At 41.7% G+C, this 567,706-nt stretch overlaps 1 protein-coding gene and 1 pseudogene across 2 annotated transcripts; both read left to right on the top strand.

Annotated features, from left to right (window-relative positions):
* The first annotated feature begins 163,270 nt into the window (after nucleotides 1–163,270).
* On the top strand, nucleotides 163,271–463,717 carry UST (uronyl 2-sulfotransferase). 2 transcript variants are annotated; one of them, XM_060029824.2, is made up of 8 exons: nucleotides 163,271–163,870; nucleotides 275,950–275,993; nucleotides 326,245–326,400; nucleotides 337,924–338,003; nucleotides 348,365–348,518; nucleotides 389,231–389,328; nucleotides 391,165–391,322; nucleotides 463,556–463,717. In XM_060029824.2, the coding sequence occupies exons 1-8, from the start codon at nucleotides 163,615–163,617 to the stop codon at nucleotides 463,594–463,596; spliced, it is 987 nt and encodes a 328-aa protein (XP_059885807.1). In that variant the 5' UTR covers nucleotides 163,271–163,614; the 3' UTR covers nucleotides 463,597–463,717. The 2 variants fall into 2 exon arrangements, with proteins under 2 accessions (XP_059885807.1, XP_059885806.1); XM_060029823.2 differs by lacking the exon at nucleotides 463,556–463,717 and adding an exon at nucleotides 449,750–451,708.
* LOC132437402 (serine/threonine-protein kinase 3-like) lies at nucleotides 358,531–364,360 on the top strand (annotated as a pseudogene).
* Nucleotides 463,718–567,706: the final 103,989 nt, after the last annotated feature.

Genomic DNA, 567,706 nt, shown 5'->3' with positions numbered 1-567,706 from the left:
AATAAAGAGTTTCAGTCCACGCAGACTTGCCCAATATCATGTGTAGTTAAATGGAAACAATCCAGGTCTTCCGTTGAGAGAGAAAAACATCTAGATTGGGATATTCTAGAAATCAACTAACTTGACAAAAATCATTTTTCAACGTTAGTGTGCCACAGTTGATATAAAAACACATTTTTAATTAGGAGGGAGTGTGTAATACAACATTTTTAGTAGGCAAAATGTGCACTTGAGACAGACCAAAAAGTGACCCTTTCCTTTTCTCTCAGCCACCTATTTCTCACACTACAGGTAAGTATTATAACCAGTGTTTCCATATCTTTTCAGAAATGCTGTATCTTTATTGACAAAGATAACTGCATATGCATTTTTCCATATAGGAATGACAGCATTTCCCCACACTTCTTCACCTAGCACGTGGAACCGCTGTGTTACAGTTACAAGTATTTAAAATTTTGATAGAATAGTTTAAATCCACTGGTGGATTTCAATATAGGAAGCTCTACCATGGTAGGTTTCATTTACAAATCATTGTTTTATTCCCCACTCCCCCTTTCATGTATTCTTAAAGTCGGAGATTCCTCTGAAGCGCTGCATTATTTTAAAGAACTGACCATAAACCTCAAATCTTATTTATCTCAAGTTGACGCTTAAGGTTCTATAGTTCAATTCACAGAAGATACTTTTTTCTTATGATTCCTAAGAAGCCTTGACTGGATTCTTGGTATTTGTTCTAACTTGGCTTCATGTTTGGATATTTATGTTGAATTCACTTAGAAGCTATAAAGAACGTAAGTTTGATTAGGGAAAGGAGAAAAGGGAAGGGTGGTTGTCGTTTAACCACAACTTATTTGGGGGCCTTAGAATGATGACTTTACTCAGCTCTGAGGACCCACTCAGAGAAAAGTATGTACACAATACTCTTAGGGGTGTGTGTGAGGGAGTGAGAGACAGGAGAGAACGGATGCTCACTCAGGTGTAGGTCTGGACCACTCGTCCGTCAGGGGACCACGGGCAGCGTTATTTGGAAGCATTCCAATTTCTCATACAGTGCTCCTCCTACACTGTCAGAGAAGAACACTGAAAAGGGAGTTTAGCCGTCACCTCTCTAAAACTTCAGCAAAATACATGAAAGTTCTAGTCAAACCAGGTTTGAGCCCAGTATGGAAGGACCCCAGGGTACGTGTGTGGGAGCCAAAGGAGTTATGACTAATCTGATTGCAATTTACTACCATCCCCATTCATCCTCAACACTCCAGTGATAAATATGGTCGGAGCCATAAGAGATGTGTACAAAGAGCTGGGGGAGCCAGAGGGGAAACTGACTCAGTCTGGAGTTGTGTTGAGGGGGGCGGTTGGAGCCCAAATGGAGGAGGTAGTTACGTGGATTCCAACTGTGCATCCGTGTGCTAAGAATGTTAGACTCTGTTAAAAAACAAAAAAACAAAAATCTTGAAAAACATGAGAAAATATCTTCTGTGTCCCCAAACTCCTGATCCACTTGGCTGTCATCGGGAGTAGACCATGGCTTCCCCTACTTAATAGAAAAATTGGAGACCATCCATTGGGCCATCTCTCTGGACCTTCTTTCGGCTCACTTGCAAAACTCCCCTGCATCCTCCCCTAGTCTTTCCTCCTCGTTCCAGCCATGACAAAAGGGGTGTCCCTCCATCTGTCTAGTCCTACCTGTGCTCAGGATCCTGTCCTGGGACCCCCCCCCCCCCCCCCCCCGCCCAGTCATCATATATTCCCTCATTTCTCTGGATCTTCCCTCTTGAACATGTTTGCAATAGACTGTCGCTGTCTTTTCCAGGCTGGCCCAGATTGCCCCTTTTTGGATAAGCACACTCTGCATTTCCTATGCAAGAACTAGCATCCCCTACATTTCAAGGGATCCTAGTGCAACTTTCCCTGCAGTGTCCTCGGCACCCTCCGAGCAGTGAGCACAACTCCATTCAGCCTCCTTTTGCCCAGACTTGGGCTCTGGAGCTGCAAGTCAGATACACGAGAGGGGCTGCAGCTGAACTGTGCTGATGGTGGTGCCCACAGAGCCCAGGGAGCCCAGGAACTGAGGTGCCTGCCTGTGCCTTCCCGGGCTTTCCAAAGCTTGTTCTGCCTTTCCTTGGATTCCTCTGCCAACTACCATCAAGCATCTTTACTCACGTACCCCTAAAATAATATCCCCAAAGTAAGGACTCTCTCGCACATTTTAAAGTTGCCCTCCCAAGGTTCCCAATCATAAGTTTAAATAATTGCGAGACTGTACATTTCTAGCTTTTTGTAAATATTTGCATTTTAGAATACAACTGCAACATTACTTAAAAAAATATATCCAATGGAAAATAAATACCACAGCAGTTTGATACTACCATTGTCCACTGAAAGAGCAAACAAAACATTTTACTCTCCTTCAAAGCCTATAACCATTCTACTTTCTCCACACATTTTTATCCTGATGCAATATATTTTGTATCTGTGTCTTTTTGATCATCTTACCATATTTCCCTGTAATAAAAATGTTTGTGAATTTAAGTTCAATTTTTTTTCATTTCTTTTGATTATTAGGCTCTATTTGTAAAAAAAAAAAAAAAATGAAAACCCTGGGTTTAGTTATACCATGATTATTATTAATCAGTTATCAATATACACATATTTCACAGTTTTTGATAAATAATGATAAAATATAAAACTTAAAGTGTGATTGGAAAGGTCTCTCAGTTGGATGGCAGAGGTGGGCAGGAGCCTTATGGCCCCCGGTTTATAGAAGATGTTGCAACCCCAGTTATTTCAAGTTTGACTAATTGCTGGGAGCCCCAGACATCTCTACAACATTTTGCTTTGTGTGTGTGTGTGAAGTGGGAAAAGGGCATTTATGAAAGAGATGGGAAAGGAATGCCAGCAGGAGGTATCCTCAGGCAGATCAACTTTAGGACTCTATTAACTTGGAAACAGATTCCCTTATTAAAGCTATCCCAGGCAATGGAGCCTTGGGAAAGAATCCCAAATTGAAGACCTTTGCGGTGGGCTACATGGGATTCTTAGAGCAAATCCCTTTTCTTGCCAGAACTATTTGTTGCTTTTACCCGTGAAGAAAATTCCATCAACCAGATCAGTGTTCATCATTCCTCATTTAAAACATTCTCAACTCCACATTTCCCTTACCTAGGTAATCCCCCTGCCCCCCACCCCTCTCTTGATTTTCACAGACAAATATCTTGAATTTTTTTCCTGCTCTTATTGTCTCTTCTTCGCTATCCTTCATAGATTCCCCAGCCCACTGCTCCCTGGATGCACCCGAGGCCACCGTTGGAAGCCACGCCCTGATTTCCAAATCCTCCTGGTCTTCTCTGCAGCGTCCTCTCGCTGCCCTTCCCAAGCTTCCGCTTCCCCACTCCTACCCACCCCGTCTGCCTCTGCAGCAGCTGCCTCTCCGTGTCCCTCTCCCCACCCTTTGAATGAATGTTCAGGAACCTCAGACATCCATCCCAGGGCCTCTTCTCTCCCACGGTGATCTCTCTGTTTCACCTTGAAGAACCTGCTTAGAGTAGAAGATGTAATCCCAAACATCGATCGTTTAAGAAATGTAATGCCTTTTTTTTTTTCTGTTTTTGGCTGTGGGGCTTGTGGGATCTTAGTTCCTGGACTAGGGATTGAACCTGGGCCCTTGGCAGTGAAAGCACAGAATCCTAAACACTGGATCACCGGGGAATTCCCGAAAAGTAATGCTTTTTTTTTTTTTGCAGTACGCAGGCCTCTCACTGCTGTGGCCTCTCACGGCCGTTGCGGAGCACAGGCTCCAGACGTGCAGGCCCAGCGGCCATGGCTCACGGGCCCAGCCGCTTCGCGGCACGTGGGATTCTCCCGGCCCGGGGCACGAACCCGCATCCCCTGCATCAGCAGGCGGACTCCCAACAACTGCGCCACCAGGGAAGCCCCCCGAAATGTAATGCTTTTAACTGATAGGATACCTTTTACAACAAGAGACAAGAGCAAACCACGTGTTAAAATACCTTCCCAGCTATTTGCTTGTGAGGCTAAATACGCCTCTTCTGGCACCACCTCCTCTTGTGTCCTTGTGGTGTATCCAGCATCTGGGCTCCAGAATAAAGCCAAAGGAGAACAGGCAGAGGCTGGATTCAGCTGTGGAGGCAGCATCGTTCTCTAATTTCTATAAGAATATTCCACAGTCTATTCTTAGGGAGTCAGTTCTATGGTTTCTGTAGATCTGGAAGGCTGCCACTCAAGACGTCCTCTGGTCCCTCACGGGTCCATCCGAGCCTGTGACACTGCTTGTCCTCCAATGGGTAGAAAGCACGGAGAGGGTGGTTAAATCACCTAATTACTGGACAGAGCTCTATAATGAGGGCTTAAGGCAGTGTACCTATTGTATTCATTCAATCAACTCCAAGGGGTCATTGATTATCATCCTTGTCTTACCAGAGCACAAACTTCATGAGAGCAGGGACTTTTTGTTTACTCCTATGTTCCCACATCCAGAACAGCGCCTGACACGTGGGGGTGCAGAATAAATAAATATGACCTGAATAACAAAGTTCAAATAACAAAGAAGGTAAGACAGTTTTCCAGGCTGACACAGCCAGTAAGTAACAGGACTGACATTTGAACACCAGCCTGTCTGACCCTAAAACCATGCTTCCTGTAGTATGATAACGACTCCAGCAAAGATACTCCCCTGCAGTCCCTGAACTTTGCACTTTCAATTCTATTTTCAAATAGATAATGTTAAGTTCAGCCCCTCACAGACGGAATGTCTGATCTTCACCTCCATTTCCCATCTCAGTTAACGGCACCTGCTGGTCACTTAGCTCAAAACCCTTCTTTTTTCTCTCGCAGTCCACATTCAATCTGTCAGGAAATCCTCTTGTCTTTACTTTCGACACCTTTCCAGAAGCTGACCCCTTCTCAACACCTGCATTCCTATCATGGCCACCAACTCCTCTCACCTGGATTGTCCCGGAGCCACCTGCTTCCTAGCCTCCATCCTTGCCGTTCAGCCCACGCAGCAGGCTGAGTGACTCTGCTATGAATGTTTGTGTCCCTCGCCGATTCAAACGTTGAAGCCGGCAGCCCAGTGGGATGGCATGAAGAGATGGGGCCTTTGGGAGGTGACTAGGTTTAGATGAGGTCATGAGGGCAGAGCCCCACCCACCACAGGATTCGTGTCCTTTATAAGAAGAGGAAGGGACTCCAGGGCATCCTCCGTGTCCACCTGTGGGAACACAGTGAGAAGGCTGCCACCACACACTAAGAAGAGGGTTCTCACCAGAAGCTCAATCCTGCCAGCACTTGGTCTTGGACTTTCCAGCCTCCAGAACTGTGAGAAAATTAATTTCTGTTGTTTAAGCCACCCGGTCTATTGTATTTTATTACGGCAGCCTGAGCAGACCCTGTAAAAACATAGGGCAGGTTATGTTACTCCTCTGCTCCAACCCTTCCATGCCTTTCCATTTCTTTCAGAGTCAAGGTTAAATTCTCTGCAGTGGCCTGCCAGGTTCTATGCAATCGTCTCCCATTTCCTATGTGGTGTCCCCCGCCCCCCATTACACCCTCCGTGTCGCTAATTCAGCCAGACAGGCTTTCTTATTGGTTCTCACACAGGTCAGTCAGGCTCTCACCTCAAGCCTGTGTACGGGTTTTCCTCAACCTGGAACGCCCTTCCCCGGAAAATCTACAGGACTAATAGCTCCCATCCTTCTCCCACGGATCTGTGTTCAGAAGGTGACCTTTCAGAGCACTGTTGTGAGTCCGTCACCTAAAACTGCACCGTCCCTTAGCTTTTACCTTTGCCACCAGTTCTGACCCTCACACCTGCTTTATTTTCACCTTCTAACACACTATGTAGTTTATTTCTTCGTTAGGTTTATTGCTCATTAGCTGTATCCTCCCTCTACAAGTCCAGGAATGCACAGGTGGCTCTCTGACGATTCTGAACCTCTACATTTGACACATAATATTGATATTTGTTAAATGAATGACTGTCCCTGAATCGCAAGGCTTCGAATCCTGAATGTTAAAGCTGGAGATGATCTACCTTTATTTCAGTTTATAGGTGAGGAAACAGACCCAGAGAGGCACGAGCTGAGGTCATACTCACATGGCCAGGGACAGAGTACATCGCTAAAGAGGTACATCCTCTCTACCTATCAAAGGCTTCGCAGGAGCACGTGAGCTTCCAGCAAACAAGCCCTTGAGGAGTGAGTAGTTGCTGCAGCGTTTGGCCACCGGAGGTCACTGATGTGCCAGATTGAAGGCCGAAGCCGACCCGGCGGAGGGCGGGAGGTGGGAGGAGCAGTTACGCGCTCGCTCAGCACAGCCAGAGGGGCAGGGAAAGGAAATGCGGCGGCGTGAGGGAGAGCCGGGCCTCCGCGACCCTCCAAGATATCAGCCAGACCTTGAGTGCTGTAAACCACCTATTAAAACGCCAGTGAAGGGGCTTCCCTTCCCTGGTGGCACCGTGGTTAAGACTCTGCCCTCCGAAAGCAGAGGGCCCGGTTCGGTGCCTGGTCAGGGAACTAGATCCCACACGCGTGCCGCAACTGAGTTCCCACGCCACAGCTAAGGAGCCAGTCTGCCACAGCTAAGACCCGGTGCAACCAAATTAAAAAGTAAGTATTAAAAAATAAATAAAAATAAAAGTGAGGGCTTCCCTGGTGGCGCAGTGGTTGAGAGTCCGCCTGCCGATGCATGGGGCGCAGGTTCGTGCCCCAGTCTGGGAAGATCCCACGTGCCGCGGAGCGGCTGGGCCCGTGAGCCATGGCCGCTGAGCCTGCGCGTGCGGAGCTTGTGCTCCACAACGGGAGAGACCACAACAGTGAGAGGCCCGCATACCGCAAAAAAAAAAAAAAAAGTGATGTTTAAAAAAAAAATGCCATTGGAGAATTATGATGGAGACTGGTGGAATTCACAATCCATTTTAATAAGCACTGAGAGGCTCTTGGCTCCCGTCTGTTTACTCCTTTAATTAGCAAAGAGGGATGACGGCTTGTGTTCGCTGCTCCCGGTGGGGCTGGGTGTCTGGGTGTTTGCAGGAGCCCTCCTGCCTGCCACAGGAGCAGGATGGAGGAAGGAGGTATTTCGGTGACTCTGAAACAAAGTCCTAAACTTTACACGTCAAGCAATGAGATGTAAACCAGGCTCATTTTTGTTTGAATGGTATTTCATTGCTCATGGCTCAGAATAGCCTGACATTATAAGAGCCGGGGCCAGGATGCAGTCCAGATGTTCACGGAACTTGACATACATGAGAGCATTTGGCCTTCACAATGTGCCCCTGCAGTAGACACTGTGATCCCCATTTTACAGCTGAGGGACCTGAATTCACAGAGGTGTAGGCAGAAGAGATGAGATTTGACCTTGGATTGTTTTATTCCGATGCTCTTTGGCTTAACCACTACGGGATAACTGCCCGGTTCTCAGCCTGAGCAACATATTAAAATCATCTGGTGCATTAGTCTGGGTTCCACCGAAGAAGCAGAACCGATTGGAGATATATATTAAGAAATGCGGGGACTTCCTTGGTGGTACAGTGGTTAAGACTCCACACTTCCGCTGCAAGGGGCGTTGGTTTGATCCCTGGTCGGGGAGCTAAGATCCTGCATGCTGCACACCTCAGCCACAAAAAAGGAAAAAGAAGACAGAAATGTATTTCACGGATTGGCTTCTGCAGTCATGGGGGCCAGCTGGGAAAGTCTGACATCCGCAGGGCATGTTACCAGGAGCTGCAGGCTGGAACCCTTGGGCATGAGCTGCAGCTGTTGTCCACAGGCAGGATTTCTTCTTCATCAGGGAATCCTCAGCTCTGCTCTTAAAACCTTTCAACGGATTGAACCAGGCTCACCCAGATTTAGTCTCCCTTACTGAAAGTTAACTGATGAAGGACTTGAATCACATCTGCAAAACACCTTCACAGCAACACCTAAGGTAATGTTGATTGACTAACTGAGGGCTGTAGCTGTCTCAGTTCAGGCTGCCATAACACAATACCACAGACCTGCTTATCGACCACAGAAATTTTATTTCTCACGGTTCTGGGGGCTGGAAATTCGGGTTCAGAGTGTCAGTGTTGTCAGGTTCCATTGAGAGCCTGCTTCCAGGTTAGACTGTCGAATTCTTACATCTTCACGTGGCAGAAAGAGAGAAGAAACAAGCTCTTTCTTGTCCTGTAAAGGCACAGATTCCATTCATGAGGGCTCCACCTCCCTGACTCATCTAATCCTAATCAGCTCCCAGAGGTGCCATCTCCTAACACCATCACATTGGAGGGTAGGGTTTTAACTTAGGAATTCTGGGGGAGCACAGATTTTCAGTCCTTAACAGTAGCCTGGCCAGGTTGACACATTAAGAACACCACTGTACTGTGAAGGCTTTTAAAAGTAGACTCCTTGAACCCCATCCCAGACCAGAAGTGGAATTATTGGGTCATATGGTAGTCATTTCTTCCTAATAGATCGATTCCTTGTAAATCAATTCAAAACCATGTTTGAAAGTGTCACAGATTGTCTGAAATTCTGTCCAAGGACACTTTGCTGTCTCTCATACATGCTTCTCAGTTTCCTTAAGTATGTCATTTATCTAAAGAGCCAGTAATAGAAGTTAAGAGAATACTTCTAACAGCTTCGAGCTTGTTCCATTTCTGAAAATAACCAGTTTGCTCTCTTTTACCAGTGTGGTTTAGTCCTTTTCTATCAAATTTAATGGCCTCAGTCCCCACTTGCCCAAATTACAGGGCATCCTGTATCTCTCCCTAAGACATGCCCGAGAAAAATTGCCCAAGAATCCCAGGATTTACTCACCTCAGAGGGGCCTGTCTTGCTTCCAAACAATAGGTTAAAATCAGAGCCAGAGAAGTCAGTCATCTATAGACAGCCTGCGGCTCCTGCCAAGTTCTTTCACTACAGGGTCACTGTGTCCCTGTGGTTCACTGTCCTTGCTTTCACCACTCCCAATGAAGGCAAATGCCATAGTGACATTTTGTTTTGAGGGAGGACAAAAGACAGTCTCAGAGCTCTGTCTATCTGAAGCTTATAGCCTCCAAAGGGGGTTTACACTCAGCACCACAAGATGCTCTCTTTGCCTGGGTGGCTTTACTGGGGGTACTTTGGGCCTCGGCCAAACAATCTGCCAAACCAGCCCCCAAATGGACCTTGCAGCGGGGGAACTGGGCCCAGGTTATTGTCCAGTCTCAGGCTCCCCTAGAACTGGGTTCCTTGTTGGGGGCTCTTGGTGTCCTTTCCCTTCTGACTCATCTCAGTCTGTTGGAGACTTTCTATCACGTTGCATTCTCGAAAGGGAAGAAGTTAGGGGACTATACCTCTTTCTTTCCCAGGTAGCAACTTGGTCCCTATTCAACTTTACCCATATTCCTCCAAGTGACCACTTTGCATAGCAAGGGATATAGGGAGACAGTTGTTCAGGTCACAAAGGTCCCAGGGTAATTAGTGACTTAAACCAGAATCACCGTGAGGTACCACTCAAGTGACCGTACAGGGACGACTAGTGTATCCACCTAGACAGAGAACTAACTACCTGATCCTTTTTTTTTTTTTTTTTTTTTCCTGGCAGCTTCTAAAAGTACTGCTTAGTCAGGCTCCTAAGAATTCAGACTCTAAACTCTGAAGGGGCTCAAGCTTCCGCTAGGAACTCTGGTCAGAACGGAGTGGAGTCACATGACAGAAGTCAGGGATTTTAACAGGCGCTGGGCTTTCCCCTGGCATCCCTCCTTCCTGGTGTGATCTGTGTGCAGCCGGGCTGGGAGAGTACACGTGGGAAGGCCCCAGTTTCAAGGACGTGGCCCTCCCTCAGAAGGCCGGGGGGTTGGGGCAGACCCAGGAAAGCAGCTGAAAGCACGCTGTCCTCCATCTCTTCTCTGTCACATTGATAGGTGGTAAGATGGGGCTTAGGATGTCACACGGAGGCCACGATGGTACATCAGAAGATGGGACCGTGCCCCCCACTTGTCCTCTCGCATAGCTCTTCTGAGGTTAATTTCAATCCTTTCCCCTTTGGCGAATGCCAGTCCTCAGCCCCACGAACCCTCCTCTTGGCTTCCATCACAGGTGCCAAGTCCAAATCTCTTTCAAAGGAGTGTTTCTGGAGCAGTGGGTCATGGTGGGGTTGGAGAGAAGGAGGATAAAGGGGGAGAGATTAGACATTACCCTAGACCTGGGACCTGGGCCTTTGACAAGAGGTTTAGTGACTTAAACCAGAATCACCCTGAGGTGCCACTCAAGTCGCCCAAACCCCTTTCTCCGGTTTGGGCTCTTTGCTGCAGAATCGCTCACTGCTTCTGAAACAGCCCAAGTGTTTGTCAAGGACCTCCTCAGATTAAGGCCTCACTGCTGAGAGCTGCAGCTCCCGCAAAGGCCTGCAGTGGTTTGCAGAGCAGATTCAGTGCCATCTCACTGGACACGGTGACGGTGTGTGAATTTCTTCCATCTTCCTAGGAGAGGTTTCCAAAAGTTTTCCAAGGCCCCTTTCAGCTGTGGTCTAAACGCAGGGCCTTGGCACCCCTCCAGGGAGGACCCTCATTTACTTTGGCACCTGGACCACTGGCTGTTTTGTCCCAGGCTCAGAATGTATGGAATAGGGCTTTGCTGGGAGGCATACCGCGGTACTTCTCTGTGCTGTCGGGATGGATGGAGACTGGCGACGCAAGCCATCGGGGAACTCCCATTCTCACCCCCGGAATTCCTCCCCCGTTGGCTTTGAGGTAGAAGGGAGTCGCCCACCAAAGAATGTTCGATGAGGGATTCGCGCTGGTTGGATTGTAGACGATCTTAAATTTTCCTCAAATTTTCCTTGCCGATATTTTTTTCCCTCCAAAATTGGAGAAAATGTGTCGTGTTCATTTTGTAAAATCTATTCAAAAGGTGGCATGAAAGACTGATTTTCACAAACCAAGCAATCAAGTTTTTTCTTCAGGATCATGGTTAACACAGCCTGGTGAGGCCAAATACCTGCCCGATGCGGGAATGCTGGTTCCGCTTCAGAGCGCTCTCTAAACGTACAAATTGGACGATTCATTTACTCGTTTATTTGGGGCAGGAAGAGGGAAGGAGGACTTGCCAGGACCCCGTTCTTTTACCTTAGCCCCTCCCAGGCATATGTTCATTTCGTGAGTGCCATGAAGGTGATCAACTGTGCTTCGGCCCGGGGTATCAGCCCAAGCTTCTCTCGCCCATTTCCTCCCCGGAAAAACAATGGGTCAGTGCTCAGCAGAGATCTCACAGGCGCTCCGGCCATCAACGTTCGCGGAAGCACCGCTGTGTTTCACCCGAAGCCTCATCCGTGCATGTCGTCCTGGCAGATTTCCCGGCTGAACCACCAGAGCCGGTCCTGCTTCTGGGCATTTGCTGAACCACTGAGGCTGCGGCTGTGGCAGGCGGTAGCTCAGAGGTCGGGGTTTCTGGCACCGTTTCCCCTCCTTCGTCCCCCCGTAGTCACTTGCTCATTTCTCTCCGAGGGAGGGCACCCAGAATTAGTTTTCAAATTTATGGAATTTTATAAACCGTTTTATTCTTGTGCTTTACTTCTTGGCCTTTTGGTTGGCATCGGCAGGGAGTGGGGCTGGGGAAAGGTGGACTGGCGGTGGGAGGGCATAGAGACGGAGTGCTTTCTCAAGGGTGATGGCAAGAAGCTCGGTCCCCATTCTCTCCTCCTGATACCTTGATATCCGTTGCTTATATTTACGCATAGGGTAAAACCCTGAGAAGGAAGGTAACCTAGAGTTTAGACGATTTCATTTTAATAATTAAAAGAATTTTTTTTTTTTTTTGTGGTTTTTTTGCGGTACGTGGGCCTCTCACTGCTGTGGCCTCTCCTGTTGCGGAGCACAGGCTCCGGACGTGCAGGCTCAGCGGCCATGGCTCACGGGCCCAGCCGCTCCGCGGCACGTGGGATCTTCCCGGACCGGGGCACGAACCCGTGTCCCCTGCATCGGCAGGCGGACTCTCAACCACTGCGCCACCAGGGAAGCCCTAAAAGAATCTTTTTCTTTTTCTTTCTTTGTGTGTGTAGGTGAGAGCGTTCACTTTGAATATATCTGCCTTACATGCATTCCTTTTTGCTCCAGTTGTATTGAGCTATAATTGACATATAACATTATATTAGCTTTAGGTGTACAACGGGGTGATTTGGTGTATGTATACATTGAGAAATGATCACCACAGGAAGTTTAGTTAACATCCATCACCTCGCATAGTTGCAGAGTTTTTTTTCTTTTGGTGAGAACTTTTAAGTTCTACTCTCTTAGCAACTTTCAAATCCTGTCAGTTTTTTGTTTGTTTGTGTTTGTTTGTTTGTTTCCTTAATGAGGTGCACCTGTCAGCCCCTCCCCGCTCCCCCAGCATCAGGGTGGACTCCTGAGCCTGTATAGTTACCACGAGACACTGCAGTGATATGTCTACTTGTCTGTTTCTCTCGCTAGACTGAGGACAGAGGCTGGGGATTCAGCATGATTTCTCCAGCACCCAGCACAGTGCCTGGCACACACCAGGGCTCAGTAGATATTTGTTGGATGAACAGAACACATCAGGAAAGTATGCCAGCACCTTTTTTTTTTTTCTTTTTCAAAAGGCTACCCCAAGGGAGAGTGAAATTGGGCAAAAAGCAAATGCACAGCCTCTGGATCTTAGGAGGCCACTCTGGCCTGTCTTCTGGTCTGGATTTCAGGACACGAGTCTACAAGCGGTATAACCCAATGAGGGCAGACAGCCTGGTCTTTATGGTCAGTAGCCCAGTGGTCAGTGGGTCAGTCGTCCCATCCAGCACTGCCCATGCAAATGCACAAGCGTTTCCTCCTTGACTCACTCACTTGACCAAGGCGTGGGCAGGACCACAGGAACATCCAGCACAGATTCTGAAGTCTGCCATTGTATTCTCCTGTGAGCGGGCATTGTGCAGACAGGACCTTCCCCTTTCCTGACTTCTAAGGCCGCGTGCATTTGTGCTTTGCACACTGCCCCGCAGGAGGCGGAAGCCATGGTGGGGCGAGGCGGGAGAACAGCCGAGGCCCCTGCGATCCCACAGCAGCAGCACGTGCAGCTTAGGGGCCCACGCTCGTGTCGGGGTGACTGCCTCCCTGGCGTGAGCCTCACAGATACGTGCCTGGTGCGTAGACAGGTCTAGGCCAACCTCAGGCTAATGCTGGAATTACCTCTGGACAGGGGTTCTGAACTCAGAGGGTCCATAAACTTGAATAGAAGAATTATATCCTTTTGCTTCCACTAACCTCTAACTGAAATTTAGCCTTTGCTTCAATCACGAATGTAATGACACCATCTGTGATGTTGTCACCAACACAAACTACAGGTGTGTGCATGTCACTTCACAGTGCCTACAGATCTTCCACAATGTCTTTTCCAGTCATTGGTACTTAGAAATTATGTAACTATTAGACCCACTGGTCGATCTTGTTTTCTAATGCATGACTAAAGAAGCCCTTGTGTTACTATAGGTATTTGTCAGGGTTCTCCAGAGAAACAAAACCAGTAGAGAAGGGATATGTGTGTGTGTGTGTGTGTGTGTGTGTGTGTTGTGTGTGTGTATTTATTATGAAGAATTGGCTCATATAGTTATGGAGGCTGAGTCTGCCATCTGTAAGCTGGACACCCAGGAAAGTCAGGTACTGCCTGGTGGCGTAGCTCTCAGAAGCAGAGGACAGTAAGTCCCAGTTGAGGTCAGGAGAAGACTGATGTCAGCTCACCTGTCAGGCAGAGAGTGAATTCTCCCTTCCTCCGCCTCTTTTCTGTTTTTTTGTTTTTAAAAATAATAACTAAATGTTTAATTTTAAAATGATACATTATAAAGAAATCACTAAAAGAATAAGACAATAATTTGTTTATAAAATATTCATTATAAGGGTCCTTGGAAGAATAAACTCAAATAGATTTGAATATAATTCAAATTATGAAAATATGATTTACTGCAAACTTTTTAGGAATATATATGCAGCATATGATAAAATATACCTTCAGAGGCAAATCTTCTGATGTTTTGTGCTGACCTCAAAGTTAAATAAAATGTAAAGAACTGTAATTCTATGTATTTTAGATATACATTTTAAAGCATTATTTCGAGAAGATATACACAGACTTCACCAGACAGCCAAAAGAATTTATGACACCAAAAAATGTTAAGAACCGCTGTGAGAACAACTCTGCTGTGTGGCCACCAGCCTCTGGCCACTTGACTGGAGGAAACAAATCCCTCTCAAAATTCTGTTGCATATTCTTTTAATACATTGAAAGGAAGGAAGGGTGTGCCAGTTATCAATTTATTGCCCCTCAACTCTGAATTCACCTTCCTTGACTTAGCCACGGAGCCCGGCCCTGTAAACTTTTCTCCTTTGTAGCTGGCGTGATGCTAAACCTTGTCAGTGGAGGGCGATAGAGGGACCACTGCAGGAGGAAGGGGTTTCTCTTCCTAGCAGCCAGCATGCTTGTGTTCTTTTCTTCGTGATCCTGTTCTGCGTGGCTACCAGTGACATGGGGTGGTGGTGGGGATCCTCTGGGGCTCACTGGGGCACTTCAGCAAACTAATTGGGCTGCAACCACACCTTCCCCAATGAGGTCTGAATTCCAGTTTGAGGAGGAGGCTTCCTGTATTCATTTCCTAGGGATGCCATAACAAACAGAAATGTATTGTATCAGATTTCTAGAGGCTGGAAGTCTGAGCTGAAGCTGTCGATGGGCTTGGTTCGTTCTGAGAGCCGGGAGCGAATCTATTCCATGTTTCTGGTACTTTGCTGGCAATCCTTGGCTCACGGAAGCATCACCCGCATCTCTCCCTTCATCTTCACATGGAACATGCTCTGCCTGTGTCTGTGTCAGTGTCCAAACCTACCCCCTTTTTTTTTTTTTTTTTTTGCGGTACGCGGGCCTCTCACCGTTGTGGCCTCTCCCGTTGCGGAGCACAGGCTCCAGACGCACAGGCCCAGTGGCCACGGCTCACGGGCCCAGCCACTCCACGGCATGTGGGATCTTCCCGGACCGGGGCACAAACCGGCATCCCCCGCATCGACAGGCGGACTCTCAAGCACTGTGCCACCAGGGATGCCCCAAACCTCCCCTTTTTATATATGACACAAGTCATTCTGGTTTAGGGTCCCACTCTACCCCAGTATAACCTTATCCTAACAACTAATTACATCTGCGGTGACCATAAGGTCATTCCAAATAAGGTCACATTCCGAGGTTCTGGGGTTTAGGACTTCAACATATGGATTTGGGGGACACAGTTCAACCCATAACACCACACTTTTTTTTATATATAAATATTTATTTTTTATGTTAATAAAAATGTATTAAAATCCTACTAATTGTATAACCTATTTTTGGTGATGTGGATATATTTTTTTCTCTATTTTTTTTAAACATCTTTATTGGAGTATAATTGCTTTACAATGGTGTGTTAGTTTCTGCTGTATAACAAGGTGAATCAGTTATACATATACATATGTCCCCATATCTCTTCCCTCTTGCATCTCCCTCCCTCCCACCCTCCCTATCCCACCCCTCTAGGTGGTCACAAATCCCCAAGCTGATCTCCCTGTTCTATGCAGCTGCTTCCCACTAGCTATCTATTTTATGTTTGGTAGTGTATATATGTCCATGCCACTCTCTCGCTTTGTCACAGCTTACCCTTCCCCCTCCCCGAATCCTCAAGTCCATTCTCTAGTAGGTCTGTGTCTTTATTCCCGTCTTGCCCCTAGGTTCTTCATGAGCATTTTTTTTTTTTAGATTCTATATATATGTGTTAGCATACAGTATTTGTTTTACTCTTTCTGACTTACTTCACTCTGTATGACAGACTCTAGGTCCATCCACCTCACTACAAATAACTCAATTTCGTTTCTTTTTATGGCTGAGTAATATTCCATTGTATATATGTGCCACATCTTTATCCATTCATCTGTTGATGGACACTTAGGTTGCTTCCATGTCCTGGCTATTGTAAATAGAGCAGCAATGAACATTGTGGTACATGACTCTTTTTGAATTATGGTTTTCTCAGGGTATATGCCCAGTAGTGGGATTCCTGGGTCGTATGGTAATTCTATTTTTGGTTTTTCAAGGAACCTCCATACAGTTCCCCATAGTGGCTGTGTCAATTTACATTCCCACCAACAGTGCAAGAGGGTTCCCTTTTCTCCACACACTCTCCAGCATTTATTGTTTCTAGATTTTTTGATGATGGCCATTCTGACAGGTGTGAGATGATATCTCATTGTAGTTTTGATTTGCATTTCTCTAATGATTAATGATGTTGAGCATTCTTTCATGTGTTTGTTGGCAATCTGTATATCTTCTTTGGAGAAATGTCTATATAGGTCTTCTGCCCATTTTTGGATTGGGTTGTTTGTTTTTTTGATATTGAGCTGCATGAGCTGCTTGTAAATTTTGGAAATTAATCCTTTGTCAGTTGCTTCATTTGCAAATATTTTCTCCCATTCTGAGGGTTATTTTTTCGTCTTGTTTTTGGTTTCCTTTGCTGTGCAAAAGCTTTTAAGTTTCATTAGGTCCCATTTGTTTATTTTTGTTTTTATTTCCATTTCTCTAGGACGTAACACCACCACCCTTTTAAATTTGCTCCTCCCCTCAGTATTCCCTCACTCAGCCTTAGGGTATTCTTCAGAGATATTTTTTGCCCCTTTATAGCTAACACTCTTTTTTGTTTGTTTTATCATTTATTTTACTAAAATACAGTTGATTTACAATGTTGTGTTAATTTCTGCTGTACAGCAAGGTGATTCAGTCATGCATATATATATTTCTTTTCTTTTCTTTTCTTTTTTTTTTTTTTTTTGCGGTACGCGGGCCTCTCACTGTTGTGGCCTCTCCCATTGCGGAGCACAGGCTCCGATGCGCAGGCCCAGCGGCCGTGGCTCACAGGCCCAGCCACTCTGCAGCATGTGGGGTCTTCCCGGACCGGGGCATGAACCCATGTCCCCTGCATCAGCAGGCGGACTCTCAACCACTGTGCCACCAGGGAAGCCCTTCCTTTTCTTTTTTTTAAAAAATTATTTATTTATTTATTTTTGGCTGTGTTGGGTCTTCGTTGCTGCACGCGGGCTTTCTCTAGTTGCAGCGAGCGGGGGCTACTCTTCATGGAGGTGCTCAGGCTTCTCACTGTGGTGGCTTCTCTTGTTGTGGAGCACAGGCTCTAGGCACAGTAGTTGTGGCTCGTGGGCTCTAGAGCGCAGGCTCAGTAGTTTTGGCTCAGGGGCCTAGTTGCTCTGCGGCATGTGGGATCCTCCTGGACCAGGGCTCAAACCCATGTCCCTGCACTGGCAAGCAGATTCTTACCCACTGTGCCACCAGGGAAGCCCTATATTCTTTTTCATATTCTTTTCCATTATGGTTTATTACAGGATATTGAATATAGTTCCCTGCGCCATACAGCAGGACCTTGTTTATCCGTTCTATATATAATAGTGTACATCTTAACACCCTTGTTACTAGGTAATTATTCTCTACTAGTATAACTTCTCTAAGTTAAACTTCTCCTTTCTCCTGATTGAATGCTAATGGATATGAAAGTAAAGGAAACTAACAGAAGAGGTGCCAGGAACTTTACTTTTAATCTTTCCTCAACCTTATGAGGTAGGGATTTTTCTCACACTCATTGATAAAGTGATTATGTAGCTTTCCCAAGTGCCACGCTTGGGGAGTGGCAGTGCTGGAGCTTAAACTTTTGTTTTGTTTTTTGTTTTATTCCAAAGGCTGAGCATCCTCTACTGCCCAGCGCAGCTTCCATACTGAAGATGCCTGTGTGGGTCTCCAGCAGGCTGGTCTTGTCCCCACCATGATGGTCACAGTCTCCGTCCAACGAAAATGTTGGCTTCGTTCATTTGCTCATTTATTCATTCAACAAATATTCACATTGTGTATATTTACTACTACATGCTAAGTTCTATATGCTAAGGGACACAGAGAGGGCTGAAGCCCTGACCTCCAAGAGCTGAAATTAAAATGGCAGAGGCTGACAAGTGGGAAACATGTGTTAGATGCTGTGGAAAAGCGTCTCTGAGAAAGTGATGCCTGAACTGAGGTTTGGAAAAGAGCAAACCAGGAAAAGAATGAGGGAAGTGTATTCCAGACAGAAGAAAGAGTAGGGACAAAGGCAGAAAAGAACTGGGCATGGTTTCTTAGGGAGAACATATCAGCAATGGTTGAAGGAATTGAGAACATTAAACCTATAAAAACGAATATATTTCTCAACACACAGGATTCCTATGCCCTTAAAATGCTTGTGGTCCAAAAACCATGCACGGTTGTGATAGACAGTCATGATCCCAGAATGTCAGCTAGGCAGCAAACCTAGAGATTCTCCATGTCCTCATGTGGAAGGAGATAAAATACGGAAAGTTCACATCTGATATTAAGATCATAGCTGTGCCCAAGGGGGAGTATCAAGGGCCACACTGTGGCTCTTTGCTAGGCCAGCCTGGAGATCCCGAGGGCCAAGTCTTACCTCTCCTAAGCAATTCGTGAAAAGTGATACTTCACAGAATCAGTGTTCCCCATATGGTTTTGACCTTACACGCTTGTCAGTTACAAAGTTTTCAATGCACCCCACAAACACAGATTATGTAAGTATATCACTAATGTACTGTACCCATTATGAAACATAAGTGAGATTTAAAAGTATGAGATGAAGACTAAATAAACAATTTAAATCCATTGTTTTTACTTATTAGTGATGCCAAAAGCCCTTGACCTATCTCCCATGAGAAGTACCATTTTTCGTGAGAGCACCCTGATTATACATACTTCACTTCTGAAAAATCTTGATTTACATTTGGTGATACAGGGATTTGAAGGCTTATTTATAAGCCTGGTCTTCATGGCATTAGCAGCTGAAGCAGATCCCTCACAAAGATGCAAATGGAAGAAGTCATCCTTGGCTGAGTTTACGAAGTTATGATAACCGTCAGTAGCTCAGTGAGGCCAAATGGTGCCTGACGGCAATATAATAATGCCCTGTCTTCCTAGACTTGCCCAGAAATGAATAAATACATATAAAGGGGTATTCATGTGTTCAGTGTTCAACAAATGTAAAATTATTAAGTCGGTGCAGAATTGCAATGAAAAACTCTCTTACTGGTGTCTTTGTTGGTCCTCATAGCTGACACTGAGAACAGATGGACCTTTGCACCGCCTTCACCGTCACTGGCAGGGTTTGCTGTTTGGCGTGGCAGCCGACTTCCCACAGAGCAATCGAGTCATCCAGGAGGGCAAGGTAGGAGCTGCAGGAGCCTTTCCTGACCTGGCCTCCCAAGTCACACACCAGTACTTTCATTGTATTCCGTTTGCCACACGGGTCCGCGTAGGAGGCAACGACACAGGGCAGAAACATCAGGAAGCGTGGATCACTGCGGACTGTTTGAGGCTGGCTACCACAGAATAGGGCAGAAAAAGGAGAGAAGGTGCTGAAAAAAATATGTATCTCTATGACAGCCAGAAAACAGAGGATCCAACTTAACAAAGTAACAGAAAAGTCCCAGGATGACACTGTGTCGCAGGCTTGACAAGCACGCGGAGCAGACTGTATGAGGAGTCTGCTGAGGGGGCAGGCGGGAGTCCTCCAGGAAAAATAAATAAACAAATAAAGAAAAAGATAGAAAGACCCTCTGGTGTGCTTAAGTGTTTTTAAAAGGTGGTTGGTATAAAAGATAAACTGAGGTATATTACAAATTTTAAGAGTTTCTTAAAAAAAAATCAGTTGGAATCCGGTAGCACCAAACAGGAAGTGGTTAGGGGCTCTCTCCCACAGGAGCCAGGGGAGACTGCGATAAAGTGCAGCAGCAAAGAAAGGAAATTATTTGATTGGCTATAGCGTGAAGCCTCCTTGGATGTTTGTGATTGGTTGTCCTTAGCGTTTTCGTAACCTGGAAGCATTTACAGGCTTCGATTTTGGGTTGCTTGTGTAGGCTTCCATGGTATTAGAGTCACCTCAGTCTAATGGCCGCCTTGCTTAATTTAACAATATATCAAATAATTATAAAAATTGTAGTGTGTATAATTTTAATAATTATGCAGGAAAATCAAACCTTCAATACATAAAATACTATAAAGGGAAAAAACAAGACAGTTATAAGTCTAGGAGAACAAAACATTTTGCCAGAAAGACAATATAATAATTGTATGCTACTTAGGTTTCACAGTGAATATTGTTTCCATGAACATACTAATGTCCAAAACTTTTATTCACCTAGCTAAATAAAAATGGAATATAACTGTTAGGAAAATGGCAAGAGACGAAGTAGGAGTAGAGAATACAGAAGCACTAACTTTTCATCCAACGTAACAGAAAATCAATAGGTAACGTCCAAGGTTAAAAAAACTCACATAAGCATTACTTAGAAATCTAGAAACAAATATCAAACAAAATGGTTAAAGAATTTAAAGTCACCTCCTCTGGGGATCAGAACCAGGGATGCGGAAGCTGGAGGGGCAAGGCAGGGGCACCTGTTTTTTGTTATAAACCATTTAGTACTATTTAATTTTCTTTGCTCCTATAAAAAAGAAGACTAATTCAAACAATATGTATAAAGTAGATCTCCTATGATCTAGGAACTAGCATTTCTGAATTTCTACATTCAGAACTTACAACACTTATGGCTGCAAATATATCTGGAGAGTAAACTGCCACTGTGATGAATATAAAAATGTCTTCACTGTACCACACATAGTCAATTAATTATCGGAACTAAAAAGGATTAGAAATACACATATAAATGGCTATTTAAATTATCCATAAAAACCAAATATTTTCAACCCTTTTAGAAATCATTGCTTTAGCCCCTTGGTTGCACGTTTCTTCCCTTTTCTGCCCATATTGGCTGTCTTAGCCAGGACCTCCACAACGCCTCCTTCCCCAAGATTTCAACACCTAGGCTCTGCTGCCACTCCTGTTTCCAAGTCAGAAGAAATCTTTCCTTCTGCTCAGCTCAGCCCTGCATCCACACTTCATTTATGACATTTTAAGCTTCTGCCTTGTATTATTTATGTCCATGTCTGGAGGACAAGGTCTGTATTCCCATTAGTGCCTTTATCCTACTCATGTGCTTCTAAAATGAATGGCTTCTGCAACAGGATTGTATTAGCTCAGTGCAAAATTGAAATGAAAGATTATCTGAGCAGTGTCTTTGCTGTTCCCCACAGACTGACACATGGAACTGCGTGTCTCCTTTACACCCGCTTCACTAGTAATTTCAAACTCAGTTCTTTGATTGCTGAGTTATCATGAGCAGCCAACCACCCTTATCGAAGCGTAAGGCAGCCTGTGGTTATTGGGCAATGAAAAGGGTGGCTTTTAAAAGTTATTATCTGGAAGCTTAGAGTTCTTATGAATATTTCTAGGAAGCCAGAGACTCCTGGGGAACATTTCAATGAACGCTCTGGTCAATAGCTAGCTTTCTTCAGTGATAAATTCAGGTCAACATTACGCCTTTATCCTACTAATGTGCTACAAAGATGAAGTACTTGAACAAACACGGGCCTCTGCCTGGACTGTCACTTTCAATCAGATTTACCTGAGTTTGATGCACGTGTGCCTGATTAAAACATGCATAGGTATATATAGAGTTCTTACATAGAAGACAAAATGTGCATAAAATGTTAAGATAGAACGAAACTCAAGGAAGTGTCTTGCTTGCTCCGCATTGGCCAGAGCTTCCCTTTCCTTTAGAGACCTGATGGCCCATACTCCCTCCCTTCTGGCAGGGACATTTTAGGAGAGGCTGAGAAGTGAGTGCATTGAGGTCAGCCATCTATAGACATACCCTGGGACCCCCTGGTGGAGTGTCAAAGACAATTTATTAGAATAAAGGGTAAAAATATTAGAACTTCTATGTGTATTTAATTTTTATATTAAAAAATAATTAACCGGGCTTCCCTGGTGGTGCAGTGGTTGAGACTCCGCCTGCCGATGCAGGGGACACGGGTTCGTGCCTCGGTCCAGGAAGATCCCACTTGCCGCAGAGCGGCTGGGCCCGTGAGCCATGGCCGCTGAGCCTGCGCGTCCGGAGCCTGTGCTCCGCAACGGGCGAGGCCACAACAGTGAGAGGCTCGCGTGCTGCAAAAAAAAAAAAAAAAAAAAAATTAACCATTACTAACATTCTATATGAGCTGTCACTGACATCATCACTAGGTCCATAGGTCAGATGCCCAATGTCACTTGGCACCCTGAGGAAAGAGTTCCACACAACAAGGCGGTGGGGGGAGGGGTGGGTGACAATGACCCTCATTCATTTATTCTCTGAAGAATTTCCAAGGTGTTGCTGTTTCTATGTGACCATGGAAATAGTTTTCAAGATATATCACTGGATTTAACTGAAATGACGCTCACTGAATAGGCAAGTGAGCGCTAATAATGCAAGTGCAATGGGCAGCCAGAAAGTGGCAGAATGGACCTGTGGTCTCAGGATGATTTGTCTATGTCATAATAATAAGATAAAAAATAATGATTATCCAATTCTATCTTATAAAATGTTGGTCAGAAAAATTCAAAAATTTTAAGAAAAGACTCAAAAGAGGGATTCACATCCATTATCTGTAATAGTGAAACTTAACCTAAGTGTATTATTTGTTGTGCCTTGGGATGTTGGCTATTAGCTCTATAAAGTTTCCTGGAAGAGCAAGACATTTTCAAATCGAGCATCTGGAGCATGAAGACAAACCTCTATAATTGGTAAACTGGAAGGGAATGATATTTATTTCTAGAGTTCTAAATAGTGTGCTTACAGAACTATTTTTTAAAACTTGGATATCACTTATTGATTTTCTGTTATGATAGCTGAAGATTTAGTGCTCCTATATTCTCCACCCCTACTTCCTCTCTTGCCATCCCCCCAATAGTTTTATCCCATTTTTAGTGAGGTCAGTAAGGGTATTGACATTAGTATGCTTTGGTAAATAATATTCATAGCAAAACCCAAGTAATCCACTATTATCATCTTATCAGTTTTTATCCTTGCAAAATGTTTCTTTCCCTGGAGTTATATAATTGTTGTACTTTATATACACTGAGACTTGATTTTTTTCCCCATCAGATGATTTATATATCAACCAACTTTTTTATGCTCAAGCATATCAGATGGTGTATCATTTCATCACCGTTGCTTTTACCTGGAGACCCACACCCCTAACACCCTCCATCCTCCACATACAATCTGGACTGTTCACTTTCTAGGCCGCAGCACTGTGTCATCCTGCTTATTAGGGGACTAGATGGAAAAGGGATTGGAGCAAGATTGTCAAGGGGCTGGTTTGTCACAATAGGGGGTTTGGATTGCATTAAGTTATTGGAAGACCCCATGAAGTGAGAAGATGAAATCTGCTTGGTAGAGTCATTGCACCAGCGCAACCCAGGGTTGAGGAGATCATGTCTTTCCTGAAGTTCAGCTCTCAGCTGCAGGTTGAGGCACTTACAATGGGAGGAAAACAATCTATGATAAAAAGTTGAGGATAAAGAATTTTCAACGTCACAGAAATTCATAGTTCAGGCCATTGTAAATCTCTAAATCTCTCTATGCATTTAACACTTTCCAAAATCTGTGTCAGAACAAGCATTTACTTAAAATGCAAACTTCGAAGTTGGAAATAAAGCTGACCTCTCATTACAAAGAGAGATTATTAAGACAACTTGAATTTCAAAGGGCGGCAAGAACAGGAGAAAATTTGTTCTGGTGGCTGCACCGCAGCAGGCAGGACCCGTGGAGCCCCCGCTCCAACTTCCCTATTCTTTGGACCCTCCTCACATGCTTTTGTCCTCTTCTATGCTTTTTCATTTATATTATTGAAACTACATTATCATGGCTATCTTACTGCCTTATAGTACTTTGTAATTTTCCAGTGCTTTCACAAAAATCCCATTAAGCCTTCTGAGAGCATACAAGGTAGATATAGGTAGATAGATAGGGTCAGTGGTGTAATTTCCATTTTTATAGGTAAAAAAAGGCTAAGAGAGGTTTAACGACTTGTTGAGAATCCACTAGCTGGTCAGCAGCTTCAACAGCTTGAACAGTAAACTTTTCTAACTATCAGCAGTGTTTTATCTCTTTCTCCTATGACTCCTTGTCTTTCTTTCCCAGCTCACTCCCAGTTCTTTTATTCCTTCTTCTTCAACATGATATCTATATTATTATAACTGAAATCTATTATCATATTTATAAAGTTTGTTTTCTGTTGTTAATAATTGTAAATAATCAAAATAACTAAGAATTATAAAAATTGATCTATATTGATAGCTTATATGTTAACATAATTTAAATATAAAATATAACTACCATTATTATATTTTAATAAATAATATTTTAAATAATAAATAGTTTTTGAAGAAAATTATGTTTTTCTTAAAAAGCTCGTCCTTTGTACTCGCATGCGGTTCTCAACTCTTTCCTCCCACCCCACCCTGAGGGTCATGGGGTTATTGGGGAGGGAGATTGCCACGCCTGCAACAGAATCCAAATGGGTCACCTTGGATCTCTCACCCACGTGTTTCTGTTTGAGGTTTGTGTGAGCCTCGATTTCAGAAAACCTGATTCTCACGTTCTGAACGTATACAAGAAATTAGGAGGGTTGAGCTGAGGCATGGTTTATCCACTTTCTTTGATCTACAAAAGGTAACCCCACGGGATCTGTGTAAACATCAAGCTAAGTCTATTTTTAATTCAACGCAACTGTCTTCAATTCAACCTGGGAACAATCAACCTGGGAATTTCCCACCTGATTTACCCGCCGCCTGCTGTGGGGCTGACGCAGCCCAGCCAGCGGGGGAGCCGCTGCGCTAGGGGGCGCTCGGAGCGGTCGCTCGGAGGAAAGGGTTGCGGAAGCTGTGGCCTACGAAGAAGCAGGGAGTTCGGCGGCCGTGAGGCCGCATCTCTGAGCTCTGTAGTCTTTTCGGGAAGAATGAGGACCCCTCTGTCCTGATGAAAATTGGTCGCAGCGGTAAGCCATCACCCTGTCATCTGGAACACTTGGGAGAGCAGTCGTCCTTAGTGACTTCTGATTTGACAAAGACAGTTCTCTGTAGCTGACTGTGCCCTGTGGACCTAATCCCGAGGCACAAATTATCTGCCTGGGGTCAGTCTGGCCTAGGCACATGCTTTATTTAACTTGTCGTTTTAAACAAAATGTTTAAAATAGATATCAAGGGCTTCCCTGGTGGTGCAGTGGTTGAGAGTCTACCTGCCGATGCAGGGGACACGGGTTAGTGCCCCGGTCTGGGAGGATCCCACATGCCGCGGAGCGGCTGGGCCTGTGAGCCATGGCTGCTGGGCCTGCGCGTCGGGAGCCTGTGTTCCGCGGCGGGAGAGGCCAAAACGCTGAGGCCCGCGTACCGCAAAAAAAAAAAAAAAAAAAAAAAAAGGTATCAACACTTCAGAATGAAAAGACTCACAGGAAGTCCCGATTTTGTGTTTCTTTTGAAAAAAAGGTATTCCTGGCAACCATGGCCCCAAATTCCTACAGGGCAGCTGTGAGGGTGGACTGGGCCTGGGCCCCTCAGTTCTGCACAAACCCCACTGGCCAGCATAGCATCTTAGGGGCTCACCTGGTCACCATCTGCTTAGTGTGAGCGATTCCTGCGCTGAGGTTTTCCTGCAAGGGCCTCATCCCCTTCTCAGCGCAGGCTGTGTGCTTTGGTCAGCTTTGGGGGAGCAGGGTTGGGGGGTAGTGTCTATGTGTTCTGGGGGGCGGTCAACCACTTCTTCCCGAGGACTTTGCTTATCCTTGATTCATCACTTTCCTTGCCAACTTCCTGAGGTGTGGCAGAACCTTATCCCCAAATATATGTGATATTCATCCCCCAGGCCTCTAATATAGCTCATACTACCTGCTGTGTGGTTCCCTGACGAAGCCAGGGACCTCTCCCCTTAGGCTTGATCAGAACACAGGTCTAAACCCAGACCTAAACCAGCGGGGAAACTGAGGTTCAGAGCTGCAGAGTGGTCCCGAGGCAGCCAGCATTGCAGGGCACTGGGGCTGAGAGCGGCCGGCACTGCTCTGTCATATGCTAAAGAAATTCACTACCTAATGTCACATAGCTCTCCTAGATATGTAGTTTTCTATGTTTTATTTTTTAATTTTTTTTGAATTTTATTTAATTTATTTTTTATACAGCAGGTTCTTATTAGTCATCCATTTTATACATATTAGTGTATACATGTCAATCGCAGTCTCCCAGTTCATCCCACCAACCCCATCTCCCCCCCTGCCGCTTTCCCCCTTGGTGTCCATACGTTTGTTCTCTATATCTGTACCTCAATTTCTGCCCTGCAAAACGGTTTATCTGTACCATTTTTCTAGGTTCCACATATATGCCTTAATATATGATATTTGTTTTTCTCTTTCTGACTTCACTCTGTATGACAGTCTATAGATCCATCCACATCTCTACAAATGACCCAATTTCATTCCTTTTTATGGCTGAGTAATATTCCATTGTATATAGGTACCACATCTTCTTTATCTGTTCGTCTGTCGATGGGCATTTAGGTTGCTTCCATGAACTGGCTATTGTAAATAGTGCTGCAGTGAACATTGGGGTGCATGTGTCTTTTTGAATTACGATTTTCTCTGGATATATGCCCACTAGTGGGATTGCTGGGTCATAGGGTAATTCTATTTTTAGTTTTTTAAGTAACCTCCATACTGTTCTCCATAGTGGCTGTATCCATTTACATTCCCACCAACAGTGCAAGAGGGTTCTCTGTTCTCCACACCCTCGCCAGCATTTGTTGTTTGTAGATTTTCAGATGATGCCCATTCTAACTGATGTGAGGTGATAACTCATTGTAGTTTTGATTTGCATTTCTCTAATAATTAGTGATGTTGAGCAGCTTTTCATGTGCTTCTTGGCCATCTGTATGTCTTCTTTGGAGAAATGTCTATTTAGGTCTTCTGCCCATTTTTGGATTGGGTTCTTTGTTTCTTTAATATTGAGCTGCATGAGCTGTTTATATATTTTGGAGATGAATCCTTTGTCTGTTGATTCATTTGCAAATATTTTCTCCCATTCTGAGGGTTGTCTTTTCATCTTGTTTATGGTTTCCTTTGGTGTGCAAAAACTTTGAAGTTTCATTAGGTCCCATTTGTTTACTTTTGTTTTTATTTCCATTACTCTAGGAGGTGGATCAAAAAAGATCTTGCTGTGATTTATGTCAAAGAGTGTTCTTCCTATGTTTTCCTCTAAGAGTTTTATAGTGTCCGGTCTTCCATTTAGGTCTCTAATCCATCTGGAGTTTATTTTTTGTGTATGGTGTTCAGGAGTGTTCTAATTTCATTCTTTTACATGTAGCTGTCCAGTTTTCCCAGCACCACTTATTGAAGAGGCTGTCTTTTCTCCATTGTATATCCTTGCCTCCTTTGTCATAGATTAGTTGACCATAGGTGCGTGGGTATATCTCTGAGCTTTCTATCCTGTTCCATTGATCTATATTTCTGTTTTTGTGCCAGTACCATATTGTCTTGATGACTGTAGCTTTGTAGTAGAGTTTGAAGTCAGGGAAGCTGATTCCTGCAGCTCCGTTTTTTTCCCTCAAGACTGCTTTGGCTATTCGGGGTCTTTTGTGTCTCCATACAAATTTTAAGATTTTTTGTTCTAGTTCAGTAAAAAATGCCATTGGTAATTTGGTAGGGATTGCATTGAATCTGTAGATTGCTTTGGGTAATATAGTCATTTTCACAATATTGATTCTTCCAATCCAAGAACATGGTATATCTCTCCATCTGTTGGTATCATCTTTAATTTCTTTCATCAGTTTCTTATAGTTTTCTGCATACAGGTCTTTTGTCTCCCTAGGTAGGTTTATTCCTAGGTATTTTATTCTTTTTGTTGCAGTGGTAAATGGGAGTGTTTCCTTAATTTGTTTTTCAGATTCTTCATCATTAGTGTATAGGAATGCAAGAGATTTCTGTGCATTAATTTTGTATCCTGCAACTTTACCAAATTCATTGATTAGCTCTAGTAGTTTTCCAGTGGCATCTTTAAGATTCTCTATGTATAGTATCATGTCATCTGCAGTGACAGTTTTACTTCTTCTTTTGCAATTTGTATTCCTTTTATTTCTTTTTCTTCTCTGATTGCCATTGCTAGGAATGCCAAAACTATGTTGAATAATAGTGGTGAGAGTGGACATCCTTGTCTTTTTCCTGATCTTAGAGGAAATGCTTTCAGCTTTTCACCATTAAGAATGATGTTTGCTGTGGCTTTGTCGTATATGCCCTTTATTATGTAGAGGTAGGTTCCTTCTGTGTCCACTTTCTGGAGAGATTTTATCATAAATGGGTGCTGAATTTTGTCAAAAGCTTTTTCTGCATCTATTGAGATGATCATACGGTTTTTCTCCTTCAGTTTGTTAATATGGTGTATCACATTGATTGATTTGCTCATATTGAAGAATCCTTGCATCCCTGGGATAAATTCCATTTCATCATGGTGTATGATCCTTTTAATGTGTTGTTGGATTCTGTTTGCTAGTATTTTGTTGAAGATTTTTGCATCTATTCATCAGTGATATTGGTCTGTAATTTTCTGTTTTTGTAGTATCTTTGTCTGCTTTTGGTATCAGGGTGATGGTGGCCTCATAGAATGAGTTTGGGAGAGTTCCTTCCTCTGCAAGTTTTTGGAAGAGTTTGAGAAGGATGGGTGTTAGCTCTTCTCTAAATGTTTGATGGACTTCACCTGTGAAGCCATCTGGTCCTGGACTTTTGTTTGTTGGAAGATTTTTAATCACAGTTTCAATTTCATGACTTGTGATTGGTCTGTTGATATTTTCCATTTCTTCCTAGTTCAATCTTGGAAGGTTATATACCTTTCTAAGAATTTGTCCATTTCTTCCAGGTTGTCCATTTTACTGGCATAGAGTTGCTTGTAGTAGTCTCTTAGGATGCTCTGTATTTCTGTGGTGTCTGTTGTAACTTCTCCTTTTTCATTTCTAATTTTATTGATTTGAGTCCTCTCCCTCTTTTTCTTGATGAGTCTGGCTAATGGTTTATCAATTTTGTTTATCTTCTCAAAGAACCAGCTTTTAGTTTGCTTGATCTTTGCTATTGTCCTCTTTGTTTCTATTTATTTCTGCTCTGATTTTTATGATTTCTTTCCTTCTACTAACTTTGGATTTTGTTTGTTCTTCTTTCTCTAGTTCCTCTAGGTGTATGGTTAAATTGTTTATTTGAGATGTTCGTTGTTTCTTGACGTAGGCTTGTATTGCTATAATCTTCCCTCTTAGAACTGCTTTTTGCTGCATCCCATAGGTTTTGTATCATCATTGTCATTTGTCTCTAGGTATTTTTTTGATTTCCTCTTTGATTTCTTCAGTGATCTCCTGGTTATTTAGTAATGTATTGTTTAGCCTCCATGTCTTTGTGTTTTTTATGTTTTTTTCCCTGGAATTGATTTCTAATCACGTAGCGTTGTGGTCAGAAAAGATGCTTAATATGATTTCAATTTTCTTAAATTTACTGAGGCTTGATTTGTGACCCAAGATATGATCTATCCTGGAGAATGTTCCATGCGCAGTTGAGAAGAAAGTGTAATCTGTTTTTGGATGGAATGTCCTATAAATATCAATTAAATCTATCTGGTTTATTGTGTCATTTAAAGCTTCTGTTTCCTTATTAATATTCTGTTTGGATGATCTGTCCATTGTTGTAAGTGAGGTGTTAAAATCCCCCACTGTTATTGTATTACTGTTGATTTCCTCTTTTATAGCTGTTAGCAGTTGCCTTATGTATTGAGGTGCTCCTATGTTGGGTGCATATATATTTATAATTGTTATATCTTCTTCATGGATTGATCCCTTGATCATTATGTAGTGTCCTTCCTTGTCTCTTGTAACATTCTTTATTTTAAAGTCTGTTTTATCTGATATGAGTATTGCTACTCCAGCTTTCTTTTGATTTACACTTGCATGGAATATCTTTTTCCATCCATCCCCTGACTTTCAGTCTGTATGTGTCCCTAGGTCTGAAGTGGGTCTCTTGTAGACAGCATATATATGGGTCTTGTTTTTGTATCCATTCAGCATTTGTCGTAGAGCTGGTTTGGTGGTGCTGAAATCTCTTAGCTTTTGCTTGTCTGTAAAACTTTTGATTTCTCTGTCGAATCTGAATGAGATCCTTGCTGGGTAGAGTAATCTTGGATGTAGGGTCTTCCCTTTCATCTCTTTAAATATGTTATGCCACTCCCTTCTGGCTAGTAGAGTTTCTGCTGAGAAATCAGCTGTTAACCTTATGGGAGTTCCCTTGTATGCTATTTGTCATTTTTCCCTTGGTGCTTTTTGTTGTTGTTGTTGTTGTACGCGGGCCTCTCACTGATGTAGCCTTTCCCGTTGCGGAGCACAGGCTCCGGACGCACAGGCTCAGCGGCCATGGCTCACGGGCCCAGCCGCTCCGCGGCATGTGGGATCGTCCCGGACTGGGGCACGAACCTGTGTCCCCTACATTGGCAGGCGGACTCTCAACCCCTGCGCCACCAGGGAAGCCCTCCCTTGTTGCTTTTAATAATTTTTCTTTGTCTTTAAGTTTTTTCCATTTGATTACTATGTGTCTCAGCTCATTTCTCCTTGGGTTTATCCTTCCTGGGACTCTCTGTGCTTCCTGGACTTGGGTGGCTATTTCCTTTCCCATGTTAGGTAAGTTTTCAACTATAATCTCTTCAAATATTTTCTTGGGTCCTTTCTCTCTTTCTTCTCCTTCTGGGACCCCTATAATGCAAATATTTGTGTGTTTAATATTGTCTAGAGGTCTCAGGCTGTCTTCATTTCTTTTCATTCTTTTTTCTTTATTCTGTTCTCTGGCAGTGAATTCCACCATTCTGTCTGCCAGGTCACTTATCCGTTTTTCTGCCTCAGTTATTCTGCTATTGATTCCTTCTAGTGTAGTTTTCATTTCAGTTATTGTATTGTTCATCTGTTTGTTTGTTGTTGAATTCTTCTAGGTCTTTATTAAACATTTCTTGCATCTTCTCGATCTTTGCCTCCATTCTTTTTCCGAGGTCCTGGGTCATCTTCACTATCATTATTCTGAATTCTTTTTCTGGAAGGTTGCCTATCTCCATTTAGTTGTTTTTCTGGGGTTTTATCTTGTTCCTTCATCTGGTACATAGACCTCTGCCTTTTCATCTTGTCTGTGTTTCTGTGAATGTGGTTTTTGTTCCACAGGCTTCAGGATTGTAGTTCTTCTTGCTTCTGCTGTCTGCCGTCTGGTGGATGAGGCTATCTAAGAGGGTTGTGCAAGTTTCCTGATGGGAGGGAGTGGTGGTGGGTAGAGCTGGCTGTTGCTCTGGTGGGCAAAGCTCAGTAAAACTTTAATCCACTTGTCTGCTGATGCATGGGGCTGGGTACCCTCCCTGTTGGTTTTTTGGCCTGAGGCGACCCAGTACTGGAGCCTACCTGAGCTCTTTGGTGGGGCTAATGGTGGACTCCAGGAGCAGGACGCCAAGGAGCACTTCCCAGAACTTCTGCTACCAGTGTCCTTGTCCTCACTGTGAGACACAGCCACCGCCCCGCCTCCACAGATGACTCTCCAACACTAGCAGGTAGGTCTGGTTCACTCTTCTATGGGGTCACTGCTCCTTCCCCTGGGTCCTGATGTGCACACTAATTGGTGTGTGCCCTCCAGGAGTGGAGTCTCTGTTTCCCCCCAGTCCTGTTGAAGTCCTGCAATCAAATCCCGCTAGCCTTCAAAGTCTGATTCTCTAGGAATTCCTCCTGCCGTTGCCAACCCCCAGGTTGGGAAGCCTGACATGGGGCTCAGACCCTTCACTCCAGTGGGTGGACTTCTGTGGTATAATTGTTCTCCAGTTTGTGAATCACCCACCCAGCATTTAAGGGATTTGATTTTATTGTGACTGCGTCCCTCCTACCATCTCATTGCGGCTTCTCCTTTGTCTTCAATGTGGGGTATCTTTTTTGGTCAATTTCAGTGTCTTCTTGTCGATGATTGTTTAGCAGTTAGTTGTGATTCTGGTGTTCTCGCAAGAGGGAATGAGAGCATGTCCTTCTACTCCGCCATCTTGAACCAATCTCTTAGATATGTAGTTTTTAAAAAAATTAACCACAGAAATTGGCTTTTTTCCTCCAAGTAGTTTGAGTATCTTATATATCATTTAAAGTGTCTTCCTCTGTAGTAGAAGGGATTGCCAGATGTTCACCCAGTTTTCTCCTCTTCCCCCCAGGGCACACAACCAGAGCTCATTTCCCAGCCTCCCTTGCCATTAGTTGAGGTCATGTGACTGGCTTCTAGCCAATGTGATATGACAGGAATAAAGACGTCCCATCCACTGCTGGCTCATAAAATCTCTCACATTCTTCTCCCTCAGAAGCACAGATTGAAGAGAATCCACGTTTGAAAGGAGTCTCTCTCCTGAATGAATTCTTCTGTGTGTAGCATTTAATAGGTTACATCTCTCCTCTACCAGTAAGGGGTAAATTAGTTAATTTTTCTGTGCCTCAGTTTTCCTCATCTGCAAATTGGGAATATTGATTGTAACTAACTTGTAAATATTGTTAGAGCTATTGGAAGTATTATATGAGTTAATATTTGTAAATCACCTAGAAGAGTACTCTGTTTATAGTGAGCACTGCAGGAAAAATGTGTTAAAATATTAAAGCTCTATAAATATTATAATATTAGCTTTTATGGCTGTTCTAAACATTTTCACACATTTCCTTGGATGGCAATGAGAATTTCCTTGGGTGACAGGTTTGTTTGTTTGTTTGAGGATAGGATAGAACTTAGGAGTTATGGCCTAGGTGTCAGATGGATTAGCCTGGGTTCAAATCTTGGCTTTGGCACTCAGCTGTGAGGCATTTAAAAATTAGTTAACCTCACTGAATCTCAATTTTCTCATTAATAGGGCCCTTAATACCTACTTAATATGGTTATTGGTGGATTCATGAGATAAAGTTTATAAAAAATTTAGTCAAGTGGCTGGCACATAGTAACTGCTCATTAAATAGCATTGCTGCTAGGCAGTAAGTGATTGAGAGGTCTGGTTTGAGATGCAGTTGTCCAGAACATTTGTAGTTAATATCTGAACCTTTTTCTTCATCCCTACAATGAGGTGGTTAAGCTGAATTTAATTTTCAAATTTTTTTTTTTTAGCTGCAAAACCCTTCCTTCAAGCAAAATCTTAGCTAAATATCCAATCTAACATAGATGGAAGCAGTAGGGTAAAGAGGGAGGAGACTCCTCTCCACCCACTGTTTTTCCCTCACAACCCCTTTCTGGATTGTCCCTGAATCACCTTTGTGGAATCCCAGGGTTCCTCAGCACAGTTTGATCATTTGTAGGACTTGAAATTCTCTAAACTATTTTGTTCCGGCTCTAACATTTTATGACCACCAAGAACTGGCATTTGGCAATGAAATAGAACTGTGGTTGAAATGATACCAACACAACCTGTTCCCTATGCCGAGGCCTCTTCTGACTTGTCCAGTTGCTTCCATCGCTGACTCTCACACTCACCAGTTCAACCCTCTCTCTCAGGGAACAATCCCTCCCTTTCCACCTGCTTCTGCCACATGGAGAGAGGGGGCGGGATACTGACGTAAGGCCACCGTCCAGCTGTCTCAGACCTCATCTAGGGGCCTAGCCTGGAGCATCTAGTGGAGCCATGCTAAGGCCAGACGTTGAGTTTATGACAGGTAAGTCCCTCAGCCAATGGCAGAGCAAGGTTTTAAAACAAAATAAGCTATCTAGAGAAAAAAGAGCTCTCTCAATACTTCTCCTCTAGCCCTACTTATTTGTGTCAATGTAAACCATCCAGTCAAAACTCCAGTCAGCCAGCTCCGACCGCAGAGGAGCAGCTCCACTTCCCTTGTATTCAGAGTAGGTCACGTTGCTGCTCAAACCCTCAGGGGACTTCCACTTCCACTGAGGTGAAATTCAAGGACTTTTCCTTGGCCTCAGACCTGATCTCCCACCACTCTCCTCCTGGCCCTTGCTGCCACAATCATAATGACTCTGTAGTTCCTCCAACATGTGAAGCATCTTCTGCTTCATCTCTTTCTTGCTTGAGGATACCCTGAAATTCCTCAGTTCCCTCTATTCTAGTAAGCCATCATTCTGTGATTTTTTTTTACCTCCTCTATAAAGCCTTCCTAAATCAATAGATAAGATCAGTGTCTCTCTGGATAAACACAGTTATCACAAACTTACATACGTACAAACTGTAAAAAAACAGGAGGAAAAAACCCCCTCTTTCTCTACCCTCTTAGGTTCTGTGACTGGGGCTCTGGAAATTAAATGGACAAAAGTCAGACTAACAAGAGGAAAACAGAGTTTATAAACTTGTGCAGTGCAAATAGACTCAGGACTTGCTCAGTGATGCATAGCTCAGAGGGGTGCTTGCAACTTGGGGCTTATATAGCAGCTTCAGAAAGAATAATAGATTTGTGGAGAAGTGACAGGATAAAGAAAAAGGGGTTCAGACGCCTAGAAGTGGCCAGCTGTGGGAAGGTGAAGTATGTGGGGGGAAGTAATGGAAGATAAGGGCTGTTCTAGTAAGATTTGTTACGTACATTACATCTCTGGGCTAAGAATCTCTGGTGATGAAGAGTCATCTTGCCCTTCCTGGTACAGGGAGGGCACCTTTCTCACAAGAAATTCTAGATCCTGCTTTTAGATAGAAAGGTCACAGCCCTTCTTGCGTTGCTGTGTCTGAAGTATCTTCAGCTCAAAGTAATATTTATGCCAAAGTGGCATACTTTGAGGGGGCATATTCTGATTCGCTACAATGTATATAAGGTGGACCAAATTTCTACCATTGCTACCCCTACCTTTAACTCTTACTATTAATAAATTCAACTAATACTTATTAAGCACAATTTATATGCCAGTGAATGTACTAAGCATGTCACATAGCTTATTTCATTTAATTCTTTCAACAACTCTATGTGGCTCAAAGAGGTTAAGTTAACCTGCCCACAATCACACAACTAGTAGATGGCAATAGACCAGGAATCCAACTCAACTCTACACGACAACAGATTTCGACGGGTTCTCCACAGCCCCACTACAGACGACTGAGCTGGACTCAGCCAGCAGTTGGGGTGTAGTTATCTTTACTGCCTTTGAATTTTGCTGTGCCAAGCACCCCCTAAGGCTAAGAGGCTTTTGTTATACATCTTAACCTGTTAGCCCTGAAAGGCAAGGAAGGTCATTACACACAATGGGCACTTAAATCCACTTGAATGATGACTCTGCTGCCTTTATAACCAAGCCAGCAGTTTGGACTGGAGTCCAAAACTCTGGGCTGCTCGATAAATCCCTGTCAGAGTGATTGCTGATGGCTTGTTTTCTTTCCTTTGCTGGAGTATTTATAGAAGAACTTTGAGCAAGCTCCAAAATGTAATACTCTCCAGAGATACTTTTTGGACCTTGAAACTATGTCCTGTAAAGAGAAAAAATTGCTAGGATTTCAGATAAGGCTCAAGTATTGATTTGTGAGTACCTCTAAGAGAACTCAGCTATGCTTAGTTGAATCCTGTATTATTCGTATCCAATCCTACCACTGAAACAAACTACTAACATATTTAAGTACATGCTGACCAAGGTAAAAATTTTTAAATATTTTAGTAGCTTTATTGCCAAAAACAAGTTGTTGCATTACTTCAAACTTGTCGCAGAATCTGAGAGTCAAACAGGAAATTTATAAACCATGTAGTGCAATACTGTTATTTTTCAGAATAAGAGATGTAGAGAAGAGAATGAATTTGCCTGAGATCACAAAGCTAGTCTTTGTCTCAGTTATAAGTAAACAAATCAAACTTGATATCTATAATTCATTCTTTTGGATGTGTTGCCCACTTCCTGAATTTATTACTTTTTTTGTGGTATCTTCAATGCCTGGCACAATACAAACACAATATACAAGTGCTCAAGGAATGTTTACTGAGTTGGACAATGTTTCAAAAATCTGATATGTTTCCAGATACAATATTTGCTTTTATCAGTGACTGATCCAAATAATTTTGAAAAATAAAAATGCATCCATACTGTAAAAGAAAAAGTGTACTGGAGTCAAACAGTCCAGGAAGACTTTGTTCAAGACTATTGCAACTGGGGAGAGAGATTGAACTCAACTCTGCTGAAACAAAAGGTGGGGAGAATTTTTGAACACTAAGGTGAGCTAGTGAACAAATATTGGAGGATGTTAGTGGGGAGGTTGATCATCTGTATCTGCTATTAGGCTCCTACCCTCCCACAAAGAGTGGGATATGGGGACACTGTCCTTCTTAAAGATTACATATCAGAGGAGTGGCTCCCAGGTCCTAGAGAAGATGTTCCTGGGTGTGGCAAGAGGCTAGGAGAAGATTTATGTCTCAGTGGGAGAGAAAGAATTTGTGATGCCAAATTTTCTAAAGTAAATGCTCTAAGCAGAGGGAGGTCAGGGGGCAAGGGTCAGGAAGAAGACTGTGTAAAGTTTAGTCGAGCTGAGGGGAATGCTAAGGTTGTCTTGGTCAGTACCTTCTGGTAAAGAAGGAAGGTTAAACACATATGTTTACTTTTACTCTCTCCCAAAACCCCAATAAAATGCTAGCAAAAATATTTTTGTTAAGGCTTAAAACCACAAGGACTGGAGGTAAGAGTAAAGAACTTTGGGAAACTGGAAAGCAAATAAAAGAACAGAAACTGACTCTTGGTAGACTGAGAAGGTTAATTCCTTAACTGGCTTTGTGGAAAGCCAAGAAGCAACCTGGTTTATGTTGCACACCCCGCCCCGCCCCCCAAATGTTTCTGAATTGTCAGTATCAGGAATATCTGGATGTGAAGATAGGGTTAAACACAGGGTGATTGTTTGAATAGCACAAATGAAAAACTCAATTAAATGGTTGGAAGATTAGTTTGAGGAAATCTAATGGAAAATGGAACAAAAAAGGCAAAGAGATGAAAAAAAGAGGAGAGACAACTCTAAGAAAATTAAAGAACTAGTCCCTGAAATCAAATAGCCCCCAAAGGAAAGGGTTCTAGAAATAGGACAAAGAATATAAAGGGGAGGAACTAAACAACCAAGTATTCAAGATAATTTGCCAGCACCAGATCAAAAGGCTTCCACGTTAAGATGCATCAGTGTGAAATTTTAGAATGTTAGGGGCAGCAAGAGATCCCGTGAATTTCCAGAGAGGAACAAACGAGGTTGCATGTAAAGAATGGGGAATCAGAATTACAGAAACATTTGAAATTGAAAAGGCAATGGAGCCTTAAAATTCTGAAGGAAATCTTTTGAAAAACTGTATTTTTTAAAAAAATTTATTTTATTTATTTTTGCTGTGTTGGGTCTTCGTTTCTGTGCGAGGGCTTTCTCTAGTTGTGGCAAGCGGGGGCCACTCTTCATCGCGGTGCGCGGGCCTCTCTTGTTGCACAGCACAGGCTCCAGACGCGCAGGCTCAGTAGTTGTGGCTCACGGGCCTAGTTGCTCCGCGGCATGTGGGATCCTCCCAGACCAGGGCTCGAACCCGTGTCTCCCGCACTAGCAGGCAGACTCTCAACCACTGCGCCACCAGGGAAGCCCGAAAAAATGTATTTTTGAATAGAGAATTTCAACCTTTCCAAGCTATCACTTTATATGGGAGGTCAGCCTAAAAAGAGTTTTGGATGTTCTAAGTCTCCCATATTTACCTCCCATGCGATTTTTCTCAAGAAGTTAATGTGTATCACGGAAATAGAGGAATGAACTGAGAGAGGAGAGCATGGAATGTAGGAAGAAAGAGATCCAATACAGGAAAGAGGAAAAAGGCATCTCTAGGGGGACAGGGAATGTTAATTCCAAGATCACAAGTGTGCCCAGCTTAGATGGCAAGTTTAGACTACAAATACTGTGTGCTCTCACTTATATATGGAATATTAAAAAACCAAACTTATAAAAACAGACAGTAGAATGGTGACTACCAGGGCCTGGGAGGTGGGGGAAATGGAGAGATGTATGACGGTACAAACTCGCAGCTAGTAGATGAAAAAGTCCTGGAGGTATAATCCACAGCGTCGTGATTTTAGTCAACAATACTGTATTATAAACTTCAAAGTTGCTAAGAGACCAAATTTTAATTGTTCTCACCACAAAAAAGAAAGGAATAATTATGTGATGATAGAGGTGTTAGCTAATTCTAAGGTGGTAACCATATTGCAATATATAAACGTATCAAATCAACATGTGTACACCTTAAGCTTCTACGATGTTATATGACAGTTCTATCTCAATTTAAATAACTACATACATACATACATGGATACATAATTTAAAAAGAGAGGTTAAAAGATTCCTAGTAGTTTTCATTATGAAGATTAAAGTGATAGAATACCTGAGAAGAGATTTAGCTACTTGATGATGATTTGGGGCTTAAATTAAGGATCAGGTTATAGAAACCTGAGAAATTTAACATACAAATGGACAATGGCCAGACCATATATAAAAATGGAACTGTGACCCACAGTCTATAGCAATCAGACCAGAAAACCTGTCCATTAGCTACAGTAACTGGCCCAGGAAGCCAGGCTGTGCTATCTGTAAGTCAGACTTGTAGGAAGTCAGACTACCATCTCTAGAAAATGGTCCAGGAAGTCAAATAATAATCCCTGTAACAATCAGCCTCAAACAGCCAGGATCTGATGAATGACTGACAGCTTTCCTAACTTTTATTCCTGCTTCCAACTTAGGACTAACCAGAGAAAGCCGAATATGTACCGCTAACCAATCACATGGATGCCCTGCTTCTAGTTAGTCCACTTACAGCTGTCCCAGACCTAGAGTCTCTATTCAGGGCACACCTGAAGCCTTCCCTTTGTTCCACTATGAAGCTTTCCTACTCCACTGCCTGCCTTTGAGTGTCTGCTGAAAAGCAAGTGATGGTGTCTGACTCTTGCTATAGTGATCTCTGAGTAAATAGCCTTTACTTGTTCTCATATTTCCACAAACCCAAGCCCCCCCTCCAAAAAAAAGCCATTTTTAAATGCATTGATTTTAAAAGCAATGATAATGTATCATGAGACTTAGCTGTGAGTAAAAATTTCATAATCATAAATTTTAATTTATGTTTATAACATAATTATGTTTAATTTACATTAATGTATACATTTTAATGTAAGCATTAAATATTAACCCATATTTTTATTTGCTTTCGTGGATAGAGTTAAAAAGTATATCTAGTCCATGGTACTGCAGGAGATAGAAACCACTAAAAATCTTTTTTAAAGAACACTACGCTATTGTGATATAATTTGTATATAATTAAAGACATCCATCTAAGTGTGAGGTTTAATGAGTTTTGACAAATGTATTCACCCATGTGACCACCACTACAATCAAGAACATTTCAGCATCCCCCAAAGTTCCCTTATGCCCCGTTGGATGCCCCACTATACACCCAGCGCCAGGCAACCAGTGATCTGCTTTCTGTCACTACTGATTAGATTCCCTATGAAGGAATTGCAGAACCAATAAACAGAACCAAGCAGTACCATTGTTTTACCGTTTTACATCCTCACCAGAGACGTACTACATGAGCATCAGTCATTTCACGTTAGCGCCAGTGAGTCTTGTCCGTGTTTTACATTTTACCTCATCTTTTGAGTTCCTGGAGGTCTCCCTTTGTGGTGTGGTTTTGTTTGGTTTTAGGTACACAGAACATGCTTTTGTTTTCAAGGATTTCGCTCTGACATAGACTTTCAGTTATTTCATTTCCTGGAATGAGTGAGAAAGGCCAGGTATCAGCAGATAGTATGTTTCAGGATATTATTTCCAAGAGTGGGATTTAAGTTATTGTGGTTGGGTTTAAATGGGGGATCTAGTTTAATAGGAGCTCTGGACTTGTTCAAATATAAGATGAGAGGTAATCAAAGCATAGTTTCCATGATACAGATCCTGGGAATCTTTATGTGCCTGTAGGACTCCCTATTCTGTACCTATCATTCCATGTACCAACCATTCTCCTTTTATCTTCTTCCTTCCATAAAAGTCAGGTTATTTTGATATAATTTACAAATGGTAACATTCACCCTTTTAGGTGTACTACAGTTCAATAAGTTTTGACAAATGTATGTAGTCCTATAACCACCACCACAATCAAATAATGATATTTATGTCATTCCCAAAATTTCCCTTGTGCCTCTGTAGTCAATCCCCTGCCTCCGTCTCCAGCTCCTGGAACCATGGATCTGATTTGCCTTTCCCAGGTGTCACATAGTTGGAAGTATGCAATATGTAGCCTTTTCCGATGGATTTCTTTCACCTAGTAATATGCATTTGAGATTCATCCATGTTGAGTATATCAGTAGTTTGTTTCTTTTTATTGCTGAGCAGTATTCCAGTGTATGAATGAACCACAATTGTTTAGCCATTTGTCTGTTGATGGACATTTGAAAAACTTCTGTTTTTGGAAACTATGAGTAAAACAGCTGTAAATAGTTGCATACATGTCTTTCTGGAATATATACTTTCTCATTTCTCTTGGATAAATACCTAGAATGGGATTGCGAGGTCAAATGGTATATATAACTTTCTAAAAAACTGCCAAACTCTTTTCTAAGTTGACTGTACGTTTGTTTTCTTACTAGGAATGTACAGAAGTTTCATTTGTTCTACAGCCTCATCAGCACTTGGTATTATCAGTTTAAAAAATTTTACCTATTCCAATAGATGTGTAGTAATGTCTCAGTGTGGTCTTAGTTTGTTTGCATGTCCCCAAGGACTAATGATGTTGAGCATCTTTTTTTTTTTTTTTTTTGGCTGTGTTGGGTCTTTTGTTTCTGTGCGAGGGCTTTCTCTAGTTGCGGTGAGCAGGGGCCACTCTTCATCACGGTGCGCGGGCCTTTCACTGTCGCAGCCTCTCTTGTTACGGGGCACAGGCTCCAGACGCGGAGGCTCAGTAGTTGTGGCTCACGGGCCAAGTTGCTCAGCGGCATGTGGGATCCTCCCAGACCAGAGCTCGAACCTGTGTCCCCTGCATTGGCAGGCAGATTCTCAACCACTGCGCCACAAGGGAAGCCCTGAGCATCTTTTTAAGTGCTCATTTTCTAACCATATCTCTTTGGTGAACTAAAGTTTTTTGCTGTTCTTTTAAATTATTCAGTTGTAAGGGTTTTTTGTATATTCTGAATACAAGTCATTTTTCAGAGATGCGTTTTACAAATATTTTCTCTTAGTTTGTTGCTTGTCTCTTTTATCTTCTTTAAGGTATCTTTCAAAGAACAGAAGTTTATACTTTTTAAAAATAAATTTATTTAGTTTATTTATTTATTTTTGGCTGTGTTGGGTCTTCGTTACTGCATGTGGGCTTTCTCTAGTTGCAGCGAGTGAGGGATACTCTTCGTTGCGGTGCGTGGGCTTCTCGTTGTGGTGGCTTCTCTTGTTGCGGAGCACAGGCTCTAGGCGTATGGGCTTCAGTAGTTGCAGCACGCGGGCTCAGTAGTTGTGGCACATGGGCTTAGATGCTCCGTGGCATGTGGGATTTTCCCGGACCAGGGCTGGAACCCGTGTCCCCTACATTGGCAGGCAGATTCGCAACCACTGCACCACTAGGGAAACCCAGAAGTTTATAATTTTGACATTGTACAGTTTATATCAGTTTGCCCATCTCCATTTCACAAGGCTTTTCTCCTGTGTTTACCTCTAGAAGTGATATGTTTACATTTATTTTTTAGGCCTATGATCCAATTTGAGTTACTTTTTTGTATTTTTGTATGTGGTGTGAAGCAGGAGTTGAGGGTTTTTTCCTTTTGCGCTTAGATAACCAGATTTTCCAGCACCATTTGTTTAACAGTCTTTCTCCATCGAATTGCCTTGGCACCTTGTCAAAATGAATTGATCGTATATGTATGGGGCTTTTATTCCCACTTGAATTGTCCTTGTCAGAGTAATGCTGGCCTCAGAGGATGAACTGGGAAGTGATCACTCCTTAATTTCTTAGAAGAGTTTGGGTAGAATTGGTATTCTTTCTTTCTTAAATATTTGCGAGAATTTCCCAGTGAAGCCATATGGGCCTGGAGTTTTATTCATGGGAAAGTTTATTCATACAATTTAATTTAAAAAACAGATATAGAGCTATTCAGGTTATCTATTTCTTTTTGTGTAGACTTTGATAAATTTTGTATTTCAAGGAATTTGTCCAATTAATCTCAGTTGTCATATTTTTTGGCATGGTGTTTATTAGGAAAAAGTAATTCTTGATAATCCCTTATTATCTTTTAAAATACTTTCTAGTACTGCTTTAGTTGCATCCCACAAGTATGGGAATGTTGTGTTTTCATTTTCATTCAGTTCAAAATACTTTCTAATTTATTTTTTGATTTCTTCTCTGACCCATGGATTACTTTTTAAAGTAAATTAGTTTCCAAATATTTGACTATTTTTCCAGACAACCTTCTGTTATGGATTTTTAGTTTAATTTTGGTCAGAGAACATATTTTGTATTACTTGAGCCCTGTTATATTTTTTGAGACTTTCAAATGGAAATATATTGATTTATAATATTATGTTAGTTTTAGGTGTAAAACATAGTGATTCAATCTTTTAATAGAGTATATTCTATTTAAAGTTATTACAAAATATTGGCTATATTCCCTGTGCTGTACAATATATCCTTGTAGCTTATTTATTTTATACATAGTAGTTTGTATCTCTTAATCCCCTACCTGTATCTTGCCCTTCCCCAACCCCTCTCCCCATTGGTAACCACTAGTTTCTTCTCTATATCTATGAGTCTATTTCTGTTTTGTTATATTCATTTGTTTGTTTTTTTTTAGATTCCACATATAAGTAATAACATATAGTATTTGTCTTTCTCTGTCTGATTTATTTCACTAAGCATAATACCTTCCAGGTCCAGTTGAGACTTCTTTTATGCATCCAGGATATGGTCTAACTTGGTAAATGTTGTGTGCACTTGAGAAGAATGAGTATTCATTCTGCTCTTGTTCAGTGGCGTGTTCTAGAAATGTCAATTAGGTCTATCTGGTTAATAGAGTTGTTTAAATTTTCTATATCCTTACTGATTTTATGTCAACTTATTTGATTAGTTATTGAGAAAGGGGTGGTCAACTCTCCAATTACAATTGTAGATTATTTGTTCTTGCAGTTCTGTCAGTTTTGTTCCATGTATTTTGAAGATCTATTATTAGTTGCATTCACATTTAGGATTATGTTCTCTTGAGTAATTAACCTTTATCATTATGAAATAACCTTTTTATCTCTGGTAATACTCTTTGCCATGAAATCTGTTTTGCCTGATATTAGTATAGGAACTCCAAGTTAAATTTTTTTCTTATCTATTTATTTGTAGTATTAGCATGATATATCTTGTTTCATCTCTTTATTTCTATTTTCATATGTGAAATGGACTTCTTGTAGGCAGCATACAGTTGGGTCTTTCTAACCAACCAGACAATCTCTATCTTTAACCAGAGTGTTTAGACAATTTACATTTAATGGGATTGTTGATCCTTATGGATTCTTTCTCCATGCACTCTCCACCAACCTCCCACAATACTCTGCCTAGAAGTTCAGCCAACTCAGTATTCTCAAACTCAATTTTTGTCTCCTCAAATAAAATACTCTACTTGTGATCTCTTTCTCCATGATTCATGATGCAGAGAAGACTCCAAACAGATAGCTGGGGTGATTACTTGGCTCACCTTGTGTGTTTCCATTCTCTGAGAGAGCACAGTCCTGTGTTGCCTGTTGTCTAATATGCCCAAACTGCTTCCTCATACATTTTGTCCAATTTTCTTGTTTCTGGTGAGAGGGTAAATCTAGTCCCCATTATTCAATCATGGCTGGAGTGGAAGTCTCCCTCAAAATCTTTAAAATTAATTAATTAGCTAAGGAAATCTTGACATATATGCTGTGAAATGCATGTTATAAAATGATGTAAATTGACATAAGTATTAATTTCATATAAAATGATAGAAGTGGGGGAATATAATATCTACTTAACTCTCATTCCCTCATATCCTAGCATTGGACTCTCTCTCAAGGTAATGAGAGTTGGCCTCCTCTTATCTTTTGTACTTTTCTGCATTGCAAGTCATGGTGTCCATGTGTCCACCCCAGGATATCCCACCTTCAGGTTAAGCTTTTTCAATGGCAATATAAATGATTTTAATTATAAAAGTAAGGGTGGGCTGTTGTAAACCACTACCCAGGATTTATAGTGCCCCAGCTTTGAAGACAGCTTTGCTTAAGGTGCCTTGGTGTGATGTTGCTATCCCCGCATGCTCACATTATTTTGAAATTAGAGTCCTTTACAGCAAGGTCCCTGAGAAATCTGTATTTTCTTTCAGTCTGAAAAGAGTCAGGAGAGATTTCTTTCACAGAGTACAAATGGTTGCTGCTTTATGTGTTTTATCTGATATGTTTACTCTCCACTCCCTGCATCCTCCTCCTCTGCCTCTTCATTATCTTTATCATTTTTCAAATTTAATTTAATTTATTTTTTTATACAGCAAGTTCTTATTAGTCATCAGTTTTATACACATGAGTGTATACATGTCAATCCAAATCTCTCAATTCATCCCACCACCACCACCACCCCCTGCTGCTTTACCCCCTTGGTGTCCATACGTTTGTTCTCTACATCTGTGTCTCAATTTCTGCCCTGCAAACCGGTTCATCTGTACTATTTTTCTAGGTTCCACATATATGCGTTAATATACGATATTTGTTTTTCTCTTTGTGACTTGCTTCACTCTGTATGACAGTCTCTAGATCCATCCACGTCTCAACAAATGACCCAATTTCGTTCCTTTTATGGCTGAGTAATATTCCATTGCATATATGTACCACATCTTCTTTATCCATTTGTCTGTTGATGGGCATTTACGTTGCTTCCATGACTGGCTATTGTAAATAGTGCTGCAAAGAACATTGGGCTGCATGTGTCTTTTTGAATTATGGTTTTCTCTGGGTATATGCCCAGTAGTGGGACTGCTGGATCATATGGTAATTCTGTTTTTAGTTTTTTAAGGAACTTCCATACTGTTCTCCATAGTGGCTGTATCAATTTACATTTCCACCAATAGTGGAAGAGGGTTCCATTTTTTTCTCCACACCCTCTCCAGTATTTGTTGTTTGTAGATTTTCTGATGATGCCCATTCTAACTGGTGTGAGGTGATACCTCATTGTAGTTTTGATTTGCATTTCTCTAATAATTAGTGATGTTGAGCAGCTTTTCATGTGCTTCTTGGCCATCTGTGTGTCTTCTTTGGAGAAATGTCTATTTAGGTCTTCTGCCCATTTTTGGATGGTTGTTTGTTTCTTTAATATTGAGCTGCATGAGCTGTTTATGTATTTTGGAGATTAATCCTTTGTCTTATGATTCGTTTGCAAACATTTTCTCCCATTCTGAGGGTTGTCTTTTCATCTTGTTTATGGTTTCCTTTGGTGTGCAAAAGCTTTGAAGTTTCATTAGGTCCCATTTGTTTATTTGTGTTTTTATTTCCATTACTCTAGGAGGTGGATCAAAAAAGATCTTGCTGTGATTTATGTCAAAGAGTGTTCTTCCTATGTTTTCCTCTAAGAGTTTTATAGTGTCCAGTCTTACATTTAGGTCTCTAATCCATTTGGAGTTTATTTTTGTGTATTGTGTTAGGGAGTGTTCTAATTTCATTCTTTTACATGTAGCTGTCCAATTTCCCCAGCACCACTTACTGAAGAGACTGTCTTTTCTCCATTGTATATCCTTGCCTCCTTTGTCATAGATTAGTTGACCATAGGTGTGTGGGTTTATCTCTGGGCTTTGTATCTTTTTCCATTGATCTATGTTTCTGTTTTTGTGCCAGTACCATATTGTCTTGATTACTGTAGCTTTGTAGTATAGTGTGAAGTCAGGGAGCCTGATGCCTCCAGCTCTGTTTTTTGTTCTCAAGATTGCTTTATCTATTCGGGGGTCTTTTGTGTTTCCATACAAATTGTGAAGTTTTTTGTTCTAGTTCTGTGAAAAATGCCAGTGGTAATTTGATAGGGGATTGCATTGAATCTGTAGATTGCTTTGGGTAGTAGAGTCATTTTCACAATGTTGATTCTTCCAATCCAAGAACATGGTATATCTCTCCATCTATGTGTATCATCTTTAATTTCTTTCATCAGTGTCTTATAATTTTCTGCATACAGGTCTTTTGTCTCCCTAGGTAGGGTTTATTCCTAGATATTTTATTCCTTTTGTTGCAATGGTAAATAGGAGTGTTTTCGTGATTTCACTTTCAGATTTTTCATCATTAGTGTATACGAATGCCAGAGATTTCTGTGCATTAATTTTGTATCCTGCTACTTTACCAAATTCATTGATTAGCTCTAGTAGTTTTCTGGTAGCATCTTTAGGATTCTCTATGTATAGTATCATGTCATCCGCAAACTGTGACAGCTTTAATTCTTCTTTTCCAATTTGGATTCCTTTTATTTCTTTTTCTTCTCTGATTGCTGTGGCTAAAACTTCCAAAACTATGTTGAATAAGAGTGGTGAGAGTGGGCAACCTTGTCTTGTTCCTGATGTTAGTGGAAATGCTTTCAGTTTTTTACCATTGAGGACGATGTTGGTTGCGGGTTTGTCATATATGGCCTTTATTATGTTGAGGAATGTTCTCTCTATGCCTATTTTCTGCACATAAATGCGTGTTGAATTTTGTCTAAAGCTTTCTCTGCATCTATTGAGATGATCATATGGTTTTTCTCCTTCAATTTGTTAATATGGTGTATCACGTTGATTGATTTGCCTATATTGAAGAATCCTTGCATTCCTGGGATAAACCCAACTTGATCATGGTGTATGATCCTTTTAATGTGCTGTTGGATTCTGTTTGCTAGTATTTTGTTGAGGATTTTTGCATCTATGTTCATCAGTGATATTGGCCTGTAGTTTTCTTTCCTTGTGACATCCTTGTCTGGTTTTGGTATCAGGGTGATGTGACCTCGTACAATGAGTTTGGGAGTGTTCCTTCATCTGCTATATTTTGGAAGAGTTTGAGAAGGATAGGTGTTAGCTCTTCTCTAAATATTTGATAGAGTTCCCCTGTGAAGCCATCTGGTCCTGGGCTTTTGTTTGTTGGAAGATTTTTAATCACAGTTTCAATTTCATGACTTGTGATTGGTCTGTTGATATTTTCTATTTCTTCCTGATTCAGTGTTGGCAGGTTGTGCATGTCTTAGAATTTGTCCATTTCTTCCAGGTTGTCCATTTTATTGGCATAGAGTTGCTTGTAGTAATCTCTCATGATCTTTTGTATTTCTGCAGTGTCAGTTGTTACTTCTCCTTTTTCATTTCTAATTCTATTGATTTGAGTTCTCCCTCTTTTTCTTGATGAGTCTGGCTAATGGTTGATCAATTTTGTTTATCTTCTCAAAGAACCAGCTCTTAGTTTTCTTGATCTTTGCTATTGTTTTCTTTGTTTCTTTTCATTTATTTCTGCTTTGATCTTTATGATTTCTTTCCTTCTGCTAACTTTGGGGTTTTTTTGTTCTTCTTTCTCTAATTGCTTTAGGTGCAAGGTTAGGTTGTTTATTCGAGATGTTTCCTGTTTCTTAGGGTAGGATTGTATTACTATAAACTTCCCTCTTAGAACCGCTTTTGCTGCATCCCATAGGTTTTGGGTCGTTGTGTCTCCATTGTCATTTGTTTCTAGGTATTTTTTTATTTCCTCTTTCATTTCTTCAGTAATCATTTCGTTATTAAGTGTATTGTTTAGCCTCCATGTGTTCGTATTTTTTACAGTTCTTTTACTGTAATTGATATCTAGTCTCATAGCGTTATGGTCGGAAAAGATACTTGATACAATTTCAATTTTCTTAAATTTACCAAGGCTTGATTTGTGACCCAAGATATGATCTATCCTGGAAAATATTCCATGAGCACTTGAGAAAAATGTGTATTCTGTTGTTTTTAGATGGAATGTTCTACAAATATCAATTAAGTCCATCTTGTTTAATGTATCATTTAAAGCTTGTGTTTCCTTATTTTTTTCATTTTGGATGATCTCTCCGTGGGTGAAAGTGGGGTGTTAAAGTCCCCTACTATGATTGTGCTACTGTCGATTTCCCCTTTTATGGCTGTTAGCATTTGCCTTATATATTGAGGTGCTCCTATGTTGGGTGCATAAATATTTACAATTGTTATATCTTCTTCTTGGATCGATCCCTTGATCATCATGTAGTGTCCTTCTTTGTCTCTTCTAATAGTCTTTATTTTAAAGTCTATTTTGTCTGATATGAGAATTGCTACTCCAGCTTTCTTTTGGTTTCCATTTGCATGGAATATCTTTTTCCATCCCCTTACTTTCAGTCTGTATGTGTCTCTAGGTCTGAAGTGGGTCTCTTGTAGACAGCATATATATGGGTCTTTTTTTTTGTATCCATTCAGCCAATCTGTGTCTTTTGGTGGGAGCATTTAGTCCATTTACATTTAAGGTAATTATTGATATGTATGTTCCTATTCCCATTTTCTTAATTGTTTTGGGTTACTTATTGTAGGTCTTTTCCTTCTCTTGTGTTTCTTGCCTAGAGAAGTTCCTTTAGCATTTGTTGTAAAGCTGGTTTGGTGGTGCTGAACTCTCTCAGCTTTTGCTTGTCTGTGAAGGTTTTAATTTCTCTGTCAAATCTGAATGAGATCCTTACTGGGTAGAGTAATCTTGGTTGCAGGTTTTTCTCCTTCATCACTTTAAATATGTCCTGCCACTCCCTTCTGGCTTGCAGAGTTTCTGCTGAAAGATGAGCTGTTAACATTATGGGGATTCCCTTGTGTGTTATTTGTTGTTTTTCCCTTGCTGCTTTTAATATGTTTTCTTTATATTTAATTTTTGACAGTTTGATTAATATGTGTCTTGGCGTATTTCTCCTTGGATTTATCCTGTATGGGACTCTTTGTGCTTCTTGGACTTGATTAACTATTTCCTTTCCCATATTAGGGAAGTTTTCAACTATAATCTCTTCAAATATTTTCTCAGTCCCTTTCTTTTTCTCTTCTTCTTCTGGAAACCCTATAATTCGAATGTTGGTGCATTTAATGTTGTCCCAGAGGTCTCTGAGACTGTCCTCAGTTCTTTTCATTCTTTTTCTTTATTCTGCTCTGCAGTAGTTACTTCCACTATTTTATCTTCCAGGTCACTTATCCGTTCTTCTGCCTCAGTTATTCTATTGATCCCATCTAGAGTATTTTTAATTTCATTTAGTGTGTTGTTCATCATTGCTTGTTTCATCTTTAGTTTTTCTAGGTCTTTGTTAAATGTTTCTTGCATTTTGTCTATTCTATTTCCAAGATTTTGGATCATCTTTACTATCATTATTCTGAATTCATTTTCAGGTAGACTGCCTATTTCCTCTTCATTTGTTAGGTCTTGTGGGTTTTTATCTTGCTCCTTCGTCTGCTGTGTGTTTCTCTGTCTTCTCATTTTGCTTATCTTACTGTGTTTGGGGTCTCCTTTTTTCAGTCTGCAGGTTCATAGTTCCCATTGTTTCTGATGTCTGTCCCCAGTGGCTAAATTTGTTCAGTGGGTTGTGTTGGCTTCCTGGTGGAGGGGACTAGTGTCTGTGTTCTGGTGGGTGTGGCTGGATCTTGTCTTTCTGGTGGGCAGGTCCATGTCTGGTGGTGTGTTTTGGGGTGTCTGTGGACTTATTATGATTTTAGGCAGCCTCTCTGCTAATGGGTGGGGTTGTTTTCCTGTCTTGCTAGTTGTTTGGCATAGGGTGTCCAGCACTGTAGCTTGCTGGTCATTGAGTGAAGCTGGGTGCTGGTGTTGAGATGGAGATCTCTGGGAGATTTTCGCCGTTTGATATTATTCGGAGCTGGGAGGTCTCTTGTGGACCAGTTTCCTGAAGTTGGCTCTCCCACCTCAGAGGCACAGCACTGACTCCTGGCTGGAGCACCAAGAGCCTTTCATCCACACGGCTCAGAATAAAAGGGAGAAAAAGTAGAAAGAAAGAGAGAGAGAAAGAAAGAAAGAGAGAGGGAAAGAAAGAAAGGAAGGAAGGAAGAAAGGAGGGAGGGAGGAAGGACGGAGGGAAGGAAGGAAAGAAAGAAAGAAGATAAAGTAAAACAAAATAAAGTAAGATAAAATAAAATAAGGTTATTAAAATAAAAAATAATTATTAAGAAAAGAGGAGGAAAAAAACCCAAAACGGATGGATAGAACCCTAGGACAAATAGTGGAAGCAAAGCTATACAGACAAAATCTCACACAGAAGCATACACATACACACTCACAAAAAGAGGAAAAGGAGAAAAAATAATGAATCTTGCTCTCAAAGCCCACCTCTTCTATTTGGGATGATTCGTTGTCTATTCATGTATTCCACAGATGCAGGTACATCAAGTTGATTGTGGAGCTTTAATCCGCTGCTTCTGAGGCTGCTGGGAGAGATTTCCCTTTCTCTTCTTTGTTCGCACAGCTCCTGGGGCTCAGCTTTGGATTTGGCCCCGCCTCTGCGTGTAGGTCGCCGGAGGGCGTCTGTTCTTCGCTCAGACAGGACGGGGTTAAAGGAGCCGCTGACTCGGGGGCTCTGGCTCACTCAGGCCGGGGGGGAGGGAGGGGCGTGGAGTGCGGGGCGGGCCTGCGGCGGCAGAGGCCTGCGTGCCGTTGTACCAGCCTGAGGCGCGCCGTGCCTTCTTCCGGGTGAGTTGTCCCTGGATCCTGGGACCCTGGCAGTGGCGGGCTGCACAGGCCCCCCGGAAGGGGGGTGTGGATAGTGACCTGTGCTCGCACACAGGCTTCTTGGTGGCGGCAGCAGCAGCCTTAGCGTCTCATGCCCGCCTCTGGGGTCCGCGCTTTTATAAACATGTTGGAAGAATCCCTTTCTAAACAAGGTTCACGATATAAATGTTTGTTTTTGATGCTTTTGTTATAATGAACACATGAAGTTCCAAAAAGCTTTTTCTAAGTCCATTTGTTCATGAGTCCAAAGCATTACTTTTAAATTGGTTAATGTATCCATATCATGTAAAGTTAGTTTTCTTCAAAGAACTGTACACATTGATGGGATTAGTTCAGAATTTTGGACTTTCTTGGCCCCTTTCTTACCACTTTCATCATTCTCCAAAAGCTTTGTACTTTTTGGACATAATGGAGTTAATAATGTTAACAAACTAACTCAGAAAACACAAACACGATCTGGCGTGCAGATCTGGGTGTGTTTAGTCTGCACGGAGCTTTTCCAAAATGTGAATTAGCTGCAATATTTAAAACCAGGAGACTTCACATAAAAATCAGAATTTTTTCTGTCTTGAAAAATCAGAATATCTTGCACCAGTGAGCCCTCAACCCCTCATGATAACAGTTGTCCAGAGCTGAGGTTTGGCTGCCCTCTTCCAATTGGGCATGCACTACTTGGTCTGCTACAAGTTTTATTTTCCTGTTGTCTTTTACTGGTCTCACTTCATTCATTTACTTTATCTGCCTGAGCTTATGATTTCAGCCGCAGACTAACAAACTTTAGTCGAGACTAAAATATCTGGGCGCAACCATGGTGCCCTCTGTTGGTGAAGAGCAGGCTGGTGGGGTGTAGCTCTGAAAAGTTGCTTTGTTCATCTGTACAGATGGCTGTGAATTGAAAGTTTGTAAGTAGAGAAGCACTTACATTTATTAAGTATGTCTATGTAGCAGCATAAGTATTCTCCAAGTTTCCCACACCTGTGTACCTGCAGTGGATTATAGTTCAATTCCTAACCTTGACAGACCTTTCGGGAGGCTTGGGTATGTGTGTTTGTATGTGCATGTGCACTGTGGGATACAGGAAGTGGAGAGAAGTTAGCAGTATGCTTCCCTTGAAAATTCTTCCCAGAGACCAAGCATTACAGGAATTTGTTCATCTGGCTTTCTGGAAGAGGTCCCGCCTTTCCTGCATTGCTGTTGAACATGACTTATCCCATAGCAGAAAGAGCAACAACGTTTGGAATCAGAAAACCCTGATAACGGTCTTATTCTTGCCCATTACTATTTGGTCTGGATCAAGCTACCAAGTTTCTGCGGTCTTTTGGTTTTCTCATGGAAGAATCAGGATAATAACAGCCATGCAATTTAGCAAGGTTGTTGTGTGATAATCTGTGTCGGGTTAGAAACAGAGATGGTGAAAAACATAAATTATGCCACACTTCATGTTTCTGGCTTGTTTACATAGGGATTCAGGCTGGAAGGTTGAAACATATCCCATTAATTTTGAAAACTTGTTTTTTTAATTTAGCAGAAGTCAATACGTTTTAAAAACAGCTCTCTCCTAGAGTTTTAATAATAAAATGCCATTTGATCAAGTATGGTAGGATTATGTACACAGCTCTGTCATTCTAACATCTCTCAGTCCTGGGCAAACTTTCTGTGTGGTATGTAACTGGTCCTCAGATGTAAGGGATAATAGCAGTAAAGCTTTGCCTTGGGCCTCTGCTCTTCTCTCGCTGTGGGCTCTCTTCCTATGAGTGGTCAGCTATTACCATGGTTTCAGTATTGCATTCTTGCAGGTGATTTTTTTATTACCTCTAACCTGATACCCGTGTACCTCTTTGATTACATAAGTGATATTTTCATTTGAATTTCCCTTCATCAACTCACAGTCCAGAATTCAAACTCAATTCATCTCCTTTCCCAAATAGGGGCCCTTCTAAAATCTTCTATCAGTGGCATCAGTATTCTCTCAATTCAATGTATCTGTATTTTTTCCGTGATTATCATGGCCACCGTCGCTGCCTTTGAATAACCTGTGACCCAGTCTTCCCCTTTATTCCTTGTATCTAGTCTAGATAGATTTTTTTCAGTATCATTCACATCGGTCCTTCCTTTTCTATTTCACTTATACCACGTCGGTCTAAGGCCTCCTCACTACCACTTGAATCATAATGGAAATCCAGCCTAAGGATCCTGAAATTAAGCTTTTCATGAAAACCCTTCACTGGTTTCCTATAGACTACACCATTAAGCCTGAATGTTTCTGCCTGTCCTAAGCCTTTCCATATTCTAACCTTACATCTTTACATATTTTCGTTTTGCATCTCATTTCTCACTAGTCAAACCCTCCACTCCTTCACCCTAGCCTCTTTGCTTGCATGTTTTCCTTGCATGGACACTCTTCTTCTGTGTCTATCCAAGTCAGACAAGATCTAAGAGGTCTAGTCATATGCCACCCCATTTCTAAGGCTTGTCTGACTATTCCTTCCTATCCTTGTTTCCCTCTTCCTGGACTTCTATAACAGTAACAATCTGTCATGCAGTCATCACGCTGACTTATCCATACTTCTTGTTCACCGTCATTCATGAGTGCCATTTTTGCCTCTTCATCTAAATTATAAGCTCCTTGAGGAGACATTTCACATCATGCTGAATCTCCCTCAAATTCCTTGACTGTGGTAAATATTGACTGAAGGAAAAATGGAATGCCTTGTTGATTTATTTGGATAAGTGAATTGAACAACAGATTCAATTAGATTTTGACAAGGCTTAACTTACTTTGATTTTTTTTGAACTTTTTTTTTTATACAGCAGGTTCTTATTAGCTATCTATTTTATACACATTAGTGTATATATGTCAATCCCAATCTCCTAGTTCATCCCACCACCATCGCCCTCCCCCCCCCACCTTGGCGTCCATACGTTTGTTCTCTACATCTGTGTCTCTATTTCTGCCCTGCCAACTGGTTCATCTGTACCATTTTTCTAGATTCCACATATATGCGTTAATACACGATTTTTTTTTCACTTTCTGACTTACTTCACTCTGTATGACAGTCTCTAGATCCATCCATGTCTCTACAAATGACCCAATTTAATTTGTTTATGGCTGAGTAATACTCCATTGTATATATGTACCACGTCTTCTTTATCCATTCGTCTGTTGATGGGCATTTAGGTTGCTTCTATGACCTGGCTATTGTAAATAGTGCTGCAGTGAACATTGGGGTGCATTTGTCTTTTAGAATTATGGTTTTCTCTGGGTATATGCCCAGTAGTGAGATTGCTCAGTCATATGGTAATTCTATTTTTAGTTTTTGTTTGTTCTTTTTTGTTTTGCAGTATACGGGCCTCTCACTGTTGTGGCCTCTCCCGTTGCGGAGCACAGGCTCCAGACGCGCAGGCTCAGCGGCCGTGGCTTACGAGCCTAGCCGCTCCACGGCATGTGGGATCTTCCCGGACCGGGGCACGAACCCGCGTCTCCTGCATTGGCAGGCAGATTCCCAACCACTGCGCCACCAGGGAAGCCCTATTTTTAGTTTTTTTAAGGAACCTCCATACTGTTTTCCATAGTGGCTGTATCAATTTACATTCCCACCAACAGTGCATTCCCACCAACAGTTTCTCCACACCCTGTCCAGCGTTTGTTGTTTGTAGATTTTCTGATGATACCCATTCTAACTGGTGTGAGGTGATACCTCATTGTAGTTTTGATTTGCATTTCTTTAGTAATTAGTGATGTTGAACAGCTTTTCATGTGCCTCTTGGCCATTTGTATGTCTTCTTTGGAGAAATGTCTATTTAGGTCTTCTGCCCATTTTTGGATTGGGTTGTTTGCTTTTTTAATATTGAGCTGCATGAGCTGTTTGTATATGTTGGAGATTAATCCTTTGTCCATTGATTCGTTTGCAAATATTTTCTCCCATTCTGTGGGTTGTCTTTTTGTCTTGTTTATAGTTTCCTTTGGTGTGCAAAAGCTTTGAAGTTTCATTAGGTCCCATTTGGTTATTTTTGTTTTTATTTCCATTACTCTAGGAGGTGGATCAAAAAAGATCTTGCTGTGATTTATGTCAAAGAGTATTCATCCTATGTTTTCCTCTAAAAGTTTTATAGTGTCCGGTCTTACATTTAGGTCTTTAATCCATTTTGAATTTATTTTTGTGTATGGTGTTCAGGAGTGTTCTAATTTCATTCTTTTATATCTAGCTGTCCAGTTTTCCCAGCTCCACTTACTGAAGAGACTGTCTTTTCTCCATTGTATATCCTTGCCTCCTGTGTCATAGATTAGTTGACAACAGGTATGTGGGTGTATCTCTGGGCTTTCTATCTTGTTCTATTGATCTATATTTCTATTTCTGTGCCGGTACCATATTGTGTGATTACTGTAGCTTTGTAGTATAGTCTGAAGTCAGGGAGCCTGATTCCTCCAGCTCTGTTTTTTTCCATCAGGATTGCTTTGGCTATTTGGGGTCTTTTGTGTCTCCATACAAATTTTAAGATTTTTTATTCCAGTTCTGTGAAAAATGCCATTGGTAGTTTGATAGGGATTGCATTGAATCTGTAGATTGCTTTGAGTAGTGTAGTCATTTTCACAATGTTGATTCTTTCAATCCAAGAACATGGTATATCTCTCCAGCTATTTGTGTCATCTTTGATTTTGTTCATCAGTGTCTTATGGTTTTCTGAGTACAGGTCTTTTACCTCCTGAGGTAGGTTTATTCCTAGGTATTTTATTCTTTTTGTTGCAGTTGTGAATGGGACTGTTTCCTTAATTTCTCTTCCGATTTTTCGTTGTTAGTGTATAGGATTTCAAGAGAATTCTGCGCATTAATTTTGTATCCTGTAACTTTACCAAATTCATTGATTAGCTCTAGTAGTTTTCTGGTGGCATCTTTAGGATTCTCTATATATAGTATCATGTCATCTGCAAACAGTGACAGTTTTACTTCTTATTTTCCAATTTGTATTCCTTTTATTTCTTTTACTTCTCTGATTACCGTGGCTAGGACTTCCAAAACCATGTTGAATAATAGTGGTGAGAGTGGACGTCCTTGTCTTGTTCCTGATTTTAGAGGAAATGCTTTCAGTTTTTCACCTTTGAGAATGATGTTTGCTGTGGGTTTGTCATATATGGCCTTTATTATTTAGGTAGGTTCCCTCTATGTCCACTTTCTGGAGAGTTTTTATCATAAATTAGTGTTGAATTTTGTCAAAAGCTCTTTCTGCATTTATTGAGATGATCATATGGTTTTTATTGTTCTGTTTGTTAATATGGTATATTACATTGATTGACTTGCATATACTTGCTTCCCTGATAAATCCCACTTGATCATGTTGTATAATCCTTTTAATGTGTTGTTAGATTCTGTTTGCTAGTATTTTGTTGAAGATTTTTGCATCTGTATTCATCAGTGATACTGGTGTGTAATTTTCTGTTTTTGTAGTATCTTTGTCTGCTTTTGGTATCAGGGTGATGGTGGCTTATAGAATGAGTTTGGGAGTGTTTCTTCTTCTGCAATTTTTTGAAGAGTTTGAGAAGGATGGGTGTTAGCTCTTCTCGAAATGTTTGATGGACTTCACCTGTGAAGCCATCTGGTCCTGGACTTTTGTTTGTTGGAAGATTTTTAATCACAGTTTCAATTTCATGACTTGTGATTGGTCTGTTCATATTTTCTATTTCTTCCTGGTTCAGTCTTGAAAGGTTATACCTTTCCAAGAATTTGTCCATTTCTTCCAGGTTGTCCATTTTATTGGCATAGAGTTGCTTGTAGTAGTCTCTTAGGATGCTTTGTATTTCTGCAGTGTCTGTTATAACTTCTCCTTTTTCATTTCTAATTTTATTGGTTTGAGTCCTCTCCCTCTTTTTCTTGATGAGTCTGGCTAATGGTTTATCAATTTTGTTTATCTTCTCAAAGAACCAGCTCTTAGTTTTCTTGATCTTTGCTATTGTCCTCTTTGTTTCTATTTCATTTATTTCTGCTCTGATCTTTATGATTTGTTTCCTTCTTTTAACTTTGGGTTTTGTTTGTTCTTCTTTCTCTAGTTCCTTTAGGTGTAAGGTTAGATTGTTTATTTGAGATGTTTCTTGTTTCTTGAGGTAGGCTTGTATTGCTATAAACTTCCCTCTTAGAACTGCTTTTGCTGCATCCCATAGGTTTTGCATTATCATGTTTTTGTTGTCATTTGTCTCTAGGTATTTTTTGATTTCCGCTTTGATTTCTTCAGTGATCTCTTGGTTATTTAGTAATGTATTGTTTAGTCTCCATGTGTTTGTGTTTTTTTACATTTTTTCCCCTGTAATTGATTTCTATGCTCATAGTGATTTTACATTTTTTTCCCCTGTAATTGATTTCAAGCATAGAAAGATGCTTGATATGATTTCAGTTTTCTTAAAGTTACTGAGGCTTGATTTGTGACCCAAAATGTGATCTATCCTGGAGAATGTTCCATGTGCACTTGAGAAGAAAGTGTAATCTGCCATTTTTGGATGGAATATACTACAAATTTGAATTAAATCTATTTGGTCTGTTGTGTCATTTAAAGCTTGTGTTTCCATATTAATTTTCTGTCTGGATGATCTGTCCATTGGTGTAAGTGAGGTGTTAAAGTCCCCACTATTATTGTGTAACTGTTGATTTTCTCTTTTATAGCTGTTAGGATTTGCCTTATGTATTGAGGTGTTCCTATGTTGGATGTATATATATTTATAATTGTTATATCTTCTTCTTGGATTGATCCCTTGATCATTATGTAGTGTCCTTTGTTGTCTGTTGTAACATACTTTATTTTAAGTCTATTTTATCTGATATGAGTGTTGCTACTCCAGCTTTCTTTTAATTTCCATTTGCATGGAATATACTTTTCCATCCCCTCACTTTCAGTCTGTATGTGTCCCTAGGCCTGAAGTGGGTCTCTTAAAGACAGCATATATACGGGTCATTCGGCAAGCCTGTGTCTTTTGGTTGGAGTATATAATCCATTCACATTTAAGGTAATTATTGATTTATTTATTTATTATTGCTGTGTTGGGTCTTCGTTTCTGTGTGAGGGCTTTCTCTAGCTGTGGCAAGCGGGGGCCACTCTTCATCACAGTGTGCGGGCCCCTCACTATCGCGGCCTCTCTTGTTGCGGAGCACAGGCTCCAGACATGCAAGTTCAGTAGTTGTGGCTCATAGGCCTAGTTGCTCCGCAGCATGTGGGATCCTCCCAGACCAGGGCTTGAACCCGTGTCCCTTGCATAAGCAGGCAGATTCTCAACCACTGCGCCACCAGGGAAGCCCTAAGGTAATTATTGATATTATGTTCCTATTACCATTTATTTAATTGTTTTGAGTTTCTTTTTGTAGGTCCTTTTCTTCTCTTATGTTTCCCACTTAGTGACATTCCTTTAGCATTTGTTGTAGAGCTGGTCTGGTGGTGCTGAATTCTCTTAGCTTTTGCTTGTCTGTAAAGCTTTTGATTTCTCTGTCGAATCTGAATGAGATCCTTGCCTGGTAGAGTAATCTTGGATGTAGGCTCTTCCCTTTCATCACTTTAAAGATATCATGCCACTCCCTTCTGGCTTGTAGACTTTCTGCTGAGAAATCAGCTGTTTACCTTATGGGAGTTCTCTTGTAATGTAAGACCAGACACTGTAAACCTCTTAGAGGAAAACACAGGAAGAACACTCTTTGACATAAATCACAGCAAGATCTTTTTTGATCCACCTCCTAGAGTAATGGAAATAAAAACAAAAATAAACAAATGGGAACTAATGAAACTTAAAAGCTTTTTCATACCAAAGGAAACTATAAACAAGACAAAAAGACAACCCACAGAATGGGAGAAAATATTTGCAAACGAATCAATGGACAAAGGGTTAATCTCCAACATATATAAACAGCTCATGCAGCTCAATATTAAAAAAACAAACAACCCAATCCAAAAATGGGCAGAAAACCTAAATAGACACTTCTCCAAAGAAGACATACAAATGGCCAAGAGGCACATGAAAAGCTGTTCAACATCACTAATTATTAGAGAAATGCAAATCTAAACTACAATGAGGTATCGCCTCACACCAGTTAGAATGGGCATCATCAGAAAATCTACAAACAACAAATGCTGGAGAGGGTGTGGAGAAACTGTTGGTGGGAATGCACTGTTGGTGGGAATGTAAATTGATACAGCCACTATGGAAAACAGTATGGAGGTTCCTTAAAAAACTAAAAATAGGGCTTCCCTGGTGGCGCAGTGGTTGGGAATCTGCCTGCCAATGCAGGGGACGCGGGTTCGTGCCCCGGTCCAGGAAGATCCCACATGCCGTGGAGCGGCTAGGCTCGTAAGCCATGGCCGCTGAGCCTGCGCGTCTGGAGCCTGTGCTCCGCAACGGGAGAGGCCACAACAGTGAGAGGCCCGTGTACTGCAAAACAAAAAAGAACAAACAAAAACTAAAAATAGAATTACCATATGACTGAGCAATCTCACTACTGGGCATATACCCAGAGAAAACCATAATTCTAAAAGACAAATGCACCCCAATGTTCACTGCAGCACTATTTACAATAGCCAGGTCATAGAAGCAACCTAAATGCCCATCAACAGACGAATGGATAAAGAAGACGTGGTACATATATACAATGGAGTATTACTCAGCCATAAACAAATTAAATTGGGTCATTTGTAGAGACATGGATGGATCTAGAGACTGTCATACAGAGTGAAGTAAGTCAGAAAGTGAAAAAAAAATCGTGTATTAACGCATATATGTGGAATCTAGAAAAATGGTACAGATGAACCAGTTGGCAGGGCAGAAATAGAGACACAGATGTAGAGAACAAACGTATGGACGCCAAGGTTGGGGGGGGGAGGGTGATGGTGGTGGGATGAACTAGGAGATTGGGATTGACTATATACACTAATGTGTATAAAATAGATAACTAATAAGAACCTGCTGTATAAAAAAAAAGTTCAAAAAAATCAAAGTAAGTTAAGCCTTGTCAAAATCTAATTGAATCTGTTGTTCAATTCACTTATCCAAATAAATCAACAAGGCATTCCATTTTTCCTTCAGTCAATATTTACCACAGTCAAGGAATTTGAGAGAGATTCAGCATGATGTGAAATGTCTCCTCAAGGAGCTTATAATTTAGATGAAGAGGCAAAAATGGCACTCATGAATGACGGTGAACAAGAAGTATGGATAAGTCAGCGTGATGACTGCATGACAGATTGTTACTGTTATAGAAGTCCAGGAAGAGGGAAACAAGGATAGGAAGGAATAGTCAGACAAGCCTTAGAAATGGGGTGGCATATGACTAGACCTCTTAGATCTTGTCTGACTTGGATAGACACAGAAGAAGAGTGTCCATGCAAGGAAAACATGCAAGCAAAGAGGCTAGGGTGAAGGAGTGGAGGGTTTGACTAGTGAGAAATGAGATGCAAAACGAAAATATGTAAAGATGTAAGGTTAGAATATGGAAAGGCTTAGGACAGGCAGAAACATTCAGGCTTAATGGTGTAGTCTATAGGAAACCAGTGAAGGGTTTTCATGAAAAGCTTAATTTCAGGATCCTTAGGCTGGATTTCCATTATGATTCAGTGCTGGTGAGGAGGCCTTAGACCGTCTATTCATCTCCTTTCCCAAATAGAGACCCTTCTAAAATCTTCTATCAGTGGCATCAGTATTCTCTCAATTCAATGTATCTGTATTTTTTCCGTGATTATCATGGCCACCGTCGCTGCCTTTGAATAACCTGTGACCCAGTCTTCCCCTTTATTCCTTGTATCTAGTCTAGATCTTTTTCAGGGCAGGTAGCCCTCTGCCTTTTCATCTCTTCTATCTTTCTGTGATGTGGTTTTTGTTCCACAGGCTTCAGGATTGTAGTTCTTGCTTCTGCTGTGTGCCCTCTGGTGGGTGAGGCTCTCTAAGAGATTGTGTCATTTTCCTGATGGGAGGGACTGGTGGTGGGTAGAGCTGGCTGTTGCTCTGGTGGGCAAAGCTCAGTAAAACTTTAATCCACTTGTCTGCTGATGTGTGGGGCTGGGTACCCTCCCTGTTGATTTTTTGGCCTGAGGCAACCCAGCACTGGATCCTACCTGAGCTCTTTGGTGGGGCTAATGGCAGACTCCAGGAGGCCTCACGCCAAGGAGCACTTCCCAGAACTTCCGCTACCAGTGTCCTTGTCCTCACTGTGAGACACAGCCACCGCCCCGCCTCCACAGGTGACTCTCCAACACTAGCAGGTAGGTCTGGTTCACTCTTCTATGGGGTCACTGCTCCTTCCCCTGGGTCCTGATGTGCACACTAATTGGTGTGTGCCCTCCAGGAGTGGAGTCTCTGTTTCCCCCCAGTCCTGTTGAAGTCCTGCAATCAAATCCCGCTAGCCTTCAAAGTCTGACTCTCTAGGAATTCCTCCTGCCGTTGCCGACCCCCAGGTTGGGAAGCCTGACATGGGGCTCAGACCCCTCACTCCAGTGGGTGGACTTCTGTGGTATAATTATTCTCCAGTTTGTGAATCACCCACCCAGCATTTAAGGGATTTGATTTTATTGTGACTGCGCCCCTCCTACCATCTCATTGCGGCTTCTCCTTTGTCTTCGATGTGGGGTATCTTTTCTGGTCAGTTCCAGTGTCTTCTTGTCGATGATTGTTTAGCAGTTAGTTGTGATTCTAGTGCTCTCACAAGAGGGAGTGAGCGCACGTCGTTCTACTCCGCCATCTTGAACCAATCGATTAACTTACTTTTCAACACATACATCCCTCTTGGGCAAGTAAGTTGTGTTTTTAAATAAAAGGAATAGAGGAAATTGTTGTAATTTACTTTTAAAATAAAAATTGGGACCCAGTTTAATGAATACACAATGTATTTTGAAAGGCAGTGGGACAATATTTGAAATCAGGCCCGTTCTAGAAAAATCTAAGATATTTGTAACAAAATCATTAGATCTCCTAAATTCATCATATTTCTAGTACTTAAACACTCCTAGCCCACTGGAGAGGAAGTCAGAACAATATTGGCTATAGAACCTGACCAATGGGATTGACTGCCCAACGAAAGTGACAGGAACCTTCCGCCCACAAAAGTACCATGTCTTTTTTCCACGAACTCACCCTGCAGTGATTAAGTTTGTGTACTTGAGAATGCTTCCAAAGGTTTGAGCAATCCATCTGGCAAAAGCATTTGACATTATGGGGTTTGTTATTGTGGTGCTGTACCAGCACCAAGACTTATTTAATTGCATTAGTCATCAAGCAGCAGCGCCACTAATCTTGGATCTTACTGAGTGCCGTCTGGATTATATGTGTGAGAAACGAAACAAACAAAACTAAACAACTACAAACATCACCCATATTTAAGTCTGAGGTCTGGATGTTCTGACCCCAGCTCCCAACCAGTCCTGTGGTAAAACTGTAAGGTTCACCCCCATGCAAAAGAGGCATAACTGAGGTCAAAATGGTGAGAGCGTCCAAAAGGCCTTGTCTATCCAAAACACAATTCCCCAGTCACATGCTAAAGGTCTCCAAATTCTTACTATTGGGTCTTCCCATACTATTCTGTATATTTGAGTGGTACTTCTGAGAAGTCCCAGTTTAAACACAAATATACTACCTGGAATTAGTTACCTGTTAACCCCTTAGTTCTCTGCTGTGATCTGTAAGAGCTAGCTAGCTTCCTCCAGCTGGATCCTGAGGGAATTGAGGTCAAGTAGGTTGGTTGTTTCGATGGGTTCAAAAATGCAAAGGCTATAACCATGAGATACTGCTGGTTAGAAATAACAGGGTTATAAGGATGTATCCTGAGAAGCTAGCCTTAGTAATGAGGGGGGAAGAGGGAGAACAGGGAAGAGGAAGGAACTTCCTACTTTATGACTTTGCCTATCTCTGATCTGACATTCGTGACTTCCCATACCAGATGTCACGAGACTGAAGCCTAACCATTATTTTGTGAAGCCCTTTAGCTTTGCCAATTGACACATTAGAAACTTACTCAAAACTTCCTCCCAACTCTCTGAAAGTTCAGCCAAGAGAAAAGAAGCTAAAGGGCAAAAGGCAAAGAGGAAGATGAAAAGCAGACGTTCCATTTCCAGAAAAATCAACTTCCTTTTTTGTCTAGAAAATCTTCCTTTCTGCAAAATGTTGCCCTATTGTGAAAGGTTTTGTACTTCTACCTTAACAGCCACTTGGAGTCCTGTCTGTACTTCTCTGTGTATTCTAGGATAAAATAACCAAACTCCTTATTGCCTGCGGCAGGAGAACTAAAAAAGTATTTAGAAGTGATTGGGCAAAGCTCCTGACAGGGACTAATATGGGTGGGTAGCCTCCCAATGGATGGATAATTGGCTAGAAGCGGTATGCAGAGCTGTGGTGGGAATTTGTGAGGTAGAGGAGAGGGACACACACAATGAACCACATCAAATGATTCACTAGAAACATCCTTCCCGCCCACTGTTGGTTTGAGACCTCTGTCCTAAGAAACATAACTTCAGTATCACCTGAATATAAAATTTTGGTTTACTTTAATGGGCACATAGATGTTAGTTAAAATATCAGATTTTGTGATATTAATCTTCATGATATAAAATCTTCATGATATAAAATAAACAGTACTACCCTCTCATCCCTGCCACTCTTCGACCTTACAATAAAATTGGCTTTCCCAACAAGGGTCTGAGAGGGAAAATATCACTGAATAAGGTTACAAATATAATTCACATGACTATGATTTTTATTTTAAAAATGGAAATCAAAGCAAACTTCATTCATTAGCAAAACAAACCGAGGACTTGTTTCTCCACCAAAATAAACTTTCAGATGCTCTGAGTACATCAAGAGCCAAAACAATTTTTTCTTTAGCTGGTCTTCTCTAAGAGCGCTCTTTTGGCTGCTATGATACAATCATCTGTCACATCTGGCCTGGCCCACCTTAGTCCTCTCTGCCTAGTATGGAAGAGACTGGATTGATTGCAGCTGTACGGCAGAGTCGCTGGCTCCTCCGATCAAAAGTTATGAAGAACTTTAGCCTGGCTCTCTAAGATTTATTCCTCAAAATGATCCCAGTGATAGCTCTGACTATACCAAGAAGGTCCTGAAAAGGGCAGGGTTTGGAACACCACGGGATCATATACATGCTTCCTTCACAACTCATCCTTCACCTTGGCAGGCATACGTCTTCAAGTTCAGTTCAGGACGTACAATGATCAAGAGACTGAGACAAAGTAGATTTGGCTCCCTGGCTTGGAGTGGATTCCTGGCCGAAAACCCAGGGCAATGACTTGAGTGGTCAGATTTCCAAAATATAAAAGGAAATAGCAAGGGAAAAGGAGAAAAGAGAATGGTCTGTGTGTGTGTGTGTGTGTGTGTGTGGTTTCAGAGGTGTGTGAGTGAGAAAGATGGGTAAAACAAAACAGATTAGAAACCACGCCTCGCCTCTGCTATGCTCTGTGCTGGATGCCACTTGTTCACCTCTCCAGGTTCACTTTCCACCTTTTCTAATGTGATCTTGCTCTAGAAAGCCAACCTTTTATAGACCTCATCAGTAGGTTCCCACGCCCTCTGACTGCCCATGGTTTCAACCACTGGAAGGCCCTGGCAGGAGTTCTGAAAGCTAAAGAGAGTAAAGCTGTAGTTGGCAAGGGTGTGTCCGCCTATGAAGACCGCACCTCCTGCCAGGTGGCTTCTCCATGACACCCTCTCTGGCATTTCATGACTTTGCTCCCGTTCTGCCTTTCACACCTAAGGGTGGTAATGGTGATAACAGACCTTTGCTGTTGCCAGTTCTGGGATCCGACACTATCCTCTGTTGGTTCCCTTAAACCTTGCCCACACCTCAGTAAATTATCCCTTTATTAAACTCTCCCCAAATCAAATTATTTGAGCGTGCTACTGGTTTCCCATCAAGACTTGGATTGACACATGTTCTAAATACAAGAGTTTTTGCAAAGGAAGTGATGGAGATTGAGCTTAGGAAAGGCAGGTTAGAACCATAGTAATGTTATTTCTGGCTCTAGCGTTGTCGATGCCAATGGAACAGGCCTATCCTTTTGTCTCCACAGACAGCACAACATAAACAAAAAGAAAAAGCAGTAAACGAGGAGTCGGAAGACTTAGAATCCAGTCTGGAATTTACCCCACACTGGGTATGTGGCCTTGGTCAATTAATTTAATTTTTGTGTGACTCAGTTTTCTCATTTAGGTAATGGAAATAACCTGCTCCGTATACTTCACAGCACTGTTAGGAGATTCAAATAACATAATGCTTTGAAAAAAGCCTTCTCCATATTTATCTACTATAAAAATTCTGTAGGCTCTTCCAGGCTTAGCAGCAATATCAGCTACCTTGGAGATTTCCTTGAGTCTCCCCATAAGAATTAATTCTCTTTCCTTCGTTTTCACGTAGCAACTGATCAAACCTCTATTAAAGCATCTATCCCATTCCATTATAGATGAGTGTTTATAAATGTATTACGTTAGTTGCATGATCTGCTCTTTACAGGTTGTATTCCAAACACCAGGCATGAAGATCTCAGCATGAGTTCATGAAGGAATGCATAGCACAGGCTCTTCTCTTTTATTCTCATGTCTCCGTCATGTTTATATACTACTAGTTATCTCACCATCACCTTGTTTTGCTCTACAATAGCCTTGCTCCACAACGCCTGTCCCACTCATAACTTCTAGAAGTAGCCCGAAGGACTGCACAACACCACGCTAACTGAGCCAGGGATAAACTCCAAAGGCATCTGAGCAGACAGCTAGCCATATATTTTCTGGTTTCGACCAATGAGCTATCCCTATCAGAATTGTTTTCTAAAAATTTGAGCTATTCTGTAGTCAGTCAAGAGAGTTTTGAAGCAGGAAGGTACTAGAACCTGGGACATGGGCATTTGTGAGCTCATGTAAAGCTGATGAGCCTGCAGCGGGGACAGAACAGAGGAGGCACACGGAGTTGAGTGAGGTGAGAGGCCGCGCCGTGCCAGCAAATGGGAATTCTACCCCGGGGCTTTATAGACCCTAGGGGGCTGGGTTAGGTTGTGTTCACCAACCTTAGATTCTGCGACACTTCTCCGTGTACCTCTGCGTCTCCTGTGTGTGTGTGAGTGAGCTTCAGGGGGTTTCTAGTTCTTGGCAGTCCAGTGAGCTCCAACTGGAAGATCCATCTTACTTTTCTTTCATAGTCCCGACAGGGTTGTTGAGATAGTGAGTGAGTTGAGCCTGGCATGATACTAACTCTGCTCCTGGGGGGATCTGCTATGGCCACTGAATTTGTCAGATACTGCTTAAGGCTCGTTTTTTTTTTTTTTTTTTCCGGTATGCGGGCCTCTCACTGCTGTGGCCTCTCCCGTTGTGGAGCACAGGCTCTGGACGCGCAGGCTCAGCGGCCATGGCTCACGGGCCCAGCCGCTCCGCGGCACGCGGGATCCTCCCGGACCGGGGCACGAACCCGTATCCCCTGCATCGGCAGGCAGACTCCCAACCACTGCGCCACCAGGGAAGCCCTCGTCCTATTTCTTATACGCATGAGCTTTCTTCTTGTTTACAAGGTTTTCACAGCTTGGACGAAATCTTTTTTCTCTCATACCTGCTGAGCAGATGTCTCCTTTCCTTTGCCATCAAGTGTCACAATTGTTTTATTCTTAACCACTTTATTCCCTTAGCTCATTGTCCCTTTTCTCTACCCCATAGGTGCTCACATGTCACACAACTTCTGATAACCCACGTCTCCAGGGAGCAAAACAGAGTAAGAACAAGCAAAAAAATGAAGTTTTAAAGCAAACAATTATAATACTATAGGCAAGCCGTAGGCCTGGGGGACCTGCAGTCTTTTTTTTTTTTTAAATTTTATTTATTTTTTATACAGCAAGTTCTTATTAGCTATCTATTTTATACATATTAGTGTATACATGTCAATCCCAATCTCCTAGTTCATCCCACCACCCCCCGCCACTTTCCCCGCTTGGTGTCCATACGTTTGTTCTCTACATCTGTGTCTCTATTTCTGCCCTGCAAACTGGGAACCTCCAGTCTTAACCCTGTCTCCCACATCTGGGACAGGGGCTATACTTCTGGGGCTCTTGGTTGACAGGCATTCCAGTGGGCCCAGACTGCACTGAATCAAGATGATACAATTGATCTGGGACCCCCCGTATTGAGTTGCTTCTGGGGTCTGATGAAGAGAAACCTTAAACTGTGTCCCAAAGCAGCTGAGTGCCATCTGAATTCCTAAGAATTGGAGCCAGCTGACTCTTTCCCGGTATTCAGGATGGGAAAGTTTCTAGGGGCAGTTCTATTACCCGGAGATACTCAGAATCAGAACTTGTCGTATGGCTCTAAATTTGATATCAGTTTCTGTAGCAGTGGTTTGCGAAGTGCTGAAACAGAGAGGGGAAGTAGGAACCTAAAAGAGGAAGAGGAGAAAAATGGCCTTGGAAAAATGGTGGCAGATTTGCTGCTCTCTTACTGTGAAAGTGTTATTTTTCAGCAACTACCTTGTGTATAAAGTAGTTTCTGTGGTGAAATCCCACCCTTTGAGCTACAGTTTAAGTGTGTGCATTCTGCTTTTAGGAACTTATGCTAATGGTTTCATTAAATAGTTATCCATAATAATAAATTCATGAAATACTTGCTTAATTATTAAAGAAATGATGTAACATCCAGCTATAGAGTCCACTCATTGCCTTTATAAGTATTGTAAGTTGCAGACTTTCTTAGAGAATTGGTCTTTTTATTTTTCTTTCATCTTTTTGCTTCATAATGGCTTTCCTGATAACAATGATAGTACAGAAGAAATATTAACAGCATGACCAACAACTGGGCTTTACTTCCAAGGATCATAAGTGATCATCAGAGGTTATGCAATGGCACTTGAAGGAGGGAAAAACGGAAGGAGGAAATCTAAGCTCTTCAGTCAGATGTTCCGTTTGTTTTGACCAGGGCCCTTTCACCAACTCTCCGAAGTCTGTGATCAGGGATTCATTGCAGGCAGCTGTGTTACCTTTCAATCTGTGAGCAAGCCAATACCCTTCAAACCTCAGAGTGATGAATATCACCCCCAGTTACAAAGAGGTTTGTTCCTTGCTTTAAAGTGAGAATCCAAACCTTGAAGTTTGGATGAAAAACCTTATTGAAAAAACAGTGAGTGGTGAAATACAGTTCAGTGTCACAGTTTTTTAAAAGAAGAATATGGGCGTCTTTAAAAGGAGGTAATGATAAACACATTTAGCCTGTTAGTCCCTAGTGAGCTGTAAATCAAGTTCTGAGATCTCAAAGCCTGAGATAATCATGTGAGCCCAGGCAGGGATGGCCTGAAATCATATTCTGGTGACATTATAACTTTGGCATTGACCTAAGGTTGTTATTTAATATCTCCAAGCCTCAGTTTATCTGCAGAAAAGGAGAGTGGTAGGATTATTTCTCAGGATTAATATGGAAATTAAAATAGATATTTTGTAAAAAGCTCAGTAGTTGCTGGTAGAGGTGTTCCCACATATATGACTGTATATCCCAGTTCATCCGAACTGCACTCAACTCCCAAAGTTATGAAATCCGAATAGTGGTGTCTTACTCTGTTCAGGCTGCTATACCACAGTACCATAGGGTGGCTTGTAAATAAGAGAAACATATTTCTCACAGTCCTGGAGGCTGAGAAGTTCAAGATCAAGGTGCCAAGGATTCAGTGTCTGGTGAGCCCATCTTCCTGGTTCATAGACGGCTGTCTTTTCATTGTGTCCTCGCATGGTAGAGGGGTAAGGGGTCTCTCTGGGGCCTCTTTTATAAGGGTACTAAATCCCATTTATGAGGCCTCCACCCTCTTGACCTAAGCACCTTCCAAAAGCCTTACCTCCAAATACCATCATATTGGGGCTGAGATTTCAATATAAGAATTTGGGGGGACACAAACATTCAAGGAACTCATAGTCTTGTTGGAAAGACAGTAACAATTCAGAATGACAGAGTCTCTAGTAGAAGTTACCACTGGAAAGTAGTGAGGGGATAGTGGATGCCAGGTGCAGTGGTAATTTTCTGTTTTAAGAAAAATATTTTTCAGTGTCTCCTGTGAGATAGGTTAAGGTTAAGATGGTGAAATATGAGCTGGATTAGAGAAATGTTAGACAGCTTGCATCTGGCTGGCTCACTAGACCCAAAGGATATTAATGAATAGTCAGTTAACCTGTATAGATTTCTAGTGGTGGACTGCAAGGCTCTGAGCCCTTGTCTTATTCTACTTTTGTATTAGTGGTTTAATAAAGTCATAGAAGGCATACTCATAAATGTATGCAGCAGATGCACACCTGCCCCAAACAACTAATTTAAATGATAATGGAATCAAGATTTATAGTGATCTCAATCTGTTGGGATATAGCATCAAAATAAATCAGATCCAACTTCAAAAAGGAAGAAGCCTTCATTTATGATTGTACTGTTGTATCCTCATAAACATTCTTACTGTTAGTGCTGGTTATGTCAATTTCTTTCCTTGCACCTAAGAGATCCCCAACTGAGACAGCTGACAGCATCAAGTTCTCGGGGGCCTAACCCGGGAGAACTGTGGAGCTGCTAGGGGGTAGATAAGGGGAGTAGATTGGACTCTATGGCTTCCTACATAGGTAAGGGAAGTGTGTTAATCAATTTTGTTTGAAGTTGAAAATAACATAAACAAAACTAAAAAAACAAACAAAACGCATTGCATGTCATACTTAACAAATTCCAGAGATAAACCTATGTGCAGCATAGTTGGAGCCAAGTGCTCCCTGTAGGGAGAAATCTGCCTCTCTCAATCTCTTGACTTTTGTTTCCTGTGTGCTGTATTTATTCTTAGATTGGTTCTCATTATATGGGGATAAAGATGACCCTCAACATCTATGACATATTCTATTAACTTAGCAGAATGAAAACCCCTTTCCTATTAGTTCCCCCAGAGCCCTAAGGTGGTCTCTCATTGACCTGACTTAGGTCACATCCCAACACCAGTCACTGTGGACAGGGTAGGGTGGCCATATGTAGGTCGTGTTCCCATTCTAGGTTTGGAAGGGTTAGTAGCAGCAGATAGGATCATTTCTATCCAAACCGCATGAGGTAGGTTCCCACACAAAGAGGCATCCTATGAACAGAAGCAGAGGGAAGTGGATACTAGATAGGCAAACACAACAGATGATCAGCCTGAAGGTAATATTCCCACTGTACCATTCACAATAATACTGGATAAGATGGGATGGAAAATGGTTAGAAGAACTGCGATGAAAAACCTAAGGGGAGGCATGAGAGCTGTTTTAAAGCTTGTGAAGAGTGAAGAGTCTTCCTGGAGAAGAGGGCGCTGGCTTGATTTCTTATATTCAGAGGACAGAAATAAGATTACTGGGTAGAAGATTCTAGGAAGCTAATTTTAGTTCAATATGTGAAAAAAATTCTATAATGACTTATGTTGTCCAACCATGGTCAGTCACAGAGCAAGCTCTTCCCAAAGGGAGGGACTGATCACGAATTCCTGTTGATGAAGAAGCTTCCATTGGGTGGGAAGCTGAATTAAATGACCACCAAGATATCTGTTTTATCTTTAAGTTCCTATAACTCTTTGATTTTAAACGATATGGCAAGCATCCAGTGCATTACCTAGACAGTTTTGTTGGAATCCAGCTATTTCAAACTGCCAAAGCCAGAAATTTGAACCCTCTGACCAAGTTAATTAGGAGTGCCTGTATCCATGGGTATGTGTCAGCATTTGTATAAATGTAATCTTTATGAAAGTACCTCTTGTTGCTGGAAAGGCCCATGTAGCTTTGCATTTCATGGCTTAAGTTTAAGCACTAAGAAGTCCCAGAAATGCACCCAATAGCCTGACTTGAGATTTCCATTTATAAATACTTTGACTGTATTATGGTTAAAGGAAGTTGATTAAAAAAAAAGAAGATAAGTTTTAAGTTTTGTAATGAGTGGATCTGGTGAGTTTGGAAAATTCCATATTAAATGTTTCTCTCATTCACTTATAGTCTCTGAATGACGATAATGATTATAGCTTTTGTTTGTTGAGTGCTCACTCCTAATATTAATAGCTAACATTTATTGCTATTACTAAAAATAGCAATAGCAAAGCTGATATCATTTACTGGGAATAAGTCCAAATACTTTCTATGTATTATCTCATTTAATACTCATAAGACCCCTGTGAGGCAGGTATGAGGATTATCGTCATGTTATCAATGAGCAGATGGAGGTGCAGAGTTTAACCGCTTGTCAAGTTCACACACTTGTAAGAAGCAGTACTGCGATGCGCCAAAAATGCTTTCATATGAGTTATCTTCTTTAAATCACAGAACAGCCCTGTGAAGAAGGTGTAAATAGTTCCATTTTTAAAATGACGATAAATATCAAGAAGTCACTTGTTTAAGGTTATGTCACCTAGCTATCCGGTAGTGATTGGAAGTGGAGTCAAGCTGCCTCTGAAACTTGTGCTTTACTTTCTCTTATATTCTGGAATCCAGAATGGTGGATGCAGCCCTGACTGGATTGGTCTTGGACTCCGTCAGCTGTGAACTAGTCTTTTCTTTGGGGCAGCTTCTATCACACTGCCCTCTGCTGGTCTGGGGTATAACTGATAGCATCAAGTTTCTGTTCAGCCCCTTCGGATTCCAGAGAGGGGCAAGAAAATCCTCAGAGTTCCTCACCTGCCTTGTCTTCAAATTGTTAGTTCCTTGGGTGATCCCACAGTTCTTTTGTTTCTTAGCCTATGGATTTTCAGGGATTTCCCTAAGAGCAATGTTTCTTCACTTTCTGCTGCCAGGGACCATTAGGGAAAGGAGCTGGGGAATCATTTTCCTGGAGCATAATTTTATGTAGCAGTTGACAGGGATTAGGAGAATGGAGTGAAAGGTCAGTGACCATGACTTATGGTCTTAGAGTGTCCTGTGCCTTATAACAAATCTGTTGTATTTTTAATCCTGTTCAGAAGAAAATGAAGCATCTGGCTAACCAGGGTCCTCTGTATCTTTGTAATTAATCTGAGGTACTAAGTTATATTGTGTAGATCAAGAATTCAAGAAACAAAATAATCTCCCTAAATTCTCATGGATTATGTATATAACATCAGTATATATGTATATATGTATATATATATATTTACATGTATAGGATCTCTACTAAAGTATGTGTTCAGAATCTCCATTTGTCTGTCTGATCTCTTTATATCTTACTCCATGTTTTAATCTACACCTCATAAATTTTATCATGCTGAATACAATGACTTTTTCCAGTGAACATTCTGGAAACTGTCCTACAATGGTAGTAGTGAGTTGGATTCTGGGTGGGAGGGTCATTCCTAAAATGGTTCCAGGGGAAGAAGGTCCTGAGCTGAATCAGCACAAGAAAGAGCAGAGTCAGTGTGGAGAAGTGGACGAAGGTCATGGATGGGAAGGCAACAAGCCCGGGAAGCAAGAACAGAACAGAAATAATTAGAGACTGGGCTGTGATATCAGCTCCCAGATAATGATAAGGTCCCTAATAGATTTGTCAAAAAAGCATAACATCAGCTACATTTCGTATTTGCATTTGTTTTCTTTGTTTTTATTTTCATAAAGATAGAAAATAAAAACAAAGAAAACTTGTGAGCTCTTTGTAACGGTTTTTCCTTTGTGCCATCTCTATTCCAGATGGTATCCTTTCTGCCCAGGCTCACTTCTTCTCATGGCAAGTTTCTCAAAATGAAACTCCGTTTAGAACTTACAAATGAAGGAATAAACAAATGCACAAGAATTTAGTGACTCGATGCACATATAATCTCAGCCACACAGAGTTTAACTTCATCTGTTGCTGTTATCAGCTGAATCTTAGCTGCTGCTTTCACAGCGAGGCTGTCCAGGTCTCAGAGGCATTCCCCATTATATGACTCCAGAGGACTCCAGCCAAGGACTTCGGAGAGCACAAATGTTATTTTGTCCATGATATCTTTTTTTTTTTAATTAATTAATGTATTTATTGTTGCTGTGTTGGGTCTTCGTTTTCTGTGCGAGGGCTTTCTCTAGTTGTAGCAAGTGGGGGCCACTTTTCATCGTGGTGTGCGGGCCTCTCACTATCGCGGCCTCTCTTGTTGCGGACCACAGGCTCCAGATGCGCAGGCTCAGTAGTTGTGGCTCACGGGCCTAGTTGCTTCGCAGCATGTGGGATCCTCCCAGACCAGGGCTCGAACCCGTGTCCCCTGCATTAGCAGGCAGATTCTCAACCACTGTGCCACCAGGGAAGCCCGGTCCATGATATCTTTAAAAAGTGTTTCCCAGAATCATGAAGGAAGAGAGCTCAAACACCTGACTGGAGGTTATTTATCTAGAATTAGTAACCAAGCTGAAAGCGCCGCATACACCCAGCAATGTTACAGAGAAGTTTGCGGAATCAGCTGAGAGATAAATGATACTTTATTAATTTATTTAAAAAAATTTTTATTGGAGTATGTTTAATTTACAATGTTGTGTTAGTTTCAGGTGTACAGCAAAGTGAATCAGTTATAATACTTTATTAATTTAATCTCACCTTAAGTCACTTGGCTCTTTGGTTAGAATACTTTCACACTTTCTCTTTTCCATGTTTATCTCAGAGGTCTTAAAGCATTCTTTTTTTGTTTACAGAAATGTGGTGATAGTATCATTGGCAAAATAACATAGTGGGAATAAACCTGCTAATTTATGTTACTCAAAACATGTTATTAATTTATGAGTAACTTGTGAGTCACATTAACCTGAAATTTCTTATAAAGCTCCTTGCTTGCCCCTGACCACTTATGTCGAAGTCTAGCACTACTATCATGAGTAAATGCTACTTCCTGCGTGCCATCCGCCTCCAGTATTTTTTTTTTTTTTTTTTTTGCGGTACGTGGGCCTCTCACTGTTGTGGCTTCTCCCGTTGCGGAGCACAGGCTCCGGACGCGCAGGCTCAGCGGCCATGGCTCACGGGCCCAGCCGCTCCGCGGCATGCGGGATCTTCCCGGACCGGGGCATGAACCCGCGTCCCCTGCATCGGCAGGCGGACTCGCAACCACTGCGCCACCAGGAAAGCCCCGCCTCCAGTATTAATTTACTTCCCTTATCTACAGTGAAGTTCAGATGCAGAACGGGAAGAGGGTTGAGGAGCAAATAGAAACAAGCAGCTTGAGACTGACTTTACAAGCGGGACCCCGCTCCTCTTCCACGTGGTGCGCTCATGCATGAACTGGACCAAGTAGTTCCAAGGGTCCGTGGTGGATTAGGAGTAACAACGGATGTACTTTGGATGAAAAGGAGAAACGAAGGGGAGAAGTGTCAAACTGTAGTGACATATGCTGGTTCTTCAGTAAATCCAAAGGTATTCAAGTGCCGACTGTACACTTAACAACCATACTCAGACGTCACTGCGGTAACATTTCCCTAGGGAGTTAAAATGGCTTGCAGACTGCTGAGTCCTCCAGATAAACCTGCATTTTATATAGTACCCTGTATGACTATGATGTAGACAGTCAATGAGACATCCTTCAAAATGCTGTTTTGGGTACCATTTGGAGCTTGGTGTGGAAAAAATAATTTTATCATCCTTTATTGGGCGTATGTGACTTAGTAATGAAATTTACTATTTAATAAGTGATTATCCAATAGTACCATTTTTTGGCAATCATAATAAAAGATATTACAAGGGGAATCAGTTGTAAAAGCCATAGAAAATAAGTACATATTGTACATATTGATACATGAACTGATTTGAAAATGCAGGTGAGAAAGGTTGTGTTGTCTCGGAGAAGCCAGAATGGGGGTGGGGTGGAGGATAGTTAGTAATAGACGGGCTCACTGAGCGTCTGGCTGTGCCAGGGGCCCCAGAGGCAGGCAGGGGGGTCAGTATCTGCTTAGGCATGAATAGGCTCTGATTTATTCTGAGGCAAAGCAGAAATCCCAACTCAAGGGCAAAGACAAAGAATGAGTTTCAACCCATTGTTTGCCATTGTTTGCTACAGTTGACTTTTATGGGCTTGGTCACAGTTGTAGGTGCTCTCACCCCAGGGAAAGGAAATAATTTTTGATTGTCTATTTATGAAGAGTTTTCAGATAGGTTATGAAATTGAAGCCTCCAACAGTTCTGTAAAATAGGTATCATTTCCCAATTAGGTTAAGGAATATCAATTGTAACTAAAAGTTTCCTTTCAAACTCACGTGTCCTGACTCCAGATTTAGTGCCTGGAATTTAGTTATGCTATGCCCTTGGGAAGTAGCTGTATATTAATTATTTAGGTCAATTTTAAATTTCTCCAGAGCTGAACAAAATTGGGATGACCCATATTAAGGGTTATTCTTAAGAGATCGGTGCAATAGCCTTCTACTGAAATGAAGATTTGCTTTGCAACAGAAATTGCTAAAAATTTTGTAAATCAAGTTAACAGAACCATTTCGATAATGTTAAAAAGTATTTACCTAAACATGTTTTACAACTTCATTTCCTGGAATCCAATTGTTTAAATAACTGCACCATTGTAAACACACAAGTGTAATTTTGCTAAGGAGTTGATTTTGACCAGAAGCAATCAGATTGGTTAATTACTGAAAGGATGATGTAGTCCTTGGGGGAGAAGGTACTTAAATGTGACATTTGAAAAACTTTTCTAAACATTAATGTTAAATCTTTAAACTATTTAGAGAGAAAAACTACAGATTTGTAACGCTAGGGAACTTGCCTATATTTCTTTGTTTGAGTTCAAAATAATTATCATGTAATTCCTATAGATCATACGGTTCTGAAATAAAATAAATAGTATTAAATAAATGCAGGGAATTTGATAAATTATGATCCCCTTTAGGAGCAAAAGGTTTTATTCATTTATTTTTTATAAATTTATTTATTCATTTATTTATTTTTGGCTGTGTTGGGTCTTCGTTGCTGCGCACGGGCTTTCTCTCGTTGCAGTGCCCGGGCTTCTCATTGCGGTGGCTTCTCTTGTTGCGGAGCACGGGCTCTAGGTGCACGGGCTTCAGTAGTTGTGGCACTCAGACTCCATAGTTGTGGCTCATGGGCTCTAGAGTGCAGGCTTAGTAGTTGTGGTGCACGGGCTTAGTTGCTCCGCGGCATGTGGGATCCTCCTGGACCGGGGCTCGAACCCGTGTCCCCTGCATTGGCAGGCGGATTATTAACCACTGCGCCACCAGGGAAGTCCAAAAGGATTTATTTTGACAGCATTTTTATTTGGACCAGTTGTTCTAATAAAGATAATTTTCATATTTAAAAAATTATGGGGGCTTCCCTGGTGGCGCAGTGGTTGAGAGTCCGCCTGCCGATGCAGGGGACACGGGTTCATGCCCCGGTCCGGGAGGATCCCACATGCCGCGGAGCGGCCGGGCCCGTGAGCCATAGCCGCTGAGCCTGCGCGTCCGGAGCCTGTGCTCCACAACGGGAGAGGCCGCAGCGGTGAGAGGCCCGTGTACCGAAAAAAAAAAAAAATTATGAGGTTCTGATTTTTCTCCTTTATGGAACACACCTATCGAATAAGACAATTAAAAACACTTACAGAGCTCTCCTAAACGGTGGCATTAAAAAAAATATGCCTTCACTTTTTCTGCCGCCCATTGGTGGTTGAAAACGTGTAGTGTTGCAGCAAGAGCCTGAGGCTATCGTAATAACTGAGTGAAAATATGACAATGCACTTGAAAGCTCCTAGCATGTGGTAGAATCTCAATAATGAAGCATTAAATTCTTCATGGAGCTGGATATTTATCGGGAAAAAAAGAATTCATTTGGAATTTTACTTTCAAAAATCTTAAAAATTTACTTGGCTCCGAACTTTCAGCGAACATATATTGTGTCCTTATGCATTTGCGACCTTGGAGCCACGAGCTATTTTCCCACAGCAGTGTAGTTCATGTGCCAGTGATTAACTGCAAGCATTGTTTATTTTGTCTTCATTAGCAAGAGCTGACAAAGAGACCCAGCTTTCTTAGCCTCAGCTAAGAAAGGAGGAGTCAGCTTTGATAAACTTGCAATACTTCAGTTTCAGTGAAACAGTGATCTGGAGGCAAAGCCAACACATGAATCCACTGTTTCTCAGTTCATATGGAGGCCACATCTAGATTGCACAGGTACTCCATTTTCACATGCAAAAATGTCAGATAATTCTATTGTTTCTTAGCCCAACTACCTTGTCCCATCTTTCCCCTTTCATATAGAGAAAGGAAATTTATATTTAAATGAAGAAATAACTGACAACTAGTTTATTGATTGTTTTAATGTCTTTATCAAAGACCATATTAGTTTTTATTTGAGAAGTCTTTTTAAAGTACAAATAAGAATACTCAAATGTGTATTGAGAAGTAATCTGTAATAAAGAGTAAATGTTCATTGAACAGTAATGAACAATAGCATCTAATAACAATAATTGAGCAATTGAATAATAATGTCCAATGACTTGTGACACTGATCAAAATGTGGCTCCTGCATCTTTCCAGCTGTATCAAATGAATAATCATGATTAACCTGTAAATAGCTTTAGGGTTTTTACAGATTTCTTCATTTAGAAAATATTAACAAGGTGTTGGGGAAGTCAAAATGTTTATCCCTCTAGTTTCAATCCTGTAACAATTATATGTCAACTTAAATGTCTCTTGTAGCAAATCTAGCCAGCCAGCCAGCCACTCTCCCATGATTGTACTAGACACAATGAGGAAGTTGAGGGAAAAAAATTCTCAAGAAATTTGGAGATACCAGACATGAAAAATGTGAGATCATAGTGTAAGGGAGGAAAACCTTTTCCTCTACCCTCTTACTTTACTCTTATTCTGAGGACTGTGAATTAAACTGACAAAAGACAGAGTAACGGGAGAACAGGTTTATTTCATATGCACATGGGGAGCCTCACAGAAAAAAAGTAAAAACCCCCAAAGTGGTTAGGTCTGGGAGCTTATATACTGTTTTAACAAAGGATGATAAAGTGTGGAGAAGCGATAAGACAAAGGAAAAGGGGTTTGGGCTTCTAGGGCAGTAAATTATGGGGAAGTAAACACATGGAAGAAACTAATGGAAGATAAGAGTAATTTGGTAAGATTTGTTGTGCAGACCCAAATCAGTGCTTTCTCCAGTGATGAGAATCATCTCCTCATCCTGGTATGGGAAAAGGGAGAGGGGACACTTTCAAAAAGGGAAATTTATGCCCTGCTTTTAGGTAGAAAGGGAGAGGGCAGAGAACTCCTCCTGCGTCTGCTGTTTCTCAGTTGCCTTCAGCTCAGGATAATCCTTATGCCAAAGTGACATATTTTGGTGGTGGCATATTTGGACACCCTTCAATAGCATGGTGCAAAAAAAAAGCAAACTAAATATAAATCCCAGCCTGGGTCTCCCTCTTACTACTAATGTGTCATTACAGATGTGGTTTAACTTGTCTGATATTAAGCTATCCTATCTAAGATGGACATGATAATATTGATCCCACCTATAAGGTTGGAATAAGGACCAACTGAGAACTGCATGTGAGCCCTTTATAAACTGTTAAGAACTTTATGCATGTTGAGTATTACATGTTAAGTGCACCATGTGGGGTAGCCTCCAAATTAGTTTTTACCAATTAAAAAAAAAAATCGCACCTAGAAATTCTGATATAAAGAGGAGTGGGTGCAAGAGAGGTCTACTCTCCTAAGAAGTTTATTCCTTTTTCACGTCTATAAATGAATGCAAATAGTTTTATCTTTTATCTTAAAATACATTATGATATCCTTTAAAAATTATGCCTAAGATTCTTATGTGCTTCTCTCCCCCTCATCCCTACCCCCAGTTGACAAGCTTTGCTCAAAATGGAATAAATAGTTCTCCAGAAAAGTATTAGTGATGGCTCAAGTTTTAGTGACAGGCCTCCTAGAGGAAATGGCACTTAAACTGGTGCTGAAGGAAGAAAAGGCTTGGCCAGGATGAGGACAGAGAGAATAGTATTTGAGAATAAAGCAAAAGCATAAGCAAAAACAAAGAGATGGCAAGAACAGAACGTGACGGGAAATTTAACCGTGAAAATATCTTAAAACATTTCAAAATATAACCCAAAAAGTAATTTAATATTTAAAAATGATTCCTTCTGAGAAGTCACTTCAATGAAGCTCTTTGTTCTATGAATCCTGGCTATTTTGTTTTATTCTTTATCTTTCTGAAGAGCATGATCTAATTAAATCTGTTATTTTGAAGACCAAGATAAGTGTCAAAATGGCCACATGTAAAGTCCTTTAAAAGAATGCTCTTCTTTTTTTTTTTTTGCGGTACGCAGGCCTCTCACTGTTGTGGCCTCTCCCGTTGCGGAGCACAGGCTCCGGACGTGCAGGCTCAGCGGCCGAGGCTCACGGGCCCAGCTGCTCCGCGGCATGTGGGATCCTCCCAGACCAGGGTATGAACCCGTGTCCCCTGCATCGGCAGGCGGACTCTCAACCACTGCGCCACCAGGGAAGCCCTAAAAGAATGCTCTTCTTTTATAACAGAAGGCAGCCTTAATTTGGCTGAATGCAATAGTAATTTTTCTTTTTGATAAGAGCTTTGGGTAAAAAAATAGTTATCGAACTCTTCTTTTGAAAAATGCCAACTCTTCTGAAAAATGCAGCAGATTTTTTGGAATCAAATGAAAATGACCTTTTTAGACACAGGAAGCCAAGTAATTCATGAAGATGCCCGGCTTTGTTTTAGCAGCGAACCAAGAAGATGCACTTTGACAGAGTTTGTTTTCAAGTTGGGGAAAAGGAAAGGACAGTGAGATGCTTTCCTGTATTACCAGTGAGATGCTTTCCTGTACTACCCATAGAGCATATTTGTCACTTCACCAGACTTGATAATGAGATGGACTAAGCCTTTCTAGAGACATCTGGAAAGAGACATCTAGAAACATCTTTCTAGAGACATCTATTATCACACACGTGAATAGTATCCTTCAAACCTCTTATGTTCAACATAAACATTAAATGTGTTCTTCCTTCTCTTTGGAAGATTCTAGGGGCGTTCGGCAAGAAGAGGCTGCTGACTGGAGTCCAGAACCGAACTAATCACCTCTCTGAAGTCAAAACAGTGTCTGAATGATGAGTCCTCAGGCAGATTTCAGGAATGTAGAGCATTTGGTGAGTTTGCATATTGTACCAGGAGCCTCTTGTTTTCTCTGCAGGTTAAACCAAAACCAAGAATGTTCTGGGGAACCAGAAACTCTTGGGCTCTAATACTGTTCTTTGAAAAGCCCTCTTCCATTCCTTCACTGACAAATGCAATCAGATTCCTGCAGTGTGAAGTGCATTGTGCTGAGGGCTAGAGAAGACAAAGGAATATAAACACATAAATCTCTGTCTTAGGGGGGTGTTCAATTTTTAGGGGAGACAGGCATACATACAAAGAGATATAATGAGATGAATAAAAAATTAGTGCCATGACATGCATTCATTCTCTTTCAACAAATTTTGCTGATCATCTGTTGTCAGCTAGACACTCTGCTTGCCTTGTTAGGAAGTTTAGACTTTATCCTATGGGCACTGGAAGCCATTAAAATGTTTAAGCAGGCACTAGCTTGACAAGATTGTGTTTTAGAAGGGCCTATCTATTGTAAAGTGGCAAGATTAGAGTCAAAGCCACCAATGGAAGTTGTTTCAATGATCAAGGCCAGAGATGATAGTGGCCTGAACTAAGGCAGAGGAGTAGAAACAGAGGGAAGTGAACATGTCTGAGGAAGTACTGTTGGAGAACTTGGGCAATGATGAGATGCAAGGAAGGGGTAGGGAAGGGGAAAACCCCAGACTGGGACTCCGCAGAAGATGGGTGTGAGCCCATGTTTGGGAGGAAATCCGGACGTGACACTGGGAAATAATGCTGATGTTCTGGTTTCACTTAAGGCAAGAAGTGGAGAGAACTTTCAGGGAGAATTTAAGGATCTAGGGGAGTTTGCTTACTATACAATAAGACAGTGTTTTCCACAATGGATCATGACCCATCAGTGGGTCAAGAAATCAATTTAGTGGATTTTGACTACCATTACTTTTACTTTCTCAAGATAATTAATTAATTTTTGGTTGCATTGGGTCTTCGTTGCTGCACGCCGGCTTTCTCTAGTTGTGGCGAGCGGGGGGGCTGCTCCTCGTTGCTGTGAGTGGGCTTCTCATTGTGGTGGCTTCTCTTGTGGCAGAGCATAGGCTCTAGGCACGCGGGCTTCAGTAGTTGTGGCATGCAGGCTCAGTAGTTGTGGCGCACGGGCTTGGTTGCTCTGCGGCACGTGGGATCTTCCCGGACCAGGGACCCGTGTCCCCTGCATTGGCAGGCGGATTCTTAACCGCTGTGCCACCAGGGAAGTCCTGTTTTTACTTTTAAAAGCAGCTTTTTTGAAGTATAATTTACACACCATAGCATTCACCTATTGCAGGTGTACAATTCAGTGATTTTCAATTTATACAGTTGACCGTTGAACAACAGAGGTTTGAACTGCACAGGTCCACTTATACACAGATTTCTTTCAATAAACATATTGGAAAATTTTTTGGAGACTTGCAACAATTCAAAAAAACTTGCAGATGAACCACATAGCCTAGAAATATCAAAAAAAGTAAGGAAAAATGTATGCCATGGATGTATAAAATTTATGTAGATGCTAGCCTATCCTTACATGCACGTAAGGTGAGTGAGTGATATTTAATCTAAAATCAATAATGTGTTAGGGTTTTCTTTTTACTATTTTTAACTTTGCTTTCAAAGAATTATATTACTGTACAGTATGCCTCTCTCTCCTGTAATTGGAGCCTATTATCACAGGTAAGTGGATTTTTAAAAACTGTAACAATGTTTCCAATACTGTATTATGAATATGACTGTAATATTGTATGACATAAAGTTTTTTATAACGATTCATTCATTAGTGTATATGGTAGGCTACTGTGAAGCAGTTGTATTGATTACAACTAGGCGACCATAAAGCAATCATATTGCTGCTTCTTTGTTATCAATGCATGAATTGTTATACCTGTAAATAAATATGAATTTCTTTTTCACATTATCTTTTCATTTTTGATGTCTAGTGTTAGTAATACACATAACATCTACAGTGTTTTGTATCATATAAGACAATACTGATGTAGGTACTGACAGATGATTCATCTTGTAAACAGATGATGTAAATTTATGGTATGGATAAGTATAGTACAGTACTGTAAGTGTGCTTCCTCTTCCTTATGATTTTCTTAATAACATCTTTTCTCTAGCTTGCTTTTTGTAACAATACAGTGTATAATACATATAACATACGAAATGTGTGTTAATTGACTGTTTATATTATCGGTAAGGCTTCTGGTCAACAGTAGGCTATTAGTAATTAAGTCTGGGGGGAGTCAAAAGGTATACATGGATTTTAAATTGCCCAGCGGGTCAGCATCCCTGACCCTTGCACCGTTCAAGGGTCAACTGTGGTTGTAAAGCCATGACCACAATCCAATATTAGAACATTTTTAACACCTAGCAGGTTTCCTTGTGTTGTTTGAAGTTCATGCCTAGTTCCTCAGCCCTAGGCAACCGTTGATCTTTCTGTCTCCTTATAGTTGCCTTTTCTGGACATTTCATATAAATGGAATCATAGAATATGCAGTCTTTTGTGTCTAGCTTATTTCCCTTAGCATGGCATTTTTGAGGTTCATCCGTGTTGAATAGGTATCAACAGTTTGTTCCTTTTATTGCCGAATGGTCCGTTGTATGGATACATTGTGTTACCCATTCACCAGTTGATGGACATTTGGACAGTTTCCAGTTTGGGGCTACTATGAATAATGCTGCTATGAACATTTGTGTATAAGCCTTTGGGTGGACATGTCTTCATTTCTCTTGGATATATCCCTAGGAGTGGAATTTCTGTGGCATCTGAAAAGTTTATGTTTAACTTTTTAGAAACTGCGAAATTATTTTTCAAAGTGGCTGTACCATTTTACATCCCAGCAGCGATGCGTGAGTGTTTCAGTGGCGGCACACTCTCCAACTGGTAGTGTTAGTCTTTCTGACTATAACTCTTCTAGTGGGTGTATTGATATCTCATTGTGGTTCTAATTTCCCTAATGACTAATGTGGTTGAGCACACAATGAGCTTATTAACCATTCATATATCTTCATATCTTTTGTGCATTTTGTAACTGGGTTATCCTCTTATTATTGAATTATGAGAGTCCTGGATATATTTCTTTACTAGATACAAGATTAACAAACATTTTCTTCTACCCTGTAGCTTGTCTTTTCATTTTCTTAATGGTATCACATTAGAAGCACAGAAGTTTGTAATGAAATCCAATTTCTTAATGTTTCTTTTATAGATTTTGCTTTTGGTCTTTTATCTAAGAACTCCTTCCAACCCAAGGTCACAAAGATTTATATTCTCTTCAAGAAGTATTACAGTTTTAGCTGTTATATTTAGGTCTCTGATTCATTTTGAGTTAAATGTTGTGTATGGTATGAGGTAAGGATATAACTTCATTTTTTTTTTTTTTTGCCTGTGGGTGTGCAGTTGCCTCACAGCAGTGTTATTTGTTTAAAAAAGACAATAGAATGCATTGCACATTTTAAAATAAAATGTGTATATATTCCATGTGGTTTCTGAGTTATATAAAAGAAAAAGATTTAGTATTTTGTTGGTTTGTGATCAAGATATCTTCAAAGCTACTGCAGTATGGCTTCTAGAGTGTACAGTGCAAAAATTTGGGAAGGAGGAAAAGGAGAAGGTAGGAAGCAATTGAGGTTGGACGCCCAGAGTCAGGACTTAACATCTAGGGCGATGACCAAGTTCAGAGTGAGTGATATGAGCTGGTGAGGGCCCTATAATATTGGGGAACTTGGGCTCTAGACAAAAGCCAATCCTGAGTTAAAGAAATCTATGAAAGTATAATGAAGGGAGTATGTAATTCTAACGGAGGATTAGAGTAAATTCCCCACTGGGAGAGAACATTTGAGTTGGACTTGAAGGATGAATAGGCTTTATCAGGCATCCCAGGGAGAGAGGCACTTTACTCAAGGGAAGAGCAGAGGTAAGAAAAGGAATAGATCAACTGGAAAGAAAAGAGCCGCTAGCGCATCGTGGTGAGAGATGATAGAAAAGTAAGTCAACTGTGATGAAAATTCCACTAATGTAGGAAGCTGGGTTTGAAGTTTTTAAAACCAAAACCTTACTTGGTCTCACCACCTAACTAAATAAAGACTAGTGTTTGTGTTTTTCAGTCATCTTCTATTTAAAAGTTTGATTAAAGTAATTAAATTAATGTTTGTTGTATATACATGTAGGAAAGTCTTTTATCCATTCACTGTTCAGTCTTTCAAAATTTGTCTTTTTTCATTCTTCAAGACTCACTTTTTTCCAAGTGATAAACTTTTTAAATTGGCATTGCCTGTAATGACAACCTGTCCACCCTTTTCATTTTTACTTAAAAAAAAAAACTACAGCCTCATGAGAAATTAGAATATCAGGCCTGCCCCTCTGTGTTGTCCTTCTTCCCCAGCCTTAATAATCCATGTCAATATTTAAACCCCTTTAGCAGTAGACCATTCTTCACAAAGTTAGGTTAATGGTACATTCATGTGGGATCTTTAACGCTTCCAGTGTAATTTGAGTTCTTTTCTGCAAGTTAATCTTAACATACAGGCCAAGAAGAGGTGTGGGCAGGTGCACACCCTTTTACAGCTCACAAATATGTTTTCAAAATGCCTATTGGATGGATATCTATCACAAATATCGATCTCTGTCATTACCTTGCTTTTGGGCCTTGAACAAATATAATTTACCAGGCCTTGATTGCCTTATCTGTAAATTCAGAAGCTTGGACTATTCTAAGGTTCTCTTCCTACAATAGAAGCATGACTATTTTAGCCATTCCCATGGACATCTTCAGCATAAATTATATTCACTTATGCAAGCCAAGATCCAAAAGCAACATATAAACCCACCAACTGGACAGAAAAGTGTGAGGAATAAGAATAACGGACATTCATACACATTTATAAGAAATGACATTTCCTTTCATACTAAACTTTTACATCTTAAACACATTAAATATATTGTATTTTCTTTTGCAACTGGTTTGTAACGGATGTGATTTTTCATCATAGGCAGCGTGCACTTGGTCATTTATTTATTCAGAAAATATTTCTGAGCCACATATTGCATGTAGATTCTGTCCTGGGTCCTGTAATGGGCACAGACATCCAAAAATGATCATCTAAAGATCGAATAAGACAGCTAGGGCAGGGACGTAAATCAGAATGGTGCCAGTCAGTCTGTGTGATCACTCGGGTCAGGGAGTCACAGATAACAGCTACCATAAAGAACAAGGGAGTGAGTGCTTATTTCCAAATGTGATGAGGAAGACCACAGACGGCAGCATCTGAGAAAACTCCTTTGCATCCTAATGAGCACCTGTTCCCAAGAATGTTGTAGACTATCTGAAGGTTAAGTCAACTTGGCAGAAAAGTGCTTACATCATGTGTCAGTGTGAGCCCGTGGACCAAAACAGATCGCACTTTAGGGCCGTAATACTTGACAGTGTCTCCTCAGAACATTTTAGGGTGTTTTTCTGTAGATGACCTGGGTTTTGGCACCGCATTTATTGCCTAGTATTTTCTTTTTTGGCTGTCAGTTCAACCTCAGAGCTACATCATAGAAGTATAGGAAGTACACATAGAGGTTTAAAAATATTTACCGTAAATTGGAATAAAACTTAGGAAATAGATGATATTTTAGTATGCTATTTTACATATCACATTTCCTCCTTTTTAAAAGCTGGCAGAAGTAATAACTTAGTTATCTGAATGTCTTTAAAGACTAAGACATAGCTTTTTCCTGACTTATTTTTAGTTTTAAGAAACAACGTTTTTTTAAAATCCAATTTTGGAGGCGGGTAGAGACACTTTATAACAACCACATGTACGAAGTTACATACATATTCAGGGTATAGTAGAAAATGGTGTTGTAGGGAGAGGCCAGGACTCAGAGATAATGTCTAGTTTTGTCATTAACTAATTGTGAAGCCCTGGATGGATCTCTTAAGTGTACTAACCTTGGGTTTTCTCCACCATAAAAGTCAGGGGACTGAAATAAATGATCTCTAAATCCCTTTCTAGTTCTGATCATTTTTGTCTATATTTATAACTTATTCTGTGTAGAGGCAAATAGCCAAGTCTTATAGAGTAATATTTACCCATTAGTACAAATACTGAGAATGTCTCCTTGAGTTGAAGCAGATCAGCCTGGGAGGACTGCCTGCATAAAGAGATATGAAATGATATGTCTGTGTTTGTGTTTGTGTGCAGAGCTGAAGGCTGAAGTCCGATGACTCTCTTTTTGCTTTGTGTCAGCATCAGTACTAATCAAATGGTTGAATTAGCTCTGAACCCCTCGCAAATCAACCTAACTCATTTGCAAGTGGGGAAATTCTGATGAAGCAATTGCTTAGCACTTAGTCTGAGAGCTGTAAATAGAATCTGATTTAATTGCTCAATAATACAAAAATAATTTATCTCTCAATTATAGAGTGGAAAATTTAGGCAATCAACAAGAAAAACAACCCCACAAAACACAAAAGCAGTATCCAGTGGGAGACAAAGTACTTTAACCAAGGACATTTTCCTGGGGTTCCTGAAATCACCCCAGAGGCAGCTGTCTCCTCTGCCTACATTCAAGCCCCATCCTATTTGTAGGTTTCAAAAGTAGCAAGGCAAGTGTTTCATCAACGTGTTTGGCGTGTGATAGGCCTGTACTAAAGGATTATTTTGCCATGAGTCCTAGTTGCAAGGAATGTGCTAACCTCAGAAGAGGTATTTCTAGGACACCATGCCTGGGGATAACAGGCATTCCTATAGCAACTGCCTCAGACCATGGTACCAGATCCCTGAGCACTGGTTTTCTTTAAGTGATGCCTAGAGCATCCCAAGTTGGGACGAGACATCAAAGGAAACTGACTGAACGAATGCCCTGCTCGAGTTACTAAGTGTGTGCTGACATAGAGCTTGTGAGGAAGGGCTGAGACTTCGGGTTAGTCGAGGACAAGAGCCCGTTACCCGTTCTGATAACAAGCTATCTTTATTTCTCCAAGCGTGTTGATTGATAATTTGGGTTGGGGAGGGCGCAGTGGTACCAAGAGTACAAGTCACTTAGTAGAGGGGGCCAAAAGGGGCAAGACACAGAGGAGGAGAGAGTGTCAGACTAAAGCAAAGACAAGCAATGTGAAGTGGTGGACAGAACATGGACTGTGAAGCCAGACAGAGTCAGGTGTTCATCTTGGCTCTCCCGCTTCCTGACTGCCTGGTTTATATTTCAGTCTCCTCATCCGTAAATCAGTAATAATACCCCCTACCTCATGAGATCTTGTGAGGATGAAATAACGTGTGTAAAGCGCCTCAAATACAGTGAGCATGAAAAGAAGTGATCTTTCTCTCCCTGCCCTCCAGCAATGTTATTGTGTCCCCCCAGATCCATGTGCTGCAGTCCTAACCCCCAGTGCCTCAGAACGAGACTGCATTTGGAGACAGGGTCTTTCTTTGTTTTTTCTTTTTTAAATTGAAGTACAGTTGATGCATAACACTCAATAAGTTACAGGTGTACAATATAGTGATTCACAGTCTCCAAGAGTTATACTCCATCTGTAGCCACTGCAGAGCACTGGCTATATTCCCTGTGCTGCACATTTTATATATAATATCAATAGTTTTTACTTCCTAATCCTCCATCCCAAATAGTCCCTCCCCCCTTTTCTCTCCCCACTGGTAACCACTACTTTGTTGTCTATATCTGTGAGTCTGCGTCTTTTTTGTTATATTCACTAGTTGGTTGTATTTTTTAGATTCCACACATAAGTGATACCATACAGTATCTTTCTTTCTCGGACTTATTTCTAAACATAATACCCTCCAAGTCCATCCATGTTACTGCAAATGGCAAAATTTCATTCTTTTTTATGGCTGAGTAGTATTCCATTGTGTGTGTGTGTGTGTGTGTGTGTGTGTGTGTGTGCGCGCGCGCACGTGTGCACGTGCATACACCACAGGAGAAAAGGTCTTTACGGAGACAATTAAGTTAAAATGAGGTCATTAAGGTAGGCCCTAATCCACTATGACTGGTGTGCTTAGAAGAAGAGATTAGGACACAGATGTACACAGAGGGAAAACCATGTAGAGAAGCAGGGAGAAGATAGCCACCTAGGACTTCCAGCCTCCAGAATTGTGAGAAACTAAATTTCTGTTTTTTAAGCCACCCAGTCTGTGGTATTTTGCTGTGGTAGCCCTAGCAAACTAATGTAAGCACCAACCCCTACCCCACCTCCAGCAGAAGGGCACATGGCAAAATATGGCCACTGTGGGGAGAGAAATCTAACATCCAGAAGTAGCCGTAGCTTGTAGGTAATAGTATACCAGGGACACCTAGACTCATGCCAAACCATTTGGTGTGCACTATGTGAAGGAAAAACAAATACCATGAATGTGAAGTAAGTCAACATTATCCAAGCAAGATATAGCTCTCTGATAAAACAAACTTTATCTTATGAGTAAGAGAAAATAAAAATTTTAATAATGGGTGTGTTAAACCATTTATACATGAAACCAGACATTATTGGAATTACGTGCTGAACAGACTAAAAAGTACAGTTGACCGTTGAACAATGTGAGGGTTAGGGTCACCTATTCCCCCAACCCAGGGTACAGTTGAAAATCGTGTACTGCTATCTCCGTGTCAAAAAACAAAGGAATCGGGCTTCCCTGGTGGTGCAGTGGTTGAGAGTCCGCCTGCCAATGCAGGGGATGTGGGTTTGAGCCCTTGTCCGGGAAGATCCCACATGCTGCGGAGCAGCTGGGTCCATGCGCCACAGCTACTGAGTCTGAGCTCTAGAGCCCGTGCATCCGGAGTCTGTGCTCCACAACGGGAGAGGCCACTGCAATGACAAGCCGGAGCACCACGGCGAGGAGTGGCCCCCGCTCGCCTCAACTAGAGAAAAGCCCGGTGTAGCAACAAAGACCCAGTGCAGACAAAAATAAAATAAATAAAATTAATTAATTAAAAAAAAAACACCATTCACTTATTCACTTAAAAAAAACAAACCCAAAAACCCCAAAGGAATTGATAAATGACTCATCTAAGGGCAGGAAGCTGAAACAGTTTGGCTAGAATAGGATTCAAACCCTCGTTCTTTTGATTCCACATGTTGTGATCTCTAATAGAACACAAGCTTTCCCCCACTCTCAGTTCAGTCAAAAATCTGTAAAATGAAGATACAAGTACTACATTCATTGAAAAACAAATCCACATATAAGTGGACTCGTGCAGCTCAAGCCAGTGTTGTTCAAGGGTCAACTGTAGTTATTGTTGCCATTATTGTAATGATGGCTAAAAGCGATAATAGAAATCTTAATTAACTTAAAAATCCCAGTGTGTTGCTTTAATAAGGTGCTTCAATTTAAACCCCATGTGGACATGAGTCATCTTTTCCTACCAGTCTAACTCATTGAAAACTCTCATCATCCTTACTGCTGCCTGGAGGGAAGGCAGGTGAATAGGATGCACAGGGAAGGGCTTTCAAAACAATATCTTCTCATCCAGAACACACTTCAGTGTAGCTGTTGAAATGTTTTGTTTTGTTTTGCGGTACACGGACCTGTCACCGTTGTGGCCTCTCCCATTGCGGAGCACAGGCTCCAGACACGCAGGCTCAGTGGCCATGGCTCACGGGCCCAGCCGCCCCGCAGCATGTGGGATCTTCCCGGACTGGGGCACGAACCCGTGTCCCCTGCATTGGCAGTGGACTCGCAACCACTGCGCCACCAGGGAAGCCCTGTTGAAATGTTTTAAAATGCCTTTTCAATGTGCCAAAGGATGAGTAATGAACTTTGGAGGGCTGTGTGCTTTCTTGCTGATTTGACTGTGAATCTTTTTATAGAAACTGAAGCCCATTTTATTTTAATGACTGCAAAGTGAGGCAGGAATGTAAATTCACTCTAATGAACAGGATTGTCTCCTTAAGGAAGGCGAGCACCATCACCTCTAACCCGAATTTAAAGGACTACAAATCACTGAGATTAGACAGACATTAACATTTTGCTATATTTACATTGGAAGGAAGGAAGGGAGGGAGGGAGGGAGGGAGGGAGAGAGGGAAGAAGCAAGGGGAGAGAGACAGACAGAGAGAGAGAGGAGAGACTTTTGGTTTCATTTCCAATATGTAAAGAGCTCGGAAATCATAGCTCCCATTCTCACAACAAGAAAAAAGGTGAACAAAGTGAAAATCAATGACTTTTCTTAGATCCATCAGAGAACTGAGGTCACAGGGCATACTGCCTCCAGCAAACTGGAGAGACAGGCAAATAAAGAAAATCACAGCCAAAATCAGCTTGTTGGGAGCAGAAGCTGTTAGAGCCAGTAACTGGTAGGAACACTTAAAATGGTAATTTTGACAAGTTGCTGGAGGCTGAAGTGTAGACTAGCTTGAGAGTTAAAAACTCCTGGGGGTTCAGTCTTGAGGAGGTGTCACACTTTTGTGGGTTTACCTCCAGGAGTCCCACCAGGATCTCCCAGTGAAGACCAGAGAAAACTCCTTCCCTGTTTCAGGAAGGAAGAGGGGGAAAGTAACCTTCTGAATTATGCCTAGAGAAAAAGTAATCATTTTGCAGTACATATCGAGTGTTCTCCATGACAAAGACCTGTCCTCTAGGGCAAACTACTTTACCAAGCTTTATCTGACCTGGGGAAAGGGCAGTCAGACAACTCTAGGCCCCTCTAACTTTCTTCTGTCTCCTAAGGGGAGAAAAACTGCCTAAGAAACACTTCTGAAGGTCAAAGCCCAGGGACTGTAGGTACTGAGAGATTGATATCTAATCATAGGATTATGGAATACTTCCCTTCCCCAACATCTTAACCACATCAACAGGGCTCCAGTATAATAATGGTGGATTACAATGAAGGAGCTGTAAGGCACAGACTCTATTTAAGAAGGATGTCATAGGGAAATTCAAAGACAACAGGAAAGAGAAACAAACTAGGGAGCTAGAGGAAACTGAAGTCCCTGGCAGCTACAGAAAACATTAAACATAGCCTGGCTCCTAGCCAGATTAACATAAAACCTCACACTAAAAGCCTAATTGCCTCAGTTCCTATTACCCAATACATCATGTCTGACTTCCAACAAAAAATTACAAGGCATGTTCAAAGGCAAGAAAACACATAGTCTGAAAAGAGAAAGCAAGCATCAAAACCAGACTCAGCTATGTCACAGATTTTAAAATTATCAGATATCTAATTTTAAATAAATATGGCTAATATGTTAAGGGCTCTAATGGAAAAAGTAGACAACATGCAAGAACTGATGAGTACTGTAAGCAGAGAGATGGACACTCTTTTGATGAGGCCAGCATTACCCTAGTGCCAAAGCCATGTAAAACATTACAAGAAAGGAAAACAACAGACCAATATCTCTCATGGACATGGATGAAAATATCCTCAACACAATGATAGAAAGTCCAATCCAACATAGACCTAAATGTAAAATGTGAAAACTTCTAGAAGATAATATAGGAGAAAAATCTAGATGACCTTGGATTTGGTGATGAGTTTTTACGTACAACACCAAAAGCATGATGCATGAAAGAAAAAATTGATTAGTTGTACTTTATTAAAATTAAAAATTTCTACTCTGTGAAAGACACTGTAAAGAGAATGAAGATAAAAGCCACACACTGGGAGAAAATAGTTACAAGATATGTATCTGATAAAGGACTTGTATCTAAAATATACAACTCTGGAAAATCAATAATAAGGAAAGAAACAACCCAATTTAAAAATGGGCAAAAAATCTGAACAGACTCTGCACCATAGAAGGTATACAGATGGTAAAAACGCGTATGAAAAGATACTTACCATCATTTTTCATCAAAGGATTGCACGTTCAAACAACCTGATACCACTTAGAATGGCAAAAATCCAAAACACTGGCAATACCAAATGCTGACAAGGATGCAGAGCAACAGGAACTCTCATTCACTGCTGGTGGGAATGCCAAGTGGTCCAGCCACTCTGGAAGACAGTTTGACAGTTTCTTACAAAGACAAACATAGTCTTACTATACAAGGCAGCAGTCATGCTCTTAGCTATTTATACAATTGAGTTGAAAACTTATGTCTTCACAAAAATCTGTGTATGCATGCTTATAGCAACTTTATCATAATCACCAAAAACTAGACACAACCAAGATATCCTTCAAGAGGCAAGTGGATATACAAACTGTGGTACATCCAGACAATGAAATAGTATTTGATAATAAAAATTAATGAGCTATCATCCCCCACCCCCACCCCCAAAATGAGGGAACCTTACATGCATATTGCTCAGTAAAAGAAGCCAGTCTGAAAGAAGACTCCATACTATATGATTCCAACTGTACGACATTCTGGAAAAGGCCACCTATAGAGAGAGTAAAAGGATCAGGGTTTGTCACAGCTTTGGGGGATAGGTGGAAGGGATGAATAGGTGAAGCACAGGGGTTTTTAGGGCAAACTAGGAAACTGTTCTGTATAATACTCTAATAATGGATACATGACACTATTTGTCAAAGTCATAGAACTGTACAGTGCAAAAAGTGAACCTTAATGTAAATTATGGACTTTAGTTGATAATAATGTATCAGTGTTGTTTCATTAATTCTAACAAATGTACAACAGAAATGCAAGATGTTAATAATAGCGGAAACTGTGAAGGGGACAGGGTTCTATAGCAACTCCCTGTGCTACCTGCTCAATTTTTATGTAAGTCTAACACTGTTCTAAAATATAAAGTCTACTAAAGAAAGAAAGAAAAAGGAAGGAAGGAAAGAAGAGGGAAGGAGGGAGGAAGAAAGCTTTACAAGTACATATGAAGTTCCCCAAACCCATCCCTTCTTCCTCTCTCTCCCTCAAGATGTAACCATGGTCCTAAAATTGGTGTCTTTTCCCATTTTTCGTTTTACATTTGTAACATATATACACACACATACTTTAATAAACAATATATAGTATTATTTTGGTAGTTTACAATTTTATATAAATGACATACTGTATACATTCATTTTGATCAACTATATTAAGGTATAATATACATACAAAATAAAACCCATCAGTTTTAGGTGTGAAATCTGACACATTTTGATGAATGTACACAGTTGTGTCAGGACCACAGCAATCATGATATAGAAATCTCCTTTGCAGTTACTTCTCCCACCGATCACCTGACCTTGCAATCACTGACATGCTTTCTATGACCATAGTTTTGCCTTTTAAATTTTAAAACATTATAAAGTTTAAAGAATTTTATCTAAATAGAATTATACAGTATATATGCTTGTTTCTGGTTTCTTTCACTTAGCATAATACTTATGATACTTGCTCATCTGTGTTTATCAATAGGCCATTTCTTTTTATTTCTGAATGGTACTTTTTTGTATTGCTACTTCACAATTTGTTCGTTTATTTACCTGTTGATGGACATCTGAGTTCTGTCCAGTTATGGGCTATTACATGTAAAGCAGCTATGCATGTTGTGTACAAGTCTTAATATTAACTTATGCTTTCATTTCTCTTGGGTAAATACCTAGGGCTGGAATGGCAGGATGGTAGAGTAGGTTTATGTTTTTAGGAAACTGACAGTCTGCTAATGATGTTGCATTTTACATTTCCACGTGCAGTGTATGATAATTCCAGTTGTGCCTCCACATTGACACTCGGTAATGATCAGTCTCTTAAATTTTAGCCATTTTAATAGGTGTATAGTGGTACCTCATTGTGGTTTTGATTTCCATCTCCGTAATGACCAAGGATGTACAGCATTTTTTCACGTGTTTATTTGCCGTCTGTGTATCTTATTTAGTAAAATATTTGTTCAAGTCTTTTGCCCATTTCCTTTTGGGCTTTATGTCTTATTATTGTACTGTGTGAGTTCTTTACATGTTTTGAATACAAATTCTTTATTAGAAAATATTTGAAAATATTTTTGCCCAGTCTGTGGCTTGCCTTTTCACTTCCTTAAGTGTCTTTTGAAGACTGTTTTTAACTTTTATGAAATCCAATTTTTCTGTTTTTTTCTTTTATACTTGTGCTCTTAGTGTCCTGATTAAGAAAACATTTCCTAACCCAAGGTTACTGTGATTGTCTTCTATGTTTTCTTCTAAAAACTTTATAGTTGTAGCTCTTCCTTTTAGGTTTATAATCATTTTGAATTAATTTTTGTATATGATTTGAGGTAAGGAACAAGGGTAATTTTTTTGCATATGGACAGCCAGTTGTTCCAGTGTTATTTATTGAAAAGATGATCCCCCCATATCAAATTCCTTTGATACCTTTGTCAAAAATCAGATCAATTGACTGGGTGGGGAATAGGGTGACGTGCAGCAGATTTTCAGAAGGCAGAAGTGAGAAGTGGAACGGTCCCTTTTCTCAGTATGACAGTCATTTTACTGAAGAAAATTATATTTAAAAACAATCATTTAAGTTTTCTGGGAATTGTTCCAAGTGTATACAGCAAATGAAGAAACATTCATTCAAGAAAATCTACTAAATCTTGATAAGAGGAAGAGTCTTTGGCATCTGAGCCATGACCGGCCCTTCCCCCCTTCCCTCGCCAAGCTGCATCTTATGGAAACACTGCTCTGGGTCCTCTACTTCAGGCAGCTGTGGCAGAGAACTATATAGGGGTTCCCTCTCCCTCCTGTGTCCCAGAACAGGGCTATAGCTTCACCCGGGGAGGGGTAGGCTGCCGGTATTTCTCATCTCCTCTCAGCCCTGTGCTGCAGAAGCTCCGTTCCTATCTTATGTGGCCTAGAGGACTGAGGCTCCCTTCCTAGACTCTACTCATCGGGTGGAAACACTGTTTCAGGACCAGCAGTCTGAGAACAGTGGAGTCCCCTTCGCTTCCTCTCCAGCTCGCTCGTGAGGCAGAGATTCCACAAGGAAAAGGCCAGCCAAAAAGACCAGAGGTTACTACCTCCCCCCTCCAGCATCCATTAGTAGAGCAATGGATCCTCCAGGATAAGGAGGCCATTAACTGCACCCCAGCTCCTGTGCAGTGGTGCAGAGTTTCTGCCCAAGGGGAGAGGCAGGCCTTAAGAACAACTGTGTGGCAACAAATTAAATAACTCAGATGAAATGGATAAACTAGAAACACAAACTACTGAAACTGACTCCAGAAAAAACCCTGAAAATCAGAATACACTTCTAAGCAGTAAAGAGGTTGATTTAATAATTTAAAACCTACCCATAAAGAAAAGCCCAGTCTCAGATAGCTTCACTGTGAATTCTTCCAAACATTTAAAGAATGAATACCAATTCTTCATAAACCCTTCCAAAAAATAGAAGAAGCAGAAATATTTTCTAAATTATTCTATGAGGTCACTATTACCCTGATACCAAAACCAGATAGAGACATGAAAAGAAGAGAAATTATTACAGATCATTATTCCTTATTAATACAGATGCAACAATTCTCAGCAAAATGTCATCCAACTGAATCCAGCACATAGGAAAAGGACTGTGCACAATTACCAAGTGGGATTTCTCCCAGGAATTCAAGATTGATCTAATATATGAAAATCAAATATAATATGCTGTAGTCCTATAATAAAAGGCAAAAACCTCAATAGGCACAGAAATAACAGGTATTTTTCAAATGGCCAATATGCACAAGAAAAAAATGCTCAATGCCATTAGTCATGAGGAAGTGCAAATCAAAAACACAATTAGATGCCACTTTGCACCCGTTAGGATGGCCATAATTTAAAATATATATGGTAAGACGTGTTGGTGACGATGTGGAGAAATTGGGACCCTCAGTCATTATGGGTATGAGTGTAAAATTGTGCAGCAACTTTGGAAAACACCTGGAATTTCCTCAGACGTTTTAGCATAGAGTTAGCATATGATCTATCAATTCCATTCCGAAGTATAAAGCAACGAGAAAGTAAAACAAAAATTTGTACATGAATGTTCATAACATTTTTAACAATAGCCCAAAGTGCAAATAACCTACATGTCCATCAACTGATGAATGAATAAACAAACTGTGGCATATCGTACAATGGAATATTATTTAGCAGTAAAGGGGAATAAAGTACGGATACATGCTACAACGTGGATGCGCCTTGAAAACGTTATGTTAAGTCAAAGAAGTCAGACACGAATGGCCACATATTGTTTGATTCTACTTATATGAAATGTCAAGAACAATCAAATCTATAGAGAAAAAAGTAATTTATTAGTTGCCAGGGGCTAGGGGAAGAGAGGAAATGGGAGTGACTGCTAATGTGTGTGGGTTTCCTTCTGGGGTAAAAAGATGTTCTAAACTTAGAATCACTGTACAACTCTATGAGTATACTAAAATCCAATCAGCCATAGATTTTTGGACCTACTTATGGAATTTCTACTTTATTCCACTGATACATATGATTGATCTCTATGTCTATATTTACAGCAATCCTACACTGTGTTAATTACCTTCCTTTTTTAATGACTGTTTAAATCAGGCAGTGTTAACAGTCCAAGTTTGGTCTTCTTTTGCAAAAGATTTTGGCAATTCTAGATCCTGTGTCTTTCCATGCACATTTTAGAGCCAGCTTACTAATGTCTACAAAAGTCTGCTGGAATTTTGATTAAGAGGCATTGAAACTATGGATCAGTTTATGGAGAACTGACATCTTAACTGTATTGAGTCTTCCAGTGTGCACGTGCATGACGTATCTCCCCATTTTTTATGTCTTCATTTATTTTTCTCAGTGATGTTTTATAGCTTTCCGTGTACAGGTCTTGCACATCTTTTGTCAAATTTATCCCCAAGTATTTTATAACTGATGTTTTTTAAAATTTCAATTTCCAGTTATTGCTACTATATGGACATATGATTGATTTTTCTATAGTGACTTTGTATCCTGAAACCTTGCTAATCTCATAATTTCTAGTAGCTTTTTTGTAGTTTCTATAGGATTTTCTGCCTAAGTGACCATATCTGAGGATAAGCTAAAAATAACAGTTACCCACAACAAGCCCCCAGAAGTATTTATCAACTGTAGTCAGGCCCTTCTCTGGATCTCTCTTCCTAATTTAGCATATTGAAGAAAAGTGAGGACATCAAACACAGGAGTAAATGATCAATACACAACTTTTCTGTTTAGGGACGTTCTTATCAGCGCTTACAGAGAGTTTTCCAGAAGGCGGTTTGACAGTATATGTCAAAAGCCACTTAGGCGTACATAGCTTTTGACCTAACTGCCTAAAAATGGAGAAAGAGAGCATAACTTTTATGCATTTTCATGGTTTGACTTAGGGTTGGCCACGTTTATTTTTAATACTTTGAGGATAAAACAATTTGAGTTGAGAATAGATATTTTTGTTATGCCTTGCAGTAGGAACATCACCTTGAGCACTGAGCTGTGGTAATAAGCCAGCTATGCTTTGTGTTAATTCATGATTTTTACTTTTAAACAGAATTTGCTCTAGCAGGTACTTTCCTTTTAGCAGATCTGTTCATCAAGGTCACTCTGTGTGATCCATAATTGCCCTGCTAGTCACCTTACAAATGTCACGTTCTATGGTTATTTGTCCTGGGCTGGTAAGAGTGTGGATGCACTGGGCAGAGCATTCTAGGAGTTACCCAAGGGGAAAAATAATTACTGACAAATAGTGGGTGACAAGCATGCTTAGGGTATTCTACGTGGTTTTCTCTTTCAATCCACCATTTTCAGCATTTACTGTGTGTCCTTATTAGATCTGTCCAGGGAAGATGGGGATAAAAAAGATGAAATAGACACAGTCTCTGTACTAAGGGCTTTGTAATATAGTGAAGAGGGTCTGTTCTTTTTGGTGGGACCTCAGCTGCTGGACTGCTCTTTCCTCCATCTTTTGGCTTTGACTATAGATGTAATACCAAGGGCTTCAGTAGCCATGTTGTGATAATGAAACAGCAGTTGTGAGGACAAGAAGCCAATATACTAAGAATGGTAGCATGGAAATACAGAAAGCGTCCGGTTCCCTAATGACAGTATTGGGCTACTGTACCGACATCGAGACCACTGCCCTCTTAAGCAAACAATAAATGTCATCATGGTTAAGGACAGGTCTTCAGTTACCTACAGCTGAAAGGGTTTCTCACTTTTACACATGAAATACCAGGGAACCAGAAGTTTTGAGCCTGAAGCTACAGTTTAAAATTTTACGTTAGGTTTAAGTTTCTCCAACAGTAACTTGCAAAGTTTTAAAACATTCCTGCCCAACTCCACTGGCACCAGTTTTGCTATAGAAGGCCTCTTTTGCATTTGGGCACATTGTTTCCGGAAAGCTACTGAGCCTGGCGCTTTTCCTATGATGAGTAAACTAGACGTCTCAGCAAGGAGAAAACAAATCTAGGCAGAAGGCAGAGCTGGAGGCTTTTCCTTCTGCCGTGAGGTACGTAGACATATTTTCAGCACCATCCTTAGAACTAATTAATTAAAAGAATACGCGAAGTGTTTCCAAGGCTTGTTCTGAAATGACTCCTTCAATCAGAGGTTCTTTACTTTTGGCTTCTTTAAATCTTGCTGGTCCATTTTTTTACACTTACATCAAGGAGCTCTTACATTTTTCTAGACCTTCGGGCTATTCTGCTTCTATAGCTGCCACCTGAAGGGCAGAAGAGAGGCAGCTCAAGACTGAAATTTTCAATTTCTCTTTTCCTTTTTAGTTCTCAAATTAATGAGCTGTATGCAAATAGATGGGTGGCAAAGTGAGCTCAGGTTAGTGTCCTCCTTCCTTCATCTCATGCTCACCCGTGTCATCTGGCAGGCTGGGGCCTGCATAATGTTCCATTAATGATCCAGTTTGACCCATGGGAACTTCACCTCCTGTCCACATCTATATCAGCTTCTGCTTGGGAAGGCTTTGCATTTTCTTCATGACTGGAGATCATGGTGCTATGACTGAAACATCTGTAGGAAAATGAAGTAATGGGCCAGCTAATATGCTTAATGGCCTTAATAGCGTTAAATACGAATGCATTTAATGCTCATTTCATTCATAGCTGCCCTTGGCGTTATGGATGGCAAGCCCATGCGTGATGCTGAGACAAAAATGGCCCAAATGTCACTGCAAGTGTGAAGAAGAGTGAAAGAAAAATATTATAGCAGCATTATAAAATTTCATCTCAAATCTATCTTCATCGGAAAGAATTACATTATATGAGAAAAGAGGCAGCCAACCAGGAGACGGTTGCTGGCTTAAAGGAATTTAGCTCATGTGTAGAAAAGAAGAAATCCTGGAAGGCTGTGCTGAGGGATCCAGTGAGCAAAGACCAATAACATGGGAGGAAGAGACTCTTCCGGGAAATAGGGGATTTTTAACTGGGGAGGTCACCCTTTCCTTTCATGGTTACAGAGTTTTCTCCTCATAGGATAGGCTGTGTTCCACACCTTCCCAGACCTCCTCCCCTTCTTGGCTCTGTGTCATATTCCTCAGGGCACGATTTACCAGAAGTAGTTGGGTGAATAAATTCTGATCACTTCCTCACAGTTAGCCCTACACGAGAGGCTGTCTCTGATGAGATTCTCTGCAGAAAGTCTCAAGGGTCATGGGCGGTCGGGACACTTGGCACCACTGCAGGTTCTAGCAGGGCCCTCCGATATTGTAGGCAAGCTTTTGCCACCTCCAGAGGGGCACAGGGATGGCCCTGGGGAGACAATTAGCGATAATGTTCTAAACTCTGAAGATAAACTTCATAGCAACTCTGGGGCCTCTTTTGTGGATTCTGTTCCCTCAGCTCTCAGAGAATCCTAGGGGGAGAAGGATAGTCTTTCCATCTCCCTCAGGGATCCAAAGACTGCTAGAGGCCCAGACAAGATAGAGGCTAAAGAAGAGTAACAAGAAGTCCTCAGAAAATGAAATCACTTTGTCAAAGAGACATCTGCACCTCCACGTTCACTGCAGCATCATGCAAAACAGGTAAGACGTAGAAACAACCTAAGTGTCCATCAGTGCATGAATGGATAAAGAAAATGTCACACACACACACACGTACGCACGCACACACGGGCAATGGAATACTGTTCAGCTCTAAAAAAGGAAATTCTGCCGTTTGCAACAACATGAATGGATCTTGAAGGCATTGTGCTAAGTGAGATAAGTCAGACAGAGACAACTACTGTATGTTATCACTTATATATGGAACCTAAAAAAGCCAAACTCATAGAGGCAGAGTAGAATAGTGGTTGCCAGGGATGGAAGGTGGGGGAAGTGGGGGGATGTTGGTCAAAGGGTACAAACTCCCAGCTATAAGGTGAATAAGTTCTGGGAGTCTAATATATCCCATGGTGACTGTAATTAACAATACTGTACTACATACTTGAAAGTTGTTAAGAGACCAGATCTTAAGTGTGAATCATCACAAAAAAAATGGTAATTATATGAGGTGCTGGAGGGGTTAACTAACCTTATTGTGGTACTCACTTTGCGATATATACATGTATCAAACTACCACCTTGTACACCTTAAACTTACAAATGATATATGCCAATACTATCTCAAAGCTGGAAAAAATAGTTTGATTTGATATATTATGGTAGGAAGGATTTTCTAAAGGTGAATAATTTTCATATTATATTCGAAAGTTCTTTTCTAAACTATAATTATCAATTTTAAAAAGTCCTCAGAATTATAGAAGCAAACTGTGGACATGAAGAAACTTTTTACTTACTGATAACAGGCGTCTGTGTAGAGACACTGCCAGAGGTTGGATCCAGAGATAAACATGGCCGGTCAAGCAGTAGCGTCCGACATGGCTGCTACACTGCTCCTGACCCAGCTTTGCAGGGCTCCTGCCTCTTAGTAAGATTGCTGAATGACTTTTACCATCAACTCAGGCAGGAGGTTGTGATGTTTCCCGGAAAAGAGAACTTAAAAAAATTTCTCTCTGTAGAATAAATACTAGCGATGTAAGCGTTGGGATTTGTGAAAAGTTTGGGTTTCAGCCAAGGCATGTATATATCAAGGTCATGAAGGTTCATTTCTCTAAATTTTCATCACAATTTTAATTTGGCCACAGCATCTTTGACTGTGCTAAGCACTTGTGTTTACTTACAGCTGCTCACCCCCAGGTCTTAAAAAAAGCATTCTGTATTAGTTAGTTTTTGAGGACGCCTGGGACTTTCCTTGGTGACAGGCAATTCAGAAATTTAAAAAATTAAGGAATAAAGAAAATGATGAGAAACAGTGTGTCTTCTGAATGATTCTGGATAACCTGAAGAGAGTCCAGCTGCCACAGCTCCTTAAAGCTCGGATATTTCACTTACTGCCTCACCACACCTAAATAATTGCTTTCACAACTGATATTTGATTTTATCATATTTGAGCTTTTTCCTTGGAACGAGTTTATAAAGTGAACTCTCTCAGATGAAAATAAAATTTAACTTCCCGACGTTATTTTCTAAATGGCTTATTGATACTCTTTATTCATCACTCAGTTTTGAGGACACATTTAAAAGGGGGAGATAAATATAAATTAGAGTACCTGTAACATTCCTTTTTACTCTCAACTACTAAGAGGAACTTCATTTTGTTAACATGTAGGAAAAAGTCATCCTCAAACTATAATTAAGCAATGCTGGGGTTTTTCTTGAAATAAAGGAGCAGCTGAAACTTGGCTTAAGAGTCCCTATTTTCTGACACCTTAGTTACTAACCTAGATGTTTGGAGTTGTATTTGCATAGATCAGAATTTTAGAGAGTGTTTTTTCGTAATCTAGTGAAAGGCAGCTAAGCCATGTTAAGAACAGCAATTCTTTCTTTAGATATCGAATACAAGTACAGTGTTTTAAAATGCCGTAATTAAGCATAAGAAGTTAAAGTGGAAAGATGAATTTACCAGCAATACTAAATTTCTTCTATAATCTTTAAAAAAAATATATGGAAGTACTATGTGTCTAATATTTTAGTGCCTTATCATACTTAGTTCTCTCAGTTGCCGTATGAAATAGGCATTATGAATTCCTTCTTACAGACAAGAAAACCAAGGCTCAGACTGTCTGAGGGAACTTCTCAAGGACACAGAGTCAGGAATGGTAGGGCTGAGACCGCAGCTTAAGCTCATTATCTTTCCACTACACTATGTTCCCATACTTTGGAACAGCCATGGAAAAATCAACCAAGACCACTATCTCTTTGTCATGAAAATGATATTAAATAGAAGGCAGAAAAGTATCAGTAGCTTCTACCCAGAAGGAAATCTTTTTTGCCTGATCTGTTCTTCATCTTTAAACTTCTATGCCCTCTCCTTTTACCTGCCCATCACCACATAAGGCATGTGGACTCGTGCTGGTGCAGGAAGAAAACGTCCTCAACTGAAGAAATTATATCAAAATATTAACAGTGGTTGTGTTTAGACTAGGGAAAATTTATTCCTTCTTTCTACATTTCTATATTTTATAATAAAAAATACACCTTAAAAATAAGATTTAAAATGCATATTTCTATTTTTTTTAAATTAAAAATATGTCTGTAACGGGAAAACAAAGGATTAGATAAGTTATTGAGATGTAAGAATTTGGGTGGAAAGTCTGCTGGCTATAAAAGCCCAACTTGTAAACATACCAAGATGTCGGAACTAATTTAGCTGTTATCTCTTACTTGATTTAATTTCTTTCACAGCCTTTGGATGTACTTCCACGTGTCTTGTGAGGACATGTGACAATGCTCCGCCGTCATTCTCTGGGTTTCAAGGGCTCTTCTTGCTTAATCTTGTTGGCATTAACCTTCTTGCCCTTCCCAGCCCTACATTTGCCTCCAAGGTTTTTCCAGGACAGTGATGGGTTTATTTTATTTTTTCCTCTTTCCAGTATTAGGTCAGATTATGCTCCGATGCTCCAGAGTACACTCTTTGTTTAAACACACACGTTTTTTTCTCCTATTACAAAAGTAATGTTTTGGAAACCTTAGAAAAAACTAGTTGAACCAAACAATGGAAAAAAGTGCCATATATAATTTAATTTCCCAGAGACGCTTTTGTGTCTTTCCTGCCATTACTTTGTCTATTCGTGTGTGTGTGTGTGTGTGTGTGTGTGTGTGTGTGTGTGTGTGTGGTTCATAACAAATCGGACAGAATTTTTTTAAAAATCCCAATTTAAAATAGAATGGTTCGGTCTAGATGTAAAATGAAAACCTAAGCTATGGTTTTATTGTGCCATGATTGCTTTAAAGACACCTGTCTACAGCCTTTGCCAACTCTCCAGTAGTTTATATAAAATATCAAAACTAAATTTGCCTCTTAGCTTGATCTATCTTGAAGGAAGGCACTTTTCTCCCCTTGAAGCCTTGAACTCACGTTCATGTATAAAATAAGAGCTTCCTTCCTCTCCACCTGTATGTCCACCATCTCCAGGAGGTACTGAATAAGGAAGCTTCAGAATTCTTTCCACCTCTTCACCAGCTCCCCCACTTTGGAAGAAGGAGTGACTTTCTGCCTGGAAAGATGGGAGAGCCCATCAGGCTGTGAAGGAAGCCAATGCAGAAGTGGAACTCGGCATCAGAAAACAGGCCGGTGTCTATCTCCTCCCCATTCCGTTTTCCCCTGTGGTGAGCACAACAGGAAGGGCACCTCCTGCCTGAGGTTCTCCAGCTGCACTGCCTACTGGTTGCAAGAGCAAGCCGGATTCAGCCCACCCTCCTAACTCTGCTGCACGCGGGGTCCTCCCAACTGTTGCCTGTGTGTATGTATCAAATTGTTTAAAACACAGCAGGGGGCTTCCCTGGTGGCGCAGTGGTTGAGAGTCCGCCTGCCGATGCAGGGGACACGGGTTCATGCCCCGGTCTGGGTAGATCCCACATGCCGCGCAGCGGCTGGGCCCGTGAGCCATGGCCGCTGAGCCTGCGCGTCCGGAGCCTGTGCTCCGCAACGGGAGAGGCCACAAAAGTGAGAGGCCTGTGTACCGCAAAAAAAAAAAAAACAACAAAAACAAAACAGCAGGAAGGAGGAGCCTGATGATCAGCACCCAATCTCAATAATGGGCTCTGTAGAGCACACTCTGTATGTTATAATGTACACCTGTGCAGCATGTGTGTGGTGTAAGTGTATATTATTTCTGAGAATTTGAATTGCAAGTAGATTTTTGTCAGTTGCAGGAAGACGTTTTGATTTCCTTTAGGGCTCCATAATTAAGCTTCCTAGAATAGCTCAGAAAACAATTTTGCAATTATGTCAAAGCTAACCTATAACTTTAGTATAAAATTTAGCAAAAAATAAGTTGAATAAAGTGCCATTCACATATACACTGAAACCACCAACCCTTGCTCACTTAGTTGAGAACAACAGAGCAAATTTAATAGACTTAGAGCCAGCTGAGCTGTTTTCTAGCTGAGGGGCTGTGGCTAAAGTGCCCTTATTCCCTCTCCTTCCTCATGTCTCAGTGTCTCTAGACACCATGAGGTGCTTCCTGTGGGGAACTGATGGGGAGCGTGTCATCCCATTCCGTGATGGTAATTTTCTGTGTCAGCTTGGATCATGGCATGCCCAGATATTTGGCTAAACATTATTTCTGGATGTGACTGTGTGTTTCCAGATGAAATTAGCATTTGTATCAGTGGACTCAGTAAGGCATTTGCCTTCCGCAGTGTGGGTGGGCATCACCCAATCCATGAGGGCCCGAGTAGAACAAAAAGGTGGAGGAAGGAGGCATTTGGCCCTTCCTGCCTGGCTGCTTGAGGTGGGACATCCATCTTCTCTTGCCCTTGATGCTTCTACTTCTCAGGCCTTCAGACCCAGCTGGAATCTATACCACCAGCTCCCCTGGTTCTCAGGCCTTTGGATTCAGATTGAACCACACCACTGGCTTTCCTGGGTCTCCAGCTTGCAGATGGCAGATTGCGGGCACTTTTCAACCGCTATAGTTCCGTGAGCCAATTCCTTATAATAAGTCTCTTCATATTTGTATCTATATATTTCCTATTAGTTCCGTTTCTCCAGAGTGCCTTGACTAATACACATTCTAAGTCCCAAATGGAATCTGTTCTTTTCAAAGAAAGAAGGGTCTCTGAAACAGAGCTGTGGCCAAACTCCCAGAGATCCAGACAGGTTAGAGGGATAAGAAGAGAAAGAGGAAATACTCAGAATTAAAGAAACAGGGATGCCAGGCCTTCTCCCTATGACCCAGACATCAGTGTGGATAGATGGGAGATGATCTGAAAGCTGACCAAACATGATTCTAAGCATGTGTGAAACTCATATGGGGAATCTGCAAAGTGAGGCTTTGTAGTAGCTGGGGACCCACGTTAGCATGTAAACACTTGTTTCAGTAAAACAAGAATTACACCAGAAGCTATACAACCTGAAAACAGGAACATCAGTACTAGTAGAAAAGGTAGAGATGACAGAGAGGAGAGAGAGAGAGAGAGAGAAATTGTCAAGGGTTTTAGTGATGTTTGCAACCTCAAAACACATTCTGTTGCAGAGCCTGGCAGGATATATTTGCCCATTTATGTAATTTAGAGTGTTCTGTTCAACCATGATTTTCTAGGTTGAGCGGAGGTAGGTTAGGACATTGATGTTCATTGTTGCACATTGTTGTCCAAGATCACACAGCTAGTAAAAGGCAGATCTGGGACCCAGACCCAGACAGTGACTCTAGCATCCCTGCACTTAACCACTGCACTCAGTGTGTCTATAGATACAAACAATGAGTCCTCCTAAAATGAACTCCCAAGAGGTTACCAAACCAGAAGCCACCTTTTCTCTTTATAGATACACGTCAAAGAGAAATGTTGACATCTGTCAATCCTTAACAATTTTACATTTATACATTTTTAACTAGGGACTATTTCTTTCAGTGTTCTTAAAATTTTCAAGGTAATGCTACTTCAAGTAAAATAGCCACAACTGGGAATGTCAGCAGAGTATGCTATACAAAATAAAACCGGCCATGTCTTTCAAAGAACAGTCAAATGTGTTTTGTCATTGCACAGATGGTCTCCTTCCATGGCAACATAGAAGAGAGCTTCCTTTCCATCCTGTTGATGAACTCCTTTGTTAAGAGTATGAAAAATAGAAAGAAAGAAAAAATAAAGGTTTTTCAATTTCTTTTTAACAGAGGGGTTGAACGTAGTGTTTCATTGATTTGTTTATTTTTTGAAACTTAACAATTGGCTCGCTCTGGGTCCTTTCCCATCCAGCCACACTCCTCTCAGCTTCTAGGTTGAAAAGGTGTGTTCTCATTATCTAAACACTCATTACTGAATCCCTAATGTTATGAGGTTCAAAAGATGACACAACCTGGAAATCTTTAACAATAAACTGACCACATTTATAAGAGAATTCCTACTCAAACAGTTTCAAAACATGTTTCACAACCTTTGGTTATCTGAATGTTGATGATAGTTTGTTTTTATTAGCATGCTACAAGGCAAATTCACTCAAAAGAAAAATGGCAAATCTTGCCATATATACAGTTTCATAAAGTCATTGAAATGAATGGCAAAGAATGGCTTCACTCACTCACAAAGCCACTGGCAAATAAATTTCCGGCAGAGTTAGAAGACTTGACAACTGAAGAAGAGACACTTGACAAGGATGATGATGCTTTGAAAAGGAATGACTTGAATATCAAAGGATTAAGAAAAGATCTTGTAAAACATGAGGAAATCCTTGAATATATTTGTGAAAAAAAAAATGACTGCCTTTCTAGTTTGCATTGAAAGTCCAGTGTGAAGAATGTCAAACTGTGCTATAAGATAACTTTCCTGGGACAAAATTATACCCCTTAACCTTGCTGGGACAAAATACTTAATTCTTCCTTTAGCCTAAGAATTATCACATACACGCAATGATAGGCTAACATTTTTAAGGTAATGTAAAACTAATTTTCATAATTTTGGCTTCATTTTCAAAATAACAGCCTAATCAAGCTTTCTTTTTGATTTTCTATTAAATGTTGGTTCCCATTTTGTGCAGATTTACTTTTAAGTGGTTCTTTTCTGGTACCAATTATTCTTGGATAATGAGGACTTTCTGTACTTTATTCTGACAGGGCAGGGGCTAAATGGGGTTCATGAGGCTAGGTGGCTCGCTCATCATCAACTTCACTTCAATAAAGAACTCTTCTGAGGACCCACAGAGTCTGGAATGCCATGAGTTGAATTACTTTTCACCTTGCTTCACATCCAATGTTTATCTCCTCATGGCTAGGTTTGATGAAGGCTTTGCAGACCCACAGAAACAGGTCCGTGATGACAGTCCTAGATTTAATAGAGACTCAGTAAAGAGCAGCTCTCCAGAGTAACCCTGGCTGCCCAAAGTCAGGGGTCCTCAGTTAGAAAGTTCTTTTTCCTCAGAAAATGCTTCTGACTAAATAGTTCACATTGCCATTCACAGAGAAGTACTAATTAGCTAATGCTTGGAAAAGCTTCTTTTTCTTTGCCCCAGCAATTCACCTTTTAAGTTCTTACACACTGTGGACATTACTGAAAGGGTAGCTGAAATGATCTTCTGGCATAAATCAGTTTATTTACTTATGGATGCATCATGGTGTTATTTTCTCGCAAAAAACTTAATAACAACCTATTATTTAAAAAAACAACTCTCTCAAAAATGATTTATTATAAACACATTCAGCTGCTAAGAACTCTTGTCTCTCTCTCTAGACCTAAACCTTCCTCTAAATTTTGCAACCAATTTTCTCCTGTACAATAATCTCAAATTGATGAGTAAGTGTAAGGAAAGTGACTAATGCTAAAGATTAATCTTCCACTGGATAATTTTTTACTTGGGGAGATTCCATTGAAACTGAGCAAATATCTCTAAAAAAGAGTAAAAATTATATTTAGATATTTAGCATACTAACGTGAAAGCGGCAGTCTTTTGAATGGGCATGGCGCCTTGCTTCTTAGTCTGCTATTGGCTGCTAAAGTGAAATGTGACTAACACGTCCATAGCACTTTTCCTAAAAGGTTATAACAAAACTATGATCTTTGTTTCCGCTGAACATGAGCTGTTTGAGTTTATTGATGACAAGCCATGCTGCTACCTTTACCTCTATTCAAAAGAGCCAAAGTTGCGTTCTTCACAGAGTCAGAGACTGTTTATTCCATGTTAAAGAAACGTTATATTAGAGGACCTAGTGCCAATAGTACTTAAAAATACCATCAATTTTAAAAGATCTTTAATTCAGAAAACATTTTTTTTAAAAAGCCATTCGGAGGTTGACCTATGGCTAAATTGTCACTAGTCCCTATTGGAATACAAGTAACGCTAGCATGAATACATTTTTTTTTTAAAGATTTTTCGGTTTTTTGGATGTGGACCATTTTTTAAAGTCTTTATTGAATTTGTTACAATATTGCTTCTGATTTATGTTTTGTTCTTTTGGCCGTGAGGCATGTGGGATCTTAGCTTCCCGACCAGGGATTGAACCCACATACCCTGCATTGGAAGACGATGCTGTAAGATGCTTAACCACTGGATCACCAGGGAAGTCCCAATACATCTTTTGTTTGTTTGTTTGTTTGACATGTGGACTTTTATTTTTTCCCAAAATTAATGATGTTTTTATCACTATTATTTTTAAGTTCATATCTTTTATTATTTTTTCTTTTTAAAATTTATTTGACAGTCTTTTTTTTTTCTTTTTTTTTTTTTACCAAAGCAAAGGCATTGATAAAGCAAATACAATCTGCAATAATAAACACATCTCAATAGAGGCTAAATATCATTAACTTACTACATAATTTAGACAGTAAATATGGTCAATTTTTGCTTCTTTCCAATAGAATACATTTGATCACATTTTTTTTATACAGCAGGTACTTATTAGTCATCAATTTCAAACACATCAGTGTATACATGTCAATCCCAATCGCCCAATTCATCACACCACCCCGCGGCTTTCCCCGCTTGGTGTCCATACGTTTGTTCTCTACATCTGTGTCTCAATTTCTGCCCTGCAAACCGGTTCATCTGTACCATTTTTCTAGATTCCACATATATGCATTACTATATGATATTTGTTTTTCTCATTCTGACTTACTTCACTCTGTATGACAGTCTCTAGATCCATCCACGTCTCAACAAATGACCCAATTTTGTTCCTTTCTAGGCCGAGTAATATTCCATTGTATATATGTGCCACATCTTCTTTATCCATTCAACTGTCGATGGGCATTTAGGTTGCTTCCATGACCTGGCTATTGTAAATAGTGCTGCAGTGAACATTGAGGTGCATGTGTCTTTTTTTTTGGGATGACCACAACAAAAGCAACAATGATTGCAATTACCAAACATGAAACACACTCATACTATGTCATAATATTGACATTCAGTCCAGTAATCCTCCACTGTAACAGCTCCTTTACTTTGCAGCGAAAATTGATTTGTATATTTTTTGCCTCTGAGTCCTTGTGGGATTTTTTTTTTTTTTTTTTTTTTTTTGCGGTACGCGGGCCTCTCACTGTTGTGGCCTCTCCCGTTGCGGAGCACAGGCTCCGGACGCACAGGCTCAGCGGCCATGGCTCACGGGCCTAGCCACTCCGCGGCATGTGGGATCTTCCCGGACCGGGGCACGACCCATGTCCCCTGCATCAGCAGGTGGACTCTCAACCACTGCGCCACCAGGGAAGCCCCGGATTTTTTTTTTTTATTTAGACAGAAAGTCACAAAAATTATAACCATCCTCATCAGTTCACTCAGTCCCATGTAATTAATTTTTTTTTCATCTTGATCTTTTGTTAGCACTTTTATGAATTCATCAGTTTTCCATTAGAGTTCTGAAAATGCTTATTCATTCAGTTCAGCAGTATAGTCAGTTACCAGAAACCTGTACTTGTCAGAGTCTTTTCCATGAATTCCTTGAAGATGAAACGCTTTTATAGGAACATTTTTGCAAAAGCATCAGAGTACACCCAGAACTGTCTGGAAATGACAAAAGACTTAAAAATGACCGCAGTTAAAGATTTGATTAAAGTTCATAATACTGCAGTTGACAAGGAAATCTAGTTATTTCTGAGATATACATTTTAAAGTAATAGCTAGAATTATGACTTATAACATTATACCAGAACATAAAAGACTTTTAGAAATTTCATGTAATGTCTGAAACATCTATATTAAGATATTTCCATACAAATAACCCAAAGAAAGTTTAGTATTAGTTTTTTGTTTGTTTGTTTGTTTGTTTATACTGCAGGTTCTTATTAGTCATCAATTTTATACACATCAGTGTATACATGTCAATCCCAATTGCCCAGTTCAGCACACCACCATCCCCACCCCACTGCGGTTTTCCCCCCTTGGTGTCCATACGTTTGTTCTCTACATCTGTGTCTCAATTTCTGCCCTGCAAACCGGTTCATCTGTACCATTTTTCTAGGTTCCACATACATGCGTTAATATACGATACTTGTTTTTCTCTTTCCTGACTGACTTCACTCTGTATGACAGTCTCTAGATCCATCCACATCTTAACAAATGACTCCATTTCGTTCCTTTTTATGGCTGAGTAATATTCCATTGTATATGTGTGCCACATCTTCTTTATCCATTCATCTGTCAATGGGCATTTAGGTTGCTTCCATGACCTGGCTATTGTAAATAGGGCTGCAATGAACAATGGGGTGCATGTGTCTTTTTGAATTATGGTTTTCTCTGGGTATATGCCCAGTAGTGGGATTGCTGGATCATATGGTAATTCTTTTTTTTAGTTTTTTAAGGAAACTCCATACTGTTCTCCATAGTGGCTGTATCAATTTACATTCCCACCAACCCTGCAAGAGGGTCCCCTTTTCTCCACACCCTCTCCCACATTTGTTGTTTGTAGATTTTCTGATGATGCCCATTCTAACTGCTGTGAGGTGATACCTCACTGTAATTTTGATTTGCATTTCTCTAATAATTAGTGATGTAGAACAGCTTTTCATGTGCTTCTTGGCCATCTGTATGTCTACTTTGGAGAAATGTCTATTTAGGTCTTCTGTCCATTTTTGGATTGGGTTGTTTGTTTCTTTAATATTGAGCTGCATGAGCTGTTTATATATTTTGGAGATTAATCCTTTGTTGATTCATTTGCAAATATTTTCTCCCACTCTGAGGTTGTTTTTTTCGTCTTGTTTATGGTTTCCTTTGCTGTGCAAAAGCTGTTGAGTTTCATTAGGTCCCATTTGTTTATTTTTATTTCCATTACTCTAGGAGGTGGATCAAAAAAGATCTTGCTGTGATTTATGTCAAAGAGTATTCTTCCTATGTTTTCCTCTAAGAGATTTATAGTGTCTGGTCTTCCGTTTAGGTCTCTAATCCATTTTGAGTTTATTTTTGTGTATGGTGTTAGTGAGTGTTCTAATTTCATTCTTTTACATGTAGCTGTGCAGTTTTCCCAGCACCATTTATTGAAGAGACTGTCTTTTCTCCATTGTATATCTTTGTCTCCTTTGTCATAGATTAGTTGACCGTAGGTGCGTGGGTTTATCTCTGGGCTTTCTATCTTGTTCCATTGATCTATATTTCTGTTTTTGTGCCAGTACCATATTGTCTTGGTTGCTGTAGCTTTGTAGTATAGTGTGAAGTCAGGGAGCCTGATGCCTCCAGCTCCGTTTTTTGTTCTCAAGATTGCTTTATCTATTCGGGGTTCTTTTGTGTTTCCATACAAATTTTGAGATGATTTGTTCTAGTTCTGTAATAAATGCCATTGGTAATTTGATAGGGATTGCATTGAATCTGTAGATTGCTTTGGGTAGTATAGTCATTTTCACAATATTGATTCTTCCAGTCCAAGAACATGATATATCTCTCCATCTGTTGGTATCATCTTTAATTTCTTTCATCAGTGTCTTATAGTTTTCTGCATTCAGGTCTTTTGTTTCGCTAAGTAGGTTTATTCCTAGGTATTTTATTCTTTTTGTTGCAATGGTGAATGGGAGTGTTTTCATAATTTATCTTTCAGCTTTTTCATCATTAGTGTATAGGAATGCAAGAGATTTCTGTGCATTAATTTTGTATCCTGCAGGTTTACCAAATTCATTGATCAGCTCTAGTAGTTTTCTGGTGGCATTTTTAGGATTCTCTATGTATAGTATCATGTCATCTGCAAACAGTGACAGTTTTACTTCTTCCTTTCCAAATTGTATTCCTTTTATTTCGTTTTATTCTCTATTGCTGTGGCTAGGACTTCCAAAACTATGTTGAATAATAGTGGTGAGAGTGGACATCCTTGTCTCATTCTCTATCTTAGAGGAAATGCTTTCAGTTTGTCACCATTGAAAATTATGTTTGCTGTGGGTTTGTCATATATGGACTTTATTATATTCAGGCAGCTTCCCTCTGTGCCCACTTTCTGGAGAGTTTTTATCATAAGTGGGTGTTGAATTTTGTCAGAAGCTTTCTCTGCATCTACTGAGATGATCTTATGGTTTTTATTCTTCAATTTATTAATATGGTGTATCACATTGATTGATTTGCGTATACTGAAGCATCCTTGCATCCCTGAGATAAATCCCATTTGATCATGGTGTATGATCCTTTTAATGTGTTGTTGGATTCTGTTTGCTAGTATTTTGTTGAAGATTTTTGCATCTGTATTCATCAGTGATATTGGTCTGTAATTCTCTGTTTTTGTAGTATCTTTGTCTGGCTTTGGTATCAGGGTGATGGTGGCCTCATAGAATGAGTTTGGGAGTGTTCCTTCCTCTGCAATTTTTTGGATGAGTTTGAGAAGGATGGGTGTTAGCTCTTCTCAAAATGTTTGATAGAATTCACCTGTGAAGCCATCTGGTCCTGGACTTTTGTTTGTTGGAAGATTTTTAATCACAGTTTCAATTTCATGACTTGTGATTGGTCTGTTGATATTTTCTATTTCTTCCTGGTTCAGTCTTGGAAGGTTATACCTTCTAAGAATTTGTCCATTTCTTCCAGCTTTAACATTTTATTGGCATAGAGTTGCTTGTAGTAGTCTCTTAAGATGCTTTGTATTTCTGTGGTGTCTGTTGGAACTTCTTCCCTTTCTAATTTCTGATTTTATTGATTTGAGTCCTCTCCCTCTTTATCTTGATGAGTCTGGCTAATGGTTTATCGATTTTGTTTATCTTCTCAAGAACCAGGTTTTAGTTTTCTTGATCTTTGCTATTGTTTTCTTTGTTTCTATTTCATTTATTTCTTCTCTGATCTTTATTATTTCTTTCCTTCTACTAACACTGGGTTTTGTTTGTTCTTCTTTCTCTAGTTCCTTTAGGTGTAAGTTTAGATTGTTTACTTGAGATGTTTCTTGTTTCTTGAGGTAGGCTTGTATAGCTATAAATTTCCCTCTTAGAACTGCTTTTTGCTGCATCTCATAGGTTTTGGATCATCATGTTTTCATTGTCATTTGTCTCTAGGCATTTTTTGATTTCCTTTTTGATTTCTTCAGTGATGTCTTGGTTATTTAGTAACGTATTGTTTATCCTCCATGTGTTTGTGTTTTTTACGTTTTTTTCCATGGAATTCATTTCTAATCTCAAAGCATTGTGGTCAGATAAGATGCTTGATATGAGTTCAATTTTCTTAAATTTACTGAGGCTTGATTTGTGACCCAAGATGTGATCTATCCTGGAGAATGATCAGTGTGCACTTGAGAAGAAAGTGTAATCTGCTGTTTTTGGATGGAATGTCCTATAATTATCAATTAAATCTATCTAGTCAATTGTGTCATTTAAAGCTTCTGTTTCCTTATTTATTTTCATTTTGGATGATCTTTCCATTGGTGTAAGTGAGGTGTTAAAGTCCCCCACTATTATTGTGTTACTGTCGATTTCCTCTTTTATAGCTGTTAGCAGTTACCTTATGTATTGAGGTGCTCCTATGTTGGGTGCATATATATTTATAATTGTTATATCTTCTTCTTGGTTTGATCCCTTGATCATTATGTAGTGTCCTTGGTTGTCTCTTGTAACATTCTTTATTTTAAAGTCTATTTTATCTGATATGAGTATAGCTACTCCAGCTTTCTTTTGATTTCCATTTGCATGGAATATCTTTTTCAATCCCCTCACTTTCAGTCTGTATGTGTCCCTAGGTCTGAATTGGGTCTCTTGTTGATAGCATATGTTTGGATCTTGTTTTTGTATCCATTCAGCAAGCCTGTGTCTTTTGGTTGGAGCATTTAATCCGTTCATGTTTAAAGTAATTATTGATATGTATGTTCCTATGACCATTTTCTTAATTGTTTTGGATTTGTTTTTGTAGATCCTTTTCTTCCCTTGTGTTTCCCACTAAGAGAAGTTCCTTTAGCATTTTTTGTAGAGCTGTTTTGGTGCTGCCGAATTCTCTTAGCCTTTGCTTGTCTGTAAAGCTTCTGAATCTGAATGTGATCCTTGCTGGGTAGAGTAATCTTGGTTGTAGTTTCTTCTCTTTCATCACTTTAAGTATATCATGCCACTCCCTTCTGGCTTGTAGAGTTTCTGCCGAGAAATCAGCTGTTAACCTTATGGGGGTTCCCTTGTATGTTATTTGTCGTTTTTCCCTTGCTGCTTTCAGTAATTTTTCTTTATCTTTAAATTTTGTCAATTTGATTACTATATGTCTCTGCATGTTTCTCCTTGGGCTCATCCTGTATGGGACTTGCTGCGCTTCCTGGACTTGGGTGGCTATTTCCTTTCCCATGTTAGGGAAGTTTTTGACTATAATCTCTTCAAATATTTTCTTGGGTCCTTTCTCTCTCTCTTCTCCTTCTGGGATCCCTATAATGCGAATGTTGTTGCGTTTAATGTTGTCCCAGAGGTCTGTTAGGCTGTCTTCATTTATTTTCATTCTTTTTTCTTTATTCTGTTCCACAGCAGTGAATTCCACCATTCTGTCTTCCAGGTCACCTTTCTGTTCTTCCGCCTCAGTTATTCTGCTATTGATTCTTTCTAGTGTAGTTTTCATTTCAGTTATTGTATTGTTCATCTCTCTTTGTTTGTTCTTTAATTCTTCTAGGTCTTTGTTAAACATTTCTTGCATCTTCTCGATCTTTGCCTCCATTGTTTTTCTGAGGTCCTGGATCATCTTCACTATCATTATTCTGAATTCTTTTTCTGGAAGGTTGCCTATCTCCACTGCATTTAGTTGTTTTTCTGGGGTTTTATCTTGTTCCTTCATCTGGTACATAGCCCTCTGCCTTTTCATCTTGTCTATCTTTCTGTGAATGTGTTGTTTGTTCCACAGGCTGCAGGATTGTAGTTCTTCCTGCTTCTGCTGTCTGCCCTCTGGTCGATGAGTCTTGTGTAAGTTTCCTGATGGGAGGGACTGGTGGTTGGTAGAGCTGACTGTTGCTCTGGTGAGCAGAGCTCAGTATAACTTTAATCTGCTTGACTGTTTTTAGGTGGGGCTGGGTTCCCTCCCTGTTGGTTGTTTTGCCTGAGGCAACCCAATGCTGGAGCCTACCTGAACTCTTTCGTGGGGCTAATGACAGACTCTGGGAGGGCTCACACCAAGGAGTACTTCCCAGAACTTCTGCTGCCAGTGTCCTTGTCCCCACAGTGAGCCACAGCCACACCCTGCCTCTGCAGGAGACCCTCCAACACTAGCAGGTAGGTCTGGTTCAGTCTCCCCTGGGGTCACTGCTCCTTCTCCTGGGTCCTGATGCACACACTACTTTGTGTGTGCCTTCCAAGAGTGGAGTCTCTGTTTCCCCCAAGTCCGGTCAAAGTCCTGCAATCAATTCCCACTAGGCTTCGAAGTCTGATTTTCTAGGAATTCCTCCTCCCATTGCCAGACCCCCAGGTTGGGAATCCTGATGTGGGGCTCAGAACGTTCACTCCAGTGGGTGGAGTTCTGTGGTATAAGTGTTCTCTAGTCTGTGAGTCACCCACCCAGAGGTTATGGGATTTGATTTCACTGTGATTGCGCCCCTCCTACCATCTCATTTTGGCTTCTGCTTTGTCTTTGAATATGGGGTATCTTTTTTGGTGGGTTCCAGTGTCTTCCTGTCAGTGATTGTCCAGCAGCTAGTTGTGATTCTGGTGTTCTTGCAGGAGGGAGTGAGAGCACGTCCTTCTACTCCGCCATCTTGGTTCCTCTCCTCCCCAATACATCTTAATATTAGCCTCCTCTTAATAATTTAGACATCGGTTTTCCAGTCTACCAATTGTCTTGTTCTATTGCTAGTCTGTTTCACCCTTGACTTCCCTTCTTTCTAAACACATGGCTCTAGAAGGAGAATAGAATGATAAGAACTAAAACTTGAATTCATTAATTTCGAGAGTTGTTTGGAACTCTGATTCAAAGAGCTGAATTTAAAAAGTTAATAGATTTGGGACTGTTTTATTTATTTATTTATTTATTTATTTATTTATTGTTGGCTGTGTTGGGTCTTCATTGCTGTGCGCCGAATTTCTCTAGTTGCGGCAAGCAGGGGCTACTCTTCGTTGCGGTGTGCGGGCTTCTCATTTTGGTGACTTTTCTTGTTGCGGAGCAGGAGCTCTAGGTGCATGGGCTTCAGTAGTTGTGGCACGTGGGCCCAGTAGTTGTGGCTCACAGGCTCTAGAGCGCAGGCTCAGCAGTTGTGGCGCACGGGCTTAGTTGCCCCGCAGCATGTGGGATCCTCCTGGACCAGGGCTCGAACCCATGTCCCCTGCATTGGCAGGCGGATTCTTAACCACTGCACCACCAGGGAAGTCCCTGGGACTTTTTTATGAACTTCAATTATCTGTACCATTCCTGGTGAATTTTCCTTTTGCATGATATGTGTCTACCTTCCCATACCAAGTGTTAAGACATGAAATATATCATTCACTTTATTTTTTCAAAAATCAAATTAAATCTAACTCAGAGGAAAGTTAATAGTAATCATTATTGGGACTCGATTCTCTGTGTTCCATCTTCTGTTCCTGCTAGCCAGAACCTTTTGAGGGCTTCTGAGATCTTACAGCAAAGCAGAACATTTGGGAAACTCCACTGCTCTGTGGCCTGTAAGTGCTTGATATTACAGTTGTCTATGACTTTATAGGCCTTGGAAATTGCTCCAGTTTTAGTGCCACCCTTGGGAAGGGTACTCAGTGCCTAGGGACTGCTCACTCATGGTACTGTGAGGTTCTGTTCCCTTCCTCAGTTACTAAGAGTTAACATTTAACTACTGTTCCCTTCTTGTATTAACCATCCTCTCTTGTCCCTTATCTTCTCCCTCACTCCCAAAGTGGATACCTGTCTCACTTTCCTCTGTGAAAATCTCTTAATTTTGTTTTTTAATTTTGTTTTTTAATTTTCAAAAACAAAAGCCAGAAAGGGAGGTTATCTTCAGGCAACTTTCACTTGACTTTGAAACGTAAACTTCTCTGAGAAGGAAAATCCCAAAGTTCATCTCACTTCTTGGAAAAGGATTAAAAAAAAATAATAAACAGGAAGAGCCAAATATATCTCAATAGTTATCACTTAAGATATGGTTTATAATTAGATAAAATGTGAGAAACGTAACAATGCAATATAAATGTAATGAGTAAGATAATGAATGAAGGATATAAAGTGGAAGTGGAAAAAAGTTGTTGGCAATCATTAAAAACTAAGTTGTTTTGGTTTAACCTGACCTTGCTGACAAAGATTGCCTATGTTAACACGACTTCTGGATTCCCCCCCCCCCCATTCAAAGGAGACTCTCCAGCCTTGATATTTAACTTTTGATTTCAAAACTCAATTCCAGCAACATTCAGTGTTCCTCCAAGGGTGGGCATGAGACCAAATGTCCTGTCAGAATCACCAAGTGCAGATTCCTGGGCCCTCTCTAAGACTGCTGCTCCTGCAATATTGATGACTTTTCAATATTGATGACTTTTCGGTATTGTGGTTGCAGCAGTCCACACGCTCTGGAGCAACACGTGAACCAGGCAAAGCCAAATACTCTATCAGTCACTGGCCAGTTAAAAATTTCCATCCCAGGACTTCCATCCTCTTCTCACGCCTAACACAGGCTCCTCTTTCTGGTTCTCCTAGTTTCGAGGGACTTGCTTGTGTCCCTCCCTGGGCAGAAGCAGCGAGGGCCAGGTGAGTGACCTACCTGATTGGCTCCTGACTGGCCCCAGGTTGGCTTTCAGCGGCTCTGGTTTTGGCCACGAGCATCACTCTGTCACATTCACCTCATGAGTATGTCTTTGCATCCTGGAGCACAGTCAAAACAAATTGCTCGTAGAATTCTTATCTTTAAATATTTAGTGTAGCTTTTTGGACTCACCTTGGACTCTGTGCTAGGTGACGCTCTTCTCTAGCACCTCACCAGGAGTTACCACAACATTTTGTTTTCAACATTTCTCTTGCTTCTGAGAATTCACCTCTCATTTGCACCCCATTTCTCAATGGCTCAGCTCCACTTTGCTATTTAGGGTTATCTGTTATTTAGTAAACCTATATAACAATTCTCGAGTGGGTTATGACTAGGGTGCCCTTGCAAATCCAAATTGGAACCCCGCTGAGAGTGAAAAGGATGCTATTGGTAACGCTGGGACCGGAGTCAAGTCAAACAAAACGATGACCATCGCAGTGATGACAGGCACTATGAGAACTGCTGCGGTGCCAGTTTTTCTTTGCTTTTTTTTTTTTTAGTGACTGTTCTCAGCTTTTCCCTAAGCCTCTATTTCTGCTGACAGTTGAAAACACTTGATTTGGGCATTTAAAAAGAACCTAATTCCAGTTTAAAACTTACCCCAGTCTCTCTAGAGGCAAATGTTCAGGCTCTCAGAGACTTGCCCATCTCTCCTTCTTTCTTTCTCCTGGTAACATCTGGGTGTTGGGGAAGTTTCCTGAAGATGGTGCATTTAAACAAGGATCCTCTGGTCCAAGGGCCATTCAGCAGTCTTTGCTGAGCCTGTTGGCCTTTGGTTGATGGGCAGCTCAACCCTCTAGTTCATGAGGTGCAGAACTGTGTCCTTGTCGCATCTGCTACCCAAATGGCTGCAGTGGAGCGCCTCCCAGGGTTGTCAGCATTCTCTAGGCCCAGGAGTCCCTTGCCCTGCTATCTTGCCCCCACCCTGGCTCCCATACTGCTACAGTCCCTCTGAGTCCCACCTCTATTTAGAAGCAGGCCAGCTTGAGACGGCCCACCTCCCAGCCTTGCTTTCAGGTTCTTTTGACTTCGTCTGGAGCACTTCCTGGCAGATCTGTCACCCAGTTAAGTCTGCATACTCTGCCAGGGCATGGAGGTGTCGTCTGGACCCCTGAGGTACCACCCACGGACTCTGGCTGGAAGGGGTGGGTAGAGGGGGAGTTGCTTCTTCAATTGTTAAGTCCATGATACACTCTCATCAGCTACCTAGTTCACTGTTTTAAGGGATTTACCTATTTTAACTCTTTCAATCTTCCCAGCAAACATCTAGTGTAGATAACGTTAATACCTTCAGGTTACAGATGAAGAAACAGGAACAGAGAATAAGTAATTTGCCTGAGGTCACCCAGCAAACAAGGGACAGAGCCAGGACTTGGGTCCAGGCAGCCTGGTATCAGGATCTGTACTCTGAACCACTGTGTAGGGAGAAGTTTTGGGATTAGGCTGATAAAATGTGATTATTCAACAAGAAGTTTCCTCCTAGATAAATTATTTAGGTGTTCAAAATTCTTCTGACATGAACAGATACTCTGACACTCAGTATTTTGGAGACTCTAGGTCAACACTTTTACTCTGTTAACCTAACTTTTCATTAAAAAGCAGCATCTCCTACCATTGTAACTCATAATTAAAATAATAACTTTACTGACTTGGTGTTTGTAAACCCCACTGATACAATAATTTAGTAAATAAATGTGATTTCTTCAGAATTAGGCGTGCTGATCCCATGTCTTCTCCTCTTAGGATTTTAATTAATTGGATGCCAGTAAATATTGGAATAGTTTTCAGTGCTTTAAGTGTATACTTTTTTTAATGAAACGTCTTTTTGAATACTTGTGGTTTTCTTCTTTTCTTTCTTTTTTCTTTTCTTTTCTTAACAAAGCAAATAGTTATTTCCGATACAGAGAAATTCTTTACTCTGTCTTAGATGTTCCCTTATCGTTACATCTCTAATTTAATCTTGTACTAATTCCAAAGAACAATTGTGCAATTTCTGGATCTTCTAAAGTATGTCCCATTCATTTCCTGAAGCCTTGGAAACTCTTTATGCATAATGCTCTCCTCCCCAAGCCTTTATTCATTTTTTAATTCTTTTTGACCAAAAGTTTGCACTTTTCCCAAACCTCTGGGTTTTTTTTTTGCGGTACACGGGCCTCTCACTGTTGTGGCATCTCCTGTTGCGGGGCACAGGCTCCGGACGCGCAGGCTCAGCGGCCATGGCTCATGGGCCCAGCCACTCCGCGGCATATGGGATCTTCCTGGACCGGGACACGAACCTGTGTCCCCTGCATCCGCAGGCTGACTCTCAACCACTGCGCCACCAGGGAAGCCCCAAACCTCTGTGTTTTTAAAAAATCTTCTTTATCTTATTTTTTCAGTTATTAGGTGAATTTCTACTATCTTTCTGTCTCTGTTTTTTCCCCCGGGTTGTTTTGGTGATTCAGTTTCTGGCCTTCAAATGTATAGTTGCCACATTTTTACTGCCACTGACTATAAAATTCTGCCCAGTTACTAGGCTGTGAGAAAGTAGATGCAAAATTGTTCCTATTGCCTGCTGCCCAGCTGTGTGGCACTGGCACCAGCATCCAAGAAAGCATCCTTTTTCTCCCTGTATTTCTTAGATTCAGGAGCCTGTTCAATATGCATTGTCTATGGGACCAGCCAAGTAATTGCCTATTGATAACCACCTAGAACCTCTTACTTGTTTAAATAAAGTTAGTTTCACTTTCATTTTGCTTCAGCTTCCACATAGAGAATGCTATTTGTCTTTTTCTAATGGTATTTAGATAATTATTATCCTAACCCTGCAGGTTCAGTGAAGCGATATTGCCATTGGCGTGTTAGCTACAAAGGAGTTGCTCTCCCTTTGGAAATAAGCAGCCTTGGCTTGCTGAAACTTGGCTGGAATTCGAAGACCCAGAAACTGGGCTGGGGACAGAAGCAGCATTTGATGAAAAACAGAGAGTTAAGGCGCAGCACCCTGCAGAGGAAAACAAAACAAAAGTCATCCATCTTGTCCAATAGTATTAACAATCCTAGTGAGCCAAGCAGAGAATCCATTTGGTGGGCATTGGAGTAAAAACCAGAAAACAGTAACACGTAATATAGTAATTCATTTTTCTCATTTGATTCTCAAAGGCTCATGGCCAGAAAGGGACAGAGCTGGAATCTGCTCTGCGTGGTGGGAGCAGAGAGCCCGTACACGTCCTATCTATGCGTGAGTGCATTCTGGTTTCCGGTCTTTGAGAGGTCGTCACCTGCCCTGGGTCATCCACTGATACATGGGGATCCAGGCTTGCCACGTTCTCTGGCTGCTGCAGAGGCTTCTACACTCTCAAATACTCTACTGAGATCGGGACAGGGACCCAGAGAATGTCCGCTGACCTGGAAAGGGGCTGCTGCAGTTGACTTTTTTTTTTTTTTTTTTTTTGGTACGCGGTCCTCTCACTGCTGTGGCCTCTCCCGTTGCGGAGCACAGGCTCCGGACGCGCAGGCTCAGCGGCCGTGGCTCACGGGCCCAGCCGCTCCGCGGCATGTGGGATCTTCCCGGACTGGGGCACGAACCCTTGTTCCCTGCATCGGCAGGCGGACTCTCAACCATTGCGCCACCAGGGAAGCCCTGCAGTTGACTTTTATAGGACATCTGTAGAGTGGGCTTTTGGCCCAACCTGTACACAAAACCTCAGTGAGGTTGATTTTGGGGTGTTACTTGTGCTTTTGCTTGTATCACAACCCTTTAGAATGCTCATTTTATTACCTTGTGGTTATGTTTTTTTCTATTTTGAGTAGATACATTATTTTCTTTCTGGCTGCTTATTTTCCTACCTTTTTTGTTTTCGGTCCAATTTACCGCAAAGTATAGATGTTCCCAGTCATTTTTTCATGTGTCTCTTTGTGGCTTGAGAGTTTATCATTGCCAAATAACTCTCCATTGTGTGGGTGCACCACAGTTTATCTATTCACCTATTGAAGGCTATCTTGGTTACTTGCAAGTTTTGGCAATTAAGAATAAAGCTGCTGGGGTTTCCCTGGTGGCGCAGTGGTTGAGAGTCCGCCTGCCGATGCAGGGGACACGGGTTCGTGCCCCGGTCCGGGAGGATCCCACATACCGCGGAGCGGCTGGCCCGTGAGCCATGGCCGCTGGGCTTGCGCGTCAAAAAATGCATAAAGCTGCTGTAAACATTCACGTACAGGTTTTTGTGCGGACATAAGTTTTCAGTTCATTCAGGTGAATATCAAGGAGCACAATTTCTAGATCATATGGCAAGAGTATGTTTAGTCTTGTAAGAAACTACAGACTGTCTTCCAAAGTGGCTGTACCAGTTTACATCTCACCAGCCATGAGTGAGAGTTCATTCCTGCTGCCGCACATTCTCACCAGCATTTGGTGGAGTCCGTTTTGTGGATGTTAGCCATTTTAATAGGTATGTAGAAATAGCTCGCTGTTGCTTTCATTGGCAGTTCCTAATGACATATGATGTCGTGCATCTATTTTTGTTTTTTTGTGTTTGTTTGTTTTTGGCTGTGTTCCCTGACCAGAGGTCAAACCTGTACCCCCTGCAGTGGATGTATGGAGTTCTGACCACCAGACTGAAAGGGAATTCCCAGATGTTGTGCATCTTTTCACATGCTTATTTGCTATTTGTCTGTCTTCTTTGGTGTGTGTCTGTTCATATCTTTTGCCCATTTTTTAAATTGAGATTTTTGGTTTTTTACTATTAAGTTTTACAAGTTCTTTGTTTGGGATACCAGTCTCCTGTCAGATGTGTGTTTTATAATTATTTTCTCTCAGCCTGCGGCTTGTCTTTTCATTCTCTTAACAATGTTTTTCACAGAGCAGAAGTTTTAAATTTTAATGAAATCCAACTTAACAGTTTTTTTCTTTCATGGATCATGCTTTTGGTATTGTATCTAAAAAGACCTTGTCAAACACAAGGTCATCTATATATTTTCTCCTTTGTTATCTTCTGGAAGTCTTATAGTTTTGCATTTTACATTTAATTCTGTGATCTGTTTTGAGTTGATTTTTGTGAAAGGATTAGGTCTGTGTCTAGATTAATTTTTTTGCATGTGGATGTCCAGTTGTTCCAGCACCAAATGTTGAAAACACCATCTTGTTTCCATTGAATTGCCTTTGCTCCTTTGTTAAAAGTTCAGCTTACTTTATTTGTGGGGGCCTATTTCTGGGCACTCTGTTCTGTTTCATTTTTCTATTTGTTTATTCTTTTGCCAATACCAACTGTCTTAATTGCTATAGCCTTAGAGTAGATCTTGAAGTTGGGTAGTGTAAGTCCCCTGTGCCTTCCTTCAATATTGTGTTGGTTATTCTGGGTCTTTTGCCTTTCTTTATAAACTTCAGAGCCAGTTTGTCCACTTAGAGGGGTGGGATAGGGAGAGTGGAAGGGAGACGCAAGAGGGAGGAGATATGGGGATATATGTATATGTATAGCGGATTCACTTTGTTATACAACAGAAACTAACACACCATTGTTAAGCAATTATACTCCAATAAGGATGTTAAAAAAATATTAAAAAAATAATAATAACTTGCTGGGATTTTGACTAGGATTGCATTGAATATATAGATCAAGTTGGAACAGTTGATATCTTGACGATATTGAAGTCTTCCTATATTCAAGTATGTGGAATATCTCGCCATTTATTTATATCTTCTTTGATTTCTTTTATCAGAGGACTTTAATTTCCTCATGTAGATATTATACCTATTTTGTTAGATTTATACCTAAGGATTTCATTTTGGGTGCTAATGTAAATGGTATTGTGTTTTAAATTTCATATTCCAATTGTTCATTGCTGGTATATGAGAAAGCAATTAACTTTTGTATATTAATCTTGTATGCTGCAATCTTGCTATGATTGCCTATTAGTTCCAGGAGGTTTTTGCTGTCGTGATTGATTCTTTGGGATTTTCTACACAGACAATCATGCTTTCTGTGAACAAAGACAGTTTTATTTCTTCCTTCTCAATCTATATGCCTTTTATTTCCTTTTCTTGTCTTACTGTGTTAGTTTAGGACTTTCAGTATGATGCTGAAAAAGAGTGGTGAGCGTGGTTATCCTTGCCTTGTTCCTCATATTAGAAGAAAAGCATCTACTTTCTCACCATTAAGTATGATGTTAGCTGTAGGGTTTTTGTACATGTTCTTTATCAATTTGAGGAAATTCCCCTCTATTCCTAATTTGATGAGGTTTTTTTGTTTTGTTTTGTTTTGTTTGCGTTACGTGGGCCTCTCACTGTTGTGGCCTCTCTCGTTGCGGAGCACAGGCTCTGGACGCGCAGGCTCAGCGGCCATGGCTCACGGGCCCAGCCGCTCTGTGGCATGTGGGATCTTCCCGGACTGGGGCACGAACCCGTGTCCCCTGAATCGGCAGGCGGACTCTCAACCACTGCGCCACCAGGGAAGCCCAAGGTTTTTTTTTTTTTTATCATAAAAGGATATTGGGATTTTGTCAAATGCTTGTTCAGCTTGTATTGATATAAGCATATAATTTCTCATCTTTAACTTGTTGTTATGATGGATTACATTAATTGATTTTCAAATGTTGAACCAGCCTTCCATACTTGGAATAAATTCCAGTTGGTCATGGTTTATACATCATTTTATGCATTGTTGGATTCAATTTGCTAATATTTTGTAGAGGATTTCTGCACCTCTACAAAATATTCGTGTTCATGAGAGATATTGGTCTGCAGTTTTCTTTCTTATAATGTCTTTGTCTAGTTTTGGTATTAGGATTATGTTGGCCTCATAGAATTAGTTAGGAAGTATTTCCTGTTTCTATTTTCTCCTTACTCTGTTTACTTCTAGACTTATTCATAAGTCTCAAAAGAGTCAATAATCCTAAACTCAAATGTCTCACTTGGTATGTTGCATCATATTTTATGTAAGAGAGCAGGGACAGCTATTAGCTTTTAATTATTTTGTGGCCTTAGGTTTTAACATTTAGTTAAACTCCTGTTCAAGCCAGAAATACCTTATTATCAACATTAGCATAAAGAAAAATTTTCTGAAAGTCATTCTTGCCTTGGCAATAGTACCGAGATTAATTGTCAATAAATGCCTGTCTATTTGTTTGCATCATTGTAAATTGAGCAAAGTAGCGTTCAGAAAATTTCCCTTTATAGGGATAATGCTGGACTGAAGAGATGTATGCTCAGAAAATAAGCAGCCTTTTGTAAGGAAAATTCCTCTGAATAAAACTGCCTTCAAAATACTTTGCGACAACAACAAATAAAGAGCTTCTGCAGGAAAAACCAGAAACAAAACTCTGACTCTAATTCCAAGGCCAACGATACCACACTGTATATAATACACTTCCTTTTGTGCAAAAATAAGAACATGAGTATAAAGGGAACATTTATGAGAGCCAGCATGATCAATTTGAAGAAAATAGCGGCCAGAAACTGCAATCCAATTTTTTTCTGTCTAGAAAATCAACGAACCACAGACATCTAATAAATCAGTCAATTATACTCAGATGCAAGGCTCTACAAAAGATGTAATATTAGGTTTTGCAAATCATTACTGTCTTACAGAGATTTTATGACAGTAAGTTCCACTGATTAAAATGCCAGTATAAAACATTGCCTTTCATTCCAATAGCTAGTACAGACTCATCCTCTGTAATGATGGAAGGTAATAATTATATAGTGGGCAAAACCCACATGTTAGCAAACAACCACCAACAACACAAAATCAGACTGCTCAAAGAAAATGGAAGAGCTGATGAGGCACAGCTGAGGTGGTTTCAGACTTAGATCCCCAATGAAGACACCCAGAGCAACAACCAGATCCCTCAGATGGCAGGTGCTGTGCATGTTTCCATGACAACTCCAAGGGCTTGGATGGGGACTTATCACTGGGGTTGCAGAATTAGGATTTCTCTGAACGGGGAATTACAAAATTTTTTTAATTAAAAAAAAATGTATTCCTAATTTTAAAAAATGGAGATCATTTTTAAAGCCTTTGAGTTCTTTGTCAGCCCCACTGCCTAGGGTACCATTGCATGGCATGACAAATTCCCCTTTGTATTCTGTAGTCAGACCTTTTCGGATAGACCAGGCCACAGGCTTCCTGACTTTACAGTAGGGCTGGCTTAGTTTCTGTCACCAGCCAAAAGTTCCTAAGGACTCTGGGCCTGAGTGAAAATTCACTTTTGTGGGGAAGGATGCTCGAAACAATGATGGACTAGATAAAAATCATTATATAGGCCTTGCCCTGTCCCCGCTTTGGACCTTACCTCAGCCCTGACTACCCAGGAAAGGAAAAGGAAATCTCTGTCTCCAGTCTCTTTCCTCATTCTAAGGGAAAGCTCTGCTGAAAAATCTATAGTAGGCCTAATATTCAATCACGAGAAATGCTGCGCTAAATGCTTGACCCATATCGTGAGCAATCCTCTGTCTCAGACTGGTCTGGACAATGGCTGCTAGGGACTGAAAGCTTGTGTCCTCCCAAAATTCATGTATTGAAGCCCTAATTCCCAGTGTGGCTGTATTTGGAGATGGGGTCTCTAAGGAAGTAAGTGCAGCCAAATGAGTTTGTAAGGGTGGGGCCCTGATTTGATAGGATTAGTTTCCTTTTAAGAAGAGACACAGGAGAACTCTCTCTTTCCCTTCCTCTACCCACCCCGGCCCTTCATCTTTCCACACACATGAGAACAAAGCAAGGAGGCAGCTGTTTGTGTCAGAAAGAGAGCTCTCTCACCAGAAACCAGATCAACTGGAACCTTGAACTTGAACTTCTCACCTCCAGAAAGTATATTTCTGTGGTTTAAGCCACCCGGTCTATTGGGTTTTGTTATGGCAACCCCAGCAGACTAACATTCCCTCAGAGAGGGAGATAGTCATTACATAAGATTCTGTCAGACACAGATGGTATCAGCCCTGGCAGTCCAGAAGCCTGCAATAAAAAACACCACATCACTGATCTTCATGTTTGGAGTGATGGCATTTTTTCCTATACATATAAGTGTGTCTGGAAATCCTAAGATAAGACAGCATTTTTAGTGTGACTTCTGGGTAACGACTGCCCTTGTGTCTGCTTAGCTTGTTATGAAAGCAGTTCAAGCCTCGTGACACAACTGTTGGACACACTGAGCATTGTCATAACATCTACAGATGGGACACAGATGGTCAGTAACTTTCACCAGAACTAACTAACCTGTGGGTGATCAGGAAAGAAAGCACAAGGGACTGGAAATTGAACTCTGCTTCTCTGCGTGATCCTTGAGTGCCACTTTTGGCAGCAAAGTAGAGAATTTATTTTGACATCTTTACCCCATCAAAGTCTGTGGTTCTTCCCAACACTCCTCGCCACCTCATTTGCTCACCTGCAGCCTGTGCTAAGGTTGTGACTAAACGGCCCCTTTTCATTAGGAGCAGCTTAGAGGGAGTATACGCAGGTTGTATAAGGGGAGCGAGGCTTGCAGGCACTGGGCTGATTGTGATTTGTTCATTTTTTACAGTAATCAGTGAAATGTTGATTGATTCATTCTTAGTTTCATGCTCTGGTTGTTACTGCTTACTGTGAATGTTCTTTTCTTTCAGTTGTGTCTCTTTACTGTTTTCTGTCCTCCAAATGAACATTCTCAAAGAGACCTTTGACCCTGAATCTATTTTTAGTTTATTGTTTCTGAAATACAATACATTGAAATCTAATTACTTGCATTGTTAAAGTATATCAGTGGGGACACTCTTTTAGTTACTCATTTTAAAATAAATTCCCAAGGAGCTTCAGGTTCAGCCTCTATGACTTTTCAGATGTTAAGTGAATAAGCACAGTAGAGATCCTGGTTTGGAATCCAGTACTAGGTTTTATTTAATGGAAACACCGTGTGTGAAGCCCCTCTGCTTCCGCTCTGGCAGTTCTGTCTGTGGTACCTCTACCTAATGGGTAAATGTTGAGCAGTTGGTGCTATGGAGGGGTTTGTCAATATCCATGGTATAAACACTCCCTCACCACCTGTTTCAGGCCCCCAACAGGGTGTCACTCATGTGGTGTTGGTAAGAGGTGCATACAGTTGGCTTTCAGGCTCCTGCTTGGTATGAATACCAGGTCTAATTATATCACAGAAAGGGAGATTTAACCTCTGCACCAGATCTTTGATTAGACCCCTGCTCTAAGGGGTTCCTTGTGCCTTGAAACCAGCCTTTGTCACCTAACCATGCATCTCTGCTGTGTGCGCTAGCTCCCCAAACATGATGGAGGAAATATACCAAGGCTTTAAAAATGCAGCAGAATCTGACAGTCTTCCCACACCCTTGTTCCCCGAGGCCACATCCCTCACCTCTTTAGTTCAAAAGCAATATTTCTCCATAGAGAACCACTTCCACTCTGTATGATCCAGTTTATTCAATAAGCGTGGATGAGTACAATTTTCTGCCTCAGTGGAAGATGGAATGACATTGGTGAAATCGTGATACACAGTTAATTTGGTTTATACAAAAAAAAAAAAAAAGAAAAAAGAGCAAGCGAGACTTTCAGTTACCTGCTCATGTCAAAAAGAAGGAAAAGGTTTATTGCACCTATTCTATGGCACATCCAGTGGCCAGTGGCGGTAGAAAGGGCTGTGGTTTTCTCACCAGGGCAGCTCTGCCCTGTGGTTTCGGGAATTGTACCTGCTCTCTAGCCTCATGCCTACTTCTCCAGCATTCCCCAAAGTTCTGTGGGTTGCCCACTATCCTTCGAATAAACTCCTTTTTCTACTAAGTTGAACAAAGTTGGCTATTGCTTGCAACTAAGAAGAGTTCAGGCTCTGAAGCTAGACAACTTTGGGTCAACTCCCAGATGCCAAACCTACTAGTTTGTGTCCTTAAGCAAATTTCTCTATATGACTCAGGTTCCTCAACTGTAAAAGTGGGATAATATCTCTCATGGCGTTATTATGAGGCTTAAATGAGTTAATACATATAAAGCCCTTAGAACAGTGCCTGGCACATAGTAAGCCCTCAATAACTGTTAGCTATTATCATCATGCTGGGTACATTTTAGCAAAAATTGGTTGATGTCAACCAACTCCAGATACAAAGGAGAAACAAAGAGCCACTAAACCATTGCTTTTTATGACACTTATTTTACATTTTCTCAAACATAAGAAACCGCTTCATAGTATAATAGCTTCAAACTTGATACAGAACAGAGAATATGTATTTAGTTTTTCCGTGGAAATCAGCAGTTTAGAAGTTGATCACTGTTTAAATCCAGCATCTGTTAATGTTTAAAGCAATTCATAGTTTTCCTCAGAGCACATGATTTTAGACAAAGACAACAAACAAAAGTGCCAGAATGGGCTCACTATCTGGTTTGCATAAAATGAAATGATTTGAATAAAATCTCTATATGAACTGTGTGTGTGCTTCTTCAGTTCCATATGAACAAAACCTTTTATTATCCTTCTCAAAAATTCCTCTGATACTTGCCATTTCAAATTCTGGAATGGCTATTCTAATTTTAATGTCCCATTCTTGTTTCCTTCTTGGCAAAATTCATTGTTTTGCTTTAGTGTTCTAATTTTTTTTTTTTAATGTTTCCAACATTTCTAACACATGGGCAGTTTTTAAAACTCTGGCCTTTTACTTTTTTTCCTGTTCATTTTGATTCAAAAAAATAAGAAGGAGGGGAACCCCTTGCATTTTCCAAAGTATATTTTACAATGAACACAGTTGGCTACTGGCTTCGCTAGAGATGATTCACTTATTCATTCAACAAATAGACACAGAACTCCTATCTGGAGCAGGACAGGGATAGATGCCAGGGATGTCGTGTTGAACAAGGCATGACCCCATCCTCAAAAAGTTTACAATTTAGTAGGAAGAGTTACAGGGAAACAGGCAGTTCTAATACCCCTCCACTAGAGGTAAAATTCATTGTGCTGTGGGAGCACAGCAGAGGGACACCCAGCCCAAACTCAGCGGGTCAGGAAAGGATTCCCACAGGAACTGACATTTAGCTGAGACTTGTACAATAAATAAGAATTAGCCTAGTGAAGGACAGTGTTTTTCTTTAATATGCTTGCATAAGTGTATATAATTAAATTATATAATGCTATGAATATCTTTTATGAATCTTTTCGTTTAAAAAAGATGATCACAGGGCTTCCCTGGTGGCGCAGTGGTTGAGAGTCCGCCTGCCGATGCAGGGGACACGGGTTTGTGCCCCGGTCCGGGAAGATCCCACATGCCGTGGAGCGGCTGGGCCCGTGAGCCATGGCCGCTGAGCCGGCACGTCTGGAGCCTGTGCTCCGCAACGGGAGAGGCCACAGCAGCTAGAGGCCCGCGTACTGCAAAAAAAAAGAAAAGAAAAGAAAAGATGATCACAATTTTTAATGTCCTATAAACATTTGATTTCTTTTGACAAGCAAGATGTAAACATAGGATTCCGAAATTGAGAATTTTACATGTATTTGCAGCTTAAATTGTACCCCTGATTTTAAAATACTTTAGAAACTTGTCTTAGTCAACTCAGGTTGCTATAACAAATACCACAGACTGGGTGGCTTAAACAACAAATGTATATTTCTCACAGTTCTGGAGGCTGAAAGTTTGAGATCAGGGTGCCAGCATGGTGGAGTCCTTGGTGAGAGCCCTCTTCCTGTCTTGCAGAGAGCTCCTTCTAGCTGTATCCTCACATGGGAGAGAGAGACAGAGTGAGAAGGAGAGAAAGCTCTGGCCTCTTCATCCCCTGTTAAGGGCATCCATCCTATCTTTGCTTATGACCTTGTCTAAACCTAACTACCTCCCAAAGGCCCTACCTCCAAATAGCATCAGGGACTAGGGCTTCAATATGTAGACTTTGGGAGGACACAGACATTTAGTCTCTTGCAATACTTTACTATGTAGTTATGTTTTATTTTTCCTGTGTGAGAAAGTTTATTTTCATCACGTTTCCCTAGCAATAAATCAAATTCATTAAGAACGAAACAGTGAATTTTTTTTTTTTTTTTTCGTTACGCGGGCCTATCACTGTAGTGGCCTCTCCCGTTGCAGAACACAGGCTCCGGACGCGCAGGCTCAGCGGCCATGGCTCACGGGTCCATGAACCTGTGGGTAGAAGCAGGAGGGGTCTTGCTTACCATCACTCTCAGTGACCACTCAGGGAATCTGTGCTTCCTGCCTCCACAGTTCTGTGTTCTGTGGGTTTGGGGATTCTGATTCACAAAGAGAAATACTTCTACCAAGTGACACATCAGTAGTCCCACCGATCAATAAGCCATGACTGTTGTCTAGACACTTTGATCTTCATGTAACAAGGAACCAGCAGGAATGAAAAGTAGTTATTATCTTATTAGGGACAACTGACCCTAATCCTTGGAAGACGGTAGGGCTGCTGTTATATAATGGGGGAAAGGAAGAAAAATTTTGTCACTTAGTGATCCACTTGGGCATCTCTTGGTAGTTCCCTGTCTGATTTGATGGTTAATAGGCATGTGCAGCAGTGCTGGCTGGGGAACACATGGTAGCCAGCAGCTCACATCCCTCAGTGATTAGGGTCTGGGTCACACTACCAGGTAAGCCACTGAGACCAGCAGAGATGCTAGCTGAAGGCAAGGGGAATATAAAATGGAGAGTGGAGGAAGGATTCATTGAGCTTCAGTTGTAACTTCAGTCAAGACCAGATGCAGTTCTTCTCTTCTGTAAACTATTTTGGGGGCTGTAGTTCACTCCTTTAACCTTTTGCTTACAAGTTTCTCCCAAGAAAAGAGGTCTGATGGAATCCAAAGGGGCTGCTCATGGAACTTATATTAAAAAGTATATTCAAGGGCCATATAGCATGCAGAGCTGTGGATGCTGTTATGTACTGCTCAGAGTTTCTGTTAGGAATGAAGGGCTTATTCCCCCAGTTGCTGGAAGTGCTGCTAGCAGCCCCTGCTGTTGTCAGCCCTCTTTTTCTTTTTAACTTTTTATTTTATATTGGAGTGTAGTTGATTACCAATGTTGTGTTAGTTTCAGGTGTACAACAGAGTGATTCAGTTATACATATACATGTATCTATTCTTTTTCAAATTCTTTTCCCAATTAGATTGTTACAGAATATTGAGCAGAGTTCCCTGTGCTACACAGTAGGCCCTTATTGGTTATCCATTTTAAATATAGCAGTGTGTACATGTCAATCCCAAACTCCTCAATTATCCCTCCCCCCTACCCTTCCCCCCTGGTAACCATAAGTTTGTTCTCTAAGTCTGTGAGTCTGTTTCTGTTTTGTATATAAGTTCATTTGTATCATTTTTTTAAGATTCTGCCTATAAGTGATATCATACGATATTTCTCTTTCTCTGTCTGACTTACTTCACTCGGTGTGACAATCTCTAGGTCCATACATGTTGCCGTGAGTGGCATTATTGCATTCTTTTTAATGGCTGAGTAATATTCCATTATATTCATTTCAATAGATGCAGAAAAAGCTTTTGACAAAATTCAACTCACATTTATAATAAAAACTCTCCAGAAAGTGGGCATAGAGGGAACATACCTCAACGTAATAAAGGCCATATATGACAAACCTACAGCTAACATCATACTCAATGGTGAAAAGCTAAAAGCATTTCATCTAAGATCAGGAAGAAAAGACAAGGATGTCCACTCTTGCCACTTTTATTCAACATAGTTTTGGAAGTCCTAGCCATGGCAATCAGAGAAGAAAAAGAAATAAAGGAATCCAATTTGGAAAAGAAGAAGTTAAACTGTCACTGTTTGCAGATGATGTAGTACTATACACAGAAAATCCTAAAGACACTACCAGAAACTACTAGAGCTCATCAATGAATTTGGTAAATTTGCAGGCTACAAAATTAATGCACAGAAATCTGTTGCATTTCTATACACTAACAATGAAAGATCAGAAAGAGAAATTCATGAAACAACCTCATTTACCATCGCATCAAAAAGAATAAAATACCTAGGAATAAACCTACCTAAGGAGACAAAAGACCTGTACTCTGAAAACTATAAGACGCTGATGAAAGAAATTGAAAATGACACAAAGAGATGGAAAGATGTACCGTGTTCTTGGATTGGAAGAATCAATATTGTCAAAATGACTATACAAGGCAATCTGCAGATTCAATGCAATCCCTATCAGATTATCAATGGCATTTTCCACAGAACTTGAACAAAAAAATCTTAAAATTTAGATGGAGACACAAAAGACCCCGAATAGCCAAAGCGATCTAGAGAAAGTAAAACGGAGCTGGAGGAATCAGGCTCCCTGATTTCAGACTATACTACAAAGCTATAGTCATCAAAGCAGTATGGTACTGGCACAAAAATAGAAATGTAGATCAATGGAACAGGATGGAAAGCCCAGAGATAAACCCATGCATCTAAGCTCAATTAATCGACGACAAAGGAGGCAAGACTATACAATGGAGGAAAGACAGTCTTTTCAATAAATGGTACTGGGAAAACTGGAGAGCTACATGTTAAAAAAAAAAATGAAATTAGGACATTCTCTAACACCATACACAAAAATAATTTCGGCCCTCTTTAGGAAGTGACTCACCTGAAAAGAACTGTCTCACCTGAACTCATACTCCCTTTCCAGGGCAATCCACGTGCAATGACTGACCATTGCGAGTGAACAAAGGCCCAGCCCCATTTACTCAACTTGGAAGAAGTCTGAAGGGCCATCCCAGGCTCAAAGGTAGCCCAACTTTTCCCACTGCCCAATGCATAGGAGTTGGTCCCAAGGGCACTCCCTAATAAACTTCCTGTATGAAAACCAGTTTCAGAGTCTGCTTCCAGGGAACCCAACCTTCATCAGTCAGTTAGAATCACCCTTGACTTCATATGACAGAAACCCTACCGCCATAGCTAGACCAACTGGCCTTTTATATATCTCTAAATAAGTGTTGCATTGTCTCCATGCTGGCATCAAGGAGCTAGTTTCCTTCTAGCTTCCTGCTGTATTACTATTAGACTGTGGCTTTCATTTCCATATAAGAGGATGGTTGCGCCACTTCCAGTTTCATGTTCTAGGTGAGGAGAAGAAGAGTGGAGAGCAAAAGACAAAGGAGCATGCCTTTTAAAATTTTTAAAGAAGTCTTACCTAGTGACTTATAATTATATTTCACTGGCGAGAATGGATCACTTTGCCATCCTTAGCCACATGGAAGACTAGGCAGATAATTTGACTGGGTATATTGTTGCTCTGAACTAAATAAGGGCTATGATGGTTAAAAATAAGGCAGAATGAGGTTACTGAACAAGTAACTAGTAGTGTCTTCCTTTCCTCATGGCATGTAAACTCCTGAAGGGCAGGGACATTACTTCCATATCCACAATGCCTAGAACAATGCCTGACCTCTAACAGAAAACTAGTAGTTGATGAATGAATGATTGAATCATTTTTACTTCAATTGAGTTGTATTTCTATTATCACATCATATTGAAAATATAATGATCTGAAGAATGTGTGGTTTGGCTAAGAAGAGGAGAGGAATCCCATAAACAGAGATTAAATTTAAAATTTCCTTGTGGAAAGGATAATGAAACGACTAAGATTAAGTAATTTAATTGGTCCTTTGTTATTCTTAAATGAAAAGCATTGCAAGATTTCAAATCAAAAACAGACCAGTATACAAAGCCTTTAAACAACTTAAGAGGAGCCAAGATTATTTGACCTTATATCCCTGGCACTGGCGTAAGAGGGATCCCAAGAGGATTTTTTGAGTGAACACTGATACAAGTGAGTGTTGAATGAATGAGACAGAAGTAGTCTGGCAGCTCTCATGTTCTTATGTAAAATAATCTCTCAAATGTTTGAGAGAATGCACATATAGTTTAGTCATGTGAGTTATGATATTAACACATATATAGTCCTAAGAATATAGGCAATGGAGGCACTGGTTCAAACAACTTTGTATTAAGAGAGCATTGTTAAATCATAATATGAGTGTACTTTCATAAAGAAGTGCCAAGTAAGAGTTCTTCAAAATCTTTTTATAGTATTCTCTCTTTTTATCTTTACTCCTGTAAAAACAGGAGTAACCTTAACTTAACTTAAAGGGAAAGATGAGAACAGCTAGTTAGGAAATCAGTCTTTGTCTCTCTGTGTCTCCGTCTCTCTGAGTCTCACTCCTTAATTCCTTGAAAACAGAAAAGAAACGGAAAGTATTGAGAAAATCAGATTTGGTAATAATTCATCAAAATACAACTTATAAATCCTTTACGTGGGTTTGTGCTTAGGAAAAATAGGAAAAGACATGGGGAAATCTGAAAATATTTTGTACCAACTAATGTACTCAGTTCCTTAAACTTTCAAAACATTCTAGCAATTGCTTTTAATTTTCAAACCCTGCTTATTTCAGTGAGAATTAAATTAGTCTACTTTTAAATAATTGAAACATCTTTCATCAAAATGCAGATTTGTAAGATTTAGTTCACAGCCAAAGATAAATTGATTTTGTAAGCAATTTGCATTTAATCACAGGGTGTTTATTTTGCATTTGGGGGAGCCTAAACCTGGAAGGCTTTTTTTTGGATCAAGTTGCAAATTTGAAATCACAAAATTAAATCACAAATTAAATGTGTTAAAAACTTTGGAAACTGTCTTCTATTTCTGTTAATAACTTTCTAAATATTAATTTGAAAGCAGATTCTCCCAATATATTCAAACCAGTCACATAATACTATTTAGAGTCGTGAGTCTTGGACACGTATGCAACTAGAATCCAAACCGTGGGCCTGGAAGGTTTAGGTTCGGAAGTCTTCACTTTCCCAGGCGTGTGTAAAGGGCTGTGTGGGTAGCACTCCTAGAAAGGTATTGGAATGAAGAACCAAGGCACACAGTGTGTGAAGGGAAAAGAAATCGATGCTCAGTGGACCAAGACTTCTGAGATGCCCCCAGCTCCCCCTCAGCTCCTGGGAAACCAGGGACATCCTTTCATCTCCTACACAGTACGCCAGGTGGGGAAGGGCTCACCCTGAAGAAAGAAAGAGTATGGGGAAATGATTTAGGGTTGCCACGGAGGGCCTGTTGTGTATGTTTTGATGTGATACCACTGACAGTTCTATTCCTTTTTAGACCAAGGCCAGAGTCCTACATAGACTGTGGTATGGTGACCCGAACGAAAGGCATCCCCAGCGTCTCAGTGAAATGGAAGACATGGGACATAGTGCTTTCAGCTTAACGCACTCATACCAGCAATAAGGAAAAAGCATCTCTTTGAAGGGAGGCAGGAACATGAGTCAGTGGTTATTGTGAGGACAACCATCAAAGGTAGAAACAGGCACCTGACACATTGGGAGCATCTGGCAGTGCCAGCTGCAGCCACCTTGGATGTCACGAAGCCAGGTGGGAAGCTGGTGGAAGACAGTAATTTATGAGATACTAACGAGAAGGAATTTGAAAGGACTGGGTCCCAGTGAGGCCACTGATGTACTGGGAAACATGAAGTAAAATGGAGTCAGATCAGACTCCTGACCATAAACAATTCTCTATTGATCTTGTCTTGATGTCTAATGTTTCACAGCATGGCCTCTGGACCACCTGCATTAGAATCACCAGGGACACCTGTTTAAGTCGCAAATTCCTAAGCTCTACTCTTTTTAAAAAAATTTTCTTTTTCTTGTGGTAAATATACATAATATAAAAGTTATCATTTTAATCATGTTTAAATGTTCAATTCAGTGGTATTAAGTACATTCACAATGTTGTGAAACCATCACCATTAGTCAATCCAGAACTTTCTCATCATCCCAAACCGGAATTCTACACACGTTAAACAACAACTCCCCATTCCCTTCTCCCTCACACCCTGGTAACTTCTGTTTTACTTTCTGTCTTTGGATTTGCTGAGGCCCACTCTTGAGTGGAGAGTGGCAGAACTGACCAAGGAATCTGCATTTTAAAACATATTTCCCAGGATATTCAGGTATATTGGACACTTAAAAAACCACCAGGTAAGCAGTCACCTGACAAATTCATTACTCTAGATTTTGATGACCCATATGACCCAGCAATCCCACTACTGGGCATATACCCAGAGAAAACCACAATTCAAAAAGACGCATGCACCCCAATGTTCATTGCAGCCCTATTTACAATAGCCAGGTCATGGAAGCAACCTAAATGCCCATCGACAGACGAATGGATAAAGAAGTTGTGGTACATATATACAATAGACTATTACTCAGCCATAAAAAGGACCAAAATTGAGTCATTTGTTGAGACGTGGATGGATCTAGAGACTGTCATACAGAGTGAAGTAAGTCAGAAAGAGAAAAACAAATATCATATATTAACGCATGTATGTGGAACCTAGAAAAATGGTACAGATGAACCGGTTTGCAGGGCAGAAGTTGAGACACAGATGTAGACAACAAACATATGGACACCAAGGGGGAAAAGCTGCGGGGGTGTGGGGAGGGTGGTGTGCTGAATTGGGCAATTGGGATTGACATGTATATACGGATGTGTATAAAACTGATGACTAATAAGAACCTGCTGTATAAAAAAATAAATAAAATAAAATTCAAAAAAAAAGGATACTAAACTTTCTTTGGGTTATTTGTATGGAAATACGTTAATATAAATGTTTCAGACATTACATGAAATTCCTAAAAAAAAAAAAAAAAAAGCCTGATCCTACTTCAGTGCTGGAATCATCTGGTCTTCCAGTAGCCTCGATGCTCACCAGCTGAATAAAGCCTTTAACAAATTTAAAAAAAAAAAAAAAAGATTTTTAAAAAATTTATTTTATTATTTATTTTTGGCTGCGTTGTGTCTTCGCTGCTGCACGTGGGCTTTCTCTAGTTGTGGCAAGCGGGGGCTACTCTTCCTTGCAGTGTGCAGGCTTCTCATTGTGGTGGCTTCTCTTGTTGTGGAACACGGACTCTAGGTGCGCAAGCTTCCGTAGTTGTGGCACACGGGCTCAGTAGTTGTGGCGCACGGGCTTGGTTGCTCCATGGCATGTGGGATCTTCCCAGACCAGGGCTCGAACCCGTGTCCCCTGCATTGGCAGGCGGATTCTTAACCACTGTGCCACCAGCACAGTCCATAGATTTTGATGACTTTCTAAAGTTTGCACTTAAACAAAACATTTTTGAGATGAAAACACCATTATTATCAGACAGTGAAATGAGACCCAAAGAGAAAGCCAAGTGTGGAGGGGGAAGCTTGACTACATGAACACTGACTCTCCACCCAACCAGTGGTTCGTCACACTAGTAGAAAATGCCCACATAGCCAGTCTTTCATGATAAAGAATAATAAAGAGAAGAGCTTAGGGGCAGAGGGAAGCTGAACAACACTGACCAAAAGCAGTGGGATGAATCACTAAAGCAGATTCAAGTTTGCTCCAGTATTTTCTGGGATCAAAGCTCCCCCAGCTGTGGCCTGAGAGACCTTCATTCTGAACAGTTCAGGAAGTCTTCTGATTTCACTCTTTCTCCAGTGCTTTTCCTCTCCAGCTCCAACTTTCCTGGAAAGCTAGACTACTTTTTCCTTACAGAACACATGTATTATATATATGAGGGAAGCAGGTGAAAAGTTTAACTCAGTAATAACTTATGTACTGAAAAAATAAGGTTGCTCTATTTGGTATACCATCCATACAGTCTTCCACAGCTCCCAATCACTGACTAACCATAAGAAATGAATGGAATGCCCAATATGGTTTAAACCTTAGTTCAATCCAGTATTCTATGTTGGCTCCCTATTAAATCAAATAGTTTTGTCTCTCAGACCTCCCCTCCCCTAAGATAGTGTCAGGGTACAAGCGGAGAAGGGGGACTCAGGGTCCTTGGGTAAGCTGTCCTATGGTCCCTTGGGCAATGTCCTATCCATTTGATTGCTGGGCACGCTGTTGGTCTGCGAGGCTGAGGTCTGCAGTTGTTGAACTCATGATCCGTCCTTTGGGCACAGGCTCTTCTCCCAGCACCACTCCCTGTGCTGACGCAGCTTCACCTTGGCTCCTGTTGGCTGCATACCCTGAAGCCTTTGCCAGGGTCTCCAGCCAGCCAGCTAGACTGGCTGTCCACTCCCAGTCTTTATTGTGGGGTCACCTTGCCCATGGCTGGCCCACCAGCTCTCAGGCTCTGCCTCTTCTCGATCACAATATTCCATAATAAATTTAAAAGCAGTTACCCACAAATTTAACACTTACTTAAATGTATACTTTATATCAATCTAGAGTTAGTACTTAGCTATATATCCCTTCCTCACCCTCAAACTCTAAGACTCCTAGCATGCTTTCCCCTTTGTCCCTCTCTTGGTTGACCATCCCTAACAAGATTTCAGGTTCACTAGCTTGTTCTGATTTGTGTTATACCAGATCTATCTAAGCTTGATATAGAAATCAATATCTTAAGGAAGTTTACTTCATTGTTTAATTCACTCTCCTGGTACCTAGGGATAGTTTCTTATTTGCTTGAGAAATTTTAGTAAAAGTAATGAGCGATATTCATTTGGCAAATATTTATTGATCACCCGCCATGTGCTGAGCACTGTGAGAAATGATGGGGAATATAGCTCCTTACAAGATGGATAAGGTCTCTAATTTTACAGAGCTTATTTTGCTGTTTTTTCTTAGTGGACAACTAACGTTGACCTACCACTGCAATCATGACATACATCTCTAGTACTGATCAAAAGTTTTTTGGCAAGACTTCTTTAACTAGTTGAGAATGGGTAGATAATGGTGAGTTGGTTAAACCTCTTTAGATTTGGGTACTGTAAGAGTGAGGATGTTTTGGTTGTAAGGTGTAGACCAGTTAAAAATAGCTTAAACGATATGGAGTTCATTATTCCTATTTCAAGAAGTCTGGTGATAGGGTTTTGCCTGTGTTGGTTAATTTAGTGGTAGAGCAATCTAGGGAGATCAATCTTCCTGGTTTTCTCAGGGCTGAAGGGTTTCCTGGGACACGGGACTTTCAGTGCTAACACTGTGACAGTCTCGGGTCAACTGGGATGGTTAGTAACCCTATCATATCATCAAGGGCCCCGTTTTGGCTTTTGCCCTGTTGGAGCAGCTCTAAGCATCATATCTTCATTGGACAACTATCAAAATTAGGACAGTTCGTGAATACCTGCCTATATCTCTTTGTATGAGAAAGAAAAACCTTTCCAAAAGCCACCTGGCAGAATTCTCCTTTCATCTCATTGGCCAGGGTTGTGTCATAAGCCCGTGCCTATACTAATAGCTCTCAAGAGATATGAATGACCATGATTGGCTAAGATTAATCAGTATTTATGACTTGAGACTGGGAAGGGGCATATGAAACATATATCTTACAATATGTGAACACATGCTGATATAGAAAGTGCTGATATTACTTTTCTAATAGTAAAAAAGAAGTGGAGAGGAGGGCTTCTCCCTAGACAACCAATACAAGTAAGAAAATTCATAGACATTCAAAGAAACAAAACAAATATACAGGTTTAAAAAAAAAAGTTAATGGAAACTGATGCCAGGTGGACCCAGATATTGGATTTTAGTGTAAAAAGACTTCAAAATAAATATTTTCAAAGAATTGAAGTAAAGTATGTTAACTATGAGTCAGAAATAGAAAAATGGAAGCTATGAAGAGAACCACGTGGGAATTCTGGAGCTGAAAAAGTGCAATAGCTGAAATTAGAAATTCACTAGGTGGATGCAACTTTATATTCAGGAAAAAGAATCAATGAATTTAAATATATATATATATATATATATATATATAATTAGATTATTCAGTAAAAACAAACTAACAAAAAGAAAACAGATGAAAACAAATGAACAGTCTCAGACATATATGGGGCAATATCAAGTATTTCAACACGTATATAAATGGGCTCACCCAAAAAGGAGAGAGAAAAATGGATAGAAAAAATTTTTGAAGAAACAAAGTCTCTCAAATTTCCCAGTGTTGTGAAAAAAATTAACTTATGGATCAAGAAGCTCAAAGAATACCAAGTTGGCCAAAAACAAAGAGAACCATGCCAAGAGACATGGTTAAACTGCAGAAAGACAAAGAGAAAATCTTGAAAGCAGCAAGAGAAAAATGACAGATCACATACAGGGAACAACAGTATGAATAGTGACCAACATTATAAATAAAATATAAAATTTTTAAAAATACAGAAAAATCAAGAAAGCCAAATGTCAGTTTTTTGAAAGAAGTCAACATAATTGATAAAACTTTAACTAGATTGATCAAGAGAAAGAGGACAGATAATAATTACCAATATCAGGAATGAAAACAGGATATCACTATGGAAATTGTGAAGAAGGAGAAAGAAATCTGTACTAGTTTTGCTGTTTCACCTCAAACTGCAAAAGTATAGCCACAGTGCATGATATGTGCTTAGTTAAGATGAAAAGACATTAAATTTATACAAGAAGATATTCTGAGAGAGGCCATATTCATAGAACATTTATTACAGTATATTATTATCATTGCTCTATTTTATTATTAGCTGTTGTTAATCTCCTACTGTGCCTAATTTATAAATTACACTTTATTATAAGTATGTATATATAGGAAAAACATAGTATATATAGAGTTTCATACTATCTGTGGTTTCAGGCGTCCACTGGGGGTCTTGGAATGTACCCCCCCCATGGACAACGGAAGACTGCCCTACTCGTAAATTCCTAAGTATGATGACAAAGTCTGTGTAAAATTTCTTCCCTGTCCCTCCGCATTAAACTAGTACAAAAAAAAAGTTGGAAAAAATAAAACAATATAGAGTTGCTTAAGCATATTATCTACAATGTCCAGTTTTCATTGAAGCACTTGACAAATTCTAATGCCTATTTAAGATTAAATTTTTTCCAACAAGTAAAAATAGGCAGCAACTTTCTCCATCTAATAAAGGTATCAGCAAAGAATTACAGCTAATCTCATATGTAATGGTGAAAGATTGAATACTTTCTACCAAGGGTCAGGAATAAAACAAGGATGTTCACTCTTAACACTTTTGTTCAAAATTGTAGTGATGGCTCCAGCCAGTGAAATAAGAAAATCAAAAGAATTATAAGGCTTATAGTTTGAAAAGGAGGAAGTAAAACTTTTTTATTTGTAGAAAACATGATTATGTATTTAGAATATTATAGAGAATTTACAGAACACTATTAGAACTCATAAGTGAATTTAGGAGGTTTATACATGAGAAACCATGTGAAACTTGGATTTAAAATTTTCCATTTATAATCACATTTAAAATGCTTGAACATAAATGTAAGAAAAGATTTCAAAGTCTTGCACTGAAAACAGAAAATATTACTAAGAGGAATTACAAACTGCCATATAGTTCAGTGGAGGAAAGGATTGTTTCTTTCAATAAATGAAAATAGAATAACGGAATATCTATATGGAGGGAATGGATACTCTTTCCTCATGCCATAGACAAAAATTAATTAAAAATGGATAATGGACCTAGATAAAAGGGCTAAAGCTATAAAACTTCTAAAAGAAAAAACTCTTTGTTACTTTAGGTTCAATAAAGATTTTTTTAGAGAGATCATAGGAAGCATTAACCACAAAAGAAAAAGTTGATAAATTGGACAGCATCAAAAATTTAAATGCATGCTTGTTGAAAACCACAGTTAAGAAAATGAAAGTACAAGTACAGATTGGGAGAAAATATTTGTAAAATATATATTTGAAAAGGAATATAAAAAGAATTCTTACAGCTCAATAATATGACAACTCAATAACAAGACAACTCAATATATGTGTGTCAATCATACCTCAATAAAGTGGTTTTAAAAAATAAATGAAATAGACACACACACCCCCAAAATGGGCAAAAATAGATACTTCACAGTAGAAGATACAAGAGCCCAAAACAAACATGAGGAAAGATGTTCAACGTCACTGGAAATTAGGGAAATGCAAACTAAAATTATAATCAGATACCTCTACACGCCCATTAAAACAGTCCCAATAAAGAAAAAAAGAACTCAAAAAGGTAAACATAGAATTACCATATAATCCAGCAATTCCGCTCCTAGGAATATACCCCCAAAGAATTGTAAACAGGGACTCATATTGCTGGGCACCTATGTTCACAGCAGCATTATTCACAATAGCCAAAAGGTAGAAACAGCCCAAATGTCCAGGAGCAACAGGTGAATGGATAAAAATGTATGTACATACAATGGAATAGTATTCAGCCTTAAAAAAGAATGAAATTATAATAAATACATCCTACAACATGAGTGAATCTTGAAAACATTGTGCTAAGTGAAATGAGCCAGACATAAAAGGATAATAACTATATGATTCCACTTATGTGAAAGACCTAGAATAGGCAAATTCATAGAGACAGAAAGTAGAATGGAGGCTCCTAGAAGCTAGAAGGAGGCTATAGGGAATTCGTGTTTAATGGGTACATAGTTTCCATTTGGGAAGATGAAAAATTTCTGGAAGTCGTTAGTGATAATGACTGCACAATATTGTGAATGTACTTAATGCCACTGAACTGTACACTTAAAAATGGTTAAAATGGTAAATTTTATGTTATGTAGAGTTTACCACTAAGAGTTCTTCTCCCAATTCCAACGTAGGGAGTATTTCCCCACACCAAGCAACAATTCTCAGACGCCAGCTGGATGTCTGTCCTACAATTCAACTCAATCCTGACACCATTTACTCAGAAACATAAATAGTATCAGATTTCACAGGTTAAAGGCTCAGTCTCACAAGACTGCCCTCCACTTCAGCTGCCAATCACAAGTCCAGGAGGTTACCTGTGCTTCTGACTAAGCGGCTATAAATCAGAGGTTCCCACAACCCCCTCCTTGGGTTCGATTAATGCTGGAGCAGCTCATAGGACTCAAGAAACCAGTTTACTTACTAGACTGTGGGTTTATTACAAAGGGTATTAAAGGAAATGAATCAACAGCCAGATGAAGAGATGCATACTTCGGGCAAGTCATGTGGAAAGGCAGAACTTCTATGCCCTCTCTGAGACCACCATACTCCAGCATCTCCAAGTGTTCACCAACCCAGAAGCTCTCAGAACCCCGTCCTTTTGGGTTTTTACAGAGGTTTCATTAAACAGGCGGGGTGATTAAATCATTGGCCATTGGCTATCCATTCATCCTCTAGCCCCTCTCCGCTCAGGGGAGAGGAGAGAGGGGCAGAGAAAGGGAGACAGAGAGTTCCAACCCTCCGATCACCTAATTGGGTCCCTTGGCAACCAGCCCCCATCCTTAAGAAATCTAGGTGCTTTTTCCAAAAGTCACCTCATTAACATAACAAAAGACAACTTTTTTTTTAACATCTTTATTGGAGTATAATCGCTTTACAATGGTGTGTTAGTTTCTGCTTTATAACAAAGTGAATCAGTTATACATATACATATATCCCCATATCTCTTCCACTTGCATCTCCCTCCCACCCTCCCTATCCCACCCCTCTAGGTGGTCACAAAGCACTGAACTGATCTCCCTGTGCCATGCGGCTGCTTCCCACTAGCTATCTATTTTAATACAAAAGACAACTTTGCTACTTTCCTCACTTAGGAAATTCCAAAGGTTTTAGGAGCTCTGTGCCAGAAACTGGAAGGAACGAAATATGTATTTCTTATTATAAATTACATCACAACCACAATAAAAATGGTTAAAATGGTAAATTTTATGCAAAATTTACCACAAGGAAAAAAATTAAGTACAAAACCCAAGTGAACAAAATGCTACTACATGACATGGGTGAATCTGACAGAAAGAAGCAAGAGAAGAGAGTACGCTCTACCATTCCACTTGTGTATTTACAAAAGCAAATCAGTGGTTGCCTGGGGCTGGGGGCGGAGCAGCAGCAGTCACATTTGGGGGATGATGGAGTTGGTCTTAGACATGATTGTAATGATGGGTTGTAGGACCGTGTAAGTTTACTAAACCTCGTCAAAATGTGCAATTAAAATAGGTGAATTTTACTCCTGACACTGTACGCCTGACACTAACACAACACTGTAAATCAACTATGCTTCAATAAAACGAAACAAACAGCCTCCTGGAAGAACTTAGGGGGATATTCCAGTGAGGGGAGTTTCAGGTCTATCTGTGAGGCCGACATTTCTGAAGAAGCTGGTTCTCAAGGGCTCTCATAAAGCAAGATGGAATGGGTGTTGGGGCCCTTCCAGTAAGACCGGCCCTGCAGAGGGATTTAGTTATAGCCTCGATAGTAACAGCAGTAACAGCTATATGGGGCTGTTCATCTTTTGAGAAGTCTGATACCCATGAGCTATTTTAATCCATTTATTCGATTGCGTCACGGTTGCAAAGTATTAGTGTGGTTTTCTGTTCCCATGTATTTCTCTTCTCATTGGTGTCCTCACCCGTACCCTGCAGAGGGAACTCCAAGCCCACAGTGAAGCAGAAAACAAGCCTCAAAGAAACTGTTGGCCCAAGTGTGGGACCCAAAGATTTGGATTTATGCGTTCCTAGTCCATCCCGACCCGCCTCCTCCCTCGACTGCTCACCGTGCACCCCCGTGCAGTTCTGGGGCTGGAAGGGACAGATAAGTTAGGCAGAGGTCCCCAGCCTTTTGGGCACCAGGGACCGGTTTCGTGGAAGACAGTTTTCCCACGGACGAGGTGGGCGGGGGTTCCGGCGGTACTGCGGGCAGTGGGGAGCGGTGGCCAGCGGCAGATGAAGCTTCGCTCACACGCCCCGCCGCTCACCTCCTGCTGTGCGGCCCGGTTCCTAACACGCGTCCATGGCCCAGGGGTTGGGGACCCCTGAAGTAAGGGACAACTGGGATAGCAGAGGAAGCTGTGGGGGACTGGATTTCTCAGGAAGAAAAGCAATCTTTTAAAATTTCATCATTACCTCTGATCTCTCGGTCCAAGCCAGAGGCAGATTTACAGGAAGCTAATGAGGCCTGTTTTAAGGCCTTCCCCAGAACTGCCCATTGCAAGGTCTGGAAAGGGCTCTAGCAAAGCATTCACATGGTCAGTTGTTTTTTGTGGTGAGTATGGTCTTGGAGTGACGTTTGGACCATTCTACATGTCTTAAACTATAACAAACAAAAGCTTTAAGATTAATAATGCTTAAAAATCGAATGGGAGAAAGTCACTTTAGGAGAAAAATGGGCAAAGGACAGAAACTGAGACCCTTGGATAGAAGCTGTTAGATATTTAACAATACCAATTAAGAGTGCTGTTCCGGGCTTCCCTGGTGGTGCGGTGGTTGAGAGTCCGCCTGCCGATGCAGGGGATGCAGGTTCGTGCCCCGGTCCGGGAAGATCCCACATGCCGCGGGACGGCTGGGCCCGTGAGCCATGGCCGCTGGTCCTGTGTGTCCGGAGCCTCTGCTCTGCAATGGGAGAGGCCACAACAGTGAGAGGCCTGCGTACCGCAAAAAAAAAAACAGTGCTGTTCCTTTCACCCTGCCTTCCCTTCTATCCCATTTCCCTGAAGTATGATGGTGTCAGTGTGGCAGTGGGCGTTTTAAGACACAGCTAAGGGAAAGTTGTTGGGGACACATTTAGAGTGGTTTACTTGGGATAGAAGATTCACAGTCACCTGTGATTATAGGCATGTAGTCACTAGGTGTTAGTGTAGCAATGGCTTCAGGATTCTTCCAACTGCCTGCTACACCATCTCCCCTCATGTCATGAAACGAAAGTGCAGGGCAAGGGGACAGATCGCTACCTGACCTTGTGCTGCAGGTAGTGGAAAAGAAACAGTATAGGTAGGGTGTATATGTCAATCTCAATCTCCAATTTATCCCTCCCTGCCTTTCCCCCCGGTAATCGTACATCTGTGACTCGATTTCTGTTTTGTAAATAAGTTCATTTGTACCATTTTTTTAGATTCCACATATAAGTGATATCATATGGTATTTGTCTTTCTCTGTCTGACTTACTTTAAGGACTTACTGTAGAGTACAGGGAACTCTATGCAATACTCTGTAATGACCTATATGGGAAAAGAATCTGAAAAAGAGTAGATATATGTGTATGTATAACTGATTCACTTTGCTTTACACCTGAAACTAACACAACATTGTAAATCAACTATACTCCAACAAAGATTAAACAAACGAACAAAAAATGTAGGGAAGCCTGTCCTGTGAAATTGTGTAAGTGATGCCTTTGATTCTCACCAATTCACAGTCAAAACCGAAGCTGTCTCCTGTTATGAATATTCTTGATAATGCAACATATATAAAATGCCCTGTAAACTTTTTTCCCTTATGAGAAACTTTTCTCTCTTTTTTCTCTTATGACAGAAACTATGTAAAATAGAATTTATCAAAATTCCTACGGTAGTAGGGCAGAAACCTGTAGCTATACTACCAAGAGCAAGTATATCTGTGTGTGATGTTACATGGTTACATCCTAGATATCAACATTTTTCAGTCATCCATGCTAGAGAAAGGACTGAATTGTCTTTCTATTTTCTGTATTAAAAAATTATTACAAAATTGTTGTCACATGAAGAGGTGACCAAAGTTTATGCAACTAAAATACGTAAGGAAAATAATATAATAGAGATGTTTCAGTCAGTTAATTAATAAAAGTATCATGTAAATGCTCTGGATTTTGTGATGTTTATGGTATATATCAATGTATTAGTCAGGGTTCTCCAGAGAAACAGCACCAGTAGAATATATATAGGTATATATAGGAAGAGTTTTATTATAGAAATTGACTCTGGCAATTATGGAAGCCGAGAAGTCACAGTGTGTGACTGCAAGCTATAGAACTAGGAAAGCTGGTGGTATACTTCAGTCTGAGTCCAAAGGACTGAGAACTGGGGGACTGATGGTGTAAGTCCGTATCTGCATCCAAACGCACGAGAGTCAGGAGTGCCAGTGTCCAGGGCAGGAGATGGATGGCTCAGCTCAAGCAAGGAGAGCGTGAAGTCACCCTTCCTCCACGTTTTCGTTCTATTCAGACCCTCAGTGAGTTGAATGATGCCCATCCACATTGGGAGGGCTGCCTGCTTTGCTCAGTTCAGTAATTCAAATGCTACTCTCTTCTGGAAACACCCTTGCCAACAAACCCAGAAATAATATTTCACCAGCTATTTGAGTATCCCTTATCCAGTCAAGTTGGCAAATAAAATTAACCATCCCAGTTAGCTTTATAATGTTCATAACTTCTTGTAATTATTTTTGTCATCTTAAATAAATATTAACTCCCATGCTTAATTCTGTATTCATAATTTTGTATTCTTGTCTTTAAGAGGGCCTTCCAAGCTGTATTAATTTGGGGCCCACAAAATCTGCATCGTTGGTCCCCTCATTTGATTATTTTTCTTCTTACTCAGTTTAGATTCCAGCATCCAACATTGTACTCCTCCTTTGCAAATACCCTGAAAACCACTGCCTTCCCTCCCTTTCCCTGGTAAAACTCCAGCCCAGGTTAAACACAACTAAACACCTACACAGCACCTGTACACAAGTAAGCAAACTGGACCACAGGAAAACACAACACTGGTGCCGACTAGATTCACTTTAAATTCGGAACCACCCATTTCAAATGAGCTCAGTACTGTTCAGCAATCTTACTACACTTTCTTCATGTGTGTTTTCCACTCTCTGAAACAATCATGCCACAGCACGTTCTCTTTTTTCAAACCTCCTACGTCTCCTCTTGCCCACATCTTCATTCTCACTTACCTCATATTCCATTGATAAAACAGATGCCATCACCCAAGAATTTCTCTATTTCCATGCCAGTAAATCTCTAACATATGCTGTCTTTTTCAATGGATAAATTGTCTGTTCCTGTTAAAGACCAAACCCTCTACTTAATTCTGGATCCATCCTTTTCCTGCAAATATCACCTGTCTTTCCTAGATCATCAATCCACCCCTTTCTACTGGATCATTCCTATCACCACACTAATAACTCCTGCCTTCAAAAGAGACAGAGAGACAGAGACAGATAGAGACACCAGGGAGACAGAGAGACTTTCTAAACCCCTATGAACTTTTCAGCTGTTGCCCCATTTTCCTGCTCCCTTTCACAGCAAACAGATCATCTCAAAGATGCCTCTATAGACGTTTATAGCCAACCCCAGCACACACACACTCTCCAAATCAGGCCATTTCTCACCACCTCCACCACTGTTATTCAAGTCCAAGCCACCATCATCTCTAGCCTGGATTACTTCAGTCAACCCCTACATCTAGTTCTTCAGAGGGCAGCAAGATCAATATTTTAAAATGCCAAACCTGATTAAAACCTCTATCATGACTCCGACAACTTCTTATCACACCTACAATGAAATTGAAACCCCTTACACCTGAAACTAACACAATATTGTAAATCAATCATACTCCAATAAAAATTTTAAAAAAAATTGAAACCCTTTGTCCTGGTCTACAAGGACTTCCACAATCTGGCATCTTTCTTTTTCTCTAATTTCATCTCTTGCTTTTCTCTACCTCATTTACTATGTTCTATAGCACCTCAGATTGCTTGCTATTCCTGGTACAAGTGACTTCCTGCCTGGGGGGACTCTGCTTTCTGTTCCCTCTACTTGGTGTACTATTCTCTAAGATTTCAATGTAGCTTTTCCCTTAATTCCCATTTACTTAATTCTGCTCAAAATTAACCTCTTCTAAAAGTCTTCCCCAGCCACTCTATCTAAACTAGCACTTCCTACCTACGTTCTCAGCTTTGTTTTCTTCTTAGCACGTTACTACCTGGTATTCATATCTGTTTATTCGTTACCTGTCTTTATGTTTACTCTTTGTCTCCTCCACTAGAATACAAGTTCCATGAAGACAAGGGCATTATCTCTCTTGTTCTCTGCTATATCCCAGGGCTTAGGACAGTGCATGGCACATGGTAAAAACTCAATAAATATTTTAAATGAATGTAAGAGTGAATGAATGGATGAGCTCTTCAATCTATCCTATCAGGTTTTAGTCCCAGTGATACATCTGAAATTGTCAGAGTTACCAATCAGCTCCATGTTACTCTCTGCTATTTTCTTGACATGTGAATAGGTTATGGTACAGCCTCAGCTGCTAAAATAGAGACCCCAAAGTATAGTCATTCCAGAGAGAAATTAATTTCTTTCACATTGGAGTCCAGAGGGAAGCGGGCATTCCATAGCAGATGGGGGCAGTTCTGCTCCACAAAAGCATTCAGGGATCCAGCTTCCCTTCTTCACTTTCTCTGATATTCCTAAGAGTACTGTCTTCATGTGCATGATTGAAACTGGGTCACTTCCATGTCTGCATTCCAAATAGGAACCAGGAAAAGAGAGTCTCTGCTATAACCTCTAAGGAGCATTTGCCGCAGTTGATCATTCTCTCCTTCTTGAAATGCTTTGATTCCCTTGGCTTCAGTGACACAGTGCTCTCCTGGGTTTCCTCCTACTCTCTGCCAACTCTTTCTCATTCTTTTTTGCTGGCTCTAGTTCTTCTGTTTGACCTCAAAATGTTGGACTTCTCCAAGGCTTTGTCCTGTGCCATCTTCTATTCTTTCTATTTACATGCTTCTCTAGTGAATTCTATGCAAGCATATGATTTCATATACCATCCAGATAGAAATAATTTCTGAATCTATACCTTTAGCCGTGACCTCTCACTGGAGCACTAACATCATGTATCTAACTTCCGACCTAACATAGCAGATCATACCTCCTGGTTGCTTGTCCCGCCCCTCCCCCTCCTCCAGGCCTGCCCCTGCTCCAGCTCCAGTCGGCTGCACCTCAGGAAACAGTGGCACCATTGATCCAGTTGCTGTGGCCAATCCCTAAGTGTCATCCTTAGGGGTTTACTCTCCTTCGTCTCCTCACATCCAGTCTATTGGCCAGTCCTATACTCTCAACCTCCAGAAAACATCCCAAATTTGTTAGCTTTTCTCTATCTTTTATTAAAAACCCTAATATCTATATTTATTCATTTTTATTTTTGGCTGCGCCTTGTGGCTTGTGGGATCCCAGTTCCCCGACCAGGGATTGAACCCCCGGCCATAGCAGTGAAAGTACCGAATCCTAACCACTAGGCCTGCAGGGAACTCCCAGCTTTTCTCTATCATCATCATTACCATCCCTGGACTACTCATAGCCTTTTTTTTTTTTTTGCGGTACGCGGGCCTCTCACTGTTGTGGCCTCTCCCGTTGCGGAGCACAGGCTCCGGACACGCAGGCTCAGCAGCCATGGCTCACAGGCCCAGCCGCTCCACGGCATGTGGGATCTTCCCGGACCGGGGCACAAACCCGTGTCCCCTGCATCGGCAGGCGGACTCTCAACCACTGCACCACCAGGGAAGCCCTCATAGCCTTTTTTTTCACTCTTGCTCCCCAGCAACCCATGCCCACACAGCAGCCTGAGCTATCTCTTATAAACATGAATCAGATGCTACTCGCCTGGCCTCTCCAATGTTTCCCATCTCCTGTAGAATAAAAGACAGACTCTTTACCCTGGTCTACAAGGCCGTACAGGGACCGGCCCCACCTCCCTCCCCAGGCTCATCTCCTGCCACTTGCCTTCTGGGTGATCCCATGCCCACCACAGAGACACATACCAAGTCCACTTCCATTTGGGGGTTTTGGATGAGGTGTTCCCTCCCCAGACAGTTACTTTTCATCCTTTCAGTCCCATCTCCAATGCCAACTCCTCAGAGGAGTCTTCCTTTTCCACACAACCTTCAGTAAATCAGCACATCACTCTCTGTCACATCACCCCGTCTTATACCCTATTGGCATAATATATTTGTCTATTGTCCGTCTCCCCTCACAGGGAATATAAATCTCATGGGAGCAGGCTCTGCCTTGGGCTCCACTGTAACACCGGGGCCACACAAATCTTGGGCCCTCAGGAAGGGTTTGCTGAGTGAATGCCTGAATATGGCTCCGATTTTGGACAATTCTCAGCATCTCAGGAGTGCTTTAAGGATCATAACAGTCTGAAGAACGGTTGTTTATTTCCAATGGCACTTAAGGACTTTCTGTACCGCTTTAGTACCATAAAATCTATCCTTCTCTTCTGACATAAGGACGAAAAGTGATGTCCTCATTTGGTAGATGCAGGCAGAAGTACTTAGGAGAGACAACAGTCTGTAGTGTAGGGATTCTTAATCTGGGTCCATGGTCCGCTGAGAGGCCCATGGATGAGCTGAAATTATATGTGAAAATTACATGCATTTTTCTGGGAGGTGAGTTAATATATCTGTCAGATTATCAGAGGGGTTTGTGGCCGAAATAAAGTTCACTTTATTGTAGAAAAAGTATTTGAGATAGAGTCACAAGATCTGTATTTGAGTTCTGGTATTGCCGCTTACAAATAATATAAATCTGTGCAGATTATGTAATCTATTTGCATTCTAGTTTCCTCATCTCTAAAAATAACCTTTTGTATTCTAATTTACATGTACCTGGCACTGTAAAGATGTATTTAATTCCATCACTGAATGCCAGGTGCTTTATTGCATCTCATGGATAATGGCACGGAGGCTCAGAGCACACTTGGGTTACTCGCTCAAGATAATCTTCATCCCCAGGGAGGTTCTTGACCAAGACTCATGCTCCTTCCACCATCTGAATTGGCTGCTCTTTTTTTTTTTTAATTAAATTAATTTATTTATTTATTTTTGGCTGTGTTGGGTCTTTGTTTCTGTGCGAGGGCTTTCTCTAGTTGCGGCGAGCGGGGGCCACTCTTCATCGCGGTGCGAAGGCCTCTCACTGTCGCGGCCTCTCTTGTTGCGGAGCACAGGCTCCAGACGCGCAGGCTCAGTAGTTGTGGCTCACGGACCTGGTTGCTCCGAGGCATGTGGGATCTTCCCAGACCAGGGCTCGAACCCGTGTCCCCTGCACTGGCAGGCAGATTCTCAACCACTGCGCCACCAGGGAAGCCCCAAATTGGCTGCTCTTTAAAAAGAGTTTGCACTATCATACATGCTGCAGGATAATTTCTTGGACACTTCACTGCAAGTACCATAGGAAGGCAGCTCGCTGGTGATGTGCTTCTTCCACAGGTTAAGTGTCATCCTGAACCAGAAAAGACTGTGAGTTCAGGAATGCAGACCTTATGTTCCATTCCTTACAGAAGTGAAAACTGAGGTGCAAAGATGCTAAGTAACTGACCTTAGGTCAGAAAGCTAGTAATTTGCACAGCTGGAAGGCTATACTTCATACTCTAATATTTTCTTAAATTTTCTGTTAAGATGACCTTGGGAATCTTTATTTAACTAAGAGTTTTGACTAGAGAGCTGGCTCCCTATCTTCATAGTTCATTTTCTGGCTGTTCTTCAGAAAATTATTTTAAAGTACTTTGGAAATCTTGAGCAATATTTTTCTCTAAGAGGACAGAGAGGTATGTGACATGCCCATTGAACAAGGACTAATGGCATTGTTAAGCAGGGAGGGAAAAATAATATCACTTCTGCATCGATTTCGGCTCTTACACATTAACATCAGACAATGACCTCTAGAATGAGGAAAACACCAGCTTAACATTGTGAATTGACAAGGATCTCAGAAATGAGGAATTAAGGTTGAGTAGAGAGTCAACTCTGCAGGTACATGGCTAAGTAAGAGGCAGCTGAAAATAACACAAAAGCAACTGATGAGTATTTGACTTAAACTTTTTCCCTATCACTCTATCTATACCCATGTCTATGACACTTTGTAAGAAATAGGTAGCAGACTAAGACAATATTCAACAGAGCCTTTAGGTGGCCAACGATAGCATATTGTCCAGTCCCAAGAAACAGCTGTGCAGTACAACATTTGATTTTAAATACATTTGTCCTTAACTATAAGTTAAAAGCTCAGTTTTTAAAATTTGTGCCATTGCATAGGCGCTTAAATATAAGCAGTAGTTTGTTGGTAGCTTAGTGTTTGGCTTTTATTGTCCTCTCATCCAAATGTACCTCTAGATCAGGTAGACTTTCTAGAGAACATTTGGGAAAAGGGCAGGAGCTATGAGCCCCTGATTGTTTTCAGTGCATTTCTGTCCCATCTATCATGGCAGCTCTATGATTGCTTTCTTTCTCTTTCTTTTCCTTTTGCTTCCCCTTCCTCTCTTTTATTAATGCCTTAGTCTTTTGACCAAATAGCTCAACACTTTATTCAACAGATTTGCCTTGGAATAATTTTGGCCATCTCTAAAAATCAAGTAAGTCTTCAAAGGATGAAAATAAGTTCCCTTCAAGGAACTGCCGACACCAAAGGAAATTAAAAAATAAAAGGCCCAAAGGTGCATAATGAAGATGATATAGTTTGAATTATTTCTCTGAATTATTTTCCTTGTCTTCTAGTTTCTTTCCCTGTAGCTCTTTCATCAATATGGACAAAGAAAGCACTTCGGGTTCATGGGGGCTGAGCAGGAGAACAGAGAACAGAGAAAAGGAGAGAGAAAAAAGCAAGTCATGAGAAACATTGGTCTTAGCTGTCCCACTCCAGGGCCAAATCCTGTTCAGGGAAGTTTGAAAACAACCATATAGTTTGGGGCTACTATGGGCTGAATGTTTGTGTTCCCCACAAATTCATGTGTGGAAGCCCTAATCCCCAATGTGATGATACTGTATTTGGTGGTGGAGTCTTTGGGAGATTATTAGGTCAATCTCATGCATGAGATTAATGCCCTTATAAGAAGAATAAAGCGTTCCCCTCCTCCCGCCATGTGAGGATACAAGTCGGGGTGTGGAATCTGCTGGCACTTTGACCTTGGACTTCCCAGCCTCCAGAACTGGGAGAAATAAATGTTGGTCATGTAAGTCATTGAGTGCATGGTATTTTGTTATAGCAGCTTGCACTGACTAAGACAAGGGCATTCCCAGAATGGTGGGGTTTCTTTGTACTTCCTTGGAACAGATGTGGGATATATGAAGCCTCTTGGAGAATCACTGGGTTAACATAGTGCCAACCAGACAGAGGCTAGAAGTGGCTGAGGAAGGATTTGAAGCCGAGATGGCCTGATGACCCCTCAAGTCTGCCTTGGGCAAGCAGGACGCCCTGAAATCCAGAAAAGTTCCTGGGTCCCTCGAGGTGGCAGAGGGGGCACAGAAGGTTCAGAGCTGGGGGTCACGTCATGTGGGGTGAGACTTTGAAGCAGAGGCTGTTAAGCAGATGGCCCTAAACTAGGAGCCACACCAGTCAGAAGCAGAGGTGCAAACAGAGAGCCGTGGACTGCAATGGCCGTGAGACACAGCGCCCACGCCCCTGCCTGTGACGCACTACACTCCCTGCGTGGGACCATCTTGGCCAGGAAGAGGGGGAGCCTTTGCAGGGAGTTTGCACCTTGAATTTGACTGAATATTAACCCCAAATGACCAAATATAGTAAGTGTGCCCTGAAAGAGATTGTTTCCAACCAAAAAAGGCTGAGCTAGATCAGCTCCTGCCATCCCTAACCCCTACCCTCTGAGGAGATAGGACCTGAGTGAGATGTGATCAGTTACAGGAAATAAAGGGTCATATTTTTATACTTTAAGCAATGCATTGGGACTTAAACAAATATCCACACTTTAAATGTGACAACACTCATTTGGATTAATAATTTTTTAAAAATCCGATTACTTTATTTTCATATCTTTTAAGCAAGGCAGATGAGTCGATCAAATCACTGATCTAATTAAAGGCACAAAAGATATCTTGTGATAAATGAATATTTGGGGATTCATATTGGTACTCAGCTACATGGAAAGCACCAGGCATATTTCATAATAAACCAATAACACTGCATTACACAAAGTTCATCTGAAAAAGAATTATTCAACTAGTTATTGGAAATAATGTTTTTAGAGGTCCCACGTAATTTCCCACTTTCCCAGGCTTTTCTTGCCCCCTGCAGACTCCTCGGTCTCTCTGCCAGGACATCCGACTTCCTCCCACGGAAAATGTGCATCAGATGCAGTCAATGTAAAACCTGCACGAGGAAATCAAATCCAAGAGTTCAGAGTCACAGCACTCTTGGATCAAAAACAATCACCAATTCAATCATCTATTTTTCTTATTTGCTTACAAATAACTCTCAAATCTAAAAATCACTTCTACACTCAAAGGACAAAGGTTTGTAAGACAATTTTAAAAATCAAAGAAAAATTATTCCTTTTGGAAATGAATAGTGAGCTTCTCTAAAGATTGGAATGACTTTGCTATTTCCAATGTGTAACTAACAATTTATCATTTAATTACATGCTGCCTTGCATTATTGTCAAATTGCTTCACTTATGAACAATCCTGTCTTCCCGAAAGGATTGCAAATTCTTCGAAGGCTGAACAGCTGGTCTTACACTTTTCTGTTTTGCTTCATGGCAATTCACAGAGTGGGAGGCACATAATAGTGCTAAATATATATTTATTGGATGATTGCAAAGAACATATTGATTTTATACTATATTAACATAGATTGAGCCTGGTCGAGAATTTTTAAAAGAAAAAGATAAGCAGAAAATTGAATGCAGTTTAGAACCTCTTAGGAGCACTGTGAAAAATAATTCAGCCAGAAAAGCCGCTCTAAATTTAGTGTAATCATTTGTACTGCAGAGATTCAAATATATGGTCCAAACAGCAGTCTGCACTGTAAGGTAACACATTCAATATCTGGACATATTAAGAAGGTTTTTCTTTTTTCATTAATTGTAAACAGAGTTAATTTTTTAGGCTTTTTATCTAGACTGAATGAAGACTCTTAAAGAAAATTCACTGTAGAAAGAAAATAGGCATCGTGGGCCCACCCTTTTCTCAGAGTTGGAAGCTATAACCAAATTGCAGCAATGAGGCTTCTCTGTGCTATGTTAAGACTAGGAGTCAGTGTCTGCACTTAACAGTACCTTTTTGGATATGTGGTTTCTTTCTGCAAAATCTAAGCCATCTCTGTCTTTTATGCATGCCCTATATTAATATTGTTTTCTCTGCAGGATCTGTTTAATTATAATAGAATCAAGAATTTCTGCTCAAGACTTGCCTAAGAGCTAAGAGGCCTGTGAGCACTGGCCCGAAGGGGAGAATCTCTAAAGAACCTTTAGACAAAACTCCAGTTGGTGTCTGGGATTGGGGTCCAGCATTCTTAGTGATGACGCAGTTTCACAGATCTCCGCTGTCCCTCTCCAGGCAGGGTTGCCACTGTCCCCCAGACACATCTCTGTGCTCTTTCTTTCTCAGTTAGTTCTCATTACTTGGCATGCCCTCTGGGCTACTGCCCAGCGATAAATCCTCCTTATCCTACAATCCAGCTCCCCTACCACCTTTCCGGGAAAGCTTTTCAGACTAAGTCTCCCGTATCTGATATTCGTTATTCTTATCGTCTATTTCCTCATCTGTAAAATGGGGAAAATAAGAGTATCTGCAGCATGAGGTTGTTGTGAAGATTAAATGACAATTCAGGTAAAGAGATTAGAACATGCTAGGAATGTAGCAATACTAACATAGTTTTAGCTATCATTTTAAATACAAAATACTTGAGGTAAAAGGCCCTTTGGATTAATGCTTTCTTTGTTTTTCTGCTTATTCGTTTGCTTGCTTTCTTGTTTATCTGTTTATGCCTTGTCTCAGGAGAGTGGTAAGAGTCATAAGGGAGCAGGGGTGGAGAGCACCTCTTGTTCTTTGTGTGTGTGTGTAGCTGTGCGCGGAAGGATGTGCCTGCTACACGCTGGGAGCATACGGGGAACCTAAGACCAAGTTCCCGTCCACTCAGTGGACCAGGGACCCACAAGATTGGAAACCAGCAATGTTTTAATGTTTTTATGAAAACCTTATTCTTTCATTTGACTTCTCAAATCTGAGGCAGAAAAACAGAACAGGCTGGCTTGTAATTTATCGTTATTACAATAGGGACATTCCAACTCAACAACTTGCCTGAAACAGCCCTACGTTTAGCAAAACAGTAAAAGAAGAGGGTCTGAACACAACCCTGGTGGTCTTCCAAGGCCAAAGCTCAGAGAGCTTGGTTCTCCAAAAGAGTGAATGCCCCAGTCCCTGAAATTGGCAACATTCTGAAGACAAGCAATACTTCTGCCAAGGTGGATGGTAACACCTGGCAAAACCCATGGGTTCATATTCCTTTTGTGATTCCATGAGGCATTCTGTTTTTTCTTTTTTAAATTGAAGTACAGTTGATTTACAACATTGTGTTAGTTTCAGGTGTACAGCAAAATGATTCAGTTATGTGTATATATATATATATATATATATATATATATATTCGAATATAGTTCCCTGTGCTATACAGTAAATCCTTGTTTTTCATCCATTTTCTGTATAGTAGTTTATATCTGTTAATCCCATACTCTTAATTTATCCCTCCCCCCTCCCTTTCCCCTTTGATAACCATAAGTTTTTCTATGTCTGCGAGTCTGTTTCTGTTTTGTGTATAGATTCATTTGTATTATTTATGAAATTCTGCATATAGGTGATATCATATGATATTTGTCTTTGGCTGACTTACTTCACTTAGTATAATATTCTCTAGGTCCATCCATGTTGCTACAAATGGCAATATGTCATTTTTTTTACGGCTGAGTAGTTTTCCATTGCATATATAAACCACATCTTCTTTAGCCAATCATCTGTTGATGGACACTTGGGTTGTTTCCACATCGTGAGGCATTCTTAGTCACAGGAAGCAGTTGAATTGTTAATTAGACTGTGGGTCATGGAGGTGGTGAGGGATTACTTCACTCATTCATTCATTCTTTTTTTCCCCTCAGCAATATATTTTTCATCTCAAACAACTCCTTTAATGGTCATTTGAATGTTCCAGGAGGATGCAGACCTATTCTCCATTGTGCCGCCATCTCTCATCCCCAGTTGGCCAGACATGGAATAATGAGAGGCGACCCATTGAACTTAAGATCCTTCATATTAAAACTAACCTTCTCATTCAATAAATATTTACTGAGTGACCACTATCTGTCAGACTATTCTAGGTGCTGGGGAAAGATCAGTGAATGAGTGAGACAAAATCATGGCCCTCATGATGCTTGTTTTCCAGTGAGGAGAGATACACAACAGATAAAAATACCAACATGTCATATTATGGTAAGTTCTACAGAGAAAATGAAAGAAGGTCAAGGGAATAAAGAATGCAGGTCATGTGTACATTTTGTATAGGGTAGTCAGAAAAGATTCCTTGGCTAAGGTAACATTGTGCAGAGACTGAAGGAAGTCAAAGGGCAAACAAACCATGTAGAGGTCTGGGAAAAGAACTTTTGAGGCAGAGGGGACCACAACTGCAAAGGCCCTGATGGAGGGGCAAGTTTTGTTGGTCTAATGAACAATGATGAGATAGGACGAGTAGGGAAAAGTGACAGGAGATGAGGTCAGAGAGACAACGGGGCCAAATAGAAGGGCACTTGTAGGGCACTCGAAGAACTTTGGTTTTGACTCTGAGTGTGTTGGGAGCCACTAGCAATTCTGTGCAGGGGAATTACCTCTGGCTGTTGTGAAGGGGATGAAATAGAGTGAAAGTCTGGGATCAAGAAGGAGGAATGGCAGGGACCGCGGGTTGCCACTTAGCAGTCACTTGTCCTTTCTTACTTTAGTAATAGGACCCTGATTCTTTTGTGGCAGCAGTGTGCCCAGCTGAAACCTCTATTCCCCAGCCCTCCATTGCAGCTGGACGTGGTCCTGTGACTACGTTCTGGCCAAAAATCTGTAAGAGGATGATTCATGGCATTCTTGGAACACTGCTTTAAAAGAACCCACGCCGTTTGGAGGAAGACTTTTTTCTTCTTTTGCTTCCTCCTGTTGTCAGCCTGGAATATAAGCATAAGGGGTGGCGCTCCAGTGGCCATCTTGAATCATAAAGTTACCTTTAAAATGAAACCACGTGCTGAGGATGGTGAACGCTCCGATGGTTCCTTGATGAGAGCGTGGAGATGCCTCACCGACTCTTCTGGACTTGTTTCATATGAGAGGGAGAGACACTTCTATTTTGTTTAAGCCATTGTTATTTTGGGTTTTTCAGTTACACACAGCTAAACCTAAATATAACTTACATAGGAGGCCACTGCAGTAACCCAGATGAGAGAAGATGGTGGCTTGGACCAGAGTGGTAGCAAAGGAAGTTGGATGCTGGATACTGTTTTGAAAGTAGGGCCTATAGGATTTGCAGATGGGTTAGACACAGGAGTGAGAGAAGGAGAAAGACTAAGGAAGACTTCTGGGTTTTGCCCCTGAGTGATTTGATAGTGCCATCATTTATAGAGATGCAGAAGCCTTGGGAGAGAGCATGCTTGGGGGTGGGGTTGGGTGGATCCAGGAGTCTAGGGCAGTGACAGACTAGCCTTGCTAGAAGCAGAGAGGGACACAGTGAAACAGAAGGAAGGATAGAGAGAGGGTTTAGATTGGTGGGGAAATCAGGTCACTCCTGTCCTACTGCTCTTATTTTCTCAAAAAAGCATGAGACCAGGTCGTCAGCTGAGAAAGAAGAGATGAAAGTAGTGGAAGTAGAAGAGAGAAGTATGAAATAGCCATTTTAGAGAGTGGGGTTGCTGGACAGCAATGAGTGAGCGTCCAAGGAAATTTGTGCTAAAGTGAAGCAGTTAGCAGTGCTGGGTGTCTTCTGCAATCTGGTCCAGTGGCACTGCTGTGTTTATCTGGGTTTTGCCAGACAAGTGTGTACCATGTAAGATGACAGGAACATGGGAATGAAAGGGTGTCTGCAAGATAGGGATCAGAACGATGGATCAGGAATCAGAACTAAACAAAGGAGGAAGGAAGCATACGAGATGGGTGATGGATTAAAAAGTTGAGGGTTCTTGAAAAGACTGAAAATGGCTCGAGTGTGGGCGGTTGTAGCATGAGCAGAGGAGAGAAGGTGATGATGGCCAGGGGTTGGGATTGTTGACAATGAGTGGCTCAGGTGAGAGAGATGAAAATCACCAGAGAGAGAAGGGATGAGAAAGCTCAAGCTATTAAATAAAGTATGTTGAATTATAAGACTAATAATAAATGTTGTTCACAAATTCCTCTAGTTAGTTGGTTTGTTAACTAGTTTGAATAAAGATACCATTCATCAGTATAAGTACTTTAAATTCAAAGTTTTGTTTTTTTGATGGGACATTTATAGGATTTCAAAGAACAAAGTTTTACCCAAACATCTAAGTTTTTGTGGGGTGAAAATATAAAGCAATCTTCTCTGTGTTAAATTTCTTCGTATCTTAAGATCCGTCCTTTTCCCTCGGTGAGTTTTTTTAGGCAGTTAGTCCCTTAACACAATCTTTTAAAAACTGCCCGGTTTTTCCCCTCTAAAATTTATTTATTTATTTATTTTTGGCTGCATTGGGTCTTCGTTTTTGTGTGCAGGCTTTCTCTAGTTGCGGCGAGCAGGGGCTACTCTTCTTTGTGGTGCATGGGCTTCTCATTGCGGTGGCATCTCTTGTTGCAGAGCACGGGCTCTAGGTGCACGGGCTTCAGTAGTTGTGGCACGTGGGCTCAGTAGTTGTGTCTCGCGGGCTTAGTTGCTCTGCGGCATGTGGGATCTTCCCGGACCAGGGCTCAAACCCATGTCCCCTGCATTGGCAGGTGGATTCTTAACCACTGCGTCACCAGGGAAGTCCCCCCTCTAAAATTCTTCATGTCATAGCTTATTTTTCGCTAAGCCAAATGTTGCCACCTCGTATTTTCCTCATAACTTTTTCACTGTTTTCTAAACTCTTATTCCCATATTTAGTTATTTTTTAAGACGTTTATTTCCTTTCTTCCTGCTCCAACTGCCTGTTATAACCTCGCTGTTGCTGAGATTCCTTTCCTTAGGAGAAAGAATTGGGAAGTTTCCCAACTCATTCTGTGAGAGAAGTTTCCAGACCCTGGGGGTCTCGTGAGCACACAGGATCTTGTACATTATCCTACATCTAATGAAAAACCTCCAGATGATAGGGCCAGGCCTCAGGTGCGGGTCCGATTTGTCACAGGTGGTCTCTGAAACATTATGCAAATTGCTTTGCTCCTCCCGTCTCCTAGTCCCTCGTCATTAACTCAAAAATTATTAATTGGGAGCCGATTCTCAGGTACTCAGCATGCTGATTAAAGTCATTCACATTAGTGGGCAATGACTGATGGGCGTAATTCTCTCAGGGGCACTCACATTTGTAAAATGTGCATATTAATCCAAATAAATCTGATTCATAGAATAAATGTGAAACAAACCATTAACACTTTATTTTAGGATTTTCTGTGCAAGAACACAGGGACTTCCCTTTTCTTTCCGCCTCAAAGCAGCCTTCCCATTCATGAGAAGGTGGGCCAGGACAACATAAAATTGGGAAGTAGAGTATGTGTGTGTGGATGTGTGTGGCACCACTCAGCTCATCCACAACTGTCTCCAGTTCATGATCTATGTGTCTTCTTCGGGAATCAGAGATACTCAGGTCTGGATGACGGTTAAACCGTATTATTTTTAAATTGTAAACTCTTGATCTCAGGATTCTACTCCCTGATTTTCCATAGAAACTTTCTCAGATACCCAACTTTATAAAGGTTTTCAGGAAAACAGTCTTAGAATCATAGATGTCCCTGGCTCCTGGTTCTTCCTTTAATCCGTTGTCAGTCACTGGAATGTACAGAGTGAATAGGAAACCAGAGGTGTGAGGCAGGCACAAGGAGCCTGAAATTTCCATTTCTGTTTCTCAAAGTGGCCTGAGCTAAATGCGTGTATCCCATCTTCCAGTCACCGTGCAAGTTATTAGGAAAAGCACCCTGGCTGGGAGATAGTACCACGCAGTGGTTATTATAGTGGGCTTGAGCGTCAAACAGGTTTGAGTGTGGCACCCAACTGGACTCCTGGCATCTCCGTGACCTTGGGCAAGTCACTTAAGTCTCAGGTGGCACAGCTGCTATGTCTAGCCATGAATTACTCTTACTGAAGTGAGGCTGATGCGAGCAGCGCTTTCTGTGCATCACCCACCCTCGCCAGAAGGTCTGTGTTTGATGCATCTTCCCTGCCCGGAAGGTGCTCTTTTAGGTCCAGAAACTTCCCTTGGAAGGAAGGGTGGCAGCGATGAAATGGGTATGCAAGGGCTCTTTCCTCTTCATATCTGCTAGAGGAAAGACCTCCTTGAGTCCGCCCTATAACCCCCCCTCCTTGCCTTTCTGGTCGCTTCCTGGATGAGCGGCTGTAGAGCGAAGGCGAGCAAGGAACAAGCGTCCTCCTCTGGTTCTCTTCCAGGAGTTGGGGCGATGAGCCTGGCCCTATGGGGTCATGTTTTAATTACAATTTACACCACTTGCTCTTTCACCATCTCAGCAAAGTCTTGAACCTATCTCCAAGTACCTTTCATCGGCCTTTTGTAAACAGCTCGGCACACAGAAGGAGAATCGAGTTTCTGAAATGAGAAAACAAACAAAAACCAAAAACCATATAGTACTAGAAGAAGTCGTGCTTCTTCCTGCCGGTGACTGTTTACGAGAGGGAAGTCAGCGGGGCCCCCAAGAGGTCGCTGGTGGCGCAGGAACTGAGGCCAGATTGTAGAGAAAGGGGGAAGGAAAAAAAACCCCAGAAACTTTCTTCCTTGTAGCGAATAATCGCCGCCCCCCCCTCACCCCCCCTCTCCCGCTCCAGGCAGAGGCAGTAACGTGACACCCGAGAGAAACCCGTAGACCCGAGCTGAGAGAGGGAGGGAAGAGGGAGGAGAGAGAGCGGCGGAGAGCCGGAGGGAGAAAGGGGAGGAGAGGGAGGAAAACCCCTGTCAAGGAGGTGGAGCGAGGGGATGGTGTCCGCCTCCCGTTCCTCCCTGCCGTTTTTTAGAGGAGCCTGAACCCGGACAAAACACGCCGAGACCGACAGACACAAAGCCGGGGGGGTCCACGCTGGCGCTGGAGGCGAGCCCCGGCGGCCGCGAGCGAGCCCGAGGCGCGGCGGGGCGCGGGGCACGGGGGCGCTAGCGGGCGCGGGCCGGGCGCGGGCAGTGCCGCCGAGCCGGGGCTGGGCACCTCGGCCGCTCGGGCCGCGGCGGCGGGGACCATGCCGAGGAAAGTCTCCTGAGCCCGGCAACTTCGGCCCCTCCCCGCCCCCACCCGGGCTGCCCTCGGCGCGGCCCTGTCCATGTGCAGCCGGCCGGCCGGGCTCTCCTCCTCGCAGGCGGATGGGTGACCTTTTCCTGGCACGGGCAGGCTGTGCAAGGCGGCGGAGCAGGCGATGAAGAAGAAGCAGCAGCAGCAGCAGCATCCCGGCAGCGGCGCGGATCCCTGGCCCCATGGGGCCCCTCTGGGGGGCGCCCCTCCCGGCCTGGGCAGCTGGAAGCGCCGGGTCTCCCTGCTGCCTCTCCTGCGCTTCTCCCTCCGGGACTACGGTTTCTGCATGGCCACCCTGCTGGTCTTCTGCCTGGGCTCCCTCTTCTATCAGCTCGGCGGGGGACCCCCGCGCTTTCTGCTCGACCTGCGGCAGTATTTGGGTAAGGAAGGGAGACGGGAGCGAGGGCGGCGCGCGCTGCTCGAAGTTGTGCAGGGGAGAGTGGGGCGCGCCGGGCACGCTGGAGCTGCCCCCGCCGCCGCCTCCCCGAGGCTCCCCAGGTGGGACGCTGGGGAGCATCGGTGCGGCGGCCCCGAATTGCTGCTGCCTCCAGCGCGTCAGTCTGTCTGCGCCTAGGCGGGGGCGCCGCGGGGTTGATGTGCCGGGCAGGTAGCCCGGGGCTGGGCGCTGCATACCTTCCCCCGCCTCCGCCACCCCCTCTGGGCGGAGTGCAGGCGTGTGAGTGAGTGTGTACGAGTGTGTGTATATTCAAGCCTGGCAGAGTGGGGAGAGACGAGGGGCAGCGACTGCCCCTCCATGGCATTAGCGCCCACAGTCCCGTCCCGTCCCGTCCGGCGCTCGGGGTCGCGCGGGTGGGATTGACTCCTACCCACGGCCTGTTCTGTGAATTGTGCCCCACGAGAGCTCCTGCCCCCTGGCCTGGGTGGCCCAGGGGCAGTTTTCGGGCTCCACGCTGTCCCTGAGCTGCCTTGTGCTTGGGGCACCCCTTGCCCACCCCACTGTCCTCAGCGAGTGAGACGCGGGGAGCCGGGGTCCGGGGCGCGAGTCACCCTGGCCAGCAGTGTCGCCTACTTCGACTGAACGATCCTCAGCGCTGTGTCTCAAATCTGAACTTTTGAGGGGGGGGGCGGGTTGTGCCTGGCTTATTAGGAGCGAGGTCGCCTATTTTAGCAGAGGTAAGGAAGGAGTGTGCGAAGAGAGAAAAGAGCGTCTCCAGAGAGAGGGCGTGACCCACAGCTCGGTGGTCCAGGCACGGGGAGAGCGGTGCCAGGGCCCAGCGAAAGTAACCCCCAGGCCCCCGGTGCGCGCCTTGGCTTAGCTAAGGCTAAGGCACATCTCTCACAAGTCTTGCGGGGGCCGGGGCGGGGGGAGAGGCTGGGAGGGATTCAGCTAATCGCGAACGTCCAAGGGGATAAACCTAAGCCCCCGGCAAACTTCGGCATCTGCGTGACGGGAGCGAAGGCGCAAAGGGAAGCCCCCGGAGCGCTGGCACCATAATGGGCCAAACGACTCCGGCGGCGGGAGGCTGCCACCCTCACCCACAGAAATCCCTTCGTCGCAGAAACCACAGGTCTGGATAGCAGATCGTTTTCGAAGGAAAAAACCACTTCAACAAAGTGACAAATGTGTTAGAGCGTTTTCAAATGTACACGCAGATAAAATAATGTTTTTTTCCACGTAGAGAAGCTCAGATTTTAAAAGTTACACTTCTTTTTCAGTAGAAACTTTAGGGAACTACGGTTTTTCTAAGATGCTTTAGGGAAAATTAAAGGAAAATATTGCCCAAGTAGATTTCCAAACATATCTGGTTTCTTAGAGGATTTGGGGTAATATGCACTTTTGCTAAGGAGTCAACTCTCTTCTTTCGAGTTCTGTGATAGGAAGTCTCACAGCCTCATAGGCTCTCCGATTCCTGCTAGTACCACACAGGTCACAATTGTTACGATTACCGACAATCACTGTTAACTGGCATAGGGAGGGAAGTGATTTGGAAGCTCAGGGGCCTTTCTCCATAAACTCTGATAATGAATTCTTTGGTGAGGTTCTTTTAAAGCAAAATATGCAGGCAAGTGATGTAGGGAAAGTACAGTGGACAGGGAAGGAAGACATCTGTGGTGTCCTGAGGAGCACTTGGCTTTGGGCAGGGCACTGGAACCACATGGGCCTCAACTTTTCCATAGGTAAAATTCTGGGCAGGACCAGATTGTCTCTGACACCTCCACACAGCTCTTAAAATGTTATGGCTCTGATACCCTTCTTGGGGCTGGGGAGCCTGGGAGGAGGAAGGAGCAAAGGCATGTAGTGAGGCTAAAATCAGGAAACCGCAGCATCTAGCATGTTAACCTCTTGAAAATTCAACCAAATACGTGTGGTATCCAGAATTTAGTGTGCTTTCATTCTATATTTCAAAAAATGAGGCCTGATAAATTTGGAGGCTTATTTGCTGGAAGGGTGAATTCACAGCATTCACTCAGGGAACCAGGAAGAACTGAAGGATGGAATATTGCTCCTATTATTAACTCACCATTGAGTTTCTGACTGATGTAACAGGTTAAAAAATGACATCATTGTGAACTGAAAATAGGATACCCTTGGCCAAATTTGTTCCCTGTTGTTTTGTTATGTAAACATAATGATTTTCAGGAAAAGCAGGCTTGTGGTCTTTAAGAGGATCTAAAATATACCCTTAATAAAATAAGGCCAAGGTATCTGCAGAACTACTCTCCCCTTGTTTCCTCCATTCTATTATTTTAGTGTCTGTGAAAACAAAACTGTGGTTAGTAAACACATCCTCTCAATTTTCCTAGGTAGCCAATTTTGGAGGCAAGTATTTTTCTTAAATAAAAGTTCATATAAAGTCAAAATTTTCCAAATCAAAATAATATTTATAGCAATATTTGTCTTGACAGGATATTATTTTTAATATACTTGTATAATATATTACATCTGACATAGTAGCTACTAAATAAATATTTGCCAAAGTGGTGACTGCACCTATTGTATCAAATAGGTAGTGTGATGTTTAACATATTGAATATTCTCACAGGAAAAAAAAAAGGACCATTTATGATAGAAGCTCATATTTATTGGGTATGTGCCAATCAGTGCACATGTAGGATGAAATTGTATTAGCATAGCAATATCATAGGTAGGTGCAGCTGTTATTCCCATTTTTGATATGGGAGAAGGGAGGGCAACGAAGTTCACCGACTTGCTGAGGGGCGCATAGTAAGTAAGGCAAGATTTGAACCCACATCCGGCTGAATCAAGTACCCATTGCATTAGCACTACAAGCAGTTTGAGAGAAAAAGGAAATAGAGCCAAGATGCGAGTGGAAATCTAAAGGGCTGACTGGCAAAAAATGATTATTTTTATTTCCATAATTTCACTTTCCTTTTCTTGATACTTTGAGTATCTTGAGGGACCAACAGAGAAGGGAAATAATTCAAGCAGCTGGCCTGCCCTTAACTCCACCTTCCTGTATTTATCTCCATGTTGCTGCTTCCATGTACTAAGCAAATGAACTCTCCCAGAGCCACACAACTGGAGGTGATGTGAATTGGAATCAAATTAAATCTTAAATGCCTAATTTCTTTCTTTAGCAGTCGTTCACTGTCTAGGCGGGTCGTTCTCAATGTGCGGTCGCTGGACCTGCAGCATCAGCATCACCTGGACACTTGTTACAAGTGCAGATTCTCAGGTCTCATCCCAGACCTATGGAATGAAAGAGTCTGGGTGTGGGACCCAGGAATCCATTTTAGCAAGTCTTCCAGATGATTCTGATGCCTGCTTAAGTTCAAGAACATTGTTCTAGAGTTGCTTTCACAAGCAATTGCTTTCACAAACAATTGCTTTCAATTGCTTTCACAAAGTTTCCTATGTATTTGAGAGAAAGAGGGGGGATGAGAGGGAGAAGAGATTTATAAAATATTTAAAAAGTGATGGACATGGTTTCATTTTTTAAAAAAACTAATTAATTTATTTTTGGCTGTGTTGGGTCTTCGTTTCTGTGCGAGGGCTTTCTCTAGTTGTGGCAAGCGGGGGCCACTCTTCATCGTGGCGCTCGGTCCTCTCTCTATCGCGGCCTCTCTAGTCGCGGAGCACAGGCTCCAGACGCGCAGGCTCAGTAGTTGTGGCTCACTGGCCTAATTGCTCCGCGGCATGTGGGATCTTCCCAGACCAGGTCTCGAACCCGTGTCCCTTGCATTAGCAGGCAGATTCTCAACCACTGCGCCACCAGGGAAGCCCCATGGTTTCATTTTTAAACTTCAACTTTTAAAAATGCATCTGCTTTGCTGCTTACGCCCCATTGTTTCAAGGGAAGGACCGGCCAACAGCTGCAGCCCCAGCTGGCTTTCGAGTTTCTGAGGTTAGAAGATGCACGGAATGAGGTGAAGGGGGGCAACCAGAAAGCATGGTGTGGAGAAAAAAAGGGAAAAGAGTTGGTAATGATGCTTTTTCTTCTCACAGGAACAGGGGTCAGACAGCTTCTTTTTTCTAGTCAGTTTGGGGAAGGGCAAAGTCTGTTCTTTTTAAAGATGCTTTTTGCTGCAACAGATTTATTACAAAAAAAAAAGGAAAGTAAGTAAGTCAGGGAGAGGAAAGTTATGCAGGCATAACTCTTGTCTTGATTCTTTTCCTCCTTGAAATAGGTGGAGAGAGGAGAGCATAAAACACACAATGGGATAAATAGCTGAATAGAGCAAATTGCTATACTTAACTTGGAGACCGCAGTCTTTCCAGTTCAGTGAAATTATTTCATTTATTTTGAAGTGGCATTCAGACTTCGACTTGCTATGGAAAACCAACCAAAATCAAATAAAATCTCCCGCAGAAATTAGATTATGATGCAGCCTCTGCCAGTAGCCTCATTACTTATGAGCTGTGGAAATATCAAAAACTTGGAATAACACTCGTTACATCTATGTAAACCGAATAAGTCGGATGGCTTACTACTGATCCTGTACAACCGGCAAACTCTAATGATTTATTATCAGGACTTGCGTATGTGATTTATCCTTTATGGGGACTAAACCTGTCAGATTGATCTCAAGTTAATAGGCTTTCCTTTCCATTTTTAAATTATACTATTTAAAATGGAGATATATTACTTTAGTTTTCAGAATTGCTAATCTTTTTTTTTTTTTTTTTTTTTTTTTTTTGTGGTACGCGGGCCTCTCACTGCTGTGGCCTCTCCCGTTGCGGAGCACAGGCTCCGGACGTGCAGGCCCAGCGGCCATGGCTCACGGGCCCAGCCGCTCCGCGGCATGTGGGATCTTCCCAGACCGGGGCACGAACCCGTGTCCCCTGCATCGGCAGGCGGACTCTCAACCACTGCGCCACCAGGGAAGCCCAGAATTGCTAATCTTGATATGTATATCATATATGAGCATGGCAATTTTGAGTCAGAAATGAAAGAAAAAGATGTAACTTTATTGAAGTTCTCTGAGTTGAAATGAATTTAAAGGAAAATGTGAAAATTGAGGTCCAGATCTGTTACAAAATAGCTTCTCTAAACCTTAAAAGTCAAATTAATTTTCCTTCTGCACATCACGCATGGTTTAAATATAGTATTCCAGGCCCCAGACAGCAATCTAGGAAATGAATGCATAAAATATGATGTTATCAATAGAAATTGTTGACATAAAAAGAAAATGACATTCTTGTTCATAGCTGCAAATTTATCTTATAGGGTTGGTTGGGGACACAGTAGCACTGTATTAGAAGAAGACAGAAAATGGAATTCAGCTATGGCAGACTGTTCTGTAAACACACAGCATGAATAGTGAAAAACATTCTGTCTTGTAAACTGTTTTTAACGTAGACTCGTCTCAGTATGAATTGTTTTAAAATACAGATAAATATGCATTATCTGGATTCTGTCTTTCTTCAAATTCCCTGTCATCAGTCCAGGTTTAAAACACTAGTTGGTTTTGTATTTGAGAAACTAGAATGAAAGTGCTCAAGCTTTTTGAGTCCCCAAAGAAAGAGTATCTTTTGCTTCCCTACAGGGAAGCTGCAGGAGCAGAAACTGTAGCTTGCCTTGCAGCTGTACTGAAGGGGGTCAGTGATGGGCAGTGAAAAGGCATCTTATTTGACAACTGTAGCTGCTAGAATGATTAGGAATTGTCACTTGCTTTTTTTTTTTTTTGGAAAGAAATGAGACTTGACCACAAATAAATTTTATCTTACCTATATTTATTTTTATTATAGAAACTCAACTTTAAGCAAACAGTGATATACATAAATCCTTTTATTTGTCAGAAGTGGGGACAGAAACAGTAGCATTTCACCAAAAATCCTTAGTTGCAAAAGTCAAAAGAATGTAGCAACTATTGTGCAAGAACGTTACAAACAAAGCACATTTCAGTATATGCTATTAATTTTTTTTGAATAATTTAAAAAAATTAATTAGATTATTTATTTATTTATTTTTCACTGCATTGGGTCTTCGTGCTGCGCGTGGGCTTTCTCTGGTGGCGGCGAGCCGGGGCTACTCTTTGTTGCGGTGCGTGGGCTTTTCATTGCGGTGGCTTCTCTGTTGTGGAGCACAGGCTCTAGGCACGTGGGCTTCAGTAGTTGTGGCATGCAGGCTCAGTAGTTGTGGCTCACGGGCTTAGTTGCTCCGTGGCATGTGGGATCTTCCCGGACCAGGGTTTGAACCTGTGTCCCCTGCATTGGCAGGTGGATTCTTAACCACTGAACCACCAGGGAAGCCCTATGCTACTAATTTTTAAAATAGCTTTATTGAGCTATAATTCGCAAACCATACATTTCACCCACTTAAAGTTTTTAATAGTTTAATAGCTTTTAATTGTTTTTTGTATATACCTAGGTAAGGGAAACTATTACGATAGTCACTTCTAGAACATTTTCATCACCAGAAAGAGAAACCTCGTTCCCCTTAGTTATCCCTTCACTATTCCTCCGTCTCCCCAAGCCCTAGGAACTAATCTATTTTCAGTCTCTATAGATTTGCCTCTTCTGGACATTTCATAGAAATGAAATCATATAATATGTGGCCTTTTGTAACTGGCTTCTTTTACTTAGAACATTGTTTTCAAAGTTCATTCATATTGTAGCAAGTATCAGTACTTCGTTCATTTTTATGGCTGAATAATATTCCATTGTATGAATATACCACATTTTGTTTATCCATTTATCTGTTTCTCATTTCAGTTGTTTCTATCTTTTGGCTGTTGTGCATAGTGCTGCTGTGAACTTTTGTGTGTAAGTTTTTGTAGGTACACGTATTTTCTGTTCTTTTAGGTATATACCCAGGAGTGAATTACTAGGTCATATGGTAATTCCATGTTTAATTTATCGAGGAACTGCTGAGCTGTTTTCCACAGTGGCTGCACCATTGCACATCCCCACCAACAATGTACGAGAGTTCCAGTTTCTGTACAACCTCACCAACACTTGCTCTTTTCCATTATTTTGACTGTAGACATCCTAATGGATGTGAAGTGGCATCATATTGTGGCTTTTTTTTTTGCATTTTCCTAATGATTAGTGATGTTGGATATCTTTTCCTGTGCTTGTTGGCCATTCATATATCTTCTTTGGAGAAATGTCTATTCACACCCTTTGCCCATCTTTGAACTAAGTTGTCTTTTTCGTTTTGAGTTTTAAGTACAGTATCTGGGTATAGAGTAAAACCTAAATAAATTCCTAACGATTGAACCCAAAGACCTCTTTAAAAGAATCTTGGGGGTCTTACAGTTATGGATGACTTTGAATAGTAAACACTTTGCATTTAGCTCTAATGTATGAATATTCATAAATAGGTAGCACTTAACTATTTTACAGATGTCACAAAGATTATTGTGACTTATATGTGGAATATGAGTGTAGTCAATCTTGAGCAGCAGACTATAGTACAGTGGAAATGAGTATTCTGTCTTTGTGTTTGTTCACTAGAGAGGAGCTGATGAGCTCAGCGTAGGGAAACATTTGGGTACGTTATGTTCCTTATATGCTGTACTATGAGGCTACCAAGGAAATCTTGAGAAAATTGGAATTCATGTGCAATTCATTTTTATTCACACTGTGGTATAATATACAGGACAAATATATAGTCCTTCAGTAAATTAGTAAAATAAGTTAGGAATTTTTAGGAAGAAATTGTTTTTTCCAAAAGTGTTAGAAATTTTCAGTAGGTTTTAAAATATATATTATCAAAATAAGAAGCTTTAAAATAAGTACAGTCAATTCCATGCCTTCTGGAAAGAGACTCAATTTGAATAATTTGTGACACTCTCATATTAAAATTATCAGGGAGCCAGATAGCAGTTTAGTGTTGAGGGTATGCTGCACCTCTCCATCTATCTCAGGTTTTATAGCGGTTGTCTGTAATTTCCCAAAGCTAGCCACTGGCTCATTTTTCTTGCCTCACTACCTGCCTTTGCTTCTGCTATTGCCTCTTTGCTGATAGTTAAGGAAGCTCAAATTCCAGTGATGATCTGTGAACTCCTGTAGTATTTATTTCATGATCACTTTTGAAGTTTTGACATTCTACCTTGTATTGTGATAACTTGTGGGCAAGCTCCTTGAAAGGAGGACGCTCGTTCAAATACTTTCCATCTCTACTGTGACACCTCTGCTGGGTACCCCACAGGACCCCTTAGGAAGTGTCTGTTGATTGAATATATTTGCTAAGCAGACTATTCTTTTTTTTTTTTTTTTTTTGCGGTACGCCGGCCTCTTACTGTTGTGGCCTCTCCCGTTGCGGAGCACAGGCTCCAGACGCGCAGGCTCAGCGGCCGTGGCTCACGGGCCCAGCCACTCCGCGGCATGTGGGATCTTCCCGGACCGAGGCACGAACCCATGTCCCCTGCATCGGCAGGCGGACTCTCAACCACTGCGCCACCAGGGAAGCCCTAACCAGACTATTCTTTACTAGGGTTCTGCTTTGTTTTGCCCTTATTTTAAGTAGAGACCGTGGTGCAGTGTGCCAGGAAAGACTCAAGCCAGTTGATTCTACAACCCATCTCTTTCTGGCTGTTTGAAGCATATGCTACAAGCAAAGATGTTAAAACCACTATGACATATACTTCTATAAACATTTCCTTCTGTGCACAGGGATAATTTTCCACCTCTTACCTGTGGGGATTTGGACTTACATTTATAGAGCTTTCCCTGTAATTAAGAATGCCTGCGGTCAGCCTAGAGATCTGGCTGCATACTAGAATTCCAACTTCTTGTTTCTTGTCATTTTCCTGAACCCTGAACCAGTTTTGGGAGTTTGCAGAATAGCAGTTTATCTCTTGCTCTAAGTCAACATCTTCCTTAGGTAGCAATTTGTGCTAAATTAGCTAGTACGTTTCAAGCATGAATTTGACTCTTTAAGGAGATGAGACCATAAGATTATGTGGTTTTTGAAATAGTGACTGAGCAGATTTTAACCTAGAATGGCAAAATGATAGATTATAAGATGAAGGCTCAGTGCACGAACCCATTGACCCTTGTTTAATGACAGATATGGAAATAACCTTAAGTCATGGCCTCGATTGAGTAATTCTTAGTTCATTCATTGATAGATGATTTAAATAACCATTTACATTAAGCTGTAATGCATTTCTGGAAACACCATTGATGTTTTTCTAGCTCAGTGCATATGACTTTCACAGTCTTGATGAAAATAAAAATGAAAGTATTCTGAGACATATAAACTCCTTTGTTCAGTCACTCAGAAAATACTCATCGAAAGCTTTCTGTGGGCCGGAAGCATCCAATACTAGAAAGAGCACAGGTTTTAGAGCAGAGATCTGGGTGTGATCACTGTGCTACCACTTATTAGCTGGGAGAACTTGGGCGATTCTCTTAATTTCTCCGAACCTTAGATGTTTTAGTCTATACGATGGGATTAATAATTGCTATTTTATAAAGTACTTACCTGACTCAAGGCATGGCATTTGATTTCAGCAAATGCCTATTTTCTCACCTTATTCTTTGCTTCTCTCAGATGCCCTTTTCTTTTGGCCCACACACCCGTGCACACACACACTTGCACAAGCACACATACTAGTGGAGTACGCAAATTCATTCATGGTTTGCTTCCATTTGAAAGTACCATTCTACCCAAGAAATATGAAATGACTGCATCAGCATTTTTGTGGCTTATCTTGTCACCCTCACCCTCAAACTGGTGAGGGCTCTTCAACAGCTGATAAGCTCCAGTCATTTGCCCTGTTAACTTTACACACCAACCTTTCTGCTTCTCATCCTCTCTTCTGCCTCCTGGAAACAATCTTTAAGAAACGTATTGTTTGCACAGCCTGCTTTCCTCTGTTTTGAATTTATCCACACATTCCCACCCCCCCCCGTATTCACGAAAGAAAAGTAGTTGTACAGAGGGAGTATGGCGCATACTATGGAGTATAGCCGTTCTAGGACTGGACTGGCGATCCATGTGAATCAGACCCTTTCAGACGATCACAGTGTCAGGCATACACGGGGACTGCTGCTAGAGCTTCTCCCACTTGTGATGGAACTACCGCGTCCAGTAGCCTGGCACTGGTTTTTCTCTGGTTCCCATTTCCCTTCCATTGGAAGTCAGGGCAAGAGCAGAGAACCAAAGTAGCGGATCGTTTCTTTGTCAGAAGGCTGGGGAACTTGCTTCTGTTTTCCATTCTCCGCTTCTTCACGTTGCCTTCACCTGCCTAGCCATGGATGAGTGTAGGGGCCAGAGCCACAGGGCCGTTACTATCTGGTGTGGATGGTTACCCGATTCCTTGAGAACTTGAAAACAAATGGGATCTTACATTATTTGATAGAAAGTTAAATTTTGTCTAGGGAAACCGTGACCTTGCAGCTCCAACACAGAGCTTCCTGTTTTGACACGTGGGCTGCTTGACACAAATACCTTCTCACTGGAGAAGCAGAACTGTCACGCAAAGCTGTGCGAGTGGGTGGCAGGGCCAGTGGACCTGGGTCTGGAGGGAGTCCGCAAATAGCTCAGGGGTCAGTGCTGTTAAGTCACACGAGCCTCCTAAGCTCATGTTTCTTTGCCTCCAAAATGAAGACGTTTGATTAGGTCCGGGATTCTCAATTGTTTTTCTTTCCTGGGACCCTCCCTCATCAGCAGCAGTGTTTCCATGTGGTCTTGATGGTCTATCTGGGAATATGTCCCAGTGACCAGGAAAGGGAGAATGGGTGTGGCTCTGGGGTTCTTTAAAGAAGCTCTCTAGGTGATGATGCCCCTTTTTTCTTTAGAATGACTGAATTAGGTGCTTTCTAAGGTCCCACCTACTTTAAAATCATGTGTTGAAAGAGTTAAGAAGCCATTTAACTGTAACAACTGAAACTGTAGGGTATGTCCTTTGGAGCCAAATGGTTATTTAAAAGGTTTCAGTAGTCAAGTGACCAAGGCAAGTAGAATATGCTGAAACATTTTAGGCCATCATTTTCAAAGTCTTAATCATTGTTTCGTTTTGTTTTGTTTTGATCTTAATTAAAATTAGCAGCACTCCCCATCCCTGCCCCCATCACCAGTTTGCCCCAGCCTATCTGGATGATAAGGAGAGGATCTTGCTTCAGAAATTGTGGGAAGCAGAATGTCCTTAGGAAGGCAAAGAGAGAGAGGAAGCAGAGAGTAAGTCATGGATCTCCAGAATTCAGAGTATAATTGTGATAGGAAGAAAGAAGGAAAACAAGTAGGGATAAGAAAGCTGTGTTTTCAAAGAGGATTCTCACAGTCTTGGCCCAGCTGCCTACTGCTGGTCATCCCATTCCATTGTGGACAGCTCCAGTGGCTGAGGGAGTTCGCACAGTGTGGCAGGCTACTTCTTTGTGGCTTCTCTCTACTTCTGCTAGTTCTTCTGGGAGCTACATAGAATAGTCTGTTGGACTTCACCCTCTTTCAGAAAATTGAAGCTATGAAGGTGACTGTAATGCCCCCGCCATAAATCTTGTCCAGAAAAACAGATCTATCTTCCAGTAGTTCCTCATCTGAAGTTACTTTCAGATGCAGAAAGCACAAACAATAAATGAAAAAAAAAGAACAACATAAAAGCGAAACCTTCTGAACAATAACATCCCATAAACAAAGCAGAAAGCCTCAGATTGGAGACAGATGTTTCTCTAGAAAATGGGATTAGTATGCAGATATGTAAAAGATCAATAAATCAATAAGAGAAGGAGAATTCATGAGATAAACGGGCGAAGAATAGGAGCAGGCAATTCACAGAAGAGCAAACACAACTGACCAATAAGCACATGAAAAGATGAAACGGGGCTTCCCTGGTGGCGCAGTGGTTGAGAGTCCGCCTGCCGATGCAGGGGATGCGGGTTCGTGTCCCGGTCCAGGATGATCCCGCATGCCGCGGGGCGGCTGGGCCTGTGAGCCATGGCCGCTGGGCCTACGCGTCTGGAGCCTGTGCTCTGCGGCAGAAGAGGCCGCGACAGTGAGAGGCCCGGGTACCGCAAAAAAAAAAAAAAAAAGATGAAATGATTTTCATTCCCTTACGCATCTTAATCACTTTCCTCTGTCTATGTGGCCCTTCAGTGGCCTGTAGAACTGAGGAATTCTCCAGTTCCCTTGGCTGGTGAGCCTCCTTTATGGGGAGGAGTATCAGAAGCGACTCTTTTCTAAACTGTCTTCTTTTGAAACGACTGTGCCACATCCACCCCTGTTCTGTAGTCGTGGCAGGTGACTGGAGCGGGGGGTGGGAGGTGAGGGCGTGCAGCTCTCTGGAGCTCTGTCTCAGGTCCTAAATACAAGACTTCCCCAGTCTTTGGTGCCGCAGTTGTGTTGGATGGTCTGCCCCCTGAGATGCCCTTCTCCTCACTCAGAAGCACAGCCCGCGAGCCACTTCCAGTTCACAGCAAATAGCACCGTGCATTCTGCTCTGCTTCCTTCCATCCCTGAGACTTTGCTGAGTCTGTAAGAAGCAGAGGACAGGAGGAACTGACGTGGTGCTTAGAATGCAGCATCTTGCCTGGAAGTATTTTCTCAGTATTCCAGAGAACAGTGGAACTGACTCATCTGGTTGGAGTTTTACAGAAATGTGATTGCAGATTTTTTGCGACTTCATTCTGCTTTAGTGTCAAAATTCAACCAACGATGTGCCAAAAAAAGTGTGTAAAGTCACATACAGATTTAGACGCTTGAAGAGGAAGTTATTTTTACTATAGTGGGGAAGAAAACAGAAAGTGATGATTGGCGGAGAATCCAAGGCAGGGCTGAGTCAGGAGGCGAGGCTGGGGCACACCTGCATCTCCAGTCTCGCCAGACTGGCCTGGGAATTGTGGTGTGGTCGCCTCTTAGCAGGTCGAGTGAGGAGTTCCGGTGTGGTAGACCTGCCTGGGGGAGGAGGATGTTGACATAAACTCTGCGTGTGATGCCAGTGTAAGCCGTGTGGGGTTAATGTTGGTTCCTCCTGAAAATGTGTGTGTGCTCTCCAGGGTCCCTCCTTAGAAGCCGCTCTCTAACTAAGAGCTACATAAGACAAGGAGGTAAGAATGGAGAAACAGATTCTGGAAAGCTCCATAAACATGAAAGCCAAATGGTGCAGTGTCTTTAGTTTGCTTTAGCAGACGACTGGATTGAGGTCGTATTATTTTCTTGCTCGTGCTTTTCCCAGCTCAGAAGGCTGCTCTTTGCTTGCCCGGCGGAGATCTGAGGACTTACGGAGTCTGAAAGGTTTGTGGTCATGTTCTAGTCCTGTTGTGAGATGAAGAGGTTCCCGGAAATAAAGGGAGGGAGAAAGAAATATGTGGTAGCAGCCATAACTCTATCTTTTCACTGCTTTCTTCACCTGGGCAAAGGATACCTACAGCTACCATTTAGTGATAACATTTCCAGTCTCATGAGTTTGTAGCTTGATGGTGAACTTTTCAAATGCATTTAGACAAGGCTTTATTCAGGCCTTCTTGCGTCTTGCTCTCCTGTTCCTTATGGCTGGGGAGAGGTGTGTAGGTTTCATGAGCCTGCCTCTTGAAGTGTGCACAGTTACGGTGGTGCCACTCTGTTTGTGACCTGCACTCTGGCATAGAAAGTGTGGGTGTGGGCACATTCTTAGGTGTGCTCCCTAGCTTGGATAGGGAGAACCTACTAGAACATACTTTGGTTATTGGGCAGGCTTCTACTTTTGTGTTTCGTTTCTTTTATGGCATTTATGCATTGCTGTTTAAAAACACAGCTAGCTCCCTTTCGCCAGATATTTCCCGGCCACCTTGTTGGAATGATAGGTAACTTTTTGTTAATTTCACAGTAAGTCTTCCCCACAGGCTTACACTTCATTGAAGTTTCACATCAATGAGACTTAAAGGATCAGAGAACATGAGTTTTCCTATTGTTTTCATATGCCCACCCTCCTTCCCATTTGGCTTCTCTCTGTCATCTCTTCTATCTAACCAAGTTTATTCCTTCAACAAATGTTCATCAAACTCCAGTTATGCACTGGGTGCTGGAAGTAGTGTGACTAATAACTCTGCCCCTGCCCTTGGGGGGCTGCATTCTACTAGGAGGGGCAGAGAAGGACTTAGGATAAATGTAAAGAGTGATGAACAGGGGTGTCTGGGAAGCCACAGGAGGAGAGTAGAAGCAGGGATTAGATCTGCCTAGCTGTGATTAGGCTAATGATGTCTTTGGTTAAGACCCTGTTTATGCCAGTAGCTAAGGGGTTCTCAAATCTGGCTGCGCGACAGAATTACCTGGAGAGCTTTGGAAAATACTGATTTCCATTCATTTGGTCAGGGGTGGGGCCTGGGCATCTGTATTTGTTTAAAGCTCCTCATGCAATTCTGATAGGCAACCAAACTGGAGAACCTGTATAGTTGATACGTGGCCGGATAGCTTTGTGTGTGCGTTAGGTCTTCTTGTGGTACTATTCAGAGATGCTTAGCCTATAGTCTTTTATTCGGCTGTGACTTATAACACTTTAGCTTTCAGCTTCTGTATACCAGCTCTTCTCAAACTTTAATGTGCGTTCAGATCACCTGGGAATTTGTGAAACTGTAGATTCAGGTGCAGTAGGTGTGGGGTGGGGCCTGAGATTCAGCATCCTCAACAAACTCCCAGTGTCACCGGTGCTGCAGTCGGAGGACCACACTTTGAGTAATAAGCGTCTACACTGTAGCATGTTTGGAATGTGATTAATACTTGTAAACAGAAAAATGAGTGAGGGTTCATCCTAGCCTACTAAAGATCTGTGCAATTAAACATTTTATAAGTTTCTTTTAATTGAATTCTCATTCACCAATTTGATTGTTCGAATTTGAGAACATTAGATTTTTCTTAAGAATCACACACTTGCCTGATTAAAGTTTAAAATGTCTGCTTTTATTAATTTCTGCAATCCATAGTGTTAAAATGCAGGCTGTTTGGAGATTTGTGAACATACAGATTTGACTTAATGTCAAGTTCATTAATAAGCATAGGAAGTTAAACAATTGGTCTTGGATGTAAAGTTTCTTCAAACAGTTATTGCAGATACTTGCACTGTTTTAAATTTTAACGATGTCAGAATTCATTGCTAAGTGTCCTATTATCCAAATACTCCAGGTAAAGTTTTTTTTTTTTTTTTTTATGGTCAGAGCGAATCATTGGATATAAATAAAGCAAATAATTAGAATGACTCGGTGTAATGTTTTGAAAACATGATTTTAATAGATAATTAAAACCCTTACATGCTCATTGTAGAAAACTGGAAAATAGAGAGAAGAGCACAAAGAAGAAAGTGAAAAGCATGTTAATTCCTTTACTCAGAACTGCTTTGGTTTGGTTACATTCTTCCTCTACTCAGCAGTACCACAAATGTTATTCCATGTCTTTACTTTTCAACAACATTGGTTTTCAGAGCAGCAGAGTTTCCTGTGAATGTACAGTCATTCCTCCAGCAAGGCCTTTTGATGTTTAGCCTATTTCCAGTTTTTCACGATTCTGCATAAAGCTGTGATGAGCAGTATTACATTTTTGCACACTTCTCTACCTCCCAGGGAGAAATTCCTAGACTTGGAATTGCTGGGGTGAAGTGTGCACCTATTTAAAAATTGCTTTTGGTACAAACTGTCACTTATCTCGGTGTGTCTCAGCCGCAGTCTGCTTTGCTCTATTTTACAAGCACTGGATATAATCTTACAAAACTCCTCACCCATTCAGTTGGTGAAAAATGATACTTAAGCTCGAATTCACATTTGTTTGAATATTAGTGAAACTGAACAATTTGACTATGTTTTGGGAATTACAGTTTTACCCTTTCCCATGTTTTCCCTATAGATGTGTTCTTTCTCTTACTAATTTTAAGAACTCTTTAGAGATGAAGGGTATTAGCCCTTTACCGTACATGCACATATGTTTTTTTGAATTGCTCTTTAGTTTTTCAAATCAGTTTCTTTTATTTTTCCTTTATGCTAATTAAGTTTTTTCCATTTATTACTTTTCCTTTGCTTTCATGCTTAGAAAGGCCTTATATCCTGTCCCTATATTTTCTTCTAATTCTTTTGTTGTTTCACCTTTGTTTTACATGCTTTCGGCGTTTATTTTGGTATAAATTAACTCAATCGTTTTGCAAGTCTAGCTGGAGACGAAGTCATACTTGAGCGATGTCATTCTTTAACATTAAATTCATTTTTCAAACGTTGAAAGTGATTTCAAGCTTAACTCCTTTTAGAGGGTTTGAAACCCCTGTTTGCCATTTAATTCCTAAACTTCTGGGAACAAGGTCCCCCAGCTTCCAGCCCACTGCCATTGTTTCTGGAGAGAACTTTTGAGAGTCAGTGGATTGTGGAGTCGCTGGCAAGGCCAGGCAGACATGACCACTCTCCTTGCCCACCTGCCTGAGTTGCCTGAGTGAGTGTGGGACGAGGCAAATGGATAGGTCTTAGTCTCTTGATTCCTTTCGGGTCTCTGGAGTAAAAAGTGAGCACACCCCACCTCCAGACACATGCATCATTTTCAGTTTAGCTAGAAACCTTAGGGGGTGGTAATAGGTGAGCTCCTCATCAACAGCCTGGCTCAAGCCGCCGTCAGCCCTTTGCAGCACCTTGTAATAAGGACAGCACTCTTTTAAACACTATTTTTATAAGCAGCTAGAGGATAATAAGTTTAGTTCCTGTGTGTTGTTATTCTTTTTAATGTTTATAGAATTCAAGACACCACAATTTGAAGACACAGACTTTTTTTTTTTTTTTTTTTTTTGCGGTGCGCGGGCCTCTCACTGTTGTGGCCTCTCCCGTTGCGGAGCACAGGCTCCGGACGTGCAGGCTCAGCGGCCATGGCTCATGGGCCCAGCCGCTCTGCGGCATGTGGGATCCTCCCGGACCGGGGCACGAACCTGTGTCCCCTGCATCGGCAGGCGGACTCTCAACCACTGCGCCACCAAGGAAGCCCGAAGACACAGACATTTAAAGGCCAACCCTATGGTCTAATAGAGCTACATTTTCTTCTTTGGAAATCAGATTTCTTCTGTGAATTTACCTTTAACAGGATGTTTACTATTACAAGAGGCAATGTAGTGTAAAAGAGCATTGGGCTTCAAATCAGAAGTCCTCTGTTTGAGTCCTGGCTTTGCCAGCGTGCAGCTGTGTGACCTTGGGTAATTCACTTAATCTCTCTGAGTCTCCATTGAAACTTTAGAGGGACTCTTTCTGTTCCAGAACAACAACCACTAGATTATAAAGAGAATGCTATCTGATACTCTGCTGACTGGAATACTGTGAAAATTTGCATTTTTAATATCTGCTAATACACATCTTCATTTTAATTATCCAGGCAGAAGCCTAGCCAGAGCAGGTGGCACTCCAGAGTGTAGGAGCCAGAGGGATGTTACTTACTGTGGGATGTGTGTGCGTTGTGTCGACAAACAAACAAACACATCCATCAAAATTCTGTCTCTAGGCATTCACAAACTGTGGTTATTTGTTGTGTGTATTCCTGCCCTTTCTGTAATTTATAGTTTGTGTGTAGGAAGAAGACCTCCAAAGATCATGTACATTGCATTTTAGTCTATCGGATATTTTTATTCTTTGAAAGAATATTCTTGCAAAGAATAGTTTGGTGACTAAAACTTCTAAAACATTTACCCTGTGATCATTTGATAAGATTTTAATTTTTCAGTTTTATTTTTCAAAATTGAGTGTGCCAAAGACACAAAGATTATCTCAAGAGCTTCTAGTCGAGTCTCTGATATAGATGTATAAATTCATTACTTTCATGTATGTGTTTGTAGTAGTGGAGATTCATTCACATCCCTTGGGGAGCATAGGGGGGAAAATAGGGAGAAGGGGAGGGCTTCATGGAAGAAGTGACATGAGCTGGGTGTTGAAGCATAAATAGGAGTTTGCCTGACAGAGAGGTGGGCAAAGGCATTCCAGAAAGAAGGAACAGCACTGGCAAAGGCAAGCCAGTGGGCACAGTTGTGGCCCCTCTGAGTCCACTGAGTAGTACGGGTGGCTGTTGAGAGACTGTGACAGAGAGAGGGGAAGTGGGATTGCTACAGGGAGGCTTCTAGGGGAAAGATTGTAAAGGAACTTGTATCTTATACTACCTGGCAAGCAATGGGGAAACCACTGAACACTTTCAGACCACAGTGTGATAGCAGATTTGTTATTCATGAAGATAGCTCTGGAAACAGAAAGCCAGGCGGAGGCTAAGCAGGGTGTCTGAAATGGTCCTCAGGTTTGAATGGTGTTTTAAAGATCAAAAAATACTTGCACACGTGTCACCAAGCTCACTTCTTTACTTTCCCGAATCGTGGGTGTTAAGCTTGCTTTGCAGATGAGAAACCTGAACCCAGAGTCGTTTGGAGAGCCCTGAGTTGCTCTGCTGACGGGGTGGGGAGAATTTTGCATCCAGTTTGGGTCTGCCCAGGCCCCAGAAATCTCTTCCGTTTCACCCCATGCCATATGGAAGCGTATTTCAACAAAAGTACTCAAGTATTTTTCTCACTCTTTTAGCTTGAACTTTCAAAGTACTTTTAATCTTGATAAAGAAAGCTTGACAGGAAAATCAGCTTAACTCTTATCCTGTAGGTGTTTATTTAGTATACTATAGTCATGTCGAGTTGCCTCTTTGCTGACGTTTTCCTGTTATGATAGCGTTCTACAAGTTGATGGTTTATTTTCTCTGAGTAGCTGAAATGGGAAGAAAAATCCGCACTGCGTTTTTATTAGGATAGGTTATAACATCTTGATTTTATGTTTCATTTATTTCAGTAACTTTGATCATGCCATTTTGTCATAGATTAAGTTGGCGTTTAGGCTATGATTTCTTGCTGTTTTAAATATGACTTTTCACTGTGTATGGCAGGTTTATTTTCTCTGCAGCTTTACTGAAGACTCTTTAGAAGTGACTCCATTTATGTCTCACCTGAAGGCCCATATTCTGGGGCTGTTGATCTCACATTCCAAGTGTAGCTTTTTGTGAAGCAGTTCAGCTCTTCCAACCCCTGCTGGAAGACATCCAGCCCTACCTGTGCTGCCACCTGCTCTGTGACGTTTGAAGCAAAATGGTCTAATTGTTTTGTTTTTGGTTTTGTTTTTTAAACCAAAACCAGGTTTCTAAATCTCCAATTTTGTGAAAACACAGTTGGAGGAGAGGTGTTCAGGTCACAAAAGCATTGAACTGTGCTAAGATTGCGGTGGGTGGGTAGATAGTCCTTGAAATGATTTTTTGATCCCTTGAATGTCAGGACACTTTTTTAGAGAAGGGGCAAAGGGAAAAAAGCCCAGAGGGAGGCTCCATGCCCTGAACGAGACTGTGTGAACTTGCCCAGGGTCTGGCGCTTACTGGGTGATAGATGTTTATTAAGGTAATTAGCACATGTGCCTGGAATGAGAGAGTTTTTGTAGCTGAACATTAAATATATATCTGAAGGCAAAAGGGAATAAAGTGTGTCATGTCGTCATTATTTAATGTAAGAAGCATAGGTGTTCATTGGGAACGGGTGGCCTCTCTTTTTTTACCTTCAACTTATAGGAGAAATTGATTTGATCTTAGAGTATTAGAAGAGACAATGTCTTCTACAGTAATTTTTTCCGGAAAGCGACATGTCCTTCTTGAGGCTGTGCCGTACACTGGCCCTTTATAAAAAGTGAAAAGTGTGCTGTAAAGTCCTTCATCAGCAATTGCATTTCCCTGGGGAGCGAGCTGTCACAGTGGAGGTGTCTTGCTTTTCAGCGGGTTTAGGTGTTTAGAAAATGGATATTGAACTTGGCCCTGATTGTTTCTCTCAAGTGTCAGTTTCTTCGGGCTTATATTTGGCAGGAAGGGGAGAGCAGTCTGTTGAATGACGGACGTGCTGGGGTGTAGAACTTCAGTGTGGCTGAGTGAGTCTGCGTGTCGAGATGGTGGATGTTTAGGCAGCAGGAGCAGTTCAGGTTCATTCACCCTCCCCTGGGCTGAGGAGGCTGCTGGGCCTGCTGGGGGCCTGGCCTTAGATGGGACCCTCCCGGACTCTCAGCATCACTCCTGTTCAGCAGGAATCAGGCTCTGGTGGCTGAGATCTGGGCCGGATCTTTGTCCGAGGGAGAAGTTCTGAGTAAACATATTTTGAATGCCTTAATGCCTGATCTCTCAAAGGCCTTTTCAAAAAAAAAAATCTAACATATTTGTCAATGAGAGAATGGAATTCATTTTACTAGTTTTTCTTCTACAATTTTAATAATAATAGCTATTATTATTATTATTATTGAGGACCCCTTTTTCCAACTGAGCAAACTTTTGTTAGTCTTGCCATAGTTTAGACCCTCTTGGGTACATGATCTTACAAAATATCTGAGGAACTTTGAAAAAATCATAGAAAATAAAGGATATTGGGCAATCAACTGTAAAGGAGGTTAGAATTTGGGACTTAAATTTCTTTCCATATCTTTTAATTTCATCCAAATTTATATGAATTAGAAAATGGTCATTTTTTTCATGTTTGGAATAAGATGACATGCATATTAGAAGTCTAATTTATTTTTCAGGTGTCCATGAGGTAAATGCAAACCAGAAGAAGACTGTTTTACACACACACGCACACATGCACGTATTTTTTGTACGCTGGAATGGTAAATATTCAAGTCTTTTCCATTGGGTGACATTTTGTTTAAACATTTTTGCAGGACATTCATATTTTCTATTTTTACCTTTTGAAAGGGACAGTGTAAGGGACAGATGTAAGAGTAAATTTGTGAATTTGCACCAAATGCCAGGTGTAGGGTTCTGTGACATCTCAAAATGCCTTTGGGCATCGTGCACTCGACGACTTTCCAGGAGGGAGTGAGAAGGGATTGTCTGAGAGAATCAAATTCTCAGTCGTCAGCTGCCCAGTTATTCTTTTCTAAAATTGATCTCCCTGAGAACGTCACGCTGGCTGTCCTTTCCCACCAGTTCCCCCTTGATGCCCTTCCCCCACTTTGCATGATCTTGCTATGCTGGGTGCCAAACACCGCCAGGTGCTAAAGGAAGAATTCAAAGGCTGGTGTTAAGGAAATGAATGACTAGTAAAGGTAATAAACCTTTTTCCAAGTCAGGTGGTTTCAGTTCTTTTTTTTTTTCAACCAAAGTGAAGGAGTTCAAGTTATCAAGGAATCAAGTTATCCCTTCAAGTAGATGATCTACAGATCACCATGGGCTTTAGAAAGCATTAAAGAAGTGAGTGGCAGGGCAATAATATAACTCGTCCCTTTCCTATCTACTAATCTGTGTGAGCAAGGCTTCTCAGTGTTCACACTTATTAAAATGAAACATGGAATAAAAGTGAAACAAGTAAAATTCAGTTATAGATACATTAACTAGTTAAATACCACAGCCCTGTTCATCTCATTAATAGATGCATTTTCAAGAAAATTGTACTTTTGCTTTTTAATCATTATTTGTGAAACCTTTATGTTGATCAATTGTGAGCCAGTGGCGATCTTAACAGTAACTCAATGCAGAAGATATTTTTGAAACCCTTAGACATTTTGGTCACAGAAAAAATTTAAAAATAAACTTCAATTTACATATGTATTTTCATTGAACAAAATAGAATAGAGTGATCAAAAAATACTCTCAAACATAAAAATATGTTCTGTTAGAACAAAAATCTGTCAGGGAAGTGGAATGAAAATACATTGTGTTAGTGGAAAAAAATGAATGCAAGAAAAACCAGTTAATTCCTTCCTCCGCCTGTCCTTCCTTCGGAATGGACTCGCCTCTAACAAGGATTTCCCAGTACTGAGGATAACTTACTTATACCTGAGTTATCTTCTCCCACTCTCTCCTGGTCTCCCAGGAGACCGAGGTAACTAGTGTTCTCAATCATCTATTTTCTGTTCTCTGCCAGGTTTTGCGGGGCTTGAATAATCTATGAATTTGAGAGCCTTCTTTAAGAAGAAGAATTAAAAATCATGAGTTAAAAATGCCCAGCCAGCACCATGTCACCCAATTCGAGATGTTGTATGAGGAACGGGAAATTGGAGAGGAAGGTGACAGTGGTCTTAACCCATTGCAGTTACACAGCTTACCATTGCAGAGTTTACAAAATCATGTGACCATGTGCTTACTGCTAGTAAGTTTATTTATGCAAGTAAGGGCTCCTGAGGCTTAAGCTTCAGTAATTTCACTGTGAATCTACCTGTGTGTGTGTGTGTGTGTGTGTGTGTGTGTGTGTGTGTGTGTGTGCATTCTGTTGGATATATGTATAAAATGATGTAATTGTTGTATTTTAAAATGGCAGTCACATCCCTTGCAGCTTTTTAAGCATATGAAAAATTCTGGATGTTAACCTAAAATGTGCTAGGGCATATAGAGTTTTTCAAAATCCTTATGGGGTTATGTGAGCACAAAAGTTTGAAGACCAGCACGGTACAGGGTAGTCCATGCTGTTCTAACACTTAGAAGAAGAACGCATACCTCACCACCATGGGTGGAAATGAATCCCCCAGTGTATTTGAAGGTTTCTGAATGGAGGAAATGGTCCTGGTCACCAAAGACTGTTACCAAGTCTTGCTACTTGAGAGCATGGCTGCACATTGAGCTATGTCCTGGCTTCACATCTGCTTGCCAGGGAAGCATAGAAAACCAGTTTCCTCCGTCCGTCTGCCTCTCCTTCCCCTTACTGCTTCTCTACTCCCCTCTACCTGACCAGCCTGTCATTGATCTGAGTTACACCCTGGATTAAGAACAAAAATTAAATGTTTCTATCTGCAAGGCTCTTAGATCTCATTTGGAGCATTTAACTCTGAGTCTTCCAAACTTGACATTCCCACACCCATCCCTTAGCGAATAGAGAGCCCTTAAGTTGCCTGCCAGTTTCTAAGAGGCATCAGGGATTATAAATAGTGTGTAATTTTTTTTTTCATTGCCCCAGTAAAAATCATGTTCCATTTTGGTGGTGGTCGTGATGGTAGGTAGAACTTAACTTGATCCTGATAACATTTATTGGATGTTATTTAACTGTGCCATGCACCTTAATATGTTTGTAAATTCTTTGATGACAGGGCAGGGACTATGCCTTACACATCTTTTTTTGATTCCTCACCGAATCTGGTGCCATGTTAGTACTTATCAGGGAAAATGCAATATAGATAGAATTAAATTGGAAATTTATTGAATTTAGAGTGCATTGATGTATTCATTTAGTGAGAAATATTTATTGAACACCTACTATGTGCCAGAGGGCTTCAAGGAACTTGTAGTCTAGTGGAAAAAAAAATTCTAATGTTAATTGTCTACTGTGGGCTCAGTGGCAATGTCATTTTAAAAAATTTGATCATCACAAAATCCTATTCATTTTACTGATGGATAAGCTGAGGCTTAGAGATGTTAAGTACCTTTCTGGGTAAGCAGAGATGCGGGACTTGAATCCACACAGTCTTACTCCAGACCACGAACTGCTCCATTGTCAGTCTGTGGCAGTGAAAGACAGACAGCTGGCCATAGTTTTAACCTTATTGGAAAAGAATCCAAAATATGGGGACTATTTTTATGATGTCACAATTATCTACACTTGATAAAATATGAATTTTATACTTGGGACTGTAGGAGAACATGACATATATCTTTGTCTTTTTTTTTAACTGAAAAAACAAGCTGAAAACTTTGTTATTTATATTTTCTTTTCTGTATGTTTTAAAGGATATGTGAATTTCAGAGAATTGTTCTTATTTCTCTTGGCTGAAGTAATGGGGCGAATTTAGCTCATCTCAAAGAAACAAGCAAAAATGACAAATCTTTATTTTTTTCTTTCATTTGTCTATTCATTTATTTTATTGAGGTACAGTTGATTTACGATATTATATTAGTTTCAAGGGTACAACATAGTGATTTAATATTTTGATAGATTATACTCTATTTAAAGTTATTATAAAATATTAGCTAAATTCCCTGTGCTGTGCCATATATCCTTATAGTTTATTTTATACATGGTAGTTTGTACCTCTTAATCCTCTACCCCTATCTTGCCCCTGTCCCCTTCCCTGCCCCCACTGGTAACCCCTAGTTTGTTGTCTGTATCTGTGAGTCTGTTTCTGTTTTGTTATGTTCATTCCTTTAGTTATTTAGATTCCACACATAGGTGATAACATACAGTGTTTGTCTTTCTCTGGACCGATCTTATCTTTAAACCCCAGCGTGATGCTGTTCTGGGCCAGGGCAGTTGTGACATTTACTCCAGACCCTCCGGTCCTGCTTTCCAGAGATGTGCTTTCTGGTTCTCGTTCAGGCATTTAGTGAATCTTCTTCCAAATTAAAAAAAAAAAAAAAGAATGACCGTTAGCTTCCATTTTCCAACACGTTCAACCCTTTTCTCAGCAAAAGTGTTTGTGGTGGATTGTTGAGGGTAGGAGTGTGGTCAGTGATGTAACTGAGAATTTCTGGGACTTGGAAACAGAGCTGGTTTATTGTGACGACCAGTTTTAGCAGAAAGTGTAACAAAGTTTAACTAGACTCAGGAGTTGGAGTTGAGCATTTTGAAAAGACATACTTGTAATCAAAAGTATTGTAAAACCTTCATTATCTGGAGTGCCAGTATATAGAAGAACATCAGCTCCGGACAACAATGTTTTCTGGAAGGAGAAGGTTTGCACCTTTAACCATCATGCTGCCCCTTTTCTTTAACCACGTTGATGGAAATCTCTCTAAAGCATATAACACATTCTTTTCTTCTCACATGGAACTGTTATTCATTGTTTGATTTTTTTTTTTTTTTTTTTCGGTACGCGGGCCTCTCACTGTTGTGGCCTCTCCCGTTGCGGAGCACAGGCTCCGGACGCGCGGGCTCAGCGGCCATGGCTCACGGGCCCAGCCGCTCCACGGCATGTGGGATCTTCCCGGACTGGGGCACGAACCCGTGTCCCCTACATCGGCAGGCGGACTCTCAACCACTGCGCCACCAGGGAAGCCCTAATTTTGTTGTCATTTTATCTGCACACAGTGCCCGGCTCACTTACCAGCTTAGTAGAGACTGTATTTAATGAATAAATGATGAGCATTCATGAACCTTAATCTCCTAGGCTTTAGACCAGTAGCTCATCAGAAGCCTTTTTTATTTGTTTAACTCCTGTTTTCAGCTGTGTTTTAGGAGCCTGATGGATAACTCTGATTAAATAAATGATTTGATTGGATTCTGCGATTTTGATAGGTTTTTCTCAGATAATACCTAATCAAACATAAAGCCAAACAAATATTAAAGGTTCTTTTTTCTAAAACAGGGCATGACTATTTTAAATTGACTTCCTTATGTTTACATATCAATAAAATCAGGATCTCAAAAATAAAAATAATATAATAATAATTTAAAATTTCAGCTTTAATTTAATTTTCCCTGTAGACAGAGGGCAGGAGATGGCTTTCTGGGGTATAGGGCTGGTCTCTTTTCCTGTAAGGAGTTCAGAGTCCTAGTTCCCAAATGTTTTTCTTTTTCAGGTGACTCATGCAATGTTGTTAACTTCTTTATTTTCTCTCTTAAAAAACAATTTCAGAAGCAAGGTAGGGAGATTTTGGCCTATTTGAGATACTTTCTGTCTTATTTACTTATATCAAGTGATTTGACTAAATGGTTTAAAGTCCTGAGTATCCCAGGCCCTGGCTGGATATCCTGTGCCTTGGTGAGAAACAGAAGGAAGTATCCCTTTGGGGATAACTGGTTATACAAGGGTGCCCATCCTCGGGGAGGATGCAGGCACCGTGGCTTGGTAAATAGAGCATGGCCTCCCTTTCAGCCCTGCCTGCGCCCCCCGCAGACCACCTCGTGCAGAGCACACTGGTGTGGACAGTGGTCATGCAAGGACCCCGATGTCATGGTGGGGACTTGGCAGGAGGATCATCATAGGGTCACAGGTCTGAGTCCTCCACTTTCAGGGTCCATCCAGGATACCTGTGGTCTGCAGGCCCGTAAGACATCATCACTGACATTGTGTTGACTTAGGGACCGAAACCCAGGGCCTTGGGGCAACTTATGAGGATTATAAAGCCAATACACGGTGGGGTGTGGCCTGGAGCCAGAGCTCTGGCCTTTTCTGGCATTGCCGAAGTCTTGTCCACTCCATCCTGTCCAGAATGCACTGGCCGTAGCTTATCCTCCACTCTCTTGTCTCTGTCTTCCATCCCATGGTGGGCACAGAAACCCAGCCCCTCTGCCCTGTTCTGTAAGGCCCTACCCCAGCCCCCCTGGGCCTACGATGTGCTGTCCTTACCAGCTGTGGCGCCCATATTGGGACTTCTCTCTTTTTCTGCAGAGTGACTAAGCTTTTACTTTACCAAGCCGTTTCTTTGTGGAACCTTTTTTTTTTTTTCAGCCAGAAAGTACTACCTAAAACCTCCTGGAAAATTCCTCATTATTTCGGAAACATCACTGGGCTTCTGCTAACTCAGCATTTTTGTTCTAATTTTCAAGTGTGGATTTCAGACACTCACCATTTCATTGAGGGAATGAAGTAGACATGAGGGAAAGTATTATGTAGTATCAAATTATCATCACAACTCTCTCAGACAGTACTTTTAGACCTTTCGGGTGTTTTCAAGGAAATCTCCTTAACATTAGTTTCTCCTGGAGGTTCCTCACTGGATGTTTTCAAGGAACTCTCCAACTCTATAGAAGAGATGTGATGGAAGGACAGGAGAATTTAGTTAACTGACTCCAGTGAGGATGCTGGCATCTGGAGGAAAGAGCATAAGTTGAGGGGTTCTTGTTCTGGCCTACCTCTGTTTCTTCCATAGTCACAGGGAAATAAATCCCACTCAGCACATTCTGTGAGCTGATGCAGTATATGTGAAAGCACTTGAAAAATGCAGAAGCTTTAGACATGTAGGTATCATCCTTACTGGAAATATAAATATGACTTTGAGATAAAAGAGGATCTTTGGTCTAAATAAGTTTAGGAAATAGTGAATTATTCTATTCTTGGAGATTCACAGCATATTTTAACATATTAAGGGTTCCCCCAAGTCTTACAGGTAAGAGGTCCTATTTAATTCTATTTAACTTTAGTCTCTCTCCAATTTTTTTCCTCCTATAAAGGATGGAAAACTTTTCCTCTGTCCTTTTATATTATGTTACTGGGGCCTGTGAATTAAATTGGCAACAGACAGATTAACAGGAGAAAAGGCATACAAATTAAAAAATTTTTACATGTGCAGGGGCTTCATAGAAGAGAAGTAAAACCCCAAAGAGGTGGTTAGACTTGGGGACTTATATGCCATTTTAACAAAGGGTGATAAATTGAAGAGAAGTGACTAGACAAAGGAAATAGGGATTTGGGCTTCCAGGTGAGTAAATTGTGGGAAGGAGACTAGAAAATGTATGATGATAATAGTTGTTTAGTAAGGTTTGTTATGCAGACCCAGTTGTCTCTGGTAATAAAAGTCATTTCCAGAAACATTCTCCTCTTCCTGGTACAGGAGAGGGGGACATCTTTACAAGTAAAACTTTGCGTCACCTTTACAAAGGAAAATTTGTGCCGTTCTTTTAGGCAGAGAGCTGGAGGACAGAGAGCTCCTCTTATGTCTGCTGTCTCTCAATTGCCTTCAGCTAAAAAAATAATCCTAATGCAAAGTGGCATATTTGGAGGGTGGTGTATTCTGATCCCCTTCACTCCCATGTTGTTAGTTGCCTCTTTCAACTACTGTGAGTGGAATTCTTGGAGGGCACATGAACTTGGTGAAAAGACTTTATGCTATTTACTTTGGCAGCTTCCTTACTGATTCTCAGGTTTATTCCACCTGAGAAGTCTCCAGGCACTAAGTTTGGATCAGTGAGATATTATTATGTTTTATGATATACTGTACATATACAAATACATGTACAGATACAGACACATGTCTCTAACTAGGTAGGAGTGTTTTGCCAGATGCAGTTAAGTCATATTCTCCCTGTTGCCAGAGCTCAAGTTTCAGTCAACCTTGCAGAGAGTATTTTTCTCCTGGAATCTGGTTTACGTATACCTTTTCTCTAAAGAAGTAGAACTATCATTATTTTTTAAGAATTCTTTCTTCTTTGGGGAAATTATGGACGTATTTTCTTCACACAGCTACCAAATGGTTTTGATACTTTATTTTACTTTATTTCATTTCATTTTTTTGGCTGCACCCCACGGTTTGTGGGATCTTAGTTCCCGGACCAGGGATTGAACCTCGGCCCTTGGCAGTGAGTACGCGGAGTCCTAACCACTGGACCTCCAGGGAATTCTAGACATGGTCTTGCTATTTTAGCACGGACATTTATATGTAAAATTAGAGCTTCTTAGAGTTTTAGAGCTGGAAGAGGCCTTAGCGACTGTCTTGTCCAGTGACTCTCAATCCCCAAGCATGTTATTAGCATGACAAAGAACATACACTTGCGAGTGAAAGCCTGGGGAACTTTGAAAAAGCACACATTTCCTTCTAATCTTCCAGTTTCTCCTCCTCCGTCACTGCAACTGGGAGGTCTCTCTGCCCAACAGGAACCTGTCACACGCCTAGGGGTTGGGGACAGAAGCGTGCATTACAGATCCATTTCATCCCCACATTTACAGATGGAGATGGGGAGGCTGCCAGGTTCAGTAACTTGTTCAAAGTCACACAACTTGGCCTGGAGCCTGGCTGCTGCTGATCAACCCACTGCTTTTCTTCCCGAGTTTTTCCCAAATGTCAGCGAATTTTGAACTACTTCTGTAATTGATGCCATATCGTGTACCCCCCCCATCTACCATCAAAGACTAACTTTTATATGTAAATAATTTGTAAGATAAACTTTATATCAGTGTTCTATCTGGACATATAACAACCAGTTCCACTTGCTATGAAAAAAAGCTAACATTAAAAATAATGCAATGAAAAGATATGTTAAATTTTAAATCAGTAAAGTTACCTGTTCAACGTCCTGAGCCTGAACCTTTCGCTCTGCTACAAAGATTATACAGTTATAGAGATGTTAATATATATTTGCCCCAAACTATGCCTTTCTTGTGCAATAAGAAAAATTGAAAGAGAATTTTGAAGGCGATAACCTTCTCCATATTTAAGTCTAAGTAATGTTTGCCCACCCACACATCATCTAAAATCCTCTCAGATTCCCCCAATGAGTGATCTGTGCGCCATATATTGGGTGCTGGCTCCCAAAATGGAGGACCATGTGTGGCAAATCATAGCTTAGTTTGTATCCAGACTAGTTATAAGATCATAGACTTAGTTGCAGTCAGAATATGCCATTGGAAAGAAGAGCAAGTGAGAGGTTGAATAGATATTAGCTGTTCATGTTGTGTGTATATCCACTGAACCACTGGAAAAACTCAAAACACAGTGCTTGCTACATAGTAGAAGCCCAATAAATATATGTTGATGAATGAATGAATGGAAAGCGATAGTGCTATATCAAGTCAGGTAGAATCAACAGACTGTGGTACTAGCAAGTTGCTGTGTTTTATCCAAAATCACCTTAAAATTCTTGGCAGTGGGCATGACGTAAGGAAGACCCAGTATCAGCAGAGCATGGCCATGGACTATTTAACTAATTGTGAAGAGCACATCTGCATACAGGCATTAAGAAGACTTAGCCCTTTATCTTTTAAAGTCTATGTCACACTTTCCTGTATGTTATCTCAGAGAGGCAGTGCATCTTGAGAAGATCAGTGAAGACCCAGATTTGAATCTTGATTTTACTACCCAGTAGCTAGGTGATTTGAGGAGAACTGCATAATCTTTTTATGGGACTCCTTGAATCTAAAAGTGAGGTTATTATAATGCCCGCCTCAAAGGTTTTTGTGAGGATTTAGTAAGGCAATACATATGAAAATACCTTTTTGAAGACTAAAGTACTATACTCATTTGTCTTTATTGAAATTACATACCATTAAAATGACCAGTAAACCTCAGTTTATTGAGAAAGATTGGAAAACATGGAATTATGATTATTGGAATATTCTGGATAAAAGAGGTATTGTAAATGTCTTTCTAGCTAAAAGAATTACAATAAAATATCCTTAATATCAAAGCTATATTGAACACAATTAATCCTTTGGATAAGAATTCCAGATATTGCTGTATATTTCTTGACCAGCACATGAACACTGCAATGGGATGTAGAAAAATATAGGAAGGTTTGGGCATCCAGTTAGTCATTTATCTTCCTATAGTTTACTCTAAAAAAAGTAGTTCATAAAACACATATTTACTTATTCTCGATCCCTGAGTATAAAAAGTATATGAGTTGAGGACCTGACACGGGATGTCGGAAAGTAGAATTATACAATTCTCTTTTTATGGGTATCTTGGGGGAGTAGAATTTAACAAGAATTAGTTTATTTTGCCCTGTTAAGACAAAAAAAATTAAGCCAGTTTTTTTCCATAATATAATACCTCTAGAACCCAATCTTAAGACTTTTTTGCTTAGTATAAATTCTTACATCACAAATCTTGGTAATTCAAGTAGTGACAGTGCTACTAAAAAAATTATAATCAAAGCCACTAACATTACATGGTAAATCTTTTTAAGTAGTTTCTTCCTGTTAGGTCATATTTTAATAGTTTAACCTTCTTGAATTTTAGTTAAGTTTTAATAATAGATTTTTAAACTAAAATATACATATATATATGTATACATGTATTTAGTTTTATTAATTAATCCAGATAAGCCTCAATGGGTATTTAAATAATAGAGATATAAGTCACTGTGAGGAAGAGTTATTATATGAAAAGATCACTAAAATACATTAGGAATTTCTTTTTAAAATGCTGTTATCGTGCTATTATTCATTTTATAAAGTTCTGCTCATGTCCATACAATTGGACCATTCCCAAGGATCCACTCATCATCCTCTTATAATAATTATCTGACACATCTAATCTGGATGGCTTTGATAAAAAATATGATCCAAGATGCTTTAATATGTCTTATGAGCTCTTTAAAAAATGATAAAATTCTTGAATGATGCCAGACATTAGAATAAAACTGTCAAGAGAAACTCAACTACTTTTGGCCCTGACAGCCTTTGCTTAATTTTAGGACCAACTCTTACTCCTTTATTAAAAATGTTCTGTAACTATCTCATCAACACGATGTCTGTTAGCAGATTATTTTCACTTAAGGGCTAAGCTGTGACGTTTGAAGGGAACAGTTGCGAATGCCAGTTCAGTTCAGGAAAATGCTGTGGTTAAGGGCTGGCCCATTTTCACATGGAGTGATATTATTCAGGTCTTGTTTTATGGTACTTATATTGTAAATAATATTTTCAAAGTCCATGTAACTACCTGAGCCCGCCAGCAAATGGTACCAGCCTACTTGTTGTCTTAGATCCAGATGTCTAATGTTTGAATATAGGAGGAAATATCTCTGGTTTGTTGAAAGTTTTAATTAGGGTTCACTTTGCTGCTAACACAGCAGAGTTTAAGCTACTAGATTCTTGGTGCAATACTGCTTCCACATTTCTTTTTCTTTCTAGGATGCTCAGTTATTTCTTCACCTGAACTTTAACAATCATTTGACCTGAATGATCTAGAAACTTGCTCCTCAACCGGAAGTCTTTGACTTCCAGGGTGGGAAGGGTGGGATCACCTATGAACTTATTAGCAATGGAGACTGAGGCCCAAGCCAAACCCATGGAATTAGAATCTGAATTTAATATCAATAGAATGCACTATTTGAGCATACTTTTATTTTTTTGATAGCACGATATTAACTTTATTATAATGCATGGTTTCACGGTTCCCCCTGCTTCTAATGCTAATGATAATGTGTAGAAAAATATTGTTTTGGGCTCGGTTTGAATATGCATGTTTTTCCCCTTTAGAGTTAGCAGCTTGAAAATTTTAACAAATAATATCCAGGGTGACTGTCAATGAAGTGTTGTTGAAACCAACAGCTGTGTCTGTGTGTTTTTCCAAAGATAATGCCTCCTAGGAGTACAAACACTACGATATCACACTATTTTGTTATTCCTTTATCAGCATCACCATCCAAAATAGCTAATCAGTATCTGAATAATAAAGAGATGGTATGTTTTCTTTATTGACGGGAGGCACTTAGCATAAGAGACTGGTAAGTGGAAATTTTCAGTTGCGTTGGAGCTTGGGCTGAGGCCTCACAGCAAAGTGGAGCGATATGTGCACACATGTTAGAAAGAATGTCGACATATCTGTGCAGGACTTCAGAAGCCTGATGCCTTCCCTCTTGGACAGTACTTTTGAGTACCAAGGATCTAGACCTTTTACAGATCACACACACACACACACACACACACACACACACGCACTGTTTTCCAAAAAATTTTATAAACTTTTTGCTCATTGAATTAAAAGAAAATAATGTAACACTGAAAGTATTTTGATAAGGAAAGCTCGTGAAATAAAGATGACACATGTCAGCTAAACACCAAACGTCTTTTTCTTAGTCATCACGATTTCAGGATTTTTTTCAGTTTTCAGCTCCTATTGTTTTTCTCTGGAAAAGCTGATTCTTTGAGCACTTTTCTTTCTCTGGAAACAGTAAATTCACATTGTTGTCATATTTATCCTTAAAGTGATTTCAGACTTTAGCGGCTTATAGTGATTTGTTCACTGTTCCTTTGCTGCAGCCTATCTCGGTGGATTTAGCAGTTATTTTAGCTTTCACTTCATGCCGGTGCTAATCTCACTCCTTGCCCTTCTATACCTTTCCGCTAGAATGACAGCTCCTGGTGAGCAGAGACTCTATTTTGTTCCCTACTGTGTATCTCCATTGCCTAACAGTGCCTAACATCCATCACTATCTTTTTGCTGACCACAGGCAGTGGTAGGGACTGGAGTGGTAGGGACCACAATATAACCAAAATATAACTGGAGTGGTGTAGGGACCACAAGGGTCTGAAAAAGAGACCAGTGATTCCGATGGAGACAGGTCCGTGTGCCCTTGGGTAGCTGGGCTTCCTGCCTCTCTAACCCGATTCTGAGGTCCTTGCTCTTAGTGCCCTCCACATACGTGTTCGTGCCTGGTGAATCTCACTCCCCGTCATTTGGATGCTGTAGTGGAGCTGGGGAGTGCCGTCCAGCACTTCATCCCCTGAGTGTTGTTGGCTGCTGAGCGTGCACAGCTGGGCCCCTCCTTCAGCCTTGCTCTGTGCTGAAGGCACCCTTCCTCGCCCAAGGTTATGCCTCTTTCCTGAGGGCAGCCCACCTCCAATGCCTAGCTGGTGTGAGGGTGAAAAGGCCCGATCCCCTTGCCTCAATTTGGGTCAGCTCTGAAGAGCCATCCCAGTTCCGGAGCTCCGGACTGACTAGCTGCGGTCTCTGTTGCAGTTGCATTGCAGTTGACCTTCTCCTTCTGCCCATTCTTGCTTCCCTCATGTCTTACAGGTCATGCCTGAGAGCATGCACATCTCTGCCTCAGAGTATGAGCATCAGCTAAAACAGGTGCTTTACATGAACCTCAGTGAACCTCAATAACCAGGTTACATAGTCAGCTAACTGCTGAATCTAGACTGGAGCCTGGCTCAATTGAATGCTTTTCCAGTCCCAGTGTTCTGACTCACTCCGAGGCAGTGGTTCTCAACAGGGTGATTTTATTCTCCAGGAGACATTTGTCAACGTCTGGAGACTTGGGGGTTGTTAACTGCATCTCGTGGGTGGAGGCCAGGGGTGCTGCTAAACATCCCACGTGCACAGGACGGCCTCCACGACAAGGATTGTCTGGCCCCAAATACCAATAGTGCCAAGGTTGAGAAGCCCTGCCCAATGGATGCATGAGACGGGGGAAGTAAAAATTAAAAAGTGCACTTCCATGGATTCAGTGTTTTAAAAAAATCTTCCATTTTAAAACTATTACGTGGATAAATGTATTTTTGTTCCATAGGTTTTGCAGAGTTTCCATTTACCAAAGGCCGGCGCATAAGTGTGTAGGGTTGTAGGAATGCCACTCGAGGTCAGTATTTCCGCTCCTTTGCTCCCTGGGGGGAAAACGGGGTCTACTCTGTAATCTTCAGGCTGGCAGCAGTTCTGATCATGAAGCCTGTGGAGAAGCATTTAAATACAACACTCCTGTTGTCCTGGGTCTTATGACTACTTGTCCTAGATTTTCTGTCTCTCTTGGGATGTAAATAGTAAATCCTTCCTCTTGCTTCTGTCTTAAGTAACAATAAAGGGGAAATGTGAACCTAGGAATTCCATATCAAGGTCCTGGAGTCTAGGTTTCCTGTTTTTTCTTGACAGCCTCATGTGTTAAATGGGCACTTGGATCCATTAGCACAAAGCTCAAGGAAAGATTGTTGAGCCAATGAAGAAGTCGGCACTGAAGATTCATATGACAGGATGTATGATGCTGTGTCTAAGCTTATAGGTTGACTTTAGGACATTCAAATGGGAACACCATTGGACTTCCCTGCTGGTGCAGTGGTAAAGACTCCGAGCTTGCAATTCAGGGGTCATGTGTGGGTCCGATCCCTGATCAGGGAACTAAGATCTCACATGCAGTGCTGCCAAAAGCGAAACAACACAAATGAGAACACCATCCTCAAATAGTTAATCTAACGGACTGTAGTGCTGGAAAGCAGCACGCAAGAGGACATAGTTTGCACAGTGCTCCAAGGAAGCGGGTAAATCATGTCTGGAAGGAAGGGCAAGAGGCAGAAGGGTCAGCAGGTGGCTGGAAGGAGAAGATGCAGGCTCTCCCCAGCTCCATTCAAATTTTGTAAAATTTCAAGATATTGGGATTAATTGTGGATGATGACCTGGAGAATAATCTGTTTCCTGTTAGTGGGATTTAAAAAATATTTTCTCTGCAGTAACTGCACCTTGGCACTATGCAGACCAAAATATATTCAAGTTGTATTGAGTTTCATAAACTGGAAAAAACCAAGAGGCTGTCACTTGTCCAGAGATGATCCTGTGCTGGCGGTGAGGGCTTGCAGACTTTCCTGCTAACTCCAGGACCCGGACTTCTGTGTCCAACAAGACCCAGAAGCCCCCTGGGCCTGAAGTGTGGAAACTGCTCCCCAGACAGTTCTGATTGAAGAATCAAGACAGATTTGGAAAATCCTCCAAAAGGGAACGTGTGAGGCCGTCTGGACGTCAAGTGCCTCCCGTCTGTCCCTTTTCTGCTGTCAGCTTGTGACTCGATACTGTCCCAAACTGCCTGAGCTCACGATTCAGATTGAGACCCATTTAAGTCTCGTGTAGCTGGTGTTTTCAATTTTATGGGAAGTTTTATGGTTTAATGTCTTTCTACATTTTCTGAGACCTATTTTTAAAATAGGTGAGGGAAAAAAATCTATTATTTGAAGCGGCATTGCTTTAACTACCTTTTGCTGCACTCTTCAAAAATTAATGTCATCTGAGAAGGAACTCTTAAACACAGCTGTTGGGAATGTAAATTCGCAAAACTCCTTCCTGGGGGTAGTTTCTCATACACCCTTTGATCCAGATATTCCTTAGGGGATTTATCTTAGGGAAATAATTATAGATGTAGTTAACGATCTAGCTAACAGATATGTTTATTACAGTATTGACTGTAATAATGATTAATTATAAACAACCTAAATGTCTAGAGAAGCAAGTGTTTGTTAAATAACTTATTGTACGTGTATGGGATGGGTTGTGATATGGCAGTTGAAAAGATATAGTAGAAGACTATTTAACGACATGAAATGATTTATGACATTAAGTGAAACAAGATTACGGCGGTAGGGAATGATCCCTGTGTAGTTGTCCTGAAAATGTCGCTAGTGGTTATCTTTGGATGATAGGATTATAGGCAGGTTATTTGTTTTTGTCTTGTCTGTGTTTTCTATATATTTTACATTGAATAGGAGTTACTTTTGTAATAAGTAAAAAAAAAAATAAAAATTACTCAAAATGAAAGTTGTATGTGTGAAACATGTATAGAAAAGTACACAGATTATAAATGTTCAGCTTATTTTCTCACAAAATAAATACACCCATATAGCAGTACCCAGCTCAGCTAGAATGTACAGGGCCCCGGAAGCCCCACTGCTCACCTTCCAGTCACTAATACCTGCCCCACTATCCTCTACCAGGGATAATCACTGTCCTGACTTCTAACTGCAGTGGTTCCTTCCTGTTTTCGAACTTTATATAATTGAAATCATGCAATATATGTGCTGTTGGGTTGATGGCTTCTTCTGCTTCATACCGTGCTTGTGAGTCCTTCATATTGTTGTGTGTACCTGCAGTTTGTTTAGGTTCATTGCTCTGTACTATTCCATTGTGTGAATATACCAGTTTGAATCCATCTATTGTGCTGTTGAGGGACATCTGGGTTGTTTCTGGTTTGGCTCTATTATGCGTAGTGCTGCTGTGAACACTCCTTTCGTTAACACATTTCTGTTAGAGAACACCTAGGAATGGAACTGTTAGTTCACATGGTATGTTTCTGCCAAGCAGTTTTGCAAAGTAGCTGTAACAGCTCACGCTTCCACTCCGTATTTTTCCCTCTGTATTTTCTAATACCACAAAATTTCCCCAAGCTGTTTTGAACTCTCCTGGATTGTTTGATGCCATCTTACTGGAGATAATTTCTACTCTGTTGTGATTGCAACTATACTTTCAATATCAAATAAATGTTCTAGAAAACTCTGAGTCATTGTCTACATTTTTTTAGAATCTTCTCTTTGCTCAGAACAGCTTTAAGTTTCTTATACTTCTTGTGCTCGAAGAACAGGTGACAAAGTTTTTCTTTTAATAATTGTATTATTTGAATTGCAAGGGTACCACACTTCCATTCCCATTGGCAGAATTTTACTTACACGGAAGTTGATTTTTTTTTTTTAATTAATTTATTTTAGGCTGCGTTGGGTCTTCATTGCTGCGCGCAGGGGCTTCTCATTGCGGTAGCTTCTCTTGCTGCAGAGCACGGGCTTCAGTAGTTGTAGCTCGAGGGCTTAGTTGCTCCACGGCATGTGGGATCCTCCCGGACCAGGGCTCGAACCCTTGTCCCCTGCATTGGCAGGCGGACTCCTAACCACTGCACCACCAGGGAAGACCCTGAGGTTGATTTTTTTGATTTAAAAAATTCTGGAGTGGTATGGCTAGAGGTACAAAATCCGCTTATAAGTTATTGTCAATCTTGGATTAGGAACCAAAGATTTGATGATCGTATAGATGATATTTTTTTAGCCAGTGTTCCCCCACTTCTAAGCAGAAATACTTGATAAACTGCTGGAAGGCCAGCAAGATCCACTGGCGGAAGATTTAATTCATATAACGCTTGCTCTGGACCGACAGCCAAAACATTATCCTGCTCTGGCTGGACCCGGACAGGACTGGCTGCTGGTGTTGTCCTAGAACATCTGATGAATTCACAAAAACTTTGGGTGGAAGGGCTTTCATTTGAGGCCCATAAAAACCTGGAAAAATTAATAAAGTGTGGAGGTCAAGGGCACTTATTCCATCTGTTTTTACCACGTTCTCTACACTGTCATGGGTGTCCTTCGTCCTTTTAAAACTTCCTTCTGGGCTTGTCCCTAAGTGCTGAGGCCCACAGTTCTCTTTGCAGGCTGCTTGGTCTTTCCTACATCTTAAGGGAAGGCCATCAGTCATCGATCTAAATACTGACTCACACTGCTTTTAAGTATTACAGGGTACTGGCTGTTGAGGCAAAGCATAATGAATCTGGAGTTTTTTGACTTCTGTTTCTGGGCAAGTTGCAATGAATCATTTCTCTAATTTTTTGCAGTGTGATTTGTAATACTTTTTTTATAATGAAAAAATCTCAGAACTTTACAAAGGTGTCATAAGAAATATTTGGGGGTGTCAGGGCTGGGGTAGAGGTTGTAAGCTGAGTGGGGAGCGCTGACGACAAGGGGGTGTCACTGGCTCGTGTGTAAAGGCCTAGTGGGAGGAAGAGGCCGAGTTATCCCGTCTTGGGCCTTCCCCAAGTTCTCGGACGAGGCAGTGAGACTTCCTTTCTGGTTAACTTTAAAGGTCGCCTTGCTCAGAAGAGCGTGCGTGTCATGGACGTGCTTCTGATTGTGCCGCAAAGTGCCTCCTTGTTGGACTTCTTGGTCTTGGTGTGAACATGTTTCCTTAAAGGCTAGGTTTTGGGCAGGGCTCAAAACTCTTTACTAGGGTTTCAGAAGTTTCTTTCTCTACAGTATATGAAACAATTCCTCTCAACACCTGCTATATTTTACCTAGGGATTAAAAAAAATTATACCCTTAAGTGGAATAACTGCTTCAGGTGGGGCTGTGGAATGGGTGGGAGGGATCTCGGCAGGTCTGTAGTCTGGGGTTAGTTTTACTCTAAAATATTCCGTCTTTGCTCAAATTATGTATTCAATATTTTTGCCTTCTAATGGAGCTATAAAACCATGCTGTGGACTTGATTTGTATAACTGTTATGTCAGGTGTGATAACTTTTATGTAATGATACTGATTCATTCACTCTGCACATTCCTTGTGGGCCGGTTAAAGTGATATACAACCATTCATTTTGTTCTGTTTTCAGAGGTAGTTTATTATAAGCAAAACAAAAGGTTGGCTCTTAACTACACCTGCATATCCTATCACCAGGAAAATATTTATAGTTCACCTTATCTTGTTTAGGCCTAAAGTAACTGTGGTTTAATCAGTCAGCAAACAAGGTGGGGCAGCATGGGGGATGATCTCACTAACGATTCCTGCAGGGAAGCGAGGCAGAGTGCCCCCTTTGTAACTTTCACAGCCCAAGAAATGTAAAGGTGATTTTGAATTCTTATCCAGGATGAGGATTGAGATAAGAGTCCACACGGGACTTCGCTCTTTTCTTCAGCACATGCATCCACATACCTAGAAGGGAGGTAGGGTTTCGATTTAAAAATACACATTTCTTTTTTTTTTTTCCTTGCTTCCAAAATTTTATTGCTTTGGTTTCCATGCCACTTTTATTTATCCTTATAGTTTGAACTTTTATTTTTGTTGTTGTTGTTGAAGGACAGTTGATTTACAATATTATATTAGTTTCAGGAGTACAGCATAGTGATTCAATATTTTTATAGATTGTACTCCATTTAAAGTTATTATAAAATATTGGCTATATATCCTTGTAGCTCATTTATTTTATGGTCATTTGTATCTCTTAATCCCCTACCCCTATCTTGCCCTTCCCCCCCTCCCCACTTGTAACCACTGGTTTGTTCTCTATATCTTTGAGTCTGTTTCCGTTTTGTTATATTAATTCTTTTTTTTAGACACAAATATTTCTTGATCATTGTCTATAAGCTGAAGTTTTGTAAATCAAATCAAAATAGTTTAAGAGCGGAAAGGGAGAGAGAGTGAAGCATACTGAGCTTAAAGAGTGTGCTCCTAGGGCTTCCCTGGTGGCGCAGTGGTTGAGAGTCCGCCTGCCGATGCAGGGGACACGGGTTCGTGCCCCAGTCCGGGAAGATCCCACATGCCGTGGAGCGGCTGGGCCCGTAAGCCATGGCCACTGAGCCTGCGCGTCCGGAGCCTGTGCTCCGCAACAGGAGAGGCCACAACAGTGAGAGGCCCGCGTACCGCAAAATAAAGAAAAAAGAATGTGCTCCTAGGCCTCAGAAGTGAAACCCAGGGACACTTGCCTCTAAAGTATAGGCTATTTTAACCACATGGTATCTCCTTAAAAGCCAATATTCTGTGATAATTTAAAACAGTTTAAAAAGCACTATCTTACATATTGTTTTGTTATTATTATTTTTTTTCGGTACGCGGGCCTCTCACTGTTGTGGCCTCTCCCGTTGCGGAGCACAGGCTCAGCGGCCATGGCTCACGGGCCCAGCCGCTCCGAGGCATGTGAGATCATCCCGGACTGGGGCACAAACCTGCGTCCCCTGCATCGGCAGGTGGACTCTCAGCCACTGCGCCACCAGGGAAGCCCTGTTTTGTTAATTTTAGTTCTCACAGATTAATCCAAAAGTTAATACATTGGAAAAGCAAAGAAACATGTTAAGAAACAGTCCTAAAATTTTATTTGTTTATTCAACAAACTTTTATTGAATACCTAGTATATGCTGGGTCTTTTGGCATGCATTGGGAATACAAAATCTAAAAAGAATCAAACCCTGCCCTGAAGGGAAGACAGGGGGATAAATGAGTGTGCAGAGTACCAGGTAATGATGGAAATTGTACTCATAGGATGTTGTGCGAGCACAGAGGGGCAATGGGATTTTGTGGAAGGAGTAAGCAGGGAGGGCTTCCCAGAGAAGTTGATACTTGCATTGAGTTTTGAAGGATGAGGAGGAGTTGCTCATATGAAGGAGGGAAGGAAGCCAATCAGACAGAAGGAACATGCATGTGTAGGCCAATGTGATGATCCTTGAGGATTGCCCATCATTATGTCCAGAGCCTAGTGCATAAGGAGATGTGTGTTAGGGAGGGTAGGAAGGGTGGCAAGTGATGTGGCTGGGTAGGTAAGCAGTGGGCCGTACATAATGGAGCACATCAGTGTACTCCATTGGGAAGTTAGGAGTTTGACCATCATCCTGAAAGATGGCAAATCATATTAAGTAGGTGGGCGTCAAGGTCAGATTTGAGTTTTGGAGTGTTCACCATGAGGCCAAGGTAGGGAATGGTGTGAAAGAGGCTGACCTGGAGACTGCACGCAGATATAGGAGTGATCCAGATGAGAAAAGGAAACAGCCTGAACCCAGGCAGGCACGCTGGTGAAGAACAGAATGGGATATTAGAGAAGTAGAATCTGTGGGCGTGGTAGATTGACTGTGGACTGGGGGTACATCTGCGCTACACAACTTAGCTTTGAGCTTGCCTCAGAGCCAGGTGAGAGAGCAGTGGCTATTTTTATTTTTTATTAATTAATTAATTTATTTTTGCTGTGTTGGGTCTTCGTTTCTGTGCGAGGGCTTTCTCTAGTTGTGGCAAGCGGGGGCCACTCTTCATCGCGGTGCGCGGGCCTCTCACTGTCGCGGCCTCTCCCGTTGCGGAGCACAGGCTCCAGACACGCAGGCTCAGTAGCTGTGGCTCATGGGCCTAGTTGCTCCGCAGCATGTGGGATCCTCCCAGACCAGGGCTTGAACCCGTGTCCCCTGCATTAGCAGGCAGATTCTCAACCACTGCGCCACCAGGGAAGCCCAGCAGTGGCTATTTTTAGAATGAATAGGTTTTGTTTGTTTGTTTTCCAACTTGCTAAGGTAGGGAATACTGGAAGAGGAGCATGGGGAAATGGGAGGGAGGCTAATAGGTTGTATTTGGGGAATATTGAATTTGAGATGTAAATAGTTCATCTCAGAGGAAATGATCCATAGATGGTTGGGTCAGGTTAGGGGCTCAGGAATCTGCTCAGGCTGGGAGATATGGACTGGGGAGACATCAGCATATTACCGCTGAATAAATTGGAGGATGTAGATGAAGTAGCCTTGGAAGTGGGTGTACTAAGAAGATCGAGGACCAAGCATGGATCCTTGGAGACCACCCACATTTAATTGATGAGCAGGGCAAGAGGAGTCTCAGGAGGGCATTAGGTGCAGGCGGCCAACTGGGAGTGATGTGATGGAAGCCGGGAAGGGGTAAGTTTCTAGAAGGGGTGCTCACCAGGGTCAGACACTGCAGGGATGCTCAGCACTGTGCTTGGGGCCGAGTAAATGCTCACAAGCATTTGTTACTATTGACTTAGGAACACAGAAGAGAGGGAAATGACTGAGGCTTGGTGTGGTCAGGAAAAGCAATGAAGGAAGAGGCAGGAGTTAAACAGAGGCCTTAATGGGGCTTCCCTGGTGGCGCAGTGCTTAAGAATCCACCTGCCAATGCAGGGGACACGGGTTCGAGCCCTGGTCCGGGAAGATTCCACATGCTGAGGAGCAGCTGAGCCCGTGTGCCACAACTACTGAGCCTGCGCTCTAGAGCCTGCAAGCCACGACTACTGAGCGCACATGCCACAACTACTGAAACCCGTGCGCCTAGAGCCCGTGCTCTGCAACAAGAGAAGCCATCACAATGAGAAGCCTGTGCAACGCAACGAAGAGTAGCCCCTGCTCACTGCAACTAGAGAAAGCCTGCACGCAGCAAAGAAGACCCAACGCAGCCAAAAATAAATAAATTTATTAAAAATAATAATAATAAATAAATAAATACTTTAAAATTATATATAGAATTTAGATAATGGAGGGAAGGTAGGCAGACATCCCAGGTCAAGTTAGTGACTTAGCAGTCATGGCAGTGACGAAGTGACAGTGGTTTAGGAGGAGACGTCTCCAGTCACAGTGGTTTAGGAGGAGGCGTGTCCACTCGGAGTGGAGGACATGTCTTTGGGACCCATAGGAAATGAGGGCCAGCTCTGCCCTCAGGGCCACTGCAGCCTGATCTCTTATGGACAGCCCTCTTTGATCTCGATGGAGCCTTGTCTCTGCGCAAACTGGGAGCCGTCACTCCTTCCTGATTGATCGTCCATAACACTTAATCCATATGCCACCGGGACGTGTAGCACTTTCTGTCTTGTAGCTAGTTGTTCACAAGTCAGATCTCCCTAGAGTGACCCTAAGCTCCCAATAGCCAGGGCAGTAGTTTGTTCTTCTCTGTATCTGCCAATCACATGACACAGTTTTGTCGCAAAGTGGTCAGTTAATAGATGCCAGTTGAGAGAATTGATGAGGTGGCAGGAGCTGGTGGGACACCACACTGAGAGGTGAAACTCCGCTCTTGCGGTTTCCTTCTGGTTCAGGGAAATCAACTACATCCTCCCTACTTAAGCCATGCAAGAAAAGACTTGTTCCTTTTTGCCTCTTTTATCTGCACTTTGTCTCTTTCATTCCTCTTCTCTCTTTCCCTTTCTCCATTTCTCCTTTTCTCCCTTTCCCTTTGTTTTCTCCCTATCCCCTTACCCCCCCCTTCCCTCCTCCCTCTTTGTTTGTTCCCAGTTTCTTATCTCTTTCCTCTTATCCCAGTTGCTATTTGTATGCTCATTCTTATCTGAATGTACCCAGAAACTCATATGTGTGTACTCAATCTTTATTTTGCCCATATGCAAAATACAGGTGGCATCCTTTTGATTGGTGGGATCCTTTTCATTGGTGGTTAGTGAAATACTTTATGAAATATTTATATAGAAGCCTCAGTTAGGCCTAGTATGTGAAGTAGAATTAGGAGGAGGTAGCAGGGCAACTCTCTCTCATACACACACACACACACACACACACACACACACACACACACACGTTTTAATAAATATAAATGCTCTCAAACCTGTCAGATGTCAATGTAAAAAATATTTCATTAAAACTGAAAACCCAAAGAGGAATACCAGAACTTTCTGAACCCAGAAGAGGAAGATCCTTCATGAACTTTTTTTTTTTTAACACTTTATTGGGGTATAATTGCTTTACAATGGTGTGTTAGTTTCTGCTTTATAACAAAGTGAATCAGTTATACATATACATATGTTCCCATATCTCTTCCCTCTTGCGTCTCCCTCCCTCCCACCCTCCCTATCCCACCCCTCTAGGTGGTCACAAAGCACGGAGCTGATCTCCCTGTGCTATGCGGCTGCTTCCCACTAGCTATCTACCTTACGTTTGGTAGTGTCTATATGTCCATGCCTCTCTCTCGCTTTGTCACACAGCTCACCCTTCCCCCTCCCCATATCCTCAAGTCCATTCTCCAGTAGGTCTGTGTCTTTATTCTTGTCTTACCCCTAGGTTCTTCATGACATTTTTTTTCTTAAATTCCATATATATGTGTTAGCATACGGTATTTGTCTTTCTCTTTCTGACTTACTTCACTCTGTATGACAGACTCTAGGTCTATCCACCTCATCTTCATGAACTTTTGATTTGAACAGGGACTTCGTGAACAGAGGTTAATGAAAATTCTGGGCTTTGGAGTCAGAAAGACCCAAGGCTCTGCCACTTAGTGGCTCTGTGGCCCTGGGCAATTACTGACCCTCATTGGGCCAAGGTGTTTTCACCTGTAAGTCAGTTCAGAAGCCAGCCTCATAAGGATTTTGTGAGGACTCAGTGACATAATATTTGTAACTTACCTAACACAGGGCCTGTGTCATAACCAGCACTAAGGTCCCCTTTATTCCCTAAATCCACATTTTTTACTTCAACTTTCTTCCTCTTCCGTCTTTTGTTTAAGGACAAAACATTGAAAATCAGTCAAATAATCATTTTATGCAGAGAAAGGACTCCTTTTCCTCCATTTATTTAAGTATCTGGCTTTGGGTGTGAGCTGGAAAGTGTCCTTGCCTCATGGTATGAGACTTGGGCTATTCTCTGTGGCCTGCCTTAATGGTTATGAGGAATGATTATATATTTGTTTACAACAGGCAGCTTTGGATTTCTTCAAGGGATGTTTGTATCATCTGTGATTCACAGTGAGCAGTATTGCCAAATACGAAGGAGCTGTGTTTTTCTATTGTAGTTACTGTTTTGGTTGGCAAACAATTCAGCCTCCTTACCCACCCTCTTTTTGATCACAGCCAATGATTGCATAACATGTTTAGATCAGTTTTTTTTTTTTTTTGGTGGGGGGGCAGCTGATTGAGACACATGGCTCTAGAGGAATCCTCACAGAATCCTAAAACTCTAAGGGGATTCAAGGAGACAACTTTCCCACTTGCTTTCCTCCAGCGAGGCCTATGTTTAAATTATCTAAGATATTGGTAAGTCCTTCTGTTTTTAAGAATTAGAAAGCTATGCCCCCTTTTCCCTTAAAACTAAATTCAAAGAGAAACTTTTTTGAATAAATGAACAGATTTTTTTAAATTAATAAAATAGTAGAGGATGGCTTGCATTTCCATGAATAATAGTTCAGGAGTGAAGCTGTCTTAACAGCTCAGTCTTTGGAAAGTTAAATGGCAGGAAGAGCACTTGGAGTTTGAAAGCATGAGGATCTAGTTTTGCTGTTTATTATGTCTATTGACGCAGTCAGGGTAGATTGTTCCCCACTTGGGTACTTTGTAGTTTTGATTTGCGGGCTTATCGTCAGTGGACTTCATCTGTGGGATTCCTTGGGGTCTGGTTAAGTCTGTTTCTGTACGGAGCGGTGTTGTGTTTACTGCTGAGTGGTGCTCTAGGATATCTCCGACCTGAGACCACTATGTTAATCTATTATCCCAAGGGTTCCTAGACTCACCCTGGTGTAGATTTGATTTCAAAACCCAAATGAAAATCAGCTCCTAGTTATTCTCAGGGAGACTTCTTTTTCATTCTTTTTTCTGCAGCTGGAGCTCACACTGAGACAAGCATCCTTACTGTCTCATTGTGCTAGTGGGTAGACTTTGTATCTAGTTCATCCTTTTAGTGTAGCCCTGTGAAGTTCTCAGCTTTACATGGGGTTCTCAGTTTTCATTCTACCCCATTTTGGGGTCTAAGATCAAACTCTCGATCCTCTTTGGCCACTAAAATGCAAGCTCCTGGGTTGCCCCCCATCCCCGTGGGCTGCCTGAGCAGCAGCACATGCTTCCCACTCAGTGGCCTCTTTCTTTTTGGCCTCTGGACACATCCTGTTCTCTCCCTGAGCTCAACCAAGCTTGTAAAATGTTTATTATATTTTATCCAACATTTCTAGGTATTTTATGCTGGGAAAGTTTTCAGGCTGTCAGGTTCAATAAATGGAAGTCGAAGTTTGAAGATTTGGGTTACAGTTCCAGCTCTGCTAATTGATTCTCTAGCTTTGTAGGACTGATTCCACCTCTCTGAATTTGTTTTCTCCTCTGTAAAGGGAGAGGAACATAATAACCTCATGGGCACTCCACATATGGAAAAGTTTTAGAAGAAAGCAAATTCACGCTGGGAAAACAGCCTGTAGTGCATGTTGTGGGTGCCCTGCCCACGTCCTTCTCTGGGCTGGTGTCCCCAGTCCCCCAGCTTCAGGTCTCAGGAGAGCCTTCCCTGAATCCTTGACTGGATCAAGTTACCCTATAAACTGCTTTCCCAGCTCCTCATCATCTCCCCTACTTAATTATATGCTCCATGAGGCCAGAGAAGATGTATGGTTTTGGTCTTCACTTTATATTCAGGGCCTGCAGTGGCCTCACACATAGGATTCAATAAATATTTGTTGAATGAATAAACTAAAGGAAATGAGGGAAATGCAGGAACTGAGCAACAGGGCAACTAGCCCACTCTTGGGCAATCCTCTGGAACTCTAGAGATGACTTCTGTGAATGTCTGAGCCAATCTCACATCAGGAGGGGTCAGATGGAGTGGCTGATACAGAGCTTTGCAAGTGATCATGCTGTGATCTCAGAGATGGAGGGATTGGAAACTCTCCTTCCCGTCACATGGAGGAAACTCAATTTGATGATGCTTATAAGTCCTCCCTGCAAGATGATCCCTTCTAAATGTTCCCTCTAATTTTTAAATGTAGTATTTTTCCAGGGTGGTGTCCCTGTGTGTGTGTGTGTGTGTGTGTGTGTGTGTGTGTGTATTCATTTTGAGGAATTCCACGTGACTAAAATTCTCCATCAGAGGGTTGGTGTAAATATGTGCATAAGATAGACCATTTTATGTAGCTAAGGGCTTCAAATTGTTCTCCCAGATATTTTTTTTGTTCATTTCCTATTTCATTTTTGAAGGACATTCTTCAGTATCCCCAAGTAATTATGCCATTTGGTTTTTTATGTAAACGTCTTCAAGGGATTCTGCAGAAGAATTATTTCAGTTTTTGTTATGTTGTGTAGAAATGTGCAGAAATCATGTAAATTAGAAAAGAATAGGAAATGAATAATCTGCCTGCAGATTTGATTCCAGGATTAGCCATCCAAAGTCAACTGGAAAAAGTCCGAGACACTGGAAAATTAGGGGAGGTTTTTTGTTTTGTTTTTCTTCTAAAAGGTATGTAGAAAAGACATGAGAAAAGTGGGGGGGAATGATTCTCTCTTAAAAACTTAGTGTTCTCAAAGTCATTTTATTGTAAGTGAAGGTAACAATAAAATGGTCAGGATTTCTAGAATAAGTTTCCCAGAAAAAGGGACTACAGCTCTTTTTAGGGCTATTCACATTTGGAGTGGAAATTGAAAGCTGATGTAATTTTCCAACACTATTCCAGAATTCAGGCTTTAAAGGTTCATATTCTTAAACTTTTCATTTCCTTAAAATCAGTTGTCACTTTGGAAATTTTATTTTTTCTCCGTTGTATCCTGAAAAGTAGTGGATATCCAGACGACTCAGATTATGAAGGCAGTTAGAACACATGTTTTCTAACTTCAGAACATTTTTTGCATTCTTATCTCTACAAGAAAACTTTATGGAGCCAGTGAGTGGAGATTTAAACTGCAGGATTCCCCGTTAGGTGCTCTGAGCAATTCTTGTTCTTTTCTTATTATTTTTACAGAGGTCGTAGAGCTTATTCAAGGGGAAAAAAAAGGTGGGGACTCAAGTTTATAGGAGCCAGGAACTGTTTCTTTGCTGGCCTAAATATACATTTTGAGAGATCAAAGGGCTAAGTTTTCCTCTTATCACTGTTTACGGTGCAATTGATGCTTTGTTTGAAAGCAGCGGTTCTTTGCTGCTTATAATCTGAACCAAGTTTATCCAGATTGAATTTTGAGAAGAATCCTGAATTTGGTTAACCTTTTTGCTATTGTAGGCTCATGCTTAATCAGGCCAATTTTTAACAGTTGAGATACAATTAACATATAACATTACATTAGTTGCAGGTGTATAACATAATTATTCAATGTTTGTATATATTACGAAGTGATCGCCACATTAAGTCTAGTTAACACCCATCACCACACATAGTTATAAATATTTTTTTCTTGTGATTTTTTTTTTTCCTCTTTTAGGATCTGCTCTTTTTTTTTTTAAACATGTTTATTGGAGCTTTACAATGGTGTGTTAGTTTCTGCTGTATAACAAAGTGAATCAGCTATACATATACATACATCCCCATATCTCCTCCCAATTGCGTCTCCCTCCCACCCTCCCTATCCCACCCCTCTAGGTGGTCACAAAGCACGGAGCTGATCTCCCTGTGCTATGTGGCTGCTTCCCACTAGCTATCTATTTTACATTCGGTAGTGTATATATGTCCATGCCACTCTCTCACTTCGTCCCAGCTTACCCTTCCCCCTCCCCGTGTCCTCAAGTCCATTCTCTATGTCTGTGTCTTTATTCCTGTCCTTCCCCAAGATTCTTCAGAACCATATATATATATATTTTTTTTAGATTCCATATATATGTGTTAGCATACGGTTTTTGGTTTTCTCTTTCTGACTTACTTCACTCTGTATGACAGTCTCTAGGTCCATCCACCTCACTACAAATAACTCAATTTTGTTTCCTTTTATGGCTGAGTAATATTCCATTGTATATATGTGCCACATCTTCTTTATCCATTCATCTGTTGATGGACACTTAGGTTGCTTTCATGTCCTGGCTATTGTAAATAGATCTGCAGTGAACATTGTGGTACATGACTTTTTGAATTATGGTTTTCTCAGGCTATATGCCCAGTAGTAGGATTGCTGCACTGTATGTTAGTTCTATTTTTAGTTTTTTAAGGAACCTCCATACTGTTCCCCATAGTGGCTGTATCAATTTACATTCCCACCAACAGTGCAAGAGTGTTCCCTTTTCTCCACACCCTCTCCAGCATTTATTGTTTGTAGATTTTTTGATGATGGTCATTCTGACTGGTGTGAGGTGATAGCTCATTGTAGTTTTGATTTGCATTTCTCTAATGATTAGTGATGTTGAGCATCCTTTCATGTGTTTGTTGGCAATCTGTATATCTTCTTTGGAGAAATGTCTATTTAGGTCTTCTGCCCATTTTTAGATTGGGTTGTTTGTTTTTTTGATATTGAACTGCATGAGCTGCTTGTAAATTTTGGAGATTAATCCTTTGTCAGTTGCTTCATTTGCAAATATTTTCTTGCATTCTGAGGGTTGTCTTTTTGTCTTGTTTATGTTTTCCTTTGCTGTGAAAAAGCTTTTAAGTGTCATTAGGTCCCATTTGCTTATTTTTGTTTTTATTTGCATTTCTCTAGGAGGTGGGTCAAAAGGATCTTGCTGTGATTTATGTCATAGAGTGTTCTGCCTATGTTTTCCTGTAAGAGTTTTATAGTCTGGCCTTACATTTAGGTCTTCAATCCATTTTGAGTTTATTTTTGTGTATGGTGTTAGGGAGTGTTCTACTTTCATTCCTTTACATGTAGCTGTCCAGTTTCCCCAGCACCACTTATTGAAGAGGCTGTCTTTTCTCCATGGTATATTCTTGCCTCCTTTATCAAAGATAAGGTGACCATGTGTGCGTGGGTTTATCTCTGGGCTTTCTATCCTGTTCCATTGATCTATATTTCTGTTTTTGTGCCAGTACCATACTGTCTTGATTACTGTAGCTTTGTAGTATAGTCTGAAGTCAGGGAGCCTGATTTCCCCAGCTCTGTTTTTCTTTCTCAAGATTGCTTTGGCTATTCGGGGTCTTTTGTGTTTCCATACAAGTTGTGAAATTTTTTGTTTTAGCTCTGTGAAAAATGCCAGTGGTAGTTTGATAGGGATTGCCCTGAATCTGTAGATTACTTTGAATAGTATAGTCATTTTCACAATGTTGATTCTTACAATACAAGAACATGGTATATCTCTCCATCTGTTGGTATCATCCTTAATTTCTTTCATCAGTGTTTTATAGTTTTCCACATACAGGTCTTTTGTCTCCTTAGGTAGGTTTATTCCTAGGTATTTTATTCTTTTTGTTGCAATGGTAAATGGGAGTGTTTCTTTAATTTCTCTTTCAGATTTTTCATCATTAGTGTATAGGAATGCAAGAGATTTCTGTGCATTAATTTTGTATCCTGCTACTTTACCAGATTCATTGATTAGCTCTAGTAGTTTTCTGGTAGCATCTTTAGGATTCTCTATGTATAGTATCATGTCATCTGCAAACAGTGACAGTTTTACTTCTTCTTTTCTGATTTGGATTCTTTTTATCTCTTTTTCTTCTCTAATTGTTGTGGCTAAAACTTCCAAAAGTATGTTGAATAATAGTGGTGAGAGTGGACATCCTTGTCTTGTTCCTGATCTTAGAGGACATGCTATCAGTTTTTCACCATTGAGAATGATGTTGGCTGTGGGTTTGTCATATATGATCTTATTATGTTGAGGTAAATTCCCTCTGTGCCTACTTTCTGGAGGGTTTTTATCATAAATGGGTGTTGAATTTTGTTGAAAGCTTTTTCTGCATCTATTGAGATGAAGATCTGCTCTTTTAACCAGGCTAATCTTTAGGCCTTTACCCTGTGATTATATGATTTTAAAAGTTATTGCTATCCAAGCTTATTTTTGAAATTAAAAGAGAAAAGAATTTACTTTCCTAACATTTCTAATTCCTTTCCTTTTTTCTTTGGTAATCTCTACATATTGAAAGCTGGGCCATACTAGAGTTTTGAGGGTGGAAAAGAGAGGAGCAATTGAAAGTTTTCCAAAATGTGGAAGAGTTACTTTGGCTAAAGCTGGAAAGTTCGTCTCTTGTGGGTCTGGTCAGTACCTCCGTCACCTGCCCAGAGTGGGAAGCATTAACCTTTTGGCTAATATGTGGATGCAGGTGATTCGGGCAGGTGGCTGGAAGAAATGACTGATGAAGCCTCAGCTGCATGGTCTGATTGGGTTGGAGAGATGCTACATTTTCCTCATTGTCCTTCCATCCTTGGGCCTTCAAATGAGCCGTCAAGGAGTAGAGGGAAAGGTATGGGCTACGGGGTTAGTGGTTTCTATCCTAGGTCTCAATTTCCCAGCCTTGTGATCATTTATAAGTTACTCGAGCCTTTGTTTCTTTGACGTGAAATGGGGATAATAATGAACTTACAAGAATTGAATGTCTACGAAAGCACCTGTTGCTTAGTACCTGTACAGTAAATACTGGCTTCCTTCTCTTTAACAGAGGTAAGCAGGTCAGGAGTGGGAAGACAGGGGGCTGGACCAGCAAGATGAATTGTGCCAAGGGGAACTCAGGGTAAGATATTATATGGGACATTTATAGAGGTAGCTGTAGATTTATTTAGCTTGAGTGTTTGGGTGGGTTGGGCAAAAAGAAGCCAGAGGGGAAGGCCATGTTTTTATATTGAGAAATAGTGATAAGGTGGCCTGTAACCACGATGTGACCTGTGTTGTATGTCTGAAAGAGATTACAGGGTCACGCTGGAGGATTGTTATGTAAGGAGAAGATACTGGCTACGGATATCAATGCTGTGCTTTTAAAGATGTGAGACAGGAATGTGAATAGACCCTGTGAACTCTCTTTCTGGCTGAGAAGAAACCAACCAGCGAGGAGAGATAAGATGCTCCTGGGATTCACAGCACCACGCTACAGGCCCTGGTAGATGAATACTTACTTGTGAGTGGTGAAAGCAGGAGCTGGTGGGAAGCCTGGACGGCAGGCAGGGCTGGGCTGGTACGGGGTCAGAGCCATTAGTACCAGGGGCGAGAAATTCCAAAGATCAGGCACCCTTGTTCTCGAGGGGGCTGGAGTTTCTATGGGTGTTTTAGGGAGATTGGTGTAAGGAGCATTAATGCTTGAATCCTGAGTGTCAACTCATAGAAAGGGTGTTTCAGGCAGGCCTCGAGGGAACCAAGTGTCTGTGAACGAGCAGGGTCTCCTTGGGGACACTAAGTCTTCTTACCCTCTCACTCATGTGCCCTGGCTTTGGGGACAGCAAGAGCAACAGGCGCCCTAGTCTTCCACCCTCACAGGCCAGTGTTGTCCTGCCTTTTCTTTCTTTTCTGTTTTGTACCGGTTCAGGATCCCCAAAGGGAAATGGCTTTTGCCCCGTCCTAGTGAGGGGAGGGGCTTTCCACCCCTCCCCGAAGGCAGCTCTCCTTACCTGGGATGGCAATAGGGTGGGTGGGAGGGTTTCCTGCCCCTTCCCTGGTGGCATGCTGCATTTGCCTCCCCTCAAAACCGGGTCAGGTATGCAACTTGGGCAGTTTCTTGCCTCTGCACAGCCGCAGATGGCTTTTGCTTGCCGTTAGAGACGGGTCGGGACAGAGGCAGGTTTTGTGCTTGTCTGCTATGGTTGGAATGGTTGTGTGTCTCCCCCAACCCCCAGATCCATATGTTGAAGCCCCCAACCCCACTATGATGGTATTGAGGTGGGCCCTTCAGGAAGCAGTTAGGGTTAGATGAGGTCATGAGGGTGGAGCCCCCATGATGGGGTTAGTGTCCTTCTGTCCTTAGAAGAGGAAGAGGCATCAGACCATTTTCTCTCTCCACCCTATGAGATCACAGTGAGATGGAGACCAGGAAGCAGACCCTCACCAAGAACTGCACCAGTAAGCACCTTGATCTTGGACTTTCCAGTCTCCAGAAGTGTGAGAAATAAATGTTGATTGTTTAAGCCACCCTGTCTCTGGTATTCTGTTATAGCAGCGCAGGCTGCCTGAGACACTGGCCCTCATCTGCAGCTGCTCACCACCTTGTATTCGTGTCAGGTCCAAAGCATGCGTGGGCTTCCCCAGCTCCCTCTGCTCCCCACCTCAAACCTCAGCAGCTCTGAGCACTGAGGGAGCCCGTCAAGTCTTGGCTCTGTCCCCAGAGTTGCTCATGGGCATTCAGTGGAGGTCTGTGGAAAAAGAGTTATCCCTTGTAGGGATCCAGGGATCCCTAAACTATCACACTAACCTACACAGAATTTGTTAAAATCTCAGTTTTTTGTTTCTCACCTGCTTTTCTGGCTGCCACCTCTTTCTCTCAGGCTTTATCAAAGGTAAGACAGCTGATGTGTCCTTTCTCCCCACAAAGGCACTGGCCACCCTTTGGGGCGCAGTTCACCTAGCTGCCTTTGACCTCAACATTCTTTTTTTTTTTTTTTTTTTATACAGCAGGTTCTTATTAGTCATCCATTTTATACACATCAGTGTATACATGTCAATCCCAATTGGTTAATTCATCCCACCACCCCCACCACCCCCCCGCCGCTGCCCCACTTAGTGTCCATACGTTTGTTCTCTACATCTCTGTCTCAATTTATGCCCTGCAAACCGGTTCATCTGTACCATTTTTCTAGGTTCCACATATGTGCATTAATATATGATATTTGTTTTTCTCTTTCTGACTTACTTCACTCTGTATGACAGTCTATAGGTCCATCCACGTCTCAACAAATGACCCAATTTCGTTCCTTTTTATGGCTGAGTAATATTCCATTGTATATATGTACCACATCTTCTTTATCCATTCGTCTGTCGATGGGCATTTAGGTTGCTTCCATGACCTGGCTATTGTAAATAGTGCTGCAATGAACATTGTGGTACATGACTCTTTCTGAATTATGGTTTTCTCTGGGTATATGCCCAGTAGTGGGATTGCTGGATCATATGGTAATTCTGTTTTTAGTTTTTTAAGGAACCTCCATACTGTTCCCCATAGTGGCTGTATCCATTTACATTCTCACCAACAGTGCAAGAGGGTTCCCTTTACTTCACACCCTCTCCAGCATTTATTGTTTGTAGATTTTCTGATGATGCCCATTCTAACTGGTGTGAGGTGATACCTCATTGTAGTTTTGACTTGCATTTCTCTAATAATTAGTGATGTAGAGCAGCTTTTCATGTGCTTCTTGGCCATCTGTATGTCTACTTTGGAGAAATGTCTATTTAGGTCTTCTGCCCATTTTTGGATTGGGTTGTTTGTTTTCTTAATATTGAGCTGCATGAGCTGTTTATATATTTTGGAGATGAATCCTTTGTCCATTGATTCGTTTGCAAATATTTTCTCCCCTCCTGTGGGTTGTCTTTTCATCTTGTTTATGGTTTCCTTTGGTGTGCAAAAGCTTTTAAGTTTCATTAGGTCCCATTTGTTTATTTTTATTTTTATTTCCATTACTCTAGGAGGTGGATCAAAAAAGATCTCGCTGTGATTTATGTCAAAGAGTGTTCTTCCTATGTTTTCCTCTAAGAGTTTTATAGCGTCCAGTCTTCCATTTAGGTCTCTAATTCATTTGGCGTTTATTTGTGTGTATGGGGTTAGGGAGTGTTCTAATTTCATTCTTTTACATGTAGCCATCCAGTTTTCCCAGCACTTATTGAAGAGACTGCCTTTTCTCCATTGTATATCCTTGCCTCCTTTGTCATAGATTAGTTGACTATAGGTGTGTGGGTTTATCTCTGGGCTTTCTATCTTGTTCCTTTGATCTATGTTTCTGTTTTTGTGTCGGTACCATATTGTCTTGGTTACTGTAGCTTTGTAGTATTGTATGAAGTCAGGGAGTCTGATTCCTCCAGCTCTGTTTTTTTCCCTCAAGACTGCTTTGGGTATTCGGGGTCTTTTGTGTATACATATAAATTTTAAGATTTTTTGTTCTAGTTCAGGAAAAAATGCCATTGGTAATTTGATAGTGTTTGCACTGAATCTGTAGATTGCTTTGGGTAATATAGTCATTTTCAGAATATTGATTCTTCCAATCATAGAACATGGTATACCTCTCCATCTGTTGGTATCATCTTTAATTTCTTTCATCAGTGTCTTACGGTTTTCTGCATACAGGTCTTTTGTCTCCCTAGGTAGGTTTATTCCTAGGTATTTTATTCTTTTTGTTGCTGTGGTAAATGGGAGTGTTTCCTTAATTTTTCTTTCAGATTTCTCATCATTAGAGTATAAGAAAGCAAGAGACTTCTATGCATTAATTTTGTATCCTTCAACTTTACCAAATTCATTGATTAGCTCTAGTAGTTCTCTGGTGGCATCTTTAGGATTCTCTATGTATAGTATCATGTCATCTGCAAACAGTGACAGTTTTACTTCTTCTTTTCCAATTTGTATTCCTTTATTTCTTTTTCTTCTCTGATTGCCATGGCCAGAACTTCCAAAACTATTGAATAATAGTGGTGAGAGTGGGCATCCTTGTCTTGTTCCTGATCTTAGAGTAAATGCTTTCAGTTTTTCACCATTGAGAATGATGTTTGCTGTGTTTTTCTCATATATGGCCATTATTATGTTGAGGTAGGTTCCCTGTATGCCCACTCTCTGGAGAGTTTTTATCATAAATGGGTGTTGAATTTTGTCAAAAGCTTTTTCTGCATCTATTGAGATGATCATATGGTTTTTATTCTTCAGTTTGTTAAAATGGTGTATCACATTGATTGATTCGCATATGTTGAAGAACCCTTGCATCCCTGGGATAAATCCCACTTGATAATGGAGTATGATCCTTTTTATATGTTGTTGGATCCTGTTTTCTATTATTTTGTTGAGGAGTTTTACATCTATATTCATCAGTGATATTGGTCTGTAATTTTCTGTTTTTGTAATATCTTTGTCTGTTTTTGGTATCAGGGTGATGGTGGCCTCATAGAATGAGTTTGGGAGTGTTCCTTCTCTGCAATACTTTGGAAGAGTTTGAGAAGGATGGGTGTTAGCTCTTCTCTAAATGTTTGATAGAATTCACCTGTGAAGCCATCTGGTCCTGGACTTTTGTTTGTTGGAAGATTTTTAATCACAGTTTCAATTTCATGACCTGTGATTGGTCTGTTGATATTTTCTATTTCTTCCTGGTTTAGTCTTGGAAGGTTATACCTTTCTAAGAATTTGTCCATTTCTTCCAGGTTGTCTATTTTATTGGCATAGAGTTGCTTGTAGTAATCTCTTAGGATGCTTTGTATTTCTGCGGTGTCTGTTGTAACTTTCCTTTTTCATTTCTAATTTTATTGGTTTGAGTCCTCTCCCTCTTTTTCTTGATGAGTATGTCTAATGGGTTATCAATTTTGTTTATCTTCTCAAAGAACCAGGTTTTAGTTTTATTGATCTTTGCTATTGTTTTCTTTGTTCCTATTTCATTTATTTTTGCTCTGATCTTTATGATTTCTTTCCTTCTGCTAACTTCGGGTTTTGTTTGTTCTTCTTTCTCTAGTTCCTTTAGCTGTAAGGTTAGATTTTTTATTTGAGATTTTTCTTGTTTCTTGAGGTAGGCTTGTATAGCTATACACTTCCCTCTTAGAACCGCTTTTTGCTGCATCCCATAGGTTTTGGATTATCGTGTTTTCATTCTCATTTTTCTCTAAGTATTTTTTGATTTCCCCTTTGATTTCTTCAGTGATCTCTTGGTTATTTAGTAACATATTGTTTAGCCTCCATGTGTTTGTGTTTTTTATGTTTTATCCCCTGTATTTCATTTCTAATCTCATAGCGTTCTGGTCAGAAAAGATGCTTGATATGATTTCAGTTTTCTTAAATTTACTGAGGCTTGATTTGTGACCCAAGATGTGATCTATCCTGGAGAATGTTCCATGCGCACTTGAGAAGAAGGTGTAATGTGCTGTTTTTGGATGGAATGCACTATATATATCAATTAACTCTATCTGGTCTATTGTGTCATTTAAAGCTTCTGTTTCCTTATTTATTTTCATTTTGGTTGATCTGTCCATTGGTGTAAGTGAGGTGTTAAAGTCCCCCACTATTATTGTGTTACTGTCAATTTCCTTTTTTATAGCCGTTAGCAGTTGCCTTATGTCTTGAGGTGTTCCTATGTTGGGTGCATATATATTTATAATTGTTATATCTTCTTCTTGGATTGATCCCTTGATCATTATGTAGTGTCCTTCCTTGTCTCTTGTAACATTCTTTATTTTAAAGCCTATTTTATCTTATATGATTATTACTACTCCAGCTTTCTTTTGATTTCCATTTGCATGGAATATCTTTTACCATCCCCTCACTTTCAGTCTGTATGTGTCCCTTGGTCTGAAGTGGTTCTCTTGTAGACAGCATATAGATGGGTCTTGTTTTTGTATCCATTGAGTGAGCCTGTGTCTTTTGGTTGGAGCATTTAAATTATCGATATGTATGTTCTTTTTTTTAAATTGTTTTGGGTTTGTTTTAGTAGGTCCTTTTCTTCTCTTGTGTTTCCCACTTAGAGAAGTTCCTTTAGCATTTGTTGTAGAGCTGGTTTGGTGGTGCTGAATTCTCTTAGCTTTTGCTTGTCTGTAAAGCTTTTGATTTGTCCATCAATCTGAATGAGACGCTTGCTGGATAGAGTAATCTTGGTTGTACGTTCTTCCCTTTCATCACTTTAAGTATATCATATCACTCCCTTCTGGTTTGTAGAGTTTCTGCTGAGAAATCAGCTGTTAACCTTATGGAAGTTCCCTTGTATGTTATTTGTTGTGTTTTCCTTGCTGCTTTCAATAATTTTTCTTTGTCTTTAATTTTTGCCACTTTGATTACTATGTGTCTCGGTTTGTTTCTCCTTGGGATAATCCTGTATGGGACTCTCTGTGTTTCCTGGACTTGGTTGGCTATTTCCTTTCCCATGTTAGGGAAGTTTTCGGCTATAATCTCTTCAAATATTTTCTCGGGTCCTTTCTCTCTCTCTTCTCCTTCTGGGACCCATATAATGCGAATGTTGTTGTTTTGAATGTTGTCCCAGAGGTCTCTTAGGCTGTCTTCATTTCTTTTCATTCTTTTTTCTTTATTCTGTTCCGCAGCAGTGAATTCCACCATTCTGTCTTGCAGGTCACTTATCCGTTCTTCTGCCTCAGTTGTTCTGCTATTGATTCCTTCTAGTGTATATTTTATTTCAGTTATTTTATTGTTCATCTCTGTTTGTTTGTTCTTTAATTCTTCTAGGTCTTTGTTAAACATTTCTTGCATCTTCTCGATCTTTGCCTCCTTTTTTTTTTCGAGGTCCTGGATCATCTTCACTATTATTACTCTGAATTCTTTTTCTGGAAGGTTGCTATCTCCACTTCATTTTGTTGTTTTTCTGGGGTTTTATCTTGTTCCTTCATCTGGTACATAGCCCTCTGCCTTTTCATTTTGTCTATCTTTCTGTGAATGTGGAGTTTGTTCCACAGGCTGCAGGATTGTAGTTCTTCCTGCTTCTGCTGTCTGCCCTCTGGTGGATGAGGCTGTCTAAGAGGCTTGTGCAAGTTTCCTGATCTGACCTCAACATTCTAATGGGCTCCAAAAATGATGACTTCATGGATTGTTTTTTTCTCTTTTTTTATTATTGTTAGGGTGAAAGTGATAGACTCTTGTAGCTCTGTATATCCCAAGCAGAATGGAATTGGGAAATAGTGTTTTGAAATTGAAAGCAAAGAGCTAGGCATGCTGATGTCCGCTGTGGCAGCATTGTTTCTAGAAGGTCTTCCTTTCCTTGAATATCTCAGCCTGAAAGAAGTTTCTCTTGCTTCCAAACTTTTTTCCTATTTGTGTGGATACTCATTAGTGAGTCTCAGAATTTGAAGAGCCCATAAATGTCACTTTGTCCAATCCTGCATTTTATTCTCAAATTCACATTCTTCCCTGTGGCATCTTTCCAACGGTTATCTTGACCTTTTATTTGAATCTTAATATTGTTCAGCCCAGTGTGTATATATGTCCATCCTCAGCCCAGCTTTGCTGGTGTATGTCAATTGGTGTCCACAACAATGTCATGAACAGAAAATTTGATATCAGTTTGAGTGGGAAGGAGTGTTCTGTGCTGGAGGACAGGGAGCAGACAGCAGAATTTGTGTTTTTACCACATTTTCTTAATGTATTGCCGGAGTCAATTTTAGGATGAAGTTGAGTTAAATTAGTAGCTTGACGAGAAAAGTCAGTAGCCAGAAGTAAGCTGAACATTAAAATTTTTGAACTTCGACCATAGTATTGAACATTATGGCTGACCATCTTTAGGTTAAAAGGTTAGAAGGAGGGCGGACTGAAGAGCAATGTATTTTTAGTCTGCTTAGAATTATAGCTGCTTTTGGAAATTTTTGGTAAGCTGCCATGGATCAGGATTAGAATAAAGGCCATAAATATGGTTCAAAAAATGTCCTCGACATTTCATTATATGGTTTGCTATTGGCTTTAGTAGTAGTTCATTATCTGAATTGATGTAAATAGTGTTTAAGTTTGTCTTTTCCTATGAGTAATAAGTATTGTATGTAGAGATTTCCGTTTCTATTACTTAAATAGATCACCATAGTAGTTTGGTACATGGTTGCCATGCACATAATTACCGCATGGCTATTATTAGGAAAATTGTGTGGGTAAAATCAACCCTGCTATTTGGTTATGTCTGAACCTTACTGCCCATCTGCTAAGCAATGTGGGGTCAAAATAAATACCAGGATAGTTCTGACGTTGGCCTTTTTGGAGGTGGGTTCAACTCTTCTCTCTCAATTCTAAAAACTACAATAGGAGGTGTCACCAGAGAGGAAAAACAATTAAAAAAACCCCAAACTCACCAAATTGTTATTCCCAGCAGTGCTTTGCCAGTGATCCTTACTCTTGGGTTAACCTACTTCTTTTAAACCAGTATTCCTTCATATACATCATGACTTACAGGTTACAGTTAAGCTGCAAAATAATTCTTAAAACAAAGTAGGGAGTGTTGTATACTAATTAGTGTGCATTAAGTCATGAAAGAAATTTTGACATATGTAATATAGCATTACTGAACTTTTGCAAGCTGGCATTTTCACATTGTGTAAAGGGTACATAGGTTTATCAAAGACATTGCTTTTCTGCAATTGTTGTATCAGTTATGTATTGCCACGATGCTGTGTAACAAACAAGTACAAAATACTCACTGACATACAAAAAGATACATTTATGAGTGCTGGGCAGTTTTTGTGGTCTGGCATGGAAGGCTCACTCATGTGTTTGTGGTCAGCTGGTGAGTCAGCTGGGAGCTGGTTTGCCTGGGAGCACCTAGGACCACTGGGTTCACCTCTACGAGGACTTTTATCTTCTGGTTCTTTCAGCAGTAGCAGGATGTTGAGAGTGTGAAGGGCAGAAGGCCATTTGAGGCCTAGGCTTGAAACCAGTACACCATTACTTCTGCCATATCCCGTTGGCTAAAGCAAGCCACAAGTCAAGCCCAGGTTCAAAAGTGGGGAAGGAGACTCTACTTCTTTATGTCACATAGCAAACTGTATGCGTAAGGGGATTGGTGAGAATTGGCACCAAATTTACAATCAACTTGTTCTGGTTACTACTGCTTTTCCACATTTCCTAAAACTTAGCGATATAAAACAATATCTGATTTTGCTCACGATTTGGTGGTTCAGGCATTTGGGAGGGGCTTAGCTTGGCAGTTCTCATTTGGGAGTCACTGGCGCTGGGTCTGCAGTCGTCTGAAGATTCAGTGAGGCATCCTGGATGGCTCCCTCACATGGCAAGCAGTTGATGCCTATGTGTGGCTTTTCCAACATGTAAGTAGTCAGACTTCTTACATGACAATGGCTTCCCTCAGAGTGGTATCCCAAGTGAACAAGGCAGAAGGTGAATGACCTTGTCTGATGTAGCCTGGGGAACCACATGTCTAAACTTCCAGCACCTTCTACTGGTAACAACAAGCCATTAATATCAGCCCAATTCAAGTGGAGGTGAAATAGACTCACCTCTTGGTGCAAGAAGTATTGGAGAATTTGCAGACATGTTTAAAACTCTCCACAAATCTATAGCGGTTATTCAATGGAGAGAAATCAGTTCCCTGGTTCTGTGATGTTAAGTCACAGTACTATGATCTTTACATCTTTAGCACTCACCATTCCTATTAAATAGTGCACTTACAATTTTCATACTCAGATTTCTTATTTTGTATAGTTCTGTATATTATAAAGTAACCCAAGAAATGATTAAGGGTAGCTGTTTACTTCATTCCAAATTCTCAATGATCTTTGAGAAAATGCATACGTATGTACTTTCTACATAGTTTAATTAGTGTATATATTTGTGCTTTAGTTTTTTAAGTTATTTTATAGACAAAAAAATGCTTGTAATATTTATTTTAATTATCTAGGAATTCATCAAGCTAATACTAGCATAATTGGCTTAGCAGTTTCCCAGTTTAGGTAGCTCAGTCACTTACAATTACACTAACCTGATGGTGCCATGTTTGGGTATCTATTGCTATGTAACAAATTACCCCCAAACTTAGTGGCTTGAAACAATAACCATTTATTACCTCAGGCAGCCTCTGTGGGTTAGGAACCCAGGAATGGCTTGGTCGTTCATGAGGTCTCTCATGAGGTTGCAGTCCAGCTGTTGCCTGGGGCTGTGGTCTCATCTGATGGTTTCACTGGGGCTGGAGATTCCACTTCCACCTTCACTCACTTGGCAGCTGTAAGGACGCTTCCGTTTCTGGCCACTTGGATGTCTTCACAGGGCTGCCCAAGATATGGCCGCCAACTTCCCCAAGTGAGTGATGAGAGGGAGAGAGAGAGAGAAGGAAAGAGAGAGAAAAGGAAAGAGAGAAAGAGATGCTGACCAAATGGAAGCCGAGGTTTTTTTTTATAACCTAGTCTTGAACATTATATGCCTTTACTTCTATCATACTCTGTTGATCACACAGACCAACCCTGGTACAGTGTGGGAGGGGACTGCAGATGGGTGTGAATGCCAGGAGATGGGGGTCATTGGTGGGGTCTTCTTGGAGCTTGTTTACTACACATTGCTGTAAACATCTTTGCACAGATTGCTTTTTGTTGATGAATGGAAAGGAGAAATTTACTCTCGGCATATCCCCCTAGCGTGGAAGTAGCAAATCGTAGAGACCAGCAATTCAATGGCACCTTTTGAAAAAAATTGTAAAGTAGTCTTATAAATATTTTTTGTGTTGTAGGATATTCTTATATTTAATTGCATTGCAATTATTCTTATATTTTAAATGAGTACACAAAATACTTCAGAACATTTTACAAAGCATTTAGCTGCTGGTGCCCTCAGTAAGCTTTGATTTGAGAAAAAGAGAAATAAGTGGGGGGGGGGAACTGCTGGGTGCATCATCTCCCAATACCTTTTTCTTTTAAATTTAGTTCCTGGTTTCCATAAACTAGGCCACTTTGACCCCAACCTAATATAAGCCACTGCCATTAATAGCTCGTTTAATGGAAGAAAATTTAATTGGCAAGAAACTTGACCATTACAAAATAGAACATGCTCTTCACCGTTTAGGCTGTGATAGTTCTGCTATCTTTACCACTTTTGAGACAGCATAAAGAAATGTGCTCCAGACCAGGGTACTGAAAGGACTGTTCTATGTCAGGTGACTTTTAAAGCTTTTATTACAATCTGTGCACTAATTTAATATGTTATAAATGAATGCTCCTACGTTTTGTGAGTTCACACCCCTCCCTTCGCCATTTATATAAAATATAACTGATTCATTTTCATGTCTGTAAAAGTCTTTCCAGCTTTTCCAGAAATACATTGGATTCATTTACATGATGTACTTTCAATCATTTCAAAATTTCATAAATTTTATAGCACCTTCCATGTTGTGGGCTCTCACTAAATTGCCATGACCAAGTTAAATGATGGGGTAATAAGGATAGAGCTCTGGTCGTTTACACTAATGACAAGGTTTGCATTTATAATGAAGTCCGGGCCACCGAGGGGCCAGGAGGAGTACCGACCTGTAAGAGGCGTCTGTGAGGAAGGGCTGCATTTTAAAGCTTGCAGTGAGGATTATGCTGCACGAATAAACCAAGCTGTGTGTGGGTGGTCCTCTCTCTGCCCCCTTCTGCTTTTAAAGACTTAGAAGAGATGCCAGAGTACCTATAGAAGGTGTTTGATTTAAAAGGTTTAAAAGGAAACACTCCAGTTTGCCTTCTTGTAGGGGCATGCAAGCGAGTAGAGTTTGCAGCTGAGTGGACGGATAAAGAAAAACTGAGCATTTGACAGAATTAAAAAAATCATGCCAGAAGGGCCTTTGACCAAGAAATTCTTACAGGTTTATGACACCCGGTGCCTGAACTCCATCTGTGACACAAGGGTTACAGTTTGCAAGCCCTTAACCCTGTAGCTGATCTGGTCAACTTCTGGCTGCACTGGGGCCTGATGCAGTTTGCTGTAGTTGTTTGTAGACTTCACGAAAAGAAGATGATAATTTGCAGATTTCCAGCATCTCTACTAGATTTCTTCACTTTTTCTTTCTCACAAGGAAACTTTCCAGGACACATAGCACACCAGTATCTGAATGGCATTCTCTTTGACATCTCTGTTTAGGGGTGGTGGAGGCTTCACCCGTATGGAGGGGTCAGGGTCAGCCCACTGTTGCTGCTTATGGGTTGGAGAGTGCCTGCATATGCAAGGACTAATCTATGCCAAGTAACCCCATTAAGGATGGCTTTATGTGTCAGAATGTGTGCGTGAAAAAAAAAAAAAGAATGTGTGTATGTATGTGAATGATAGAATACGTGTCAATAGTTTGTAATAATAAAAGATTGAAAGAGGCACTTGTTAAATTAATTGTGGTAGAGCCACACAGTGGAATACGACACGACTATAAACAGGAGGTGCCAATGTGGGATGAACTCCAAGTCTTGTCAAGTATAAAAAGCAAAGTGCAATACAGAGCATATAAATGACGTATTTATTGTATTTAAAGTAAAGGAAAGACAGAGTATATAATACTTGATTGCTTGAGTAGTATAACATTTTCTGAAAGGCTATATATGAGCTAATAATATTGGTTGCCTCTAGGGAGGAAAGTGACTAGCTGGAAGACAGAATGGGAGGGGTACTATTTATTCATTGTATAGCTTTCTGTGCCTTTTGAATGTTAACAAGTAAATAAGATGAAAAAAAATATATTGAAAGAAAACAATGTTGTAACAAAGATGGCAGGAGTGAACCAATCCCTGAAGGGCAGAGACCCAAGCCCCTTCTACTCCCTTTTTCTTTTGCCTTTATGTTCCCAGTGAGTGCACAGCGCTTGGTGCATGGTAGATCTTAAAAAATATTGTTAACTGAAAAATACATACCACGTGGAAAATCACAGTTCATTTTTATTTTAAAGTGTATATTACATTCTTAAAAATCAATGCTGTTCAATGCGAAAATTGTCTTGGCCAGAAAAAAAAAAAAAACAATATTCAGAATGAAAAGTTGTCTGGGTCAGGAGTTTGGATTTGGAATCATATTTTTATCAATGTTTGTTAACAATTTTCCTATTGTCAGGTGTAAATAGTTGATTATGTGAACTTAAATTATAGAATGAGAGAATTTTATCACTAATTAGGTGCTTATAGATGTTGTAGTTAAAGGCAGGCTGAGTCCTGAGTCTCCTTCTTTCCACTCAGCTTCCCTCCTTCTTCCCTATTTCCCTGGCTGACATTTCACTGCTCGTGAGTGGCGGACCTGATGGGCCTCCCACCAGATGGTAGACTCTTCTTTTTTTTTTTTTTTGCTGTACGCGGGCCTCTCACTGTTGTGGCCTCTCCTGCTGCGGAGCACAGGCTCCGGACTCCGCGGCACGTGGGATCTTCCTGGACCAGGGCACGAACCCTTGTCCCCTGCATCGGCAGGCGGACTCTCAACCACTGCGCCACCAGGGAAGCCCCAGATGGTAGACTCTTTAAGGGGGCTTGACTATGACCTACTAGGCGCCATGATTCTGCCACGCAGGGGACTGTTGGGTACCTTGGGATAGCCTGGATGTAAATGGAGGGATTGAAATTGCATATTGTGTTGTTTTCACCCAGATTCACACACTTGAGTTAAAATTCTCAAGAGAGGCTAAGAAAAGTAAGCTAATGACTTATGCGCCGTAGTCCCCGGTTGGTCCCAAACAGTGCATTCTGGCTCTGCCGTCACTGTGTGGGGAGAATTCAATACATTTCAGGTGAAATATGACTATGACATCCAAGCGGATGTGCAGAGGGGACCCTTGTGCTCACGTGAGAGGACTTTCTCACTCTGGAAGAAGAAGATAATTAAATTCCAAATTGAGCATATATTACTGAAGGAAGAGATAGGATAAAAAGGAAATGTCCTTTGTGACCCCTGGTAGGGACTTCTGTACCAACTCTAACGTGTTAAGGGAATTAATAGAGTTCTATGCAGCTGTCTATACATGTTATATAGCCAATTCCAGTTGAAATAAAATTTTCCTGAGATACCAAAACCAAACTAAAATAAAAGAGCAATGCTATCAAGTATATAAACAGAGATGTATGAAGAATGGATTGTAAAGTATTAAGCAATTAAGGTTTACATCCAGTTATTTACATATAAGAAAACCAAAGCTGATATTAAATGGCTTTTATATAGGAGAAACAGAGAATAGAATATGGAACATTTATTTCCTTTTTGTTGTATTTTAAATTTTTTCTTAAACAAACAGCAAAATGTTACCCATCTGTGGGGTCAAAAACGGTTCTTGAGATGAGAGTGAATCTCTCTTTTGGGTTTAAGGTTTGGATAATAGAGTTTTCTGTGTTATTCTCACACCATCACCCCCCAGTAGATGCAGAATTTTATAGCCTATCTTACTTTGAAGTCGTGGCCCTTACATATGCGGCTCTAAGAGTTAACTGGGAAGCTTGTAAACATGTAGATTCCTGGGCCTCACTCTTGGGGATTCTGATTCAGGAACCTGGGATTGGCACCCAGGAATATGAATGTTCTTCAAACATGCTAGGAGATTTGGGTGCAGATGATGTATGGACTGTCCTTTAGAAACCCTGTTCTTGTGTTTCTGTTGTTTTCTTGTTTTTGTTTTTCTATTAAAAGGCTAAGTTTTACTGTAGAGCAAAGCCAAGAACTATTAAAGCTGAGGTCGGCAACCTGCAGCCCATGGACCAAATCTAGCTTTCTTCCTATTTGTGTAGATATAGTCTCATTGGCACACCACCATGCCCGTTGGTTTACGTATTGTCTGTGACTGCTTTTGCACTACAGGGGCAAAGATGAGTGTTTGGGACAGAGACCAAAATGGCTTGCAAAACCCAAGATATTTGCTATCTGACCCCTTACAGAAAAAGTTTGCTGACCACCATGTTAAAGGACGAGCATGTACCCAATGTATTACATATATTTCCCTAAGAACAAATAAGACCTTCACCAGGAGACTGGGATATTTAGTTAGCAAGTTGGGAGTCTGTTTCCATTAGTCAGGAAAATTAAAAAGTTAAAGTAAAATGGCATAGAACTTGAAGGAGAAGATAGGCCTCAGGCCACTGAAATAAATGATTTATTTCACTTACCAAAGCATGGCTTGGAGTAAGGGATCTACCTGGCCCCCTGCTGGGTGTGGCTCTCCTTGTGTTCTCATCTCACCTTTCACTGGAAGTAGACAGGTGCATTAACTAACCTAGAGAAGGAGGTAACACAGAAGTCTTCATTTTTCCATTGACAGAGAACACTGTCATTAATTCAGTTAGTAGGAAATGGATTTCTTGGCTCTGATAATTAAGCTGGCAAAGCAAATTTGGTTCCAACATTTTAATAAGCGAGTGTGGGTGGCCAGCAAATTGCAGGTTCAGACATAAACGTTTCAAACGTGGGTGGCTGGCTTCTAACCCTGGGGCACAAATTCTGTGATTGCAAGGAAGTTGTAGGCTGGTAGCCGAGTTCAAAGAGTATTTGCCAAATATTAAGAAACATGTGAACTACTCTAAGGAATATTATATTATTTGAGGACAGGATTATGTTGTTCATTGAGTGTGATTGGGATATAAGTTAACATCATTTGAGTCCATTCAAATTATATATTTGTGAATATTCATATGTGTGTATTTGTGCTGGTACTTCATACACAGGGGATTATCTCGAAGGAGAGAGAGAAATGAGAAAGGAAAGAAATGGATTTGTTTCTCTTTTCCTATCTTCTAGTGCCTAACTGTTAAGGTATTCAGACCCATATAGTACTTTCTGTCCAATTTTGGTTTTCTATCTGGGGGGTAATCAAAATCTGGGTTCTTATGTAATGTAAGACCACTGGATGGGGGAAGAATGAGTTTGGACCCAAGAAATGAAGGGTTAATACGTTCACTGAATTTTCACTTCCTTAGGGAGGCTACAGTTGAAGCAGAGTCCCGCTGGGTTCTGTGAGTGAACCTCACATCACAAAGAGAGGGCAGATTTGCAAAAGAAGGTAGTAGATTTCAATTTCGGTTGCTTTTCAGCCTGAAAAATAGTCTGAATTCAATCGCTGATCCTGTTAGCAGAGATAGTAATGAAATGCAAAGCGAGTATGGCTTAAATGTTAAAGGAGACTGTAACATACCACTGTAGCTTCTTGGTTTACTCTCTCGCATTACTCAGTAGAACAAAATATGATTTGACATAATGTTCACTGTGTAGTTACCCTGGGCTCAGAAAACTAGCCTGTTACCTCATACTTCTTACATTTACAAAAGCAATCAAGACTGTGACTTGAATTGGACTGGTAAAGCTATTGACTTAGAGATAGAAAGATATTGGAATCTCTTACCTTACTTTCTCTTATTTCCCTACTGACAGCTTATACAGGCTTTGTACGTTTTCTGATAGAAGGGTATCCAGGTGGATATTAATGCATTTTATGCTCTTAAGGAAGTTAAGAATTGGAGTTGTATTTTTTTGCCTATTGTTTTTAAAAGTCAATATGTTGTGGGTGTTAAAAAGCATTATTTTGTATTTGTATTGTTACCAAGGGTCTTGCCCCAGAGTCATACTCCTGCCCCTCCCTCGAATGGAAACCAGTTACTCTTATCTAAGTTTCAGGAGGAAGTTGCAAAGAGAAAAAAACAAGAACTGGTTAGAACCAATTAGGCCCAAGATGGAGGAAGATTCCAATGGACGATGAGCCTCATTATACGCTCACTGTAATACATGAGCATGCTAAATGACATACCCACCGGTGACTTGACCATGACAGTTGCTATGGCAATAACCGGAAAAGCCCAAACGAGGACTAAAAAGGAGTGTTGCATTCATTCTGGGTCCAAAGCACACCTTGTTCTTGGATAACTCATGAGTATTCCTTCCACTCTTTCCAATTCCCTCACTTTTACCTTGACCGTCCTATACATTTCTGTCTCTGCCCAAGTTGGGTTGAGAAGTTGATTTGCGAGCTAGGTTCCCACTTCTCCATTCTCTGCCCATTGAATCGAGCTTGTGCTGTTCCAGTTTCAGCATCGGTTTCGTTATTGGCTGCACAAATCCGATCGGAAGAAGAACTTCCCTGGCTGAGACAAGGGGTCTCGGCCCAGGCTAGGACCCCAGCGCAGGTCTAGTAGACCGATTCGGTAGCAGAGTTAGTAGTAACTTATGTTCATGAATAGTGAGTGTGATCGTCAAGATTAGTGATAGTCTCTTCTTTCATTGCACCAAATGTAGTGTAGGCTGCCTGGAACCTCTCTGTGAACGAAAAGGGAAAAATAGTATCTTCCACTGAAAGTTCTTCTGATTAAGAGTAGCCTTGTTATCCACACCTCCTTCCATGAAACTCTTATTCCCCAGCTATTTTGGGTTTTATTACCCTTCAGTATTCTTCCATGTGCTGCTTTTTCTTTCTAGAATGCCCTTGCAGTCCATTTGTGCCTGCTGGTGGCTTCCATCTCTTAGTCTCAGGTGTTTCACGTCATATTGCATGTATTTGCTCATTAGCCTCAAGGTCAGGTCTGGTTTCTTTGTATATTCCCAGTGTGTTGCAGAGCTTGGCAAAAAATAGGTGCTCAGTGAGCACCATCTGAAGGTATCAGTATATTAAAATCTCGAATCTTTTTCCTGTAAAAAATACTTCTTTAGAAATGATTTCAAACTTATAGAAGAGTTACAAGAATAAAACAAAAATTCTCATATACCTTTCACTGAGATTCCCTGCAAATTGATAGTTAACCGCACTTGCTTCTCTCTTTCTTGCTCTTTCTCTCTTTCTGTGGCTGTATACATACATATGTATCTCCTCTATATATGTTATTTAATTTTCTGAACTATTTGAGAGCTGGATGAAGACACAATGTCCCATTACCCTTTAAACCTTTAATATATATTTCCTAAAAAATTAAGAGTTCTCTCTTATACAACCACAGAACAACCGTCAAAATCAGAATATTAACACAGATATAATTCTACTAGTAAATGCTTTGACCCCACTGAAATTTTGTCAGTTTTCCCAATAATGTCCTTTATAGGTCCAAGCTCTGGTTTAGAATCATGTATTGCATTTAGTTGTCATGAGTCTTTAGTACCTTTCTGTAGCAATTTTTTCCAATTCTAAATCAATAACTTTGTAGAATGTCCCTTAATTTGAGGTTGTCTGATGTTTCCTCCTGGCTGGAGTCGGGTTATGCTTTCTTGGAGACAGGAATAAATACCAGAGAAGGGACTCTGAGTTCTCAGTGCATCATGTTGGGTACATTATGTTGACTTGTCTTATCACTGGTGATGTTAACTTTTAGCACTTCAATAAAATGGCACCTGCTGGATTTCTACATATAAATTTAAATAACAAGTATCATGTAGTTGTTAGCTAATAAGTAGTTAATAAATATTTTATGAGGAGACATTGAAAATTATATAAATATTCTGTTCTTCATCAGATTCTTATGCTCTTATTTTAATATCCATTGACAAGTCTTGACAAAATCAATTATTACTAAATGTATTGAGTTATTACCAGGTTGTTACCAACGGTGATTTTCTACATTCTCATTTTTTCTACTTTCATTGTTTGACACTCCACTATAAGGTAGAATTTTCTCCTCTTCTTTATTTATTTAACTATAGATTCATGAAGTCTTATTTGATTCAGTGGATTATAACTCATTACTATCATTATTTATTTCCCAGAATTGGCCAGCGATCGCTCCGTCAAGCTGGCTTCTGTGTCCTTTGACATATCCCCATCATTCTTAGTGTACTTCCATTTTTTATGGTCCAATAGGATGTTCCAGACTCACCTTGTACTTTCCCTGCCCTGGAATCAAAATTTTCTCCAATGGTATCTGGTTCTTTTTAGTAGAGAATAGTATTTAAAAACCAAGATCTAGGTGCTAGGTATGCACTTTGCTACTGGAAGGTCATTGCTTCTAGGCCATCAGTGAATGAACAGAGCTAGAAAATATGTGACATTATGCACACGCACACACACACGCACACACACACATTTCTACACCAATTTCTATATCTATCTATATCTATTAATGCACACAGTCTGTAAAAACAAGCCTGGTATACGGTATCAAGGCAGGTTTTTGACATATAGAGCCTAAGTAATCATGGCCCATGAAACACTTCTGTGGGGGAATACGAGTAACTTGGTATTTCTTAAATGATATGAGCAAAACTGATTTTCCTTCCTTTGGGAGGGGGTTTGTAATCTTAAAGGTAAAAAATAAATATATAAGCCTAAGACATTATTTTTGCATCAAAAGTCAGAATCTTACTGGAAGAACTTGAAAAGGCAAACTTCGTATACTGTGGTTAGTAGAAAACAGTTTTTTTGGAAAGAGCAAATAAGATTTTAATTGTTTTTATTAATAAGCTAATTAAATAAGCTCACCATTAAAAGGAGCTGATGCAAAGTAGGCATGGCTCTTACAAGACTCATAGGTGTTGTGTTTGTGCGTGTGGGAGTGGGTGGTGTACCTGCATGTACTTGCACACGCTGAGAGGAGGGTGAGTTTGCCACATCTTCCCGCATCACCAGAGGGGTATAGATAATTTCCTTTAGTTTTAGAAGAGACGGTTGCAAGAAACCGTTCTTTTAGTTGAAAAATGTGAAATATGACACGAAATGCTGATTTGGGGAGACTTTTTCTGACGTAATGGCATGCTTTTCCGGACGGCGTAAAAGTTTATGACAAAAACCGAAAGCATGATTTAGAAAAGTTTTTTTTTTTAAGAAAAAAACCTAAATATAGCAAGCTGAAAAAAAGGAGGTTTATCGCTGACTATATAAAATTTACCCTTGGAGAAAAAAGGTAATCTATAAGTTAATATGCAGTCCTTTGCTCTAAGAAAGCCTTTTGTATCTCCAGCTAATATCAGGTATTCTTGAAATCAATAGTAATCTGATTGCCTACGGAGAACAGTTGCCCTCCTGTGCTTTAAGCCAAAGAGGAACTGTGCACTTTTGTGATAAACATAATTTAGAGGAGGATTATATTTTCTTCCTTAGTTTATTAGCTACTGGTGCTGCCTTATTCTGTTACCCTTATTTCCTTTTCATTATTCAGTTGATAGCACAGAAAAAGAAATATGATATTAAGATTGGTAGCAGTACAACTTAATTTGGAAGGGTGGGAAATAAAGGCTTTCTTAAAACTTGTCTCCTTAATTAGAAAGATTAACTAGTGTATTTAGAGTTTCGGTTAACACTACTCTCTGGTGGATTCTATCTTGTGTACTGTAGACTGGAATGAGAGGGATTTTTACAGATTTTAGATTCAGAATGAAGTGATGTAACCAAGATGGCAGAGTAGGAGACCCCAGCTCTGACCCCACCACAAAGATCAACAATGAGACAGCTATCCACAAACAAAACCAGCTCTGGGAGAGCTCTATAATCCACTTAAGAAACTTGAGCAACACAGTGGAACAAAAAAGTTGAGAATAACCACACAAAAGGGAAGGAAGACTGGGTTCATTTTGCCTGCATCATGCCATCCCTTAAGCCGGCATTCCTCAATTTGAAGAGGGAACTCCCCAGATAGAAAGAGTTTGCTTTGCTGGGAAAGGGTGAGCAGCCAGCTCCCTCAGTCTTTTGAGGTATCACATGAAGGACATGCTTTGGTTTCATCCTAACAGCCTTTGCACTCTCTGTGGATCACTCACAGTGCTCACCAACCACCACACAGTTATAGATGGTGTGGACACTAGTGGCCTCAGAGCGTGAGTCACCATGTCCCCCTGGGCCTGGAGCCACCACGCTCCCCCACGTTTAGTGCCCTGCACCCCTAGACTGAGGGTTACTGCATGCTCTAGCATGCCCCACCCACAGGTGAAGATCTTTCCTTAACAAAGTCAGTCCATAAAGTCTGAAAGAGGTGACTGCTTCTTCAAATGTTCAAACATCTACACAAGGTTACAGGGGTTATGAAGACTCAGGGAAACATGACTCCACCAAAGGAACACAACAAACCTTCAGTAACTGACCTAAACAAATGGAGATACAGAAATCACATGACAAAAAACTCAAAATAATTATTTTAAGGATGCTTGGAGAGCTACAAGAGAACAGATAATAAACAATTCAAAGAAATCAGGAAAACAATACAAGAACAAAATAAGAAGTTCAACCAAAAAATTAAGAAAACATTTAAAAAGAATCAAACAAATTTTGGAACTGAACACTATAGTGACTGAACTGAAGAATTCGATAGAGAGCTTCAACCTCAGACTGGACCAAGCACGAGAAAGAATCAATGAGCTTGAAGACAGATCATTTGAAATTATTCTGTCAGAGGAGCAAAAAGAAAAAAGAATGAAAAGAAGAAAGCCTACAGGATTTATGGGACAGCATTAAGAGAAGCAATCTATGCATCATTGGTGTCATAGAGGAGAAGGGGAGAAAGGGTTAAAAGCTTATTTAAAGAAATAATGGCTGAAAACTTTCCAAACCTGGGGAGAGATTTGGGCATCCAACTTCAGGAGGCTAATATGTCACACCAAAATTTCAGTCCAAAGCTCTCTTCTCCAAGACACATTATAATAAAACATCTAAAATCAAAGACAGAGAATATTAAAAGCAGTAAGAGAAAAACAATATTATTTCATACAAAGGAACTCCCGTGAGGCTACAAGCTGATTTCTCAACAGAAATGGTGCAGGCCAGGTGAGAGTGGAATGATATATTCAAAATGCTGAAAAAAAAGAACCACCAACCAAGACGATAGTTGACCCTTGAACAACACAGGTTTGAACTACATGGGTCTATTTAGCCACAGATTTTTTTTCAATAGTAAATACTACAGTACTACATGATCTGCAGTTGGTTGAATCTGAGGGTGCGGAACCATGAGTATGGAGGGCCAGGGAATACAGAGGGCACACGTATACAGAGGACCAACTATAATTACACACAGATTTTCGATTGAGAGGAGGGTTGGTAACCCTAGCTCCGGCATTGTTCAAAGGTGAACTGTACTTTACCCAGAAATAAAGGTTCTCCCTAAGAAAAGCTGAGGGAGTTCATCATCACTCAACCTGCCTTACAGGAAATGCTGAAAGGAGTTCTGCAACCTGAAATGAAAGAATGCTAACGAGTAGCATGAAAATATGTAACACACTGGTAAACGTAAGTATTCAGTCACATTCAGAATACTCTAATGCTGTCATATGGTAGTGTGTTAACCACTTAACTCTAGTATAAAGGTTAAAGGACAAAAGCTTGAAAAATACCAATACCTACAATAATTTGTTAATGGATGCACAATATAAAAAGATTTAAGTTGTGGCATCAAAAACATAAAACGTGGAGGGGGGAGCAAAAGGGTAGAATTTTTGTATGCAATTGGAGTTTTGTTATTGGCTTAAAATAGACTGTTATATCTATAAGCTATTTCAGGTAAGCCTCAATAACCACAAAACAAAAATGTATAGTAGATATGCACAAGATAAAGAGAAGCGACTCAAAATAGGACCTTTTTGGGTCAAAATCATCAATTTACAAAGGAAGACAGCAAGGAGGAAGAAAGGAACAAAGGAATTGCAGGAGAGCCAGAAGACAATTAACAAAATGGCAATAGTAAGTCCTTCCTACCAATAATTATTTTAAATGCAAATGGATTAAATTATCCAACCCAAAAGCACAGAGTGACTGAATGGATAAAAAAATAAGACCCAACTATATGCTGCCTGCAAGAGACTCATTCAGTTTCCAAGACACACATAGGCTCAAAGTGAAGGGATGGAAGAAGGTATTCCACATAAATGGAAACCAAAAGGTAACAGGGGGAGCTATACCTGTATTAGACAAAATAGATTCAGAATGGATGAAAGAGGAAAAACTTGACAAATACAGCTTCAAGTGATGATTAGCTTATGTTTGATGTTTTTATTTCTCAAGGTAGAGTTCTAGTCTTTCACCACTTGTCTGTAGCAATTATCCTATCACTTATAAATGATCAGAAAAAAAAAGAATTCACATTAAGTTTAAAGAGAAGATTTGGAAGTCTGAGGATGGTTTTGACGGATACAAGGAGATAACAGAAGGAAGCTAAAATGCAGGGAGGAAATGAGAATGAAGGACCAATAACACCAGGGAAATCTGAAGATGTACTTAATGTTCTGAGTATTTTTCCACTACAGCCGGTATCTTTGGCCTGTTAGGAGCATCTGAGCTCATTTAGCTTCATGAACTTTAGATCATATTTCTGGAGATCTAAGTTCAAGTTATGTTGATGAAGTGTGCTCAGATGGCCCAAAGAAGTTAGGTTTTGGGGGATGAATCACAAGAATGTGTTGGATAAACCTGGCTGTTCTCTAGCTCTGAAAAGAAGATGAATTGGGCCAAGGTCTGTGCTATAGCTACTGGGTGATTGTGCAATCACAGATATAGTAAGAGGCAATTCCTTGGCCTCCTGCTTGACAAACTCAGGGCCAACATACTTGACACAAAACACAGATTTTCTTTGAAGGCTTATATTATGCAATATAATACTAATAGAGGGCTTTAGAGATCAACTTCTGGATGTATGGACTGGGTACTATTTGAAAACATCCAATCACTGTCACACTAGAGAACACTGATACACTGAAGAGACCATGGGCTACTGGGAGATGGTTTTTGCTAGAAGGTACTCTCCTCATTTATTTTCACTATCTCTGGATCGAACTTGATGGGGATAGATTGTGGGGTTTTTTTGTTTTTTTTTTTACATCTTTATTAGAGTATAATTGCTTTACAATGGTGTGTTAGTTTCTGCTTTATAACAAAGTGAATCAGTTATACATATACATGTGTTCCCATATCTCTTCTCTCTTGCGTCTCCCTCCCTCCCACCCTCCATATCCCACCCCTCTAGGTGGTCACAAAGCACCGAGCTGATCTCCCTGTGCTATGCGGCTGCTTCCCACTAGCTATCTACCTTACATTTGGTAATGTATATATGTCCATGCCTCTCTCTCGCTTTGTCACAGCTTACCCTTCCACCTCCCCATATCCTCAAGTCCATTCTCTAGTAGATCTGTGTCTTTATTCCTGTCTTACCCCTAGGTTCTTCATGACATTTTTTTTTTCTTAAATTCCATATATATGTGTTAGCATACGGTATTTGTCTTTCTCTTTCTGACTTACTTCACTCTGTATGACAGACTCTAAGTCTATCTAGATTGTGTTTTCTTAGTACCAGAATCTTGTCAGTACAGCTGTCTGGGTTACTTGAATCATTGCAGAATGTTATTGGTGTGTGTGTGCGTGTGTACAGCATCTCCTTTCTAGACTTGAAAGGCAACTGGAAGATTGGGAGACAAAGTGGGAGAGATGTGGGTTGGCAGGTTGGTCTGACTAATATGTCCCCCCCTAATGGTAGGCCAGTATATTCTGCCACCCTAGTTGGAGCCTGAAGTCATTTTATTGGCCAGGCTGTCTTGAAATCACTTGTTTGGCTTCAATCATAGCACAAGACGTACCCCCTTCCTTCAGCTTCAAACCAGCAATGTCAGGTTGTGTCCTTCTCTTACTGTATCCCTCTGACCTTGCTCTGGTGGTCACAACTCCTTCTCTGACTTTCTCTTCTGCTTCTCTCAGTGATTACATCAGGACCAACTATATAATCCAGTATAATCTCTCAACCTCGAGATCTTCAACTTCATTACACCTGCAAAGTCCCTTCTGCCATGTGAGGTAACATATTCACAGGTTCTGGGGATTAGGACATGGATATCTTTAAGGGCCATTATTCTGCCTACGAACAAATACCAAAAAATAAGGGCATTGCTGATAATGGCTAAATGCAGATGATCTTCGTCATTCTACAGTGTGAGCAATTAACAGGACGTACTTCTGGTTTGCTGGCAAATGGACTTTTGGACGTTTCAATTATCATCAAAACAGATTCAACTTTTATTCTGTGTATAGAGTGGAACAAGGTTCTGAATGAAAAGAATTACATGAGATTTGTTCTTTAATTCTGAGAGAGGAGTCCGTGGCCTCTTATTGGAACAAAAAATGTCTAAACTTCAAATGAGATGATCTCAACAAGAATATTCATCATGATCCTGGTCATCTTGCCATGTTCTCAATTTTTAAATTATTCTAGTTTGTAAAAAGAAATGTAATTGTTAATTAAAGAACTTGCTCTTTATTTATTAAAATAGTAATGTTGACATGATATTTAGATGAACATATGTAGTTTTCTAAAACATAGGATAGGAACATTTTACCCTCAAGCATATATTTTTTTAAAGTGTTTTTATACCTTTTTTTAAATGATTGGATTAAGGAGAGTGGGAAAGTCTATAGCAGTCCATTTTCATTTGTTATTTTGAGAGACAAAAAGTTTTTCATAGAGGTTGTCAGTTGTTTCCACGCACTTACAAGTGAGATTGAGCTATTCACTTTCTGGATTTTGGATAATCCTACAGGGTTTTGACTTCTAAATTTCTATTTGTTTAACTTCGGTCTGACAGGTTGATATTCTCAAATACTTTGTTAGTCTATGTGTTATTTTAAACAAAGAAAACCATGATTGTTTAGAAATCTGATTCTTATTTTATCACCAGATTTTTTTTAACATCTTTATTGGGGTATAATTGCTTTACAATGGTGTGTTAGTTCTGCTTTATAACAACGTGAATCAGTTATACATATACATATGTTCCCATATCTCTTCCCTCTTGCGTCTCCCTCCCTCCCACCCTCCTTATGCCACCCCTCTAGGTGGTCACAAAGCACCAAGCAGCTGATCTCCCTGTGCTATGCGGCTGCTTCCCACTAGCTATCTATTTTACGTTTGGTAGTGTATATATGTCCATGCCTCTCTCTCACTTCGTCACAGCTCACCCTTCCCCCTCCCCGTATCCTCAAGTCCATTCTCTAGTAGGTCTGTTATCACCAGATTTGAAGTCAAGAATTATATAAAGAAGGAGCTCGGAAAGAGCAATATCATAAGCTAATAATGCCATCATATTACTGTTGGAAAAATTAAGCTTGCAGAGTGAGTTATTGGAATATAATATTTGGGAATACATCTAAGTGATCATATGCTCCTTAAAATAAAAAATTCTTTTGCTTAAGAGGGGCAGGATAATGTGATATTAAGAGCACAGACAAGAACAAGTCTGTCTGGGTTGAAATCCTTGGCTCTGCCATTTGCTAGATATGTGTTCTTGGGCAGGTCACTTTACCTCCACCTGGCTTCATTTTCCTCATCTGTAAAATGGAGGAGAAAACTAAACAAATTTACATACCTAAAGCACTTGGAGAAATGCCTGATCCATAGTAGGTGAATCAAACTATTTGTTATGCTACTGCTGCCGCTGATGGTGATGATTCTATTTAAGCCTTACAGCAAGATTATGCATTAAATAACCTTTATTAAGCATTTTTCAAGGCTTAAAAAAATCCTGAAATTAATCAGATCGACAGTAGAAAGAATTTAATGTTACAATGACATTTCATAACCAGTAGTATATTGTGGTTAACTTTTTCTTAGTACTCCATTTGAATAGGCCAACTAAAACCAGAATTTCCTCTTTCTTAAAAATTGGAAAGCAGATGCTATTTATTTGCCCGGGAGTAAGCAGAAATTACTCAAAATATACGTCGTCCACCGTAAACACCATGCCACCAATTTCTTGAATTAAGGAGTGGAAAATTCATTTAAGACGTATGTCCCTGATCTATTTAATTGAGGGTTCCCAGGGACAAAGTGGATATTTCAAGTTACACCCTGGGATTTTTTCTTTTAGTTGTTAAATGTAAGACCACACATGTTTAAGAGTGGTAGGGTAAATAGATCCCTACTTAGGGCTTAATATGTATATGCGTCCTCTGCTCTCAAATTCCCTTTAACCCATGAATGCATGTTGCCTGGTTCTGCCCCTTCCACCCAACTGTTGGAGCAGGGCACTTGTGCTCTAATGATCCTCTCCATGCCAAGTTCCCAATCTTGAAAATGCAGAAATTGTCAGCCATGTCCCGACCTCATAGTGAAGCTGGGAGGGCACATGTGCAAGTATTATTAAATATGCTGTGTTCTGTTCAGTCTGCTTCCAAGATTCATCTTGAATCTTTCCTGTTCTCTGCATCTCCACCTGCCTTTTTTTCAGTCCATAACTTCTTTTCTGGGCTCTGTACCAGCCTTTCCCTCACAGTCTCTTTTGTTCTTTTTGTCTTCACTAGTTATTTTTACCCCTTGATTATTTTAAATTTTGGGGGGTTGATTTTTTATGAATTCAAAAATATTTATTTTAAGACGTTTTCTTATTCTTCTCTGTATTCCTCTTCTTTTTAATAGTGACTCGTAGCTTCAGTTCCAAAAATGAAACAATTTTACCACACCCGTCATTATGTATTTCTCTACTTACTTTGGTATGACCTAAGGAATATTATTTTGGAAGCTGTTATTTTTAGTAATTTCACGGTTTGTGACTTAGAGAGCAAGGACATCCTGGAGTTAGTAGCATGGGCAAAGGCTTTCGTACCATCTCCAAAACATTGAAAAACCACTGGGCACTGGTATTTTATGTATGATTAACTGCTGCATAAAGGGCTGTGAGTTCTAAAGCATCTTGTCTGTGAGGCTGGGTAGTGCTTCAAGAAGTGTGAGTACAAAGCAGCAAGACTTAAGGTCTATAATTTTGAAGGTAATTTGTGGAACAAGTGCCTCCCTAAAATAGTTCCCTTAATAAAGCACCTTGCTGAATTATTTGGGGGCAGACACGAGGAGGTGCTTTGTAAAATTAGTTGGAAACTGGACCAAACTATCAATCTCCTTTTGCCAGTTTATGGCAAGTAGGCCAGGTTTTGTTGGCAACATGAGGTATATGTTTAAAAATAGTATTTTATATTGTCACTCATTTTTAACATTTGTAGCATAACTAGTTTAGAGCATGAAAGAGGATGGCAATTAATATAGGAAGTGATACACCCAACATAGGTTCAGTCCGATTCTCCCCCTGCAGGGACCAGTGAGCAGTAGCCCCAGGGTCCTAGTACATTATTTCAGGTTTATTGAGCATCCACTGTAATGTGTGGTCTATCGAAAATGCGACCACTGCCCTTGATCATAGAACTGTGGAATATTTGTGCAAGATGAGAAGTTGAAGTTTTTCTAGTCCAATGGTTCCCAAGCTTTTGGATGAGAAACTGGTAAGAATGTTGCTTGGGGACTGCCAAGTAAGAACATTAGAAAAAAAGCCTGACCTTGAAGATATTATGCTAAGTGAAATAAGCCAAACACAAAAGGACAAGTATTATATGATATCACTTATGTGAGGTACCTAGAGCAGTCAAATTCACAGAGAAAGAAAGTTTGGGAAGATGAAAATGTTGTGGAGATGGATGGTGGATGGTTACACAATACCGTAAATGTACTTAATGCCACTGAACCGCACACGTAAAATTGGTAAATCTTATATTATGGATACTTTATCACAATTAAAGTAATCTACCATCTACTTTCATAACCGTTGCATAAAAGAAAGGATGTTTTCACATCAAAAAGCAAGGAAGAAAGGAAAAGGAAAAAAAAAACAGAAGGAAAGAGAATAAAAGGGAGGGGGAAGGAAAGGAGAGGAATGATCTCAGATTAAAGAATATTCCTTTAAAATAATTAAGTGTAACCTTATGGAAAAAAATCAATTCATTGTCCTTTGTTTTCTCCTTTTGTCACAGACCGGATCAGCACCGACTGGTTCACAACTACATACCAGCATTTAGAAATTAACGTAGTACAGTTCTCTCATTCGCAGATTAAAAATTCAGATGCAGAGAGGAAGTTTCTTATCCAAATATCACAGGGTGTATTTGTGATTGGGACAATCATTTCATGACTCATGGAGAGTGTTCTTTTGACTATACGATGCCCATTATTACAGGAAATTGGCTTTATAGTTTTAATGTTGTTTTATTAACGCTGTACTGCTATTGGTTTCAGATTTAGCTCATTTATTGAATCCCTTCTAATGCCGGGCATTGAAAATATTTTCTATTTTCATTTAGCAGACATTTATATAGTGCTTATTAAGAGCAAGGCATTGTTCTAACTGCCTTACAAATAATAACTCATATAATTCTTATAATAATGCTAAGAGATAGGTATAATTGTTATCCTCATTTTAAAGATAAGGACGCTGAGACCCAGATTGCTTAAGTACTTGCTCTAAGTCATAGAGCTAGTACGTGGTGGATTAAAATTCAGTTTTGACTCATTACAATTAAACTCAATTACCTACCCTGGTTACAACTAGTGGGTCTGATACATACAAATGCATTTGATTAAATTTTAATTAACATTAGACCAGACATCATAAAATGCATTTTTTAAAAAACTCAGGGATGTATCTAAGGATATTGTTAGATCCCTATCGAACTCAGTCATAACTAGATGTCAAGATTTGGTGAGTGTCTTAGTCAGCTTAGACTGCTATAACAAAATACCATAGACTGGGTGGCTTAAACAACAGACACTTATTTCTCATAGTTCTGGAGGCTGGGAAGTCCAAGATCCAGATGCCTGCAGTTTCAGTTCCTGGTGAGGGCCTGCTTCCTGACTTGTGACAGCTGCTTTCTTGCTGTGTGATGACATGGCCTTTTCTTGGTGTATGTGCCTGGAGAGAGTAAGATTTCTCTGCCTTCTTCTTAAAAGGGCTCTAATCCTATCATGAGGGTCCCATCATGACCTAATCTAACCTAAGTATCTCCTAAAGGCCCCACTTCCATATATGGTTACATTGGGGCTTTAGGGCTTCAACGTGAGTTTTGCGGGGACATAGGCATTCAGTCGACAACAATACTGTGCATATTAATTTTCTTTAGTCCTTAAGAAATCTATAAACTGAATATATTGCTTATGGATGTAATTTCCATATCTTAGTGTGAAGCCCTTAGGATCCTAGTACAGTGCAGATTTAATTACAAGGTATAACTGAGAGACACCTAAAAACTAGTCAGCATCTCACAAAGGGCAAGGACAACATATAGCACTTCCCCAGGTCTGCACTGCCCTGTTACAGTAACGTGGTGATAGGGAAATGAAGGTGAGACTCTCGCATGTTGCATTAGTGATAACGATTATGGTGATTTAGTGGTTTTGAGGAGCATTTTCAGGAGAAAAGTCAAAGTAATCTTTGACTTGTACAGGAAAGCGAATCAGAAAACACAAATCCAATTGCATAGCAGAATCCTATACCTTATTAGAGTTGAGATACCTATTGGAGAAATGTAGTCAGTTTATATTAGGACTTTTGGCAGATAAATTTTATTTGATATGTAGGCAAGGATTCAAAACTAATGAACTACTTATATTCCTTGATTTTTTTAAACTTGCGTCTTATAACTAGCAAGTAGTGCCAAGTCAGTATTGTATTTCTGTCTTTTCTTTGTCGTAACTGTCAGAACAAATAGTCAGTAAAACAGGATGCAAGAAAGCTTTCATCTTGAGATGTTAATAAGAAGAAAAGAAGGTATAGGAATTCCCTTCTCCAGCACCATTTGGTGGAATCATTCTTGACCCTTTTGTCCTCCCTGCAAAAAGCACCAGCCTATTGGAGACCTTCTCACACTGTTTCATTTAGTTCTGTGAAGACGTTATTGGTAGGGCATAACACAACAATTATTTGCAGTGATAGGAAAACATCACAAACATGTTTTTTTAAAATTGTGGAGCCTACAGAAAGAAAGGAAAAAAAGACAACCCTGGTTTTATGAAATGAGAAGAAGAAAGTTCTCAGTGGAAAAAGTGTGTGTCCAAGATGAAAAGGACACCTTGTGGTCCAGGAAATTTAGGAGAAAGACAAGTAGGCTTTAGATGTTCTAACCTTGCTGGAAACATTGTCACCTTTCCAGGGAGCCACCCACCTATAAACTTCATGGAGTCTACCGTAGAGATCTACAGCTCGGAGAAGTGGAGTGACTGAAATTCAACAGGCACAAAGCTGAATGTTAATTTTTAAAAACATATCTTTGAAACCAGCCATTTCATCAAAAAAGATTAAGGGAAAATATATTTTTCCAGATTTAAGCACAGTCTTAAGGGCCTGCATACATCTTGATGGTTAAACAGCAAGGTCTTTTTCTTATCAATGTGAGTGTTCTGTGAAATGACTGACTTTGAGAGAAGCACTTGCCATGCTGAGCTTTACCTCCTCTTGTTTTTTGTTCAGAAATTGGTGCTGTTATTGAAACAATATGGGTGAGCATCTGTCTCAAACATGTAATTTTTTCCACCTCTTCTCTCTATGGTTTTACGTTGTTTAACAGCTTTTAAAGGACTTCCAAAGAATAGCACTGATACAAGGGGAAAAAAACCCCACATACAGTTATAAGATTCATTTCATTTTAATCTTCAATACATTTAAGCAAAAGAAAAAAAATACCCAATGTCAAAATAAAATACTTCTTTGACTACCTTAAAAAAACAGTGTATTATCATTTAGTCACTTCTTGCAGGAAAGCCCTTACTAGGAGGTAACCTTTAGATTTTCTAGGTGAAAGTAAACCATTTTGAGAAAGCATTATCTTTGCTGAAACAGCACTATTTCCAATAAATAAGCCACTCATTCATTTAGTTCTTTGTTTATTAGACAGTTACTGAGGGAGTACTGTGAGCTAGAGGCTGTGCTCTGTGTGGGGATAAATAAAATACAGATCCTGCTGTCATGGAATTCACACTATTTAAAGGTAAATTTCAACTGAAGATTGCCAGTAGAAAACAGCCATTTTTTTTTTTAACATCTTTATTGGAATATAATTGCTTTACAATTGTGTGTTAGTTTCTGCTGTATAACAAAGTGAATCAGCTATATGTATACATATATCCCCATATCTCCTCCCTCTTGCATCTCCCTCCCACCCTCCCTATCCCACCCCTCTAGGTGGTCACAAAGCACCGAGCTGATCTCCCTGTGCTATGCGGCTTCCCACTAGCCATCTATTTTACGTTTGGTAGTGTACACATGTCCATGCCACTCTCTCACTTTGTCCTAGCTTACCCTTCCCCTTCCCCGTGTCCTCAAATCCATTCTCTAGTCTGCATCTTTATTCCTGTCCTGCTCCTAGGTTCTTCAGAACTTTTTTTTTTTTTAGATTCCATATATATGTGTTAGCATACGGTATTTGTTTTTCTCTTTCTGACTTATTTCACTCTGTATGACAGTCTCTAGGTCCATCCACCTCACTGCAAATGACTCAGTTTCGTTCCTTTTTATGGCTGAGTAATATTCCATTGTGTATGTGCACCACATCTTCTTTATCCATTCATCTGTCAATGTGCACTTAGGTTGCTTCCATGTCCTGGCTATTGTAAATAGTGCTGCAGTGAACATTGTGGTACATGACTCTTTTTGAATTATGGTTTTCTCAGGGTATATGCCCAGTAGTGGGATTGCTGGGTCATATGGTAGTTCTATGTTTAGTTTTTTAAGGAACCTCCATACTGTTCTCCATAGTGGTTGTATCAATTTACATTCCCACCAACAGTGCAAGAGGGTTCCCTTTTCTCCACACCCTTTCCAGCATTTATTGGAAAACAGCCATTTAATAAGACCGGTCAACATGCAGTGCCTATAGTATATAGGTAAATAGTCAATCTTTAAGGTAGTATGTTGGTACCAACTCTGAATTCCATTCCAGGAAACTCAAAGACTTTTTATTGAATTAAAGAGGAATTACAAAACATTTTATGATCCCTGTGCAATATAAGGGAAGGTGGCCAATGGTCTATTTTTCAGTTGGGAGAAAGGTAATAAGCTTAATCAAGCCCGTCTCTGGTCCCTGGTTAGCTCTCCTCAGGGCTTGTTAAGATTTAATCGATGTATTTGTGAAATGGTCTTTTCATGAAGGGCTCAAGTACCATCATTTTCTGAGTCTCTAGTCTATCATTTGACATGTTCCAAATGGGTACCACCCCCGCCCCGCCCCCCTGCACTGAGCGAGACAGCTCACTGGCACCCAGAGTGTTGGCCAGCCTGCATGCTTAGTTGGGGACCTGTATGGTTTTCCAAGATGACGCCTAGTTGATTCATTCCTGAATCTCAAGCATTGACATCTGTGTAAAAATATGGGAGTGTGTAGGGCAGGAAGTTCAGAGCAATCAGCTTTCCTTGGAAAATATTTTTCCTTTTCAATTTCATGGCTATTTTTAAAAAGGGATGTTAGAAACTTGAGTTAGTTTAAAGATGAGTATGTGTTTTCCTTTCATGGTGGCACATAATTATTTTCAGTAAAGACTAAAAGAAACCATCCTTTTTTGTTGTCTAGCCAATAACTGACTAAAATGAGCAGTGCTGATCTACAGGTCTGGGTTGTGGTGACTGAAAGCAGAGCTTTTGGGAGTTTCATTTTTTTCTTGAATTTGAACTTGCAGAGTTCACGTTCTGTGGAGAGGAAGGGGCGGTCCCCGGCACGCACGGCGGGGGCATCTGCTTGATGGCCTTCTCAGTTAATCCGCACAGCTCCCTGAGCTCAGCTGTGTTCTTGCCAAAAGGCACTGCGAAGCTAATGTGCGTGGAAATTATCTATTCTGAGCCATGAGTTACTTTCCTTAGCTATAGTTGTCATTGGTACTGTAATAACTTGGCAGCATTTCATCATTTTTTCTTATGTCTGGCTCATGTTAGCTTGTGTTAACTCCATGTCACAAAAACCCAAACAAACATAAAGTTCATAGGACCTACTTGGCAGCTGGCAGTGTTTCACACAACTACCTAATTTATTTATTGACACTCATAGTAAAGATGGCTCATCATGAATTGATACAGTGTGTTCAGGCCCTGCCACGCTCCTAGCTGAGTCACCTTGGGTGAATCACTTAACTTCTCTGAGCATTGGAGTCTTGATACAGGGATTGAGTCAGAAAATCTCTAAATTCCCTCTAGTTCTGAAGGATTTGATGAATGTAGTTGTTCCCAGGATGAATTTGCAACTCTCTGAGACTTGTTACCATCTTCGGATGCCATTGGTACCACTCAGAGGCCCTGCAAAAGGATGGACACTGGGTCCACCAAGTATCCAGGATGGGAGGGTGGGCAGTCTGAGGAGTGCACAGGTGATCCCCTGGGGAGGCAAGAACTTCTCCCCAAGGTGGGTGAGAAAGCAAGGTGCTTCCCAGGTGAAATAGCTTGCACTGAGATGTTGGACACTGGATTACTATGCCATGAAGAAGAGATTAACAATTTTCTTCGGAAGTAATGGGAAACCACTTGAGTCAGAATCATTTTCCTCAGTTGATGACTCATGAGGGCTTAAATTGGAGGAGAAAACAGAATTCTAGATAGTTTCATGGATATTTGAGAAAACCATTTAGCTCTCCAAAAATACCCATTTATATTGATAGGTATTATCAGTATACCTGGCATGAGTAGTGATATGTGTTAGAGTTTCAGGTGGCTTAATAAATAACACTGCTTTAGTCCTCTTCTGAATTTTAGACGAATTCGGAACCATTGGAAACAGGCAATTCGAGATCAAAATGGCTTCAGTTTGCATCCCCATGGGCTTGCTAACTCTCCTCTAAATTGAAGATATCCTCCTGAACATGCGCTATGTTCCCTTACTGGGACAAAGCCCATGCCATTAAGAGAAGGGAGTGGCAGAGGGTATCAGAATTGAGGAGATAGGCTGGTTCCAAAAGCTGGAACTATTCAGTTACTTTCTCCAAAACTCATCTATCAAACAAGTCACTAAAAAAAGTTGGGAGAGGTCAGACCAGGAATGTTCTCTGGCTGCAGTTCCTTCACTTGGGTCCCAAGATGTAGAAAAGGACACTGCTAACAGTTAGCATCAAACTCAGTGTAGTGTTGGGAACTGTGGTTGAAAAATGTGAGAGAAGTATATATTCAACAAGTATTTATCAAATGCCTATCAAGTAGCCAGCACTCTTCTGGGCTCTGAGATATAGCAGAGAACAAGACATCCAAGGTCTCTCTTCTTACGGAGCTTACATTCTTGGGGGACGAGGCAATAATAAACATAGAAATAAGATAATTTCAAATATTCGTAAGAAATTAAAACAAGATAATGTGACAGAACAATTAAGAATGGGGTGAGGGAAAGGGGACCCATGATAGGATGGACAGGAAAGGCCGCTCTCAGGAGGTAACAGATGACTTGAGGGCCTGGGGATGAGGGTTAGGGGAGCAGCCTGTTCCAAGACCCTGAGGCAAGAATGGGCTTGGTGGCTTGAGGAGCAGAAGGAAGGCCAGTGTGTGTGAGCACAGTGAGCGTGGGATGCAAGGCTGGAAAGAAAGATGCGCCAGGTCCTCTGGGAGTCAGGTTCCTCCTGGTATAATAGAAAGCCACTGGAGTATTTAAGCAGGTTCCTCTGAATCATCTGGGGAACTTGCTAAAGTGAAGACTTTGGTTCATTAGACCTGGGGTGGAGCCTGAGAGTCTTCATTTCTAACAGCGTACAGGTGATGCCGTTGCTGCTGGTTCAATGGACCCAACGATGAGTATCAAGGTTCTCAATCATGTTTGAAAAGATCACTTGGCCCTGTGGAGGGTGGAGAATGAATTGCAAAGGTTAAGAGTAGAAGCAGGGAGATCAGTGTGAAGCTATTGCAGGACGCACAAGGGCATGGCCATTTAAGATCGTGTGACTGAGGCCTGATATTCCAGAAAAGAGGTTCCAGTAGGTTCAACTCAAGGGTATCGCACAGATATGTGCCCCAATATGCAGCAACCCAATATTCAAATTCAATAAGTATTTATTATTTTTCAATAAGTATTTCAATAAGGCTAATATTCAGCTCCTACCATTGTTTATTGAGTACCTACCATATTCCAGATCAGTGTTCCTCAAGCTGTAATGTACCTAGGAATCATTCAGGGATCTTGTAAAATGTGGATTCTGGTTTAATAGGTCTGAGGTGGGGCCTGGGAGTCTGCTTTTCTAACAGGCAACATTGACAGTGCTAGTCTGCAGAGCATACTCCGAGCTCTACCCCGGTGGTTTTCAAATCATACTATGAGACTGAATCACCTGGGAAATTTTCAAACTACCAGTGCTTAGATCACACAGGATGAATCTTCAAACTCTCTGGGGAAGGAGCCCAGGTGTGTTTTTTTTTTTTTTTTTTTTTTTGCAGTATGCGGGCCTCTCACTGTTGTGGCCTCTCCCGTTGCAGAGCACAGGCTCCGGACGCGCAGGCTCAGCGGCCATGGCTCACGGGCCCAGCCGCTCCGCGGCATGTGGGATCTTCCCGGACCGGGGCACGAACCCGTGTCTCCTGCATCGGCAGGCAGACTTTCAACCACTGCGCCACCAGGGAAGCCCAGACGTGTATTTTTTTCCGACATTCCCCAGGTGATGCTAATGTGTAGTTAGGGCCGAGATCCTCAGAGCTAGCGATGGTCACCCAGTTTCTCTGGGGAGGTGGCTAGTACTATTGTTCCCATTGCACAGAGGAGGTAAATAGATGCTAGTTAACTTGCCCAAGGTCACATGGCCAGTTTAATGATAGAGCAGAGATTTCAACCTAGTTCTTCGAACTCCAAATTTAGTGCTTTTTTCATACTACCATACTAATTCCGTACTTTCCTGTTTTGGGCAAAGCTCACTGTGCTAGATACTGAGGGGAACATTGTATAAGGCAGGGTCCAATGAGGAAACCGAAACTCAGGTAATTTCAAACAGAGGGAATCTAGTACAGGTGATTGGTTACAGTGGCACTGAGAGGGCTAGAGGGAAAAAAGGAAGGGGCAGTTGCAGAAGGAACAGAAGGGAAGAAACAGTTGTTGCAGAAGGCTAAAAAGGAAGAAACTGTTGCAGAAGAGACAAAAGGAAAGGATATTCCCTGAGATCAGGAAACCGTCATGGTCCTGGGCTGGAAACTATGAACTTGCATCTGGTACTGCACTGCCAGAGATGCTGTCTTTTGTGGTCACGCTGCAACCACTGGACCCATGCTTCCCCCAAACCCTAACCCCACTTGAATCTAAGCCCTGTTTAAAAAGGGTTGTTGGTAGGAAAATGGGGTTTGACTTATGCATTCTGTCTGAAGGCTGTATTTACTAGAATGCGCCTCTTCTGTATGCAAAAGGATATGATAGATGATGTTCGGAACACTGAAACTTTTAGCTATTGGTCATGTCCTAGTGGTCACCATCAAAAGGAAGCAGGTATTGTTCTTTGGTATTTGGAGCCTGACCCTCTTCTGCTCTGAGCCCTACCCCCGTGGAGCGTTTGTACTTGCTGAGCCCTGGTGATGGACGCCGCCAGGTCCCCCGTCTTCGCGCTGTGCTCGCTGTGTCTTCCCTTGGTTGTTGATTTTACCCTTTCTCTGCTGTGCAGTGTGTGTGCTTACCATGCTGTCCCTGCTGGTGTTTGTTAGTGAAAACTTGCCCTTGTGCTTGACCATGCCTGTCTTCTGAGCTTGATTGAACTTCTTCAGTGACCAAGAAACTTCTGCAAAGAAAGAAAGAAAAGAACTGTAAAAGTATAATGGCTCTTCCGGATATTTGGATAGATTTTGATAGATTTTATTTTGATAGTTTTTTTTTTTTTTTTTTTTTGCGGTACGCGGGCCTCTCACTGTTGTGGCCTCTCCCGTTGCGGAGCACAGGCTCCGGACGCGCAGGCTCAGCGGCCATGGCTCACGGGCCCAGCTGCTCCGCGGCATGTGGGATCCTCCCGGACCGGGGCACGAACCCGTGTCCCCTGCATCGGCAGGCGGACTCTCAACCACTGCGCCACCAGGGAAGCCCTATTTTGATAGATTTTGATAGATTTTTTGATAGATATTTTGGCAGGTGCAAAATAAAGACGAGTGAGGTTTAAAATAGAATAAAATTGTCTTTCTCATAACTTGTGAAGAAAATGTTTTTAAAAAGCAGAGAAAGATCACCTCTTATTAAGTGGTACATTAAAAAATGAAGTTAGCATGGACTTATATACACTACCAAATGTAAAATAGATAGCTAGTGGGAAGCAGCCGCATAGCACAGGGAGATCAGCTCCGTGCTTTGTGACCACCTAGAGGGGTGGGATAGGGCGGGTGGGAGGGAGACGCAAGAGGGAGGGGATATGGGGATATATGTATACATATAGCTGATTCACTTTGTTATAAAGCAGAAACTAACACACCATTGTAAAGCAATTATACTGCAATAAAGATGTTAAAAAAATGAAGTTAGAAAATTTCTTATGGTATCAGCAGTTAATTTGTATCTGTAAAACGAATTCGCATACCCACATTTATTTACATAATTTCCTCTCTCATGATTAATTTAATACTTACAAAGAGAAGAAATTATTGAAATAGTTTTTTTTTCCTGCCAGAATTTCACCCTGTCCCAATTTCCATCTATGATAAGAATATTTATGTTTTGGAACTAGGAAGAGAGAAGATCCCAGTAAATAATTAATAGATGTTATTTTATATTCTGCCGTGATTGAATTACTATTTGGTAATTACAAATGAGAAGAGCAAGAAAGAGATATTGGTTCTGATCACTAGGGCTTGTGGAGGCTGCTGGCTTACTTTGTTAAGGAGAACGGTGTGCAGCCTTCCAGGAGGGGAGTTAACAGGTATCATTCCCCCAAAGGTGTGAGTAGCCTGAGGAAAGCTGTGGGGATTTTCTTCCCATCTGCACGTCCCTTCTTCTGTGGTTATCCTAACAAAGTGAGAATATTATTTAAACCTTGTACTTTATTTTGCTGGAGTATTTGATATGTTTAAAAAGTGTAAGACCATTTCCTCAGGAGGCATATGCTTGTACTTAGCCTTAATTCATACCCTTGGAGGCAGTGAATACAGCGGGGCCCTATTCTGTGTATTTTAAGAGGTTTCTTATAACAGGGCTGGTCTGTTGGCGATACTGGTGAGTAGCACTTAGAGGGTTTACAAACCACTCAGTGGGGGTGATGACATACTCAGTGTGGTTCTGGAAGCTAAATAAAACACAGGAAAGAGATATTCAATAAAATAAAGAACACACCTATGTAATTATTGCCAGAAATGAACATTTGAAACCCTAAATTTGAATGTGGTCTAGGCACCTGAAGATTCTGTAGATAAACATAATTTCCCAGATTAAAATTTCAGGAAAGAATGTCTATCTCAAGTGTCTTATTTAGATGAAATATTTTGAAAACGTTTTGACTGATTGTAGGAGAAACAGGGAGCACATGTTGAGAGAGACAGGTGCCCACAAAAGCAACATTCCCTCCTTAGTGGCCCATTTACGGTTAGTAAGCCTGAAGAGCACCCCATCCAGGTCGTCGTCATGTATTTTCCACTAGGAGATTTTTGGCCATCTCGTAAGATGTAGACCATTACTGTGGAATTGTTTTGTGACTTAAAATGCAGATCTAAAAATAAGTTTTTCTTTTAGAAGGACTGATTTTTTAATGACAGTGAGCCAATCAATTCTATCACAGTTTGAGGTTAAGAGACACCCCTTCTCCTGTGGATAAATTCTAACCCAAGTCTTTAGATTTTTTTTTGGTAGCCATTTGCATGGGAAGTCAGCTAATGTCTTTCAAGTCTCTGCTATACTAAATACTACACTGTCCTAGATGTTTTCACTCAGGCTATCTCATTTAATCTCCAGGATAACTTTCTTAGGTATTTTCCAGGTAAAAAAAACTGAGACTCTAAAGAGGTGCGATAATTTGCCAAAGGCCACAGGGTAAATAGGTATTCAATTCCAGATTCCAATCCCAGCTTGTCTGCCTAAAACCGTATCATCTCCCCAAAACACTTGGATAGCCATGATTCAATGTGACCTGGGCCTCGCAGGGTCAAATACATTTGTAATGTGGCTGAGTTTTCCATTTTACCTGAAGTTAATCATGCTTCCAGTATCATCCAGGTATTTTTGGTTTATTTTTGTGTTTTGTTATTTCTCGCATTTATAGTTCCGAGCGTGATGTGCTATATGTAGCACATAATTAATGAATACTGGAATCAATCCATTTTCATGGATCTTGAGCCCCATAAAAGCTGCTTAGCTTACAGGGGTCAGAGTAACCTTGGTTAGAAAAGGTACAGAGATGGAATACCTCCACCTTTTTTTCTACCTGGTAAAATCCTATAACAAAGGCCAGTACATGCCATCATCTCATTTATATAGCTTTCTCTGACCCATTTTGTCACTGAGGCAGAATTTCTTCTTCTGTGTATGACTTAGTACTTTATATATACTTTCATGTAGTTTTTTTTTTTTTAAGAATGATCATGCTAGCTTCTATTTATTGTGCACTATGCCAGGCATGAAGCTAAATACAAATGTTATCTCTTTTTAATCCTCAAAACAACCCTGGGGGACAGCAAACCTTAGGCATCATTATCGTATATTACAGGTGAGGAAACTGAAGCTCAGAGGGCTTAAGTAACTTGCCCTCAGTCTCAGGGAGTGCATTTCAGAGATGCAGTGGGAACCCAGATCTAACCGATTCCTAAAGCCCGTGCTTGCAATGTATTCTTTTATTTTTAATTGAGGCAAAATTTACACACAGTGAAGTACACATATCTTAAGTGTACAGTTTGATGAGTTTGGTAAGTGCACACATCTGTGTATCTGTCTACCCATCAAGATACAGAACATTTCACTGCCCAGAAAATTCTTTCATGCCCCTTCTCTGTCAGTTCCAGCCACTCAAGATTAAGGCTGCCTGTTCTTGAACTTCATAGAAATTGAACTGGAGAGTACATATATATATATATATTTTTTTTTTTTTTTGTCTATCACTTTTTTCATTCAACATATTTTTGAATATGTATTACTGATTCACTTTGCTGTATACTGAGACTAACACAACATTGTAAATCAACTATACTCCAATAAAAATTAAATAATAAAAAAATATTTTTGAGATTCATCCATGTCATGGTATCTAATGATATCTACCGTATCAACGGCCCCTTCGTTTTAATTGCTGAGTAGTAGTCCATGTTATGAATAAACCACAGTTTTTTTATCCATTCTCCTATTGTTGGGCATTTGGCTCTTTACCGGTTTTGGCTGTTGTGAATAAGGCTACTATAAACATTCTTGTAAACAAGTGTTTTTTTTTTGTTTTTTTTTTTGCGGTACGCGGGCCTGTCACTGTTGTGGCCTCTCCCGTTGCGGAGCACAGGCTCCGGACGCGCAGGCTCAGCGGCCATGGCTCACGGGCCCAGCCGCTCCGCGGCATGTGGGATCTTCCCGGACTGGGGCACGAACCCGTGTCCCCTTCATTGGCAGGCGGACTCTCAACCACTGCGTCACCAGGGAAGCCCTACAAGTGTTTTTGAGGGCATATGTTTTCATTTCTCTTGGGTAAATACCTAAGTGTGGAATTGCTGTGTCATGGAGTGGAAACGTGTTTAACTATATAAGGAACTACCAGTTTTCCAAAGTGGCCGTACTAATTTACACTCTCATCAGCAATGTCTGAGAGTTCTAGTTTTCCATTTCTTCTCCAACATTTGATACTGTTGGTCTTTTTAAGTTTTATGCTACCTTTTAAAATGCTCTCTTTCCCACTTAACTGTGAACCTTTGAAGGTCAGAAGATAGGTGCCGATTATTTTTGTATCCAGGCTTAACTCAGTGTCTGGCACGAATCTGATGCATGTGAAACTGATTTTGAGGATTGCAGAAATGGTTGTCATGGTCCTTTCTACCAATGAAAATCTGTCATTCTAACCTGATGCCATGTGGTATGCAGATGGTTTTATCTGAAAGGGCTTTGGACAGTTCTCTTCAGAGGGTAGCAGCCTTTCCAAAGGGAGGTGGAGATTGGTGATCCCTGTTGAGAAAGGGAGTGACCAGTCAGGCATCCGTTGTCCTGAGTGAGGTGGCATGGTGTGTCCCACTCTTTGCTGGGGGTCTGTGCCTCAGCACTAGGCACATGTGACGTGGAAAGTCTACTTGAACATCACTGAAAGCACAAGTGTTGACTTCTGACCCGCATTCTTTTAGGACTGTTGCTGCATAACAATATGACGACAAACTTAGCAGCTTACAACAGCACGTATTTATTATTGCAGAGTTTCTGTGGATGAGGAGTTTGGGCGTGGCTTACCTGGGTCTTCTGCTTCACAAGACTGCAATCAAGGTGTTGGCTGGGACTTTGCTTCCAAGCTCACATGGTCACTGGCAGGATTCAGGTTCATGTGGGTTGGTGGACTGAGGGCCTCAGTTCCTTGCTAGTTTTTGACCACGGGCCACCCATAGTTTCTTGCTATGTGGGCTTCCCTGACATGGCTGCTGGCTTCATCAAAGCCAGCAAGGGAGCAACTCCCAGCAAGATGGATGTTGGAATTTTATGCAATATAATTATGGAAATGACATCCTGTTCCCTTGGCAATATTCTGCTGGTAAAAAGCAAGTCATAGATCTTGCCCACATTCAAGGGAAGAAGATTACACAAGGACATGAGTACCTTGGTAGGGATAATGGGAGGCCATCTTAGTGTGTCTGCCACAGATGGTCAATTAAAATTCTTTATAAAAAAAGAAAAATACAGATATTATGAGGAAAATAGTTGTTTTGATCCAAAGAGGGCATTAAATGTTTTTACTGTTCTAATGAATAGATTCAGAGGCTCCAACATTACCCCAACAGAGAGAGGCCCTGTTCTGGATAAATTATCTGCAGTTATTGTCCTGATGGATAGGAAAACATGAAGTGATGTCTGGATAAATACTTCTCAGTGGGTTCATTCAGGGTAGATGAATTGAGTCTTTTCTATGACCTGCTACTGGACAGAGCTTCTGCTCTGAGATTTGCCATGGATTGAAGAAGGAGAGAGATTGGCAGAGTGATGCCTGTCCCCCCAGTGTGGGAAGCCAGACTCTTTGGCAATGAATTTGCTTATCTGGAATAGAATGATTGACTCAGATCAAACACAGAAAAAGACTAAATTGCCATACTTTGGGGGAGATGATTTTTGATTAAAAATGTAAGTCACACGTATAAAGAAGAGCAGTGCAAACAAAATATTTTACTTGTTAAAAGATACCTGGAAGATGTTCAGGCTTTAACCCTTAGCTCTGGAGAGTTTAGACGGTCAAGGAAGACAGGAGAGCCTCGTCCAACCTTGACCGTGTGGTATTTATTCTGCCTATCCTTGATCACTAAGGAGTTTGAGTGCCCTAAATGTTTTTCCAAATTTAAAACAAGCACAAAAGTTCATTTCCCGACTTTTGGGAAACATTATTATAATCCTTTAATTGTTTAGAAAGCTTTGGGAAACGGAAGGTCAGATAGCTAGACTTAAAAAAAAAAAGTTTGTTTCAAAATTCATCTCCTCTGTAAGCTGTATAACCTCCTTCCTCAAGTATAGGAATGAATCATTTCAACAAAATGGCAAACAGTGTATTTATCTCTTCTAGTTAAAAAAAAAAGACAATATTAATAGACATTTGGAAACTAGTTTTGCCACGTTCTAGGCACTTTCCATTGAAAGCAAAAAAAAATCTTCTTTTGATGGGTGCACATTGAAAGAGCAATTTTATTTTAGTTACAAAATACTAATAATGGTGACAGTTATATAGGGTTTATTATGTGCTAGGTACAGTTCTACTCAGCATAGTATATATAGTATATACACACATATACACGTATATATCTCTGTAAAAAATATATATACTGATTTAATCTTCATAACCACCTATTAAAAAAATCCAAAATATATGTATACCAGCCCTACTTATTCTCTTTGACAGCAGTGTTCTCCTCCTGGTCGTTCTCTTATTAATGAGTGAAATAAATATTTCATTCATGCTCACTTTATATTTTCTTGAGAGTGGTGTTTTAACTTTTCCAAAATTATGCTTTGATAAATCCTATGATGTAGGTATTATTATTATTTCCAGTGTACAGATGAGGCAGAAGAGGCACAAGGAAGTTGGGCAGCTTGCCTGGGGCTTCACAGCTGGTCCATGGTGGAACCAGCATTCAAACTCCAGCAGCCAGAACTAGGTAGTCTCTGCTGTTAACTGTCACACTCTCCCCAGGCTTGAGGAATTTGTTTTCACACATAGGCCATGGCCACCCTTACCAACACTAAAGAAGCAGAATCAACAAAAGACTCCAAGACAAACCAGTGCATTCCAGCTTAAGGAAAACAAACAAACCAAAGAAGCACACTCCCTCCAGCCTGGTCCAAGCCTCTGGGTTAGGACAAGCAATCTAAGAAACAACCCATACTTCACTATTTAAAAGCAATAAACACGACGATAATGGTCTAATTATGATTCTGAAGGACAATATAAAATGCTTCCCAAATGGATTAAAAAAACCACCCCCCAAAGTTTCAGGAATAATTGGAGCGCTACAGAAAGTCTCAATGGGTATCTTGAAGTGTGGTCTCCAGGTTGACATAAGGATTATAGAGCAGCCAAGGGGGGGAAAGCCGTGAGGAGAGGTGAGTAGTTCCTGAAGAGCAGTGTGGCCTGGCCGGTGTCATGGACTCTACCCTAACACCCACCCCCACCCCAATTCCTGTTGTCCTGCCCTGAAGAGTCCTTCCATAGAGACACATTCGGAAGCCAGGGATGACTTTCTGCTCGATCCATCCATAGACACCCTGTGGACGACTTGCGTGGCATTGGGGTGTTCCTGGGCTGGAGGGGAAGCAGAGCCTTCTTCCTTTGAAGCCTACCATATCAAAACGGCCTTGAAATGGCATTGTACCATTCTGGAACTTATCCTTGTAAAGCAGACAGCTCAGGGCCTCCTGCCCTTGTACGGAGGACTTGATGGGGGAGACAGCAGTGAGAGCAGAGGAAGGCTCAACCTGCCATGTGGACCCCGCTGGAGCTGGCCTGACTCCTCGCGCACATCTGCAGAAGCAGTTACTGTCGTGGACAGTTAACACCATTTGTCGCTGGAATGTAGCCTGGGGACAGTCTAGCCAGCTGCCCCTTCAGATTACCCTGGCTTACTTTACTTTAAAAAAAAAAACTATAAATATGTGTGATTATATATATAAATACATAAATATCGGCATACATATATACAAATTTATGGTTTTTATAAACCTATCTATGTAAAACTTTATAGTTTTTACATGTACATATTTATTTATGGTTTTTACTGACAATAAAATAAAACCTTCCCATTATAAAAACAATTCAAACATCACAGAAATTTATAAAGTAAATAGGTAAAAATCCCCTAAAATCCAGTCACTCACAGATATTGCTTTATTTACTATAAAATGAACATTAACATTTAAACACCCTTTCAGGCAAATATCTATGCATATATAGCTATGTAATACTCATACACTTGTATGAGAATTTATTCATCCTAAGAAGGCCATTGGTAAACTTTTCCACCCAGTAAGGTTATGTGGAGGTCTTTCATGGTGTATATATCTAGATAGATAGATAGGTAGGTAGATAGGTAGTTTTTTTGGCCGAGCTGAGCAGCTTGTGGGATCTTAGTTCCTTCACTAGGGATCGAACCCAGGCCACAGCAGTGAAAGCACTGATTCCTAACCACTGGACCGCCGGGGAATTCCCATGGTCAATATATGTTGATCCAAACCATCAGTGTAGTCAGTAGAAGTTAGAAGAATATTGTGACTAGGCTTTCTTAAGGTAAGGAGACATCTGGGAATAGAATTATCAGAACAGCTGGTCATGTGCAGATTTTCTTAAATCTTTGAAAACGTCATGTGGACATGGAATGTGGAAGTACGAGGAAGGGCATGAGCGAAGCCAGGAGGAGCCCTCCAGCTCGCTGGCTGGCCCAGCAAGTGAAGACACCGAGGGGTTGATTTTCACAAGCATTGCCCGTGGTGTTGACCCTGACAATGTCTCGAGAGTAAGGCACACGCTGCGTGGGGCTGGGAAAAGTTTTGAAGGATGACTTTTTACTCTTGTTCCTACAAGATGTGAGGAATCCTGGGATGATGGCTGGTGCTGCTTTAGTTAGCAGCAAAAAGAATCAAGCCCACCAGCAACTAGATTCTTTCATCTCTCTCCAGAAAGGACGGTTTTAACTGTACTCATGTTATGAATCTGTGATAAATGCCAGTGTTGTAATTAAGAAAGGACCTAAAGCAAAACAGAGGCAGGACCATTGTGTTTAAAATGTTTAGAAACAGACGTAGACAAAGTCTACTGATCTCTCCTTTGGGAAAAAGTGACAGTCCATGTAAATAAACAAATTATACCGAATCTATTAAAAACACATGTTGTGCTTGGTTAAATGCTAATCTCTTGTTTACCGTTCTGCTGCCAAGGCCTGGGGTGCATGTCCTGGAACTGAATGTATGTTTGAACTGTTAGAGCACAGGAAAAGAGTCTTTTTGTTTATGTTACACTGAGGCTCCTATCCTCAAATTTATTGATTTTCAACCCAGGGATTCTACTGAAATAGATATTACTGTGTGTCCCTATATAAACTAAACCCATTTTTTCTTCATCCATTTGTATGAAGAAATGTTCATATCATAATATTCAGAACTTTGGAAGCATAAGAAATTGTCTCCAGTGCATGTAAGATGGGAGTCGCCCAGAGAACTCTGTTCACTTTGCCAAGAATGTGCTTCTCTCTCACCAACCACTCTTGATATCTTAATTTTTATTTACCTTTCTCGTTGGATTACAGATAGTACTTTCCCAGAAAGCCTTTGCTGAGCCCTCCAAGCCTGACTTGGTTACTTCTCTGCATTTCTCCATCCTTCCACTTGTCACACCTGGTTGCGGTTGCCTGGACCCTGTCTCTATCCCTCTACAGCGGATGGTTGGTGAGGGTCAGAAGCACATCACCTGGGACAGTGCCCGCCCTAGGATTTTAGTAAACATCTGTTCAGTGAATGAGGATGCCCGTCTTCTCAAAGGCATTTGTCCTCCAGTGGGAACCTGCTGGGTGCTTCTAACACTTCCTACTCCCAGGGCCACCCTTGCCATGTCCCCTGCATACCCAGAACCTTGGTGTGACATTGAAACAATTTCTACTCTGCTAGATACATAAGGACCAAAATGTGCAACTTTTTCATCATGTAACAAACTCCTTTCTTTATTCCCTAACAGGTACCATACATGATTAAGTCTGATAAGCCCTGGCAGGTAATTGATCAAAAAACAAACAAACAAAATTTTTAGATAAAAGCAGACCTGTGGTCTTCAGTATAAGATCCTGGTCTTCAGGATAGGACCACTTTGACTGGATTATAGAAATAGGACTTGGAAACACTTCAGTGAGCATTCCAAGTACAGCCCCTCTGCCACCATGTGGCCTGGAGCCCGCCACTGGCCTCTGTACTACTGAGTCTGCTTTGTGGGATCTCAAAATTAGGGGATGGACTTGGGCATTGCAAGGACATGGAGGGCTGATGTGATGTTGAATGTATGGCTGGGGAGGAACTCTCCCAGTCTATTTCAAGACTGTCCTATTTCCTCCAAAAGCTCTCGCCCACGCTTTCTCTTCTCCTCTGGCAGAACTGAGAGTTACAATTTGTCTAAATGTGCTTTTCTTCATAGTTACTTACACTCTCCCCACTGTGCTGTGCTGTCTAACATGTTAGTAATGAGACTGGTTTTGTCCTGGTGTTTCATTTCAGGAAAAGGTTATTCCTGAAATATCTTGGTTTGAATATCACCATGCTTGGGGAGCAGTCAGTATAATAAAGTTTTAGACAGATGTTGCATTAGAATAGAAATATCGGGGGGACAAGGAGCGAGGGTGGGGGTAGAAAGGTTCTGTCTCCTCATTAATGAGGTTAATATGTGGATGGTGTAGATCACAGTGTAAATGGGCAACACTTGGGTGGAGAGGATAGACGTTAAAGGTAGAAAAATATTTCCCCTGCCCCCGCCCCAATAGTGGAAATTCAGATAAGACACAAATGAGTGTAGCTGAGTTTAAAAAAATAGAATTAATGAAAGAAGTTAGGTGGGGCTCGAATGGCTAAAATTTAGATGAATAAAAAGTGGTGATAAAATACTTTAGGTGAAGACCGCCTTTGGCGAGGCCCGTGTCATCTCAGAATGGGCCTTTGGCGAGGCCCATGTCATCTCAGAATTTTATCTGCCTCTCATCCGATCTTCCTATGGCTAACATGATCCATTCCCATATTTTCCCCCATAGATTTATCTAAGTTGAAAATCTGACCATGTAATTCTCATGCTTTCAGTCAGTTAATGAATGACTTTGTGATACAAATGAGATTTAGTGGCAAAAAGAAATCCTGGATTTTCCAAGTATTAAATGTGTGCTCTTGGGCATTAACAAACCAAAACAAACACTTTACATGAGAAAACAACAAAAACTATCCATTGTAAACTTGACTTAAAGGTTTTGTAAACTTAAATGTTTTAGGGAATGTGCGTGGAATTTATTGAAAAATAGAATGAGTCTTTTCAGTTGAGAGAAATCTTCCCAAGACAAATATCTTTTACATATATGTACAGCTTTGGGCGACATCATTTACTGAACTTTAGAATATATGTGTGGTGTAGATGAGTTTTAAAGTTCTTTCCTACTATGTCCCATGACAACATTAGTTATTTTATGTAGTAATTAAAAAATAAAATAACATTTTTAAAAACCTATGATGGGCCCCCAACCTTACTTCTTTCATGGATTTGAAAGACTTTGTAAAATCCCTGATTTTATTAAATTATGAGCGGTACGCAGGCAGAAGAGCCAGTAGTGCGTGGTGGGTCTGAGTGGCAAGAAAAATCTGCCGAGGGTTCTGGAAGTGGACTGGTCCTGCTCCGTCCTGGCCCTGCCCTTGTTTAGTTGCTCCTTCTCAGGAAAGTTTTTTGACCTCTCTGAGGGTTTGTTTCCTTATCTACAAAATGAGAAAACAATATCTACCTGAAGATTGAATGGCAGAGCTATATGTAATGATTTGCCTAATGTACAATCTGTGATTGACACATAATAAATATTCATTACTTTCCTTTCCTACTTTCCTACTTTTCTGTACCTTTTCTGTACCTTTCTATTCCTTTCCTACTTTTCTGTACCTCAGGAAAGGATCAAGACATCCCTACCTAAAAATCCATTTTCCAGCGCTTTATATTTCTATTAGCTAGTATCATCTAATTCTCTATTTCTAATTTTCATCATCACAATTTCATTAGCATATTCAATTTCTCCTATTATTTATAACCCTACATTATTATTTTTATAATCCTTACAAATTATTTTTGTTCCCGTGCCTCTTTGCACTGTCATGAAATATATTTCTCCATTGCCGAGTGATTTCTTCAATTGTTCTCAGTTACGTAGAAAAGCATTCACATACCCTCCTATGATTTATCTTTTCACAGCTCTCAAAGAGCATGATTTTTAAATTTCATCTTTGTAATGGCTTTGCTTGAGTCTGAAGTGTTCAAGGCCTCTAGACAAACCGGAGTCTTGTTCTTATTGTTGCCTGGCCTATGGCTTCTTTCGTAAAACCTTAGCTACAAAATCCTTAACAAGAACTTTTCAGTTCTCCCGTACTCAACTCTAACTTCAGTCCTTTGTCTTGAAATTAGACTGTCTCATCCTCATGCAGCCCCAGTTCCTACCACTTCAGTGGGCATAAATCAGGACATGTCTGCCTGGCATTCGCAACAGAGAAAAATCTGTGACACTTATGTCATTTGCTTGGCATAAAGTTGTTCCTAAAAGAAAAACACAGTTTTCGTTCACCAGCTTTCCCTTCCATTCCTACCTTTCTTTTGCAGGATTGAATTTCAGTATATATATTGAAGTTTCAAATATATATATATAAATTTGAAAAAGCCATTTCGTATGTTAAATTCTGTGCTAGAAAGAGTCGTGCCCATGTTAAAATGTCTTTTTTTAAAAATTTATTATTTTTGGCTGCATTGGGTCTTCGTTGCTGTGCATGGGCTTTCTCTAGTTGCGGCGAGGAGGGGGCGCTACTCTTTGTTGTTTCGGTGGCTTCTCTTGTTGTAGAGCACGGGCACCAGATGCGCGGGATCCAGTAATTGTAGCACACGGGCTCAGTAGTTATGGCTCGTGGGCTCTAGAGCACAGGCTCAGTAGCTGTGGCCCGTGGGTCCAGTTGCTCTGCAGCACGTGGGATCTTCCCGGACCAGGGCTCGGACCCGTGTCCCTGCACTGGCAGGTGGATTCTCAACCACTGTGCCACCAGGGAAGCCCTAAAATGTCTTCTTGATATCATTGATATCTCTGTTCTTGATATTATTCACATTTACATGGATGATTGAAATCTACATGATAAAGAAAGTGATTTTTGAAAGATGAGCAGTTTCATTTGCTCATTGCCATAAAGGGTCTTCAGGGAATCTGAGAATTGGAAGGAAGGTCGAGAGGTCGCCTTGCACCTCCTTCCATCCAGCGAAGGCATCCTGTCCTTGACGCCAGGCAGGGTCTGGTCAGCATGGCTTCAGCAATGCCTCTGGAAGGATGCTGCTCTGAGGCCCCATTCCACTTCAGACGACTCTTCAGACTGAAAGTTCTGTCTTGATGAGCAGAGGCTCCCTTTGCACCATACAATTAAGTTACTTTGGGTGGGCGTGCATTCATTTGATTGGTGCTTTGTGCTCTTGGGGAAAACTTTATTACGAAGTATTTTCCAATAAGCAAATTGATATTAAGTAGGCTTGCGTATATTTGGAATTCATGAGCATGAAAACCAGGAAACTAGCTGTTTGTTTTGCTGGAAAGAAGGACTCCAATTTTCTTCCAGCAGAGCTCATGCTGGTCTTTGCTCCCAAGTTCTATATCTGTCTCCACCCACAGACTCAGTCCTTCAGTGGTTCAGAAAAGTGAGTGACTCACTGTAACTTTGAAAGACCATTAATATTTCCAGATCTATGATGAATTCAAGGCAGCCAGGCTTTTAAGAAAGACTCCTCTTGCTGGATATAAGAAAGCACACCTCCCCAGCTCATTTTGTTGAAAGGCAGGATTAAGACTTTGCTAGAAAAGAAACCAATCTACTATGTGCTAGAGAGTATTTATGACCTCCAGTATACTTTATCTTTCCGAATAATGCAACCATACGAATAGCCAAATTCTGCCAGGTTTTAAAAAATTACATTTCATTCATGCCCAGGTATAACCTCCCATCATAAATCCTGGAAATTGTGGAGGAAGACAGTGACAGGCCATTCTGGTGCATAATGAGAGATGCATATTTCAGTGCTGGGACTGATGTTTATGTATGTGGTTACTTGGAAGAGGTTTTATTTAACGCACCGTGTCTTTAAATTAGCTCTATTTTAAATATAATCATCAGAGCTACACTTTATTGTATGCATGCCAGGCAGTTTATAAATGTAATTCTAATCCCCCCAGTCCTATCAGGTAAGTTTTATTCTTCCTACTTTTCCTGTGGGGAAACTAAAACCCAGGAACTTCAAGACCTAGCCCAAGGTCACATTCAATAAGTGGATTGCCACCTTGGACTGATTTGCTGCAAAGCCCACATCCTTTCTCCTGCATTCTGTACTTCAGCTCTTCTTTGGCAAAGAATATCTGATTTTTAGGCACTTACTGATTTGTTTGTCCTTTTCTATTTGGGGGGAGGGGTGTTTATCTGTGCCTACAGAGTAACATATGGTGGTATAAGAACCCTCTTTTATCTTCCAATATTATAGTTCCATGAACCACAAAATCTCACCTAAATCCTATTAAATCTGATACAAAATAGAACTAGAGAGATGATAGAAAAGGGAGCAATGTTGAATTTATTGAAGCCTACTCTTTTTAAATAGACACCGCCAGGCTCATATGTTCGATTGCTAGTTAATTTCGGGAGGATTACTGTTCTGAATGACATCAATAATTTCTGCTGCTCTATTAAAAATCCTCTTTTACATTTGAAGACCTAATAAACAAGAAACTATGATCTCTTCCTTGTGTTACTTGAACGTTCATATGAAAGTATCATCCCAGATGGGATAGCTCTGTCTGCATTACAACATCTGTGTAAGACTGACTTCGCCATGAAATCCATTTCATCCGAACAGCATTTATGAGCAACTCTTCAAATCTCTTGTTTGTATGCATATCATTTTAGTGCAGTTTATTTGAAACACCCCATAGAATGCTCTTTCATACTAATTTCCCTACAGCATGAAAAGAATTGGCAAGTGACAAGTAATTCTCTGTCAAACACATGACTGTTTCATTTAGAATATAGAGGACACAAATGCTCATTTACCAGTGGCCTCAGGCCATGGCCCAGAAACCCATCAAGCAGCAGACAGAACTAGAAACATACTTTTTTTATCCATTAAAAAATATGTATGCTTTGACACAGTCTTTCAGAAAGTAGTGATCCATAACTCAGCAGAATTATCTCATTCAGAGGACATCACCAAGGCCCGCTAATGACTTTCCCATGGTGTTTTCCTACTTAGACCTCACAGAGTTCTTCCATCTGGATTCTGGGTTCAGCCTTCCTCCAGACTCACAGTGGTGTCGTTTTTGCACACACGGCAGCCGCAGGAAACTCTCCCATCTGCCCACTGTCCCACCTTGCATAGAGCCCCAAGGAAGCGTGGACTGGGGTTCCTATGAGCTTGAACCCAAGTTCAAGTCCGGCTCTGACACCTCCAGATGTGTGACCTTGGGCTCAGATCTTCCCTGTGGAAAGGGACCCTCACTCACTCTGTCCTGCTGACCTCCCAGGGTTGATGGGGGTGTGGGCTGCTGAGAAGATGCATGAGAATATTAGAGCTCCAGACACACGTAAGCTCATTTCCGATGCGCCCCAAAGCCCTTGGAATCTTTGCGCAAACTTCCCTTTGCTTCTTAAATGAGACTTTATCTTTGGGTCTTGATTTCAAGGTCACAGGACATCCTTAATTTAGATTCACCATCCTCTTTGACCTACTCTTTCTCTTCCTTGAGTTAAGGAGCCTCTGTTGTTCCTTCTCATACCACCCGGTACTTTACTTCTTAGAAGACTCATCACAAACACAACTGAATACTTATTCTATAATCATTTGTTTAATGTCTGTCATCCATTTTTATTGCAGACTTCAGAGGGCTAGTGCTATGGACTGTTTATACACTCCTAAAAGCTACATATAGAAGCCCTACCCCTAATTTGATGGCATTTGGAGGTGGGGACTTCATGTGGTATCAGGTTTAGGTGAGGTCACGAAGATGGGGCCCCTATGATGGCATTAGTGTCCTAATTAGAAGAGGAAGAGACCAGAACTGTCTTCCTCCACCATGTGAGGACACAGCAAGACCACAGCCATGTGCAAGTTAGGAGGAAAACTGGACCACGATGGACCCTGATCTTGGACTTCTGGCCTCCAGAACTGTTAGAGATAAGTGTTTATTGTTTAAGCCACCCAGTCTATAATTTGTTATAGCAGCCCGAACTGACTAAGACAGACAGAGATCATATCTTTTGACTCATGCCTATATCCCCATGTACAGTGCCCGGCACGGAGGAAGCACTGGAGAAGTATTTGATGGGTGAACTAGTGAGTATCCTGCCTGGGTGTTGCTCAGAGAGCTCAGACCCCTCTCTGCTTCATCCCTGTGTAGCCCGAGACTGATCAGCCTGAGGAGCCCTGAGAGCTGACAGGCTCAGCATCTCAAAGCACCTGTGGCTCCCAGACTGGAATCTCGGAGCGAGGCAGGGAGTGTGTGGTGAGCAAAAGGGCTTCAGAGTCAGGCAGCTGGACTCAGATCCAGGAGCGCCTGCTGATGAGCTGTATGAGGTGGTACGGGTCACTTCACCTCCCCCAGCCTCAGCGTCCTCTGCTGTAAAATGGGGATAATAGAAGTCCTGTCTCAGAGGTTGTCGTAGGAACGCAATGGGATGAGGTCTGTCGAGTGCTTAGCACAGAGCTTAGATCGGCATTGATGTGAACCATCGAGGATGATAAGGAAGGTATGGAATTTTTTGGCCTTGTTTTGTTTCTCCCAGCGTAGATTCTTAGTCCTCTTCGTCCTGCCCATCTTCCACTACATTTTACACTACATTTAGGGGTGCTTCACGCAGTAAGCATCTGTTGGAAAGTGTCCATCCTCATGGTGGCCAGGTCCTGATAGAAGAAGAAGATTATCGGGTTCGGGTTAGAGCCTTGGGGTTTTCAGCCTTGGGCTGGGGCTGCTCTGTTAATGGGTGTATTAGAGTCGCAAAGGTGGGATCAGTTGACTGTAGTAATTACTTTGAGAGGAAAATCTAATGGAGTGAAACAGAAACCTAAGTGATTCCATCTCGCTTTGATACTTTATTCCTACCTGCATATATCATATAATACAGTTGTGATGAATTCCTGAGCTAATTTGGCAATAATTCATATTTATATTCAGGTTGTTATTACAGCAATATTGCACTGATCATTTGATTTCAAAAGTAATTTCCTTCTACAAGTATACCCTCGACATCCTATAATGCATACTCAGATTTAATGGGAAAAAAAGCGAGGTATTAAAAATCAAGGCAGTGGTTTGAGCCTGAAATACACAGAGAAAAGCATTCATTTGCTTTTAAAATTAATTAGAAATGGGAGACACTTTCTAAACCATAATTGATAACAATTTGGATTTTTTCGTAGTCTGGAATGCTCATTTTTGTCATTTAGGCTCAAGAAAATTTTTTCAGGCTTTTTTCGCCTTTGTTAACTGGTTGGGTGGAACATTCAATATTTTTTTAAAGGTATTTTTGTAAATATATTTAAGTATTGATAGTTAACAAAACCATTTGTTTGAATTTAGTGGAATATAATTTTATTAAGGCTTGAATAAATTTGTGCAAGCAGTTCTCCTGCATTACAGCGTCTTTGGGGCTACGTTAATTGTAAGAAGTGGAGCTATTAGAGATGTTTACGCAGTGCACAAACTCCTCATTGTTAACCGTGGCTGCTGTGCGCTGACAGCTGCCTCTTAGGGAAACGTAACCCGCGGTTAATGGTGGCAAGTGTGGCATTAGCATAATTTTTTGGCAAGGACCGAGCTGGGACTGCAGTGCTGCCTTCTATCCTCCTTCATTAACAGTGTCTCATCAGAGACCCAGACTCTAGGGGGGAGATGCAGCCACATGACTGTGCTGTAGGTAACCAAAATCCTGTGTGAAATGCCCGCTTCTGCATAAAAAAAGAAAGGATTTCAATTGCTTATGATTATGATTTTAAAAGGGCCCCTGGAAGAAAGACTCTGAAGAGAATTGCTGGTGTTTGATCAAAATTGACAGCATAGAGGCGGCTTTTTTTGACATTGACACTAATGCATGTTATGGTTTCTATAAGAGGAATTCGAATTAAAACAGCTTTATTCTTCAGGGACCAATTCAGACAAAAATAGATCTGCTAATGCACGACTTAGAGTCAAGAATAAATTACACCCCCTGAAGGGTCCCTAAGTTCATTTGTGCACCGCTCAAGGTACTTCAGACAATTGGGAAAGAGTTTTTGTATGTTTTGGAGGACATATCAAGCCAGTATTGGAAAGTAATAGAAAATATCAAATAGTTAATTTATAGTAATATTCATTCTTGATACGATAAACTATTCCCCTGGCCTGAGGATTCTCTTTGATTTCCTCAATAATAAATAATATTACAAACTTGAATATGAAGGATACAATTGGGTAATGTAAGATGAGGAAGTAGCTACCACTCACTGAGGGCTTAATATGTAGTAGGCAGGCACTATGCTAAGTGCTTTATACATGTCTTGTTTCATGTTCATAACAACCCTATTACTTAGGTGCTGTTATTAATGTCCTCAGTTGCAAATGGGAGATTAACCCTCAGGGAAATTTAGTGATATTTCCAAGGTCACTCAACCAGTAAGGGGTAGAACTGACATTTGAATCCAGGTCCCTTTGTTCTGGCTCCTACAGTAATCCCTCGGCCACCCCTGGGCTTCTGTCCCTGTTAGCAGCGATGGTCACTTCTATTAGCAGTGTCTTCCTGAACCCATTAAATGATTCCCCCGGGGCTCCTTTCGACTCTTCGTCTTACATTAGAGTGACTATTGCTACCTAAAGTACGGGGCACATTGGTAACTCTCTTCAGTAGTCCTTCAGTATCAGTGCTTTCACGTCAGTGCTTCTGGCAGTTTCTTCTTTATCTGGCTGTGTTGGTCTCTGTTGGATTCACATGGGAGTGGCAGTGGGCTCCTCTGTGTTGGCCAGGTCCCCTCACCTCCGCTTCACTCCAGGCCCCCAGCCTGGAAAGACAGGTAGCCTCAGTGGGCTTGGACCAGCCAGTGTTTGTGCGTCAGATTTTCTAGAGGCTTTTTCCTTTTAGATCTTTGTGGTTCCCTCAAGGGAACAAACATGGGTGTCTCTCAGACCGATGGAACACCCCCTATTTGTTAAGTCAAGTGGGGTCTGGAGAGGCTCTGGGCAGAGGGAGAATTATGCGTTTATCCCCTTTTCTACCATGAAACAGGAGGGTCAGCAGAACAATATATGTGAACAGGAACGTATTTGTGCAGGAACAAATATGTTCTGAACGTGTAAGCTCAGAAAATTATTCTTCAAAAGATCTGTGGAGTCCCAGAAAGGTCTGGGCAACCCATGTGGTTTAAAGTGTAATCTCTGTGCCTAGAGCCGGCCCGGCCCCCTGGAGCAGGTGCTCACTGGAACTACCAGGTCGATCCTCCTTTGACGGGAAACTCATGTTGTATAATCTCTCTCCAGAAATGATGGAGGTGACCTCTGATTAAGATCCGCCTGAATAAGATCTGTTACTTTTTATTTCTGGAAAATGAGATTCAGCCTGAATTAAGAAATTTAAGCTGTGTTTTTTTTTAGCTCAGTGATTCTCAGCCTTGGCCAGACATTAGAATTACCTGAAGGACTCGAGAAAATCCCGATTGTCAAATGACTTGTCCCCAGATAATTGAATCGGAATAGCTGAGGCTGGCGCCTGGCATCCACATTCCTTAAAAATTATTGTAGGCAGTGGAATGTGCAGCGGGGGTGGAAGACTATTGAGTTGGGAGGATGGAGAGGCAGTGAAGGGGTGGCCTTGCACTGCTGCCGCTACTCAGTACATGCTGCAACTTGCGCGGTGCTTAGTACGTACAGGTATTGTTCTAGGCATTTTTCATAGACTGAGATTACCCTCATGTCCTCCTTACAGTGACCTATGAGCTTATTTCACTTCTCCAGATACGTATACGAGAAACTTTGAGGAGGTAAAGCAATGTATTCAGAGTGAAATGACGCTTCTTGGGGATATGCTCTGCTATGAAAATGAGACTTAACCTGTTCATCTAGGTACACTATATCTGGTTTTTCATATCATTGCTCTAGTAAGCGCACAAACAGTAACTCCCATGTGCTAGGACCTAACATCTTTGCACATTCACATATGAGCTTTCATGTTATATTAACAGCCTCGCTGGGAGGTCTCCACCAGGAAGAGCTAGGTGGGCAGGGCGAGATTTAGAATGTGTCATAATTTAGTCTGAGATCACTTGCCTTCTAGGGAGGGCTTTTTTTTTTTTTTTTTTTTTTGCAGTATGCGGGCCTCTCACTGTTGTGGCCTCTCCCGTTGCGGAGCACAGGCTCCGGACGCGCAGGCTCAGCGGCCATGGCTCACGGGCCCAGCCGCTCCGCGGCATGTGGGATCTTCCCGGACCGGGGCACGAACCCATGTCCCCTGCATCGGGAGGCGGACTCCCAACCACTGCGCCACCAGGGAAGCCCAGGGAGGGCATTTTTAAAACCATTAAACCACGAGTCTTTTGTTGGTGGTGGTTTTGGTGTATAACTCGATCAGTTTTAACCCATGGATAGAGCCATGTAAGCACTACCACCATCAGGATATAGACCCAGTGCATAGAGCTCAGAGGGCTGGAGTGTTGCTTCAAATCAGTAACCACCCTGCCTCCTGCACCCACCTAAGCAGATTCCACAGGCTTGACGTTCTGTAGGAGGTTTGGAGACAGGCCCTTCTGAAAGTTTGACTGATGGTAGGAGTGGACCCATGTGGGGTATATGCCTTTCTTTTTTTTTTCTAACTTGACAAGATACTGTAATCCTTGATCCCCAAAGGAAGGACTTGAGACACGAAGAGGAGGCTGAAATCAGAGCTCTAAACGTGTAGGTTAGTTTCTGGAAAGAAATGAAATGAGACACCCCTCCAGGCCTCCAAAAATGACAGGGATCGGAGATGAGGTATCAAAAGTGGACATTCGCAGGGCAGTGGAGAGTGGTGGCAGGTAAGCATTTGTCCTCTGTCCTGGCCCCAGACCCTCGTCAGCCCTCCTCCGCCTTTTCTTTTCGAATTTGCATTGTGAGCTCTAAGCTCAAAGGCTCCAAGGACCTGATCTCCCTTCCCCACCACTTGACACCTTCCGTGGAATCCTCCCTAAGACGGTGCAGCAAGAAGCCTCTTTGATGCCTGGGAGCTCCTTTTGATAAGAGCGCTCGGCTCGCTCATCCTTTGATCTCCACAGCCCACAAGTTACCAACTTCAGGTTTGAAAATCCTGACAATCTTGTTTATTTTGCACTCGGAAAGTGTAAGATCCTAGGATGAAAAGCTCTACCTAAACACCAAAAAATAACACGGTTATACCCTAGGAGAATAAAAACTTGCTGTCTCCAGCTAAAGAAATACTTTTTATTTGTGTAGCTTTTCTTTTCCCTTTTCGTGCCTCTGCTACAAGTGCGAGGCCCTTATAGCCTCTGTGTTCTAATAAACCGCAGGAACACAGCTGGGGATGGGAGCTCAGGGATCTGCTGGTGGCGGTAACGATGGGGTCTATGGCACAAGTGCCAACGCTGGTCAGCCCTGGTCCTTTCTTTGTGCAGAAAGAAGTGATGTTTTAGGATGAGGGAGGGAGGGATGGAGGGAGGAAGGGAGAGAGGGAAGGAAGGAAGAGCTGAGAAAGCAGGGACATTTGACCTGAGCCTGAGTGAAGGGGTTGGGAAAGAGCTTTTTCTGGTAGAGGAAAGAGCCTATTCAAAAGGTCCCTAGGGCTTCCCTGGTGGTGCGGTGGTTGAGAGTCCGCCTACCGATGCAGGGGACACGGGTTCGTGCCTCGGTCCGGGAAGATCCCACATGCCGCGGAGCGGCTGGGCCCGTGAGCCATGGCCGCTGGGCCTGCGCGTCTGGAGCCTGTGCTCCGCAACGGGAGAGGCCACAACAGTGAGAGGCCCGCGTACCGCAAAAAGAAAAAAAAGGTTCCTAGCTGACTACAGGTTGGCTGTTCTGGAGCAGAGGGAGGGCTGTTGTGCTGGTGTCAGGTGTGGCAGGGGGCGGGGCCTGAGTCACGCAGGGTTAGAGACCATGGTAAGGAATTGATTATTTTGTTCTTAGAGAAATAGATTTTAAGCAGAGGGCCAACATGGCCAGATTAATAAGGTTAAAAGATCCCTCTGGCTGCTGTGTGGTAAGGGAGAAAATTGGCGATCAGCGAAGAGAGGGCTCTCGCAGGTGGCCCAGAGGGGTTGGTGAGAAGTGATCTGATTAGAGGAATGTCTTGAAGGCTGAGCCAACAGGACTTGCAAATGAGTTGGTACGGATGGGGTGAGGGAAAGGGATGGATCAAGGATGACTCTGGGCTTTGGAGCCTGTCGGGGAAGGGATGTGTTGTGTAACCTGATGAAGAAGACAGGGGAGACAGCGATTTGGGGGATGGAATGGGAGCAGATAAAGAGTTCTGTCTGGACGGTGAGGTGTGAGATGCCTGCAGACATCCAAGCATCCAGGCTGAGGTGCTAAGGAGTCAGGGGATACCCATGTCTGGAGTTTGAGGTAGCAGTCAGGCATTGAGATCGTTCCTTTTAAGGAGTCCCTGGGAACTTTGGTTTATGGAAACTTACTATTTTAGAAACATTTAGTTGTTTGAGCTCCCTTTGATTCCTGGGATGAATACCTGAACATGCTGGAGTGTGTTGGGATTTCTCACATCCCTCCTGGGGAAGACACGTTCACACGATGAGCAGACAGGACCCTCTGCAGCTATCCTGACTGCATTATGGTGGAATTCGTTCTGAGGATTTCTCTAGACTTAGGCAACCATTTTTCTGAATCTTCACCGCACGTCCTCTTTACCAAGTCAGATATAGATCGACTACCTATTCATGTGTGTTCCCAGTGGAGTGCAGCACAATAATTAAGAACTACAAATTGTTCTTCATGTTCACATTTAATAGGTTACTGAAAATAACCCAGTCACGAGCATTCCAGGTGTTTGTGTGTGAGTGTCTTGTACATGAAAATTGGACCTCATTTTCCCTCTGCCTTACACAGACAGCCAGAGTACAGTCATTGCGCACATCATGTGGGTGATAAATCAGAAGACTATGAAGAAAAAGGGGTTGGATGAGGCCTCAGTATGGAAAAAAAATCTATAAGCCAAAATACACTTACTTATTACGTTTGGATAAGTTTCCCCACTTGAACTGTCCCTGGCTTAAACTCTGCTTCCCTTTTTTATTCCTATTTCTTAAGTTACTTTTCTCTCTCCTGAAAAAGCACCTTTCATTGACCTTATTCCCTAATCTACTGTCTTCTATAAGCCTCCTTTTGCTTTCAATATTTCCCACATTTTGCTCTGTTAGAAAGTCTGGTCATCTTCACTTTCCCCTGAACTCACCACATCATTGGCTCCCCTACACGATCAAACTCAAACGTGTGGCCAGCTGGTAATGTTGCTGGCGCCCAGGCTGCACAAAAGCTGGAGATGGCAACACTCCAGGTGGGCTTTTCAGATGAGCAGATGCCCGAGCACCTTCTGGAAAAACCAGTCTTCCCTCCTCTCTGCAGCTTAACAGCTGTGTGGCTGCCAGCAAACTACTGGATTTCTCCAGGCCTCTATTCTCTTCTTTGTAAATAGGGGTAATTCTAACTGACCTCTGATATGTGAATTAAGTGAATAAGTACCTGTAAAACACTTAGCAGAGAAGGAATTCAATAAGCTTTAGTTCCGGTCAGAATCCCCCTGAGTCTTTATTCATCAGGAAACAATAACCACGCGCTCTGAAAAAACACCCATGCCACTAAGTGGCTGTTAGGGAAGACAAATCGAGCTTCGGAAGCAAGCTAGACTAAAAGATGAAGGGAAATTGACAATCACGACAAAGTGGAGAAACAATGCAGTGGTTCTCAAAGTGCGGTTTCAGGACCCAAAGCATCAGCATCATTTGGGAGCTTGAAATGCAAATTCTCAGAGCTACTGAATCAGAACCTCAGGGCCGGGCAGTCTGTGTTTTAGCAAGCTCTGCAGGTAATTCTGATGCACGCTGAAGTTTGAGAACCACTGGTCTAAAGTAAACTCAACAGATACTGGGTGGAGAATGATGGTGCATGTTTCTGCATGTGTATGTCCGTGTGCATACGTACCCACATGGGTAGACTGTTTGTAACTGCTGAAACTGTTAACCAAGCCTGGTAGTATCAGCAAAGTCCCACCAAACTGGAGATTAATTACCCATTTTCCTTTGGGACTTTTGTCTGAATAGAAATATATCTAGAGTACTTATTTTCCATGACTTTGCACTAAATTCATTTGGGGTTTAAGACTGTTAATTCATCAACGTTTTCTTCTTTTTTCCTAGGAAATTCCACTTACTTAGATGACCATGGACCCCCTCCTAGTAAGGTAAGACCTTTGCTTGTGGTATAAATCCCCTTTTCCTTTTCTCAGTACCTACCGCCTTCAGTAACCCCACCCAGATCCCTCCAGGCCCTGAATTGTTCACAAGAAAATAGAAGGTAGCAGATGTCAAGTTAATCTTTGACTAACAGTGGGTGGAAAAAGGAAGCGCACAAAGATAGCCTAAATGGTGAGGGAGCAAGAGGCGTCATTTCATCAGGAGCTGAAGCTATCCCAGGCACGGGAACCTCAAGCTGACTTCAGAGTTTCGGTTGCGTCTCCTGTTTGCTGCCTCCTTTGCCTTTACTCTCCATGTTGGACTGTGATGTGATGTCCACACCCCAGCCTCCTCATGTCTTCACGCTTTGGGCTAGCCTAACCTCTGCCCCTTTCTCCATGGCCTGCCTTACTGGGGATACTCCACAAAGGCTCAGCCCTCTGGAACCGGCCTTCTCTGCCAGTGCCCTTGCAAGTCTGCCGTGGCCTGGCCTGTACGATCACTTTTGTTCTTAGCAGCAATTTTGGTCTGACTTTTAAGGGTCAGAACAGTCCAGTGAAGTATTAGTGGAGTTCCCCCTGCCGCTCTCTACTTTCTTGAGTGCAATGAAAACCAAATGTCAATCTACTGAAAAATGAGGAAAAATACAGACACTCTTTGACCACTTAAGGTGATGCCTGCAAAGTGCGGTTGTAAGTACATAGTGAAAAGATAATCAACCAGTAACCTTAGAGGTTGGAAATTTACCCTAAAGTTGGCTTCTGCATTTGTGGGATTTGAAGAAGAACTCCACCACATTTAAGACCATGAGCTTTGGAATAAGGTATTTCTGGGTTCATCTCGGGCTCTACCACTATCAGTATATGACATTAGACAAATTACTTAATATTTCAAGCCTCAATTTTTTGATGTACAAGGTGGGGTTAAAAATATGACCCACAGTAAGGACATGTAAAAAGATTGAACGAGCTGATATATGAAAAGCACTCAGCACCCGGCATGTGATAAGCATTAAATAAACGGTGGATAGTGTTAACTAGACTGGAATAGCATTAAGATTATTGATGAATGGTACAGTGGTATTTATCACAGTGGTGAATGGTTTGCCACTTGGCCCACTGCATATGTATTGAGTGCCTGCGATGCTGCAGGCGCTAGGAACACAAATATGAAACAAAACAAGAATAACCATAAGGTAGCCCCTACCCAGGAGAAACAAAGGAATATAGAGGGTTAGACACCATCTGAGGATAAGGACTTCATCTGGCTCATCTCAGTATCCTCACATCCTTGCATTAGCCTCGACACACAGAGAGGCACATCATGACTATTCATTAATTCTCACTGAACTGAACCGTGGAATCCAGAGCTGGAATCTGAATCGGGTCTCCTGGCTCCCATCCCAGGTTCTTTCCACTAGGCCAGTATTCTCAAACTTTAGCTTGTACCAGGGTTTCCTGGAGGCTTGTTAAAACATGGATTGCTGGGCCCAGACCCCTGAGTGTCTGATGCAGTAGGTCCAGGGTGGGACTTGAGAATTTGCATTTTTAACAAGCTCCCAAGAGATGCTGATACCAAGCTCTCTTACAACACAGATAATAGCAATGCTATTTGCATTTTTAACAAGCTCCCAAGCGATGCTGATTATCTAGGGGTGGAGTGGCAAAAACACTCAACTTTCTAAGCAGTAGCCAAAATAATAAGAAGAATATAAAAATAGGTAAAAATAATATTGGTATGTTAACATCTTTCATCCATGCTCATTACTTCTGGCAGGGTGTAAGCAAACCCCAGAAGTGATGAGGTCAGGGTTCCAGGTGAAGGTCCCTTAAGTGTCCCCCGAGGTGAAGCCTCGGTTACGTAAATCTACAGACCACTGGTGTGTTCAGGGACACGGTGGCACCCAGGGGATAAGGACTCACACGTGTGTGGCCTCCGGAGTGAACCCCCAGCCTGGCAGTGAGAAGCAAGACTGAGTCCAGGTCCACAGTTTTCCTATTTGTTTAGCGCTCAGAAATAACTTTTTGATGCCAAGATCGAAAGAGCTGTGATCTAGATGAAATAAGGTTTTAAACCCTGAAAACGTACGGACTGAGGTTTACAGGCAAGTTCTCATTTTATTAGAAGATTCAGTTCCACAAGTTTCACATTCCACAAGTAATAGCCATTTAGAGAATGGGGTGTGTGCCACACAGCACGTCCAGAGCCCAGGTCTTCATTCTCTCCAGTATTTTCATGAAAAAGAACCAAATGCCTCTGACTTTTACTTGTTTTTTCAAATCTACTTAAATCTCACAGCTCATCCCAGTTTTTGATCTAAGTCATTATTTAAAGGCGGATGTTAATATTTTCTTTTGTCGACCACTTTTTACGACCGCTTTGTGTGTACACAAAATTTAGCGGTTTAAGGTTAGAACCCTACTGAGATTGACGTGGAGATCGCTGTTGAATGAATGAGAAAGATATTCTTGGGTACAAAAACAGGCATGAAGCAGCAGTATAGTGTGATCTTATGTCTTAAAGACTTGTGTGCATATGTATGTGTGTGTACAGAGAGAAGCCTGGAAGGATAATGATGTTTACTCCAGATGGTGAGACTTCAGGAGGCTTTTACTCATTTCCTTATTTTCTGTGTAAATTTGAGTTTATTAAAGTAATACTTGCTCAATCTAAAAATCAGGGTGTGTGCGGTGGTGGTGGTGGGGAAATACTGTGTAAGAGAAGATTAAAGTTGGGCTGAAAAGCCTGAGGTGCTCTGGCCTCTGCAGCATCACCTGTGGTTCCGTCCACCCCACGCAGAGCAGCCTGACCTCTGGAGGTGATGTCTTCTCCTTCCTGGCTTCACTTCGCCTAGGATGTGGGTCCCTGATGTGAGCTGCTGGCGTCGGCAATGATAAATCTGGAGGTAGCAGATAGAATACAGTTACTATTTCACATATGTTGGGTTCCCAGATCCGATAGATAAGGACAGCTGGTCTAAGCAACTCAAGGAAAATAAAATCACTATCCATCGCTGATGTCTACCGTGTCCTATGTGGCAAGCACTCTGCTAAGCACTTCGCATGGAAGTTTAGTCTCTATAAAACTCTATAGAAGAGGAAGTAATTATTTAACCATTATTTTACAGATGAGGGAACCGGATCTTAGAGAGGCTGGGTAACTTGCCAGCTACTAAGAATTGGACTTGGGATCCCAGCCCAAGGCTGTGTATGTAGCTCCAAGGTTCACGCTTTTAACCATTCCAAGATTACTAATTTAATGTAAAGACAAAATTTTTTACCTTATTTCTGGAGTTTTACCCTTTTATATAAGTTCTCTAGTACTTTAACTAGTACAGTACACAAAGTCTCAGTATAATACCAGAAAAAAAAATAGTCATCACCGTTTACTGTTGGGTCCAATGGACCTTTTTAACTTTTTAAAAATACCAATCCAGAGATTTTTTTTCATCTTTTTCTTTCTAATCACCTTTCTATACATACCCACCTTCGGCATTTGTTCATTTACATACTGTATACAGAGTAAATTTTGGTGTACAAACATCATCAAAGGTGAAAGAAGACTGTCCCACGTTCATTTAGCAAAATGGCATGGTCCAGGTTCTTGTTGCAAAACAATGTTTGATGAAGTCCTTCCCCTGGATGACTAACGCATGGGAATACCATGTTTTCTTTTTGTCCTTAGAAAACAATATTGTCCCCTCATAGACTCTTGAGTTTGAGAGATTTAATCTAGAATGTCATCATTGGAAGACTCATGGTCTGAGGTTTCACTTTCATGATTAATTTCATTTCATCATCATCATCAGGGTCTTGAGTGTTGCTCTCTGACTCTAAGCATTTGTCTCTGATTCTTCTAACGCCTGGGAAACCTCTCCTTCCGTCGATTTTCTTCTCTTTGTTATTATAGGCAGGAATGAAACGTTCTTAATCTCCACTCTGGTCAATGAAAGTTAAAAGCAGGGAATTCCCTAGCGGCCAGTGGTTAAGACTCCACGCTTCCACTGCAGGGGTCCCGGGTTCAATCCCTGGTCGGGGAACTAAGATCCCCCAACCCGCACGGTATGGCCAAAAAATAAATAAATTAAAAATAAAATTAAAAAAAAAAGAAAGTTAACTACAAAGATGGTATCTCCAGTCTTCTGCTATATCTTTTGTAAAGATGATGTAACACTTTAGGCAGCACAATAAAATATGAAGAGTGATGAAATAGTGACAATTTATTTCCCTAATGAATCGTTCTAAACCTGCACTGTTCAGTACAGTAGCCATCAGGCTCATGTAGCTATTTAAATTCATTAAAATTCAAAAAACAAAAATTCACTTTTTCAGTTGCCCTAGCCACATATCAAATTCTTTGTAGCCATGTGTGACTAGTGCTACTGTATTGAAAAACACAGAATAAAACATTTCAGTCATCACTGAACAGCAGTGTAGTTCTAAGCTATTCCATCATCCTTCCATTTTTCTGTTACTTTAGTCTTTTTTAAGCATAGTTGGGAGTAATTAATGCATAGCTGGTAGGTAATTATTTTAAGATGATGAACTAGCAAAGCATTTCAAGATACAGGAAAAATAAAATCATTAAGATTCCATAATGGATCTTAAATTTTTAAAAGAGGCTAGTAGATCCTATTACATGGTAATTATATTATATTACATACTACATATTATTATTATTATATAATTATAATTATATGGACCTATTATATGGTAATTACAAGGTAGGATGAGTTTTATTCTCTTTATTTTAAAAAAGTACATTCTCTTTGGAAGATCTCCAAGAAAGAATAAAGTCAAGAAATATTAATCCATACAAATGGTTAGAACTGCTCAAAAAAACCCCAGAAAAACCTAAAACACTAAAATTGAGTCCAGGGAATCCTGATGGTATACTGAGGGTTAAGATATATTACTCATGTCTACATTTGTATGCAAATGTATTTTGACATATAATACTTATATGTTATTTTTGTATATAAAGTGATGTGCTAGGTAATTTAGTATTCGAAATTCTGTTTTTAAAGGGGTTCATTAGAAGGGGGTTTACAATTTATTATGCTGGGAAACCTCCAAATGAATAAGTGGTAATATTAATTGAGGTGACATTTATATGCACCTAGCAGTGTCTGGCAATGAACAATTGTTCATTAAAGGTTAGTCCTTCTTCTCCACCCCCAAGAAGCTAATTTCCCTTTAGTATCAATTAATTAATGAGTGACTACTTTGTGCTAGGGATCAGGAGGACATGATAAAACTTGAAAATAATCCCCTGCTGTCTAATACTTTATAATCTAGTTGCGTTTTAAGGTTTCAAAGAGGCAAAGACTGTGGGAGCACATGATTCTGCGGTGGATGTATTCTTTAGTCTAAATGACCGTATATAGACAACCATTCATTCACTGAGGTGTTTACTATGCCCCAAATTTGTGTTGGGCTCTGTACTAGGCGCTGAGGCTATAAGGCTGCAGAAGGCACAGTCCCTGCCCTCAAGGAGTTTAGAGTCTAGTGGGAAGGACCAGCTAGCAAACAGGCCCACTCTAATACATTAAGTAGGTGGCTAGTCGCTATGATAAGGGTGAACCCAGGAGTCTCTGCCTGACCTTCCTTCCAAGTGAGAGTCCAGAAAATGGAGTAAGGTGAATGAACCAAGTCAAAGAGTCTGGTATGGATGGGGTGAGGAGGGACAGGCCTCGTTTCCGGGATTTGAGGGGTGCTGGGTGGAAAATGGAGATATGAACTGCTTTGAGGAGCTTGGCTTTAACAGGAAAGAGTGAACAAAATGACAGCCTAGGAGATGGAGACCATGTTGGCATAATTGTATAGTAGAAAAATTTGACTAGTAGGAAAGGAGTGACAAATGCAGTTCTGAATGGTGTTATGAATTGAATTGGGTCCCTCAAAAGACCTGGTGCAGTCCAAACCACCAGAATCTGTGAATGCAGCCTTCTTTGGAGATAGGCTCTATGCAGAGGTAATGAAGATGAGGTCACATTGGGCCCTAAATCCATGTGACTGATGTCCTTATAAGAAGAGGGAAATTTGGACACAGAGACAGAAACATACAGGGAGAATGCCATGTGACGTTGGAGGCAGATTGGAGTTACGCTGTCACAGCCAAGGAGCACCAATGATTGCTGGCAACCACCAGCATCTAGGAGAGAGGCAGGGAACACATTCTTCCTGTGAGTCCCCAAGAAGGAATTCATCCTACTGACACCTCGATTTCAGACTTACGGCCTCCTGAACAGTGAGAGAATAAATTTCTGTTGCCTTAAGCTACCCAATTTGTGATTCTCTGTTATGGCAGCCCTAGAAAGTAATTCTACATTGAGTTTAATATCTTCAGTTACCAGGATAGCATTGCATTATGCCCTGTTAGGCATTATTTGGTTTGACTTAATAAACATTGAAACGATCCTTACATGTCTCTCACTGGGATAATTTAAGTGCATTTTCATATTTTTTTCAACATTCAGTACTACTCACATCTTCCCCCAACATTCCTTCTTCACTTTGTTAATTTTTTTCTTTGTAATTCCCATGCCTTAACTATTTTATTATCCCCAGTATTCTCCCCAAATTCTTCTATTTGACATTTGTTTCTGCTGTTCAAATTGTGTTTTTTAATATTCAAAAATCATTTTATATTGCATCATACTTTTTTCTGGAAAGGATCTCAGCGGCAATGCATTTAGGAAGTTACCTAAAGGAAACTTCCTATTTTCACAGGACCAGGGAGCTATGAGAGCAAGAAGCTAAAATAGTATAGAAGTCCGTTGCACTTCAAAAAATATGTCCCTATTTCTATCGGGGATGTCTCAGCTGCCCTTTAACACCACTACCACTGAGTCCCTAAGAAAGACTGCATATTTGCTTAGGTTTGTTTTTCCCTTTCAATAACTCCTTTCAACTTGGAGATACATCTGCTGAAAGAAGCTATTTTAATGTTTTCTACTGAAGAAACCATGTTTTTCATTCCCCGTCTGGAGCCTACAAAGGAAACCCCACATATCTGGTAATCATAGTAGGTAAGTGACTTCCGGAGGATACTGGGAGTACAATTACTTTCAGGTGTCCTGGCCAAACATCTGCCAACTTGGAGAGGTTTCTGCATCCAAAATTCCCCCTTTCCCTGAGGCAGGTTACTGAGATTTATGTGCACCTACAGTCTCCCTCGGTCAGAATCACTTTTTACTTGGAAGAGTAGAGCTGAGATTCAAGAGGAACAGTAATTGCTTGTTTTTCTTCCCCCGAAACCTCCAAAGTTATTTTTCAGGGTATAGGCATGGCCATCCACCTTGCTTTCCTCTTGTCTGTGAGGACCTGCAAGAAGCAAGTAAATCTCTGGCACAGAATTGGGCTGTGTGCTGGGCTTGCCTTGTCTGCCTGCTTCCATTCCCACAATTGCTGGAGCCACTGCTGCTGAGAAAAGGGCCCCCCTTTTTGTCCTGCTGTAAATAGCATCGGATGTGGTTAAAGACCCCCGTTATCTGGTTTTCTTCTGGGAAAAAAATCGGCATTCTCCCAGAAGTTTGTATCTTCTTATTTTTATCTAAGGCAGAAACAATGAAGTTTCTTTAGAGTCATTCTTAAATTATGAAATATTCCAAACACAAAAAATTAGGGAGACAAATAATACATATATGCCTGATATATCCAATATGCCTGCCCCTTAGATTTCAAACACGTTACTCTTTTAACTTGCCAGATTCTTCATGTTGACTTTCGTATTTACTCTTGGTGGCCAGGAGGTCGAGGAGCATGGATTTTGCAGTTGGACCTCAGTTCAAATTCTGGCCATGTGCCTAGTTACCCCACAATAAAAACTTCACCTCTTTGAACTTCAGTTTTCTATTTCTAAAAGAGGATAGCTATATCCACCTCTTAGAGCTGTGCGGCTTAAATGTGATAAATGGAAAGCACTTAGCATGATGCCAGACACAGGTGAGCTCCCAGCACTGGGTCCTTAGTACTATATACTGTTAAAGGCCTTTATATGGCCTTTTACAAATTCTGGTAGCTCACTTTGCTGTAATGTAGAGTAAGCCTCACTCCCAACCCCCAACCTTATTTTCTTTGGATTTTTAAAAGCAATTAATTACATGTCATTTGGCATCCCAGATACCATCTCTTAACTTACGGAAACTTTCAGGCCCCGTGGTTATCCCTTCTTTTATTCCCTGGGCTAGTTTAGCATAGCAAGCAAGGCCTTCCACCATCCCCTTGCCACTTAGCTTTTCTTAAAGCGATATTGTTCTCTGTGTCCACACCTGACCTTACCCAAAGTCCCTTTGAAAAACTACAGAAGTGCAGCTGATTTTTCATTTTATGGACAAATCAATTGTACTGGGTAATAGGTTTGTGTTTAATGATTCATGGTAAATATATTAGGTTTAGAGAAAGAACTAGCAGGACCGAATGAGGCAGAGAGTCAGGAATCAGTTTCACTCTGATGAGCATGACCTTGAAGGCATCCCTTCCACCCTCATTTTGTTGATCATTGCAAATGATAGGAAAATTAATGACTTGAGTATTTTATTTTTGAATAACTCTTAAGAGTGTCTGAGCTCAGCGTGTGCTATAAAGAACTTCACGCTTTGGTATTTGGTTTAAGATGGGTAATCAATAGCTTAGAAGGTTAAAGAAAAATCAGCCTTACGTAATCTTATCCCGAAGTCACCTGTATTCTTGCTTCACTCTTCCTTTGCACTCATCACAGTTCTCAACCATTAACGTGGAAGTCTTGGGCCCAGCTAGCGGCCTCTTGAGATTTCAACTTTCCATGGAGATCTGTGTCCAAGTTCAGAGACAGTACTTATAAATTTATCAATCTTATGAGCATGTAATGTGTTCTCTTTTTCCCAAGAACATAATGAATCCATTTCTTCTTCCACATATGTTTAGTGCTATTAAACACATCTTCCACTTCTTTTTTTTTAATTAAAATTTTTTTTTGTAAAACCACAGGTTTAAAAATATGTGGTTTATGTAATTGTTCTGTTAGCATTTGTGCCACCACACTCCCCAAGGGCCAGTTATCATTGATAAGATAGATGTTCTCCAAACCTTATCCAAACCAGCACCGGTTACAATCATGGACTTAGTAGTTGGATTTGGGCTGCCTTTTACAAAAAGGAAGGGCTTTAAATGAAGCATGAAATTTCAAAACTGCATATTGTTGTTGGAAAGCATATTTAATCAAGAATTTGCCTTAGTAAATTAAGAAAACCCATGCTGCCATTCTTTGGCAGGGTAACAGTTGGCCTCGGGATTTTCAAAGTTGTAGTAACTTAATCGTCTTAGCAGTTCCCAATATAGTTACCTAATTCTTTTTATTTGTTTTATTTCTTCCTTGACCATCTGATCAGTTTTTTTTTGTTTTAAAAATTATACATGCTCCTATTTTTTTTTGATTTGGAAAGTACAGAAAATTATAGAGTAGCAGGAAAAAACAATCACCCAGAATGCCACCACTCAGAGGCAAACCATAATGAAGAGTTTTTCAAAATCCTGTCCAGTCTTTAGACAATATTAAGAATATTAAAGTCTTATGTACCATTTGTTGCAAATAGTTTGCCAGTCCTTGTATGTGACCTTCTGCACATACGTAATGCACAGAGTTTAAAGCACCAGAGCTTATTAGCTTATTGTGAAAAAGTGAACCCTGACTACACCCTTCCCCATTCCTTTCTGCTCTTGAGAAACAACTATTGATACTTTAAACTCTTTTAACTGAGTCTTTAGTGCTAGTTTTCGTATCTTTGAATGACTTGCTTGTGTTACTTCCTCTTGGATTTCCCCGGCTTTAGGCGTTGTCCGCTGACATCCTTCTGTGAACGGGAGGATTTAGGTCTTTCACTGGAGCCCACCTGCCACCACACAAGCACTCTCCTCATTCCCCATCCTCTAAACTGGGTGTGTGTTGTTTAGCGAGTCCTAAATCAGTACTCACTGTTTTCATTGTTGACACTAGTAAATAATAAAATGGCAGCTGAGCCATTACGATAAGGTTTCCTTTCCTATCCATCTTTTTGTTTTCTTTGTAACAAATAATTGTCTTGTTTTGTACATGTATTTTCATGCTTTTCTGTGATCCCCAGGTTGTCTCAAACTCTTCTCCAGTTGTGGAAATATCCTCTCAGTGCCTCCAGACACATTAGGTATTCTGTCAATGTTGAGTTGCTGAAGTCTGTCCTGGGCCTTCTTGCCCATTCCCTCTGGGCTGGTTGCGTTCAGCATCCCGCTCAGATATGCCTTGGGAGCTCCCTTCACTCTGTTCTGTTTGCTCCCACTTCCTGCATCCCATGCTGTATTAGTTTCCTGTTGCTGCTATAACAACTTACTACAAACTTAGTGGCTTAAAACAATGCAGATGTATTGCCCTATAGTTCTGGAGGTCAGAAGTCTGAAATGGGTCTCGCTGGGCTAAAGTCAAGGAGTCGGCGTGGCTCTTCCGGAAGCTCCAGGAGAGAATCCATTTCCGTGCCTTTTCCAGCTTCTAGAGACCACCCGCATTCTTTGGCTCATGGCTGCTTTCTCCAACTTCAAAACCAGCCTTATAGCATCTTCAAATCTCCAACTCTGTCTCTCTTCTCTCCCTCTTCCACTCATAAGGACCCTTGTGATTAAACTGGGCCCACTTGATGAATCCAGGATAATCTCCCCATCAAAAGAGCTCTTTTTGTGATGTTAAGATACCATATTCACAAATTCTGCAGGTCAGGACTTGGATATCCTCTGTGGGAGGGCCATTATTCTGCCTTCCATGCATATCTTTCTCTTTCCTCAGCCTACTGAGAAAAGGTGCATGGGATGGAAATTCTCTGAAATATTGCATTTCTGAAAATGTCTTTATTCTATCCTTGATTAATTGTTTGACAGGATAAAATTCCAGATTGGGAATCTGTATTAATCAGTAGAGGCTAGAGTGATGCAAGATCTCGGTGGCTACACACATAAGAGTTTACGTCTTGCTTATATAAGCCCCTCAGTGAATCCAGTGAGTCCACTGGTTCTTAGGGAAGCACATTTTAGGAGTTCACAAAGGGATTTGGGCTGTTTCCATCTCATGGCTTCACCATCTCAACGTGGACCTTCATGTCACTGTGGCAGGGCAGACGGGAGCTGGGTGTGTGCGTGAAGACTTCTCATTCCTTCATCCTGGAAATGACATGTGTCACTTATGTCAGCAGTCTATTGGCCAGAACTGGTCACAAGGCCCTGCTCAAGTGCAAGAGGACTGAGAAATAGAGCACATGGGTGCTGTGAGCATTGTGTCTCTGCCTCCGAATCATTTCCCCTCTGAATGTTAAGGTCCTTCTCCACTTTACTCTAGCTTCTGGTATTTCTATTGAGAAAGCTAACTGTTGGCCCATTATATGAAAATATAATCTGTCTCTATTGCAGCCTCTTATGCCTAGTGTTCTAAAATTTTATAGTTTTGTGCCTAGTATGTGTCAGTTTTCCGGTACTATTGTTGATACTCAGTGGACCTTTTGATCAGGAAACTGATATCCTATTCTGGGATATTTGCTTGACTTTTCTCTCTCTTTTTTTCAAATAAATTTATGTATTTATTTATGTATGTATTTATTTATTTACTTATTTATGGCTGCGTTGGGTCTTCATTGCTGAGTGCGGGCTTTCTCTAGTTGCGGCGAGCGGGGGCTACTCCTCGTTGCATCGTGCGGGCTTCTCATTGTGGTGGCTTCCCTTGTTGTGGAGCATGGGCTCTAGGCACGCAAGCTTCAGTAGTTGTGGCATGCGGGCTCAGTAGTTGTGGCACATGGGCCCAGTAGTTGTGGCTTGCAGGCTGTAGAGCACAGGCTCGGTGGTAGTTGTGGCTCACGGGCTTAGTTGCTCCGCGGCATATGGGATCTTCCTGGACCAGGGCTCGAACCCATGTCCCTTGCCTCGGCAGGCGGATTCTTAACCACTGCGCCGCCAGGGAAGCCCTTGACTTTTTTCACTGATGATTTCTTCCTCTGCATTTTCTCTTTCTGTCTTTCTGGATCTCCTCTTATTTGGATGTTGAACCTCCAGACTAGTTGTTTATATTTCTTATCTTTATCCCTGCTATTTTTTATTTTCTTTGTGTTTTTGCTCTACAATCTGGAAGAGTTTCTCAACTTGGTCTTCCAACTTTTCTGTTGAGTTTCTTCTTCATTGTTCTCATATTTTTAATGGCCGAGAGCTTTGTTGTTATTCTTCTCTGAATGTTCTTTATTATAGCATTCTTTGGTTTCATAAAGGGCCTTTGCATTTCTTACAAAAGGTTATTCCAAGATGTTTTACCTTTTTGTGGTTGTTATTTTGAATGGAACATGTTTTCTACTATGTTTTAAATTGACTGCTGTAATACTGAAAAATTATTGATTTTGTGTGTTATATATACTCACGTTACTGAACTTTTTTTTTTTTTTTTTTTTTTGGTGGTACACGGGCCTCTCACTGCTGTGGCCTCTTCCGTTAAGGAGCACAGGCTCCGGATGCTCAGGCCCAGCGGGCATGGCTCACGGGCCCAGCTGCTCCGCGGCACGTGGGATCTTCCTGGTCCAGGGCACGAACCCGTGTCCCCTGCATCGGCAGGCGGATTCTCAACCACTGCGCCACCAGGGAAGCCCCTGAACTTTTTATTTCAATACTTTTTCAGTTCTTCCTCTTTTTCTTGATAGGCATTCATGTAACAGACAAACAATATTCATTTTATCTCCTTCTACCTAATTCTGTTTCAAGCTTTATAACATTATCCAGAATAATATTAAGTAATATAAAGTCCATGAGGGGGACTGGGTATTCTCACCGTGTCATCCACATTTATAAAATGTCCCTGGCACACAGTAGCACTCAGTAAATATTTGTCAAATCAATGAATGGTGGTTATAAAAGCATCTCTGTTTTGTTTGAAATTTTAATGATAATGCTACAAGTGTTTTATTACTAAGTGTAATTTTGACATTTCGTTGAAGATAGATATTCTTTTTTTTTTTTTTTTGTGGTACGCGGGCCTCTCACCGCTGTGGCCTCTCCCGTTGTGGAGCACAGGCTCCGGACGCGCAGGCTCAGCGGCCATGGCTCACGGGCCCAGCCGCTCCGCGGCATGTGGGATCTTCCCGGACCGGGGCACGAACCCGTGTCCCCTGCATCGGCAGGCGGACTCTCAACCACTGCGCCACCAGGGAAGATAGAATGTTATCATGTTAATGATAACATGTTAATGAAATATTCTTAATTTTCTGGCTATTTAAGAATCATGTTCCCTTTGTGACTTGTGACCTTGCACTTAGAAACATGTGTTGAATTGAATTAATTCACTTTAATTTTAATGGGGGGGGAGATAGATATATTTGATAAGTATAAACAGGCACTTTTTATCAGTGTTTGATTTGTCTTATCTTTACGGATGACCTGGAAGAGGAAATGCTCAGAAAAATCTCTGCTTTACAGGTACTCTAGTCTTTTGGGGGGAGCGGGGGTTGAGGGCTAGCCCTGAACCACAGGACTATCTGCTAAGCCCAGTGCTTTTGTCAGCTGTCACCTAGGGACTTCTACCTAGTACGATGCTGCAGCCCAAAGAGGCCATCAAAATGTTGGACATCCCCCAGCAGAGACAGTAGCTGTGCCCTGTGCAAGCTATGATTTATCTATACCCGAAAGATTATATGCAATTTTCATCAACAAACAGCAAAAGAGGCATAATTGAGCTGGAGTACATCCAGAGAGTAACAACTAGAATGATCTTGGAAGGAAGAAGAAAATACTAAATTGATTACGATTCTTGTCAGGAAAGACATTGGTATGGGAAAATGATCAAAATCTATAAAGCCAGAAGGAGTATATGTTTGAAGTGAATATAAAACTGTTCACCAAGGCCTTGAACACATCTCTGGTCTGAAATAAATAGACACAATGCCCCGCACATCTTAAACAGGGTAGCTCAAAGATAAATTGAAGAATATTGTGCTTCTTATGGAGGATAGTAAACCCCCGGATTTCATTTGCCCAGTTGACAGTGCAGGTCAAAACTATAAATCTGTCCTCATAAAAGTTTATATAATTCATGGATGACAAAGCTATACTGGATTAGGTCGAGAACAAGGTTGCTTGGAGGGACAGCCTAATGTTTCAGAGTTGATGTTCTTGAATCCAGGAAGATCATGCTCATTTTATATATAGAAAATGAACATTCTTCTTTCCCCAATTAGAGTATCATTTAGTAATTTTTGACTCTTATTTACAATTTAGTCATTATTGATGCCTGTCTTTAAATCATTCACTGGATTGCTACTGTTCAGATTACCCATCTTGTAGGGCTCTGCTTAAATCCTACACCTTCAGTGGCTGCCCTAGCTGGAGACCCTGTTGTGTGAATACTTTAGAACAAGGTGTTTGAAGATCCTGGTACCAGCCCAGGCTCCAGGTCTTACTAGTTCTCAGACCTGGCAAAAGCCAACTATTCTTTCCGAGTTTTGTTTTTCTCGTTTATAAAATGGAAATAATGATTTTCCTGTATTCTTCACATTGGCATTTTTGTGAAAGGAAATAATGTTTTTGTAAAAGTGCTTTGGAAGCTGTAAGGTGCTGGCTATGTCACTAATAGGTCAAGATGGGGATGGCCTGTTTCCCGAACCTATAAGCCCTCAGGGAGCTGCCTGTCTCTTCTCAGGTTCCTGAGGGAAACCCCCTCCAACAAATGAACCCCAGTGTGGCCTGCTGCTCTGGTGAGCTGGCTTGACTGTGGAGCTACAGGGTTCTTTTGGCCCCTGAAGCCTAGTGAAGGGCAGAATGAGTGACAGCCTGACAACCCTCTTCCAGGCTCACACTTTCATCTTGACCTTGAGCTTCTACCATCTGAAGGTGACCTTTTATCACGTCACTCATCTGACAGTGAGAAAATGTAGAGAGGGAATGATAGCTATTTTCCCAAGACCCAGAGCACAGCAGAACCAGCAGGACTCTTCCCATATCCTTTCCCTGCGTCCGTGTCCAGACTCCCTCTTGGCCTTTTTTTTTCCCCCAATAAGAGAAATTGGGAACCATTTACTTATTTCACTATCTATACAGAACATAAGAGAAAACGAGCAATGCGAAGGAGGCCAACAACAGGAAGAGGACAGGATAGGGAGCCAAGTGGAAGATGACTTTAAAAACCTTTATATAGTCCCCTGAGAGCATTATTTCTTGCCACCATGGCCTAATTTTGTCCTTGAGAAATACATGGCCTTAGGATTCCTCCTCCTCCATGAAGAAGAAGGTAGTCTTGAGCTCCTGTTAGAGATCATAGTGTGCAAAAGTATAAAGCACCACAGGTGTTAATTATGATCTTATCATGCGCTCCTGTAACAGTAGATAGCTTACGCCATTATACTTTGTACTGTTACCTGCGTGAATATGTTTTTGTCTCCCCACCTAGATTGTAATTCCTTGAGAGCATGGAGCATGTTTTATACATCCCTTTTGCTTTAATGGATATGTACTGGTTATATGTACCTAGAGGAATCCTTTTATCTGGTGGTCAGAGGTATCCCATGAGCTTGCCAATTACATAAGCTGTATCCAGCGTGGTTCCGTGGTGCAGCGCTAGCTTAGCACGGTGCTGTGGAGTATTCATAATCAGAGGTGGCCTGGAATGGCGGATGCTTCTTGCCTGGACTCACTTCTTTCTCCAACTTCTATTCTCATGCCTTTCCCACTTTTTTCCTCCCCTCTTCAAAACTGGATGCCCCTCTTGCCTTGGACCAAAGGAATATCCCGTTAGAAATATATGTCAGGGCATTAAGGGAAATGTGCAGACTCTAGCTGGATGAGGATTTCAGGTCCCTGGAATTCAAATTCTAAGAATTTGATTCTGTGCTACAGTTTAACTGCATCGTGGGTAAAAATATCAGAAGAGGAAAAAATAAGCTGATCTGGGTTTGTCATTCGTCTACTTAACAGACAAGTTATGAGGGTTATCCAGTAGATGTTTCTAAAATTACGCAATTTGTTGAGGTTAACAGGTGGTCACTGAGGTGTGATACTGTTAGTGTGTTTGCCCTTGTGACACAGTGGATGAGAGATCAGCCTCTAGAGCTTAGTGAACCTGCATATGCAGATTAAGACTCTGCCTCTTACTATGTCACCTGGGTCCGATTTCTGAATGTCTGTTATTCAGTTTCCTCCTCTGTATAATAGAGAGAGAAGTCCCTATTTGATGGAGTTGCTAAAAGGGTTGGTTGAAAGAAACCATATAAAATGCTTAGCACAGTCCTAGTACAATCTACATTACCTAAGTTGTGTTCCCTAATGCCACTAATTGATGAACTGGGTTTTACTGGATCCTGGTCTGAATTGCTAAACATTTGTAAATATTATTTTAACAAATGTCCATCTATAATATCCGTTGAGGCCTTTCAGGGTAAAGTTTTAAATAAATTTGTTGTGGCATTTGGTTCAAGCCAGATCAGCCTGCTTAGCCAGGTTTTTTTTCCCTAGCAGAAGTGTTTTTTGTCATTGAGCAGTTTTAATAGGTATACATACTATATTTTTAAGCAGTGATACATTGGGATACGTTTATAGCTATTGTTTTATCCAGTCAGAAATGTAAAGGGCTACTTGGTTATTGGTATGTACTCAGAGCCAATTAGCACTTTAGTGAAGTGTCCCAGAGATGAATAATTTCATTTCAATATCCTGGACTTCTGAGGGTGTATTTTTTTTATCTTGGTGTGTGTGGAAGTCAACCATTGTTATCCAGAATGATAAGAGTTTCTATTTTATTTATTGTATTTGATTGTTTTACTTATGCTTTTCATATTTTGAGTGTGTATTCACAGACTTATAATTTTATATTTTAATTATAAATACCAAATTTCTTTTGACTCGATGTGAACATGAGTAATTTGAATGAGTGAGTTATACGGACAATATATTTTCAGCCGCATATATATAATTCAAAAAATGCAAATGAAAGATGAATTTTCCTTTATTTTAATTACCAAATAATTTTGTAACATTTTGGAATATAGTATTTGAAAAGAAGAACAATTTTTTACAGCATCACAAAAAGGCTGTTGATGAAAATACTAAATCATCCCTTTACGGGATGTCTAAGAACTTAGATTATTCCATCAGTTCACATTGGATTTCATTCGTTAACCTTAGCAAAAATATTTTCAACAGTTTACTCTTAATCTAATTATTTACAGTTGATGTTATGGTTGTATGATCCTTAAATACTTAACAGCTCAAAGCCACGAATCACTCAAAATTAAGGATTATAGAGATGTTTATTCATACATTTTTTGTATATATTCTATATTTCACAATTTTAAAAGTAGAATTATCTTTTTGTAACACTTTCTTTAAGTGTTATATGAGTATAGTGTTTCCAATATTATTTTATTGCAAATTGTATTTATCTTATAATGTTCTCTTTAAGAATAAATATATTTTAGTGGAACGTCTCTATTTTGTCAGAAGCTCAAATTTAACCATAAGTAATTCAGCTTTTTTATATTTAAGAAGCTCTGGTAGTAATGGATGCTAAAGTATGTAAATGAGTAGTGCCCTTGTGCTTTTGGCCTTGAAAAGTGTCAACAAGAGTCCCAGGGCTTCCCTGGTGGCGCAGTGGTTTAGAGTCCGCCTGCCGATGCAGGGGACACGGGTTCGTGCCCTGGTCCGGGAAGATCCCACATGCCGCGGAGCGGCTGGGCCCGTGAGCCATGGCCGCTGAGCCTGCGCATCCGCCAACGGGAGAAAAAAGAGTTCCAAACGATCCACCAACAGCATAGAGAGAAATGCTCTTCCTATTTCTCAGAAGTCACCACATAAAGCATAGAAAAAGAAATGGTTTCCTAATAATTGTGCTAATGGCACTAAAAATAGATGGTCGATTTTTTAAATTTATGATTTAATATTCTTCCATATATGTATATATATAAAAGGATTGAAAATTTCCATCTCACTCTAAAGAGCTTTACTGGTATTTCATTTCAGGTGTCCAGAGGAGGTTTGGGCAAGCAGTTTTTGTCATTTTGTTTTTGTGTTTGCAGTGGAGGCTGTAGGTCCCTAGCTACCGAGAAGCTCTCAGAATCTGCATTATTCGCGCGGTGTTGTTTAGCAGTGCCGCCCTTGGCACCGCACATTAGCAGAGGGGGCGTGTGCTGGTAGACCACCTTCATTCTCACTTAGAAAATTGCCGACCTCCGCTTCTGCCTTCTAAGTGATTACTTTGCTATGGTCGAAGATTTATCTTTCCTGTCAAGAAAAATCTTTTGCTAGATAGAAATTCCTCAAGTACTTTTCCCCCATCAAAAATGGTGGCAGATGTGATGGGTTCAGATGACCAAATAGGCAAGTTCCATTTTCACAGAATCAATAGTGCATCCTATTTTAAAAATTATTGTCTTACTTATGCAAATGTAGAAAGAACTAACAGAGCTTACTGAAGAAGAGCAATAAGCAACTGTTCTGCTTTATTTAGAGGGGAGGGATGTTATCTGCTGTTTATTTAATGATTTAGAAGTTTCCTGTTGATGGAGCCTAGAACTAATTTGATTGAGTTGGGGAAACAGATAAATTTAACAATCAAAATCGATTCTTTAAATCTTCTAAGGTAACCTTGAATGATTTTTGGACCCTCCCTCTTACCTAATGCCCCCTCTCCTTCCTCCAGAGCTCTGTTGCAGGTGTGAATGACAATTTAAGCCATCTCCACCCTCATACCACAGCCCACCTCTTCTTTAAGGCACAACCACAGGCTCACAACCTTAAAGAAAGTTAATGAAATTAACTCAGAACTGTTAGATGGGCCCCTCTCTCCCACTTTCTCCATCAATCAGAGTTAGTTCAACTTTCTAGTAAATATAAGTATATATACATATCCGTATACTATACATACCTGTAAAAGGTATGAGGTTGGGTGTGCAAAAATGTAGCATTTTAGATTTTTTCCTAATATAAGTAAACCTAGCACAGGAATCCCCATTTCACTGATGACAGAAAGGTATCTCAGTTTCTTCCAACTGAAATCAAATTCTCAGGGGTCTCCCCTTCCCTTTCCTTTCATCCCTTCTCCTTGTGGCTGATCAAGTTCCCTGGGGGTTTTGTGTGACCTCAGCGGAGTGACACCTTGTCCAGACGCTGTCTTCTCTCTGGGATCGTCCCAAGTCACCAGGCCTCACCTTGGTTTCAGCCTGTTGCTTCTCCATCTGAGTCAGCTGACCTTGGCCTCACCAGAGCCTCTGATCAACAAGCCCATGTGTGCTGCATCTTCCTTGTCCTGAGCCCAGCTCCCTCTGGCCCTGTTTCATAGCTTCAGAAAAGCCCCAGAAGACTTCTCGTAGTGACCTGTCCCAGGACCGTGTCTCTGAGTAGCTCCCTAGCCCTCACCACCTTAAAGCTCAAGCTCTGGTCTGAAGCCTGGCCTCTCGATGTGGCCTAGAACCTCCGAGGACACATCTGTGAGGCCAGCCCCTTGTCCTCTGGGATTCCCACAAATGATCTGTGGTTTCTGTCAACCTGACTCTCCCCAAACCACTTGGATGGGGCCCAGACCTTTTCCTAGGGAGCCAGACAGCTTCTAAGATCTAATCTTGACCCTCTTCATCCTTATCTCAGTGGCCAACTAAACCTTTATCGCCTTTTGGGAAGGAACTAACTCTTACTGTATTCCTTCACCAATCTTTGACTTTGTTGATAAACTTGATGTCTTCTTCCTTCAGACTTTGCCTTTTAGAATTCCAAATCACTCTTCCCTCGATCACTTAGGGTTGGAAAAATTTGGCTTTCAAAGCAAATAGCTTTCTTAGTAGGTCACAACTGAAATCTTAGAAGCTCAAAAGAGAAACATAAAATAAAAAGAAATTCTCAGGAAAAATAATCAGGTCTGAAACTGAAATTGTCTTCTTTTTCTGTATTGTCTCCTTTCCTTTTTACTTACCTGTTGGTTTTTTGTTCTTGTTTTAGTTGCTTTATTGGTTCTGTGCTTTTTTGGGGGGCAGGGGGTGGTAGAGAAGACAGTGGTCAACTGCCTCAAAAATTTTTAGCAGCAAAGAGATGAGAATTTAAAAATAGATTCAAATGCCCCATCTATGGGTCTTTTTTTGTGGCACCTTGTTTGTTTTTTAAATTTTTGGCCACACCGCACGGCATGTGGGATCTTAGTTCCCAGACCAGGGATCGAACCCGTGCCTCCTGCATTGGAAGGTGGAGTCTTAACCACTGGACCGCCGGGGAAGTCCCTGTGGCACCTTGTGTGCATTTCCTGATTTCATTTAATTCACTGGAAAATATATCAATGAAAATTTCAATTCATGAATTGTTTCTTTTCATCTCAGAGCTGTGTATCAGATGACATACAACAGCATGTAACCATAACAGAAGCAAAGGACAAAGGGAGAGCAAGGTGGTATCACTGCATCAGTCCTGAGCTGTTTCATTAAATTCTGTACTTTGGGGGATTTCAGGCCTTGCTGTTGTTAATCAGTAACTCTAACCCTGTGGTGTATAATTTAAGAGAACACAAGGATCAAGGAGAAGCAACTCTTATCTCCGTTGCCTTTGCTTGTAATGGCTGCCATAATTTATCCATAGGGAGAAACAAGCAATTGGAAAAATTCCTCTCTGGCCGGCCAGAACCTGTTCATAGTTTGTTTGGCAAGAAATGAAGATAAAGAGTTATCAGGTGTGGTAGATTAGCCCTGAGAGTCTGTTTTATTTTTATCTTTCCATGAATCACCCTCTGAGAAGCACAGAGGATGGCACTTAAAAAAGAAAATCTCTTTGGAGAATAAGTACTTAATTCTGTTGCAGAATGCCAACTAGATGGTCATTTCACAATGAACTGTTCACTGCACATTATTTCAGAGCAGATGGGGACACCGACGTAGTTTTCTGAAAGATCGGGTGTCAAATGATAATATGCATATGAATCAAGGGGAATCTTGTTAAAATGCAGTAGATCTGGAGTGGGACCCGAGATTCTGCATTTTCCAACATGTTCCCGGGTTACAGTACTACTGCTGGTGCCTGGTTTCACTTTACACAGCGAAGTCTTAACTTAGGTGTTTCAAATAGCTTTGTGCAGAAATTTCTTATTGAATTAGTGAGGCCAGTAGGGACTTGCAATGCCGGTGTTTTTTACGGCCCCCTCAGCTTGTCATCATTAAAGAAATTGCACCTGGAAACCAAGAGTTTAAGCGAGGATAATCTGTAAATGCTTTGCTATGGCCAGAGCAGCACCTGTGCAAACACCCAACCTGAATTGGTTCTGATGTTCTGACCCACCTGTTGGAAGCGTTGCTTGAAGAATGCCTTTTTTCTAGAGCCACTCCACCTGCAGGACTCCCTTCCAGAACTATATAAAACCTTGTAATTACATGAGCAAGCAATTTCTGCAGCTGTGCAGTCTTATAGGGACCAGAAAACTGCTGTGAGGATTGGGGTGACCCAAGAAACCAACTGGATAAGAGTAGATGTAATTATGCTAATTCATCAAAAGATAATTTCATTTTCAGTGATGAATGTCCCTAAAAGTTTTGGACACATGATAAACAGGATTTTCAGAGGAAAGCCATAAGCAGTGAGTAGTTTATACATTTCCTGGGATTTTGATTCCTTAATGTGAAATCCTGATTCCAATGCTTTGGCTTTCCTATGCCAGTTCAAATAAGCTTCTGATTCTATTAATTATTGTTTCTGTAGAGAAGAATCTGCCGTATTAGAAGAAAATGGCTTCAGTACTCATACCCCAGTTGCACCAGTTACCAACACACGAGGCTGTGGACTGATTGATTGTGTCCCCTCAAAATTCATACATGAAACCCTAATCCCCAGTGCGGTGGTATCTGGAGGTGGGACCTTTAGGAGGTAATTAGGAAATAAGGGTGGAGCCCTCATGAATGAGATTAGTACCCTTACAAGGAAGAGACATGAGAGAAATGATATCCCTCTCTGCCATGTGAGGATATAGCAAGAAGGCAGCCATATGCAAAGCAGGAAGAGAGCTCTCACCAGGAACCCGATCAGCCTATGGTGTGGTCTTGGACTTCCCAGCCTCCATAACTGTGAGAAATAAATTTCTGTTGTTTAAGCCACCCAGTGTATGGTATTTTTGTTATAGCAGCCCAAACTGACTACGACACATGGTCTGTTTTATTTCCTATATATCCTCAAATCCCCCACCTCGTCCTTGGATTGTTTTGTATCAAATGTCAGATATCATGTCCTTTCATCTCTAAATATATCAGTATGTATCACTACAAACATGTATATAAGAACTTTAAAAATATAATTGCAATACCATTATTACAACTTTAAAAATTAGCAGTAATACCTTAATATTATCAGAAATCCATATGGCATTTGCTTTTCCCTGATTGCCTCAAAATGTTTTCTGTTGGTTTGTTCAACTCAGTATCAGAGGAAGTTTCTATGCACTGTATTTGTTGATACGTCTCAAATCTATCTCTTTTTTTTTTGCGGTACGCGGGCCTCTCACTGCTGTGGCCTCTCCCGTTGCGGAGCACAGGCTCTGGACGCGCAGGCTCAGCGGCCATGGCTCACGGGCCCAGCCGCTCTGCGGCAAGTGGGATCTTCCCGGACCGGGGCACAAACTCGTGTCCCCTGCATCGACAGGTGGACTCTCAACCACTGTGCCACCAGGGAAGCCCTCTCAAATCTCTTTTAATGTGTAAATTCTTTTTCCTTCTTCCTCACCCGACCTTGCTATTTATTTTGAAGAAACTGAACCATTTGTCTTGCTAGAGTTTCCTACATTATGGATTTTGATGATTGCATTCCTGTGGTGTTATAGAACATATTACTCTGCTTTCTGTATTTCCTGTAAATCGGTGGTTAGATGCAGAGGCTTACTCAGATTCCAATTCAGTGTTTTGGTAAGAATACATTATAGGTGGTGCTGAATGCTTTCCATTGCATCTCATTAGGAGACATACACAATGTCTGGTTTTATCTCTTTTTTTGCTATATTGTTAAATACAGTGTTATCTTTCATATGAGAGTTCAGAAATCTGAATCAAAGTTTGATGCCATCTTTGATAAGTGAAATATTGTGTATAGGACTAAATATATAACATGTAATTATATATTTAATATACATAATATAAAAATATATAAGATTAAATTGGGCTACATATAATAAAAAAGACAAAATAAAAGTGGTCTATTCAAGAATAGAAGTTTATTTTCCTTGTTTATGAAATAAGTTCAAAGATAGGCAGTTCTAGACTGGCATCACAACTACATAATCATCAAGGAGCCACTATTTTTGTGCATGGCTTCCATGCTGAAGATTGCCTCGTGGTCCAAAATGGCCACAGAAGCTCCAGACATCACATGTGCTTCTCAGGCTGGTAGCAGGCATGGAGGCGAGGAGGTAGAAAAAGAGCCTACCTCCCAGCTAAGTCAGTCTACTTTAAGAAGCTGTCCCAGAATCCCAACCAAGGAATTCTGTATATTTCTAAATAGTCACCCATAACTTCAAGGGAAGCAAGAAAAGTTGTTCACACAGCGGAAAGCTGTCATAATATTGATAAAGTGTTCAAAAGATCTCAGGCAGCCACAAATGATAAATGTCCATTACGTATAGTATGGAATTGTATCCTAGTGCGACCCACTATTATGTGAACATAATTACCAAATTCTAGAAAAAAAATATTGATCCAAATAGGTAAAAAAAAAGGCATGCATAAAAATGCAGAGAAATTCTTAGCTAACATACTGCCAGCATATGATAGGTTTTTGTTGTTGTAGGACGAATTTGACTGATTGTATCCAAGAAAGCCAGGCTGAAGTGGGAACTGAAGTCAAATTTGTCCAAGAAAAGGAAGGATACTTCCAATTTGAAGGGTGGAGTGAAAGATGGTTTCCAGAAATCGGTACAGGAGGGTAGGTGTGGGGGGAATGGGTGCTTAAGCCAGGTGTGGGGATGTAGGTGTTATATAGATGTACCCACTGATGCAATGGAACACAGAACTAATAGCTTCTCTAGGAACTATGTTCAGCAGACTCTCACATCTCTAAAGAGGATGTGCCTTTACAAGGTGTGCCTTTTATAGAAATAAAAGCAAAAATAAACAAATGGGACCTGATCAAACTTATAAGCTTTTGCACAGCAGAGGAAACCATAAACAAAACGAAAAGAAAACCTACTGACTGGGAGAAAGTATTTGCAAATGATGCGGCTGACAAGGGTTTAACTTCCAAAACATACAAAACAAACAACCCAATCAAAAAATGGTCAGAAAACCTAAATAGACATTTCTCTAAAGAAGACATACAGATGGCCAATAGTCATGTGAAAAGATGCTCAACGTCGCTAATTATTAGAGAAATGCAAATCAAAACTACAGTGAGGTATCACCTCACACTGGTCAGAATGGGCATCATCAAAAACATCTACAAACAATAGATGCTGGAAAGGGTGTGGAGAAAAGGGAACCCTCCTACACTCTTGGTGGGAATGTAAATTGGTGCAGCCACTATGGAAAACGGTATGGAAGTTCCTTAAAAAACTAAAAATAGAGTTACCATACTATCTAGCAATCGCACTCCTGAATATATATCTGAAGAAAACTCTAATTCAAAAAGACACATGCCCCTGCAGTGTTCATGGTAGCACCATTTACAATAGCCAAGACATGGAAGCAACCTAAATGTCCATCAACAGATGACAGATGAATGGATAAAAAAGATGTGGTACATATATGCAATGGACTACTACTCAGCTATAAAAAAATGAAATAATGCCGTTTGCAGCAACATGGATGGACCTAGAGATTATCATACTAAGTGAAGTAAGTCAGACAGACAGAGAAATACAAATGTCATATAATATCACTTATATGTAGAATCTAAAATATGATACAGAGGGAATTCCCTGGCGGTCCAGTAGTTAGGACTCGGTTTCACTGCCGGGGCCCAGGTCTGATCCTTGGCCAGGGATCCTCAAGTTGAGCAGTGTAGCCAGAAATCAAAATTCAAAATTCAAAAAGAAAATAAAATATGATACAAATGAATTTATTTACAAAACAGAAACAGACTCAGAGACATAGAAAACAAACTTGTGGTTACCAAAAGGAAAGGTGGGGGAGGGATAAATTAGGAGTTTGGGATTAGCAGATACAAACTACTATATATAAAATAGATAAACAACACAGTCCTACTCTATAGCACAGGGAACTATATTCAATATCTGATAATAAACTATAATGAAAAAAATAATAATAATGGAGGATGTGCCTTTGTTCCACTGAAACTGGAACGTTCATGCACTTATATTTCCCAAGTAAGTGGTCTATTCAGCTGTTTTGTTTTGTTAGGAACTTTGGAAAGGGAAAGAATAATAGGTAAGGTGTATTGGGTGCTTACTGTGTACTCACTGTTTCGGGTAGTTTACGTCTAAACCTCACAGCCCATGAAATTGGTTCTACTATCAGCCCATTTTACAGATGGAATAAGTGAGGCACAAAGAGGTTAAGTAACTTGCCTAAAGTCACAGTGCTGGTAAGAGGTAGGCTGGAATTTGAACCCTGGCACCATGCTGTCTTGTAATAGATCAGTTGTAATACGCATTCGCCTTAAGTATTTTTTGTGAATTGCTAGAGGAAGCAAGAGGAGGTAGATGGGGTGTTGGCACTAATTTTGTTTCATCATAAGTAGTGACACGGACAAGAGATCATCTGGGTTTCACAGTTGAGTACAGACATGGCTCTGCGTCCTGGATGCTCCATCATCCGTGCTGGGAGGAGGGCGCTCACTCTGGCAGCTCTCAACCCAGGAAGTTAATAGGAGATCTTAGACCCCAGAACTTGTGTCATCCTTCTGAACCCGCCTCCCTCCCTTCTACTGCTTCTTCATTTCCTCCACCTCTGCGGGTGGTCTTGACAGGGGACGCCGTGGCCCTTCCCTGAGGCTGACCACATACATACCCCAAACACCTTACATTGGAGCACAGCACTTCTTAGATTTTGCAGGCCTTAGATTTTGAGTTCGATGTTATGATTTGTATTTGGCCTACAATTGGCCATGAAATTCACTGACCAGTAATTCTAATTGAGCTATTTAGCAGGAGACAACCTTGGTGGAAAAAACAGACCGGAGCAGAGGAAATGTTTTCTTGCTTGCCCATCACGTTGTCCAGTTAGGGTCAATCCCTCAAGCCCTCCCTCCCTCCCCACCTCCCTTCCCAGCTCCCACGACGTCCCCGTTCCTGTGCTCCTCTGATCTGAACCAGTAACACGGCCCAGGCTCCTGGGCAGCGTGTGAAGGGCAGAGGGGAGTGGAAGGAGGGAGGAGGAGACGGGTCCTGGCAGGGCCCGCAGGCCCTGTGGGCTCCAGATTGGATCACTGGCTTGGGGAGGAAGGACTGCTTATGATTCGAGGGGAGCAGCCCTCACTGGCTCTTCTGCCCAGGCCTTGGCTCAGTTTTCTGGAAAATCTGCATCTCTCTCCTCTGCCAACATGTGTGCCCTCCTGTGAGAGCTGGGACCATCTTACACACCTGAATACCTGCATTTACTCCCATGCTAGTCCACAGAGGCTTGCACATAGCAGGCCCTCAGCAAATAATGAATAAAATGCATTAGTTATTATCATAGCCCTCGAACTCAGTAAAGCTGAAGTCACATAGTGACTGGATATAAACACACTGACTGATATCAAACCCCCAGCATTGCTCAGGATACCCCACAGCAGTGATGCTCAGACATCCGTGGATGTAGCCATTACCTGTGAGCTTGTAAAAAAAAATATACAGGTTCTCAGGCTCCAGCTGAGAGAGAGCCTGGTGCAGGGGCAGGCAGAGTGGAGCTTGGGGATGTGAATTTGTAACATGTGACTCTAAAGCAGGTAGACTGTGGAACTCACCTTGAAATACAACCTAAGAAGCATTTCTCCATCTTTCTGACAACTGTGGCCTGCTGGTGCATACACCCTTGGCGACTGAGTCCCCACTTCCTTAAGAATGGAAGCTGAGTCCTCGTGCGGTTAAAAGTCCAGAAGAGCTTAGGGTTTGCTCAGAATAATCTGTAAGGAGGAAAAAAACCATTGCTCTATGATTGAATAATAACCTGGAACTAGTCCCAAATCAGTGGAACTTTGGTTTTCCATTCAGAATCTTCATTGAATGCCCTTAAGTGAGTTTTAAGGTACCATTTCCATGTAAGAAGCATATAAAGACTTGTTTTTTTAAGAGTAGGCTTGGAAGAGAAACATTTTTATCCTGTACTACGCATGTTATCTGAACTAATAGGTTTTCTCCAATCTTCCTCTGCTACTTCCAGCTATTGCATAGCCATTTGATTTAATATAGCGTCTAACGAGGCCCCCGTTCGTCAGTGGTTCTTTATCAGCCGGCGCCTGAATTTGTCTGCAGAGTGTTTTTTAAAAATTGGCCTACATGGTGCTTTTGATATAAATTTTATAGGGCCATCTTCTTCAGATTTTTCTTTGTCAAACAGAATACTCTCTTTTTTATTATTCTTACTTGCTTTCATATGATGATTAAAGTTTCACAGGAAATGTGTGATTGAGTTTGTATTTCCTAACAATTGGATTGGCCAAAAAGTTCGTTCGGGTGTTTCTGTAACGTCCCGCCAAAAACCCGAACGAACTTTTTGGCCAACCCCATATATCTTGATTAGGCTCAGACAGGTGGCTCCTGCCGTAGCTAACAGAACACCAGAAATCCGTCGATAGCCTCCTTACGGTGTGCATTTTAGCTCTGACTCCCTGTACCATGTCAGATCCCAAGCCTTGTACCTTTTTTCTTTAATTTATTTTTCTTATTAATTTAAAAATATTTTGTCCTGTTTTTAATTTGTGCTTCTTTGATATGTGGAAGATATCTTTATGAGCTACCTATCTTGTATCCTTTCTGAAATAAACTAGAATATGTGTAAATAAATATCGTTAATACGCATGAATAGAGAAAACTAAGATATTCATCTCTATTCATCCGACTTTTGGTTCATTTTGATTCACAGCATTATTTTTGCATGGACATCGCTATAGGTCTGTGATCCCTCCAGAGCACTCTAAGCTCTCCCAGAAAAATTAACTTGAGCCCCCTTGATATCCAGTCTCCAAATCACAAGTGTCCCCTACATACAGACGCCTCCTTCCACCCAGGCAGGATGTGTCTGTCTTCTCCCAGCACCCCTACCACCAGGGAGCACGCCCATCTCCTCTCCAGTGATGCTGTCTGGGACCCACTACCTCCTCACAGCAAGCCAGGTATCTTCCAACATGGCTGCCACTGCCAGTAATCACGCCAGCTCATCACTGTAGAAGTTCTTGCCGCCCCAGATCTGCTCCAGCCCAGCAAAGGGAAATGTTAGCTCACCATGGAGCAGGGAGAGCCTCTCTCTCTCTCTCCACAGTGTTCTCTGTGTAAGGGTGGTGTGTGTGTGTGTGCGTGTGTGTAAGGACACTTCTGGTGGTAGGGGCTGCAGACAGGTGGCAATGAATGCCTGCTTCTGTTACCGTGGTGAGTTCACAGTCTAATAAGGAAGATTTATATAAGGTTTTTCTGTATAATGAAAGAATCAGGCTAATAATATTATCCCACAAGTATCATGGCAGTTATGGCAAAATACAGGACCCGTAAGATTTCAGAATAGTTTGTCTTCTGAAGACAGTTACTCAGCAGCAATTTTTTCTTGGGGTTTTTCTTCTAAACATTTCCTCATCATTGATAGAAGCAAGTAATCTTCATAATGGCCATTATTTTTTTTACATGTATCTCAGGTTTTATGGCTTTGGTGTCAGTTAAACCTTTTAGACTTTCTAGAGTGGCCCTAGGTGATTTCTGACCACTGTTGTCCATGAAAATAGCTTAGATTGAGTGTGAGGTCTAGAGTCAGGCAGACATAGGTTTGCAGACCAGCCGTGTATCTACTAGCAGTATGAACCTGGTGACTTACTGACCTCTCCAGGGTTTCCTCACCCGTAAATTGAGGGTGACAGTAGCCCCACCTCATAGGTCTGGTGCTAGGGGTAAGTGAGGTCAGGCCCGTGGGCACAGAGCAGTCCGGCCACGTGCCCAGTGAACAGCCACCGAAGCCTCATGCCCACCCTGAGAGGCCCCGTGGATGCTTCCCCGCAGAGCCCCTGACCTCCTCCCTCACACATCGTCTTGGAATCTCCTCAGGAGGCTTTATCTCACACATTAAAGAGAAAGCAATGTCAAGTGCTTCAATAGAAGTGCTTAAATATAGGTAGACTTTGTTTCGTTTTCAGGGGTTTCATGTTCTATATTGATCTTTAGCGGACACATCAGTACTGTGAGTTTCTTGCTCCCAATTACTGTGACATTTTAAATAGGCTTTTGGATCTCACAGACCTCCTCCCCTCCAGCCTGTTCTCCACATTCTCGGCAATGTGGTTCTGGGCCTCCCCCAACCCCTTCCCGCTCTCTCTACCCTGGGCAGGTTTTCTTGTCTGTTTGCTTTTGTTTTTAATAGCCGCTGTGATGTCCTGCCTGCTTTTTTTAAAAAAGTGAGACTACGAATATTTAAGAGATGGTGATTGGAGACTTGTCTGGGTTATTTTTATCAAATCTCCATTTGTACCTTGGCTGTGTTCCTATCAAGTGTGTCAAATGGACAGACAGCAGCCACGTGATCCCTCGCCAGGGAGCCGTGGGGGGCAACATACCAGCTTGGAAGCTTTCCTCATTAGGCACTGCTGGCACCTAAAATAGTCGGCTTGAGAGTTAATTAGATGCAGTTCCTTGCAGAAATCTCAGAGGCATTTTCTTGATCGCACATGAGTCTATTAATTATTTCTAACGAGGAAGGTTTAAATAACATCAGTTAATGGCCAATTGCTGGTGGTAAGCAGCAGGCAGAATGAGGTATCCCGGGGTGAGCGTCACCCTCCTCCCCGAGCAGGAGAAAAGATCTCTGAAGACAGAGCTACTGACTGTGGGAGCCTGCAGCCCACTGGGGAAGATTAAATACCTGTAGATGCAGGACGGAATAACTTAGTGCCTGTCTGTGTCCCTGTGATTGTCAGTACAGTGGGTGAGCAGGAAATCCCCAAGAGCTGGAGAAGATGCGGGTGTTTGGGTCCAGCACAAATCACAAGTTGCTTTTCCTAGTGATTTTATAGCACAGACGGTGTTTCTTGGGTCTCCTGTGAAAAAGTATTCAACCCCTATGGTGTGTCTAGGCTGGGACCCCACTGGCGAAGTTCCTTCTTCTCCAGGGGCCTTCGGTGCCTGGTATTTGGCCATGAACAAGGTATTGTGTTAGAGTGAAGCACTGCTCTCTTTCAGGTCCTCTTTTGGAACACACACACCTCTGGGGGGAGGGATCCCGCTGAGCCTTCAGCACTCCAGGGTGGACTCTTAGAAGCTTCCTGGGCAGGAGGGACTGAAGCAGCCTTGTGGGTGATGGGAGCATGAAAGGGGGGAGAGGACCTCCAGCATCCAGGCCAGTTATGGAGTGCCACCCGCCATGGTCTGGAGCCCGTCCCTCTGCAGCCCCATCTCCCTCTATCTTACTATTCCCACCATCCCCATCCAAGCTCTGCTTTCCTACTCTCCAGCCATGTGGGGTTAATCGTGTTTCTTAGGGCTGCTCCCACTGCTGCCTAGAGCATGGCCCCTGCACTGTCCCCCTCCTCCAGCGCCTGGATAATCAGAATCAGGGCCAGTAACTTGGATACCTGACAGGGCAAACAACCTCAGATTAGCGAAGGCATGAAGGGGAGAGGCAGAGGGTGGGCTGGAAGGCCTTGTGGTGGAGGAAGAGAGAGAAAATAGTATTTTTAAAAATTGAGATATTATTTACCATAAAATTCTCCACTTTATAGTGTACATTTCAGTGGTTTTTAGTATAATCTCAAAGTTATACAACCATCACCACTATCCAATTTCAGAACATTTCCATCACCCCAAAAAGAAGCTCTTTACCCACCATAGTCTCTTACCATTTCTCCCCAACCCCCAGCCTCTGGCAGCCACTAATCTACGTTCTGTTTCGATGACTTGGCCTATTTTGGACATTTCATATAAGTGGAATCATATAACACGTGGCCTCTTGTATCTTGTATCTGGCTTATTTTACTAGGTCCACCCACATCTCTACAAATGACCCACTTTCATTCCTTTTTATGTCTGAGTAATATTCCATTGTATATATGTACCATATCCATTCGTCTGTTGATGGGCATTTAGGTTGCTTCCATGACCTGGCTATTGTAAATAGTGCTGCAGTGAACATTGGGGTGCATGTGTCTTTTTGAATTATGGTTTTCTCAGGGTATATGCCCAGTAGTGGGATTGATGGGTCATATGGTAGTTCTATTTTTAGTTTTTTAAGGAACCTCCATACTGTTCTCCATAGTGGCTGTATCCATTTACATTCCCACCAACAGTGCAAGAGGGTTCCCTTTTCTTCACCCTCTCCAGCATTTGTTGTTTGTAGATTTTCTGATGATGCCCATTCTAACTGGTGTGAGGTGATACCTCATTGTAGTTTTGATTTGCATTTCTCTAATAATTAGTGATGTTGAGCAGCTTTTCATGTGCTTCTTGGCCATCTGTATGTCTTCTTTGGAGAAATGTCTATTTAGGTCTTCTGCCCATTTTTTAATTGGGTTGTTTTATGCTTAACTTTTTGAGGAACTGCCAAACTATTTTCCAAAGTGGCTGTACCATTTTACAATCTACCACCAAGGTAGGAGAGTTCCAATTTCTTCACATCCTTGCCAATATTTGTGATTGTCCATCTTATTAATTATAGCCATACTATTGGGTACGAAGTGGTATCTCAGTGTGGTTACACAATAGTTTAAAATAATTATTTAAAGTATTAGCATGTTCTATAGTGCAGAGATCTAGGCAAAGCCCTAGTCTTCCTCCTTAAATTTTCCTTGTTACGGTTCTAAAAATGATAGTCTTTGAGCCAGTTAGGAATAGGCACCCCCCCAATCCCTCCAGCACAGCCGTACAAATGCCTGGCTTGATGAGTAGGTGACATCTCTGTGTAAAGAAAAGGTCATCTTCCCCTTCCTCATGCTGGACACAGCTCCTCACCCAGACTGGGGGCTTGGCCAGTGGGATGTGGGCTGGATTTCAGCCCTTCACCCCTCTTCTGCGGGTGCCTTTATCCAGAGCATGGCCTACACAAGTGTACTTAGCCTACACTTGGCTACTTTGAAGCCAAATTGACCTGGGCTCCAGTCTCAGCTGAACCCCAGCGCTGTGACTTTGGGCAAGTGATTTAATGTCCCTGGTCCTGTTTCCTCATCAGTGAATCCTAATGATAATAATAGAACCCTCTTACAGTATCGTGATGTTTAAATGAAATGAACTTTATAAAGCAACTCGCCCAGAGCCTGACAAATCAAAGTGCTTTTACAACAGTAGTTAATTTTATGTCTTGTCCTGAGGGATTCAGCACAGTATTATTTCCTCTGGAAGACTAGAAAACACCATAGCCCAAGGGTCAAGTCGGCCTTATATCATACCTCCCACAGGCTAAAAATGGTTTTTACATTTTTAAGGGGCTGTGGAACAAAGAAGAATATGCAGTAAAGAAAGTATGTCCTCTATGTCCTAAAATATTTCCCCCAATAATTGCTATCTGGCTCCTTACAGTAGAAGTTTCCAGCCCCTGCTCTGGAACCTTTTTCCGACAGCCCCCCTCCCCTCAGGCTGCCCACCCCTACTCCAGGGCTAGATGTTCCCACTCATGGCCCCAATCACCTTGGCCCCGACTCCATCATAGCCTCTCACACAGAATCCCCCTCGAGACCACCAGCGCCTTCTTCACCCCTGCATCTCTTGGCACATAGTAGGAAGTTAACAGACATTAGTTCAGGGAAAGAAGGGGGAGGGAAGGGGGGACACTGAAGAACAATTTTGTCAACTTCACAATTTTGCCTAAGTCCTGACGTGAGGAGACTGGCCCTTTAGTTTAGCTGTCCTCCTCTGCGTTGCATTTTAGCTGAGCAGCACCTTTGGCCCCCAGTATGAGGGACACCATCCAGTAGTTTAGTTGGAAAGACATTCTGAATCCCCCCTTGGCTAATGTGCATGGTGTGGACTTCCTAGGAACACATTTCTCTGTGATACATAGCTCCCCTCTGGAAAGGAAGCTTGGCCTGTGGGGAACGGGTCCCTGTCCAATAGCCCTGTGGCTGCTCCCAGAGAGAAGGGACCGTGGCTTTCTTTCAACTAGGCAGCATGAATTCAGGATTTGCACCCTCTTGGACAAGGCTGGACTGAAAGAAGTTGTGAGAATGTGTTTGAGGGTCTAAACGAGAGAAGCAGGCATGACTCTGCCTGCTTGAGTCTATGACTTAGGGGCATTTTAAAAGAATTTCTTAAGCCTCTACTTATTTGTCTAATATTCATGCTTATGTTGAATTCCTTGTGCAGAAACAGATGACTTGCTTTTACCCTAGAGCTTTCACTGCAGTTTTATGGAATCAGCCGTGCAAACTATGTTGACATGATATACCTTCATTGTTTGGTTTCTTATATTTTAAACATGATTTTTAAAATTTATTTTAAGCTCTGTGTGTATGAGAGAGAGAGAGAGAGAGAGAGCGAGAGCGAAAGATTGATTTGTGCCCCGACCACTTGTCGCCTGAAGAAAGGCCAGAGGGTCTGAGATGAAAAGACGTAAGATGCGAGCAAGGCAGCACATGTTCAAGGGAGCAGATGTTCAAGGTGCTTTCAGGTATCTGAGTTGTGCAGTTTATAACTTTTGGTAAAAATGAGTATAGAATTTTTCAACGGACAAGGACGAATTCTTGAAAAGGAAGGTGCCGGGCCCAAATGAAGGATTTGCAACTCATGATCTGTTAACTTTCTACCTAGAAAGAAAAGTAAAGAAAAAGAAAAGAAAAAAGAAAAGAAATCATTACACTTCCTAAGGTTTCCAACATACATGTTGTTTGCAAACATATTGACCAGTAGAAGGAGTAAAAGATTTTCAAGTCACAATTCTAAACAATTTATGTCAAAGCTTACCAAGTACAATATTACTCCTCTGAAACTTCAAAGGAAATGTTTATAAATTCCTGAAAAATAAAATTGCATTTTTATCCTTGGAGGCAAGTGATCCTCTGGATGAGATCACTCCCTGTGACGGACTCGAGAACATAGTTTGGCCTTGAGAACAACTCACAGAAGTAGGTCAAAAGTTGTTTATTGACCACATAAGTTTCCAGGTGCAAAGTATATACTTTATGCACTTACACTGAAGCTGGCGAGAGGGGACATGAGGGCTGAAGGACTCTAGCTGCGTTTCTGAGCAAATTAGCGTGTGTGTGTGTGTGTGTGTGTGTGTGTGTGTGTGTGTGTGTGTGTGTGTGTGTGTGTTGTAAGTAAACCTTATACATCTCCAGGGGAAGTCTTTACCATAACTGAGCAGATTAAAAACACTACAGTGAGTTACATTTGAAGGCTGCTGGTGCAGATGTATGTTTGTAACAAACGGGCTTCCTCATCCAAGCTACCTTTGACTTCCAACTATAAATATTTTATAAACTACCCGGAAAAGAGAGCACCCTGTTATGTGAAGGACTTATAAAGTTGAAGCACTTGAAGAAAGAAAGCAGGGAGAACCTTTTCAGGGACATATTTTGATCATAGATGTAGAATTTTTAAGCTGATCGTTCTGCTACTGCAATGTCAGTGCACTGTGGGCCCAAAAGCAATGGTTAGACCTGATTTTCACCTTTGCACCAGGATTGCTCTTGATTTTCTCAGAGGATAATAATACCTGGGGCCATTTTTAAAAAGTAATAAAATCATCAAAAAATTAAAAAGGGAAAAGTCTGTATCAGTTAGAAATGCATTTGGCCAAAAACCTAACTACGGTGGCCTGAACAGGCAAAGAAGCTTATTTATCTTATGCAGTAAGCAGTCCAGGTCTGGTACAATAGCATGGTGATGTCACTGGGGACCTACCTCTTTTCTTCTTTCACTGTTTTCATTAGTTTGTAGATCGTAGCTTTCGGGTTATCCTCATGCTTGTCTCCTCATTGTCACAAGATGGCTGCTGCCCCTCTAGGCTTTGTGTCTGTATTTCAGGAAGGAAGAAGGAATTGAAGGTCAAGGCAAAGGGTTGAAGAAGGATGCTAGATAAGTCTGTCCATTATTAAAAGAGTTCTCAAAAGGCCACGTCAGTGACATACATTTACATCCCATTCATTTGTTGAATGAATGGCCAGAATTCGATCACTCAGTCAACCTCCAGGTTCAAATGAATCTAAGAAAGTGAATATTTTTAGCTGGCTATATTGTTACCTATGATGAAACCATGATTATATTCAGATGAGAGGAAGAATAGATATTAGGCAGGCAACAAGCAGAATCTGCCAGAGGGCTGGCAGTCGTTTCAAAGTATCCTACGTGGTTGATAGCAGTTAGGTTTGAAAAAGCTATATGGTCTATTTTTATCTCCCAGTTCTTGGGCAGGCTAACTCTTAGGTAGATCCTCTCTTTTGGTAGCTAGATGGATCCCTGCCGGTCCAGGCCTGCACCCAACTTAGAAGCTATAGTAGGAGAAAGATCTTGACTTTCAATAGGCCTACAAAACCCTGAGATGGAGTCTCACTGGACACCCTTGGGTCAGGTGCCTGTTTCTTAACCGGTCACTATATTCAGTGGTTGGATGTGCTGGTTGGCCATGCCTGATTAAAACACCTTCCCGTGAAGCAAGAGTTGAGGGTAGGCCTCCGGAATCCCATGAACAGCAGGGGAGGGAGTGATGCTCCAGAAAAAAATGGAGGTATTGTTGCTACAGGAAAGAAGAACAACTACAACTGTTAATTTTAATAAACTACTGTGAACTGAGTCAGGTTTGCAGGCAGTCTACCATGAGGTTGTGGATATGACTGTAGGCAAAGAAAGGTAAATCATAAGCTGATGCTTTAACAGTCAAGAGAGTAATGGGAATGCATTTTATTTGTTTGTTGATGGATTTATTTAATATTTTGCTCACCTTCAAATAATTTGAGGCTATTTATAGAAAATGTAACACAGAAAATGATAAAATATAAATGAAAACATATCAGGGACATGGAAAATATAAATTAAAATAGAAACTATATAAGAGAGACCATAAATTCCAAAAAATTACTGTAGTTGAACAGCCTTTACTCTGAATTTCCTAGTAGCTAAAGGAAGAACGAGGCTGTAAGTGGTTGCAGAGTTCTCATTTTCCATGAAGCAGAAATATACTAGTTTTTCAGATAGTGAGTGGGATAGAGAGCATGAGTTTGGGGTTGAATACTAGCTTTGCAGTTGACCTTGGACAAATAATCTAATCCCACTAATTCTCGTTTTTTTCATCTTTTATGTGGGAGTACTTGTGCTCATGGTATTGGGTTGTTTCACAAATTGAAGATAACTGCATATAAGATACCAACGAATAAGAGCCCTGAGATAAGAAAGAAATGAGAAAATTAGGAAACAGTGTGGTCAATTACATCCTAATCACAAACACAAAACTGAATTACGTGATGCTGTATCTTTTTTTCTGTTTGTTTTTGTTTTTGTTTTTGCGGTACGCAGGCCTCTCACTGCTGTGGCCTCTTCCGCTGCGGAGCACAGGCTCCAGACGCGCAGGCTCAGCGACCATGGCTCACGGGCCCAGCCGCTCCGTGGCATGTGGGATCTTCCCAGACCGGGGCACGAACCCGTGTCCCCTGCATCGGCAGGCGGACTCTCAACCACTGCACCACCAGGGAAGCCCAGTGATGCTGTATCTTATAGTGTCCCTTGATGACCGCCAGGGACATGATGACAAAATATCACTCAGTCAAAGCACCTCTTAATGGAGCTAAGAAATTATGCTCCAAAAAACAGCCTTGTGATGGCCTAACTTGGTCCAAGACAAAAAATCCGGAGGGTACAGAGAAATGATTGAGTCTGTTCTGCAAACAATCTTCCTTACGTATCATGTCCATCAGCGAGCCTTTTGATAGAGTTGAACAGAGAGCCACTCAATGATATAGTCCCTGATGGGGGCCTGGAGTGGAGGTGTTGGCGGATGTTAAGCCCCTGTGAGTCAGTGATGTAGATTGGACATCAGGCCTCACTGAGACTCTGGTCCAGGATGAGGGTCATCCTGTGGGCAAGGACTAAATTTAACCCCACTGCTCCAGGAAAATTCCAGTCAGAGAATCAGCAATGGACTCTTAAAACTTCTGCCTCTTCCTCTCTATTCATTCTTCAGTTTTCTTAATTTTACCACATTTATCTGTCTTAACATAAACTCTACTAAGAACAGTTTTCTTATTGCTTATTCCAGTCAACTCCTTGACAATTACAGGGAAAATCAGAAATTTTATATCTGATGGGGACTTTCTAGCTGTTAAGACAGTTGTTGCTCTGTAAATTGTCTTCCTTTTTTCTCTTTCTATTAGATGGTAGAGTCTTGAGGGATGGCAAACATTCGTGTCAATTAAAAAATATTTCGGAAGATAATGATTTCTTTCATTTAGCAGTGTTTGATAGCCTGAATGTAATAACAGTTCCCTACAGGAAGTGGGATGCTTCATCTATCTTGTTGGGGATTTCTGAAAAAGCTGTTTACCCAGCACCAAGTAACAAGTGAAAACAAATAAAAACCAGCCTACAGATACTATGGAAATAGACGGTCCACGGTCAGATCCATGCTGATGGATTGGGTCAATACTGCATGCCACACTTGTTCAAAATTAATTCATGAAATTAATTTTATGAAAATTAATTTTCATAAAATTATGAACCAAAAAGTACAGCTTTTATGAAAAAGTTGTAAAAAGCCTCCAATATGTACGCAGTATGAAATTTCTTCATCTGAGAGCAATTTTTATTACCATCTCTAGCTAAAAATACCTTATGAATTCTAGATTCTTGCGTGGAGTTAATCTTCCAGCTCAAGTTCACCTTGTTGCTAATTCTCCATCTCATTTCAGCGCATGGGGGTTGATGTCATTTTATGTAGAAGGGGAATGTAGTTCATCTGTCCGCTTCTCCAGCTGTCAGCAAACCTGTGCCTGGGAGGAAGCTGCAGGGGTGTATATGGGCCACAACCAGCAAGTAGAGCCTTGTTGTTGTTTAGAAACATTCTCCGTGTCTGCCACTCTTACTCGCTTTTCTGCAGCTGAGGAATGGGGTTTCATGAATGGGTGTTTGAAGAATCAAGAGCAATGGGGCCTTTGAGTCCTCTGTACAGCAGGCCCTATTGGTTGCTTACCCCACATTCATTTCCCCTCAGTCTCCTCTTCTTTAGCAGAAATCTGATTTTGCTCAAGTTTTACTCTGTGGGGAAGGTAATCCCATCCCCAGCTCAAAGGTGAATCATGAGTAATTTAAGCCTATAGTGGTTGTCTCATTTCGTTTGCTAATGGTTAGTTGAGATGTGGGCTGGTGGCTTAGATCTGACCAAGGAAACATGAGGGGAAATTTTCTCAGGACCTTCTAAGTGAGATTTTCAGATCTTAAAGGAAGCACTCAAGAAAGATAGTCTCTTCTTCCTCTGGAGTTTGACATTCTTCATGAGATGGCTAGAATTGCAGCAGCCATGATACAACTTGAGGAAGGCTGGTCTGAGGACAATACTGACATACGAGGATAGCAGAGCAAAATGGAACAAAAGTATGGAATGAATCCTGAAATCTCCATACCTAAGGACTTCTGTTTCAAAAGAGAATATATTTTTGTTTTGTTTATTTATTTCTAAGAGAATACAGAGATATTCAGGTTTGGTTCCCGACTACTGCAATAAAGTGAGTATAGCAATAAAGTGAGTCACATTCATCTTTTTGGTTTCCCAGTGAGTATAAAAGTTATGTTTACTATACTGCAGTCTGTTAAGTGTACAGTAGCATTATGTCTAAAAAAACAAATTACATAACTTAATTAGAAATACTTCATTGCTGAAAACTGCTAACCATCTTCTGAGTGTTCAGCAAGTTGTAGTAGTCACATCAAAGATCACTGAGCACCATTAACAAATATAATAATAATGAAAAAGTTTGAAATTTTGCAAGAATTACCAAAGTGTGACACAGAGACACAAAGTGAGCAAATGCTGTTGGAAAAATGGCGCCCATAGACTTGCTGGGTACACGGTTGCCGTAAACCTTCAATTTGTAAAAAAAAAAAAACAAAAACCACAATATCTGTGAAGCGTAATAAAGCAAATCACAGTAAAACGAGGTATGCCTATGTATTTTTCTTATTATTTGAATTGGGTTGGATTTTCTGTTACCTGCCAACAAAAGCATCCTTACTGATATATGGAGATAAGACATAAAGCAATCACGGAAATCCTTAGCCATGTTCAATGAATTGTTCTTAGAGGCTGCAGCTCCTCAGTTTTCCTGCCTTGTCTTTCTAAGCCCAGTGGGCATGAGGGGGCAATGCTAGCAGTTGATGAATTTTGCATGGTGCGTTTTCCTTGCATATCACACATGCAGCGCACACACCCTCCTGAATGTGAAAGATGCCAAGAAGCCAACTCTCTGTAGCCAAATGAAGCTTGGAGGGCAAGAAAGTTCCTTATCGGTTCATACCAACAAGAGTTAGGTGTTTTGGCAAAGGGAGAATGACTGAATTAAAGCAACAAAATTTCTAGAGATACCCAGCTTAAATGTCATGCTCTCTGTGAAACCTCCCCTGAGTCCCCAAGGCCAAGTTCATCACTCCTTCTCCCTGTTCTTGTACCATATCCCTGGCAGGGCACTTGCCACAGGTGATCAGAGGAGGTGGTGCCAGTGGTTGGTTCACTTGCTAGATTGTGAGTTCACACAGGGCAGGGAACTAGTTGTAACCTTTGTCGTATTCACTCACTGAACAATGATGATTCTGTATCTACTATGTGCCAGGCATTGAGCTGTATTGAAGATACAATAGTAAGGAAAAGCAGATGTGTCCCTATAGTCATGGAATTTAGACTCTAATCCAAGACAGATAATCAGATCATCACAATAACCGATTAATTTCTTGCCATTAACCAAATGAATGGCACTCAGTACTTATCTGTTGAATTCAGTCACAGTATTTTCAATATTCCATAGAGTCTCTTATCCTCCCGGAGGCTAGCCTAAGTTCATATTGTGGGGGAAAGGCTCCCAGGGACAAGCAAGATTCAGCCCCAGTATACAAGCTCTTTTCAAGCCTCTGCTTACATTTGCTTGCTGATGTCTCATTGGCCAAAGCAAGTAACAAGGCCAGGCCCAAGGTCCGTGTGGGAGGACGTTATACTCTTCATGGCTATATAGGCAGGTGGAATTGGTTGGGGGCAGTTACTGCCCCAATCTGCCACACTATTTTAAAGTGTGGTTTATGTTTTGAAAAGCTTAAACTCAGACAAGGAATTCAAACGATGGTCATCTGAATCCAAGAATAAGGTTCTTGCTCCAAATTCACACTCAGACTAAAATTTGATTCAGACATTTTAAACGGAAAAAAATGATATGGTTCACAATGAGCGATGAATCTAAGGCTTTGGTTTTAAGCATTTTACATGGTGCCTTGATGAGAAAGAGGAGTATTGGCAACCCAGCGTGGCTGGTCACAGAGCATTTGTACCATTTACAATGAGGGCAGTCTTCCCTTGTGAAGCCTGTCGTGAGAATATTTGACTCTTCTCCCTACCAATAACCAAAGGAGACCATTCTAAACTGACTGGTTGGCCCATCCCAGCAATACCTGCTATAAATTAGGACATGTACAGTCAGTAACCACCACTTCTCCTCTATTGCATTATAACAAATGAATTTTTAGATTAGTTTCAGAGTATAAATTCTTAACTAAAAATAAAAATAGGACAGTTATAAATAAATAAAGCTTAACTTTAAGCAGACTTTCTAATCTTAAAGGTCTATATAAAGTATCTATGCATGTTTTATTTGAAGAAGTGTGTGATTAAGAGAAAATGTGTTATAGATCTGAATGGCAAGTTAAATGAAGTATGTGGGTCTGGTAGAAAGATTATCAACCCAAAGGCATCTACAAAATTACATATTCTAGTTCAGAAGTTAATGTATAAATCACTTGAATTGATTAATAATCGTAATGGAACAACTCCAGATCTAAAACTAATTTGAGGACCTGAGTTCTTCTCTGTTCTTACTGGGAAATCTGCAACTCTGATTCCCAGAGTTTTGTTTAATAAAGACTTTTGGATCACTGACTACATAGCACAGAAGAAAGTGCCAGAGATGGCTAGAATTGGTCCAGATTTACTACAACAACAATATTACTTATAGTGCCTTTGAGTGCAGCATATAAGGCGTATACACATGCATGTACACACGCAGAGGAAGATGAGGGTTAAATGGGTTGCCAAACCCATATTGCGTTACTCCATTTCGTTTTGATTATAAAAACCGTAGAGAAGGTTTAAGGGGCTCTTAGAAGAGTGGTCAGAGGTTTCAAACACAAGTGCAGTAGGGCTACCATATGTATTTGGAAGCACGGCCGAGTCCTGTGTAAACACTTTGAAATATTCCTTCAGGATGTTTTATCCTCTAAAACTTGCGCATCCTCCCCATGGCATGTGGACTTCATTTCTCTTTTCTGTCAAACATGTGAGTATTTCCTGACTTTCAGTCCAGGGGACTTTCTTCACTTCACCATACTTTTTCTTATGTAATATAGCAAATAAGGGTGTTTCAGGGAATTCCCTGGCGGTCCCGTGGTTAGGACTCCATGCTTCCAGTGCTGGGGTCCCGGGTTTGATATCTGGTGGGGGAACTAGGATCCCATAAGCCGCACAGCGCGGCCAAAAAAAAAAAAAAAAGGAAAGTTGCAGAATATGAGTGTGAAGAAAAAAATTGATGAACTTCCCTTACAGTCTTAGGGAACAACCAAAGCAGCATCTTCTAAATAATAAATATGACAGCACTGGTTCTAAAACAACGTTTAATAGTATTTTCATCCCAACAGTTTGTCTATTTAATAGACAGATATTTATTAATTATCGACTATGCACATTCCAGGTAGACCCAGTCTATCAGAGGAATAAAACAGATGGATTTGTAAAGAAGTTATAGCTATATTTGTCTTTCTGTAGATAACATTAGACATGGAACTGTTTCAAGTAGGAGCAGGGGGAAAGGAGAAAGCATAAGGTTCAGACTTGGCAAGGCTTCTGGAAGAAGATGGGTTATGAATAATTAGAAGATACAAGGATGTCATTCGAGAGTTGCAGGTAGGAAGAACTTTCCATTCAGGAGGTGGCAATGAGGGAAAAGATAGTTCTTTAACGGGTCCTATGTGTTTCCTCCTCTAGAATGGAGGAAATGAGCCTAGGGGTCTGGAGAGTCGATGGTGATTAGAAAACAGAGATGCATCTGTTAGAAGACCTAGAATGCCTTGACGGGCAAAAGCCAGTGAGAATCACTGCTGATTTCTGGACAGCACTGCTGGAAGGCTGAGCCCTGTACAGACTTCGGTGTTTGGGGATGGTCTTAAAAAAACCAGAAACCTCGAAGTGACTGAAGCTGTAGATGGGAGGAGGAAGCATAAGAGGAGCACAAAGGAAGGTTTTTTTACATGACAAGCCCAAACAAGGGTGGGACATGTACGGAAATGCCAGAGGTTCCAAGAGAACCGTGAATGCCCATGGAGCTGGAATCCGTGTCTGCAGCACAAATTACTGGAACTGTTTTTTCTGTTTATTTTATGAATACATTTGACAAGGAAAAATGTAAAAATCTTGTGTCAATTTTTAAGGCATTTCCAGGTGATATCTTGATAATATAGATTGAAATGAATCATTTGATACCCTCAGAAGAGAGCATCACTTACCGGGTTTGAACCCAGCCCTCCCCTCTTACCGATGAAGATGCTGAGGTTCTGAGGTGTGATGAGACTAGCTCCCGACACCGCAGTGTCCTCGGAAACTTCAAAGTAGGGATTCGCTGAATGGATTTGAGCTGCTCCAAGTCCTGTGGACCGTGGACACCAGAACTGTCCCTGAGTTCAAGCCTCACAAAGCCCTGGCCGTGACCCTTCCCAGCATTGGCGTGAGGAACCGTGGAACGGAGATGCTGTGAAACCACAAAGTGAATTTTATTCCTCCAAGAAAATCATTCATCTTTAGCATAATATTGGTACTAAGGGTCGAACGCTCTGACAGTGTTTAGTATAAATTTCAGTCAACCTACACATTCAGTTACCCAGCACACCTGTTCTCTAATCATTCTAGGCGAGTAGGCACTTACCATAGTGTAAGCGTATTGGTCAGGTTGATCATGACTTTGAACTATGGGTGGGAGGCCAGTGGCACTCCAGGGAGACCCAAGGAGGACATGAGAGTGCCTTTCACCCAGACTCTTCTCCAGTATCATGCAGGCAACCCTCTCCCCACCTTAATCTCCCATCAGGCTCTATGGAACCACCCAGCAGCTTAACATGGAAGGCTAGGAGTCCTCTACAAGAGTAGTTCTTGGAACGGACCTGGAAGTAGTAGGTTCTCAGGGGAGCTCTTAAAGCCAGACCCCTGACCCTCATCACCCTAGACTTTCTGTTTCAGTTGGTCTAAGAGTGGAGCCCAGAAATCTGGAGTTTTAAAAGTTCCGTAGGTAATATATATAGCCATTTGGGAACCACAGCTTGTCACGTACTGTATTAAATATCATTTTGCAAAGACTTAAAAGCAGGATTGATGTTCATTCTTCCAATAAGACCAGTCCACAGAGAGACCTATAATCATGGACTATGAAAGTCTCGGTGCAGACCAAGTTCGCTTTTTACCTAAAAAGTCTTCTTTCCCCGGCCCATTTCAAACCTGGGAGAAGCTGTTGAATTGCGGACGTCATCTGGTGGTATTTACTGTTGTGCTTAGGATTTTGGACAGACTTCTGTTTATTGGGCTCCACACAAGCCTGTCGGGCCCCGGGGATTTGTGGCATTTGCAGAACTTACAAGGCAGGCAACAGAAAAGTATATAATTCACAGAGTGAGATATTTTGGAGCTCCCTTTGCTTTTACAAATTGGCCATAAAGTAGAAACCACAGACATAACATTCGTATAACCATGGTTGTCAAGAATGAAGAATCCTTTGGGCTGGGGGGGTGAGGGGTTTTGTTGTGTACGTCTTTATAGGACACTCAAAGAAAGAGTAAGTATTCAAAATTTATGTGCAAATGATAATAGGAACATTAAAGTTGAGATGCCTGACAATTGGCAAATATCTGTTGAAGAAAATAGGGATTTGAGGTTGATCTTAAGAGGTCTTTAGGCGTCTTTTCACAGTTGTTAAGTTTACCATTTGCTTGTCTTGATAGACATTTCAAGTGCATTTAGGATTTTATATATATTTTACTATGACTTATTGCTTCCTGTTTTTTCCTTTCCTAGTGAAGTGGGTCACAATATCCAAGGCAGGTGTGACTGCCTATGATAGATTAGGGGAAGGAATAAAGGGAAAACTATATCCTTCTACTCTTCTCCCATTAGCTGCTCTGACACTCTGGGCTTACATTAGCTTATAAAATCTGTCCAGAGGAAGGAGAAGGAGAGGCCAGTCGACTCCTGTCAGTTCCAGCTGAGGATCTGGGGATATCAGTAACGGATGAGTCATGCCCGATGATACACGTTGTGGTAGTTGACTGTTGAACAGTAGCATTTAATGAGGTTGGACACGTTCAAGACATGACAAAAAGAAAGAGCATCTCTGTTGCAGAAGCCAAACTAGAGGTCATTTTCACCCTTTGATGTGGTAGTATATTAAATAGAGTGTCGTTTTGGGGTCAGGAGAGCTACAAGCTGGGCTTTAGTTGTTACGTGCCACTTTTTGGCTTTGTCACCTTGAACATGCCAAATGATCTCTCTGGCCTCGTTTTACTCACCTAAATATAGTGCTACTATCTACCTCACAGAATACTCGAGAGGATGAAAAGACGAGGTCATAAAGACAAGGTAAAGCTCTAGCCAAGTCAAACGCAGATTGGGCTGGGGCTGGGGGTGATAGGGGTGGGCGTGCAGGGCGGGGAGGGAGTTGGAATGGATGGATTAGTCCACATTGCCTCTAGACCTCAAACCCTGTCGTTCTGTGAATCTATGATGATCTATGGGACAGAGGAGGGCACACAGGAGGGTCACTTAGGTGTATGAATGATGCTTAAATCATTTGATAATTTAAACTCCTAGAGAAAGGCACAATAGAGTGAAGACAATTATGCTCTTTGATTCACTGTCTCTGACAAGGATTGAAAGCATTTACATGGCACAGAGCCTGGGACAGGGTCTTTTGTCATCAACAGAAGATGACAGGGATTGGTAAAGCAGACTTCAGGAGCAAATGTATAGATCTGCCAAAAGCAGGGATGAATCAACTTGTTGCCATTGTTCGTTTTAACACCTTATCCCAAACCACCAAATCAACACATTGATTTGGCCTGACGAAATGTGCCAATTTCCAGTGGATTCCATAGGTTTAGAAAAGGACCTAAGAGCCCCACCCTAAATTTGAGAGAGGTTTATGTTTGTGATGGTGTATGCTGTGTCTTTAAAGGTCACAAGACTGATTCCAGAAGCTTTATCTGAAAACACAGTTCCTGGTTCTATCTTTCTACTCTGTAGCTGTACGTTGACATTTAAATAAATGGTAAAATTGGAGTCACGTTGGGGGTTTTTCAAACCTTTTTGTAGAGGTAGCTGTTTTTCTCAAATATCACTGTATTATAGCAGCAGGAATGATGCAGGAATTTGTGTTTTTATATGTGTTCTTTTTAAATATCAGATATTTATAATCATTATTTGGGAGCTTCCCACAAAACGAACGAAAGAATTGGAGTGAACATATTTTTAAAAACTAACTAACCCATAACCCAAAGGCAAATAACGTCCTTAGCTATTAGCAAAAGCGAGTAGGTAGATATTAAGCCTGCCACTGTGTTGATCACCCAAGAAATTCAGGAGAAATTAAGTGTTTCCAGCTAAGGTTTCTAAGTGCCTCTGTTCTTCATCTAAATCTTCTAAGATATACTCTGCACTCTTAAAATAAAGTGCTTAATATGTGGTAACTCACATCTTCTAGGTCATCAATTTAGTCATAACGAATTCTCCCTTGCTGTTCTATGCTGGGCTAGAAGACAGGGGAAAATGCACTCACCCAATTCTTGAACAGTTTAATTCCTGAAAGAAATTAAAATTTGTGTTTATTTTGGCAGCTTTGTCACAACCATAGTCTATCCCCCAGCCCGGTTATTATGGAAAATTCAACTTACAAACACTGTTAATATCATTCTATTAAACATGAAGCCCAGTTCAACCTCGTTGGGTCATAACCTCATAAAGTAAGAACTAAATAATTTATCTGAATATCTGAACTTCTGCAGTCATTGCCCGAGAACAGACTTTTGGGGTACTCACTGATTGAACCATAAGTAAAACGACCTATTATAATGATGGTCTTTTACCCTGATGACTTGTATTAGCATTTGGTCAGAAAGCTCAGAGCTGCGTTGGAAGATTCTCCTGGTCTCACAGTTTACTGGAATCACTGCGTTCGTGTTAAACAGTACATTAAACCTATCAGAGCTGCCAAGAACCAGTCGATGTCTGTTGAGACCCTGTGTATCCAAGGCATTTTCTAGGCACTGTGAGGACACATAATAGAACATGCTGACTGGCCCTAAGGAAACAAAGTACTGCTCATTTAAAAATATATATATATGAAGAATTATATCAGAATGGTACATGACTGGTTGCTAAGTGAGTGATAAAAGTATTATATTTTACTCCAATGACAATTAGCTTTGAAACTCCAAATTTACGAAATGCTGCTCTGCATATAAAACATTTTAGGAAATTAAACCTAGAATTACGAAGGCAAAAATTCAAGTTGCATACCATAGGCAAGTTCGGGCTGTGTTTATGTTTATGTTGTACTATATTCTTTAGCTTTGGGCCTCTTTATGGCCTTCTGTTATGGATATGTGCTGAATGAAGGAATCTTCTGATTATCATTTGTTAATTATTGCTCAATGCTGAGCATTGAAAATGGAAATAATATCTTTATTGGGGATATAAATATTTAATCAGATACTTGTTATAATTACTTCTTAGTCTATCAAAATCGTCCTAACTGGGCAATTAAAAGAGAAAAAGAAATAAAAGGCGTCCATATTGGAAAGGAAGAAGTAAAACTATCTCTGTTTGCGGATAACATGATCACGTATATTGAAAATCCTAAAGAATCCACACCAAAAAACTATTAAAGCTAACGAATGAGTTCAGCAAGATTGGAGGATACAAGATCAATATACAAACATCAACTGTATTTCTATCAGCTAACAGTCAATCCAAAAATTAAATTAAGAAAACAATTCCATTTATAATAGCATCAAAACATAAATAAAAGGATTGTAAGGTTTCTACACTGAAAATTGTGACACATCAATGAAACAAATGAAAGGAAAATCCAGTAAGTGGAAAGACATCCATGTTCATGGATTGAAAGACTTAATATTATTAAAATGGCGGTCGTCCCCATATTGATCTACAGATTCAACACAATCCCTATCAAAACCTCAGCTGCCTTTTTTGCAGAAATTGATAAGCTGATCCTAAAATTCATACCGAAATGCAAGGGACCCAGAATAGCCAAAACAGTCTTGAAGAAGAAGAACACAGTTGCAGGGATTCACCCTTCCCGATTTCAAAACTTATAGCAAAGAAATAGTAATCAAAATTCTGTGGTACTCAGTGTTCATTGCAGCTCTCTTTACAATAGCCAGGACATGGAAGCAACCTAAGTGTCCATTGACAGATGAATGGATAAAGAAGATGTGGCACATATATACAATGGAATATTAGCCATAAAAAGAAACCAAATTGAGTTATTTGTAGTGAGGTGGATGGACCTAGAGTCTGTCATACAGAGTGAAGTAAGTCAGAAAGAGAAAAATAAATACCGTATGCTAACACATATATATGGAATCTAAAAAAAAAAAAAATGGTTATGAAGAAACTAGGAGCAAGACGGGAATAAAGACGCAAATGTAGAGAATGGACTTGAGGACACAGGGAGGGGGAAGGGGAAGCTGGGACGAAGTGAGAGAGTGGCATGGACATATACACACTACCAAATGTAAAATAGATAGCTGGTGGGAAGCAGCCATATAGCAAAGGGAGATCAGCTCGGTGCTTTGTGACCACCTAGAGGGGTGGGATAGGGAGGGTGGGAGGGAGGGAGACGCAAGAGGGAGGGGATATGGGGATATATATATACATAGAGCTGATTCACTTTGTTATAAAGCAGAAACTAACACACTGTTGTAAAGCAATAATACTCCAATAAAGATGTTTAAAAAAAAGATTCTGTGGTACTGGCATAAGGATAAAAACATATGGATCAATGGAATAGAATTGAGAGTCCAGAAATAAACCCATAAATTTATACTTAGCGGATTTTCAGTGAGGTACCAAACAGTTAAATGGAAAATAAAACAGTATTTTCAATAAATGTTGCTGAGGCAAATGGATATTCACATGCAAAACAATGAAGTTAGGTCACTAGCTCACACCATACACAAAATTAACTCAAAATGAGTCAAAGACCTACATGTTAGCACTAAGACTATAAAACTTTTAGGAGAAAACACTGGTGTATATCTTTGTGACTTGGAATTAGGCAGTGGTTCCTTAGATATGATACCAAAAGCGTGGGGAACCAAAGAAAAATTAGATAAATTGGACTCCATTAAGATTAAAAGCTTGTGTTTTGACACTATCAAGAAAGTGAAAATGCAATCCATAGAATGGGAGAATATATTTGCAGATCATATATTTGCAAATCCAGAAAAAATATAAAACTTAAAACTCAACAATAAAAAGACAAATAACCCAATTTTAAAATGGGCAAAGGATTTGAATAGACATTTCTCCAAAGAAATTGTACAAATGGCCAATAAATACATGAAATAAATAAGCTCAACATCATTAGTCATCAGGGAAATGCAAATCCAAACCACAATGAGATACCGCTTCACACCCATTAGGATGGCTATAATAATAAGAAGAAAAACAGGCAACAAGAAGTGTGGGCAAGGATGTGGGAAACTGAAACTCTCATACGTTGCTGGTGGGAATATAAAATGGTGCAGCTGTATTCAAAATAGTTTGGCAGTTCTTCTAAAGATTAAACGTAGTTACCATATGATCCAGCATTTCCACTCCTAGGATTTACTCAAGGTGAATCAAAAACATGTGTCTCCACAAAGTCTTATAGACAAACGTTCAAAGCAGCATTATTCATAGTAGGCAAAAGGTGGAAACAATCCAAATGTCAATCAACTGATGAGTGTATAAACAAAATACAGTATATCCGTACAATGTAATATTATTCAGCCATATAAAGAGATGAAGTACATACTTCATGCTACAACACTGGTAAACCTTAAAAACATTATGCTCAGTGAAAGAAGCCAGACACAAAAGGCCACATAGCCTATGATTCCTTTTATATGAGATGTTCAGAATGCTATAGGCAAAGCCACAGAGCCAGAAAGTAGATAAATGGTTTCAATGGATCAAGGTAGTGAGGTAAATGGAAGTGACTGCTATGGGTATGGAGTTTCTTTTCAAATGCTCTGGAATTAGGTAGTGGTGATGGTTCACAATTTTGTGGATATACTGAAACTCACTGAATGTATACTTTAAAAGGGTGAACTTTATTGTATGGAAATTATGTCTCAATTTTTTTTTTTTTTTTTTTTTTTTTGGCGGTACGCGGGCCTCTCACTGCTGTGGCCTCTCCCGTTGTGGAGCACAGGCTCCGGACGCGCAGGCTCAGCGGCCGTGGCTCACGGGCCCAGCCGCTCTGCGGCATGTGGGATCTTCCTGGACCAGGGCATGAACCCGTGTCCCCTGCATCTACAGGCGGACTCTCAACCACTGCACCACCAGGGAAGCCCTGTCTCAATTTTTTAAATTACTATATTTCTCTTGAGCAGTCTGCAGATTAAGTTCTGATAAAGCATAATATAACTTGCAAAAGAACACTATCATTAAAGCACATATTTACATATTTTGTTCCTGAGAAAAAAACAAAAGTAGTTTCACAATCGGTATTATAGATGGCATGAAATTTTACCAGTTTTAAATATCAGGGCAGATGGATAAGGAGTCCAACGTTTCTCTCAAGTTCTACTGTGAAGATAAATACGCGTTCGTCGCTTCCATTCTCTTGTTAGTTTCGTATGGACACTTCTCATTTAGAGAAATTGAGGGAAGCACCCGAAGTATTTTAACCCACACCCTCTCATTTGCTCTCTCGTTCTGCCCAGGCGCTGCCTTTCCCGAGCCAGGTGGTGTACAACAGAGTTGGCAAGTGTGGGAGCCGGACCGTGGTCTTGCTTCTGAGAATCCTGTCAGAGAAGCACGGATTCAATTTGGTTACGTCAGACATTCACAACAAAACCAGACTTACCAAAAATGAACAAGTAAGTTGTCTTCGCCCGTGGTTAAGTTGTACTTCGCTGCAATTCATTTGTGTAATTAGCGGGTGCCTTCCGGAAGACCCTTTGAGTCCCTAACAGATGAATACCGGAGTTATAATGTCACACTGTGTTTTTGCCAGAGTGCGGAAGGAAATTTAAGTTAAGGGTTCGGACAGAAGTCTTCAAACCAGGAAGTTTACCTGAAGGGATACTTTTATTAAGACCAATGAAGGCTAGAGTACTCCGGTCATTGTCTATTCAGCTAACATTAGCAATGCGTAAATATCAGAGAGTTACACCACTGAGCTATAAATAATGCTGACATTTTGGGAGCAAAAGTAAGAAGACTTTATTTTAATATTTCTTCCTCTGTGTTTTCTCACAAGTGTCCTAAGTCTTTATGGTTATCATAAAGAGAAAACCCTCTTTGGTCCAGGAATTTTGTTGGTTGATGGGGACATGAGCTTCCTATTATGGTAAGTTCAAGGGATCTTGAGTCTCCACAACAGCTTCTGGCATATTCACTGGTAACAAAAGAATTACCCCATTTCCCAGGAATAAATCTGCCCTCATACAGCTGAACCATACAAGGGTCATGCTGGTGGTAGTGTAGGGGTGCTAGGTTCTGCCAGGAAGCTGTACAGACAGATTCTTTTGTAAGCTTACACGAAGTAGCCTTAACCATCTCCATTGAAATACTTCGCTAATGCAGAAAAGTTAGGCCTAGGGCTCCCACAGTCATTTTACAGGGTCAAGTTTGTTAGCCTGCTCTCAGAAAGTTGCTTCGGTCCCCTTAGGTAATTAGGTTGAATGGGTAGCCACCACTGTAAGTCAAGGTTCTCCAGAGAACAGAACTAGTAGGATGGAGATACATTGATAGATAGATAGATAGGAATAAAGAAAAGGAGATGTACTATGAGGAGTTGGCTCATGCAACAGTGGAGGCTGAGAAGTCCCACCATCTGCCATCTGCAAGTTGAAGGCCCAGGAAAGCCATTGGTGTAATTGAGTCTGGGCTTGAGTGTGAAGGCCTGCAAACCAAGGGAGCCGATGATGTAAATCCCAGTCCAAGGGCAGAGGAATGTAAAATGAGATGTCCCAGCTTAATCAGTGAGGCAGGAAAAAAATCGACTTCCTCCTTCTTCCACATTTTATTCTGTTAAGGCCTTCGAGGGATTGGATAAGGCCCACCCATACTGGGGAGGGAAATCTACTTTACTGAGTCCACTGATTCAAATGCTCATCTCATCCAGAAACACCCTCACAGATACACCCAGAAATATTGTTTAATCTGGGCATCCCTTGGCCAGTCAAACTGACACATAAAATTAACCATCACACCACTCAGTGACAAGGTAAGTTTGGGGAATAAACAAGGTATATGGCTGAGTGTCAGGTTGAGGCCATAATTATGGGAATTTCCACCCACGTCTGCTTCTTTCTGAGATAATCTCCACCTTTGAGGCATTCAAAATCTCACACACAAATGGAATATGCAATCAGCCTTCCTGTCTCTCTTATCACGGGGGATGGTAGGACTGTTTTAAGTGCATAACACAGCCAGCAGTACTTGCTATAAAGCCTGTGTGTTTAGTGTTGTCCACAGTATAGAGATTAAAATGCCCATTCCTTTGGAAACTTCCATTAAAGAGTCTCTGAGTAACAAGTCTAAATAGTCATTATCAATCAGCAAAAAATATTTTGAGATTACCCCTTGCAGGTTCTGTAGTAGGTGCTCAATAGAAAAATTATATTTGGTGACATTTAAGGATATCACAGTTTATCAATAATTTTCATAGGGGTAGGTTCTCTTTGATTTCCTTACCTTACTGAAGAACGAATAAGATTAGGGCTGAAAGAGAGTGACTATAGTAAATAGCCTATGCTATTGCAATTTATTATAAGTATAAAATTTGGTTTTCTTTTGAGTCTTTGGGTCTGCTTATCAGGTTAGACTGAAATGTTCCTATGTGTGGAAACTATCCTCAGTTCTTGAAGCCTAACAAAACACAGTAGCTGGATTTTAGTTCCCACTGCTGAAAAGTCTAACGACCCAGAGGGAGCAAAGTAACAAAAGTATTAGACCCTGAGATGTTCAGGAAGGCCCTAGAAGAGCAAGCACAAACTATGAAATTTAAATATACTGTGGGATTTTACACAAATCAACCTACTTTGTTTCCTATGAGGAATTGTCAAGGGAAGAATTTAGATTAAAAACGAAGAATGATTTACTCATGGTGCATGAATTGTTAAATCTTTTAGAAAGGGTTAAAGCCAAAGTCATCCTTCTTCTCTAAAATAGAGGTTAGCTCTCATCTGTTTGGAATGACTGGCCTGTCTAGAAGCCAGGGAATAGACTAGACAATCTTTTAAGGTTCTTTCCAGCCCTGTGATTCTGTGATATATTTATACAACTTCTACCATAATCTGTGTATAATTAGTTGAAACATTTCTGATTCCTGTGGTCAGTGTGACCTAGAATATATTTCATTACTTAGTTATTCCAGATTCCTATTAAATTATAAGGCAAGTTTTAAAAACTTAAGGGAAAGGTAAAGATATGGTAGAAAAAAAACAAACAATTTTGATGTATTTAAAAACAAACATAAGGATAGTGACAGTTGCCTCTCTGCAGCTAGACGAGTATGCTGTGACATACAAGGAGAGCCAGGAAATGCCAGGACAAAAAAAAACAAGTTTGAAGTAGCTCAAGAATGTTTAAAGAAACTCTTTTTCTTTGTTACGTGCATCCTTTTCCTAAAGTTTCAAAGTGCATGAAACAAGCAAAGAAAAAACTATTATTTTAACCTAACATATTAAAGAAATAATTTGTGGTGTGAATAGCTCCTCTTCTTGATAATTTATTAAAGGAAAAGGGGGTAAGTGATTTAGGAGACAAGTTAAAATTTTATAGTCAATGGTTCTCAACGTTAAAGAGTAGAACTCTGAAAATGTGTTTCCATGGAAACACTGTTCTCTAGAGTTAATAACAATTCTGCTTCAGGTGCAGTACGAGTTAAACAGGCTCTTGTGGGCTGGCCCGGGACTCTCTCCACCATGTAGAACATTTCTTTTATGAGAAAATGTGTTCCAAGTTCCAAACTACTGACTTACAAATGAACTTCAGAAAAGTATCCACATATAAGGCTGGAATCATCTGTACCGTTGCATTCGTACACAGTGGCATCTCTCTGGGCCAGAGTCAAATTCACACATACATTTCTCCCTGGAGGGTAGCTGTCATCACACACACACACACACACACACATCCCCACACATCCCCATTCAGTACTAGATTTTAAAAATCTATTTAATGGGATAAGACACTGAGGGATTATTTAAAAGGAAAGAGAACACGAAAGACAGCAAATGTTAGAATGTCTATAAAAATCCCATTACATCTGCCCTTATAGAAATAGAAATGCCTTTGAAGTTAATATTTTAGAAAACTCTGCCTCAACAGAAGAACATGGACAGCTGGTGCTGGCTAAATGTTGGACCTTTGCAGGGCACATAATGCAAACCTAGGATGACATCATTTCATTTACGCTCTAAAACTGGATTTCAATTTCTTGGTGTAGTTTAGATAATTTCTTGGAAAATGGAGATTATGTACAATCTAAAAGATAAAGAACTATTTTCCAGAAGACGTGGGGCGTGATTTCCAAAAGACTCATAACCATCTTTGTTAACGGTCTGACCCTATCTTTCAGAACATTGCTCTAAGGATAACAAAAGTCAAAGTGTCACAGGCATATCACAGACATAAGAGTTCAAAATTATTTCATTCCTGTTGGAGAAAGGCAAAAATTGTTGGCATATGAGCCTAAAAGTTGGAGAAAACAAATACTTTTTCTATTTTTATTTATACTGAAGCTACTGAGGATTCCAAATTGCAAACAGCACCTACTCTGTGATCGTTGTTTTACTTCATTATTTCATTTAACTCTTTTGGGCCTAAAACTGTACCAGTGAGTGAGTATGATTTCCTATTTTATGGATGAGAAAACTAAGACAACCATGTGAAGTCACTTTCCAAATATAATAAAATGACTATCCATGGTACCTGGACTTGAACTTAGGCCCTCCCGAATCCAGGAGCCATTCTCCTTATGCAGTGGCTATCTGCTCTGGTTGCACAGCAGAATACCCAGCTGAGCCTTTTGAAACATATAGTTGCAATGGCCCTTCTCCTGGAGATTCTAGGATAGAGTCCAGAAAACTTCTGGTTTTTTTTTGATCAAGTGCCACAGGAGTTACAGAGTTAAGGATCCCTGTCAAAACCATCATATCAGCATTTCCCTAAGTGTGTTACTGAGTATCCTAGTCCCCTAAGACACTGAAAAAAAAAGAAAATACCATGATTCAATAAATCTGGGAAATGTTGTCCCCTTGTCTCCCTCTAGGAAAGTCATGACAATTATTCACATTTTAAAGACTCTGAGGGGCTTCCCTGGTGGCGCAGTGGTTGAGAGTCCGCCTGCCGATGCAGGGGACATGGGTTCGTGCCCCAGTCCGGGAAGATCCCATGTGCTGTGGAGCGGCTAGGCCCGTGAGCCATGGCCGCTGAGGCTGCGCGGTCGGAGCCTGTGCTCCGCAACGGGAGAGGCCACAACAGTGAGAGGCCCGCATTTTTTTTGCGTACCGCAAAAAAAAAAGACTCTGAGAATTCTTTCAATTAAAAACAAAATGAAAAATCTGTTTAACCAGCTTTCGCCTAGAGTTTCCCAGCCTTAGTTGGCCAGGGGACTCTTTATGAGTGTTTGTGGCTCTCAGTTGCATCCCACAGGACTCTCACAGTTTGGAGCTGGTGGACCAACCTACATGGTTCCATCAGCCATATCAGTAAAGGCTACTCTTTCACTATAAACTCCACATCTGCTCTGACTCTGTTCAACAGCCATTCAAATGACTAAAATCTTGAAAAGTATTCAAAGGGTAGAGGAGACAGGGCCCCTACGTCTGTGTGCTCTAGATTGCTTTAGCCTCTTGGTCGGAAACAGAATTTCTTTATAGTGTTTTAACTTCCCTTCCCCACTGCTCTCACCTACTGCAAAGTCCAAGTCTGACTGTGACTACAAAGCATTGCGACTCGAGAAGAGAAAGTGGTCCTAAAGAAACCGTGTTAGATTTGGAAACGGTCTTGGGGCCACGGGGTTTCCTCCTAGGCTTCCCTAAAGCAGGGTCAACGGCCTCTGTTTAAAGGCAAAGGTTCACTCATTTGTTTTTGCGGCAGGTCTCGCCATTGTTTCTTTATCCATTGTGATGTATATTCATTGGGGACCTACTGTTATTGGTGTATACTGAGCACCAGACAGCACACTAGATGTGTGTGCATCTTACTTTAATCCTTTAAGCAACATTATTAGGAAAGTATTGTCACCCTCTTCATAGGAAAAAGGAAGTGCTCAAGAAGAATGTGGGAGAGTAAGAATTGAAAGTGAACTGGGGTCAAATCCTGGAGAATCTTGAATGTTAGGCTAAGGAGATAGAACATTATTCATGGGAAGTGGGAGGTTAATAAAAAAATTGGTTCTTAACTATCAGGGGCATCAGAGTCTTCTTGGGAGCTGTTTCACAACACATATTTCTAGGTCTTACTACAAAATGCTGAGTTATATACTCTTAATGGTGGAGCCCACATATCTGTATCATGGGGGGAAAAACTCCCCAAGAGATGCTCACGCACAATTCTAGTGAAGAATCATTGCATGAAAGCCTCTGATTATTAGAAAGTTTTCTCTCTATTAAGGGGAATCCTCCACTAAGCAAGAACAATTCCTCTTTTACCTGAGAATCCCTCAAAACTCTGAAGACATCTTATTTCCCCTGAAGTCTTATTGAGGGGTATCTCCTCAGAAGCCTGCACATTTATCTCAGAAGCCTTACCCTTGCTTGAGACGTGTTGGAAAAGTCTTCTTAGAATGACCCTCAGCGTTTCCTGACTTTAGAGTAGGAGGGATGTGTCCACAGGCATGAGAGGTGCTCCAACCAGACTTTGGAAGCAAACCAAAAAGATTAGCTGAGCCCGTCTCCAGGCCACAGGGCTAAGTTCACCCAGTTCTGCAAACGAGGTCTTATCTTGTAGTCCTATAGACAAAAGCTGAGTCTGCTAATGAAAACTCAGTGGAAAGAAAAGCGGGAAAAGAAAGAAGCCACAAGGCCTGAGAAATTAAGACGTTTTCTCCTCTCCTTCCAGTTGTAGCCATGAGATTGATTTTTCTCTATTCAGATGCAGCCTCTTAGCCTTGTTCACATCTTTGCTCCCCCTGGTGGTCTTCTTCTTCATTGCAGGCATGTGTTGCACTGACTGCACAGCCCCAAGCTGAAGGTGGGAAGATCATCCTACCTCCTGCAAGAAGGGCTTCCTCTTTACAGGAGGAAGAGGGGAAGATAACCTGAGCCCACAGCCATCCTCCTGGCCTCTGAGGTCAAAGGACCAAGGAGTTCTCCTCTGAGCTACTCCTTATTTGGCTTTACTGTGTGAAAACATGCTTTTCTTTCATTTAAGATTTGTGCAAAATTATAGGGCATCTAGTTGTTCACGAGTGACACAAGAATTCAGATCAGAGTAGGGTCAATACTCTGCCAGTTACCGCTGCTGAGCATTTCCCAAAGAAGTCTTTTACTAACCGGCTGTGTTTGTAGAACTGCAGTGTAAAGGTTTTCTGCTCTATCATCTCAGGCAGTTAGGTTGAGAGCGAAAGATTAAAAGCTACTGCCTGGCATATCCTCTGCATTATAAATTCTGTTTGATTCATGCCTCTTTTTTTAAACTTCAGTTCTGTCTCATTCTCAGATGTGCTGTGATTTAACTTCTGCGTTTAGATCCATTCCGTTACATAGTTCTTTTTCTTTCTTTTTTCTTTTTAGTATTTTAAATTCATTCCTGGCTTGTTATAATATACTGTTTTCCTACCTAGAACTTTAAAAAATATTCTCTCTGGTAGTTTGATTCTTTTTTTAAAAATTATTTTTAATGCATTTCCACCTGTTAGAACTTTCTTTTAATTTTTCAGCCCATCACATAAAAGGTAGAAAATTCATATCCCCGTAAACCCTCTTTAGTCTCCAGAGTTGTTTTGCTAACCGACCCCTTCCTCCCATTTTAATAGGTTATATATAGATTGAAAAGCAGTGGGACTGATAAGGAGATTGTAGCTTAGTGATAAGTAGCAGGAATTTTGGTGTCAGACAGACTTGGATTTGAATCCTGGCTCCAACTTCTTCTAGTGGTGAGACCATAAGCAATCTATGTAGCCTTTCTGTGCCTCAGTTTCTTAACCTGTAAACTCTGGATAATAATACTGAACTCACGGAGTCGTTTGAAGATGAGATGATGGTATGTGTATAAAGAGCATCTTGATACAGTGCATAGCCTGGGAACCACTCAGAAAATGATAGTTTGTTTGGTGTTGTTACACCCTAAATGTTGCAGTAGTAAAACTGTTAACTCCACGTGACACCACGGTAATGAAGGCACATATCTGGCCCAGAAAGGCTGAATTCATTGCCTTAGTGCTAATTCTGTCTTCAGGGAACTGTATGTTTCTTAACTCCAAAAAAAGTTTTTTAAAGAGGGTACTTCGTTGCATAAACAATTATGGGTAGGCACCTGGGCTTGGCTTTCTGGGGGAGAAATAAAACCTGACCACAACCCTCAAGGAGTTTTCAAGCTGGTTCAAAGCCAGCACTCAAACTCAGCGATAATGTAACATAAACAGATCATGTCCTGGAAAATTGTCAAAGTGCTGTGGGAAGTTAAAGAAGGTAGTGTCATCTCTACCCAAAGATGTTCGAAACCAAACCCATTTTCCCTCACTTGTGGAGCCTGATTGCTTCCTCCTGCAGTGTTCCCCGTCTCCACCAATGGGTGCTACCACATGTTCAGATCCCAGCCAGGACTCTGAGAAGGAAGCTCTGTTGACCACACCCTCTCCTTCCCTTCTGCTGCCACAAGGCTCAGCAGATTCCCCCTCCTTAATGTACCCAAATCTCTCCATTTATTTTCACTTCCATGCACTTCATTCTGTGGTTCTGAAACTGTTAAGCCGTAGACTCTCCTGGTGGGCTTGTCAAAACGCGGATTGATGTGCCCCACCTCCAGAGTTTCTCCTAATTCCGTAGGTGTGGAATGAGGCCTGAGGATCTGCATTCTTGTTGGACACATGTCCAGTTGATGCTGATGCTGCGGGTGTGGGACCCACACTGAGAAGTGATGCGTTCATGACCTCATCATTTCCTGTTGGGATTACTGCCGTCTTCCCAGCTAAGCTTTCTGCCTCTCTAAACCTCACCCTCTTTTTCTTCACGTTCTCCACCTGACCTTAGGTCTGAGAGAAAAAAAATCCTTTCTGGCTGTGGACTGCCCAGAGGATAAATGTCAAAATCCTTCATGTGACCTGCAAGACCCTCAATTACCCAGGTCCTACCTTCCTCTCTAGTTATCTACTGCCTTGCTGATCCCATGCCGGACCTCCTGGCAGTTTTAACGTCCGTGTCATTTTTGTGTTTTGTCCTTCGCATCCACTGTTCACTCTGTCTGCCACGCTGCGAGTCCCTTTCTTCCCTTGTTAACTCCTATGCGTCCTTGCAAACCACTTAGAAACACCTCCGTGGGGAAACATCACCTCTCCATCTGCAAGCAGGGACAGGTGCCTCACCTCCGTGCCTTCTACCCCATGGTGATTATCACATGATGGTCCCTGCCTGCTCGTCTGCTTCTCCCCCAAAACTCTGAGCTTCCTGAAAGCAAGAACCAAATCTTCTATCTTTATAGCCACAACCCGGAGTGGCACATTGCCTGACAGAGTTGGAAATCAACAGATGGTGAATGAAAGGAGACATCCAGCAAGGCTACTGGGAGGAGGCGAGCATTTCAGCCAGATGTAAAAGTGATTAGGATTTGGACATGCAGAGAGAAGAGGAAGAACATTCTATAAGAAGAATCTTGAGCCTGAGCTTGGACATCAGTCTTGGACATGGTGTGAGGAAGGAATATGGAGGAGTCTAGTTTGGCTGGCCACAGGATGTGGGGTCTTGAGAACCAGCTGAGGGAGATAGTAAAGACAGAATTAACATGACTCAGCAAGGGATTGAGTATGGGAGTTCAGGAAAGACCCAGATCAAATGTGAGGATAGGGAGAGTACCATTAACTGGAAAAGGAGTGAAGATGGGCGAAGATCAAGAGTGTGGTTTTGGCCAGGGTGGATTTGGGAACATCATTAGGACACATTCCACTGTCTTGTCTTTATGTGTCTTCCCACTGATCTTATTCAGGTTTTGATGTCCAGGGCTTAGTAAGCACCCAATAAATGCTGAATGAATGAATGCAGTGGATTTAAAATAAAGGCCAGCAGTGGTCCTGCATGAGCTAAGGAAAAGGAGACTTAGTTTCTTTGATAATTTTAGGTAGTGCCATTGCCACCCATGCAGATGAGAGTGGAACGAGAGAAAAGGCAGGCTGCTGGCAGCAATGGGAAGACCAAGAGGGAACTCAGGTGATGACCAACGGGGGCTCAGGAGACCCCCTTGTCACTAGACATGGGGAAAGTTAGCGTTTTTGAAGACCATCATGTGATACCGTGAACCTGATGTCTTATGGTACCTCACGTGGGTTTTCCTATTTGGTGTGTGGGTCAAATGCATGAGAGCTGAGATGTACTCTCTGACTTCCCTGTACTAGTGCAATAAATGCGAGCATTAGTAACCTTTATTCTTTGTTTAAAGATATGTCTCGAATGAGTTATGCACTGTCACTGCTAATCCATTTTTCCTCGTGAAATAGACAGCTTTATGACTATTATGACACTGTTTTCATAATCTAACCACTACTGTTCTTCCATTAAATTTAACACATTGACATGTGTTTAGAGAATGTAATATAATGTTGAATATGTGAAAGAAACGGGTTTTCTTCTGACCTGTTTTTCCAGTCTTGTGCAATGCTAGGATGCTTTCTCATATTATGTGTGCAGAGAAATGTCTGAAGAAAAATCATCTAAAGATTAAAGCATTAAATGGGCTTTATATTAAACATCCACACGGTTATGCTTCTAAGCAGACATCCTCAGAGATCAGTTACCTTTGGTTGCGCTTTCAGATTGTTCCCTTTGGTTGTGGTTGTGCTTCCGAATGGGTGATTCTACTGGTAGATCAACGAAAGTCAAAATTTACAGCATGAAGGAAACCGAAAGTTTTATTACCGAAAACAAGCTCTGGGGCATGCAGGGGGGATGTAGAGGGTAAACAGTAGATAAAAAGGCAGGATTCAATTTCCTTTTACGCTCAAGCCTGGGGACAGGCAGACCATTATTTACCCGTGCCTGCCGCTGACGAACAGAAGCACTAGTTACGAACTGCAAGTCATTTACTTTTAAAATTCAATTTCATTTCTTCAAACAGTCCTTGTGAGCAGGAATATCTAATGAAAGGGTTTAGGTAACGACGTCCTCATGTAACGATCTGTAAGTCATGCACTAGTTGGAATTAATTCATTTAAGAAATATTCATTGGGCATTTCGGTGTATGTCAGCCCTAGCTGGACAGGAGGGAACACGGCAGACCAGGTTTCCTCTCATGCTTGAGACAAACCTGGAGTTCCAGACTCTGATTTTTTTTATTGTTATTATAGTTTACACATGAATGACCGTTTTTGTTTCCGGTTTTCAACTTGAACTATTTTATAAAATGTGAAGTGCTGCCCTTCTGATGTCTATCCAAAGTAGCAATTTTCAATGTGCTTCTTAAAAATTCCAGTGTGTCAGCTTTGATGGGGCAAATTAGAAAAGCTAAGGAAAGTGGAATTCAGGAAGTCAGGGAGTCATAAGAATGCTTGGAATTTCTAACAGATTTTACTAAACATTTTCTGTATCATGACATGTTCCAGAAGACCGTAACTGTTAGTTTATACAAATTAAAACTACTTTTTGCTTTGCTGATAACTGCAAATAAATAATTCAGATGACCACCCACCAAAAAACCGAGACTGTGTGTGTGTGTTTGGGGCGGGCCCGGGGGAGGGAGGATTGTGTGTTTCCTATGAAATACTTGCTTTGTAAATTTTATAATCAAAGAGAAAAATAATGAAATATTGCCTCATTTTATTCCCACTTTTCAATTCTGCAGAACTAGTTTCACATACTTCTGTATTTCCCAGTAAGATCATTATAGAAATGTAAAATAATAACCTGTCTTGGTTTGCCTTTAAAGGAGGGGATTAAAGGCATTTTCTTATTTTCATGTACAGCAACAGGCTGACTTCTCCAGCTAAAATTACTTAACCTGTAACTTTGTGTTCATGGTGGCAATCAGCTAAATTAAATACAGGACTATAACATTGGGATAGCTGTGTTTTATTTAGTAAGAAGCCTTATGTAAAGTTCATAAATGTTGCACAGAACACAGCTGTTTGGCCCTGGTCCAAGAGGTAATGAGGATCAAAAGAGTAGGGGAGATAACCTTTAGCTTAAAATAGCTTGGTAAATTAGATCCTATTTATGCTAATTTTGTACTTTTTTTAATAGATGGAACTGATTAAAAATATAAGTACTGCCGAACAGCCCTATTTATTCACTCGACATGTTCATTTCCTCAACTTCTCAAGGTAAGATATTTTCCAGTTTAATGGTTCTTTCGTTTCTTTTCAGTACTTACTCTCCTTCTAACAAACAATTACTTTAAAATCTACCTTCATTTCCAAGGTAGTGTAATTGCCCTTCAAAAGGCATTTTTAATCCATTTATTTTTGCTGTAGAGGGATCAAAATTTGAAATATTTGGACAGAAGTTCATTTCTTTCTAGAATACTGATCTTAAATCTTGTGGAAACTTGAAATTATTTTTAATGAGAAGCCATTTGACATGATAGTTCTCTCTAAAAAAAAAAAATTAGGTTTTGTATTGAAACAAAATAGGCAAGAGATGGATATTTTAGCAGACATATTTCATTGCACATTTTTATACAGTTTGAACTCTCACGGGACTCTGGCACTAGCTTAGTGGTGGAATTATGTGTATTTTATAGGGTCCAAAACGTTAGGACCAGCCTCTCTACCTTTTTAATACTCCATTTGATTACTCTAAGCCTTGCGTGTTTGATGCTGGTGGGTATTCTAGAAACCTGCTTTTTTCTTCAGCTGCAGGGACCTTTTGATAATAATGCAAATCTTCAAATTTATGTGTTCAGACCCTTGACCTGTCAGGTTGCTAACTGCAAGTTCTGGGCAAGTTCCTCTCTTCCCCCGGAATCTATTAGCACAGGTGGCCTTGTCACTGTGCTAGGAGTTCTCAGATTCCTCCTCAAAGGCTGGCCTGTCTGAGTTCACAGTTGGTTTGGGCTGACAGAGCACTGGGTCCAGGGGCAGATCTGCTGACCAGCCCGGGACCCTGGGCCTCCCTCATCAGTCATCTGACCAGCACTTCCCTCACTGCTTTTCCCACGGGGATAACGGGACCTCATAGGCCCACAGGAGAGTCCTGCTAGCTGTGCTGACTTAATGGCCCCGCGGGCTGGGCCACCAGGGAGGCCTGAGTTTGCATTGGGCAGGCACTTTGGCTGCCCAGCCCCAGGATGCCTAGCAGTCTGCCGGGCTGGGAGAAGGTTTTAGCCTTCAAAGCACTTTCCTGCTGTGCAGCAGGCCCTGTGCAAATGAAGTGCAGAGAGAATGAGATTCAGCGAAGCAAGTTATTAAGCAGCAAAGGGAGTTGCTGCCTTATCTTTGAAAGCAAGTTTCCTCTGAAGTTTCCCCAGCCTGTCTGATACACAGGGTCCCCTCGGGGTGGTGAACAGGTGAGGAGGACACCTGCGGATTGCCCTCAGTGGCCCAGGGGAGCTGCGTGGGTCTCCAACCACATTTCTAAAGTGGCTTGTCACTCGACTGTTTGGGGTACGTGCCTTGCCTCTCACTTCCGGTGGGCCAAGAACATATAATTAGACATAATTAGATAACGAGGACTGGGTTGCTATTTTGGGCCTTGTGGTTTTTTGTTTTTTTTTTTTTGCGGTACGCGGGCCTCTCACAGTTGTGGCCTCTCCCGTAGTGGAGCCCAGGCTCCGGATGCACAGGCTCAGCGGTCATGGCTCACGGGCCCAGCCGCTCCACGGCATGTGGGGTCTTCCCGGACCGGGACACGAACCCGTGTCCCCTGCATCGGCAGGCGGACTCTCAACCACTGCGCCACCAGGGAAGCCCGGGCCTTGTGTTTTATGACTTGTAGACGGCAGAGCACGGACCCTCTGACCCCTTGCTTCGCTCATGCGCTTCCTTCCGTCCTTCCTTTCTGCGTCACCCCTGACGTCCTCAAACCTCATTCATTTCTTCTTCTTTTTTTAAAGCTTTTTATTGGAGTATAGTTGATTTACAATGTTGTGTTAGTTTCAGGTGTACAGCAAAGTGAATCAGTTATACATATACATATATCCACTCTTTTTTAGATTCTTTTCCCATATAGGTCATTACAGAGTATTGAGTTGAGTTCCCCATGCTATATAGTAGGTCCTTATTAGTTATCTGTTTAATATAAAGTAGTGTGTATATGTCAATCTCAGTTTCCCAATTTATCCCTCCCCCTGCCCCTTACTCCCTGGGAACCATAAGTTTGTCAAACCTCATTCATTTACTCCTCTTGCTTCAAGGGCAAATCTTTACAACCCAAACAAACTGCAACACAAGTAATTTTAATCAGGATGGTATAGCACTCCAATGACAAGCCAACACCAATACCTTAATTGGATCAGCAGAGCTGGGCACAGCCTGGTGACCGTATTTTATCATGGCCTACACTACCAAGAGTTTAATCTTGATTGATTTAGTTCTGAAAGGAAAAAAAAATGGTAAAGACCTTTTAGAAGACACCGCATTTCAGGAAGCAGTGTCAGCCTGGCTGTCAGGACCTCTGGGTGTCAGACCTTCCTGCTGACCATAGGCTCGGCGAACAGTTTAACCTTTTGAGGGCAGAGGGCCTCCGTTTTCCCATCTATAAAATAGGGACAGGGACAGTTCCTGCCCACCCCTGGTTTGTAGGGATGCTCTGAACACGTGAAGGAAAGCCTTCCAAGTTCTTGGAGAGAAGGATATTATGTGTATTCCAAGTGGTATTTAAAAGGCATTTCTGTAGAAGCCTCAGCCTGAGCCCCAAGTTTGGCTCCTGTCCCAGTGCAGCCTGGCAGTGTCTCTAATGTAACGCCTTGAGGACAGGGCCCTGCTCTCGCTGGTTTCTCCTCCCTCTGATTCCACTTTGTTCAATTAAATACATACATATTGACGACCCTCTATCTCTGGACCCTGCGCTAGGACTGGGGCTTCTGCAGTGAACAAGAAATGCTGTCCATGCCTTCAGGGAACTGTAAGTTCTTCGTCCATTAAGGAAGAAGCAGCAACGAAACATGATGAGCTTTAGGAGAAAGACTCAGTGGGTGTCCCCTAGGGGAAGTGGGAGGGCAGGACCCTCCCTGCTAGAGCAGGAGCCATTGCTGCTGGGCTGTGAGGGATGGTCCAGCTTTAGACAAACGCAGGGGAAGGGCACTGGCGGCCCAGGAGCCAGCCTGAGCAAAAACTGAACAAAGAGAAGGATGGAAAGGAATCCCGGAAATGGGAGCACAGCAGGAATGGAACAGTAGTGAAGAGTTTCAAGCAGGAAAAAGTAGAGACTGGCCTGATCAGCTCGAAAAAACTCACGCTGACTGTGGGTTCAATCTCATTTTCTCTTCCCATCCCACATGCACAAGGCCCGGGGCCTCAGCTACGAGACCTCCATAAGCATAAACAGAATGACACATTGAATTTTAATACGTTACAAGACTATTACACTCATTGAACATGGGAATTTAAGCCATCAGCTTTTCTTTTTCAAGGGAATAGCTTTATTTAAGGAAAATTTCTTGGGTACAAATGGCAAACTGTGGGCATACAAGGAAAGCCCCCAAATACACAATTAATAGAGAAAAATAACTATGTTGGGACTTGTTTAGAGGGATTTCACATACTTTTAAAACTGAGGTCTGTATTTTGAATTATAAGGCATAGAGATAATTAAGCTGTTCTTAAGACACCTGCCCTGATCTTTGCTGACACGCATTGTTTCAAGATAATGAGGTTATTAAGAGAAGAATTGACGCTGCAACCTAATATTCTGTATTGATGCTTTATGTCTAAGTTTCCTTACATTCTTGACATGCAGCAAAACACTTGCTGGGAAGCAGCATGTAAGAATGAAAGTCTAACCTTCCCAACACCTTCTTTTGTACATTTATGTTCTGAACTCTTGAAGTGTACGGCATTATACCAAAATGAATCACCCCTTATGTTTTTTCTCCATTAAGTATGGCATTCTTGTCTGGAATTTAGATACTCTGAGTGATGTAAAATTCTTTCCTGTGAGTTTTTGGTGATTCAATAAGTTTCATTTATTCATAACCTAGGCATCTTGTCCTGTCCCATTTTTTCTCTTTTTTTTTTTTAGACCTAGAAGGAACAATTTCTCCATATTCATTTTTATTAATTCAACCATAGAAAGCAATACTATCAGACCAAAAGAGTGCTTTTGTAGTTGCCTCGGGGAAGGCTCCCTGCCAGAAGAGATAAACACTACGAGGTCAGCAGAAACCTCAGATCAATTTGGGTTCGTGAGGTTTTCCACTGCTCTTTGGTTTTTGAGCTACCTGAAAGTTCAGGCCAGACAGGTGTTTTTCACCTGGTCTACCTGGAGAAGTGAGTCAAAATTACCTCAGCCTAAAAGATGCTACTCTTTGTTGTGATGTTTAAGTAGGCTGTTTAATATTTTTGTACTCTGGTTTCATGTGTCTGTTCCCAGTTGTTGAAGTCACCTAAAGAATTAGAATTTTTGAAAAAGTTCCTCTTTCCAACATCATCTCTTTAAGTATGTCTTAGATCATCAAGACTGTGACAGACAATTCAATTTGTCTTCCCCCCTCCTGCCCCATTTTGTTTTCTAAGATTATTTTTTGGCAGTGGGGGGGAAGTAATTTTTTTCCAATCTACATTTCCCCTCGACCCCCAACTTGGGTCTTGCAGGGAAAACACTGTGAAGGTTTGTGTCAGAGCGCAATGCTATGAAAATAGCCCAAGCGAATTATGAGATATCAATACACTAACTGATCTCAAACTACAACTACTCTTAACCTTTTTCCGTGTCTCTTCCTTTCTCACCCATGACCCCCTTACCCTTCTTTGTGTCCATTTCTCTTTCCTTATTTGTCTCTGATGGTGGCTCCAATGCCAAAACTAACTTACAAAAGCAAAACATTTAAAAATCAATCAATCGCTGCGGAAGTAAGTAGAGTGTGATGTGCAAGGACACGATGTGAGTTTTGGACACTTTCTTTCTTCCCTTGAAGGGAGGTCTTAGTTACTGATGTGAACAAAGTCTGCCCTCTGATGGCATCATTTAACAAAACAAATCCGATCTCGCTAATTCCATAATTCAAACGGGTTTCCACATCTTATTTCTAAATGTTGACTTTGTTTTCATTCTCATTAGCAAAGTCATCCATTTTAATTGTGTCCTGCAAATCTTTTGTAATAGTGACAGACACCTCAAGCTCTGAAGAGAGCGTCAAAATAAAACTGATATTAGCGCTTAGTGAATGCTATCTTTACCTGCTTAGAGCCCAGAAGTTTGATTTTCAGAATAAGAGTCTTCTCTCAGTTTATCCTGTGAAGACATGGCTGGACTTATCTTCCGGAAATGGCGCTCTCCGCCTCCCTTTTCTCTTTTCCCTCCACAGCAGGTGGACTCTGCTGCCCCGTGAGCCCCCACTCGTGGCTGGCCCGTCAGGGCGTGGTGTGATCTGGACTTGCCCTGAGCCCATCTCCCTGCACACCACGAAGGGCTTCCTCCTTGTTGTCTATTGGCTTCCATCAAGTCATCTTCCTCTCCCAGCAGGAACCTTAACTCCAGTGTCCCAGCTGCCCCACCCTCACTCAGCAGAAGCCCCCACCTCTCTTCCCTCAGGACACTCAGGGAGCAGAGAGTAGCTCAGCCTCTGCTTGCGTTTCGTGATGGGAGGCTCTGTCCTGGGTACCAAGGACCAAAGTGTCCACTGAATGAGGTTGTGAGGATGGAGGTGGCCCTTCCACCCCGCTGCAGCAAATGACCATTAATTAACCATCTTGCCCCTCCTCCGCCCGCAGACAGCCCTCATGCTGCCCCCCAAACAACTATATCCTTTTCCACGGTGGCCTTTCTCTCACTTCAAAGTGTCTCCTTCCTCACTGCCAGGGATCAAAGCATGGGCCACTAGCCTTGGGACACTCTTCCTTTTTTGATGTGGGTGACAGCGCAGGAATAACCTCTACTTTTAGGCCAGAGGTGAAAGATGCAGATATACTTTCAGTAGAATGGAAATTGCCAGGGGTAAGGAGGAAGGAGGGGAACGGGACTTACTGTTTACCGGGCACAGAATTTCAGCTGGGGATGATGAGAAGATTCTGGAGTTGGATGATGGTGATGGTGGCACAGCAGCGTGAATGTACTTGATGCCACTGAACTGGACCCTTAAAACTGGCAGAAAGGGTAAATTTTATGTTACGTGTATTTTAGCACAAGTAAAGATTATATATATGTATACTTTCAAAAGCTGTTTGCACTCAGAAAACTCTACTGTAGTAGGACAAAATAGTCTTAACTCTCTAGAATAATTTTTTTTCACTTTCATGCTTTATTGAAAGTAAAATATGAATCAAAGACAGGTATTGGTAAGCAGGTTATGTCTCTAAAGAATTACTTTTAGTTCAGTGCAGAATGTTGTCCCATCTCCCGTGATACAAATCCTTTGCGGACCAATGCATCTGGTATGAAACTCAAGCAAGGAAATATAACAGAACTTTATTCCCTCCCGTGCCTATAAATCTCATGTGTAAACATGATTTACTGATACTGCTACTAAACTTTTTCAGTCTTTACTTGCCCATTTCCCCCCCACCCCCCTTAAATATAAAATTTGAAACATTTCCTTCAAGTCTGATGGCCTTCAGTGCAATCGGCTATATTTGACATAAGGCATTTGGGGACGGTCACTTTTGAATGGTTTTCTGCCTTGCAGAGGAGTCATGCATATAGTTTTGGCCTTAAGTCTTGTTATTTAATACATGCAGTAACGGCCCAGGAAGAATATCATCTGCAATCTGATGAAAGTGTACCTAAAATTCTCTCCCAAGGGCTTTGTGTAGCTACTGGGAGGTGACTAGTGTTGATTGAAGGGTTGATCCATGGAGGTAGCTGTGTGGGGCGAATGGTGAAGAAAATCCTCAGAATGAGATATTCAGGAATGCATGGGAGAAGTGAGAACCATGCGGTTATTATTTCTAGAGAATTATGTCCTGCTTTGGACCTTCATCTTCTCATCAAAAAGCCAAAAACAGAATACGGTAAATTTGCAGCCGGTCAGAAGGAGACCCACAGGGGTAATTAAAGAGTTGGTAAATATGACCTATGAACAGATATCAGTGAAATTGGAAATACCTGCTATTTTAGGATGCCTGGAAAGAGCTCGAAATATGCTGTGGTTATTGTGGTGACCAAGGGCGAAGAGGGGGTGTTGTTAAGCGAAAGACAAAATATGACCTGACTCTCCTACTCTCCAGTACATGCAAAGCACAGAACCTCTCATCAGCTGTGGTCGGCTCAGGTTTTTAAACAACTTGATAAAGATGAAATTAGAGCTATAGATTATAAAATTAAGGGAAATGAATCTCAAGACAAATGCTAAAGGGATTTCAAAAAGAAACACATGGCCTTCCCTGGTGGCGCAGAGGTTGGGAGTCCGCCTGCCGATGCAGGGGACACGGGTTCGTGCCCTGGTCCGGGAAGATCCCACATGCCGCGCAGCGGCTGGGCCCCTGAGCCATGGCTGCTGAGCCTGCACATCCGGAGCCTGTGCTCTGCAACAGGAGAGGCCACAACAGTGAGAGGCCCGCGTACCGCAAAAAAAAAAAAAAAAAAAAAGAAAAAGAAACACATGCAAGAGAACGCTAAAGGAGCTGAGAAGGCTTAAAGTTGTAAAAGCATCTGAAGAGAAGCTGATCCTTTGTGTCGAGTGGATCAAACCAAAGGAAACGTGCACAGAAGGAAGATTAGGAATTTTGGTTGAGCGTAACAAGGACGCCTCAACTGATGGGCTTCACAGGGAGGCTGTGGAATCTCCTCTCAAGGGTTTTAAAAGAATAAGGCAGAGCGTTGTGCTTCCTGGGAAGGCGGGGGAGGGGCGGGGGGAACAGTCAGTTCAGGTGACCCAGAGACCTTCCAAGGGTGACCTGGACTTCTGACCAGAATTTTAAAATTACTGAGAGAAGACAAACTGTTCCTGAGAGAGGATGGGATGAGAGTGGGACATTTTTCCCTTCTCAAGCCCAGGGACACATGGGTGGTGTTTGGCCCCTTTTGTGTAACTGACATGTCACCCCAGGTTTTGCCAGTTTGGGAAGGAGCTGTGTGTCCTAGAAAAAGGCTGAGGGTTGGTGGTCTGAAACCATCATTACTGTCATTTTCTGGAAGAGGAAAGTTACGTATCAGATACCTCTCTCACAGTTAGAAATTTCTGGAGAGGCTATTGCAGTATCTGATACTATTTGACAATAAATTCCTACATTGTCTAAAACTTCTTCTGGAAATCTTGCATTGGGTCACAATGTGCAAACAGGAGCAGGTCGCCCCGGCTCGACAAGCCTTGTCATTCTTCTCATCTACAGCCTTCAGTGGAAGGTGGCTGTGACCAGGCTGAGAAAACCATCTCGTAGTGGGCAGCCGTGCATGGACTCACCGCACCAGGCGGTTCTGCTAATTGGCGGTAATAGTCATTCTTCACATGACCATGGAAGCACAGTTGAGGTTTTTAATAGCATGTTGCCATTTGAGGGTTGAATTGCATTCTCATCTGGTATGCAGGCTTTGTCTTTCTAATCCCTAACCCTGTTACTTTAGTTGCTATTTATCATAGATATGAAACCCAATTTAATTAAAAGGAGGAGGATACATCCAGGATATGGTGGTTAGCCGTGGTTGGCACAGCTGATTTCTGGAACTAGTTAGTTGTTCTCCCAGCTGCGTGAACGTCACCTTGTGTACATCTGGGATCTGACAAAGAGTCGTGTTGGCATGGCTAACCCTGCTCCTGAGTGGTGTGTTTTCCGATGTGGTGTATTCGAGGAGTCCAGAATCGCACTCACACATCCTGGCGCCTGAAATCACACCACTGGAGAGTCATCCCTCCTTGTGCCTTTGGAGTCTTCTCTCTGAAGATTCTCTTTTAAAATGCAAAGACCTGGAGGGACTTCCCTGGCAGTCCAGTGGTTAAGACTTCGCCTTCCGATGCAGGGGGTGTGGGTTTAATCCCTGGTTGGGGAGCTAAGATCCCACGTGCCTCGTGGCCAGAAACCCAAAACATAAAACAGAAGCAATATTGTAACAAATCCAATAAAGACTTAAAAAATTGTCCACATTCAAAAAACCCAAAAAAACCTGGGGAAAGCATTCTGTGTATCAATACACAAAAAACGATTGGTGGCTCGTTATGTCTACTTTCCTTTACCACAGAGCCCTGTGATAGTGGTGGAAACTTGCAAACTCAGAAACATCCACTCATGGTGTCTTCTAAGACCATGCCTTCATTGGTTGAGCCACCTACTGCGTGCCACACACTGTCTAAAGGACATTGTTCCTGGCTTCTGGAGGCCCATAGTCTAATGGGAGAGGCAGACATGTACACACAGAGTGGAGAGAGCATTTGAGCCAGAGGAGGGAGGGATCGACACGAGGATGGGAGTCAACTGCGGAAGGATGTGACGGTGATTCTGGGCTGGGTCTTCAAAGGTGAACAGTCTGCCAGCTGGAGAGGTGGCAGCAGGATCGTGTCAGTTTGTTTTCTCTGAGCTCTTTCTGACCCCTGACAGAATGTCTAGGCATCCTCATCGGAAGGTCACGGGGTGAGAGAAGCCTGTAGGTACCTCAGGAGGTCCCCAGAGCAAGACCCAGAGCCTGGAGAGTTCTCCCAGGCCCTTCAGGGTCACTGCTCTCAGGCAGTTCAAAGTGAAAGGGGAGGAATCCGTAAGACCAATTCAACCAACCTAATCCTTTTGCCTGGTGAAGGCCTCGCTCTTGGGCCACAATTCAGTGCATTTGTCTACTCCCTTTGCGGAAGGAATTAAAATGGCACACTTAGATATTTGCTTTATTTTTATCTAAAACTCCTTGCCATCATTTGAGGATAATTATATTGATTTTTGTTGTGTTCATGTTATCCGTTACACTGTTATTTTTCTCAGCTTTGGAATCTTCTTTCCATGGTTCAGAGCACAGATTCTGGAGTCAGACTGCCTGGGTTCATATCCGGGCCCAGCCACAAGTTATGAGCTCCCTGCCTCTGTTTACCCCGTATAAATGGGGATAATTATGACTTCTACTCCACTGAGGTGTGGGGAGGGTTCGGTGAGTCGGTTACAAAGTATTTACAGCAAGGTGAACAGGGAGCGTTTCATAAATGTTGGCTGTTATTATCCACTTCCTGCAGAGCCCCTTATCTGAGACTGTTTGAATTAGAATGTAGAATAAGTACCATTTCACCCAACGAGGCTTTCGGAATTTACCAGGCAGTCAAAACATTCCATGAGGGCCGGTGGAAATACAACACCCAGTTCAGCATGGCCCTGCCCTCAGGAACCTGCAGCCTCCTGAGAAAAGGAGACCGTACCTATACCTTCACGTTGACAAATACCGCAGTTTGCACAGCCCTCACCGCCTCTCAGCAGGTACCTGGACAGGCACCTCCCGCAGGATACTAGGTGCCCATCAGGAAACACTGCTTGCTGATTAGTTTGTGCACTGGCACCTGAGCGGACAGGGTCTTCTGATGATGATATATTAACCTAGAGGGGAGCCAGTATCTAAGTGGGCTTGATTTTCCTCCAGAAGTGATGGCTTGTAACCAGCTCCATGTTTGTATGCGTCATAGGTTTGGAGGAGACCAGCCTGTCTACATCAACATCATTAGAGACCCTGTCAACCGGTTTTTATCTAACTATTTTTTCCGTCGATTTGGAGACTGGAGAGGAGAACAGAATCACATGATCCGTACCCCCAGCATGAGGCAGGAAGAGCGCTACCTGGTAAGTCCTGTCACATCGAAGAGCTGGTCCCTCCCCTCCCCGTGGCCGTCCTGTCCACGAGCTCCATGTGATGAGGGCACGTCCTCAGGGAGCAAGATTTTGCCAGTGAAAAATTAATTTTCCAGATGACCCAGATCTTAACGAACATTTTCTCAAATGACTTTCTAATCTTGTTTTCCTCAGTTTGTCTTTAGAGCTAGGTTTTAGGCCCCAGAGAAGAAATAGTCTTTCCCAGGGAATCCTGACCAGTACTATTGTCGTTTTGGTGTGTTTGGGGATTTCTCTTAAAAGGTCACAAAATACTGTCTCATACTTCATGCCATTCAGTTCCCGTGACAGTCCCATGAGGGAGGGGTATTTTCAGATGAGAACCCTGAGATTCCAAAAGGATGTGAGCACAGCCATGACTGACTGTTTCCAGGTCCTCTGACTCCAAGTCCAAGGTCCTTTCCACCAGAGCACAACAGAATCCGGCATCTTGGCAAAATCAGTTTGCTTTTCGGGACCTTGTTTGGGGACCCTCAGCTTCATAGGGATGTTCATTTTGATCCCAGTAATTGTTTCCACAGCTTGGAGTTGGTAACAGATGAAAGTATTGCATCTGGCCGCCAGCACCAGAATAAACGATGCGTTTCCCACTAGTTTGTGACCTAGATTGACAAACACTTGCAGAGTAGCTTAGAGCCTCAGACACTAAAGTGTTAAAGAGGCTGAAATGCTGGTCTCTGTGTCTGAGAGAGCCCGTCAGGTTCACCCAGACTGTCCCGGGCTGTCAGGCACAGCAGAAAGAGAAGGATGTATGGAGGGCTCTGTGCAGATCTGCTTCCACGGCTGGCATGTAACACAGAGCCCATGCCCACTGCTGGTGTGTGTGCGGCAGCATCCTCGAGCTAAAGAAGAGTATCGTTAGTCACAGTTCCAGCACAACGCCAGAACTTCTGTTTCCTCATTTGATTTTAAAAAGCATGATAAACGTATGTGTTTGGAGGATGGAGCATTTTTCGATAATGTCACTTTCATGTCTTAAAATTCACAATTAGAGTTGAGAAAACTGAGATGCACAGAAGTTAAGGATCGTATCCAGTGCTACACAACTAGTTATAGATGGGCCATCACTAGCGACCAAGGCTTTTCACTCACCGTTTAGCATTTGTTCAGCTACCTAATGCTTCAATGAAATATTCTGATGGTATATTTTTAAAGTGACTTTTATTTCTTTTTCTTTTTCACTTTTGATGGCAAAAACTCTGATCTTTTTCTTTAAAATACATGTTATGAATATGGCTCTGTATTTTTTTATTCAATGGCAAGTACATATTCAGAGTATAGAACCACTTACTAGAGGAATAATGTCTTTCTAGTTTGTATTGGACCTGATTAGCATTATATGTTTTTTTGAAAACATATAGCATCTTCCATGTAATCAAAATATACTACAAAGTTCCTGGCTCAATCCGATACTACAGAAGTTAGAACCGAGTGTAGCAGAAGATGCTGAAAAACCAAAGATACGAAAACAAGTTTTATGAATCCCACTCTTCAAATATTAATGTAGGTAATAAGTAAATTCATAGTCTACCAGAAAGTGAAAAGTGATTCGGGAAAGTGGATGGGCAGTCCCAGGGATCCATCATGCAGCGGGAGAGATGAGGGACAGGCTGCCATGCGATGTTGATAAGCAGGTCAGGGAAGGCATTGCATCTGGCATATAAGCAGCAATTAGAATGAGAAGTGGAATTGGTCACTCGGTCGGTTGGGAGAATGCAGCTCCAGGTGGAGGGGGCAGCTGGACCAAAGGCCTGGAGTGGGCACTTGTGTGCTCATTCAGAAATCAGCAGGGAGAACAGAGTGGCTGGTATAGAGTGAGGTGTGGGGAGAGGGAAGTGGCAGGTAAGTCTTGGAGACCACAGATCATATAAGGCCCTGTGAGGCACTGCAGTAACTTTGAGTCGGGAAGTAACATGAATAACCCCAAATCGTTCACACCCTTTTTTATTGAAGTGTAGTGGATTTACAATGTTGTGTTAATTTCTGCTGTACAGCAAAGTGACTCATTTATACATATTTATGCATTCTTTTTTTATATCCTTTTCCATCGTGGTTTATCATAGGATACTGAATATAGTTCTCTGTGTTATATGGTAGGACCTTGTTGTTTATTCATTTCGTATAGAATAGCTTACATCTGCTAACCCCAATCCCCCACTACATCCATCCCCCAAACCCCTCCCCCTTGGCAACCACCAGTCTGTTCTCTATGTCCGTGAGTCTGTTTCGTAGATACATTCATTTGTGTCATATTTTAGATTCCACATACAAGTGATATCATATGGTATTTGTCTTTCTCTGTCTGACTTACTTCACTTAGTACGATAATCTCTAGTTGCATCCATGTTGCTGCAAATGACATTATTACATTCCTTTTTATGGCTGAGTAGTATTCCATTGTATATATGTACCACAACTTCTTTATCCATTCATCTGTTGATGGACATTTGGGTTGTTTCCATGTCTTGGCTATTGTGAATAGTGCTGCTATGAACATAGGGGTGCATGTGTCTTTTTGGATTAGAGTTTTGTCTGGATGTATGCCCAGGAGTGGGATTGCTGGAACATATGGTAATTCTATTTTTAGTTTTCTGAGGAACCTCCATACTGTTTTCCATAGTGGCTGTACCAACTTATATTCCCACCAACAGTGTAGGAGAGTTCCCTTTTCTCCAAATCGTCTCCAGCATTTGTTATTTGTAGACTTTTTAATGATGGCCATTCTAACCGGTGTGAGGTGGTACCTCGTTGTAGTTTTGATTTGCATTTCCCTAATAATTAGCGATGTTGAGCATCTTTTCAGGCACCTATTGGCCATTTGTACTTCTTCTTTAGAGAAATGTCTACTTAGGTCTTCTGCCCATTTTTTGATTGGGCTGTTTGCTTTGTTGTTGTTGAGTTGTATGAGGTGTTTTTATATTTTGGAAATTAAGCCCTTGCCGCAAATTGTACACACCTTAATCAGTGATTCTTTCCCCCGTATCTCCACTAAAAAGCAGAGCCCTCCTCCCAGCAGGGGATGTGTCATCTCATGAGCCTTCAAACATCCTCAGCAATTCTCCCCCTTCTTTCTGGGAGTCAGGACTCCTCCCTGCTGCTCTAGACCTGTATCTGACACCTGGGTGCTTGTTCTGAAGTCTCAGAAGCCTCCTCACACTCAAAGTTTCCAGGGGTTCTATTGAAAATGGGGTCTGTGGGATGGAGACCCCAAAGTTGTGCAGTGCACAACCTACACAGCTGTACATGGATGTCCCAATATTCTTCTTCAGTGCTCCCACCAGGTTCTACGCTGGCTGGCCATGTCATTTCTCTGGGTGATATAATGTCTTCACGTCTCTTCTGTCCTCCCAACAGCCTATAAGCTCTTTGAGGACAAGATAAGATCAGAGTTCCATCTATGTCCTTGGTACTCAGAAGAGGGGCTGAATTAGTAGAAGCCTCAATACACTACTTAATCAATAAAATAAACAACAACAAAAATATGAATACAGTTATAATGTAGTTAATATGGAGTTGGGGGAATCTTGTACGTTTTTCTACCCTGTCATCCTGTAAATCATTCCACATAACATAGTCTTCACACAAACAATAAGCTGTAATCATTAGCGAGAGAAATTGTGTAAACATGCGAGAAAAAAACTCATGGTTTAGTCTTTTTTTTTAAAGCCCATAAAATGTTGAAAGTTGGTAATGGAGGCAACTCTTATATTTTTGAAGAGCCTTTATGCTGTGATATGAGAGATTCCAGGGAAATTTCCCTGCCTGGAATTCTACCCTTAGAGATTTGCAGGGGCCCCCGTTCCAAATGTAAAGCACTGTGTCCTGGGAAGGGCCGGTGTCAGATGAGCTCAGCTCATTCCTTGGCAAGACCCCAGCAGGAGAGCACTGGGCTCCCAAAAGCAGCAGAGGGAGAAATCAGGGGAGCAGGAGTGGAGAGGGGCCCCAGGGACACGTGACTCCTTTATGATCCAGCTCCAGCCTGACCCCGTTAGCAGGGCTGTTTTCTTGTTCAAAGGATGGTTTGTTTATTTGGAAGAAGACAGTCTACAGCCTTTTTTTTTAATAGCTGAAACTTTTCATTCCATCTCCTTGGTCCCATCAGACCCTTGAAATAAAACTGCCCCCTTTCAGAGCCTGTCCTCATTTTGGCAAGCCTGGGTGGTCAGTTGTTTCTCTCAAAAGAGGGTGTTGTTTGTATCTCGCTGGGGTGCAGGGCAGCTGTGAGGAGACCTGGTCCCCTCAGTGAGGCCCCGCCTGGGCGTGAGGGCCCAAAAGGGGATGCACGCAGGGTGACCCTGCACCAGAGGGGGCAAGCAGGGCAGGCCACCCCCTCGGGGGACCTCGCGGCGAGGCCTCTCCCTGCTCGCTACACACACAGAGTCACGGGGTGGGGGGGGGGCGCCCGAAACGGGTCCACTGATGTCCCCACATGATTCCAGATCTCAGCGCTCCAAAGCCACTTGCTTTATCCAGTTGCCAAAAATCAGGCAGCTCTGCTCCTGGCCTTGAGCCTTGCAGAGCTGCTTAGCATACAGCTGAGAGAGGGCCGGGGCCTCTGGGGCTGAAATATTAATCATCTCTGATGCTGGGTGGTTGGGAAGAAAATGGAAAAGGGCGCAGGGATCGTAGGATTTGCAGGGTCCCTGGAGGTCGGTCATGAGGAACCTCTCATTTCACAGATGTAGGAACAGGGCCTGGGTCTAGTGATGGGTTAGGGGTCCTGCCAGGCGTAGAGGCTGTCCTGACTCCACCGCTGTGTTGCTGGATCACTTGGACCTTATGTTTGACTTCCTGAATGGTAAAGGGAGAGGAGGACTGGGCCGAGTTCCATGCTTTTTGAGCAAAATCATTTTGTCTGACACATCTTTACAAAGACATAGCTGTTATAACAATTTTTTTCAAACACCCAAGCATCTTATAGCTGTTTTCCATATTTTCTGGAAACAATTAGATTTTTCTAAAAGTTTCTGTTTCTTCCCAAACCAACTTCACTTGTATTTATCAGGAAATAATTTTACAATAAATTATTGCTAGAACGGATACAAATTCAACTTATAGCAGCCACGCTGTGAAAAGGCAATTCTCTTAGGCTCATTTCTCTTTGTCCAGAGCCAGAGTGCAGATGTAGCTGCGTCCTTTTTCAGTTTTCGACTCAGGAGGTGGGGTAGATCTGAGCCCAGGCACACTTTGACACGTTCCAGCACTTGCGACTCTTCTCCAGCTGGAGTTCAGGCTGCGTTATTTCCAGGGCAGGGAAATACCTGGCACCCAGAATGCAGTTAATGAGAATGAATGTCTGCTTATGAAGAGCAACTGTTGTGATTTACAAGCAAGGGGGGAGAATCTCATTCCTGCCGAAGCCACTCCCTTTTGCAGTCCATGAGTTTCCAGTCACCTGCCATTTCTACTCTGTCAGTTACACGTGTGTGATTTGTGCTTGTTGCTTGTCTAAAACCTGGCCTGAGAAAGTTTCATGGTAAAATATTCTGCAGAGACAGCACTTAGCACTTTCAGACTCCAAAAAATACCAAGTTGGGCTCCTTACCCAAACTTACTGCAACTTCACCAGACCATCCTTCACTAGGTGACCCTCCATTTGCAGAGCAGGAAGAGGGAGGAGGGCATTTTCCCAGGGAGAAAACTGCCTCTGTGATACTGTTTATTCATCTTGGCTATAAAGCGTGGAAAGTAATGCATGTTTGAAAAAAAAAAGATGGTAATTTACAGCTTCTTAATTCATAAAGAATTCAGTAAATCATGTTGGCCCATTTGGATTCTGGAGAAGCCTGAACACTGGCCAGCGTCAGCAAAAATTTTCAGAAAGCTATGCATTTTAATCTGCTTGAAAGCTTTGGAGTCTGAGCATCCTTTAGCTTTGGAAGTGTATGTATGAGATACTCGTTTCTGGAAATTTCCACTCAGTCCTGACTGGCTGAGGCCATCCTGGGAATGAAACCTCAGGCTGTGCCTTCATCCCTAGAGCATCATTTTTCTTAAAGGAAGAAAACGAATAAGGGATTTGGATCATCTGCTTTCTACGTATTTCAGTAAACATCTCTGTTTTCCAAATCTTTGAAGGTAAGAAAGTTCTTTGTCTCCAACTAGTTCACATTTGGCTTATGATTGCAGGCTGAGCTAACGGCCCAGGACGTGGTGTACTTAGGTTGCGCTCTCGGCTGCCCCAGCTGGGTGACTCAGCCAGTGATTTAGCCTTTGCAAACCTTACTCTTCTCATCTGTACAATGGGAACATATTACCTTGCCTGTATCACAGGCTTCTTGAGAAGATCAATTGAACATTCTATACAGAGGTGCTTTGAAAGCTGAAACTTTACAAAACACGTTTCAGCATTGATGCTTTCACACCCCTGTCTCTATCAGTGGCTCCACGAGACCACTTTTTTCTGTAGATCCAGGGAGCTTGTCTCCTCCGGGGAGCCAGCAGGGGCTGCTGTTCTCTTGTGGCTCAGGCCACTCTGGGCCGTGTCCTGAACCGTCAGGTCCATGTGGCTTCTGCTGAGATCTCAGATAGCCCCACTAGACCCCTTCTCCTGGGAATCCGTTTCTAAGGAAACAGCTTCTCTTTGTTCCCAACAGCTGGAGACACGTTTTGATCCTAGCCTGCTGGCACCCATTTCTCCCGTGTTTATTTACTTGGAAACTTAAGCTGGTGTAGGCACGCGGTTGTAAAGTCACCGAAGCAGCACGTTCTGACCCCCGAGGGGTGGGGAGGAGAGGTGCGCGGGCCGGCAGGCTCTGACATGCTGTGAGCCGCGCAGAGGACAAAGGAGCCCCCCCCGGAGAGAGATGTCTTTGACATCCATTTGTCCTGAAGTATGTCGAAAGCAGGGGTCGCAGGTGTGTTTAGAACCAAAGACCAGTTCTGCAGTTTAGCAATATAGGGAGTATCCCTGGGAGCTTGGGACGGAGAAGTTGATGGGCATAGAAGGAGGAGAGGCACGAGGTGAGAAGAAAACAACAAAGGGATTTGGGGGGAAAGGAGGGGTCATGAGAGAGCCGTGAGCTTGGAGCCTTTGCGAGGGGAGAACAGAACGCCACCAGCCACCACCTGAGATGTCACCGAATAACCACACACACAGCCAAGTGTGTGGCTTGATGCAGTCAGCGGGCTGTCCCCATATTAGCGCATTCATCCCCAGGGCATCCCCTTCAACCCCTTTTTACAGTAAGACCCCTACATACGAACGAGTTCCATCCCAAGAGCACATTCATAGCCCAATTTGTTTGTAAGTCCAACAAATTTAGCCTAGGTACCCAACTAACACAGTCGGTATGTATAGCAATAGTACTGTACTGTAATAGGTTTATAATACTTTTCACACAAATAATACGTAAAAAACAAACACAGGATATAAAGAAAACATTTTTAATCTTACAGTACAGTACCTTGAAAAGCACAGTCGCGGCAGCTACATCACCACTGCTTTTACGCTTACTTCCAGACATCCTGGGCTTGAAATAAAGACCCTGTACCACTGTACTCTATACAGTACTGTACAGTGAAGTACAGAAAAGCACAACCACTTGTAGAGGATGCACGCACATGACAATATACACCAGACACATGAACTAACTTGCCTGATTGGACATGTGAACTCACGTTCGCATCTTTGAAAGTTCACAACTTGAAGGTTCGTATGTAGGGGACTTACTGTGTAGGCTAGGAAGGCAACTCCGAGAGGCTAAGTGGATAAGACCAAACCTTGAACATGAGGAAGTGTGTTAGGCTGCATTAGTTACAAGGAGTTCAGGTCCACTCAGGTTGCCTCAGGGGAAGAGAAAAGTAAGAGTTATCATTAGGATGTATCCGGTAATGAGAACAGAAGGGCCACAACTTCCAGCAAAGACCAGGAGATGCCACGCAGAGCCAGGCCACGTGGGAAGAGCAAAGAGCAGAGCGCAGCTCAGCCTCCCTGCGGGAAAACTAGAAGTGGTTCAGAACAGGAGCCGGGTCCAGCGGCCGGGTTATGTGGGCACCCGGTCAGCCCAGGGGTTCCCTTCTCCCTGTTCCCTGGTTATTGACACACTTCAGCCGCTTGCTGTGCTCTCCTCTCTGCTCCCACGACGGATGCTTCCTGGTGTTCCTCTGTAGCTCACATTCAGGCTTCTAAGAGTGACTTGTTCGTCCACTTGGTCACTCTGACCAGCCATAGGTCATGTTTGGCTGCCCCTGGGACAAGTCTCATCCGTGCTGTGTTCAAGGGCGTGGTCAGACAGATGGGACAGGATGGAGTCAACTCCAGGTATAGTGTTTGTGTTAATTTCCCATTACTGCTGTAGCAATTTACCACACACTTAGTGGGTTAAACTACCGACATTTCTAATCTTCCAGTTCTATAGGTCAGCAGTCTGACACCAGTCCCACTGGGCTAGACTCAAGGTGTTGGCAAAGCTGATTTTTTTTTTTAAGATTTTTTTTTTATGTGGACCATTTTTTTAAGTCTTTATTGAATTTGTTACAATACTGCTTCTGTTTTTTTTGTTTTGGGTTTTTGGCCGCGAGGCATAGTGGAATCTTAGCTCCCCAACCAGGGATCAAACCTGCACCCCCTGCATTGGAAGGGGGATTCTTAACCCCTGGACCACCAGGGAAGTCTCCAAAACTGATTCCTTTTTGAAGGCTTGAGGGGAAGACCCATTTCCCTGTTCATTTGGGTGGTTGAGCCTCCATGTCCTGTGGTTGTAGACTGAGATCCCATTTTCTTGCTGGTGGTCAGATGTGTACTGTTCTCATTCCCTAGAGTCATCTACGCTCCTTAAACCGTGGCTCCCTCCCTCCCAGCTTCCAAGTAACTGGTGGTGGGTTGAGTACCTCCCAAGCTTGACATTTCTCCCCCTTCTTCTTCTTTTTTTATTTAAATTTAATTAATTAATTTATTTATTTTTGGCTGTGTTGGGTCTTCGTTGCTGCACGTGGGCTTTCTCTAGTTGCGGTGAGTGGGGGCTACTCTTCATTGCAGCACGTGAACTTCTCAATGCAGTTGAGGAGCACGGGCTCTAGGCACACGGGCTTCAGTAGTTGTGGCTCGCGGGCTCAGTAGCTGTGGCTCACGGGCTGTAGAGCACAGGCTCAGTTGTTGTGGCGCACGGGCTTAGTTGCTCCGCGGCACGTGGGATCTTCCCGGACCAGGGCTCGAACCCGTGTCCCCTGCGTTGGCAGGCGGATTCTTAACCACTGCGCCACCAGGGAAGTCCTCTCCTCCTCGCTTCTTCCATCTCATTTCTCTAACCAGCTGAGAAGGGTTCTCCACTTTTAAAGATTTCTGTGAACTGACTGGGCCCACCCAGATAATCTAGAATCATCTCCCCATCTCAAGGACTGTAACGTTAATCACATCTGCAGAATCCTGTTTGCTGTATAAGGTCCCATATTCACAGGTCCCAGGGATTAAGGGTGTAGACGTCTTTGGGGTCTATTATCCTGCCCACCACAGTGTCACCTAGGACTGCGGGGACTGAGGGGCCTGTGGAGGGGTTGTGAGCATGACAGGCATTTAGAAACTTGGCTTGTCCCAGCCACCGGTGGGGAGCCCACGTCTGGCTTTCCACTGTGGCATGCTGCCATGCAGTGGCACCAAACTATGGCTTTCCTGTCTCTGGTCTGCAAAACCAAGGGGCCAGTCATACATTTTATTTTTACTCCTATGGGTGACTTATTCATCCATCCATCTACTCATTCATCATTCATTTATTCATTCAATAAATATTGATTTAGTATTCTGTGTGACAAGCACAGTAATAACTGGAAATAAAACGCTGAGCAAAATTAGACCCCGTGTCTGTCCTCACAGAGCTCAGAGTCCTGAGAGGGAAACAGGTATTAATCCCCAAACCACACAGATTCATGTGAAATAGTAACTGCGTCACATTTTATAACACAGAGAGATGTGCCACTGTCCAGGCATAGAATGGGGTAGTTGGCAAGTCTAGAAGTCAGAGAAGTGATGGTTGAACTGAGATGTGAAGGGAGAGAAGAGAAGGAAGAATATCCAGACATTGGGAACAGCACATGTAAAGGTCCTGTGGCAGAAGGGAGCAAAGTGAGCACGGGGGAAGAAGCAGGGAGGCCGGAGTGGGGTGAGGGAGGGAGACGGTGAGTGGCCTGGTGAGTGATGGAGGGAGGGAGAGCTGAACCCCACAGTGTGGGCAGGCAGGGGTCGGGCCCCACAGAACCTCCCAGGGCTTGTTCAAGAGGCCTGGGAGACACTAAGGGATTTAAAGCAGGGCTGGGGATGGGGGAGCATGTTTACATGGGATCCTAAAACTTACATTTTGGAAAAGAATTACTTTAGCTTCAATATACAGAGCAGAAAAGGGCTCCAGTTGATCTGAGGCTACTGCAGTGATCAAGGGGGAGATAAACAATCAAAAAGCAGGTATTTATGGAGCGAGGACCATGTGTGATGAGCAGCTCTAGGGGCAGGGGCGGTGATGGGGGCGCATTTACAGTGTGGGGGCCACCTCACTGCCCTTCCACTTGCTAACTGCCTGGCTGGCAACAGAAGACCCAAACTTGAGGAGTTGTCATTGGCTGGGACATGTTTAATTAGCAAAAGAATGATGCAGACACCGGAGAATTCAGGAGAAGAAACATCAGTGAGAGGTGGGATCTTTGCGGGGAGCCTTCCTGGACGAGGTGGGAGCTCAGTCTTTGGGGACGGATGCGGATTCAGGCAGGGGTGAGGGTCAAGAGGACCGCAGGAGCAGAGCGTTTGTGTAAAAGCTCGAGAGCCCGAGGCTTGCCCTATGGTCAGCCACCCAGCTTGGCCGGAGCAGAGGGTTTAGGGAGGCAAGGAGCTTTGGGACTGAGAAGCGATTCTCCAGATGTCCCCGAGGGGGCTGCCAAATCAGCTTTGCCTGACCTGCTTTCTCAATGGAAGGTCCCATCAGGGGCATCAAATCCAAGCTGCCAGAGCACAGCCAGGTGCATCCCGCTGGCCACCTGTCAGCTGAGCTCATCTGCTCCGGACCCCCGCGTCTCCCTGTGAGTCAGCGGCCAGCTGCAGCTGCCTCCTTGCTGGGGGCTCAGCCCTGCACCCCAGCTGGGACACATGGCTCATATTTATGAAGGTGGTGGTTCTCAGCCTGGCCGCTCATTGGAATCACCTGGGAGGCTTTTCAAACTACCAGTGCCCGGGTCCCACACCCAAAGATTCTGGTCTAATCGGTCAGGGGTGCAGGCTGGGCCTTGGGACTTTTTAAAAGCCGGAAGTGAGGCCAACATGTAGCTAAGGCTGAGAACTACTGAGAAATAACAACACATCCATTCTTGTCTGTATTAGCAGGAGCTATTTTTACTGAGAGATACACCTCCCGCATATCTTCTAGAAGCTTACTTTCTATATCCTCTGCACATTTGGAAAAGCTCTATTTGCCTTCGCCTCAGGAATTTTTGTGTTTGGTAGACTTTTAGTTGGCGTGTGCAAATAAATGTCGTTAAAGGAGCTTGATGGTATAGTGTAAGATTTGTTGTGTTTATGAATACTCTGTGTAGGTCTTAAGTCAGGCTTTCTTTTAAACTGAAGTGGGAAACCAAAGAGTATATTATACTCTACATTTAAGATCTCACTTTAGGAAGCGTGCTTTAGGCAATAAAACAGAGTAAGTACTTTGATGAATAAAATATTTTAGCATGAAGACATCTTCTTATTTGGCCGATGAGGCATTTAGAATCCATTGCCATTTTTCCAGAGACGTGCGTCACTCTTTAGATGCAGGCCAGTTCATAAAACACAATAAATGCTAAATTTAAAGACATGGATGAATAGAACTACACTTTAAATGCAGTCAGGAAATGTTCTTTAAACTAATGTTTTTTAAATGCAGCCAGGGAGCTTGCTATTCAAAGAAGTTATGCAGTGAAGTTTTATATAAAGTAAAAAACTAACGGCTCGATTTAATCTGTTTTAAATTTTGAATCTCATATCCTACACTTGTTTTCCAGAACCTGGCACACCTCTGTCGTTTTCCTCAATTTGCTTTGCCAAATTGTAATATTTTTTCACTGCCCAACTGTTTTACATACACAGCATAAATTCCCCAAAGGCAGAACGACCTCCAAACGTGTTCTGAAAAATATTTCGTGAACTCTAAAGACAGGAAAAGTAAGTGTAAAACGTCTAAGAGATTTATTGGAATCTCAGCTTGAATTCTAATTGCAAGTACTTATGAAAATGTCAAAATTAACGTGAAATGGCTGGCAGTTTTTCTAATAACTGTAAATTGAATTAGATAGTGTGTAATTGGAAAAACGCTTGCTTCGCTCAGGCTCTCTCAAAACAAGTCTTAGAATCTGTTAGCTGCAGCAGCCTTGCCCTCTAATGGCTGGAAGTTGAAGGACAAGGCTAAATACTTCCGACTACAGGGAGGATAGAAACTAAGCAGAGGGATATGGTACCATGTCAGGAGACTCTTCCCTGACATGACATGAATCTTCATTCATGATTAAATGAAAGAATTTTAACCAAAGCCTACTCGATTTCAAGTCAAATGAAGCTTTTTAAAAATGGCTCTGCATTTCATATTACAAACTAAAAACACAATGGAATTGTATCAACATGTAGCTAAACGTTTCTATACTCTTTTTTTTTTTTTTGCATTGAAGAGGAAGGTTATACTGGTATGACTTTTTTTTTTAATTAATTAATTAATTTGTTTTTATTTTTGCCTGTGTTGGGTCTTCATTCCTGTGCTCGGGCTTTCTCTAGTTGTGGCGAGCGGGGGCTGCTCTTTGTTGCGGCGCACAGGCTTCTCTTTGTGGTGGCTTCTCTTGTTGCCGAGCACGGGCTCTAGGCGCACGGGCCTCAGTAGTTGTGGCACGTGGGCTCAGTAGTTACGGCACACGGGCTCAGTAGTTATGGCTCGTGGGCTCTAGAGCACAGGCTCAGTAGTTGTGATGCACGGGCTTAGTTGCTCTGCGGCATGTGGGATCTTCCCGGACCAGGACTCGAACCCGTGTCCCCTGCATTGGCTGACGAATTCTTAACCACTGAGCCACCAGGGCGGCCCCTGGTATGACTTTTATAGTGAGCTGGCTGCCCCTTCACCACTCTGCAGAGTTTTAAACACTCACTGCCAGTTTTTGAAATAAACTAAACTCTTGGATGAGACTTGTCAAAAGAATCAGCAGATGCATAAAAGAAAGTTATCAAGTTTAATACGAGACAGAGGAAACTTTGTTGGCGATGAAATCTCACTATAATTATGGCATTCCATATCTGACCACTATTAATAAATAAAAACCCTATGAGATTAAGAAAAGTGATCTAAACCAAGACAATAGGGAGTTCCCTTGTGGCTTAGTGGTTAGGGGCTTTCACTGCTGCGGCCTGGGTTCAATCCCTGGTTGGGGAAATGAGATCCCTCAAGCCATACGGCATGGCCAAAAAAATAAAAAATAAACCAAGACAATAAGATTAACCTCAGCCAACCTTGATTACTGCTCATCTTTATTTCTCCAGGTAATTATTACTTGGTGTGAATTATATTTAGTTTTTGCATGCTAATATAAATAATATATATTTTTTACTTGTTAATATATATTGCTTCTAAAATCCTTCAAATTATTTCACATTTGTATATGTCTTCTAGGTTTAACTAAAATATAATTCTCTCAGATGATAGGACATGATCTCCTCTTTTAATCCCAGCACCCTTCACAGCCACCTGGCCAACACCCAGCCCAACTTTCAGTACATACTTAACAATAGATACAAATGTGGACCAAGCACCAATGTTTGCCTCCTCTCTCCACTTACAACTTCAATATATTTTGAACACCTGCAAAGCGTCAGGCATTGTGATGGGAATAGCTGTGGCAAGATGAGCATCTGTTCCTACTCTCTGCCTCTACCGCACACAAAGAAACCCATCTCCTCCTGTATTCCATTAATAGTGAGTGATACCCCTATCGGTTCAGTCACCCATACAAGAGACTCTGGAGTCATCCCTGCCTGCTTTCTTTCCCCAGCCCCCCAACCCATATGCAACCAGTCACCAGCTTAACCTGGAATCCTCCTGAAAGCAGAGCCGGAGGCAAGGGTTTGGAGGAAGGGTTTTAGAATTTGGACAGTGATCCCAGGGACTAGGAGTGGGGGACTGGAGAGAGAGGGAAGGAGGGAAGGTCAACACAAGGGCGTGTCCTGACATTGGTCACTCCCGTGGAAACCGAGGCTCAAGCCTGCCAGCACTGTGGGAGGACAGGGTAGAATTTGCCCTAGAATGTTTCTGACTGAGGAAAGCAGAAAGCATTTACCCACTGCTTTCATCGTTTGTTGTCAGATTCACCTCACGAAGCCTTAACTCCCCGCACATCTGGGCTGTGCACACAGGGGGGCCACGTGGGTTCCTCTGGGTGTAGCACTGGGAACAGAAAGCGAGGTTGCTCTCAGGTTACTTCTGCATGAATCTCACGGCTGCAGCAATGGCTAGAGAAAAAGTGGCCAAGAGGACGGGAGGCAGGGCACAATAGTGTCCGGTCCAGCTGCCAAGACTGTTGCTTCTTCCTCCTTGACGTCTCTCAGATCATTCCCCATCAGGGTCATCAACAAAGCCCTCCTCATGTGCTACCCAGATACCTGCAAAAGCCTCATAGGCAGTCAGCCTGGCTCCAGTTCATCTTCCAACCCACGGTCATAGCCTCTAGTGTGCAAATCTGTTGTCCTTCTCCTGCTTAAAACTCTTCTGTGTCTTTCTGTTCCCTAGGTGTAATGTCAGCTATCGATATCGTTATAATATTATCATAATATTTAGGGTTGTTTGGCCTGAAGCGACCCAGCACTGGAACATGCAGGCTCTGTGGTGGTGCTAATGGTGGGAGGGCTCACGCCAAGGAGTATTTCCCAGAACTTCTGCTGGCAGTGTCCTTGTCCCGGCAGTGAGCCACAGCCACCCCCCGCCTCTGCAAGATACCCTCCAACACCAACAGGGAGGCCTGGCTCAGTCTCCTACGGAGTCACTGCTCCTTCCCCCTGCGTCCCGATGCGCACACTACCTTGTGTGTGCCCTTCATGAGTGGAGTCTCTGTTTCCCCCAGTCCTGTCGAAGTCCTGCAGTCAAATCCTGCTAGCCTTCAAAGTCTGATTCTCTGGGAATTCCTCCTCCTGTTGCCAGACCCCCAGGCTATTTTTTTGATTCCCACAAACCCACCACCAACATTCAGGAAGCCAGAACTTTGTTCTGATGATTTCACCAATTTTTTAAAAAAGTGCCTAGTGAAGAATCCTGAGCAGAGAGCTACTGCAACACAACTTTTACAGCACCCTTTTATCAGGAATGCAAAACCTCTATCAATTTTAAGAGACTTGATCACAGAAGCTATGGAAATCAAGGCTAAAAGACATGAGGAATAGAGCGAGAAATGGAAGAGGAAGAAGAAAATTCGGATGAAGATGAGCTGTATTCCCACACCATGGTGAAGACTAGCTCAGAAAGCGTGCGCACCATGAGGCCCACAAGCACGATGAGTGAAGGGGCCCAGACCGTGATTGAACATAACAGCACAATGTTAGAGTCTGACTTGGGGCCATGGTTATAAACAGTGAGGATGAGGAAGGAGATGGAGCTATGAAAAGAAATGCAACTTCACCACAAGTACAGAGACCATCTTTTCTTGGATTACTTTGATAAACAGGACTTCAAAATAAGAGTCATGAGAACTGTAATCAGAATATGCATGAACCCTTCCCTGTGTCCAAAAATGTTTTTCCTGATAACTGGAAAGTTCCTCAAGATGGAGACTTTGACTTTGGGCTTCCCGGGTGGCGCAGTGGTTGAGAATCTGCTCCAATGCAGCGGACACGGGTTCGCTCCCTGGTCCAGGAAGATCCCACATGCCGTGGAGCATCTAAGCCCATGCGCCACAACTGCTGAGCCCGTGTGCCTAGAGCCCGTGCTTCGTAACAAGAGAAGCCGCCACAATGAGAAGCCCGCGCACCGCAACAAAGAGTAGCCCCCGCTCGCCGCAACTAGAGAAAGCCCGCGCACGGCAACGAAGACCCAACACAGCCAAAAATAAATAAATTTATTTTAAAAAATATATTATCATAATACTTAACCAAAAAGCATCACAACCACATGTGAATCTACAATTATCTCAGTAAAAAACTTCAATGAAAAGAAGCTTCACAAACCAAGAGAAAAAGGATAAGTTAACCAATGAATAGCATAGGAAAAATGCAAGTGAGAATGAGCCAGTTTTGGAAACAGGATGTGAGAAGTGTGGTTTGATTAACACGTATTTATTTAGGAAAGCAGTAAGTCAAGGCTGGCAGGACAGGACCAGATAACTGAGAGTCTTGAAAGCTGCAGAAAGGACTTGAAAATTCATCACAGAAGGCAGGACTCAAGCGTCTTGAGCAAGGAATTAAATGTCAGGATGTGAAATGCTGCTTCTAAGTTGTGTGTTACACTTAGAAAGACCTTCTTTGCTCTGAAGCTATTAAAAGAATTCTCCATGGTGTCTTCCGGAATTTTTGTTGTAATTCCTGTTGTCTAGTATAAAATCTTTGATCCATCCTGCTGTCAGGTGTAACATATGAATCCAATATCTTTTTTTTCCCAGATGGTTAACAAATTATCTCAACAACCTTTACAGAATAATTTATTTTTTCACACTAAAGTGTTGCCTTTACCATGTAATAAATTCTTATTTTTGGAGGGATCAATTTTTTGACTTTTTATGTTATTCCATTGATCTGTGTCTTTAGGTATAGTAGAACACTATTACATATATGTGTGTGTGTGTGTGTGTGTGCTCTTGTGTGTAAACTAATATATAATCACATAATATACATTTTATTATATAATAGACAATAATATCATCAATACAATTAATGTACTATACAATAACTATTATATACTAAATATTTTATTATCTGGTAGGCTCTAATCTCTTCTCACTAATCTTTCCCCTAACTGTTCTAGCTCTTTCGTCTTTGTTGATTTTTCTATAGAAACTTTAAAATCAGCTTGTTCAGCTCTCCCTCCCCCCACGTACATCCCCAGAAAACATTAAGTTTTAGATGGACTTGAGAAGCACCGTGGGAGACCTTGAGTGACACCGCATCTCCCACTGTGCTCACTCTTAGCCCTGTGTGATCAGCACGTTCGCCGGATAAGTGTTATTTCTCCTTTACTTGTGGGAACTAAGTTGAAGTCAGCAGATAAAACCCCTCACTTGAATTGTTCTGACTTAATATGCATCTGAGACTTTAACTTGGTCACTTCCAGCTGCTCCCCTCATTAAATTCAGATCCCTAATATCATACATTAGTATATGCCTTTTACCTTTGTGTGCAAACCCCAGACGTGAAAGCCTGAGTAATTCATCATTTACTTTGAATGGAGGGTTCTGTTTCTGGCCCTTCACAGGTGGGCTCCTCCTGTCACACAATATTTCTTTCTTTCCATTAATACCTTGGCCCTGCATCTTCATCGGGTTCTCGCGTTCAGTCTTCCGTGGGCATCCTGCGAGAGTTTTGTGCAGCCAGTTTCCTGCATCTTGCCTATTCTCTGTTTGCCCAATCTGATCACTCTGCAATTGAAAACACTTGAATAATATACATACATCATCAATATACCACTACCCTGATTTTTTTTGGAAAGTTCTTCTCCTTCATCCATTCAGTCCAATCGGCACTGAAACCCCTTTTATTTTGTTTAGAATGTCTCTGCAGCGTCGCTCACCCTCTCTCCGTTGCCACTGCCATTAGCACTGTCTTTAATGTTTTTCAGTGCTGGAACAGGCTCCTAACTAATCTCCTCTGATTAGCCACTTTCTCGCCCTTTCACCCTGTATAGTGCTGCCAGATTCGTTTTCCAAAGCAGCACTTCACATCCTGTCATTTAATTCCTTGCTCAAGAAGCTTGGTGTGTCCTGCCTTCTGTGATGAATTCTCAAGTCCTTTCTGCGGCTTTCAAGACTCAATAATCTGGACCTATCCTGCCAACCTTGACTTACTGCTTTCCCAATTAAATGCTAATTGAACCAAGCTTCTCAAATTCTCTCTTGAGAACAGGCTCCTTCCCATATCCTTTCTTTTCCTTATGTTGCTACCCTAAGCTGGAAAGTCTTCTTCTCGTTTCTCTCTCCATCCATATCCTATCCATCCTTCAAAATCTCATCACCATTCTCTCTTGATCCCAACCTTTGGGTCGCTGTTCCTTAGTACCTGAATACTTAACTCGATCCTCATAACACAATCTTATGAGATTATTATTATGTTATCATGATCTCAATTTAATGATGAGCCTGTTGCTCAGGAAGGTTAAGCAACTTGCCCAGAGTTAAGTTACATCCATGAAGTGATGGAACTAGGATTCAGACTCCGGCAGTCTGGCTTCAGAGGCCATGTCCCTAACCACCATGCTGAACTGCCTCTTTTCATCCTGTGTGACTCTCAGCTTGTTTCCTTAGTCCTTTCTCAGCCTGACTGTCAAGTATTCCATCTGCTGTTGGTCACGTATCATCTTCCCTGCTTTGTATACATCCCATTTATTGCTTCCCTGGAGCCCGTCCTGTAGGAAGGACTTAATAGGATTTACTGCATATGCGCAGGGAACTTAGCGGCCTTACTCACCAGCATTTCTTCAGCACCTAAAAAAAAGTTTTTTTAAAAATAAAAGAACAGGATCTGACACATAGTAAGTGCTCAAAGATTATTTGTTGAATAAATGACTAAATGAATATTGGATGGATTCACAGTTTGATAAATATATGACCATGTCAGTGTATCCTTCTCAAGTTTTTCCATTCATATAAATGTGCACATCTGTATTTTATGTACAGGTCTCTCAGTTGCCTCTAGGCCATGACTGATGATTAGCTGGATTTTTTTTTCTGGATAAAATGGATGCTTAGTTGTTATCAGCTAAGTTAGTTGTTGCCTCTACGGATCTAAAGGCACTTCCCGGGGCACGGCAGGTCTTGGAGTTCAGCTCTCTATTATAGCTGATGAAATTAAGTTACACCAATTTAATTAGACTAATATTTTACTATCAAAAGCAAAAAGAAACACTTTTGCTAGGTTTAGCTGCCTTAGCAAATAGTACTTTTAAACTTGAGGTCTATAGCACTTGATTATTTATAAGTAAATAAAATGTTATCGATAATCCAACAAAATTTAATTGTTAGAAGTGTTTCTTCTTCGTGAAAAAGTTCTTCTAACCTGGCGAAGGGCATTATTTGCTTCATACCCTACTCCTGAAGACTACTTTGGTTTCTACTTTTCATCCAGTATCAACTTTAATATTTTGGCTCAAAGATACCTCAAGTAATCCTCTCTAAATGTTATTAGTGGAAGTCAGGCTTCTGCAGAGCAAAACCTGTATTTAATTTATTTGCAAAGCCACATTTAGCATTGCGAATTTTAAAATTCAGTCAAAATAAATGATTTTACATCAAGGGCTGAATTAACACCAAGTTTTCGAAAGGCTTTTTTTCTGAGAAATTCAAAGCTTCTCATTAAGTCTACAGTCTTCCAAAATTGTGCTGTTCTCCAAGATAGCCTTATTAGTCCCATTTTGCAAATAACAAAATTGTGGCAAGAAGCAATTAAATGTCTTTACCAGGGTCTATTGGAATGGTGTCATACTGGGTAGGCCCTTGACTTAGATCACACCATCGTTGGTAAATTAGAAGAGGCTACAAACAAAGAAGGAAGAAAAAAGATTAGCAAGGAGGAAGGCAAATGTAGGAACAGGATTTGTCATCAGGGCCCTTTTAACATGGGGTCCCAGGGAATTGAGAAAAGGGAGGGAAAAAAAAACAGACCTTAATTAATCATAGTACTTTTTAAGGCAGAAAAGAAACATAGAGGGCTTCCCTGATGGCACAGTGGTTGAGAATCCGCCTGCCAATGTAGGGGACATGGGTTCGAGCCCTGGTCCGGGAAGATCCCACATGCCGCGGAGCAACTAAGCCCGTGAGCCACAACTACTGAGCCCGTGTGCTGCAACTACTGAAGCTCATGTGCCTAGAGCCCGTGCTCCGCAACAAGAGAAGCCACCTCAATGAGAAGCCTGCACACCACAATAAAGACCCAACACAGCCATAAATAAATAAATAAATAAATTTATTAAAAAAAAGAAACATAGAGGTTATCTCATCTCATCCACTCATTTAAGGAGTTAGGACTGGAGCGTGAAGGTTGGAAATACCACATGGAGCTGCCCTCATTATGATGGTGTTGACTGTAAAGGCTAAGCTAAATCAGATATTTATCAGAGAAAGTGAATTTAGAACTAGAATATCATGAACAAATTTGTGAAATATAAGAAAGTCTGAAAAGCGTGTATGTTAAGTTCGGGAACAAAATTATAAAGCCCGGAAGTGATGGCCATCTCCTAAACTTTTCCAGTCTATTGCTCACCAGTTTCCTTATTATGACAGCCTAGTTCAGTTTCATGCTTGTGCAGAAAAGGAGGACACAGTCATCTCAAGATGACCAGATCACCATGGTGGACCCCCTGTCACCACCCCGCCACACACACACACACACACACACCCCTACACATGCTCACTCACACCCTCTCAGTGACTGAAACTGACAGCTTTTTTTTTAACGTTAAACTCTTCTTCCTGGGTTCTTTTCTTTAATTATAAATAAAACTGGTAGGTCTGGCATTTTGTTACCAGCATCTTTTAATGAACCTACCCATCCACGAGGTTATGTACGTCTCGTGCATAAATGTTTGGACTATTTATATTCTGATATGGTTAATTCATTCTCTCTTTCTTTCAACAAGTATTCAGCACCTACTCTGTAGCCAGTGCTTTGGCAGATACTGAGAATGCAGTACTGAAAAGCACAGGTGGAGTTCCAGCTTTATGGAGTGTCTAATCTGTCAGGGAAACAGACATTAAACAAGTGACTGGAAGAGGTGATCAGGCTGTGGGAACAGTATGTACATAAATCAAGAGTCCCAGGTACTGCAAAACTTATATGGATGGAGTTTTAGAAGGCAGGGCACAGGGGTATGCTATGCAGATGGAAAGGTGGGCAGGGGCAAATATATCATAAGTATGTGAGGCTTTATTCTGAAAACAATGGAAAGTCTCAGACAGGTCGAATTGTGGTCAGGGAGGCGGGCATGACGTGACAGGATTTGCATTTGAAATCTTGTGCAAGGGGAAGATGCTTGGGGTAGGGCAAGATAAACTATTTTGGTTTGGAATAGAATTGGCACGGCAGAGGAGACTGATAGGAATGAAAAGATTCAGACACATGTCTGAGGTAGAATCAGTCATTGCTCCTTGAGTGATTGAATGTGGAGCTGGAGGATGAGGGGAGTTAAGGAAGATCCTGGGTTTCTGGTTGGAGCAATTCGATGGAGGGTACTACTGTAGGTGGGGAATGCAGGTACAGAGGGGCGGGAGAGATATGCTGAGTTTCAGATGCTCACGTGAATGGAGACATCCAGCAGTCAGAAGAGAGGGCTGGGCTAGATATATAGAATTGGAAATTATCAGTATCCAGAGAAAGGGTAATTATATATACCTATCTGCATATATCTACATCTATATCCATATTCCATGAGGAGTGAGATCATGTCTGGAACAATGGCGGTGCTCACTGATTATTTGCTGAAAGTTGTTGAATTGAAGCCATTTGGTGAAATCAAGGATGAGGATAAAAAGCCTGTGGGTCACCCATTTTTTAGCACTCTTTGAGGAGTGGGAAACAAAGGAAACAAGAGCGTCAGTCCCAAGAAGAGGATAACATAGAGATGTGGCATCACAGAATCAGAGGGAAAAAGTCTTGAGAAGGGAGGATAGTTCATCATTGTTGGAAGTGGCTGGGAGGGGCAAGCAAAAGAAAACTAGAAAAATGGAGATAGTGATGGAAGTGTTGGTCTGCATTGCCCTGGTGAGGTAGGCAGAGGCACCCCTGGGTTGATAGTCATCGTCTCTCCTAAAGAGGATGTTCTCTCTCGGGATCACTTACCAGGGGAAGAAGTAGGTCCTCAAGGGCAAGGGAATCCCACATCACTCTTCTTTTTAAAAAAATAAATATTTATTGAGAACTTGCTATATGCACAGTCTAAAGTGACTAGCATGCTAAGTTCCTCTGAGAAGCAGAAGCCAAGATGAGATTGGACATGCAGAGATCTATTGGGAGAAATGCTCGTGAGGGAAAAGGGAATTGGAAAAAGACATCATACCTGCTATAGGTCTGACCGCGTGAAGAGCAGAGAAGGAAGAATTGGGTAGGCAGAAGCTCAGACTACAGTGCAGCTCTAATAAAGTTTTGGCCAAGCCAGTGGGGAATCTTTAAGCCAAAGTCATCCATCGGAGGAGTCCTGCAGCTTGCAGGAATGGACCTGCTATAACCTCCCTGCCAGTCTTTGGCTTAGAGCAGCCCGTGGCCTCAGCAGGAATGGGGTGATAGACTCAGAGCAAAGCATCTCGGACCATTGGTCAGTTACTCTCCCGACAGCAGGAGAGGTTCATACCTGCCACACGTACACTATCTCATGTAATCTTTACAGCATCCCTCTAAGATAAATATTATTATGCCCGTTTCACAGATGAGACACTTAAGGACTACAGAAGCCGTGTAACTTGCTTAAGTTTACACAACTAGTAAGAAGCAGAGCCTGGGTTTCAACCAGTGGTGCTCTGGAGCTGGCTTGGACTGGCTCTGAGCAACTGTTAAATTTTCAGGAATTGTGCTATTTAGTTGACATCAAGATGGTGGCTTGAATTTGGCCATGGTAGGCATATTCACACCATGGAAATCTGCAAATGCTGTAAATCAGGTGTTCTTTTTTTCAGGAAGGGTGGTTGTTGTACATTTACCACTGATAGCCACTGGTGGCAGATCAGTGGTAGATCATATGCCACCGATCTGAATCCAGGTCATCTGACTCCAGAGTTGCCCCTGCTGAATAAGTATTTACCTTCGAAGGTAGCACGGATATACGTACATTCCTCTACTGATGATTAGGGATTGGTAATCTATGAAATTATGTAAAATGTTGGGTCTGGTACAGTTATATCTGTTACCACTCATATGAATTCTTGCATCTTACATTTATAAAGGCAGACACACTACTGGAAAGTGTGTTTCAACCTCAAGATGACCTTTGAAGAGGACTGTAACATCCATTACAGCCCAGTGATGTAATTGATATTCTTCCTGCCTACTCCCACCCACAGACCAGAGGATATATTAATTACCTGCCTGCCTGGTCACTGGCAGCTTATTGTGAAATTGTTTATCCTCCCAGCTCTGCACTCTCCAGCCTGGGAAATAAAATTTGCATGCTGCCTGTGTCATGTGCTCCAGAGTCTGAGAGCACAGCATCCGTAGAGAACAACCCAAGAAAGGTTAGGATGAAAAGAAGCCCAGGGACTTTGGCCACTGTAGAAAGTAATGTGCCCTAAGTGTCCCTGAGAGTCAGAAGACGCAGGTTTCAGAGTCACTTCAAACTGCAAAATATGAGAGCTACTAAAAATATTTCTAGTGCACATGACCCAGCTGAGGAAGCAGCTTATGCCGGGAAGCCTGCCTCCAGATGAAAAGGCAGGTCTGTCGTGACAGCAACCCTTGCCCTCAAGCAAAGCTCTCTGAAATCTCCTGACATTGCAGAAGAATCTGTAAATCACCACTTCTGCACCACTTCCAAAAACGTTTCTTCCTTATTATTTTAAAATACTTTTTAGGGCTTCCCTGGTGGCGCAGTGGTTGAGAATCCGCCTGTCGATGCAGGGGACATGGGTTTGTGCCCCGGTCCGGGAAGATCCCACATGCCGCGGAGCGGCTGGGCCCATGAGCCATGGCCGCTGAGCCTGTGCGTCCGGAGCCTGTGCTCCGCAACGGGAGAGGCCACAACAGTGAGAGGCCCGCGTACCGCAAAAAAAAACAAAAAAACACTTTTTAAATAAAAAAGTAAGAGAGAGGCCCTTTTCTTGGCACTTGGGACCATCAGGGAATAGGACACAAATTGCTATTACTGTGGAGCTCACGTTCAATTTTTTTTTTTTTTTGCACGCGGGACTCTCACTGTCGTGGCCTCTCCCGTTGCGGAGCGCAGGCTCAGCGGCCATGGCTCACGGGCCCAGCCGCTCCATGGCATGTAGGATCTTCCCGGACCAGGGCACGAACCCATGTCCCCTGCATCGGCAGGCGGACTCTCAACCACTGTGCCACCAGACAAGCCCCATGTTCAAGTTTTATTCCTTGCTTCAACCCTCTTCATCTTCATCACGTGTGTATGTGTTCATTTATCAAACGTGTATCATTCAGCCAAACAGGCACTGGGCGTCTGCTCTGGGCCACGTGCAGTGGTAAGGGCTGGGGAAACAAGATAGACTTTGCTCTTAGAAATACAGTCTAAGGGGAGAGGCAGGCACATAGCCCTTGGGTCCTAACACCAGGGCATTATCTACAAGCATCAGTGGACGGCTGTGGAGGTCATGCCTGGAGGCTTCCTGGAGGAGATGACACGAGTTGAGTCTTGCTGGATAAGTAGAAGGCAGCCAGGCAGAGAGGGGATAACTTGAAACGGCTTGCTGCATAGGAGGAACTAAAGACAGCAAAGGTTGCTGGGGCATAAAGGATGAGGCGGGAACAGGAACCCAAGGTTGGACAGGTAGGCAGAGCCTGCATCATAATGTCATTAATTTCATTTATTTAAAAAACAGGACAGCCTCAACTTCCTGACGTTCATTTCGGCTGCTGTTCTGCATTGAAAGACAGGCAGGAAGCCAGAGGAGGCCACCTCTCTGGTCTCTGACCTGCAGGTGTAGACCTGCGAGGTGATGCACTGTCTCATGCTCCCTGCCCCCTCCCAGTCACGCTCCAGCCCTCTGCACTTCAACACTGCAACTCGCCTCTTTCCATTGCCAAATCCACTCTTCAAAGGAGACCTCTGCCTGTTTCCAAGGATGCAGCTAGTTGGTTCCTCCTCCACATTGCCCTGCTTCCGGCCAATTCATGGTAATTCACTGGTCTGTCAGTCAGCAGCTCAGAGCCTGCACTCTCTCCCACCCACATTCCAACACCCTTTTACCACCAGTGAGTGAGCCAGGAGTGGGCTTTACAGCCGCTTCTGCTCCTCTGGAATGGCCCTTCTAGAAATGTAGGAACCTCATCAGTCCTCCATCAGCCAGTAAAAATGGGATAATAGATGTTCAAAGGCTTTGAAAATACAAGAAACACGTAATTCACAGTGTTCTTGTTATCATTTGAAGCCTCTAGACTTCTAAAGCAGTAATTTATGGCTTTGTGGGAACTTCACGAAGGTGGGGTTCTTTGACCTCAGTAAGTGCCCCCAAATAAAAACCTTGGTTAAAAAGTTTAAAAAGTTCAAAAGGATTTAGGACAGTGAAGGGAGGGAAGAACCGAGGTGGATTATTGAAGTCAGAAATTTCAGGGCCTTCCCTCTGTGAAGGAGTAGCTAAGCCACAGCAGAAATCCAACACCTGGGTCTCCATTACTTTTTACAAACTGCATTAGCATTTTACCAGTACTGTAGACTGATTTGACGGAGGGCCAGGGCATTAAGCGGGAAAAAAAGTAACCCATGAGACCCTTACCGAAATAATGGATAAACAAAAATGATTGGTCTTTATCCTCGTTCAAATAAACTGAAAACAACTTGGATTGCGTTAATAGAAGCATCTGTTCTAACAACATCAAATGCAGATTATGTGTCTTCAACTCTGTCCCGTGTCTTTCCAGGTTAACAGATAACTTACTAAATTAAGGCAGCCATGTTTACTCTTCCAAAACGGGACCTGTAAAACTGAGACATCAAAGCCCAGCCAGGGCCATTGACCATTCTCATTTGAGAGGTGAAGGCTTTGTCTAATCTTCACATCTCTTCCTTAAATACAAGAGTTAATAATAAGTTGCCAGTTCATATGGTAAATAACAAACTTTCCTGAGCTTTTGGGTAATCAGTGAGTTTTTACTTTATTAATTCCACTCCTCTCCATTTGTAATGTAGCTGGAGGAACATTTAAGTCAATGGAAATGCAACTAAAGAAACAGGGCCACTTTGTGAAGAAATTTCACACTTAAATATAAAAAGAAAAATATGTGTGTAGGGTAATAAAGTTCAAAGACCGTTGCTTCCTTTGTTCTTTTTAATATTTTATTTGGAATTTGGCATTAGAGTCAGGACAACCCACAGTAACCAAAATAGACTTTCGTATAAAAAATACTAAAAAGGGTTATACACCAAAATATTTTTCTTTTTATCTATTATATTTTAATTCCTTATATCTTGTATTTTAAAATATTTATATTTGTGTGGCAGATTTATGGTTGCTTTTTATTTTCCTTTTTTCGCTTAACTGTATATTCTATAATAAACATGGGTTGCTTTTTTTTTTTTTTTTTTTTTTTTTTTTGCGGTACGCGGCCCTCTCACTGTTGTGGACTCTCCCGTTGCGGAGCAACAGGCTCCGTACGCGCAGGCTCAGCGGCCATGACTCACGGGCCCAGCCGCTCCGTTGCATGTGGGATCTTCCCGGACGGGCGCATGAACCCGTGTCCCCTGCATTGGCAGGCGGACTCTCAACCACTGCGCCACCAGGGAATCCCATGGGTTGATTTTATAATAAAAATATTGGAGGAGCAAGGCTAAGCTTTGACACCAAGGAGATCTTTCTTGCTTTGGAATTTGAATAGTTAAGCAAATTAGTGCATTAAGATTGAGAAGCCAAAGAAAACATTCAGGGACAAGTTAACTGGATGCTACTTCTCTATTTACCTGTCTGACCTCGTTCACATGACACCAGGGTGTTCTCATGGATAAAATTATAATCCCAGATATACAGACTTTCAGATTCATATTTTCCATCTTAGCGCACAGAAGCTTTACTTTGGGGCTTTTGCAGAAAATTCTTGTGTTTCAGTCATTTGCCTTTTCTCTGTGAAAACCAGTAGGGAACAGTAGTAGGCGCTGATCACCCCCAGACCCCCAGAGAACAGTGCTAGGAGGCTCTGTATCCAGTGATTGAGAAGTTCTTTTAAAGCACCAACTTCTTTCTAAAACAGTTTGGATCAAATAATGAGACTGGCTGTGAACCACAATATTTATAAGAGGTGTAAATTTGAAATCTGCAGTGATGTTCTTTTAGGAGTCTGACCTAGAAGTGGAAAGAGGAGAATGGGCCAAGTTTATTGAGTAGGGCCTGGAACTGATGGTACTTCCTCATTCACTTGAGAAATGCTGGCTGAATATCTGCTCCGGGCCGGGCACCCTTCAAAGCCCTGGGACCGCTCTGAACAACCCAAAGTCCCACCTCTCTTGGAGCTGATACCCTAGTGAGGCGAAACAGATAGTAAACAAATAGATAGACAAATAATAGGCAGTAGTCAGGTGGTGATAATTGTCCATGGATAAAGTCCAGGAGAGTCTATGAACTCCAATAGAGGAAAAAAATACGTCATTATTTTCACTAACTTAGCATTTCCTTCATTTTTGAATATAGGCAACAAACTATAGCAGTATTCACAATACCTATAATGTCACCAATAGAATTCATTTCTGTTTTATATCAATTACTCTTATTGGAGATCTCTTTAAGTAACCATTCACATTACCATAATACCTGGATTGATATGATGGTAGATATTAGACCCACTGAGAAATCTTGTTATTTAATATTTTAACAAGCACATATATTACTTACCCAACATTTTAGTATTTTGATAAATAATTCAATATATTTGGTTTTCTTTCTACTATCATATGTTTTATTTTACACATTCAAGCACGTTGATCTGAGAAGTGGGTCCTTAGACTCCACCAGACTGCTGAGAGGTCAGTAGCAGAAGCGCTTTATGCAATCTTCCCTTATCTCCTCACAGAGTTGAAAGGGCTGGAACTGAGCACAACTGATAGTTTTTACTGCTCCTTCAAAGACATTCTTAAGTTAAAAATTTTTTTGAAGTGTGTGCAGTGGTGAAGAGTACCATGATATCTAGTCAAGTCTGGTCCACTGTCTTTTCTTTTTTTAATTAATTAATTAATTAATTTTTGGCTGCGATGGGTCTTCGTTGATACACGTGGGCTTTAGTTGCGGCGAGCGGGACCTACTCTTTGTTGCGGTGTACAGGCTTCTCATTGCGGTGGCTTCTCCTGTGGAGCACGGGCTTTAGGCGCACGGACTTCAGTAGTTGTGGCACGTGAGCTCAGTAGTTGTGGCACGTGGGCTCAGTAGTTGTGGCTCACCGGCTCTAGAGCGCAGGCTCAGTAGTTGCGGCGCACGGGCTTAGTTGCTCCGTGGCATGTGGGATCTTCCCATACCAGGGCTCAAACCTGTGTCCCCTGCATTGGCAGGCGGATTCTTAACCTCTGCACCACCAGGGAAGCCCCTGGTCCACTGTCTTGATTCACGCTAATGAGCCAACCACTTATCACCACCGTTTTGCACCATCAGTGCCGATGTTGACACCATCAAAAATGCAAATAACACCTTAGTATGATTATGAAAATAGTTTTGATCTTGTGGACCCCTAAAAGGGTCTCAAGTCCCGCCAGCAATCTGTGGACCACACTTCGAGAACCACTGTGCTAGATTAAGTGTCAAGTACAGAAATTCTTTTAAGCACTTGAAACCACCAAGGAGACTCTATTTGCATAAAAATATTTGTTGGTGGTTGTTGTAGTTTGCTCTCCAACTCTTTGAAATGGAATTTTTTAAATCTTGGTAAAAAATAATCTTCTGTTGACAGTTTTGGATGGGCCAGTGCTGTAGTACAAGTTAGGAAATACATCTTACGGCAGAGACATATGCCTGCTGTCCATATCCAGTACGGAGGGTCTTCACCTCCTTCATGTCATGAACTGCTTTAGCAGTCTAGTGAAGCCGACGGACCTCTCAGAATAATGTTTTTAAATGCAAAACAAATCATACTGAAATACAGTTATAGCCCCAGACCCCTTTGCGAGGGTGGGGGAGTGTCTGTACTCTGTACTCCAAGTTAATAACCACCTGCTTCCCTCAGTCTTTACTGGCAAGGAGAAACAGCTAGGGATGACATTTGTTTTTTAATGCATTTGTTTGCATGTCAGTTGACATCTTAAATCCCCAAATTCTGACTATCAATGAGATAGATTTAGACCTAACAAGTCCAGAGCAAGAATGTAGAATAAGGAGAATGATTTTCTCCTCCACCTTCTATAGGACTGAGCGGCACATACCTCCTGCTAAATCCTGACTCTCTCTAAAGGAGAACGGTCGTGGGCTGCAGACAGGAAGGTCTTGGGCACTGTCTCCCTAATAGTCTAGGACTACCGAGGGTTCTCTAATGGGACTTTCTAAAATGTTGGTTACTCTTTTTGAAAAACGGTAATCGTTTCATATCAATAACTCCCTTCCTTTTCTCTGCTTCTTAAATCAAAGCAGCATCCTTAGGCTTATTGTACTTTGAGAAACTCTCTAGCCCTTAGTGCTAAAAGTGAAGAAGCAAAGAATTTACAGTATGGTTACCGAAAGAGTGAAACCAATCATAACCCCCTGGGGAAATTTTCCACTCTTCTGGTGAAAGCTTTGAAATCAACTGTATTTAGTCTTGGAATTAATAACGGTATTCTAGCATTGTGACCTCCTCTGATTGTGTTTTTCTTGGGCTAATATTGAAATGAATTCTTATTCTTTGACTTAAGGGTGGAGAGGGAAGTTGGTGATTTGAAAATATCCCGAGAGTAGGAAGCCAGCCTGCGCTTTTAAATTTGCCACAGATAACCCACCAGGTGGCTGTTCACCACTTCGTCAGTCAAGGGTTTCACTGTGGTCCTAGTAAGTCTTTTCACGAAGGGAATCATGCTCTCTATAAACCACAGCTCTCCTTCCGGACCCCACTACTAAGCTCTTTTAGTTTTCACCCTGCTTTCCTTGCATTTCTCACTGCATAGCTTTCCTTCTAGGCGTGAGCTGAACTGTCAAGCCCTTGTATTTCCACGACTGCTTTATCCAATGTTGCTGAATCCTTGATAGCCCTTAATCAATGCATTCAAAAACAAAACTGCCTATTCACTCCTATAGTTCTCTCACCCAGTCAATTCTTAGTCACTCATGATTACACCGTCTTAAGAAACTGCAATTCCCAGTTCATCTAAAATAATCATTCTGCCTCTTTAGTTTCAATTTCTCTTTATTAAACCTGTTGTGGATTCTGTATGACCTTCTGAGTTGGGACTACAGGGCCACAGAAAGGAGAGAGGCTGTGAGCCTTCAAAGATCTACAGACATGTTGTTTATGCCCTGGATAACCAGAAGTTGAAAGTGTGACTTTTGTGGTTAGATTTGGCCTCTTAGGCCAAAACTATTAGACTATTGGATGTGAAAGAAAGAGAAGGGAATTCTAAACCTCTTCAGCTGGGAAGGCAAAATCATCAAAATTCTATGAGGTTAAGACAGTTTCTGTGGCTTTTAGAAACTTGTGTGGCCCAAAGGAGCCATAAATAATTTTTATGGTGTAAAAACCCTTGAAGAACGTACTTGGTTTCCCAGGAATTCCTGCCATTCTTACACTCACAAAGTCTCAGGTCGGTGGAGAAGCTCTGTTGGAGCCTGATTTGTCTGCCTAGTACCACCTCCAGGAAATACTGAACTGTGTGGGGACTTAGCCTACTCCTGAGGCTTCTCTTAACAGGTGAAATGAACAGATACGAGGTGAGTGATGCATTTCTTTCCAGTTCATAATTCAGCTTTGAAGTGACATCTGCAGTGGTCCTTCTGATCTCTGGCCTAGGTTTTACCGGCATCTTTTCTTTCTGGTGTTGCACGGAAAGCAGGCAAGTTAAAATGTATTTCCATGGTTTTATTAAGATCTAGAGTGGGAAAACTGTAGGCGCATAGGAGCCACTGGCAATCCACTCGAATGATATCATACTACCACCCCACAGCAAGCCCACAGAGTGGTGACCTATTTTTCTATGTGACTAGGTAGGAGAGAGGGCGGTGGATCTCTCCATAAACCTGTCCTCCTGCTTATTTTAAGGGCTTGATCAGCATCTCAACATTAGTCGTGCTAGAAGGACAGAGAGTCCTACTGACTCTATGCTTCCAAATAGAATCAGCATAGCCCCCTTTTGCAAAGATTGCTGCCATCTATGTGCTGGGCCGAATGCACAGGGCAGAATTGCCCACAGTGGGCTGGTTAACCAAGATAGCGCTTTCAGAGCTCACGGCAGAGCTGCTGGTGGCAGAGGTCCAGCCACATGGCTTTTCTGGGCCTTGGAGACTAGAATCACAAAGCCCCAAAGTCATTATTCCTCTAAGTGGAGACCAAATCTGGAATGTACTTTTTCTAGCAGGGAGTGGGTTAGAGGTCATTTAATGACATTTCAGTCCTCCAGATGTCTACTAAAAAAATATATCCATAATGATATATCTTCATCCACAATATCATTTAAGCATTTTCTGATTAAAATGCACCAGTACTTTCATTCTGCATTTCACTCTGCTGCTGAATTTTTTATGATGTTGTTTATTGAAAAACAGCAGTGTCTTCTGAAAGCTTCTACCAGATTCCCATGGTGATTTGCTAGGCATAGCACAATTCAAATTAAAATCTCATCATCTTCAAAGGCTACTTTTATGAGCTATAAAAGAGCACCTGCCTGGCCCTGGGTGGGTACCATCATACAGAGAGGAGACAGGAAGCTTTCCTTCCAGAAGTTTAGAGTCTACATAATACTAATAAAGAAAATGTAGAATGAAGATTATGCCATTTTTGTGTTCGTGATATACTTCACATATTGGAACTTTCGGCGACACACTTGAAGCAATTAAAAGATTCAAAGCAACACCATTATAATAAAGTCTCTGCTACAATATATTAATATCTTGCAGGGTCTGTAAGAAGAATCCTCAGGAATCCTACTGTTCGAGGTCCGGCTTAAACTGTGCTTTGGCCTCTGACATCCTCTTGAAGCAGAAATGATCACATTTCAATAAACACGTGACCTTGCTTTGGCATGGACTTGACATTTTACCAAGCATCTTTCCTCTGACTCAGCAAGGTGCACTCCCCACATCTATCACACACATTTCTGCACTCCATATTCTTTCCAATAGAACTCCCTGAAGGAAAAAAAGCATGAACAGCCCATACAGGACCCCCAAGCGAGATGGTATAGAGATTTCACTCTCCCTTGGCCCCAAACGCGTAGCAGTGATAGATAGAATATTTAAAAAGGAAATCCAAAGAGGGTCCCCATGCCTGGAACAATACCAGAGTGATGAGCAGTGGTGAAATCACAGGCCAGCTGAGCTCCGGTCCAGAATGGGGCAGCGGCAGCCAGGCATTGGGTTCTCTGTCAAGATGGGGGCCAGCATCTGTGCTTTCAGGGCCTCAGGTGGGGAGCCACACTTCCCTCACAGCCAAGCAAAGAAAGCCAGACAAAACGACTGCTGACCCATCACTGGGACTATGGCTTTTAAAGGGCAGACCTAGAGGGGTAGTAGAACAAAGCCACAGCCTATGAACAGAATAAACAAAGTTAAATTTACATTCAAATATTTTAGAGTAAAACTGCAGGATATCAAGGAAAAGGAAGAAAAGCAGATGACCAGTGAAGGAAGCATAATTAGGCTGATAGCAGATTTCCCATCAGCAACAGTAGATACCAGATGACAGCAGAGTAATATCTTCACAGTGCTGAGGGAAAATAACCATCAACCTAGGATTTTATATCCAGCTACACAATCACCCTATAGACTTTTTCAGACATAGAAAGAGTTAACCACTTAACGACTTCACTAAAAGGATCATTAAAAGATGGATTATGAGGAGAAGTAAGGAAGGTGCAGGACACAAGATGCAACAGTGAATATAGCCATTGATTAACACCTGTGGGTAGAATGAGTTAAATACTAAGTGCGAAGAGTGTTTTGTGTTAAAAAAGGATTAGATTTAGACAACATTGATAAGATGGGATGGGCAGTGTTTAATGGATAATTAAAAGTGCTAAGATCTTTCCAGATTCAGGAGAAATATAGAAAGACCAAATTACTTCAGACTTTACTAGAAAAAAATTAATCAAGTTTGAACGTTAAACATTTTTAAATGACTCTTCCATCAACTCACCTTTCTGACCATTTATGAATGATTTCTTAAAATTCTGCACCTCTCCTCAGTACTTCTCAAGTAATGAGAGTATTTTAAACTGCATTGTTATCGTTTGTATTTTTTAAGCTGTCAGAACCACATATCTGGGGGAAAAAAATCTTAGAACGTTAAAAAATGTAAGGGTAATTGTGAAAATAGTAGAAAGAAAATCTTTAGATTCTAAAGCAGAAGAAGAAAGGCAGGTGGTATTATCAAAAACTTTAAAAACGAACGGAAAAGAAAAAAAAAGAGGAAAAGAATAGCAAACAAAACACAAAGAAAGATGCAAAAATAAATCCAAATATATCAATAATCATAATAAGATAAATGATTACATTCATCTATTAAACAGGGGGAGGGAGTCATCTGTTGAAAATAGAGACTGGAAGTAAAGGGATGAGAAAAGGTCACCATTTAAATGCTAAAAAAAAGTTTATAAGACAAATATTAATATAAGGTAAGAGCATTAATAAAAAGGGAACCACATACAAATAAAGGGAACCACTACCAAGAATATATTCTATATAAATGTTAGTAAAGTTACATTTTGTAAACTACAAGTAAAGGGAGACAGGCACAATTATTTGTCAGCTACTTGAGGCCAGGCTGCTTACCATGATGTCTTATGTACAGTAGATGCCTTAATTCATAAGATAATTAAAGAACCTTGGCATTGGTCTGTTGAAGATTTCAGCTTGATTTATTTAAACACAACAAGCAACCGATTTTGAGCTACTCCAAATTAAGAATCTCTGAAATCAGATTGCATTTGACCATATTGTGGCATCATAGATGTAAACTTTATGAGAAAATTCTAGCTGAAAGTTTAAAATTAGAATCCCAGGTGAAGTTTATCATGTGTTTCATTTCTAATAAAGAGCACTAAAGGATTGATAGCCCTCCTCTACCTCTTCTTCCTGAGTCTTCCTTCAGCTAGTCACTGAATTCAGTTCTCATAATTTATGATTCTATAAAATTTATGCCTGAAATTTTTTGTCGAGATGGACTTTCTTAAAGTGTCCCACTTGTATAAAAGTTAGGGTATCCAGTGGTTTCTTAAGTAACTCCCACTGGGGCTAACCTCCGCTTAAAGATATTCTTTGTGCAAATATTCCAGACATTATATGTAGAAGGAAGGGAAATGATCGTTAGCCAAAAAAACTATAATTATGAAAAGGAGTGACTGATAATGTATTCCACTTTTACTTTTGAAAATGTTTGTACAAAACTGGGTTGGGCCCAGTGGTTTTGCACTAGAATCTGTAGACATTTATTTGCCTAATAAAATAACTGCACAATCTGGCAGAATTCTGCATACTTGGCAGCCCTTCCTGCCCAGGAGCCTGGAACAGCATCGGCCCAGCAGGTGTGGCTTTCAAAACGTTCAGAGAGTTGAATTCGGGAAGTCTGCCCAGCACCCCACCTGTGTACAGTATGCCTTCCTGAAGCCCACGTTCGTGCCCAGCTTGTCATAGGTTCAAAGGGCCTCTATTCATTCACAGATGATAATGAAAACTAAAATAATCAAGGGATTGACACTATACACCAAAATTATAATAAATTAAATTTCTCTTCAATAAAAGATGCCATGCATTTTTAAAGATATTTTTGACATTTAGAATATAGAGACTCTATAGTGTTTAACACTATTGTGCACATAAGAAACCTACTCTTCCCCTTGCTAGCATGGGCTTGGTATCCCCTCTTTCCTTAAAGGGTGAGATAGGGGGAAGAATAGAACTCTCAGCAGCCTGGACCCCAGGAAGGAGAGGAAGAGGAAAAATGTTTTCTCATAGTTTTGGTTTTTTCCACAAGGTGCTCTTTAATCATAGGACCCAAACAGTCATGACCCAGCTAGTAAGATCCGACTTCCCGGGCCCTACAATCAGAATCACCTGCTTATATAGGGCAAAGGGAGGGGCGGTGTGATGGGGGTCATGCTAGCTGTTCCAATACCCTGAGCCTCTGCGTGCTGGCCTGAAGCAATGATTTTCAGATTTAGAGCCTTGTTATCAGCTGAAATCTTATGCGGAACCCAATACATAAACCCAGGCAAAGCATAGCTCTTCCGGTTTTGGTAGGGCTGGGGGGTGCTGGAGCCCTGCCCATCCGGCACAGCCCTCAGCTCACCATGGACCGTAGGTGTAGCTCAACTTTTCCTTTTACTGGAACTCCTTAAACCCCTCCTTTCTGGGCCCAGGATCAGCCATGGGATTGGAGGGGGCTTGACGACGAAAGATCGTGGAATGAGTGAGAAATATACTAGAGACTTCGCTTATTTTGTCTTACTAGAAGAACAGAGTCCCAGGACCACTCTCAGCTTGGTAAGAGGTGAGAGGATTTTTTTAAATGGGACTGTAGATGCTTAGGATGCTGCAAAGCACACAGTGTAGGTTGTGTGTGCTTTGTCTACCCAGAAGGCTCACCAGGAGTGACCTTGAACTTGCTGTCAGATCCTGAATTCTTCTCCAGCTTCTGGAGCCTTCCTTTCGCTACAGGTGGACTGGCATATATACGAACACTCGTCCTGCCAGGAATTCCGCCAAAACGTAGGCCCGCTATGGGACCAGGGGAGGAGGCAGAAGGAAATTCCAGGCAAGGGACCCAGATGAGCCAGGCATGGAATTACCTTCTGGCCCAGTGTTGAGGCCCATGAAGGGCAACCAGGTTCTCAAAATCACCAAGGCTCCTCTTTAAAATGCAGGATGGACCTAGAGTCTGTCATACAGAGTGAAGTAAGTCAGAAAGAGAAAAACAAATACCGTATGCTAACACATATATATGGAATCTAAAAGACTAACAAAAAAAAGGTCATGAAGAACCTAGGGGCAAGATGGGAATAAAGACACAGACCTACTAGAGAATGGACTTGAGGATACGGGGAGGGGGAAGGGTAAGCTGGGACAAAGTGAGAGAGTGGCACGGACATATATACACTACCAAACGTAAGGTAGATAGCTAGTGGGAAGCAGCCGCATAGCACAGGGAGATCAGCTCGGTGCTTTGTGACCACCTAGACAGGTGGGAGGGAGGGAGACGCAAGAAGGAAGAGATATGGGAACATATGTATATGTATACCTGATTTTCTTTGTTATAAAGCAGAAACTAACACACCATTGTAAAGCAGTTATACTCAAATAGAGATGTTAAAATAAATAAATAAATAAAATGCAGATTTCTAGCCTTGTCCCCAGAAAAGCCTGTTAAATCAAGCTCTCCGTTAAATCAAGGTGGGGTCCGGGAATTAGCATTTCTTAACAGGTGCCCGACTTGATCCTTATTGCCACTGCACTGTCACTAAGAGTCTTCAAAGCTTTTGAACAGAGGGGTGAAGTGGATGAATTTGCATTTCAGCTAAGTTACTGCAGCAACTTTGTGTAGAATGTGTTCAGGGAGAAGAGATGAAAGGAAGAGATACTAACCAGCTGCGAAGGAGCTGAGCAGGGCCTGAGGTGTGGAATGGATGCCGGAAGGCAGGTTAGAAAACCATTTAGGGGTCAGGTTGCAGGGTCGGGCCACTGAGTGATGTGAACAGTGACGGTGAGAGAGGACTCGGGAGTGACCCCCAGGGATCTGGCTGTAGTGACTGGGGTTTCCTTTGGGCACTGAGGGCCCTTTGGCATTTGACAGGTGCGTGTTATTCATCACAGTCTATCCAGTGAAAATGTTACGGGAGAAAATCAATTGAACGTGATTTTGCTGTCCGATCAAAGTGGAAGAAGGTGAAGCCACTAAGAAAACCTAGAGGGTGTAAGTGTATGCTTTTAAAAATAGCACAGTTTAGAATAAATTTCAACCAAAATTGGCCTCTTTTTTTTTTTTTTGTAGTTTTGGCAATTAAAAGGACTCAGTTATCTGGAATGTTCGCTCCTAGAGAATATCTCATTTCCCGAATAAATTGAGAATGTGGGGAGAGTGGGGTCTTATGTTGAAACCCAGTCTTACAAGAGGGCTAGTCTTGGGCAAGGGGACACTTTGTGGGGTGCCATGGCAGCTGCCAAGATCCAAGGACCAGATAAGCAAATCGTGGATCAAGCACTGGCAAGCAGTCTGGCAAGCGGGCCCGCTTGGCTAAATCATCACCGTCGTGAAGACCTTAGAGCAAGTCTTAAAATAAATATTAAGGTTTTCGTTTAAAACAACCTTATCCTAGAAACACTGCATGGGAAGAAAAAATGAAATTGCATAATCATTTTAAACTATATATGGACAAAGAGAACTTCAGTATAAAAAGGGGATTGTAAGACAACACAAGATGGCGAAGCCTAACGCCAAAAGTAAAACTATTAATTCTGGGGGGAAACCGTATGGCCCTGGGGGGGACTGGAGCAGAGCACTGGAGGAACAGCTGTGTTGACACTTGTCACATTTGGTTGCCCAAAACACTGAAAGGTCATTCACTGAAGTTCTGGGTTCCGGTAAGAGTGGACTGTGTGAGTGGCCAGGAGCAGCTTCCCGAAGCCCCGCGTCCTTGAGCTGCCGGGAAGCAGATGAGTGTTCACTGTGGCCAAGCCGTAGGCAGCTGAGTGCGTGGGTCTTCACAGCTCGTTTCCTGCTTCCGCTTGGTCTTACATCTGAGTCATCTTGTATTTATGTCCTCCTATAGCATTTCCATAAGATGCTTGTGGCCAACACCATCCATCAACCTAATGGGCTCAAATGGAACCCTTTGAAATCTCCTGCGACATGCCTTGCTCTAAGAAAGGAAGAATTGTTACCAGTAATTCTTGAACTAGGAATTTATGTCTTCCCATAAATTGACCTTGAGAGGTTATTTGTGGATTCCAATAGAGAAACGTCTTTCCTAGGTCCCTGCAGTCGTCAGCCCTCCCCTTCCCCACCAACTGATGCCCTCTGCCCCCTCCTGCGAGCCCCAGGCCAGGATCTCTGGGAACAGAATCAGGGGTGTGTGTCTTGGCTTGTTCCTTCTGCCATTTGCTCATTCAGTCGCTGAGTATTTATTGCACCTCTGCTTTTTCCAGGAAGGGTGCTAAGCACTGGAGATGCAGTGAGCAGGCATCTGGGCTCTCCTGGAGTCACCACCTAAACAAACAATTACACAAGTTCTTCTTAAAAGGCCGCTGTAAAGTGAACTCAGAGAAGCGCAGGCGCTGTGAGAGTCTCTGCAGGAGGCTTGGGTGGGCTCAGTTGCCCCGCCCCTCGTGTTAATGCAGGTCTCTGGGGGGCTGACTGTGTGTGGGGCAGATCTCTGGACACCCCCTAAATCACCACCATTTTACTCAGCCATTTGCTGTGAAATCTCGACCTCAGAGGACAGACCCTCCTGACCACGCTGGCCGTGCCCGGAGTCTCCTGTGCTCTGCTTCCCACCCAGCTCCTAGCTCCCTCCCTCTGACCCCAGCCCAGTTCCTGGGTCACTCTGACCTAAGGCTCAGGTCTCTGGGGGAAGCCAACTGCCAGAGGATACCTGGAGGGTGAGGGAGGAAGGGAGGTCAGAGCATCCTCATGGCAAAGCCTGATCACCCTCTATACAAGTTTTAGTTTGTTTTACAATGTGTAGATCTCCTTAAACTTTTCTGATGTTAAAACTAAAATATATATATTATAATTAAAGCTAACGTTTCAAAAACAAATAAAGTTCAGTGTATTCCCATCTTCCATTACATCTACCACCATAAATGACTTATTTTAACAGTTTGGTGTTTATCCTTACAGATTTTTTTTTTTTTTTTTTTTTTTTTTTTTTTTTTGCGGTACGCGGGCCTCTCACTGTTACGGCCTCTCCTGTTGCGGAGCACAGGCTCCGGACGCGCAGGCTCGGCGGCCATGGCTCACGGGCCCAGCCGCTCCGCGGCATGTGGGATCCTCCCGGACCAGGGCACGAACCCGCGTCCCCTGCATCGGCAGGCAGACTCTCAACCACTGCGCCACCAGGGAAGCCCCTTCCAGATATTTCTGTCCTTATGTAAACACATTTTATTTTTATGTTGTCCTACATGTTCATATTGTCCTATAATTGACTTTATTTCATCTGAAAACTCATCACAGACACTTTTCAGGACAGTGCGTGTAGCTCCTCCTTATCCTTGCTGGGTGCCCAGTATTTCATCATAGGAACGTGCCATAACTGCTCTGTGAATCAATCCCCCATTAACGACCTGTACGTTCTGCCGTATTTTGTTGTAATAAATCTTATAGCAATGAATAGTCTTATACATACATCCCTCTGTGTCAATTTCTTCTTAGAAAGGTATTTGGGGTCTAACATCATGCATTTGTAATGGGTTTTCATATGCAGTGAGGTGCTCTTATTGCCTTCACTTCATGCATGGCTGGATGGGCTGACGTACACCATTCCACGTGCTTCTCGTATACTCCTCTCTGCGAACTGTGCACCTGTGCTTCCCACACAAGGCTCAGGTGCGCAGCTGGAGTGTGTCTGTTCCTGAATCTCTTTATTCCGGTTGAATTTGTTACTGTAATTGTGTAATTTATTTAAGTGGTATATAAACCAAAGAAGCATGAGAGGGAAAAGAAAATGTTGAAAAAAATAGATATTTAAGTTATATTTTCCAACTCCCAACTTGAACTAAAAAAAACCTTTTAATAACTAACCATTTACCCTAATTGTATTAGATTCAGTGGCTTCAACTGACTCATAAACTTCATTGACCATAGGACCATGTTTGCTGAGTTATATCCACTCTTAATTTGCCTTGCCAGTATTGTGTCTGAAGAAACATCCCATAGCTGTTTGGTTTGTTTGTAAATTGGGTTATCTTTTCTCCTTAGAAATACCTAAGAACCAGACATGTCTTATCTAGGGTATCCAGTGTAATCTGCCTTGATGAAAGAGGATTTTTAGCCCTTCTTTTCATGTCATTGTAAGCTCTAGTAATGCTGACAAAGACACTGCACTCAACCTCATAGAAGAGAAACTTTCTATGCAGAAATTCCAGATTTTCTATTTGAAAATCACAACTGTTGCTTTTGAAAGTGAGAGAATGTCTATATACAAACATCCGGCCACTTCCTAACCTAATATAACATTAGAAATGGTTTTACAGCCCCTCCAAAATTTACAGACCCTCTATGTGACTATTGTAGGTACTTAATAAGTATTTGTTGGACGTGTGGATACACAGGGAAACACATTTCTACGGGACTGGCTGTACAGGGATCTCTGATTAAGTCTGAATGAATTAAGTCATACTGAATTCATTCAACAAATATTTGTTAAGTGTCCACTGTATACTTCCCAGTTTCTCATAACTGCTGGGGCCACAGCTAGCCACAGTCAGTCGAACTGCTCCAAGATGCTTGTCATCTAGTTAGAGACTTCAGGCCACTGGGAAATGCAGAAATTCATTTAACGCAACAGACCAAGCACTCTGTGAAATGCTCTGACCATGTGTGTACCTGGCCAGTGAAGCAGGCTAGTGCAAGGCAAAAAAGGGATTTCATTTCTTCTCATGAAATCCATGAGTTCTGTACATCTTCTCAAGGCCTTCCCGTATCATTAAAGTATCAATTTTACTTACACTGTGTGACATTAGACAAAGCCCTGCAGAGACCGCCAGACATCCCACTGCTGTGTTTTCTCTTCTAGGACATCAACGAGTGTATCCTTGAAAACTATCCTGAGTGTTCCAACCCCAGGTTGTTTTACATCATTCCGTACTTTTGTGGACAGCATCCCAGATGCAGGTAAGGACCGAAACAGGCTCATGACATGCTCACTTGGACAACAATGACGGGAAACCCACCAACTGGCACTGCGTGGGCGTCTTCTGCGTCCCCAGTCTCTCTAACTTCTGGAATTCAGTTACTATTTACTGTTAATCTTTCAAGATGGCATTTGAGATTCTGAATGTCCTGTAAATAAAGAAATGAACAAATCAAGGTCTGGCAGAGGCCTTGGGAACCACCCGTAAAGCTGTGTAACTGAAATGCCAGCCAAACTCTTCCTCACCTTTGACGTACACCTGTCACTCCCCAGCCCATGAGATAGTGAAGCCCAGGGGGTGCGCCCAACCTGCTCCTCTAGTGTCTGTGCTGCACCCACAGCTGTCCTTGCCAGTGTGGTGTGTCTGATTGGGTCTGAAACACTAGATGCTCGCGCCCAAAATTCCAGAGTGTCTCTCTCCTGAGGCATACTTAGTAGAAAGAGAAGAAATTACTTTCTAGTGATCCCTCCTCAACCTTACTTGGTTGCAAGACCTTCTTTAGAAAGTGACTTATTCAGATAGTAAGGGCCCTCAGTGTGGTCCACCCACCTCCTGCATCTGCATCCCTGGGGTACTTGTTAGGAACCCTCACCTGATCACAGTCTCTGAGGTGAGGCCCAGGCATCTGTGACCACCTCCCAGGTGATTCTGGTCTAGCTACACTTGAAATTTGTTGTACTAGACAAATGTGTGGCCCCCAGGAGAAATGGTGGTAACGATGAATATTATCTTTGCTCGGTGGAAAATGAACCCTGCTGCCAGAAGCGGCACTTTCCCCGAAAGGAGACATTGATTAGAAGGTCGTTGTGTTCCTTAAGAGACTGGGGGTTGGGGGGGACACGGCTGTTTCCAAGTTGCAGCTCACTCGTACTTTTTGCTTACACTGTGACTGCTGCTTCGTTATTATGTGTGTTGTTATTATTGACGTTTTGCCGAGTTAACCAATTGGTTTACGGTCAGAATTCTGGGGCCAGAAGTGTCAGTTTTCTGCTTCATTATAAACTCCTGAGCTCAGGAGGCCTCCCTCACCCACCCTGGCCCCTGTAGTAAATGCCTTCTGCTTCACGGTCAGGGCTTCAGATCCTGGGAAGGTTTGGGGCCAGTTGACTCGCTTTCTGTCAAAATGAGGATATTTATTCCAAGAAACAAGATTCTAACTCCTTAAAGTACTTTTAAAATTATGTATTTCCCAATCTTGGGGTGAGGACTTCTGATGCCTTATCTCGTGATGATTTTCAAAATGCTTTCAAAATGTCACCTTGTTCCACCTTGATGACAACTATTTGAGCTAAGTAAGGATTATTAAAAATTTTCAAAAAAGAATCCTGACTTGCCCAAATTCCCCTAGACAGTCAACGCCAGCCAGGCGTTACATTCATATCAGTGTTGTTGGCTCACAGATCTGCCTTACAAATAAGATGAGGCTGTTTTCCTTCTGTAATTGAAGGAAAAAAAAAAAAGTTTGTTTTTAAATTCCTCAAAAGAATAAGATGATTAGTGGTCATGACCTGACACCTATTTTGATTTCTACAGTAATCAAAATCAGTAAGTTTCATATTTCAAAACTTCTAACTTTATGGGTTCGGTTTGGTCCTCCTATTAAAAGGCCATTCTAATCAGCGTTTATTGAGACCTAGCTGCCTGGGCCCATTTTCTCTTAACAGACGTTTAGGTGGGGCTCGCTGGGCCCTGGAGAAAGTGGGATTTGGACGTATGTGACTGGGGATGGGTGGGAGAAGGGAGAAGCTTCCAGCACGTTGTTGCTGCAATGCGAAGACCAATCTTTGATTTCAAAATCATTTTTATATCCATAAAGGGAGCCTGGTGAGTGGGCCCTTGAAAGAGCAAAGCTGAACGTGAATGAAAACTTCCTGCTTGTGGGGATTCTGGAAGAGTTGGAAGATGTGCTGCTTCTACTGGAAAGATTTTTACCTCATTACTTCAAGGGTGTGCTCAGTATCTACAAAGACCCAGGTAACTCTGTCTGTAAGCAAGTGCTTCTCTGTTTTGAGGCTTACTCACCTTGAAAAGGACTCGGGAAAGAAAGGCGTGAAATCATCTCTTCTGTTAGTGAAGGGGAGCTCCCCTGGCTTCAAAGCAAGGTTAGAACCACGCGATTTAGATACCAAAACCTTGAGCTTCAGGGCCAAACATAAACTCGCCATGTTTTAAAGGCCAGATGCTTCCATGTCTCCCTCTGGAAAGTGAGATGGGCAGCATTCCCGTGGGCCGTGTCCTGGTGCTGGGGTGAACCAGTGAACAGGCAGGTGTTTGTTGGAGCCCTGGGGGAGTGTGATGAGGTAACTCTGGCCCTACTTCCATTTGACAAAAGCAAATCCTGGCGCATAGAGTCCATAAAGCAGCACATTGAGAATGCAATTATGATTTTGCTCTAATAGATGGAGTGGTGTCCAAACAGAAGAAGGAGAATGCAGCAAAGCGATTATAAGGGTTGCCCGTAGTGTCACTGTAAAATCATTACTTTCAGAAGTCCATCATTTGTTTTTCTCAACTTTGTTTCTTTCCTGTTCTTCATCTACTGCTGCCTCAACAATACCTCTTCACTAATCCGTTTATGGTTTTGTTTTGTTGTCGGGAAATGGAAGGTATTATTCTGCTTTGTAGAAATGAGGCACAGAGGAAGGGCTTCCCAAACGAAGCCTCTGCCTCACGTGCCACGCAGCCAGGCAGGGACCTCGTACCACACCTGCATCACTGACAGGTGCTGATGCCCCGGTGAACTGGTTCTGCCTACAGGAGCCCTGACTTTGGTTCCATCGGGTGGCCCTACCACTACCAGGGACTCGCTGGGGGATGGTGACTTTGCCTCGGTCTCCCAACACTCTTATTCAGAGGCAAACTCGCATGTACTTACATGACCATGGACCTCAAGGTGTGTCTCCGCAGCAAGAAGTGTGGTTGGAATAGCTAGAAGCATAACAAACTCTAAATTGTCGTTTTTTGAAATAGGGCCTTCCTTTGCTCTTTCAACTCTGGGCAATTTAAAGAGTTCTCCTGGGACCAGTTTTTAGCTCTGTAGGACAAAGTAAACTCTGGTCTTTGTGCAAGGAGGAGTCTCACCCTAAGTCAGGCTCCTTTGAAGAAAAGGTTTACGTTATTCATTGTTATTTCCCTTCTTCGGCTTTATCTTGTTGTATAGTGTGTGGGGGTGTGGGGGTGTGAGATGTACAGTATGAGATAAAAGGCTGACTGGGTCTTGGAGACACATAGCTGTCAGATAAGAACACACTCTTATCCCAGCACTTGGGAAGAGTATGGGTGAGGCCACACCACGCACTTCATCCATCCTGGGATCTGGGATTGACGCCATTCACAGGATGTCACAGCCCAGCACACCAAGGGTCAACATCAGAAGTGTAGGTCTGATAACTTAGAAGAGGACATTTTAATCTTTGTTCTTCTTAAATACAAATAAACCACAAACAAAAATCTTAGCCCCAAGGGCTCACTTACCTACTGTTGTCAGGATGTATCATCTTCACTTCCCAACTGTTTTCCTCATTTAAATACCTGACTTCTCAGGAATTGTAGGCCTTCGTCCCATGATCTAGAAGCCCATTAATTAAAGTAGAACATATTTTTGAAGATTGAGTGACTGTTAGCTCTTTTGTCTTTAGCTGTGATCTTTCCACCTGTAAAGATTTTTCTCCCCTTTGAGTTCGGCATAGCAATATATGAAATACTTCTGAGGCTGCTGCCCCAGGGAGAACGCAGGCCAGCCAACACATACCAGTTCACACAGTCCAGCTATACTAGTGGTTAAAACAGCGAGACGCGTCTACACTGCCTGGGCTCCCACCCTCCGGGTGCACTTCCACACACACACACGCACACACACACCCTCACCGCCCCCTCCCCCCACCACCGCAAGGGGGTCTTCAGGACTCTGGCCCAGGACTCAACAACTGTTCTAATTTAGTTCCTGAGTGGAACTGGTGTTAAATATTTTGCATATCACTCCAGTGTAATGGTCTCTGCTGCCACACGGCACGTAGACAACAAAGTGAACATTTGAGTGATTCTGCAGTAACTTCCCCTGTGTTCTGTGGTCTCTCGGGCACCTTCTGTGAGATTTCTCTATGGTAACCTTGAAGGCAAGTAGCTCCACAGTTGCTCTGTCCCAAAGAGTTTCCTCATCCCCTGAAGCAGGGGACAGGAGCTGAGCATCCTCGCCTGGCCAGCTTTCTGGTATATTTTAGCCTCTGCAAAGACTAAGCCCCTGTATTGTTTCCTCATGGCCACAGATCAGTGAGCTGGTATCAAATAGGTTAAAGGAAGAGAAGCAGCAGGTCACTTCGTCGTTCACACCAGAGCCTCATCACCTGTGCATTTTCAATCTACACTCACAGATAATGGCCCACTAAAATCCTTGCTCTTGCCCTTTATACAAGAATTTTATAACTGAGTAGACTAGAGGACAGAGGGAAGAAACACTAAAATCTGAGACCTTTAAATATTTGTAGATTAAACTGACCATGGAGCTGGATTAAGAGGCAAACATTCCACTGGCCATTTTTCTTTGGTGCTCATCCTGTTATTTTAAAAATGCAGGTGTGTGCGGATTTCAGTCATCCCCTTCCAGCAAGACGAAAAGTATTTAGACCAGTCTCACTGCTGAAGAAAAAACACTAATAACAATAACCGGGGAGCTGGTAAAAATAACGTCCGCTAGTCAAATGGGTTGTCACTTATTCTAGATTGGAAGGATAGTCATTAATTCTTTCCAATCAGTACTGTGGGTTCCAATAACCCACCATCTAGAGAAGTTAATAACTTCGCTAAATAATAGGTCAACTGTTTGTGCTCCCTCACCCCATTCGTTGCCTGTAAGAAGGTATATGCTGGTGAGTAAGCTTGTCTCCCACCAAAAATATTTGAGAAACTTAGTCTTCATAAATTTTTTGAAATTTAGTCATTTTATATTAATGTTTGCATTCTGTGGAGACCCAGTTAGTGTATCTCAGAAGAAGTTGAAGATAGTAAGTACTCGAGATGAAATAAGAATGAAAGTTGTAGCCTGGTGGATAACCAGGAGAACACACTCTGGTGTTTCCCGCCAGCCCAAGGGCAGTTGCTAATGTTGAGGCCAGTACCTTGGAGTGAGGGCTCAGTAAACTCCGCCCAACCTGGGTATGAGTTTGAATTGGGGGAACCAAGGCCGAAACAGATTTACTGGGTAAGAGTGACCTCACTTCTTTAACTTATGCGGTCTCATTTTTTATTGATTAATCTCGATTACATTTGCTCATTACCTAACTTTCAAAAACGAGAAGCTTGGAGCCGGCCCAAAGAATTGGAGAGACAGCTCCATGGTCATCCACCGAAATGTGAACCAAAGGGCTACAACTTAAGAGTTTCTGAGCCACAAGCGTTAACGTGTTCATGAATGCTTTTCCCCCTTAGCTCTTAAAAAGGGACACGCTTTCTTAGTCATAGTTTCTTTAGGAGCTAAAATCACCGTGGTGTTAAAGACCACAATAAATAAGAAAATTAATTAAAGACAGAGAATAAGTGAATATCTGTGATAGGAAAAGTCCTTATATCAGCGTCTCCCATATCCGCCCCTGACTTGGTGAGTAACCCAGCTGTTCCAGTTCAGCAGTGCCACTTAGCATCCAGATATGGAACAATGGGACCTGATATTTTAACCCTCCTACGTGAGGACTATGTGAGGACTTGAAAGCTAATCCTTTTCCCTTGCATTTTAAATACTTTCCAATCCTTTTCCCTTGTATTCTAAATACTTTCCGTGACTAGCATTACATTAGTATTCATTTTCAACTTGTTTCCGTTACAAATGTAAACACTGGAACCTCAGTAGAGAATTTACAAGACTTTTGTGGGCTGTCTTGAGAATCTGGCCACCAACTATACTACAAAGGAAAAATGTCTAATTCCAAACAAAATGACTTCCGTGCTAACTTTGAGGATTTAAGTTCATTCATAAATTGGGTGCTTTGTTTTTTTTTTTAAAAAAAATGCTTATACTTAAATATTTTTTATTAACAACAATGATAAATAAAGTACAAATTTAAATATCTTTTTCCTAGGCATGAATGATAATTAGACTCCTATTAAGGGTATAGCAGTGTACTCTTGGAGTTCATTTGCATTGCAGTATTCAAATCTGAGGATATTTACATAGAAAATTAAAATTGTCCTAATATTCATAAAGAAAAGTTATTATTATTATTTTTTTATGCGGTTCGCGGGCCTCTCACTGTTGTGGCCTCTCCCGTTGCGGAGCACAGGCTCCGGACGCGCAGGCTCAGTGGCCATGGCTCACGGGCCCAGCCGCTCCACGGCATGTGGGATCTTCCCGGACCGGGGCACGAACCCGTGTCCCCTGCATCAGCAGGCGGACTCTCAACCACCAGGGAAGCCACATGGGAAGCCCAAGAAAATTTGCCACCAGGGAAGCCCAAGAAAAGTTATTTTTTAAGGAAAGAACACTGAGTTGGGAGTTTGAAGAGACTCCTTGTCCTCTTTCTGCCGTGGTTCTGCCCAGAGGACCCGAGCAAATGTAGCTTTGGGTGGTTGATCGCTAAGGTCTATATTATTATGATACTAAAGTATCACATAGAAGGTTTTAAGGCTCTTTCTACCTTCTGTTGGTTAGCACAATTATACGGTGCTTCCCCCCGCCCCCCGCCCCGCAAAAACCACAGGCAGTCCCCATTGCCTTCGTAATTCCCAGGTTTAGTTATGGAGACTATCGCCACCTAGAGGACATGACGAATCCTCGCTGCAGGGTCATTCCTTCAGAATCCGTTCTTCCCTAAGCCGGGGATCCCAACACACTCTCTGGTCACACTGTCCACCCTTCTCTCTCCATACCATATGTATTTCTGTCCAGAAGACAGAATATCATAATTATTAGGGCACAGGCTCTGGAGTAGGCAGCCCGGGCATTAAAGCCCGTTCTCCACTTAACTGGATAACCAGAGGTAAGGTGTAACCCCTGTACCCCATAGCTTCCCCATCTGACAGCACATAAACAGTACTGTCTACTTCACAGTGTTGTTGTGAGAGATGAACCTGATCGAATCCATGTAAAGCCCTTAGCCCAGAGCTTAACATATGATTAAGTGTTCAATAATTAGCTATTAACCTGCCAACCACATTACAGGAGAGAGACAGGGCCATTATCTGGGAGGAACTAGGGCCTCAGCTCTCTCTGTAACTTCTACATGAAAGAAGGAAAGAGAGGAGGAGGGGGGGAAGAAGAAAAAACTGGTCACCCTTCACTTATTTCATCAGTGACAGCTGACCTGACTGTGAAATCGCATGCCTTTAGGAAATAGTATTTCTGACTTAGAAGGAGAGGAACAATTATATTCTGGCCAATACTTTATTCCTGAAACAAGCACAGGGAATAAGTTTAATGGAAATATTACTACAGTGACATGCTCAGGACTGAAAAACACACACCATGCAAGTCACTGACGGTTTTTTAAAAATCATCTATTTGTATGCCTGAACTCTTAGCAGAAATATCAGGGCGCTAAAATTTCAACCTTAAATGAAATCCACTGTTGAGATGTGACCAGGACCAGTTACCATTAACTCGAGTTGAATGTTGAATCTTTCAGCCTGTTATGCATCACGTTATTTAGTAGATATAGGATGGGTGTTCAGTGATTTAATGGCGTTTTTATTTTAACTATGACCCTAAGATTCAGTTCTTGAAAAACCTTTATTTTCCATATGCAGAATTGCATACTTCAGAGCGCTGTTAATGAATTAAACTTTGTCCAGCAGGTGGCAGTGTCTCTCCATTTTCTCAAGGAAGTGCTTGTGGTTTCCTAACAGTTTGCATCTGCTGACAGGCGTTTACAGAATGCTTGAACACAGATGTACAATTATGCCCAATATGGGGCCTGAAAATGGGATCGTATCAAAAGGATTCCAAGTACAATTGATTGCAGTAGTCCAAAGCACATTATCTGAGAGCCAGTGGGGTCGGGAATTGGGGGATAGTTTACAAATAAGTTTGCGTGGGTTAAAAATATATGTACCGTCTGCTCTGGTTTTATAAAAATCATCCATCATTCTACAACGATTGGATTAAACATGCTATTTCTCATTTTTTTATTTCCATCTTCTTATTACTTTTGTGCTACAACAAAACCCAAAAACATTCTGGAACTTCACGGGTATACAACTGATGGTTGGGAGAAATTCAGACTATTTACAGGCACCAATGAAGTTATTTAAAAACTTCAATTACCGGGCTTCCCTGGTGGCGCAGTGGTTGAGAGTCCGCCTGCCGATGCAGGGGACACGGGTTCGTGCCCTGGTCCGGGAGGATCCCACATTGCTGTGGAGCGGCTGGGCCCATGAGCTGTGGCCACTGGGCCTGCGCGTCCAGGGCCTGTGCTCCACGGTGGGAGGGGCCACAGCAGTGAGAGGCCCGCATACCGCAAAAAAAAAAAAAAAAAAAAAAAAAAAATTATCATTTATAAAAACTAGGATACCAATCTGTTATTGGCTCATGTACCATCAATATTCTCCATAATGATTTGTTTATCACCAGTCATGTCCTAGGCTCAGATTCTAGTCAGGTTGGTACTGCATTACGTGTGTGTGTGTGTGTGTGTGTGTGTGTGTGTGTGTGTACACCCATTCATGTTCAAACAACTAAACTCCTTATTACACAGCAATGGCATCTTAGTGAATAGTCTTGTATGCGAACACCAGCAACAGTTCCTAAATAATAATAATTTGCATAGCAATTTACCATTTATAAAGCACTTCCATAAGATGACCTCATTTGATTCTTACAGGAATCCTCTGAAGCTGAGGAGGACAATGAGTCTTTGTCTCATTTTCTAAATAAGAAAACTGAGAGTCAAAGAGTAGAATAGCTTTGCCCACAGTTATCAAGTCCTAAGTGACCACAGACATTCAAGCTTCTGTCCCCAGAACCACCACAAACTCCATGAATCTATGACCCTCCGAACATCCTTCATATTTAATCACTAATACAGAGCATTAAGTGGGTACTAAGCACTCTTATGTATTGCAGTTGAAGGTAAATGCTTGAAAATAAAATCTACAGATTATCTCTATTCAACACATGGTCTGATTTTATAGTAATAGTATAGTAACGTTATAGTTATAGTAACGTTATAGTAATAACGTTCCAAAAATATTTCTCTTCTTTGAAGACTAATATCTAAATAGCAGGTATAATCTGAAAATACTAGAAAAATTCAACAAGCACTTTCAGCAAGTGTTTCCATGTCTGCAATACACTCCAGTCCTGGGCAACAGCCGTATAAAGATAAAGAAAACCATATCTGGCATGAATGCCGTCGCAAACTGGATGGGCATTTCCTACTGGAGATATTTGGGCCAGGCCTTGAAGGGTGCATCGCTCTTCACCAGGTTGACGTAGAAGGAGGCAAGTTAGGCAGAAAAAAATAACATGAGTGCAGACCTGGAGGTGTGAAGACACAGAAGTCCCAAGTCCCATACCTGGGAGGCATGAGGGGCGTCCAGCCCACCTCGGCCCTTGCCTACTGACCTTGCCTTTTTGAGCTGAGCCCCCAATTCTTCGCAGCTCAGTCACCCTACTGCTAAGCCAGTCCACAGCCTGTTCTCTTATAAATGTTCTCTTATAAAAGTATCCGCAGCCTTAGATCTCTATGTGGTACAACCTGGAACTGAGTCACTCATACCAATCCCAGAACCAGTGGCCAAGCCACAGTTGCCAGAGGGCCATGTGTCACTCCCCCAACCCCGCTTTCCCTGCCCTCTGCAAGCCTGACCACCACCCAAGGATCCCTCACTTCGTAACAGTGTGTCAGGATACTGCCAGGTTCCCAGGTCCCTAGAGCTGGGATTCTTCCTCCTTGCTTTCTTTCTGTTTTTCTGCACCCAAGACCCAGCCACTCTCCAGGCCTGGCGTAACCATTGGCTCCAGTCGGTCCTGCACTGTTCCACTGGGGAGCCCACCACACCTCTCCAGATACCACCTACTGCCCTGCCTGACACCCAGATTCCCCTCTCTGCCCACCAGCGTGGACTCCCCTTCTGTTCCCAGGCACTCACTGACTCCGGTGAGCTCGCTGTATCCCCTGATGCTGCCTCTGGTCTTCCTGGCCTCCCTCACTAGGAGCCCTTGGAATCATCTTTCCAGAAGTTTCCCCCAGTCTCCACCTCCCATTCATGCACCCTGGGAAATGGATCTCTTCTAGGTCCCAACCTCATCCTCTGGAGAACCCCAGATGCTCCCCACAGTGTGGCCAAGCATGGGCTATGCAGTTTTCTTTCTTATGATTCATTTCCCCAGACAGAAAGGTGGCTAATAATATCTGGGTGTGTGGTGGAGGTACCAGCATTCTTCTGTGTTTATAGGTGAATTTCTTCTACTTGGGAATTTATTCACTTCTACTTTGAGCAGTTTTTAGTTGAACTTGACAGTAATATGCTTTGCATTGAGTAAGAATGTTACTAAGTGTGGAATTAGTCACCACAAATTTCAATTTTTGGACTTTCCTGGTAACTCAGCAAAGCTGAAATGCTCCTAGAGCCGGGGCAAAGATTAGAGACCCGACTCCAGAGGGTGATAGTTGATCTTTTTATAAAAGACCCAGTGAGCTTCCTGCTCTTTCACGCCCAAACTTCCAAGGTCTGTACCCGCCCCAGGGCCTAATGTGGTGATGTGGAAAGGGCCTCAGACAGAGAATTTCAGAACTGTCTTTGTGCCCTTGACTCACGGTCTTGCCTTGCTGACATTCTTTGCTTATAAAATGTACCCCCAGCTGGGGCGAAGTACAATCCTTACCCATTTCGCATGACTCAACATTTTACAATGGAAACTTCTATTTTTGTTCAACTAAATCTTGTTCAAATAAAAATATCATTTCCTGGGCTGTATTTTTTTAATATCTCATACATTTTTATCAACATATAATGTCCTAGCTTTTCACGTCTTGCAAATGGTGTTGGACTGTGAAAGAACACAGTGAAAAACTGAAAATATACCTGTGTACAGAACATTGCTGTTTTTAGTGGTTTCTTGTGAGCTATATTAAGCATATTCATTTCACTGTCCACAAACCCATAGAGAAATCCAACCTAATTCCCTACTGATGAGAGTAGGGAAGTTTTACTTGTTGAGTGGGAGGTTCAGATACTCTGACTGGAGAGTCTCACCTCTCCAGTTTTTACAGTATGCTTCTAAGTACTTCTGTTGCCTTGTCATAGCCAGACACTACTGGGGCTACTTTTCAAAGCACGTTTTCCTAGAATTTTACCTTCCTGTTTTTTAACTATACTTTATATATTAAAGTAGTGCATGTATATAATTAAAAATCAAATAGTACTAAAAGACATGTAATGAAAAGCAGTCATTTCCTATTTCAACCCTCTCCATTGCAAAGTCTGGTTCTGCAGAGGCAAACACTTTCAGCACAGTTAGCTGGTTCTTCTGATAATCATCACACTAATTATAACTAGTATGCACAGGCCTGTTTTATTTTTATTGTCTTGATGTATTTATTTGAGATGTTATTTAGTTCTCTTATTCCACCACCCTTACCTCTACTTCCTCTCCTCCACCATCTTTATAGTATAGCTCTATCCATGTTTTACGTGCGTAGTCCCTGTTTACGTTACTGTGACTGCATATGTTTGTTCGATGCTGATCCAAGTAGTACACCATCATTTTGTTTCATTTCTTGCATAACTTATTGTTTTTCTAGAATTGATTATTGCCTTGGGTTTTTTATCCGCTTAGATTTATTTATACCTATCAGAATTTTCATATGTGCCATTAGATCTGTTGTATCAATCTTACTTTTGATTTTTTTTCCATATTTTTATCAGATAAGTATACCTGCTCCCCCATCCCAGGACCACTACCCTCCTTCCCATCCAGAGCTCTAACTTCCTGCTTCCATCTGGGCTGATTACTCAGAAGCTCCCTTCGCAGCTGTCCTGCAACTTCCCTTTACCATTTTACTGAATGTATTGTATCCCTGATCTCCTGAATCCCTCAAATTCTATTTCTTGATTTCATAACTCATTTTATCCCAAGATAGGCCCAAATTGCTTCCTGATAAAAGGTGCGTGGGAGGTAGTAAATTCTTTGAGTCCCTGCGTGTCTGAAAAGCTCAGTGTTCTACCATCTCACCTGATTGCCGGTTTGGCTGGGTATGGATTTCTTCATACCTGCACTTCATCTCCCACATCTTTTTCTCTGACTTTTTCATTCTCTCTCTCTCTCTCCTGGAGTGTTCCGTTTATTCCTTTTATGAAAGTTTGCAACGCCTCAGGGTACTGAGTATTCAGTAGATACATTTAAGCTTACAACTCGTGTTTTCCATTTCTGGGAATTTTTCTTGTTTTACTTCTTTCACGATTTTATCAGCACCATTTTCTCTGATTCATTTCTGGAATGCTGTTGGTCAGGTATTTGAATCCCTAGGTGCGTCCTCTCTATGTGCTTTGTATTTTTTTCCTCTCTTACTTTCCATTTGTTCAACTTTTTCTCTCTGGAAGAGTTCCTACATGTGTATTCCAGTCATTCTGTTGAATTTTCTCTTTTCCAAGAGCTCTTTTCTAATCTTTTTTGTCTTTTTGCAGAATATCTTCCTCTTGCTTGTTGGGTACAATGCCCCCTTAAATCTCTGAAAAGTACAGAGATTTTTGAAAAGTGTTTTCATCTATTTCTTACATTATCTCTCCTTGCTCCAGGATCCTTTTCACTGTTTGGTTGATTTGGGCATCTCTTTTTCAGTCTGAAGTCTTTCCTCTGATAATCTTTGTCAGAACTCATATTTGAGGGTGAGACACTAAAGAGCTCATTGAAAGTGCTGTGCAGTAGGGGAGGTTTATCAACTAATGGACCCACTTGGGATGATCAGGCAGCGATAGAAGTTTTGCTGGGAAAACATTTGTTAGTGACTTTAGGTCTTTTTTTCTCTGGAGTTGATCCAGTTTCCCCACTGAAGAGTCCCTCAGATATCCCCTTGGGGGACGGGAGGTGAGGAGGGAATGGGGGAGCAGGACACACGTCTGATTGCTGGTGAGGGACAGGAGCTGAAGGCCCACGTTCAGGCACAATTCACTTCATTGTTCTCATTTTAGCCCATGCTCTCCTCTCTCCGCTGGGTTAGCAAATCAGTCTGGAGCCTCTGCCACATTCTCTGGAGACTAATCCTAAGATTGCCGGATCACAGGCAGTGGAGAATGGGGGAAGAAGCATTGCAAGATAGCTGGCTGCATGCCGGTGTGGAGGGAATTTGGGGCCCAACTGCTTCATAGCCAGACTACCTGCCTCATGCCCGGCTTTCCCCTCTGGGCTAGCTGGTGCCACTCGTCTCTCTCTCAAGGGTTCGTTGGGTGAGCTGACCCTCCTGATGTATGTCTCCCCTCTGCCAACAGTCCAGTGCATATACTCTGCTCTGCCACGTGCAATGCGCTCCTCCAACCACTTTTCATCTTCCAGAAGTTGTTTGAAGTTTGTCTTCTATTGAAATCCTTCTCCAGTTCTTTGTCCTTGCAATCTTTTTATAAAATTATCGTCCTTTACTGTCACTTTAGTGAAGTGTTTCAAAGGAGAGGTGTTGAAGGCCTGTAGTCAGCCTACTGCGTTTATCTGGGAATGTGCTAACTACCTGAACTTTACGATTCTATTACCAGTTTTGTGTGTATAGCTTCTAGCTAGATCTGTTATAAATGTTTCTTTCATGTGATATCTGCGTAGCCATGATGTGAATCGGGCCACTGTAGCACTGCCTTCAGCATCCGTATCTTGGGATTATACTACTGATGAAATTTCAAAAGCAAAACAAACAAAAACAAGATCCCTTAATGGTAGTTTATTAGTTAAACTCCTTTGTGTTTTGGTTTTTTTTTTTTTTTTTACTTTTTATTGGAGTAGAGTTGCTTTATAACGTTGCGTTAGTTTCTGCTGGATAGCAAAGTGAATCAGCTATACGTATACATATAACCCCTCTTTTTTGGATTTCCTTCCTGTTTAGGTCACCACAGAGCACTGAGTAGAGTTCCCTGTGCTATACAGTAGGTCCTCGTTAGTTATCTATTTTATACATAGTAGTGTATACAGGTCAATCCCAGTCTCCTAATTCATCCCCCCGTCTTGGTATCCATAAGTTTGTTCTCTACATCTGTGTCTCTATTTCTGCTTTGCAAATAAATTCATCTGTACTGTTATTCTAGATTCCACATATAAGCGATATTATGTATTTGTTTTTCTCTTTCTGACTTACTTCACTCTGCATGACAGTCTCTAGATCTATCCACGTCTTTTTACTGAATGATGTTTGCTATGATGAGGCCCCAAACTACTGTTTTTTTTAAATTACCTGGAAGACAGATCAGGGCCATATTGGAGATTTATTTGATGGGAGAGAATGTAAATTATAAGAACTGCTAAAAAAGACACTCTCTCATGATCAGAGGCAGTACCTGACCATCCAAAGATACCATGCCCGTGTAACTTGGCAGAAACAGGCACCACCGTTTTGTGTGCTGTCCTGTGTCATTTCCCTAACCTAATGCAGGGATAGTGACACAGGTATCCCAAGCCTGGAGGGTCCGGGGCCTCGGTCCACGAGCGCTGTCAGTCAGCACACGTCCAGGAGAAAACGCAGCCATTGAGAGGGTTTCTCAGCAGCAGCTGCTTTGGTAGCAGTAGCAGCAGCTCATATAACAAATGTTTCATGACGAATGCAAGCAAAAGCCAGCTCCGAAATTCCAGCCACGCCATGTCCAAGCCAGTTCAGAGTCGTATCACCACTCCGTTCAAGGTTTTTCCCCTCTCTAAATGCATTCCATATGAGCCGTGGTGTTGGGACAGCTGGGATCTCCTGCATTCACTCAGAAGGCTGTTTTTAAAGCCCAGACTGAAAGGAAAGTAAGTCAGTGGGAAAACAAACTCAAAGAAAACACTGAGACTCAGGTGGGTGTGGGAGGTGTGTTTGTTTTCCCCAGCCAGGCATGACCCCCGGAATGGGGCTGAAGGCTGGGAACCCTTTAGCCCCCCTCCTCGGAGGCCTGGGAGCAGGACGGTCCATTGGGGCCCCTGTGTCGGCATTGGCCCTGGCTCCAGACGAGCACCACTTCTCAAAGTGTGGTCCAAGGACTGTTGCCAGCCCATAAGCTGCTTGCTACCAGCCCATGGTGAGACGAGGTAGAAATTGAGAGTAAGCCTGTAGAAACTTTGATGGTAATTTGATATGGCTCTGATTATTTTTTTAATAACTCATTTTTACTGTAGTTTACAAAAGTATCAATCTGAGATGGATTACAATGGGAAAAATCCAGAGATCTTTTGCGAAGCAATGTTGTAGATTCTCCCACCGGCTTGGGCTGCCCAGGTCAGCAAGTAGGAGGTCATCCAATTGACAAGACCAGTCCTAAGGCATTTGGGGCTTCTGAGGCGCCATGATTCTTCCATGTGATTTTGCCTTCTTGGCTTCACATCTCAGACTGCTGTTCCGTAGAAGTGGCCGAACATCCAAACTCAAGGAGATGTGATACTTTGAAACTCTGCCTTCCTAAAACTGGTGCCTTGACCTAAAACCTTTAAAAGTCATGATTCACAGTAAGATAGCACTTTTACAGTTAACAGAGCACCTTAGATTTATGTTGACTCACTTCTTCCTCACAACTTGGTTAGGTAGTGTTGTAGGTTGAATTGTGTCCCCCCAAAATACGCTGAAGTCCTAACCCCATGTATCTGTGAGCGTGACCTTATTTGGAAACAGGGTCTTTGCAGATATAATCACGTTAAGATGAGGTCACATTGGATTAGGGTGGACCCTAAATCCAATGACTGGTGTCCTTATACAGAGAGAGAAATTCAGAGACACAGGAAAGAGGGCCGTTTGAAGTCCGAGGCAGAGATTGGAATTATGTTGCCACCAGCCAAGGAATGTCAAAGGTTGTCAGCACGGACAGTCAGAAACTAGAAAGAGCCAGGAAAAATTCTTCCCTCGAGTCTTCAGAGGGAACATGGCCCTGCTGACACCTTGACTTTGGACTTCTAACCTCCGGAACAGTGAACGGATACATTTCTGTTATTTAAGCTACCCAGTTTATGGTAATTTTACGACAGTCCTGGGAAACTAATACAAGTAGAAATCTTCATCCCATTTCCAGATGAATATCTGGAGACTCAGTGATAATAAGCTCTGTCCATGTTCGAAGCAGCCAGCAGGTAGCAAGACCTGGATTTAAGCAAAGGTGAGCGCTACCCAATACACCAGATTGCCTGTCTTTGTGGGACACAGGAACTGGGGGAAAAAGAAATATCTAACATATGGAGAAAGTTAAATAAATGACTTTACAATCATGCAATGAAATATGAAGAAGCCATTGGAACTTCATTTTGAAGAATTGTTCATTCTGAACCACTAATGAAAAATCAGACACATTATTACATTGTACAATATGTTTATAGTGTACACACAATATGCTTAGAAGAACAAGCTAAAAGGGAAAAAAACAAAAGAATAGCAGTTGTTAATTGTGCTTGTGGGCCCTGAGTAGTTTTCATTTGTTCCTTTAGACTTTTCTGTTTTATCTACCTTTTTTATAACACACATGCGTCGCAGATGCCACAGTGCGGTATGTCCCGACACTGTGCTCTGTACCCTCCCTGTATCTTCTTAATCATCACAGTGGTGCAGCAAATTAGATATTATTATTCCAAATTCTACTGAGGAGAAAACACACCCAGACAATCTAAGGACTCTATCTGAGGTCTCATAGCTGGTGAGAGGCAGAGCCTGTCTGGCTCCAAACCCACTATGCTTGGTGGCCTCTTCCACTTTCATGATCAGAAAAAAAGAGGATTGTGGGAAGGGGCACAAGTGAACAGTGGTGAAACAGGAAGAGACTGTCACTATGGCCCCTTCAGGCAGGGCTTGCTCATCCTCGGTCATTTGTATGAAATAGAGGAGTTATCCTTTTGGCATTAACTCTACAGAGACTTCTTGAAGACAGGGACCATGGCTGCTACCTTCCTGATGCCCCGTAGTACCCACTGTAGAATGCTACTCATCAGAGGTGATGCCTGGCTGTCCTCCCATCCTTCCCTTCTCTCTGAAACCCCCTCCTGGCAAAGTTTTGGGAACACTAGGTAAAGCACAGTTACTTACTGAGCATTTCCAGGACAAATACCTGGGAGTGCCTGCCTGGGTGACCAGATGTCCTATTCCTCCAACCCCCCCCCCCCCCCACACACACACACCTGAAGGCTAGTTAGAGCATGAAAAAAAATGTGCTATACTGTTCTCTGTTTGATGTAGCCATGAACCTTTCCAATTTGAATAATTCAAACCTTAACTATAAAAAACGTGTTGATTTTTATTTGTTTTAGTTTTTTGTTTTTTTTTTTTTGGTGGTACGCGGGCCTCTCACTGTTGTGGCCTCTCCCGTTGCGGAGCACAGGCTCCGGACGCGCAGGCCCAGCGGCCGTGGCTCACGGGCCCAGCCGCCCCGCGGCACGCGGGATCCCCCCGGACCGGGGCACGAACCCGTGTCCCCTGCATCGGCAGGCGGACTCTCAACCACTGCGCCACCAGGGAAGCCCCGTGTTGATTTTTAATAGAGTATTGAAACAAGTTTTATTCCATTAGTATATCAAATAGTTTCATCATCGAATTTTAATTCTCATTTGTCTGATTCTTTGTTTCCATTATTTTGATCTGATTTTTATTTATATTTTTAATATTTTTTTCCTGAAAAATATCTCCAGATACCAGCAGATAAGCATTGTAAAAATCAAATCTTATTTGTTATGTAGGTCGGTGAAAGGCCTTCAATTCAGTCTGTCACCTGCACGCATCCTCTCTAGGAGGGTGTGCCACTTCCCTGGGTGTTAACTCCATGGCACAGCTCTTTAAAGGCTCAGTAGCATCCTGGTAAAGACTCCCAAGGCCTCTTCTATTTCCGTGATCTGAATACGTTTCTCACCCATCTTCCTAATATGCGGTAGCAGATTCATTCTTCAGCCCAATGAATGAATTGTGCCCGATGCTCCTCCTTGCTCTGAGACAGTCTGTGCGTTCCCCTAAGAGCTTGGGTGGGTATCAATTGTACAGAAATGTCACCTTCCTTGCTAAAATATAAGCAAAGCCCATTATTCCCAGGAGGGAAATTTCCTGATAGAGAGAAGCAACTGGGTCACTTACTTAACAAACATCAATTTTGCACTTACTATGAGCCAGGCAGCATGTGAGCACTTTATAGATATTAACCCATTTAATAGTCGTGACACTTGTCTCTGTGGCTGAGTTCTCCTTGCACTGCTGGTCCCTGTGCTCCCTCTTCAACCTCCAGCCCAGAGAGGTAGATCTGGAATGTTCCACAGGAGAGCAGAGGGAAAGGCACAGAGACAGGGGCATAAACCTGGGTAGTTTGGCTGCAAGGTCTAACTGGCATCCCGAGGTTCATAGCCAAGGAAAGGACCTGGAGCTGTGGCATTCCTGTCTTGTGTCCCCCAGTCCATGTTCCTTGCTCTTCTGGAGATGTCCCCCTCTTTCCAGGGAGACCCACTGCACCAACCTTCAGTCTAGTCGTGCAGACTTCCTGCGACGATGGAGCGTATTGACGACAGTCTCTGGTCATTGTGAAGCGCACATGCCACGGTCTGGATGCCTCATCAGGGTTCATTCTCTCCCATAACTGGAGATCAGGTCCCTCTCTCACTCATGCGTCACTGTGAGCAGAATGGACCCTCCTCATTGTGAGCAAATGAAGTTTCTCTTCTGCATCCTCCTCCTGCATCATTTTCCTTTGTGCCTGCCTCCAGCCTTCCAGTCCCCCTGTAAGCCAGCAGTCCCCAACCTTTCTGGCACCAGGGACCAGTCTTATGGAAGACAGTGTTTCCACGGACTGGGGGAGGGGGATGGTTTGGGGATGATTCAAGCACATTACATTTATTGTGCACTTTATTTCTGTCATTATTACATTGTGATATATAATGAAATAATTATACAACTCACCATAATGCAGAATTAGCGGGGCACGGGGCTTGTTTTCACTTGCCGCTCACTGATAGGGTTTTGATATGAGTCTGCAAGCAATCGATTTATTATGGTCTCTGTGCAGTCAAACCTCTCGGCTAAGGATAATCTGTGTTCGCAGCTGCTCCCCAGCGCTAGCATCACCTCAGCTCCACCTCAGATCATCAGGCGTTGGATTCTCATAAGGAGCACGCAACCTAGATCCCTCACATACGCAATTCACAGTTCGAGCTCCTGTGAGAATAACGCCGCCGCTGCTCGGACAGGAGGCGGAGCTCAGGCGGTAATGCGAGTGATGGGGAGCGGCTGTAAATACAGATGAAGCTTCACTCGCCGCCACTCACCTCCTGCTGTGCAGTCTGGTTCCTAACAGGCCACAGACGGGTACCAGTCCATGTTCCGGGGCTTGGGGACCCCTGCTGTACACCATTCCCACACCCTAAACTGCCCTCTCCGTGCTCATAGCACTTGGCACCTGAACTATCCTCTCTCGAAATCTAGCTGTCTTATGACTCCCTTAGAGCCCTGATAAATAATTCTAGAAGTTTGAAGGGCTTAACAGCTGACAGTAACACAATTTGTGCTGCCCAGGGGAATTTCTAACAATAATGATAATAATAGCAACCCCTAGAACAGTGCTTTGCACATTGTGAGTAATCAACAAAAAGTTATTGAAATAATATTGAAGGCTTTTTATGTGGACTTTCTAATTTAATCCTCAGAACAACGCAATGACGTAGATACTTTCATTATTCCCATTTTACAGATGAGTAAAGTGAAGTTTAAAGAGATATAGATGACATCACTCTTTTATTAGGAGATCCCTTACAAAAAGAATCATTAAAAAAATTTTTTTTATTGGAGTATAAATTGCTTTACAATGTTGTGTTAGTTTCTGCTGTACAATGAAGTGAATCAGCTCTATGTATACCTACATCCCCTCCCTCCTGGACCTCCCTCTCACCCACCCTCCTTCCCACCCATCTAGGTCATCACGGAGCACCGAGCTGAGCTCCCTGTGCTATACAGCAGGTTCCCACTAGCTATCTGTTTTACACATGGTAGTGTATATATGTCAATCCTAATCTCCCAAGTCATCCCACCCTCCCCTTCTCCCCGTGTCCACGTGGCCATTCTCTATGTCTGTGTCTCTATTCCTGCCCTGGAAATAGGTTCATCTGTACCATTTTTTTAGATTCCACATATATGTGTTAATGTACAATATTTGTTTTTCTCTTTCTGGGTTACTTCACTCTGTATGACAGTCTCTAGGTCCATCCACGTCTCTACAAATGACCCAATTTGGAGTATAGCTGATTAACAATGTTGTGTTAGTTTCAGGTGTACAGCAAAGGGATTCAGTTATATGTATACATGTATCTTTCTTTTTCAAATGAAAAAGAATCATTTTAGATACATTTTATTATATGTGAACTAAAAATGGTTTCTAAAGAGCTTCTTAGGAGGAAATATGTTGCTTTACTCACCTAAATTTAGTGCACTGGAAACATAGGGAGGGGATGTGAACTTCAGTTGGTCATTAAGTCAGTTTGTTATTTTACATCTTTGGCACTTCCTTTCATTCATCACATCAGCAGCTAGGACAGAGGGTGAACTCTTGGTTGGCTGGGGGTGTGGTAATATACTCTTTATGCCAGTAGCCCATCCTAGGTCACAGAGCACCAGGATTTGGATGTAACCACCATGCATCCTGCCTCCTGTGGTTTACTGTGTTCTTCCTGAGGTTGTTAGTCTACTTCAGGGGGAGAAGTTATTAATGGTAGAAATCCAGACATGGGCTCTACTGCTAAGAACAAGAGCTTTTTCTAGAGGCATGGATCTTCATTAGCCCCAGAAAACCTACCGTTTATAGGACTATCTGTTCTGCCCACAGCAAATGTTCTTAACCTGAAGCTCCGTCACATGGTTTTCAGGGAATCCTTACACTGCCCCATCCCCATCCATTTAATATGAAAATATTTTGTGTGCCTTCTTTTCTCTGGGAAGCAAAGTATTTTCAGACTTGCACAGATGTTCCCAACCCCCCGAACAGTAAGAATCCCAGTCTGTATGTAAGGCCAGCCCCACGGGCCTCTCACGCTCGCTGTTTCACGTACTCCCTTTCCAATAGCTGGTCTCTGGAAAGGCCTGCCCACTTGATAACATGCCCACCCAGCTGGACTGTGGTGGAGCCCTACCACAGAAGAGGGAGCCCCATGGCTGTGAGCTTTGACACAGGCCTGATCTGATGGAGAACGACCAGGAGGACTATTGAACTGGCCTGATGGCCTGAGGTGGGCCATCTTCTTTGGAGCCAGAATATCGAGCTGAAGCGCCACATGGTGACGAAGCCTTGTGTTTTTTCAGGGTGATTTTTGGCTCTGCCGTACTTCCAGACTTGCACATTCTAGCACAGGATATTGTTTACCTAAGTATAATAGGGCATATGAGTTGGTTCCTGGCATCGACCATGGAAGATTGGCTTACGTTCACCAACCCAGAGTCAGTCCCCATGGCTATCAAGAAAGACCACACAAATCCCAGAGTGTCTATAAGTAGATACCAAACCACATGTGTTATTATTCTTGATCTTAAACCATATTATTATTAACTTTGCTTTGGTTGAAAGTGGACCCCATCATATTGTTAAACTAGAGTTTCACAGCCTTTAAGTGACCAGGGTATGACACTTCTAAGACGTTTTTCCAAAAGAAAATATTAAATCCCAAATACAATTTTGGCTGAATAGTTGGTTTTAATGGTCCAGAGTCAAAAACTGTAATTTAATTCCTTGTAAAACTTAAATCAATTTCATGAGGGTTCTGCTACACAGTCCCCTCTGTTCAGCCCGAGATTTCTGCTAGTGCCTAACCCTTAAGAAGTATTAGCGTATTCTTTTAAAATGCCAATATTTTTCCATTTAAAAGAAGTTCTGTCGTCAGTATCTGACTTCCATTGACATACAGTAGCTTATTGGAGGCCTCAATTATAGTATTGTGGTTATAGTTTCCCCCTTTTCCCTCACTTCCTTTTGCCTTAGTATCAGTGAGGAAACAGTGTCCAAACGATGATCTGCATCTATAGTTTTCTGCATTTCTGCATTTTGCTTTCTGAAGGTGTTGAGAGTGGATGGGAGTGTTATTCAGAATTCTGCATCTATAGGTCGAACTTAATATCGAGCATGACTGGTGCCTTCTACGTCTCATTCATGGGGTTTAGTGGTAACATGGCATCTGCTACGTGCCTGTGGCTCCAGCTTAATACCACCAGAGACAAGAATGCTGGGCCCCGCTGAAAGGCGGTAAGGCATCCGGAGAGCTTCTAAGAAAGATCCAAGTCGTTTTCAAGTTTGCCTAATAACATGCTCAGTAGTCTGATGTTTTGGACACAAACAGCCAAATCTTCTTCCAATAACACGTGCTTTGGATATCAGATTATGTGCGGCAGGAAACACTTGCAAAAAGGAATCCACCCAACAGAAAAAGGCCAATATGCCAGCATCAAAGGCTTAGTGTTTTGTTTTGCTTTGTTTTGTTTTACAAAATGGAAAAGAATCTTACCCCGTAGTGAGCACACATTGCTGAAATAATCAATCTTACCCCGTAGAGAGCACACATTGCTGAGATAATCAGTGTCTCATCAACAGTGTGCCCAATTCTGTAAATTGGTAAGTATCATTCTTTATGAGGGGGTGTAACTAATCTGGTACTGTTTTCAGATTCAGAGAGATTTAGGAGTTCTGAGGTTCTGAGGACAAAGTCTTTATCAAGCGTGGATGTGTGGACAGGATTTTCTGCTTGTTGAAGGCTATCATTATTTATTTTGGGCTCAGAAATCTATGTATTTGAAGTTCATCTTTTTTATATGAAGCTGGTCTCTTTTGTGGGTTGCTTTTATGTTCCTTATTTTCCCATAAGTTTCTCTTCATTTTTTAGTGTTTTTTGTTTTTTTTTTTTTTTTTTTTTTTTTACTAAAGATGCAGCACTATAGAGGAATAAGGAAAAGGGATTTATTTGGTGAACAAACTCAATTCAGTGTCACAAGCATGTTTTTGAGCACCTGTTATGTGCCTGACCTTGCTGGGCTCAGGAAGAACTCTCAGGAAAGTGGCTTCTTGGTGGGATAAGCGTCCCCAGGGGAACCCCTCCCCGTGATGGACATGCTGACTCTCTTGTCCACCCGGGGACAAGGTGCCAGGAGGTGCCAGCCCGGGAAGCCCCAGATGATTCCAGTGCAGTGTCGCCACCTCCCACACTGAGCATCTCTCTCCTGAGATTGAAAGACTGAGCTTGAAGTCAACCAGAATCTCCAAGAGGAAGTAGCAGGGTCTTTAGGAGCAGAGCAGCCCCTTCGGGTTCTCTGCTTGCTTTAATCACCTTTGTGAAATTTCGTGTTTTATTTATTTAAAGGGAGATAGATTGCCCTACAGCACCACCATTTTGTCAGTCACCCAAGTTTAGAAGCTTGAAGTCATTTCAGTTATAACTAAAGAGAACCATCCCCCAGAAAATCTGTTTGGGAGCACTGTGGAAATTTTCCCAGCTCCCCATAGAGAGCACAGATTCCAGATTGCTGGGTGCCAGACATATGTCTCTCAATTACTATTGTTTCCTGCAGGCTACAGTCAAGAAATATTCAATAGAGAATTGGAAAGAGATTTTCCTCTTAAATCCATACAGAGCTTCAGCACACTTCGAACGTGCATGTGCCTGGAGTGCCTCATTGCAACCCTAGTTATGGAGCTTGGAATTTTACTTGGTGGACAGAATCTATGGGGGAGCAGTAATGGCTGCAGCCCTATCCCGGAAGTTGAACAAAAGGAGGCTCAGGCTTTTTGGTTGGGTTGTGCAGGCCACACTTGGTGAGGGTTGCAGGTTGGACCCTCAGCCAGTCTACTGACCAGGGCTGGGGCCTCCACTTCCCTATAGCAGGCCGAGGGATTAGCTGAGCTTCTAGGAGCCTGGTTCACTTCACCTTGTCCTCAACAGTCTGTTAGGAAGCTAACAGCTGCTCTTTCACAAAAGGCTTCATATACTATATATATATATGCGCCATACCACGTGGCTTTTAGGGTGTTAGTTCTCCAACCAGGGATTGAACCCAGGCCCTTGACAGTGAAAGCACTGAGTCCTAACCACTGGACCGCCAGGGAATTCCCAGGGTTTCTTCTGTTAACAAGGTTTGCTTCTCCTTTCCTGAGATGGGAAAGCAGTATAGACACAGGTCACAGTCATGGGCTTTGGAGCCAGTAGACTTGGGTTTGAAATCAGCTCTAATTCGTAGCAGCTGTTTAACCCTGGGCACGTTTCTTAACCTCTCTGAACTTCAGTTTCCTCATCGGAAAGAAGAGGATGGTAACCGAGCTGTTTAGAAGATTAATGGAGACAATGTACTCCTGCACAAATGCAGTTTCCAGGGCCCTTTTCAAACCACCTCATTTGATTCCTCATTTTCAGTCTCTCATAGGGCAGTGTTTTCAACAAGTGTTCATGCAGTCCCGTCTTTGAGTTTCAAAGGAGAGACCAACACAATGGTTCCAAAGTCCATTTGTCATAGTGCTGAGTTCCAGTATTCGCTGGCATGCTCCGTAGTGGTGTGTGGCCTGAGTTGTCTGTGGGCTGCAGCTTTTCCTGTCGTAGTGGAACTGCCCATTTAGTGCCTACTGATCTGGGCAGCTTAACTTTAAGGAAGCATCTCTGTCGGGAATAAAGGAGGAATTATTTTCCTTCTGCACTATTTTGAAAATCACCTTTGAAGTCAATAGTTAGAGTTGTTTTCTGATGCAGATGTTGAGGGCACATGAAATTGACTGACCACATCCTGCGGCACATTCCCACTTGTTCTTCCCGTTTATCTGTATTATAAACCAAGAGTAAAAATTCAAAACACCCCATCTCAGATGCAAATTGAAGCCTGGCTGTGTTCCCACATATCTGTAAAGTGGAGTAAGTAACCTAGTGGAAAAAAGAATGGTGCTAATACTTCGGCATATTTTACTAGTTGTTGCTAATGCCAAATTAACATAGAGTTTTAAGAAGAATTAAGGAATAGGTACAGGATGGTACTGTGATCATAACCCTTATTTCTGTAATGTGCTAGAACTAGGATTTTAACACCAAAGCTTATTAGTCAGAGTCAGGGAAACATTTTCATAACCATTTACGGAGCATTTCAAAACGTAAAAATCCTCTTGGCTTGGTGAAATTTAATCTTTTGTGCTTCTCCCACCCCTTGGCCACTGGTGTGTAGTATGCTTCACGTGAGCTCAAAATTTTTCATCAATAGTTCTAGCCCTTGAGAGACCCCAGAATTTCTACTTGAAGTGTGAGCACCAAACTTTACTTGGGGAAAAACAACCACCACAAATGCAAAACAGGAAGGTAATCCATGTTTGTGCCTGAAAATGTAAAATACTGTAAATGTGTCATTTTTCTTAAATTAGCATATAATTCGAAGAGAATTTTTTTAAGTGATTCTCAAGCTTATCTGGAAAAATAAACATGTGAGATGGTTAGTGATTTTCTTTTTTAAGGAAATGAGAGGACATTTGCCCTACAAGACTCTAAAATATTAGAAAGTTCCTGGGTTTAGTATGACGATGTAAAGGCACAAGCTCTGACAGACAAGTCAGTGGAAAAGAAATACATGCCAGTGTAAAAAGTGTTGTGGTGTCAAATGTAGAGACCATTACAAAGAAGGAGTAAATAAAGGTGTCAAATAGTTGGCTAAACGTTCAGAGAAAAAAATAGAATCTCACGTTATAACATGAGCCTTAATAAGTTCCAGATTGTTCTAAAGAGTTATTTTGTTTAATGGAAAAAGAAATAGAAGAAAAATCGGTGGCTATTTTTGTGGTGGTGGGGTATTGCTAAGGGTTTACTAAGTATAAAAGCAACAAAACACATATATACATACAAAGAGAATAAAGAATATATATGCTTACTTAAAACTTTAAAGTAAGCATGTCTAAAACACTTAGTTGGCAAAAATATTTTTTCCAGCAATGATAAGGTATAGTATGGTTAATATCTTACCATTAATATATAAAGAATTTTTATAAATCCATAAGAAAGACACCAACAGAAAAAAGTGGAGAACAATACAAGTGGCCAATAAATATATTAAAAATAAGCCCAGCCTCACTAATAATTTAAGAAATGCACATTAAAATGACACCTTATTTTCTATTAATACATCTGTTAATGGACAAACTCTAGCAGAATGAGAGAGTCCCTGATGATGGGGATTTTGTAGAGAAATGGCATTTTAGAAGGACAAATTAGTACAAACGGGGGTAAAAAGTAACTTAATAATAAATATTAAGTGAAATTTAATAATACATATTAAGAACCTTCAGGGTGTCATAGCTGGGAGACTAACAGAAGTATCCTGTGTCTTATTTGTGGCAGTGGCTTCACATGTATATGTAGCTATCAAAACTCATTGAATTGCATACTTTAAACATGCTTTTGAAAACATTTAATGACATAGGTGATTTCTCAAAGTGTGATTGGACATGAAGTGCAAGGGAAAAGGATAGCCAACAGTATTTACAATGTGATACCAATGTTATTAGAAAAACTATATAAACACAGGAATACAATTAAATTGGAATAACTCAAAGTGTTCATGGTCATTATTCATATCTCTGGGTGGTGGGATTTCTAGTGACTTTTTTTTCTTTATTTCCCAACTAATATATAATAAGCACATAGAATTTTAAATTTTGGAAAGGGATTATTAATTTTCAGAAAATAATTGAATAGTCACATAAAATTTATATGTGAAAGCAGAAACAGTACCCACTAGATCACTATGGCATTGCTGGGATTGAACAGAACTTTTATCCTTTCTCTCTTCCATGTTCTTTTGTGCACATGAAGCAACATTGACCGGGAAGGGACAAATAAAGAGCATCATAAATAAAGATTCATGGAGATGGAATAAATAAAGATTCATGTAGATGGAATCCAGGGCCCAACTTTTTGTCACTTCATCAGCCTTACTCCCTAAAGATGTTCAGTCTATTATCAGCATCTCTCCTTCGGAGTTCATTAAATTGTCAGCCGCGCACACACACACACACACACACACACACACACACACACACACACACAACATACATACACATACATACACACACACACACACACACACACAGCTCTTTCTGCGGATATATTGGAGCTCTGAAATTGTGTAAAGGTTTCTAACTCTGAAATACTAAAATTCTGTAATTCTGTACTTAACTCTTCAATAGTCTTGAAATTTTTATCTTGCTTTAAGAACTATGGTATAAACACCAAAAGGGCAGGAATTGGCTTCCTAGGCTTGAATACTTGACTATTTGGGTCAACCATACAAATTTTAAGATGGTTTAATTACACGAAGTTAGCTCATAGATCTTTTCTATTGCAGTGTGACCATCCTTAGTCTGAAAACAAATTGACTTTATTCTGCAGTAGCTGACTCACCTTCCTCCCCACAAGTCATCGTAGTACGAAGGGTAAATGTCGGTATCATGGTTTAGCCAAACCAGATGTGAACTGTGTCATTATTTTCATGTCAGGGACTGAAGTTTAAATACGCATCCTTTATTTGTTTTTAATTGAGTGATTACAGGTGGCACCTAATAAAGTCTTCATGCTGTGATATCTTGAGGTCATTGATTGATGAAGTTTGGTAGGTGTAGACACTCCAAATTCCAGTCACCCTCCCTGGCGTTCCTTAGCACGATTCTAAAGGAACGTTAAGATGACATGTGCCTGTTTACTTTTCCTCTTGACTGACGGTGATCCTTTCTGAGAGGTAAACACTAGTGTTATTCAGGAGTGAAGTTTAGATTTTGTTGATATTTTTCAAAGTCGCTTTTCAAAACTGCTTCAAAATTAAGGGGCAAAAATAAAAGCCATGGACTTTTCTTTGGATATGTATTAGCCATAATCATCACACCTCTGGTTGCTACAAATTGATTCTGAGTTTTTTATAAAAGTAATGATTAATTGTACAAAAATGTTGAGAGTCAGGAACCAGACTGGTCAAGGAACCAGAGTCAGGGCAACACCTGGGCAGGCAGTTCAGCCCAGCTAGGATGGTGGCTGGGACACGAGGCACAAGGAACCCAAGCCCTGGGCATGTCAGGTGGCTGCAGTGTAGAGACAGATCAGCTAGGCAGCGCAGGAAGACAACAGTGTTGTGAGTGGGTAGTAAGGGTGAGGGCCACAGCCCGACAGAGACCAGAAGACTCCGTGGTGGAATATGGATGCCACGAGCTGAGAACTCTCAGTTTCACATTGAGCTATAGGTCTCGCCCAGCCATATTCATTCAGAAACACCTACGTTCAAGAGGAGAGAACTCCAAAACTGCCCTCAGCAACCCTTGGTCAGCCCTGTGGGACGCAGCTGACCAGAAAAGACCTCGAGGGTTAGGCAGCCCACGTGCACCTTTTGGGGTCTTCCACCAAGTAGTGGTTTTTATTCTGGAAAAAAATGGGAAAGTCAACGCAGAACAGAAGAAGTCCTGGGACTGGACCTGATTTTCTTAACACCAATTCATGGGTATTGTTGGGTCTTTTGACCCACCAACTCAAATTGATTCTCTTCGTGTTTTATTATTCAGTTAAATAGCATGTCATGCCGAAAGAAAGCAAGTCTGAATTGGTTTTGGCCAAATTACATAACCCAGGGAATTGGGCAGAGGGTTGAATGGCATAACTCCAGATCTCAACAGGGCCATGTTTTGTCCTTTCTATCTTGAGCATTTTATTGTATTTCCCTAGACTGCCCACTATTATAATGATGGGTTGGGGATGAGTTTCTAACAAAATATTACTTTTATTCTTCTTTTAAAGCATTTCAGATGCTGCAGTCATGAAATATTTTTTTTAAAGTTTGTTATTTTCCCAGCCCAGGCAAAATGCAACAGAAGAGAAAATGGGGAGAAAAGAGATAGTCCTACCCAAATGGAACTCTGGGGAGAGAAAAAGACATGAAATATCCAAAATAAATTTTTGACATTTACAGCATTATAGAATCAATTCTAGATTGTGTGGCATTAGTAAGCAAAAGGCACACTGAGAAATTTATAAAGCTAGTTAATATGTAGGTGGGGAAAGTCTATCTATAACTGTGCATGAATACTCTATAGGATATGAATCTTTACTTTCATTGACCACCAGGTCTTAAACTTTTGAAGAAGTGCATCTTGAAGTTTTGATGTGTGTAATTGCAGGAAGTATATCTGCTAAGTTTCATTTAAATTTAAACTTAAATTCTTCTGTTTCAACTGGGAAGATTAGCATTTTTCTGTTTTAGTAGCCGAATACTGTTGTTCCGAGAGAACAGATTTTGAGAAAGATAATAATAGTAATCATCATCACCACCATCACCATTGTTCTTGTTACAGTGAACAACTGTTTGGGAATTTATTGTGTCCTAGGAAGCTTTTTTTCGGCTGCGTTGGGTCTTTGTCGCTGTGCAGGGGCTTTCTCTAGTTGCGGCGAGCGTGCGCTACTCTTTGTTGTGGTGCGCGGGCTTCTCAATGCGGTGGCTTCTTTTGTTGCGGAGCACAAGCTCTAGGCGCACAGGCTTCAGTAGTTGTGGCGCGTGGGCTCAGTAGTTGTGGTTTGCAGGCTCTAGAGTACAGGCTCAGTAGTTGTGGTGCATGGGCTTCGTTGCTGTGCGACATGTGGGATCTTCCCGGACCAGGGCTCGAACCCGTGTCCCTTGCATTGGCAGGCGGATTCCTTTTTTTTTTTGCAGTACGCGGGCCTCTCACTGTTGTGGCCTCTCCCATTGCGGAGCACAGGCTCCAGACACACAGGCTCAGCGGCCATGGCTCATGGGCCTAGCCGCTCCATGGCATGTGGGATCTTCCCGGCCCAGGGCACGAACCCGGAAGGGGCACGAACCTGGCAGGCGGACTGTCAACCACTGCGCCACCACGGAAGCCCGGAACTTTTTTTTTTTTTTTGAAGTATAGTTGATTTACAATGTTGTATCAATCTCTGCTGTACAGCAAAGTGACTCAGTTTAACAGATATATACATTCTTTTTTAATATTCTTTTCCATTATGGTTTATCCCAGGAGACTGGATATAGTGCCCTGTGCTATACAGTAGGACTTTGTTGTTTATCCATTCTAAATGTAATAGTTTGCATCTACCAACTCCAAATTCCCAGTCCATCCCTCTCTCTCCCCGCCTCCCCGTTGGCAGCCACAAGTCTGATCTCTATGTCTATGAGTCTGTTTCTGTTTTGTAGATAGGTTCATTTGTGCCATATTTTAGATTCCACGTAAGTGATATCATATGGTATTTGTCTTTTTCTTTCTGACTTACTTCACTTAGTATGATGATCTCTAGTTCTATCTCTGTTGCTGCAAATGGCATTATTTTGGGGTTTTTTATGGCTGAGTAATATTCCATTGTATATATGTACCACATCTTCTTTATCCATTCATCTGTCATTTAGGTTGTTTCCATGTTTTGGCTATTGTGAATAGTGCTGCTATGAACATAGGAGTGCATGTATCTTTTTGGATTAGGGTTTTGTCTGGATATATGCCCAGGGGTAGGATAACTAGATCATATGATAATTCTATTTTTAGTTTTCTGAGGAACCTTCATACTGTTTTCCATAGTGGCTGCACCAACTTACATTCCCACCAACAGTGTAGGAGGGTTCCCTTTTCTTCACACCCTCTTCAGCATTTGTTACTTGTAGACTTTTTAATGATGGCCATTCTGACCAGTGTGAGGTGATACCTCATTGTAGTTTTGATTTGCATTTCTCTAATAATTAGTGATGACGAACATCTTTTCATGTGCCTACTGGCCATCTGTATGTCATCTTTGGAGAAATGTCTCCTAGGCACTTTTTAATCCTTTAGTTATATGATTTCATTTCATCCTAATAACATTCCTATGAGATAGATACTCTTATTATCTCAATTTTACAGATAAGGAAATTGATAAGTTAGAGAGGATTTCCTAGGTCAATGAGCTGGTCATCCACAGAGCCAACACTCAAACTCTGGCCTGGGTTTTCAATACCCCTTGCTCTTGGCCACTTTACTGCCTCTCCATGTAAAGAGCAAAACCAAAAACATAAAGCTCTGAGGGAGATGGGGTAGTTAATAAAACCTATGATTCTAGGTAATTTTTTTCTGCTAAATTCTTAGAACCCAGTGTTTCTGGAAAGCTTAGAAATTCTGTTGAGATGATGTTCACTGTTCTGTTAGATATGTTACTTTGTTCTGTTTTTTTTCTGGGAGAAATTCTTTATTAGTTGAAATCACCAGAAATGACTGCTTTAATAAAGTGCTCGCAAAGCCTCAATCTGGTGAACAGTGAAGTCGTTTGTTTCAGTCGTGTCAACAACTTTGGCTTTCAGAAGGATTTTAATGAATCGGGGAATGGAATTTAAGAAAGCAAACAATCTAAGGAAAATCACTTATTTTTCTAAAATAGCAAAAGCAAAAATGGGAATCTTTTCCAGTCTAGTTGCTGCAAATGTCTGTTGAAGTCTTAAAAATTCTTAGAGTACATGATTTATCACATATAACAAAAAGGTCATTAATGAGCACTTCTTTTTTTAAGTTTTTTTTTTTTTTTTTGGCCGTGCCATGTGGCACACGGGATCTTAGTTCCCCAATCAGGGATCAAACCCGTGCAGTGGAAGCTGGGAGTCCTAACCACTGGACAGCTAAGGAATTCCCAATGAGCACTTCTTTAAGATCTTTTTTGGATCCTATCATCATTATTCTGGTTGCTTAGATAGGAAAATATTCCATGATGTATTCACTGTTAAAATTATAGTGAGTCAACCTTCAGTAACATTTATTTTTAAATTTATTTATCAAAATATACAATCTATCAGAAATAAATATGGTTACCAAGTAGGGAAATCAATTTAATTTTTTTAACATTATTATTGGAGTATAACTGCTTTACAATGGTGTGTTAGTTTCTGCTTTATAACAAAGTGAATCAGCTATACATATACATATATCCCCATATCTCTTCCCTCTTGCGTCTCCCTCCCTCCCGCCCTTCCTATCCCACCCTTCTAGCTGGTCACAAAGCACCGAGCTGATCTCCCTGTGCTATGCGACTGCTTCCCGCTAGCTATCTATTTTACATTTGGTAGTGTATATATGTCCATATATACACTACCACTCTCTCACTTTGTCCCAGCTTACCCTTCCCCCTCCCCGTGTCCTCAGGTCCATTGTCTAGTAGGTCCGTGTCTTTATTCGCATCTTGCCCCTAGGTTCTTCATGAGCATTTTTTTTTTTTTAGATTCCATATATGTGTTAGCATACGGTATTTGTTTTTCTCTTTCTGAGTTATTTCACTCTGTATGACAGACTCTAGATCCATCCATCTCACTACAAATAACTCAATTTTGTTTCTTATTATGGCTGAGTAATATTCCATTATATATATGTGCCACATCTCCTTTATCCATTCATCTGATGATGGGCACTTAGGTTGCTTCCATGTCCTGGCTATTGTAAACAGAGCTGCAGTGAACATAGGGGTACATGACTCTTATTGAATTATGGTTTTCTCAGGGTATATGCCCAGTAGTGGGTTTGCTGGGTCATATGGTAGTTCTATTTTTATTTTTTTAAGGAACCTCCATACTGTTCTCCACAGTGGCTGCATCAATTTACATTCCCACCAACAGTGCAAGAGGGTTCCCTTTTCTCCACACCCTCTCCAGCATTTATTGTTTGTAGATTTTTTGATGATGGCCATTCTGACTGGTGTGAGATGATATCTCATTGTAGTTTTGATTTGCATTTCTCTACTGATTAATGATGTTGAGCATCCTTTCATGTGTTTGTTGGCAATCTGTATATCTTATTTGGAGAAATGTCTATTAAGGTCTTCTGCTCATTTTTGGATTGGGTTGTTTGTTTTTTTGATATTGAGCTGCATGAGCTGCTTGTAAATTTTAGAGATTAATCCTTTGTCAGTTGCTTCATTTGCGAATATTTTCTTGCATTCTGAAGGTTGTCTTTTCGTCTTCTTTATGTTTTCCTTTGCTGTGCAAAAGCTTTTAAGTTTCATTAGGTCCCATTTGTTTATTTTTTTTTTATATTTCCATTTCTCTAGGAGCTGGGTCAAAAAGGATCTTGCTGTGATTTATTTCAGAGTGTTCTGCCTATGTTTTACTGTAAGAATTTGATAGTGTCTGGCCTTACATTTAGGTCTTTAATCCATTTTGAGTTTATTCTTGTGTATGGTGTTAGGGAGTGTTCTAATTTCATTCTTTTACATGTAGCTGTCCAGTTTTCCCAGCCTCACTATTGAAAAGGCTGTCTTTTCTCCATTGTATATTCTTGCCTCCTTTATCAAAGATAAGGTGACCTTATGTGGGTGGGTGTATCTCTGGGCTTTCTATCCTGTTCCATTGATCTATATTTCTGCTTTTGTCCCAGTACCATACTGTCTTGATTATTGTAGCTTTGTAGTATAGTCAAGTCTGGGAGCCTGATTCCTCCAGCTCCGTTTTTCTTTCTCAAGATTGCTCTGGCTATTCGGGGTCTTTTGTGCTTCCATACAAATTGTGAAATTTTTTGTTCTAGTTCTGTGAAAAATGTCCATGGTAGATTGATAGGGATTGCATTGAATCTGTAGATTGCTTTGGGTAGTATAGTCATTTTCCCAATGTTGATTCTTCCAATCCAAGAACATGGTATATCTCTCCACCTATTTGTATCATCTTTAATTTCTTTCATTTGTGTCTTATAATTTTCTGCATACAGGTCTTTTGTTTCCTTAGGTAGGTTTATCCCTAGGTATTTTATTCTTTTTGTTGCAGTGGTAAATGGGAGTGTTTTCTTAATTTCACTTTCAGATTTTTCATCATTAGTGTATAGGAATGCAAGAGATTTCTGTGCATTAATTTTGTATCCTGCAACTTTACCAAATTCATTGATTAGCTCTAGTAGTTTTCTGGTAGCGTCTTTAGGATTCTTTATGTATAGTATCATGTCATCTGTAAGCAGTGACAGCTTTACTTCTTCTTTTCCAATTTGGATTCCTTTTATTTCGCTTTCTTCTCTGCTTGCTGTGGCTAAAGCTTCCAAAACTATGTTGAATAACAGTGGTGAGAGTGGGCAGCCTTGTCTTGTTCCTGATCTTAATGGAAATGGTTTCAGTTTTTCACCATTGAGGATGATGTTGGCTGTGGGTTTGTCATATATGGCCTTTATTATGTTGAGGTAAGTTCCCTGTATGCCTACTTTCTGGAGGGTTTTTTATCATAAATGGGTGTTGAATTTTGTCGAAAGCTTTCTCTGCATCTATTGAGATGGTCATATGGTTCTTCTCCTTCAATTTGTTAATATGGTGTATCACATTGATTGATTTGCATATATTGAAGAATCCTTGCATTCCTGGAATAAACCCCACTTGATCATGGTATATGATCCTTTTAATGTGCTGTTGGATTCTGTTTGCTAGTATTTTGTTGAGGATTTTTGCATCTGTGTTCATCAGTGATGTTGGTCTGTAGTTTTCCTTTTTGGTGTTTTGTTTGTAGTTTTCTTTCTTTGTGACATCTTTGTCTGATTTTGGTATCAGGGTGATGGTGGCCTCGTAGAATGAGTTAATTTAATTTTTTAAATTGCACTATAGTAGATTTACCATGTTGTGTTATTTTTCTGCTGTACAGCAAAGTGATTCGGTTTATATATATTATTTTTCAGATTCTTTTTCATTGTTGGTTATTACAAGATATTGAATATATTTCCTTGTGCCAAACAGTAGGACCTTGTTGTTTATCTGTTTTATATATAGTAATTCATATCTGCTAATGCCAAACTCCTAATTTATCTCTCCCCCTTTTCCCCTTGGTAACCACATGTTTGTTTTCTGTGTCTGTGATTCTGTTTCTGTTGTATAAAAAAGTCCATTTGTATCATATTTTAGATTCCACATATAAAAGGTGTCATTCGAGGCTTCCCTGGTGGTGCAGTGGTTGAGAGTCCACCTGCCGATGCAGGGGACACGAGTTTGTGCCCTGGTCCGGGAGTATCCCATATGCCGTGGCGGAGCGGCTGAGCCCGTGAGCCATGGCCGCTGAGCCTGCGCGTCCAGAGCCTGTGCTCTGCAACGGGAGAGGCCACAACAGTGAGAGGCCCACGTACCGGAAAAAAAAAAAAAAAAAAGGTATCATTCGTCTTTTTCTGTCTGACATCACTTAGTATGATAATCTCTAGGTCCATCCATGTTGCTACAAATGGTATTATTTCATTCTCTTTTATGGCTGAGTTTTTATTCCATTGTATATATATACCACATCTTCTTTATCCATTCATCTGTCATGTGTTGATGAACATCTAGGTTGTTTTCATTTCTTGGCTATTGTAAATAGTGCTGCTGTGAACATTGGGGTATATGTATCTTTTCAAATTATAGTTTTCTCCAAATATATGCCCAGGAGTCGGATTGCTGGATCATGTGGTAATTCTATTTTTAGTTTTCTGAGGAACGTGTTTTCCATAGTGTCTGCACCAGTTTACATTCTCACCAACAGTGTAGGAGGGTTCCCTTTTTCCGCAACCTCTTAAGCATTTATCATTTGTGGACTGTTTCCCCACCCCCCCCACCCCCCGCCCCGGTCCGGGAGGATCCCACGTGCCGCGGAGCGGCTGGGCCCGTGGGCCATGGCCGCTGGGCCTGCGCGTCCGGAGCCTGTGCTCCGCGGCGGGAGGGGCCACAGCAGTGAGAGGCCTGCGTACCGCAAAAAAAAAAAAAAAAAAAAAGGAAGGCGAGAAAGAGAAGTTCTTATGCTACAGAGTGTTTTGCAACATTCAGAAAAAGAGCGTGAGATTAAATCTACCCAAAGAAAAGCCAAAGAGCTTTCCCTCACTTTCACTTCCTGCAAGTCAGGCCTTCATTTTCTTGTCTCAAGTAAAACCCAAGAACTGATGATTAAGTTGAGTAGCATTGAATTAGAATCTTTTTTGGTAGAAATTGTGTAAAGTTGTTAAGGAGTACCTGCTAATTCCTGTTAGCATGTTCTACAATCATTGATCTTCAACCCCATCGCCACCTTGAGCTCATAGCTAAAGAAGGTCATAGACATACTAGCACTGTCTTTACAACCTCTTGCAATTCTAGATACTGCTGGGGCCAGAGGCGACGCCAATACCTAATGGGAAAGCTAATGAATCCATACAGGGCTTACTTTAAAATCCTGATATTTTAGGTGACTTTTAGTAGATTCATCTTGTAATCTAAGAGGAAGTAAGGCAGTAAAGACAAGAGAAAAGTGAATCAGAACCGCGGAGCCAGCAAAGATTTGAAATACTCAGCCTTTTGCAAAGGTATGGAAACTTTGCCACTTTACAATATTCAGTGGGTCAAAAGTGTCCGCGATTTTCTCTTTTCTCCAAAGAGAAATGACAGTGAAAGTGGGACATTTTACAAATGAACCCGGGACTCCTAGTTTGTCTGCATGAGAACTCTCAACCCTCACAGAAACTCACTAGACACATTAGTGAAGAGACTCAGGCCCTTAGAGTCTGAGCTGTGAGAACTGCAAACAGTGCGGCCAGGAGGTTACCTCAGCACAGACTGAGTGAATGAATCATTTGGTAAAAGCCATTAGAGGGAAATGTTACTGGAAAGTCATAAATGAACCAGCCTGTCTATGCCTGGTTTTGCTAGAATGTAGGAACCATTTGAAATTTTTTAAATGTTTCTCTGTGTACGGTTTAAGAAGAGGACTGTGACATAACTCACCAGTTTCTATTATTATATCAAAATGAGGTAAAAATATGGTACGGATTTAATGCTAATTCATTTATTCATTTTTTTGCATTTAAGTTGTTGTTTTTAGAATATCATGAAGCTTCATTTCATGCCCCAATAAAACTAAAATGTAATGGGTTACAGCTTTTCTGTTTGTTGATTTTTCTCCTTCAAACATCTTTGATTTTTTTTTTTGCGGTACGCGGGCCTCTCAGTGTTGTGGCCTCTCCCATTGCGGAGCACAGGCTCCGGACACGGAGGCTCAGCAGCCATGGCTCACGGGCCCAGCCGCTCCGCGGCACGTGGGATCTTCCCAGACAGGGGCACGAACCCATGTCCCCTGCATCGGCAGGCGGACTCTCAACCACTGCGCCACCAGGGAAGCCCCTTTATTTTTTTATTGTTATTTTTTTGATTTTCCATTCTTTGAACAGATTTTTTTTTCAATGTCTTGCATGTCATTCAAATTATTCTTTTCTCCTGTCACCTCCTCCACCTGTCTCTAAAGCAGTTTCTAAAGTGAACCAATCCTGATAGAACCTAATGATACCTATGCACAATTTTTGGAACCATTAGCACCTCCTTCTTGGCTGCTTCTAATGCACCAGTATGGTCTTTCCAGCATTGGTGGATTCTTTTTAGTTTTCCCCTCAGCCCCAATCATGCCGAAGAGGAAATCTGGTGCACAACTACACAATTTCAAGCTCGTGCCACATCCAAACCCTTCCTGGGCAATCTGTCCTCTGTCTCCCTTCGACCAAACCTCACAGGTTTCTGCAGCTTCTCACAGCCATTAGCCAGGAAAGTTCAGCTCAAGACATCACCCCTGACGCCTTCATTTATAGCCACTAACTACCTAACACAGGTCAGTGTTCCTCCCTTTTTCTCTTTCAGTTGTCAGAATGAAAGAACTTAATCTTTCTCATCAGAAGAAGTTTACATTTCTATTCTACCTCAATAAAAATACTTCTCCCCCACCATCTCTTTCTAATGGTAACTTCTGCCCAAAGGCAATTAATCATTTAAATATCTTCTCTTGGAAACCTGTAACTTCTGTTGCCGACCATCTTTCATAGGCGAGTTCTAGTTACAAAGACAAGTTATATCACAACCAAACCTTTCAAAAATATATTGTGAAAAAATTTTATCTTTTTCTTCTCCAATTAATGTAAATTTTACTGTCTAACATTTTTACCGTATTTAAATATTCATAGCAAACATCTATTACTGTTCTTCAAAGTAGTAGCCATGGCACCCAGGCATTTTCCCTTCAGATGGTCTTGGTACCCACTGGTATTAGCCTGTCAATATCAGGCCTTCCTTAAGTAAACAAATGGATCTCCTCCATACAAATGGACAGGAGGCAATTTCATCTCACTGTTCTTAGGATTTTGCTTAAAGCAAAAGCAAAGTGGACGTTTTAGACGTACACACTGTCTTATAGAGCATGCAGTTAAAAATCTGATATCTAGGGCTTCCCTGGTGGCGCAGTGGTTGAGAGTCCGCCTGCCAATGCAGGGGACACGGGTTCGTGCCCAGGTCCGGGAAGATCCTACATGCCGCGGAGCGGCTGGGCCCGTGAGCCATGGCCGCTGAGCCTGCGCGTCCAGAGCCTGTGCTCCGCAACGGGAGAGGCCACAACAGTGAGAGGCCCGCGTAACGCAAAAAAAAAAAATCTGATGTCTAACAGGGGGAGAAGGAGAAGGAGATAAAGCTGTTAATTTACATCCTCCTAAGACCTGGTACTACCAGGGTGCTATAAGTTACCCAGATAAAGTAAATTTAATTTTAACTTAACATTGGAAACTCTCTCGGTGGAATTGACAGCATCCTTGGAACTACATTTCACACTTTCCTGACTTGGGAATGGTTATTTTGAGTAGCACCTCTTATTAACCTAACTTCTTAATGCCTGGGCAAGAGGTTAAATATCTCACTTATCTACATATTTGGCTTCCATGAACAGCTACTTCATTCAAAGACTTTGGATACTGATCGCTGTGATAAATATAATACTAAAACAACAACGATGAAAATGAAGTAGGCTATGTTCTGCTGAAGAAAATTTATCTAGAACGAATGATAAAAAAGATCAAACTAGATTCTGAGTACCCAGTTTATAGAATCCAAGAATGAGGAACTATTTACTCATCATATGGTGAAATTTACTAAGAATTTCTTGTGCACTAAATGTTTTCAAGCAACCGTACTCCCATATTAAGTGCTATGCTTAAGTACTTCCTATTCTCACAGACAGTACATACAAGATCTTCAAAAAGCCCTGTGCATTTTACAGTTAGTAAGTTAGGTTATAGTTAGATGGACGTTGTGTAAATTTAACGTCTTAAAATTTAGGAAAATTGCATTACACAAATTTCAGGATCTCTGACAAGAGAAGTAAATGGTGTCCTAGAACTGTCAGAATTCAAGACCTTATCAGCTATCAGAGGAAGAGCACCACTCAATACCTGAAGTTACCAGTTATTTTAGGGAGACAAGCAAAGAGGCACATGATCCCTTACGAACATGGATGTTCATCGCATATTATTTAGTCACAGAAACTGAAAAACAGCTCAGTTATCCCACAATCGCAAACTCGCTTATGACCTATAAGGCATCCATAAAATGAAGCACATAAAAATACACTGCAAAATAGGACTTGAAATAATTAATGCTATAGGCGAATGCTTGTCATCAGTTAAGTTTTAAAAGATTATAAAACTAAATAAACAGTATAGCAGAGGTCTGTTTTACAACTCATATACATAAGCAAGAAAAAGACTAGGATATATATTACTACAATAAATGTGGCTTGATTTAAAGTCATTTTATCACTTAGTTTTTTTCCAAATCTATACATTTGCATGTGTAAGTATGTATACGTGAGTGTGTATGTGTATGTTATGTATATATTATGTACATCATAACCAGAAAAAATGATTTTTTTTTTTTTTTTTTTTTTTTTTTTTTTGCGGTACGCGGGCCTCTCACTGTTGTGGCCTCTCCCGTTGCGGAGCACAGGCTCCGGACGCGCAGGCTCAGCGGCCATGGCCCACGGGCCCAGCCGCTCCGCGGCACGTGGGATCTTCCCGGACCGGGGGACGAACCCGTGTCCCTTGCATTGGCAGGCGGACTCTCAACCACTGCACCACCAGGGAAGCCCGAAAAAATGAATTTTTAAGTTGTAAAAGACCTTTCCAAAAATTAAAATTCAAAGCTAAACCTTAAACTACCCAAGGACTTTATTTTGACCCTATACATAAGTAGATACGTAGCTTGATGTATATGAAACCCTGGAGAAAAAAATAACAGAGCAACATAAAAACTGAGACAAAGATGTGACTATATGTAGTGTGCCCAGAATGACTGTGGGTGTCAGCAGTTGTCTTTAACACCATCAGGGCTAGACTCAGACAATGCAGTGTGATTCCAGGAGAGGGCCTCTTCCCTGCCAAAGAAGGGATGTGTGCGTGCATGCATGCGTGTGTTGTCAAAGAAGGGATATGTGCGTGCGTGTGTGTGTGTGTGTGTGTGTGTGTGTGTGTATGAGACAAATAGCCTAGGCCTGCTAACAATATACAGACTGTGAGAAAGAGGGAAAAAAGGAATCTTGCAGAGAAAGTAAAAGCAGAATTTATGAGATTGTCAGATGCCAAAAAAATTTGGATAGAACTACCAGGTCAGTGTTTCTCTCGATCTTTTTTGTTCAGATAAATCCATTTGATCTGGATGCCCTCATCAGTCATTGATAAGGGCCACCATAATATGATTCCAAATAAAGTAGAAAAAGTAACAAAGTGCATTTCTCAATAAAGATTTCAAATAAAAAGTGTATTTCCAACAAATACATTTTATTAATATTGCCATAGTAAGTCTTCCAATAAGTTTTTTTTTTTTCAGAAATAGATATTTTCAAACAGAAATGTTTGGTTCAGTTGTTGCTGTGAAAATAAATCCTTCTGTTATTGCCATTCTCACGATCAAGCCAGTATTTTGATGGCAAAATGCTGTGTTGGGGAAAGCACGCATGTATAATTGGGTGGGCTATACTTTCAAAGAAATATAGTAGCAGCTTTTTTATGATCTGGGTCATGAGGCCAAAGTTGGGGAGAAAGAAAGAGGAGCAAATGGCCCTCCACGCAGTGAACCAGGGCAGCAGGGAAAGCGGGGGAGCTGGGCCAGTTGACCCTGTGGGCACTGGAGTGCCCCTCGCCCCGATTACTCAGAGCACATGAGTATCTGGACAGATGAGCTGGGACATCTTTCCAGCCCTGACATTTTTCATCCTAAGCTTTAGGATCTGAGTGGGGTTGGACAGATCCCACATCACAATCACCTGGGGTGCTAATCGGAAATGCAAGTTCAGGGGCCTGGCCACAGACCCTTGTAGGGCAGTCACTGCGGGGGTCACCCGTCTCACCAGGTGAATTGTTGCATATTAAATTCGTCTAGCCAGGTGTTCGTTGGTCCTACAGAAGGACACCAGAGGTAGCCCTCAACGCCCACCCCTTGGTGGTGGCCCCCCTTCTCATCCGTCCTCTGATGCTCCCCTCTGAGGGAGCCCTTCCTGGCCCGCAGTGAAGCAGGGATTTTCAGATCTCCTGGGAAGTTGTCGGGTGTATTGTACATTTGTTTCTCTCTTTACTGTTTACTTTTTCTCCTCCAGCAGGGAGCCTGTGTTTTCAGCTTTAGCGGTTCCTTTATTTCCTGAAGTCAGTCTGCTTAGTAGTTGCTCAATGCAGAGGTAATGAATGAGCAAACAGAGGCCACAGCAAGATAGTAACTAATTACCACCACTCCCCACCCCCAGCAATCAGGGCAGATTCTGAGGGTAAGTGCTGTGGAGTTGGCTCACCCAGGAAAGAACCCAGAAGCTCCTCCGCTGGGCCGCCCTCACCTCAAGATTCCACGGGGTTAGGACGTTGCCTGAGCAACGTCTCTGGAAATGCATGCCTCCTTGCAGGGCTGGGTGCCTGCTGCCTTCCCAAACGAGGCCAGTGCCCTGGGCTTCATGCGCCCTCGTGACCCACCCCACACAGGCCAATGACTTTTTCTTTCTGGTTCCTTCTGTTTTGCTCCAGCTTCCAAAATTCAAAGCAGAGTAGAAGCGTTATAAAAAGTCTTTATTCTCTTCCATCAAAGGAGCCTAGCAGTTTCAGGCGTTAAAAAAAAAAGTAAATCATGTTACTTTCACTTGGCCACAGAGAGTAAAGGTTCTCTTGAAATTCAAAGTGAACTCGATTTATTTTTTAATTATTGATATTTCCAGATCTGAGGATTGCAAAAAAAAAGAAAAAAACCCTCTGTGTACTTTACCAACCCCAAGCTCCGAGTCAGCCATGAAGTGCTTTTTGTTCTTTTCTCCCCTAATTGCCTTACCTCCAAGAAGCTGGTCTTAACATACCATCCATCATCCCAGTGACAAATCAAATGTGGCCCGTTCAGCCCAGCGCGTTGCTGCGAGCCACAGTGACACACATTCGTTTCTGGTTCAGGCAGCTGCAGGGGAGCCGCATGTGTTTGAACTGTGTGGCCTCCCTATATAATTCAGGAAATGAGTTTACTGTATCTGTGACAAGCATCGTGTTCACACGGTTTGGGGAGCAGCCGGCAGGGTGTGGGGCTCTGCAGCAGCAGCCCAGGGATGTGTACCCACCGTGCTTCCCTCGCGCTGGCCAAAGCCCCAGCCCCTCTCCACCTGACCGTGACTTTCATCACACCTGCCACCTGAGAAAGTATGCCTCATCCCTTGGGTGCTGGAAATGTCTGGATGTAATCTAACCTGAGATTCGTAAACCCCAGTTTTTAACACAGACCACTTCTTCCAACAGCAGGGCCTGACTCCCCTGAAGCTGAAGAATTGGTGCCTGTCTTTTGATGATGCTTTTTTTTTTTTTCCAGCGGTAAAATTTGGCCCAACTTCTAGTTGTTATTCAATTTGTATTCATCGCTTGCACATAATCTCTGCTGGACCAGGTTCAAGCAAGCTCGGGTTGTTGGGGAAAGGGGGCTTTGGTAGGTGTGGAGTGTGCATTTACTTAGATCAAGGGAAGGAATGCCAAAACCAGCCCAGCAGCAGAATAGATGGCAAGCCTGTGGTGAGGTTTTGTTACTTTGCATATGGTTAACCATCTCGGAGGTCATAAAGCGAGGACTCTGTCCTCCGGTGCAGCAGCTGGGTTTACACAGTATTTCCCGATTGTTTATTTTGGCCCAGAGCCAGGGCTACATCATTTTTCCATTATGCACATTTGACAGATGAAGACGGGTGGGAAGGGGGATTTCACGGGGCAGGTCTGTGATTTCCTTTTTATTTACGTTAGAGGGACTTTTAAGAGTTCTGAAGGTTATGAACCAGTCCAAATATAATGTCAGTGAGGCAGAGATAGAAGGAGCCACTGCTTTTGCAAAAATGCCCAGATCTTGGGCAGTAAAGCAAAATCCATGTATGACCTCAGCCTGAGGCCATGTTGGGAGCACAGTTTGTCACTGCTCAGTCTTGCATACAGACAGGTTACTGGTAAATGACATTTAGCATCACATTCAAAAGTCAAGCTCTTGGCGTTTGCTTGGCAGTGCCTTGGGAGCAGCACTGAGTTGGGGAACCCAGCCTGCTTGCCTTCCACTGGCCGGCGTTCTGTGCAGACAGGCGGAGGCTTTTCCAAGGTCACTGTAGAACTTCTCCTTTGCGGTCCTTTCCCAGAGACACCAGCCTTCTGAAGATACTCCCAATGGCCTGGCCTGAGGTTCTTTCTGCAGGGAGCATACAAGACTGGCCAAAGAGCCACAGTTTAAATGACACCCACAGCAAAGCTCTTTGCACTTGGGTCAAGCGCATGTGATCTGAATGAATGTTTTCCTTGCAAATGACACATTTTCTTTTGCTGATGGAGAAATAGCAATTAAAAAGCACCCCAAATGATGACAAATTAAGTAATTGAACAACTTAATTACTTAACTACAATTAAGTAATATAGCAAAATTAGGTCACACAGATGCCTTATTGTCCTAACAGTGTTTGGATTTCTTTAGTGAATGGCTGTAAATAATATATGTGGCATAAATTCATTAGCTGCATGGTCATGGTGTATATTATGTTTCTACAAAGGTATTTATGTTTGTAGCAAATGTCCCTTATCGAGGTATTTCTTAAGCTTTGCTAAGTCTTTGTAAGTGATCTGTCACCATAACACGGTGCTCTCCAGTGGAGGGGCCCAGAAAGGCAAATACCGCCCCCTCTCCAGAGCAAGCCTAACCTCCTCTATCAGCCTACCCTAAAGAAATTTCTAGAAATGGAAAGTTTGCTCAGGCAGGACCTTCTGCTAAGGAAAGAATTTTGCAAAAACAACCTATGTACCGTCGACACCAAAAGTTGCCCTCTGGGTTAATCCAGTCTTACAGATGGATTCAACATACAGGTTTCAAATCAACAAACCTTTATTGAGGGTCGTTATGTGCCAGGCGTGGAGCTGGGCACTTGGGAGCCAAAAATGAAAAAGACAGTCCCTTTCAGTCTGAAAGCGTTTTTGCTGGCTTGCAGGTTTTTCACCAGACTCTCCCGGACTTACCAAAGCATTCCCCTTGACTTGGAACACTCAAGCCCTTACTTTCAACCAATCTCCTTAATGCCAGAGTACACACGGGGCAAGGGGATGTGGGTGGTAATAGATCTCCACTCGATTTGGAAATTAACAGCCAGTGATGAAGCAAAAGGTGCTAGACTGGGAATCAGAAAGCTCGATTTCTAGTCTTAGGACAGTCACTTGTACAACCTCGAGCCAGTCCTGTGACTTCTCAGGCCGCCGTGTCTGTGGAACAGGTTGTGAGGATTGCATGAAGTAAGGAGGGGATATTTGAAAACATGTTAATCCGCGGAGCTCTGTGCAGACGAAGGGGATGCTATTCTGATGGGCTGTGGGAGGAATATGTGTGTGGGGGGGTTGCTAATTGAGCTGTTTATACCACTATCTATAAGGCTTTAATAATGCAGAAAGCTGACCCAACTCAGCAGTCTCCCAACTGACCTTATAATATAGTCTTGGGCTTTTTTCTCTCCCCGCATTGGATGACCAACTGCAGATTTTTCTGTTGTTGAGGGTCAACAGTATAAAAAGGGTCCCCATTCAGGGCCACTTCTCAGGAAGAGGCCAGAGTCTGGGAGCCCAGAAGAGTCTGTCCCCACACAGTCCTGATTTTGTGGCTGACTTTGGACATGTCTATAAGGAAAAATCATCCTTCTTTTGCTATTCAAATCGGAAGATCAGAAGTTGTTTTTTGTTGGCTTGTTTGTTTGCCCTTCTGATCATTTCACAGCTCAAAACCAGTGCTTACTTTGAGGAAATTTTCAGCAATTATTGTGATTTAATGGGCTTCTTTGACCAATCCCTCAACGTAAATAAGAAAAATGAAAAAAAAAATTAAAAGCCACCTGAAACTACAGCTTCCCTTTGCCAAAATGTATTTATTAATTAAAGGACAGCGGCAGGAAAACATGACATGGCCAGCACTATGGTTCCAAAGAGGCAACTGAACCACAAAGCTAAACACTGGAATTTATAGACTCCAGTGGGAGCTAAAAAATCCCAGATGTGAGGGTACACCCGGCATTCATGGGTCTCTTGAGAATCTTCTCTTAAGCACACTCAGATACTGCCTTTGTCTCCACTTGGCTCTGTCTGCACCTCACGGAGACAGCCAAGCCTTCTTCGGGTCTGACTACACCCTCTTCCGTCTGTTGGTTTCTTTCATTCACTCGATGAGCATGTACAGAGGGTGCTGCCTTTCCCCAGGTGCTGAGCTGTGGAAGTACAAAGACAGAGGGGTACCATCCCTCTCCAGACACTCGCAGCAAAATAGGCTGCATTAGGAGAACAGCTAGATGAAACTGGTGGGCATGTGAAGAAAACAAATCCAGGGGAAATATTTTCAAAGTTTCATGGTGCCTCAGAGGCCTCCTAAAAGTTTTCCATCTTTTGGTTGAAACACACACACACATACAGACACACACACACAAACATACCCTATACACTCAGACTTGCACACACAGCACCTCTACAGGATTCAGTAATCATAGTAGTTATGAAAGACCCAACTCCGTGCAGAGAAGTTAGACAAGTCCATTGGGCTTGGTCCCTCTTCTAGGGATTTCTGACCAAGGAGAGGAAACACTGATAACATCAAACCAACCGGAGGGAAATGCCCCGTCTGCCCCGCCGGTGAGCAGGCCCGTGAGGAGGGGTGCTCCTCTTACACTGTGAGCCCCCTTCAACCATGAGCAACATGAAGGGTTAAGAGCTTGGGCTCAGTCGTCTGACTGTCCCAGACCCAAACTGTGGCATCTCCACTTACGAGCTGTGTGACCTTGACCATGTTACCAAATTCCAGTGTCACATCTGTAAAATGATGATAATACGAGAGCCTGACTCACTGTTAGATAACTTGCAGTCCTTGCACTGAGAAAGTGCTCAGAAATACCTGATAATGATGATGATGATGATGACAAAGTTACCTTCACTGCTAGTAACTCCTGTGCCTGGTGCAGAAAAGTCATTCAATAAATACAGATAAAAAGGAAGGGGGGTGACACTGGACACACAAATGAGGCTGAACTGAAGCCTAAATTCTGACACAAAAGCACTTGCTTCCTAGTTTTATGAAACCCAGAATTTCAAAACCTTTTCATCAGAAGCATAAAACTCAAATTTCTATAGCAGCCAGGCAGGTAACATAAAAGAATGAACTGGCATTTAGAGTCTGAGACAAAACAGAGCGCGCTGGCCCCTCGGAGGGGACGGCCGTACTCGGCTCCTAAAGAATAGCGCCTCACCTTGAGAGAAGCCAGAAATCCAGACGCCCTGTGAAGCAGACCACATCTCCAACAACTAAGTCAGTTTCTTAAAAAAAGCACCCACAGGTCAAACAACACAGAGCCCGGCAGTCAGATCTCAGGCTGCCTGCTTGCTGCCCCTGCCTTCACGGAAGCTGCTCTGTATCTGTGTCTTCCTTCTGAAATGTTCACCAGGGGCACAAGAGACGTGAGCCCCTTGGAGTCATCTCGGGGGTCCTGCTTTTCAGGGGGTGCACGTGGGCTTAGGCCTCCACTTCTTGATGGGTTTGCTCTACAGTATATGCCCACCTAACGTGGGCTGCTTCATTTCCCAAAGAATACTGAGAATAAGTATGGATTTTTAAAGTATGATTGTTTTCTGGCTGAAATAACAACAGTCTCCAACAATTCCTAACAACTTCCTCTGCTACTGCTATTACGGCAACCTGGAAAGAGGCTGATTCCATAGTTCACATAGCTTTGTTTTGTTTGGAGGGAAAGTCTGGCCTTTTATAAAAATGTGGAACACTTAGCACTGGAATGATTTTTCCATAGCACTGATTATTGTACAGCAAGACACTTAACCATATGTCTTCGAAATGTGATTTTAAAAATTCTCCACTAACCATAAAAGGCAGACTGCCCTCTACTCTTTCCATATGAAGGTGATAATTTTCTACAGGCTCACGAAGGCTGCACTGGTTATGGCCAAGTACTTAGGGGAAACCTCATCACAAATGAGAGACCTGGGCTCCAATTCCAGCTCTGTTGCTTACTCACTAGCTATGTGACCTTGGGTAAGTCATTTAATTTCCAAAAGCTTCTATTCCCCCATCTGCAAAACAGGGGCCGAGACACCTCAAAGGGTAGTTGGGAATATTGAATAAACTAACATTCGTGTGGGCATAACCCAAACCCACAATAGGTATTTGCCATCAGTGTTGGTTGAATCTGAATCTCTGCTTCTCCTGCCACGAAATTGCACTATTTCTGACCATGACATAACCCTCTGGCAATATCATTAACCTTCCTATCAAATTTGGCAGCTCTGTGGAAGACAAAAGGGCAAAGAAGCTATAATTGTTTCATATAAACTTTTGGTTTTGTGTCCACAGTGGTATGAAAACTAGAGGGTGGAGGGTTGGATGACACTAGCCCGAGAGGAAGGAAGGGAGAAGGGAAGAGGCTGGACCAGAGCCCTGGGAGTGCTGACACTTAAGGGACAAGCAGGGAAAGAGCACTGGGCATAGAGCACTGAAGGGAAGCAATCAGGAGTCCAAGACCACCAGGGAAATGCTCTTGTAGATGGTTCCAAGATGGCGTGTGTGGCCATCCGTGTTGTGAGGTCATGCTAAGAAGTCATAGAAGGCCTGAGAAATGTCCACTGAGTTATCAACAAGGAAGCAAGAGCAATTTGACTGGACTGGAGCATTGAGAGGACAGAAACCAGGTTTTGATGAGTCCAATCGTGTGAGTACATTGAAAATCTGGTGACAGCAAATTTAGACAGCTCTTCAAGAAGTCTGGTTGTGATGGAGAGGAGAGAGAGAAGATAGAAGATAGAGGAGGACATGAGACTTAAGGGTTTTCTTTAAGGAGACTTGACTACATTTGATTTGCAGGGGGTAAGGAGCCAGTTGAGGAGAGGTTGACAATGAAGAAGAGAGAAGGTAGATAGAGCAAGAGTGAGGGAGAGAGAAGGCATAGATGGATGGAGCGAGGATTGGATATCAATGCAAAACTGGAGCCTAATTTTAAAAAAATCATCTGTCATAAGTGTCCTCTGAACCAGCTGTCAGTACCCCTCATGTTTAGACAGGGGCTAAGGAGGGTAAGGAGGGTTGAGGTAACCAAAATACACTTGGCAATCTGTTGCTGTCCAAAAAAGGATCTTGCAAAACTTTGTCTTGTAGCCACAAATGAAACATTTCCCTTTACTCTTAGCCTAAAAGTCTGTCCTATCTGTTGAGTTTTCTAGCAAGCACAGGACTCAGTCTGCTAGTGTTTGTTCTTACTGGTACTACCCAATAGCCCAAACACTTTCATCAGGAGAGTGAGGTGATGTGTCATTGAAATTTGGTTGGAAAGGCTAATTGGAATCTTATCAAATATAAATCTTAGTAGAGATCTCCCCTTACCTTATAAAATTTGGATAAAATAAATCAATGAATGGGGCTGTAAGTGGGATCCCCAGCACTGACTTGATGGAGAACACTATGAAGTTCAGACTCTGGTCATTGCAAGAAGGCTGACTTTTCCCAGACTTTGTAGATCCTGGGTCATTTTCTGACGGGGTTCCTGAACAATGATTCCTACTAGAAACACTTAAAAGTTCAGGCTAAATAAAACACCAGGAAGAGGTTTCCTGGAACTGAGGAACTCTCCAAATACTGATGATTATGTTCATTTTCATCATTGACTCTGGACATTGGCCTTTCTTATTTGACCCAGAGATAACCTAGTCCAGTTTCCTTTTTTAAATCAACTTTTTTCTTCCTCCGGATTATAAACCCACTAGCCATCCCTACTAAAATGCCTCTTTCTTTCCTGCAAGATCTACTACAATCTGGACTCCCCGGTCAACGTGAGGAGTGGTAGGCTTTAGGCCCACCTGCTGACTACCGTTATGTTCCATTGCTTTTGGAGAAACATGAGAGGGACAGTGATAAGGTTGCTGGCCTTTCTGCAGCAAAAGCACAATTGCTTACCATGCAGACCCTCCTGCCTCTGCCTCTTTTCAGCTACATGACCTTGAACCAGTCAGAGTCTTGCTCTGCCTCAGTTTCTTCATCTATAACATGGCTCTTCCATGAGGGGTTCATGTGAGGGTTAAATACGATTCCATGTATAAGTGCCTAGTTTAGTGCTTGGTACACCTTAGTCCTCACTAAATGTAACTGTTACTATAAAAATACACCGCAAGGGATCAGGCTCAGCTGAGACCATCCGCATCTCTTGACAAACCAATTAACTAATGATGTAAATATATCCTGGTTCTTTCCATTGTGCTGGAATGACATACTATCATCTTTGACATACCTGCTCTGCCCACCCACCAACTTGCCCATCCCCAGCCATGGAGAAAAACATGCAGGGAAGAGAGTTTTGTTGTGATGAACCAAGAGTAGCTTTAAATCTATCGACCTAGTTAACCTAATCACAACCAAACAGGGAAACATATAAATCCATCATGCCATCATTTTAAAAAACCTTCACAAAATTTTACTAGCTTGATATTAATAACCCATTAGAGCAAGTCAACTCAATCCATTAAATAGATCAACATTTTATTTATTTGTTATTTTAATTTTTAAAAATTTTTTATTGGAGTATAGTTGATTTACAATGTTGTGTTACTTTCAGGTATACAGCAAAGTGAATCAGCTATACATATACATATATCCACTCTTTTTTTTAACATCTTTATTGGAGTGTATTTATTTTACAATGCTGTTAGTTTCTGCTGTAAAACAAGGTGAATCAGCTGTATGTATACATATATCCTCATATCCCCTCGCTCTGGCTTCTCTCTCCCACCCTCCCTATCCCACCCCTCTAGGTGGTCACAAAGCACCGAGCTGATCTCCCTGTGCTATGCAGCTGCTTCCCACTAGCTATCTATTTTACATTTGGTAGTATATATAAGTCCATGCCACTCTCTGACTTCGTCCCAGCTTACCCTTCTCCCTCCCCATGTCCTCAAGTCCATTCTCTACGTCTGCGTCTTTATTCCTGTCCTGCCCCTAGGTTCTTCAGAACCATTTCTTTTTTTTTAGATTCCGTATATATGTGTTAGCATACGGCATTTGTTTTTCTCTTCCTGACTTATTTCACTCTGTATGACAGATTCTAGGTCCGTCCACCTCACTACAAATATCCCAATTTTGTTTCTTTTTATGGCTGAGTAATATTCCATTGTATATATGGAATATATTCTTTATCCATTCATCTGTTGATGGACACTTAGGTTGCTTCCATGTCCTGGCTATTGTAAGTAGTGCTGCAATGAACATTGTGATACATGACTCTATTTGAATTATGGTCTTCTCAGGGTATATGCCCAGTAGTGGGATTGCTGGGTCATATGGTAGTTCTATTTTTAGTTTTTTAAGGAACCTCCATACTGTTGTCTGTAGTGACTGTATCAGTTTACATTCCCACCAACAGTGCAAGAGGGTTCCTTTTTCTCCACGCCCTCTCCAGCATTTATTGTTTGTAGATTTTTTGATGATGGCCATTCTGACTGGTGTGAGGTGATATCTCATTGTAGTTTTGATTTGCCTTTCTCTAATGATTAGTGATGTTGAGCATCCTTTCATGTGTTTGTTGGCAATCTGTATATTTTCTTTGGTGAAATGTCTACTTAGGTCTTCTGCCCATTTTTGGATTGGGTTGTTTGTTTCTTTGATATTGAGCTACATGAGCTGCTTATATATTTTGGACATTAGTCCTTTGTCAGTTGCTTCATTTGCAAATATTTTCTCCCATTCTGAGTGTTGTCTTTTCATCTTGTTTATGTTTTCCTTTGCTGTGCAAAAGGTTTTAAGTTTCAATAGGTCCCATTTGTTTATTTTTGTTTTTATTTCCATTTCTCAAGGAGGTGGATCAAAAAGAATCTTGCTGTGATTTATGTCATAGAGTGTTCCTGCCTATGTTTTCCTCTAAGAGTTTTATAGTGTCTGGCCTTACATTTAGGTCTTTAATCCATTTTGAGTTTATTTTTGTGTATGGTGTTAGGGAGTGTTCTAATTTCATTCTTTTACACGTAGCGGTCCAGTTTTCCCAACACCACTTATTGAAGAGGCTGTCTTTTCTCCAGTGTATATTCTTACCTCCTTTATCAAAGATTAGGTGACCATATGTGCGTGGGTTTATCTCTGGGCTTCTATCCTGTTCCATTGATCTATACTTCTGTTTTTGTGCCAGTACCATACTGTCTTGATTACTGTAGCTTTGTAGTATAGTCTGAAGTCAGGGAGCCTGGTTCCTCCAGTTCCGTTGTTCTCTCTCAAGATTGCTTTGGCTATTCGGGGTCTTTTGTGTTTCCATACTGATTGTGAAATTTTTTGTTCTAGTTCTGTGGAAAATGCCATTGGTAGTTTGATAGGGATTGCACTGAATCTGTAGACTGCTTTGAGTAATATAGTCATTTTCACAATGTTACTTCTTCCAATCCGAGAACATGGTATGGTATATCTCTCCATCTGTTTTCTTTCATCAGTATCTTATAGTTTTCTACATACAGGTCTTTTGTCTCCTTAGGTAGGTTTATTCCTAGGTATTTTATTCTTTTTGTTGCAATAGTAAATGGAGTGTTTCCTTAATTTCTCTTTCAGATAATTCATCATTAGTGTATAGGAGTGCGAGAGATTTCTGTGCATTAATTTTATATCCTGCTACTTTACCAAATTCATTGATTAGCTCTAGTAGTTTTCTGGTAGCGTCTTTATGATTCTCTTTGTATACTATCATGTCATCTGCAAACAGTGACAGTTTTACTTCTTTCCTGATTTGGATTCCTTTTATTTCTTTTTCTTCTCTGCTTGCTGTGGCTAAAACTTCCCAAACTATGTTAAATAATAGTGGTGACAGTGGGCAGGCTTGTCTTCTTCCTGATCTTAGTGGAAACGGTTTCAGTTTTTCACCATTGAGAACGATGTTTGGCTGTGGGTTTGTCATATATGGCCTTTATTATGTTGAGGTAGGTTCCCTCTACGCCTACTTTCTAAAGAGTTTTTATCAAGAATGGGTGTTGATTTTTGTAGAAAGCTTTTTCTGTTTCTATTGAGATTATCATACGGCTTTTCTCCCTCAATTTGTTAATATGGTTTATCACATTGATTGATTTGTGTATATTGAAGAATCCTTGCATTCCTGGGATAAACCCCACTTGATCATGGTGTATGATCCTTTTACAGTGCTGTTGGATTCTGTTTGCTAGTATTTTGTTGAGGATTTTTGCATCTATATTCATCAGTGATACTGGCCTGTAGTTTTCTAATTTGTGACATCTTTGTCTGCTTTTGGTGTCAGGGTGATGGTGGCCTTGTAGAATGAGTTTGGGAGTGTTCCTCCCTCTGCTATATTTTGGAAGAGTTTGAGGATAGGTGTTAGCTCTTCTCTGTTTGATAGAATTCGCCTGTGAAGTCATCTGGTCCTGGGCTTTTGTTTGTTGGAAGATTTTTAATCACAGTCTCAATTTCAGTGCTTGTGGTTGATCTGTTTATATTTTCTATTTCTTCCTGGTTCAGTCTCAGAAGGTTGTGCTTTTCTAAGAATTTGTCCATTTCTTCCAGGTTGTCCATTTTATTGGCATATAGTGTCTTATTTTTTCTTTTTTTTCTTTTTTTTTTTTTTTTGCGGTATGCGGGCCTCTCACTGTTGTGGCCTCTCCCGTTGCGGAGCACAGGCTCCAGATGCGCGGGCCCAGTGGCCATGGTTCACGGGCCCAGCTGCTCCGCGGCATGTGGGATCTTCCCGGACCGGGACACGAACCCGTGTTTCCTACATCGGCAGGCGGACTCTCAACCACTGTGCCACCAGGGAAGCCCCGGCATATAGTTTCTTGTAGTAATCTCTCATGATCCTTTGTATTTCTGCAGTGTCAGTTGTTACATCTTTTTCAATTCTAATTCTATTGATTTGAGTCTTCTCCCTTTTTTTCTTGATGAGTTGTTTGGCTAATTGTTTATCAATTTTATCTTCTCAAAGAACCAGCTTTTAGTTTTATTGATCTTTGCTATTGTTTCCTTCATTTCTTTTTCATTTATTTCTGATCTGATCTTTATGATTTCTTTCCTTCTGCTAACTTTGGGCTTTTTTTGTTCTTCTTTCTCTAATTGCTTTAGGTGTAAGGTTAGGTTGTTTATTTGAGATATTTCTTGTTTCTTGAGGTAGGATTGTATTGCTATAAACTTCCCTCTTAGAACTGCTTTTGCTGCATCCCATAGGTTTTGGGTCATCGCGTTTTCATCGTCATTTGTTTCTAGGTATTTTTTGGTTTCCTCTTTGATTTCTTCAGTAATCTCTTGATTCTTTAGTAGTGCATTGTTTAGCCTCCATGTGTTTGTGTTTTTTACAGATTTTTTTCCTGTAGTTGATATCTAGTCTCATAGCGTTGTGGTCAGAAAAGATACTTGATACGATTTCAATTTTCTTAAATTTACCAAGGCTTGATTTGTGACCCAATATATGATCTATCCTGGAGAACTTTCCCTGAGCACTTGAGAAGAAAGTGTATTCTGTTATTTATGGATGGAAAGTCCTATAAATATCAATTAAGTCCATGTTGTTTAATGTATCATTTAAAGCTTGTGTTTCCTTATTTATTTTCCTTTTGGAGGATGTGTCCATTGGTGAAAGTGGGGTGTTTGTTCAAGTCCCCTACTATGATTGTGTTACTGTCAATTTCCCCTTTTATGGCTGTTAGCTTTTGCCTATGTATTGCAGTGCTACTATGTTTGGTGCATAAATATTTACAGTTGTTGTATCTTCTTCTTGGATTGATCCCTTGATCGCAATGTAGTGTCCTTCTTTGTCTCTTGTAATAGTCTTTATTTTAAAGTCTGTTTTGTCTGATATGAGAATTGCTACTCCAGCTATCTTCTGATTTCCATTTGCATGGAGTATCTTTTTCCATTCCCTCACTTTCAGTCTGTATGTGTCCCTAGGTCTGAAGTGGGTCTCTTGTACACAGCATATATATGTGTCTTGTTTTTGTATCCATTCAGCCAGTCTGTGTCTTTTGGTGGGAGCATTTAATCCATTTACATTTAAGGTAATTATCAATATGTATGTTCCTATTACCATTTTCTTAATTGTTTTGGGTTTGTTATTGTAGGCCTTTTCCTTCTCTTGTGTTTCTTGCCTAGAGAAGTTCCTTTAGGATTTGTTGTAAAGCTGGTTTGGTGGAGCGGAATTCTCTTAGCTTTTGCTTGTCTGTAAAGGTTTTAATTTCTCTGTCAAATCTGAATGAGATCCTTGCTGGGTGGAGTAATCTTGGTTGTTGGTTTTTCCCTTTCATCACTTTAAATATGTCCTGCCACTCCCTTCTGGCTTGCAGAGTTTCTGCTGAAAGATCAGCTGTTAACTTTATGGGGATTCCCTTTTATGTTATTTGTTGTTTTTCTCTTGCTGCCTTTAATATTTTTTCTATTTAATTTTTGATAGTTTGATTAATATGTGTCTTGGCGTGTTCCTCCTTGGATTTATCCTGTATGGGAGTCTCTGTGCTTCCTGGACTTGATTAACTATTTCCTTTCCCATATTAGGGAAGTTTTCAAATATAATCTCTTCAAATATTTTCTCAGTCCCTTTCTTTTTCTCTTCTTCTTCTGGGACCCCTATAATTAGAATGTTGGTGTGTTTAATATTGTCCCAGAGGTCTCTGAGACTGTCCTCAATTCTTTGCATTCTTTATTCTTTATTCTGCTGTGTGGTAGTTATTTCCACTGTTTTATCTTCCAGGTCACTTATCCGTTCTTCTGCCTCAGTTATTCTGCTATTGATTCCTTCTAGAGAATTTTTAATTTCATTTATTGTGTTGTTCATCATTGTTTGTTTGCTCTTTAGTTCTTTTAGGTCCTTGTTAAACGTTTCTTGTATTTTCTCCATCCTATTTCCAAGATTTTGGATCATCTTTACTATCATTACTCTGAATTCTTTTTCAGGTAGACTGCCTATTTCCTCTTCATTTGTTTAGTCTGGTGGGTTTTTCCCATGCTCCTTGATCTGCTGCAAATTTCTCTCTCCTCTCATTTTGCTTAACTTACTGTGTTTGGGGTCTCCTTTTCACAGGCTGCAGGTTTGTAGTTCCCGTTGTTTTTGGTATCTGCCCCCAGTGGGTAAGGTTGGTTCAGTGGGTTGTGTAGGCTTCCTGGTGGAGGGGACTGGTGCCTGTGTTCTGGTGGATGAGGCTGGATCTTGTCTTTCTGGTTGGCAGGACCACATCTGATGGTGTGTTTTGGGGTGTCTGTGAAACTTATTATGATTTTAGGCAGCCTCTCTGCTAATGGGTGGGGTTGTGTTCCTGTCTTGCTAGTTGTTTGGCATTGGGTGTCCAGCACTGGAGCTTGCTGTTCGTTGAGTGGAGCTGGGTCTTAGTGTTGAGATGGAGATCTCTGGGAGAGCTCTCGCCAATTGATACTACGTTGGGCCGGGAAGTCTCTGGTGATCCAATGTCCTGAACTCGGCTCTCCCACCTCAGAGGCTCAGGCCTGACACCCAGCTGGAGCGCCAAGACACTGTCAGCCACGTGGCTGAGAAGAAAAGGGAGAAGAAAAGAAAGAAAAATAAATATATAAATAAAATAAACTTATTAAAATTTAAAATAAAAAATATTATTAAAATAAAGAAATTTTAAAGTATTAAAAAAAGAGAGAGAGCAACCAATCCAATAAACAAATCCAATGATAACAAGCCCTAAAAACTAAACTAAGATAAACATAAAAATCAGAAACTAGTCAGTCACATACAGCAAACCCCAAGTCTACAGTTGCTCCCAAAGTCCACCGCCTCAATTTTGGGATGATTCTTTGTCTATTCATGTATTCCACAGATGCAGGGTACATCAAGTTGACTGGGGAGATTTAATCCGCTGCTCCTGAGGCTGCTGGGAGAGATTTCCCTTTCTCTTCTTTGTTCGCACAGCTCCCGGGGCTCATCTTTGGATTTGGGCCCGCCTCTGTGTGTAGGTCGCCTGAGGGCCTCTGTTCTTCGCTCAGACAGGACGGGGTTAAAGAAGCCGCTGATTTGGGGGCTCTGGCTCACTCAGGCTGGGGGGAGGGAGGGGCACGGAGTGCGGGGCGGGCCTGCGGCGGCAGAGGCCTGCGTGACGTTGCACCAGCCTGAGGCGCGCCGTGCGCTCTCCTGGGGAAGTTGTCCCTGGATCCCGGGACCCTGGCAGTGGCGGGCTGCACAGGCTCCCGGGAGGGGAGGTGTGGATAGTGACCCGTGCTCGCACACAGGCTTCTTGGTGGCGGCAGCAGCAGCCTTAGCGTCCCATGCCCGTCTCTGGGGTCTGCGCTGATAGCCGCGGCTCGTGCCCACCTCTGGAGCTCGTTTAGGCGGTGCTCTGAATCCACTCTCCTCATGCACCTGAAACAATGGTCTCTTGCCTCTTCGGCAGCTCCAGACTTTTTCCCAGACTCCCTCCCATCTAGCTGTGGCGCGCTAGCCCCCTTCAGACTGTGTTACGCAGCCAACCCCAGTCCTCTCCCCTATGCTTACTCTCTTGGGCCTTCCTCCAGAACAGGGTAGGGTGGCCTTCTATTTAAGTTCCAGGCACTGCTAAGCCCCTCCCTTTTCATAAAATGTAAATCTAAGTCCTCCTCTCTTTGCCGTTGCAATGTTTATGACTATATATCAGGCCAGCGCATAAAATAACTAATTCCAATATTTATCAATTACACTGGGGCTAATATTAGAACAAACAAAGTAGATGAAGGATTGTTGAAGGAAGTGCAGTGTTTTGGTTTCTCAAAATCAGGGGTTTCTACAGATCCATAAATGCCTAAGATCTTCATATATGGGTTTCCATGTACCCTTCCTGTCTTCCTGAACATGGGCTTCAGTCAGGTTTTCAGGAGAGTTAGAAACCGCTGCTCTAGATTTTCTGTAATGTGTTCCCCAATCAAGCCAGAGTTGAGAACCTGACACGTGCCACTTTCCTCTGGCCCCCGTGAAACCCATGGCTGAACTTGCTCTAAGGATGTTATCAGAATATTGCTAATTCCATACAATTTTTTCTTATGAAAATTCCTAGAATATATTTCTCTATGGCATTACAACTAGGAATAGATGTGAATGGACTGTTTTCCACGAAGAGTAATATACACTGTTTGTTAGCTTCTTGAAAGTTTAGGGCCAAACTCTTGACCCGCCTCCTACATAAGCAGTTAGGACTTCACAACATATATTTTGTGTTCCTCGATATTGGGGTCTGAGAGATGGATGACTAAATAACACCCCTTTCCTCCTGCCTGGGTTCTAAACTATGTGAGAAATCAATACTGGAGACGGAGATGGAGGTCCACATGTCAGCTTTATCACCAAGTAAAGCTGGGTGGGAGAACTCAGCTGCGGTGTGAGGAGAAATGGACCGGTAACATTCCATCCTGACTTCCACAGACTTGCCCATCGAGTCACAGATTGTGGCTGAAAGCCCTCGCCCTCCTCTACAGGAGGATGTGAAGTCTCTGCAGACAGGCACACTCTCCCCAGAGGAGAGAGCATCTCAATCCTTTATCCCAAAGGCACAATCAGAAAAACCATCTGGCCCTGGAACCTGGCTTACCTCCCCGAATGAGGGGCTGGGGCAAGAGGCAGGAGCATGGCTCTGTGGAGACCCTCCCATATGGGGAGGGGAAGCCGTTACCCCCAACACTGACCTTTCTCCTTTTTTCTTTCCTACCTTCATTCTCCCTTTGCCCAATTTCCTTAACTGTTTAGCTAATTGCATCATATGTATTTTTGTAAAATTCTTTACATTCTTTTTGGAATAGCTTGGGTCGAATAATTTAACTAAAGAATTTCCTTTAAAATCATAGGAATCCTAGTATTTTTCTGGCATGAGATAGCAAGACCCCACACATTTAGAGTGCTTCCAGAGGAAGGCACCAGAGGAGCCTCTGTGTGCCTTGTCTATCTTTAATACCAGCTTTTTAAGCTCTCTGTCTTTTAAAAACCCAAAGAGATCTATACGTCAAGCCTATTAACATGTATCGCCTCAGAGTAGCTATAGTTAATATCTTTACTGAAGACAGATATTACAAAATGTTCTATCACAAGCCCACTTTGTACAGGTAACAAAAAAATAAAAAATAGATAAGCTGGTCTTCATTAAAATGAAAGATTTTTGTGTATCAGAGAAAACTATCAACACATAAAAAGACAACCTACAGAATGGGAGAAAATATTTGCAAATCATATGCCTGATATATATGTAGAATATCCAGAATATATTTAAAAAATACCAACTTAACCACAAAAAAATTAAACAATCCAATTCAAAACAGGCAAAGGACTTGAATAGACATTCATCAAAAAAGGGTATATACAAATGACCAACAAACACATGAAAAAGATGCTGAAATGAAAATCAAGACCACAATGAGATACCAGTTCACACTTACTGGGATAGCTACAATTTTTTGAAAATGGAAAATAACAATTGTAGAAGAGGATTTGGAGAAATTGGGACCTTCAGGCATTGCTGCTAGGAATATTTAGTGGTTCAGCCACTGAGGAAAATAGTTTGGTGGTTCCTCAAAAAGTTAAACATAGAACTACCGTATGAACCAGCAACTCCACTTCTAGGTAGAATCCCAGAAAAAATTGAAAACAGGGACTCAAATGAAGACTTTTACAGAAATGTTCATAGCAGCACTCTTCACGATAGCCAAAAGGTAGAGAAACCCAAATGTCCATCAATGGATATATGGATAAACAAAATTATGGTACTTTCATGTAATGGAATATTATTCAGCCATAAAAGCTAATGAAGTACTGATACATGTTACAAAATAGATGAACCTTGAAAACATTATGTAAGTGGAAAAAAGCCAGACACAAAAGGGCAAGTATTGTGTGATGCCACTTATATGAGGTACCTAGAATAGACAGATTTATAGACAGAAAGTAGATTAGAGGTTACCTGGGGAAGGGTGGGAAGAGGAGAGGTATAAGGGAGCTATTGGTTAATGGCTACAGGGGTCCTGTTTGGAGTGATGAAAGAATTTTGAAAATAGTGGTGATAGTTGCACAGCATTATGAATGTAATTAATTCCACCAAAACGTACACTTCAAAATGTTTAAAATTTTGTCATATAAATATATATATAACATATAAATAGCATTTTATGTTATTAAGTTTTAATATTAAACAAATTTCAGTTATATATTTTACCACAATAAAAAAATAACCATTCAAAATTGACAACAGTTAAAATTGTATTTAGGGAATCTAACATTCCTTCCTTTACTTTTCTCAGCAGACACTTTGCTGAAATAGTGAAATGCAATGTCGTTTGTATCAAATTAAACTTTAACTAATAGATGTCGATATTTTAAAATAAAAAAACCAGATGATTAGCAAGTGGCGAGACAGCTTTTTTCTGTGCTTCCTTCTGAAAGTAACAGGAAATAAAAATGAAAAGCAGGTAGATTTTGCTGCCCAAAAGAATGTATAGGGGCTTCCCTGGTGGCGCGGTGGTTGAGAATCTGCCTGCTAATGCAGGGGACACGGGTTCGAGCCCTGGTCTGGGAAGACCCCACATGCCGCGGAGCAACTAGGCCCGTGAGCCACAACTACTGAGCCTGCGCTTCTGGAGCCTGTGCTCTGCAACAAGAGAGGCCGCGATAGCGAGAGGGCCGCGCACCGCGACGAAGAGTGGCCCCCACTTGCCGCAACTAGAGAAAGCCCTCGCACAGAAACGAAGACCCAACACAGCCAAAAATAAATGAATAAACAAATGTGGGGTTTAAAAAAAAAAAGTATAACTTATAGTTACCATTGAATTGTGGTCAAATCTCATTATTCACATCCCACGAAAGGGATGTTAGCTAGTTTTAGTCAACTGGTGTTGATATTAACACGTGGAATACGGTGAAATCTTTCCCAATGTTGTTGGGAAGCCATTTACCCCTTCTATTCCTTGAATGTTTAGTTTCTTTCCTTAGGTGCTGCCAGTATTATGCAGGTAACACAGGACCGCACCATCATCCCCTTTAAGCTGCAGCATTGCAGACAATGGCTCACGTGCAACCCTGCTTCTTTTGCAGAGCATAGGAAACTTGGAAACATGACTGTGACCGTGAAGAAGACCGTCCCCTCTCCTGAGGCTGTGCAGATTCTCTACCAGCGAATGCGATACGAGTACGAGTTCTACCACTACGTCAAGGAGCAGTTCCACCTGCTGAAGCGCAAGTTCGGACTGAAGTCCCGGGTCAGCCACCCCGTGCTGAGACCCCACTTCTTCCTTCCGACCCCACTGGAAACAGAGGAGCCGATTGATGACGAGGAACAGGACGATGAGAAGTGGCTCGAAGATATTTATAAGAGGTGATGCCAGCTCTGTGTTGCCTCCAATGGCTTAATCTCCCTTTCCAGAAAGTTTTTTGTTTGGGGAAGAAAAATCCTTAAGGGACGAAATTAATGCTCGGCAGCACTAAAAAGAACAAAACGTTCCCACAGGTTGGGGTCATTGGGAGATGCCCGGTTTTGCGGGTTTTGTTTGATTTTATTCTGTGTTTTTCTGGCTCCTTGGGTCCTTCTGAGGTACGCTACATGGCTCCATCACAAGGCATCTCGTCATAAAATAGCTTTTCTTCCCCCAGCATAAACAAGAGAACGCGGAGAAATAGCGCCTATAGCCCAGTAACTTATCATTTGTAAGATGACCTATAAAAATATTACCTCAGTGGTAGGAAACATCCACACGTGTATACTTCAGTAGAAACACAAAACCAGTTCAGAGACCAGGGAATCTACTCTAGAAGGATCTAAGAGGAGATGGTCAGACAGATAAGGACATCAGAAGGAAGGATGTCCCTGGGTAAGTGGTTTCTGCCCACATGGGTAGAATTCTGCCTCTGGTCCATCTCAGGGGACACTTTCACCAAGAGCAGCACGCTTATTATCTCTGAAAGAGCAAGTAGGCTTGTGCCACACCCTTCCCCAGTCCAGAGCCTTGAGTACCTCTCAAGGTCAAAGCGCACAGCAAACTCCATTGAGACATTTCATTTCCGAGCACCATTCTGACAGATTTCAAAGTAGCATAGCCAGGAAAAGAGTAAAGAAGAGCACAGGCAAGACAGATCAACTCTGGAGGACATGTGGCCTAGGAAAATGGCATGGCTGTGTCCTTTGCACCCTCTATGAAGCATGTCTCTTACCAGCATTGCTTTAACTGGAAACCCAGGAACCAATTTCGCTCTGACATTTGACTCCTGTGGCGTAAGTTCCAAGTCTGACCACAGATGATGCACGATCTATCAGGCACACCCCTGGCCAGCTGTGTCCCAAAGTAGCTGGTATCTTTTACCTTCTAATCCCTTAAGAGGTACTTGTTTTTGGTGTTTTGGGGGGTCAGAAAGGGATACCGAGTTCTGTGCAGGCAGCAGTCGAAATACAGTTCCACTTATTAGGGAAGCAGCTCCCTGCTGAGAACCCTTACTAGGACATCGGGAAGAGAAGCAGGAGCTTCTGGGTAAGCGACTGCTTGGCTAGAATTATGAGTAGTTGTCTGCCCCCAAAGTGATCTGAGTAGAAGTTGGGCAGTTCCATTCCTCCACAATATCTCTTCCCCATCCCATTCCCATCACCTGCCCATCTCCATGATGCCTTGGTTCAGTCATTAGAAATCTATTTCTTTGGATTTGAGATGTTTTCATCTTTGACCAGCCCCGCCCCGAAAATACATATACTCTTGGGTGGATAATATATAGCCAGCTGAGAAGCAGGGGTGCAGGTGCTGGTGACAGGCAAGGTACTTGGGACAGATTTTGTCTCCTTCATGTTTTTTCCCCTAGAGCCAGCCCTTCAAGAGCACTAGCAAAGTGTGAGTTGGGAATACTTAACAGTAACTAAGACTCTGACTTTACACAAGCTACACATTTTCTGCTTTTCAGAAACCAACAAGTCTCTCTAGAATTTTTTCTTCGTTCACTAAAATTGGACGGTAGCCAAGATATAAAGCAAGTCATTTGGAACCTGTCAAGTGTGCACTAAAGCTACTTTATTATGAGATGTATTGAGAAGGCTTCACCCCGCAGGAGTCCAGTGAAGGCTGGGACCACAGAGGCACAGAGTCCAGCATTTGGCCACTTGTGGGCCTCCTTTCTGCCTCAGAGAACTGGGGCAGGGAAGTGATGAAGGGAAATGTTCTTAGAAGAGGAAATATCCTTTGTCCTGTTTAGAGAGACCAGGGCCCTACCATTAGGCTTACTTTAAAAATCAACCCGGAGAAGAGCTATCATACTAACAACAGAGCAAGAGCTGCTGCCTGGTACCTTGTGAGTCCATCCCTTTGAAATCGCATATAAAGAATGATCGTTAGTTTACACACTGTGCAATCTCATTATCTGAAAATAAGGTCTGCTAAGTGTTCTCTGCTGTTGTCAGCACATCAGGACAATTCGTCATTTTAAAAAATGCATCCTCTCAGTGCAAGTTCACATGGGCACTTCTGCCTGTGTGTTCAAAGGCATTTATTGTCAGCAGTGATCATTATAGCGTCACAGCGAACGAGGCTGGCTGATTTACTTACAGGGCCTTAATGTAATTTTGCCCCAACAAACAGCCTCTAGGCCCTAAAAGTCGAGGCACTTCATCAGTTTGTCTGGCACACACGACAACATTTCTTTGGCCCTGAGCCCAACACAGTTTGTATTTCATGAAATATATTGTACATTTTACATAGTTTAATTTAAAAAATACATTTTAAGCTGGTAGATCTTTGACTGCCTTATTTATTATAAGCTTTCAGCACATTCCAAGGTTTTAGTTACTCAGGAAGGAGTTAATTAAAATGATTTTATTTTGGTCTGATGGATGTTTTTTAAAAGGAAAATTATTATTACGAACCTTCAGCCTACTTTCCTTGAGTGCCGTAAAAGTGCTTGTAAATTGTTTTGTTTTTTTTTTTTTAAGAAGAAAACATGGTGTTTGACATTGATGGAAATTCAAAAATATATATGGAACTGAAACATTAGCTTAGCTAAAATAAAAGCAATCTGTGTTTGAGATGAAGTGTTCCTTAACTTATTCGTTACCTGTATAAATAAATGAATATAAATAAGTTGAAATTTTTTCCGTTCTGTCGATAGCTGGAAATAAAGGTGCCTGCAGATCCTCACTGCCCCCTCAGCCTTCTTAGTAGGCCAAGCTTCTTCCTTAAGATGTGATTTTGGGAAAGATGTATTTTTAACAATCTAGAAACTCTTATAATTAGATGACACTAAACACCTGCTGGCTTCGTCGCTCTGTGCACTGGTTGGTTGGGTGTCAGGGTGCTTCGTCGGAATCCCCAGCCATGATAGTGGGGTATCTACGCTGCCCACCTGCAGTCACGTGGGAAAATAAGGCTATGCCATCCCACGTCGCTCGGCGAGTACTCTGATCTCCTTCTCAGACATGCAGAGCCTCCAAAGGTGGGTGATTCTAACCTCCCAAGTGAGCAGGCCCTAATCCAGAAATGCTCTTCCTGAGAAGTCTCACTGCTGCATCAAATGGAACTCACACAGAGAGAGAGGGAATCCCCGCGCTTTCTAAATACTGGACACTCCAGTCCAACTCCATGTGACTATTTTGTAAAAGAAAAGAACCAGAATCTTGGTACTAGATGAAAGAAAAATCCAGTTTGCTTAACTTAACTTCAAGTAAGAATCTGAGCGTCTTAAACAGCAAAGTGATAAGTGGTTACCTTTCTTTATCAGTTATTTGTCTGTAACCCAGTCACAAGATGTTTGACTCTGAGTGAACTTTAAAGGCAAAAGTACTACACAAAACCAGGACTCTGCCCCCTCTGGAGCTGCTTGTGTGTTCTGAAGTTCGTTATAAATGTGCTGTTACCTGCGGGCTTATCCAATGAGCTCTTTGGCCTCAAATGAATTTTATAGGTAATGGCAGTCTTTCTTTTTTTTTTTTTTTTTTTTTGCGGTACGCGGGCCTCTCACTGTTGTGGCCTCTCCCGTTGCAGAGCACAGGCTCCGGACGCGCCGGCCCAGCGGCCATGGCTCACGGGCCCAGCCGCTCCGCGGCATGTGGGATCCTCCTGGACCGGGGCACAAACCCGTGTCCCCTGCATCGGCAGGCGGACTCTCAACCACTGCGCCACCAGGGAAGCCCCGGCAGCCTTTCTTAAAAGGCAAAATGATGCTCCACAGCCATTCAGGAAGACAATTCTGTGCGTCAAAACTGTGAAACTCCCTTCAAATAAAAATAAAGAGGATTTATTTTACTAAAATAATTTACTTCCACCTGATGACAAAGAAATCGATTTTTTGAATATTTTGAATACCCTGCCAAAGAAAAGTCTATTTTAGGCTACCAGTATTGAGTCTGTTAAGAAAAACACATGGAACTTCTTTCACAGCTCAGAAAACTCATTGTGGTGTAACCCAGTGTATTCGTTTGCTAGAGCTGTCATAACGGAGTCCCACAGACAGAGTGGCTTAAACAACAGAAATTTATTTTCTCACAATTCTGGAGGCTGGAAGTCTGAGCTCAAGGTGTCAGCAGGGTTGGTTTCTTCTGAGGCCTCTCTCCTTGGCTTGCACACGGCCGTCTTCTCCCTGTGTCTTCATGTGGTCTTCACTCCATGTGTGTTCATGTCTGTATCCAAATTTCCTCTTTTTATAAGGATCCCAGTCATCCTGGATTAAGGCCCACTCTGAAGACCTCATTTTAATTTGATCACCTCTGTAAAAACCCTACCTCCAAATATAATCACATTCTGAGGTACTGTGGGTTAGGGCATCAATATATGAATTTCATGGGGACACGAATCAGCCTGTAACACCCAGATGACAGCAGAAAAGTTAGAGCAGATGAAGTAAACTCCAACTAGGAGAAAAGCAAACCTAAAATCACAGACCACTAGGGCTGCAACGGGGCTCAGCAGTCACCTGGTCCTTTCCCTCATTTTACAGATGAGGAAACCAAGGTCCAGATGGGAGATGCAAATACATCAGGGGCTTTTTCCATTCAGAGTTTAATTAACGTTTGAGTATCTACCAAATTAAAACCGTAAAATAGTGATGGAGCCAGCGTCCACCTACCGACCTAGAATCCGGAGTGGAAATGATAAGGCACATTTAGCCGCTCCCAGTACCACCTGCCACCTGAAGGGAGCACAGCAAGCTGCCCTCTGCAGCTCTCCTAGGAGCTGGGGGTGTAGGACCCTCTCCCACAGAGGGAGGCCCTATTGGTTTTCAAGCACTTACATCCTCAGAAGCCGGTGTCAGATATTCTAGATTTTTCTCTCTACTCAGAGGTTCTTGTTTTTGGATAAACCGACTTGAACCACGTTCACCGATCTCAGATTATAGAGTTTCATTTTTCTTAGAGGCAAGATGAAAAGTCACGTCCTACTTCCTGTAAGGCGTTTCAGATGGACCCATCTCAAAAAATAAAGTCAAACGCAGCTCATAAAACTAGTTGAAGGTGAGTGCAGACATGCCCTTGGAAAACCAGAACTAGAGGCTAACCAGGCCCTGATCACTCGCAGGCCTCCTTGCTCACCGACTGTTCCACTCACTTGAGAATTCCTTTCTGCCTAGGGCAGGCTTGGCTCACAGCTCGGGCACTGCTGATTCCCAGGGAACACCCAGGCCCACAGATGTTCATGGGTCACAGAATTGTGAACTGACCACTCGTGCATTTTGGATTTCAACTTGTAAACATGGGGATTCCCTTTTTTAAAAAAAGAAAGCAAGAAAGAAAGAAAGAAAAAGAAAAAAAAAGGAAGGGAAGAAAAATCACCACGCAAAGGAAAACTGTGAGCTAAGTTTTTCCTTTTGGAATCTTGGCGTGTGGGTGTAGCTATCTTCAATCTGGCTTTTGCCAGACACTGTATGCTTTGGGCAGGCATGGAGCAATCTGCCTTACGCTGCACTGCCAGAACATTCAGACTCGACCTGTAACACGCCTCATTCCAGTCCTGAGCAGGGACAGCCGGGAGGACAGGCTGCGCCAGACGCAGCACACTGACTGCTTGGTGCAACTCGGAGAAGAGGCGAAAAGCAGGAAGCAGAGCGTTGACTGACTGGGGCAAGCAGCAGAGTCCCCAGGTCCGAGTCTCAGATGGTCTGTTTCACTGGGCATTTGAGTAAATCACTTGACCTCCCCACGCCTGAAGTCAACCCAGCTGGAAAGCGTTAGGAAGAACATAGGACGTCCCTTGACAACAAAGAGCTGCTTCTGGGCTGAACCTTGTCCCACCCTCTACCCCCATATGCTAAGAGACTAAGAACCACGGTCCTTCTGAGGCTGCGTCCCCAGCAAAAGAGAATAGAATTACACATAAGTCCAGATCCGTTGATGCCCCCAGTCCCTCACGTCTTCCAGTGCAGTTGCCCAGTGTACCAATGAGTCGAAAAGCAGCACTTCCGAAATGTCAACGGAGCTGATAGGAAGAGGCTCATTCTACTGGGTGTGAGTCAGTGTTATTATCCAAGACAAACGACTCCGTGGATTTCCATTTTTCTCAACACTCCCTTCGGGAGTTTATCTAGCTGTGAGTTATAGGATTCCTCTTTAACTCACAGCTTCTACTAAATACAGGCTTCCTCTAAGTCCTTTGAAGGACCCTGTGTCTGTGATCCTATTAATAAGGAGCTTAGACCATCCTTGCGAATTAGCACAGGCTGTGCACAAGGAAAAGTTTCAATAAAAGTTGAAAACCTGACAGGACGGGTGCTGTACTTTTTGGAGCCTTATTTCTCATTCTCAGAAGTGGCATCAGTGCTATGATGTGGGAGAAATCTGGTAATGATTTTGTGGGCTGCTGATGTGTTCAGCATGGCCCATCCTTCTGAGGGCCTTCCTTCCACTATAGGACGGCCATGGTTTGAGACTTTAATACGTTGGTTACTAATGCTTCACATGCAAAGGAGAGCTACGACACTAACCGCAAACGTCCTTACAGCCACCCTATTTGCTGCTTGTATCAAATGTACTGCTTTCTTTCCTCCTTTCCTTGGCACACTCTCCTATGTGTTCTCCATCTTTGATTGAAAGTTAATGAAATTCTAATCCAGTGCATGTTCCCAAAGGATAATTCACGAACCAGGTGTGTGAGATAGGCGTGGAGAAAACCCTTGTGTTTACCTGGGAAATGCCGAAGTTCAAAGACTAGTGTCATACAGTACAGCGGTATTTTAAGGGCATGCTAAGGGCCTGGAGGAATATTGCAGTTAAAAAACTCAGTTTATTTTGTCAAACCCTACATTTCTCAGAACTAAGACCCATTAATAGCCTGTGGAACTAGTGTTCTGGAGATTATGCTTTGAGAAGCATTGTTTTAATGTAAGTCATTTCCTCCTCATTGGAAGAGTTTCTTTCCCTCTGCTGTGGTTCATGTTTTGGTCTTCCAATGGTCCATGTATCCTGCCTGAGGAAAATATATCTACCAATGATTAACATTTTGACAAATAGAAGATGAAGGCCAATAACATGTTTAGTAAAATAATTAACAAGGAATCATATTCTAATTTTGCTTATTCGCCCTAATTTCAGTTCCCTCCCTCATGAGAAAGTCTTTTTAAAATAAAACTTTTTATGCTTTTTAATATGATTTGGGTACCTGAAATCCATTCAGTCCTTCCATGACAATGGTGCTCAAATCAAATTGGGTAACAGACATCTGCACCCTATCTTCCCTGGTCTGTGGTTGGTTATACAGTAGGAAGGAACCAGTGGCAAAAGAGAGATCTCAAGTCGTTCAGATAAGGTTGGTGTTTGGAGATAAGGACTCTCAGCTCCTGAACTTGAGCTCAGCTTTTGCACGCTGGGGCACCTGTGTTGTTCAGCACACTAGGGGGAGCCGTATCCATAACAATTTACTCAAGAAATGCCAAGGTCTTTCCAAACCTAATTTTTCTCCCATACCTGCTTATTTTCCTTCAATGCTTTAGGGTAGTATGGGCGAGGCAAGTCATGGTTAAGGTATTTAAGACACGACATACACACTGTCAACCCAGCAATAGGTTATTATTTCTCCCAGGCTCTGTAACCTACTTTAGTTTTGTTGCTCTTGTTCTAAAATCACTATAGTATTTTTAAAGTCAGTCTTTATCAATCTCTCCTGAGTGTGTTGTATAATTACAACATGATTGAAACTCTGATTTGATGAGTCACAAGAGGTGACTCATGTGATGACTCGATGATCGTCATAACCCTCAAGCAATCCCGCCATTGCCCGCCATTGCAGCTAAAAAGGTAAATAGAAAGTAGTACAATGGGGCTTCCCTGGTGACGCAGTGGTTGAGAGTCCGCCTGCCAATGCAGGGGACGCTGGTTCGTGCCCCGGTCCGGGAAGATCCCACATGCCGCGGAGAGGCTGGGCCCGTGAGCCATGGCCGCTGAGCCTGTGCGTCCGGAGCCTGTTGCTCCGCAACGGGAGAGGCCACAACAGTGAGAGGCCCGTGTACCGCAAAAAAAAAAAAAAAAAAAGAAAGAAAGAAAGAAAAAAGAAAGTAGTACAATGAAACAAACATGGATGTCAGAAGAAGTCAAGAATGCCATATTGCCCTGTCATCAAGGCAGCCCAAACTATAAAATTCAGATAATTCTCAATTCAAATTATTTTAATATACAAAAACTCACTGGCACACAGACGGGCTCAATGTGGAGAAGGTGAACGATCAGTGAAGACCTGAATAAAAAGGTTTCATATGGGATTTGTGCTACACCCCCAGGGACAGTGGAATTTGCAGAAAATAGCAGGGCAGATCTAAAGCACAAAGATCACTCTACCTTTATAGCAGATCTGCAAGAACGGTCTTGTACCCTGTGTGTATAATAGGAAATAAAGGTCCCATGAAGTTAAATAATAAGCTCCTGGTAGCACAGTAAGTAGCAGGGCCAGGATGCATGTCCAAAAAGGCAAGATACGACGGAGGCTGACTGCCAAGGACTTTGGAAGAAATTTGTACTTCACTCTAAGGGCAACGAGAAGCTCCCTTGGGCATTTCAGAAGAGGAAAGCAACATGAGAAAACCATTTTTCTATTTCTAAATTAATTAACAGATGAGCTGATTGTTCTCCCTTTGTCCTCATCCCCTTCCATTCACTACCCTTCTTCACAGACTCCATCTCCTGAGATGCTGATCCCTGTGAATTGTGTCACCTGGCCTCACTGCCTGCTGCCTCTCTGGTAGATTTGACCAATGGGTGGCGTGCAGGAAATGGGGAACTTCTGAATGGAATTCTGCCTCTGACTATATAATGGGGGAAGAAATACAAGGCAAAACTCTGGTTTAGTCATCCCATGTGTGCATGGGGGATGGGCTCATCGGTGTTGGCCATGAGACTGGAGAGGAAGGACAGAAGCCAGAACTTTAAGTTGACTGATTTCAATCAGTGGAAAACAGTGCCTTGCATAGAAGTGCTCAGTAAATATTTGCTGAGTTGAATACACCACAAGGAGCTAAGGGAAAATACAGCATTAATTCAAATATTTCCAGCTTGGGTAGAGATGTAAGTCATAGAAATGAGATGGTGGGGTGAAAGAGCTGACTTAGTGGGTAGAGGAGTCCATCTGGAGATGTGTGGCTGTGTTGAGATCAATGTGCTTGCTCACCCCTTCCTCTATTTCATTGTCCTCAGTGGCAGGGTTCCTAGTGGACATTACATGGATCCCCCCAGCCCTCTGTGTGGCCACAAGCACCTGGGACTGGGTCCCAAATTCCCTCTAGTCAGCACCAGAGTGCTGTACAAATCTAACCATTTCTAGGTGTGCCATGATGTGGAGAAAAAGGTTGGGAAGCCCACTTCTAATTTACTCTACCCAAAATACACACAATTCTTCTGATTTTTTTTTTCTTAACACAAGTCTTTTCTTTCCAGGTCCTGCAATTCCTTTTCTTTTACGCTAATCATTATTTGACTTCCAAGTAAGCATATACAGGTACCAGAGCACTGATTCACCATCAATAAGGGGACCTGTTTAATTTTTCTAGCAAAGATATGGATTAGAAACGTGTCCATCTTAGACTGCTACAGACCAATTTGGAGAACATGGCAAAACTAATTGACATAAAAGCAAATCTTTGATTTCAGCTTCATGAGCACCCGCCTCGAACAAACTGGCCAACCATATATCCAAAGAAAAATAGGAATCAGACATTTATTACCATTCTCATGCTGAAAATAATTAAGCTGTGCAGCTACAGTCTCCCTGTCACTGAAATGATTAAAAAGTAAAACGCTTCCATAAGCATAAATGGTATTTAGTATTGATCAGCTAAACCATGATCAATATCCAGTCTTGATATTCATCCCCAAAGAGGGTTTTGTATATATTACTTGGCATTCAAATATATGCATGCTAAAATTAAAATAGTTTGAAATTAATATTTTAGAATTCATAAATTAAAAATGCAAAAGGTAGTTTATTTGACTGGATAGTTTAGGAGTCAGAGGTAAACATTTATTTCAGTCACACATACTGTGCCGCACATTTGCATAGTTCCAAATCATGTTTAAAAACACTTGCATAGGGCTTCCCTGATGGCGCAGTGGTTGGGAGTCCGCCTGCTGATGCAGGGGACGTGGGTTCGTGCCCCGGTCCGGGAAGATCCCACATGCCGCGGAGCGGCTGGGCCCATGAGCCATGGCCGCTGAGCCTGCGCGTCTGGAGCCTGTGCTCCGCAACGGGAGAGGCCACAGTAGTGAGAGGCCCGCGTACCACAAAACAAAACAAAACAAAACAAAAAAAACCACTTTGATATATGTTATATCAGCCCTATGTGTAGACAGCTATATGATAGGAGTATGTATAGGAAACTGAAACTCAAAGACGCAAATTGATTTACATGAAGTCACAGAGTAGCTGAACTGATTCTAGAAACGTCTAATTTTTTTGTCTGTTGCTTTCTTGTCTAAATTATGCCTCCACAGCCAACATACAGGAAACGATATTCTTTTTTCTTCATTCATTAGATATGCTTACTACATCATAACTTCAGGGATCCCCTGGGAGTCCATAGGAGTGCAACATTTGAACTCTTATCCTAAGAGTTTGATTTAACATAATAGAAACAGCTGCTCCTCATTTGGGGCATTTTTTGAAGCTCTTAATCCAGACACAAGCCTTTCACGGGGGAGATTCTACTGAAATAAGACCTATATTTTACCTGGTTTGATCTTTACTACATATTACCTATTAGTGTAAATTTTAGTTTCATGGAAATAAAGAGAAAAAATGCAATGTGATTGGATTAAGACATAAACTTAGTTGAGTGGAAATCTAAAAATGTCCCCTTTTCCCATTCCTTGTATATTAGTGTCCAAGTCTTGGGGGCAGGTTGTAAGAATGAGGAAGCAGGAGGCGGGGGCAGAAAGAAAAGATGTCAGGAATCAGGTTTCCCAGTCTCCCCACACTTTACCTCCTTCCCCAAAAGACTCCCCTTCATTTCATCCCTGGACTTCCAGGCACTGAATCCCTGTGATGGTCAGGTGAGATACGTGTTCTAGTTGTAACTTGCACTGGGGCTGTCTTAGGCAAATCCAGGCCTCTAGCTATCTTCCTGACTCTGGCCAGAACGCTAGCCTGAAACCCAGGAGCACCACGAGGGCAGAGGCCAGTCGCTGGCCTCTACGCAGAGACTCAGATGCAGCAAACACTCTCGGATCTCAGGGACTATGGATATTTGCCCTTCTATTATGCCCTCTTTTCTTGTCTTCTCTTTTCTTTCTTTTTTTAAAATAGCACAAATAAAAAATACTGTTCAATATCACTTATATGTGGAATCTAAAAAAATGATACAAATAAACTTACTTACAAAACAGAGATAGACTCACAGACATAGAAAACCAACTTATGGTTACCAAAGGGGAAAGGGGCGAGAGGGATAAATTGGGAATTTGGGATTAAGAGATACACACTACTGAATGTAAAACAGATAAAGACCTACTGTACAGCACAGGGCACTATATTCAATATTATCATATAGGTAATAACCTATAATGGAAAAGAATCTGAAAAAGAATATATGTATAACTGAACCACTTTGCTGTATACCTGAAACAAACACCACATTGCAAGTCAATTATACTACAATTTCAAAAAAGAAAAGAAAAAATTAAAATGATTTTACTTTATTACCCCGTATATGCCTCTATGCTCCAGTGAATTGACAGGCTTTATGTTGTTTTGTGCAAGTGAACACAAATCATAGAGGACTCTGATTGGGGGGTGAGTAAGGACTTTAAGCAGAAGCACATTAGGAAAACTCACAAAGAAAAAAGTATTAGAATCTCTGAGGTTAAAAAAAAAAAAAGAATCACAATTAAAAAGTAAATAACAGGGCTTCCCTGGTGGCGCAGTGGTTGAGAGTCTGCCTGCCAATGCAGGGGACGCGGGTTCGAGCCCTGGTCTGGGAAGATCCCACATGCCGCGGAGCAACTAGGCCCATGAGCCACAACTACTGAGCCTGCGCATCTGGAGCCGGTGCTCTACAAGAAAGGCCGCCATAGTGAGAGGCCCGCGCACCGCGATGAAGAGTGGCCCCCGCTTGCCACAACTAGAGAAAGCCCTCGCACGGAAACGAAGACCCAACACAGCCTAAAAATATTAAAAAATTTTAAAAATAAAATAAATTTAAAAATTATAAAAAAGGTAAATAACAAATGGGGGGAAATACTTGCAGCAGAAATGACAGATAAAAGATTGAAACTGCTACATAAAGAACTTACATAAATCAATAAAAAGAGTAAAACATGTGCAAAAGACATGTTAGTTCTCAGAACTCAGCTCTACAAAAAGCTAAAAACATGAAAAAATTGTCATCCTCATAAATAACCAAAGAAATGTGAACTGAATCACTGTGATGCCACTTTTGACACTTTAGTGACAAACAAAACATAAGACATAAAAGTGGGCTAATGTCTGGGATGAGCAGAGTATGGTGAAACATTCTCACTCTGCTGATAGCAATAAAATCAGTACCTTTCTGAAAAGTAATTTAGTAATTCATACCAAAGCCCACAATAAAGTAAACACTGAGATGCTAACTAGTTTGGAAGCTCAGCGGAAAGTGCTGATTTCATAGCATCATAACCAAAATCTAGAATCATCTAAAGACATCAGGCAAATGACTCAAAGTCTTGGTCTAAAATATTGTGATAACAGTATCTCTCAATCTCCAAGAAATGTGAACATGGCTTTTATTTGATTTAGAGCATTTAGGTTATAGCATATTGAATCAAACAATGTTAAATTAGTCTCATTATCTTAGAGTCAGTCTGGATGTAAACTCCTTCCCACTGACTGCCAGCCTAAGCAGCCTCCAACGGCGGAAGCGGCTCCACGACGGCCCGCTTAGCACATCATCCTGGGCAGCCCATTTCTAAACTCAACAGAAACACACATTTGCCAACAGAAAATACAGTTTTGCACACTGTCACTGGGGATATGGATAGGACTGGATTTGAAGTTGGAGCTTTTTGCTCGGATGAGTTATATTTTAATTTTAAAAAGTTGTGAAATTTCACTATGTCAAGCATTCTTAGAATAATTAAGCCATGTCTCAGTAATTTTTAACTGCTTTCACCACAGTTAAAGATTTGTTGAAATGGAATTGGCTATGGAGGGTACAAACCCACATGTAAAGTGATTATTCTTACTGAGTATCTCTAGCCATTTGCTGAGATTTTTCTCTTTAACAGAGCTCAGATATCTTCTAGTTGCCAGATTCAGGCAGGGATTAATTTCTAGCTCACTGAGTGACAAAATACATTTACCTTTCATTCATTTGTAAATTTGTTATCCCAAGCATCGCATTCATAAATGAGAGAAGAGACTTGCAATTTTTAAGGTGATCACGAAGGTTTGAACAATCCCATTATTGTCTGTTTCTACACAGAGCCAAGAAGACAAGTTCTACCTCCTAAAGGAACAGAATGATCTAAAGATCTGAGCCAATCAGCCCGGTTTGTCTCTGCTCTTTGAACCTCCTCTTTCCCGCACAGAGCCAGACACCCCAAGCCAGCCACTTTCTGTGTCCAGAAATATCGTTGATTGCATTTCTTTCACAGCTTGGGTCAAATTTTATTCTTGACTACTCATAAATCTACTTCTGTTAATTGTGTGGACTTGCTGGTTTCAGGGCCAGAAACCCAACCTTAACTAGTTCAGACAAAAAGGAAATCTGCTGTAAGAGTAAAAAGTATAAAATCAAAGGAAGAATTGAAAAAAACAAAATGCAAGAAGGGCTGGGGAGCAGCTGGGCTCCGGGGCAACTGGAACCAGGAACTATCTGGTGTCTCTCTGCCTCTCTCTCATGTACAGGCCAGCCGGAATGTGTCCCCCTCTCGGCTCCAAAGCTCCCAGACCTCACTCAGAGCTTCTATCACCACAGAGAAACTGGCTCCTTGTTAGAACTCAGAGAATTCTTGGGGAAAGACACTGATTGGTTTAGCTGAGTCAGCCCCCGCAGAAGGCCTGGAGGAAGGTTCCCGTGGTATAGATCACATGATCCCAGAGACTGGTAAATATTGTGAATGATGCAGACCTAGAGTCTGTCACACAGAGTGAAGTAAGTCAGAAAGAGAAAGACAAATACCATATGCCAACACACATATATGGAAATTAAGGGGAAAAAAATGTCATGAAGAACCTAGGGGTAAGACAGGAATAAAAACACAGACCTACTGGAGAACGGACTTGAGGATATGGGGAGGGGGAAGGGTGAGCTGTGACAAAGCGAGAGAGAGGCATGGACATATATACACTACCAAACGTAAGGTAGATAGCTAGTGGGAAGCAGCCGCATAGCACAGGGAGATCAGATTGGTGCTTTGTGACCACCTAGAGGGGTGGGATAGGGAGGGTGGGAGGGAGGGAGACGCAAGAGGGAAGAGATATGGGAACATATGTATATGTATAACTGATTCTCTTTGTTATAAAGCAGAAACTAACACACCATTGTAAAGCAATTATACCCCAATAAAGGTGTTAAAAAAAAAAAAAAGGAGTGTCCACTGGAGCATCTTTTTAGATTTGCTTTTGAAAGCTCTGTTCAGTATTTCTATAATCAGTCACAAGGAACAGATACTTCTGTGAAAATAAACTAGTGAAAATGTCATTTTTAAATTGGGAAAATATAACAAAATTAGAGAAGAAAATTAAAATCGCCTGTTTCTATAAACTGTGAAGGTTAACAGTTGAAGGGGGCTGGCAGGTGCAGGGAGGGGAGTGGTGTGCTCTAGAGTTAAGATTCTGAGAGAGAACACAAGATCTGAGGGGCTTGTGGTTAGGGTGCTGCTGGTGAATTACAGAGGCATGGATAGAACTGGCTGAACCAATTTAGCCTAAAGCTATTTCACTGCCTGAATGACTAGGGCTCCTAGGCACTGACAGAGCTTGGAGCAGTGCCTTCAGGACAAGATCGTTCAGATAATTCAAAGCCAAAAGCAGAGGTTTCAGGCAAAGTATTAAGTTCATCTACATAAATTAAATAGCCAACTATTATTCAAGTCTCCCCTTGAATTGCATACAACTTCAGTGGATTTAACCCTCTTTGATTCTGCTCTGATTAAACTATTTGATAACGGCAAACTTTCCTTCCATCCAGTGTAGCCTTGTACTGTCTCTTCACCTCACACAAGTCATGTTCTCTGTTCCTAGGCACACACTTATCTTAATCTTCGTTTCCCAAGGGACTACCCTTTCACCCTCAACAAAAACCACATACACATTTAAACTTGCCTTGGGTCTCCATTCTGCAGGGGAGCCCAGGTCCAGCGTAAAGAACCCCCAGCTGCCACTTTAATGGTACATTCTCAGGTAGAGCCAGGTCTCCACCTGCTTTGTGTTATCGTGCTGCTACTTAAAATGCCTCTGTCACCCTCAAATATATAATAGCCGATTATTTAACCAGCAAACGCGAGTTTATTCAAGAATAGACAGAAGAACTACAATCTGGGACACGCGAAATACGGCGGAGCACAGGCAAGTGCAGAGACAAGGAAGGGGAACTTGCTTTTACAGGGAAAAAAGGGGGAGTGGGAGGGGCTGAAGTAACCAAAGAGTCCATTGGAGGAAGCTGAGAATCCAAAGTATGGAGGCTTCTCATTGGTTGGACTGCTAGTCTCTGATTGCCTGGGCTGTTGTCCCGCGAGAGAACTTTTCTTCTTCCGGCTGGGTAGGGAAGTAAGCAACGTCTTCCTGCTGGAGAGGTAGGTGTACATCTCTTCCTATTCAGAGTGATTGAAGATGCATGGCGGGGGCTTGAGAGCTACCCCTACAGGTCTGTTGGGACTCCAATTTTAGCTGAGGTTTCTGAATTCCACACCTCCATTCAATGTTTCCATTCATTCAGATCCATTCTCTGATTTGCCCAATTGGTAGGTGTTCATCACAGTCATTTTCCTCAGAAATGTCAAGATCCAGTTCTCAATTATAAAATTCTTTTAAGTTTCTCAAGGTTAAACTCACACTCTTTCTTATTGTTGGATTCCCATTCGGCCCATGGGAAGCAGATTTTAGAGTTTACCTTGATGAGTGAAAAAATGTATTGATCAAATAGGTTCTTTACTACACAGAAAGCAACTAGACCCAACAACTGAGAAAATCCAGTGGAGACAGCTTGGAATGGCAGGGCTCACTCCCCAGTGCCCAGGGTTCAGCCTCCAGTTTAGGGGAAACCTTCTGGAAGCCCCACCTGACCCTCAAGAAACTGCTCCTCCCTAGCACTCGCCACTCTACATTGTAAATGCCCATCTAACCATGACCTTACCCTATAGACCACACCCTCTTTGAGGGCAGGGACCTTGCCTGTCTTCTTCACTTCTGGGTCTGCACCACCTAACACAGCATTTGGAATGAATGAGTGAACGAACGAATGAATGAATGAATGAACGAGTGAATAAATGAACTATTCCTTTTTCTCTGAGCAAAGAGGGGTGGGAAATATGCAGTGAGACAGAGGAAGGAGAAAAAAATAGGAGAAATGGAGAGAGAAAGAAAGAGACCATAACCTGTTACCTCTTGGAAACTATCACTAAGGGTCTGACAGGACTGGAATTCCCCTGGTCCGCTTCTAAGGGATACTCCATGGTATTTTATTTAAACATTTAAAACACATAAAAAGAAAAAATCTGAAGAGAGAAAGTCATTCAATATGGGAATCTTACTCTGAAAGAACCAAGCAGGTAGGTCTAATAAATCAGGCTTTTCCTCTGGCTCCATGGTGTGTGGAATGATTTACTACACCCATAAAGCAAACTAAAGGACTTTGAGCTGAGAGACACTCCAGAGGCCTGGAGCTGGGATGGCGCAGACACGGTTGTATTTGAAGGCGTGGCTCTGAGGCTGAGGGATGGACGGTTCACAGTTGCCCTGAGTCCACGGGGGATGGAGTTCAAAAGAGGAGACGCGTCAGCAGCAGCTCTGTCCATGGCTGATTAAAACGATGGAATGTAAAGTCAGAAAGGGGAGGAGGGCGTGGATCAGGCTGCAGATTTCCTCAGTTGGTCCCCAATTTGCAGCATTTCGTTCAAATGTAAGGGGGCCATCATACCTGATACAGCCTAATGCAATTTCATACTGTTTGTAAAAATCATTAGAATGCTTGAAATAGAAAAAAAATACGCTCAGGCTTTACATACAAAGAAAATAACTGTGTATAAAACAAAATAAGAGTGGTCTCCAAGAGATATTAGCTGATTTGCACATTCTGTCAGTTCAAGAAGCCAGACATAGGGAGAATACAGGAAGGAAAAATGGAAATCTTAAAGGAACAAGAGGCTGCAGCTTACAGAAGAGATGACCTTTCACTAAAATGTCCCTAGTAAGTTCTATCTACAGTTTCTCATCAAACTTGAACCAAATGTACTGTGTCAGCGAATCCTAAGTCAAATTTTCAGCACATTACCTAGGCCGCGGGTGTGGCCCTGGATTCGAGAGCTGTGCTAGTCTTAAACTATGAAGAGTTACTTCATATAAAGTTGAGGTCCCAGACTTCTGGAATGAAGGGAACAACAACAAAAAATTAATGGAGACATGGACCCAAAATAGGATTGTCAGGGGTTTTAGTTTTTGGTCAAGTTAAAACAAAGAGGGAGGAGCAGAAAGAGAAGAAACAGAGGAAGAGGAAGGGAAGGAATAAGAAGTGGAGGACGAAGTGGGGAAGGGGAGGGGGAGAGAAGGAGGAGGGGGAGGGGGAAAGAAGTGGGGGGAAGAGGAAAGAACTTCAGTCCACCATGACCATGATTTCGAAAAAAGAATGGACAGTGTAACACACACACACACACACACACACACACAAAGCTAAGAACAAAATCTCCAAATTAAAAAGACATGAATTCATATTTATGGAAAAAATCACTCATTTTTATTTTCTCATAGGCAGGCTTTGGGGAACAAACTGATGGACTAGTGTAGCATGTGGGCTTTGAAGCAATACAGGGTCAAATCCCGACTTGACCACCTACTAACTAACTAGAGCTGGTTGTTTCAAGTCCCCCAGACATAGCTCCCTCTTCTGTGAGGCAGGGACACTCACTTAAGGGCAATTGTGAGCAGGAAATGAACCCGGCACATTAGGGCTTAATAAATAGTATCTGCTGTTATTCTTGGGTGTATCCTTTGACCCTCCTTTATCTCTAAGACTAAGCGTGAGTATAGGTAAGTGTTGGGATTGGGGCCAAGGGTAGAAAGGAAAGGTCACTCCTGGTACTCCCACCCCCCCAACGTGAAGCTGTGCCTCTTTTGGACCACAAACCCCTCCCCTCAGACGAGATTCTGTGGGATCTTGTCCTCTTCCCTGTTAGGGAGTCCAGTTAAACTTGATCTCATCTGACTAAAGATGGTACCTGAAGAGACAAGTTAGGTGGGAGGGGCCTCTGGGTCCTGCCCATCCCGGGATTCTCCTGGGCCAGCGCTGGAAGCCCCCTAGGGCTCCTAAGAAGCCCATCATTTTGATTTAGAATAAAATTGATTTGTTTGTCGACCATAAAGACAGATGGAGTACGTTTTGCCAAAAAACAGAGGATTTGGCCGTGACTGGTTCTTGCATTCCGTAGACCTTTTTAGCTACAAGATTTATATCAGAGTGGAAGATATGGCCGCAAAATGTACGAAAGTTAAGTGTGATCACACTCCTCCCTACTTCCCTCCTGCAGACAAATGACAAGCAGATTTTAAAGGAAAGAGCTAAGGCTCTGGATTTGAGATGTTCTGGGCAAAATGATATCACCTCCTTACTGGTATACTCTGAGATGCTGTTTTAAACGTTGATTTGCTCAGAATTAGAACTGAACTCTGTAGAGGAAACGGGAACAGTAAGAACAAAGGCCTTTCCCAGGTAACCTTGAGGAGAGGTACCAGCTCGGCTGTCAGGTGAGCTGCCCTCAACAGCATCTAGATCGTTCATCTCTTTGAGCCTCTGTTTCCCAACAGGAATGTAAAACTAATACCAGCCGATTCTCTCTAACAAGACTGGGGCAAAGACCAAAGAACAATGTAGATCTGAAAAAGTTCACAGCACAGTAAATTTGAAAAAATGCAATATGGTATAAAACTGTGATCACGGTAATATTACTGGAGTTTCAACTCTGTTCTTTCTTTAAAGGCCTGAAGTTTAAAATTACAACATACCAAATAGGGGCTTCCCTGGTGGCGCAGTGGTTGAGAGTCCGCCTGCCGATGCAGGGGACACGGGTTCGTGCCCCGGTCCGGGAAGATCCCACATGCCGCGGAGCGGCTGGGCCCGTGAGCCATGGCCGCTGAGCCTGCGCGTCCGGAGCCTGTGCTCCGCAACGGGAGAGGCCACAACAGCGAGAGGCCCGCGTACCGCAAACAAACAAACAAAAAAACATACCAAATAAAATAAATGCTTGTCTCAGTCTACAGGACCTCATGGAAACTTGGCTTTCAGCCGTGGAGTAACCCAGATGCTCTCAAGGGTCTCCTGCCTCTCGAAACACCAGCCAACATGGCCTCCGACACCACCACGAATTTCAGCTCTGCAGCCCATGGGGCCTCCGGACCCTCTGTAGGATCCTTGTGTTTTCCAGAGAGGCTTACCTTCTCATGGCCTCTTGTCTCCTGGGTTCCTGCCTCTTTGTGCTGAAGATTCAGGGCCGGTGCATGGGGCAGAGGGAAGAAGCAAAGAGAGGCTTTACAGCACGAAAGCCTTCCAGGGAGTGCTGGCCACGCCCCACACCTGCTCCTTTTCTCCTGCCCTCCTTCTCACCCTCTCCATCCACCTCCCCCTCCCCTTCCGGAGCAAGCCCCACACATTCTTCACATTGTCTCCTGAGGAGTCACTTCCTCTTCCTGATATCTTGGTGCTGGCTGGCGTCCAACGAGTCTCACCCCATCCAAGCAGGCTCATCTAGGCCTGCTTTTTCAAGCAGTGGCGGATTCTCCCTAAAGAGGAGCTCAGGTGCCAGCTGTTAAAATAACACCTGGGTAAAATAGCGCTGTTACTAACTGCTGTGAGAACAAACCGGGGCTCCAAAGGTGGTTCTCTTCGCTAACAACACCTGCATCACCTGGCGACTTGTTAGAAATACAAATCGGGGGGCTGCAGACCTATTAGGTCAGAAACTGAAGGTGCAACCCAGCGATCTGTGTGTAAACAGCCTCCAGGAGATGCTGAAGTATGAGGGTCACTGAATGCTCGAAAGCTGCTCAGAGCCTCTGTCTCACGTACCAGTTATACGGCATCCAGCACAGTGCCTGACGTACAGGAGAGCTTCAATAAATGCTCGTTAAATTCATGAGTAGACAAAGGGCTGCATACCCAGCTCTCTGTTACCATATGGAGAGCAAGAGGAAGCAGAATATAAAACACAATTTCTTCTCTTGTACTCGAAACCAGCAACAACGAGAAAGCAATGTGTGAGCTTGAAGTCACAGAGCAACTTACAGTCAACTTACAGATATTTAGCCCACGTTTCTGATGATCCGGATGAGGAAACAGAGACCACACAAACTGACCCGGGTGGGAGGGAGCAGAGTCGGACCAAGACCCACTCGCTGTCCGGGTGTCCTGGCCTCGGGGGTCCTGGGATTTCCCAGCTTCACAACTCCTCTAAGCTGGAGGATGATTAACGGCTGGATTTCATGGTTCAGCCCCCGAATCTGCAGGGGCTCAAGGGGAGAACTCAGTGTGGGGCTGGAGGAGTTGGAGAAGGTCATGCCGGATGGGGAGCTTGACTGGGCTTCTTTTCAGAACAAGAAAGATCTGGATGAGCAGAGATTTATGGGATTTTCTTTTTCAGTTTTGGTAACATTCCAAAGCGTGGAGAGAAAACATGCAGCCAGCTTGTATTTAGGGGACATAAACTGTATTTACCCAAAGCAGGAATCTAGATCCAGCCAAGCAAAGATGCAGGCCAGGCTCCTAGGCCTAGAAGGAAATTGGGGTTGGGCTCTTGGGCCCTAAAGGGTACCAGTCTCCTCCACCCCCAGCTCGCCCCTCAGGGATGTGGGGGCTGAGGCTCGTTCTTTCCCTTCACCCTGACGCTTCTCTTGGCCGTTTCGCGTCTCTCTTCTTGGGCACATCTGCCCCTCTTGTCCATCCCTTCTTGGTAAATTCGGCACCAACAACAAAGTCTGATGATTTCTTTGAATTAGAGGTTCCCCCACCCACATGTCTGTGTCACTGCCAGCAAAAGGTCCTCTGAGTAGTCGTAACCTTGGAGGACTTGTGATGTGGAGGACGGTGAGTGGGAGGTGTGACAAAGCCGAGTGAAACCTTGAAGTCATAGAGCAACAGGTCAACTTACAGATATTTAGCCCATGTTTAGCCCATGTTTCCTTGACACAAAACTTTGAAGTTTTGCTTCAAAGAAAGTAGGCTGGAGCGCAGGGGGGGTACAAAGAAAAGAATGCTAAATTCACTAATTTTGAAAAGAGTGACTAACTTTCAACCTACAGCATATTGGAAGCATTAGAGCCTGTAAGTGACATCTGTCATAAAACCTCCAGCAGCGAAATCTGACACACCACATGAATGAATGAATGAATGAATGAAAAGAGGAAAAGAAAGTCGTTTTTCAAGAACTTGAAGTGTAAAACACCCATGCATGAGTTGAAAGTTGTCTTTCAACAGTATTATAGTTTGGTAAGCTCTAGGGAAGCCAAGTAATGGTTAATAAGTGGCTTTGGGGCTTCCCTGGTGGCGCAGTGGTTGAGAGTCCGCCTGCTGATGCAGGGGACGCGGGTTCGTGCCCCGGTCCAGGAAGATCCCACATGCCGCGGAGTGGCTGGGCCCGTGAGCCGTGGCCGCTGAGCCTGCGCGTCCGGAGCCTGTGCTCTGCAACGGGAGAGGCCACAACAGTGAGAGGCCCGCGTACCAAAAAAATAAAAAAATAAAAAAATAAGTGGCTTTGTTAGAATCTTTGTTAAGCTAAAGGCAAAAACAGTATGCTTAGTTATCGAGGTGATAACCTAAGCTATTCTGCAAAAGGAAAAGCTACCTGAAATTAGGACTAACTACAAATCATCTAGAATTTCAGCTGATCTTATTTGTTAAAGACATCAGCTGCTTCATCACAGATTTATGTTTAGAGGGAAGTGGTGGGTGAGATGGAGAAGTAGCACATGAAGCATAAAATCAATAATTCAATAGCAGAGCTTCTTCAAAGGGAAAGGAAAAAAAAACACTTTGTGTTACACCACAGAACAAGAACAAGCAACAGTGCCGGCCGTTGGAAATACCTGTGTATTCCAACTTTAGCAAGTACAATATCACTGTCTACTTGGGGGAAAAACATACTTCTGAAGGTCACCAAGCATTTTATGACTGGAAATCTAGATGTTCTTAACAGTTAAGCAGCAATGTACTTAGGTTGAAAAGCACGATTTCTTTCATTTAACTTTTTAAAAGTCAACTCACTCCATCTTTTCGTGTACTTTTTGAGTTACTCCTGGAAAGAAGTCAACATCTTAGTAATGTAACTGCCCTAGGGCTGGTGTGCAGACTGGAGGCTGTGATTCAGGAAATCTGGGACAAACCTCAACACTACCCAGAACTCAGGAAGCCTAATTCTCAGGCTGAGAAAAATGACCAGAAGTTACGTGTTTCTCCCCTTTGAGATCTTAGGAACGAAGCCCTTTAGGATGAAAATTGAGAGGAGATTCTTGGAATTTCTGACCACCGTGTGCTCAGCTAAGTGCTGTTTAACCGAGGACCTCAGTGATCTGGGGGTCTATGTCCATCTTCAGTGTGAAGAGCTCAGAGATCAAAAATAAACTCCCATTGATCCCAAATGACTGAAGAAAGAAGCCGTCTAGCTGATCGTCTATTCATTTCATCAACTATCTGCTTAGCTCCGTGGCTCTTGCTCTCATGGTTCGTGCTCATGTCTGGCTCCTCAAGGTATCCTATGAGCGCCTGTAAGGTGCCTTTCCTCATGGCTCTTCCTGGTGGGGACTCCGTGCCTGACATTAGGAGACATTCAATAAACGTGTACTAATGTAAAAACTAATTTTTTTTCACACACTACAGCAATGCATGTTTAAAAATTTTAAAATATTATTTCATCTTTCTTTATTCAAGTTATTTCAAGATACTAAACTTTTTCTGTATATTTAATAATTCACTGAAAAGTGTCTATTCTATGACAGTCATTTGGGTTGGGTGCCAGTAAGTTTTTTTTTTTTAAACAACTTTATTGCAGTATAATTGCTTTACAATGGTGTGTTAGTTTCTGTTTTATAACAAAGTGAATCAGCTATACATATACATATATCCCCATATCTCCTCCCTCTTGCGTCTCCCTCCCACTCTCCCTATCCTACCCCTCTAGGTGGACACAAAGCACCGAGCTGATCTCCCTGTGCTATGCGGCTGCTTCCCACTAGCTATCTGTTTTACATTTGGTAGTGTATATATGTCCATGCCACTCTCTCACTTCGTCCCAGCTCACCCTTCCCCAACCACATGTCCTCAAATCCATTCTCTAGTAGGTCTGCATCTTTATTCCCATCCTGCCCCTAGGTTCTTCAGAACCTTTTTTTTTTTTTTTAGATTCCATATATATGTGTTAGCATACGGTATTTGTTTTTCTCTTTCTGACTTACTTCACTCAGTATGACAGACTCTAGGTCTGTCCACCTCACTACAAATAACTCAATTTCATTTCTTTTTATGGCTGAGTAATATTCCATGTATACATGTGCCATATCTCCTTTATCCATTCGTCTGTTGATGGACACTTATGTTGCTTCCATGTCCTGGCTATTGTAAATAGAGCTGCAATGAACATTGTGGTGCATGACTTTTTGAATTATGGTTTTCTCAGGGTATATGCCCAGGAGTGGGATTGCTGGGTCATAACTTAACATCCTTAAGTACAAAAGATGCCAACATTACAACAGGGAGGTGACTAAAGTCAGTTCTCACCTCAAAGCACATTGTGGAAGCTGCTTTCTAACAGTCAGTCCCACATAGAAACACGTCCACTCAGAGATTCTCCCCCTCGTCTCCTGGTGTTTCCTCTTCCCGCCCCTCCTCCACTCCCCTCCCCTCTCCCAGCCCCTCCCCCATCAGCAGGCTTCTCTTCCACACATCAGCAGACCACCAAGGAGAAAACTTTGTATCTCACTGTAAGAGGTATTTAGATTCCTGAGAAATGGAAGTTTCCTTATGAAAGCAACATTGAAACACACTCATTTTCAAGTGTCATTGCAGAATTTGCAATGATTTTTTTTTAAATAGTATTGATGACCTGAAATTGCACTTGACAAAGTGACTTCATATCATTTTATAAGACTGAATTGAGTTAGGGGCAATGTTCCTGGTGTTGGTCCTCATTTATCAACCAAGCTACAGAGGTTGTTGGAAGAAGGGCAAGGCTGGGCTTGGGCCTCAGGTCTCTGGGGCACTCACCCCAGAGGACACATTCTTGAGTTTCTCCTTCCACCCAGGAATGCTCTTCTGAGTGTGAGTCAAACTTCTCTGACCATATCTGCCTGGCCCTGAAAGGTTTGGTGCTCTGTTACTTGAAAGTAAATGCTTATTATTATTATTATTATTATTATTCTCAGATTGGTCCCCACGGAAGAGAAATAATGGCTCCCGAGCCAAATGTTTATTCAATTGAGAGTGAGAAAATTCAAGCGGCAGAGGGGAGAGATCTTGTTATTGCCAAGGGGATGGGCGGTGGCTACAAAAAATAAGATGTTGCAATGCTTACGTCACAGATTAAAGTATCATCCTTTCCTTTAATTTCCCAAACTCCACTCTAAGCTACCATTAGTATAATTTTAGTTAATCTATCCAATGGATCTTGTTCTGAATTTTATACATTTGGAGGGAAATTTGTGGTTAAGTGAGCCTCAAAAAACTCTCACCCACAGCAACCATGATGCTTAGAGAAGAGGCAGGGATGTGGGAAAAGGTTATCTGTAGTTCTATTTGAAGAAAATGTTATTGGAAAGACATCCCAACACAGGCCCATTTGGGTTCCTGAGTGAGACCCAGAAATCCATTCTATGTGGGGAAACAGGATACACAGGAACATTTAAAAAATCTTGTCTCTGCTCCCAAAGAACTAATGAATCAGTTGGGAAGGCAAGGTCTAAACAGAAGAAAAATCAAATAGCAATATAAGGGGGCAGATGATGAGAAAGCCAACAAAATGAAAAATGACCCAGAACCGTAAGTTCAGGAAAGGGAGAAAAGACCCTAACATTCCACACACACACACACAAAATTATGACAATATTAGTGGTTTTAAGAGTGGTCATGTATTTCCACTGTTTAAAAAGAATATAGGTTTTTGCTAAAGGGCCGTAAGGACTACGTGTGTTGTTGACATGGTAGTGAGACCCCAGCTTTAAGGTCAATCCACTGAGCTGAGCCCGCGACTCTAGATATCAGGGACCCGATATATTGCTTTACTGCTGCTACTAATCATGGAAATGGCTAAATTCATTACCTGATCCTCCTTAGCTCCAAGCCAGTGTCCCAGTAAGACAAGAAACAATTGTCTTTTTCATTTTAGCACATTTGTTCTTGTTTCTATGTCATAAAAAGAAAGAAGCAAAAATTTGTCCTGTGTCCTGTTTTAGTGACAGAAAGTAAAATAGGCAGTTTCCACGTGTTGGTTCATGGGCAGTGCACCCTATGGTTCCTGTGAGGGCAGGTCCTGCTCCAGCGCCAGGAGGAGGGGTGGCCTCCCACCCCCTTACAGCTGTGATGGTCTCAGCTCCACCAGCTGCTCCCAGGGCTAGTGCTCAGGCCTTGAAAACTGCAGGTTCCTGCCCTGCTCTCCTTGCCCAGACCATCCCCCGAGTCTCCTGTAGTTTAGAGGAGAGGAATGTGTTTACTTTTAAGACTAGGACCCTGAGCCTGAAACATGATTGGCTGCCCTTATAAAGCAGAAATTTGGGCCAAAGACGGCCTATCCAGAGAGAAATGCGTGACTTGTAATAACTAAAAAACATGTACAGTTGATTGTGAATGATAACGTATTACGATGTTTTCAAATACCTTAGAGACCTTGCGCTGGTGGGAGACTGACTACCTTGGCTGTTTATTAGATCCCATTGCAAGTAGAAACTACTCTTGAAACAAAAAAAATGCAGCTGTCTCTAGTCCAAAAGCATGGAAACCAGCTCTCTCTGCAAACAATGAGCCTGCTTCCAGCCAACACAGCAAGAGAGTCTCATTTCTCATGATTTTCTTCCAAATCCCAAACAGCAAATGCCTTTGAAATGCACAAAGGCGCAAGGAGCCTACTGAATTGGCAATTATTCCTGTTCCTTTTTAGTAAAGGAAGGGAAAGCATAGAAAGATCTGTGTTTTACTCCTTAGGGGTTTCCAAAGACAAGATGGACTTAGGACAAGTTAACCCTCCCCGTAGAGAACTGCTCAGAGCTGCAGAGGGAGAGTGTTTTGCATTTTCAAAGCCAAGGTATGTTTTCTTTTCGGCAGAGGCTCCGTTCCAGGGGGAAACTGAAATGTACTAGTTCCAGAATGAACCCCATAGAAACCACACTGCTTTTCAGCACGGTTATAGTCAGCACATAGTTTACCAGTTAAAAACCACCCTCCCCCTCATTCTCCAGCCCAGAGAGTCTGCAGTCTGCTTCCCAAACACACTCTTGCAACAAATAGCGATAGCCCAGATAAGTTGGAATTTTAAATATGCACCAAAATGCAGGTCCTGTTATCAGAGTCATCCGACGAGGCCCGACCGGTTCACCGAGTGGCTGACCCAAGCAAAACTGTGAGACAGCTGAGGCCTGATGCTGGTGGAGGCTGTCTACCTCCCTGCCTCGCCGTGTCCAAAGACCCAACGCGACGTCCTTCTTGACCAGGACTCTTCGTCCACGTGGGACAGCTGGCTGGTACACATCCATGCAGGGCGTTAGCTGCCCAGGCTGGCTTGTTATCTCCTAAGAACTTCTCTGCTGCCCTGGAGTGGACCCCACTCGGTTCCCGAAAGATCCTGCACTTCTGCTGTCCCGGCATCCCTCCCCCAGTCCACATCGTCCACAGGACTGGCAGCTCTGTTCCACTCACGGCTGGGTCCCTAGTCCCAATAAATATTTCCTGAATACTGTTGGAAAGGTGTTGCTCACAGAGACCCATGCTAGCTCTTCAGCTGTTCAAAATGAATGTCTACCTGTGGAATTTCAGTGAAAGACGTATCTGAGTGAGAGGTATTTTGAGCAGAGGCAACTGGTGAAAACCCATCAAATAGGATAGTATTTACTTATCAGGCCTTCCCCATGCAAAAATCTGTAACCTTTACAGTTTCCTGGAGTGCTTTGAGAATATGATTAAACCTAAACACCCTCTACCCAGAAAAAAAAATGCATGAGAGAACACACACACACACACACACACACACACACACACACACAGATACATGCACTCTTGTCTGCATTGTCAAGAGATTAAAGGATCCACTGAAGTACATTCCTGGATCCCAGACTAAGAACCTCTGTTCCATCTTAATTGGATACTTTTCTCAGTTTCTACTTCAGACTCCTACCTCCTTGAGGGCAGGAAGGAAATCGTGGTTGGCCCTGTGCCTAACAGAAGTGACCACAGCTCCTTGCATGCAGTGGGAGCTCAATAAATGATCAGGGAAAAAATGCACATGTGCTAAGAAAGGGTGTCCCGTTGACCAATAGTTTCTGTGCTTTCTCTCCACCTGTCCAGACCCTCACCCAAAGAAACAGAGCATTGCTACAACTTGCAGAGTGGGGAGCAGGGGTGCTTCTCACACTTATGCAGAGTCAGTGACCCGAGGCACCTGCCCCAGACCAGTTTGGTCTCTGTGGTCCGCTGTCCTCTGCGGTGAGGGGGAAGGCAACAAAACTGCCCCAGAGGGTGATTTGAAAATTTATGGGGGTACTTTTTGCTTGCCACAATTATTAGGGATGCCTATCAGTGTTAATTGGGAAGGACTCCAGACATTTTGCAATGTGCAGGCAAATCTTACATAGCAAAGAATTGTCCGAAATCTCACATGACCTCCACATGTGCCATGAGGTATTCATGTAGGTGAAAACATGTTTATAATTCTGTGACCCTCGATGTCAGCTCAGTGTTACATAACACAAAGTAATCTTTTGCAACGTTTGAAGGTACACCGAATTTTCCAAGAATGAGGCTACCACGCAAGTCAATGTAAGATTGTACATTGCTTGGTTTGGAGCGTCACTAAGAATTGTTCACCTTTGAAAAATCTCGATACCAGCGTCTACAACTCTGAAGAGATTTGAGTCACCAGCACAGCACAACTGGCTGCACGTGAGAGCTGTTTCATTCATGGCGATCCTACACAGACCTACAAGCTCTGACTACATCCTCATGTCTTCTAGCATAGCTGTGCCCAGTCATTTACACATTTAAATGCATATTCTTCTTTTAAATTATTTAATAGTCCTCCTTTACATTATAATAAGGGCATCTATTGATTTTTAAAAATTGTGTGTATAGGGAAGTTTTATTATCTAGATATTTAATTCCAAGAGAGTGAAAGGAATGTAACAAAAAAGGGGATAAGTCTGATAGTGAACTATGGCAGTACCATTTATACGGGGAATCGTTAAGGATGCCCAAATGCAAGTAACAGTGTGCTAAATTTGGCTTAGAAAAAGAACACAAAGACAATTTTTTCATATAAGAAGAAGCCCAGAGGCTGGTAGTTCCAACATCGGTTTAGCAGTTTAAGACGGCCCAGCTGATGACGTCCTGCTACCTACAGTGTGCAGGCATTTGTCCTCAGGCTTGTCCCGTCATGGAAGCAAGAGAACTGCGGCTGCTCAGCTTGTTTCCAAGAAGAAGAGTCACTGATTTTCCCTTGTATGGCTCTTTTTATCAAAGAGGAAGACTGTCCCCAGAAGCTCCAGGGGAGACTTCCCTTCTGGCTGAATTCACCAAGATTTAATTAGAGGCCCACGGGAATTTACTTAGATGCCCTTGGCTACAAGGGAAGCTGGGAAAGCCAGCCTTTTCAGTATTAAGTAGAGGTGGGCTCTGCTGGCAAAGATATGGGGGGAGGGTGGCTATAGTTTACAATCAAAACCATTTGCTAGTCACCGTGGCATGATTTCTCAGGAACAAATAACAAGCAAAAACAAAAAACAAGAGCAAATATAGCTTTTAGAATGATGTAACTATGTGTTTATACTTGAACCAGAAGTATGAAAACATTGGACAGTTAATCTCTGTTTGACACTATTGATTCTTCATGCCCCAGTGTTTTTTGTTGCCGTAATTTGATTCCAACCCAAAGTGGCATGTTCTGTGTTCAAAACAAGGTTCAACGCTGCCACCCATCTCACAGCTTTAGTGTGGGTATCAAATGAGAATATACACAATTATACAGAACTCTTTACATATGTAGGATATTCTTGATCTGATAACATCGATCCCAAAGAATAGTTAAGGAGCTTAACTGTACGTTTATTTTAAACTAAGTTTCACAGCCTAGATGGGATTTGAAATGAAAAAAAAATACCCTGCGTATTTGAATTGAAATTTTAAAATATAACTTTCACATTCAAACTAGAGACCTAATAGCCTAAACTATTTGAATACTGAGACTGTGACCTTTCTGAAAAATAAAGAACTGGAACAAAAAAGAATCATTATAGACTGAAGATTCAGTAAGAAAAAAAAAAAGAACACTCTGTCCTGTTTTAATCCCCATTAACAAGGCGCTGACCTTGAACACAATCAGGCAGTCGAGTCAACGGCCAAGAAAGGGTGATGCTGTTATTTCCAGCTGCTCCCTGGTGAGCATTTAAATGCTCTTTCGGGATGTTCAACATCACTAATTATTAGGGAAATGCACATCAAAACCACAATGAGATACCACCTCATGCTTGTTAGATTAGCTATAATCAAAAAGACAATAAATAACAAGCATTGGCAAGGATGTGGAGAAAAGGGAACCCTCGTACACTGTTGGTACGAGTGTGAATTTGTGCAGCCACTATGGAAAACAGTATGGGAATTCCTCAAGAAATTAAGACTAGAGCGGTCATATGATCCAGCTAGCCCATTTCTGGATATTTATCCAAAGACAAAAACACTCATTGGAAAATATGCACCCCTATGTTCATCACAGCATTATTTACAGTAGCCAATATATGGGAACAACCTAAGTGCCCATCAGAGGATGAATGGATAAAGAAGATGTGGACACACACACACACACACACACACACACTGGAATACTACTCAGCCATACGAAAGATGAAATCTTGCCATCTGCAACAACATAGATGGACTTTGAGGGTATTATGCTAAGTGAAATAAGTCAGGTGGAGAAAGACAAATACCATAGGATTTTGCTCATATGTGGAATATAAAAAACTAATAAATAAGAAACAAACCAAACCCAACAAAAATAAACACTTAGATACAAAAAAACACAGTAGTGTTTACCAGAGGGGAAGGGGTGGTGGGGGGGAGGGTGAAATGGGTAAAAGGGATCAACTGTATGGTGATGGATGGAAACTAAATTTTTGGTGGTAAGCATACTGTAGGTTATACAGAAGTAGAAACACAATGCTGTACACATGAAACTTATATGAGGACTTCCCTGGTGTTCCAGTGGCTAAGAATCTGCCTTCCAATGCAGGAGGCGTGGGTTTGATCCCTGGTTGGAGAACTAAGATTCCACGTGCCGTGGAACAACTAAGGCTATGCGCTGCAACTACTGAGCCTGCGCGCTCTGGAGCCCGCACACCACAACTAGAGAGAAGCCCGCCCGCTGCAGCTAAAGATCCCGCATGCCACAACGAAGATCCTGCGTGATGCAACTAAGACCTGACGCAGCCAAATGAATAAATAAATAAATAGAATTGATTTTAAAAAAAGAAACACATAAGGTTATAAATCAATGTTACTTCAATAAACATGAATTTCAAAACTATAAAATAAAATAAATGCCCTTTTGGTGCTGTGCAATGGAGCTAAAGTTAAAACGGTGATCACGTGTCTGGGCTTTTCATTCTCAAAAGTGTCCTGGTTTGGGTGATAAATTGTAAATGGTCGCCTCACTAACAGATTTAAAATTTCTAGATTATAAATATGCACTATTCCCAACCCCCTAGCTTTAGGGCTGAAGAAGGAAAAGCTAAGAGAGGAGAAAGTTGTAGGGTTGGGGAGTTGGAGCAGAAGAGGGTTGAGCAGAAAAAAAAAAAGAGTAGACAATTTAAAAAATAAAAAACAAATCTCACGTTAGAAACAACAAAAATCCAGAAGCCATTCCTCCAGGTACTCTCCTCCTTGGCTGGGAGGGCTGGTGGGGAAGGAAAATTTGACAAGGGCCTGATGAATGGATGGCTTGTTTCCCTCTGAAAAGACTTACAGCTGGACACCAGTAGTCCGAATAGCAGTCCTGTTTCTCAGGCAGCCTTCCAGGGCTGCCAAGCGTTACAAGCCCCTCATAGAGTGACGGATTTTAAAGGTGAATTGAACGCATTTTAAGATCCCTCTAGGGCAGCAGATGGATAGAATGACAGACGGTTCCTATGGTGTAGCCATTTTCTTTGCCGGCCCAACTATGCACTCAGCACTGTGGGCTCATGACTGGTGTGCAAGCAAGATGCATTCTATGAAGTATGCAAAGGGAGTTTGCAAAGAACTAGTCTACAAGTTCTTCTAAATAAAATAGAAAAATATTGACCAGGCCATAGTAAGACTAGGCAAGCCGATGTGCAACTCTGAGATCCAACTGGGAGAGAGAGAAGTGACGTGTAGTGAAATCGTCCTTTCAGGAGTTTCATTCAATCTATTAAAACTGAGAGTTCTTTGGATTGGATCAATGTCACCAAATTCTTTGGCCAAAATCATAATGAATTTTAGTGTAGCTCAATGGTTAAGCATTCCAGTTCTGGATCAGATTGCCCTGGTTCGAATCCCAGCTTCACCAATTACCATTAACTTGAGGCAACTTTCTTGACCTCTTTGAATCTGTTTCCTCATCTAGAAAAAGGGCATAATTATAGTATCCACCTCATAAGGTTGTTGAGAAGAGTTGACGAGTGAAATGCTTAGAATAGTGCCAGGCACCTAGTGGTGCTTGTTCATGTCAGTTGTGGCCCATCATCACTATTAAAAAGTGCAATTGCAAGGTTTCATTGTAATCTCTTAAATGTACAACTTGCTATGTTCAGCTTGGTGAGCCAGGGCAAATTGTTTTTTTCAGAGATAATATTAGAGTGATAGTTTGATAAATGTCCTAGTTTCCTTCCCTTGAGTAGGCCGGGAAGAGAAGTTCTGTGAAAGAACAAAGCTATTATAAAACATCGTTACAGGGTGATAGAGCTCTACGGAGCTTCTGTGCTACTCACACGTATGTAATGCTCAGGAGTTCATTCATTCACACATTAAATAAATTTGGGTTTATTACCCACTGAGACCTGTTCTAAGGGTTGTGGATAGAATCACAAATGCAACAGGTCCCTAAGCTCAGGAACCTCTCAAGAATACGGCGACGCTGACCAATAACAATCCTCAGATGCGGGCTAGACAAGAAATAGCTGGGGCAACTCAGGGAGCACAGAGGAAGAATGCCAAACTCAGCCTCTTGACACTTGAGAAGTCAATCCCAGGTTTGGATACGGCCAGGGTCTGCATATGGAAGAGTTTCAAAGTGGGTAATTCCTGACTTTAGGTGAGATGGGGACAGACAGGAAAAGCTCAGTCAATTTAACATGAGCAGCCAGGGGAGAGGGGGCCTTGGGCAGGGCTGACACAGCACACACTGGCTCTTTGAGCACAATCCAGTGAGGTCAGGGTTACTGTTGACTTTTGACAGATGAGGAACCAGCTCTTAGCTGTGGAGCTCGGTGAAGTAGGTGGGTATGGCTCCAACCCTTGGTTTCTCCACTGCCCAACTGGGGCTCGATTCCAGGAAGAGTAATGGAGCCTTGCAAGGACATTGCAGAAGAAAACTAAGAGCATATGGTTACATTCAGAATGATAGTAATATGTTTCAAATTAGATTATATTAGGAAGCTGACGATGCTAGGTGTCTCTAGGTGTGATCAAGCCTGGATGAAGATTCAGGCAAATTATCCTCTAAGATCAGGAACAAGACAAGGATGTCCACTCTCGCCATTGTTATTCAACAGTTTTGGAAGTCCTAGCCACGGCAGTTAGAGAAGGAAAAGAAATAGAAGGAATACAAATTGGAAAAGAAGAAGAAAACTGTCACTGTTTGCAGATGACATGATACTATACATAGATAATGCTAAAGATGCCATCACAAATCTACTAGAGCTAAACAATGAATTTGGTAAAGTTGCAGGATACAAAATTAATGCAAAGAAATCTCTTGCATTCCTATACACTAATGATGAAAAACCTGAAAGAGAAATTAAGGAAACACTCCCATTTACCATTGCAACAAAAAGAATAAAATACCTAGGAATAAACCTACCTAGGGAGACAAAAGACCTGTATGCAGAAAACTATAAGAAACTGTTGAAAGAAATTAAAGATGATACCAACAGATGGAGAGATATACCATGTTCTTGGATTGGAAGAATCAATATTGTGAAAATGACTATACTACCCAAAGCAATCTACAGATTCAGTGTAATCCCTATCAAATTACCAATGGCATTTTTTACTGAACTAGAACAAAAAGTCTTAAAATTTGTATGGAGACACAAAAGACCCTGAATAGCCAAAGCAGTCTTGAGGGAAAAAAAATGAGTTGGAGGAATCAGGCTCCCTGACTTCAGACTATACTACAAAGCTACAGTAATCAAGACAATATGATACTGGCACAAAAACAGAAATATAGATCAATGGAACAGGATAGAAAGCCCAGAGATAAACCCACACAAATATAGTCAACTAATCTATGACAAAGGAGGCAAGGATATACAATGGAGAAAAGACAGTCTCTTCAATAAATGGTGCTGGGAAAACTGGACAGCTACATGTAAAAGAATGAAATTAGAAAACTCCCTAACACCGTACACAAAAGTAAACTCAAAATGGATTAGAGACCTAAATGTAAGACCAGACACCATAAAACTCTGAGAGGAAAACATAGGAAGAACACTCTTTCACATAAATCACAGCAATATCTTTTTTGATCCACCTCCTAGAGAAATGGAAATAAAAACAAAAATAAACAAATGGGATGTAATGAAACTTAAAATCTTTTGCAAAGCAAACTACAAACAAGATGAAAACACAACCTTCAGAATGGGAAAAAATATTTGCAAATGAATCAATGGACAAAGGATTAACCTCCAAAATATATAAACCGCTCATGCAGCTCAATATTAAAAAAACAAACAACCCAATCCAAAAATGCACAAAAGACCTAAATAGACATTTCTCCAAAGAAGATATACAGAGTGCCAACAAACACATGAAAGGTTGCTCAACATCACTAATCATTAGAAAAATGCAAATCAAAGCTACAATGAGGTATCACCTCACACCAGTTAGAATGGGCATCATCAGAAAATCTACAAGCAACAAATGCTGGAGAGGGTGTGGAGAAAAGTGAACCCTCTTGCACTGTTGGTGGGAATGTAAATTGATACAGCCAGTATGGAGAACAGTATAGAGGTTCCTTAAAAAACTAAAAATAGAATTACCATATGACCCGGCAATCCCACTACTGGGCATATACCCAGAGAAAACCATAATTCAAAAAGACACATGCACTCCAATGTTCATTGCAGCACTATTTACAATAGCCAGGTCATGGAAGCAACCTAAACGCCCATTGACAGATGAATGGATAAAGAAGATGTGGTACATATATACAATGGAATATTACTCAGCTATATAAAGGAACGAAACTGGGTCATTTGTAGAGACGTGGATGAATCTAGAGACTGTCATACAGAGTGAAGTAATCAGAAAGAGAAAAACAAATATCGTATATTAACGCATATATGTGGAACCTAGAAAAATGGTACAGATGAACCGGTTTGCAGGGCAGAAATTGAGACACAGATGTAGAGAACAAACGTATGGATACCAAGAGGGGAAAGCAGCGGCAGGGGGTAGTGGTGGTGGTGTGATGAATTGGGAGACTGGGTATACATGGGAGACTTGTATACACTGATGTGTATAAAATGGATAAGTAGTAAGAACCTGCTGTATAAAAAAATAAATAAAATAAAATTCAAAAAATTCAAAAATTTTTCGCTACTTTCACAGAAAAGAACATCAAGCCAAGACAGCTATACAAAGACTGCCAACAAGATCACAAATGTGTGCCAGCCTATGAGAGCACACGCATCCTCATAGAGTATTGGAGTTTCTCTTCCACCCACCGGTCACATCCCAAGGTCTGTGCAAGACTCAGGGCAGAATCGTGAGCAGCTCACAGTGGAGAGATGCACATAAACACATGTAATGACAATATGCCTGGGTTCTGATTTACAGTGTGATGGTTTTCTATCCATAGATGTGTCAGGTGTTTTATAAAGATTTACGGTGAAATTTCTTTTTTCATAAGAAATTAACAAAGGGCTTGAGATATGTCTCAAGAGGTTGAAAAATGTCAGTTGTCTGCTCAGTTGCATCATCAAGAATAGTCAATAAGCCATTTATGGAAAACATGAGTATAGCAAATATTTATAAAATAAGCATCAGAATTCACTAACGGTGTCTGATCACATCACAGATCATCCTTCAACCTCTAGCTCTGGGTCTTCCTCACTGGAATGTTTGGAGAGAAGGTTGGGTGCTTTTCCAAACTCAGAACTTTCACCTTCGTGACGTCTGTCTGTGTGGTGAACCACTTCACGTGGTCAGTGGCGTGATCCCTGGGCCTTTTTCAGAGCAAGTGAAAACTTTTACTCACTCTGGTCAGGATTGTTTTTCACTGCTTCTCAATCTGGGAGCCCACGTGCAATGTTCATTGGCATTTTCTGGTTATATGTTTACTCAGAAGTGGAAAAACTCTCAAGAAACATGCTTTCACAGAGCATAGACTCAGACTCCTTACCAGGCCAGTGACATTGTCATGAGGGGCCCTGGAAGTGGATCCAGGCTGGGAGGTTGCCCTGCCACGCTGGCAAGAGTCTCTCTCTCTCTCCAAGGCTGCTTGGTCAACCTGCACCAAGCAACCTGTAAGAGACCACTAAACCTTCACTGGGCAGTTTAAATCACATGGCCCTTAAACGTTTTATGTGTGTGTGTGTGTGCATGCCTATGTGTGCCTATTTGAAATTTTTACTTTTTAAAATATTTTATTTTACTTTTTAAAATATTTTATTTTTACTTTTTAAAATATTTACTTTTTAAAATATTTATTTAAATATTTAAAAATATTTTATTTTAAAAAGTAAAAAGTAAAATTTTTACTTTTTAAAATATTTTAAAAGGAAGCATATGGTGTGATATTTCCATAGGGATAAACAGCGCATAGGAACACATAGGAGGGGCATTCAGTTTGAGGGGGTCAAGCTAGGTCCCCCAGGGGACGTGGCACGCAAGCTGACAACTGAGAGATTTTGAATTCCTTGACTTAGACCTCCCACCCAGCCTCCTATTTCTGCAACCCCATCCTAGATGCTGTGCAGCTAAGCCTTCTTGATGGAGAAAGTTCTTCCTGGGAGAATGCTGGCCTCACATGTAACAAAACCTACTCTCAGGACGGGTTTATTCTACTTTGTGTTGATAGCTTCAGCCTAAAATTCAGATGGTGACTTCCTGAGCCTTCCCCAGGGCTGGGTCTTCCTGTGCAGACAGGAATAATGAGACGCTTCATCTCTCCACCCGAGAGAGGGTAGGATTTTTTCCTTCCATACGGGAATGGCCTCAACTCATTATCAAGATTTCCAAGACTGCTTTTAAATGTCAGTTTTGTGAGTTTCTATCCAAGACATTTGAAAACAGTTTTCTGTTTGGCTTATCTACAGTGGTTTGAAAATGGAGTTTGGTGTTTTTATTGTTTTCGACCATGTTAACTTTGGAAGACCTCACCGATGGTTTCTTTTCATATTATCCTAAGTGTGTCAAAAGCTTTTAATATAGGCCTGAGCTATGTTCTAAGAATTGATTGAAAAGCAAACACATCCCTGGTTCCAGCACTGAAACTACCACTGTAGACAGATCAAGGCCCTGGGCATAGCCTTGCCCCAGCCCGGGAACAGGAGAGGGAGTTTAAGAAGTGAGAGGGTCTGAGGACGCCCCACGGAAGCATTAGCAGCACCAGGAGGTGAGGATGTGACCACAGTGAGCAGGCCGTGGGGTTCCCTGATGTGTTCAGTGTTGCAAAGAGTTAAAGGATTCTTCAGTTCTTCCTAATTCCCCACTGGACATTCTGGCTAACGAATTCCCTCACTACTCATCTTACCCCCAGCCTCTCCCTATTTTTAACCAGCAGCCAGTCCTGGGACCATTGTCCAGCTGGGTGTCTTCTTAAGGAGATAATGAAGAGAGATGATTTTGCCCATTGCCAAAGGACCTTGGGTCCTCTGGTGTACTTTCTTATTGATGTGCTGGTGTGGTCCGGTCACTAGTTGGTTATTTTCTAGTTTAAAATTTCTTACTTTAATATTTAACCTAAAGGATTGAAAAATTGCAGTGTTATCCAACTGTTAGGCTACGCAAGTGATCATTTTCAAGGAGCTGGAAGGATTTTCAGGCGAAAATGTTGATCCCATCAGGAAGCAAACTGCTTACTTGGATGGGAGGTTATTTAATGTGCCCTGGGTCTCTAGATTAATATCCACTATCCTAGAGGGGCTACTTAGTTTCGTGACGGCTGCTGACTGATGCTGGTCACTGGTTCCCTCCAGCTGTCCCAGCTCCATTCTGGATTCAGGCTGTTACTGGCTAACCTGGTACCTCCCCGCAAACTGCTCCACTTGCCAGTGGCTCAGGAGGGGAGTTCTGGGAGGTTCTGAGCTGCCCTCGGTTTCGAGGAGCTGGAATAAAGCCCTAACACCTCCTTGCTATTCTCTCTTCTCCTCGCTCCCCAGGTTCTGCCAAGAGTGCAGGGAAACTGTGACGTGGGAACGCGACATTATTGAACACCTGTGGTGTGGCAGGCTCTTTGCTGGGCACTTTAGATGCAGTTTCTCTTCAAAACCTCAGAAAGACCTAGGAAACGGACCCTACTGAAATTTCCATTTAGTAGATGAGGCAACAGGTTCAGAAATGTTAACAAGTTATATGGCCTGGAAGGCTCAGTCAGTCTGGTTCCAAAACCTGAAATCATTCCAGTCACACTGTGCTGAGTCCTGAAAGTTCTAAATTGTCCTAAATTCCCGAGATGCTCCCATCATGTGTGGGCAGGGATAGAGAGGGGAAGACAGAAAAGACACCATATTGTAGGGCACCTGAGATAAGGCCAGGACACCAGGGTCTGTGTTACTAAAAGGAATTTTCCTGGAGACGGTTATCGGCCCAGACAAGGATCACTGGTGGTCACACAACAGCTATCGTTCCCCCAGAGGGTTAGTAGCCATAATGGCAGTAACGGGGGAATCCCTGAGCTAGTGTAGATATTCGATAAGAACTAAGAGAAATCACATCTTGGTCTGCACTAAGGTCAGATAAGATTAAAGTGCTGAGTTGCTTTGCTCCTGGCGGGAATCACATCAACTCCAGTCGTTGATGAGCATGGGATAACACCACGGTCACCTCATGCTCATCAAAACTGTCATTGGTAGTTCTCTCTCTCTCTCTCCCTCTTTCTCTCTTTTCCCAAATGACTTATATTTAATCATCAGAAGCAAATGAAACGGAGCATTTACAACAGAGAAGAGAACACATCCGTGCCTTTGGCAAATGGCCCCGGGGCAGAGAGGGTCTTCAGGCTGCCCCCTAACTGATCCCCACCAAGCAAAGATGCCCGCAGTGGCCCTCGCAGTGTGTCCCAAGAAAGGGGAGGTGGAATCTGCTGGTGCCGTGGGCTCAGGTCTCCCTGCACCCCGCTCACTCCTGACCAGTGTTAGAAGTCCCCCATGCCCTCTCTGGTCATCACTCTTTGCTTCACGGCTTGGAGCAACGTTGTCAACCTGCAGAACAGGACTGCTGCAAAGACAGTGGTCTTTGCAACTTCTCAGCCAATGGCTACCAGATTCTTTCATGTCCTCCAAGATAACTATCCCATCAGATCTCACAGTTCTCCTGGGGGTAGTTGGCCCTAAGGGAGGTAAGCAGAGGATTATCTCTGCTACACCTATTTACCAAAATGACTCGTCGTGGGTAGCTGTAGAGAAGACATAATAGAAGGGGAGACTGAGTGCATTAAGCCTCTGAAAAGAGGATCGATGAAACCTAAGCTCTTCCAACAGAGTTTTGGGGTGGGCTCTACGACTTCACTTGAGGGAATATGGTCCAATATGGTGCTTCCCGTCCTCTTTGCTGTCACAGTACACAGAGAATATGTTCATACCTGAACCACACACCAGGGGAGAGAGTAAAAATTGTGTCCACTCACAGCCAGAAGCAACAGGCCAGGCAGCTCTGGAAGCCCCAGACCCACCCCCACCACTCCGAAAACTGAGGGACCAAAATCTGGGCACACCTTTGGGAACCTCTGGACAAGCCAATAGAATGGTCTGCTGAAACGCCAGAGGAGCCCCGTCCTATTACTATTAATGATGTGGATATCTCTCCCTCGGGCAGCTCAGGAACCAACACTACTGTTTGGGGTCTGGAGCAAGGTCTTAAACCCTCCCTTGTCTGAGCCTAAACTCCACCTCAGTCTAATCCCCCAGCAATACTGAACTCCTGATGGTGAAGAAGGGTCAACTGGACAACACAGCATCAATTCCGTCTCTCTCAAACAGCCAGAATGCTGACAGTGCACTAGAGAAAGCATACGAAGGAAGAATTTTCTCTGATTCCCATCACTCCTGGGCATTTTGTACCTAATGTCTTCTTTCCATGAAATCTTTGGAAGAAGGCTGCTTTATTTTGAAATTCAACATCCCACCAAAGGGTTTCAAAATATATCTTCTATTTTATTTCAGATAATCCCCTCCTTGCCACATCTCAGGTCTAATGTAAAAAGTTGATCTATAAATTTTTAAGTGGCCATATTTCTATAATTTATTTTACCTTCAATTAAATTGATGATATAACTCAATACCACAAAGATATGTGATATCCCTAACTGAAGTCTGTGGAACCATACTAAAATTAACCTAAAAAAGGAAAGAAGTGACCTAAACGTGCTTATATCAGTTTATAAAATTTAACTTAATAAGTAGTTTTGATATGACCCAGCAATTCTACTCCTAGGTTTATATACCCAAGAGCAATTCGTGCATAGACCTGCCAAAAGGCATACACAAGAATGTTCTAAGCAGCTTTATTCATAACAACCTAAATTGGAAACAAGCCACACATCCAGAGAATGGATAAGTCAATTGCGCTATATCCAGTCTCTCCCTGCCTCTCTCTCTCCCCACTCCCACCACCAATACAACGAGAAAACAGCCATCTGCAACCCTGAAGAGGGTCCTCACCGGAACCCGACCATACTGGCACCCTGACCTCTGACTTCTAGTCTCCAGAACTAGGCCCAGTTTTGCAGCGAAGACACACAGGAGCCCGAGGTCAAATTCTGGGTAGCTGAATGGTGCTGCCGGAAGGCAACAACAGTTGGTCTCCCAAGCCTGGCTCTTTCCTTCTGAGGAGAGTGTGGCTGGAACTGACAAGATCTTGCAACTCACAGGCCCACCAGCAGGGATCCCACAGACACGATGCCCTGTGTGGACGGACTCCTATGCCATGCTCCTTCCCACTTTGGGTCTCTGCTCTGACCAGAATAACCTCCTCCCTGTACCAGTGGTGAATTCCCCCTAGCCTTCCCTTTGAAGCCTTCCCTAAGGCCCAAGGAGAACAGATGAAACCTCAGCACTTTCTACATTTTCTTTATTTAAAATACCCGTGATCCTGTATGGTAACTATTTACCCATTAATCATCACTCTTACATATATTGTGAACACACCGAAGAAAATACATGTTTCTTATTCCACACCCCCCCCAAAAAAAATTGTCCTATATCCATATAATGGGATACAGTTCAGCAAGAAAGGCTACAAACTACTCCCAACAACATAGATGAATCTCACAGACATTATGTTGAGCAACAGAAGCCAGACACAAAAGAGGGTGCATTGTATGATTTCACTTGTATGACGTTCAAGAACAGATGTCTGGAGTGGTTACCTCCAGGTGGAGAACCAAGGATTGACTGGAAGGAGAACAAGCAACTTTCTAGACACATGTGCTGGACACGTGCTATGTCTTGATCTGAGTGGTGGTTACAAAGGTGTACACGTATTTGAACATGGAGCAGCACACTTTAGATTGGTACATTTTATGCTCTTTACTGTTATATCTCAATGTAAAAAAAAGGAAAAATAGATCTCACATCTATTTAGTGCCTAGGAAAATTCCCCTAGTGACTTAACTTTCCCTTGTGTTAAAAAAAAAAAAAAAAAGATATTGGAAGTTGAACCAGGCAAGGTCGGGACCCTCTGGGAGAGAAGCAGGGATTGAACATCACATCAGGATCAACTGGAAAAACCATTGGGTGAAATCAGCGGACACTTCCTCTGCTGACTTGGCCCATTGTGAAGTCTCAGCAAGGGGCTCAGTCCACCCCTTCTGCTTTCCACTTTCACATTTTAGACTGAATTGTATCTCCAAAATTTATATGTTGTAGACCTAATCCCCCAATGTGACTGTATTTGCAGATAGCCTTTAAAGAGGTAATTAAGGTTAAATGAGGTTATGGGGGTGGGCCCTGATCCAACCTGACTGGTGTTCTTATAAGAGGAGATTAGGACACAGACACACATGGGACAGACCACGTGAAGACATAGGGAGAAGATGGCCATCTGCAAGCCAAAGAGAGAGACCTCAGAAGAAACCAACCCTGCTTACACCTTGAGTTCAGACTTCTAGTCTACAGAACTGTAAGAAAATGAAATTTCTGTTGTTAAGCCACCCAATCAGTGGTGCTTTGTTATGGCACTCAAGCAAACTACTCCAAGTTCTTCCCCTGGTTGAGATGACTCACATTCCCGCTCCTGCTTCCTACTGACTGTGGTGGTCTCACCTGAGTAGCCTTAACTTATCGTTAATCTGTGTCCAGACCTCAGTTCCAGAAGACGTTTGGCATTCTGGACCCAAGATATACTCCAAGAACAAACCACATTAGGCAAACACAGGAAGCCCAAGTCTCATTTTCTGAGAGAGGGAAAAAAGAAAAGGTAGAGAGATGGAGTCTAACAAGCTCATAGTAACCCAAGCAATGTCTCAGTCTCCTTAGCTTCAAGCTTCTCCCCAAAAGAAGTGACTGTTTTGCCCTATTTGGGGACTTAAAAAAAAAAAAAAAGAAGTGGGAGATGGAGCAGATGAGGTCCAGAGCATCAAAGAGCTGTATTTTTTTAATTTAAAAAAAATTTAAATGTTACTGTATTGAAGTCTCAAAAAGCTGTGTTTTTAAAAAAATGTTAACATTGTTAAAACCATAAGAGACTGATGTCTACTTCCAGGAAGATGGGGTAGTTGCAATCTTCTCTATTCCTTTTGTTAATACAACTAGAAACCCTGGATGTTACGTATAACCACAAAAGATGGAAAGAAGAGGACAGATCAGCTAGAGACCTGGGGACCCAAAGAATGACACAGTGGTGAGTTCCTGAGTTTTCTTTTTGCTTCATGTGTCCCAGACTTGAGCTGAAGAAGCAGGCAACTGGGAAACACCAATGGGCACAGATAAGAGAAAGTCCCAAGTGAAGCTAGCCCTCTCCATGTCCTCTCTATGCCCTCTCATGCCCTCTCTATGCCCTCTCCATAACCTCTCTATAACCTCTCTATCCCCTCTCCATGCCCTCTCTATCTTCTATGTCTTCTCTATCTTCTCTCTATGCTCTCTCCATGCTCTCTCTAGCCAACAGAACAGGGACAGGGCCACCTGGGACGACAGGTTATTTTAGACAATAACTGTTCTACTCCAGTCAAACATGACAGAAAAAACTGTGACCCCAGCCATGCCAGGAAAGACTAAGTAGGGAGCTTAGACTTTCATCTTTACAGGCTTCAAAGAGGCACCCCTCCCCCATGCACTTCCCTATCTGCATGGGGGTGATATCAGAGGAGCCTGAATAGGGAGCTGGGACTTCACCCCACTGGGTGGTAACACCACTCAACAGCAGCAGAATGCACATTTTCTACAAGTGCCCACAGAACAGATATCAAGATAGACCATATTGGGGCCATAGTGGAATCAAACTAGAAATCAATAACAGGAAGATAACAAGAAAATCTCCAAACACTTGGAAACTTAACAGTTGATTACTATGTCTTCTCAGTGGATTGGCCCTTTAAGAATTATATAATCTCCTTATCTGTCTCTGGTAATTTTCCTTTTCTTTGAAGTCTCCTTTATCTGATATTAATATAGCCATTCCTACTTTCCTTCAAATAATATTTGTATGATATATCTTTTGCCATCTGTTTGTTTCCAACCTGCTTATATCATTTTCTCTGATGTGGATTTCTTTTATAGCATATAGTTGGATCATGTTTTTTAGTTTACTCTGCCAATCTCTGTCTTTTAATTGATGTATTTAGACCATTTGCAAGCACTGAGTGTTTTCCACCTAAGATTGGGAACAAGGCAAGGATGTCCACAACCACTACTCTAATTCAACATAGTGCTGCAAGTTCTAGCTAGTGCAGTGGACAAGAAAAGGAAATAAAAGACATACACATAAGAAAGGAAGAAATAAAACTGTCCCAATTTGTAGATGGCATGAATGTCTACATAGGAAATCCCAGGAATCTACCCCAAAATCCCTCGAATTAGTGAGTTCGGCAAGGTCACAGGATACAAAATAAACATACAAAAATCAATTGATGGGCTTCCCTGGTGGCGCAGTGGTTAAGAATCCCCCTGCCAATGCAGGAGCCAAGGGTTGAGCCCTGGTCCGGGAAGATCCCACATGCTGCGGAGCAATTAAGTCCGCGAGCCACAACTACTGAAGCCTGCGTGCCTAGACCCCGCGCTCCGCAACAAGAGAAGACACTGCACCGCAGTGAAGAGTAGCCCCACTCACTGCAACTACAGAAACCCCTCCCGCAGCAACAAAGACCCAACACAGCCAAAAATCAATCAATAAAATAAATAAATTTATATTAAAAAAAACAATTGACACTGAAACTAGAAATACAATACCATTTATAGGTGCTTAAAAAATGAAATGCTTGGGCATAAATCTAGCAAACCATGCATAAGATCTGTATGCTAAAAACACAATGCTGAGGAGAGATACCTTATGGACAGGAAGACTCAAACAGCAAAGATATTAATTCTTCCCAAATTTATATACAGGTTCAATGAAATTTATATCAAAATCCCAGCAAGATTTTTTGTAGTTATAGATAAAATATTATTCCAAAATATATATGAAGTAGAATAGCTAAAAAAATGATTTAAGAAGAATAAAGTGGGAAGAATCTGTTTGTCTATATGATTTCAAGCCTTATTATGTAATAAATAATACTACATAATAAGTAATCAAAACAGGGTGGTATTGGCAGAGGGATAGACACACAGATCAATGGAATAGAATATAGAAACCAGAAATAGACAATATGCCCAACTGACTTTTTTGTTTGTTTGCTGTACGTGGGCCTCTCACTGCTGTGGCCTCTCCCGCTTCGGAGCACAGGCTCCGGATGCACAGGCCCAGCGGCCATGGCTCACGGGCCCAGCCGCTCCGCGGCATGTGGGATCCTCCCGGACTGGGGCACGAACCCGCGTCCCCTGCATCGGCAGGCGGACTCCCAACCACTGTGCCACCAGGGAAGCCCCCAACTGACTTTTGACAGTGATATAAGAACAATTCAATGGAGTAAAGGCAGCCATCTTCAACAAATGGTGCTAAAGCAGTTAGACATCCGTAGGCAAATAAATGAACCTAGACCACAGTCTCACACCTTCTAGAAAAAATAACTCAACATGGACCACAGACTCAAATGTAAAAATACAAAACTTTTAGGAAAAAAAGTAGAAAATATTTGAGACCTAGAGCTAGGCAAAGACTTCTTAGATTTGACATCAAAAGCACAGTCCATAAAAGAAAAAATGGATAAATTGGACTTCAAAATTTAAAACTTTTGTACTATAAACAACTTAAAAAACATGAAAAGACAAGCCACAGACAGTGAGAAAATATTTGAAAACTACACATCCAACAAAGGACTAGTATCTAGAATATATAAAGTACTCTCAAAATTCAACAATAAAAAATTTTTTGTTTAGAAAATGAGCAAAAGACATGAAGGGGTATTTCAAAAAGAGATATACAGATGACAGATAAGCACACAAGAAAATGTTCCACATCATTAGCCATTGGGCAAATGAAGATTAAAACCACAACGAGATATCACTACACATCTATAGGGATCACAAGGATGCAGTTATATTGCTGAGAATACTGGTGGGAATGCAAAATGGTACAGCCACTTTGAAAAACATTTTGGCCGTTTCTTAAAAAAGACAAACCTGCAGCTACCTTATGACTCAGCAATTGCACTCCTGGGCATTTGTCCCAGAGAAATGAAACTTATGTTCACACAGAAACGTGGCCACAAACTTTTATAGCAGCGTTTTTCATAATAGCCCCCAACTGGAAACAACCTATATGTCCTTTAGGGAGTGAATGGTTGAACAAACTCTGGTATGTTCTTACCATGGACTACTTCTCAGAAACAAAAAAAGAATGAACCTTGATACAGACAACAACCTAGCTGAATCTCTAGAGAATTATGCTGAGCTAAAAAAGCCAATCCTATATTTGATTCCATATATATAACATTACTGAAATGACAAAATTATAGAATGGAGAACAGAGTAGTGGTTTACAATGGCTCAAGAGGGAGAGAAGTGAATTTGGCTATGAAACATCAACACAAGTGATTCTTCTGGTGATGGAACTGTTCTATACCTTGACTGTGTCAATATCAATGTCTTGGTTGTGACACTGTTACTATAGTTTCGTAGAATGTTACCCCTGGGGGAAACTGGGTGAAGGGTACACTGGATCTCTCTGTATTGTTTCTTACAACTGCCTGTGATTCTGCAGTTATTTCAAATTAAAAAGTTTAATTAAAAAAAAAAAACAGAAGAGAGAAAAAAGTCAGTACAAGGGGAAAAATTCTCAATATAGACTCTGGTTCAGCTTACTATTTATCACCCTGGTGCATTTTATGACAGTCTTTCTTAGAGTTTAGTTTGGCCTGATTCAATACGGAAAGGAAAGGAATACCACATCAGCATAAGGAATAAGACATCAGCAGAGGGAATTTGTTTTGCTAAGGTAAACTTTTTGCTCACCAGCAGCTGACTCTTCAATGAGAAATGGAGTGTAGCTCTCAGTGGTACTCAAAGTCTATCCAGAAGAGGTCCTCCCAGCCGTGTGTTGGTGTCTCTTTGTAAACACGTAATGAAAGAGAAGCTAATAAGGGTCCTATTTTTGTAAGCCCCGTGCCCCTGATTCCCGGAAAGAAGGGGAATGCGGCACGAACACATTTCAAGATTTGAGAAGACCATCCTTCAGTCAAACATCAGATCCATCTTTGCTTCTTTAAATGATAGAAGAAGCTCATCTTTGACTTCTGCCTAGTTTCACGGTATCATCAGTAGACAGATGGGGTGGAGATGAGCACACATGCAGAATTGCTCCTTATTTCTGCCCAGAGCACTGCGGAGGAAGTGCAGCCCACCCAGGGGTGGGGCGTCAGGGGGACATGACTCTGGGAAAGGCACAGGGAGTGACTGGCCAGTGACAGTACACAGCCCCTACTTCTGTGATGCTCGTCCCAATGTCTACGGAGATGCTCCTTTCTCACCCTGCAAGGCTGCTAGCATGACCTTCCTCTTCCCCCTTCCTACCCTTCACATTGCCAAGAGGGAAGAAGGGTAAACCAAAGGTCTAAGGCAAATGGGAGAGATTCTTATCAGCACCCAACATCTGAGCCCACTGCACACTAAAAATTTCCTTGAGGTTGCTTATGTGCACAGAACTCCATACCATACCTGTTTTATCACTGTTAAAAAAAAAAAAAAGCCATGTGTTGAATTACTCACCATCCAGCAACCTGATCTTTCAGAGAGATGGCCATACTCAACTCTCAGCTATGGACATAGAGGTTGTGTCGTGCTGTAGCTGCGGGTCTGCGCTTGGGAACCAAACTGCCTGGAGGCAAGTCCAGCCTCTGCCTCTTGAAAACTGGATGAGATTGGGCAAGTTCCTAATCTTTCCGTGCCTCAGTTTCCTAATTTACATTATGTGGATTACAGCCATGCCTACCTCAGAGCTTGTTGGGAAAATAAGAGTTAATATGCATCAAACACTTGGTACACATGCTCAATAAATGTTAGCTGGTATCACTATGATTTACTCTCTGGCATTTCACACCAGTGCATAGATCCCTCTAGAAAAGCAGTTGACAGCACAGCAGAGATAAACGTGCAAGGTAAAGAACCTGAAAAATGATTCCTGCTTCAGGATAGTGAATTTAGACATAAAGCAATATGTTTTTGTTGTGTTGGCAAGAATGTTTGGGCGTAGACATAATATGGCCACGTTAAAGTGAGAGTTCTGAATCTATTTGGTAATTAAAACTGCCTCCCTCTTTTCACCAAGCTGCCGAAGGATGTGTGCTCTGTGAAACACTGAATAGTATAATGAGACCACTCAGAGCTTGGGCCCCTCAGTTCTGCGTGTCAACACTCTGCATACTCCCCTTTTTAATAAATGGGTGAATTCTACATTTCAACAACAGTGACACTATCCATGTCCTCCACGGTGGCTACTTTGTTGGCTGCGCTCAGGAAGTCTGAAAGGCTGTGGAGAACGTTAACAGGCCTCAAATGAGGCCTTTCGTGGCAGCTCTTAGTCGGAATGTGGTGCAGCGAGAAGCTTCTGAAGCTGGCCCAAGCTAAACACAGGATTTGACACATGCATGGCAATGACATAAAACTGGCGTATGCCGGTGCCCCTGGTTTTCCTGAAATGCGAGACTCTACCCCAACCCTCTGTATCAGGGACGGCTGCTCTAGTGAGCTACCTTTTCATCAAAGGTCCTAAGAAGCCGGAATCCTTTGTGTTGTACGAGGAACAGTCACCAGCTGTTTTCTGTTTCCACTAAGGGCAGGACAGGCGGAAATAAAATGGATCAAACAGCACAGACAGGATTTAGCTTAGATACAAGAGAAAACATGCTGACAGTGAGAATCATTGAATAGTCAGGGAGAGCTACAGGGGAAGCATAGAGCCCTCTTCTCTGAATATCCTTTTTAAAAAACCTCAGCATGGACTGAGGGGGAGATGATGCTCTCTGAATCGGTGATCAGCAATCCATTTCCTAAAAGGGGGTACCTTTTTACTAACTCCTCATTTTCTGAAATACTGGTGGAGAATGAAAAGCCCTCTGGACTAAACGGTGTACCAAACACTCCCAAAATTGTGGTTAAGGCCTTCTCTTTTAAAGGGTAAATAATGCCAAATGGTAGGAACCAACCATTCCTACCAATGTGAATCACAGGAGTCAGATAACTTCTTAAAGCCCAACCACTTTGCTTCGCCCAGGGAATGAAAGTTTAAAGGACTCAGGAGAAAAGGCCTGGGTTCACCCTGAGCTACAGGGTGAGATGGGCCCTTGGGTGCCAGAAAGAAAGAGAGCTGATAAAGTCGGAGAAGATGAAAGGGAAGCAGGAAGACCCCAGAATCATAGTCTTCATGGTTTTATCAAAGCTTCTATCCACTCACACGACTGCCGAGGAACACTGAGCATCCTCTCCTACCCATTGTGTCTGGCTCTGTGCTGTGAATTCCTCATGTGAGAATTAGAAGATGGTCCAGATTCCCTCCACACTTATCATTCTCTGGTCCTGGGATGTCTCTATTTCCCCAAAAGTCACAAACTCTGTCTTCAAGGGAAGCTCGGAGAGTCCCCAGGGGGAGGTGCCATGACGTGGATAAGCTCAAAATGGCGTCATCAAGGGATGCAGGTACCATAGGGGTACCTGCGGCCACCAGAGGGGTGGAGCATGTACTAGAACAGAAAGACAGCATATATAATTTTATAAGAATAGCTAAAATTTATGGAGAACTTAATATGTGCCAGGAAAATATTCCAAGCACTTTTCACATGTTATCTCATTGCATCCTCACGACAACGCTTCATTATCCCTATTCTAGGAAACCCTGTGTGGAAACTCTTACACCAAGTGGTTAGGAATCCTTACATCTCACAGCTGGTAAGGGGAGCAGCTGGGTGTCCAATCACTGTGTTCCCTGGGATGTGCCTGGCAAGTCTCTCTTTTCTCTTTCTTGAGTCACCCCTCCCGTGGTTCTCTCGTGGCTTGTCTCTTGCTGAGCTTGTGGGGGTAAGACTGGATAGTCATGACCAGGAGGCACCAAAGGAGCCGCAGGGATGAGAGGAAGGAGGAAGAGGCTTAGACCAGCTCAGTTCTGGGAATCGGGAGAGCAGACGGTAGAAGGAGTAAGACCCCAAGGGCCAAAACTCTTGCTGCCCCTCCTGGCTCCCAGGCCCACCCGAGACCACCCCACTCTCACTGAGCCAGGGAAAAATCGCAGTCTTTGTCAACACAGTACTCTAGGCAGCCGGGACTGGAACTGGCAGTCAACTTGAAAACTTTTCACTTTACCTACCTAACACAGAGCTGGTTTTCTTTTGAAACATTTCAAACCCACTTACACCTCAGGCATAAGACTTATCATAGCAGAACTGCCCAATCGGTAAATCACGATGACAAAAGCAAAGGTGTGACCAGGTGGTCACACACAGCTCTGCTGATCCGCCCACTACTTCCTGGGTCCTTAGTGCATCCCCTGATAACGCTCTGAAGTGCTCTTCTAAGGACACCCCCTTTGGCTGCCTGGGCCAATTCATGATAGAGGTAGAAGCAAACACCTGTAGAAAGAGAAGAGAGCACTGGAGAGGGGCCCAGCGGTCTTGGCCTCAAGCTGGGAGTCCTGGGTGCTACTCCCAACCCAGGCTGGGAGGGGAAGTGGAGCCTTTGTAGAGATTTTCCGGCCTTGCTCCAGCCCACAAACCAGCCAAAGGATCTCGTCACCAGACAGAGGGAGAATGTCTGGGACGTTACTCCAGGGGACTCTCCCAGCTTTTCAGACATGGTGTTCACCTTTTCAATTAAAGGACCTTCAGCCCAGTTAAAACATGCTCCAGCCACCTCTTACCTCCCCAGCTCAAAGACGAAAAATACATCTGAAGAACCAAAGAAAGCCTGCCCACAGGAAATGTCTGCATATGAGAAGGACTTGAAATTGGTTTGCAGAATGAGTTTGCAGAAGTAACTGAGAAGTAATTCTAGACCTTAAAGAAGAAATGTTTCTGAAGAATGAAGAGTCCAGAGGGAGAGAATGTATAAGACAAAAAAGGGGCTTGGCGACTACCCTTGGTCACAGCAGATAGAGCAGGAGTCTCTCTACCTTTGTCTCCCTCAAGGGAAACTGAAATGACTTGTAAGCTGATGGTATTTCTTAGTGTGACAAAGCAGGAAACTTTTGCTCGTTGCTTTGCCTTTCAACTATTTCCCCTCCAGGAAAGAGGTTAATAAAGCAGTTGTGTGCAGGTTTGAGTTTTTCTTTTTGTCCTTTAAAGTGGCTAGCTAGCTATCCCTGCTATATGTGGAGGCTGAATTCCAAGTTCACCTTCTCAGACAAAGTCCAGAATGGTAACAATAGAGCTCTTTAGGAAAAGAAAAATTTTTTCACCCTTAGTATATGTTTCAATAAAACTACAGAAAAAGCAGATTATATGGGAAGAGAAGAGTTGCCATGACTCTGGCAAAATGCTGAAAATGAGAAAAAGAGACAGGAGCAAGAGAGATGAGCAAGAACCCACAAAAAGACCAAGAAAGATCATGAAAGAAGAAAAAAGAACAGAATCATGGAGAATGTCTGAACATCAGGACCCACCATCTCTTTATTCCTTCTTTTATGTCTCCCATTTGGCTAGGTTGAATCCAAGAGAATTCAGGGAATAAAATGGTCAAACACTCATGTTTTCACTTCAGAGTGGAAGCTGGCATATCATCATCATCATTGCCTTCTATATTCAGCTTGCTAAGATGGCCCACACTTTCTGCCATGATAACTTGGAGAGATGAGAAGAGGAAAGATTCCCAGAGAAATGCAGGCGATGCTGCTGGGCTGGTTCTTGCCAGACTCTGTTGAAAGTCAGTGACAGTGAAACCAAGTCTCCCTAAAACTGAGTTTATGATTAACCACTCTATCAAAACCTGTATTCCCTTTCTTGTCTTGCCCCTGTTCCCCTCAGGGTTGAGGAGTATCAAAGAAAAGGGGAGTGGATTAAAACCAAGCAGGACCCTGTGGGGCCCTCCTGGGTACAAAAACCCCTCCGTGTCCCCCATTTCTTGTTTGTAGAAAAAGGTTTTGTTCTCCTAGGCCTTCCCTGAGTTCCAAAGAGCAGACTTAAGCAGTTACTAATTAGGGAAGTGAGGGAATGAAGAAACCAAGGGAAAGCAGTCAAGCAAGAAAAGTAATGGCAACTTAAACAATAGTTCAGTGATAAAACAGAGTCCCAGTTCCTCCTCAGGTAATATACGTCACAATCTGATGCATATCTTTGAGTTATTCTGAAGAAACTAAGACCCCCCCACCCAGGTGTAGGATGGTGACAACCTGCTGACCAAAAGCACATAAACCCCAGACTGGTTGGAACCAAAATGTTGATGACTAAGATTCTCAAAATATCACCCTGTTACCTCACCACCAACCAATCAGAAGAAAGTCTAAGAGCTGCAACCCTCGCCCAAAATGTTCCATTAAAAACCCTTCCCTGAAATCCATCAGGGAGTTTGGATATTTTGAGCATGAGCTGCCCATTCTCCTTGTTTGGCTCACTGCAATAAATGCTGTACTTTCCTTCACCACCACACAGAGTCACTAGATTGGCTTTGCTGCATGGCAAGCGAGCAGACCCAAGTTTGGCGCAGTAACGAGTTAACGGAAGACTACCTAGAATTTAGGGAGAGACTTAAAGACAGCTCCACGTCTCAAGAGAGAAACACCCTTTGGTACCATCTCTGGAACTTGTACGTAGGCTTCTATTTTGAAGCTCTGGATTTTCAGAGAAGTAAAATGTTACTAGCAAAAGTAGTCTGACTATCCATCAGGCAACTTTCATGGGTTTCAACTACTTTCAGTAGTTCATTAGGAGCAGAAAGCCACTAAAGAGGGTCTTGACATGATCTGGGGGCCCCCAAAACATAAAAAGATCTACATCCTAAGTCATGCTTGGCTCTTGAGTGAAAGAAGGGACACACTGGGGGTTCTGGGGAAAAGAGAGAACACTGACAGGCAATAAAACTGAGTTTCTGAAGTTTACACAGGAGGCTTTTACATTCTCCGTGTATACAAAGATATTGAAAAAAGACATTGAGTTTTCCACTGTTAATTTCTTAACCTATCTAAAACAAACAACTAATGAAAAAGAAAACCTGCATAAACAAAATTTCCTTTAGACTAACCCATTAAAGAAAGAACTGTACATTTAATTGCTGCACACTAACCAAATAATAGTCATTAAACAGAAAGATAAGAAAAAGACCCCCAAAAGAGGAGGGACAGGGAGAGATTCTAGATAAAGAGCTGTATTTTCTACCAAAAAAGTATGTAAAACAAAATAGACCAGGCAAAAGACACTAAAGGAAAAGAGAAGGAAGCTAAACAATGGCTTTATTGATTTAAGACATGTGGATTTCATTAGGAAAGCTGAATGCATAAAAATGGGTTGTGATATCTGAACCGAGGCAAGGAGCAAAATTAGGTCACAGAGCTCCTCGGACAAAAGGAATGATGAATCTTTATTTGGTAATTGGACTCAGAGGTAGGAGGAAAAAAATAACCCTTTTCCTTCCTAACCCCACTTTGGATAGTTTTTAATCTTTCAAAGGTAACTCTACACGTTGAACTAAAATGGCAAATCCCAGAGTCCCACTTTTTGGTACAGCATCTGTACTGCCAAAGAATCCCTGAGCCAGAAACTGGAGATTCCTGGGAAAAAAACACTCATGCTGATATGGAAATAAATAATGTAGAGATCAAAGTAATTCTTGTAAGATGCCCTAGCGGCCCCAGTGCAAGGCTTCAGCTGAATTTGAAAGTAATAAAGTAGCAATAATAATATTTTTTCACTTGGATAGACATTTTCCTCTGAAGAGCTCATAACCCATGGTAGCTTATATAAAGTTGATAAGCTATTCATATGGGATAATAATAATGGACAAGAAGCAACAATCACCAAACTGTTCAAATGAGAAAATGTGTACTTCAGTAAATGCATAGAGAGTGTGATGGGAATCCTTTTGTATAAACATCTTAATTTAATGTTTGACCCTTTGGCTTGGCAGGTCAAGCCTAGGCAAAATTTTTAACTAAGAGAAACGGTCTTTTTAAACTCTTATAACTTTCTTTCTGTTCTCTTCCCTCTATGCATTCCTTTTTCTAGAAATTTCTCACTTTTATTTTGTGACCTAGCTGCCTCTTCCTGTTTCCCACCAAGAACTATGATCCCATAAGCTGGCCCTTCCCTGAAACCCTTGCCTGCACATCTGATCTCCCCAGGATATTGTTCCCTGGGGACGAGCCCGGGGAAGGGCTTCTCCCATCAACCAACACAGGAAGGCCTAGTGATGGATCCCTATCAGATAATACTTACACTTGAATAGTTGCTTTAGATACATTTCAATACACAACGTTATAAATTGAGCTAAATAACTATGGATGAATTTACTGACTGAAAAAATTTGATAGCCTTTTATATCTTAGAGGAGTAAATGAGTGTTTAGAGCACCTGATTTGTGCAAGGTATCCTGCCAAATTCTTTGAAACGGTACCCACACATACAACATGTAACCAGCCTGTTACCAAGGATTTGAGACTTACTGAGGCAAATAAGCCAAGTAACTTTAATGCAAGGCTGGTGTGTGGTGTGAGGAAGGGATAGAGACCTGGGGCTATGAAGAGTTCCCTCCTGGATGAAGGGCCTGGGAGCAGATACACAAAATAGTGCCTTTGTCTATGTTTTGAAGAACGGTCAGATTTCAATAAGGTTGGTCAGGGACGATAAAGGCAGACCAAAATGGTTGAGCAAAGGTGAGAAGGGTCCTAACGGGAGCTTGTTCCTTAGACAGCCCTCAGGGACGTACCAGTGATAGAAGGCCTGGAAGGTGTAGATAAGGAAAGAGGGGTCCCAGCGTCAGGTCAGGTGTCCACCTCATGACCTCCCTTCTGGCTAGCATGGTCCAGGCTGTCATCCATAGGACTCCTGATGGAGGATATATTCAGAGAGGTGTGGGAAAAGAAAAGGCTGGAAAAACATGCTGGGATTCCATGTGGCAGACCCCACATGCCAAGCCAAAGAGTTTGAACCTAATTCCAAGGGTATTAGGAGCCTCAGAAGGCATAATAAATTAACTTTTCAGACTCACACCTGTGCAAGTGTGTGTGACTGTGTGTGTGTGCATGTGTGGTGTGTGTGCACCTAGGTGTGAGTACGAGGCTGTGTGGGAGATCATAGGTATGTATATGTGTGGGTGCCTGTGTGTGTCTGCGGATGTGTGTGGGTGTGTGCGAGTATGTGTACCGATGTCTGCGTGTGTGTGCATATGTCTACATATGTGGGTGTGTGTGAGTGCCATGTGTCTGGGTGTACGTGTAAATGTGTGAGTATGAATGTGTGGGTATGTGTAGGAGTGTGTGAAGGGGGGCGGGGTGAGTCAGTGACCGTGATGGGGTACTCAGAGTGGAGTGAGAGCTGAGTTTCATGCAGGGGGCAATTCATGGCTCTGATATCAGCCAATACTTCTCCCTGATGCTGGACAGAGCCCAGCCTTGGGAAGCAGGGCTGACAGCCGCAAGGGTCTCTGCTGCCCTGGCCAGGAGCTAAGCCCTGGCACTGATCCTCTGTGATATCACCTGCCCACCAGTGAAGGATGGTGGTCGGTGAAGGATCAGAGCCCCTCCCCTGTGCGCTTCATCACTTAGGGGAACACACGTCTTCCTTTCCTCATCCTTTTCTCTTCCTTGTGCCCTATTCTTTTAGATTTCATACACACACACACAAACACATATATATGTGCATGTGTGCATATGTAACTTTAAAAACAGAGCACAAGGAAGAGATGTGTTTTGGGGTTTTATTTGGATCCTGTTCCAACCTGTCACTTATTAACCATGTGACCTTGGACAAATAACTCATTTCTTCATTCTACAAATGTTTGCCTAATATATACCTAGCACTATGCTTCTTTGCTAAAGTGACTTTTATGAGCAAAACAAGGGTGGGGCTTACTGTCTAGCAGGGGAGCTAGATGTTAAAACAAATCATCCAAATCTGTAAATATACACTGAGAAAAATGTTGACTGAAAGGTACAGAATGCTATGAGAGGATATATTTGGTGGGGGGTGGGGACGCTACTTTCCTCCAGAGGAATGGAAGGAAACTTCCTAATGTTAATTGGGAGTATTGGCACTGAGCCAGCGGGGTTGCTGTGACAATTAAACGTGCTTGTGTGTGCACCACGGTGCCTGATAAAACAGTGCTTATATTATTGTGGTGAAGGCAGAACATTCAGGAATGTATCCTCTTGGCTCAGGTTATGGACAGAGGAGGAAGGACATTGGCGCTGATGGCTTCTCCCCTGAACGGAAGGGAGGCTATCCCCCAGCAGGGCTGGCCAGGAAGGCCAGGAAGGTAGCTGAGCTGTGACACACATAGGACTGCAGACCATCGCTCAGAAGGGAAAGCATCAAAAGGCTGGAGCACTGAACTCTGAAAACCAGTCTCAGAGCCAAGCCTCGGGAGGACCCCAAGGGCAAACCACCTGTGGGCCCCCAGTGCAGGGAGGGAGCTGGCATCGCCACGGTCTCCTGGCTTCCAGCCCAGAGACCGCTCCAGTCCCTCCTTCCCACTGATACACAGCAGCATCTTGAAACACAGAGGTGAAATGTGTGTGACTGAATCTGATCCACACAGACTTTTCCAAATTAGAAATATTTCTCAGGTCAATCCCCAACTTCTGAAGTGTTCAAAGAAATTGAACACAATTTTTCCATTACCTGGCAACTCCTAGTAACAAGAGGATACTCTGTATTCAGTAAATCACAGGCCTATTAAAGAGAATCCTAGTAAGGTTTTGTTTGTTGTTGTGGTGGTGGTTATTTGGGGTTTTTTTATTGTGATAAAAATATACATAACATAAAATTTAACAGTTTAGTCATTTTTAAGAGCACAGTTCAATGACGTTAAGTACATTCACACTGTTGTGCCTTCCATCTCTAGAACTCCTTTCATCTTGCAAAACGGAAACTCTGTCCCCATTAAACAACAACTCCCAGTTTTTTCCCCCAACCTGCCCCTATGAACTTGATATTCTAGGTACCTCATGTAGGTGGAATCATACAGTATGTATGTGTCTGCCTTACTTGACTTAGCATAAGGTCCTAGTGGTTTTTAGAAGTTAATGCAGCTTCCACATGTCTATGAGCCTGGGAAACAGGTTAAATACAGAGCACAGCTGGCCAGAGACATATCACAGCCGAGCGTGACGAGAGTGGGCAGTTGAGGCAGACTGCCTGGTGTGAAGCCTGGGTCCAACATTCTGAGCTGTGTGATTTGGGACGAGTCATTTAAACTCTCTGTTCCTGGGTTTCCTGACATGTAAAATGGAAATAATTACAGTGCCTATTTGTGGGGCTATCGTGAGGATCAAATAAGCTAATGAACGTAAAACACAGCAGTGCCTGGCACAGGGTCTGCTCTGGACAAATGTTAATATAATTTAAAATAAATGACATACAGGTACATATGTCTAAATGTAAAATTCTAAAGTTTATATTCTCATGAAACACAAATAGTTTGAACTAATTATTATGAAGAAGGCAAAAATGTCTACTCTCAGAAAGAATGCCTTGTATTCATTTGGATAATAAACGTGAATTTTCTATTTGAGACATAGAAAGAAAAATTTGTTAAATACGGCGGCCCTCAGTCTTAAGAAAAGATGAGATCTAAAAGGATTTGGGGAAGGTTTACAAAGAGATGCCTCAAACCTCCACCTGACAGACACCACAACCAGAAGGGTAGATAAAGCAGGTCCCATTCAAGAAGTAAAAAGTAAAACTTAAGACACCTAGTGATGAAGCAAAATATCCCACTATTGCTCATTTTCAGAGGTTGAGATTTGGAGATAGTATAAGCAATGAACTCTCAAAGAGAGAGAAAAAAAACCCTCTATTATTGCATATTTATGGAAGAAATTTCCCCATTATTGAGCAAAGAGGTGGCTGTTTATCTTAAAAAAGCTCATTTTATAGGTTCTAAAAAAACCCAAAAATCTCATTTTGAGTGTAGATACTGCAAATGGAATTCCTTATCTACATATTAACTTTCTTGGCCCAGTTTTTGTTTTCTTATCAGAGGTCATCACTGTGGCTTGTGGCTTAACGATGCAGATACACCTTCTACAGTCCTGTTGTCTGCTGTCCTAGGTGTTCTGCAGGGGAGTCAAGCTGCCCCCGTGGTGGGGCAGTGGCTTCCCAGTACCATAACCGGTGAGATTTGCATCGTCTCCTCATATGGTCACAGATTGGCCTTTTCTTCTCCCATCCCTTTTACACATTAGGCACACAATGAACTTTGGGAGAGACCAAAATCAAAAAAGCCTAATGTGGTTTACTGCGGAAACATGGAGAGGGCCATTTGAGTCAGGCCATGGGTTTAAGAGTGGGACGGCCAGTCCATCCGGGGTCTGAAATCACGTGGTTCTTCACTTACAGCAGGACTATATGGACAAAGAATTAAATTGCTTTGGCTCCAAAGACCCCATTTCAGAAATATAGCTTTCTTTTAAGAGAGAATACCCATAATTCTCTCTTATCTTAAGCTTTTACTTGGCCCTTTTTGTGCTATGCTGGCCCAATTAGAGTCTTAAAGGGTTTTCTGAAATGTTTACTCAGGAAGCACGAGGAATGCACTCTGACAAGTAAAGCCCACATTCCCACTACTTACTGAGGCTCTTTGTTTTCACGTATCAGGTATCTCATGCCTTTACCCAAATACTTTATTTGCCAATAAAGATTCAAGACTTCAGCCACAGGGAAAGGAGAGGGGGATCAGTGGAAATTAGTGGAATCCCTGTAAAAGGGGAGATGTTTTATGAATTTTTTTTTTAAAAGCAGGTTTTCAAAGGCCCTAGAAAATTCCCCTAGAGTTGTTTCATTAGAGAGAAAACACTATGTGTCAGGGTATGATAACAGGAAAGGGGTGAGAGAGTAGCCGTTGTTCGATCATCTCAATCAAGGGGAAATTTGTCTGAGGTAAACAGTTCTCAGAAACAGCAATCATTTCATGAACTTGATTTTTAAAATGGTTGTGGTATCTTCCCAGTCAGGCCTGGACTGAAAGTCCACACTGTTTAGGGATATGAAAGCCGGTATAAGTCAGTGGATTATCTTAGGACTTTAAAGAATTAACTTGGGACCCAAAGTGGTGATGATTTTACTATCAGGGAGTCACTTAGAGACAATAAGGTCTAATTTGTGTGTGTGTGTGGGGGGGGGGCTTCCCTGGCAGTCCAGTGGTTAAAACTGCACGCTTCCAATGCAGGGGGCACGGGTTCAATCCCTGGTCTGGGAACTAAGATCCCACATGCCTCACAGCACAGCCAAAAAATTTTAAATATTAAAAAAAAAGTCTAGGGACTTCCCTGGTGGTGCAGTGGTTGAGAGTCTGCCTGCCAATTCAGGAGACATGGGTTCGAGCCCTGGTCCAGGAGGATCCCACATACCACAGAGCAACTAAGCCCATGAGCCACAACTACGGAGCCCACGTGCCACAGCTGCTGAAGCCTGCGCACCTAGAGCCCGCGCTCCACAACAAAGAGAAGGCACTGCAATGAGAAACCCGTAGACCGCAGCAAAGAGTAGCCCCTGCTCACCACAACTAGAGAAAGTCCACGTGCAGCAACGAAGACCCAACACAGCCAAAAATAAATACATAAATTTATAAAAAAATAAAAGCTCTAATTTGTGGAGATTAGGAAATAAAAACAAAATAGAATTAAATATCTGACAAAAAGAGCATGGAAATTGACTGAGAGGTAATTGTAGGTAAGATATCTGGACACACTTGGATTATTCAAAAGGATAAAATATTAACATTGGAGTTGTTAATTAGATATGCATGATAAAATTTCTAGTAGAGCCACTGAAAGACTAGAAATAGACGGTATAACTTCCAAACTAGTAAAGGGGAAAAAACAATACAGAGAAGGAAACTTGTCTCATAAACTAATATAACCATTATGTTGCTTACGTTAAAAAAAATTACTGAGCTAAGCATTTGATTTAAGAAGTTAACTATGAAAAACACAACAGAATCCAGCCAAAGAGCGTAGGCAAAAGAAAATAATAAAGATAAGAGTAGAAATTAACAAAACAGGAAAAATAAAAACAGTAGAGTAGATCAAGATGCCAGAAGTTGGATCTTTAAAACACAAATAAATGGATACACTTCTCGCAAAAGTGATCAAGAAAAAAGATAGATGATATTAATAATATTAAGACTAAGAAAAGAAAAGCACCAAACCATGGATGTAGCAGAGATTACAAATATAATGAAGAATATTATAAATAAGTTCATAAAAATAAATTGAAAACTTGGATGAAGTGGACAAATTCCCAGAAAAATATAAATTACCAAAAATGATTCATGCAGTAATAGAAAATCTGAATGGTTTGATAAATACAAACAAAATTAAACCTCTAGTTTAAAATCTTCCCACAACGGTTTTACAGGTGAGTTCTCCCAAAATTCAGGAACAGATACTTTCAATCTTACCAAACTCTTTCAGAAAGCAGAAAAAGAGGAAATATTACCTCAACTTATTTTATAAATTTAGTATAATTCAGTTTTTAAAAAACAAGAAAAAATACCCTACACATGAAAATAGAGGCAAAAATTCTAAAAAGAATTGGTAAACTGAATTCAGTATAATATATATTACATTATAATCAAGTAAGATTTATTTTAGGAATTCAAGGTTAGTTCAAACTCAGAGAATCTATTGATATAATTGACATAAAGATTAAAGGGAAGAGGGTATGTGATCATCTTAATAGATTCAGAAAAACACTCAACAAAATTCAATATACAGCAGATTAGGAATAAAAAAGAATTTCCTTAATTGAAACAAAGGTGCCCATAGAAAATTCCAGTAACTATTTTATTTAATGTTGAGATATTAAAGACTACTTCCTTTGAAATCAGAAACAATTCAAGGATATCCATTTTCACTTCTATTCAGTATTGTTCTAACAGTTGCAATCATCCTAGATAAGCAAAAAACAATAAAAGATATAAGAATTGGAAAAGAAGAAACAATATTATTACTATATGCATATCCTATGATTGTATGCATAGAAAAACTGAAAAAAATCTACAAATTATTAACATTAGAGCTTCCAGCAAGGTTACTAATCATAATCCCAATTTGTAAGAGTCTCTCTATACTAATAACAAACATTTCGAGTTTTAAATTTTAAAAAGATACCATTTACAATATCAAGATATACATATGTATACATAATATCAATTAGTAATAAATCTAAAAAATATATGCAATATCTTTCTGTCAGCAAAGGTCTATAAATGTGTATTAAGAGACATTTTTAAATATCTGAATAAATGGAAAGACATTACTAACTTCACAGATCAGAAGGCTCAGTTTTGCAAGGATGTCAGTTCTTACAAAACTTATTTATAGATTTAATGAAATTGCAATCAAAATCCCCAAATGATTTTTCTTGGAAGTTGACAAACTAATTTTAATATTTATATGAAAGGTCAAAGAGCTTATGGTAGTCAAAACACTCTTGAAGAAGAAGATAAAGAAGGTAGGGGAACTTTCTCAACCTGACAGCAAGGCTCACTACAGTACTATAGTAGTTAAGATAGTGTGGACAATCTTAATAGGATGGACAAACAGACCAACGGGATACACTAATCAGCCCAGAGCCATGCATGTGTAAAAACTTGATATTTGTTGGAAGTGTCATTACAGAGGAAAGCTTGGACTCTTCTCAGATAGGGGGGGACTATTAGTTACCTCTATAAAAAGCCATATTGGGTCTCTAATTCATAACTTACTCAAAAATTAATTTCTGAGGGATGAAGGATTTAAGTGAAGAATACAAAATTTTAAAACTTTTAAAAGACTATCCCTATTTTTAGAATATATACACTGAAGTATTTAGAGGGAAGAAAAAGATTTATTTACCTTATCTTCAAATGTTTCAGGAGAGGAAGAGAGAAAAAAAAAGTGAGAGGGAATGCAAAAGGAAATAGAGGTAAAAATGTAACAATATGTGAATCTGGGTATAAAGCATACAGGTGTCCTTTGTGCTATTGTTATCCTTTCAACTTATCTATAAGCTTGAAACTATTTCAAAATAAAAAGTTTTGTTTTCCCAAAGCTCTTTTAGAAGAAAATATAGAACATCTTTATCACCTGGTTTAAGGCCAAGTCATTATTAAATACAACTCAAAGTATGAAACTTATAAAGAAAAATATAGACAAAATAAATTAGATTAAAATAATTTCTGTTCATTGAAAGATACCATAAAGAGGGTGAAAAATACATGCCATCAGCTGGGAGAAGACATGTGCCACACACAAACTGACAAAGGGATTAGGATCATGAATATGTAAAAAACTCCTATCATATAGGAGTATAGTTCTTTTTTTTTAACATCTTTATTGGAGTATAATTGCTTTACAATGTTGTGGTAGTTTCTTCTGTGTATAGTTCTTTATATATTCAAAAAACATGTATATTTATACATATTTCTATGTGCTAAGCTCTATTTAAAAAGTAATAACCAACTGAATGGAAAAATAGGCAAAAAAAGAATACATATTCCATAATGGGGGGAACCAAATATTAATAAACATTCTAAGATGCTCAACTCATTTGTACTCAAAGAAATGCAAATTAGAACCCTAATGAGACATAATTTCAGACCCACATGATTGGCAAATTTTAAAAATCTTGCCAATATCAAGTGTTCCTAAAGACCTTTAGTAAGAGGAGGTCTTATATGCTGTAGCACAGTAGAAATCAGTGCATCACCTATTAAAATTGACCCATCAATTCCATTCCTACATATTTATAGACACTAGCAAAATTCTTGCACAAGTACAGCAGGAGACAAGTATACAATTATTTATAACAGCATTATTTGTAATAAATAGAAAGACTGAAAACAACATGAAATTTCCATCAACAGTGAAATGAATAAATAAAATGTGACATAGTCATAGCATGGACTACCAAATAGCTGTGGACAGCAGCCTAAATTAATCTCAGTAATGTTGATGGGGGAAAAATAAGTCCCTGAAAAAATATATTCAAGCAGTCAGGAAAAGATGAGATTTTGAAAACTGAGGAGTAAGTTAGACAAAGAGAAGAAAGGATGTTGCAGTCATAGAGACAAGGAACAGCAAGACCCATTTAGGAACTGCAGATGCATAATACCTCCCCCATTGCATGGGTCCCTAATGCGGACTTCTGGTATACCTGAATTGACTGCTCAATACCTTTTTTTGAACAATGAGAAATTCTATAAGTGAATTAATTGCTTGTTGGGAATAGTTGCAGAAGAGTGAGGTTGGAAAGCCAATAAAAGAGAGAAAGCAGTTAGGAAAGGAATAGAGATGTTTACAATTAATTCCTCTCTAGGAAGCCAGGTAGGGGAAACTAAATCTTAATGTTTCTGCCCACCCTCCAGTGGCATCCCCAAGGAGGAAAGGAGCAAAGGAGCAAAGGAGCAAAGGTCAATGTCAGTCATGCTTCAGTGTCAAGATTACCAATATTGAAGGAAGGTACGCTAAACTGGAGATAGGAGAGGGATTTTAAAAGTCAGAGACAATTAACTTAAGGTTTTCTCTGAGCTTTTTCCATCTCAAGCACTTAAGTAACTGTATCTCTGATATCACAATGGGAATGATCAATGGAGATTTTGAAAGAGAATTTTTGTGTCCCTAAAGAAAAGTTTTCTGTAGAAGAGCTTAAAATTAGTGCTGAATTTATTAAAGCTATAAATTAAGAATCTCAGTTTTTATGAACATTTAAATTCAACTTGCAAACTTGTTTCTTTTTTTTTAAGAAATAGAGTAAGTGTCCAAAAATAAGAAAAGTTGTTTTTATGTTTCTTGATTAATATTTAAATTAACTCGTAAATTAAAGGACTAATTTCTCCTCTCTTAAATTACCAACAAAATTTCCTTAGACATTTCATACTACAATTATATATTTAGCACATCTATAATTAGTACATCTTGTCAAATGCCTGTCAAGTAAATTTAACAAATTTATTTTGTTAGTCACTATCGTGACTCTAATAAACTTTAAAATATAGGAAACCATTAATCCTAATCTCACCTATCTTAAAATCAGATAGAGTATATTCAAAGTAGCATAGTAATGACAACACATTACGTTCATATGATCCCCACAAATACATATCTTACATAACAACATCAATATTACATTAATCTCTTTATCCTGGATTTACAAACTTATTCACTGAAGACCAGCATTAGCACTTCTGGCTGGCTGCAGCCATGTACCATTGGGCTGGCAGGGAACAATACTACCCAAGCTACAGGCCGACCAGAGGAGCCCTGGTTTAACCTTAGTCTCTGTCATCTTACCCAATCATTTACTATGATATCTTCATAATATTTTTCTGCTTACCCACATTCTCCTCCAATTCCGTGCCCCACCCAGATTGCAACATTTTTTTTTTTTTTTTACCCAACAGGAAGTCTTTTTCAGATCAGTTTATAAGGAACTTCCTCAGTCTTTTTAATGGGTGTATTGGTTTTCATTGTATGAATATATGTACCATAATTTAGGTAAGTACTCCTCTACTAATAAATATTTATATTGTCTACATTCTTTTATTAATACAATCAATGATGCGATATAAAACTCTGTGCATATGTAACTTCTTTTTTGTTTGCTTTGGGTTTTTTTTTTAGCTTTATTGAGGTACGATTAACAAATAAAAATTGTAGGAGACCTTAAGGTGGCGGAGGAGTAAGATGTGGAGATCACCTTCCTCCCCACAAATACATCAGAAAGACATCTACATGTGGAACAACTCCTACAGAACACCTACTGAACGCTGGCAGAAGACCTCAGACCTCCCAAAAGGCAAGAAACTACCCACATACCTGGGTAGGGCAAAAGAAAAAAGAAAAACCAGAGACAAAAGAATAGGGATGGGACCTGCACCTCTGGGAGGGAGCAGTGAAGGAGGAAAAGTTTCCACACACTAGGAAGCCCCTTCACTGGTGGAGACGGGGGCGGGGGGGGGGGGGTGGAGGGGAGGAAGCATTGGAGCCACAGATGAGAGCACAGCAACAGGGGTGCGGAGGGCAAAGTGGAGAGATTCCCGCATGGAGGATCGGTGCCGACCAGCACTCACCAGCCACAGAGGCTTGTCTGCTCACCTGCCGGGGCGGGTGGGGACTGGGAGCTGAGGCTCGGGCTTCGGAGGTCTGATCCCAAGGAGAGGACTGGGGTTGATGTGTGAGCACAGCCTGAAGGGGGCTAATGCGCCACGGCTGGCCAGGAGGGAGTCCGGGAAAAAGTCTGGAGCTGCAGAAGAGGCAAGAGACCATTGTTTTGGGGTGCGCGAGGAGAGAGGATTCAGAGCACTGCCTAAACGAGCTCCAGAGAAGGGCGCGAGCCACGGCTAGCAGCGCGGACCCCAGAGACGGGCATGAGACGCTAAGGCTGCTGCTGGAGCCACCAAGAAGCCTGTGTGCGAGCACAGGTCACTCTCCACACCGCCCCTCCCGGGAGCCTGTGCAGCCCGCCACTGCCAGGGTCCCGTGATCCGGGGACAACTTCCCCGGGAGAACACATGGCACGCCTCAGGCCGGTGCAACGTCACGCTGGCCTCTGCCGCCGCAGGCTCGCCCTGCATCCGTACCCCTCCCTCCCCCAGCCTGAGTGAGCCAGAGCCCCCGAATCAGCTGCTCCTTTAACCCCATCCTGTCTAGGTGAAGAACAGACACCCTCAGGTGACCTACACGCATACGTGGGGCTAAATCCAAAGCTGAACCCCGGGAGCTGTGCGAACAAAGAAGAGAAAGGGAAATCTCTCCCTGCAGCCTCAGGAGCAGCAGATTAAATCTCCACAATCAACTTGAGGTACACTGCATCTGTGGAATACCTGAATAGACAACGCATCATCCCAAAATTGAGGCAGTGGACTCTGGGAGCAACTGTAGACTTGGGAGTGGATTTCTGTAACTAATTTGCTTCTGGTTTTATGTTTATCTTAGTTTAGTATTTAGAGTTTATTATCACTGGTAGATTTGTTTATTGATTTGGTTGCTCTCTTCCTTTTTTTTTAATATAGATATATATATACTTTTTTCCTTTTTCCCTTTTTGTGAGTGTGTATGTATATGTTTCTTTGTGTGCTTTTGTCTGTAGAGCTTTGCTTTTATCATTTGCCCTAGGGTTCCATCTGTCCTTCGTACTTTTTTTTTTTAGTATAGTTTTTAGAGCTTGTTATCATTGGTGGATTTGTTTTTTGGTTTGGTTGCTCTCTTCTTTCTTTTGTTTTTAAATTACTTTTAATTTTATATTTAATAATTTTTTTATTTTAGTAACTTTTATTTTCTTTCTTTTTTACTTCCTTTTCTTCTGAGCCATGTGGCTGACAGGGTCTTGGTGATCTAGCTGGGTGTCAGGCCTCTGCCTCTGAGGTGGGAGAGCTGAGTTCAGGACATTGGTCCACCAGAGACCTCCCAGTTCCATGCAACATCAAACGGCAAAAGCTCTCCCAGAGATCTCCATCTCAACGCTAAGACCTAGCTCCACTCAATGACCAGCAAGCTATAGTGCTGGACACCTTATGCCAAACAACTAGCAAGACAGGAACACAACCCCACCCATTAGAACAAAGGCTGCCTAAAATCATAATAAGGTCACAGACACCCCAAAACACACCACTGGACACAGTCCTACCCACCAGAAAGACAAGATCCAGGTTCGTCCACCAGAACACAGGCACCAGTCCCCTCCACCATGAAGCCTACACAACCCACTGAACCAACCTTAGGCACTGGGGTCAGACACAGAAAACAATGGGAACTACAAACCTGCAGCCTGTGAAAAGGACAGCCCAAAAACAGTAAGTTAAGCAAAATAAGAAAGAGAAACACACAGCAGATGAAGGAGCAAGGTAAAAACCCACCAGACCAAATAAAGGAGGAGGAAATAGGCAGTCTACCTGAAAAAGAATTCATAGTAATGATAGTAGAGATGATCCAAAATCTGGGAAATAGAATGGAGAAAATACAAGAAACATTTAACAAGGACCTAGAAGAACTAAAGAGCAAACAAAGAATGATGAACAACACAATAAATGAAATTAAAAATTCTCTAGAAGGAATCAATAGCAGAATAACTGAGGCAGAAAAACAGATAACTGACCTGGAAGATAAAATAGTGGAAATAACTACCACACAGCAGAATAAAGAAAAAAAGAATGAAAAGAATTGAGGACAGTCTCAGAGACCTCTGGGACAACATTAAGTGCACCAACATTCAGATTATAGGGGTCCCAGGAGAAGAGAAAAAGAAAGGGACTGAGAAAATATTTGAAGAGATTAGAGTTGAAAACTTCCCTAATATGGGGAAGGAAATAGTCAATCAAGTCCAGGAAGAACAGTGAGTCCCATACAGGATAAATCCAAGGAGAAACACATCAAAATACATATTAATCAAACTATCAAAAATTAAATACCAAGAAAAAATATTAAAAGCAGCAAGGGAAAAACAACAAATAACATACAAGGGAATCCCCACAAGGTTAATAGCTGATCTTTCAGCAGAAACTCTGCAAACCAGAAGGGAGTGGCAGGACATATTTAAAGTGATGAAAGGGAAAAACCTACAACCAAGATTACTCTACCCAGCAAGGATCGCATTCAGATTCGACAGAGAAATTAAAACCTTTACAGAGAAGCAAAAGCTAAGAGAATTCAGCACCACCAAACCAGCTCTACAACAAATGCTAAAGGAACTTATCTAGGCAGGAAACACAAGAGAAGGAAAAGGCCTACAATAACAAGCCCAAAATAATTAAGAAAATGATAATAGGAACATACATATCAATAACTGCCTTAAATGTAAATGGATTAAATGTTCCCACCAAAAGACACAGGCTGGCTGAATGGATACAAAAACAAAACCCATATATATATGCTGTCTACAAGAGACCCACTTCAGACCTAAGGACACATACAGACTGAAAGTGAGGGGATAGAAAAAGATATTCCATGCAAATGGAAATCAAAAGAAAGCTGGAGTAGCAATTCTTATATCAGACAGAATAGATTTTAAAATAAAAACTATTAACAGGAGATAAAGAAGGACACTACATAATGATCAATCCAAGAAGAAGATATAACAATTGTAAATATTTATGCACCCAATATAAGAGCACCTCAATACACAAGGCAAATGCTAACAGCCATGAAAGGGGAAGTCAACAGTAACACAAGATAGTAGGGGACTTGAACACCCCACTTTCACCAATGGACAGATCATCCTAAATGAAAATAAATAAGCAAACACAAGCTTTAAATAATACATTAAACAAGATGGACTTAATTGATATTTATAGGACATTCCATTCCCAAACAAAAGAATACACTTTCTTCTCAAGTGCTCCTAGAACATTCTCCAGGATAGATCATATCTTGGTAAACTTAAGAAAATTGAAATCATATCAAGTATCTTTTCCAACCACAACGCTATGACACTAGATATCAATTACAGGAAAAAGTCTGTAAAAAATACAAACACACGGAGGCTAAACAATACACTACTAAAGAATCAAGAGATTACTGAAGAAATCAAAGAGGAAATCCAAAAATACCTGAACAAATGACAATGAAAACATGACGACCCAAAACCTATGGGATGCAGCAAAAGCAGTTCTAACAGGGAAGTCTATAGCAATACAATCCTACCTCAAGAAAAAAGAAACATCTCAAATAAACAACCTAACCTTACACCTAAAGCAATTAGAGAAAGAAGAACAAAAAAATGCAAAAGTTAGCGGAAGGGAAGAAATCATAAAGATCAGATCAAAAATAAATGAAAAAGAAATGAAGGAAACAATAGCAACAATCAATAAAACTAAAAGCGGGTTCTTTGAGAAGATAAACAAAATTGAAAAACCATTAGCCAGACTCATCAAGAAAAAAAGGGAGAAGACTCAAAACAATAGAATTAGGAATGAAAAAGGAGAGGTAACAACTGACACTGCAGAAATACAAAGGATCATTAGAGATTACTACAAGCAACTATATGCCAATAAAATGGACAACCTGGAAGAAATGGACACATTCTTAGAAAAGCACAACCTTCCGAGACTGAACCAGGAAGAAAGAGAAAATATAAACAGACCAATCACAAGCACTGAAATTGAGACTGTGATTAAAAATCTTCCAACAAACAAAAGCCCAGGACCAGATGGCTTCACAAGCAAATTCTATCAAACATTTAGAGAAGAGCTAACACCTATCCTTCTCAAACTCTTCCAAAATGTAGCAGAGGGAGAACACTCCCAAACTCATTCTATGAGGCCACCATCACCCTGATACCAAAACCAGACAAAGATGTCACAAAGAAAGAAAACTACAGGCCAATATCACTGATGAACATAGATGCAAAAATCCCCAACAAAATACTAGCAAACAGAATCCAATAGCACATTAAAAGGATCATACACCATGATCAAGTGGGGTTTATCCCAGGAATGCAAGGATTCTTCAATATATGCAAATGAATCAATGTGATAAACCATATTAACAAATTGAAGGAGAAAAACCATATGATCATCTCAATAGATGCTGGAAAAGCTTTCGAAAAAATTCAACACGCATTTATGATTAAAAAAAAAAAAACCCTCCAGAAGGTAGGCAAAGAGGGAACTTACCTCAACATAATAAAGGCCATATATGACAAACCCACAGCCAACATTGTTCTCAATGGAGAAAAACTGAAACCATTTCCTCTAAGATCAGGAACAGGACAAGGTTGTCCACTCTCATCACTATTATTCAACATAGTTTTGGAAGTTTTAGCCACAGCAATCAGAGAAGAAAAAGAAATAAATGGAACCCAAATCAGAAAGGAAGAAGTAAAGCTATCACTGTTTGCAGATGACATGATATTATACATAGAGAATCCTAAAGATGCTACCAGAAAACTACTAGAGCTAATAAAAGAATTTGGTAGAGTAGCCGATACAAAATTAATGCACAGAAATCTCTTGCATTCCTATACACTAATGATGAAGAGTCTGAAAGAGAAATTAAGGAAACACTCCCATGTACCATTGCAACAAAAGGAATAAAATACCTAGGAATAAACCTACCTAAGGAGACAAAAGGCCTGTATGCAGAAAACTATAAGATACTGATGAAAGAAATTAAAGATGACAGATGGAGATATATAGCATGTTCTTGGATTGGAAGAATCAACATTGTGAAAATGACTATACTACCCAAAGCAATCTACATATTCAATGCAATCCCTATCAAACTACCACTGGTATTTTTCACAGAACTAGAACAAAAAATTTCACAATTTTTATGGAAACAAAAAAGACCCCGAATAGCCAAAGCAATCTTGAGAAAGAAAAATGGAGTTGGAGGAATCAGGCTCCCTGACTTCAGACTATACTACAAAGCTACAGTAATCAAGACAGTATGGTACTAGCACAAAAACAGAAATATAGATCAATGGAACAGGATAGAAAACCTAGAGATAAACCTATGCACATATGGTCACCTTATCTTTGATAAAGGTGGCAAGAATATACAATGCAGAAAAGACAGCCTCTTCAAAAAGTGGTGCTGGGAAAACTGAACAGCTACATGTAAAGGAATGAAATTAGAACACTCCCTAACACCATACACAAAAATAAACTCAAAATGGATTAAAGACCTAAATGTGAGGCCAGACACTATAAAACTCTTAGAGGAAAACATAGACGGAACACTCTATGACATAAGTCAAGATCCTTTTTGACCCACTTCCTAGAGTAATGGAAATAAAAACAAAAATAAAATGGGACCTAATGAAACTTAAAAGCTTTTGCACAGCAAAGGAAAACATAAACAAAATGAAAAGACAACCTTCAGAATGGGAGAAAATATTTGCAAATGAATCAACAGACAAAGGATTAATCTCCAAAATATATAAGCAGCTCATGCAGCTCCATATCAGAAAAACAAACGACCCAATCCAAAAATGGGCAGAAGACCTCAATAGACATTTCTCCAAAGAAGATATACAGATTGCCAACAAATACATGAAAGGTTGCTCAACATCACTAATCATCAGAAAAATGCAAATCAAAATTACAATGAGGTATCACCTCACACCAGTCACAATGTCCATCATCAAAAAATCTATAAGCAATAAATGCTGGAGAGGGTGTGGAGAAGAGGGAACCCTCTTGCACTGTTGGCGGGAATGTAAATTGATAGAGCCACTATGGAGAACACTATGGAGGTTCCTTAAAAACTAAAAATAAAACTACCATATGACCCAGCAATCCCACTACTGGGCATATACCCTGAGAAAACCATAATTCAAAAAGAGTCATGTACCCTACCACAATGTTCATTGCAGCACTATTTACAATTGCCAGGACATGGAAGCAACCTATGTGTCCATCAACAGATGAATGAATAAAGAAGATGTGGCACATATATACAATGGAATATTAGCCATAAAAAGAAATGAAATCGAGTTATTTGTAGTGAGGTGGATGGACTGAGAGTCTGTCATACAGAGTGAAGTAAGTCAGGAGAAAAATACAGTATGCTAACCCATATATATGGAATCTTAAAAAAAAAAAAATGGTTCTGAAGAACCTAGGCGCAGGACAGGAATAAAGATGCAGACGTAGAGAATGGACTTGAGGACACAGGGAGGGGGAAGGTAAGCTGGGACGAAGTGAGAGAGTGGTATGGACATATATACACTACCAAATGTAAAATAGATCGCTAGTGGGAAGCAGCCGCATAGCACAGGGAGATCAGCTCGGTGCTTTGTGACCACCTAGAGGGGTGGGATAGGGAGGGTGGGAGGGAGACGCAAAAGGGAGGAGATATGGGGATATATGTATATGTATAGCTGATTCACTTTGTTATAAAGCAGAAACTAACACACCATTGTATAGCAATTATACTCCAATAAAGATGTTTAAAAAATAATAAAAAAATTAAAAGTAAAAATTGTATATATTTAAGGTATACAATATGACGTTTTGATATATATATGTTGTGAAATGATTACCACAGTAAAGCTAATTAACAGATCCATCACTCACATAGTTACACTTTGTGTGTGGGAAAGGGGGGAGAACACTTGAGAGCTTCTTTCTTAGCAAATTTCAAGTATACAATATATCATTTTTACATTCACCATGTGCATTAGATCTCCAGAACATACTCATCTTGCAACTGAAAGTTTGTACTCTGTGACCAACATCAGACTGCAACATTTTAATGTCTTTTCATTTGTGAAATTCTGTATCCTCTTAATATGTTTCTTGTCATATATTTTATCATTTCTATAATTCTTAATTTACATAAGGCAAACCCAGAGATGGGAAATTAATGCTCTAAATCGTAAATTCAGAAAGGAATTGGACACTCAGTTAGAAGATGAGCCAGAGACAAAAATTATTCTTAGAATATGAAGTCTCTCCAATAAAGAAAAAAATTACAGACATCTTGAAACTATGGGAAGGGAATTTCTCAATTGTTTCTGACAAGCAGGGGTTGATAAATAAAATTAGTTCAGTGCCTGTGTCTTAGTTCGGGCTACTATAACAAGATACCATAGACTGGGTGGCTTAAACAACCAAAATTTATTCCTCACAGTTATGGAGGCTGGGAAGTCTTAGATCAAGGTGCCAGCAGGGCCGGTGCCTGGTAAAGGCCAGCTTCCTGGCTTGTAGACAGCCCCCTTCTTGCTGCACCCTCACTGGCCAAGATAGCCGTCATCTCTCTTGTGTCCCTTCTCTTAGGGCATTAATTCTAGCGTGAGGACTCCAACCCCATGACCTAATTACCTCCCAGAATCCCCATCTTCAAATACTATCACACTGGGGATTAGGTTTCAACATCTGAATTTTAGGGGAACACACTCAGTTGATAACAGCTCATTATAACTAGCTTAAGATCATGTAAAATGTCACTGCTTTTATCTGTATCCAGGGTCGACCTCACTGGAGGGACACAGATGCTGTTCCCAAAATAGTAGTAATCTAAATATAATCAGTTATTGCCCCTACCTGTTGATGTATGACCTTGGGAGCCCCTAAGTTCCACCCAAATATTTTTGGTGGTCCCACGTAAATATCTGATATGTTTTCATAAACAAGTTCACTCATGCAGCTGAGGCATCATTAGTTTCAGTAGAAGTATTTTTAAATGAATGGCTTGCTCGAGACCCCAAAGCTGTAGTGTTCAGCTGTGTTTCACGTACACACAGGCGGACGTGGGTGACATCCTGCAAGAAGCCCCCGGCGGGACACAGCCGCAATTTTCTGGGTGTAGAGTTTGGAGAAATAGCTTTTCTATGAGGCTTTCCCAAGAAACCAGATCTAAGATATGACAGTATTTAAGATTTTGGAAGAAGACAGAGAAGGAGAAGCAGCAGATTCTGCTTGTGTCCTTGCCAGGTCTCTGAACAATCACATCACCCTCTCCTCACCCACACTTTGCAATTGCAAAATAGAAGCAAAAAGCAAAGCCAACCAAAGACACTCCGGTCTCCACAGAACCTCGTCTTAGCTCCAGTACATACATTACCCAGGTAGCGATGGGGGATGGGGGGAGGGAAGCTGACATCCCTCAAAACTCTGTCCCAGCTGCACATGGCCAGGTTCACAGTCTTCTATTCACAGAGACCTTCTCAGAAAAACATGAATAAAAGAGCACCTGGCTCTTACTATTTCAACCTTGGACTATGTAACAAGTATTTTTCAGTCCCCTGCTGGGTTAAAAATCACACCAATCCAGACAATATCCAGTTTATTACAACTCTATTCCCACTGGGCTAGCAGAAACAGCTAATATTATTGTTTTAAATATATTGAAACTGAGTTTGGGGGCTTAATTTTTGTTAGTACAAGCCAATAAGACAGACTAGCTCCTTTTTCATTCTCCAGAACAATTGGAAGGTGTTTGGGTTTTTTGAAGTTTTTGCTTTTTTAAATCCCAAATGACTCATTTGGTGGGAATAAATTTATGTGCAGCATATGTTTTGACCAATATAGACATATCCATAGAAGAAAAATCCATACCGTTTTCAAATTAACGTATATTCAGCAGTTATGCATTGTTTTAATTTGTCCTTGTTCTTTACATTTTGTTGACCAACACCAGGCCATATAAGCAAAGAGCATGTGCCTGAGACTGCCGTGGTAGGGAAGACGGATCAACATCAGTCCCATTGTTTTGGTCGGGACAATTTGGTCATTTCAGTCAGCTTGAGTAAAGGGTTGTTTATTACAAGAAGCAAGGAGTATTTCATGAAGCTTGAAAATGTATACCTAGGAAATTCTGTCGGTAACCAAATGCTTGCTTACTCTGTCTCTTTTTTCCACCTTCCCCAACCCCACCCTGATGGTTTCTCACCTCTACTTCCCTCTATGCCTTTGCTCCATCCTCTGGCTTCTCTTAACAGACTGGCTCTCTGTTTACTCACAGTACTCATGGCCCCAATACGGCTGCACTGGTCCAGTCTTCTAGTTGAAAAAATGTCCGTGGAACAACAGCGTCTCTTTGTCTCTTAAGTCAAATTTTTGTGATTTATATCTGAATTCTTCAGGTTGAGTCAGAAGTCCCTCATCTACTGTTACAAAAATAGTTGCCCAATTCTACACTTAAAACAAAGTCTATGAAGGTATTTGTAAGAATGAGGGATTCACCCCAAACATATTTACCACACTTCTTGCATTCACATTTGAACCTCTTAGCACATCCAACCCTATCCCCTGTGGCAGATGGTGAGATGACAAACTGTCCATCTTAGTGAACCTATACTCATATTTGGTTTTGCATAGAGGTACCCAATAGAGATGGGACTAATAATCCCAAGTTTCAAGTGTATAATATTTATTTTTGAAAAAAAGTAAGTGGGGAGGAATTATTACAGTATTTTTCATATTATATTTTTCATATTATATTAGATATAATGCATTTAAAGAAGATGAGAAGAAAGTATATCAAAATTTTAACAGTGATTATTTCTGAATGGTGGGGACATGTTAATTTTTTTTTGACATGTTAATTTTAAATTTCTTCTTGATTGTTATTTTATTTTCCTAATTGTCTAAGACAGATTTACATTGGCTTTATAAGATAAAATATGTTTAAAATACCAGGCAACCTTGGAGATATTGTGGGTTCAGTTCCAGATCACCGCAATAAAGCATATATCACAATAAAGTGAGTCACATAAATTTTTCGGTTTCCCAGTGTATATAAAAGTTATATTTACACTATACTGTAGTCTACTTAGTGTACAATAGCTTTATGTTTTTTTAAATGTACATACCTTAATTTAAAACTACTTTATTGCTAAAAAATGCCAAAACAATTACAATGGCAAAATCAAAGATCAGTGATCACAGAACACCATAACAAATATAATAATGATGAAAAAGTTTGAAATACCATGAGAATTACCAAGATGTGACACAGAGACACAGAGTAAGCAAATGCTGTTGGGAAATGATGCCTACAGACTTGCGCAAGTTAAGGCTGCCACAAACGTTCAATTTGTAAAAAACACAATACCTGCAAAGGGTAATAAAGCAAAGAGCAATAAAACAAGGTATGCCTGTACGTATTCTAATGGTCTTGCTGCCTGAATTTTCTGATTTGTTACTTCAGCTCTCCACCTTACAACAGTGGGTTCAGTAAAATGAATACTAAAGGGCAAAAGAGAGAGAAGAAACTACTAGTGAACTACCATGAAACATGACCAGAGTTTGCTTTTGTTTTCAGCTTATCTTTTGTTCTTGCGGGAATTACCCACAGAAGCCAGCAGTTTCCATGGGACTGCCATCTGACAGCAGCTGTTTATTTTCTTACTCTTTGTTATGAACTACAAATGCCCCAACCTAACGTTTGTGATAACCAGTAGTCAATTGTGCATTTCTGCTTCCACTGATGCATAGTGAGGCGGGTACGGTTTGTGAAAATCGTCAATCCCATCTTTTTTTTTTATTATTTTAACAAATGTTAAGTTTATTATTAGAGTGTTGACAAGCATGGCAGAGACTAAAAATATAGTTCCTTTTCGAAATAAAATATTCAGCATTTTGACAGGCTGAGGATTTATTTGGCAATAATTTCTTGGTTAAAATTCCCTGAGGTTTGTTTATATGGCTATTTTAGTTCTTTATTTTAAGTACATCAGCGTTTTTCCACAGCCTCAACCTATTCTCATCTCAGCATGCAGGAAGTTAATAGGTAGCACAGAAGCTCGTTATTTTAATTCCAGTAAAAACATAACTGGCTAAAGAAGCATGAGTACTAACGTCACTCCTCCTGGTACCCTGAAGGGCCAGCGAAGATGACCACAAACTCAAACTCATCAAGGCAATCAGGACCGCTGGTCCAGGTAATGAAAGGAATGGGCTCAGCCACTGTCAGTTCCAAATAATCTACAGGCACTGCCTGTAAATATGGAATAAGGACCACTTGGAATTTTGTTTTTCTAATGTGACAAAACTTCAAAAGACTTTTTTAAAGTAACATAAGAGGAATGTAGTTCCATTTAAGGTGTTTGCCCACCTAGATTATACACTTATTCCAGTGGTACCACCATTCTTCAAAACATCTGTGGAATTCCTGTTTGGAATTGATCTCAGATATAGTTTATGGAATGCATCAGAAAATTAGTCTTGTTAGTTTCTAATCACATATGAATGAGATTAAAAAGTTAAATTATTAACTTACTTACCAGACTGGGCCCCAGATGCATTTTGCATTTTCTAAATAGCAGATCTTCTCACAACCAACTTTGCCACCAATAAATCCTTCAAAACCACATGCCTAGGTCTAAGACAGGAATTCCAATAAGAGAATTCCAAAAGGGATTAGGACAATGGCAGAAGCATTGGAATAAGTGTATAGCCTTCCAACCTAAGAACTCTGAACTGGGCATTTGGGTCTGTAAGATCAGGCACACTTCAATTAAAAAAGAATAAAATTCTAACATTCTTTCATTCAACTAGTGGTGAGTGAGTGCCAGGCACTGTTCCAGGGGATGCAGCAGCAAACACATTAGATTTAGCCTTTGCTCTGTGGCTATACCAATTTTAAGAAGTGATCTAAAATGCTATTTTAGAATTACATTAATTTGAACTCTCTCAGAAAAAAATATGCATAGAATAGGGTGCTTTGAAAGTTGGAAAGTAAGGGGGAAACTACTGAAGTCCTTTCTTCTGTTTTTGTTTTTTGGTTTGGTTTGTGTTTTTTGTGTGTTTTTTATACAGGACTTTGAAGCAAGGCAGGGAAGTACATTTGTTTCCAGCTAAATTTAATTTGAATGCCTAGATAGCCTCTAAGAATTAGGGAGGCTACTCAAGCAGGAATGTACCACTGAAACTACCTATCTACTTCACAGTGGCTGTTATGAGACAAAGGACTAAAACCTTAAAGTGATGTTTAATTAAAGTATATTTGCCACCAGCAATAACATCAACATTACCCGCTAGTTGAGAGATGTCCTATGTTTCATCCTTCTGAGGGATGAAAGCAAAAGTCGTTCAGGAAGGTCAGTTACATTTAATTCACTTCCAGTCAACAAATATAATTCAGACACCAGGAATGGTGCCAAGATGGGAGGATACAAAAATGAATATTCTGGTGAGATTTCATCAGTTGCAAGGAACTCATCCTAGTGATATCAAGTATTGGGGTCTTACTGAGAATAAGTAATAGGAATGCACATTCTCCCAGTTTCAGCTGAACAAGCTGTAGAAGCTCCTTCCTTTCCTTCTACCCATCTAGATATTTGGCAATCCCTTAAGCTTAGTGGCGTCTTGGGGTAAGGGAAATAATCCTGTTCATGAGATGACAGTAGTTAGGCAGACAGTATCTAGAAAGACAGGCAGCTTGATATTCCCATCCAGAAGAAGACCAGAATCTTACAAAACAGAATTGCATTGCAGTGGGAATACCAGACCACAGAGCATCACCTCATCTTGGGTGGAGCCCTTCATCCCTTCTGAGAATTCAAGGGCTGCCACTCAGACTGCTACTGCCACTTTCCAAGTCACCCCCAAATTTGAGAGTGAGAGACATTCAGCTGATCTAGAACCAGGTCCCCTTTTCCCTGCCCCTTTTCCCAAGCCCTACCTTTCTCTCCTTTAGGTCCTCAAGGACTGGTCCATATCAGAGAATAACCTTACACAGTTTTTTCATAAATGATGTTACCATTACATCTAAGAAATGAAAATACCTGCCCTCATTATTCATGTTTATTTCATCTATATTTCTCTTGTGTCCTAAGTTGACTTTCTAAGATTTTTAGATGCTGTGTAGCAGGTGTCTGTTGCTGCACTCCTGGCTACCCACTACCCGCTCCCCCAAATCTCCTTGATGAGTAAGCACCAAAATTGTCGGTACTGAATCTCAGACTAAGGAAAATTACTCATCCAACGCAAGGATTCTCTCTTCGTTAGGAAGTATTAATCAATCTTCCCCAACTCTTTGAAAATATTAACTGATTACATCCAACTGTCTAAAGATTCATTCCTAAAATCCCACCAATTCAAATTAGTCCCTCCAGACCACCTTGAAAAATGAAGAAGTGGGACTACTCTCTGGAAGTACAAGTCCCTTTCAACACACAGGTCTATGAATATGTTAGTATATACAAATATATACAAATTCTCCTTTTAAGTTACCATTATATAAATGAGTAGTGGGTGTAACTGAAATTTAGGAATATAATTGGCGCTGTCTACTCTGTTCTTTAAATTAATTTCATATAAGAAATGTACATTCAGTAAAATTAAATTACTGAGATTAATGGTTCAAGATGGGTAAAAATTCAAATAATTTCTTCTCATACAGGGAAGTTTTGTGAGCAAAAAGTGAGAATTGAAATTGACCTGTGCCACTGGCATTTCCTGTGACATTATTACTATCCCTAAGAAGTTAAGGAATATATATATATATATATATATATATATATATATATATATATATATATATATATTTTTTTTTTTTTTTTTTGCGGTACATGGGCCGCTCACTGTTGTGGCCTCTCCCGTTGTGGAGCACAGGCTCCGGACGTGCAGGCTCAGCGGCCATGGCTCACGGGCCCAGCCGCCCCGCGACATGAGGGATCCTCCCGGACCGGGGCACGAACCCTTGTCCCCTGCATTGGCAGGCGGACTCTCAACCACTGCGCCACCAGGGAAGCCCAGGAATATGTTTTTAAATCATGCACATTTGTACTGCCTTTGACATTCCAGTCACCTTAGTGGCCAAGAATTTAGATAATAAATGATGGAAAAGGAAATTGGCCTCAATTTTGTTCAAATCTAAAGATGATGATGTATATTTTTTTCCTTTGCCATTCAGTGAAGAGTCCCCTGCTATGTCTTATCTTCTAACATTCTATCACATACCTGCTTTGCATCTATGCATAGTGAATGTTATATTTACTTTTTCAAAGTATCTTGTAACTGCATGATCAGAATATAGGAAGACTTCAGTTGTTGGTCTATAGCTTCATTCCTTAGACATTATACAGTGCCTAATATATGCCAGGCATTGCACTGGACTTTGAAAATATAAAGATGAAGATACAGTCTCTATCTCCAAGGAACTTAAAGTCTATCTGGGAAGATAGATGGATAGATTACTAATGATGACAGAATGTGATGTATACATTAATGAAAACATGGACAAAGTACTTTGGAGGCTGAGAGGCGGTAGTGAATAATATATTCTTTAAAAATTCAGGATTAATCAAAGTTATTTCTGCCACCTTTGGACTAAACTGAAACGGCAGTTGTAAAGTGGATGAATTGTGAACACACACACACACACACACACACACATATATATACTCACCTGTAAGAGTACAATTTCAGATTTCAACGTAAAGTTGTATCATGTACTATTTCACAGCTGAGGCAATGGAGACATGCACTTCTATGGAGTCTCGGACAGTTTCGGGGCTGTCAGGGCTGACCCTGGCATAGTCTGGCACGTTTATTGGTTTTCTCTGCCTTGTTTGCTAGAGAATATTGTGCAACAGCGGACCTTTGCGATTTCCAAGTATTCAGAAGAATGCTGTTTGACCACTGAACAAATTCTTCGACTGCTTTGGATTAAGAATTGCTACTCTGCTGAAATTGAGCCAAAGCAGCATTCAGGAAGCAAGGTATTTTATTTGAGTGCAACATAAATCAAAGCCGGAAACGGGGGCTGCCTGGGCTCCCCATCTGATGCCCTCTTGAGTCTGTGAATTCCATTTTGCCAAATCTCTGCTTCCAGACCTTGGGAACACGGCTTCACGGATCTGCCCGTTCCAAACTCACACTTCCCATTGCTTTCATTCTGTGGCTTCTAGGCCTGTGTCAAGAATGCAATGCAAAATTATAATTTCATGGAATATTGGGCATTTTTTTCTAATGGAAGAGGCCACTTAAATTATCAAATTTCATTGATTACCAAGCCACACAGATGACTGACCAATGGTTACAATTTGAATGGTCCATGAAAGGAAAAATAAATGAATGATTCCAAAGTAAATACGGGCCCTTTCCTGGCTCTTGTTAGGGTTTTCCCTCTTAGGATAGAGATGCAAAGAACTGAACGATGACTGAGAGTCACTATTACCTTTGTGCTGTGTCTCTGATTCACACGCCCCCCCCCCCCCCACACACACACACAAGAGATGACAGTAGTCAATAGGTCTACTCACTGTGGGATCTTAGTTAAGCTATTTTAGATTCTTCCTAGCTTTGGTAACTCACCTATAAAAATAAAATAGGAAAACTGTATTGAATATTTGAAGCACTCAAATAAACGATGATATGAGTAGAGAAAACCCCATTTTTATTTCATTGAAATAAAATATTGCTATGAACTGAATGTTTGTGTCCCCCTAAAATTCACACTCTGAAGCCCTAATGTGACGGTATTTTGAGGTGGGGCCTCTAGGAGCTAACTAGGCCTCCATAATAGGATTAGCGTCCTTATAAGAAGAGGAAGAAAGCTAGCCCTCTCTCTCTCCACCACGTGAGGATACAAGGAGAAAGCCACCACCTGCAAAGCAAGAAGAGGGCCCTCACCACACACCAGATCTGCTGGTACCTTGAACCTGGACTTCCCAGCCTCCAGAGCTGTGAGAGATAAAAGTTTGTTGTTTAAGCCACCTAGTCTATGATGATTTGTTACAGCAGTCTAAACTAAGACAAACGTTATTTAGAAGACAATTAAAGTGATGCGTTATGTCAAGAGATTCTCAAACTTGTAAAATTAGAAACTCTTTGTTTTAGCTCTGTGACATCTTTACATTTCTCTCTTTTCAAAAAAAAATATATAATTTATATAAAATTTATATATAGTGCATTTTTAATAATAAAAGTGATACATACTCACAGTAGAATTTGAAACAGTACAGAAATTGAAAAAAGTGTGAATTTTTACTACAATAACCACTGCTACGATAAAATCTGTATCCATTGGATACATTCCTAGAAGTGGAAATAATGGATCAAAGAGTATGTACATTCAAATTTTTGATAGATATTTGTCAAACATTCTCCAAAATCTATGCCTCAACCAACAATATTTGTTTCCATGCACCTCCCCACATTGGGTATTATCAAGCTTTTAAATTTTACCAATTTTGTGGTCCTGAAGAACCTAGGGGCAGGACAGGAATAAAGACGCAGATGTAGAGAATGGACTTGAGGATACGGGGAGGGGGAAGGGTAAGCTGGGACGAAGTGAGAGAGTGGCATGGCCATATATACACTACCAAATGTAAAATAGATAGCTAGTGGGAAGCAGCCGCATAGCACAGGGAGATCAGATTGGTGCTTTGTGACCACCTAGTGGGGTGGGATAGGGAAAGTGGGCGGGAGACGCAAGAGGGAGGGGATATGGGGATATATGTGTACGTATAGCTGATTCACTTTGTTATACAGCAGAAACTAACACACCATTGTAAAGCAATTATACTCCAATAAAGATGTTAAAAAATATTTTTTACCAATTTTAGAGGTTTAAAAAAATAGTATTTGATTGTGGTTTCAATGTGCATGTATTTGATTATAGGAAATTGAGCAAAGTTTTGCTTTTATTAAAGTCAATTAGAAGATCTTATTTCAGAGGGAATTTTATAATATTTCTTGAAATACTAGATAACGCCCTGAGATAATCTAATAAATTAAGGGCAACCTAACTAGAATAATAAAAATGGAAGGTACAACTCTTTTTTCTGTGGGTTTGTTGACTTTTTTATTGAAGTATAGTTGATTTACAATGTATTAATTTCTGCTGTACAGCAAAGTGATCCAGTTATACATATATATACATTCTTTTTCATATTCTTTTCCATTATGGTTTATCTCAGGATATTGAATATAGTTCCCTGTGCTATACAGTAGGACCTTGTTGTTTATCCATTCTGTTTATAATAGTTTGTATCTGCAAAGCCCAAACTCCCACTCCATCCCTTCCCTACCCGCCTCCCGCTTGGCAAACACAAGTCTGTTCTCCACGTCTGTGAGTCTGTTTCTGTTTCATAGATAGGTTCATTTTTGTCATATTTTAGATTCCACATATAAGTGATATCATATGCTATTTGTCTTTCTCTTTCTGACTTACTTCATTTAAGTGTAATAATCTCTAGTTCCATCACTGTTGCTGCAAATGGCATTATTTTGCTCTTTTTATGGCTCAGTAGTATTCTACTGTATATATGCACCACTTCTTTATCCATTCATCTGTTGATGAACATTTAGGTTGTTTCCATGTTTTGGCTATTGTGAATAGTGCTGCTATGAACATACGGGTACATGCTTCTTTTTGAATTATAGTTTTGTCCAGATATATGCCCAGGAGTCGGACTGCTGGATCGTACGGCAACTCTATTTTTAGTTTCTTGAGGAACCTTCATACTGTTCTCCATAGCTGCTGCACAAACTTACATTCCCACCAACACGTGTAGGAGGGTTCCCTTTTCTCCAGTATTTGTTATTTTTAGACTTTTTAATGATGGCCATTCTGACTGTGTGAGGTTGTACACCAGAGCATAGTTTTGATTTGCATTTCACTAATAACTAGCAGTGTTGAGGAAGGTACGACTTTAAAACAAGCAAAATAAAATGTGAGACGGCTGTGGAAGGCAGTAAAGGAAACAAAAAAAAGAAGCCATGATAAATGGAAAACATGAAATCAGATGGCAGAAATATATAATATATTCTAATATAATAATAATTATATAATATCATTTATCATATATATGATACAATATACTACCATTATTACTAAAATATAAATTAAAACAGAGATCTAAAGACAGACATCTTCAGCATCTATATTATTAATTGTTAATGTTATCTCCAATATTTTTTATTTCATTAAAATATACAGAAAGGTTGAAAAGACTGTGATGGAAAAAAGGATGCAACAGTTAAATATGGACCAAATAAAGATGGGATCACAGTTTTAATATTTATATGTAATACATTATATTTAATCTAATAGTAATATTAGGGAAAACAGAATTTAAGGTATATTTCTTGGGCAAAGATGGATTATTTAGAAATGGTGTTATCTCATTACATGGCAAATACTAAAGTTGGCGGACTACCTCACAAATCTCACTAAATTTAAATCTCATTAAGACTATAAATGTGAAGATAAAGGTATAACATTAATGGGAGAAAATACTGGAGGATTTCTTGAAAAAGATCTCAAAAGCAGAAACCATAAAAAAGTAAAAATTAATGGATTATATCAAAATTAAAGATCTCAGGTTTCAATCATCTGTAGCTTACATGATAGAACATACAAAAAACCCCTGCAATGGGCTTCCCTGGTGGCGCAGTGGTTGAGAGTCTGCCTGCCGATGCAGGGGACACGGGTTCGTGCCCCGGTCCGGGAAGATCCCACATGTCACCGAGCGGCTGGGCCCGTGAGCTATGGCCGCTGAGCTTGCGCGTCCGGAGCCTGTGCTCCGCAACGGGAGAGGCCACAACAGTGAGAGGCTCGCGTACCGCAAAAAAAAAAAAAAAAAAAAAAAAAAAAGGTCAAAATAATTTAAAAGGACTCTTACTTCCTAGGAACTATTAACTGATTTATTTACAATTCCTAGGTTCAAAGCAATTTGGTTAAAGGCAGAGTATCCTATTCAAAGATTCTATTTTTAGTCCATCTGTGAGCAAGGAACTTTATGCCTCTAAATCTCATTTTCTTCATCTGTAAAATGGGGTACTTTACAGGATTTTTGAGAAAGCAGACAAGGTTACATATGAGGAATCACAGGGAAAGCTTGCAGTTATTATATATGAAAGGAAGTATGATTTGAGTGTTTCCCTCTGAAAGTGGTGTGACAAATGTGGTTCATGAACCATCTTTAGCTGGGTTTGCCAGATCTCAGAAGGCTTCTTCCAAATGCCCACAGCGAAGGGGAGGAATCCTTGGCTCAAACTGCAGAGTAACCTTGCCTGTTTCAAGCGAGAGCTCAAATGTGATTGTTAAGATGCCTCTTGGCTTCATGACTGAGCTTACAGAAAACTGCAGATATATTTTCAAAAGATCTAATCGAAGCCAATTGTATCCAGACTGATAGCAAATGTGAAGAGGCTGGGCAGTCTCAGCACAGATGGGATTCGTGGTAGGGTGGTGTTTTTTTTTTTTTTTTTTTTGCGGTACGCGGGTCTCTCACTGTTGTGGCCTCTCCCGTTGCGGAGCACAGGCTCCGGACGCGCAGGCTCAGCGGCCATGGCTCACGGGCCCAGCCGCTCCGCGGCATGTGGCATCTTCCCGGACCGGGGCACGAACCCGTGTTCCCTGCATCAGCAGGCAGACTCTCAACCACTGCGCCACCAGGGAAGCCCTAGGGTGTTTTTAAGAAGTGGCTCTTATAATTGTGAGCAGTTACAGTTCAGAAAGGCCACATGAGATTAGACTTAAGCTCAAGGAAAGGTGATTTTAATCTCTCGGGTCAGCCTAGTATAGCACAGATCTGCTCTGGAATACTATTTTCATAAATATGGACATTTTCATTTTTCCTAAGGGTCTAAAAATGTTCACGTGCCCCTAGGAGGTTGCTTTCAAAGGTGAGTATGAGGCGAGGGGAGGAGAAGAAGGAGGAAGCTATAACCAGCTCTCTTTCTCTCCCTGATCCGAAACAGGTAAAAGGATGGCAAAATGCCCAGCACATGCTTCCCCTTTGGCTGGCCCCCACCCAAGGATTGGGGCTCCTCCTCTGAGGGCCACTGTGAAGCCCTTCTTCTTTTGCCTGCAGTGGTGACCTGCTAGGTGGTTAATAACCAGAGCGCCGTGTGCACCGACTGGCCAGAATGGACACCAGCTCTGGTGCTGTGAGCCACACCCTGGAGGCCCAGACCTGGGTGCTTGGAGTGACAGGAGCCACGGTGGGAAGGAGGCTCAAGAAAACAGCTAAGGACCCACCCAAGTGGGCTTATTTCATATGTTAACAACTGCTCTGGGTACACCAGAGCATACCGGCTGGATGTCAGCTCTGCTTGCCTATACCTCTCCTCGGAAGTAAGACTTTGCTAATGACACATTTTCCAGTTTCCTGACTCTCGCCGCATGGGATGATTCGGACATGAGCAGCTACAGAATCACTGGTGTAAAAGAGGGCAATGACCACCTATGTCTTGCTTAGGAATAAAAACGGGAAACCACCACTTCTTTACATACCAGAGTGTTCAGTGCTTTTATTTCATGATTATCATCTTATTTTATCCTCAGAACAGCCCTGTTGGATAAATATTATCACCCTTATATTACAGATGAACCTTTAGATCATAGATGGTCAGATTACTAACAAGTCACACAACTAATAATTGATAGAGTTAAATTTATAAGTGGGTCTGTCTTGCTCCCACAAAGGGGCTCTTTCTACTGTACCAAACAACAAAGTGGTGCAAAGCACAGGCTCTGGAACCACACTGCCTGGATTTGAGCCCCATCTCTGTCACTTAGCTTAGCTAAGTTCCTCAGCAACTGTGTGTCTCAGTCTCCTTACCTACAACACGAAAATAATGGCATTTTTCTCAGTTTTGTTGGCGGGTTAAATGAGCCACAGTCTTTGGAAGAGTCCTGGCACATATTAATCCCCCAATAAATGTTAGACTTCTTGCGCTTGCATCCCTCAAGACTGCCACCAAAGTCCAGCCTACTCATGGTCTGGATCTTTCCAGGTCAATGGATCTGAAATCTACTTCTTAATTTCACCTAGTTTCTATGCCCAGGCCAAACACTGGGCACCTAAGAAAACAGATTCTTCAGGCTTCCTTTCATCCTGAAATACATAATTTCAGAGGTAACATTAGGCACTTCTGCTAACTGCTGACTCTTAGTTATACTTTAATTTTCACTTGAATTTCACTTAATTGACTGACTTATTAAGTTGATGAAGTCTCTGATGCTAAAGAGAGAAGAGAGCCCCTGGGAGCAGTGGAGTTAGGAGTACGGGGGCTTAGGGAGCATGCTGACTTGGACAGGGCCCTGGCTTATGAGAGTTTTTTAGAACTGAACAGTTTCATATGTTTTATTATTATTCACGTATAGTGAGGTCAACTGATCAATAAACGAAAACCATTGAAAAGATAGTTTGTCACTCACAGCTCCCACGAGGGGTCACACGGGGAAACCTCAGGGTGGGCAGGAGAAGAAGGGAGAAGGGGAACAGCTGTGGGCAAGAGCCTCGATAGTGGTTTCTGCAGGAAGGAATGAGCAGGGCAGTGTGTGCTAGGTAGGATTGGGCAGCTTGAATAATTTCAGTGGGCTCTGGGACACAGGGGCTGTCCCTAGTTGTCTGGTGCCTGGCTCTGGGGTGATTAGGGCAGGTGGATACTGGCCCAGAGGTGGAAAGGAGGTGTTCGGATGTAGATTCTGGATTGGTTGGTTTGTATTTGAAATGTGCACTTGTGGGCAAGTTGTTGACTATCTCTAGGAATTGGCCAGCCCTGGGAGAGTCGGTCCTTCCAGAGTCAGCAAGGACCCAGATGTCAAAGCATCAGAACACAGAAAACGAGAGACATGGTTAGTATACCAAAGCGTGGGGCACGAGACACCTTTGTTAGAGAGAGTGAAGAAGATGAGCCAGCCTCCCTAGAAGCACCTGCGCAGGCGCTCTCAGCCTGACTCGTCTTTCCCCCCTCCTTCATTACCCTGCCTCCACAAGGGCCTTGAGCACAGCTTAGCCAGCCTTTTCTTCTCCTGTCTGTGTCTTGCTACTGCTGCCCACCTCTTCCCACCTCCCCCGCACACACACCTGGTTGTCAAGGCTCTAGTCTCCCCTTGGCTGGGCCCTGGAAAGCCTGGTTCCTCAGTCCTTGCTTCTCCAGAAGCCAGAGACTCTGTCACACTTCAATCCTTTCAATTAGAGCATACAAACAGGCCTTTTTACTGAATAGACACGGGCTGCAAAGACACACACAGACTCACAATGCGGCACATTCATCAGTAAAATGTGAACTTCTGGGTCTGGGCTTAATTTCAATGCGCTTTGTCCAACAGTGACCTGTGCCCTCGCAGAGGGGCAGGGCCAGGGCAGAGCACTGAAGCTGGCCAGGCTCACTGTTTGGGCAAATAGCCTAAATGCCTTCTGGGTGTGGTTGAAGCCCCTGAGTCATCTTTGTGCTGTACCAGTTGGGCAGAAGAGTCAACGATACCAAGGAGACCCCCAGAAGTGCCCTTTGTATTCCTCACTTTGTGGTACTGGCTAACTCAGTGTGGATCGTTCACAAGTTAACTGGGAGAAGGACAGGAATTTAGGGTCAGGATGGCAAGAAGTTTCCGTGTGTTCTGGGGCTGTCCCGATGTCTGTCTGCTAGAAGCCAGTTTAACGTGGATGAGAAAAAGGCAGCCATGCTTCCTTCCTTCTGGCTGACACTTTGTAAACCGACATAAAGCCCTAGATCTAAAGCCACCAGTTTTCCTACCCTATGGTAACATTCTGAAGTTCTGTCTTAGGACTGGGGAGGTTTCTGTGAAGTTCCCTCAGCTAGAAGCTTTACTTCTAGAAAATTAAAGTGCATAGAAGTGAGGCAAACATGAGTATAATTACATAACTGTTTTCTCTTTGAGAAACCCTCCCATGTGAGATATTTCAAACCACTTTGGACAAGGCAACATTTCCTTCTATAATTAAAAAAAAAATCCTGACACAAAAAGATCAAAGAAATTGTATAAGAATTGGCCTTTTAAACTCTGATTTTTTTTTTGTTTGTATCTCAGTATTGCTGTATACAAGATTGATATAAGGTTTTACAATAAAACATGCATTTAAACACTTCTGCAGTAAATAAGCCCAGATTATCAGCAGTTATTACAAAATCTGGAGTTTGCAGAAAAGATTTCTTTGCCTCCCATTTTTCTCAGAGCATTTGTAAAACACGAAGTCCAAATGCCTGAGCTTTTCCCAGCATCTCTACACACTTTCTGCTTCTCCTGATCACATCTTTCAATCTCCTACTTCATTCTGCCCACCTAGAAAGACCCCCATCCTTTCATCTGATAACCTCTTACCCACCCCCATGGTCAAGCCCGACTTCTTTTCTGGCCGCAGTTCCTTTCTTCCGATGCAGAACGAACGCTGCTGATAGGACTGCCTTGGCAATTAGCCCAGGATGACCATGAAATTGTTCACCCACTGCTCTCTTGTAAACTGTCACTTAAACACTCTAATGCTGTTTAATTTTTCCCTGAGTTACATCTTATCTTCCCACATGGACTGTAAGTTCCTGGCGGGTCAGCACTTCTAGTTTTTGTATCCCTGAGAGAGCTCAGCAGAGTGGTCTTAGGAGGTAATGTAGCTGCTGTGAGGTCTTAGTTTTGCCATTTAATCCCTTACTGCCTATGTTCTGTGAGCCCACTTAAACTTTTACGAAATGCCATGTGCTTTACATCTTTCTGGTAATCTGAAACTTTTAGTTCTGTTTGTTTTGGAACCTGGAACACATATAAACTGTTCTGTGAAGAACTTTCTTTAAAATGGGAAGATTAGAAGATTTGAGTAAATAAGTTCTTTCGCATCAATGACTTTTAAAGATTTATAGACCAATATATGTTAGAGCTTAGTCAATGTTACTTCTTAAAAATGTCTAACTTATATTTCCGGATTCTGTCCTAATCAAGCTCTCTCGTGCAGTGAGACAAGCCAAAACATTTCCAGAGCTGTGATTAAAGGAAGGCAAGCAAGATGCTGTTGAGCTGGTGAGGCTGAATTACCCCTATTCACCTCATCTCCAGAAATATTAGAGGGTTCAGCTAACTGCATTGACTTGAAACATACCAGGGAGACCCAATCTATGAAATGGTAAGAAAGATTTTTGTTTTATTGCCAGACTTGAAACCAGGCCAGAGTGGTACTTAAAATTTCAATTACATGAGCAAAGGGGCTTCTTTACACTTGAGGAGGGGGACTCTCATCTCCAAGTTGGAATAGGTTCAACAAAGGGGGTCTATGAGCCATATGTTGGCTGCCTCTACTCATCATGATATAAGAGTGCCTGCTTCAGCAGCTTAAAACACAAAACAAAACAAACAAACAAGCATACATCCACAGATCTGGCTCTCGCTCTTGGGGACAGAGCCACTCTGAGTGTTCTGTTAGTGTTCTTTTCCTGCAGAGATGCACCAGTCCTGCAGTGTCAGAGGCACAAGCAACTGCTCCAGCACAGAAGCGCCAACTAAAATTGCAAGAGTCGCCTGTAAGGGTGCTGAGAACTCTAAGTCGTTTAGTCCCTAATCTGGTGGTAGCCCCGTCCCAGGAGAACCAGAGGCCACATCTGTGCTGTGTTTTGAGAAGGCTTGGGCTGTCTCAGCAGCCCGCAGTCAAGCTTCAAATACCACCATTACAGAGGCGGCCCTTCAGGTTAGACCACCACCTCCTATTAAAATGCAACATAAACACACGCACACATGACATACACAACCCTGGGACCAGGGGAAATGAATGCAAATACCCCAGGCCTGACCCTCACAGGGCCTGCCCTGTAGCCTGAGTCACAAAGAATCTCTCCATAAAGCATGTGTCTCGGTCAACACAGCCTGCTGTAACAAAATACCATACACTGGGTGGCCTAAACAACAGACATTTATTCTCACAGTTGTGGAGTCTGAGAAGTCCAAGATCAAGGTGCCAGCCGATCTGATTCCTAGTGAGAGGCCTCCTCCTGCCTTGCAGACAGCCATCTTCCCGCTGTGTCCTCACATGGCAGAGAGAGAGAGAGAGAGAGAGAGAGCGAGAGCGCGCGCTCTGGTGTCCCTTCCTCTTCTTATAAGGGCATTAATCCCATGATGGGGGGGCGCACTCTCATGACTTCATCTAAACCTAAGTACAGGCAGACCTCAGAAATATTGTAGGTTCAGTTCCAGACCACTGTGATAAAGTTAATATTACAATACAGCAGGTTGTGTGAATTTTTTCGTTTCCCAGGGCATATAAAAGTGATGTTACACGATACGATTCTATTAAGTGTGTAATAATTATGTCTAAAAAACCCACTGTACATACCTTAATTAAAGAATACTTTATTGCTAAAAATCGCTAACCCTCAGCGAGCCTTCAGCGAGTCATAGTAGTAACATCAAAGATCACTGACTGCAGATCACCGTATCAAAACTAATAATCGTGAAAAAGTTTGGAATACTGTGAGAATTACCATAATGTGATACAGAGACATGAAGTGAGCAAATGTGGTTGGAAAAATGGCGCTGACAGACTTGCTCGACGCTGGGTTGCCACAAACCTTCCATTTGTAAAAACGCAATGTCTGCGATACAGTGAAGCACAAGAAAACAAGGTACATCTGTACCTCCCAAAGCCCCCACCTCCAAATGCTACCACGTCCAGGGTTAGGACTTCAATGTATAAATTTCAGGGGACACAAACACACAGTCCATAACAGCATGAGAACTAAGAAACATGACAAGAATGCGTCAGTTCATGGTGCACCATGTAGCTGAAAGGTCACAAGGTGAAATCAGACCTGGAAAAGCCAAATCAGAAAGAAGCTGCAGTTAAGGTAGGGGAGCAAAATCAGTGAGAAGAGATTAGAAATCACTTTGTGGTGAGGCCGGAAAAAAGCAACACTACATTCCGGTTGAGGTATGTTAATGACAGAGCACAAGAATGGATCTCCATGCCTCAGGGCCTCCCGAAATCAGGAATCTCCTTCTAGCTCCAGGACCAGCCCTATTAGGCTCCCATTCCAGGATGTTACGACTCATTTTTATTGTATACTCCTGCCATGAGATGCCCTTCTTTACCTGAGTTTGTCTGAGTCAAGACTGACTGGAACGGCCACTGAGATCAAGTACCATCTCAAAGGCTGAGTGAGCTGGCAGCCAATCCGTGTGGAAAGATGGCTGTTATGGGTTGAATTGTGTCCCAAAAAAGGTACGTTGGAGTCCTAACCTTGGGTACCTAAGAATCTGAACTCATCTGGAAATAGGGTCTTGGCAGATGTAATCAAAATGTAAGTTAAGATGAGGCCATATACTGGAGTAGGGTGGGTTTTCCATTCAATGTGATAAGAAGAGAAGAAAAGAGACACAAACACAGACACCCACGCAGGACGCCGTATGAAGATGGGGGCAGAGGCTGGAGTTCTGAAGCCAAGGGAGGCCAAGGACTGCAGGCAACACCAGAGGCTGGGTTGGAACAGATTCTTCATGCACTCCTTCAGAGAGCATGGCCCTGCTGACGCCTTGGTTTCAGACTTCTAGCCTGAAAGAATAAATTTCTGTTGTTTTAAGCCTCCCAGGTTTTGTAATTTGTTACAGCAGTCCTAGGAAATTAACACAGGTGCTCCTAAGGAGTTCAGAAAAGTCCCAGAATGCTGAGTCTTGACCAAAAAGGGCAGGTGTGAACAGGTGCTAGAGCAGGAGACTTTGCATGGAGGGACGTTATAAAGATGCTGCCTTCCTGCCTGGGGTGAGGCAAAGAAAAGAAGTGGAGGATGCAAAGCAGGGTCCACGTTGCAACCGCTCACCCCCTAAGCACTCATGGAAAACACCAGAATGTCCGGTAAGTAAATGCTGGCTACAAGCAAAGAGGGAGGAGGAGAAGAAGAAAAGAATGAGAGGGATGGAGACGAAGGGGGGAAGGGGGACGGGGAGGGGGTGCGGACCTGTGCCATGTGAGGCAGCGTATGCACAGGTGTCTGGGATTAGAACTTGGATATCTTTAGGGAGCCATTCAGCCTACCACTGGGTCTTTAGGTCAGTGCATGTTTACACAGATACATAAATATATCTTTCTCTACTACAGCTCAGAAAAGAATTGAATTCAATCGAGTTGCCTTTCAGTTGGAGAGATCATAAAATAGAACTTTCCGCATTTATTCCGCTCTTCTTCCTTTAAGCACCTATACAAATCCCCGGAAGAAGAAACAATCACCTGATAACCCCAGTGATAAGACAACCTCGATCATGGACTTTAACTAATGTTTTCTGAGCCAGCATCATGGCCTAGCAAATCCACCTTGCTTCATTTTTCACACCGGGGCCAGCAGAATGCTGTAATCAGCATAACAGTCAGTATTGCCTTAAACAGGGAGTTTGCACTACAGTGTTGGGTCACAAAACAAAGGGTCAATTCAGAGGAGAAAAAAATGAGTAACATTGGTTGTTTGACTTTCACGTAGGCAAAACAACCATCTGATTGATGGACTCTTTCATTTTTCATAGTTATTTTAGCACCTTATAACTACAAGCTAAGTGTGCCATTTATATAACTGTACAGTGGTCTATTTACCGGGTTATCAAGTGTTTTAATTCATCTATGAAATCAACATTAACCACTCCCAACATTTATACTTGCCTGCGGCACACCCAGCCTTCACGAACCCACTCACCACCTCCGTTTTTCCCTTTAACTCAAAGTAGAGTTCTCCATTCAGTTGGGTCACTAATTTTTAAATTTTTTACTCAACAAATATTCTCTGAATGTCTATTATGTGCCCGGCACTGAGCTGGATCCAAAGACAGAAAAATGTGGCAGACTGAACATTTTTTAGCAAGAGAGTTGAACAGTCCCCTTCTGATCAGTTTGGGAAGGCTTTCGCAAGTTCAGGAAGGAGTCATGGCATGGCTTGTTCTCAGTGTTCTTAGTTAGGCCAGTATAAGGTTCGTAGGCACCATTCATCCTGGGAGAAGCAGTACTAGGTCTTACTATGGTTTGATCAAATGCACCTTACAGTTTGCAAATGGCTAAATTTGCAAAAGTGTTCCAGGCGCCCACAGGGTAGGAAATGTAGCAATAACGACCTCTGAAGTTCTGGTCCCATGAACTAGTTCTTGTTGTAGTATTTTGAAGTTTGGAAAAGGTACAGCCCTGAGATAAAAAGAAGGAAACTCTAGCTACACAGCCTGAGAAGAAAGCCCGAAGAACCAACCAGAAATAAGATTCTTCATAAAGACATATGAAGAGCTATCAGGGGACAGACATTCAGTCAGGACTTTCAATCTGCCATCTTAACATGACCCCAATGGTTTGGGTCCAATTCATGGAGTCAAATGTCCCAGAGGAATTCATTCAACACAGTGATATTCAAAGGGCAATCAAGTTACTATATTAATATTACACACATAAACATATATATGTGACAATTCTGTATTTCATTACCCCTCCCCTTTTGTTTTTAAAAAATGTTGGTTGACCGTTAAGATAATAAAAAAATTTGGGGGGATGCTTTAATATTAAAGGGGCTTTAATATTCACCTACCATCCACTGCTCTTGTCATATATGACAAAGCAGGACATACAAAAGAATGGCCCTACAATTCAAAGAAGCCCGTGACTTGCTTCGGTTGTCTTTCAGGTAAACAAAATATGAGATAAAGCTTTCTGGAAACAGTTTCATTGATTATTTCATGATACTATTAAAGCAGTGTATGTAGAGCGCTGTGCTAAGATTGGAGAGTCCTGGTCTCCCAGATCTCCTATTGACCAGCTGTTCTATTTTGGGCCCTGGCCTTAATTTCTTTCTTCCTCCTCTCTAAAATAAAGGGTTTGAACTCGATGACTGCTTGCAAGTTCACAGATTTTGTGGTTCTCTTCACTGCCAAGAAAACAGCCTTTTTGAGGTTCCATGTTACGGAGAAGTGATCTAATAGGTTGGAAGGCTGAAGTCTGTTGGCAGGAGAAGAGCTCTAAGGCTTCAAACGGGACACCCCCAGGGATGAATGAGGAGTTTGGACTGATAACCCAGGCTCAGCTCCAGCACCAAGTGGATGGGGAAGGGACGGTGGAGGGGACAGGGACGGCAGAGGATGCGAACCCCTCCGGACACAGCCCTTTCGGCACAGAGACTGGGCTTTGGGATCATTTGGCTGAGCGTGTGAGTGTAAACTTTAAAAAACAAAACAGTGCTATCAAGACCTGGCAGATCTAGCTAGCTGAGAAAGGGCATCCTTAAAGCACTAGACAAGGACACATTGGACTATACAGGTCCATTTTCAACTGTGACACCACAGTAGGGCTGAAAATGAATCATGGTAACCAAAAAGTGGGACCTACCAGCAGACTAAACAGATTTTCCAGTTCTTTACTTACTGACCCTTTGAACTGAACAAGCTCCAGGATGCTTAAGTAATTGTGGGAGTGAGGGTAGGTGAGATCAAGCGCAAGAAATATGAACTTCCCGCTACATGAAGGAAATGGTGGCTCCAGGGCATCACTGGGGAAATTAAAGCTGTGACCGTATTTGTACCTCAAGACTGTGATGTGGGTAATGCACCTCTGGCTGTGAATATCCAAAGCTGAATGACATACTCGGACAATTATCAGGATGACTGCTGGTGCTCTAGAATGTTTTCGGGCCAGGGAAGAGAGTGCCCTGTGTAAGAAAGGAAAGGCCTGCAGGGACCAGGCAGGGGAGATGAGGCTGGAGACAGCAGGGCCACAGCAGGAACACCTTCTAGGTTCTAGATTGGTAGGATCCTCCCTTTCTTGCCATAAAGAGGGCGTGAAAGTGCTGCTGGGCCAGAGCTATGGATTATGACTAGGGTCCTTTAACGCAACTAGTCTCTTGTGAGTAATTTGCACTTCTGGAGATCTCCAGATAGATTGATATTGATCTCAAAGTCTCCGTACTAGAAAAGTCACCCAAAGGCATTTCTTTTCGATCCTCAATTTACTAAAGAGCTGTCATGTCAAATTTCTTTGGTATAAAAGTACAGCAACACAATTGGTTAAAGGTCAGCTAAAGTAAACTCTTTTAAAATGGAGACCAAAATTTCACACTAAATATAAAACCGTTTGATGGAAACTTAATCTTGAATAATAAAACTAAAACTTACAAAAGATAAATTTATATTAAACTTAACAAAATTTAGGCTAAATTGCAATTATGCCTTAAGTTTTAAAAAAAAGATAAATTGCGTAAGGTATTTCTTGAGGGTGAAATTATTATTTTTCAAACAAATTGCATGATAATCATAGTTCACTTGATATTTACATTTGGCTTTTTCAGTATGACCATAAAGAAAGTAATTTAAAAAGATATCTTGGCCATCATTAATTTTTTTCAATGCTTTTCTCTTAACCCTTTGATCATCAAATCAGTTTCTGCCTGAGGATATATCCTGTCCTTACTTGCATTAGATTTCCCTCCTTCAATTGTTCATTAACTCTGACACACTCTCATTGTTTAAAATTTTGAGTGTGATTCCAGCAATTTTCCAACATTACTATATGAGTTCCTGAATTTTCTGTGTTTGTACTTTACTGTTGTATGTTAACATCTGACCATCAACAAAAGTCAGGCCCCAGAAGGCCTTGACATGATAAGCAGAGAAATACTCTAGTGTTAAGCTGGGATGGCTGTTTGTCTAAGGACCAATTTCCCAAGCCCTCAGATCACTAGTGAACACTTTCAGGCCTTGATGGGTTTTGCTTGCCCCTGACTTTGTCTCCCTTATGCATCCTCATAACTATAGGGACTCCTCTAATGAATAAGAGGATAACAAGGACCCCCTATAGTTTGAAACTCATACTGTCTCAGACACTAAGTTCCTCATCTAACCCAAAAGCCAGTGGAGACCCTCATATATGCAGACTGGAGTAGGATAATCTGTCTGCAACTGTACTCACTCTCATTTGTGAATGATTTTTATGAAAAATGCATCCTGGGTTGTGAATATATCAGGAACATATCTTCCCTTCCAGACAAAACACAACAGCTATAGTGGCAGCCTTCTGGACACCAAGAATCATTCACTCTACTGTAAAATGAATAAGGGCACTTGATTATAAAACCCCTTCTAGCACTAAAGGTTCACGGCCAGGTTATCCTTCATCAGTTGCAGACACCTCTCTGGGTGGGGAGCCATGAGTATTGGTAGAAGCACTGACGGACCATTCTCCTGGTCAGAAGTGACTTATAAACTCAAATGCCACGGGGATATTTATCTCTATTTAGTCTCACTGACTGACTTTTTAAGAAACACTAGGGTATATTTTTAGGCCCTGGGTACATCATGTGCAGTTATTCATGGTTGGGACATAGTCTACCTTGATCCTTTGGTGGAGACTATTCATGTGCATAAATCATTTAAAGCGAGCAGGTATGCAGAAGGAGAAAAGACAAAAAAGGAACAGAAATGCCAACTTCCTTAATTAGTTTCTAATGTGTGTAGTTTTATTTGCACCTATGACCAAAGTCTATCCTATTTTCTGTTCTGTGAGCTTTGGATTTATTACTGCAATAATCAGGCAAAATGCTTTTTCTATGTTGATGATAAAACTAATATTATTCCTAACAGTGTAGTGAGTGTACTGTACCCAAGGGTACTGGTAACCTCTGAATTACCATCCAGTCATAAATAACTAGAAAACTGGATGAAATATTGAAAACAGCTATCTTCAGACATTATATAACAAGCCACGCAGTACTGCTTTTCCTGAGAAAAGAAACACAAATGAGGAGGGTCCTACCATTGACAAGCCTTTCTGAACTTCATTGCAAGGGGGTAAAATGCAAACGGACCCCAGCTATCTTGCTGAGTTGAGGAGACAAAGATATGAATTTGGGGGAGTCCAAGGCAACTCTGTGGGGCAGAATATATGAGAAGAGGGAGCCGTGTAGAGAAAGAACTCCAGAAATCTGCATAGGGATCCTCTGGAGTCTTTAACTGAATACCAGTCTGTGCCTGTCTGGGGTGAAAACCCACAAGGCCGGGCAAAAACAACTTCCAGGGAAAGAATAATCACCAGAGAAGTGTACGGAGACAACTCCCAGAGTTCATACCAGGGTCAGTAATATTTCAGGTTCTCATGAGGCAAAGTAGAGAAACTTCACGAATACACAGGACATTTAGTAACTATTCTAGGAGGGCCATGCCCTAGAAATAGATCTAAAGTAAAGGCTAATTTAGCCCTAAACCAAAAGAGTTGAAAAATAAAACACAAAGGGATTAAACCAGACTGCAAGTAACTTCTAATTGCCTGCTGTAAAAAAAATCCAACACTCTTTAAAGGAATTTAAGAAAATTCAGCCATTAACAATGTAAAACTCATGATGCCTAGTACTTAGTCAAAAATTACCAGGCACATATGGGAACATATGTATATGTATAACTGATTCACTTTGTTATAAAGCAGAAACTAACACACCATTGTAAAGCAATTATACCCCAATAAAGATGTTAAAAACAAAATTACCAGGCATGAAAAAGAGAAGGAAAATATAATTCATAACCAAGAAAAACAATTAATCTATAGAAGGAAACCCAGAAGGGACAGATATGGAATTAGCAGTCAAGGATTTTTAAACTGCTCATACAAATATTATAATTATGGTCAGGATATATGGAAAACATGCACATGATGATGTGAGAAATAGAAGATATGAAAAAGACACAAATGGAAATTCTAGAAATGAAAAATGTTACATCTGAAATGAAAAAAATATACTGGTTGGAAAAACCAGTATAAAAAAATATAAAATACAGAAGGAAAATTTAGTAAACTTGAGCATAGCAATGGAAATGATCTAAAATGAAGAAAAAGAAATGGAAAATATGTTATTAAAAAAACACCAATTTTTACTCTTTTAAAATATCTTTAGAAATAAGTCTTCAAAATAAAATAATGACAATATATTATCAGGAATCATGATGCCTGAGTTGTGGGATAAATCAACCCTAGACTGAAGGTGACCGTGGACCCACCATAACAAGCTTACAAGAAAGTCTTGATAAAATTGATCCCAAATAACCTAACTGCTTGCCAAGAGGAAAACCAATGCTCATTAAAAGAATACAGCAGGGACATGGGATGGAATGGAGAGAGGGAAATGTTTTATACGTTCATTGGAGTAGTGATTACACAGGTGTACACATTTGTCAAAACGCATCAAACTCTACACTTAAAATAGATGGGTGCATTTTATTTCATGTACATCATACCCCAATGAGTTTAGGGAGAAAAGCAAAGAAATGGCTATATTGAAGTCTTCCTTCGAATGTGTGTTAAGGGGAGGTGGGATTTTTTTCAGCAGGTCTAGGCTGGTCAAAGCATTTAAAAATCCTATCCAAAAAAAAAAAAAAAAAAAATCCTATCCAATACTGTGTGGACTGAAGACCCACTGTTTTTTTCTTGGAAAGTCTCCTTATTCTGGGCCTAAATATTGTTTAGTGCTCCAAGGAACATCAAAGTAAGTTCAAAATAAGTGTTATCTGTTTTTTAAAAACTTCATCATCTATATCAGTCTCAGAGTGAAATGCTTTACAAGTTTTAAAAGGTAAATTTAAATAGCAAGTCTTTTAAAAGTAAAGGAAGAGGGAGCTACCTAGGTGTTTTTGAACTTCGTGCCTTAGTAGTGTTGGTGTCCTTGACTGCAGTCATTTAGGGATAAAAAATACTAAAATATCAGTGTGTTACTAAAATAAATGTGGGGCACTGCCCAGCTCTCCCTTTCAGACCGAGGTACTCAATCCTCCAGCAGCTGGGAGTGGTGACCTCCTGTGGCTTCTGGAATTGCCCTCTGCTGAAGGGACTGCCTTGTCCAAGCTTACACCTCCTCCTCAAGGGCAGCCCATGTCCAATGAGAGGTCCATGCTGGGATTCAAAGACCAGGCCCTTTTTTGTCTTATCTCAAGTCTCTGCAGGGAGATCTTAGCTCTAGAGCTCCCTATGTGACCGTTTGAGGTCTCTGTTTCAGCCCCACTCTGGTTCAATTTCTCCCTGTCCCAATCCACCTTCCCTTACCCCTCTCTGATGTTTTCTTGAGGGAAAACTGCAATAAATCTCCTATACACATGAGATCCATCTTCCAGTCTGTTTCCCAGGGAACATGACCTATGACAATCAGTAAATGTGAAGGGACTCACCTGTGTCTGGTGTGATATTTCTATGCCCAAGTGAAAAATAAATATCCACAATCACTAGCTTTCTTGATAACCATAATTAACCAGCTGTAAAATATAATGAAAAAATCCCAATCACAATAACAAAAAATACACAGAGAAAATAACTAGGAATAACCATAACAAGACAAGTGTAGGATATACATTAATAAAACACTACTAAAAGTCATTTTAAAAGGTGTGAGCAGGGCCTTCCCTGGTGGCACAGTGGTGGAGAGTCCGCCTGCCGATGCAGGGGACGTGGGTTCGTGCCCCGGTCTGGGAAGATCCCACATGCCGCGGAGCGGCTGGGTCCGTGAGCCATGGCCGCTGAGCCTGCGCGTCCGGAGCCTGTGCTCCGCAACGGGAGAGGCCACAACAGTGAGAGGCCTGCGTACCGCAAAAAAAAAAAAAAAAAAAAAAAAAAAAAAGATGTGAGCAAAGGGATGAAAGTATATTGTTCTTAAGAAAACTCAGTCCTGATAAAGAAAGTGATGCTCCGTAAATCTATTCAACATAGTCCACATTTGAAATTTGATAAAAATAATACATAGTTCATGTAGGAGAATAAACATAGAAAAATGGGGCAGGGGAATTTAAAGAACAGGAATAGGCGAACCAGAGAGAGGGTGAGCCTTATGCTGTCAAATATTACAATATAAAGCTGCACTCACTTCCACCAGGATTCTTTCTCCTTCCAGAGGCTGACTCCCTCTGTCGTGCTTCTCTACCTCCCCTCTTTCCTACTGTATACCAATTGCCTGTTTATTTTGTCTCTCCCATTCTGCTGTAATCACTCAAGCGAACAATCTATGCTTTTCAAGATATGCCTTTAGCACCCAGCCCAGTGCCTGCACCAAGTGATGAATGAGTGAATGAATGACCAATTAAAGGGACAAAAAAGCAAGCACAAAACTGGCTACAGTGAAGCTTAGTTCATTCCTTCTGAGATATCTAGGAGTCTCCGTCATTACAATCTAAGCTGATGCTAATGCCATCAAGTAGTAAATACTTATTTCCTGCGGATATGCCCCATTTCCTCTGTGTCTAAATTTACATGTAAGATAACGCATGCACATATTGTGCAGCACAGGGAATACAGCCAATATTTTATAATAGCTATAGAGTATAATCTATAAAAGTTTTGAATCCCTATGTTGTACACCTGAAGCTAATATAATATTGTAAAACAACTATACCTCAATTTAAAATTTAATTAATTTAAAATTTTTTTACTTTAAAAAGAAAAGAAAAGAATGCTTGCATCTGTAAATATGTCCATGTTTGAACAATTAAACTGCACGTCAGATTATGTTCCTAAGACTGCGCGGCAATGGAGACCTTTAAAGGCCAATGTCTCAGCCCCCTTTATGAGAAAAGATGCTTTAGATATTGTAGTTGAGAAATAAAAGCCAATGTCATGAGATCTATTTTTCCTTGGGAAAGTCAAGGAAGGGCACTGCATTTACACCAGGACATGCTGACAAGGCCTAACTACATCGAATCTTATCTGCACAAGCAGTAAATCCCCTCACCCATCAAGCTGGTAAGAGGGCGGGTTTGCTCCACCACTGCTGCCAGCCAAGTTTTTAGCCCTTCCGCTACCTAAGAGGTTTCATTTCAGGATGGAGATGATAACGTGCCCAAATAGTACAATCAAGTTCCGATGAATTTTAATACTGGCAACTCCCTTTGCAAAGCGGGAGAGAGAATATGCTGTCCTACTGTAAACTTCCTGGAGATCCACACAGTAATCTGACTACCGGTGCCCATACGGGTTACCAGAGGGCAGGATTCACCCAGGTAATGAAAGGTTAAATCTGGACTTAAAGTTACACACACCTCAAAACATGTTTCATTTTGAGTTGTGTAATACAGCCCCAGAGTACCAGCTGATGACTGGGTAGATTTTAAATTTCAGCTTTTATCAGCGTATAGCTCAGAGTTGCAGAATGCCAACTGGGCAAATGACTTTATGAAACAGAATGAATACACAAGCTCTAATATTACTAAAAGATGCAGTGAAGTTTTTTTTAAGGAAGATAGGTAAATCTGATAAAAAAAAAATTTAGTTTAAGCAAATTGTACTTTAGAGAGCCGTTGAAAACATAATAAAAATTCTTCCCAAGTTAGAGGTGTACACATTTGGGTCTTTCACAATCTAGCCTTCACATCCGTACAACTTCAGGGCCTGCACTTCTACCACAGGTGAGCCAGGCTGCAGATTTGATCTGGATGCCATAATGAGGATTCAGTCCATGGTCCTAAAACGTGGAGCTAGACTCCCAAAAGTCTGAATTTTTTAAGGAAAACAGCCTTGTTGGTGTTTATTTGTGTATTTCCTTTGTTGCTTTTGGCCCCAATTATCTCATAAAAGAGCTTGAAAAGCATGCATAAAACATGCATGAAAATATGCATACCATGCATAAAAGACCTTGAAAAACATATATATTGAAGAACATTCATAGAATTTAAACAAGGTTGATGCCTTTTTTATCTTCATAGCAACTCTCTAGGGTAGGTATTGTTATCATAATAATCAACCCCAAGATTCAAAAAGAACATACATGAGGCAAAGGGGCTGCTGACTTACCCTAGAGAAGGAAAAGTTAAAAGTTTTCTGATTTCCCTTAGGTTGGAGGAAGATATCTCATTTCCCAGAAATCTCTTTGAGTCAGAGATGCCTGGAAATAGCTGTTTCTGGGGAAAGCAATAGGCTGAATCAAAAGTAACATACTAATTCTAAATCCTGGCAATTACATGTTGAGAGCTTGCCTAGATATTCTAGGTGCCACCGTGCAATAGGCCAGTGGTGTTGCTGACAGCTCAGTGCATATCAGGGAAAAGACACACTCTCAGTGGGCGCCTCTTATAGCCACATTAATCCAACTGAAGTGTGATTCTGGATCACAGCCAGTCTACCCCACTGAGGCAAGGCTCCATGGAACACCAAGCTAGCAAAGGCAGAGCTGACCAGCTAAGGAGATGAAGGATAGGAGAAGCAGCATAGTTAAAATAGCTGTATAGTGAGTTTTCAAGCATCACTAATGGAGTCCCCGCATCCCGTGGCATCCAGTGGAAACAAAGGCAGTCACGTGACTCAGAGGGCTGAGAGTGATCTGAATGAGGGCTTATTTTGAGCAGAAGCCATGTGGGCTTCAATGCAATGGTGTTAAATCATGAATATAGAACAATCCTGGCTAACAGAAAGTCATTGACCAAAAGACAGTGTTCATACTTCCAGAGTGACAGCAGCAAATATTCGTAGTCTGTCTATCCTTCTCGGCCCCTAACAAGACATATGACAAGTTCCAACACAGTCTTGATCCGGAGGAAGGATGTCCAGCCACAGAGACAAGAGTAAGACTCATCAAACCAGAAAAAGACATACCGCAGTCAGTATGTCTAAATTGGCTAGCCCAAATGGTAAGAGCCTTAGCAGTTCTGAGGACACAGAAATCCTTAAGGGTGAGCTGGACCCTCAAGGGTACATAATTTTAATTGGTAGGGAGGCAAGCATTCCATGGCGAGGAAGCAGCATGTGAGAAGAAAACAAGGTGTTGGACATTGGAAACATGGAGAAAATCAAACTGTAAAACAAAAACTTCACAATTGATGATCAGATCAATGATTTTCAAACAACTTGAAAATTCCTCTAAGTAGTCATAGCAGAAAGTAATGAGAGAGCCAGTGGAACCCCCCATGCCACCCAACCCTACCACCACCCCTGCCAATTATGTTTTAATCCGGAGATTCACCTTTGATCTGTTTTGTGTATTCAGATTCCAAGTAATATTTTGCTTTAGAACAAGTTGCTTTAAAAAAAAAGCCTAAAAACATGATAAGGACCCTAACAACAAGAATAACAAGATAAGCTACAAAATCATAGTTTTTAAAAAGCCAAACTCAAATGAAACTTAATTTCAGAAAAGTGACACATCCTTTCTGGGAGAGAAGAGATCCATAGTGGCTTTTGTACTTGGCAGGGTGGTGGGAAGAGGAAAAAAATCTTTCATAGATGGGAATCAAGAGAAGCCAGTTGAACTTTGAACAAACATGTAACAGTTACATAGGCTCACTTGATGGACTAGAGTCCTGAGCGGCACCAGCCAAAGAGCCAACTCTTTCTAATAGGCCTTCATCGAGTTCATGAAAAAGTCCATCCAAGACTGAAGGCAGGGAAGGAGCTTAAAGAGAGATTCCTGCTGGGGTACACAGGCCTTCTCCAAATACTAGGTAATGGCATGCTGAAGGCTGGAAGAAAGGCAGGAAAGTGGAGAGAAGTCCCTGCGAGGCAGACTAGGCCTTTGCTGAGTACATAGCAACAACCCTGTGAAGTCTGTGAGTGGGGTAGGAGGGGAGGGAGGAATCCCTCTAAGACACTCTGGACCTTCACTAAATGCCCGGTGGTGGCCCTCCAATGTCCGATGTGGGACAGAGGGCATAGAGAGATCTCCCAAGGAGTAGAAGTCTGGGGTGGAACTGGGACCAAAGAGAACTCTGCAGAGACCAGAAATGTTGGCCACCAGCTTGTAAAGCAGAAAGCAGTCTTGTGTGGTTTGGAAATTTGGTGGTCAGGCTCTAAAGGTTGAGTTATAGGATGAGTTCTTTCAGCATCACAAATGAGAGGTTTTTTTTTTTCTTTTTCTTTCTTTTTTTCTCCAGTGAACATGAGCAGTAGGAAAGCTCTGATAATCCTTCCCACCAGGCTCTGAGAACAAGCCACTGAGAAAACGTCTTTTCTTCTCCTCTCTTCCATCCTGCAGGATTCAATGCCCCAGCACCCAACAATGGGACACCAGATTAATCTGAAGAAGAGGATGGAGAGCTGAAGGACAAAGAGAGCTCCATGTGTGGCGAGGTGGGACTCTGGGATTGGGAAGGAATAAAGAGAACTTACTCTGACACTTGTTAAAAACAGCAAGGAAGACTTTATTCAAGACTCCTGCAATAAGGGAGAGAGATTGGACTTACCTCTGAACAACAGGCACAAGCAGGAATTCATAGCCAATAGGCAGGGTCTGGGAGTGGATGGAAAATTACTAAGAGGAATAGGTTAGGTATCAAGGGTGGGTAGAAGGAAGAAGAGACTGATTGGACATCAAGGGTGGGGCAATAGCAGGATGCTTTGCTAAAGCTGGAGGGACTCAGCAAGCCAAGGACGGGACCAAGGACGAGGCCTGCTTGAAAAGAGGGTTCAGAGAAGCCTGACTAAAATTTAGTCAAGGGGAGAGCCCTTGTCATGAGTAAAGGGGGGTTCAAGGTTTGAGAAGCCATGGGAAAGGAAGGAGGTGTGGACGGTAAAAGTCAGAGAGGGTGACTGGCTACACAGTGGTGGCCACATGGGTACCCAGAGAATTGATTACCAGGCCCTCCCAGTGAGAAACTAGGCACTTGGATAGAATCAGGAAATACCTGGAGCAGGACAGAGATTGGAATGTATAATCCAAATTCAAAATAAAGGCCTATTTTACGCATTTTTTCCTGTATTCTGTGTGCCCTTCACTGGCTAACAGTCACGTAGGGGAGGCTGACTGCCCACTCCCTTCCACATCGGGGAGTAGTGCTGGGCTAGTATTCATACTTTGAAAGGTTACTTTATTTTTCCCATTAATTGCACTTATTAACCTCTTTATAGACCCCTCTCCTTCAAGGTCGCTCAGCTGTTTAGAACTGATAGCTGGAAAGAGAGTTTTAAAGAGCGTTTGTGATTCCGAGGAGATAGCTTCACACAAAGGGAGGAACCACAGTTTCCAGTCTACACTGTCACTGGCCATTGGACCCAATGTCTCCAGTCCATGGTAACTGCCTGACCAATATCTAAAGGTGGACAGAGATAAGTTGGTACCCTGTGCCTGTGTCATCTCTTCTATTCTGAACACTGTGATACTTTAACTTGTTCAACCATTAGCAACATTTTCCTGGAAAACTGCTGATGAATCAAAATACAGTGCTTTGTGGAGCCTTGGCTGAGTGCCGATGTCCGTGTAGGTGAAGCTGAGGTAAACCCTGAGAAATGCCCAACCCATCTATCAACATAAGAGCAAGCTGCTGAACACCGAATAGCGCCTTGGAACCTTCATTTTCCATCAAGTCACTTAAAGTTTGTCAGGGAAGCAAACTACAGGGTTAAATTAGAAATCTCACAGTTTCCAGATTCATTTAAATGGATTTCTATTTATTAAAAATACCTAACTTTAAGGAGTTAATTATTCATTTTTATTAATGAGAAGCAAGCCAGACTAAAACGAGTGCTGTTGGTCTGAATTTCGTGGAGAGTTTTTTGGACTGATGTTTCTGTTTTTATTAAAGCTTATTCCAAGCAATGCAGATAAGGACCTGGTTCACACGATTTCCCGCAAAAGGCACTTTGCTACTGTTGTTGCCAGGGCTAAGCAAAGGGGCACTAAGGGAATGAAATGTCCTCCTTCCCACTGTTCTGTTGTCTTTCTAAACAGCAGAACTGCCAAGATCGGCAGATGGAAAGCCTCCTTGGAGGTGTTCCCCATCCCTCTTTCACTGGCTCAAGCAAAAACAAGCACCTAGACTGGGTGCCCAGTACCCAAGGGGACACCCAGGAGGCGACACAACCAGTACAGCAAAATGGACAGTGGCACAGTGAAGGCAGGGAAGCCACGGGCTGCCAGGGGTCAGATCCAGGAACTCAGAAACACGGGCTTAAGTCACTATAAATACCCTTGAAAAAGTGACGGGGGTGGGAGAGAGCAGGAACAGGTGGTCGGGGGGCCCTGTATGCACATCACCAGCCTAGAACAATCACTCTGGGGGCATGAGCCCTGTGTGCTCTATTCCAAGTCCACATTTACCCAAAGACGGGATAATTGTCTCTTTTTGAGGCTCGATGCGCCTCTCCCTCATGCTAAGGATTGGTTTATATCTTCACAAACATCTGGTATGATTTTTTTTATACAACATCATGTGCGCCTTCACAATTTACAATCCCGAGGGGGGAAAAAAAAACCCTGTCTCCATCACAAACACGACAGAAAATCTTTCAGAGCACAATTAGGGAGGAAAAGAACCTCTCAAATCTTCTAGGGAATATATAAAAAGATAGCGGAGAAATAAAAGAAGACCAACCAAAGAAGAACTAGCAAAGGCTATTTATTCAGAATTGCTATAGCAAGGGAGTTGGCCAAAGTCATTTACATTTTGACAGAGACTCAAAGGCGGGCAGAGTAGTGGGAATCTTTTAGCGGAAAAAAGGGAAGGCTTCGGGTGTGCCCTTGTGGGAGGTCGTTAGCCCGGGCAGCTGTAGGTGAGCTAACTATAGGTGCGGCTCCCGTGTGATGGGCTGGGGTACATATTTGGCTTTGCCTGGATGATCCTAAGCTGGAACCAGCAACAAAAATTAGAGAAGCTGGCAGTTCTTAATCAGGTTCTGGTGATGCCGGGTCAGTTGTCATAGAAATTATTCTTTAGCTTCCTGGATTGTTACTAGAGATAGCAATCCGCAAGTCTGACTCACAGCAGGGTGCCTGCCTGGGTTGTTTATTGTAGATAAAGGGCTTGGTTTCCTGGGCATGTTGCAGATCAGAGTTCTATTTTTATATATGCTCTGGCCATTGTCCATTTGCATATCCAGTCTCTCTGTATTTTCTGAAACAAGGAGATCAGCAAGTAGGAAGAGCAGCTTATGAGTAAAGCCATGTCATCTCTCTGGAAGAAACCATAACTGGGATTTCATGAGGCTGGGTTAAAGTCAAGACGTATTTTTTCCTGTATTTTATAACTCTTCCAAGTATTTGGTTTACTTGATCGTGTAGCTTCTTGGTCCGTATTCTCCCATGCTTCATGAAGGAGGGACCCAGCATCCTGCAAAGTGGAGGAAAAAAAAAAAAAAAGGCTGTTTCTTCATCCTTCCCTGGAATTCAGGCTCCAGACATGCTTTCCTTGAAGACAAAGACAACCTTAATTCGGGAGGAATGGAGAAATTCCATTCTTAAAAAATAACTTTTACTCGGATTAAAATAACTCCTAGCATTCACAGGTAGAATGAGAGTTTGATGCTGAATATCACATTAGTCTGCTCAGGCTTCCATAACAAAGTACCACAGACCGGGGCTGTAAACAACAGACATTTATCTTCTCACAGTTCTGGAGGCTGGAAGTCCACAGTCAAGTGACCAGCAAGTTTGGTTCCATACTGAGGCCTCTACTTGTGGCTTGTAGGCAGACACGATCTCACTGTGTGTTCCCATGGCCTTTCTTCTGCATGAGCACTGAGAGGGGCGCAAGCTCTCTGATGTCCCTTCTTGTAAGGATGCTAATCCTATTGGCTCAGGACCTCATTTAACTTTAATTACTTCCACAAAGGCCCGATCTCCAAATACAGTTATATTGTGGTTAGAGCTTCAGCATATGAATTTGGAGGGGTCACAAAATTTCAGTCCATAATAGTTGTGGAAGGTGGACTCATCTCTCTGTAAGGTGGTATCCTATTTGCCGATAGGTGTTCAGTGAGAGCCAGTGAGACGACCCTCAAATGTTCTTAGCTGAATTAGCCACACCAAGCTCCCTACAAATGAGGATATGGAAAGTTGAAGTTGTAGAGTTTTGTTCTGTTTCTTAGACTGAATATGTTTTTGATTATGAGACAGAAATCTTCACCTAAAGTCAGATGTGGATTGATAGAATAATCACAATCAGACCAAATCCGTATAACTTTTAAAGTATGATTGGGTTTAAGTTGTGCTCTTCTTTTTCTAAGATAAGATTTTGAGATAAATTTGTAATGAGGTGGATGGACATAGAGTCTGTCATACAGGGTGAAGTAAGTCAGAAAGAGAAAGACAAATACCGTATGCTAACACATATATATATAGAATCTAAAAAAAATGGTTCTGATGAACCTAGAGGCAGGACAGGAATAAAGCCGCAGATGTAGAGAATGGACTTGAGGACACGGGGAGGGGGAAGGGGAAGCTGGGACGAAGTGAGAGAGTGGCATGGACATATATACACTACCAAATGTAAAATAGATAGCTGGTGGGAAGCAGCCGCATAGCAAAGGGAGATCAGCCCGGTGCTTTGTGACCACCTAGAGAGGTGGGATAGGGAGGGTGGGAGGGAGCCACAAGACGGAGGGAATATGGGGATATATGTATACATAGAGCTGATTCACTTTGTTATGCAGCAGAAACTAACACTACATTGTAATGTAATTATACTCCAATAAAGACGTTAAATTTAAAAACAAAAACATAAATACAGCATTTAGGGAACCATGGGTCCAGAAAGAGAGGTCAATTTTTATTAAACACCACCTCTCCCATATTACTCTTCTGCTACCAAACTTTCCTTTGTTTTCCATCCCCTACAGATTAATGTCGAATCTCTTGAACGCCAGTGTATCTTTCTGAAATTCTCTCCTACTTTTTTCTGCACTAATAACAGTAATAATAATGGTTATCACTTGTTGTGTGCTAAACCCCCTCTGCTAAAGGCTTTATATGCACTGTTGTTAGTTGTTAGTACTTGCAGTAAACATATGAATAGGTACTAGTACTCCCTTCTGCAGAAGAGGAGGTTAAGTAACTTGCCTAAAATCTCAGCAGTTATTCACCCAGCATTCCCATCTGCGAAATGGAACTCACACTCAAGACTATCTGACTCCAGAGCTCTAAATCACTATATACTATATACTCTTCCCCATCGACAGCTTGCTTTTCTGCAAATATTCCTTTGCAGGTCTTGTTCTCTTTAAGATTGGTATGTCTCACACTGCAGGCCCCCCAAAGTGTATGTTACTAAAATGTTGAACCAAGTTCAGAAAACCAACTCCTTGAAGTGGGTAGACTTTCCTAAACAAGAAAGTCAGAAAGGAAAGGAAAGACATATTTGATTATATAAACTGTTTTTAAAACTGTTTTGTCTTTTGCCATTCAAAAGACATATAGCAGCCTGAAAAAATATTTGCTATACACATGGCAGGCATAGGGTTATATCTCTAATGTGCAAAGAAGTGTCTACAAGTTGACAAGAAAAGAACAAACGAGCCATTAGAAAAATGGACAAAGGATATAAACAGGAAATTCACTGACGAGGATCTAATGGCTAATAAATCTATGATGGACAATTTCATTAGGATTCAGGGAAATTAAAATTAAACAACACTAATTATCTATTTTCATTCATTAGATTGGCAAAAGTTGAAAACAGAAATAACTCCAGTGCTGATAAAGATGTAGAGGAATAAGCTCATTTATATACAGCTACTGAGAAATGGGACTGCTATATTTTTGAAAAACTGCCAATATCTTTTGAAATTTAAATACGTATATATTTTAACAAAGTAATATAGCATTTGGGACTCTATCCTAAAAGAAATAAAAGAACCAGTACATAGAATATATGAAAAAAATGTTTATTGCAGCATTGTTGTATTGGGAAAAATAAGAAATAACAACTATCAATCACTTGGGGAATGGTTGGATGAGTTTAATACATACACACTATGAAACATCGTGTAAACATTGAAAATAATGAGTTAGATATAGCTCTGACCTGGAAGGAATAGCAGAGATGCTGGCCCTGCTACAACTCTGTCTCAATTAAAACTGTGCCACATGGCCACTGTCAGCTGCAAAAAGAGGCTAAGGAAGCAAATATTTGTTTTTTCCAGTATTCGAAGGGAAGGCAGAGAAGGGAAAAGGGATTTGAGAGTGGGTTATGGATCAACCAATAAGTGCCTACGTAGGACCCATGTCACATATTTCTTGGTCATTCTCACCATGCTTTAGCAAAGGGCAACACACAAGGTAAGCGCTCTCTAAATTTTTATTGAATGATTAAGGAAGCTTTGGAGCAAAAGGTGAGACAACTTGAGCATCTCCTCATGGAAGATACCATAGGGAAACTGAGTCTGGAGCTCTAGGCTCAGGAGAAACAGAGCTAGGGAGAGCCTGAATTCTAGTTCAGGACTCCCTGAACTAGAGCCCAGGTGACTGCCACCAAAATTTACACTGGGCAGTGGGGTGAAACTGGAACCCTGCCAGAATGGATATTACTTCTACAGGAAGCTAAGGGACTGGGGCTCTGGTATGACCATGAGCTGTGAGATGGCTGTGAGAACGCACAGGGATCGTTCTGTTGGGAACTGAGTCTCTGATCTTCCAGGAGCTAGAACATGACCTCGGTGTCATACCGACACTGCAGAAGCCAGACAATAATTCCCATTCCTATGGAATGGAACACACAGTATCGTAAAGAACACAGTTTTCCAGTGAAGTCAAGCAAATTTAGCCAGCTTAACCCTTAGAAACAGTTGGGTTTTTTATCACCAAACCCAGTCCGTTTTGCACGAAGCCAGAAAAATGAGCAAGTATGTGCAGACCTCCCTGGGATCATAACATAGAAAGTCTTGTTGAGAGAATCCTTAAGACAAGTTCCTGCTTTCTCCTTCCCCCAGACACAGAAAAAGCAGGATGTAGCTTTACAAGGAGTGTTCCCACTGGAAATCATTTTATTGCCATGGAGGTGGAGAAAAATAATTTAAAACAGCTGAAAGGGTGGATCGGGATACTTCATTTATTTATGGCCGTGTTGGGCCTTCATTGCTGCGCGTGGGCTTTCTCTAGTTATGGCGAGCGGGATCTACTCTTCATTGTACTGCGTGGGCTTCTCATTGCGGTGGCTTCTCTTGTTGCAGAGCATGGGCTCTGGGCTTCAGCAGTTGTGGTGTGTGGGCTCAGTAGCTGTGGCTCGCGGGCTCTGGAGCACAGGCTCAGTAGTTGTGGTGCATGGGCTTAGTTGCTCCGCGGCATATAGGATCTTCCCGGACCAGGGATCAAACCTGTGTCCCTGCATTGGCAGGCAGATTCTTAACCACTGCACCACCAGGGAAGTCCCAGTTTTTTTCTTTTCTTTTAGGTCTTAAACACCATGCATTTTAATACCACAAACCCACGTAAGCATGCCATTCAAAATAACGGTTTTATATTTTCTAAATTTTTAGTATTAGTCATTTTGAGGGAGTATCATGTATCAGAAGGCTGCTTTTATTTTTTTCCCATCAGACAAGAACACCCTAAACAATTACTAAATAGCTGATTCAGTGCTCATGATAAGAACATATGGGACTTCTAGATGTCATGTGGTTCTGTGGTCCCTTTAAATCTGGCAGGTCTGTAGGCACGTCACTAGTAATTTTTCTCAGAGCTAGTGGTCAGTCATGTCTCAGGCTGTTGGTACCACATGGGTTTTTGTGCATGTTGTTATTGCTATTGTTATTGCTGTTTGCTTTTTAAGAACTCTTAGAAATTTTAGAAACATAGAGTGTGATTAGCCAGAGGAGAACATATTATCCAACACTGGTTATTTATAAGAGACATTAGATAACATTGTTCTCAAAAACGTTAACCATGAACTATGATAAATTAATCATCTAAATCTTAAGGGAAGGCATGAGTTCTCTTTCTAGATAAGATAGATATTTTCATAGACAAGCCCCAGCATTCCAATTATTTTGACAAGTTAAATCAATCAGTAAGTTAAAACTCAAAGGTTCCCTCTTCAATAAACGGGGTGTTGTGATTTCTTTTATGCAAAACCTTGTTTTGTGTTTGATATCCTGTATGTGTATTCACTGTATTCACTGTATGTGTAATTGGAAGACCTCACCCCTGGACAGGAGGAGGTGAGGATGCCCTAAACATTGAACCTCGCCCATGTTGGGTGGTAGGGTTCTGCTTTAGAATGGCAGATTGAGCGCTAATGTTTACTTGCTCTCCTTCATGGAATTCCATTGAAATGACACTTGGATTGGAATGAATCCATAATAGTACTGAGTACCATGGACCAGAGATTTTGACGTATTTTTGAAAACCAAGAAGTACATGAGATCATATTGATATAAGATCATTGCTGAGAAAGTTGTAGCCTAGAATACATGTAAAAAGTGAGAGCACTCTTCCCAGGAGAACCCTGTGCTCATCTCTCTCAGTTTCCTAGGGCTGCTGTAACAAAGTATCCCAAACTGGGTGGCTTGGAGCAATACAAATGTATTCTCTCACACTTCTGGAATCTTGAAGTCTGAAATCAAGGTATTGGCAGGGATGGTTCCCTCTGAGGGGTATGAGGAGAATCTGTTCCATGCCCCTCTCCTAGCTTCTGTGACACCCAGCAGTCTTGGGCATTGCTTGCCTTGTAGATTTATGACTCTGGTTTCTGCCTCTGTTGCTCCATAATGCTCTCCCTGTGTTTCTCTGTGTCCTCCATCTTCTTATAAGTACACCAGTCATATTAGATTAAAGGCACACCCTACTCCAATATGACCTCATCTTAACCTAACCAATTATATCATCAATGACCTTATTTCCAAATAAGGTCACATTCCGAGATACTGAGGGTTAGAACTTCAACATGTCTTTTTAGGGGGACATAATTCAACCCGTGACGCCTCATCCACCTGTTTGCTCTCGGATCCTCTCCCGACTAGTTCTGTCTCTCAGGCTACTAACCCCTACAATCTACATTTTCCAGACTCCCTTGCCAAACTGGCTTCTGGATAGTTTCAACTAACAGGGGGCACTGGTGAGAGACTGGCAGTGGGAGGAGGGAAGAAGCCAGGGTGTTTCTTCCCCTCTTTCTTGGCTTTGAGCCGTGTCTCCATCAGCAGCTAAATCTTCTCCATGGTCCCATTTCCTACCTGGAGGCCTTGCTCCAGCTGCGTGACCTACTCTGGAGGTCACACCCAGCAAGGGGTGTGCCAGAGGTCTGACACCCAGCAAGGGAGAGGCTTAGCTACTAAACTCTGGGGACTCCATCCCCTAACTCTCCTCTGGTTCCAAATTCTGAGCTGTTTCATCATCCTGTTTGCTCTGTCAGCTCTTCCAAGGCCTTTGTAATTAATTCCCCTAATTAGATTCCCTCTATTGAATTATCTGGCATGAGTTCTGTTTTCCTGATGAGACCCTGGATTGACACAAGTTTCAAGAGATGCCAAGCTCTGAGTCAACCAGTAGAGAACAGGAGTGAACCGGGGGTCAGGCACCAGGGTAACTGTTGAAAGGACTGCCGATGGGATAGATGGGCAGACACTGGTCTTCTCCCTTCCCTCCCCAGAAAATGCAATACAATTGTCAGGAGGAGGGCATGTGGGAAATAACAGTTGTAAGTATGCAAAATCCTTCATCTTTCTTAGTGGGCAACCAATAGATACTAATCAAGGTTGAGAAATTAAGAAAAAGAAGTGTAAGCATATTTCTTGTAGTTCCCAAAATAATTTAAACATCAATAAATAAACGTAGATATCTCTCAGGCCTTAGACTTGAGACTGGGGAGGAAAGGTCTTATTTCCTTCCTAAAAGTATATCTCCTTCTACACTATTTGAATTCTGTGATGCTTGTGTCTCTATTACTTCTTAAATTTTTAGGCAATAATTTCAAAGATTTGATTAGGTCTTAGAATAGCTAAGGAGCAAGTGATTTTTTTCTTCAGTTCAAATTCTTATTTTCTGGTTGGACAGGGCAGGGGAAAGTAAAGAGTGAAAAAGTAAGAAAGTTTGAAAGCAGTCACATGAAAAAAGAAGCTAATGACACTACTCATTAATTAAATGAGTGAATTGCTTTAAACTGCTTTATATATTACAACATGGATGAGGGAAATCCATGCAGAGTGTGTTTCAAGTTGGGAAAAATGTCTCTCTTTTTTAATATGGATGTTTCTGAGAATTATCATTCGTTCTTGGGAGATGTGTTCAGTATATTCAATCTAGTTTTTTAAATCCCCACTCTTACTTCCCTAACATGGGAAAGGAAGCAGTCACCCAAGTCCAGTAAGTGCAGAGAGTACCACACAGGATCAACCCAGGGAGGAACATGCTGAGACACACAGTAATCAAACTGACAAAGATTAAAGATAAAGAGAAAATATTAAAAGCAACAACAGCAACAAAAATCCCCACTCTTATTCCTGCTGTCCAAGATCAGGAAGAATGAGAGGCAGAGACCATGGAAAGTTCCAGAGCTGGAGGGGCTCAAGCCTACTCTGGACCTTTATAGTGAACCCAGGAGTTGTTGCATAGGCTAGATAAGTAGTACTGGGTGATTAGAAGCTTTCCTCTACAATAACCCAATATTGTTTTTTAAAAAAAAATCATATAAGCTTTGGACACAAGCAGACTTGCATTTTAATCTCAGGGTTGCACTCTGTGACGCTGGGCAATTTACTTGGATTCTCTGAACTTCAATCTCCATTTCTGCCAAATGGAGAAACAACATTTAGTCCATATGGTTGTCATGAAAAATAATGAGATAATGTATGCAAGGAGTCTTATAGAATGCCTTGCACATAGGAGACCCTCAATAAAATACAACCATCGCTGATGAGGAAATAGGTCAAATAAGGCTCTGCATATTTGAACATGTTCGAAGACTCCATTGAGGGGGTTCCTTAGATATTAGTGGATTTTTCAAAGCACTGGCTTGCTTATTAATCCCTGCAAAACGTATTTACGACTATTGTACCAAGGGTCTTAAGTAGGATGACAACAACAGGAATGATCCCAAGCAGGCCAGCCTTCTTAGACCAGCTCATTGCTAGCTGTGGTTCCAGGGATCAGATTTAGATGAGGCACTTCTCATGAAGATGGGCTGGAAAAGACTGGAGTCCTCAAGACTTCACTCCAGATTCAAGGTGTGCCATTGAGTCTGGGGCTCATTTATAGTGGGTAGGTGGTAAGAAGATATTATCCAAACTGTGGTCCAATGAGGAGACCCAACATCCTTTGACATCTGCTTCCTAATCTCCACATTTCCCCATGTCTTCTGGAGCAAGGCAGGCAAAATGGGAGAAGCCCAGGACAAAGAGAGTGAGTGGGTAAGTGAATGAGTGAGTGGGTGAAGAAAATTCATAAGAATCTCCTGGGCAGTTTAATAAACCTCTAACAGCAACATCAACAAAATGTTTAGGTGAATGGTAATTATAGGTGTAATGGGAGACTCACCATTAGCCCTGTAAATACTGCTAGATCCTACGTGTATGTGTATATCTGGAAAACTGGTGAGGCAGACCCAACAGAAGTCTCCTGTGCAAAGAAGAGTTGAGAGAATTAGACAGACAAGCTTGACTTAGTGATTAAAGGGGAAGGTAACTCTGACTATAGCATTGTGTATTCATGAGGATTATCTACTGGTTTTGCCCAAAAATAACAGAAATAGTGCCCAACTGCAGATGGTCCCTCAGATGTACTCAGCATCAGCAACATCCAGGGTGAGCAGGAAGGAATACCTGGCAGAGATGATGGGACCCAGTGGAGGAGGCTCGTACAAAAGAAAAGATGGAACGTGCCATTTGACAGCTATAGATAACCAGAGTTGCTCATTACTGTGTAGGAGGCATCCTCTAGGGACCCCCAGGAACACATGAAGAGATTTTCATAGGCTCTATACCGGAGAGCAGAAAAAGAGGCAGTGAAACATGGAAGGTTACTATGATCCCAGCTACAGCTTACTCATAGGTTCGTGTGGCTTAGGGGGATTCCAGCACATGAGTAGATTATACAGAAATAGTCATTCTTTTGACTGCCATTAAGTTGTTGCCTTAAAGGAAAACAACCTTGGTTTCTTGTCAGAAGCCTATTATTGTAGCTTATGGTCCACAATAATAGCTCAATGTGAAGACCTCTGGAAACTTCTGCAAATATATAGACTATGATCTTAAGGCCAAGGCAGACCTTTGCAGTCAGCTCTGGGATGGGAAAACCCTGCTGTCTCATTTCAGTATCTGCTGCCTCTGGGGACTTGTAAAAGACCTTGTCTTTTCTGATAAGGTGATATCATTTGGTTTGTGTGTTAGTCAGGTTAGGGCAGGCTTTGCTACAATAATAGTAAAATCCAGAAAACTCAATGGCTTAACACAATAAAAGTTTATTTCTTGATCACATAATGCCTGATACAGATTGGGTGGCCGTCTTTCATCTTAAATGCATGCCAACTAGAACACATGGCCTCCATTGTCATCACAGAAGGGGAAAAAGAGCCAGAAAATCCTGTGGGATGATTTCAAGTGCCAGACCTAGAAAGGGCTTAGATCACTTCTGTCCATCTTCCCGTTGGCCAGGTAGCCCACAACTCCACGTGGCCTATGTGAGCTGGGAAATGTGGAAGAGCCCCCGACCACTGGATGAACACTAAGAATCTCACCACACCATTTCTTTAAACAATTCACTTCTTTAATTATCACCTCATTTAAATTGCCATTATTAAATAAGTTTATTTGTGTCCCTCCAGGGGACAGAATTCGTCAAGACAGGAGAAATTTACCAAATCATCACTTTGTACAGTTTAAACATATTACAATTTTATTTGTCAGGTATACTTCAATAAAGCCGAGAAAAAGAACATAAAATAAGAAAGGAAAAAATTAAAAACTGGTACCAGATACCTCTTCTTCTGATCCGTCTCAGTATGATTTATCTAGTAATGAGTTAAATGCTTGCCGTATATTTACCACAGAGAAAGACAGAGCAGCCTTTATGTTCTCAGCAACAGCTCAGAAAGTTGCCAACATTAAAACCTATTTGTTTTATTGAGAAGAGGGATTGTTGGCTGGAACACAAGGGCTCCCCATTACTGTTTCTGGAAAAAGCAATGGGAACTTTAACTTTCCTCTGGACAGCGACCAACATCTATCAGGAGAAACACGAGTTTAACATCTCTTTCTGAAGAGCAACACTTAGAATTCCTAACAGGCCTCCCCAGCCTCTACCGGTGTCAGTAATGGCTCAAGGTCCCAAATCCAAGCTCTTCTGTGTTTAAGGAAAGTGCTAAAACAAATCAACATGGCAAACTGCAAACAGCCAACTGGCCTGACCTAGAATACTAAATGAAACTGAAGTCTGATGGAACTGGGCTAACTAGTCAGACCAAGGCTACCCTCACAGGATTAAAGCTGAGTTCTGACAGAGAATCATTCTGTGACCCGAGGTGGAAGAGTTCGCAACTCGGTTAACTCGAGTTCCAATTGAGTCTCGTGCGCCGAGAGGTTTTGCCTTGAAGGACAGTTCTAGAGGTCAGGATAAGACTGAAATGAGTATCAAAGTCTTCTGTTTCTCACAGTTGAGTTTTTAAAACTCCCTGTCTCTCAAATTCACCCCTGATTTTCATCTTCCACACCACTGCCCTCAGCTTCAGGTCATCATGTGCCACCTCCTAATTCACAGAGCAAACAGAACAACTTGGGGGAGAAATCCCTCAATTCTCTGTCCACACTGCCCACAAGTTTTCAACTGAGGATTTCCCACATCCTGAACTAACCGTTTGTCCCTCCACCAACCACCGCCTGACGTCCACCTTCACCACCGCTGACACTACTCTGGCTGATGCTACTGCCTGCCGAAGCCCTTATCCAAAGGACACTTGTAAGACCTCCTCTCCTTGGGCCTTTCCTTGGCATCACGCACTTCCTTTGACCATTCCCTCACTTTCTACTCTGCTGGTTTCTGGATCCCCTGATGTCCAGTTCTCCTGCCACCTACCAAGTCTCCTTAACGTCTACCTCTAAAAGGTTGGCGGTTCCCCAGGTTCTGCCCTTACCTCTCTTCTAATCCATTCCACCAGACCTTCTTGAATAAGGAAGCACTTTGTGGAGACGCTAAAGCAAATCAGCTCCTCAGACTGAAAAGGAGCCCTGGGGTTGGTGCAGGGAACACAGGATGGGATCAGATTGGATCTGCCCCTCCCTCAAGGACCTATAGTCTGGATCTCATTTAATGGCCCCGACATCTACCCAGGCCCCCAGGCTAAAAG

The sequence above is a fragment of the Delphinus delphis genome, chromosome 14 (assembly GCF_949987515.2).
Source record: "Delphinus delphis chromosome 14, mDelDel1.2, whole genome shotgun sequence".
Classification (NCBI taxonomy): domain Eukaryota; kingdom Metazoa; phylum Chordata; class Mammalia; order Artiodactyla; family Delphinidae; genus Delphinus; species Delphinus delphis.
Note: the sequence above shows the minus strand (reverse complement) of the source record. Positions and strands in the feature narration are given on the sequence as shown.

Excerpts from the sequence above, each read along its gene's own strand:
- UST (XM_060029823.2), top strand. The coding sequence starts at position 163,615 with ATGAAGAAGAAGCAGCAGCAGCAGCAGCATCCCGGCAGCGGCGCGGAT. Across the intron at positions 338,004-348,364 it reads CATTTCCTCAACTTCTCAAG|GTTTGGAGGAGACCAGCCTG; the intron begins GTAAGATATTTT and ends TATGCGTCATAG. Across the intron at positions 389,329-391,164 it reads GGACAGCATCCCAGATGCAG|GGAGCCTGGTGAGTGGGCCC; the intron begins GTAAGGACCGAA and ends ATATCCATAAAG.